At 36.2% G+C, this 517,642-nt stretch overlaps 1 protein-coding gene and 1 pseudogene across 1 annotated transcript; one reads left to right on the plus strand and one right to left on the minus strand.

Annotated features, from left to right (window-relative positions):
* The first annotated feature begins 5,641 nt into the window (after positions 1 to 5,641).
* KCND2 (potassium voltage-gated channel subfamily D member 2) lies at positions 5,642 to 486,459 on the plus strand. Its single transcript, XM_042927626.1, has 6 exons — positions 5,642 to 6,756; positions 470,120 to 470,282; positions 479,936 to 480,031; positions 480,882 to 480,974; positions 484,294 to 484,541; positions 486,282 to 486,459. Exons 1-6 carry the CDS (start codon positions 5,642 to 5,644, stop codon positions 486,457 to 486,459), a joined length of 1,893 nt encoding a protein of 630 aa, XP_042783560.1.
* LOC122213631 lies at positions 223,403 to 300,102 on the minus strand (annotated as a pseudogene).
* Positions 486,460 to 517,642: the final 31,183 nt, after the last annotated feature.

A 517,642-nucleotide genomic window follows, 5' to 3' on the forward strand; every position in this document is an offset into this window, starting at 1 on the left:
ACTTCCTGGTTGTGATATTGTACTGTAATATGAAAAATGTTACGTCTGGGGAAACTAGGTGATTAGTATAAGGGATCTCTTATTTCTCACAATTGCATGTGAATCAATAATTATCTTTTTTTTAATGTTTATTTATTTTTGAGAGAGAGAGAGAGAGAGAGAGGGACAGAGTGTGAGTGGGGGAAGGACAGAGAAAGAGGGAGACACAGAATCTGAAGCAGGGTCCAAGCTGTCAGCACAGAGCCCAACGCAGGGCTCGAACTCACAAACCGTGAGATCATGACCTGAGCCGAAGTCAGATGCTTAACTGGCTGAGCCACCCAGGCGCCCCATGAATCAATAATTATCTTAAAATAGTTTTTAAAAAATCACTGTAAATGGGGTGCCTGGGTAGCTCAGTCTGTTAAGCATCTGACTTCAGCTCAGGTCATGATCTTGCGGTTTGTGAGTTCGAGCTCCACGTCAGGCTGTGTGCTGGCAGCTCAGAGCCTGGAGCCTTCTTTGGATTCTGTGTGTCTCTCTCTCTGTCCCTCCCCGCATTCATATTCTGCCTCTCAAAAATAAATAAAACATAAAAAAATTTAAAAAATCACTGTAGGTGCAGTATAAAGATAGATGGGAAATGAGGGTAGACTATACCAGCTTATTGGATCACTGGATGAGTGTGTGTGTTTTTGGGGGGTAGGGGAAGTAGTGAAGAACAGGACAGGGTCTGTGAATGACCATGAGGTTTCTACCTGAGTAAAGAAGAAAAGAGGTGGTGAATTCAATTTTGATCTTACTGAGTTTGTTTTCCATCAACCAGGCAGAGTATATAAAATGAGAATACAAGAAGGAAGAACAGGAATCCCTGGGTAAGAGAACCTTAGAGTGAGAATGTTCAGCTGGATTTTGTATATTATACTCCTCACATAGTGTTTCAGTACATGAATGAAGACTAAAATATCAGAGTCACCAGTATATCACAACAAGGGAATTTTTGAACTCAGAAGCAAGAGTAAACATAGCAAAACTATCTGTGAGAATATCAGATACAGGAGGGATAAAATAATTTGCATTTCCATTAGACATTAAAGCAAAAAGGAATTGATACTGAGTACCATTTGTGTGTACTAAGTTCTACATTGGTGTTCAGAAGTATTATCCCATGTAATCCTCACAATAGCCCTAAAAAGTTAAATTTTATCTGCAATTTCTAATTCTTCTTAATGTTTATTTGTTTTCGAGAGAGAGAGAGACAGAGAGACAGAGCGTGAGCAGGGGAGGGGTAGAGAGAGACACACACAGTATCCAAAGCAGGCTCCAGGCTCTGAGATGCCAGCACAGAACCTGATGCAGGCCCCAAACCCACGAACCATGAGACATGACCTGAGTCAAAGTCAGATGCTTAATCAACTGAGCCACCCAGGTGCCCCTGTTATCTGCAATTTCTGAACAGAAGTTAAGTAATTTGCGAGATGAAACAGCCTATGAGTAATTTCTTGGGCTACAATTTGATTCTAGATGTGTTTATCTTCTTTTTTCTTAATTTTTTTAATGTTTATTTTTGATTGAGGGAGAGAGAGAGAGAGAGAAACAGAGTGTGAGTGGAGGAGGGGCAGAGAGAGGAGGGGGCACAGAATCTGAAGTTGGCTACAGGCTCTGAGCTGTCAGTGCAAAGCCCCATGTGGGCCCAAACCCACGAACCATGAGACCATGACCTAAGTGGAAGTTGGATGCTTACCCAAATGAGCCACCCAGGCGCCCAAGATGTGTTTATCTTCTTTTTTTTTTTTTTTAATGTTTTTATTTTTGAGAGAGAGAGAGACAGAGCACGAGTGGGGGAGGAGCAGAGAGAGATAGGCAGACACAGAATCCGAAACAGGCTCCAGTCTCTGAGCTGTCAGCACAGAGCCCAACGCGGGGCTCGAACTCACAGACCGCGAGATCGTGACCTGAGCTGAAGCCGGACCGCTCAACCTGACTGAGCCACCCAGGCGCCCCATGTGTTTATCTTCTAAGGCCACATTCTTTCTACTGTATCAAGAAGCTTGTGGAGAGTGGGGGAGAGTAGATCTCAAAGTCTTCTTAAAAATTGTAGATATTAGGGGCACCTGGGTGGCTCAGTTTGTTAAGTTTCTCTTAATCTCTGCTTGGATCTTGGTCTCCAGGTCATGAGCTGAAGCCCTGGCTTTGGCTCCATGCTGGGCATGAAAACTACGTTTAAAAAAAAAAAAAAAAAGTTGCAGGTTTTATATTCTTACTTATTAAGGGCTTTTTGTAAAGTTATACATCTATGTTTATATTTGTAAGTGTTCACTTTCCTGCTGGGAAGTTTTAAAGGCTCTGTTTAGTTCACCTGCCCCATCTCTATGGGAGGTCATGCCAGTTTGGCATCAATTGAATATTCGTGGCTCTTCATTCTCTAGAGACACCTGTCATGCTTGTACCTTATTGTCAGGATTAGAACGGGGTTAATTTTCTTATAGTAATTGTTAAGTAGTGCCCTCCTTTTTATTTTCCAGTTAACATTTTTTTCGGGTATGCAGGCTATACAGATTTGTTAACAAGCATCTTTCACTGCAACTAATACAAACAGATAAACAGCAGGTGTTTTCAGTTCTGTGTTTCCAAACTTTCATGGTGCGTTGGCTCTGATTTCATTAACTACTAATATGGGATTCCCTATACCTCTATACCAGTAAATAAGTAAACAAAAATACCTTTCCATCTCTACAAAAAACAAACAAACAAACAAACAAACAAAAACCCCTGCACATTAGAAGGTTTGTTTTTCTCCTCTGGTAAGTTTCTGTATCCTCTATTTCTTGTTAATATCTTTTCTTTGAGGTATTCCATTTCAGATTTTTAAGGTTAACACATCATCCCTAAGAACTCTAAGTCTTTAAAGTCAATTCAAGACTATACATCACAGTCCTCTTACTTTACAAACTAGGAACAAAGCAAGCCTTGAAAATGTAACTTTTAGGTAAAAATTAGACTTCTCCCCTAATCAGTATAGATAAAACCTCACTATTTCTAAGGGCCTTTAATCACTGTTATTCAGTAATCTAAGTTTAATTTTCAAAGGTATTTCAACAGGGGACTCTCCACATCTTCCCATAGCCATGGAAATGCAGACTCAAACCTCAGTAGTATATCTCATATAAATACTAAAAAAAGGTGGATGGAGAGTGGGGGATTGAGGATGTTTTTGTGATTTGCTCTTCTGCTGGGTCACTTCATTTTGATCCTTCACCTTTACAAAGCATCTGAACCTTAGGTGTAGATTTAACTTCTCTCCATTCTCGCCATCTAGTGGTTTTAAGTGGTATAGGTTTGGTTTTAAGAAATATTCCTAATGACGCGGGGGGGGGGGGGGGGCGGGGTACACGAAAAACAAAACGGTTGGCCGCGACAATTTCCTAGTCTCTCACCCCATCATTTAGCCATCACACGGACACCTTTAACTGCTTTAACCATTTTTGAGATGCGCAGAGATGCGCAGAGAGAAGGAAGGGGACGCACACTCACAGAGCCTCACGCCCCTTGACGCTGACATTTAGAAAAGGATTCTAAATCCTTCCTGTCATTCTCAAAGGACGGGAAAAGGAGTTGTGGCAAGACCTAGAGCGAGGAGACTGTCTGACTTTTCAGCAAGTTGGACAGATGACATATTAGCTCCTGCAACGTTCACATCTGGTTTGAACAAATAAAAAGAGAAAGAAAGAGGGAAAAACACTTAAAAAATTCCGCCGCGGGGCTCTGCAGGTCTTGCTACCCAGTAGCCCCCAGAAGACAACCAATTCCTGCGCGTTCCGCTCCGCTCACCCTCCTTCCCACCTTCTCTCTCTCTCTCTCTCTTTTTTTTTTTCCCTTTTTTTCCCACGCTCGCCGTGAACCGAGTCCCAGGGAGGCAGAAGCAAGGCACCGGTCCCCTTCCTCCTCTCCTCAACCAAACCACCGCAGCCGAGCGCGTGAAGCTTCCCTTTGTTCATCCAGGCTGCTCTCCTCCCCGGCAGATCCACCTGGATGCTCTCCCTCGGTGACATTTTGCGCCGGGGCTGGTGGGTGGCTGGGGTGGAGCGAGAGGAGCCGGAGGGGGCGGGGGCGGAGAAAGGTCAAGCCGAGGGAAAGGCAGGAGACGCCTTTCATAACCTGCGTGGCGGGGCGTGCGCACGGTTATTTATTTATTTTCTCCTTATTTATTGATCGCACGAGCAGAGCGGCGCGGGGAGCCGGGGGAGATGCAGGACCACCCACTGGCGGGGAAGCAGCCAGCCGCCCTCCCGCGCCCCCGCGCTGCCGAGCGCCTCCTGCCTCTGCGCTCCGGCGATTGCCCTCGCCGGCCCCGGCCCCGGCCCCGGCTCCGGCTCCGGCCCCGCTGCGCCGCCGCCGCCGCCGCCGCCCGCCCGGCCGCCCCGCAGCCCCGCAGCCTCGCAGCCCCGCACCGCCCCGCTCGGGCCCCGGCGACCGCGGCGGCGCAGTAAGTTGGCAGGAGCGAGTCCCCTCCGTTCTCGCCTCCCCCGCACCTTTTGAACTTGTTGCTGCTGCTCGGCTCGCCTGCGCCTGGCTTTTGGAAGGTGAAAAGGAGGAGGGAAGCACAGAGGAATGGGGGAAGGGGAAGAAGAGCTCGCTTGAGCTTTATTTATGCCCTCTGGGCGCATCGGATTCGGCTGCTCGGGAGCTGCTTTCTCGGCTTTTCCCTTTCCGGGTGCACGGCGAGGAGAAAGTCTCTATGCAACTCAGCCCCGGCGCGCACTTTGCCAGGTATGTACCGCGAGCGAGGCGCGTTCTGCGCGGAGGCAGGTGCTGCTGCTGCTGCTGCTGCTGCCGCCGCGGCGGCGGCGGCTGCTGCCAGCTCCCGGCTTCTGTGACTGTCACACTGCACCTGGGCTGAACTTGAAAAGAGAGTGAAGGGGCCATTGGGCGAACGCTTTTGGCAGATACAAGGGGTGCTTGCAGACGAGGGGGAGGCGGATCTGTCTTCACGCCCCCCACCGTGCCCACCGCCACAGCACCTCCATCTCTGCAAATACGGCCCGAGGAGTGGAGGCGGCCACCGGACTCCCAAAGAGATATGGGGCAGCGGCTGTGACCGCATCTCGGAAGCTACAACAACAGGTCGCCTTTCTGAGACTCCTTTGGCGGGAAGGGCCACTTGGAAAGGGGAGGTTTGGAAGAGCTGCAAGGGAAGGTGGTAGGGTTCTCGAATTCATCAGAAGAACACCACTGAATGACTGTCCCTCGTTTTCTCTGTCCTACACGACGCGTACTGGCCCTACATTATCCGGACTGTGTCAGGGGAGAAATCAGACACCTGTCTGAAGAAATTGCTGCGCCTAAAGTCACCTGTGTACTTATTCGTGCCAGGAGTGGCCTGGCCCAGCTGCTGGAAGAGATCTGGTGAGGTTCTGCTGGGTGTGATTGTAAGGACGTTGTATATATACACACATTTTTTCTTTTTACAAATCCCTGCGTTGGAGGGAAACTTACCTTTCCGAGAACTGTGACTTCACCAGGAGCCCCGCCTTGGAGTAGGAGTGATACCTCCAGACCGCAGCTCTCAGTATTGGGTTCGACGGCCGGAAGCGGGTGAGTGTGGCGACTGTGACCCGCTGTAGAAGCCTGATCGCCCTTCGTGCCTCCGCTTCGAGGAACCATGGCGGCGGGTGTGGCCGCGTGGCTGCCCTTTGCTAGGGCAGCAGCCATTGGCTGGATGCCCGTGGCCTCGGGGCCCATGCCGGCTCCCCCAAGGCAGGAGAGAAAAAGGACCCAAGATGCCCTGATTGTGCTCAATGTGAGTGGCACTCGTTTCCAGACGTGGCAGGACACCCTGGAACGCTACCCGGACACTCTGCTGGGCAGTTCGGAGAGGGACTTTTTCTACCACCCGGAAACTCAGCAGTACTTTTTTGACCGTGACCCAGACATCTTCCGCCATATCTTGAATTTCTACCGCACCGGGAAGCTGCACTACCCTCGCCACGAGTGCATCTCTGCGTATGATGAGGAACTGGCCTTCTTTGGCCTCATCCCGGAGATTATCGGGGACTGCTGTTACGAGGAGTACAAGGATCGCAGGCGGGAGAACGCGGAGCGTCTGCAGGACGACGCCGATACCGACAACACGGGAGAGAGCGCGCTGCCCACCATGACCGCCCGGCAGAGGGTGTGGCGGGCGTTTGAGAACCCCCACACCAGCACGATGGCCCTGGTGTTCTACTACGTGACAGGCTTCTTCATTGCCGTCTCAGTCATCGCTAACGTGGTAGAGACAGTGCCCTGCGGCTCCAGTCCCGGGCACATTAAAGAACTGCCTTGTGGGGAGCGGTATGCGGTGGCCTTCTTTTGCTTGGATACAGCCTGCGTCATGATCTTCACAGTTGAGTACTTGCTTCGCCTGGCCGCGGCACCCAGTCGTTACCGTTTTGTGCGTAGTGTCATGAGCATCATCGACGTGGTGGCCATCCTGCCTTACTACATTGGGCTGGTGATGACAGACAATGAGGATGTCAGCGGAGCCTTTGTCACGCTCCGGGTCTTCCGGGTCTTCCGGATCTTTAAGTTTTCCCGCCACTCTCAAGGCCTGCGCATCCTGGGGTACACGCTGAAGAGCTGTGCCTCAGAATTGGGCTTCTTGCTCTTCTCGCTCACCATGGCTATCATCATTTTTGCTACAGTCATGTTCTACGCAGAGAAGGGGTCTTCGGCCAGCAAGTTCACCAGCATCCCTGCTGCCTTCTGGTATACCATCGTCACCATGACAACACTAGGGTAGGTGCCGTCAAGGGAAATGGGGTGGAGGTTGGATATCTGTGAGGTGACCGTGGACCCAATAAGGTTCTACAGTTCAGAGGAAATGCTTTTTTCTCTTTTCTAAGTGGGTTTAGGAAAGCATTATCCAAGTGGCTCTGAGTAACTCCTTATCCACGAAATGGGTATGATACAGAGATTGAAGTCATTTAGGGATTTGCTGGCCGGTGTTGAGTATGGATGCCTGAAGGTGACAAACACACAAAGAAATTTTAGAATTCCTGAATATAGGGAAGGATAATATTATATATATATCAATACATAAAGATATGACAGTGAAAAACACAAAATTGGTGCCCAGTAAAGGTATGAATATGCATAATATGTATTGAAGTGCCTAGAGAGAGTTCCAGTGTATTCAAATGAAAAGTTTTCATGTATATTTGAAGTATTATTTTCATATAAATAGATACTTGTGGCATGCATTTTCCTCCTAAGAACCATAATTCTTATTTTACAACATTATAAAACACAGATTGTACGTATCATTACCCAAGGATTTTGTAATATGTATATACATATTCATATACATGCATTTTCATTTTGGATGATAGGTTATGTGGTTTTAGAATATCAGGGCTGAAACTGATCAACCCTACAAAATGAAGTAGAATGATATTTGCAACATATTTTACACTATAAGTTCATAGTTTTAGAAAAAAGTCAGTAACTATCACTCACACAGTTTTTAGAAACTACAGATCCCATCAGGCAATGGGCCTATGACCATTAAATATACTTAGAAGGTAGAACACTATCTGGTGAGATTGATGGTCATCAGGGGCTGATCGTATTATAGAATTTTGTGCATTGTAATTTCCTTCTAGAATTCTTCTGTGTGTTCTTTTATTTGGGGATAATGGTGTTTTGCAACCCAATGGGCATATTCCAAATTAATGTGTTTTTTTTTTTTAAATAAATATGAAGCTAGAATTAAGGTTTCTTTAGATGGTACAAAAAAGGAAAAGTATGAAATGATTAATGTTAATCAAGCTGCAGAAAAGTAGCAGAATTTACATATTATAGGATCTAATAAAATAAAATGGTTAGAGTCTTTTACTTTTATGAGTTCTTAGGTAAGCCAAGTAGTGAGTGATGTTAGTGCCCTTTCTTCAGCTTTTCTTTGCTGCTTTTCTTGCATAGTTAATCAGTTCAATAAGGCTTTGGTAATGGCTGTAGGAAAAAAGTTATTCCCAAGGCTGCTTTTTTAAGTTTTGTGTCTGGGTAATCTAATTGTCTTCTTTAAATGACCATGTGGTTAAAGTCAACTTAATTTTATTAGCCATATTGTGTTCAGCAGAAAGTCTCATGTTGTCATATGGCCAGCTAATGGAATATCGTATATGTGAAGAATTTCTGGTGAAGTTAATTAAGAATTTATACTAAGCTAAAATACCATAGTATGATTTTGATTTTGTCTCACATATTTTTTAAGACCTACTGGTGCACTAGAAAAATGAATCAGTGAAAATCCATATCCTACTGCTTCTATGTGCTTTTTATCGTGTTGGTAGTTTTGTGACAAATTTTGAAGGTGATAACAGAATACCTTAGCAGTGAAGGTGCTTATTTCTTATCAAAGAGAATTATATATATGTGTGTGGTTTGGGGGCTTATTGTCTTTTTATCATTTGAAATCTTTGTTAAGGACAATTGGATAGTGCAAATCACTATCAGGACGTCAAATCAGAAATGTGTATGAATAAAAAGAGAATTCTGTTTTAAGAGGAAATAAAAGAAACATTAAAAGGTTATATATATATATATATATATACACACACACATATATATATATATACACGTATATGCATTTACATATAAAACTTGGTGTCTATGGTAGTGTTTTTCATGAAGAATCAGTGAATCATTTTAATACCATATACTGTCTATATGGTTGAATATCGGTATTATTATAATGAATATTGATGAGATGCTAATTTCATCTGGCTATAAGTTCTAGACATGAGAAGTTACTATTATTTTAAAATTTGTTTCCTGAAATGACTTTTTTTTGAAGTTTATTTTTATTAAATTCAGGGAAAAAAAGAGGAAGTTTTAACCATTAATGACATTTTCTTTATTATATAAACAAAATACTTATAAGCATATTTTTGAAATCATTTAAGAAACTGAATCATAATGCCTGAGTCAAATCTATGACATGGATTTATTAGTTCATATGTTCTGTATGTAAGTAGATTAGAAGAATTAATTATATATACTTTCTCAAAACTTGGAAACAAAATGGAAGTTACTTTTAAGACGTAAGTTTCACTGAAGTTGAAAATTTTAATTTTCAAGAAATTAAGTTAATTAATGATCCTGATGAAATATAGCAGTCATACTTTTAAGATGTAGAAATGTGGATGCAATCAAAATACAATCCATGTATTGAAAAATGTATATGAACATTTAAGAAAGTATATGCTTTATGATATAGAAAGTTTCTTAGATGTCTTCAGTTTCCTCATCAAAACATATTTATAACGTATTTTATTTTCCTGGAGAAATAGATTTTGTTTTAAATCCTGCCTGTTTGGTGTCTTTGGTTGCACTGTGATTTAACAGCTTTATTTAAGAACAGAAAATATTCAGCAAAAGCCATTGTCTGAATTTATTTTTTCACTCTAGTTTTATACTTACAGGCTGAAGTGTTAGGTATAAACTTTCTGGAAAATATGCAATAGTCTGAGTTAAGATCAAGCTGTGTCTGATAGATGACCAAGAATTTCCCCGTACATTTTCTGAACTCTTTTTACTTGGCTGTTATTTTTGATGGAGCTAATATTCATCAATTAATGATAATAGAAGTGAAAACGGAATCCTAAACAGTGGTTATCGAAAACCTAGCTCATATAAACATTATCTACATGAGAAGTAAAGGCAAGACCTTTGTAATTTAGGACTGACAGAATTATCTACTTCTCGGGTCCTTTGAAACAATTTCAGTTCGGTTTTGGGCTGAAGAAATGAGTGGGTCTGTCTTACAACTGTTGTGTGTTCATCGAATCATTCATTCTTATGCTCCCTGAAATCTCAAATATATCACTATACCATAACTTAACCATGCTTTTATATAACCAATTATTTGCTGCTAAAATTAATGCTTTGAAGTGTAATTTTAAGCCTACCCATTTCCTATTAAAGTAAGAAACCTTAAAAGCACAATTTAAAAAAATCAGTGAAAGAAAGAGTATCAGAAAGAATTTTTAGAAAAGTGTTTAGATTGAGTGGTCAAGTGTATCTGTTTTTTCACTTCATCTTTTCCTTCGGAGCATATTCATAGGCCTTCACTGGCCCTCAGTGCCCTTTTACTCCCCCCACCTCCCTCCTTTCCATAACGTAAACTCTAATTGCTGCCTTAAACAGCCTTGGGAGAAAAAGAACCTGGAACTCCTCTTTTGTCCTAATGACCCTTGGCAGATAGCATGCAGTAGTGGTGTTTCTTCCAGGTGGTAGTACTCAAATGGTACCAAGTTTAGGAAATTTTCAAATGTTTATCAGTGATCAAAAAAGATTTTGCAAAAACAATATTTAACAAGGTCCAGCATCAGTTTACCATTTATCGTACCTCAGGTTTGTGACTTGTGAGTTAGAAGTGGTACCAGGTGGCACATTAAATAATCTGAGGAGCTTGTATGGTAGCAACACCTGCATTTTTGGTCACGATCACTAACCACTTAGACCCTTGTTTTTAAACAGATTGTGGGGCACCTGGGTGGCTCAGTCAGTTAAACGTGTGACTTGATTTTAGCTCAGGGTATGATCTCAGCGAGATCCAGCCCCGCGTTGGGGGAGGCTGCTTGGGATTCTCTTTCTCCCTCTCTCCTCCTGCCCTCCCCCTGCGTGTGCACGCGTTCTCTCACTCGCTCTCTCTCAAATAATAAATACATTTAATAAAAAAAAAAAACATTGTATTACTCATGACATAAAAGTTAAGAACTTGAGAAATTTCTTCTTAATTTCTGTGGTCCACCACTTCTTTAATTTTAAAACAAAGTTGCTTTTATCAAAGTTTTCACTTGGGAAAGAAAGCTACTACATGGCATTTCTGTAAAGTTTTTGTTTAACATGCAGCTTTATGATTTTAACTACAGAAATTATATTCTGATTTCTGAACCAATCTAGGAAAACAAGAAGGGTGCTGTCATCAGAGACAAATATGGTAGAATTACATCTGTGCTCCCAGAAAACTTAGTGTAGTTGTCCATTTATAACTCTAAAAAAACTAGCACTATAATATTTCAATTTTAATAGGTTTACTAAATTGCTGTTTTGTGAAACAAAGAAGCAAAATAGTTTTTTTCACTGCAGTTTTCCTAACACTGTGTCAGTATCTGTGTATCCTCTTTTTGGAGTGGCATGATTGGAGAGGGATTATATGTAGAAATATGCCACATATGTTATACTTTATGTGCATACAAATGTGTTATATATGTCAAATACAATATATAAATATATTAAAGTATTACATTTTATATATCATATAATATAGAACATATACCTTACATAACACATATATGTTGTTAAGTATACATGATTAAAAAGAAGGAGCTTTTAAATATTTTCCTGCTAGCCATCACTATCCTGACTACATAGCTTTGGGGAATGTTGGGAGTATATCTTGCAGAATCATTTAAATAAATAGAAACTTTTCATTCACGCAGTTATTACTAAAAATGGGTAGAATTATTTTCCCCTGCACCAGCTTCTGCCCAAAATATTGCTAGCATGTTAATCAAATACATCTTTACAAGGTGGGAAGTACCAAATATTTCTCTTTCAGATGAAAGAGCCATACTATGAGTAACATCCATTTTTATTTTAGCATACCATGATATATATTTTTATTAAATTCTTTATAGAGTGTGTTAATTGTTGGGAGTTGAAAATGAACTTTTAAAGAAATGTAGACATGTAATATGTATTCTTCTTTTAGCATTAAGGTAACCAAACTTTAACTGTCTTTATTTTGTTTTAGTCATCATTTAAATATAGACAGTATTTGACATGACATACAGTTGTATCTTTTAAATGTGTGTATTTACCTAGCATTTTTCCTTTTCTTTTTTACAAGTATTTACTTGGTTGCCAAACAGAGGTATGTCAGGAAGAGATAATATGTGTTCTATCAGCACAGCATAACTAGAGTGGGATTGTGTTCTAATTTTCAGTGGGTCTGTTATGATACGGATACTTTTTATCCTTTCAGGATTTCCCTTTAGACTACAGATTAGCTTGGTCTTATTTTATTTGTAGAGTTACTTCATTTAATTCTGATGTCATGTCCCAATACTCATCTTTGAAAATGAGTTAATGAACTTCAAATGTCTTATTACCTAATTTCTAAACTTCTGGTGGAAAGAAACTTAGCTGTTACTCATTTACAGTCCATCATTTTCTACATGTAAGACTTTTGGGGGCTTACTGATAGTTACACAATTAGCAGCAGCATTTTTGTTATTTCATTTTTCACTCTTTTTTTTTTTTCCTCTCAAGACCATAAAACATTATCTAGGAATATGTAATAATAGCTATCTGGAAATTACTGCTGATACTACAGAGTAAGAAAAGGAATAAACTTTCTCTCTATTTCTCTGCTAGTTCTGCTCTCTGTGACTCACAGTACATTTCTCAGCATCACTGTTAGTCCTGCATTTATTTACATAGTACTGGGTTTTAGCATGATGGTGCCCAGTTGACATAACAAAACCATGTGTTCCTGTTCAGTGAACTCTTAGGCTATTTGCAAGCAAACTATATGGTGGTAAGTATTTTACCTGGCCTAATAAAGAAGAAAATAAATCAATTATTTTGCTTGAATTACCTAAAAAGAGTTGGCCTGCGAGTTGTTAAAACTATACAATTTAACTTCTATTTCATTGAAAGAGCAGGAATGGTAAAAGGAATATTCACTGAGAAGGAAGTATTATTTATCCTTCAGAGCTATAATAATGATTTTACTCCCCCCCCCCCATTCTCCATATGTCTTATACTGTTTTCTGATTACGTGTGTGTGTGTGTGTGTGTGTGTGTGTGTATCACCATTGTTCTACCACTGGCTTCAGCAGCTAGTTTTGGCAATGTGGGATATAGTGTGGTATTGAAAAGAAGCCCAGTACTGCAATAGCATCTCCACATTTCTGTGCACATTGACACTGCTTCTTGCTTCAGTAGATTCCATCGGAATTTTTACCCTTTAGTTTTCTCCTTTGAGAACCAGTCTTTACAGTGATTTTCTCCATGAAGCCTTCTCGACCTCCCATGCCTGTACCATCTATAGTTGGAATTACATTTGACATTAGTAATGTTATTTTATATATGTTACAGTTCTACTTCTTGCCTTCCTAACCAGATTGAAAGGCTTTTAGTATGGGTCCATACCTTTTGGGGACTTATTACCTATTAGTGCAGTGTCTAAATGTAGAAAAATCTACATTAAGGCTTTGCAAAATCATGGTGTGAGGTGATACCTGCACACCATGGAGAGCTCCTTCGTTTTGGAACAGTGCCATCTTGACATCAGCCATCATCTACTAATGTAATCTTTCGCTTTGTTCAATGTTAGGGAAAACTGGAATTTATTATTTGAACATTTTGTCTTTGTACTACAATCTGCCTTTTTTATTTTTCTTTTTGGACTTGGGAGGGCTATGAGACTCTTCCACTCTTTGATCTGTAACTGATTTTCTTCAAAAGTTAGAATTAATGGCTGTCGATGGTTATTTCCTTAATCAGTGTGCTTTCTGGTGAAGGCTGGTAAATTGAAAATCCTCTGGGAAGCATATGGAGATATCTTATAATGCAAATGAATCAGCACAGAAATGTACTTACTGCCTTCTCTTTCAACCTCAGTTCCCCCAGTAAACATGAGCTGGCCCTTTTTTTTCTTTATCTAAGCCCACTCATTAATGCATAAAATGGAAATGTTTAAAAATAGTGAAGTGTTATTTATAAATGACATACACAATACACGATAAATGTAGTCTATCAGAGAGAAGTTCCTATTTGAAGCGGTTAAAAGGCAGGTGTGTAAAATGTACACATATATGTGGATCCACATTCTGCCATGGTGGGCTGCATTTTGCATTGGGAATTTTGACATGTCTGTTATGTAAAGAAGATCTGAATTATAAAAAGTGTGGGGAGAATAGGCAGTGAATTATCAGAAGTCACTGATGAGAAAAAATAACATTGAAAGAGTAGGATGACTGTTGAAATAATGTCAAATAGAATGGGAAGGTTTTGTTCTAAAAAGTGAAAGGTCTTGTCTTTTTGCTCTCATGTGGGCATGATTCTGCCATCTTCCTCATTCCCTTTGCTTTTAAGAATAACAATAATAGTGCTTTTGGAAACCCAAAGTTTTACCAGTAGCATATCTCTCAGGAAATCAAAATATGACTCATAGAGTTGGTTTCAATTTAATAGACTTTTGTTGATCACTTACTACTTGTCACTGGCCACAGCAGTAAACATAACTGCCAATTTCCTAACCTTAAGAATTGTGTTTTCTAGTAACAAAGGCAGAAAGAAAACCACACCAAGTACTGGTGGGTGCTACAAATAAAATAAGCATGGGGTAAGAAATGTATTGTTCTGGATAAGAGACAAAGACCTTTGTAAAGGGAATATTTGAGACACAGACCTTTGTAAAGGGAATGGCTAACTGGAAGGATGGAGTGAGTTCTGTGAATATCTGGATAAAGAGCTTTTGGTGAAGAGAGGCAATAAGTAAAAAGACCTCAAGGAGGGAGGAGACTTGTATTCCACCTAAGGCCACGGTAATTAAAACAAAGGGAAGGAGGGGCTTGGTAGCAAAGGCTGTCTGAAAAGTAGTAGGGACAAGATAGCTCAGGACATTGTAGACCATAGTAAAGACTTCTGGTTTTATTCAAGACATAATGGGGACACATTAGAGAACTATGAGCATGGTAAAGATAGGATATGATTTTTGTATTAAAATGTGCATAAGCTCCGAAACATTTAACATTTTTTTAAGTGGTCATTTTAACATTAATTTCTTCACATGTATAAATCCTCATCCTTAGTTAGACTCATTATACTTACCTTAAGTTAAAATTTATATCCAGTTACTCATGAGATTTTCCAGAAAAAATGCAGTATTTTATAAGAATGCATGATTAAAGTATTCCCAACAGACAAAAATAAAACTAGTTCAAATGAGAAAATGAATTCCACACTTGAGCTGAAAGGACAAAAGTGTTTCTCAATAGATGTGGAGCTATCTAGGAAGTGACTAGGGATTATTATTTATTTTGAATATAGATTTTCCGGCTTACAGTTATCAGTTCTAATGTTAATTTTCAAGAATATCATATCTGCATTGATACTACAAGAATATTTCCATTTCTTTTTTTCTCACTTTGCGGTAGGTACATGTGTCCATGTTCAGGGGTTTTGTTGTGAGTTTGAAAGAAAAAATAGTTTACATGTCTTAAAAATTGCCAGAGGATATGTATTTTTAAGCCCAAATCAAATTGGAACCATGCATGTAGCAGATGTGTATACGTAATGAAACTTAATAGAGTTTCAGTGCTTTGGTAAGAATCACCATGTTGGAGATAAAGCATAATCATGGAGAGAACTTGGGTTTGGAAGAACAAGAGTTGGATTGCCAACATAAAAATTAAAAAAAAAAAAAAAAGTGTGTTTCCTAGACAAGCAACTTATGGAAATAGTACCTGACTCTAAGGGCACTCAACATGCCATCTCACTGTGGCATTCTGCTTCCATTAAAACATCTGTCCTACACATCATTCTGCATCCCGACCAGTACTTCTATCTGGAGACTTGACTTCGGAGGGTTGTAAGCTGGGATTCATGAGGGTCATAACAAAGGAAAAAGTACTGGTATTCCCTGTTCTTTGCACGTGAAGTTGATAATGACAATTACATTGTCAAACTACTAGACTTTTTTTTTTTTTTTTTTTTTTGAATGGGGAGCTAGTTTGTTTTCATCTCATTGTGGAAGTTGGAACTATTATAACCCTACACCATTCTAATACATTTTGGAAAAGGGAAATCCTTATGCATATTGTTTTAGATCACACTGTGGAACTTTTGTTTCCAATTCTTCTCAAATGTGGTGTTTGGGAATGAAAAGCAAACACATGTATTTGTATTCTTCTTAACTTAGATCAACTTAGTAATTCACATTGGACACTACTGGATCAGAAAAGAATGTATCTTATGGATTTCACTAATATTTGATTTTTTGTTTCAGTCTAAAGGTATTAAAATCATGGAATTTTGATTTGCAAGGATCTTTAGAAATCATCTTGTGGAAACTTATCAATTTATGCTTGGAAAATGCTAGGAAACAAAATCACAGAGCTAGTTAGTGGAAAAACAAAGCTTGATTTCTGGGGGATCTTTTGAAGTCTAATGCTCTTTAGAGCACAATTCACTGGAAGTCTTTTTTTCTCCATATTTCTTTCTTTATTGTATAACCTATTTTCATCATTAAACAAAATAAAGTAGTAAAACTAGTGCACATACATGTATATATGACTAGGTCGTAGTCCTCCTTTTATATATATATATATATATATATATATATATATATATATATATACATATATTTATATATATATATTTATATATATATACATATATTTTTATATATATATATTTTTATATATATATTTATATATATATTTATATATATATATTTTTATATATATATATATTTATATATATATATATTTTATATATATATATATCCCCATTAGACAATAAGTTATATAAAGTTATATATATATATATATATATATCCCCATTAGACAGACAATAAATTATATACATAAAACTTATTGTCTAATGGAGACTTTGAGCTAGTAATGCAGATTAATAAATTCATACAATCTTATCCTGTCATTTTTCCCTAGGTCATCTGCTACTTATTAAATCTTGTTCAAACTAAAGAGAATTACTTATTAAATTGAAGTTTCAACTCTGAATTTTATTTTATTATTTATTTATTTAAAATGTTTATTTGTTTGTTTTGAAAGAGAGAGAGGACACACAAGTCAGGGAGGGGCAGAGAGACAAAGCGAAAGAGAATCCCAAGCAGGCTCCGTGCTGTCAGTGCAGGGCTTGATGTGGGGTTCGAACTAAGGAGCCATGAGTTCATGATCCGAACCCAGATCAAGAGTCAGACACAACCAACGGAGCCACCTAGGCACCCCTCAACTCTGAGTTTTAGACAATTATCTAAAGCTATGATTTGTTAATTTTATTATCAGTGGTGTTGAAAGCAGGGTGTGAAATCAGTGTCAAATCATTTGTCTGAAAAGTTGCAATTCAAATTTTGGACTATCGGATGTGTTCCTAATTTGATCCCAAAAGATCATGTTATGTTTTCTTCATTAAATGAAAAGACATGTTAAGGTTCAAATGAAAGAATATCTTAAAATATTTTTCATTTAAACACCATAATAAAGAATATATTTTGAGGAGATTGTCTCAAGCTTGCTTCAATAATACATTTCCAATTTGAAAAACATATAAAATGTCATTTTTATATACATTTATATGTCATTTTTATATCCCTGGAATTACTATAGGGAAAACAATTCCTTCTTTAATTCCTTTGAATTTTTGAACAAGTTAATATTCTGAAAAAATTAGGTAATAAGCAGATACCTCCAGTACTTTAGGAGAAATCTTCAAGATGAAGCCTAATTGATAAATCATAAGAAAATACCTTACATTTCAATAGAGTGTATTTAAAAGAGCTAAGCCTTTGATACTGTGAGCTTAAAGAGGTAAACCAAGTTGCTTTTGTTTAATTCCACATACATAGAATTTAATTAATTATTATCCTTTTTCATAATACACTTCTATCATTGATTCATTCATAGTCCTCTATCATTTTATTTAATACATTTTAGTAATGTAATATGGACAAGTGAACTTATCCCCAAACTAAAGCTATATCATTGGTATTGACTTACAGTGGTTGCTAACCATTAGCACCTCTTTTTCCGTTGTGTCCCGCTGTCTTTCTCTGCTGGAGATAACCATCATCCTGTATCCTATATTTATCATTCTTAAAATGATACTTTTAATTGGGAGATTTGGGGCGCCTGGGTGGCTCAGTCGGTTAAACGTCTGACTTCAGCTCAGGTCACGATCTCGCGGTCTGTGAGTTCGAGCCCCGCGTCGGGCTCTGGGCTGATGGCTCAGAGCCTGGAGCCTGCTTCCGATTCTGTGTCTCCCTCTCTCTCTGCCCCTCCCCCGTTCATGCTCTGTCTCTCTCTGTCTCAAAAATAAATAAAACCTTAAAAAAAATTTAATTGGGAGATTTTGTTAACCTTATGAAAGTATATCATGGTGTACACAGCCTTTTGGGCTCTTTCATGTAATACATCATCAAGGTTTCTATGCATTGTAATTTATTTTTTGGCTGCTACATAATATCTCATTCCATTATGTGATTATCCTACAGTTTATTCAGCCACTCTCTTGATGATGACTTTCAAGTTGGTTCTAGATTTTTTTGAAGAGTGCTTATATGCAAATTGTTGGCATGTGCAAATGTCTCTCTTGCATATATAACCTGGAATGAAATTGGTGGGTCATAGGTGTGAATGTTCCACTTTGGAGATATAGCCAGTTTTCCCAAAGTTGCTTCCATTAGCTGAAAATAAATACAGAGAATTTCAAAAAAGATTTCTATGAGGCAGTGGGATGTAATGGGAAGAGGAAGTGCATATGGTTAGATATAAGTCACTGTGAAGAAATTAAGAATGGTTTTTATATTGGCACTATTTTTACCTTGATCTCTTTGAAATGAGAAGGTAATATAATTGTAGCAATCCTAACTTGTACTGTATTTAACTCCATGGTTTGTACTTGGATTTTTCTTTTTCTTTCAACCCAAAAAGATTTACTTTGGTCAACACTGCATTTATAGTTTCACAAGGTGAAATAATTTGGTTAACTTCAACTTTGTGTTTGAACTCAAGGCCAATATTATGAAAACATCAGACCTGAAAATATCTTGCAAAGCTTGGTTTACTCTTTCATCTGAAATTAAGAATGAGGATTGAAATTGATATTCAGTTGGTTTTCTGACACTTTATAGCATCTTATAAAATGTTACATATAACTTTCTACAAGTGTGTACAATCAAGAAACTATTCACATCTCTCCATTGATATTGTCTAATTTATCACAATATTACTGCAGTTAGAAAAAATTGTGCTAATTTCAAGGCATCTCATAGACATTTAGAAGGAGATACATTACTGTGAAACAGGATGTATGAATAAATGTCAAGAGGAAATTACCTCCATTTCAGGAAATTCTTAATTATGGAAATTAAAGTGAGTATTATTTCCAGTTCTTCATGGATGACCTTGCATTTTTTTGTTTGCGATAGAAGGCAAGTGTTTTGAAAATGCATAGATAACTTACAGTGTATATATGTTGATCCATTTATTTTTAAAAATATAGTATTTGTGCTTTTGGCTTTAAAAATTACATGAAGTTGATATAAAATGTCAGAAGATAATAGTAAATATTCTCATAAAAAAGAAAAGAATGTAATTTACAAAATGGCTATAAACTCTTTTCTATGGAAAAAGACACTTTATTCAGGATTGGCATGGTTTTAGAGCAGTAAAAACTAAAGTGCCTATTGATTTCACAGAGAACTTTATTATTTTCATGTGAAGGGCCCAAATACCTTCATACTCACCTAAATGAAAAGTAAGATTATTTTATTTCAAAATTAAACAGAGTTGGTTTTTAGTCAGGTAGCAAATTTTAGCAATGTGTTCTGAAATATACTAATTGAAGCCAAACATTGAATAAACTAAAAAGTCACTTCACATAAATCACATTATTTTACTTCTGTCTCTTCATTATTTTCCACAATTCGACAGTGTCCAGTTACTGGATCTATATTTGTTATTTTAAATATTACTAAAAAATGTGTTAATGTATAATATATACTCAGATATACTTTTTTTTCAGATATACTTTTTAAAGGCACAAACATACGTGATTACAAAATGTATGAATATGTAAATAAATATTACATACACGTACATAAGTTGATACACACATACTCTTTCCTTTTATTTTTCTGGGAGGACACAAAATGAACTATTGGTGATAATACTTTTATGAAGTGGGGGAACAATTTTATACTTCATTTTGTAACTTTTTGTATTTTTTTTCTTTCCAATAGCCTGCAGAACTTCTGTTGGAAAAAGACTCTCTGGTGACATTTGAGGCCTTTCCCTTCATATATTTTCTATATAAAAATCTTACCAGATGTTACTTAAAATTAGGTCTCTTCTCCTACAATAACCCTTTTGATGATTCACGCAAGAAGGTCTTAAATATAGATGGTAATATATTAGAAATGGCCTGGATTTAAATACAAGCTCCATGATATTGGTTAAATTACTTAAATTCTGTTTACTTGAGATTCCCTATTTTTAAAAATAGACTAGCAATACCTATCTCATAGGACGTCAATGGAAATTAAATGTAAATATGCAAACTTCTTAGAACAGTACCTTCTACATAGGTGCTATATGAAGGATTACTATTACATTGTTATTATTAAATACATGATATTAATAATATTAAATGTAGTACTTTTTTTTTTCTTTTTGCATAAGACAAAGTAGTAAGGGAGTAGGAAGAAACTTTGGGAGGTGATGGATATGTCTGTGGCCTTGATGGTGGTGATAGTTTCATGGGTGTATAATTATCCCCAAACTCCTCAAATTGTAGACATTAGGTATGTACAGCTTGGAAGGAAGGAAGGAAAGAAGGAAGGAAGAGAGGGAGGAAACTAAGAATAGAAGGGAAAAAAGTTCCTAGTGGATCACTCAATGGACAATTAGGCAGGAGAAGATTTTTGAAAATGAAGAGATACTGATTGAACATACACCTTAAGTGAAGAGGTATTTCCTATTTAGAAACTGGAATTCTGAGTCATCCTATAAAACTTTTTGTTGCTGTTGAAAATTCAATAGTTAATGAGTTAGGGTTACCAAATGATAAAAATTTTACATCTCTGGCAAACTTGTTTTAAAATTATATGCTTAATCATTCCTTTATTATTTTTTTATATCTGCCAATTTTCAGAGAGGGTATGCAACAATTTACTGTCAAATGAACCAAAGGATTAAATAAGTGCCAAGTATTAAAGATGAAGCGGAAATGATGGGGAAAAACAATTATGTTAAATAAAGCATTAGTGAGCATAAAATCAGCTCTGAATTTCCTGGCAGCCAAAGAAAAGAGGGAAAGTGTAGCATGTTTCACAGCTCTGTTTATCCAAGAAAAGAAAGTATCTTACTTTCTGATGAGGTTTTTTGTTTTTGTTTTTATTTTTTTAGAAGAGGTAGAGTCTAAGATAATCCAGTCATGTGGATCCTTGTAAGCTGGTTATTTACCAACCTAGTGAACAGTGTCTGCACCAATATTTTCACAAAATATTTAGAACTATTTTTGATTTGGCCTTTTTATGAAAAGTACATAATATTGTAAGGAGATAAAGGCATTTCCATAGGAAATATAAATGACATGATCAAAATGTATATAAATTCCACATAACAAGATTCATATGTAGAGTTCAGCAAATTTTGAGTGATGTTTCTTACTGTGGACCAAAGGCCACCAGAATTAGGATCAACTCAGTCACTTATTAAAAATGCATATTCTTCGCATTCACCTAAAACAAATCATCTCTGGAGATGGGAACCATGACAACTGCATTTTTGCTTCTCACATCAAATTTTAAGAACCACTGATCTGGAAGAATGTATCTTGAGCCTATCTCTACTGTTATCATCCTGGAATATTACTGACGTTGAGTTAGAATTTTCAAATAAGGTAAAAAAAACAAACCATGTAAAATAATGTTCCAGACAAAGTAGCTAAAGTGATGGTTTTCAGTATTACTTAATAGACATATATAGAGAGAAACATAGATAGAAATTCAATAATCTTCAATATAGGTGATAAACTATTTTTTGCAAAAGCCCTGTTCTATTTTGTGCTAAGAAGTAAGGTTTCATGGATAATAACCATTAGTACTAGTATTCTGGAGAACAACTGGAATAAAGAAGACACTGCTTCCTTTGGGGAATTTAAAGTTGTAACCTTTTAAAGTTATTGATTTCTTAACTGGCAGGGATGAGTGGAGGCCCAAGTTAACTGACCAATTGATCATAATGAAAGTAAAGTATGTGGTGTCTTGGATCAGAGACTCAGAAGAAGGGAAGAGCTTATGAGGAACAAAACAACACCATTCATAAAGATAATCTAAATCTCATGAGATGAGAATTTTCTTCAGTTAAGTTCTTTTTTCTCCCTTTTTTTTCTCTTTTGCCTTATATATAACCATGAAGTTGATTTGCAAGGATTTTCTTTCCAAAGAGGATAATTTTTAATCACATGCTAAAAATTTCAACCTGGAGGGTCTAAAGATAGAAAATAGGGGCACCTGAGTGGCTTAGTGGGCTAAGCATCCAGCCCTTGATCATGATCTCAAAGTTGGTGAGTTCAAGCCCTGCTTGGCATTCCCACCCTGCCCCCATCCCCACCTGTGCATATTCTCTCTCTCTTTCTCACAGAATAAATAAATAAACATTTTTTAAAAAGATAGAAATCAAATTACTGGTGGATTCTTAGATCATAATGGAGCATAGAGGGAGGTTTTATGTAAAAACCTACTGAATGGCTGATTTGATGTTGAGCTTTTTAATTGACTCTTCATGATGTTAGCCTGACCAAAACTACTTTCTGTTATTTCCTGATAGATCTAGGAAAGTATGCAATAAGCCTTTTCTCACACAACCTAGGTGCAGAGAGAACTACCTTGTGAAAGGCTGATTGAAGATTAATATGGCCAGGAATTGAAATTCACTTTTTGCCTTGGAGGATGCCATCTGATTAGCTATGGTTACAGGATTTCTGGTCATCATCATTCGTAAAAAGAAGAAAACTAGAGTCAAAAGTTGTAATTCAGTTATAAAGTTCTGATAAATATAATGTCATGCAAATTCAGATGTTGCTTAGTATTAAGGTAAGAAGGTCTGAGATGACATTTTGAAATTTTGGTTTGCAGTGAGATAATTTAGATGATGCATGTTTATCCCAAATCAGATAAATAGGAGGGAAAGTCTTACAATCCTTCTGTAATGCCTCTTCCTGAACAGAATATTCATGGAGACGGAGAGGGAAATGGAGAAAGATGTGTAAGGAGATAATCTGTTACAATGGAGCAAGGAAGGGGGCCCGTACTCTGTGGTAGACACCATATGTTTAGACACAAACAGTATTATTTTTCATACCATGCATCAACTGTCTCCCTTGCTTTACCACATTTTGATTCCTACTGGCAAGAGATAAATGAAAATATGCTAAATAATTACCCAATAAAATGGAAGACATGACACCAAAATTGGACTACTCTAGTAAAAACATGTTTAAGTTCAAACAGCTAGAAGTAACTTTTAAAAATCAGGCAAACCCTTTTAGCTAAAATAAAAAGCTAGAGCCAAACATAATAGAACATGTTCTGAGAAACAAGTGTGAATTTTGATATATGAAGTTCTTCTGGGAGAATATCAGAAAAGATTCAGCAGAAAATTAATGTCCCTGATCAGGTATCCCAGTAAAAGAACTTTATGCTTCTACCAAAGATTTGAGCCTTGAGCCACAAAATAAATAAGTTCTCTTATCTTCCTGCAGAAAAGATCAGTGGATTGGCCGACAGCACTAGCTGTCCCTTCCCTGCACCTCAGGCCAGACTTAAACATCAGCCAAATGCCACACATACCATGCTTGCAAGTTGTGACCTGCTAGTGGAATCTGGAATAATGGAAACAAATGCTTTGTTTTGTTTTCACTTTCAATCCAAGATACATTTTAGTTGGATCTATAATTCCCGTTCATCTGTATTTTAGTTAAGAGGAATTGGTTTTACTGAAGAGCTAGGCATAGCTTGCATCGCATTTCTGTTTATTTATAGTATCTCTAGGAGCCAAATAAGGAAAAAAAGACATCCATGGATCTATAATGCTCTACCTGTAGACTTGTGTTTAAAGTGCCTCAATATGCCTGCTGACAAAAGTTCTCTCTTCGAAGAAGGTCAGACTTGAGCTGAATTCTCCCCCACAGGTTTATAACAATATCTAGAACATTGCTTTGTAGATCACAGATGCTGAATAAAGATTTATTTTATTTTTTTTTCTTTTTACTGTAGAGTTAAAGGTCCAATTCATCTTGGGAACTTACATCATTCATAATACACTTGACCGTTGAAGCCCATGTGGGGTTTAGGGGTGCCGATGCCCCCCTCATGCACAGTTGAATATCTGCATATAACTTTTGACTCCTCTAAAACTTAACTACTACTAATAGCCTACTGTTGACTGAAAGCCTTACCAGTAACTTGAGCAGTCTATGAACACATGGACAGTCCGTGAACACATATTTTGTATGTTGTATGTATTATATACTATATTCTTATAATAAAGTAAGCTAGAGAAAAGAAAATGTTTTTAAGAAAATCATAAGGAAGAAAAAATGCATTTAAGATACTCTACTGTTTTTATCAAAGAAAATCCATGTGTAAGTGGACCTTCAAAGTTCAGAGCCATGTTGTTCAAGAGTCACCTGTACTTTCTAGCTACTTCTCTCTCAATTACACATCCTTGGACACAACAGTATCTGCATACAGAAGTAAAATTTCCACAAGTGCAAAGTCTTCAGCTCAAACATACATTTAAAAAAAATGATATGTGAAATAAACTATTAGAGTTTTGATACTTTTTTATTTTTTATTCATAGACACTTTTCAAAATATGCTAATTGGTTCCTCTATAAAACTGTTTTCCAAATCCTTATTCATTTTCCTTAACCATTAAAAGAAACCCCTAAATTTCTGTGCTGTTTCTTTCACCTCTATGCTGTTGGCTCATAGCTATACATATCTACCCTGGGCCATGCTTCTGAGCTTCAGACAATAATTTCCTGATTTATGCCGTCAGGAAATATTATGCCCTTAGTTTTTATGGACAATCAGCATAAGTAATGGCCATATAGAGAATATTTCTAAATCTAATGCAAAACCATTAGACATAGAGTATTGTCTGGCTGGCACATTACTCACTATCCCATATTATTAAGAACTATGAAAATATAAATATTAGAAGTTTTTCTTATATGCTAACTCTGTTAGAATTTGGATGTTTCCTGTGCGACTGATGAGAAAAATTCTCAGGCATGTCCAGGGTCACCAGTAATGGGTGCCATGACCAATTAGTGATGACAGTCATAGTAGGGGATAGAGGAGAGTTTCCTTACCTGACATAAGCAAAGTCTCAGTGGCAAAAAAAAATTAAGGGCATATTCTGGGCACAGTGTGTAGATTACTTTGGCACTAAAATGTCTGTTGAATGTTGACCGAACAAAAATTGGGGTCACTTGTCACTTTTTAAATCTTAATAAATTCTGCTATGAGTGGATTTGAAAGTAATCATTATAACATAAATAATGATCTCTGCACTTAACAATTATATTAGTACTCGTATTTGTGCTTTCACCTTTCTAATGTGTTTTTACTTTCATAAGTGATCAATAATTATCCATGGAATGCATGAAGTAATAAATTACAAATGTCTTTCTGAGCACATAAAAATTTGATTCATATTTATGAAATGGGAGAAATAATTTTAGCAGGAGGATGGAGAAGAGATTGACTTAGATGACATTTGAATCTTGTTTTATGGTCTTAACACTTGAGACCCCCAAATAATCTGTGACATGACAGATTTACCTACTTTACCTCACTATAATAAGGTTCTCTCTAACTATCTCTCACCGTCACCTTAAGATTGGTATTTAGTAATAATCTATGAAATTGATGTACATTAGGTGTTGCACACAGTCTAACATACCAGAACACTGTTGTTTAACAGAAACAAATGTGATGCCCAGAAACACAGAAAAACAAATGCACAGTCATATACAAACCTAGCAAGTAAACACAGAATCCAGATTTCATTTAACTCAACTTATTGACTGTTCCTATGTGCCAGAAAATATACTTGGCACTATGAAGAAACGATATAAGTATGAGAGAGTATGTTCTGTGCAAAGCTGGGATTTTAAATCCTGGCTCTTCTCACTGGCTGACTCTGCAGAGCCTGGAGGCAGTTTAAAAATATATTTGTGTTTGTATGATATAAAATGTGTGAGGAACTTTTTAATGCTCTGAAATGAGCGATCGTTTGCCTGAGTTGGAAGGAACAAAAGTCAGCCATCAATTCTTGTAGTGAAGTTAGAGTCCATGGAGCATATGAAATTGCCAGGATATTTGAACATGGTTTTTGTCCTTTCAGTACCTCCTTTCCTCCTTTTAGGCCCATCCTAGTAAATAGGAAAATATGGCTAGGATGCATGTAAGCTTTTATTTTATCCTTTAATTATGAATTTTTATTTATTTTGTTTTTAAGTTTTTATTTAAATTCATGCATGTAAGCTAACTTTTGAGCTGATTACTATACCAGTTGTTTTTCTCTTATTTTTTGTTGGTTAAACATAATTGATATTTGCTTTTTTCCAAATAGTTTGAGAGCATCTATATCTACTGTAGTTTTAAATGATGCACAGCAAATGGATAAATGATGCAGTGTTACTATTGAGAATGTTATATTTGCTCTCTAATAGAAATATGTTGTTTCAGAGATAATTACATTGAAACACATGAAACAAGTCTTTATTGTAAATGTTCTAGGTATATTTTGGTTTTTGTTTGTTTTTTTAAGATTGTATTTTTACGGGCTCCTGGGTGGCTCAGTTGGTTAAGCATCCGACTCTTGATTTCGGCTCAGTTCATGGTCTCAAGGTTTGTTGAGATCAAGCCCCATGTGGGACTCTATGCTGACAGTGCCTGGCCTGCTTGGGATTCTTCCTCTCCCTCTCTCTCTGTCCCTCCCCCTCTTGCACATGCACTCTCTCTCTCTCTCTCTCTCAAAATAAACAAATAAACATTAAAAAAAAGATTTTATTTTTAAGTTATCTCTACACCTAATATGGGGCTCAAATTTACAACCCTGAGGTCAAGAGTCACATGCTCCATGGACAGAGCCAGCCAGGCTTCCCTATTCTAGTTGTTTTTTTTAAAGACACATTTCTATGACAAGAAAGAAATTAAATATTATTTCTCAATTTTCTTAGTGCTTTTGCTCCCTGTGTCCCAATTTTCACTCATTTGCAATGGTATCCAAATCCCTTTTGATTTCGTTTTGGTCATTTATGCCATCATAACCATGATACTTAAATAAATTCAGCAGCATGTTCATAGATACAGACATTTAGGTGGGGTTTTTCAAACCGTAGTTCTTTCTATTCTTACAACCATAGAATCCTGAAAGTAACAGTTTTCCCGTAGGTCACCTAGTTCAATCTTCTACCAGTTGAAAGACTCTAGTATATTCTCTATATTTATATGGCCTTCTATGAACTTTTTGAATGTTGTGTAATTGGAAGTTTAAGGCAGTCCATTTCTTTGCAGCAAGAATCAAATTTTTATGAAGTTTTTTAAAGATTGTGCTGACATGTACACCTTCCTCTATCACCCATTTATCCAAATTAGGCTTTAGAGATTGAACACAATATATTTTCTTTTTCACATCCTTTCTAGAACTGTACTTGAAGAGAGCTATCATGTCCCTCCTTAGGCTTTTCTCTTCTGGGGTGAACTTTCCTAAGTCATTTAAACTTTGCCATGTAATGTGTTTTCTGGACCCCCCTCATTGCCTTGATCTCAAATCCTCTGAAGTTGATCCTACTGGAAGAAAGTACATTGAGATCATGACCTGCCATGACACTAACACTATGTATCTCTGAATAGGGCCTAAATGCAATGACTTTTATCGATCTTGTGGTAAAATAACAGGTCTTTTATTTTTACTTGAAATACTATAAAACCTTTTCTTTCTTCTCTTTACTTATACTATTTACTACTTAAGGATAAATTCTGTCAGATTTTTAAAATCTTTGTTAAATTTCATTCTATGAGCTAATAAAAATGCATTGTTTGAGTGTTACCTAGCTACATGGCTCAAACTTCTCTATGAGTCTGTTTAATTGTGTTATAAAAATGAAACAGAACACATAACAGATGATGTTCTTCTGGAAAAGCTATAAAGGAGTCCTTTCATCAATGGAGGTGTTTATCTAGATCATTGTACCTGAGTGCATCTATCTAGACATTTAAAATCCAGTAGGTGAGGGAGAAGAGAAAGAAAGAGCATATTAAAAATCCTAACTGAATTGTTCAGGGACCCATGGGATATTCTGATTCTGTCTGACCAGAGGCTGAGGTTCATTCAGGTTTCTGATGATTTTTCCCTTCAGTCCCTAGGAGGATCATCAATAATGAGCCTATTAAGACAACTGGGATGGATAGAGGAAAAGGGTCAGACACATGCAGCTTTCCTGTTCCCTTTTATTTGATCAAATTCATTCCAAGGGATGAAATGGCAGTCATCATCATCATCATGACAGAAGCTCTCATTTAATGAGTAATTACCCTGGGTCAGGCACTCTGCTCAGCTATGCTTTACATACATTATCTCTTATCACATGTGATTCTACAACATAAGACATTGCTTTTACTTCATAGGTAAGCAAAATGTGACTTAGAATTGGTGTCAATTCTGTCTCTGAAACATGTGCATTGTCCACAGAAACATGTAGGCTCATAAGTTATGTTAAATAAATAGCAGTAGGAATGTAACTGTCCGACTGGAGGTAGAAGTGCTATAGAAAAGGCTTGGTTCAAAGTGTGTCAGGACCAGCAATGACAAAACTAAATTTTCTACTCTCAAAGTATATTTACCAAGACTGTGATAATAGAGTATTCTGGGCATGTGTTGGTTTGTGATTTGTGGGTTTCCTAATTGAGGTCACTCAAGATGAAACCCAGTCCTCAACACAGCCATTCTAAAATAGTTTAGTCAAAAGTAGGTAGGTGGTGGAGCTATCTTGATGCAGGAGGAATAAATTCTCTAACATGTTTTCTATCATCTTCTAACTGAAGTCATCATCCCAGCATATTTGAAATAATACATGACCAGATCAAATATGCATTCATTATAGCAGAGAGGATTGATTAGGTCACAACTTTAGAAATAAGGTTTGTATTGAACACAAGGAGAAGTTAGTTGTGAACCCTTATCTGACTTAAGCCAGGTCAGCAATAATGGGCATATATTAAGTCAGAAAATGATGTCAGCTTGATATACAGACAAGCAATATTTTTAACAATCGTAATTTCATTTTTCTTCCTGGAAGTAATTTTATTTATTTGCATTATCTCTAATTTACAAAAACTTATTATAATTAATGCCCTAGAAAATAAAAAGATGTGATTACAAAATACATACTTCTAAAACATTTTCATCTAACTTAAAATTTAGAGAAGACATATATATAGGATATAATAAGCATCTTAGAATGGTGTCAGAATTTACTTAAAATTAATTAGGACTTGACTAAAAGTCATTCCTATAATGAAATAATGTTTTATTTTAATTTTATTTTTATGAAATAATATTTTAACATTAATGTGGCAAATTGCAAGAAAGATATGCTTCTTAAGTAAACACTCAGGCCTATTGTACATTTAATTATCTAAGTTTCTATTATATACATATCATAGATAGGTTTGTAGATATATATACACACAAATACATACAAAATATATTTGGAAAATATCTATATTTATTCATTTCATACTCTCTTTCTCCTATTATGAATTCTTGGAGGTCAAGACCTGTATCTAACTTAATTTGATCTAATACTCTGGGCATTGAATATATTATTTTGCTGACGGTTATGTTGGTCTTGATAAAAATATGCAGTATTCTATTTATAAAGGGAAATTGGCTTGGAGATAATGATTTTCAATATGTAGCACTAAGAATTCATATTGATGGCAAGGAAGCAAACTCAATAAAACATCAGTTTAGTTCAGCTTTGGCTGCAAGAATATTATAATGTTCTGTTTCAGGAGCTATTAGAAAATATCAAGATTCTTTTCTTTCATTTATTCAGCAAATATTTGAGTACCTTCTCTGGGCATGCTCTTGCTAAGTGTTAAGGATACAAATTAATGAGACATACTTTCTGCCTTGAAGGCAATGGCCATAGTGTAGTCTTACATACACCTATGCACATGTACATACACACTCACACACACTTACACAAACACACAAAATTCTACCTTAAAGTACAAAGAGTATAGTAATAAGGTTATACCAGGGAATTATGGAATCCCTAAAGAGACACACCTAATCTAGCTGGGAATCTCATAGAAGGCTTGCTGAGGGTGAGTCTTGAATGAAATATTTAAGAATGCATATGGGCTATCAAAAAATATTGGGATGGAGATTGGGAAGGTCATTACAGATTGAGGGAATAATAAAAACAAAGGGATAAGTGGGATATTTTAGCAACAATACAAATATTAGGTATTATGTATTTAATATTTACTTTGGACTAGCAAGTGTGATGATGGTTTGACATGGATTCTCTTGTTTTTGCCTTACAACAACTTTGTAGATAAGTGCAACTTTTATCACTGCTTTGCAGATGATGTAATGCAAACTCAGAGTCCAATTGTAGGAAAGCATGGATTCAGATGCAGGCCTCTGACTCCAGAATCCCTGCTATTAAGCTTTCCTATACACTCTTGAATTTGGGGTTGGGATATTCCCAATAATTTAGAGCAGCTATAAACTATTCCCCAAGGAAAGATTCACAACAATTGGATTGGAACCCCACAGCAAGGGTTCATGGAGATTTTTGAGGTAAACACTGAATACTCAAGGAGAACCTTAAGCAATTTTTTTTCTCTAATGTATAGTACTAAAGATTTAATTCTGTTTTCACACATTGAAAAGGTTGGCATATATCTTGCTAGTGATGGAGGATTTATATATAGTCATTCAGTCTCATTTTGGTAGGGTCAGGATTGCATTCATGTACAATATAAAAAGTGTAAGTGTTGCATTTGAGGATGACATTTTTTTCGAGTTCTAGAAAGCTGTGTTTTACACACCAGTTCTTCCAACTGAAGAAGTGTTTGAGGTCATGCTTCTAATTGTGACTGTTGTCCCACAAATTTTCAAAAGGATTCAAAGTGCTGGATCTCATTAAGTTTAATTCCTAGGACCATGGAGAGAGGAAATCTCTATTTCAATTTAATCTCTTAAAGTGAATTTCCTATTTCAAATAATTCTCCTGAGAAAGACTTAGTGCTAATAATTAGCTTCATATTATCCTTCATTTTTACAAAACCAGAACTCAAGATGTGCCTATAGTGTGATCATACGGGAATACTAATTGTTTATTTGAAAAAGCCTCTTTTAGTCCATAGTAAAATAGACTATGAATGAATTCTTTATAGCTATTGTAATTATCTGGGTGGTGCTCATTACATAAATTTGGAAGAATAATTTAAATGCACTGCTGTACTATACATAGTTACTGAGAGAAGCAGTTTTCTAATACTTAGAGAAATGAAGAATCAAACATTTGAAATAGTCTTTGGATTTGTTGGCTAGGGTGAAAGAAACCAGAGCCAGACTTGGAAATGAGACATCAATAAAAGGAGCCAAGAAAGAACAATTAGAATACCCAAACAATAAACCTTTTATCCAGTTTAGCAATTATTTTCTAAGAATTTTTTAAGCTATTGGTTTTTAAGAATTGCAATTTTGATATGATAAGGAGACATGATTCCATTGTCCTTTTTATTAGTTGAAAGCTCTTACTTGGCATTTATATTTCCATGATGCCTCTTTTAAATCAGATTATTTTTAAATAGCTTCTCTGTATCATTGTTATTTTTTAGAAACTCTTTTTTAAACATTTCTACTCTTGGCTGTTTTATGAATAGCTGTCATTTCTCATGGAGTTTCAAGCCTCCTGGCCTCTAACTTAAATCTCTTGGAGACTGTTTTGGTATTTTAGTTTGTTCATTTGAGTAAAAGTCACTGTGAACACATTAACTTTTCAGTTTTAAGTTAATACTCTTTCAAAGTGTGTTGATACATGAAATTCTAGTTCAGCATTATCCCATTGAACATTCTGTGATGATAGAAATGTTCTGTATCTGTTATGTTTAATACAGTGGCCACTGGCTACCTGTGGATGTTGAGCACTTGTAATATGGCCAGGGTGATGAGGAAATTTAATTTCTAATATCATTTAATATTAATTATTTAATATTTATATAGTCACATGCAGCTAGCAGCTACCTTGTTGGATAGAGCAGTGGCAGTTAATGTATTTTAACTGTGTGGCTAGTGAAGTTCTGTATTTCTAAAGATGCATCCTTGGGATAGTAACTTCAACATGTGTGCAATTGTAAGAAAGGTCTCCATATACATACATATTGGAGGCTTCTACGTGGGCTATCCTGTCCCCAGGTAATTTCATTGTAAAATTGGAACAATCACCAAAAAACGGAACTCATTCAACTAGAATACCCCAGCCATGTCATTGTGCTATGGTGCTATTAAAAATTAAAATGTTTAAAAAAAAATTAAAATGTTTTTACATTCAGAACAACCAGAAATATGAAATATACCAGGCCACTGACTAAAATTTTCTGGCCACTTAATACCTCTTCAGTCTGGCTGTTTAGTGATTGATGAGTTCCTGATTAAAATTGAATATTAAGTATGATCTGGACGATGGATGATTGAGAGCACTTCCTATTCAGCCATACATTTCTGGTACTCCTGCTAATAAGCTCTAAAAATAAGTGTTGAGAACTAGTCACAAAAAGGTTTTCTGAGATTAGGATGTTGATGTAAGCCTTGGTTTTAGTTTCTGCTTTAATGAATTCAAAACAATATGTAGGAAGCGAAGTAGGAAATGTACCTCTTAATGCCTAATCTTGGAAAAAAACACACACAGAATTAAGATCCATTTTTATTCTGCTTGTACAAGTTAATAATGATTGAGCACCATTGTTAGAAAGTGTAGCTCTTATGCTATATCTGATATAACCATTGGCTCTTGATGAATTACCCATGCAAGTGAAAGAGTGGAGGACACATTTGCTAGTCAATGCAAGATATATCATTTAGCCTCACTTTATTACTGATGGTTCTGTTTTGTCTTGTTTTCTTAGTGGTATTTTGTACTATAGGTAAAAGAAAAAACCAAATGCCATTAAATACATGAGTCACAAGGATCTTGATAAGGAGGGAACTGGTCATAGCTATCACAGTTCCACATTCTGTGTGTGTGTGGGGGGGGGGGGGAAATGAGCTTTTGCATGTCAAAATCTCCTGGATGTCTGAGTTTTTCACTATCTTACTATTTAACTAATACTCATTTTTAATTATTTTAATTAATTTATTTATTTTGAGAGAGAAAGAGAAAGAGTGAGCAAGGGAGGGGCAGAGAGAGAGGGAGAGAGAGAATCCCAAGTAGGCTCTAATTCCAGTGTGGACTAATTCCACACTGTCAGCACAGAGCCTGATGTGGGGCTTGAGCTCATGAACCATGAGATCATGACCTGAGGTGAAACCAAGCATCAGACACCTAAGCAACTGAGCCACCCAGGCGTCCCAACTAGTACGCATTTTCAAATGCCACATACATGAAGTTTAGACTTAGATTCAGCTATAAATAAGGGAAAACTTGAAATTAAAATGGCTTAAACAAGAGAACAATGTCTTTATTTCTCAAATAAATAACATCAGTATTCCAAAGCTGTTTTCACTAATTCTGCATCAGAGATTCAGACTTCTTCTATCAAGTTCTCCACCAAATTAAACACATAGCTTCTACCTTATGATCAATACAGTTAATTGAGGTTTAGATATCACATCTGCATTCTGGAGAGTGAGAAGAAAAGGAAAGAAAGGGGCAAATCCTTATGCTACATGTCTCTGAAGAGATTTCTGGGTAGTTTCTATGTGAAAATTTTTGTTCATAAGTCTGAATATGGTCATGCCTCCCTGTAAGGTAGCTGATCCAGGGGTTTTTTGATAGAAGAGATGAAATATTTAGGTCCCAGTAATGTTTCCTTTTGGAGAATAATGTTGAACTAGAATGACTTTCCTGGCTTACTGTAGAAATAGACTATTATCTGGCATATATTAGAACTATTTATGATATATACAAAGCTCTGCAAATAAAACTACAGAACTGGCCAAGAATATATGTGCTGGGTTGTAGCAAAGTTAGCATTAAGAAATATCCAGTGTAAAAAGGTTGGTCCCATAGATGGAAACAATGAGGCCAGGCCCTAATCAAAAAATATACCTGATAAAGGACAAACTATTCTTTTATTTTTTTAACTAATTTTTTTTTTAGAAAGAGCATGTGCATGAGCAGCAGAAAGGGGCAGAGGGAGAGAGGGAGAGAGGGAGAGAGAGGGAGAGAGGGAGAGAGAGGGAGAGAATCCCAAGAAGGCTACATGCTGAGCACAGAGTACTACACGGGGCTTGATCCCACAATCCTGGGATCACGGCCTGAGATGAAATTAAGAGTCAGACGCTCAACCAGGTGTCCCAAGGACAAACTCTTCTTACAGAATAATTTGGAAAAGACTCACTTCACTAGATTGACTTAACTAAGAATGTAGTAATTCATGTCCATAGGAAATTTATTTATAATTTTATAAATCCATTGTGTCGTGTCCAGAAAAGAGGCAGGCGATAAAACTAAAAACTCATAGCGAACTCCTTGCAAGAAATAGATGAAAGAACTAAATGGTGTTTCCACAAGAATAAATCATAAATTCATATGATGTCCTTGACTACTGGATTTGCATTCTGATTGCTGACTTGGCAGAAAGACTTAGAGAATCAACTAAGAGCATTTAGATTGCTATTTAAGAATACTGGTATGTGTTGTCTTCATTTCAGAACCATCTGAAGCATATTGTTTATCTTTAAAATATATAATGAACGTGGATACTACTCAGGAAACAACACCGAGTGGTGAATATGTGCGAAAATTGTATTTTCTTTTTTGATGAGGTTATTTGTGGAGTTACTGATGCATTATAAAATATTCTCATAAATTTAACCAAAAAAACATAATTGCAGTTAAGTGAAAGCCTTTATTATCATCTAAAAAATTAACTAACAACTATTTTCCTCCACACACTCTCAAGTTCACTAAGATTCTGATATGTAGGCCAACTTCGTATGAAGCACAGTAGGCACGGTGCCTGTGACCCACATTACTTCTAGGGGACCCATGAAAATGGCTTATTTACTTTTAAAATAAGAAGTAAAAGTAAACTTCATAATTGTGTATGAATATTTATTATTAATATATTTATATTTGCACCAACACAGTTATAAAATGTAATTTAAAATTTGGGGGGGGGGGGGGGAGGAAGAGGCCCACAATGGCAAAAGTCTCTGGAGCCCACAGAATTTGTAGTATACCCCTGAATATCCAAAGAAGAATCTGAACAAATACCTCCATTTGGCATGTTGAATACATGTTATAATCAAACAATATCGTATAGCAAACAGTACCGGAAACTTCTATATTAGTACCTGTGGAGCAAATGCTGTCATTAGTGTTTTGTACAAATTAACTAATTTAATTCTTGCAACAAACTTCAGAGGCGAGTATTATTAGTATTATCATCCTTCCCCTCTTAGGGAGTCTCTTCCATCTTCCACTTCCAGGCCAGATCATGGAAATACCTGCTTCTGAGCAGTAAACATGAAAACGCGGCAGGCGCTAGATCATTATCTCCTCAGCGGAATTAGAATCGGGTGATGTTGAATTTCTGCGGCCACACTTACCAGATATCTTATTTTGGGGGGATTGCCATCCAAAAGCTTTAACAAGCTTTACAGGATTTTTTGTCGCTGATGTTTTTTCTAAGCTTAATGGAATGCAAGAATGATTTCTGCCAATTTATTAAGTTGTGGAATCGCCAACTTTCCTCGTAACGAGTACTATGAAAATTGCCACCACGTTGGGTCCAATCCGATGGCAGCACAGTTCTTCAGAGGAATGAAATATGGCCACCTCTGAAATTTTATTATGCCGATGTTATCTTGGCTGGAAATAGTATGTAAGTTTTTCAATGTAAACATTTTAGAGGTACATGCTTATGGTATGCACTTAGAGTTATGTACGTAAAGGTAGCATTTCTGTAAGTTAAGGTTAAAATAGAGAACATAAATTGAATATATCTTTAATTAATTAACAAAAATAATAAAAAACATGTGCTGCCATCGGATTGCCATGGCTGTAGCTGCATAGCCATAATGCTTACTTGAAGAAGAAAACATAGAGAATTAAAGTAGGTAACGAGATGACATTTTTTTTTTTTTACCAACACCCATTTTGCTAGAATCATAGGTTTGATATCAATATCTCTGCATCATGTGTTTCATGTCTAGATACATAGCTTTCGTTTACTTGTTAGAAATTAGAACACCAAGCCACACATGTTACTATTTTCATATGTTGCCATAAGATTCTGTGTATCTTATGTATTTATATATACAATATGTATGATACAGAGAACAATTTACCTAGCTGATTCATCCGCAATAACCGATATCACTAGTGAAGACTCCCTAAAAATTCAAACCAGTTCTCTAACTGGCTGCATTTTTTACTGTGATCGAATGGGTGAATTATTGTATATACTATGTGCTTTAGGTAATATAAAAAAATTTTTTTAAATTTATTTATTTTTGAGAGACAGACAGAGACAGAGCACAAGTGGGAGAGGGGCAGAGAGAGAGGGAGACACAGAATCTGAAGCAGGCTCCAGGCTCTGAGCTGTCAGCACAGAGCCCCATGTGGGGGCTCATGAGATCATGACCTGAGCCAAAGTCGGACCCTCAACCTACTGAGCAACCTCGGCGCCCCTGTATTTTAAGTAATATTAATCAGTACCCTAAGGTACTATTTAAAAGGAGTCCTAGGGGTACCTGGGTGGCTCAGTCGTTTGAGCATCCGACTTCAGCTCAGGTCATGATCTCACGGTGTGTGAGTTCAAGCCCTGCGTCGGGCTCTGTGCTGACAGCTCAGAGTCTTGGGGCCTGCTTTGAAATCTGTGTCTTCCTCTCTCTCTAACCCTCCCCCACTCGCAGAAAGACCGTCTGTCTTTCTCTCTCTCAAAAATAAATAATAAACATTAAAAAAATTAAAAAATATTTAAAAAATAAAAGGAGTCCTAAAAATGTTTTATGTATGGCTGAATGTTTGAATCTAAAAGAGTAGTATAAAAAGGGCTTATTAATTTCATTTCTATCAGAGAATATAATGTCTTCTTGTTAGAACTCATGGACAAAACTATTTAAAAGCCTATTTCTGAACTAAGAACTTTATTTGTTATCCATAACGTCTTTTAACCTGTAACCATCTCAGGACTACTGTTTATCAGAATAAATTATAAATTTGGAGAGCTTGAGTTGAATTTAAAGTTACCTAGTCTAATGCACTCATTTTATATACGAGAGAAATGAGAGGCATAAAGGTGAAGTGATCTTTACAAGGTCATGCAGCTATATAGAGGCAGAGAGGGAGTAGAAGTAAAAACAAGATATTAGATCCTCAGTCCTCTTTCCCATCCTTTATAATACACGTTGTTACCTGTGCTCCATGTTATACAATTCAAAGTTCTATTGCTAATATGTTTTACTTTGGCAGACACTTGTTATAAAGAAAAGATGGGAGATGGATATTACAAGTCAAAATGACTTGAAAACTGTCAAGTCAATAAAATTGGCAATAAAGTTTTCATAGATTACAGCAGGGAGAGATGAGACAATTACTTTATGAAGAGAGATACTGCAGTTTTCAAGAAAGAGTAGATAATGAGGTTTATTCCTGGAGATCTATGATCAAAGTCACCTATAATTGTGAAAAACACAGCTAGTCTTATGTCTATAGATTATGAAACAACAAAATTGGTGATCTTTTCCCAAAGAAGTAGAGAAGTACATTTGCAAACAGATCTATTATTTCCTTTTTTTGGAATAGGAGGTTTAAGATGTTAACAATAAGATAAATACTTGTCCTTGCAGACTCAGAAAAGACATGATATAGCATATGTGCTTTTTCTTAAATGCATCATCTTAAGTCATTTTTAGCATGCAGAGTAAAGTTTTAAACATGAGTTTCCTTTCTTTTCAGCTCAGTGTTCTGCCAGGGACAAAGTTTTGATTTGGGCCAGATTAGGGGAATCCCTCTTACAACTCTGACATCACTTTAGACATTCCAAGAATGAGAACTATGTTCATGGATATTCATCCAGAGCAGGAGAAAATAAGTTTAGTTCCTGCCCTCCTGAGCATCCTTAGATGGGTGAAATAGAGAACGTACCTTTCTACCCTCATTCTTACTATGTGTACACCTCCATTTTTTTCTGTGTCAGTGTCACTTTTAAAATAATGCCTGCGCTGATGAATAACTAAAATACTGATCTAAGAAAAACGTACTGGGATTCTTTTTTATTTTTCCCCCTTAGGGTTCTTGGGAGGGTTAAATATCAGTCGTTAACACGTGTAAAGCACTAACCAGATGCCTAGCACAGAGTAATGTTCAATTACTGTTGTTATTAATGGTGGTTGCAGTGGTGCCTTTAGCTGTTGAGTTAATAAGGCTTTTTTCACATGGCACCAGAAGATAATCTGAAACAAGTAGGCCAAATTATACTTGCACCAACAGTGAATGAGAACGCCCATTTGATCTCTCACTACCCCATCGGCATAAATGTGTACTGTTACCTTGGGTTTTTTCTCCCATCTCTGATATGTAGTGAAATATAAAATCCATTTAATCATAGCACAAATATAAGAAGTAAAGATTCTATCATATGCCTAGGTAGGAGAAGTTCAGTGTCTTGAAACAAAATAACACAGCTTATACAAATGATAATGACTTTTACAAAGGTGGCAATTGGAACAGGTTTCTTAAATTTTAAGAACTGAACTACACCTGTTTTTTTCTAGGCACGACTCCATATAGATGGAGAGTTATCATAGTATTCCGAAAGTGTGGCTCCCACACCAGCAGCCCCGGCCTCACCTGGGAATTTACAGATGCTAACTCACATCCCACCCCTACTCCCACCCTCCTAGGCTGCATCAAAAGCTCTGGGGTTGGGCCCATTAATCTGGGCCTTCCAACTTATTCTGTTGCCAGTTACAGTTAAGAACCACTAATACAAAACTTGACCTCTCTCGCTCTCTTCTTCCTTCACTGCCTGTCTTTGGGTCTCCCTTCTCTTTTGCACCATCTCTTTTTCTCTCCTTCCTTATCCCTCTTTCTCTCTTCATCCTTCCCTTTCTGTTCCTCCTTACCTCCTGCTAGGAATTGGTGGTTGAAGCTAGTCATTGCATTATTGTTAAACTACAGAAGTTGACTAATTTGACCTAAATACTCACTGACTATTAGATGAGCCTGAACAGGAATGCATGTCTCCTTCGCCTTTAGCCCGGCATTCTTTCTGCTGCACGGCAGTCTGCTAATAGGCTGAAATGCTCTTGAGAAACCTCCTCCTATCGTCAATATTATTGTCCTTGGAGACATTGCCTCTTTGAATATAATAGAATTTCAAAGCTTACTGATTTAATCTTTCATGCTTCAAATCCAGACACTGTGTTATATTCTAGGTGAAAGATTGCTGTTTCTTTATTATTAAAGGAGGAATTGTGTCTTCCTAGCTATAATTAGTTACATCAGCTTTCACATCAAAAGGGTAGTAATTTTCTGAACCACAGCTTTGAAAAGTAGCAAGAAAATAATTTTACAAGTGTCTTTTTCAAGAGCATGAAAATTATGAGGCTGTAGGTTCAAACTATTCAGTTGAACATGTGTCCAAGTTAAGCCAGACATAAATTCACTTTCTTTCTTTCTTTCTCTTTCTTTCTTTCTTTCTTTCTTTCTTTCTTTCTTTCTTTCTTTCTTTCTCTCCTTCCTTCCTTCCTTCCTTCCTTCCTTCCTTCCTTCCTTCTTTTTCCCCCCTGTGGCCCTTACTATGGTGCTATGACATTTTATCTCACCCTGAAGGCTTTATGAGGAGATGACTAGATTTAAGGTAAAGTTAAAAAAGTAGACAACCTGCAATAAAGGAAATTAAGTAGGTGACATACCTTCAATCCAGAGACAGTAAGAGACTTTTTCTTAAATCTTAATAAAGTCACGATAAAGCCTTTCCTGGTTTTCTGCTTCTGTCTTTAGTTAGTTTCCTTTAACCATGAACTCATTTTTCTCAAGACACAGTTCCACTTGCATTTTCCAACTCAAAATCCTCAGTGACTTTGCAGATCTACAGGTTCACCCCTTGAAATATTTCCTCCCTGTATTTCTATCTTTAAACTCCACTACTCCCTAAATGAAGCCAAACTTGTCTGCCCCAAGTCTACCCGGTTTTCTGGGACCCTTCTGTGGAGTTAAAGGAATTATAAGCTCTTAGTAATAGCTCTTAGTATAAGCTCTTTTTTCTACTGCTAATTTAATTTTGACTTCATGAGCAATGTTTTAAGTTCTGAATTTGAAGGTTTTGTTTTGTTTTGTTTTAATGGCCCAACCACTGCAGTTTGTGAGAATCTTCAAATATACCTGGCTTTCACTTTTGGCAAGGTTCTTAACATCTGTAAGGATGCTACTAAACTTAATATGTGGACAAAAATGCCTTTAGGGTAGAGGTTTTGAGGATTTGTTGCAATGGTATACGCAAAGTGGCTAGCAGATAGTGGGCCCAGACTTGTTCCTCCAAGAATTTTATGGCCCTTCCCTTAGCATTGGAAACCTCGTGTTGCTTTATGGTCTGTCTTCAATGTCTCCTCCTCCATAAAACACCACTTAGACATGGTCTCACAAAATTTACAGATCTTTTATGACTTATTGGTAGTCCATTATGTTCTTTTCTTAAATCTATCCATGATTTTATGTTAAAAATTAATATTTTTGAACAGTTGTTTAGTTATTGTTTTTGAGCTCTTTATGATATCCTGTTTATAAAAAATATTCAATAATCTTTGGTGAATTTAGTTTTAAATTTTAAAAATTCAATAAAATTTAAGAGACTGTAAGACAAGTTGAAATACTACAGAAAATTTCTTGTCCCACTGTGCTATAAACAATATTTAACGTACAGTCATTAGTTATGTTTCTTCCTACCATTGTAGAAAACAGATTTTTTTTGCAAAAACTTTCTCTCACTTTATGAGGCCATGTTCTTCATCACCTAATAATTGCCAGTTTCCTTAAAAACGTTCTCTGTAAAACTGCATGTTTATGTGTGTGTTTGTGTGTGGTGGGGGTGGTTTGTGTATGTAGCACATATAGAACTTTTTCAAATATTGACTTCTACACCTTCTGCATATTTCTTCTCTCCTTCAGCCCAAATATGTTTTATTTCCAGTAACTCAGAAGTATGGCAAGCCATGAAAAATCTCCAGGTATAGCTAGAGACAGGGGAAAGAAAAGGAGAGATAAATCTAGGAATGGGATAAAGCAGAGAAATAGAGAATATTTACACCACTCTTTAGATTGATAACTGAATGCTTTGCCTTCCAGGGCATTGTATTATCATAGAGTATTCTACAGATTAATAAAAGTGACTAGAAAGTGAGAATTGCACAGAGACTGATAAAAATATTAAATCACAAGTCATATATGAGTAGCAACTATTAAAATCAGGGATATACATATATGTGTGTGTATCTATGTGTGTGTATTTTTTAAGCAATCATATTTTAGAAACTTAGTCTTTCCTGTCAAATTGATAATAACTCCAGTAAATAGGGAAGACCAAACTCTCACAATGAAAAACACAAATCTTCCTCCCAAATAAGTGCACAGTGGAGAAGTTCCCGGTGATTCTTGGGCATGGAATAGCCTGCAGGTATTTCTATTTCAAACTAAGAACTTATGGCTCTTGTTATTTCTAGCTATCTGAGGTAGTATCTGAAAGAGAAGAGAATTTTGTGAAGGAAGTTTCAAAAATGCTTTTTAAAATGAATTAAGGGAATTTAATCGTGTTTAACTCAATTATTTAAATATAAATTGGGGACTCTCTGAAGAACATAAAATAACATGTTGTAATATATAAGCCATTCTATACGAAATCATTAGGTGTATCAGTAGCTGAATTTCAAAGTAAGTTACGTAAAATGTTACTATTTCTAGGACAGAAACTATACAAAAATATTAATGACCACTCTTAATGAAAGTCTTAGTCAAGGCAATCTTTATGTTAATGGCTATTATCATATATCCACTGATAAGAAATATGTATTTTCACAATTGCTGAAGTGTATGTTTACTGCCATTAAAATAAAGTATGTATTTCTTATATAATTGATGAAAAATTGTTTTAGGGGTTTGGACATTACCTAACTACATATTAATACAATTGAGTATTTGTTTTAAATCCAAGGGAGGGACGCCTAGGTGGCTCAGTAGGTTAAGCATCCGACTTTGGCTCAGGTCATGATCTCGCTGTTCGTGGGTTCGAGCCCTGCATCAGGCTCTGTGTTCGAGGCCTGCGTCAGGCTCTGGAGCCAGCTTCTGGAGCCAGCTTCTGTGTCCCTCTCTCTCTCTCCCTCTACCCCTCCCCCGCTCATGCTCTGTCTCTCTTAACATTAAAAAAAAATTTAAATAAATACATTAAAACATTCAATAAAAATATTAAAATAAAATGCATTAAAACATTAATAACATTAAATAAATACATTAAAACATTAAAAATAAAACATTAAAAAACATTAAAAAATAAAAACATTAAAAAAATTAATTCCAAGGGAATATTATTAGTTCACAAATAATATTCAGTATCAAGATTAGTGACACGTGTTTGTACTGAATGTCTCCAGAGGTTTTCACTGTAGTCTGTCATGCAAATTGTGAAGGTGAGCCACTACTCTACCCCAGCCCTAGCAAAAGATATTTATTCTTAGGCAAAATTAAGCTGTACTTTAAATAGTGAAAAAGAAAGAGTATCAGACCTAAGCAATGTTTGGTCACTCTAAGGTTTTGATTAAAATCAAAGTCTATTTTTCTTAAGTTTGCCTTTAAAATCCATGTTGTGTTTAAGATTAGAAGTTTTCGTGTCTTTTATGTTTCTTTCCTCTAGATTTTTTTTCTTTCCCTAGTCTTTATTTCCTCTTTCATCAAAGGGGATTATCACCACAAGTTGAATGCTTTTAGAAACATATGAGAATTTTTGTTGTTTCGCAAGGTGGTAAAGTTTACAAATAATGGAATAGTGATGTACCTATGTACTCTATGCCTACCTTATAGGCTTCCAGTAACTTGTATTGTCTCTTTAACATAGAGCATTCATAGTGCCATGATACTGGGGTATGAACTACAACAAGCAAGACTTCTGTCTCTTGAAGATCGTTCCAAGAACTGGAAATTCTACATCCACCTTGTTTCTGAAATGAGACAGCCTTCCCAGTAATAGAAAAAGGTTGAACAAGTAGGGAAAAGTATTTAAACATGCTTGTGTGGTCAGATATATGTTGTATCACAGCATGCATTACTCATGTTGCATAATCTACTGAGAAAGCATGCCTCAGCCATCTGAGCGGAACATATCAATGTGTAAAAATTGCAGTTACTCTTTAAAACTGAAGCAAGCTTTAATAGATGCTGCGCAAGCTTCTGAGACTAGACACCGTGAAGATTCTCTGGGCTATTTCATTAACAAATTGTATCTCTGCAGCCTGCATTTCTCTACTTATTTATTGAACAGATAATAGGAAATAACTACTTTCTTTGTAAAGTCGTAAATAATACGGCAGAGGGATATTAAATGCACTGAGATGTGACAGAAGAGCTAAAACTTGTGGGTTTTAGAATTTTATGATGCAAGCCTTTTTTTTTTTCTTTTTCCATGAGCACATGTAAAGTAAACAGATATATTTGAGTTGTTTATGTGAACAGTTACCAGTTTAACATCGCAGCTGCTGAAAAGCAACTACCTTAAACCCAGAACTTCTTCTGGTACTTTTTCCTAGAATATCACTTGCTGAAGGGCTTTACTAAAGAGAGGGGGAAAAAAAGATCCTTTAGCCTTATCCATAGTCCAGCTAAAAATGATGTAAAACCTTTTATGATTATAAAGGTGGTTTTATGTCCATACTTCTCATAATCACTGTGTGGCGCCTGTAAAGGTGATAGGAGGGCACCAGCTTTTCTAGTCCAACATAGCTTTATCCTGTTTACTGAAATAGTTCCAAGCAGTACCACGCCGAGATGATACATTACCATTCTTCCTGCTATCAGCAAGAGAGCTCTTTCTGTTTGTCCTTTCAGGGCTTAGCAAAATTTACAATTATTTTTTTAACACTAAGTGAACAAAAACTCAAGTAAAGGTAAAATAATAGAATTAAGGTTTCAAGGGGCACTGGAGCTGTAGGTTTATCGTCACAATTACCTCAAATTAATATTGGTCGATACGACTTGTTGGTTGAAGTATTGTTTTCAGTTGTTACGGATTACTAAACGTGTCTTGGATATGATAATTTTGGCTTCCTTATCAAGAAATCATATTTGTTTTGTTCTAAGAAATAGGAGGTAGGAGAAAGTTGCCTTGTGTAAATGGTAAGTTATGTGACTGAGAGACTCTGTTTCCTTACCTGAGTAAATCAAACCGGAGTTTCTAGTTTACAAATAAACTTGGATACATTTATCTCTAGTCTTTTCTGAGACCTCATTGAATTGAAAGCAAAAGCTAAGTGATAACAAATGAGTGTTTCTCATAAGTGTTTAAGAGATGGGAAATATGTGGATGGGGTAAATGACTCAATAAATTAAATAGGCTAAGACCTAAGTGTTTTCTACAGGGAACACCAACAGAAAACAAGCCAGTATGTGCAGGAGGAAACCATAAAGGCTCAGGAAGTGGAAGTACTTGGTGCTTTGGAAGATATGGGTGGAGAATGAGCTCAATGTTTTTAATGGAGAATGATTAGAACTCAGTCCCAGTGTTTCACTCTGTATATCCAAAGAACTACTCTCCTGACCCTGGCAAAAAAAAAAAAAAAAAAAAAAAAAAGATATTTATTCTTCATGAAATTCAACCAGAAAGCCTTTGAAGAAAGGGAAGCTTTGTACAACAGAGAATAGAGGTGAGGCATCATATTAAAAATAAGAGTGTTTACAGAAGGTTGACATACTATTTTATATATAACTGGATACATCCCTAGAGGAAGAAGACAGTAATGTCCTTAAGAATGGGAGAATTTCTGGAGTGAATAGTTAGAATGAAATATGAAGTATTTAACTCTTACTAGATCATTGTGTGCGAGGCTCTGTTCCAAGTACTTCACAAATAGTAGCTCATGGACTTCCTGGTAGGGCCATGTGAGGTGGTGTTACTGATTGGTCTCCTACCTTCAGATTCCCCTTGTCCCTTTAGTCCAATCTCTGATCTTCTCACTCTCTAGATTAAAACAGTTCAGTAACAACTCTCTATACACAAAAATTCAAACTTTTCTATTTTGGCATACGAGAATGACTCTTTGTTGCCTGAACACCAGGCATGGGAAATTTTTGCCACCAGCCAAAAATCCCCTCACACGTATTTGCCTTCACACATGTACCCCTTCTGTCTTTCTTTCTTTAAAGTCTTGTGTATTTGAAGACTTTCTACTGTTTCTTCAAATCTTATTTCAATTGTTACTTCTCCTGTGACTCCTTTCCTGACTTTCTTCCCAAGAGGAACCACTGTCTTGGTTTCTCCCCATGTTTGCAGAGCTCATGGAACATTCTTCTATTATAGTATGGGGAGAGGAAAGGGAAAGGAGAAAAAGAGAGTGTTCCATTAATAACACACAATGTTAATTTTAGGATTAAGAAGAGCTTTAAAATGTGTAAATAAAGAATAAATGACTTATCAGAAACTAAGTCACTTGTGTTAAGCTAAAATTTTAAAAATTATATATATTTTGTAATCTCAACAAATAAATTTATGGTACTTGTAATTTTCTTTCAGTTTAGTAGCATGGTACATAGTATTTACAGTTTTTAAGGAACAATGAAGAACAATTTAACTTGATTTATCCTGCATTATGTTTTTCTTTAAAAGAAACGTTTTTCTTATCCATAGATAATTAACACCTGTCAACTATTATTTACAAAGAGCTCACATCAGTTTCTGGCTTAAGATATGCAGAATGACACAGAGGATTGAGTCTGTTTCTGTGCCTTTATTTTCTGCTATAGAATTACTAGTAAATAAAATAGTGTTTAAATAATGTGACTAAAGAAATGCTAATGTATATTATAAGAAGTTAAAATATATATTGTAGTTTATATTTCATTGAGTTGGTGGGTACCTTAGCCTCATTATATTCTTTCACAGCACGTACAAATTTCCCCCCACTTTTTTATTTAGGTTTCTGACAAATAGAGCATAGACATGTGCCACATCCTCTTGTAAGCAAAACTATGCTCTTTGGTAATTTTTGCTGACATACCCATACTTCTTTTTATTTTTTTTTAATCTTTATTTATTTTTGAGAGAGAGAGACAGAGAGTGAGCAGGGGAGGAACAGAGAGGGTGACACAGAATCCGAGGCAGGCTCCAGGCCCTGAGCTGTCAGCACAGAGCCCGACATGGGGCTCGAACTCAGGAACCGTGAGATCATGACCTGAGCCGAAGTCAGACGCTCAACCAACTGAGCCACCCAGGCACCCTTACCCATACTTCTTGATAGAAGTCTCAAGAAGCTGAGTGGTATCTTAATAAGAATGCATATTTTAAAGATTTTTTTGAAGGATTTTGTAGATAATTATTCAAATGCCCTTTGTTATAAGATAAAATCAGAGACTACAATATAAATATTTTAAATATTTGCTAGACTTTTCCATTCCAATGATAGTGAAGACTTTAATTGTATAGGCAATTGGGATAGAATGTGACATTTTAATTTGAGGAAGACTTGGGAATAAAGCCAAAGTTTCTAAACTCCTTTTAGTAATAGCAAGGGCTAATATTTATTGAGCACCTACAGTATTTCAGTAACTGTCCTGAATGGACTATCTCCTCATATTCTTAGAACACTAAGCTACAGATAATGCTTTTATGCACATTTTTTTTTGGGTAAGTAAACTGATGTGAAATTGTGTAAGTACTTACTAAGTTCATGCAGCTAGAAAGTGATTGTGTAGAAGATCCTTGATTCAGTTGTGGGTATTCAAAAACTTGCTTTCATGGCTATGGCAGTAAACACCCACATGTCCAGCCTCAAAAGGACTACTTAAACTCTTAACTAATTTCCCCGGGTGTTGTTCTCTGCCTAACTCATTCAATGATATTTCTAGCGTAGTTTTTAATGGATAAGCATGAGGAAGCATTATGATTATTGGGATTATAGAAAACAAATCCTCAAATAAATAGATATGGTGATAATAGTGACAATTAATAAAAGGATAATAACCACAGAATAAAGTTGAGGAAATGGATGTATGAATGGATAGTTCTCTGCTAATTTTTCAAGAGAATCAGAAAGGAGTTTTGGTTTTGTTTTGTTTTATTTTTTTATTATTATTTTTTTAAGTCTGATTAGATCCTTTCCAACATGTCCACACAAACCTTAGGCTTTCAGCTCTGATAGTACGTCTGGTCTGGAAGCACCTAATATGACACAGGGTGTTAAAGATCTTCTGAAGACTTTTCCATTGCCGAAGTTTGAAAAAGGAAATTTAGTTATGACAGTTTGTTGGTCCATTTAGAACTTTATTAATTATTTCTGCATCCATAGGGCCAGAACTGTCTACTTACTTATATACTTCCACTTTAATTTGTGATCTCATGAAAATTTCATCAGAAATATTCTTTATCTGAGTCAGTAGAAGGTTGAATTGAAGGATACATAGAGATGCTTGTAGAATAGAAATTTAGCTTCTATTACTGCTAACTAGAGAAAATTATCTTAAGCAAATGAATTGAATAAAGACAGTTGTTCATGCTAATATCCTAACAGATACATTATTTCTATTGTACACATATAAATTTATATATGAAAATTAAATAGATAGTGGGCAGCCTGTTTCATTGTTAAGGTGAGGACTTTGAGGGATGGAAAGCATTTGTTAGTAAACGTTTTCTTGTGAAAAGAAATGATATTACTAAAAGTTTAAAAGCACATTGCAATAGTATTAAATAGATAAAGCATAGCTCTAGCTGGACATTTTCTGTCCCTTCTGTTTTTCCTTTCATTAGTAATTACAAGATGTAGATGGCAAAGATAGGAAGACTGCGCGAAGTGGTAAGCAGCTGGGTCTTTGTTGAATGCCCATAGCATGCCCTGCTGGTAGCTTCCAGATTGCTTCTAGGACTCCCCTTGCTGGTGGAGTGCATAAGCTTTGTTGTATTTTAGAAACTCTGCTCAAGAGGTCTACAAAGATTTTTTTTTTTTTTTGTAATTTTAAAGAGAAGTGTCCTTCTTTAGAAACATGCAATATTTCTAGAATCCTATGATATTATACTGTGAGACATAAGCCAACAGTTTACACATCCCTGTCCAGGAAGCTGAATAATAAGTAATCTTGGGAATTTAAATCTCTATTTTAAGCCTCCAGTAGGACACTCTTATTTCTTCTGTATAAATACAAAAAAAAAAAAAAAAAAAAAAACAACAAACCACCAAAACACAGTTTCATCTTCTTCTCACTTCAAAAAGACCCCTATATGAGGATTTAAAAAAGAACAAATGCAGGTGGAAAGAGAACTATTCAGATTGAGTGAACTTAATATTTTTTGAAATTACTTTTGTGAAAGCAGATTATAGGTAATGTGGGACATGTATGTATTTATTTTCCAAATGCATTTCTTGTTTCATTTGATTCTTTAAGGTCAAGCAAGTAAGACAAAGGCCATATGGACTTCTTTTTCTCTAACTCTTGGTTTAAGAGACTAATCGGTAAAATAGATAATTTATAAGCGATATGGAGGAATAACTTGCATAATCAAATTAGTCCTTAGTAATTCTTTGGCATTTCATATATTTTATTCTGACTATCCCTCAGTACCATAAAGAAGAAATTATAAATCCCATTTTATGCATAGTGAAACAGACTTTAGAGGCTTGACTGGTCATTCATTCATCTAATACGTATCAGGACTGGCATAAGCAATGGGTCATAAAGAATACCTGAATAATTACAAATTTGTTGCCTGTATATATTACAATGCAAACCAGTATGTAATTATAACCAATAACCAAGATATATGTTATGTGGCTTGAAATTCATAATAATCTCTACATAGAATACAAACAGGGAAATCTACATTAAATATAAAAAATAATGACATATTATAAAATGTCAGTTGTGTTAAATAGCATATGCCCATTAGCTACATTGGAAGATTAAGTCATAGAGGTTTTTCTTTGCTGAAGAAAGTTATCACCACTGAGACTTTTAATGGAACACACACACACAAATACAAATATACATGTACTGATACACATAATCTGTGAATATGAAAAGTACAATTATTGAAAGATATATTGAAGTAAATTATCAATTTACCAATTGATTAAAGCTTAGTACAGTGTAAATTGCTTTGTGAAGGGAGGGGGAAAAAGCGCCTATTAATATGATTTATTTCGTATCCATGCAACCTTGAAAGAATGAACCTTGCTCAGTATTTCATTAGGGCCTCTGCTGCTTCCCGCCATCCCCACCACCACCACATATATACCCTTGACTCCCACTCACAAAAGCAGAGTTTGAGCAGACCCAGAATTTCCTGTAGAAATTGGTGCATTCACAGGAAACGCAATTGAGTTAACAATTATCCTTTAATCTGAAAAGTCCTGTGGATACATAGTGTAGATGCCTCTCAGGGTCTCTAGGAGTTTCAACCTTGCTAGGTTATTTTAGGGTGACGTGGCAGAACCAGAAACATGGGATGCCTGTGGGACCTGAGTTTTCTGCAGTGAAGTGGAAGACTCAGAAGCAAAATGATACCTGAAATTATCTATTCCTACAATAGGTAGGATGCTGATTCTCAGCATCAATTCCTTTGCTAGACATAGAAAATCACATATTTAATGTCAATGAAATATTTGACAATCTGGCAGCACTCTTATGGAATAGTCCCTGAAGCCTCACAATATAAGAGTTACTCTGGCTTTGATAATGTTCCCTATATCACCATGTTGTAAATTTCATTGTCCTAAACCCATGTTGCAAAAGGTAAGGAAAGTCATGCAGTGCAACATGCAGCTCAAGTCATGCAGTGCCTTGTGGTTTTCCATGAGTGCTGTTTTTTCTTTTTTTTTTTTCTTTCTACTACTTAATAATTTTATGGGTTAATGACTAGCTTCAACTTGAGAGTAAGCAGATAACTGAAATGCAATGATGCTGTATATTTTAGAATGCACAGATCTTTAAATTAAAGGAAAACATATGCAATAAACCATGAGTCTTTGGCATCTCATAGATGTTGAATTTGTGTTGAACCAATGGCTTCTGTTTATGTGTTATGTACTTTTTACACATATCGTATTTAACTCTAGAAGTATTTCTAGTTGTGAAGATCCAATAATATATAATTGTAATATTTTAAATGGCAGTGACTATATTTAATAATTATAATTCCCTTTTACCCTTACATGTTCACAAAAATTACCTTGTTAGGTATATATTATCATATTATATATTAGTTAAAATTTAAAATTATACCTATATTAACCTTAAAAATTAGATAATTATTATCTTATTAAGTATTTTAGGTAAAAAACAAATTTAAAATATTTTGGGTGAATTTCCAAGTTAAAATGATCTCTTCAGGGAATGCTTAAAAATTGTTTCAATAGTCATTAAAAGAATGAATAAAACCTCAACTTTCTTTCAAAATAATAATTCTTAGGTTTTTTTAATCATAAGTAGCGTGTGGACTATGTAACACTCCACAATTTGGAAAGTATAGCAATAAGTTTATAATTTTTATCTGTGTGATATAGTATGCAGCTGGAAAACAAATGGATTTATCAATCAAAACTAGTTTTTTAGTCTCCGGACTCTCTGAGAATTCTTACATCTTCTTAAAGTTTTTCCCTATTACTAAGTGGCATTCATAACCACCAACATAGCCTATTCTAATTTGTAGGTGACTGAGAAACAACAAATTTTGGTGAAGAGCTATAGTTAAAGTAATTTCATTTTATTGGAATTCCTGTGACCAATGAATTTCATGATACTTTCTCCCTAATTAATTGGAAGAAAAAGATTTTCAGAATTCTAACTTAGGTACTGTTGTCTGGGCTTTCATATCTAAGAAAAATGAGTATGTGGATAGATAATATTGATACATATTCTTAGCTATGACTCCTTTCCCTAAAAGTAAAAATCAAACCACTAGGAAAAAGAAGTTATCAGGACAACTACGGTTTTAAAACACAAGATGGGTGCCTAGATGGCTCTGTCGGTTAAGTGTCCACCTCTTAATTTCAGCCCAGGTCATGATCTCACTGTTCATGAGTTCGAGTGCTGCATTGGGCTCGGCTCTGACAGCATGGAGCCTGTGTGGGATTCTCTCTCTGCCTCTAAATAAACAAACAAACTGTAAAAAATAAATAAAAGTAAAACACAAGATAAATTTACTTTCTCTTAATGCTACGTCATTGGACTTTTTACAATGGCAACAATTTTAATCTATTTTTGGCTTTTGATGTTGTAAGAAGTAGTTTAAGATTACAAAAAGTGAGACGGAGCTCAAGACATTGTTACTTTTTATTTGGACAGAACTACCTAGCAATTCATTGCTGAGACGTGACCATAGCAAAGATGGACTTTTGATCACTCATAGTTGGAGAAAATGAACTATGTGAATTAATTTCATGCTTAAAAATTGTATATAGCTCTGGGGTGAGGGGTGTGGGTGTTTCCCTCAGGGGAATTCTGGCGGCAGTGTTTGCTAGACTGTACATATTAATGTAGAGTTCTGGAGGGATGGCAGATTAGCAGATGTTGGGATTTTGCCATATTTAGCATGGATTTTGAGAGTTTTCCTCAACATACTGCAAATTAAGATAGGTTCAACAAGACCTGAAATATTAAGATCTAGGACTGCCAAAGCAAAGGTAATGGGATGAAGAATGCCAACAGATCTCCGCAGCAGTAAGACCTCTTGGCAAAGTATTAGTCAGAAGAGAATGTGTGGTGCTCACTCAGTTCTGAGCAGGTTCATCATAGGAAGTGGGAAGACCAAATACATAGCACAGAATCTGCTAATGTCACCTCCTAGAATGATTTGGGAAAAATAATAACACATTTTTTTCTAGAACTGTCCAGAATTCTGGTCCCCCCTCTAAGACTAGTAGTCATTTATTTCATGCATGATGCATGCATGTTTGATGACATGAGTCCTTTTCTAATCAACTACTCTAAGCAGCTACTCTCTGTTTATTTTTCTTAAGTGCTTTCACCTAGCTCCTATGAGCAATACTTAATGTTTATGTTGGCTTTCCGCATTCAAAGAAACCTAGCAGATGTCACATAGCCTTACTGATATTTTTGTGTCACTTCTTCCATTGCTGTCACAATTATTATAGTTGGTGAACCAGGCTGTCCAATCAATTGTTCAGCATCGCACTAAGAAGAAACTTATCTATTGCTGACCGATGAAAATTGTATATGATTAAATCACTAGATGGCATTGCCAAAGTGGAGTTTTTGTAGGTGCATCCAAATTCCAGCCATCTGAAAGAAGTAGGCACACCTTGAAACATAAGGAAGGAAAAAAAATGCATAAATACATCAACAAAGAGTTTATGTAGTTCCAAGGGGGAAAAGTTGGAAATATTTTTTATTTATTCCCAAAATTTAAATATATCTGTGGTTGTAAAGTCATAATACATTATTAGAGAAAACTAAAAGTATCTCCAGTTTTAGAAATTAAAAAGGTAAAACCATTTTTCATCTGCTTTACCGTGTCTTACAAGAGGTGGAAATCCAGATGCTTCTGGTTTCCATACCACTTTTCTTTGCACCTATTAAAGTTCCAATTTTGCTTTGAGAGAAAGAAAAATGATTCCACTTCTAGGATTATTTAGCTAGCAATGTGAGGCAGAGGCAATTTTCAGATTTGCATTCTTATCACTGCTGCTGTAAGCTCAATTATTTTAACAAGGTCTTTCCAATTTCCCCTAATGTTTTTCATAACTACCTCAAGCTTACATTTAAATCAAAACTCATTTTTGAAATAACTTATTTCTCTTAGACTTTTGAAGCTTTCAACATCACACTTGTGTAGCGTTCCTGTTTCTACGTATTGAAGTTTGGTGCAAAGATTTTCTTTTTATTCCAATGGGTTTATTAAGCTACAGCTAAAGTTATTAATGTAAATTTTAGATTTATATTTAACAGGCTATTTTAAAGCCATGTTGACATATTGGCTACTTATTCTGTTACTGAGCAAACATCAAAACAGCAAAGTTTCACTCATATGAGGTAAGTATTTCCTGGAGATCTGCTTTATAACATGGTGCCTAAAGTTAATAAAATTTTAATGTACACTTAAAAGTTTTGTTAAGATGGTAACTTTCACGTTAAGTGTTGCTAAAACAAAACAAAACAAAACAAAACCAGCCTAAGGCTAACGCTTTTCATTTGACAATGAAATGGTATAGCTTTTTATTGTACTCATTTATTATATTTGATGTTCAGAATTTTTAAAAATCAGAATATGACATTAATTGCAGATCATTTTTTGTAAATCATTTATGTATTCAGTGCTTTATTGAACAGAAATATATTTCAGACTTCTTTAAGAAACTATTAGGAACACTTTGTATACCAATCTGTTATGCTGAATGATAAATGGTCTTAGAAAAAATAAAACCATCAAAACATGGCATCAGATCCTCTAAATGATGCATTAATTTTAAATTAGATAATTTATATAATTCAGATTAGATAATTAGATAAAGTTTATTTATTTATTTTGAGAGAAAGACAAAGGGCGTGAGTGGGGGAGGGGCAGAGAGAAAGGGACAGAGAGAATCCCAAGCAGGCTCTACACTGTCAGTATGAAGACTGATGTGGGGCATGATCCCATGAACCATGAGATCACAACCTGAGCCAAAACCAAGAGTTGGCTCCTTAGCCGACTGAACTATCCAGGCACCCCTAGATAGTTTTTATATTAATATATTTCATTAATTTTTTAAGATATTTCAACCACAATGTACATAGGTCATATGTATCTAACACTTAGTAAGTTTGTGTCCTTTTTTTTAAAATTTCTTTTTAATGTTTTATTTATTTTTGAGACAGAGAGAGACAGAGCAGGAGCAGGGGAGGGGCAGGCAGGGAGAGAGGGAGACACAGAATCCGAAGCAGGCTCCAGGCTCCGAGCTGTCAGCACAGAGCCCGACACGGGGCTTGAACTCACAAACTGTGAGATCATGACCTGAGCCGAAGTTGGTCACCCAGCCAACTGAGCCACCCAGGCACCCCAAGTTTGTGTCCTTTCTATAATTACTTTCTTCTCTCATAAAAGCTATGCTTTCTTAATGCGGCTGTGCATCGTGTGAGTTATGTGTCTTTTCCTGAGAATATCTTACTCTAATTAAAAATACTCATGTTGGTCCTAATATGAGTCACAAGTTACAAGTTACCAAAGATTTAAAGAAAGGTTTAGTGAGACAGATTGTTTTCATTCTTAAACTTCATCCCAGTTTGATTTGTGTGAATCTGTGATTTGGCTGAGATTACAGTACAGGGCTTCAGAAATTAAATTGTCTTTGGAGATTATTGCTACTGTGCATATGTAATTAAGTGTACTCATTATTGTCTATAAAGCTGTAAAAACCTGCAGTTTTATGGGAAGAATATAAACCCAATGATTTCAAATCAATCAGTTGCAGAGGGTTCTGAGATGTTCCAACCATTAGTTTTGTGAAAAACTTTAAGAAACAATATTCCTGCAGTCGGCCTAGATGTATGAAGTAATAAAAGCTATCCCATATTAATTAAACAAGCATTCATTAAGCACCTGCTGTGTATTTGCCACCATGTACTCTAAGGTGTAGGGGAGTTATGGGATGTTAGATTTGGAAAGAACTTTAGAGTAGATCTTGGTCCAATTTTCCTACTTATTGTTGAGACCTAGAAAATACGAATGATTTAAGTTCTCACATCTAAAATTAGCATCAGTACTCGAATTAGAACACACAAGAAAAAACACAATTAAAATGAGTGAACCTAAGAGCTCAGTGTACGTGTTGAGTTTCCTAAAGATAGGAAAGTGTAACCGTACAAATTCACAGTGATGCCATAGGAAGGAAAGTCAAGGAATGATTAAATATAAAATTTGATCTCATTGTTATATCTAGATCATAGTCATCAGCTTTTTCAGAAATAATGTCAATCACTTTTACTGATTCCATATGAAAGATGAATTCTCTGTTGATTAAGGTCATTCATAATGACTGAAAACATGTGCTGAATTAATTAATACTTTTTATAATACTTTACATTTAATCATAACATCAACACAGCTTTTATATGTATATGCAATATATCTGTTTGCTCTAATGGTAATGCTTACTAAGCTCATATGGCCTTGAACAAACCTTGAAATAACTCCTTCGTGATTAAATCCAGAGGTTGGGAACCAAACAAAAGCTGATGAGAAAGTTCTTCCTTCAATGCCACATGTAACATTTTTAGCACTTGAAGACTCTCTTCCAGGCTTCACATCATGAAGAACGAGGAAACACATTTTGTCAATCTAAACAAATAAAATTCACTGATAATGCTAGCATACCAGATTCAAAAGATGGCTTTCAACAAATTTGTATTGCTCTGAGACAATGCCTTAAGCATTTATAAATAAATAAACAAAGGATCATTGATATATCTCATAGGATTCTAGAAACTAAACAAACTAAACCTATGTCAGCATATAACGGACTTCAAATTTTTAAAGATGATTTGCATTTTAGAACAAACCAGGAGACTATAGATGCTGGAGAGGGTGTGGAGAAATGGGAACCCTCTTGCACTGTTGGTGGGAATGCAAATTGGTGCAGCCACTCTGGAAAACAGTGTGGAGTTTCCTCAAAAAATTAAAAATAGGTCTACCCTATGACCCCGCAATAGCACTGCTAGGAATTTACCAAGGGATAAATGGAGTGCTGATGCATAGGGGCACTTGTACCCCAATGTTACAGCAACACTTTCAACAATAGCCAAATTATGGAAAGGGCCTAAATGTCCATTAACTGATGAATGGGTAAAGAAGTTGTGGTTTATGTATACAATGGAATACCACGTGGCAATGAGAAAGAATGAAATATGGCCTTTTGTAGCAACGTGGATGGAACTGGAGAGTGTTATGCTAAGTGAAATAAGTCCTACAGAGAAAGACAGATACCATATGTTTTCACTCTTATGTGGATCCTGAGAAACTTAACAGAAGACCATGGGGGAGGGAGAAGGGGGAAAAAATGTTACAGAGAGGGAAGGAGCCAAACCATAAGAGACTCTTAAAAACTGAGAATAAACTGAGGGTTGATGGGGGCTGGGAGGGAGGGGAAAGTGGGTGATGGGCATTGAGGAGGGCATCTGTTGGGATGAGCACTGGGTGTTGTATGGAAACCAATCTGACAATAAATTTCATATAAAAGAAAGATTATTTGCATTTTAAATTATTCACTTGTAATTTATGACAATTTATGCTATTGTTATCATCAGTGTTCAATAGATGAGCAGTTTCCCTTTCCCCTACTGTTTTCACCCTCTGCTTCCTTATAGCATTACTGCTTGGAAGCATTAGAGCATTTAGTTTTATATTTTCTGAGCCGTGGTTCCCTTCCATTAACCTCGTTATTAGAGATGATTCTAATACCTTTCTTCTGAATGAACCCTAAGTTTGCTATTCATTTTTTTCCCTATTTCTTACGGGGCTCTAAATATAATCTCAGGCATTCCTCCAAAATTGCCATGAAGTAACAGGGGAGTAGCTGTAGAGCTTTTTATTTTTAAAGGAGAAATTGTAGAATAGTAATACACTGTACCAAATTACTCTTTTCTTAAACAAAACTCTAACCCCAAAATAAGACACAGATCTTACATTCACTATTCTATTCCATATACTTCATATATTACAATAGACTTTTTTACTAACATTAGGCATAGGTTCTGGGCATTTAAATTTCCTCATAAGGTAGATAAGCTTATCAACAGAGCTGTGAAATAGAAGGAAAATGGAATATAGAATCAAATTCTTTCTTGCTTCTAAAGGTAGGTCACAATAAATAATGCTATAGTTAATTAGTCTAAAATGTGTCATTTTTTTATGTCTTCTTCATGCATTGAGACATTGAAACAGAAAAATCATGTCCAAATCATTTTGGATTCATTTTAAAAAATATCCTTCAGCAGCGCCTGGATGACCCGGTTGGCGTCTGCCTCTTGACTTTTGGCTCAGGTCATGATCCCAATGTCATGGGATTGAGCCCTGAGTAGGGCTGTGCACTGAGCATGGAGCCTGCTTAAGATTCTCTCTGTCCCTCCCTCTTCCCCTCTTTCCAGCTTTATCTATCTCTTTCTCAAAATAAAAAAAAATAGAAATAAGAAATATCCTTTAGATAATTATGTTGTCAAGTCAATATGTATTTCAAGAACTAGAGATTAGATTTAATATAATTATATCTTGATTATGTGAAGTCTTACTATAGAAACATTTTTGCTCTCCATTTAAGGTAATAGAAACCAGTAGAATCAGTGTTACCCTTCATGTTTCTGCATATACTAATTATATCATACTATGTTGTAAGCCATGAAGTATTTTCTTAGCATGCAGCTATTAGCTGGTTGGCATTTAAAAGGTTGACACCAATGGCAGTATGTGGAGAGGGGGGATTTTGCCACACATACAACAAGAAATGCCTCAGATACCGACGTTTGTCCTACATTTCAACTCACTTTGACACTGTATACAGGTTAAGAGCTTGGTCCTACAAGATTTCTCCTCCACCCCACCTGCCTCTCCCTCGTCACTTTAGATGCCAGTTGCCAGCTTAGGTTGTCACCTGTAATTTTGACTGACTGACTAGAAATCAGAGGTTTCCATGACTCCCTCCTTAGGTTTGATTAAGTTGTTAGAGAGGCTCACAGAACCTAGAGAAACATTTAACTTACTAGATCATAGTTTTATTGTAAAAGTATATAACTCATGAACAGCGAGGTGGAAGAGAGGCACAGGGCAGAGTCTGTGGAAAGGGCACAAAGCATCCATGCCCTCTCCTGGCATGCCTTCTCCCCATATCTGCATGTGTTCACCAACATGGAAGCTCTCTGAGCCCCATCTTTTTTTTTTTTTTTTTTTTTTTTTTTTTATGGTGGCTTCAATATAAAGGAATGGTTGATTAAATCATTGACCCCTGATGATTGAACTCAATCTCCAGCCCCTCCCCTCTCCCTGGAGATCAGGGGCGGGGTCGAACCAAAAGTTCCAATCCTCCAATCACATGGTCAGTTCTCCTGGCACCCAGCCCCAATCCTTGGGTGCTTTCCAAAAGTCACCTCATTAACATAGCAAAAACTAACTTTCTTATTCTTAACACTTAGGAAATTCCTAAGGTTTTGGGAGCAGTGAGTCTGGAAACAAGGACAAAGACCAAATATGTATGAGAAATATATTTTGGTCATCTGAATTATCAAATATATTTTTCTTATATATCACAATATCATAGCATTAAATATTAAAGTACATGTATTAGTTTAGGCTATGCAAATACAAAAGTAAGAAAATCATGTTTTAAATATACTGAAATTAAAAACCCTTGAGTCAGACTGTCTAAGTGATTCTGACCCACCTCGAGCTCCTTCGTCAGTTGGTACCACTTAAATGATAATAAACATTGAGTGTTTTAGAGCTGTGTGTATGTGCCAGGCACTAGAGATACCCACAACTTGAATAGTTGACATCTACCCATAGGAAGTGTAATAATGAATTATATGGTGGCACAGGGGTGTTATAAGGGAAAGAGTGATCATATCTGCAGAGGGGAATTAAAGAAACATTCACAAAAGAAGGGTCCCTGATAGAATGGATATGACACTGCCAGGTGTTCAAGATTGGAAAGTGTCCAGGGACTAACAGATGCAAAACCTGTAAGTGTGAGAATTTGGTATGTCTTTGTGGTTCAGTGTGAATGTGAAGTTTATCATTCAGCCCGCGCATAGCCACATGGGTGGCAAATTAAGGAAATGCCTGTCATTCTACAAAAGGACCTTTACTTTATCCTGTCAAAGACAGGGACAGGCTAAGGAATTTCAAGTCAAGAAGCAACAATGTGGCTGCACTTTGGAAAATTGATTGAAGTGGTTTGAAATTGAAAGTAGAAAAGCCAATTAAGAGTTTATTGTAATGGCTTAAAAGGAAGACAATGCGAATGAAGATGTAGTAAAGGAGAGAGATGCCACCTTTAGAAAGTAGAAGCAAAAGGATGGAGTGACTTATTGAAAATGGGAGTTGGCAGGAGGAAGGTGATTGCTCTCTCTAACCTGGTTGATAGACTCAGGGTAGAACAAGACAGAGAATGCAAGAACAGCAGTTTTGTTAAAGAAAAGGAGTTCCTTTTTGTTTTGTATTAAGGCTAAAGTACCATAATATAGGTGGAGATGTTTGGAACCTACAACAAAATACTTTATGAATGAACGAAGGATTGTTCAGTGTGCCTATGTTGCTATGCTTGGAATCCATGTTCAAAGTACGTTGTTTCAGAGTACTCAATCCATGATACCTTCCTAGCTTTCAGTGCTATCATTTCCATTCATGTATTCGTGCATTCGTTAGTAAATTCATTCGGCAGATGTTTGTAGATTTTGCTAGGTAAGCACAAGGATGCATCATTAAAGACCACAAACCAACATTCCACTATTTTATTTATTTATTTGAGAGAGAGGCAGGAGGAGAGGGATAGAGGGAGAGAGAGAGTCCACACTCAGAGTGGAGCCCAGTGTGGGTCTCCATTCTATGACCCTGGGATAATTTTTTGATTTTGACCTGAGCCAAAATCAAGAGTCAGAGGCTCAGCTGACTGATTCACTGAGCCACCTAGGTGCCCCTCCACTATTTTAACTTAGCAGAGAATACTAACAAGTAAACTACCAATCAGAGTACTGTGTGGTAACTTAGCAGAGAATACTAACTTAGAGAATATTAACTTAGCAGAGAATACTAACAAGTAAACTACCAATCAGAGTACTGTGTGGTAAGTGCAGATTGACTGCATTCAAAACCAGGAGTTTATTGTTTAACTTGCATTTATGTAACTATTAGGACAAACATTTAGATAATTATTACATAGTTGTATTTCTGTCTATGCTTTTCCTGTGTACATCACTGGAATATTTGTTAGAAAACGAATGATTTTAACCACAGTTTGTCTAAGGTGTTTATTTTTGTGATATTAATAATCTTTGCTTATTGAAAATTTTGTCCTTCACATTTTCTATTTAAATGTTATTTGTTGTTTGTAGTCCATTTTGAAAATTTTATTGTCCTTCACATTTTCTATTTAAATGGTATTTGTTGTTTGTAGTCCATTATTAAAACTATAATGTGGTTATACTTTAAATTGAAAAATATCTCAGAAATGGAGATTACATATGTGAAAGTACATCACTTTGTGCCTAGCAGAGAATATGCAATCAACACGTTGTTTTCCATGTTTTTTTACTTTCCTTTCTAGCCCCCTCACATCTGTTGTCTAATGGTCTAGTTATATCCAACACACTCACTGTTCCATACGTCATCATTAAGTCTTTGAGAGAAGGAAACCAAATTTAAGATTTATTTCTGTCCTCATCAATCCCTATCATTATTAATCATTTACACAATAAGCATTTATTGAGTACCCAAAGCTATAATATTCAGGAGATGCTGAGGTACATAAAATATGCCTTAAGTGCATTACAGAAACTCAGAAGAGGTGACATTTATAGTAATGAGAAAATATGAGCATGAAATTGCTCAAAAATGCCCATTAAAGGTGGGTAACAATATTACAAGCAGAGAGAAGAAGTTCAAAGACTCATAGACATAAAGTGGTAAGTATATTGGAGGCAGTAGATGGTTCTGTGTGGCCAGAGAACTGCACACATAGAAGAAAGGTCATGTAGGCTGAGAAAGGTGACCATGTCGCATGGTGAAGGGTTTGTTGTGTCATAGCAAGAAATTTAAGGATTTTGTTTTTGTTTTTGTTTTGTTTATTTGTTAGACATTCAGAGATGCCAATTATTTTAAACAGAATGATACGGGCACAGTTTTAAAAGGTGCCACTTTTTGGGGCACCTGGGAGGTGGTGGCTCAGTTGGGTAAGCCTCCAACTCTTGATTTCTGCTCAGGTCATAATCTCATGGTTTATGAGAAGGTGTCCCCTGTGGGGTGGACAGCACAGAGCCTACTTGGAATTCTCTCTCCCTCCCTCTGCCCTTCCTCCACTTGCACATGCAGAGCATTCTTTCTCTGTTTTTTTTTTTTCTATCTCTCTCTCTCAAAATAAATAAACATTAAAAAAAAAAACTTTTTTTTTTATATATAAAAAAAACTTTTTTTTTTATGTCTTTTCATATAAGACATGATGAACTGAAGAGAAGAGATGATGAACATATTAGCACATATTTTAGTGCTTAATGGAATTATTAACCTCTATTTTATTCATGTGTGGTGTGTGTACACGTGCTTGTGTGTAGTTTCAAAAAAATGCACATTGAATATGTATGTTTTACAGGGAGGCATACAGGGTATTTGATAAGAAGAACTTTTATGGAAAGTATTCTGAATTGGGACGGGTTAGTACTTATCTGTGTTCGTGGAAAATGATTATTGAGTATTGAGACTAGGACATCTGCTAAAGAGGAATGGGGAGATTAATTTATCTCCAGAAGTCAGTAATTCTATTTTAACAACCATGTTTGTTTGTTTGTCTTTCATTGTTATCAGTATTATTGAAAGATAATTACTAGCAGCGTGTTAAATAATGTGGAAGATGAGTTAAAGTAGATGTGGTCACTGAAATGTATGTTTTAAAACTAGAAAACATACTGGGATTAGTAAAGTGCACACTGCCTATAGATATAAGAATTAATGAGTAAAAGTAAAACAAAGCAAAAAACAAATATTCATCAAGCAGCACGAACAATTGTGGAGTTTTATATTTTCATTTGGGGCATGCCAAATATGCTTCTTGTGAGATACATTTTTTTCAGAAATGTAAATGACAAGATGATTTTGAACAAATGAGTATAAGAAACCTTTTAAGAATATCTGTTGAACTGACTAAGCTACAAGTATAGGGTGAGTGATTAAGTAGTGGGAAAAAGGCAATTTGAATAATAAAACAAAACAAAAAAAGAAAACACTGACGGAATGATTTAATCCACACTCTAAAGGTTTTGGAACCCACTCCATTACATGAAGTTTCTATAAGGTCCTAAAGAGAAGCTATCGTGAAACATCCAGTGTATCTGTGAAGTCATAATTTACTTGAAAGGGAATTAGAAGCAGGAGGAGGAGGTTCATGATTAAAGTTGATAGCTCAGATTAATTGTCCCTATATTATTTATTTGGTCATTCTTACATTTTTCAGTGTAGTAATTTGACAAAAAAGCTTTACTTCTCTGAGAACCAACTTCAGGTTTTATTGTAAACAAACCTGCATGAGAAACAGTCTAAAACCTCCATTTTGCCTTTGTTTAACTTTTTTTACTAAGTTAAAAAATGTAATTTCTGGTGAAATAAATTAGTATTTCTGTGAAAAAATTACTTTAAAAAATTGACATACCAGCACCTGGCCGGCTCGGTTGGTGGAGCATGAAACTCATGAATTGGGGTCATGAGTTCAAGACCCATATTGGGGATAGAGTTTACAAACAAACAAACAAAAAATTGCTATCAATTCAGTACATAAAATTGTCTAATTCATAATACATTTTATGTCAATCAGAAGCTATTTTTATTTAATGGACTTATAAGTTTTAGAAATGTAAGGAAATTTAATGCTCAGTTGTTCTAGATTCCTTATTTTGCAGATGAGGAAACTGAGATCCAAGGATATTAAATGCTTCCTATGAGGTAGGGACAAAATCCAACTCCCTGCCCTTGTCCATATTTCTTTCTGTTATGCAGCATTGATATGTATGTCATATGTTAGACTTTAATTTATTTTAGTTAGTTAGTTTTTTTATTTATTTTGAGAGAGAGATAGAGAACAAGCTGGGGAGGGGCAGAGAGAAGGGGACAGAATCCCAGGCAAGCTCCGCACTGTCAGTGCAGAGCCCTACATGGGTCTCGAACTCACAAACAGTGAGATCATGACCTGAGCCAAAGACAAGAGTTGGGCACTTAATTGAGCCACCCCGGTGCCCCAACTTGAAAGGTTTTTAAAGGAAACAGTTCATAAAGCAAACAAAATGATTTTTAATTATTATAACATAACTTGCCTTGAGATTGTTATTCTAGTCTTGCGTAGGTTAAATAAGATATTATGTATATTCAGACAATCTATCCATTTAAGGAAAGAAATACATATTTTAATTTTGCCACTGACATCTAACATTTAGAAAATTTTCATATCCTGTTACCTGGGTATTAGGTCACTGTGAGAGTAAAAGATGGCATCCTCTCTTTGTTAGCTCATTCATTATTAATATTTTCTATGACTAGTAAAAGCGTTATTGGCAAGACACATAATAGCTTTGTCTTTTGGTAACAGATAATTTGTTCCCATAAATGGCTTTTAGGTGTTAGATCAATAAATACATGGCCTTTTTTTCCCTAGGGCCATTAAACTGAAAATTTTAAACTAAACTCTAGATATTACCAAAAGTAATCCTTTACTATAAAGGTAAATTTCTGATATGTAATAAAAAAATAAAACAGTTCTTAAACAAGGTCATGTATCAGTCTCTTGGCTTTCATTAATAGGTTAAAATAATGACCTGGAAGAAAACTTGTTAGTATTTCCAAGTAGAATCAGCCATTGGAAAATAACACTATCGGCTTGCTGTGAGATCATTGGAGGTTAATATTGATGCAGTGGTGCTGACAGGTGCTTCACGTGTGGTCGACCTTTGGTCATAAAGGTTCCCAGTACTCACAGTAGGAAAAGAAAGCTGACATCAAAAAGAAAGCAAGAGAATAATAGTTCAATTACCAGTGAAATTAGGAAGCCTGGTTTTTAAAGTTTTTCTTAATTGTACAAACTGATTTCTTTAAAAACACGAGTTTGATAAATGACATGTGGTTGGGCTCACATGAAAACTTATAAATGAAAGCATCTCTGGGCACATTCTGTTTTCTTAAGTTAATATATTATTAGACTATCATTTGTATATAAATTTCAATATTTATGTTGAGTAAATACATGGCTGTCAATTAATGTATTGAATGTGTAATTCCTTGATTGGGAAAGACTGATACAGAACAGTATACACTGATGTTGCTTACTTTTCTTTGGAGTTGCCTGAGAAGAGCACTCTCATAAATTGAATGTAACCTTCTTAATATAGCTCAATGATAAATGTTTAATTACCCTATGACAGAGTGGAAAAGAAAAATGACATTTGTTTTATACTTTGATCATGGACATCTGGCCAAAAAAAAAAAAAAAAAAGTGGAAATTTCTGACTTACCTCCAAAAGCTTCAAAAGGAAAAGTGATTGCATATAATATTTGCATTAATCTACCTTTTAAATGACTTGTTCAATGACAATAATATGCATAAATGTGCATAAACATCGATGTATATTTATGGATATGGAACTAAAATGAAGAATAAATGGTAGCCTACTATTGTAGCAGAAATTTATTTTGCCTTCAAATTGGAGAATTACAAGAACTCTTCAAGGAAGTCATAGATAATCAAATCCTACCAGAATAGAGATATAAAACAATATATCAAATATTTATTCAATTCGTTCTTTCACATGTTTTGCAAATATGTATAGAGAGCCTATTTGTTAATCTTCTCTCTTACCCACAAGAATATAAACTGCAAGAAAGCTGTGACATGGCCTGCCTTGATTACTGCCTTATACCCTGCACTATGAGCTATGCCTACACAGTTATAGGCATTCAATAAACATTGATGAATGAATGAATGCCAATTACTGAACTGTGTGTTAGATATATGCTGTTGACCAAAATAAGTGTAGCCTGCTATCTTAATGTCTAGCTGAGAGGGTGAGGGTAGGATAAAAAATCAAATACTTACATCAATAAATATTTAATAACAATTGTGCACCATGATAGGTAGGAAAACAATGACATTTTTTTTCAGATGTGAAAATGTTACTCTTGGCTGGTAATCAATCTTCCACATTGCAATAAAATATGCAGTCTATAAAGATCACCAAATGACTTAAGTTTAAGCTCAAAAGGAGGAAGGTAAAGAAAATGTAGCCTACGAATTCCTGGCAGTTTATATTCCAGAATTAAGGGTGTGAACTTGTATATAGTTACTTATGGTGACCTATTAGCGTAAAAGGCCTTTAGAGATTACAGGTAGTATTACGCAGGAGCTCCATTAAACCCTTAAGATGTAGATGTCCCAACATGCGTTGTCAGACACAGCTCTAGGAGGAAACCTTAATGATCACTAACTTCAGAATGTGTTTGTAAATGTTTTCATTTCCACATTTATCTAAAACATTTCTCATATAAACTAGTGAATGTTTAGAATTTTATCTCCCTCTCCTCCTGAATCAAGAGTTACTCTCCTGAAAAGTTAAATAGGAGGATTCACCATCACAAGACTGTAGACAAAATTTTGTTTGCTAGAATCAATCCCAATTTCAGCAACTAAAGAATCTTATAAATTAATAAAATTATAGGAAATAATAAGTTCTAATATAAGACCCATAATATACTGTTTGACACCTTTGTAGTTTTTGTTGTATTTACTCGACCCTGTTTCATCATGAAGGAATGGAAAAAAATGCAAACTCAGATTTTTGAAAGAAGCACAGAGATAATCACTCCCTCTGTAGAAAGTGACTTCCTTTAGACAGTTATAAACATAACCTTTTCAATTTTTTTAAAGTTTTGTTTGCTTATCTTGAGAGTGCATGAGTGGGAGAGGGGCAGAGAGAGGAGGGAGAGAATCCTAAGCAGAATCTGCTCTGTCAGCATAGAGCCCAACACTGGGCTCTAACCCACAAGATGTGAGATGAAGACCCGAACAGACCAAGACTCAGATGCCTAACCGACTGAGCCACCCATGTGCCCCTAAACATAACTTCTTTTAAAAAACAAACTGCCCAAGATCATTTGAAAGTTTTTGGAATTTATTTTTTAATTGAGTTACATAAAAAACTTTGTGAAAATACCTGTTACATAATATGATTAATATCCCACTGAGTGCTTTCTTCTTTGGTTGAGTTTGAAAGTGTGCCACTACAATTGTATCCCTGAGTCTACAGATATGGTGTTGTTCCCGATTTCAGTGAGTCAAATTCATTATTAATTCTTTTTACTCAATATCCGATAATACTTATTGAATGTTTTTTTTTAATGTTTACTCATTTTTGAAAGACAGAGAGAGACAGAGCACAAGCAGGGGTGGGGCAGAGACAGAGGGGGACACAGAATCTGAAGCAGGCTCCAGGCTCTGAGCTGTCAGCACAGAGCCTGAACGTGGGGCTCGAACCCACGAAACCATGAGATCATGACCTGAGCTGAAGTCAGGCGCTTAACCAACTGAGCCACCCAGGTGCCCCCGATAATCCTTATTGAGTATTAACTTCATAGTAGACTCTCTGCCTTACCCCATTTAATTTTTAGAACCACCCTGCTGGGTAGGTAGTATTATTATTCTCACTTTCTAAGTGAAGACCTTGGTGGTTCTAAAGTAATTTGGCAATAGACAATATAGCTGGTAAATAGTAAAGCTTAGAATCTAACCAGGATTATCTGTTTCCAGTGTAAGCATGCTTAAGGTCTGTGCTATGAATAGACAGATATGTGGAATTACAGCCTCAAGAGGAGATATTTTATCTTAATGAATGAATGAATGAATGAGAGGGTGAATTAGTACATAAAATATATCTCAAAAGTAAAGAAAGTCAGGAAAGTAGTATCATGAAATGGGGAATATTTTCTGATCCATAGGTTGCTTACCTTTGATTTTTACATTTTGGTTCTTAGCTTCAAAATAGCAAATATTTTTTTGAGCTTGTGTATGAGAAGCATAGGCGTACTATAGCCTTTATTTTCCCTGAAGTATGAGGAGTCTAATATACATTCAAATTTGTTTCAATGATAGGTTCTTTATCATATAAATTATATTAGTTAGCAGATGATATTTTAATACTTATATATTTAATACTTGTGAAAACTCAGCTTTCAGTACTTTTTAACGTATTATGTTTATATCTCACTAAAGTCATCTGGGAAATGCCATAAAAATATCTAACTATAAATTGTTCAATTGGTTACTTATTTGGCCTGTCTTAATTCAGTTATGGATCCCCTTAACCAAGCTAATGGGCAGCTACTGATATGTACTCTCATGGAAATAAAATATTATCATGTGGTAAGATGACACTACAAGATAATGAAAATATAACTACCTTATTATGGTTTTCTGCCCATGCATAGTTTCTGATTCAGAACCTTAATATGAATTTTCCTTGCCATTTCAAAATTAAGTTACATCTCCCAAGAATTTATTCAGATGCTGTTTTCATGAAAATACAAAATTGAATGAATTTTAAATGAGAGAATTCTTGCTTTTCTGCATTGAAAATGGAGGATTCTTGGCCAATAAAATGAGGACACATACCTTTTTCTGGTCATTTTGTCTTTTCTGAATGCTAGCATGCCTTTCTCAAGTCCTTTTTGACAATGAATGAACTCTATTCTGAGCTCTGGTATTTGCAGTGATTTGATAAAAATCTTCCAAACTGTCCTTAAACTGAGCTTTCTATATGTTAAATAACTGATTCTGTGTAGGCAGTGGAGGAAGTTACTTCTGCTATTATCCACACAATTAAGAGTTTTACAGAGTCCAATGAATTTCTGATTTTATAAAAATGGGAAAAATACTTGCTGATTATGCTGCAGATTTTTCCGGGCCCCACACTGTTTATTCATAATTTTAAAAGTAGCGTATACTATAATTTATTGTATTTCTGTAGAATATCTGTAGATTAATAGAATGCTCCATTAATATTCACCATTTAGGAGTATTTTTCATCTGTATTTTGTTTTGCTCTAAATAAAACAAGATCTATAGAGGGAGCGTATTGATTCTGTCTCTAGAACTATACAGCCTGGGTTAGAACCCAGCTTCACATTCACTAGATATGTAAACCTTGGGCAAGTTTGCTTAAACTTTTTTTTTTTTTTTTTTTTTAGTTTATTTGTTTCTTTTGAGAGAAGGCATGAGTGCAAGTAGGGGAGGGGCAGAGAGGGAGAGTGAGAATCCAAGCAGGCTTTGTGATGATAGTGGAGGGGTGGGGGAGTTTGATTCCATGAACTGTGAGATCATGACCTGAGCCAAAATCAAGAGTCAGATGCTTAACCAGCTGAGCCACCCAGGTGTCCCTACTTAAACTTTTTATGTGTCAGTTTCTTCCTCTGTAAAATTAAGATCATAAAATACTTACTGTAGATGGATGTTTTAAGGACAAAACGAGTCTATTTATTTTAAATACTTAGAAAAGTGCCTGGCACATTAAGAAAAAAAAAAAAAAAGCCAGTAATTCTTTTTATCAAGCTCCAACACAAAAGCTGATGAAATTAGAAAAAGGCACAAGAAGCTGTACTTGTGCACTTATATCAAAGTGATGGATGAGTTCCATTTTAGAATGTGAAAAATGATAGAACAATCGTGCAGGTGCAGAGAAATTAATAAATGTAGATATTTGGGTATTTCATTATTTTTATGCTACTGTTTCTAAATAAAGCATGATGCTTTCAACACCTCAGAAAGGATTTTAAAAATAAAGTATAAAGCATCAATGTAACTATATAAAATCCACATACTAATGTAACCGAAATTGGAATGAGGGAAGAAACAGGTTACAACTGATCTGAAGATAAAATTAAGTTGAAAATAACCTTCTAACAAAAATCACATTGTGACTTTTCTGTTCTTTATCATTTTTTTTAAGATTTCTAAACAGTGTTATTTTCCTGTTTTAGCTTTTTACACTATTAGAATTTAACAGCCATAATAGCATGAAACATTTAAGGAAACTATATTTTTCCAGATTTAAATTTTAATCATATGTCTTATTGAACTTCCTCAGTTTTATTAGTAGAAATAAAGAGTAATATTCAATAAATTAATATATTTAATTATAATTTAATCTTTTAATGATTGTAATTTGTAATGAAAAAGGATCATTTTTTTTATTCTTTAAAAATATTGTGTTTTTAATGGTTATAAACTTTTGGTCGTTTTCAAAATTATTTGTTCCTTGACCTGGGATCCTGGGAGTGATTTTCATAAGACAGAAAGAGGGAAAGAGAGAGACAGAGAGAGAGAGAGAGAGAGAGAGAGAGAGAACACAATGAGGAAAAGGAGAGTGGGAATGAGGAAGGAGAGGAAAAAGAAAGGAAGGAAGGAGATGGGGAAGGAGGAAAAGAAAGGAAGAAAGAAGTTGAGAGAGAGGAAGATGTGTGTAGAAAGGCATTTTACTGGCATTTAACTTATAGAAATAATCAGGTAAGTGTTTTTGCTTTGTTTTAGCTTTCATAATACCACAAGTAACTGAAGAAATTAACAATGAATATGACATAGTAACTATGCTTAAATTTATCTTCTGAAACAACATATAAGTATTTGTCATTAAAAGAAAAATACAGCCATAATAAGTTATCTTGTAGTTCTTCTGAAGTAAGTGAAAGAATCCAAAGGACTCTCAAAAGTCACCCTGATGTTTTGGCTGTGCATTTAAGTACAATATTCTAAGATTCTCTCTCTCTCTCTCTCTCTCTCTCTCTCTCTCTCTCTCTCTCTTTTAAGTAAACTCTACATCCAGTGTGGGGCTTGAACTCACAACCCCAAGATCAAGAGTTGCATGCTCTACTGACTGGTTAGCCAAGGATCTCAGTTCTAAGATTGTAAGATATCCTTTATTTTACCCCATTCTCTCTAGCCAGAGGCCCCCCTCCCACCTTTTCGTGTCTCCTTTTAAAATTTCACTTGTGTCCCATTCTTCTTTGCTTTCAGTTCTTTTATCCCATTAATCATGTCCTCTTTGGAAGCAGGGATATTGTGAAGGCCTTCTGTATGCTCATCTTACCTGATCTTTCTGTTGCTTTTAACATTTTAAATGCCAGCACCTCCTCCACCTGTAGCCCCATTGAATTTAAGTTGGTATGACTGATTATCTCCAACATCCACAGCAGTGATTATTAGTAGAATGTAAAGTAAGCAAGCAAACATCAGAAGCAGATCTTCATCTTCCACCTAATTGAAACAATAATAAAATAGTTACTCCTCAAGACCAGATAGCGACTTGTGGAATCATCTTCAAAATGCTCCTAACTTTGGGGCGCCTGGATGGCTCAGTTAAGCATCTGATTTCGGCTCAGGTCATGATCTCACAGTTCATGCGTTCGAGCCCCACATCAGTCTCTGTGCTGACAGCTCGGCGTCTGGATCCTGCTTTGGATTCTGTGTCTCCCTCTTCTCTGCCCCTCCTCTGCTTGCACTCTGTCTCTCTGTCTTTCAAACATAAATAAACATTAAAAAATAAAAATATATAAATAGTAAAATAAAATGCTCCTAACTTTAAGCCAATTATCAGCTCCGATTGTGGCATATTAAAGCTTATTTTCAACATTGTCAAATATAAGGCATAAAGCAATATGTCACATGTATTTTATCTGTGCTTATAAATCAATGATAACATTATGAAACAGGATTGAGGGTACTAATTGTGTCAAGTAAGAAAAAGTAGGTACATGTGGCTGACATTTCTTGGAAGGTTCTTTATTAAAAATAAGAAAGACGAATGCAGTTAGGTTTTCGTTTAATCAAGTCGTGTTTCCAGTACAAATGAATGGCTATTGAAGTCATTTTATCCCGTACTTTTCTTAAATGCTTCGCTGAATGTTTAATACTCTGGCATCCCAGTTTGGAGCTTCCTTTAAAGGAGTCTTTCATAAAACTTGGGACAGAAACCCGCTGTAGAGGACCACATGGAGAGTTGTACAAAAGAGAAACAAATTATAAAAGCTTACTGTTACTTGGTTGCTTAAAATTTCTCTTTCCCTCTTTCTTTTTTACAAGAAAAAAAATGGGATTAATCACTGACCTACTTTAGGTTATAGAGGCTAAATAGTTGAAAATTTTATGTAAAGGTTCACATAAAATCATTTTATTAAGTAAAAAGAGAAGTACACAGTCTTTTGAAATTAAGCAAACAAAAATTTAGCCAAGATAATAAAGACAGCTTTTTTAACACACTCAAAATTGCTTTACTTCACATACTGTTTTAAATTATGTAAATCAATATACTCATCCACAGTTGCTATGAACAGTCTTTAGTGTTTTCCATATCTTCTGAAATTAATCTCCATGACAAGCATTCCATACAGTATCCTCTGTCCATTGGAGGTGCATGGGGCTAGAAGAATAGAGAACTGGGTCTGATTCTGTTTGAGTCCCTTATGTAAGTTAATTCTGATGTGGTAAGAAAATTGAGGCTGGAGAGGATTCAGTTATCTGGAAAAGAGATTAATAATTTATTCCTTGACTTTTTCATAGGTTTATTGCAAGTAATAAATGAAATATTTTTTGTTTCCAAACAAACAAAAGATTATAACTACAGATTAATTGATGTAATTGTATTCAAATGAGACTTCACTGCTTGGCTGGGTCCCATGAAAGGTTGGTTTCTTTCTACACTTGAAGATGGTTGCTGTTAATCCTGGAAGAAATGGATGATAAAACATAGACAGATTCTTAGAAATTCTACCCCATTTATTGAAAAGCAACCCAAATCTTAAACCAACAGACAGTTTCCAAGAAAGCATTTTAGGACCTTTGCCATATGGCGCAGTTTGAAGGGTAAGAAAAATACAAGAAAAAAATTTGTGGGAGAATCTAAATATTATTTTTTTCCAAAATACAGTCCACTGATTATACAAATTTTTGCTCTCTGAATTTTAGCTGATCATATTATAATTCTTTTATTTAGATCAACACAGATACTCTAGCCATTTCATCCATAATAATACTGGTACTAGATTCAGTAGAATTAGCTATTAGCATTAATAAAAATGAATTACTGTTGCCAAACTACTATTTCATTTCATGCATTTCTAGACAATTTCTGAGGGCCATTTTCCAAAATATATTTTAAGTACTTTTTTAAAAGATTTTTTTTAATGTCTATTTTTGACAGAGAGAGAGAGAGAGAGATTGAGAGAGAGAGAGAGAGAGAGAGAGAGAGATACAGAGCATGAGTGGGAGAGGGGCAGAGAGAGGGAGACAACAGAATCCAAAGCAGGCTCCAGGCTCTGAGCTATCAGCACAGAGCCCAATGGGGGGCTAAAACTCATGGACTGGGAGATCATGACCTGAGCCGAAGTCTGATGCTCAACCGACTGAGCCACCCAGGTGCCCCTACCTTAAGTACTTTTAGAAATTGTTTTTTATTTAATTTGAGAGAGTGGGAGAATGCTCGTGTGTGCACGCGCAAAAGGTGGGGGAGGGGCAGAGAGAGAGGGAGAGGGAATCCCAAACAGGCTCCATACTGTCAGCGCAGAGCCTGATGTGAGGCTCAGACCCACGAACGGTGAGATCATGACCTGAGCCAAAATCAAGAGTTGCACACTTTAATGGATTGAGCCACCCAGGGGCCCCTCCAAAATATTTTCCAAACATCTGTTGACATTTCAGGTCTTAACAACGTGTTAGTATGTTTAAAATTTTTTCATTTTAAAATGTCATGTAAATACAATCATTTTAATTTTATATAAATGAGTTTTAATCAGAATTGTGTCTGCTACAGTATAGTGGTGGGAAGGTTTTGCCTCCTTTGTGGAAGATTAATTGATCATACAATTGTGGTTTTATTTCTGGGCTTTCTATTCTGTTCCGTTGATCTATGTGTCTATGTTTGTGCCAGTTCCAGACTCTTTTGATTACTACAGATTTGTAGTGTGTCTTGAAATTTGGGATTGTGATAACTCCAGCTCAAGATTACTTTCACTTTTGGAGGTCATTTGCATTTGCATACACATTTTAAGATTATTCTGGTTCTGTGAAAAATGCTGTTGGTATTTTGATAGGAATTACATTAAATTTGTAGATTTCTTTGAGTAATGTGGACATTTAAAAAAATTGTTTATTTATTTTTGAGAGAGAAAAAGAGTAAATGTGCAAGCAGGGGAGGGGGAGAGAGAGGGAGAGAGACAGAATCCTAAGCAAGTTCTGTGCTGCCAGCACAGAGGTGAATGCAGGGCTCAAACTCAAGAACTGTGGCATCACGACTTGATCTGAAACCAAGAGTCAGATGTTTAACCAACTGAGCCATCCAGGTGCCCCTGGTATGGACATTTTTAACAATATTGGTTCTTCAAACCCATGAGTTTGACATTTTTTCCCATTTCTTTGTGTCATTCCTAATTTGTGTCACCAATATTTTATAGTTTTCAGACTACAACTCTTTCACCTCCTTCATGGAGTTTTTTCCTAGGTATTTTATTATGTTTGGTGCAATTTTAAATGGAATTGTTTTTTAAATTTCTCTTTCTGTAACTTCATTATTAGTGTACAGACATGCAGCAGATTTCTGTGTATGAATTTTATAACCAGCACTTTGCTAAATTCATTTATCAGTTTTAGTAGTTTTTTGGTGGAATCTTAGTGTTTTCTATATATAGTATTACATCATCTGCAAATAGTGAAAGTTTTACTCCTTCCTTACCAAATTGGATATCTTTTTTCCTTTTTCTTCTTTGATTGCTATGATTATGATGTTAGCTGTGAGTTTTTCATATATGGCCTTTATTATATTGAGGTCTTTTTGAAAGGTTCTATATATTTTCAAAGGGTCATTAAAATTAAAATAAACACTAGTTCAAGAAGTTCTTTTCTCTCCAGTGATGATTTGTTAACATCCCTAAACTCTGTGTTCCCACTTGAAATGAGAAGATTGACTATGCATTGCAACTGTTTAGTAAGCATTTGGTTTGAGCTCCCTTTTTGTCTTGGTGGAACTTATGTATGGACAACAGAAAAATAATACATGTCCATTTACACTTTACACATATTTATATTTATCACACTGCATGATGTGATCCATATCTTTGAAATATTGTTTTTTTAGTTTTGAAACAAGAATAACTATATAATATTCCTTCTCCTGGAAAAACAGCTGCAGTTCTTTCACTTATTTAGCTTTTGCGTACAGGTAACTTAAAACATGAAGGATATTGTGAATGAATTTTCGTCCAGGTAGCAATTTTTGCACTTGAAGTTGATGTCATTTTTAAATCTATTCAAGCAGAGGTTATCAAACTTAATGTGTATATGACATAAAATATCAGAGTCTAGCAAAGACTCTGTAGCAAGACTATCAGCTTAGTGTATACAGTGAAGCAATGTGGAATACTAGAAAGAACACTGCAGTAAGATGAAGCAGACCTGAATTCTGTTGAGAAGTGGTTTTTTAAATATCTTTCATTTTTGTTCCTCCATCAGTAAAATTAGGAGGTTTGAATAGATTTCTGGTAAATTCACTTCCTATTCTTCTTTTTTTTAATGTTTACTTATTTTTGAGAGAGAGAAACAGAGAGACAGAGCGTGAGTGGGGGAGGGGCAGAGAGAGAGGAAGACACAGAATAGGAAGTAGGCCCCAGGCTATGAGCTGTCAACACAGAGCCCTACACAGGGCTTGAACTCAGGAACCATGAGACCATGACCTCATGAGCTGAAGTACGAGGCTTAACTGACTGAGCCACTCATGTACCCCTACCTCCCATTCTTTTTTTTTTTTTTTTTTTAATTTACATACAAGTTAGTTAGCATATAGTACAACAATGATTTCAGGAGTAGATTCTTTAATGCCCCTTACCCATTTAGCCCATCCCCCTGCTCCACAATGCCTCCAGTAACCCTCTGTTTGTTCTCCATATTTAAGAGTCTCTTATGTTTTGTCCCCCTCCCTGTTTTTATATTATTTTTGCTTCCTTTCCCTTATGTTCATTCTTCTGTTTCATATCTTAAAGTCCTCATATGAATGAAGCCATATGATACTTGTCTTTCTCTGACTAATTTTGCTTAGCATAATTCCCTCCAGTTCCATTCACATAGTTGCAAATGGCAAGATTTCATTCTTTTTGATTGCCGAGTAATACTCCATTGTATATATATTCCACATCTTTATCCATTCATCCATTGATGGACATTTGGGCTCTTTCCATACTTTGTCTATTGTTGATAGTACTGCTATAAACATTGGGGCTCATGTGTCCCTTCAAAACAGCATACCTGTATCCCTTGGATAAATACCTAGTAGTGCAATTGCTGGGTCAAAGGTAGTTCTATTTTTTAATTTTTGAGGAACCTCCATGCTGTTTTCCAGAGTGGCAGCACTAGTTTGCATTCCCACCAACAGTGCAAAAGAGATCCTCTTTCTCCACATCCTCGCCAACATCTGTTGTTGCCTGAGTTGTTAATGTTAACCATTCTGACAGGTGTGAGGTGGTATCTCATTGTGGTTTTGATTTGTATATCCCTGATGATGAGTGAAGCTGAGCATTTTTTCATGTGTCAGTTGGCCATCTGGATGTCGTCTTTGGAGAAGTGTCTATTCATGTCTTTTGCCCATTTCTTCACTGGATTATTGTTTTTTTGGGTGTTGAGTTTGATCAGTTCTTTATAGATTTTGGATACTGATATGTCGTTTGCAACTATCTTCTCCCATTCTGTCGGTTGCCTTTTAGTTTTGCTGATCGTTTCCTTCACTGTGCAGAAGCTTTTTATTTTGATGAGGTCCCAGTAGTTCATTTTTGCTTTTGTTTCCCTTGCTTCTGGAGATGTGTTGAGTAAGAAGTTGCTGCAGGCAAGATCAAAGAGGTTTTGGCCTACTTTCTCCTCGAGGATTTTGACGGCTTCCTGTCTTACATTGAGGTCTTTCATCCATTTTGAGTTTATGTTTGTGTATGGTGTAAGAAAATGGTCCAGGTTCATTCTTCTGCATGTCACTGTCCAGTTTTCCCAGCACCACTTGCTGAAGAGACTGTTCTTATTTCATTGGATATTCTTTCCTGCTTTGTCAGAGATTAGTTGGCCATACGTTTGTGGGTTCATTTCTGGGTTCTCTATTCTGTTCCATTGGTCTGAGTGTCTGTTTTTGTGCCAGTACCATACTGTCTTGATGATTAGAGTTTTGTAATATAGCTTGAAGTCTGCCCTCCCTCCCATTCTTAAGTTGTATTTACATAACTTGCGTTTTTCAAGAAGCTAATATGCATGTGTGTATAAAAATACATTCAATCAAACATATGCACGTAAAGTATATATATAATGATAAAACGAGAACGCAAGTTTAGGAAGTCTTTGGAGGAAAAGTACTCATGAGAATCAGTTTACAGAAATTTTAATGAGGTGTATTTGTTGTTTTGAAAACAAAGTTTTTCTATTTTCTGACATGGTGTCAAGAACTTGCTCCTTCTGAGAAATGATTCTAAGACACTTTGTTCTTTTGAAGCTTTAAAAGTTTTTATTGAGCTGCACAGAATAAAGTCTATTTGAACATGATAAGCTGACACGGTGAATCAAAAATGTCAAGCTGTTTTACATTTCAGAGTTTCACAGTAATAAAAATTGTCCTTTAATCCATTAAATATAACATCTTTACACAAGAGAATTCTGGTATGAAGGTCTTTAGAAATTCGAAGAGTTTAATGATATCACTGAGTACTTCAAGTTGTTATTTATTTCTGGGTTGTATTTAGGCATCCTAATTATGAATATTTCATTGTCTCTTATAATTTTATAGTTTCTTTTAAATTTATTTGAATCACAGTGTTCTACACTGAGCAGAAATACAAAACATAATTAAAATGTGAAACATGTTCGTAATTCAGACATGGTGTTTAGCTTTTCTTTCTTCTTAGTACCTCTTTCAACTCCTCTAGTAGTAGAAAGTACGGTGATTTCTCTAAGTGACATAATCAGTCTTTGCCTAAATTATTTGGGGAGGGAAACTTTTCAAAGTCTTTATTTCACCTAAATTATGTCCATTCTTTTATTCTTGTTTTCATCTTTCCAACGTGAGGTGGATTTACTAGAGCATAGCATAATAGTGTTTTGAACTTACCGGTGGAATTCTCTACCTCATATTTTTCATGAATTATCTTTCTTCAGGCATAGCATCTCTTGCTGGTACTATTTTATCAGTATCATTGATTTATCATGACAAAACTTCCAAAATAACTTAAATTTCAAAATGAGTGAATGTTTTTCAAGTTCTTTTGAGGTTTGTCTACATATACAAACTCTTAATAAAGTTTTAAATTTGACTTTAGTTGTATTAATATTTTTAAATCATCAGTGATTAAAATAGTCACTTGGTTTATTCAGCAGACATATTTAAATGCATTAAAGGTTTTGTGTACCCAATAGAATATGGTGACGGGTACTAGTCTAGCAGGCAAAAGAACTGGTTTCTGATTCTAACATTGCTATTTTCTTTAATTGCTGTGTAATCTTGGGCAACATAAATAATCTTGACTTTCCAATTTTCTCACTGCAGACCATGTAAAAGGCCCCCTGTTACTGCAGTATTCAAGAATAGACTAGAAAATTAGTATGGGAAAACATGTAGAAGAAATAAACATTACACACATGACTGAATTATATAACCTTTAAAATTCTTCACAGTTTTGAGAGTCTATTGTTTTATATACAAAATTATTAATTATCCCTTAGATGTGGATCATCATATTTCACTTATCAAGGACAAATTTCCAGTTCTTTTTAGAGCTGTGTGCGTGTGCACGCACACACACACACACACACACACACGTGTGTGTGTGGGTTTGACCAAGATTACACTATATTGTTTTATACATTTATTATTTTATATATTTATTGGGAAAATACCATGTGTCTGGCACTGTTCTAGATACTAGGGTTACATTAGGGGAACATATACACACAAATTATTTAGGCAGCAGAAGGTTATAAGTGCTAATGAAAATGTAGAACAGAGGAAAAGAAAAGGGAATCAGGTTGCATTTTTTACTTAGGCGGTCAATTTGGCTTCATTGAGAACATAGCATCTGGCAAAGACTTGAAATACTTCAAGAGAATAATCATATATCCACAGGACAATATTTAAAGAAGGAGTTATACTTGCACAAGCCTATAAAGCATACATATGCCAACTCTGTTCACTGGATAGTAAAGTCAGGTGGTTGGAGGTGAATGAATGAGTAAATGGTTAGATCTGAAAGGAAGAGGAGCCTGATCTTGAAGTCACTGTAGTGGCTTGTTGTGACTTGAGTTTTACTCTGAAAAGAGGGACTAGTAGACAGTTTGAAGTAGAGAAAAGATTTGATCTGATTTGGATTTTACAAATGTCAGTCTGGCTGTTGTGTTGCAAAAGTTTACACATAGATTGAAGTAAGAACCAGTCAAGAAATAATTATAGTGATCATTGGAGTAGTAACGATGGCTTAGTATCAAGGTAATAGCAATGGAAATTTTGAGGACTGAGTTCTGGCTATATTTTAAGATACTATAACAGGAGTCCCAACAAATTGGACATGAATGTGAGAATAGAAAAATCTGGAATGAAGTCAAGAATTTTGCCTAAGCAACTAAAAGGGAGGAAAGGATAAAGAACTGAGATCTAGGAAACCCCAACGTTAAGAGGTCTGGAAGAGGAAGAGAAACCAACAAAGGAGATTGAGATGGAACAAAAATGTTGTTACAAGAGAAACAACAATGTGGTAATGGAAGCCAAGTAAAGAAAATATATCACAGGCAGTACACTTGCTGTTGATAAGTCAAGTGTGATAACAACTGAAAAGTGACCACTGAATTTAGGAGTTTGGATATAATTGGTGGTCTTGACAGGAACATTTCTGGTGTAATAATCAGGAGAAAATCTAATTGGCAAGGATTAAAGAAGAATAGGAGAAATCGAATTCAGTATTACTGAGTATAGTCAAATATCGTGAGATGTTTTGCTGAAAAAGGGAAAAGATAATCAGTTATAGTTTTTAGGTGAAATGAGGCTTAAATGAGGATTACTTTTAAGATGGAAGAAAAACAACATTTTTTTGCTAGTGGTGTTTATCCCTACTACATAAGAAAACAATAATGCAGATAAAGGGGAATAAATTACATTATGTGGTTCTTGGATAGGTGATAGGGAATTGTATTTAGTGCACAAAGGTAGGTTTTAGAAAGAAGTAAGTATCATTTATTTCCAGAAATTTGAGAGAGAGCATTTGAGATACGGGTTCAGTTGTGGATTTACATATGTGGCATTAATTTCTAGTTGCTTTAATTTTCTCAGTGAAAAACAAAAGCAAAGTCATCAAATTGGAGTATTAGGATGGAGGTGTTAGAAATTCACGAAGAAAGGAGAAGATATGAAATAGTTCTCCAGGATAGTAGAAAGTACATGAACTAGTGAAATATTGTTGATTGTCGGCACCCTTAAGGGTCCTCCAACAGTTTGTCAAGTTGAATTTAAAGTGAGATCTTTCAGAGCTATTTATTTCTGCACGCATATTTAGCTGCACAAGTGCAGGTGTTGAAGAGGCGAAGAGTTAGATTTAAGTAGGATTGTAATTTGGTCTAGAAAAGGTTGTTGAAGGGCACTGAGGTGTTTATTAAGTTTAATTGATGACAGGTCCCAGTGGGATCAAATGATTGTTAGAGTTGAGACACTAGAACAAATGAGCTGAAAATATAGCAGATGATGGTCAGAGAACTGGATGCATGAAACAGAGATTATGAAAGTTTGGGCATTGCTTGTAATGAATAGGTCTAGAAATGACCAGGGCATTGATTGGTTGAAATAACATGGAGGACAAGGTATTTAGGGGAAAAAAGAGCAGCGATCAAAAGGCCAAATTTCAAGGAAGATCATATATTGAATTGTCTATCATTAAATCAAGAGTCATGTTGGAAAGAGAGACAGGAGCTAAAATACTTGAGAAACATGAAGGATCATCCAGTGACTGCAACAATGAAGATAATGAACAATATAATCTGATTCCAGTAGAGTAAAAGCTAGAATTTATAGGGAACAGGGAAGAAAAATAGTATAGAAATAATCATAAGAATGGAAGCAGCCACCTTTTAATGTGACCACTTTGATAAAAGGCAGTCTCTTATGTGGTTTTTAAAAATTTAGTATGGCTAACATAATGTAGAAACTCATGAAATAATAATAGCTAATTGACTTAAGTGTTGATATTTAAAATAGAGAAGCAAAGTGCTTCAAACAAAAGTGTCACAAAAACATATGTAATGAGCAATGCTAGAGAGAGTTGTGTGTTAGAAAGAAAAAAAACATGAAAGAATAAGACAGGTGTTGGGTTCCACTCACTGCTCTGCCATTTATGAGCTGACTTCTTCATTAAGCTGTTTCATCTCTGCAATGGGGAGAAAACAGTACTTCACAGTTGTTGTGAGGACTAAGAACAATGATTTATGTAAAGCACCTGGCATAGAATAAGCATCCAATGAATGTTAGTTCCCTCCCTTAAAAGAGAGATTCAAATATTGAACATCTTTACAGGGTACTGTAACAAAGACTTCTGAGGTAAATAATGTCTATTTCTATCACCAATGATAAATGATTCATGAACTCATTCATACACCAAATGTGTGTTATTTCAGTGACTTGAGAATGTGCTTGTGGACTTTTAGTTTCTTTTTCTCAATTTCTGGCTTTATATTACTTATTATAACACCAGTGGGAACAACAGTCAAAAGAAGAAAATCTGGACATTATCATGTTCTTTTTAGTGAATACTAAGCAAGCATTAATTTTTTTGTTTTACATTTTAAAATTATGCAGATATATAATTAGCATTATCATTGGATAGCATATACATATATTAAATAATGGTTAGAATATTTTATGAGTATTGAAATGCATATAATTGAATGATACTGTGACAAGTTGGAAGACAGTATGTATTTTCTATTAAAAATATACTGATGTTGAATGAGTATTATTAAATAATTGTAGTTGGTTGTATAGAGAATTTTAAAAAGCATGAGATATATTTCTAGTCTTTACGATCAATGAGGGAAGTGAAAAATGACCCAAGAAAAACAAGGGGTGGAGGGTGAAGCTTCATCCATGCAGTCATTGAGGCACCCAGGAGCTCTGCCATTCCCTAGAATCTTGTAGTCCTTGTTGAATCCTCTTCATGTGGCCAGTAGAAGAGTACAAAGAAGGAGAGTGCATGAAGCACTTAAAACATTTTATAGGTCAGCCTCAGGATGGTGAACATTATGTTTGCCTACTTGCCACTGGCCAGAACCAGTCAAATGATACACCCAGATGCAAAGAGCCTGGGAAATGCAGTCTAAATGTGCACCAAGGAGAAGAAGTGCTTATAGATGAACTATTTGGTTTATTCTAGAGCTGATGTACTCCTAGTTGTCAAAGTATGAACTCTGTGGTATTATAAAAATGTAGAAAATGGATGGATCATTTTAAGCTATCTGGGTACTAGATAGGCAGGTGATATTTCACAGGAGGGATAAACTATTGTGGTATGGTATGTCTTGCAAGATGGGAAATTTGGGTGAATATGTTTTTCAGGGAGTGAATAGCAGTGAGGGTAGGAATGAACTTGCAATACATTTCAATGGTGAAATTAGGCTGAGTGGGGAATTGGCATTAATTACTAAGGCATAAGAAACTCTCATATATAGATAAGATAGATAAGTTGGACAATACTGAAGTCTATAGTGGATACCAAGATGGGGACTGTGTGATTATTTAGAAGCTACATTTGCTGCCATGTTATTTTAAACCATAAGAAACAGGATGTTGACAGTGTATTTATGTAAGAGGTTTATAACAAACTCAAGTATAACATTGAGATCTACAATTTGACTTTTTTATTTTATATTAATCTGGAGAAATATTCTTATGTTATATTCAGGGTAGCTTCTTTTTACAGAGAGCAATGTATAAACATATGCATGTGCACAAGCAAAAGAGTATTTATGCTTAGTGCTAGGTAAGGGTTTAGCCCTTCAACTATCATTCTGGACATTATTGATAGACCCATGAGATTTTAGGGTTTGAAAGAACTTTTGAGGTATTCTAATCCTAAGTAGTCAAACGACTTTTCTAAGGAGCCACAGTTACCCTAAGTCTACATCTAGATACAGGTCTAATAAATTTTGTGGTTTAAGATTGCTATGAAGGAAATCATATTTCCTATTTTCTTAATTATAGCAACTAAAGCATGCATTTTTTACATAGAAAGGGTCTTGACTAGATTGTCTTATTACTTTGAAAAGGAGCTTAATTTAGCCATAGTTTAAGGAAAAATAGAATAACTAATATGACACACAAGTGGATATACATTGGAAAACAAATTGTGGAGAACAGACTATACCACCTACTCAGAACTGAACCAGACAACATAAAGTGTATAAGAACAGATATTGCAGTAATGAGAGCACAGCTGTTTAGGATTATACTGAAATGTAGGAAACATTATTCATGGAACAAAGAAAGGAAACTAAAGAGAACAGCTTTAAAACAGCACCTTCATATTTAGCCTCATATTGCATATTTTACATATTTTAATCATATCTCACTTTCTTCCAAAATAGACTTGAGGCAGTTTATAACAAGATAATGTTACGAGAGCATAGACGTAAGGACAAGACAAGACGGGGTAGTGGTGGAATAAAACCAGATTACTCATACTAGATTACTAATGCTAGGGGTAAACTTTAATTTAGGACAAACGTTTGGCATTTAGCTTCCTGGCACCCAAGTCAAAAAAGAAAAACAGAGCTATATTATATTATTTGCTAAAATAATATATTATTTAGTGAAAAAGAGCAGGTGGGCTTTTATTCTCCCATAGTCCTGATCTTTAAGAGGAACTTATTTCACAGTTATTTAATAAGGCAGTTTTTACAAGAGATGGCTTCAGCAGCAACCTATAAATAAATACTGAACTTCTATTTCTTGCTTGGCTCTCTGCTGAGTTCTTGGGACACACAGATGAATATGAAGCATCCTTACCCTTAAGGAGCTCACAGCTAGTATAAATCTAATTGGGCAGTAAATGCAATAAATGAGTCACTTGCAAGACATAATGGTAGCCCAAAGGAAAGAGTGTCAGCACAGTCAAAGAGAGAAGACCTCACAGGGGGAGAAATGTTGAATTGATCTGAAAGTATGAATAGGTCAAGATTAAAAGACAAATGAGCAGAACTTTCTCTTATCTCAAAAAAAAAAAAAAACTGCAATGCATAGTTTTATGCAGATATCTGAGAGAGAATTTCTTTGAAGAACCAAAACAATATAGTTCAGATGCCTAAAATTTAGGAGAACCGTCTGGATGAAAAGTGCTAAAATTTGAGGAATGAGTTGTTGGCTGATTGTTTCAACCCTATTTGAAAATAATTGATCGTATTATTATCAATAATTTTTCACCTGGTGGTATGCTTTTCCACAGCATAACTAGTAGGATGAAGACATCTCATTTTTTTTATAAACCAAAGTCTGGATTGTTTTTAATTGTGGCAAAATACACACAACAAAATTTACTCTCTTAACCATTTTACATATATAGTTCAGTATTGCTAAATATGTTTATATTTTTGTTCAGCCAATCTCCAGACATTTGTCATCTTGCAAAGCTGAAACTTGATACCCATTAAACAAATCCTCATTTCCCCCTCCTTCCATCCCCTGGCAACCACCATTGTATTTTCTGTTTCTATGAATTTAACTACTATAGATCTCTTACATAAGTGCAGTCGTACAGTGATGGTCTTTTTGTGATTGCCTTATTTAACTTAACATAATGTGTTCCTGGTTTATGTATGTTTTAGCATGTGTCAGAATTTCCTTCCTTTTTAAGGCCAAATAATATTCTATTGTATGTATATACCACCTTTTATTTAACTGTTCATCCATTGATGGACATTTCCACCTTTTAATTATTGTGAATAATGTTTCTAGGAACACGAGGATACAAATATCCCTTAGAGACACTGCTCTCAATTCTTTTGCATATATATTCCCAGAAGTGGAATTGCTGGATCATATGGTAATTCTATGTTTAATTTTTTGAGGAATGATTTACTATTTTCTGTAGCAGCTGCATCATCTTATATCTCCATCAATAGTCCGCAAGATTAGTGACCTTGTGAAAAAAGGCCCCAGGGAGCTGGCTCGCTTTTGCTGTACGAGATTACAGCTGGAAGGTGCCGTCTGAGAACCAGAAAGCAGGCCCTCACCAGCCCCTGAATGTGCTATGCCTTGATCTTGGGCTTCCCAGGCTCCAGTACTGTGAGAAATACATTTTGTTATCATCAGCCACCCAATCTATGGTATTTTGTTATAGAAGCCCAAACAGACTAAGACATCTGCCTGAGAAGGTTAATAGAGGCATGGCTTCTGGGGACACTGACTTTCTTTGGTGGCCTTTCTCTGGCAGAACGTTAAGAAGCCATTTCTGATCATGTTATTAAAGCCTCTCATAATTATGTTATTGTTCAAACGATATTTAAAGATTGAAAAGGCAGTTGATTTAGAACCAAACAAAGGTGGCCCATGTGCCAAGATAATATATACCTTGATAAAGCCCAGATCTTATCAAAGCAGGAGTTTAGCACTAACTAATTTTGTACCTGCAAGGTAGCTAAGACGCAGTTCCTCTGATACGAACCGAGATCAGAGGAGCCAGCCTGCTCTATCCTCCATGAGACATACGTACAATCTTACTGTGAATAAGTGCATTTTCTCAGGTGAGGCATTTTCTCTAACAAGTGACATGAGAGACCAAAAAGACAGGTTTTATCCTGCTGCACCTTAGGAAATGCTGCTTTAGCCATTATCAAAGATACGTTTAGGGATTATTCATATCTCTGCTTTTTAGAAATATAAGAAGATTGTGTACTTCTAAATATATATATATATATATATATATATATATATATATATACACAACATACTTGTTTTACTGTTACTACTTAGTTCTTATAGTTTATTATTATAATGTGCTTGGAAGAAGGGTGTCATGCCTTCCTCCTCAGCATATCCCTCAGCAGGATTTGAACATAAATAGCCTGCCTAATACTCAATAAGTATTTGTTGAATATGTGAAGGAACATGTTGGCACATGTATCTGCGCTATAAGTTTTGAAGAATAATTTTAGTTGACCCATACAAGAATGGGTATCATTCCACTTCTTTAATATCTCACTATGTCTCCCATTTTTGTCATAGTCTCTTTCTCAATTGTCCAGAGAAATTTACTCTTGTTCTTCTACATCCAATTAAGGAAGATCTACCGTGCTTTCCTGATGCCTCTCATGGGGCTAATTAGATGGACATCTGAGGTTGTATGAGAAGCATAAGGCCATCACCACGACCATCTCTTCCACGTCTAAGCTACACCCCCAACCCCAAGTGTGCGAGCATGCGCATACACACACACACACAATGTTTTCCCAGGGAATGTGGACATTTTAATACTGTCTTTCTGGAATTAATGCATCTGTCTTTGCTGTTTAACCTAGTGAGATAAGCTTGAGTAAAATGGCCTGATGTACAGCCACAAGTCTCCAATAATATCTGTAGGTGGATCATTGTAGACATATTTGATTGGCTTTTCTTCCCCCCACCCTAACCTCCTGGAGTGTGTAGCTCCTATGCTGGTTCCTCAGGTATGCCATATGCTGCTAAATCTTTTCCAGGGAACCTATCAATTAAAACGGAAGCTTCCAATTTTTATATTATTGAAGATACTATGCAAGATACTATGAAGATACTATACTATACTACGAAGATACTATGAAGATACAATGCAATATACATATTTCATATGTATATACACTCTATGAATTTGTCTACATTAGTGGTTAATTTTGATAATTTTATAAAACATTGCATAAATAAAGTTTTGCGGATTTTGCAGGCATATAAAATAATACCATTTTATGAAGTAACTTTATCAGTGTTTATAAAAAGTAGTAAATTATTAAACTTTTCATCCGTTGCCTTTAAATGCAGGTGCTGTGAGTGTTCCATTCACGAAAACAGACATCATTTTTATTGAGTGAGCATAGTTCATTTTTTCAACCAGTTTATTTTATTAAATCACAGAATCCTATGCTAATACAATGTTAGGATTGCAAATTTTAACCTTCATAACTCAAGAAAGCAAAAAGTTAGAGTTTTCATAACAACATCAATTTCCTTACATTTCTTATGCCTTGTAATAAAGTGTACTTTTAGAACACTAACCAGCAATTCAGGAATTATATATAATCAGTGTTGGACAAGTTAATGTTACTAAGAGGATCTTAACTTTCATATTCTCTGATTTGTTTTTAAATTTACAGCTTTAACAGTGCACTAATGGAAAGATTTTGCATTTAATTTTCTAATTTTTATGAAGCAGACAAGCACAGATAATAAAGGTGGAAAAGTTGATAATGATTATTTCAGTATGATGACTATTTCATTAGTGAATTTAGAGGCAATCCTGTGAATTTTTAATCAGTGTGTTTGATTCAGGATGTTAATACTTATAACATATCCATATTATTTCTACCTAAAAAAATTGAACTTAGGGGCCGATTTCTATTCACATGATTGCCTGTAATTGAACACCTTTTAACATATACTGCAAGTAAAATTAATTACCAAGTTCTAAATTATGGTACCAATCATACTTGTATTTTGATAAATACTGATTTAAGCAATGTACACTCAGGTCCACTTTGTGTATTTAAACAATGAATCACATATAAACTGTAATAACACAAAAATGAGTCCAAAGAAAAATAGACCTTTAGCTGATATATCCCTATTAAATGTTGTTGTAAAGATATTTAAGTATAATAAGAAAAATAATGGACTTTAATTATTGAAAGCATTGTTATGTATTATGCATTATATATCACATATACTTCATATTGTGTATTATAGTTCACATTTTATATTATATATGTTGTTTTATTGTAAGGTATATTCATAGTACCTATTCTATGTTATATATTATGTATCATATATATGTTTTTCAATTTACTTGTTTATATCGGGTCACTTATAAAATCCAAGAGAATATACACAAACAAAAAATCAAGGTTATAATCAGCACAGGGTCTCTCCAAGCCCCCAGCAGTGTTGGCAACAAATACAAAACACACTGTAAAGAAGTGTGCAATAAAACTGGCATGGTGATTTAATGATATTATTTAGTGGCTCTTGTACAGCAGTCAGGTACTTGGGTTCAGGGTTGTGGACTTCCTTTGATTTATTTTCAAAGTTCAAATAAATATAGACCTAGTAGGCAATTGTCTTCACTTTGTGATTTGACATGTTCCAAAATGTTTGCATGCTAAAACATACACATCAGTTTGTCATGGACTCTGCCAACTCCTGGTATTATATTCTCTGCCATCTTCTACAACAACGGTTATTAGCCTTGTCTGGGTCACAGACCTCTTTTGAGAATATGAAGAAAGCAATAGACATTCTTCCCCCCCACCAAATGTATACAGAATATTCATGTATCTTCCAGCCAACCCTTGGACAAGTTGACTTTTGTCCTTCCGAGTCTTTGGAAGACACGTGTTTAAAAATGGCTCAGGACTTTGCCAATCGGGGTAATATGTTGGCAGATTAATCCTAGTATATAATTTAGCTACTGTGTGTGTTTACATATTACAATATATTTTCCTCTAGTAATTAGGTAGAATCTTAAAGAATTGAGACTTAAAAACTTCAAATAGTAATAAACTAAGTCCACATTGTAGATAATTCAGAGAAAACTTAGATTCATTAATTGATATTTAAAAAGTACCAATTATGTTTCAAATGATGTGCCATGCCCTAGGCATAAAGTGAGGAGAAGTTAAGTTTCCAATTTAAAGGAGGACATAGTCCAGGAGCGGGAAAAGCATAATCAGATAATTTTTACAACAAAGTGAGAAGAATTTTAAGGAAAGAACAGACAATAATTGTTAACATTTATCAACAACTTGCAGACATCAGCGTATGTGATAATACTTTCTGTGTATTCACCTAGATAATGCTTTATAGGAATTATTTCTACCTTTGCAACCATATATGATAAATATCTTTACCTTTTTTTTTTTCTTATAAAGGCACGCAGTATAACACACAGAGCCTGAGTAACTGCTAACGTTGCCCAGCTGGGAAGTGAGAGAGTAAGGAATTGAGGCCAGTGCTGTGTGACAAAAGCCTCATCTCTCAATATTGCATCATTTAAATTTGCTTTTTCAAAAGCTAACTTTAGAAATGAGTGAAGTATGAGTAGGAGGAGAAGGAGATTGAGCAAAGAAAACTAAATACAGGACAATTTTTTTGAGGCGCTGAAAGCTTGAACTAACCCAATCGTAATAGTGTTGGACAGAAATGAATATATGTAAGAGATTGAACATAGTGACTAATTGGATGCAAGGGTTTGAGGAGAAAGAAAAATCAAGAGTGACTCCTAGATTTCCAACTTCAATGACTTGTATAAAGATGCTACCTAAGATAGGAAGTGAAAGAAGAACAGCTTGGGGTAAGAGGAATGACAATGATCATATGACCGTTCATAAATTAAGATTCTTGAAATAGCAGTGCCTATAGGACATCTGCTAGACCATTGAACATTTGGGTCTAGACCTCACGACAGAGTTTTCATTACAGAGCTACTCAAATTGTGCTCCACAGACACCTGGGAGTTTTTGAAATGTTTTGGGGGAATTCAGAGAGTCAAACTATTTAAATAATATTCTAGGATATTATTTGCCTTTTTCACTGTATTGATATTTGCACTGATGCTGCCAAAGCAGTGAGTAAAGGTACCTTAGCACAAATGAAGGCAGTGGCACCAGATTGTCATATTCCTCATTGCCACATTTTGGTGTTTAAAATTAAAAACTGTGGGGCGTCTGGGTGGCTCAGTCGGTTAAGCATCTGATTTCGGCTCAGGTCATGATCTCACAGGTAGTGGGTTTGATCCCCGCATCAGGCTCTATGCTGACAACTCAAAATCTGGAGCCTGCTTCAGATTCTGTGTTTCCCTCTCTCTCTTCCCCTCCCCCACTGGTGCGCTCTCTCTCTCTCTCTCTCTCTCTCTCTCTCTCTCTCTAAAAAACAAACATTAAAAAAATTTAAAAAAATAAAATTAAAAATAAGTTTCTCTTAATAATGTGGAAGCAGTGAAAAGCTATTAATTTCATTAGCTCTGAACTTTTGAAATTTTTAATATTTAAATATGTTGTGTGATGAAATGCTAAATATGCATATGCATTTCTTTAAACAAAACACTCTGGCTGTCTCAAGAAGAAACACTTGTACACTTATTCAAGTGGCAAACTAAAGTAGCCACTTTTTTCATACAATACTTTTTTTTTTTTTTTTGAAAGAACAACTGACATGCCAACTGTGGTTATTCAGGTGTTTGGCAGACGTTTTCTCAAAAATTCATTAACTGAGCCTGTCATAACCACTACTATGAGTTTAACAACTTCCCAATACTTGAAGAATTTTCTGATATGATTAGTGGTGGTGTTGAAACATTTTTTATGTATGTGTTATATGTACATATGTTTATATATATAATATGGTACTGCCATGTAGAAATCTATCAACATTTGAAAATTGAATATAACTCAGGTAACTAATATTGTGTAGATGTCCAATGCAGGAGGTTATAAAATTATGCATGGGTAAAAAACCCATTCAACCCAATTAATGTAAGAGAAAGTGAAAAATTCATTGATATGGTTTCAGATTCCACCTTGTAACTAATCTTTTAGAAACTGCCACTTGTCAAGATTTGGTATAGTATCAAAATAGAATATCCACAGTTATCTGAAAATGCTATTAAAATATACCATTCCTTCCCAAATATTTATCTGTGTGAGTCAGGATTGTCTTCATATATTTCAGCCAAAATAGCATATCTCAACAGATGAATACAGTAGCAGATATGAAAATCCCACTCTCTTCTATCAAGCCAATCATTAGAGGGATTTTTTAAAATGCAAAAAAAGCCACTTTTCTAATTTATTTTAGAAAACATAGTTATTTTTCATGATAAAGATGTTATTTATGCGAACAAGTAATGAGTTTAATATTGTTCTTTTTAAAGTAATTAATAAAAAGTTTAAATTAAAAAATTAAACTATATTAGTTGATGTGGAAGTGGCTTCAGCCTCAGTTCTAGGGAAAAGTCTCAGCCATTTGGCATTCATTGAGGTTTATTTTAACTAATCTTGTGGTCTTTGATATGAGACATCCATTGCATAAATGGATACATGCACATAAAGAATCATGTGACTAAGGAGACCCTTACTTGATACAGGCAAAGATGCTTTGAGGGATTATTTATTTTACTTTAGCAAGTTCAGTTAGAAATTCTCTAAAGAAAATTTCACAAACATTTTACATGTGAGATATTCATTATGTAAATTATAATATTCTTCAGTTTTGTTAAGTATCCAAAAAATATGTTCAATTGAATAATATTAAGGCACATGTTTTTGCAAGGAATGAGGTAGTCATCAAGTCAATATCCTGGTAAACATCATTTTTCTTTCTTAAGCTGTTATCAGTCTAAAGAAGCAAGAAGTGACCTTCTCTCCCTTGCTTGCTTTTTTATTGAACCTCACTAGCTAGCGAACATGCTTCTAGTAGAAAATTCATGCAGCAGAAATCACATATTCATCATTTTTTATCATTATTTATCATTTCTGTGGAACTTTTACTTAGTGTTTCTAAATCCTCCATGAAAATTTCTTATAAATCAAAATCTCTCTAATCACTTGAGCAAATCCGCATAATTAACTTCTACCTAGATACACAGAGAACATTGATTGTATTTCTGTTTTTTCTAAATTCTTATAGAAAGGGATATTTAAGGTGTCATAATTTAAAGGTAAGAGCTCCTAGGGTATCAAATAACTCATTTAGATGAGGAAAAGTTATGAGAAAGGACAAACCAGTCTCAATGGGAGTATGAATTCTGTGATTCCTATGTGTTAACCTTGAACCAAGGGAGGGCACCTAATTCTTTATGCCAACCCCATATCAGTGATGCTATAATGGAAAACTACTGGGATGTTATATGCTCCCTGAGAAGACGGAATGCCATCCTTGGTGATTGTATAATTAGAACATTTTTCACAATGTCATGACATAATGTGTGCTTTCCTACATATGCATTTAACATCATATAAACTCTACACTGCTGAGAATATAGCTACTTTAAGGATAAGAGCAATTAGTAGGCTTTGTCTTTATACACATAAAATCTAAAGATATTTTAATGGGAATTTTAAATCGTAAATGAATATTTTGAAGGACCACAGGTCTCACAGTTGTGTATCATGACAATAGGTAAGAAATGAGATGATCATAAAGTCAAAATCCCATTGCTGTGAAAATAATTGATCAGAGTAGAGGACCCTGGTTTGATTCACTGTTTGGGTGTAATCAAGTGTGGAGTTTTGAAAAGCCATAGTGAAGTCAGAAACAACTGAAATGGGAACAGGAAGAGTTACGACTTCCCTATCCATGCTGTCTCTTGCTATGTCCTTCTTGTCTTGCCATATTTCCTTATCCAACATGGACTAAGTATCTAATATTTCATAGGACTCTCATCCTTTCTATACATTCTTTGATTTTGGTCTTATTCTGCAGACTAATCTCAAACTCAGTGTAAGTCCAACCATTCTCTTCTTTTGTTATTTCCAGGCTAGTTAGCATTGCTGGAAAAAAGTGCATGACCCTGTGGATAGATATGTTTAAAAAGTTAGGGTTTTAGACTGCACTGCACTTGGCAGTGCTGTTCTGCCCTCAAGTAAGCTTTTTCTTTTCCTGTTCTCTGTGCTTCACCACCGCCTCTCATGGCTCTTGTAATACATTTACCCCTTTTCCCAGATTTATTCTTTCCCTAATCTATATCCTTTCTAATTGTACTATGTAAAATTGTCAAAACAGCCAACATTTGTTAAGCAAGTGTCAGAAATTAGAGTCCAGGCCTAGCAGTTTCTTCTAATTCTAATAATACTGGAAATTAAGTATTATTATTATCCAATTTGTAAAAAAAAAGTATTATTATTATCCAATTTCAATAAAAACTGAAAACCAGCCTGCACAGTTATTAACTGAGGAGCCAGGATTCAAAGTCAGGGTTTTATGACTCCCAAGTCAAAATCATTTCCATTCCAATGTGCTTTTCCTGTTTTATCCTGGGATTCTTAAGTGTGTTTTCACTTTTCTATCCTTGTAGTATTTTAAATCTTCCTAAAAAGTATTTTCCTCTGTAAGAATCTGAAATTCACTCCTTTATGTATGCAGGTACATAATCTTATAATATTATTGCAACAAATAAGTATATCAAGCATTATGAGAGATTTTTTTTAATTAGATAATTTTATTTCCTGTCCTCCATGTCAGTCAACACAGGGAGATAGGTATTAATTAAATACAGGTGGTATATTAGTTTTTCAGAGCTCCCACAAAAAAATACCACAAACTGGGTGCCTTAAACAACAGAAATTATTCCTCATAGTAATTGAGGCTGAAGTCCAAGATCAGGGTGTGTGCAGGTGGGTTTCTTTTGAGGCTTCTCTCCTTGACTTACAGATAGCTTCCTTCTTGCTGTGTCCTCACATGGGCTTTTCTCTTTGCTTGTACTCCTGGTGTTTCTTTGCCTCAATGTGAGGACACCACTGCTGTGGATTAAGGCCTTACCCTTTTGATCTCATTTAACATCAGTTACCTTTTAAAGATCCTGTTTCTAAATATAGTCACGCAGGGTGGAAGGGCTACAACATGAATTTTGGGAGGACATAGTTCAGTGCATAATAGACAGCAAATATGACAATTATTTCCAGTGAGGTAAAAAAAAAAAAAGTTACTGTAGGTGTTATAAATTTGAGAGTTGAGTATAGTATAGCTGGAAGTGATTCTAACACATATGCTGGAGAAAAAGAGATGTAAACTAGAACTTCATGGATGACTGTAATCTGGAAAAAATTTTGACACAAGAGAAAGAGTATTTCTTATGATGGAAACTAACTCTAAGAGCAAAGGTACTTGTATAGGAATTAGCAAGGTGTGTGTAACTGGTGTATATAACAGGTTGGCAAATTGTATTGCTACAAATGGTGATGCTTTCGAAAATTCTCTCAAAGTTGGTATTAGGATAGTCCTTGAAGTTAGAAATGTTTCCCTCCCTCCTTCTTTATTCACAACAGAATCTAACAGAGACTTAAAGTGTTGTGTTGGCTTGAAAATCAAAGATAAATTTTAATCAGATTGATAAAAACTAAAATGATCTCTTGCTGGTACATGAGGTAAACAGTTGCCATGGTCTGTTGCATTGCGTTCAGACTTTTCATTTTAGTGATTTAATGCCTTCAGTTTGTTATATTTTGCCTATCCAACCTTATCTCATCCTTTCTCCTGGCCTAACCCATTTCTACTAGCTCAATATCAGCAGTATCCCTAATGTAAGACCCTGTATGTAAGTCTACATGTAAAGTCTTATGCATTTGTTCATGGATTTATCTTGTCTGAAGTGCTCTACCCAACTCTTCTTCATTAATTGTTTTGGAAAGTCTACCTTCAAGTTTAGTTTCTATAGGGGTCAGTCTTCCTTGAGGTTTGTTATCTGTAAATTTACTAACCTAAATTATAAACTATACTCTTCAGTAAAGGATTTGATTATATGCTTTCATAGATCTTTGGATATTGTGCAGATAAATTTTGTCTTCATGATTAAAGCTAGGGATTTTATTTGCTACTTCCTACATTGCATTGTGGGATTATGATAGATACATTGTAAACTTTTGTTGACTATAATAACAGGGACGATTCTGCAGCATATAGATCAGATATTTATTTTATTTTATTTTATTTTATTTTATTTTAATCTAATTTTATTTTATTTTATTTTATTTTATTTTATTTTATTTTATTTTATTTTATTTTATTTTATTTTAATGTTTGTTTATTTTTGAGAGAGGGAGACAGAGAGCGAGAGAGCGTGCACACACAAGTAGGGGAGACACAGAGAGAGGGAGACACAGAATCTGAAGCAGGCTCCAGGCTCTGAGCTATCAGTGCAGAGCCTGATGAGGGGCCCAAACCCACCAACCATGAGATCATAACCTGAGCTGAAGTCGGATGCTTAACTGACTGAGCCACCTAGGCACCCCCAGATATTATAAAAGAGAGAAAAAGAAAGACCCTCACAAGCCATAGGAGGCATTCATTGATCCTGAGTGTTTAATCCTTCCTGTTCTTCACGAGGGACTAGTAGTAGTGGTACTTTACAGATTGGAATAAGTCAGGTTATGGTTTTCAGTGCTTCCTTTAATGGCAACAGATTGAGCTCTCTCTGAAGCCTGCTTATAAATGGCAACTTTGGGAAAGAACTTATGTCATGTGCTTAAACATTTTCTTGAATGTTCTGCCAGTGAAGGTATTCCTTCTCTCTATAACAAGACACATTCTGTACATTAAAAATTATTAAGGTAATATGTGGAAGGAAGGGAAACTGTTTTATATTTGCCTTTCTGGTGACCTTTTGAACATACCATGGTTTGTACCAACACTTTTATAGGCCACAGAATGCTAGACCTCTAAGCATTTCAGATACTATGAAACCTCATGATATTTTAAGATCTCAGGTGTCTTCACGATGTTTAGTACACCTACAACTAAAATGAAATAAACAAAAAGTTATGTCTACTTTTTATAAATGATAAGATAAATTCTGTTCCTCCTTGTTCCCTTATCTTTTCCAAAAAGGAATGGTCAATTATAAACAAGGCAGGTGGACTTTAGAAACTTCTCCTTGATAATGAAAATTGCTTTAATGTGGTAACAAGTTTCTGTATCTTCTTAACCAGAAAATTAACAGGTGTGGAAATTATATAAATATGGCCTTTTCCTTTGGGGACAGGATAACTCTTCATGCAGAATTGCAGTTAGGCTACTGAGAATGATGCTGATGATTACTTCAACTCATTTTCACTATAATTCAGTACAACAGATTTTTAGACCTTTATTATGTACCAAGACTGATATATTTTGCAGGGAGAGGGCAAAGAGGTACATGTGTTCATCTCAAGTAGCTGTATAGAGTTATCTTTTGGCCTAGTAACTTTTCTGATCAAAGATTTCCAAAGCCCTCCGTGATTGATAAAGCTTATCAAAACTCTCCCTGCTACCCTTCATCTTATTGCATGTGCAATATGCTTAATACATCATATCACACTCCAGCCCTTGATCTGCAAGCTTTGGAAAACTATCAAGTTTAAAAGCTGCAAAAATTTAACAAAATATATATAAATTCTGTACAAAGATGATGCCTTTGTATCAATATTGTTTGGCTCTATAACATTCACTTTGGAAAGTAGAATGAGTGGACTGAGTGGCTCCAACTAAGTTTTTAATTAAGCATTTGGTTTAGATGGTTGGGGACACAGTGACATTTTATTTTTCCCTGTCACAGACACTTTTTTCTATAGCCTTTCTTTATTAATAGAAATGTGATTTGGTTTTTACCTCTAAATCTTGATCCGTTATCACATACATTTCAATGTAAACAAAAATAAAATTTTAGATACAAGAAAACAGTGGAACCCTTTAAGAAATTCACAAAGCTCAAAAAATGGAAATGGTGTTGGACTCATTTTACTTCATCAAAGACTTAAAATGATGTGATCATTTTTCGTTTTTTCTTTTTCTACTTTGTGTTATTTATGGGCCTATTATCTGTAAGCAACAAGTAGGATTCTTTTAAAACATTGGTGCAGGCACTAACATATATCTTTGTTTAAATCAAATTAAGTTCAGCTCAAACACCCATCCTTTCCCTACAGACACACATATGGCAGGACTTTCAGTATTGGTCATTTGTTGTTGCAAGAGAACCCCTCTCTCTGCCTACACACAAGTTGGATGGTGATTACATAATCTCAGAAGTGGCCCTTCTGTTTTGACTGTCAAAAGCCTCTATTTCTGCAAGCTGCAAGTTACTATGTGACCCAAGTATACAATGACCTAAGCCTTGAAACCAAGGGCTGCTTAATGAATTGCCTTTAGCCCATCCCAGCCTAAAAATTCTCCTTGCTGGTTCTGAAACACACGCAAAAATTCTGTTTCCCACTTCTTGCTCTAAGCAGAGCTCAGTCTTTAGGAATAATTTCTTGTTGTAGTCTTAGAGACACAATTTTCCCTCTTTTTTTTCCTTAATGACTACAACTTTGAAATAAAACAAATTAATTTCTCAGTAGATTATCTGCCTACATTAAATTTTTAATAAATCACTTTCCTGAGCTGAAAAGGATAATTTGTAAAAGTCATTGATTTGAGGATGGAGAATTGTGATTTGAGGTGTTCAGGGCAGGCGAGAAAAATGAGCAACAACACGGCTTGGTGAGTGAGTTGCATGTTGAACATGTTGCATGCAAAGGAGAGAGCCACGACTGAAGATTGAGAAGCAGAAAGGCAAAAGCGGAAGTGCTTAAAAACACAGCTTCAACAATTTCACGTACTGATTTGCTATAATCGCCATTAACCCCTATTTGGCTCATTAATGTAATGAGAGAACCTGGTTGAGAGGAAGTTCCAAAGTAAGTTATAATTCTATTTAAAGATTATTGTGCAGCTGACTAATCACTGTAAAGAAGTCTAGGCTATTTCTATACTGTCAGAGCTAAATAGAAGGATTTGCAGTTCTCGATAAATCTAATGCCTTCTTTGTGAGTCCAATAAACATCATGGCCTTATGAGGATTTCCTGAAGAAGATATAGAAAGTAGAGCTTAAAAATGATAACCAAACCAATAATCTTCCATTTCATGTAACTATAGACGGTTATAATGAAAGCTATTCAGTATTACCTAACTGGGTGGGATTTAATCTATTATTTGTTCTCATTTGACCCCAAACTTTTCAGTCTGAAATTATAACTAGATGTGTAGTAGAAAAAAAAAATGCTGCTGTAAATTCTTTTTCAAAATTGCAATAGTCCGGCACTGTTTCCATAAATGATTTTTCGGAACTATTGTAATGTCATGGTTTTTATATAGCCCAGCTCTACTCATTTAAATGTCTTTAAAAGTTAGAAGTTACATTTTCTCTGGTTTAAATCCCAGACCATCTTATTGGGGCAGATCATTTATCTACTTGACGTTTTACAATCTATACTTCTATTCATCTTGAGGTTAACCAAAGATCTCAAAATGCATTTAGTTAGAAAAGGAAGGAAAAGAAAAAAGTTTGGTTTTCAAGGCCAGGAAAGTGGTAACCTTATGCTAACAGTCTAGTACTTAATTATATTTCCAAATAAAAACATGGAGATAGAATGTGAATATTGTAGCATATGCATAACAGCAAAAGCATATGATCAACTGAGGGGCCATATGCTCAAGTAGATTGCATGATTCCTGGGTTCTACCTCTAGCTCTGTAATAACTATATGAATGATCCTTTCAAAGTCATTTATCCTTGCCAGACTTTAGCTTCGTTCAGTGTAAAAAAAGGAGCTTCCTGTAGATTCCTCCTGAGATTCCTAAAAGCCTATAATTCCATGACATAGACTATATATTATGGCTTACTATCAAAATCAGTTCAACAATGAAATATGTTTTATCTTGGAAATCATACAATATATCCTGCCTTTCTATTGAACATGACTATAGGTTGGACCAAGGATGAACAAAACCAGGAAGCTCCAAGCAGAGTATTTTCTGTAGGAAATTACTAACTTGGACCTAAAGAGGAACAGTAACTGGGAAAAGGAGGACTTAAAGGGGAGAAGAGAGAGATTTGTCTTTTAGGATGACTATGGTCTAAATTCTTGGATGTCTAATAAAGTTTCAAAGTCCATATGCCCAAAATTAAACTTCTTATCTTCCCCACACACTCTCCTCTAGGCTGTCTCAGATATCTTAACTCGCTCAGATGATGAAAAGCACATTCTTCCAGTTTCCAGATGAAACATCTTGGAGTCATCCTTGATTTCAGTCTCTTTCTCCCATACCTGTAATCTATGACTTTATGTTCAAAATGTAGTCAGAGGGCAACCACTTCTCATTGCTGCCACACTGGTCAAAGCCATTGTCATCGCTCACCTGCATCATGGTACCAGCTGCTTAACCAGAATCCCTGCTTGATCCTTGCGCCATTTCAGTGGCCAGAGTTATCCTGCCCAAACCTGAGTTTGGTTGTGTTACTTCTCTGCACAGAGTTGTGCAATAGTTTAGAATTTGAAACAGAATGAAACCCCAAGTTTTATAATAGTCAACATGGCCCTCTATGATTTCCCATCCTGACACTCTTCTCTGACATCTCCTTACCTTTCAGCTCCTCTGATATATCCCCAGCACCATTTGTGTTGCTCATTCCACTCCAGCCCCACCTTCCTTCTTACTGCCTTTTTGTTTTTGTTTTTGTTTTTTTTTTTTTACTTAGAACACTTTTTTTCTAGATATCCAGTTGGCTAACTGCATCACCTTTTCCGGTTTTTGCCTTACCATGTTATTGAATCCTGTACCTTTGTCTGTTTTGTTCACTGATGCATCCCAAGCATCTAGAACAGTGCCTAGCACATACTGAACATCTGTTCAGTAAATATTTGCTGAATGTACAGTTGGCCCTTGAACAATAAGGATTTGAACTGCACAGTTTCACTTATATGCATTGTTTTCAATAAATACAGTACAGCACTGCAAATATATTTTCTCTTCTTTATGATTTTCTTATTAACATTTTTTACTCTAGCTTACTTCTTTATAAGAACATAATATATAGCACATCTAACATACAAAATATGTGGTAATGAACTGTTTATGTTATTGACAAGACTTCCAGTAGGCTACTAGTGTTTTAGGCTAGCTAGGTTTTGGGGAAGTCAAAAATTATATGCAGATTTCAACTGTATGGGAATTGGTGCCCCTAACCCTCATGTTGTTCAAGAGTCAACTGTATTAATCTTAGATGATATATTTCTCCCACTGGGATTTGTCTTGCTTGCTCAGTTGCTAATCGCATTCATAGTGTGCCTAGTTTATAAATTCAGCCCTGACGTCAGCTTTGTATTTCATTTTGCCAAGTACTCTTAGGAGGACCTAACCATTGTTCTATGTGCTATCAACAGCTCTGTACTAAGTGTTCTTCAGAAGAAAGCCTGGTGTAGTAAATGGAGGCATTTTTGATACCCAGGTTTCTTTGGAGAAAAACAGTGAAGTGAGTAGGTCACCTTTCAAAGCAAAACCATCCACAGACTAGGAGACATGCCTTAAGGACAAGATAAACTAAGATGATGACAGGAGGAGAACAAAGACTGTAAGAATCAAAACGAAGAGTTATAAATGGCAAAAATAATATATTGGAATATGAAATTGATATTGTAGAAAAAGGTCTACAAAGAAGCATTTAAAAATATAATAAGATGGTGATGTTATGACATAGTCAAGGTAAAGTTCACAGCTGTTACTTATCTCTTTATATTTTGCTTTGAGATAGGATGGAAAAAAAGGAAACGAAGGGAGGGAGGGAGGGAGGGAAGGAAGGAAGGAAGGAAGGAAGGAAGGAAGGAAGGAAGGAAGGAATGAATTCAGGAGTACTAATTGAAAAAGTCTGCTTTGGAAATGTGTTTTGAGCCAAGCAATCACTCTTAGATATGGGCAGCAAAAGTTCAAGGCTGGGTAGAGGAGACAAGACTGGGCGTTATGTCAGACAGTAGCCATCCAGCAGGTTGCATATGGGGTGACGACCTGCAGGATTAGAGAGACTGAAAGTCCAGGCACAAGTTAGGCAAAAGGTCGGTGTCTCTGTTGGAGCTCCAATTTCCTTTTTCAGTGTTTACTCAAGACAGAGATGTATTTGCCTTTATTGCAGCCGAGATTTAGTCAGTGCCCTAAACAATCCTGCCTTCTCCTGATTAAGGTGAGGGCAGAGGTGCTGGGCCTGTGGGGAATGAACACAGAGATGAGAAAAATACCAGCATGTCAATTGTGCAATTACTTAATACTTTTTGACGCACATGGTTAGGGCTACAGAAAAGGAAGAAATGGAAAATGGACCTGTAAGAAAAGATACACGAGATTTTTCGAACAGGACACACATGTTCTAAATAGAACTGTATTTATAGTATCAATGTAAATAATCAGAAATATGAAAAATGGATATTTAGGTAAAGAATCATATATCATGTTAAAAATAACTTGTAAATATGATTAAAAATATAAGGGGTAGAACTCTGTGCTAATTTAAATAAGAATAAATTAAGAATGTTTAATAGAAGTTTAAAATTATTATCCCCAAATTAATTTAAAATGCTCAGAGAAGGAAGGCTTGTAGGAGGCCAATGGCTGCACCCTTACTTGTAAGCAATTATAGATAATTATGAATACAAGTGGAAATGATTGCAGTTAGCAGAGGGCATCATGGTGAATCAAATAGTCCAGTGGAAAAGTAAGCTTCATCTTGATAGATGAGAAATCTATGAGTTTGATGACCAAACACAGGCAGGGTAATGTGTATGAGGAACATCAGGCCAGGAAGCAAGGAGGTTTTTATTTAGATTGCATTACAACTTTTGAGGGGTGGAAGCAAAGGGATGATGACCTGTTAAATTTATCTCCATCTAACTAGCTTTTATATTCCTTTCTCGTGTAATTTTTCTGCACTGAATCCAGACTTCCAAAACCAAGAGGCCACTTGCTGTCCCAAAGTTAAATTCTATGACTGAGGATTTACAATGTAATGTTTACCTCCAGCTGCAGTATTTTGATGCACCATAGATAACTTTATACCATCAAGATATTATCTTTTAAAATCCTCTTTCAGTGATACAGCAAATTCATCAGTCCGGATTTAGCCTTGGGGCTGGTAAGGCAGGGAGTCCTTATCTCTATGGAATCCGAGGCAGAAAGTATACATGGAACAAATAGTGGGACTAAGGAGAGAAAAAGGATTGGAGAAGGGACTCAGCCCTAGTCAGGGTGTTCAGGAGCTGAAGACAAATGTATAGAAAGTGCTGGATTATCCAGTTGGCCAACTGGGCACCAGTGATTAGAACACCAGGAAAGCAGAGATTATTAAACAATATATATTAAATTAATTTTGCATTTTAAATTTGCAAATGTTAAAAGTGTCAACATGGGGAAAGTTCTAACTGTGTTGGTCTTCTTAGCCTTATTTTATTTTAGGGCTTAGTACTATTTTAGAATATAGAATTACAAAACATAATCATACATGTGGGCTTACTCATATAATTGCTTTTTTGATTTTTCAGGCTGATAATACTACCCCAGATGTGGATATGGAAAGTAGCCAAGGGTCAGGATTTTGGGAGAAGTTCCTGACTATTCTAGAATAGTGTAAATACTTTTTTTCTCCCAAGCTCTGGGGGAAATAGATGCACTGTCTTCTCCTACCAACCTTGCTGTCTGGCTGGAACCCAACATGTGAGGAAACAAAGGGGTATAGTTAGAAGACAACTGTACTAGAAAACAGAACAGTTTGGTTTTAACTTTCTCCTGAAGTTCTCTGAACTTGTATCCATTCATTTGTTAAAAGAATAGGTTGAGCCAAATTATTTCCAGAATCTGAAACATTGTCAGTCCTGTGTGACCTTGGGTACCCTACCAACTTTTCCGTACTGTTTCTTTAAGTGGGATAATAGTTGTTAACCTCACCCATCACTCCTTCCTTCCTTTCTTTCTTTCTTCTAAGAAGTGAATGAGATAACACTTGTGAAAACACTTCAGGAATTCAAAATGTGGCATATAACTGCAAGGTATTATTTCGATTTCCAAGGGAGTATAGGTTAACAGGTATTGAATGCACATTCTGCACCAAGCATGGTGCTGTGTGTTTTTAATATGTCGCCTCACATACACATAGTAAACCGACAAGGTGGTTGTCAGACCTTTGCTACAGATGAGAAACCTGGGATTCATGGAAGTAAAGGGATACGTTAAAGGTCAAAACTTAAATAGCAGAATTTAGGATTCAAACCCAGGCCTGCCTGATGCCATTCTGTCAAGCTTATATCCTGTGGCTTTAAGAGAATCAGATCCATGAGGTGAACCAAAAGGGTAAGGCAGCTGGATTTTCCTGTTCTGTTTTGAGTGAATATAATGGCTACTCTTATGTTCCCTTTGAAGAAAGGGTCTGAATAGCTACTTCTGTGGGGTAGACCTGGGAGATAATTTCGAGAATGGTGTTTCTTTTCCATTGTAATATTTGCATCACTGTAACAGCTCATACTAGGATTCTGAAGTTCTAATAATTGTTAAAAAGTAGGTGTTGAGGAGGAAGCACCTATATGGGGAATTTCAGGATATGCATAATTTTTAAAAGCCCCACAGATTATTTTAAACAGGCTTCCTCCCAGTGAGAACTATTCTGTGATTTAAAGCACTAAAAATGGGGATGGGGGGATAGAGGGATTTCCTTGCAAAATTTTAGAACTGTCATTCTAATTACTACATAGCTATGGGTTTGCTTCTCAAAAGAAAGCCTGGAGACTCAGTCTGTAGTATCAATTAATTTCAGAAAATAGTGCCCAATTCATAATTGTTTCAAAAGGAAAAAGTAGCAATGAGGACACAGCTGTTAATAGCTAATTTTTTCTTTTTCATTGTCCTAGCAAGGTGACTAGGGAAGGGCTGCATCAACCCTGACAAATATCTGCTTTAAAGCTTTAAGTTCCTTTGGGATCTTTGTTGCCAGAGTGTAAAAAGGCCTGGGATAGTTGTTTTATTTGATACTAATTCAGCTGGGCAAGCCATAACCAGGAGTGTCACATCTAAATGTGTGAACGCACTGTTCATCTTCTACTGTGATTGGTCTCAGATTATAGTACTATGTCAAGGTTCATTTGATCCAAAGCATTTCAACTCTAGATTTTACCTCTCACTGGCTCCAATGAACGAAATTTCCTGATGTAAAGCCTGAGAATTCCTTAACCTTTGATAATTCTATCATATTCCTCTTCCGATTCTTCTTGCAGATCCAGAGACATTTTTTCTCATTAATGATGAAACTGCTAATTGCAAGTTGTCAATAGGGTAGAGAGTTTTTATTTTCAGTGTAAGTTTCTTGGGTTTCAGGGTATTTTTTTTTTTTTGGACAGTTTGAGTATTTTTTGTGTGGAAGCCAAACTACTACATTGAAAGAAAACAATTCAGTATCCTTAATATAAATTTTTAAAATTCTATTTGAAGTGTCCCTCAGTAAGCATGGAAAAGACCAGTTATCTTTTTTCTTTTATTCTAACAGTTAATTCTGCCTGCTAGTAGAAATCTGATTATAAGTTTAAGAATATTTGACAGCATTTTAATTTCTAATAAAGCGTACAAATGTAGCTAACCCAAAGTGCATAAGCCCTCTGTACATTCCATTTAACTTTTCAGAAGCATTCATATCTACTAATTCTCTTTTATCGTTTGCAGTTTGATTAATAATATGAAGGTGTTTATAGGAAATTTGACTATAAGCCAAATCTCTTGGAAGTAATTATTGGTTTCCATTAAGAATTCAAAAATTGAAGAGGGAAGAGGGCTATAACGAAGACACAGAAGGCTTTCATGGAAGATGAAGGACAAGCTTAAATTAAAAGGGCACTGAGGAGAAATAGAACCACTGTGTTTCTCCTCAAACAATTTACTGCATCAGATTTCATTTATTCATCGTCCTTAAAAGATTCTACTTTCTGTGGATAGCCTCCAGCTGTTCATTTCCTAAACTAAGCTGGAGCCACTGATTGGACACACATATGAGGATGCTGATGGGCTGTGCAGTAGAAACCGTATTTGGTGCTGGTTTTATTATCCTCGATCCTTCTTCTTTGATAAATGTATATGAGCTAGAGTTTGAGAGTTAACAATGTTCTTGGGGTTGAGGCAAATTGGTTAGAATAGAAAGGAATTTTGAAAAGCATAATAATTTCACATTAATATTTATAAGGATCAACTCAAAGTTTCCAAATGTGCACCAATCCACTTTGTTGTTGTCTCAAAACAAAAATAAAAACAAAAAATCCTGCAAAGCATGTGGCTAATTAGCTATCTTTCATATTTTCCTCCGTTTATTTTCAGCTCTGTGAAGTTAGAAAGATGTCACATCAGTGACTTGTTTTATAAGAAAAAAGGTACTATTTTAATCTTCAAAAAACAACAGCTTGCGGGGGTCAATCTTTTAAAGTATATGCTTCACTGGCTGCAATTATTAATCAGTTTCCTTCAGGAAATATATGAAATTAAATATTAAAGTACAGATCTAAACAGTGCTACAGTCTCAGGGCTTCTGAGCGCATGATTTCCTTATTAGCCTGAAATAACTGACCTTCTTCAATCCAAATGTAGAATTTGCATGAATACAAAATCGCTCATTCTGTCTCTACACCTCATCATTTGGGCTTTATTTACTTGTTAGCACTTTATCTCTTTTAATAGGCATAATTTCTTAGAAGTTAACTTTTTATGATGGCATAGTTAACTGCTAAATAAACATTTTGTTTGCAAAAAGGAAATTTACACATTTGCTCAACTTGTGGGTTCACTCAACTAACAATATTTATTTACCATCTATCATGTGCCAGGCACTACTCTAATTGCTTGAAATCAGTGAATAAAACAAAGGACCTGTTGGAGAGGAAAGATTTTCATTCAGCCTTTAAGATTCTTTTGGCTGGTCTAAGAATTAAATGACATGTGACAGATTAACAGGAGAAAATCGGATTTAATTATGTACATGCAGGTACTCCAGAAGAATAGGAGGCCCACAGGCAGCTGAGGCTTCTATGCTCTCTAGAGCTAGGCAGAAGAGGATGAAGTCAGAGACTTCAAAAAGGGGGAAGGCAATTCATAGGAATATGAAAAGAGCAAATGTTTGGTAAACAAATGTGTGCTGGGCCATAAGGAGACAATGCCACAGAGGGAGGACTTTGCTAGGTTTCTCTCTGTCTACCACAGGTAGTTCCTTTTATACTGTAGTTATCTATGATGATAGCTCCTATCCTGGAACAGATCCTCTGTCTAAATTCTTTTAGGCAGTTAGTGGGGAAGCAAAAGGAAAAACTTCTTGAGTTTTCTGTTTCTTAAAAATAATTGGCCTACAATAATTCACACGCCAAAGAGACCTATTTTGGGGTGGCAAATTTTGCTCCCCTACAGACTCTACCCAATGAAGCTTACATTTTTATAGAAATAAAAGATATTAATTGTAAATGTGTATCATAAGCAAATCACATGGTATGACAGAAGGTGATAAGTGCCTTAGCAAAAATAAAAAGAGAAAATGTAGACAAGATTAAGGGGAGTCACAAGTGTCAAGTGTGTTGGGGCGTGGGGAGGAGAGTTAACAATTTCAAAACGATGATCTGTTTGCCTTCTTAAGAAGGTGACATTTGGACAAAGCTGTGGAGAAGGTGAGGAACTTGGTGGTGCAGATGCTTGGAAGAAGAGCGTTCCAGGCAGAGGAAGGTACTAGAGCAAATACTCAAGAGCAAAAGCATTTCCTGGAGTGTTTAAGGAAGAGGGGAAGGACAGTTGTCTGGAGTAGATTGAGTGAAGAGGTAGCTGCAGGAGATGAGATTAGAGATGGGTCAGAGGCTTTTGGCCTTATGCAAAACTTGGAGGGCATAATTGGCTGTTGTTAGGACTCAGTTTACTCTGGGAATATTGGGAAGCCACTGCAAATTTTGAGTGCAGAAGTGATATCGTTTGGTTTATTTAGACTCTGGATACATTTTGAATGTAGAGTCAACCGGATTTTTTAATGGATTAGAATTGAGTTCAGAAAGATGTAAAATTTAAAACTGCACGTATTACCTATGGAAACCATAAATATCTTGTCAAATAATATTTATGGCAAATAATAGTAATACTCATAGTAGATATTAATAACCAAAGCATTGCCATGTGCCAGATACTTCTCTGTTTTGCCTGTGCTAACTCAGGTAATCCTTACAACATCCTCTCGGTGGTAAACTATTACTTTTTCCATTTTATGGAAGAGGAATATGAGGCACAGAAAATGAAGTTCTTTGCCCAAGATCACACAGCTGTAAGGGACAGAGTGGAATTTAATTTGGGGCATTTCAGAGTATGTGCTCATAACCTGAAAAGTTCATACAGTGAAGCAAAATTATTTATAGGAAAAATCCAAAATAAGAAAGAGTAACTGATACCTCTTATTTTAGAATAAATCTTCTCTTACTTCTTCATAAGGAAAACATAATAAATATGGGAAATGTTGGCAGTGCTGAAGGGGAATGATTATATTACCTCAGATAGTAATATCTTACGTTTATGCTGGGAGAGTGACCACAGTCTGTCGACAAAGGTTCATTTCTCCCTGGTGTCACAAGTCTCTCAAGAGCCAACTGCACGTCACTTCATACTGTCTTCATTCTGGAACTCAGGCCAATGGAGCAACCATTATCTGGGGCATGTCTGTATCATAAATGAGAAAGAGAATATGCCAAGCCATAGGCTGCCTCTTAAATCTTCTATTGAGTAGAGACACACATTGCCTCCGTGTACCTTTAATTGGCCAAAGCAAGTCATGTGACCACTGTTGTTTAACACAGCCATGGTATACACATATAGAGAAGAACATGAAATTGTGAGTAGATTCTAATCCACCACAATGACACTACATTCATGCTTACATACTTTGCAGGTGCTAATCTGTTGGCATTTTCCTGGGTTGGAACCACCTATAGATAAAGCAACACACAGCATAGCTGATTCATTCCTTGAGTTGGGAGATGGCTTACACTATCTCACCCAGTACCAAGACAGAGAACCCTTCAAAATTTTGATTGATAGGTTTTCTGACTGGGGCCCAGTGGGGGGAGATGAAGGGGAGGGGTGTTCCTCTGAATTTTTCTTAGCAAATGCATTCTAACATTCCATGAAACCCATTTCTTCTGAAGGAAAATAAAGTGCCATACTCTATAATATTGGTGGGTAATCTGAACTTCAGCTAGCTGTATGTATCTCATGAAGGGGAGAATTGGTAGGACCTAAGTAAACTATTATTTCACTATTATACCTTTCTGCTTTTATTAGAGGACATATGTAAAGTTGTATCACTTTGTACATTTCTCCCATAGAATTGAAAACAAGGGCTGCGTATTCTAAGCATTTTCTCTTTACTACTCACCATAGTGTTTGGCAAATAGAAAGCAGTCAAGGAGTTCCTAGCTGGCTCAGTCAGCAGAGCATGTCACTCTTGATCTCGGGTTTGTGAGTTCAACCTCATGTTGGATGTAGAGATGACCTAAAAAATAGAATATAAAAGAAAGAAAGAAAGAAAGAAAGAAAGAAAGAAAGAAAGAAAGAAAGAAAGAAAGAAAGAAAGAAAGAAAGAAAAGCAGTCAAAACTCACAGAATGAATAAGTGAGTGAATGAATGAATGAACAGCTACCTCAAAACCAGCTGACTTCATTTAATCAAGGTTGTCCTGAAAGCAAGTGGTATATGTCAGTGACTCTAATACTTTAATTTTGGCTCTTTTTGCTTCACTCTAGAAAATCTTTATAAATGGATAAATTGGATCAATGGAAATGATTTTTTTCCAAGGCCTTCCTAGGAATGGGCTGTTTGGTGGAAAGTGGCAAGTTTTGCATGTCATAAAAGAGACTTTTTTTATATGTCAGAAAATATGTAGTTTTGTTTGTTTGTTTTGTTTAGTTCACTCCTCAAGGAGGCTCTAGTTTTGTTTTAGCTATGAGTTACGAGCTGTATAGTAGAAATTTTCTTGAGATTTAAAATAATTTTATGATACTTTTATGAGAGTAGTTTACCCCATTTATTTCTTGAAGTACTCGCTTTGCTAAAGATTCTCCAGTGTCCAAAGTATTGGATCTAATTTATGTTTAAATTACATGTCCCCCCAATGACTTTCATGTATATCTTAATTTGCTATAAATCATTTGATCTGAAAGGGGAAAAATATGGAATTCTGTCAGGAATAGTTGCTTTCAAAATTTAACATTACTGTTGTTATTCCATTATACCATAAAGGCCAGTTTTTAAAATCTGAATTGATTTTATTTTTGCAAAATAATTTACTTCAATATATATGTGAACTATTTTTTTGGTTTCATTTTGTTTTAAGATGAAAACACGTACTTTTGTATGTCACACACACACACACAAAATCACAAAATTTGAAATGAGTTTCAATTTTTCACAAGGGAAAAACCATCTTATTGAAATGTAGGCTTATTTTATAACAAGTCTCATTTCTTTTCCTTTTTTGAAATTGTAATCCTAGAACTTCCGCCCAAATAGTCAAAACTATGAATAGAAATTTGTCTTTTTATTTTACTAATAAACTTCTTTCCTGATAGGTGTCTTTTTCCATAGGGGAACAAGACTAAGTTTAGCACTGTCAAATACTCCAGGATCAAAGCTCTCTGCTCAGTCTCCAAAATGGAATACCTACCACCAGCCTTTCAACTACAAGTCTTTATGAACCCAGACTTTTTGGACCCAAGTTAGAAGTCTGTCAATTGAATTCCCTTTATAAAGTTTTACTTCAGATAGGTGCCCTTAGCTTCATTTCCCCTCAGGGTTCCTGTAACTTCACTAGAATATTCTCTGGAAAATGATACCTTTCAGTGACTTCTGCCTGAGTCCTATCAGAATTTTTATATTAGTTGCCAATGCTCTAGTACTTTCTTCCTTCCGTATCTAACTAATGATAAAATTCTGGGTGTAATTTATTTAATTTTTGTAGAGATTATTTCTATACTGGCAGGTTTTCATCTTATTTTTGCTTTCCTCTGATCTAGTACTAGAGTTTTAATTATGACATTGACTTACTTCCTTTTTCTCCCATGAAGAAAGTAGAAAAATACAATAACTGGTCTTTTTGGGTTGAGGACCAGAACCTGCACCTAAGCCCCACCTTATCTCTAACCTGTATTAACTGGCACATTTCAATCCAGAATAACTGGTGTCATTTATCATGTCACCTTAGAAAGCAGGAAACTCTTTTATAAGACGTGATTCATATGCAAATCTGAAAAGCTCTTTGCCTCTTCCTTAGAATTGACTCAGATTTGAGTTGCTTTTTCATTTTTGAAAGTAATGATGAACTTGTTCTTCTGGCATATCTGTGCTACTGTAAGGAGGGACTTTCCATAGCTTTAGGAATTTGTAAAAAAACCGTCTCCACACAGGGAAGAAAGTGGTCATGAATGTAAACACTTAACATTTTAACATTTAGATCTATGGATAAATTAGGCAGTAGACAAAATTAAAGTCTATTTGTTATCAAAATTTATTTGGCCAGCTTAACCATCTATTTCCTTCTTTAACTTTTTCTTCTACCCTTCTAGGTTCTTGGCTGAGCCACTCAGGTAATAAAAGACAGGTTAACAGGAGAAAAACAAAAGTTTAGTAGCATGTGTGCCTCCTGTATACCTGAGATATCCAGGAAAAATGAGCAACTCCCTGAAGTGGCTCAAACCATAACCTTAAATACCTTCTCCAGCTAAAGACAATAGATGTGTGAGGGTGGGGCAGTTATGGAAGGTTATCAGGCAAACCAGAGTAAACAAAGGTAAGGTTGTTATGCAGATTTAAGTCTGTGTCCTTTAATTGAAAATACTTTCTAGGGGCGCTTGGGTGGCTCAGTGGGTTAAGCGGCAGACTTCGGCTCAGGTCATGATCTCTTGGTCTGTGAGTTCCAGCCCTGCGTCGGGCTCTGTGCTGACAGCTCAGAGCCTGGAGCCTGTTTCAGATTCTGTGTCTCCCTCTCTCTGACCCTCCCCCATTCATGCTCTGTCTCTCTCTGTCTCAAAAATAAATAGACGTTAAAAAAAAAAAAAAAGAAAATACTTTCTAGGGATCTAGTTTTCTTACTCTTCCTGACAAAGCAGAAAAGACCCTTACAAGTGGAGATTTCTTTTATAAATGTAAATGTGTCTTACAGGAGGGTAACTTCTGCTGGGTTTTCAGAGCTTCTCCTGTATCTGCTTTCTTAAAAATAATCAGTTCACAATAATCCTTCCAAAGAGAAATATTCGGGGTGGAAAATTCTGCTCCCCTTCAATATCATGTTTGAGCTGTGAAAAATACCACAGGAAATTTGCTGACAAGTTTTCCTATCCACTGCTGAAGAACTAAGGCAGTGTCATTTAAATTAAACAACTCTGAAGTTTTTCTATCTCCATTTTGATTTTTTTAAAGTTTATTTATTTTGAAAGAGAGAGAGAGGGAGAGAGAGCTTGCACTCAAGTGGGGGAGAGGCAGAGAGAGAGAGGGAGAGAAAGAATCCTAAGCAGGCTCTGCATGGGACTTGATCTCACCTCCACATGATCACTATCTGAGCGAAATCAAGAGTTGTATGCTTAACCAACTGAACTACCCAGGTGCCCCTCCATACTGATTTTTTCAGTAAGATTTGAAGTCACGTGAAAATTAAATATAGACAGTAATTTCATATTCTATAATTCTATGTTTTCTGGCTAGTTAATAAACCCAGAAATTTAAACAATTGAAATATTTGATCCTACTACTAGTTTATTTCTGTTTGAAAAAGTTGGTTTTATAGTTAGCATAATTTTTTTAAAGTATAAATTGAAAGTACTTAAAAATATTGTGTAAGATTGCCTTTTTCCAATAAGTTTTACCTTATTTCATCTATCCTAAAAAGAAGCTTCTTTATTTTAATCCAGATTTGGATTACTCATATTTTGATTAAATGTGATTTTTAGCATTTAATCCACATGATTATCGTGGAATTGTTTAACCTTTACATATGTTCATCCTTACTACAATGCTGTTAAATTCTTTTTTATTTTTTAATTTTTGAGAGAGAGAGAGAGAGAGAGAGAGCAGGGGAGGGTCATAGCGAGAGGGAGGTACAGAATCCGAAGCAGGCGCCAGGCTATCAGCACAGAGCCCAATGGAGGCTCGAACTCAAGAACTGCGAGATCATGACCTGAGCCAAAGTTGTATGTTTAACTGACTGAGCCACCCAGGCGCCCCACTACAATGCTATTAAAAAACAAAAGTTCAAAGGAGTAAATTTGAAAATCCAGTTGGCTTTAGGAAGGTATTCATGAATCAGGCAGCATCCCATCTAGCAAGTAGAGGGCAGCTCCAAGGTGCTGTAGCAAATGGAAGGTTCTTATAGGAAGGTAACTAGGGCAAGAAGTTATTAGCAAAAGAAAAGAAAGGGTTGTTTCAGGTAGGATCACCTTCCCTTTTAGCGAAGCACAGGGGATCTTACTCAGATTACCTCATTTTTCTTTAGGGAATGGAGAGGGCCCTTGTGACAGATTACTTCATAGATGCTTCTTGGAAAAATTCTGACTGACCAATTAAGACTACATTTCTGGAGTAGGTTGGAACTGTATATCAGTAAGGTATTGGGTACAGTTGGATGAGTTGGCCTGAGGCCGTATTGGACCTGTAGTTTTCTTTTTAACAAGGTTTACCCCTTAGTAGATACGCAAGTAAAAAAATATTTTTAAAAAATTTGAAGGGAACTAAAAGGTATTTATTGGTAATCACTCAAAGATAAGGATTTTAAATGAACATTTTACAATTCTTAATTGGCCTACATCCCTCTATAATCCAGTTTATTACAGGAGGCAAAACAGCAGGTAGGTGTGAGCTAAAGGTTAGCTGAATCAATTATATTTGCTATGCCTGTTTTAAAATAAGTATTAGTTGAATGGCTGTAAATTCCTCCATATAGGTCTCTCTCTGCCTTGTCCTATGTCAATTCCATCTCCCAAACTGCCAACAAGTTAAGCTTCTTAATATATACTTTGATCTTAATTAAGAGACTTTCTTTAAAGATTGCACATTGTTTTCAAGATAAAAATGTAGAAATTTAATGATCAATTCTAGTCCTTTCTTATAGGGCCCCAACTTTTCTTCCATCCTCAAAGCGTGTAGGGCTTGTTGTAAATTACTAAAGTACTTTTCCCAAATACACTTTGCCCTTTGGCATATCCATACCTTTACTTTTGCCTACTAGAGCATCTCACCATCTACCCTCCCTATTATACTAATAGTCCTTTAAGATGTAAATCTGATCATATTTGTTCTGATAAACTTCACCACTGTTCATCTCTTCAAGCCAAAATACTTCTCTTAACAGTGTTTACACATCTCTTGAGCCTTCCTTGAAAAGGAACTCACCGTATCTCTGCCTTGTAATCATCTCTCACATTGGAACCTGAGCTTGCTTAGAAGAGAAGCCTCCTGCCCTACAGTCTGCATCGTGCCGGGAACCTATTAGATACAGAATACGTGGTTTTGTTTTTGTTTCTCTCTCTTTTTTTTTTACTTTGTTGTAGTCGTTTAATGAGTATTCCACAACAGCTGATTTTAAATCGCTGCAATCTCTTAGACTCTGGTGTTTATGATTTGTGTAGATATGTTTTGTTTCCAGAGGAACATACATTTTTAAAAGAATAAGTGAAATACCTACCCTTTTCTTCATGAACCATTATTAAAAATAACAGCTTATTTAAAAAGTTATTAACTGAGAACTTCTGTCCATGTCACTTCTAATCAGAATATACTTGGAAATTTAGATTCCTTTCAGTCTCCTATATGTAAATGCTGCATGGCCTAATGCTTATTATATACCATAAATAGTCTTTTAAATCAAAGAATCATTGTTCAGTTCTATTCCTTGTCAGTTTAAATGTAGCATAACAGTGGAAATATGCCTTTTCAATATGCTACATGAATGTATATCAAGGCTTGATGGCTGAACTGTCAGAAATCCTAAATTCATCAGAGACTACATTTTTTTATGTAGATAAAAAGATGTGGTTCCCCATTATATTACATGAATTGTCATCATAATATTACAGTTAAAGCTAATGAACCATTCTCTGGCATTTGAAAAGCCAGTTAATGTAGTGTTTTCCTGATGAAGCTCAAGTTTATAAATGAATTAAGTCTGTTTGTGTGGGTGTTGTAATGATCATGACATGATTTCTCAACATTTTAAAATAACCCCATTCTGCCCCCATTTAAGGCTAGCACGACCTACAAAAAGACACAGTCATATTCATTTAATCAAAGTAAGATATGTAGGGCTTTAAGGGGAAAAATAATTCTGTAAGGAAAATTATTTATCATAGCAAACATGTCTTATTGGAATCCAAGTTGTATATTTGGCTTAAAATTTTATTTATTTATTTACTTACTTACTTATCTATTTATTTATTTTTTAATTATCCAGTCCCAAGCAAGCACAGACCCTACCACACCCTTAGTATATTTCTACTTTAAGTAGAAGTACATTAATATTTGATACGTCTTCCTTGTTTCTCAAATAACAAACTAAAAAAAAGGGAAATCAAAAACTCCCAGTGACTTTTAATCTGTACTCTAGTCCCTTTCCTAAAATTCTGTTAAATTTTAGATGAATTGCAGTTATCATAAGAAGGGTACTGTTGAGTGAGGGGAGACCACATTTACACTGTGAGCCAATAACCCAGTTACGAATAGATAATCCTTGCAAAAACCTTTAAGCAACTTTCAAAGAACTAATTCCAGATTTTTTTTTTGCCTTATTATAAAGTTATTGAAAGACCTTACATATGTTCACTTAACAGTAATTGATATCCCCCTACTTTTATTTTTAAAGATTTTTTCTTATTTTATATAAAACCATATAAATTTATTTAAATATAAAATGTAAATATAAAATAATTTTTAATATGAATACAAATATAAAATATTATCATGTGTGTATATATATATGTGCATTTTATTAGAATCCCTAGACCTGAACTTACCTCTTTGAAGTATTGAACTGAATGATGATATTGAGTTAGCCATTGCTCATTGACTCCTTGTATTTCAGCGCGTCAGTCAGTTCTACCTTTCAAGAATCATAAAAAAGTTAGGCTCAACTGGATATTAAAATGACAGCATTGGGGCACTTGGGTGGCTCAGTTGGTTAAGGGTCCAACTTTTAATTTTGGTTCAGGTCATGATCTCAGGTTACTGAGATTGAGCCCTGTGTAGGGCTCCAACTTCACATTGTGGGTGTGCTTCAAAATTCTCTCTCTCCCTCTGCTCCTTCCTCTCTGTTTCTCAAAATAAGTAAATAAAACTTAAAATAAAATGACAGCATTAAAATTTTATCCATACAGAGCTTTCTTTTCTTTTTCAAATTTCTACATGTTTATTATCTCTTGTAAGGCATGTATATGACTCACCAATATTTGTTTTTGATCAGCTGTTCTGATATTGTATTGATAGAAACTATGGCTCAGGTTTTTCCTCTCACATAGGAGATAGGCTTTTTGTGTAGGTCTTTTATTCACACAATGTCTCCTAATGTTTTGACTCAAATGAAGATAGGACATTTTCAAATAAGAATTGGATTTTTGGTTTAACATTAGATGTGGTATTGAAGAAAGTGCTGATATGGAAATCTGAAAAATTGGGTTCAAGTTCTGGCTCAGCCATATAACAGCTGCATGATTTTAGACAGGTTACTTAACTCTTATAAAAGTTAACTTTGTCTTCCTACCACTGAAAGTAATACTATTGATTCTTAGGTCCCTCTGATAATTTTTTAGAGGGATCAGAGAACTATAGGATACAGATTTAATTTTAAAAGCAAATTTTGGGGTTGCATCGGTGGCTCAGTCGGTTGAGTGTCAGACTCTTGATTTTGGCTCAGGTCATGATCCTGGGGTTGTGGGATTAAGCCCCGTGTCTGGCTCCATGCTAAGCCTGGAGCTTACTTAAAATTCTCTCTCTCTCTCTCTCTCTCTCTCTCTCTCTCTCTCTCTCTCTCTCTGTCTCTCTCTCTGTCTTTCTCTGTCTCTCTGTCTCTCTCTGTCTCTCTCTGTCTCTCCCCTTTGTCCCCTCTCCCCCCACTTGCATGCACGCTCTTTCTCTCTAAAAATGTTTAAAAGTAAAAATAAAAAATAAAAGCAAATTATAATATATAGGTGAAGCATTTGCCTCAGGATATTAGAGTTTACTTCTTAATTTAAGGCATTTTCATGAAAACTACATGCAGAGAAGGCAAGCAACTAGAAGTGTAGTGGGCTCAAGCCCTCAAATCCAGAAAGAGTTTATGCTAGGGTTATTAAAATTTGATTCTCTCACCCCATTGACTAATTTTCTTAAGCATATTCTATTTTTAAAATCTATGAGTAATGTGGTAGTAGTTTTCCTCAATATGACAGAGTTTTTAAAGATTCCAATTTTGTTTATGTGTCATTCTCTACCCCCTTAACCTAATAAAAAAAAGATATAGTGTCAAGGCAGTCGTTTAAGGGGTTGGACAGACATAAATTTATATTTAGCCTTGTCACTTAGATTCCTAAACCCTGCCTTTTTTGTAAGAGTGGGAGCCAGTATATTTATTTTGTACTGTCCCTTACTATGGCAAATATTCTAGGAACTTAGGTTGTTTTATTATATTTCCATGGCTTTGCACATGCTGTCCTTTGGGCCTGGAATACTCTTATGCAATCTATCCACCTAGAAAACTTCAGTACATCCTTTCAGTTTTATCATGGGATGTAGGGTATCATTAATAATGTCTTCTGTGATACAGTCAACCAGCTTAAGTGTCCCCCTTCATGTGTTTACACTACATCTGTAATGTAACTCCCAATGAAGCAATTAAATTATTTACAGCTTTTTGTTTGCTAATCCTTTCCCAACTAGATGGCATGCTTTTAGAAGAAAGAGAGTGATGCATAGCAAGTACTAGCTTCCTACTTAGTGAATGAATGAATATAGAAAACACCTAAGCCTAACATTTAAGGCAAGCAAAAATGTTCTTTTGTCTTTTCTTTCCCCTTTTGTTAAAAAAAAGAAAAAGCAGGGGCACCTGAGTGGCTCAGACGGTTAGGCCTCAGACTCTCGACTTTGGCTCAGGTCATGATCCCAGTGTCATTGGATGGAGCCCCATCTTGGGCTCCATGCAGAGCTTAGAGCCAGCTTGAGATTCTCTCTGTCTCTCCCTCTACCTCTCCCCTCCTTGTGCACGGACTCTCTCTAAAATAAAAACAAAAAAAATATATTATTAAAAAAAAGGAAAAAACATATACGTGAGCAGTTTATATATATGCTGTGTATCTGTGGTTAAAATTATGTACATATAAAATTGTATATGATATATAAGTATATAATCCTTATTTTAAAATGATTTTTAAGGTATTTGCATATGCAGTATTTAAAAACTTACCATATGATTGCCACATGCCATAATTAACATTTCAAGGGATAAAAAGTTGACTCATTAAAAGTGCAAAAATACATCAAAATCTAAGAATTAAACTATTGCTTTATTTCAATCGGTATAAATCTTGGCAAAGACATTTAGAGTACAGACTTTAGACCAGTAGTCGCAAGGTTTGCAGATCTCTTCTGCAAACTCACCCAAGCAAAGTGGAGGGAAGGTTTTTTCCATGGAATATTTTGTGGGAATTAAGAATAAGCTAAAGAACTCCGTTAGTTTCCATGTATGTTCTCTAGGGACACATAATACCTAGAGTTTTAAGTGCGTATAGTAATTTAGCAGAATATAATATGATACAATATAATAATTATATAAAATATAAGCCCTTTTTTTTTAGCTCTATAAGATCTAGAATAATAGATATTCTTAGGACAAAACTACATGCAAAGCAGGCTCACAAGAATGTGATTTTTTTTTTTTTGTACTGGATTACCTATCCATATAAATCTTTAGGGATAATTTCTGCTTTCAACATAATTTTAAGAGGTCCTTGTTAAGTAATAGCTCAAAACTGCCAACATCTCAAAAATGTATCAAGAAATAGAAAGTTTCCTTGAATAATTTGCTTTTTTGTTTAAGACTCTTACTTTTTAAAAATATGGAACCTCATATATAGAACTATTCTAGGGACTGAGAGGGTGATAAAAATCTTAGTTGTAATATTACTTTTCTCAGTAGCAAATGGCTCGTGTCTTCTACTTTAATCTATGCTGGGAATTTATATGCATGTTTAAGAGGAGAACTCATTTGTAACTGAAAATACAATAAAACTGGAATAAGCGGCCAGAAAATTTTAATAGTTATTTAAAAGCAGACAGATCTTTACCCATGCAAGTTTTTTATATAAAAAATGTTCAGTGTGTTTTTTCTTCAAGGTTAACTCTTTCTTAAGAATGGAATAAAATGATTCTGACGTATAGCATAAGCCAGGAAACTAAGACAGTTTCCATGGTTCTTCTACGAACCATGGAATTTCCAATCTTGGTAATGTAGTTGAGTTTGAAAATACCACTGATAATATTTTGGTTATTGGCATGCAGCCATGGAAGAAGTTCCTCATCCATATGTAATAACATATGTCAGGGAAATAGAAATGATTACTGAATTATTATTACTAAACTTTGGTTGATGGAATGGTGGCACAAAAAAAATTAGATAATGTGTCATGCTTTAAGGTCACAGCTGATTAATTTCATCTTAAATTTCATGACCCTACTTTTCTTGCCTGTTGACTATACTACTTTGAGAAATGATATGTTGAACATTGTTTATTTTAATGAAATATACACAAATGTCTGTGGGTGACTTCCAGGGAAATTTCAAATTTGCCTTTCGTAAAGTCATTCTTAAAATGCCTGCACTGCCTATTTCTGTCTGTGGCCTGGAAATTGTTCTAAAAGAATTTTTTCTAAAACATTAGTAGTCTTTGTTGAGTACACATGAAAGGAGACTTTCCAAATGTCTTGAGTTAATCAGACTACATTATGTTGAAATGTGATTTCAGTATTCAAACGTGATTTGGGGAAGTACGTGTGACATGTGGGCAGAGTCAAGGAGATAACCTTAGTTATTCAGTTTCTCTCTGCCCTGTAGCTGCAAACTGAGATGCATGTCCAGATGATAGAGACACAAATTCATGTTGGCTTGGATCACTGAGGGTATCATATGCACAGTATCTGCCTTGGAGTATTACAGACACTAAAATACTTTATATGTCAATGAAGTTTAAATTCTCATTGATACTAATTCTAATGTTATTATATGATACTGAACTTTGGGGCTTGGCAGCATAACATAACCTATTCTGTCCTGATGTATATCTTTGTTTCTTTTTTCTTTTTTTTCCCTGAAGGACCTATGACTGCATTAAATGTATCTAGTATGCAAAAATATGAATTTATAGAAAATAGAAGTATTGCAAACATCATAGTGCCAGTTCAAATTGTAGAAAACTTTCAGAAGTACCTACTGCACAAAGAAAAGGACATTTGTGGTCATAAGTATTTTTATGGGAATAGTATAAAACCTTTCCAGTATTGTTTTACCAATATCATCATTAATAATCCTAGAAAAAGACCCAATCAGGACTGCATTTATGTGACTGTGTGTTGTAGGATGGCATTGTCTTTGTCCATTCATCTGTGTCTTTCCTCTTCCATTTATAAAGCACTGCATTTGTTGTGAAGTAAGTAGGGTCTAGGTCAGGGAGTGTGTGGATGATGAATTGGAGCTTGACGGCTCAGGACCTACAATGGCTTCTGACGTAGCACAAATTCCTAAGTAGCATGACTTTGGGAAATAACAAAAATAAAAGTTAAGGACAATACATAGAAATTGAAATAGTCAATAGATTTTCAAATCTAAATCATCATTAGATGGATAATCTTTAATAAATTTTACTGTTTTTTGTGGTTTTGTTATGAACAAATTTTAGAGCTACCAACTTACTAATGACACCACATTAAATATTTTTGTAAGGAAACTATCCAGTCATTATGCAAGCATTGACTATTTTAGGGACAAATCATGGGCCACAATATATAGAACACTGATAAAGAAAGATAGATATAAGCCCGTTCCCCAAACCTAAACTGAGACAGAATCCTGCTATATTATCAGTTTTGCAGAATTTAAGTATACATATTTATATGTTCTTAAAAATTATTTTAGATGTATTTATCCCAAGAGCAGTGACAACTTACCAACAACTGTGAGTTAAATAAATTATTTTAAATTCACAAAATGATTTCTTAAGGAGTGTCAAACACATCAAAAATTCCAAGGTGTTATTTACACAAAGCTTACAGGTAGGAAATATTTTTACAGTATATTGTTAAAGAAATCAGATAACAATATATTACACATAATAAAAATCTTATTTTGTAAAAGGTAATTATATATTATAATTGTTTTTTGCTTAAGGGAAGTGATTTCAAGTTTTATTGATAATAATATGATATACAACGAAAATAAAACATGACAGATTTATCTGTTGCTACATTCTGCCAAATTCTTCATTATCTTTTTAATTTCATCTAATGAGAGGGATGAAAGAAAGCCTTTCTAGTGCTACATGGAAAAATAAGTTGTAAATTAATGGGATAGAATAATACATAGAAATGTTGTTAATAATTTCAGGTATAACTGAGGAAGATTCAATTATCCTCAGAGATAGGATCTTCCCAAATATTAGCAAAAAAAAAAAAAAAAAAAAAAAACAAAACGGTAAAAATTATGAAGAAACAAAGTATGCCAAAACTGTGAGTGAAAAGTTTCTGTGATGTATTATTGTAAGGTTTAATTAGATTAAACTTTTATTTCTGGTGAAAAGTATTTTTAGGTATGCAAAAAGAATTTATATTTAAACATGACTATGCCATTTAATTTTTAGAAAGAGAAAGAAGGGAACTGGTAATTTCTCATTAGGTTAAACAGAAAACTGTTTAACCAAACAATGATAAAACTTAAAAGTCAAATGCATTTGACAAATAATTTTGTATTTATAGATTTAAGAGTTAGGATAGTTTGTAGTTTTATGTGATTTATTTACTTGATTTTATAGGTAATTTAGAGTTCAGTCAACCTTGTCATGCAGAACATATTTTTATCTTTCCTTGAGGAGTTCAAAGAATATGTGGCTGATTATGAAGCATATTCCATCCAAGTACTAACCAGGCCTGACCCTGCTTAGCTTCCGAGATCAGACAAGATTGGACGCGTTCAGGGTGGTCTGGCCGTAGACATATTCCAACTAGTAGAAAAAGTATATTGTTTTTTCGTTTCTTTTTTAAGTCAAGAAAGCAGAGAAATGTTCAGAATCTGAAATAGGATTTCTTTTACTCTCCCCACATAATCTTCTCATTGTTTAAAGACTGAATATAAGATGGAAATCCTAATTAGTCAAATATTGATTAGGGCATTTAAAAGCACAAATGAAAAATTTATATAGCATAGATTTCCATGCTGGGAACATGAACATGGTAAATTTTGTTAAGCTACTGGAAGAGTGCAAACAGAAAAGCATTCTATTCAACTTCAAATAATTATGATGCATATGTTTTTGGTCCCAAATGAACTAATAATGTTTACCCTTATTAGAATTCAAATACAAAGGTAATGACTTGGTGATTGTTTTTTAAGTCCCACTGCAACATGTTGCTGAAATTTCACTTTGGAACAGAAACGTGTGTTCATTACTCCTATTAACTTCTTACCTTTTGCTACTCTGAGTCAATGATCAGCATTAACATGCAAAGATTAATTTAAGTGTCTGTCCACGGGTATATTTTTCTCATCTATGAATTCTAACTTTCATGTAACTAAAAAGTAGCTTCAGCTAAGTTATAGTCAAATTGAATTCTATTGCAATATTACGAAGACTTTGGGGCTCCTTCCTGGAAAGAAATCCTAAGGAGAAATGCTAAGGATTACTCTTTAATTATGTTTTAGATCATCTTTCTGTGTTATTAAAGAATATATTTTGGTTTTGATAAGCAGTGCATGTTACCCATGATCTTTCTTCTTTATTCCTGTTCAGAGTTTAAAAATCAATGGTGTCACTCAATAGATGTGTTTGCTGAGCACACCATTCCTATTATCTTACATGACATTGAACCCTTTGAACCCTTAGTCACATCTAAGTTTGCAACTTTGACCTGGGACTCACATGATTCTAAGGCATATATTTGATTTTATTGTTTCTCTTGAAGAAAATGTTTTAAGTGAGTTTAAATGTTTAGATATTACAGAATTGTTCTGAAATTAATTTTGAATGGTATCTAACCACTGTTCTTTCAATAAAGTCACTTTCCCTTGGATTCTCAATGTATTATTTAAGCTACTGCCTCTCTATCTTTTCCTTTCTTCCTTTTCTTTTTACCCTCTAGCCAGATTTCCTTTCTGTCTTGTCTACTTCTGTATCAGCCAACAGAATCCAAGCTACAAAGATTGCTTCTATACTTGCATTAATTCTTTACTGTCTTACTATCGTGGCAGCACATTATGGTCATTAATTTACCTGAATAGTTTACTTAATTAAAGAAAATAAACATTGTGAATAATATTAAAGTTAAGTTTTTCTTCTTTTTGGTTAGCAAATAGTAATTATGTAAACTGTTGGGAGCCTTTAAAAAAGTATGAGAAAATGCATAGTCCACTCATAAAGTTTAGCACTGATATGCTCTAAAATTCAAATATCTATCTATATATCAACTATAATATATACATAAATTCAAATATATGTATCAAACTATAAAAAATACAAACAATATACATCTTATATAACGTCAAGTCCTGTTCATATACAATGGTAAAATAAGTGACAGGACTTGACTTCAGTACATTATTGAATATATAAAAATAGATAAGCAGCATTTGACCCCACATTTGGTGTGTGGTGTATAAAATACATTACTTGTATATATGCGTGTATGTGTACACATGCACCCACACACATTGCTTTATGTGCCATATTACCCCTGTATATCTCAACTCATAAGAAAAACACTGTAATGTAAAACTTCATAAAAAGGACATTTCTGACAGTATTAAATAATATTTAATTATTAAGATGAAGTACACTTCACCCTTCATTTTATAAACTCCTGAATATGGCTGAATAATACATTTTAAAGTTTTTAAATTAATTTTTATGGGACTGTTGTTTTTTAAACTGGGCATGTCTATCAGTTGTCTATTGCTACATAACAAACTGCCCCAAAACTTCATAGCTCAAAACAACAATCACTTCCTTTTGTTCATTGATTTATAGTTCGGGCAGGATTCAGCAGGTGTAGCTGGTCCACTCCATGCTGCACCAGCTGGGGTATCTCCCCTTGGGGGCTGAAGAGGCCACATCCAAGATGGTGCACTCATGTGCTGGTAGACTGGTTCAGGTACGCCGAATACTACGTACCACTGGAACCTACATCCGCTAGATGACTTAATCTAAATCACTTTTACAGAGACACACAAAATCTTTTCTTTTTCTGCCTGAAAGATATTAGAAAGGATATAGGTAACAGGCTCAGTGAATCTTAGCTTGAAAATAACACTCTCGGCCGTTTTGAGAGCAAAATTTAGGACTGGATCACAATCAGGTAGTCAGAATTTAATCACATGGCCAGAGTGGCCATAGCTCGCTGCAGAGATGGTGGGTAATGTACCTTAAGTGTGGGGACTTACGTATAGCCCAAACTCTGATTTTTACGAAAGAAAGAAAGGATATTTAGGAAAAACTAGTCGCCTCTCATACCTTCCCAGACTGTTTACTCTTTTCTTTGTGTAAACAAAGCCATTTGTACACAACTTTACTTAAAGCAGGAATCTTACCATTTTGTTAATAATGAGTTTCTTCAACCTGAGAATCCCCTAATGTGTCTCTGAATATCCCATACTGGGATCAGTGCCTGGCCAAAAAAAAAGTAGGTACTTAGTAAATGTTAATAGGACAGATTTTCCAACTTTTGAAATATCCAAGTCATCACCAATCATATTTACCTCTAGAGCAAGGAGAATTAGCAAATAGATGAATACTGAGAAGGGGCAACTTTAACTTCTTATTTGGCACAGGAAAGATTACTCAGTTCTTCCAAATTCTTAGTCAGTTAAGGAACAGCCACCAAAGCCAATAATTTATGCAGCAAAAAAAATGCATGGTTCCAAAGGATATGATGTTTTCATTTGTAGACTCATTAATGTTCTAGAAATAGCTGAACTGTGAGCTATGCCTAGCCAAAGGCAACATTAAAGATTTTGAGGAAAGAAAAATGTTCTTGATATACACAGTTTTATCAGTCGTATACCAGTGTTTTCATATGTTTCTCCTTTTCTTCACAATTATAGCTCAGTTGGCGTATACACTGGTTTCCAGTCATTCTGCATTGAGCTATTTTCATTCCAGCACATAGTTATTTTCAGTCTCAACTGGAAATGAGTTCAGTGCCCACCTGATGATACTGATTCCATCTAGCCTTCTTTGTATTCTAAGACTGAGCACACATTATTTTTGGTTTGACACTCCTTTGTATTGATCCTAAGAATTCAGTGCAAGCCTCACCTTTTCTGTCTAGCCTCAGGAGTCTGTCAGAATGACACAGCCATTAAAATGTAGGTTTGATGGTTGGACAAAGTCAGAAGCACTTGTACAGGGCTTACCTCAGGAGTCACTCCACTCCGATTTTAGCTTGGAAGAAGACAGAATATTTCAGGGTATGGAAACACTTCTCAAGAATAAAAAGCTTATTTATTTTTATGTTTATTCCATATCCATTTGTGAGACCAGTTTTACCTGATCATGTGTAATTGATGCATCACAAAGTTAACAGTTTCTTTTGCCCACACTTTTCTCCTCTGACTGTTTTCCATCTCCTTACCTCCTCCTCAGTGGCTTTTCAAACACAGGGTTGTGTTGAAAGTCAGTAGGTATTTCAGTGCTGGATGGGAACCACAGGAAGTAGCCCTGAAGTGGTCCATGAGAATGGCCAAAACAAAGTGTTAAATAGAGTTGTTGTTTTTTTTAATGTTTATTTATTTTTGAGAGAGAAAGAAAAAGAGAGAGACAGAGGCTGAATGGGGGAGGGGCAGAGAGAGAGAGAGAGAGAGAGATTGAGAGAGAGAGAGAGAGACAGAATCCGAAGCAAGCTCCAGGTTCTGAACTGTCAGCCCAGAGCCCGCCACGGGGCTTGAACCTAAGTGAGATCATAACCTAAGCCACAGTGGGATGCCTAACTGACTGAGCCATTCGGGCCCCTCAATATTCTTTGGTAATCATTTAGCAATTCTTCAAAAGCCCAAAGAGTCAGAATTGACATCCCTTTCTTCTATATTTAGAAATTCTTCTATACTAGAAATCTTTATGGGATCATGTCATTCTTAGCTTTTTAATGTAAAAACTGAAAACCATTTACATTTATATTGTACCAGCAATTTCTGACAGTTGCACATATTTCACTGTTCCATGAAACATTTGATTGTTCTTCACCCCTCATAAAGAGACCTGTCTTAATATTATCAATGTTGTCTTAACATTCTTTATGTTACAGCTACTCTCCAGAAGTCTTGTTTTGAAGGAAATGGAGGGGAAAATATTGAAGAATTACTTTTTGATACATGATTTTAATAAGCATCTACAATCAAATTATGACAATAATTAAAGGATGTTTCTGTCCTCATCAACTTCATTTCTTTATTCAGTGCTGTGTTTCCACTGAGGCCATTCTAACTAAGTTAACTAAATCACCATGTCCATCATCACTTGCTTTATTTTTCTTCTGGGTATTTTTCACTGTCTAACATACTATGTACTTTTTTTTGTTGTCTCATCTATCATTTGTCTTTCCCCATTCGAATGTAAGCTCCTTGAAGATAGGAACTTTAATCTGTTTTGATGACTACTGAATTCTCAGCAGGTGGTAAAATTATGTCTGCCACATAGCAGACTCTTAATAAATGTGTTCAACAAACAGTTAAATGACATAGTGAATGAATATACATGTGATATTTGTTTAATATGTCATGTTATTAATGAGATTTTCTCAATTATTGTCAAAATATTTTGTTATAAATTGAAGTTTATGTTACTTCATTTTGTCTGTTAAAAGAAGTAAAGATGATGACTTGGAAAAATTGCCCCAAATGGCAAAAGTTATAATTGTTTTTCTATTCTAATAAATGGTTTTATGAAGAGTATTTTTTAAATCATTTTTTGCATTTGAGTGGCTGTATTATTGCCTATATGTCATTCCATAAACCAAATAGAGACTTTTGCAGTGAATTTCTAAGCACATGGTACTCCTTATAGCTATACTCCTGTGTCTTCTCATTATGGAAGCTATTAAGAAAGCAGCATGAAATCCAAATTGTATTTTATTAATTGATTAGGAAAATAATTCTTCAAATGTCTTTTTGTGAATGACAGAGATAGGAAAACCTGGATCATCAGACAGTTGGACTAAATGGATATTCTCTCTTAACTGTTTTTCTTTTACAATTGAGGATTTACTTTTTCAGTAGTAGTGAAACTTCTATTTGTTTTAGTTTTACGGTGCAAAACTAAACATCTTCTGAATTAGTGCTGTACCCCTTCTTAATAAAATGCTGGTGATAAAAGGTTATTATTTTTACATTAATATGAATTTTACAGTGTCTCTTGGTCATCATTACAAATGAATATCAGTCACCAACATATATTCATGGAATTCTGATGTATACGTATTAACTGTTGTCTGTTTTCCACAAAAATAGATTATCATAAATGTGTTTAAATTTTTAAAGTTGTGATATATTTAATTTTTTTAAATTTATTTTTGAGACAGAGAGAGAGCATGAATTTATTTTTGAGACAGAGAGAGAGCATGAGCAGGGGAGGGGCAGAGAGAGAAGGAGACAGAATCCGAAGCAGCCTCCAGCTCTGAGCTGTCAGCACAGATCCTGAGTAGGGGTCAAACTCACGGACTGTGAGATCATGACCTGAGCTGAAGTCGGACGCTCAACTGACTGAGCCACCCAGGCGCCCCTACTTAATATTTTCATTAAGTCGGTTACAGTTTGGGTGTTTACTAATTATTTCTGGGAAAAATGGAAATTTAATGTGTCTGATATCTATTTTAAATTATTGGCGATGTAGAAAATTTTATGGTGATTTAGAAATTAACCTCTTCCCTCAGGGAAGTATTTTTCTATAATTGAATAAAAGCCAACTTTTAAATTCAACTGTGTAGAGTTCTCTGTAATTGGGGAAATATACCTGCTGATGCAAATGAGAGTTTAGTAGGAGACCTTTGGGCCCAGCAGTATCTGCGTAATCCATTGGCCTTCCCCCAGCACCAGCATGTGGTTCTGTACAAAGTAGATTCCCAGTAAGTGTATGCTGAATGAATAACGTGTGCATAAGTCTCTGCTCAGCCAGCCAGAGGCCTGGGTCTCTGACTCACACTGGGATCAAAGAGGGTGTAATGAGGGTGTGGATGATACTGGTTTGTAGTTTTAGGAAGGAGACCAAAGGGAACCAGAGCTAGAGTCCCAAACAAGGAAGTTTGGAAATAAAAGGATAAGTAGAAAGCTTTAAAGCAATGAGAACGAACTGAAAGCAAGACTCCTACCCCAGTGAAGGTTTTTCTATGGAAACCAGTCCAGATGAACTAGAAAAAACCTATAAGTATGGGCTTTCCATGCGTATATTCTCATAGATGTGTATTCACTACAATAATTTTGTTTTGCAATGAGTGATATCTTTGCTGATCATCTGAAATAAGTTAATATAAGCCTCTTTTTTGTGTATGTATATATTCTGCTGCAAGATTTTACTTCTTGCTTTGGAATTTGTATGTATAAACATTTTGGCGCCATGTTGTTGTATTTAATTTTCTAGGGCTACTGAGAAAAGAGAGAAGTACACAATACACAAATAATGCATCTTCGCTAAAGAGATGCCAAATTTCTTTAAGCCACACCATTGAAAGATTTTACGTTGCCCAGTAGGGAGTGTAGTGGGAGAATCATCTTCATTTAGCATATTTGTTAGGATGGGCTTGCTGAATTCCAAAGGTCATCATTTAGCAATTACTCACATTTTAAATTGTTAAAGATTATTTCATTTAGAAATCATTCTTTATATTAATTTAATTTAGAATGTTAAACTGATTTTTATTGGTTTTATAGTTTTGTTGCATTTAAACTGTAGCATTTTAGTTACTTTAGGTTTATCACAATTGTAAGCACGAGGAGTATTTAACATATGTTTATGTTTATGTTTAAATACAGTTATACAATATAGAAATAAGTCAAGCCTGTTCTGGGTTGTTGAAGCCTTTATGTAGAGCTCTTTTCAAACCTTTATTTAGAGCTCTGGGCATTTCTCAAGTTCAAGAAGTGGAATCATGAGAAATTCCCTTGGTCAGCTATTAAGGAAAGAGAGCTAGTTGGGACTTTTTATCTCATTATAAATTCATGTTCATGGTCCTTATTGGATAATTTGTGGAAATTATTATTTTCTATTAGAATCTTTAAGGTTACATTAACTAATGAGGGGGAAATAAGCACATATTTTTAGTAATTTCTTAAACCAAATACTTTCTGAGTTGCTTTTCTTTTACTTGGTTTCCTAAATATAAGATGTTACATTGACTACTAATGGAAATATAAAAATGCATAAGACTCAATTAGTTTAAAAATGACACACTCCCTGATTATGGGGATCAATTTTGGGATGATGATTCTAATCATGATGATAATGATGATTTCTGTCACTTATATAGAACTTGACACATGCCAGTCATATGGCGTGTGGTATGTGGTTGGCACTCACATGTTATCCGACTTGACCCTCACAGTAGCCCTATGAGAGAGGTTTGCTTATTATTCCTGTTTCACAGATAAGTAAACTGAGTATTCAAATAAATGGAGTCTTCTAAGGTCACACAGTTCTTGCACAGTGGAACTGGATGCGGATTCCATTTAATTCCTGTACTGTATTCTTCTCCTCAAAAGTTAGATTAGGGCCTCTGGGTGGCTCAGTCAGTTGAGTGTATGATTCTAAATTTCGGCTGTTTTTGATCCCAGGATTGTGGGATCCCTCCCTGTGTAGATCCCTGATCTATCAGCATGGAGCCTGCCTAAGATTCTCTTTCCCTCTCCCTCTGCCCCAACCCTGCTTGCGCACACACTCTCGCAAATAAAAAAGAGTTCATTGTTTAAAAAATTAGATTAAAGTATATTTATGCTTAAGATATAGTATTAAATAATGTTACCACAAGAGATAATTATGATTTTTAGTTTTCTTCATTTTGTTTATCAATACATAAGTATATCTTTGTTAATTTTTAAAAAGTATTCAACAATAGACAAGCACGATATCTATATATCATTCATCACTCCCTGGATAATCCAAATTCAAAATTTGTGTCGATTAGAAGTGAAAGATGTTGGTTTGTTTTCCTTCCCTTTTCACCAAATGCATCCAAATATGAAATATCCAAAATATCAAATATGAAAACCTTGGTTATGACAAACAATATTTTAAAAGAGGAAATCTCCTCAAAGTCAGACCTATTAATAGTTAGGTTCCAGATTCATTATTTGAATGTTATGAGTAATTTTGTCCTTGTATTTGCTAACTTTTTCTTTGGTTATTTTATGTAAAAAGTTATTTTTCACCAAAGCCCACATTAATAACTTACAAAACTGTTTCTTCACTGAGGTGGTTCTTCCACTATTCCAGAATGGCTCTACCTGAACTATCATAACATCATTTTTGTTCTTGTGGTGTTTGTGTTACAAGCAGTTAATTCATAGGCACAGAGCAGATTGTCTTTATTTAACATAACTGTGGTATTAGGATACTAAAATGATAAGTATCAATATCATAAAATTTAGCAAGACCTTATTAATCCTAAACTATTTGCCGTACAGACTTTCTTGTTCTATATAAAGTCCAGTGGTCAGAATGTATGTTTAAAGCAAACACTTATCATATAAAATTACATATTTATTGCCATACTATATTGCTTTCACTGTTTTTTTTTTCTTCAAATAGTGTAAAGGGGATGTTTGACACTCAATATGAAAAATAAAAGTTGATATAAATTTGATAGCTTCATTTTCTCTTCCTTTGTTTTCTGAACTGCCCAAAATATATAGACCTTTTGAATTAATGAGTTCTTATCCCACCTAATGGCATTTATTAACTATGTGCCCTTGCACCATATTTAATTTCTATAAGCTTTAGTCTACATATATTTAAGAAACCAGGATAATGGCATACAACTATAAAACTTGTTGGGAGAAATAAATCAGAAAAAAAACATGTTATTTATTAAAACTTTTTATTAAACTTTTTATTTTAATTCCAGTATTGTTAACGTGCAGCATTATATTAGTTTCAGGTGTATAATATAGTGAGTCAACAATTCTATATATTACTCAGTGCTCATCAAAAGTGGACTCTTTATCCCCTCACCTATTTCACCCATACCCCCACTTACCTCCCCTCTGGTACCACAAATTTGTTCCTTATAGTTTAAGAGTCTGCTTTTCAGTTTGTGTCTTTTTTTTTTTACTTTGTTCATTTTTGTTTGTTTCTTAGATTCTACATATGAGTGAAATCATATGGTCTCTCTTTGACTGACTTATTTTACTTAGGATTATATTCTCTAGCTCCATCCATGGTGTTGCAAATGGCAAGATTTCATTCTTTTTTTATGGTTGAATAATATTCCATTATGCATATATCTCTTCTTCTTTATCCATTCAGCTATCAGTGGACACTTGGAGTACTTGCATAATCTGGCTATTATAAATAATGCTGCAATAAACATAGGGGTGTATATATCCTTTTGGATTAGTGTTTTCATATTCTTTGGGTAAATACCCAGTGGTGCAATTACTAGATGACAAGGTACTTTTATTTTTAATTTTCTGAGGAGCCTCCATACTGCCTTCCACAGTGGCTGCACCAGTTTGTATTCCCACCAACAGTGCAAAGCTTTCCTTTTTGTCCGTATTCTTGCCAACACTTGGTGTGTTTTGTGTTTTGGATTTTAGCCATTCAGACAGGTATGGGGTGATATCTCATTGTAGTTTTGATTTGCATCTTCCTGATGATGAGTGAAGTTGAACATCTTTTCATGTGTCTCTTGGCCATCTATCTGTGTTCTTTGGAGAAATATCTGTTCATGTCATCTGCCCATTTTTTAACTGGATTATTTGTTTTTGTTTGTGTGTTTTACAAGTTATTCTTATATTTTGGATACCAATCCATTATTGTATATATCATGGGCAGATATCTTCTCCAATTCAGTAGGTTGTCTTTTAGTTTTGTTGATTGGTTCCTTTGTTGTGTAGAAGCTTTTTATTTTCATGTAATCCCAATAGTTTATTTTTGCTTTTATTTCTCTTGCCCAGGAGACATATATAGAAAAATGTTGCTTTAGCCAGTGTCAGGGAAATGACTGTCTATATCTCTCTTTTAGTTTTTTTATGATTTCAGTTCTCACATTTAGGCCCTTAATCTGTTTTGAGTTTCTTTTTGTGTATGACATAAGAAAGTGGTCCAGTTTCCTTCTTTTGCATGGAACCGTTCAATTTTCCCAATACCATTTGTTAAAGAGACTGGTTTTTTTTTCCCATTGCATATTCTTGTCTCTTTTAATTGACCATATAATCTTGAGTTTGTTCCTGAGCTTTCTATACTGTTCTATTGATCAGTGTATCTGTTTTTGAGCCAGTACCATACTGTTTTGATTACTATAGTTTGTAATATAACTTGAAATGTGGAATTGTGATATCTCCAGCTTTGTTTTTCTTTTTCAAGATTGTTTTGGCTCTTCAGGGTCTTTTGTGGTTCCATACAAATTTTAGAATTATTTGTACTAGTTCTGTGAAGAATGCTTTTGGTGTTTTGATAGGGTTTGCATTAAATCTGTAGGTTGTTTTTGGTAGTATGGACATTTTAACAATATTTGTTCTTCCAGTCCATGAGCATGGGATATTTTTCCCTTTGTGTGTGTTGTTTTAAATTTCTTTCATCAGTGTTTTATAGTTTTCAGAGTAGGGGTCTTTCACCTCCTTCGTTAAGTTCATTCCTAGGTACTTTATTATTTTTGACGCAGTTGTAAATGGGATTGCTTTCTTAATTTTTCTTTCTCTTGCTTCATTATTAGTGTATAAGAATGCAGTGGATTTCTGTACATTGACTTTGTATATTGGGACATAACTAAATTTATTTACCAGATACCAATTTATTAATTGCCTAGCATAGTGCCAGGCTCAGAGGAAACACTGTATTAGTTTCTTCTATCTAATTGGCATCAAAAAGTCATTCAAAATTCTTTACCTTCAACTCTTAGTCTTAGATACCTTCAGAAAGAGAATTTCTTAGTATCTTCTAGCAATGCATTGACTTTTCATTCCTTTTTAAGCAGGCAAAATGCACATATGTATTGTTAAAAAGTTTTACATGCTGTCTGCAATGTTTTGTGTACTTTCTTCCCTCTTTATCATGTACCAATGTATTCTTAATAAACTGTAGTTTGTTTAAACATCATACATCCTATGATATTTGATTATGAAAATGTATAAAGTTTTAAGATTTAGAAATTTCAGGCCAATTACTTTGTTTTGGTGCTTAGGTTACTTACAAATTGTTTCATGTGATGATTTTCTCAGCACCTCATTGAAACATCTCCAGATAAAGCCATTAAGCAACCTGGCTGAATTAAGGGCAATTACTTTCTATTTTTACATTTTTTTGAAATTTGTTCTGAGAAATTTCTTGCAATTCTCTTATGTTTAATAACCAAAGATATAAAATTCTCTAATCACTCTACACTTCAAAGTGGTGACATTTTTGGAAGGGAAGCAACTTTTTTTAAACTACTGAAAAAATATGACTTCGTAAGATAGAGTAAGTAATAAGTTAACATAGGTAGATCATCCATTATATTTTTAGAGCATAAATAATTATTCTAAGTTTATGCTATAATGAATTTATATTAGGAAAAATAATCTGAAATGGAAGGAACTTGTGATTATCTGAACTTCCTGCGGTCAAATCACCATTTAAACCACCGAAATCAAATAAATGGTCATATATGTTCAAAGATTAATGTTGCTTTTACCTGCCTTTGGCTGAATGAAAAGAAAAGGAGTTTCTTTTAATTTTGCTGGAAGCAGATAGATCCTTCTTTGGGTATTTGGTTGTCAGAAAGGTGCTATTCTTTGCTATTCAAATTAACGATGCTAAGTGTAGATTCCTTGTTGTTGAAACTCTTTTAGGACAACTCCTCAAATCTTTATATGTTACATATTTGGCTACTGATGAGTTTATTCTTGGAGACGTCTTGTTTCACATATCAATGAGGGAGACATTATCTCTGAAAGAATATAACTCTGTATTCTTTAAAAATCTTTAATGTAGTGTAAAAGATTACCCCATGTTCTTTAGTTACAATTTTACATTGTACATAGTAAATATATTTGAGGCAGTTTTCTGTAACTATTCTAATATTTAATTTCAAACTCAATACAACTCAATGTAAGTAAATGTTAACTAGTAAAATGGTTCCAGTTCTTTGACTCTTTATTTCATTTTCAAGGTAGAAACATTGACATTGACTTGGAGTATTGAATAAGCAATTTTTCCAATGACATAGAAATTGCACTTTTTCCTTCTTCACCACACTCTCTATATAAGTAAATTGCCTTTTACTTTGAGCTACCTTTTATGTTCACTTAGGACTTCCAGCAAAGCAAATCCTACAATTTTATCCATATATTGAGGAAAATGGAAAATAGATATTTTCCTGAAATTTAATTGCTGAACTTCCAAATAAAGTCAGATTAATAGATAGAAGCCCACAGTCTGAGATATCCACATGCTGGCAATTACTTGTTTAATTTGATCCATGTAGATAGCTAAATTGGTCAATGTCAAACCCAGTATTCACTCTTTAACCTAAATGTGCATTCTGTGTTGCTCAAATTAATCATAAGATCAATTGCTTTTTCCTCCTAATTGTTGAGGACATTATGTGAGACTGTGAAGCTTCACAGAATCAACTGGTGTGCCTTAACTAACAGTTTACTGATTTTTATCCTCAGGGTCAAGAAGCATATTTTAGATTTAATGCTCGTGGCACCCTACTAACTTGGCTTGGAACAACTCAAAACGATTTACTCTTTTGGACTGGATGTAATAGTTATATGTAAACATTAATAATAAGACTTTATTCTATGATTTCATTTAAATAGAACATTAGTCAACTGAGTTGAGTTTATATTTTTCACTGCATTTGTGTTTTTAACTAGTTAGGTTGATTATCATTTGTGAGTTCTTGTTAACATCAGGAAACTTGTGACTTACAGCCAACTCAGTTAATACTACTCAGTGTTTAGTAGTTTAAGTTAATGTGTGTGTGTATGCGCACATGTGTGTGTGTGTGTCCCCTGACAGAACTCTTTAAATGATTTCTTTATGTTTAATAAATGTGAGCCATTGGTCATACATAGGGAGGCAGAATGGTAACACAAGAACCCTCTAAGTTCATGTCTGACATACCATAGAATGTCATGATCATATTATACAGCAGATCAGAAATGAGTGGCTATTGTTGCTGTTATTTTTCTGAGTAACTTGTCTTGCTAAATGACTTTACTGTCTTATTTTATCAGAATTTAGCATGTCCCTCCAGGCGCTTGGAAAACCAAGCTATCGACATTTAATTATTTTCAATTTCCTTTAAGTTAATCTTCCTGAGTTGTTCCTGCATTGCTTATCTGATTTTCTTTCTTAGTTTATCTACATGTTCCTAGGAATGAAGGCCTTATATCTACATGTACATTTAATTCTCCATAGAAGAAAAAACAAAGTATCACCTTAACTCTGCACTAGCATGAGAGAGAATACTATTGCCTTAGCCAATATGAGTGCCCATTTAACAGCTAATATTGGCAAAGTCAAGTTGAATTTGTAGTTTTATTATTAAACTTATTCACCAAAGTAGAAAATGTCATTTTAATAAGATGCAAAATAGATCCAAGAATATTATTACTGTCCCTGGTAGATTTGACTACGTGTTTTCAACATACTCTCCATTTACTCGGTCAGTAGTCGGTATTTCTTCCCTGTTCCACTGCTGTATTTAAGGTATTTGGACCATAACTACAAAATACAGAATAAAAATTAGAAATCCCGAAGGATGTGTCTCTTTCTCCTCTATAATGGTCCTGTCCAAATTAAGGACTTTGAAGCTCTCAACTCTAGTATTGCAAGTAGTTTCTATATTTTGCCAAGTTTAACAGCGCTCTTCAGTTTCTTTAAAATGTGCTCATCAACAGCTAAGTCATCACTTCTGTTGATCTATTTACTTGGCATCTACCGCCTCTGCTCTTGCTCCCTATTTTGGGTCCACTTGTTTTCTTCTCCATCAGCTCAGCCTAATTCAAAATTTAAGGTCCAGTTCATTTCAAGTTCTCTAACTCATCCTCCCACCCACATAAGTTTCCTTAATACCTTATAAATATATATGATTATATTTTCTTTGGCACTGCTTACCAGCTACAATTTGGGATCCTTAGGGTAGTGAAAGTATCTTGGCCGCTAGCAAGCTTAGCACATTATTGACACACATTAGGCCCTTATTCACACATTACTGAATGAATAAATGGAAGAATGAATGAATAAAATGGTATTAATGTGTTTTTATTAGTAATTGAAGTTACCTGGGAGCTCTCGTAAAAATCAACATTTATCATACGTTGATAATTATTTTATAGCATGTTAGCATGTGGGGCATGTTTTCATTAAACTTTCACACACAGACACACATTTTATATACTGTGCTTGGGAAAATAATAGCCAATTTTAAATCTCTAACATTAAAAAACATGATTTGCTTTGGAACATATAAAGGAAACTATTTTGGCAAGCATAGGGGCCACCTTTATATCTTTCCAGTACTTACTACACATTTTAATGATTCTTAAATATTTGCAGACAGTCCTTGCATTATAAGCTGTTAGGTATATTTTCACCTTAAAATATGATACATGGGAAGGAATAAAATGATACTTTTACCCTTCATTTTTTAAAATTATTAAATTATTCAGCTGAGATCAGGGAAAACATGAAGCATGACATGATTTCTAAGAGCTTTATATGTAGTGGAAATCTTATATTAGTGTTTACACTTCTGTGTATCCTTAAAATATCTACTTAAAGTGATGTTAAATTGATTTTATTATCAAATATATGAATGATATCTAACACCAGTTTTAATTATGTGATATATTTTAATTTTAAAAGATTTCCTTCATTTTTCTTTTATTTTTCTAATTTTTTCCCCAGTGTTACTTCCTTTTGACTGTCTTCCTAGACTTTACAATGTGTATATTAGTCAAATATCTGTTATTCCTCGTGTCTATATTGTTTTGTAATTCAGTGTTCACTTAACCATGTGTAATTAACATTTCCCCATATGATTAAGTATTCTATATTGTCATGCTGGTTAGAAATTATAGATATCTTAAGTCTTTATCTATTTAAAAATTGCTGTACTAAACAATATTAGAGCTGAATAAATACAATTATTCATGATGGACAAATTTCTAAAAACTGAACTGCTGCTTCCAAGAGGTTGAACAGCTTATACACATATATACATATACATATGTATGTATATATACATATATATGTATATATACATATATATCCACACACTGTGTGTATGTGTGTGTGCGTGTGTATGTGTGTGTGTATTCCTTTAACAATAAAATAATTGCAGTAACATGATGGAAGTGATTATTGAAAGTGAACACTAATAAATTTTTGTAAAAGCAAAGTAGAAAACATATACAGTGAAAACTGTTCTAGAAGTAATATGAAACTTCTATGATCATTCATTCATCAGTCATTCACATTTGTAAAAATTTGTTTACTGAACACACAGTATGTTCTAGACACTGTGTTGGATGACTGGGATACAAGGGCCAGTGAGCCATGGCCTCAGCCTTGCACCTGTGCAGAACATACTTCCATAAAGCAGGTCCATTTCTGTCAAATGTCACTGCCAGAGATGCCTAAACAAAGTGTTATACAAGTTAGTCAGTGGAGAAGTTGGTGGAGCTTCACAGAGAAGATCATACTTGAGCTAGCTCTAGTAGTATGAGCAGGAGTTTATAGAAAAGTGAGGGAAGAAATAAAAATAAACCAATACAAATTTATATAATGAAGACAATGAACAGGTGTTTGCTTATTTGTTTTTTAAGTGAAAGAGAAGTGAGGTTGAGGTCCATCTTATGGAATGTGAAGTGAACCCATACCTTGTTAAGAAGTGCTGGAAATTAGTGTAAAAATCAAACAGATTTTTAATTAAAACATTTTTTTTAATGTTTCTTTATTTTTGAGAGAGAGAAAGAGCATGAGCAGGGAAGGGGCAGAGGGAGAGGGAGACACAGAATCCAAAGCAGGTTCCACAAAGCCCACACGGGGCTCGAGCTCAAGAACCGTGAGATCATGACCTGAGCCAAAGTCAGACGCTCAACCCACTGAGCCACCCAGGCACCCCAGAAGAGGTTTTTAAATAAAGGAGCGGCAAACTGCTTATGTAAGAAAAATACTTTTATGGCAGAGTAGAGTATGGAGCAGAGTGAAAGAGAAACTGGTGGAAAGAAAACAACGAAATATGCCACGTGATAGCAGGCAAGTCTTAGTGGCAGTGGACGTGGAAAGGAGCACAATCATGTCCACTGGATGTGCTGCTTCAAGAGGTAGGAGGAGGGTAAAGGTCTGAGGTTGCAAAGAAACATCACAGAATAACCTCCTTTCCCAATTGATTTTATGTGTCTAGTGTCCTATCCTCTGCTGAGACCCCAATCCTGAGGTAAAAAGATTCCAGAGACCTCAGAGAACCCATGAATGCCCTGATTTGATGGACAACAATTCAGAGATGAGGATCTATAGTTTTCAGCAGATTGCCATCTCAGATTCCTGGATAATTTTTAAAACTATAAGCCGATAATGTTTATAAGCACTTTTCTAGGGAGAAAGACTACATGCTTTCATTAGATCCTTTTAGTAGATTATAACACCAAATATCTGAAAACCATAATCTATCTGAATATGCTTTTTATTTTCACAGATTTGTCTGTACTGAGGTCCAGTCCTTAGGGCAGGGCTGCAGGGCAATATGGCAGAAAATACGTGGCAAATTGGCGAAATTGTTTAAACTTTTTTAACTTCAGTTTCTTCACTTGTAAAACAGGAAGAGTAACATCTAGTTCAAATACGGGGATATTAAATAAGAACTTATCCCAGCGGTTAGTAAAATGGCTGCTTAATAGAAGGCACTCAGTAAGTGATAGCAGTAATGAAGATTGTTGTTATTATGGTTACATTTAATAAATGGCAGTGATAAAGTCATCTCAGTCTCCTCCCCTCCATGATGCCTTCACTTATGACTCTATCCAAAGTGAGTCTTTGGATTGTCTTTGGATTTTGAGCTCTTTGTTTGTACTTCCTTTTGATATCTACCTTACTTTAACCAAAATTATAATGCAAATGCCTTTGTCTCATCCAGCTTCCTCAACATAGGGGTATTCATCTTGTATTCCCTTGAGTGTTGGCTATACTGCATTATATGCAGTAGTATAAGCACAATATTTTAAACTTTTTTAGGTTCATTTGTTTATTTTGAGAGAGAGAGAGAGAGCACATGAGGGAGGGGCAGAGAGAGAGAGAGAGAGAGAGAGCGAGCACATGAGGGAGGGGCAGAGAGAGAGAGAGAGAGAGAGAGATAAAGGGAGAAAAATCCCAAGCAGGCTCTATACAGTTCAGCTCAGAGCCTGACTTGGGGCTCAGACCCACAGAATGTGAGATCATGACCTGAGCCAAAATCAAGATCTGACACTTTGAGCACCCCATGTGCCCCAAGCACAATATTTTAAATATTTATATATCACATGATATTTGATATTTTAATAGTACATTTGGTTCAGTGGTAACTATCAAGCACTTATCACACCATATTGTCTCCCTTATAACACAGTGGATTCAGGGCAGAGTCTATGGTATATTCATAGTGTTTACATTAGGGAAAAATGTATATATTATTTGAATCAATGACTATGGGCTTCTGACGCTTGAAAAAAAACTTGGGTTTTACTTTTACTCTTTAAATATTAGATGTCTTGTCACTTATGTGATATGACATAAAACTTAACTCTTTGTATAATGTTGTATGTATTGTATTAAAATAGTCCATATTTGCTAAAACCTTATGTAACTCAACATCTGGAAAAACTTAGCAACAAACAGTGTATATATAGTTCAAAGATTTGGTTTTTATAATTCCTCTTATTCTTCACATAATAATTTTTGTGTGTATTTTGCCACTAGGGTAATTTATCCCTAGGTAATTACATAAATTAAAAATTTAATAAGGCCATGTTTAAGAAACATTTTATAAAACACAGCAAGCAACTGACACTTCAATAAAGCAAACTTGTGTCATCCAAGCACACAGCTGTCAAACAACAACTTTCCAGATTCACCACAACCAAGTGGGGCAACCCTTCCATGAGTTTAGAGACCCCTGTGTTTATTTATCATAGCACCTATCAGGCTTTATTGCAATCATCTTCTGACTTGTCTGTCTTTCCTATCAGAATGAAATACATTCTTGGGGCACCTGGGTGGCTCAGTCGGTGGAGTGTCCTACTCTTGGTTTCAGGCTCAGGTTGTGATCTCATGGTTCATGGGATTGAGCCCTGCATCCAACTCTGCACTTTGAGTGCAGACCCTGCTTGGAATTCTTTCTCCCTCTCTCTCTGGCTCTGCCTCTCTCCTTCTCCTGTTCTGTCTCTCAAAATAAATAAACATTAAAAAAATAGAATGAGATAATTTTTTTTCAAACTATCTCTATGCTCCCAGAGCCTATTGAGTATCTAGTACATGTAAGGTGATAAACTGTTTATGGAATCAATTAATTAAGTAAATAATTATTTAATTAAATGGCCCCTGTGTTTTTCAATGACTTTCAAACTTGAATGTGCATAATAATTACCTTCCAGAACTTAGTTTTAAAATGCAGATCCCTTACTACTACTACACACATAGATTCTAACTCAATAAGTTATGCAACCTGAGAATGTGCGTCTTAACAAGGACATCAGTGTTTCTGATTCAGGGGCAAAGATAATTCTTTAAAAACATGAATAGAATGTCATCAATGTTATTAAGAATTCTTCTTGATTGATGTAAACTTCAGCAAAATCACTAACCTTTGTTCACTGGTTCTGAATTGACAGAGCCAGAGTGAATGAGGAGGGAGGCTCTGTAAGAGAAAGCTGAGACATACTGGTGAAAGCTTTACTCAAACTTCTTCGGATTCTGTGCCTGTTAGAGTCGTGAGGTCAATATTAATAGAAGGACAAACTTGGCAATGTGGGTAGACTATGGGACAACCTAAGGATACAGATAAAGGATGCAGGGTTCCAGCTGGGCTGCACTAGGTTCACTATCCAAGAGTTCAAACCAAGAAAAAAGCAGGGGGCAAAATCTAGGCCAGTAACGGAATGGCATCTCAACATACAGACCATGCAGGCACACTGACAGCAGAAACAGTCTTGAATGTGACTTCAGATACCTGGACAGACCCTTTGCTTCCTCAATTCCTATTTTAAGGTGACTTTCTCAGGGCGCCTTTGTGCTCAGTTGGTTAAGCATCTGACTCTTGATTTCTGCTCAGGTCATGATCTAGCAGTTCATGAATTTGAGCCCCACATCAGGCTCTGTGCTGAGTGCAGAGCCTGCATGGGATTCTCTCTCTCCCTCTCTCTCTCTCTTATGTGCTCTCTTGCATGCATGTGCACTTTCTCTCTTTCTCTCTCAAAATAAATAAATAAACTTAAAAAAAAAGTTAACTTTCTCAGTGTCAGTGGATGGGAACTAGTAAAGTATGTTCTGTTCCCAGAGTGGATTTGCTTCTTTAGGTACTGGCCATGGTGGAAGTTTAGATCTTCTAAAGCATTTATACTTTCAGATTCAGCACAGAATCTTTGAAAAATATTGTTTAGATTGATTAAAGCCAGATGGAATAAATCAGTATCTGAGGAAGCACACAATGGGAGTTGATTTATGAATGCTCTTTAGGGGATGTAAATGATTGGCCTGGTTATGGGAGCCATGACTTTGAAAAGCCTTCATAGATATTTCATTAATGAAAAGTGTTACTGTATTTATAAGGAGCCATATTCCCCAGTTCCCATCTTTAACCACACGTTTCTGCCTCTTGCACACATCTCTCCTCATCTGTCTCTTAGTAGCCTTCTGTCCAAAATTATTTTGTTACAGACTTGCTGCTTTAGATAGTCTAACTTTCTAACTATAATGATTTCCTTTATTCCCCTTTCTGTCAGTTTTCAGTCTAAAGACTTATTTTTCTCTTCTCTTTTTTCCCCTTTGTACAATTTATACCCTACCACATATTCAAATTGCATGTCATAGTGTCATACACATCCCTCCCACCTTTTTCTCTATACCCACATAGGTTGCACACCAGCAGGCCTAGATTTTTTAAATAATTAGGGTCCTGTGACTCTGTGTCTGAATAAGCAAGCAAGGTCATTATTCATCTAAGGATGTAAGAGAAAAGTTAAAAAAAATTGAGAAAGTTGCCTTAAAAAATGGGCGATGGGTTCAGAATAGAGCAGAACGCCCAAGATGTTTTACATCCTGACTTGTTTTAACAAGATTCTACTGCTTTGTAATTCATTTATAGAATGGTTATAGCCTCCCATTGGCTCAGTGCTCCCATTTATTCAGAGACTGTAAATAATAGCCATCAGCAAACCTTTTGAAATCTTCAGATGAAAGGAACTAAATTAAGGAAGCTTCCCGAGTGCATCCCATCCCCACAAAATGGATGCTGCTAGAACACAGGAAACAAGGAATAGCTAGGACAGCCTGGTGATCTTAGCAACCTAATGCAGTCCAGCTTTCAAGAACCATGAATGTTTATTTTCTATGTACTGAGGGTTCGTTTTATTAATAGTTTCTTTTTGCCTCAATTGTAACAGGGTATGGTGGATTTTATGTTAAGATGTGAGAGATTGGAGAAGGCAATATCAAATCAGCTACATTATGTGAATTAATACTGCAGTAATTTCTTTCTTTGGTTATTGCAAAGCTGGTTGCTATTTTAAAGCTATTAGTCACATGCTACTGTACCTGAGAGTGAAATTGTTCATTTTCAACCAAAGATGATTCATTTTGTTGCTTAAAAGGGAAACTTCGATAAATAAATCTCAGCATTTTTTTTTTAATGCTCCCAGGGACTCAAAATGTACCTGCAGTTTAAAAAATTTTATGTACTTTATCTTTTGTCAAGGAGTTTATTTATATAATGTACATATTTTAAATTATTAGACTAACGAGCTTGCAGTGGATGAGGTTTAATCTCATTGAAGTGCTTTGTAAAATCTTCTTAGGATATAATTGTTGAGTTAGGGAATCAGTGCTCACTCCTCTAGGCCCACAGTGTTTAATTAGATGAATGTGGTAAATAAAGTTGGGAAGCATTACTTGAAATATAGAATATGCCTAACTCAGATAAGAGTGGATTTGTAGTTTAAAAAATTTGTGTTAGAGTTCTTTGTCCTTTCATCACTTTGTTACATCTGATAATGTCAATATTCAGTACTAGGGAATGCAGTAAACAGAAAACCATGTTGCTTACTATAAAGATCAAGTAACTGTTGGGGCATTGTGACGGATGTAAGAAATGTAGATATGCTCTTAGCCTTCCAAAACCTCAAAGTACATTTGGTTAGATCAGGAATACACACACACACACACACACACACACACACACACACACACAGAGGACACCTATATATATATGGATACATAGATAAGATATATTGCATTTATTTTTCAATAATGCACATCTCACATTCCCTATTTTTTAACAATTGAGTTTACAATTATTTATACCATATAATATCACCTGTTCTGTAGCTTTAAATTGTTATTTAAATTCATGAGCTCTTTGTACCTCAGAGAAGATTTGTTCGCTTGTTTTTGTTTGTTTGATATTTGTTCTCTAAAATAACTAGGTACTGTGAATAAAAGAAAATCCTTTTCAGGGATAAAAGATGCATTGTATTCCTAATTATCATTTTGTTATTTTAGGATATAAGCATTTTTATATGCAGTTTATTTCTCTGACTTCTTAAAAGAAATAAATTGAGTGTGTTTTTAATCTATTCAGAGGCATAATTATGTGCATCAGTGTTTGTGATATTCTCAAAATGAAAATGTCAATATAGAATGGATGTGATAGAAATCCCTTGGTTTCCTGGAAAAAATGCATTACTGACCTACTCTTGGGTCATTTTTTATTTTTTCTCCTAAATATGTGTGAAGCAGTTAGGTGCTTTTTTTATGCACTTTCTGCTAAATTACTACTAAATTAATATGTGGGTCAAAGGCGAAGGCATGCTTCTTCCAAGGGGTAACTTCAATTTATAAAATGATCATCTTTATTATTGATATTGATGATCCTGAGTTTGTCCGTATCTTTGAAATGTAATCTCAGAATTCTTCACTGCCAATATGAAGGATCACCTTCAGTATCACAGTATTCACCCTCTCCTTTAGAGCCCTCGCTTTGATTTTGTTCCCAATGTAGGAAGGAGTATTTTTACCTTTTGCAGCTTTTGATAGAGAATTGCATTCTTAAGAGTGGCAAGCTGGAGTGTAGGGAGCATTTTGTGACATACCAAAGATTAATAAAATTAGAAATCCCATACTTAATCTTATGGTAACAATAAAATTAATAGCTATTTGATACTGTAATGTTATCTTGAGATTCCTTCATTTCTAAATTACAATTTCGATTGTTTTGTGAATATTCTAGGAGATAGATTCTATTAATAAATGAATCTTATACAAGATTCATGAAACTCTTCTAAAGCCTCAAGTTTTTGCTTACAATCTTTGTTTAAATGTCTAATGTAATTATTCCCTTTCAAATGCCATATCTCAATTCTGTGACTAATACAGCTTAATAAGCTGTATCTACTTATTTGTAAAATGCTCTTTTAGAGAGTGTAGTGGAAAGAATAATGTTCCCTAAAGGTGTCTATATTCCAATCTCCAAAATCTGTGAGTATGCTCTGTTACATGGAAAAGAGAAGATCTTAAGATAAGGAGATTATATGTATTATCCTGTTGGACCAATGGTCCTTACATGGGAAAGAGGAGGCAGAAGAATCAGAAACAGAGAGATAGCATCCTGAGAAAGATTCACATCATTGTTGGTTTGGGTAATAGAAGAGGGTCATGGATTATGAGAAGCCTCTAGAATCTGGAAAGTGAAAGACAACAGGTTCTCCCTGGAGCCCCAGGAAGGAATGCAGCCCAGTGAGACTCATTTCAGATTTCTGACTCTCAGGAGTATGAGGTGATAAATTGGTGTTTTTTTAAGCTATGTTTTGGTGATTTGCTACAGCAGCAATAGGAAACTGAAACAGTTAATACTAGAGTCAAAGAGAGGCATTCTCACAATGTTTCATAGAAAGTCAGTCAAACAACATTGCTGAATTCCCGTATGTGGGTGAATGTGTGGAAGCGTGCTTCTCTGTAACTTTGCATCATTCATAATTGTTGGGAAGTATAAATAGCTACCCAGTCTGAGGCCTAATGCAGAGATAGGGTAGATAAAATACTTCTATACTGACATAGCAATGTTTTCCTGCATTTCCTTTTAAAAGCGAAATGATATAGATCCATTCGCTTATTTCAGTTTATATTCACTCCTCACATGTTATTAGATAACAAATTAGAAGTCCTACAAGCTTTTGCTTTTACTGCAATATTCTTGTTATAATGTATATATGGTGCTCCTATCTTAGTCCTTCTGCTCTGCCATACAGTTAAACAGATCATGGTGCCTAGCCTGTATTTTGGCTTAGTATGTCATGGTAAAATTGCTTCAAGCCTTCAAGAAGCACAGTCCTGAAAAGCTTCTGAGGCTACTGAAGTACAGTTAGGTTGGATGCCACATATGTAGGCTAGATGCATGCTAAGAATATAGTTTATAAAAATAACTACCGTGAATGAATGTGCCAGTTGGAACGTTGACCTTGACTCAATCAGAGATAAGCTCCTCTTTCCACAACCTGTATTCATTAATCTGAAACTAATTTAATTCCATGGATGAGATCCATGGAGTTTGGAGATTCACTATGGCGTATCTAAAAATTCTTTGAGCGTATTTACTGGTTAAGCAGAGATTCTCAACCTTGGCATTATTGACATTAGGACCAAATTTTTCTTTATCGTAGGGGGCTATCCTGTGAAGTTTGGGATGTTTAGAAGTATCCATGGCCTCTGCCCACTGGATGTCATTAACAAACCCCTACTCCAATTGAAATGTTTTCAGATTCTCCAAAGTTTTCAGATATTGCCAAATGGTTTCCAGATATTGCCAAATGGTTTCCAGTGGGGCAAAGTCACTTCTGATCGGGAACACTGGGTTACGGTACATGAGAACTTAACTTTTTTTTTTTAATTTTTTTTTTAACGTTTTTATTTATTTTTGAGACACAGAGAGACAGAGCATGAACGGGGAGGGGCAGAGAGAGAGGGAGACACAGAATCGGAAGCAGGCTCCAGGCTCTGAGCGGTCAGTACAGAGCCCGACGCGGGGCTCGAACTCACGGACCATGAGATCGTGACCTGAGCTGAAGTCGGACGCTTAACTGACTGAGCCACCCAGGCGCCCCTTAACTTTTTTCTTGAAACTAAGACTCTGTTTTATAACCGACTTTGAGTAGCTTGATTTACTTTGACGGCCCCTATTAGAATACCTGTAATTGTATCCAAAAATTACCTCAGAGAAGCCCCAAATTTAAATACTATATTTTCTCTAGATCTTAATCACCATGGTAGGATCTCTGCTATGATATTGCAGAATATCCTCTCTTCCTCCTCTCTTTTCATGAGCCAGCTGTGTGTAAAACTCCCTGAATAAATATTCTACGTGGCAGGATTTTATCCACTGACATCTGGAGACATCTTCCCTGATAAGCCTAACCTGTTGGATCTGCTAATCTAATCTGCTAATCTGTAGTCTGTCCCATTCTATTGGACCCTCATTTCTGACAGTCAAATTTGTTTAAAAACAACAATAACAACAAAAACTTAATTGGTACTGATTCTTATTTCACATGTAAACACACACCTTACCACCAACAATAACAATTGAGACCTGAATACCCAATAAGACTCTATTTATAAGTAAGAGAAACTAATTCAAGAATGCTGAAGTAGAAAAGCAAGGCAAAGCAAAAAAAAAGGGGGGGGGGTAGTAATTTTGATTAGAAATAAACTGTCTCAGAAAAGCAAGGCATACAGAATGGCATTGTGATTGTTTGCAGGAACTGGGAAGTGGCCAGGACCTCAGAGCTCAGGGAATGGTGTGCACCCTTCTTTCATCTCTGTCTCTTTCACATTTTCCATGTTTCTTTCTATCTACCCATTGGCTTTGTCTAATGTATTGTCCATATGGCAAGATGGCTGGGCCAAACACCCAAGAGTTTACAAGCTTTTCCTTCCAGAGATTAACCCAAACTGAACTATCATATCTGAATCCCAATTTCACATCCCTGCGAGAGAGATTTGTAGCCATGGGTGTGTGGAGGATACTTCTAGCTTCTAGGTAAGTAGATGCCTCAAGAGATTACAGCCACGGATTGGTGCAGAAATTGACCCAAATAATCTAGTCACTAACATGGAATAAATTATTTTTTTAAGTAAGATTTGTGATAGAAAACAATGCCATATGCAGAATTTTAATTTTCTGAAAGCAACATAAAATAATGTCATCTTTTACATATCAACTTATGCTTAATAATTACATGGCAATGCTTACATTGCAGATTTTATTTACCAAAGGGACATTTTAGAATACTTTTGTGCAGATATAAACAATGATTGTTTTCTGTCTAGGAAAATAGAAAATTTAATTTTTCTTCTACAAATAAATAAATGAAAACATCAGTATCTTTTTACAAGAGTCTCTAAGATGTTTTTGCATATCATTGAAACTAAAGTAAAAATATCTATTTCCAAGATAAACAAAAAAGATAATATAACCTTTGTGTGAAGCTACAAAGATGATTTTTTTTCTGTAAAGCTTGCTTGTTCAGACCCTGATTATTACTTATTTCAGCAGAGCATACAGGAAATTTCAGTATATTAAGACAAAAAACTAGAAAGTTGGGACCTTTATGTTTTTCTAATAAGTATGCTCTGCTTTATTTTCTGACAGGTTCACTGACAGGGCTTCAGAGGTAGCATAACAGTATCTGCACTTACCTGTCAGCCAGGAATGAGTCACTCTTGAATTTACTAAAAATGACATGATCAACATGGCATAGTAATGAACCCTGGGGAGGATTTTAAGATACTAGATGGCACCAGAGCCTCTCATTAGTGCCACGGGTCTTATTAGTACATGTCAGTTTTCTAACCTTTACAGCATTGCTGGTAGAATACAGCACACATTGAATATCTCTACATTTGTCTCATCTCTTAATAAAAAAAAATTGTTTATAGCTTGTAAAATTTTCTAAACATGTTTTAAAGATGAGGAAATAGTGTAAAGCAAGGAAAATGAGAAAAATTCATGGACTTCGTAGGGGGAAAAAAAAGAAAGAAAAGTATGCTAATACGTTGAATGGGAAGAAGTACTTGTTCCCTGTCAACCTTATATCCTAGGGAAGCAATATCTGATGAGGAAGGGAAAGAACCTGTGACTCAGGCTGGGGTTCTAGACAGCGCAGCCAATAAGAATTTGTGTTACTCTTAACCTTTCTTAGTTTCATTTTTGACATGTGTGGTATAGGAAAAGAATTCTAGGATTCTTTTTTTATTAGCATTGATTTTCTCAGAACCCTTTTTGAATATTTCCTCTCTTGTATCCCCCTCCTTTCTTTCCCTCTTCCCTCCCTTCCTTCTTACTCAAAAACATTGAATGAGCAAGTAACAAATGCCAAGCATAGTGATAGGAACTGCAGATACAATCAGGAATTTCATTCTCTATGTGTAAAGATGAGATAATATTGTAACTCTATGTAAGTGAACTCACTCACCCCCAATACATATTTGATTGTATAGAAAACCCCCTTGGGAAAGAATTTAACAAAATCTGAATGTTGTTTAGTTTCAGTTAAAAAGATGCACTTAAAAAAGCTTTTGAAGAAGAGCTGCTGGCTTTCGAATTTAAATACCTCTCTAAATTTCATAAATCGTCTTGAGAAAGCAAAGCATCCACATTTTTCAAAAAGACCGGAAATAAAAATACCTAGTAAAGCTTTTGTATTTTAAAGGCCAAAGCAAGTAATAAAATTGTGTAAAAGTGAGTCCAGTATATCATTTGTTATTTTCAATTTTGAAGTTAACATTTCCCATGCGCTACCTCAAGCCAACTTTACAAAGCCTGTCACTCTAGATATCTAGTGTGGTGAATCCCAGGTGAGTCCCTAATGTCTTCTCCTGACATTTCCTCAAGAGTGACTGATCACTGGGCAGGTCCAGATTTACGGAGTGGTGTGGATTGATACAGATATAACTAAGGTTTAGAAATAAGAGAGAGTGATGGAAAATACATCTCACTTAAAGATGGCATCTTATTCTGTTGACTTACCAAAAATACAGCATAATTTTATGTGAGATTAAAGAAATAACACATTTCCATAATATTTACATAAATATTTCAAATAAAAAAATAAGCACCAAAATGCATGCATGCATTTATAAAGTTATATCTGCCAGATTCCTAACATTAAATGTCACCTCAGAATCAAAATTAAGAGAAAAAATTTTTTAAAAAGCCATCTGATTTGTCAGGTAGTTACTGAACTACTTGTCATCATATGACTAATTTGTCTTCCTAAAGGCAGAATTATGACACATATTAAATGTAGAATAGAAGTAGGAATAGTCGATATTTTTCACGGTAGTGGTTTAGACATTCAGAAAGTTCCTGGGAAAATACCATATGCTAGTTGAGACTATCAATTGCATTGAGTGTTTATTGGTTTCTGTCATGGTATGGTAGGTATTGGTCAGTGATAAAAATGAAGGAAAATTTGTTTGTTTGTAGCTTTAATTTTTCAGCTATGTGCTTTCTAGTAGGTACATTTGTCTTGTGGAGGAGGTAGAAAGGAGCTACGTTAGAATTCAGTTCTAATCACAGACAAAATATTGTAATGTAATTTGTTTTCTCTCCAGTGAATCAGAGAGGTTTAAGGTATCTGCTGAATTAACTATTGCATCAATAGTTAATCATAATAGATGAAATTTACTCTTACTTCTTAAATACAGTTCTATTTTCCTGGTAAAGGATAATCATTTCAAATAAAATTCAAAGTGATATCTTTAAGATATACATTATTTCTTCTAGGAATCTCAAAATCAACTTAGTTTGTACAATATAAAATATGTAAACCCCCATCATTTGAGGTTCTCTTTCACTGCATTAATATATGATAAAACATGATTTTAGTCAATCTTTTCTGCTGGTTTGGAAGCAGTAGCAAAAGATCAACCATTTATGATGTGCCTGCTTATATGTACCGCACTGAGTGAATAGGGAGAGAATTCAGGGATGGGTTAGAGTTTATAGATTTTATTTTGAAGCCAAAACATATGCATGCTAAAAATTTAAATAACTTTCTAATCAAAAATAGAAATATGTGACAAAGTAGTGCATGATTAATAGCAAAATTAATGGGTTAGGGAATAATTGCTAAAAGAGTATATAGGAGAAGATTACTTCACTGCAGAGATGAGCTACATATTATCCAAAGATTAGAACTGAGCCAAGTAATGAAGGCTGGAGTTAGGGCCAGAGAGTCATTCTAGGCTCAAGAAATGCCCAAAGCTAAGGTGGAGAGATAAGAAAGTAGAATGATTTCTTAGATAAGAGTGAGTATGGATATATGAAGGGTATATGTAGGGAGTAGATTGACTAGATCAGCTTAGAGTCAGGGTATAATGGCTTTTGAATGTCTGGCTAAGTGATTTTGACTTTATTCTTTAAAAGCAGTATTTCCCAGAACCCAGTCTTCAAAACTCCACAAAAAGTTCCAGCAGATGTGATAGCTATACCTGGGGGTGGGTAAGGATAGGAGTGAAATTTGGAAGTTCAGTATATTTGGTAAATTCTTAATTAAAAAAAGCAAACAAATTTCCTTATACTAGGCCTTCATAGAGCCCTTAATCCATTAATATGCATTGTGAAGTCCCAAGGGGAGGATATAGGCTAGATGAGCCCCCAGGTTCATTTGATTATGAAATACTTGTTCTGTGGAGCATCCTACAGCATAAATGTACATGGAACAAAATTTAGGAAACACCAGTGTTGATTGCTGTTGAATATGAAGGAAACAAATGTTTGATTAACTGTAAGTTTATTCAACTCTACTGTATACCAACACTAGCTTGAAGCATAAGGATGTAGAGATAAAGTACAAATAGACATTGTCTTCACAGAGCTCAGAGTGTATTCATAAACAAATCCAAAAGTTAGTGTAACATCCTTCAGATGAATGCAATAATAGGATTATGCAAAAGTAAGATTGTAGAGTTTATGCACATGGACTTTGGATCTGAATCTTTAGGCTTTGAATTCTGGATTCACTACTAACCAGTTATGTGTCCTTGGATAAAGTACTTGCTCATCCTGTAGCTAAATGTTTTCATCCATAAAATGGAGAAAGTAATAACCCACTTCAGCTAGCTAAGATTAAGATTAAGTGCTAATGTATATAAAGCATTTTGGGAGTACTTGGTACATATTAAGTCCTATGTAAATATTCATAGTTAGCATATAAAGTAAGAGCATTAACAGAGTGGTGATGTCCAAGCTACCTTTGAAAGGAAAGGCAGAAGTTCATGAAGTGAAAGGTAAAGAAAGAAGCATAAGGGCTAAGGCCTTCCGGGAAGGCCTGATAGAGGCACAGGTATATGAAACACCTTCGTGTATTCTAGAAGCTTAAGTAATTTGATGTTATTGAAGGACACTATATGAAGGTGTAAGAGATAAAAGATGAAGCTAGAGAGTCATACTGAAGACTTTTCAGTGTGTGCATATTTTTTATTGTGTAGGTGATGGGAGGCCAAGGAAAGGTTACAGGAATTACAGGAAGAAAGTTGTCATATTCAGATTTATATTTTTGAAAGGTCATCCCAGTGACAATCCAAGAGACTCCTGTAATCTGTCATTTAAGAAATGGGGGCCTGAACCAAGGCAGTGGCAGCAGAAATGGACAAAAAAGGTCTACCTCAAAAATATTTAAGAAATATAATCCTTGGGGTGCCTGGGTGGCTCAGTCGGATAAGCCTCTGACTTCAGCTCAGGTCATGATCTCGTGGTCCGTGGGTTTGAGCCCCAGGTCGGGCTCTGTGCTGACTGCTCAGAGACTAGAGCCTACTTCAGAATCTGTGTCTCCCTCTCTCTCTGCCCCTCCCCTACTTGTGTGCACCCTCCCTCCCTCTCTCTCTCTCTCTCTCTCTCTCTCTCTCTCTCTCTCTCAAAAATAAACAAAAAAAGAAATATAATCCTCAATTCTTGATGATTGAAGTGATAAAAAGGAGTTGAGAAAGGATGTTGAGTATGTAGCTATGGAAACTGAGAGAAAAGCAACATCACTAATCAATTTAGGGAAAAAAAGGAAGGGCAAAACGGGGAAGGGGTAGGAATAGTGCAAGAAGACAAATAGTGAAATCAAACTGTGGTGGTTTGGGGTTTGAGATCCCAAAGGTACATACAGAGTGATATATCTAAAAGACACTTAAACATATATCTGGAACCCAGAAGAGAGATCTGATCTAGAGGTAAAGGTTTGAAACTCACTGCTATGTAACAACATAGCATGCAAAGACATGAGGAATGATGAGAACACTTACACAGACCTTATAGTGATAACAGAGGACCACCAAGGACATAATCTGGGAAAAATAATGAATATACAACAGAAAGATATCAAAATTAGCATTATCCAAATGTGTTATTAGAAATTGTTATACAGGGACACCTGGGTGGCTCAGTTGGTTAAGTGTCCGACTTCGGCTCAGGTCACGATCTCACGGTTAGTGGGTTCAAGCCACGTGTCCGGCTCTGTGCTGACAGCTCAGAGCCTGGAGCCTGCTTTGGATTCTGTGTCTCCCTCTCACTTTGCCCTTCCCTGCTCATGCTCTCTGTCTCTCTTTCAAAAATAAAAACATTAAAAAAAAAGAAAGAAATTGTTGTACATACTCTATCATTGTTCTGCTCAAAATGGGACTTTCTCATTTCTTCACAAGTTAGTTGTGACCATTGCCTCTAGCCTGCACACACATAGGAACTTAGGTGTCCTTGTTCACTGAGAAGCACAATCATGTATAGAGTGCTCTATTTTTCTCTTACTGACATTATTTTATGGGTTTCTTTTCCCAAATAATTCCCTAATACATATTTGAAGATTGCTATCCATAAAACACATTGCCTTTAATGTACACTAAGTGGATTCTTTAAATCACATGAACTGAGCCCAAAAACACAAGAGCAAGAAAGTGTTAGGGGAAGAAAAAAAGATAATGATATGTCAGACCTACCTTATACATGTTTCCTGAGAGGGAAAAGCCTGGAAAACCATGCTAAGAGCAAATACATCTGCTCCTTTTTTTACATATGTCTGAGAATCATTGCTACATATTTTAATCAAGACTGAGGCAATATACATGACTTACTCCAATTTAGAAGACATATTACTGCTGGGAAGTACTGTGACAGAGTGGAATGAAATGTTGGGTTTAGATAGGTCTAAGTTGTATTTATAGTATGGCCTCATTCTTGGGAAGGAACTTGAAACAAGATATTTAACCTCTATGAGTCTCTGTTTTCTCATATGAAATATCTTACAAAATAAAAGCTACCTCATGGGATAATATGGATGATAAAACAGTATAGGTAAAGCACTTAAAAAAACCCATGATGGGGACGCCTGGGTGGCTCAGTTGGTTAAGCATCCTACTTCAGCTCAGGTCATGATCTTGCCATTCCTGAGTTTGAATCCCATGTCAGGCTCTGTGCTGACAGCTCAGAGCCTGGAGCCTGTTTCAGATTCTGTGTCTCCCTCTTTCTCTGTCACTCCCCTACTTGTACTGTCTCTCTCGCTCACTCTCAAAAATAAATAAACATTAAAAAAAGTTAAAAACAAAACCAACTTATGATGACTTATATTAAGTAATTCTTGTCCCAATAGTATGTGGTAGTCATTGGTATAGGTATGCTGAGGTAGGAACTCCCAAGCTTTAGGGCTAATCCATGTGGGGACTAGGCGGTCTATAGTCCACAAACCTGCTACAATTAGTTTTAGTAGTCTTATCCATTTACCCTATTGGAACATAAAATATTATTCCCTATCAGTGCCACAACATAAAAAAGCTAAAATCAAATGAATAATTTTTTTTTAATTTATGGTAACTTAAATAGTTATACACTACCAGTTTTGAGTAGGTGTTCAATAAATGTGATTTCCAATTATGTTTAACTTTGAAATTTTTAGAGCAACTACTAACCTGGAGTTCTTCTGGTGACTAACACTAGAACTTTTTATAATTAGTCCTCCTGCTCTATATCCTGCTATGTAGATTTGAAAGAAATCAACTTTACTGAGGTACAAACAGTAAAATTCATTCATTTTAGGGATAAACTTTGTTGAGATTTGACAAATGTATATAGTCTTTTAACTACTACCACAGTCATGATAGAGAGTATTTGTATAATCTTCCAGAGTTCCTTTGTGTTCCTTCCACCAAACCCACACCCAGGTGACCACTGATTGGCTTTCTATCATTATAGAATTTTCTGGAATTTAATATAAATGGAATCATACAGTATGTAATCATCTGTGTTTGGCTTCTCTAATTTAGAATAATGTTTTTAACACATATTCATGCTGTTGTGTCAATAGTTTGTTCCCATTGAATGGATATGCCACAATTTGTTTATCCATTCACCAGCTGATAGTCATTGGATTGTCAATACTAACGTACTGTACTGCTATGAACATGTGTAAACACATTTTTTGTGAACACATGTTTTCACTTCCATTCAGAAAATATCTAAGTTTAGGATTGTTGGATATGATAAATTTATGTTTAACTGCATAAGAAGCTGTCAAACTGGTTTTCCAATTTTTTTGTCATTTTGCATATTTACCAACAGTGTATTAAGATCCAGTTGTTATAACATAGTTACCCTTAACCAAACTTGGCATTGCCAACCTTTGTGATTTTATTCTTTTTAATGGGTGTGAAGTAGTGTTTCACTGTGGCTTTAATTTTTATCCCTGTAAAGACTCACCATTTTAAGCATCTTATCACAGTTTGTTTGGTTTCTGTTTTTTTGTTAGCTATGTATATTGTATTTTGTTGAAATGACATTCCGATCTTTACCCATTAATTTGACTGGGTCATTTGTCTTCGAGTTATTCAGTTGTAAGAGCTCTTTATACAATCTAGAAACAAGTTTTTTTGTTGTGTTTTGTTTTCTTGTTTTTTCACCATATATATGGTATGCAAATATTTTCTCTCAGTCTGTGCTTGCCTTTTTATCTTCTTAATAATCTTTCTAAGAGCAAAGTTTTAAGATATTGATCAACTACAGTTTTTCATTTACTTCTTTAAAAACTTTTACTTTTGGGGGCACCTGGGTGGCTCAGTCACTTGAGTGTCCAACTTCAGCTCAGGTCGTGATCCCACAGTTCATCAGGCTCTATGCTAACAGCTTGCAGTTTGGAGCCTACTTTGGATTCTGTGTCTCCCTTTTTCTTTCTTCCCCTCTCCAGCTTGTGCTCTCTCCTTCTCTCTCTCTCTCAAAAATAAATAAAAACTTTTTAAAAATTAAAAAAAATTTTAAATAAAAACTTTTGCTTTTGTCCTATTTTAGAAATAGTTGCCTAACATGAAGTCTCATAGATATCATATATTTTTCTAGAAATTTTATGCTTTTGGCTCTTATGTTTAATATCCATTTATAGTTTTCTTTGAAGTTTATTTATTTTGAGAGAGAGAGCATGGGGGGAAAAGGGCTGAGAGAGAGAGTGAGAGGGAACTCCAAGCAAACACTGTGTTGTCAGCACTGAGTCTGACCTGGGGTTCGATCACATGAACCCTGAGATCATGACCTCAGCCTAAATCATGAGTCAGATGCTTAACCAACTGAGCCACCCAGGTGCCCCCATTTTCTAGTTATTTTTATATGGCATGAGGTAAATAGTCAAGGTTTATTTATTTATTTGAATATGGATATCTGGCTGTTATAGTGTTGTTTGTTGGAAATACCACCCTTTCTCATTGAATTATCTTTTTTGCTCTTTGTTGAAAATCATTGGACCAATGTTTATCAGTCCATTTTTAGACTCCCTATTCTGTTCCATTAAGTGTATATGCCTGTATTTATGTCATCATTATGCTGTTTTTCATACTATAGCATTATGTTATATTTTTAAATGAAATAATATAATTCTTTCAAAATGTTCATGAAAACTATTTTGCCTATTATAGGCGTTTTGTATTTCCATGTAAATTTTAGATTAAATTTGTCACTTTTTATGAAAATTTCTTCTGAAGTTTTGATATTGCATTAATTATATAGATCAATTTAGGGAATATTGGCATCTTCACAATACTATGTTTTCCAGTCCATGAACATGGTATACCCCAACACTTATTTATGTCATTTTTACTTTCTCTTGGCAATATTCTATATTTTTCAATGTAAATATCTTGAGCATATTTTGATAAGTTTATTCTTATGCATTTAATGTTTTAGATGCTACCATATATGGCATTTTTTAAATTTTTTTTTTAATTTATATCCAAGTTAGTTAGCATATAGTGCAACAGTGATTTCAGGAGTAGATTCCTTAATGCCCCTTACCGTTTATCCCATCCCCCCCCACAATTCCTACAGTAACCCACTATTTGTCCTCCATATTTGAGTCTCTTATGGGGGCTCCTGGGTGGCTCAGTCAGTTGAGTGTCCGACTTCGGCTCAGGTCATGATCTCGCAGTCTGTGAGTTCGAGCCCCAGGTTGGGCTCTGTGCTGACAGCTCAGGGCCTGGAGCCTGTTTTGGATTCTGTGTCTCCCTCTCTCTTTGACCGTCCCCCATTTATGCTCTGTCTCTTTCTGTCTCAAAAATAAATAAACGTTTAAAAAAATTTTTAAAAAGAGTCTCTTATATTTTGTCCCCCTCCCTGTTTTTATATTATTTTTGCTTCCCTTCCCTTATGTTCATCTCTTTTGTATCTTAAAGTCCTCATATGAGTGAATTCATATATTTGTCTTTCTCTGACTAATCTCACATAGCATAATAACCAATAGTTGCATCCACATAGTTGCAAATGGCAAGATTTCCTTCTTTTTGATTGCCGAGTAATACTCCATTGTATATATGTATACCACATCTGCTTTATCCATTCATCCATCAGTGGACATTTGGGCTCTTTCCATACTTTGGCTATTGTTGATAGTGCTGCTATAAACATGGGGGTGCATGTGTCCCTTCAAAACAGCACACGTGTATCCCTTGGATAAATACCTAGTAGTGCAATTGCTGGGCCATAGGGTAGTTCTATTTTTAATTTTTTGAGGAACCTCCATACGGTTTTCCAGAGTGGCTGCACCAGCTTGCATTGCCACCAACAATGCAAAAGAGGTCCTCTTTCTCCACATCCTCACTGACATCTGTTGTTGCCTGAGCTGTTAATGTTAGCCGTTCTGACAGGTGTAAGGTGGTATTTCATTGTGGTATTGATTTGTATTTCACTGATGATGAGTGATGTTAGCATTTTCTCATGTGTCGGTTGGCCATCTGGATGTCTTCTTTGGAGAAGTGTGTCTATTCATATCTTTTCCCCATTCCTCACTGGATTATTTGTTTTTTGGGTGTTGAGTTTGATAAGTTCTTTATAGATTTTGGATATTAATCCTTTGTCTTCTATATCATTTGGAAATATCTTCTCCCATTCTGTCAGTTGCCTTTTAGTTTTGCTGATTGTTTCCTTCGCTGTGCAGAGCTCCTTATTTTGATGAGGTCCCAGTAGTTCATTTTTGCTTTTGTTTCCCTTGCCTCCAGAGACATGTTGAGTAAGAAGTTGCTTTGGCCAAGATCAAAGAGGTTTTTGCCTGCTTTCTCCTCGAGGATTTTGATGGCTTCCTGTCTTACATTGAGGTCTTTAATGCATTTTGAGTTTATGTTTGTGTATGATGTAAGAAAGTGGTCCAGGTTCATTCTTCTGCATGTCACTGTCCAGATTTCCCAGCACCACTTGCTGAAGAGACTGTCTTTATTCCATTGGATATTCTTTCCTGCTTTGTCAAAGATTAGTTGGCCATAGATTTGTGGGTCTATTTCTGGGTTCTTTATTCTGTCCCATTGATCTGCCTGTTTTTGTGCTATTACCATACTGTCTTGATGATTACAGCTTTGTAGTATAGCTTGAAGTCCGGGATTGTGATGCCTCATGCTTTGGTTTTCTTTTTCAAGATTGCTTTGGCTATTTGGGGTCTTTTCTGGTTCCATACAAATTTTAGGATTATTTGTTCTAGCTCTGTGAAGAATGCTGGTGTTACTTTGATAGGGATTGCATTGAATATGTAGATTGCTTTGGGTAGTATTGACATTTCAACAGTATTTGTTCTTCCTATCCAGGAGCATGGAATCTTTTTCCATTTTTTTGTGTCTTCTTCCATTTCTTTCATAAGCTTTCTATAGTTTCCAGTGTACAGATTTTTCACCTCTTTGGTTAGATTTATTCTTAAGTATTTTATGGGTTTTGGTGCAATTGTAAGTGGGATCAATTCCTTGATTTCTCTTTCTGTTGCTTCATTGTTGGTGAATAGGAATGCAACCAATTGCTGTGCATTGATTTTATATCCTGCAGCTTTGCTGAATTCATGAATCGGTTCTAGCAGTTTTTTGGTGGAACTTTCGGGTTTTCCATATAGAGTATCATGTCATCTGCAAAGAGTGAAAATTTGGCCTCCTCCTGAACAATTTGTTTGCCTTTTATTTCTTTGTGTTGTCTGATTGCAGAGGCTAAAACTTCCAATACTATGTTGAATAACAGTGGCAAGAGTGGTCATCCCTGTCTTGTTCCTGACCTTAGGGGGAAAGCTCTCAGTTTTTTCCCCATTGAGGATGTTATTAACTTTGGGTTGTTCATATATGGCTTTTATGATCTTGAGGTATGATCCTTCTGTCCCTACTTTCTTGAGGGGTTTTTTCAAGAAAGGATGTTGTATTTTGTCAAATGCTTTCTCTGCATCTATTGAGAGGATCATATGGTTCTTGTCCTTTCTTTTATTGATGTGATAATTGTTTTGTGGATATTGAACCAGTCCTGGATCCCACGTATAAATCCGACTTGGTCGTGGTGAATAATTTTTTTAATGTATTGTTGGATCTGGTCGGCTAATATCTTGTTGAGGATATTTGCACCCATGTTCCTCAGGGAAATTGGTCTCTAGTTCTCCTTTTTAGTGGGGTCTCTGTCTGGTTTTGGAATCAAGGTAATGCTGGCCTCATAGAAAGAATTTGAAAGTTTTCCTTCCATATCTATTTTTTCAAACAGCTTTAAGATAATAGGTGTTAACTCTTCCTTAAATGTTTGGTAGAATTTTCCCTGGAAAGCCATATGGCCCTGGACTCTTGTTTTTTGGGAGATTTTTGATTACTATTTTGATTTCTTTACTGGTTATGGGTCTGTTCAAATGTTCTATTTTTTCGTGTTTCAGTTTTGGTAGTGTATATGTTTTTAGGAATTTGTCTGTTTCTTCCAGATTGTCCTTTTTATTGGCATCTAATTGCTCATAATATTCTCTTATTTTTGTTTTTATTTCTGTTGTGTTGGTTGTGATCTCTCCTCTTTCATTCTTGATTTTATTTATTTGGGTCCTTTCCTTTTTTTTTTTTATCAAACTGGCTAGTGGTTTATCAATTTTGTTAATTCTTTCAAAGAACCAACTTCTGGTTTCATTGATCTGTTCTACCATTTTTTTGGTTTTGATAGCATTAATTTCTGCTCTAATCTTTATTATTTCATGTCTTCTGCTGGCTTTGGGTTTTATTTGCTGTTCTTTTTCTAATTCTTTAAGCCATTAGGTTAGATTGTGTATCTGAGATCTTTTTTCCTTCTTTAGGAAGGCCTGGCTGGCTATATACTTTCCTCTTATGACTGCCTTTGCTCTGTCCCAGAGGTTTGGGGTTGTGGTGTTATCATTTTCATTGACTTCCATATACTTTTTAATTTCCTCTTTAACTGCTTGGTTAGCCCATTCATTCTTTAGTAGGATGTTCTTTAGTCTCCAAGTATTTGTTACCTTTCTAAATTTTTTCTTGTGGCTGATTTCAAGTTTCATAGCATTGTCGTCTGAAAATATGCATGATATCATCTTGATCTTTTTGTACTTGCTGAGAGCTGATTTGTGTCCCAGTATGTGGTCTATCTGGAGAATATTCTATGTGCACTGGAGAAGAATGAAGATTCTGCTGCTTTAGGATGAAATGTTCTGAATATATCTGTTGAATCCATCTGGTCCAGTGTGTCATTCAAATCCATTGTTTCCTTGTTGATTTTTTGATGAGATGATCTGTCCATTGCTGTCAGTGGGGTGCTGAAGTCTCCTACTATTATGGTATTAGTATCAATGAATTTCTTTATGTTTGTGATTAATTGATTTATATATTTGGATGCTTTCACATTTGGCACATAAATTTTTACAATTGTTAGGTCTTCCTGGTGGATAGACCCCTTAATTATGATATAATGCCCTTCTTCATCTCTTGATACAGTCTTTATTTTAAAGTCTAGATTGTCTGATATAAGTATGGCTACTCCAGCTTTCTTTTGTTGACCATTAGCATGATAGATGGTTCTCCATCCCCTTACCTTCAATCTGAAGGTGTCTTTAGGTCTAAAGTGGGTCTCTTGTAAACAGCTTATAGATGCATCTTGTTTTCTTATCCATTCTGTTACCCTATGTCTTTTGATTCAAGCATTGAGTCCATTGACGGTTAGAGTAAGTACTGAAAGGTATGAATTTATTGGCATTATGTTTCTTGTAGAGTTGGAATTTCTGGTGGTGTTTTCTGGTCCTTTCTAGTCTTTGTTGCTTTTGTTTGTTTGTTTTTGTTTTTTCTCCCCTCAGAGAGTCCCCCTTAATATTTCTTGCAGGGCTGGTTTGGTGGTCACGAACTCCTTTAATTTTTGTTCTGAGAATCTTTTAATCTCTCCGTCTTTTTGAATGACAGCCTTGCTGGATAAAGAATTGTTGGCTGCATATTTTTCCAATTCAGCACGTTGGATATATCCTGCCACTCCTTTCTGCCTGCCAAGTTTCTGTGGATATGTCTGCTGCAAACCTGATCTGTCTTGTCTTCCCTTGTAGGTTAAGGACTTTTTTTCCCTTGTTGCTTTCATGATTCTCTACTTGCCTAAGCATTATGTGAATTAGACTATGATATGCTTTGTTGATGGCTGTTTTTTATTGAAACTAATGGGAGTCCTCTGTGCTTCCTGGATTTTGATGTCTGTGTCTTTCCCCAGGTTAGGAAAGTTTTCTGCTATGATTTGCTCATATAACCCTTCTACCCCTTTTCTCTCTCTTCATCCTCTGGGACCCCTATGATTTTGATGTTGTTCCTTTTTAATGAGTCACTGATTTCTCTAATTCTTAAATCGTGCTCTTTTGCTTTATTGTCCCTCTTTTCTCTGCTTAATTATTCTCCATACGTTTGTCTTCTGTATTGCTGATTGACTGCTCTACCTCCTCCATCCTTGCTGCTGTGGTCTCCATTTGAGATTGCAGCTTAGTTATAGCATTTTTTATTTCATCCTGACTAGGTTTTACCTCTTTTATATCTGCAGAGAGGGATTCTAATCTATTTTCGGCCCCAGCTAGTATTCTTATTATTGTGATTCTAAATTCTGGTTCAGAAATCTTGCTTGTATCTGTATTGATTAAGTCCCTGGCTTTCATTTCTTCCTGCTTTTTCTTTTGGGGTGAATTCCTTCGTTTTGTCATTTTGAAGGAAGAAAAGGAACTAATAAGGTAAAAAAATTAAAATTAAAGAATTAAATAAACATAAACACAAAAGAATCAAATAAATGTTGCTAGATGCTAGGTGTGTTTTGGTCTGGTTGTTGAAAGGAGCTTGATAGATTAGAGAAAAAAAGGGAAAAAGAAAATGTTTGAAAAGTTGAAAAATGAATACAATGAAATAGAATAAAATGAAATGAAGGAAGTAAAATAGAATTTGACAGATCCACAAAAAAGTAAATAATACAGTATTGAAAAATTAAATATTTTTAATAAAAATTAAAAATAAAAATAACATTTTTCCTCTTTTTGTATTCAAGAAAAAGAGGGGAAAAAAGAATATTGAATAGTTTGACCAGTGAACAGACTGAAATTTGATTGAAATTACATCATTTTCCTCTAAAAGTCAAACTGTGAAGCACTTTATAGTCCATAAACTAAGCAGACGGAGGATTTGTGTTCCTGAAGAGTGAGGTTTGCCCAGCTGGGCAGGGCTTACTATAACGGCTCTATTTGCCGCTCAATGGCGCTGCTTAGCTTACTGGGCTGGATTGACGTGGCGCTTGTAGGTGTGTATGCACATTTGCTGGAGGGGTGAAAACAGTGTCTCCCACCTACCAGTCTCTAGTATTGGGACTCTGTTCTCCCCAATGAGCAATCACGCACCTGTCTTTTGTCTCCAGCTTCTGTCTACTCTCCTCTTTTACACTGTCTGTGACCAAGCCATCAGGTTGCCAGGCGGTACCTTCCTCCTGAGTTTTATCTCCGATGTGGCTGTGTTTCCAGACCCCTCACTTCTGAGAGACTGTGACTTTTTCCTGCTCACATCCTCCTGGAGAAGTCCTCACTGAGTCATGGCCAGGTCCTGGCCGCACCCAGGAATGTTCACAGGACCGTGCTGCTGCTGATGACCAGAGACTGCAGCTGAGTGCCAGCCCAACCCAGAAAAAGTTCATGCGATCATGTAGCAGCAGTGTTTCAGGGATTATGGAAAATCTCAACACACATCTGGTTCCAGGCTTCACCCTTAATTATGTTGTTCCAGCACCAGCGAATATGGTTATTCTCTGGTGTCTGCTGGCACCTTTGCCTGTTGGGGGGCCACAGGGCCGCTACCAAATGTCCTCCCAGCAGGGAACCACCTCTCTCCTGTGGCCCGTGGACCTCCAGACCTCACTTTGCTCCTGGGGATACGCTCTTCCCACCAGAGCACCACCAGGTATCAAGCTGCAGAGTTTCAGACTCTGTGCTCTCCCCGTTTATAGAGTCTTAGTGGAATTTGAACCCATCGTTTTACTTTCTCCCTTTTTCATTCAGTCCCTGCAGCTGTTTCCACTTTTCCACTTTCTTTCCATCTGCTTTTGGTGGCGGGGGGGTGTTTTCCTGAATTCTCCCCCTGTCTCCATCCTCTCTCTCCAAGATAAAGCAGCTGCCCATCCTCTGCAGCTTCTCTCTCCCCCAGTTCACCTCTCCACGCCATGTACCTGCTGAGTTCTGTGGTTTAGGTTGTGCAGATTGTTGTGTCCATCCTCAAATCAGTTTTCTAGGTGTGCAGGATGGTTTAGTGTTGATCTGGCTGCATTTATTTCATGGACACGAAACACACAAAAAAAACTTCCATGGTGTTCCACCATTTTGGCTCCTCTATGTGGCATTTTTAAATTCAGATTTCTAGTTGCCCATTATCCTTGAAGACTGTCAAGACAATATCCATAGGGAAAAGCACATATCTCTTGGTTTTTGTTTTACTTGAAACCTGGGTATTTGTTGACTAGCTTAACCTGTCTTTTTGCCATCACTGTTTTCAAGAACTTTTCCTAACTTTTCCTCAGACACAGATATTGGTGACTTTAACACATGCTTTGTAGTTCAAATTTAACAATACTAAAAGAAGTTAAAAATAAGAAAGCTTTCTGTTATCAGTACAGTTCTCTATCAAGTTTGGAAAATAAATTGGAAAGTAGGCAATGAGAGCCTCATCAGATCCACTTTTGGGTTGTGACTCTGTATATGTGTGAGAAAAAAAAGTTGGGTGAAGTATACAGAAAGAAAAGTCCCTGTAGAAAAATAAAGAAGAGAATCAAGACATCTAGGCAGTATTTGAAAATATACTGGCAAGAAAATTACATTTAATATTTGTTTTTAAATATTTTTGTATTATGTATTGTGCAGGTTATATTAATTATTATTTTAAACATGAAGAAATTGAGGATTAGAAATATAGTATCTCTCCCAATGTTATGGAAATAGTAAGTAGCAAAAGATGTATCATTGCTTGGGCCTTGTGACTCCTATCTCTTTTTCATTTACTGGTTGCCTCCTAAGTTACCTAGATAGGCTTTTTGAAATCATGTAACTAATTGCATCTTTGAACAGATATACATAGACATAATTATCCCTGCCTGAGTACTGTGAAGTAGCCAAACAGTTATTTGGTAAACCTGGATTAATGTGTTTTACTTCTAACAATATTATACTATATTTTATTTTTATTTTGCTCTATGTGGTCCTCAAGGATCTTCGCAGGAATGTTTCAGTAAGATTGCTCAATCATGAGACAAGTGAAAATGTATTGACTTATGAATACTTAATCTCATTATGGCTAAACTTTATTATTGAATCACTAAGAAGTTACACATTTAGCTCAACAAATAAATGATTAAATCCAGAATTCTTGAATTGACAAGAGCTTAGTTTTAAATTTGTTTAATGTTTATTTATTTTTGAGAGGGAGACAGAGAGAGCAAGCATGAGCAGGGGAGGGGCAGAGAGAGAGAGGAAGACACAGAATCTGCAGCAGGCTCCAGGCTTTGAGCTGACAGCACAGAGCCCAATGCAGGGCTCGAATTCATGAACCATGCAATCATGACTTGAGCTGAAGTCGGACACTTAAAGGACTAAGCCACCCAGGCGCCCCAATAAGAGCTTAGTTTTAATACTGGATCTCTTTCTCTTGGAAATAAATAATAGTTGTTTTTTGACTGGGTTATTCCCAGTTCTGCTCTTGCTGTTTTTTTGTTTGTTTGTTTGTTTTTTTGTTTGTTTTTAAAGTCTTAGTGTACCATTTCCTTTTCATATGTGTGGCATAGAGCTTATGAATCCCACTATATAGTTTGCAGTTAATCTGTTACCAAGGCTTTACTTTCTTATTTGGATTCACCTTGGGTCTCTCATCTTTTCTTGCTCCTTTAAAAAAATTTACATATGATATATGCCCTGCACCACCCCTCTTGTCTCTTACATAGTTTCCTTCTCTATAGTTTCTGGTTTTCTCCTTTATGCCTTAAAATAATTATATGGCTCATGTTGCTGTATCCCTGAGCTCTGCACCCTGTCTCCACCTGTGTGTTCACCAAACCTTTTTGTGTTGCTAGTCTTCTCTAAAACAATGCATTCACTGAAGCTGTAGTGTTTGAAATATATTTCATTGTGCTTTCTACACACAATGAGTGTTCTCAGAAAACTCCATCAGTTTAGCTTCCTGGCAGAAAATAATATCGTGGAATGTCAGCCCAACCTCCTAATGCCTCTGTCTTAAGATTCTTTAGGTCACACTAAAACAGCAGCCCTTTGAAATCTACTTCTCCAGAAGATTTGCCAGTATGTCTTTACACCAGATCATGTGTTATGCATTCATATGTTAAACATAAATTCCCTGCTTTTTGTTAGTTCCATGAAATCTCAACCAATGAAAAAGCATGAAAATGCCTGCGGAAGAAATTTGATGTGATACAGGTAGAATAGGAATTGTGATTACTAGCACCAACCTCCCATTACTATAATTATGAAGAATATTTATTTAAAATGTAAGATATTTAATGGAAGATTCAACATTCACAACATTGATGTAGTTGATAGTGGGTAATTAAGAGCAATCTGCTGAACAATCCAATGAAATGGTAAAGTACTATTTGAGCATAATAAAATTTTCAAGAATTACTGAAACGATATATATGGTTAACTCTGGTTAAGCTATCTACAGCATCAAACATTAATATTTTATTTAGATAAATTATTATTATTTTTTAATTTTTTTACGTTTATTTTATTATCAAGAGACACAGTGAGACAGAGCATGAGCATGTGAGGGACAGAGAGAGGAGGAGGCACAGAATCTGAAGCAGGCTTCAGGCTCTGAGCTGTCAGCACAGAGCCCGATGCAGGGCTCAAACCCACCAATTGTGAGATCATGACCTGAGCTGAAGTTGGACGCCCAACCATTTGAGCCACCCAGACACCCCTAAATTATTATTATTTTTTTAATATTTATTGATTTTGAGAGAGAGCGAGCATGAGCATAGGCACAAGCCGGGGAGGTGTATAGAGAGGGAGAGAAAATCCTAAGCAGGTTCTGTGCCATCAGCACAGAGCCTGGTGTAGGGCTCGATCCCACAAATTGTGAGATCATGACCTGAGCTGAAATCAAGAGTCACACCCTTAACCGACTGAGCCACCCTGGTATCCCTAGATAAATTATTTTTTCTATTGGAAAATAGCAAAGAGCAAAAGAGTTACCAGATACTAAATAAACCATCATTTTTTCTGGGTTAATTTGTCTATAAAAATATGTCTACATTTGCATATTTTTAATGTTTGTTTTTTAGAGAGAGAGTGGAGGGGGGGTAAGGCAGAGAGAGAGGGAGAAAGGATCCCAAGCGGGCTCTGCACTGAAAATGGAGAATCTGATTCGGGGCTCGAACTCACAAACCAGGAGATCATGATCTGAGCCGAAGTCAGAAGCTTAACTGACTGAGCCACCCAGGTGCCCTTGCATATTATTTTAGAAAAAAAATGTGTGGGGTGTCTGGATGGCTCTGTTGGTTGAGCGACCAACTCTTGATTTCAGCTCAGGTCTTGATCCCAGGGTCATGGGATGGAGCTTTGCGTGGGGCTCTGTGATAAGCATGGAGCTTGGTTGGAATTTTCTCCCTCTGTCCCTCTGCCCCTCTCCCCAACTCTCTCTCTCTTTCTCTCTCTCTCTCATAGAAGAAAGAAAGAAAAAGAATGTGTGCTTACTTTTTGACATTTCTTTGATATATAATGTCATCACTAATTCAATTTTCCAAAATATGTATATAGCACTAACATACACACACACACACACACACACACACACACACACACATCTAGAGAAAGAATAATTTCAAACTGTCATGTACAACATATCAAAATTATATATTAGTAGCAATTGATCCTGTTTAATGTAAGTTATCCTTGGAATTCTGAAGTAGCATTGTACGATGGTTTATAATAAAATACCAAAAAATTTCTTCAAGTTGATAGGAAAAGAAATTCATGTTACTGTCTGTTAGTTGATATTTCCTATCTGAGTATATTAAATAAATGTTTCATGTTAGGTGATTGACATTGGCTAGCTACTTTTTCTTTTTCTTTTTACTATGGAAGACTTAGACAAATCAATGTTTCTAGGATGTTTTTTTGGCATTACAATATATAGTACTGTTTTATTCCTCAAACTGATTTATTATGTTTCAGATATCTCCTAAAGCAATTTCCTTTTTTTTTTTTTAGAACATGTACAGTAAGTTAATCTATTAGACTGAAGTTCAATTTTTCCCTCTTGTGCTAAATCTGATGATGAGGTTATAATTCTTTTCTGCCAGAGAAGAAATAGACAATACAGAATAAAAGCCTCTATTAGGAAAACTTCTCATCCTCTATCATTACTAGTATGTTTTAAAATTTTATATTGAGAATTGTACTATGCTTTCAAAAATAATAATAACAAAGAATCCCTTTAATAGCTAATTTATATAGAAAATTTGGTTCCAGAGACAGAGAACTAAAGATATTATGTTTTTTAATAGTTTAAACAGATGATTCTGTGTTCACCTAGATGAAAAGCCATTTGGGATTATTCCAGAAAGTCTCCAGTGAATATTAAAAAAATAATTACCAATTTTTCAATTACCCTTACCCTGACTATTTTGCTATCATGGATCATTTAATTAAGATGTGTTGGGGTGCCTGGGTGGCTCAGTCGGTTAAGTGTCTGACTTCAGCTCAGGTCATGATCTTGCGGTCCGTGAGTTCGAGCCCTGCGTCGGGCTCTGTGCTGACAGCTCTGAGCCCAGAGCCTGTTTCAGATTCTGTGTCTTCCTCTCTCTCTGACCCTCCCCTGTTCAAGCACTCTCTCTCTCTCTCTCTCTCTCTCTCTCTCTCAAAAATAAATAAACGTTAAAAAAAATGTTTAAAAAAAATGTGTTGAATGTACTTATTTCAATTTTCATCTGCAATCTCCTTCCTACCATGTTCATTGGCACACGTTCATATGATGACCCTTACAATACTCTAGTTACTAGAGCTTAGTGTTCATTTTGACCTCCTCACGTCCCATAACATTCTTTGCTACACTTTGGGCAACCAGTTGCACAGCCATGCTCTACAGGTATCCCCCCAAAATCTGTCTCCTCCAGAAATCACTAATTAAACATCATACTTTGAAGAGTTTAACTTTTATTGTTGAAGTATTCCCTATATGATTATTTTTCTACTTCATTGTGACCTCCATTTCCTTGATACCTCTATTATTGGCCTCTCTTTATTCATCAGATTGATGTTTGAAGTTTCCCCATAAGATCATTCTGTCATACTCTCATGATATCAGGCAACTTCATATCACTATCATAGGCTTCACCTTATTCATTAGCTGCTCCTGCTCTTTCCTTCTGTTTTTATCTTCTTCTAACCAGCTTAAATTGGATGGATCATTATGTCAATAAGTTTATGTCAATATCCAAAATTCCCTTGCCCCAAAGGCTTTGACTTTTTGATCATGAAAATCATCAACCACTGATGAAGCCAACTATTTGCTTTATCTGGCCTGCACGTGTGCAGCTGGGCTCAGCTAGACACAATAACAATGCACATAAAATTAGTGCCACTGTAATTATTATATATTTATTAACCTCAGCTAGACTATCATTGCCACCACATTTTGTGTCTCCCACCCTCTGAAAAGATTATTTCAAGCCTTCTCTATTCTCTATGAAACCCCAGCTTCCCTCTTCCTCCATTTATTCCCCATACACAACCTAACCTAAGCAAGATAAAACAAAATCCTCTTACGTGTAAAAGTTTTCTATTTGATATGGGATACAGAGAAGTGAACAGGTATAGGGACCTATTCAATAGTGACTTTCTCATCAGCACCATCCACTCTATCCCAGCATGTTATTAAATATAGTTGAAGTTTTTGGGTCTTCTGCTTAGCTGACCACACCTTCCTTCTTGCAGCACTGTAGTGTTCTTTTGCCTATACCATCATAATTTTTTTTATCATTTTCCTCCTATGTCTCTGCACCCACCTTCTCAATTTTCTTTGCTTGCCCATTTTTCTCTTTCTGGTAAGTGTTGGGGTAGTGCAGGCTCAGTGAAAGGCCTCCCCTTTCCTTTCCATCCTATACTTCATCCCAGGCCATTCAGCCCAGTGTATGGCTTCAGCTCAAAACCAGTCATTCATGCCAATGACTCTGATTATATTTCTAGCCCAGTTCTCTACTCATCTCTGGAGAAGTACATCATTTGTCTTCCAGATATTACCACCTGAAGTTCAGAAGCATGTCAATGTCAATATGTACCGAGTTTCACAATATTGCACTCCTGCCTTCCTCTTGTGTTTCATTCCTTAATGAAAAGTACAACCATCCATCTGTTTACAAAGCCAGAAAGAGGAGACATCCTGACCATCTTCTTTCTTTTCACGCTTAATGCAATTCGTTAGCAAGCCTTAGTGATTTTACCTTCGACTATGTTTGAGGCACTGCATTTCTCAACATCACCACCATTATCACACCCAAGTTAAAGCCACCATTTTCTCTTGCCTGGACTGCTTCAGTAGTGTCCTATCTGGCCACATCTTTTCTTAGGGCTCTCTCTTTGTATATATAACGGAGTTGGAAAGGCAAGTATTATTATTAACCTTTTTTTGCTTAAAACCATCCTTCCCTACTTTGTGCTCCAGCAACACTGTCTTTTATCAGTTTCTTTAATGTATCAACCTTCTATTTACGTCAGGACCTTTGCACATACTCTTGCCTCTATTTCATCTGTGCTTCCTCACCTCCAACACACATACATCCCTCTCCACCACTCTTGCTGATCTGTTTTTATGATCTTGGCTCAAATATCACTTCTTCAAAGAAATCTCCCTTGACACTCCAAATAAGATTAGTCTTCTGCAATTGACTTTGGAAGTATACTATAAATTTACAATACCCTATAAATGTTTCCCATAAAAGCTGGTTTAACAATTCTAAGTATATATCAAAATAATGATACAATTTCGTGAGAAATAAGCATTTACTGAGTGCCTACTATAATGCTAGACTCAGTCTATGCTCTTGAAAATCTCACAATCAGGGAAGTCATCCACATTAAAAAAATAAGCGAAATTGTACTTTCAAAGAGTAACGCAGCCCTTATTTCAATTGAGTGAATGTTTTTTCAAGTCCCTACCATATGCCAGGCATAAAGGAAAGACATAAGCCCTGTACTGGAGGGACTCAACTAGCAAGGAAAACTTTTAAAACTTTTAAAAAACTATAACGCAATGAGCTATATATAATGCAGGTGTTTAGAAAGCTTGCAGATGAGGGAAAGGTTGAGTGAGCCTGATAAGTATTTTAAAATAAATAATCCCTAATAGATAGGACATCTACTTGCTAAATCTATAGTATCACATAAAATGATTGTGCCCCTCAGGCAAGAAATAGTCTATGGAAATGAAATTTCAAAGGGACTTATACCAAATCATGCATTTACTTTCTTGGTTGTTTAAATAAATCTGAGCTAATCATGCCCCACCCCCCTCCTCCCTCCAAGCTTTTCATTTTTTCAGATGACTGAAAAGATTTATTGAAACCTTACGGCTGTTCACTCCCTAATAAAGTTCTCCCTCAGTCATCCTGCTAATTTGGTTGACTGGTCTATTTTTAAAAATTAGCAGTTTTCAGAAACAGCCTCCAGTATTGTGGCTGTGAAAAATCTGTTGAGAAGAAATAAAAGGCTAAAACAAAATCTAATACTGTAAGCAAGTATAAATTTTTTGGAATGATATATGATCCTGTGTTGTGCCAGTTTGGTCCCTGAGGCAGGAAAGAAAGCAATCTGGTTTTCTGAAACATTCAAATTTCTCACCTAAGCTCAGCTAAGAATACATCATTATGGGAAGCAGAGTGAAAAGTCACCATTTTATCCTTTAATTTACGGTGTCAGTGGGAATAGCACAACACAGAATCCAAAGTTCAAAGAGAGAAAAAGATCTGGCTTATGGTGGATATAAACTTAATTTCTTTGAACCAGGTATCTAGGTCCTGCTGTGTAGATTTAACACTGGGCATTCTAGACTTCTTTTAATGGCCTTTCACAAATTTCAGAAATATGATAAAATATTCACTTCAAAGAAACCACTAAAAAGCCACTTGGTAAAAACTGATCTAAGAAATTATTTTGGTTGGATTATGAAGTATTTTACTTGTTTTAAGATAGAACAACTTTTTCAGATTGCCCTTCATTTAATACAAAAGGTCAATTCTACTTTCTATCTCAGTTGTGATATTAATCTATTTCTTTCTAAATCCTATTAAGAGAGAGTAGAAGCTTAACTTTATCATCTTAATGCCAAGATCTCAGCAAGCATTTGTCTAGATATAAACAAGGATGCCTTTCAGAAGGTTATATCTTCATTGTGATAATGAAGAAAGGGGCTCATACATTAATTGCCATGATTTCACAAAATGGAGTGTTTGGTAAGATTTATAAGCACGTGTTATTATTTTTGCAACCTGATAAATGAGAAAAGCTAAGGAGAGATTATCTTGTGATTTAGAAAAATGTAGCTTAAGAACAGACAACTTTGAGCAACCAAGGTCCACCTTCACATCCAGCACACCAACAGATCTCAACCCATGCTACTTATTAGCATCACCCTGGACAGAGTGGCTTTTAGAAATACCCATTCATCACCTGCTCCCCACTGAGTTTCTGCTGAAATTGGTCTCAGAATGGGCCCTGACATGGGTATTTTTTATTAGTTCCCCAGTCTATGCTTACATTTAACCAGACTTATATTTAGCCTGGCTAGATGCTTGACCCCACCTCACCACTGTATCAATTAAGTGAGGACGGGCACTCAGGTAAAAGCAGTGGCCTAGAGAATCTGAAACTTAACTGAGAATGCCATCTGGTCTCTCACCCACACCCCCCCACCAGCGATTGTACTCTTTTTTTCACTTAATGGTTCCATTAAACAGATCCCATTGATTTAATATCCTACCCATTGCTAAAATAAGGCATTAATTTATTCCAGCAGGCAGGAAATTCAGTGGGAAAAAAGTCATGAGTTAAATCACTTGCTTGGCTACATTGACACTTGTTCTCTCCTGAATATTCAGTCAGATAGCCCTTCCCCAAATCCTCCGTTGGTGAAATAATTCATCACTGTACCACTGAATCCCTCTGCCTTTTTAAAAATATATAATTGAATATGAGTGAATCCCTGCATTATATTTTCTTCTAAAAAAGTACTGTTCCTGTTGTCAAATTGGAACATATTGTACTTCCTATATATATCACCCACAAGTCATTTTTAAACCTGGATCACTGTCTATCCTGAAATAAAAGGTCTACTACTAGGGAGGGGCAACTTTATCCTCCTGCATCTATTAAAGCTTCTGATTCCCATCTGCTATGCATTGCTGAAGGGGCCTCTGTGAATCTCCCATGGTTTCTGCAATTTTTAGGAAATAAAATGTAAATGGTCAAAGAAAAGAAAACCCTTTATAAATGATTTCTGTGAGATTTAAGTATATTTAGAATATAGACAAATCCCATTTGTCTTGGCAACGTGTTACAGGCATTTGTATGTACAAAGGAATCTCCCTTGAATCCAGCTGACTAGCAGGAGGATCCAATATGAAGCCGCTCTGGAAGCCAATCCACAATGGGTCCATAACTATTGGAGCACCTTAACTGACAATGTGGGGAATGGCTGTAGGGGGAGATTTATGAGTATATATAATACACATACACACACACACACAGGCCTGGAATTCCATGTGTACATTAGTCATCAGGTGGCATTTTAATGATATCTAGGAGTGGGACTTGGAAAACTCCGCAGTGATGAAGATGCTCTCCTATGCCAATTCTGTGTGCTCATGTGCCTGGGAACGCACATACACATATATAGGCATGGAATTATGTGTGTATACCTGTGACTGTATTTCTGTCTATCTAACCCAATAGATCCTCTCCCATTAGGACACAGAAAAAGTTAAAACCAAAAACACCATCAAAAACTGATGTTTGCAACCTATGGTCAGAACCTAAGAATTAATTTCACTAATTATCAGGCTTTTGAAACTGAATTGGGAAAAATAAACTTTGTTGGCTTAAATAAACTTCAGTCCCAGTGCCCCTCACTGCTTGTGGGAAAAAAAATGAAAGCATGCTTTTTAAATTTTATTATTATCATTATCATTATTATTTTTTTTTTTAATTTTATTTTTTGCTTCTCCCTGAGTGCTACTAATTGAACTCTGGGAAGAGCATCAAGAACTGAAGAGCCATCAGTTTTGCATAATAGTTAAAAGTCCAGTTCTCTGAATTTGATTTCTGTTTTTTACTGGGTTCTTACAGTTTGACCTTAAGGAATTAACTAATTTCTCTAAATCTGGTTCTTTTCTAAAAATTATGACAAAAGATATGTATTAGTGTTGTTAGGAGAACTATATATGATCAATTCATGCAAAGCCTTTAGTTAGTACATAGTTTAGAATAATTACTCTGTAATTAGTAATGATTAATACTGCACTGCAAGAAAGATATTTTTATTAGTAGATATTATAGCTATCTTATTTTTATATCTATTCAGAAATTAAAACTTATAGAAAACGGAGAGAAACAAAGAATTCATAAACAAGAACCTACTACCTCCTACAGTTAGTGGGTAAATAGAAGACACTCAATATAACATTGCCTGGTAGGTTGTGGGTGCTCAACAATTATTTGCAGAATTAATGAGAAATTAAAGAGGGGAAAGAGGAAGAGGTGGACAGTGGTGCCTCTTGAAACAGCAGTTTCCAGGATACTTTATGGGTTTGGCTTCAGATAACTAGTTGGGAGACAGTCATACCTCAGAACAACAGGGAGACACTGCATGCTTACAATATGAGCAAAGGAGGTACATATCCACCTGTAATGAAGAGGGAGAGAGGGGTAGTATCTCAGAGGTATCTGATCAACCTTCACAGTAGACAGTGAAGCAAAATCCATAATGTTGTCACCTTGTCTCTTGATGACTAAGGAGACCAGATAAATTTTCATTGCCTGAGTATAGGTAAGAGGGGAAAAATTGAATTCAAATTGAAAAAAAAAAACTACAAAAATCAAAGGAAGAGAAAAACATGTTCCAGCTGATTGCTGCAAATATACACCTCTGAAAACTAAAAACATAGGAATCAAGGATTTACTGTATCATTTGGCATACATAAAATCATGAGCTATGTAAGAGCAGAAACATGAGAACAAATTGGAGTGCTGGATGATATTGCTATAACAATAACAGTGTATTATAATTGTTACAATTACAATTATAATTATGATCACTAATAATGTGACAGGTATTCAAACCTATCAGAAAACTATCAATAACAGTAATGAATATGTCACCGAAATACATTTTAAGTTATGAGATTATACTTGACATTGTTAGATATCCTAATTGTAGCTTATGCAATTCAAGTACCTGCCATTTTCATTAATGTCAGATATGGCTGAGAGGTGATGATCATCCCTCAACAACAACAATAATGTCAATGTCCTTTATATGTGAATTGAGCACTGTTATCACTATTGTCATGGTAATTCTAAATGTAGATAATTACCTCTATCCTAGAGATGATAAAATTGTGGCTCAGAAAGGTTAGACTATTTACCTAGAAATAAAAGTACAGAACAAAGCCCTTGTCTGTGGCTGGGATACATCAGCATTTCCAGTCAAGTGACCTACCTGCACACATGACAACCTCGTCGAAACTCAAGTTTCTGTTTTGAATAATGGAGACCTCAGCATGTTCATCCAGTGCTATTTTGTGAGAAAAACAATGTGCAAGTGTTATAAACCTTTTACTATGTTTTTGGACCAGGTTTCTATGATGGCATTAGGAATGTTTTTTCCAAAGATCCATGGGTGATTGTTAATTTTCAGCCACATTGAAAGCTCATCATTTGGAAACACTATTTGACGTGAATCTGTCCCGAACCAGTCAACCTCCTGTATTCCTATACCTCAGTTCATACAGCATTCCATTTTTAGTGACAGCTGTACAAATAGTAAGTTATCATTTCAGGCTGTGTCCTTTTATCGAGGTATCAAGTTTCAAAATGGTAGGCTATTGTACTTAAAGCTTAGATAGCAAGATAGAACCCTTCTATCCACAATCTTGGTACCAGCTAGACTGACAAAACTGCTCCCCTCAGGAAAAGCAGTGGGAGCTGGTGGACTGGTGGTCACTTTTTCGAAAGTTGTGCATGGTTGGGGGGCCACCATGTCAGAGGCGTGGCTGCTGGGAGATTTACTGTAGAGATCCAGCAGGATGGCAGAATAGCAGAAGGCTGTTTAGTGCATCTTCCTTACAAAATCTTTAGGAAAATTACTAAGTTTATGAAATGCTAAATGTGGAAAAAGAGTGAAGGGGTGGATCCTCTCATCTGGGTCTGACATATGTAGCATGGTTGAAATTTTGCACTCTAATGCAGATAAGCCAAAATCTGTACTCTCTTTATGTTCTATAAGTGATCTAAATATCCTCATGAGCCTTACCATTCTGGCTGGTAGAAAACGAATATAAGGTTTTCAAACTTTTCTTATTTAAAACCTTTGTTACTCTTCTTCAAAACCTGTCAAAACAGTCCCGAGACAATAGGCAATCAATTCAAATCCCAAGTCACCCTCAGAACTATTTTCCCATGTTCTCCCTCCTTCATTTATGCAATTATTCTTTGAGATTGGAGAAGGATCCATTTGGCTTGGGCTATCTCCTAGGTTTATGCTGCCCCACCCTCATGTGGTACAGCGGGTCTCATCTCTTCTGTAGGCATCTGTTGGTAACTGCTAATGCATTTTTGACCCTGCTTTGGTTCTTGAACACTCTGTGTTTGCAGCCCCTAATGCTGAAACTAACCAAGGGGAGAATCATTATGTTCCCATCCTTCCTAGCCAGTTCTCTGTATTTCACCTCTTCTTTTACAGATGAGGCAAAACCTAAGGCCGAGACCCTTCTTCTGTTTGGCCCCTGCTTTGGGCTTTCTAGCTCATAGTCTTGGCTACTTCATTGCTCTGTTTGTTTTGAAGGTAGCTCCAAGGCTGTCCTCTGGCTCTCAACACAGCTTTTCCCCCATACCTATTGGGACTCTGCAAGATTTGGAGGATGTCTTCTATGTCAGGAGTCAAGATAGAATATCAGAGTAAATTCACCTAATTGCTATTTTCCTTCTGCTCAGAATGTTCCATGTTTGCAAAGGAGCACTCTGCAAGGCAGTCTTTGTCCCAGCCTCCATTCTGCATTGATAACTTTCCTCACCCATTTCTAAACTGCTGCCACGTAATGTCAGAGCCCTGCTGAATATGGGACTTCCCTCAGCAACTTGCAGTGATTATGGGTTACACCCAGAGGAGAAGAAAGAAACAAATCCCTTGCAGTGAGACTTTCCCAAACTCATCTGGTCAGTTTTCACCACCTTATTGTTTTGATTCTAAATGGAGACCTTGATGTCTGACTTCTGACTTGCTCTGCCCCCAAGTACTTCCCCTCCACCAGAAGGGTAGTCATTTACTTACCTTCCTGTCTTAGAAAATTCTCCCTATCAGTCTCATTGGCCCCTCCAACTATCCTATGAGTGCTTCTTTCTAATGTGGGGGCATACCATTGGGAGGGTTGCAGGTGAATAGGATTTACTCATTGGCTCAGTACTATCTAAAAGGTTTTCCTTTTAAATTGGATTTCATGCAAGGCTCTGGGGTAGGCAGTTCTTTGGAGATGTCAGATGTAGATTGTCAGACCAAACCTTCAGCTTTACCGCAAAAATAAGAACATACTGCCCTCCTAAAGATCAATCTCATAGATCACAGTGAAATTGATGCCTGGGTTTGTTTGTTTGTATTTCTCCCATAATGCTGCTTGTAGATTTTTCACATGGTCTGAACACAAGAATCACCCTATTTAAGATGGGACACAGTTGAAACTGGGCTAACTTGTCTTCCTTTACCCTCCATGACAGGCAGGGAATATTTCTCTCTCTGGAAGAACCCATTACACTCAGGCAGCATTACTGGCTCTTTTAACAAAATGATACATTTTATTGCCTTGTTTACTAACCCTTCCTGTGCTGGTACATATTGCTGGCATTTTAAAATTTGACTTTCTATCAAAACCAAACTGCTTCTTTTAGTGATTTTACTCTTCATTCCTACCAGAGCATTTTAACCCAACTTGAACAAAATAAGATATAACAATTTTAGATATATAAATTCTCACAACCTTTTAAATCCAGTTTGCCTGCTCGTATTAGGCTTAACTATAAAACATTTCCCCAATTCTTCTCACTTGAAAAAAATACTGAAAAGCTATGTTATGTTATAGACTACTCAGCAAATGGTTAATTACTCTATTTCCTCTAAATTCTGGCTCTAGTTATGATGTGAGAAACTGTGACAGCTTATGCTAATATTGATGACAAGTTGGTATTATTTCAACATACACTTGACTATCTGTAGCTTGGTGGCTAAGAAGAGGAGCTTCAGAAAGATCCTTGGAATTCAAGTCCCAACACTGCCACTGCTGGGATTGTGATCCCATGCATGTCAATAATTTCTCTAAGGTTATCATCCACACATTGCAGATAATATTTACTACTTGGCAAAACTGAATGAAGAATACATGAGATAAAGAATGTAAAGAATCTGGTTCAGCATAAGACCTCTATGGAAAGAATGAATATGTTATCTAATGGTTTGTCAGATACAATTTGCTGCAACTAATTAAGATGGTGTTATCAGCACTGCCATACAGATCAATCACAACAAATTAAAGTGGTGAGGTATTTTGGTCACATTCATTTCCATTAATGGCTATCAGCCAAGTTCTGGAAGCCAAGAAGAGACTCCATAGAAAGAAAGATATATTTAATCTGGAGCTATACAGTTTCCTACAATGTCTCCTGAAATAGATCCCCTTTCTAATAAATAACGTCTTCCTACAGATGGATTTGACCTCATCTTCTCCTTAATGGACACAGTCCACAAATCAGCCCCATGTAAAAAATCTGAACCTAGCTACTTGGGAAAATAAGAAAAGGCATAAAAATAAATGAAGTTACAACTAAATTGCTAACTTACTTGACAATAGATGTGAAATCAAGTTTAATCTACCCCTTAATCTAGAGACAAATTAGTGAAGGACATTTTTTCTCCACAGCTTTGAGACAGAGCAAGCTATATTTGTCCTTTAGTGCAACATGCATTTTGCTAGTTTATTTCCACAGTTAATATCTGCTGCTATCACAGATTTGGCCTGAAAAAAATATTTCAAGGCAGAGTTGACTAAAAAGGGGAACAAATTGATTCCATCTTTATAGTGAAACTTCAGAATCATTTCTCTCTCCCTGTTGTTTTTTAAAGGTTTACATAATTAGTTTTTTTTGTATTGCAAATCTGTATATACCTTTTCCTCTTATTTATGTTCTTCTCTGCTATCTTTATATTTATATAACAGGTGCAAACTGAGCATATAATGGAGTAAAAAATGCAGTAATAAACAGTAATTTCTTAGCTCGCCCCCTCTGTCTAGGTTACTAGAAGTACATCTCGCCCTACTCACTCCCATTATACAGAACATCTTGCCACTTAGCAAAGGGATATTGGAATGAATACACAAGATATAACACACACACACACACACCTTGCCACAGCCACAGATTATGTGATGCTTGGCTGAGACAGTGTTTCTCAACATTATTCAATCAGTAACTATTTTTGAGGAATTAATATGTTAAGGAATGTGACATTCAGTGATGAAGTATTTGAAATAAACACATGAATCCTGCCTTCATGGTGACTCCAGTGCCAACATCACCTATATAATAGGCAGCTACCACTGATGTCCATCCAGCTACCTTCATACTGAGCCAATTTTCCATTCTGATGCTCTGTCATGGGGTTTCCTCTGTAACGCAATTCTATTCAACTTCTCCCATTGTTGTTTAGCATAACAACACTGTGCCAGGAGCGTGCTACAAAATCCCAGAATGGGAATGCTTTCTAGACTATATCCTCACCAAAGTTACATTATTCTTTTCATAGACATACAGGAAGCACATTAATCCTGGCCCTGGTGCCATGCCAGATTATGTTTATACCTGGTTTGTGGGGGAATAGGCAGATTTATCTTCTCAATCAGTTCAACTGATACTTTTCTTTTTTAAAAATTTTAAAAAATTTCCTCTAAATTTCAACAACTTCTACTTTCTTCTCTCTTCTACATTCTCCATTCCTGTCCTCTTAGTGTATTTTAGAACTTGTCAATTTTCTTTTAGAAGTAAGGGAATGTCCTAAAAATAATACTTGTGAACTTCTTTGTTTATATATAACTGTTATATATAAATCAGTATGGCTTCGACTACAAGTTTCTCAAAAATGGGATCCCTTATATGAATGAAGAACAGGAGAAGAACATTAAACACAACATCCTGATTGGGAACTGGAGAGTTTGCAGTTCTCTGGATAAAGACTGGATCAAGGTGGTGATTGATGAGGTGACATGGTGGCTGGACCTGGTGGAGGAGGGCGACTGGATGACTCTCCCCGGTATTGCTGGCTTCCAGGCATTTGAGGTCCAGCTGGTGCTGAGGCAGGCCATCCCTGACATCTGGACAGGACTGAGAAACCCGGGAATAATAGTGGAAAAAGTGAGGAAACCACATCGTGATCAATTCAAGCTGAATATCCACAACCTGTTCTCATCGACATGGACAATGTGACAAAGGATATCTGGAAGGAAGTGAATTTCCCAAGGGTGTCAAATCTTTTATAAGTTTATGAAGTCCTAAACAATGACTTGAATCCTACCAAAAATTTTGGGTCGGTGATTATTCATGCAAGCAAGTGTGAAACTTGTACACTGAGACTGAGTACCCCTGTAAGGCTGTGACTGATAGATTTGTATCAGTTCTTTTGAAAGCGACACACTTGCTCTTATGGAGGGTGCAGGGTGCTCGTGCCATGACTGAGGTCTCCTTTCTGCTGTATCCATGAGCTGGCTCCCTGTGTGAACCAGGTGAATCTTATCCAAGCCCGGGTCCCTAACATTAACTTTTCTGGTCCAGATTACCCCAGGATCCAACCTTTCGTCCTCCTCTTCAGTGTCCGGAGATGGCCTGGGGTCAGCGTGCAGCAAGTGTATCATGAGTTTCGGAAACTCGGCAAGTTTGATGTCCGGCGACTTGCTGGGTCAGTTCCTGCTCTTGACCAGTAAGTTTAAGGATTCCTGGAGCATCCTGGAGGAGGACAGGGACCACCTGACCCTGCAGGTCTCCCTGCATCATATTGGAGGCACTCTTGAACTGCTTGTTACAAGTCTGTGGTTTAGTCACCACCTGGGCCCTCCTCCTACTTCTTTTCAGAAACCATGGCAGCCTGCAGCCTCTGTCCCATCTCTGCACCTCTCTGGGACAGCCAGCTGTGTGTGTTTTTTGTGGGTTTTGTTTGTGTAAATCATATTTTACTTGCAGACCAATCTGTGCAGTTCTTATTAGAACTTTGTTTTGAATGTGATCTTCTGAACTATAAGCAACAATAAATCCTTAGATATGGTGAAAAGAAATTGACCATATTTAAAAAAATGAATAAGAAGATACCTCCTACATCTGAAAGGAGGAGAGCACATATTTAAATTTGTGTGCAATGATAATGCTTCACTAAATAAAAGGAAGAAATAAAAATTAAATTCTGTTGCCTAGACATATCTTTCCTTAAACTTAATGTATTTTTTTAAATTTTAACTCTCAAAAATATAAAATACTGTCCAAATTTAATTTTCATAACATTCTCTTATGTTTAAAAGACAGAGATGTTCATTTCACACAGATCAGATGGAAGAAACAATTTAGGATTTCTCCGTATTTTAAGAGACTTACATAACATTGGAATATGGTTTAAAATTCTGATGGTCAGTTTTGGGTTTGACTCTTAAAAAGTAACAAAGCTAAATTAAAATGCTTTCATCATATTTCCTGCCACTTTAGAATGCATGACTGACTCCCTTTAGAGAATATTGTAAGGGGTGGTGTACTCTTTGTTTGCAAGTCTTCCTTGCATTTTTATTACATATTACTTCTGCCAGTGACAAAATCTTCAAAGGAATTGTCTTCATTGTCAAGTGCACCTAAAGGATACGGAAAAAGCCCAGATTGGTATATTAAGCTCATCATGTTTTTTTCAAGTCTTCAGAGTCTCTCTTTGCTATAGAGAATGGTCTTGGGGCAAATCCCCAAGTGTATTTCTAATAGTTTCTTTCCTGTTTCCTTTTCCTAAGTCAGTGTCATTTTACTGTTTTGGTCATCAACCAGCACCTGTCAATATTTCATACAAATTTAAACCCCATGTGGATCCAGAGTTCCTAACGCATGGGACATGATTCATTTCTCCACCCCTTCTCTCACAGCCCCTGCCATGTTCAGAAATGTCCTTGTGTGAACAGAGCCACGTCAGTCTGCCCCTTGGACCACACTGCACACTCAAGTATAATTCAGCCCACCAGGACCTCTTGATGAAGTTTAGCCTGAGCTTTGGACTAACCACGTTTGGTCTCCACATGAGAAAGCTCTTCAGACCATTAACCATTACAAATGGGAAGGACATAGTAGTAGGACTCACCTACTACTATGGCAATGCCAAAGCTCTGGTATCAAGTGCAGCAAATTGTGACTGGAGTATTGAAAGCTGAAAGCAAATGTATATTTTTATATGAGAAACAAAAATTAAAATCTAAGAATACAAAAAATGTGAGAAATGTTTATCCATATTTATAAGAAAGTTTATATCAAGTAATTGCTTAACTCTAGTAAAAAGATAATATTGATGTATTTTAATTAAAAAATCCACCTGTTGTTTGCTACTAGAGTATTCTTTTACTCCATTGCTGCTTCTACTGTTTTCTCAACAGAGATAACACAGTTATCTAATAATTGAGAAAGATCCCTATATCTAGCTCTCCTTTTACTCCTTGACATGTCTGAAAGTCTTTCAAGACTATACATTTCTGTGGCAATGGTATCCTTTTGTATGATCATAAAATTGTTCCTGTTTCTATTTTGTATAACAATGAGCTACATTATAAGGTAAATCTGACAAGCTCTAGGTATTTTAATTGGTTTATATCTTATTTGAAAGTTTAGGGAATGGAAACAGTGTAATTATAAAACAACTCCTATTAAATTCTCAGAACTATATTTTCAATTTGAATACTATAAACACTTGAACAAAGGGCATTAAAACAAAGCATATTTATCATCCTCAACTTGACATTTTATATTATGTATATCAACTCAGGTTTTACAAATCTATTCTACAATTAAAATTCTATAAAACCACACCAACAGCTAACTGCCTTAGGTGATTGTGTGACAACTTCTAACAGTACTTGTCCTCATATTGCTTAAGATACAACAGAGGCCACATACAATGGAACAGTCACTTCCAATATACTGTAATAAATTCTGTGATAAAAGATGCTATGGGAGCAGAATCAGACAATGATGAAGTGTTACCTATGGTGAGACCATAGCATGAAAAGGGCAGGAGTGGGAAATGAATATCAGGAGAAAAGAATGCTTCACTCAGAGAGGATAACATAAGCATTGACTAGGAGTCTAAAGAGAAAGAATAGCATACTTAAGAAAGTGAATATTTATTTTGCTTTATCGTAAAGTTTGATGTATATGTGAAAATGACAAAGAATGAACAGTTAGGTGGAGTTAAATAAAAATCCTCTGATTTGCCTCTACTGTTGTTACCCTCTGTTTATCCTGATTCCCCATCACAAAACCCAAGAATAGGGAATTGAGACGATGCTAGATTGCAGTCTTAAGTAAATAGGTACGTGGCAGTACCTACCAACAAGGTGAGAATCAGAAAGAGGCTCAGACCTAAGTGGGAAGAAAATTAGCTCAATGTTGGATCTTTTGAATGTGAGATTGCTGTGGAAGAACCAAACTCAAGGTGTGGTCCACAGACCTCTAAGGCTCCCGGAATGTTTCTGAGAATCTACACGATCAACTCTAATTTCATAACGTTACTAAGGTGTTATTTTCTGTTTTCCACTGCATTGGTCTTTTTGCTCACAGTGCACACGCCATGCCAGCGACGACTCTTGGCAGTTTAGCTGTAGTCAGTTGTCATTATATTCTTCACTTGCAAAAAGAAAAACAAAACAAAACAAAACTTTTAAAAGCCAATAAAATACTAGTTTTATCAAATGTCAAATGTCAATCCTTGGGTACTTATCTTTTTAATAATCTTGTGAGCAAATGGGAAGTACACAAAAAGAACTTGCCACACATACAGATTGTATTCAGGAAAAAAGAAAACAAAAATACTTATGTGATTGTCTCAGTTGCAAGCTGAACTAGCCAATTTTTTCAAGGTGCACCATTTTTATCTGAGAGAACAACCACTAGACAAATCATGATTGCTCGTTATCTGGCTGACATGTTGAAATTGAATACAATCAGTCCCTCACTTCAAGGAAAACCACTGACAGCATTTGTGGACAATAATAAAATTCAAGTTTTCAGGTAAATGTAAAAAAGTTGGAAAACTAGCATCTGCCACTGTAAGCTTGATATCCAATAAAGACAGTCTTCATGAGATTATAATGATAATTTAAAAAAATATGACTTTTGATTTAGTATAAAGAATTATGTCAAAATTTGGAAAATCTGTATCTCAGTCAGTATTTTCCAAATGACTTGTGGGTGATTTTTCAAAATTATGCATGGATATATGATCCACTCAAAGAGAAAGATAGAAAGGGTTTTAACATTACAGAGTTCTAAAATTTCATTGATCTATGTATTAGTTTGATAGTGCTGTCAAAGCAAAAATGCCACAGGCTGTATGGCTTAAACAACAGAAACTTATCTTCTCATAGAACCAAAGGCTGGAAGTTTAAGATCAAGGTTCCGGCAGATAGGATTTCTCCTGAGTCGTCTTTCCCTGGCTTACAGTTAGCCACTGTGTCTTCACACAGCCTTTTCTCTGTGTGCATATACAACCCTGGTATCTTTCCTCTTCTTATAAAGACACCAATCATGTTAGATTAGGGCTGCGCCCTTGTGAGTCATTCAATCTTAATTGCCTTTTCAAAGCTCTGTTTCCAAAGGCAGTCCCATTGGGGGTTAGGGTTAGAGCTTCAACATATGAATTTTGGAGGATACAATTCAGTCCATAACAATCTGTTTTCAGATTTCACGTTGAAATCAACTTTTAGTCTTCTACTGCCTGCCAAATTTTAGTGTAATATCAAAGACAAGTATCCATAATTCATACTAAGGTTATTGAAATATTAATCCCTTTCCCATCTATTTCCTTAATATACTTCAACCAAAACAGCATATCATAAGAGGTTGAATGCGGGTATGAGTATCCAACTGTCTTCTATTAAGCCACACATTTACAAATATGTACAACAATGTACAAAAATGTACCACAACCTTACACTATTTTTTTATTTTCTAAGATATTTATCATAAAAACATTTTTAAATAGGCAATTACCAATTACATTTTTTACTATTATTTTTAAGGAATTAAAAAATTTCTAGCTTAATAGCTAATATACTAAGTATTAATAAATACAACACACATAAATAAAAACTCTTTGTTCCTCATTCATTTAAGTGTCCAAAAGGTTATAAAGAGCAAAAAGTTTAACATCTAAAGCTTTAGAATATCAGCTTGGATATTGGATATGTGTTTAGATATGTGGATATATTATTGGATATGTGGATATGTGTTCATCCTGAAGATGATTCATCAAAGTCAAAGAACAAATAAGAAGAAATCACTATCTGATTTAAGAGAAAAAAAAAAAGCAAGCTTTAGGAAAACCTGTATTTATAGGCCAGTTGGGAAGGATGGACTGACAAAGGAGAATGACAAGGAAAGCCTACTTTTTGTTCCATGCTATGCTGAAAGCTAGGTACACAGAAATAAACGAAATAAACGTGACCCATGCCTTCACTGAGCTTAGAGTCCAGTGGAAGAGAGTGGAGAAACAACTTTTTTTGAAAATCCAGGGAAACTAGTTTTTAGAAGGGAGTGGTAAGTGTCAGTGACTGCAGAGGATTCAATTAGGTAAGGACAGAAAGGTACTCCCTTCCATCAAGGAGGTTGCTTATGGTGAACTTGTTGAACGTAGTCAGTGGACTGCAGTGGGCAAGGAATGAGTGCAAGAACAGGAAGCTTTTCTGCCTTTTCAAAATCAGGGAATGGATCATTTTCCAGTCCTTATCTCAGATGAGAAAGAAGAGTCCTCCAGTGACTTTGGGGGAAGGAAACCTTCTGGCTTATTTTGCCTCATCATTATTTTTGTTGCCCGTAACCCTAAGTTTCATATTTACCATAAATAACCAGGACTTGTACTTTGATGTTATCTGGCACTGCATTTGAATTATGTCTGTTGATAGATATCAAAGATAGATTACTTTAACAATCTCTCTCTCTCTCTCTCTCTCACACACACACACACACACACACACACACACAGAGTCTTCTGTTCCCAACTGTTCCTGAGAGCTTAGATATATGCAGTGTTAAGAGGGTTATTACTTCATACAACAGAATAAATCTCTGTTGCTCAGTTCTAATTCCTAAAATACATGGCCTCAGTATGAATCTACATTTAACTGCAATAAACGTATGCTCATTCATCCTATATATCTCTTATGAATCAACCAAACATTAACATTTTCACTCTGACAGACCCTCAAATATTTGAAGATAGTCTATACTTGTTCCTTTAGCATTTTGTCCCCCAGTATAAATACCAGGATTTTTTCCAAGCAGTTCCCAGGTGAGAAGGTATTTTCATACTTCACTCGTCCTGATAGCTCCTCTCTAGATATATCCTGGGATACTAATGACTCTATAAAGACCGCCAAGAATTGCATACTGCATTTTCAGATGTGTTTCAACTATATATGTACATTAGAACTATTGACATAGACACTACATTTTTCTTGATAACCTGAGAAAGCATCCTGTCAGTGTATATATTATATCAGTGGGCTTATTTGGCTAGTATGGCATGGGTAATACTCAGTTTTAGAGAGGCGTGTCATGAAATGGAGTACTATTCATTCCTTTTATATGTGTGTATTGTACACATACATATATGTGTGTTATACTCACAGAACTTGAAGTAAATTGAAAATATATTTTAAGAGAAATGAAAATAGTCATAACTTTTTTCCAAGCAACACCATTCCTGATCATTTTAACAAAGGAAAACACCTCTACGCTTGCCTTAGCTTGAACATCATTGTCTCTCTGTTGGAGAGTTATTTGTCTCATATGCAATCCCTTCCTTGTCAGTCCTCTTCTAAGTACAAATGTAATCATTGCACTGTGCCACTTCAAAACCTTTTATGGTCCCCCATCAATTGCAAGGCCAAACCTCCTAACCTGACTCTCATTGCCCTTCCCAGCCTGGATCCTACCTGTGTTTCCACTTCAGTCTCCTACCACTCCCCATGTTGCTGCTCCGGGCTTCAATCACACTGGATGAGTAGGTCTCCCACCTCTAGCTGTGACTTTTCAGAGATAGTAGAAAGGGGATTTGGGTAGGAAGAGGAGGGGATAGTGATCACTATCATCTAGAGGCTTCTTCAAATTAAAATGTTTTCCTCCCCCTTCCTAGAGATGTTCGCATTTCCTCATTGGGAGTGGGGACCACTTATTGAGTGTGATTACAGGGATGAGTCATTGTTAATGCTGAGAGGATATCATGACCCTAGTTGAAGTAAAATAGACAAAGATGGAGCAGTACTGCCCTCCTTGCCCATGTACTGTATAAATCCAAAGCTTCTTTCAGAATTCTGCCCAAACATTATGTCTTCTCTCAAGCCCTGCCTGTCTCCTATCATCAGGGGCTCCATATACATTATATTGGTTTGAAGTATATCAAATAGGCTATTATTTGGTCTTTTTAGTCCTAAGTAAACTCCTTGTGGTTTACTTGTAGATCTATGAGCACACATCTCACTGTACTTAATCCTTTGTTTATAAGTCTGTCTCGTACTTAGATTATTCCTTAGGAGTAGAAACCACAATGTATCCCTGACAATCAGCACTATTGCCTGACATGTACTAAGTGATCAATAAATGACTATTGAATGAAATGATGAATAATAAAAAACAGTTAACCTACTTCTAAACAATAGAAGAATGATGGCACTTTTACAATCATCAAAAATAAGGTCAGTATTAAGCACATCAGCAAATGTGAAATTATACAGTGTAACAAGTTTAAAATATAAGAGCATAGTTTTTGTAAACAGGTAAAATATGTAAAGAAGCATGAATATAAGACATGTTAGGGTGAGTGATGAGATTGACTATCTAATTTTAAAATTATGTTTTATTAACTTAATATTTTTTAAAGAAATATATTTTTAAGCCTGTGTTAAATGTAGAGTAAGTGTGTGTCCTACTATTTACTCACTGTTGAGGGCATAGAATGTCTTAAATCTTACATTTACAATCTTACATCTTACAATCAATCATCTTACAATCTTGCATCTCCTTACATTTTATACAGTGTATGTGTGCCATAGATGATCAATAACCCATCTATTAAGTGAATGGAAAATTTAAGTGCCTAAATTATAAGTATGGGAAATAATAGTCAGAAAATATTTTGTTAAGGGACCTCAATGAATCAAAGCCTAACTTGCTTCATTGCATTAAGAAGCACTGGTGAAACATGTAAAAATTAGTCCAATACTATTGGATGTCTTAACTCTTTCAGATCCCCCAGCTCTGTTCTAAGGGTAGGTGGTTGTGAGGCCGAGCCTCCAGGGAGAGTCTGACTAAACCACAGAAAGGATCTACCAGAGGAAAGATGATAAGTCCTTGCTAGTCTTTTTTTTTTTTTCCTCCCTTTTGTTCTGTGGGTGAAATTATCAAAGGAATAAAAGCAGGTGTGTCCTCGTCTGGACTTCCCATTGCCTTGAGCATAGTTTCCATAGATGCCTGGGGCAGCCAAAGAATCTAGCTCCTGAGCCCTGGTTGTGAAAACCTTCTCTCCTAAGCAGGGTCTCATGGTCCTTGATTCTGAACAGAGGCTATAGTTGTAGAAATCACTATTGCTTCCTGATTTCTCTTTTCTTTCTCTCATCTTCTTTATTCCTCTATACCTATTCTCTCCCTTGTGAAAAATGCATGAATTCAAATGCAATGAAACACAGTGGCGGCTACACTAAAAGGAGAAATGGTTGAATCAAGAGCTCCTATTCTGGCTGGAATTTATTGCTTATTTGCCTTTGGACAGTTGCCTCTTGTGGGGATACAACAGAGAGAGACCATGAAAGCTCATGGGTCCCAATGTGACGCTTTGACCTAATTAGTTTATTTTCACTGCTGTGTAAAAAGATCTTAGAGAAAAAATAGACCTTTCCAGGTGTGAGCTATTACCCTGAAATAGCATTTCCCACCTGCACTAGTCTGTGATCATTGTCCATTAGTAGATGTCAGAGGACACATTGTCTTCTATTCAAGACTCACAGGACTGACAGACTATTTTTTTTTTAAAGGAATGTGATATATTTGCATGGTAGAAAACTATTCACATCTAATCTGTAGGGGGAAACATGAATAATTTATCTTGCAAATATTAAAATTTATGTGTAGAATAGAAAAAATAAATTTTAGACTAGCTAACCCTCTCATTCCTTCTCGTTTGCATTATGCTTTAGAAAGCCAATGTTTCTTAAAATTTAAAAGTAACTAGATACAAAGTAAGGAAATTATCTCATCATTTTTATAGCAAATAGTATAATGCATAATGTAATGATGGTTATAATAAATGAAGAAACTTACTTAAAAATTAAGTATGCATTCATACAATTTAGGACTAATCAAAACTCAGCTTGAACATTAATAATAATTTATAATGATAATAATTATTATTGTTATATAATTTTAAAATGGATCTAAACCACTAAACTGAACTATAATTTCTTCTGGCATATATAACCATTGTATGTATGAATAGCCAGCCACATTGCAGCCCATCCTCTGCTCTTCCCCTCTTTCCTTTCCACTGCCATATGTTTGTTTGTTTGAGTATTTGGGCAATGGATATGTTTTCTTAGGCCCGCCCCCCTGCCCCCAGCAGAGTTGGCTGCACCATTAAGGTACTCTGCACTATATTAAGGAAAATTAGGGTTCAGAATTTAGAATCTGCAGCCATGTGGTATCTGGTCTAATCAGATAAAAAATGTTAAGAAATAGGTCTAAGAGTGGATTGGGAAGGCTGAAATGTTGATCAGAATCAATTACAATATAACTACAGACTTGAGAATTATAGTGACTAAAACCAAAATAAAGAGACACACGAACAGTAAGAGAAGGGAAGGCCATTAACTGAATATACTTTTGAGATTGATAAACTACTGTTATCATATAGAAAAAGAATACATTATTTCCAGTAAAAATTCGCCATCGTTGTTGACAAGCTTAAGGGGAGGATAAGAAAAAAAAAAAAAAAAAAAAAAAACAGAAAGGAAACACAGGATAGAGTAGACAAATATTCTCATAGTAGATTTTAATATATACCATGATTGTGGAATGAAAGGTAATCTATGAATAAAGTAATTGTGATGTGTAGTTTAGTTAAGAAACAGAGAGTAGTAGGTAAATAAAATAATTAGGTATATTATGTAAATACAGTAGTTAGAACGCAATATTTGATCAATAGGAATTGTCCTATATGTCATTTGTAGATACACAGCAGAGAGAAATCTCAGTGTATAAGCACAGGTATTCAAGTATGCAAGAAACCCAGTTTTCTGCATTTTTCTCTAGCTGAATTTAATTTGTATTTGGAGCCCCAGTTCCATCAAGTGGCAGAAACTCAATCTCAATCAGCCCTAACTGACTCTCCTCCAGGACTATGTCTACAAAATGCCAGGTGGGGGGCCATCTGGCCCTTAGTGTCATCAGCTATCCCTGCCGGTACCCACAGAGACTTCCTTCTTTCTGTCTGGTCTGTGGTCACTGGTCCCTGCAGGTTGTCACTGCAGCCTCCTTGTCCTCATGGCAAGGACGCATTAAGCCTGCAGGCTCTCTGTGAATTTTTCACTGGAGGAATTTTGCTTCCCCTGTACTGCTCTAGGCTAAAGAGAACTCTGTGAGCTGCTCTCAGCCCACATGCCCCGTCAGATCTTGCTTTTAGAGATCCTCAATTCATCTGAAAATTTTGTCGTTCTCTCCCAACAATGGGGCTTGTTCTGTGGGCATCCGTAAAGCAAGCACCCTTTCTCAATGATGTCAAAAACATTTAGATTCATCTTTTTTGTGTCCACTTTTCTTTCTCTTCCTAGCCCTTTGAAATTTTGCCCTGGAGAGGGAGCTGAGATAGGAAGAACAATTTCTTTTACTCATTGTGCAATCTTCCATATCTTTTGGGTTTTGAAACTCAAAATCTAATAGCTAAATCTTATTTCTAATGTCGGTAACTACTTGATACAATGAGTATGGAACATTCTAACCATCTGAGTTAGGGGAAGAGGCATAAGATTAAAAAAAAATACTACTCACAGAATTCACATTGGTAATATAATAATATACTAACCTCCTAGAGATAATTTTCAAGTTATCGAATAAAATTAATTAATCCTATATTACGTATTTATATATATGATAGTAACAATATAGTGATATATTTATTTTACCTATTTCCATATCAGATACTGAGTAATTATAGCAAATACATTTCTAGATTTGAAACTTTTTTTTTTCTTGTAGTAACCATTGGAAACAAACTGAAGCTATCACATTAGAATGCAGCTCTATGTAGTTAAATTCTGAATGGCTAAGCAAATGTGATCCAACTTTATCTGATAATAAATTTTTGAGTGCTTCTGGGACTGTGTGCCTCTTAGATAATGCTCCCTAAAAATCACTTCTCTGACTTGAAGAATTAGAAATTGAAGAGCAGAGATTCTGGATTGTACTACATAATGAAAGTCTAGAAGGTTTGGCCTTCATTTTGCTCATAGAAGATAAGGTACATGCTTTGGAAGCCAGATGAGCAACTGCCATGCTTGGCAAGCATGAAACTGAAACACTTTATAGAGGACTAGTCCACCTCAAAACAAGGGTGTCAGTAGGCAGCCTCATTTCTCCAGAAAACAATTTTGGATGTGCAACAGCATTTGATCAAGTGCTTAATTTGGTATCCAGAATCTCACTTCATAGATAAAGTAGTAATTGAGAAAAATTCAATCCAGATGTTGTCAGGAGTTGGTCACAGTGATAGAATAATTTCCTGCTGCTCTCCTGGAACATCTTATACTCATTGGTAAGATTCTTGGTGTAGCCACTTTATAATATTGTGTTTACTTCATTCAGCCTTAAATGGAATCATTTCATATAGGTCAATTTAATGTATTCCAAACATAACAACAATAATTAGGTAGAGAAAGAGATAGATATATGGATGCATATAGATATTTATGAAGGACATTTATAGGCACTAAAGCTGGTTTGTTTTTATTGTAGTTACTTCATGATAATAAGAGTAATAAAACCATATAGTATGCATAAAGAGAATTCCTATGGTCCAATTAAATCTAAAATGATCTGAAATCCTAAAGTCAAACATTAAAAAACATATAGTGAGAATGGGAAGTGGTCTTCCAGAATATCTCTCTGTCGGCTTTGATTCTTGTAGCCCTAAGTAAATCAGATATTGTGTTCATTCAGCTGGACTCATAGCTTGCTTTTATTCATTTGTAATTCATATATATATTATATATTTTATGTATAGTTATTTAAATTATAAGCCACATTATATTGTTTTAAACAGCTTTTTCCTATACTATTCATGTACTCCTCAATTGACAGTTATATATCAACCTTCTTATTCATGCCAGAACCTTGTTCTAGAAACTGTATTCTTGTTCATTTTGGCTAGGTCTTAGTTAGGGAAGGTTAATAGTGAATATCATGCCTGATGTTCCTTTACTCGATAAATGAAATATCAGACTGGGAGAATCAAGCCTCCACTTTATTAAGAAAGCAGACATTATATTTTTAAATAAATTGAACTTTGAACTGCATTTTAGGGGAAATTAGGGTACACTGTGTTTCAAATATATGTTGCAGGTGCCATGTTTAAGAAAATAATTGAAATGGATTTTTTTCCAGATTCTAGAGCCTACCAATTAGAATAGAGTTTAAATGGGTTTTAGGTCAAAGGATCTTCTCTTAGCACTTTGTTTTGAAATATTTAATCAAAATAGTAGTGTTGGAAGGAATAATTGAGCTCTAAACACAGAGGCATCTTGTCTCTATAAAAAGCATGAATCCAAAACTCTGAGAAGTACTTGGATTCCCATTCTCCAGCATCAGTTAAATCATGTATTCATCACCACTAAATACTAAATATTAACTGAATCCTTATTCTGTGTCATTCAGGGTATTAAGCCTGGGTACAGCAGTAAACTGAAATGACAAGGCCTCTCTTCAGAATTTATAATTTTGGTTTATATATGCGCCTGTGTTTCACACAATCTCTCTCCTGAAATTATACCATAAAAATTTGTCTGAATCATTGGTTCATTAGGCATTTTCTACATTATAGAGTTTTAGAGAAAATACAAAATTGGTTGTAAGATTCGAATGTACCTAGTTCCTAAGTAACCTCTTTCCTGTTCTCTGGTATGGCTGCCTGTATACGTGTCAGATGCTTGTATTTACCTCTTAGAATCTCTGCTAAAACCAGAAGCTAGAAAGTCATAAATAACAGTCACAATTCAAGCTATTTTAAATATAATCCAATGTTTGAAGATTCAGAAGGCACAGAGGATTTTATAGTGATGACTTCATCATTACAAAACATTATTTTTCAATCTCCTGTAGATATAGTGATATTAGATAGTAACTAATTACATTTGATGTATCATCAAATAAGCCCTACTAGATTATAAGTGAAGTCTAGGATTTCTTGAATTGTGTTTACTTTTATTATAGAATTATATTAATCAGGACCCAGTAAAGAAATTCTTAAGCTAGCTCCGTGATCTCAGTTAGCTCTCCTTAAAGAATTGTTGAAAACAAATATTGTATTTTATATTCATGTTCTAGGGAAGGAAAAGTAACAGGAATGAAATATAATTTAATCTTTGACTTTTAGATGAGGTTGTTTACAAAATTAAAGCAGATGGCTAACGTTTTCAGATGAAGGATGATGAACAGTTTTCAAGAATGCAAGAATTTATTTCATTTTATTCATGTAGATATAAAGCAAGATTTTCTTCAGTTATTTTAAGTTTGTGAATTCACTTCACTGTTCAGAAATTGTCTGAGGGAATGAAGTCAGGTAATGAGATACTAACAAATTGTTTTAAAAGAAGAGTAGTTGACCAAAAATGTGTACTTAGAACTTCTGTATCTCATTTATTCCATGCCTTTCCCTCCCAGAGAGGCACTTCCAGAACTTCTGTGCATAAGCAGCTCCCTACCTGAACCAGCCTCTGACACACTGAATTGTACTTATATATGCCTCCTCCTGCAGTGCGCCCATACAGATGCTCTGAATCCCAGGGTTCTGATCTTGGTGAGCTTTTGTGTATTCTTAGGTTTTATCTTTCCAGGATTGCTCATCTCTGAATATATCTTCAATTATTCTATTCTTGCATAAAGAATGTCTTTAATACCAAGGTTGTTTTTCAATAAGCAAGTAACCCAAAATGCTCAAATTTTGAGGGTACCATTTTCTGTGTGTTTAGCAATCCTTCAGTTGAGTGAGAAGCAGTCAGAGCCTTCTTGCTGTTGATTCCATTTCCAGTTACCCACGCTGATGGCATGGGTACATGGAAATAAAATAATACAAGAGCACCTGTCATAACACTACAACCAGCAATTTCATGGAAGACAAAGTAGATCAGACCAGTTGCCTGGCTTTGGAAAGACAAAACTAGTTAATGAGAGAATCCATAATTTATGGATATTTTGAAATTGAACAGTGTTCTGTAGAACCAGAGGGATCTGTGTTTTAGTCTTGAGTCTTTTCTTTGCAGTTTTGTGAAATTGCAGAAGTTATGTAACTTCTCTGTTACCGATTTTGTTCACCTGTATTAAGAAAATATGCCTAAAAGTTGTTAAGAGAATTACTATGCAGTTTATGAGAGATATAGGAGTACCTGGCACATGGTAAGATTTTAATATATATTTTCTTTAGGTGGCGCAGCAGCAAGTGGGCACAATCCTATTCTTATTACTCTTTAGTAAACAGCTCTTTGGTTTTGAGCCTCGTTTATCAAAGTCAGAGATTATTCTTAATACTGGGAATGAGTGGCAGGGTGGGTTTTATTTACTTTTTCTTTATGTAAAGAATGAGTATGCACTTAATAATAGTTTATAAAATAATAAATGACTGGTAAAATAAGTGGGTATCTAACAGGCAACCCAGAGAAAATGGGACATAGAAAATCCTCTTTTATACAACACATAATTAACCTGTAGAAGATTTTCCTACACCAACAACTAATTGCAGAATGAGTTTAACAAATGGCCAGATATGGAACTAAAATTAATTAAGGGAAATATCACTGTGCTTCAGGGAATAAGTTTATCAGAAAATAATGTATGTGCTCAAGATTATGGTTACCATACTCTGCCCATGGCTGTAAATTTCTTTCTAGCACATTGGCTATTGTTGTGGGTTTGTGTAAGCTGCCAGCAAGTTGACAGCCAGCTGATATCCAAGAAGTTTCCCCAGTCTCTATTCCTTACCCTTTCTTTCCCTTTGGTTATCTGACAGACAAGGAAGCCCATTCAGAATCCAGAACAAAGCCCAGTTCTTGGTAAAAAGTACCACGGACACCGGCATATGTTTCCTTCCTATTGAAACAAGAACCATATCACCCCCACAATTTACAAAAGAAGTTTAGAAGTTCCAGCTTCAGGGGACACTATGTATAACCAACAAAGAGAACCCTCCATTGACTGTGCTGTGGAGAGTCTCCCTAAGAGTAACGGACTGAAGGAAGCATTATGGTCTGGGATCTCAAGCTTGCAATCTGTGGGCCCAGTACAGTCAGCACATACGTGGTGTGTGTCCAGAATGGAGACTGTTAAATTGTGAATATTTTTAGTTAGGCATGCTCTGCCTAGTATACTACAGCCTCCTCTGTGACCTGTTATCTTAAGTTTGTCGATTTGAGTCTGCAACTTTTGATGTAGGACAGCCTTTCTTTAATTGAGAAGGAAAATAGTAAGTAGAGACTACAGAATCCTATAAAGGACAAAAGGCCACACAAAAGTAAGTGGGGACCTAAAAGTTAGCAGAGTGAAAAGAGAAAATAGCAAATCCTTTTTGAAACAATGTGTAATTAACCTATTGAACATTGTGATTTACATAGTTGGACAGCAATTAATTGCTGAGTGTGTTTAACATGACACACATCAAGTGATTTTTATAGACACCCATCTGAGAAGTTACACAACAGCATTTTCAAGAACACGAAATGGCTATGTGACTGGTTCTGACAGCATGCTCTCTGCATAGCCATCAGTGTCCTCTATACAGAGCTGGCCAGTGTGGTTGCCCATGTGTGTCCATCATTTCCAGCTCTTGTTTTAAAGCAAGCTCAGGAAAAAAAAAAAACAGTCTTCATCTATTTGGGTTTTTACCTGAAGATAAATAAAAGAAGAAATATAAGATCTATGAATGTTCTCAAGATCATAAATTGGCTACCTCCCTATATTTTGCTCTAGGGGAAAACAGGTGTAACAAGAGTAGGTGTGTGGGTACATGCATGTTTGCATATGTGTGTGTGTTGTGTGTGTGCTTGCCATTCTATCACTTCCTAGTATTTCTGGGCTAGTGGCTCATAATCATGAACTGGATTGTTGTCAGTTTTGACGGTCAACCTCAGGTAGGTAGACCCAGAGAAGCAGTTCAGTGTGCTTGCTTTTTACTGATAATCAGGGTGAGGTGTGCTGCTGAAATTGCATATCTGATGCTTGCTTTCCCACTATCTCCCCCAAGGCAATGTTACTGTGACAGACTGAAGACTGGGGTAGAAGAAATTCTGGCTTTGAAAGATTAGATAGAATTTTCTACTCTTCCCAGGCACTAAACCCTCAGAAAAACTTGAAAGTTTCACTAGCTAATGATTTCCAAGGAAAAGAGAAAACAGTTGTCCTCCAGAAGAAAAGAATATAAATAAAGTATTGGAGTCTCAGCCTCCTTCCATGGAGAAATTGACATTGCCATCATTTCTCTCCTATCCGTTCTGTCTATAAAGTCCTCCTGACTGGTCTCCCTCCCTCCCCATTGCCAGTTTTCCCCCAACTCAATCACCTTGCCAAGGAATACTGAATTTATTTTGTTGAATCATAATACTCATTCTCAACACTGTCAAAGATTGATCATATCATTCTTCAATTCCAAAATTTTCAAAGACTTCCCATTGCCTATTAAGACACATTTATTTGCATGGCATTTGATGTCCAGTGTGATATTGGAGCCCACTTTTCCAACTTCCTTTATCACTGCTTCCTTTTGTAAACTGTATCCTCCAGTTTTTTCTCAACTAGAGTGCTTTTAGCATTTTTGGAGGGGTGACATTTTTCCGTGTGATGACACTGATTATAGAATCCTTGACTTTAGCACAGAAAACTCCAATGGCACCTCTCCATCATTGTGACAACCAAAAATGCCCGTACCCATTTCTAAACCCCCAGTGGTAATACTGTATTCCTGTTCAAGATCTGTTCTTGAACTTTACTTGTTTTCCTGCCTTCATTCCTTATTACTCTGCTTCCTTGACTTGAAATGTCTTTCCCTCATATCTTAATACCCTAACTTATGATGCCTTAATGAAATTACCTCTATCTCTGGTTCAAAGAGATTTCTCCTTCCTCCTAAATTTGCAAGGCAATTCATAATCAAGTGCCTACCACATGCCAGGCAGTCTTGTTACTTGCTTTACGTGTATTTTTTCCAGTTAACGTTGTGCTTCCTTGCTCATAGTGAGTGGTATTGAAACTTACTGAATTTGCAAAGGCCACCTTTATTTACCTTTTCCCTTTTCCTCCCACCAAAGGACAAGTTAGAGGTGAAATCTAAATTCTCTAATCTTATTAGACCTTGAGCATTCACCTATTTCTATCTCAAGTACAAGCCCTTTTATTAATTTTCATGAAGGCAATATATTGACATAGTTATTCCCTAGACTTGCCATACATTTCTTACCTTGTATACTAGACTAGTAACTGCTTAAAGTCAAGGCATCTAATTTATCTTCTTTTTTACTAAGTACCCCAGCAGAGTACACTGGGGTCTCAAATAGGTCTCAAAAAATATTTGCTGTGAAAATTTGTATAGTGAAAATAATGACTAATGTATTCCAATATTTAGTGCTCACTTTAAAACCTAGAGGAGTTCAAAAGAGTCAAGATCTAGAATATCAGAACATTGCTTGGGGGTAGGGGTGGTTAGATGAGAATAGCTTAAAAATTAAAACTAAAGAAACTTAAGAGGTCAACTTCAGTTTTTCAAACAAATATATAATAACAATGTCATACTATAAAACCAACATAAAATGCCAGGAAATTTTTGATATTTTGGGGATGTTAAGGGGTAATGATTCAGAGCACATTAAGAAGGGCAATTGCACAATTCCCATTACCATCAATGAAACTCATATGGTAAAATTCACACACACTTCAGTGGAAGCATGACCTCAACTGTCATTGGACATGTTACTCTTCATGGTGTGTGATTTTCTTCTCTAATTTGAGGCAATTTAATTTTCTGCCCACTTCACAAAGAAATGTCAGGCTGAATGACTAGAGCATTGATGTTGAACATCTTTCTTCACACATTGTATTTACAGTAAAATTGATTCTGTTATCCTTGATATCACCCAATGAAGGCAAAAACTGCAATATACTTTGATATATACTCACTTTGAAAATAAGATTTTGGACACAAGTTATAGACATACTTATAAAACATCTTAAAATGTGAAATTAAAAAAAACAAATTTTAGTTAAACAAATGAAAAAAACATTATTGAAAAACAGTCATGTATTAACTGTGTTCTCTAAAATTTCAGGATGAACTATATATCGGAAAAGATGCAATACTTGGTTTGTGTGTTCATTTTAAATTTATAGATCCGGGACACATGGCTGGCTCAATAGGAGGAGCATGCAACTCTTGATCTCAGGGTCATAGTTCAAGCTTCATGTTCCGTGTAGAGATTACTTAAATAAGTAAATGAACTTGAAAAAATAAATTTTATAGCTCAAAAACAGAGTAGTGGTTAAAAGGACAGTCTCTGGAACCAGACTGTTCACACACTGGTTCTACTGTTTACCAGCTCTGTCACCTTAGGTGAGTTATATAACATTGCCGAACCTCAGTTTCCTTATCGATTAATTAAAAGTACTGGAATTCCTACTCCATAAAATTCTTGCAAAGTTAAAATAATAAGTTTAGATCACTTTTTTGTAAGTTTATTTATTTATTTTGAGAGAGAGAGAGAGAGAGAGAGAACATGTAACACAAGTGGGGAGGGGCAGAGAGAGAGGGAGAAAGAGAATCCCAAGCAGGCTCTGTACATGTGGGGCTCGAACTCATGAACCATGAGGTCATGGCCTGAGCTGAAGTCGGACGCTTAACCCACTGAACCACCCAGGTACCCCTAAATCACTTTTGAGAGTGCTTAGCACATGGTGATGTACAAAAAAATGTTCATTAGCATAATGACATTTATTATTAATATGATAGATATTCTAATGGAAAATAAATATAAACTAAGCCAATTATCACATGGGTTTTATTATGATGCTCTTTCAAAGTATATTTGCTCTGATTAGTCTATTTTACTGTATATTAGGGGAAAGTATATAAATGTAACACATATGTTCTATAACTATTTTAGAGGACTCTTAATTCATAAATATCAATAAATAAGCAATGATAGGACTTACTCACTAATCCCCATGAAATGTTTTTATCTACCTCCTCCCTCCTCCTTTACTCCAACACAGACATTCAGTCTACCTGCTTGAGGATAGGAGGGACCATTTCCAACTGGATCCTTCATCTTTATTACCTAACACTGTCTTGGCACATAGTAGGCACTCAGTAAAAATTAATTCAATCCAGCCTTTCTCAAAATAAACATTCCACTTTATTTCTCCACCTAGCCAATGAACCCAACCATCCTTAACCATGCTCTGGGGCCTTTGATCTTTTCGTCTTTCCCATCTGAGAAAGAGTTGGAGCTCCCTCACCTCCTCCTGTACAGCGCTTCTAGTTCACCCTAATCTCTGCCTCCTCGAACTTCCTGCAACCAGATTCAGCACAATAGAATTTAACACTACATTGATTTAGTTGCATATCAAATTTGAATCTTCAACTAGACCAGGTGCAATTTGGGGGCAGAAGTCAATTTATACTTCTTTGTAACATCTCACAGTTGGTCCTCAACAAATAATTATTATTTGATAACTACCAACACCCACACTAGGATTCTTCCCCTGCCGAATTAATCTCTCTACTTTAATTATTTGCTTTTTGTTCCAGTGTTGGAGTGAAATTATTTCAATGTTAAAGGAAGAAAGATCTGTAATATTGCATGTTGTATGTCACACACACACACACACACACACATCATATGAAGTTGGGAAATTGGGGCAGGATTCTAGCTTCTGACTCAGGGACACTGAATGAATATGTATTTTCTTTGTACTCATAGGCCAAGAGGAGACTAAGTCAGTTGGTCCTATATCCAGATTCTGTTGTTATAAGGGGTGGGGGATGACAGAGCAAATGCCTTGGAGTTTCCTGAGTCTAACACAGCTATTAATCAGTTATGGAGACCATTAAGTACCAACCAATATAATTTCACTTGCTATTTTAATGTATTTTGCATTTCTAAAAAATTAGTGTACTTCGTTTTCTAATTCTCTAAAGAGTCACTTAAAGAGATTCAAAATTTTAGTAGAGTAGATTTTACTACATAAATTATCACCAAATATTTTGTAAGTAATAGTTCACATTAATTGAAAGAGACAATATTTTATCCCCATTTTATATAGGTGAGGAAATTGAAATTCCAGGAAGTTAAATAATTACTCAAGATCACACAGGTTAGAAATGGATGAGCCAGATTCAAACCCAGGAAGTCTGACCAGACTACATTCATAACTACCATAGCTTACCTCTGGTGGACCCCATAGTTTGCATAAACCTGACACCCATTTCCTTTCTGAGAGCCTGTTTGCATAACAGTTGTTTTCCTGGTTTCCTTGAAGGAAAGGATGGAGGACACAGTCTAGATCTGGCCAACAGGAGTAGCAGAAATGCATTCTGGGTCTTTAATTTTGTACCCTGGGGGAAAAATAGAAAGATGCATTAAAAGAGGCCCAGTTCTGTCCCTAATTTTAGATATTGATATGTGAGGATGTGATGCTTGGAGCTTCTGTAGCCGCAACTGAAAAAAGAAAAAAAAGTCAAAAGAATTACAGAAAAAACTATTTAGAGGATGTGTATTTTTAAGCTTCTGGACTGACCCTGTACCTCCTTTTATATGCATTTTTTTTATTCGAGAATAATAATCTTTATTGCTTAAGCTTTTTTGTTGGATATTGTTACCTATAGCTCAAAACCTATATATAAAATATATATATAGGTTTTGATATATAAATTTCTCAGTTTACAAAAATATAAATTATTTTTATATAAAATATAAATTTATATTTATAAATTTCTAAAATTTCTAAAATATAAATTTCTAAAACTTAGTCAACTCTTATATCTTGTCATAAAATATAACCTTTTGCTTCTTCCAATTAGCAAAATTCGTGTTCCCCTTGAATATTTATAAGCATCACTAATTATTAGATTAGATCACCACTTTGATTCATGAATTGTTAGTTGCAGCATATGTTATAAATTGCATTGGCAGATTTGACAAAGAAAACCTTATTTTTAAAAATATAGATCCATTTGAATTATTTGACATTCTTATATAATAATCAGGCAAATGAAAGTACATTTCCATTTTATTCCCTTTTTTGTATTTTTTTTTAAGTTTATTTATTTATTTTGAGGGAGAGAGAGAGAAAGAGAGCACGAGCAGGGCAGGGGCAGAGAGAGAGAGAGAGAGAGAGAGAGAGAGAGAGAGAGAGAGGGTCCCAAGCAGTCTCACACTCTTAGCACAGAGCCTGACATGGAGCTTGAACTCACAAACCATGAGATCACGACCTGAGTGGAAATCAAGAATCAGAGGCCTAAAGGACACTGAGCCACCTAGATGCCCCACCGGTTTTATATTTAAATTAAACTTAAACTTGTGTTAGTATGTCAGTATGTCTGTCATACAGATTTCACCAGCCCCCCTCTCACCTAAACAATCATACATGAGAAAATGTAAATCTTTCCTCCAAATTTAAAAATCTGGTTTTCAAACAGCACCATACTTGCCCACATTGTCCTACTAGCTTTTCCCTCATCAGATTGAAGATAAGAATTAACCACCCTTTAAGGAGATTTTAGATTCTATGTAAGAGAGTATATGTTCCCAGTTTGTTTTATTTTTTTGTTTTGTTTTAATAAAACATTGGTTCATTAGTCACTGAGCATTTTTAATATTGGAAAAATGCTCTTCATTTAAAGCTAAGAGTTTTGGTTTTTATTAAAAGCTGAGTTTTGGGGCGCCTGGGTGGCTTGGTCGGTTAAGCGTCCGACTTCGGCTCAGGTCATGATCTCACAGTCCGTGAGTTCGAGCCCTGTGTGGGCTCTGTGCTGACAGCTCAGAGCCTGGAACCTGTTTCGGATTCTGTGTCTCCCTCTCTCTCTGCCTCTCCCCTGTTCATGCTCTGTCTCTCTCTGTCTCAAAAATAAATAAATGTTTAAAAAAAATTTAAAAAAGCTGAGTTTTAATTTCATTGTGATAAGCTAGGAAATGAAGACGTAGATTTATTTACATTATTAGGAGCAAATAAATAATTTCTGAACCATTAAGATAAGACTATCACTTCCTGGGGAGAAAGCAAAAAAAAAAAAAAAAAAAAAAAAAAAGAAAGTTTTTAGTTAAGCCTGCCATTCACTCTATAATTTACCTGCAGTGCATTGACAACTGTGACGTCAAAGCACATAACACTACAGCTTGCTCAGCCTATTTCAAATGTGAATCTGTAATGACAAAGTGCCAGTTTCAGCCTTCTGTAAATAAAACCATTGAGCAAAACTCAGAGGTTTAGCTATGTCACTACAGTCACCCTCTATAATATAAAATTTTGCGAAAAAACATCCAAATTAGTAAGAATTCCTACAGGGAGACATCCTCTAATGTCCTCTGAAGATCTTATTACATATGTTATTTAAATACACGTGTTTGACTCAAGTAAAGAAAAGTACCCATTCTCCACCCAAGTGTGTAATGGGGAGTGCCATAAAAGTTCGGTGATTTGAATGCTTGAGGAGGGGGTGGTGCATAAGGAGAGGGGATAGAGTAATAAAGGCAAAAACAGCAACAGGAGGACTAGGCTCCCAAAGACAGTGGTGAAAAGCTCTTTGTGGATTTATGGGAAGCGGAGTCAGCAGTGACGCATGAACACAGACTGGAACTCTCGGTCAGCTGCAGTGTGCATTCTGTAGTCTGTGCCATGTGATTTGATTTAGAGGTATTAAGAGAAGACACTAAGGAAATAGGATTTGGCTTAGGGTAAGTATACAGATATCTAAAGTTGTAGGCTGTGGGCTATGTTTGGGATAGAGCACATTTCCTTCATCTCATATTTCCATAAGGGAAGGAGACATTTCATCCACTGTCCAGAAGGGAATGATATTAAGGTGAATGTTACTAATACTTCTACTACTTAGCATTCCCTGAAGGAGAGATAGAGGGATTTACTACTTGTTGGCAATATGGAGGAAGCTGGCAACCACTGGGCTGGGCCCCAAAAATCAGTGGAATTTCCTTTGACTAAAAGTAAAAAAGTGGTCCTCTGTAATTCTCATTCTAATTCCCTCTCTTTTCTCATTCCCTCTTTCCTGCTTTCTCTTGCATCTTCCTCAAAGCATTGCCTCTCCCTTTGCTCCCTGTCTGCCTGTGGCTCAGACAGAACTTTCCCATTGCAGTAGTCCATTTGGGGATGGAGGTAGGAGGCCCAAGTTTTCCATTGTTGCATGTACCAATAAAAAGTCAATACTGTATCTAGATTGTTATGTGGTGCTCTGTGTCTGCTTGCAATTGGTTGGAATCTATAGGAGGAAACTGGTCAACTGCTTGGCTTACTTTAATGTCCCATAAATCACTAGATTCTGGGGAGCATCAGTTCTCACGAAAAAAAATACATTTAGTACTCCTCTGTGGACAGAGTGGGGAATCTGAATGGCAGACACTTTTGTTATATAAGAAGTGTAGAAATAAGAAATCAATAAAAAAGTAAGAAATCAATAAAAAAGTTAGAAATCGATAGTTTTATAGCTTACTTAAATGTTTCTTAAAAAATTAAAATAATGAAAATAATAATAGGTATTCATCGAATATATTATTATAGGTCAGGTACTGTACCATGTGCTATATACACTTATCACACCAATTATTTCAAACACCTTCAAACTACAGATTGACAAGTTCCTATTACCGCATAAGGACTACAGTTTTGCTGTAGATGGGTAAAGCCCAAATGACTGACACAAGGTTTAAACATAATAGTAAACACATGACTCTAGTGATGTCACCTCCCCTTCTGTGCCCATTTTAGACTTTGCTAATCAAGCACAACACAATCACAACCAATCAATCTGCATTGACCCAGAGAAATGAAGTCTATTCACCATTCTGATGCCAGCATAACCCCAGAAGGATCTAAACTCTTGATTTGCTATGCTTCCATGTCACTTAAAATTCTAGAAATCTCAGTAGCTTAGATGAATTTTCTAAATAACCAGTCACAGGCTAAGCCCATGTGTACTGATAAGTCAAGAGAGCCATCTTGAGTAGTTTTTCTGTTTTGTGAACTGTTTGCATAGTATTAATGTCTGTGATTAACCAAACTATAACAGAAGTCAGTAAAAGATGTTTTACTGACAAAAGGCTTTTTAATTCAATCACTTTCTTCTTATCTAAGAGCTCATTTTATAGAAAAGAGGCAAGAAAAATATGAAAATAGAATAGACCACAAGCTTTGTTGTCAAAAATCTCTGGGTTCAAGTTCTGGCTCTGCCATTCTATTTTCTTGTGCAAGTTACTTACAGCTCCACTCCTTGATTTGTCCCTTTGTAAAATAGAGTTAATCAGTAGTACTTTCGGCAGGGGCTCGATGGAAAGATTGAGTGGGAAAAGGTATCTGAAAACACTTAGACCTGAACACATAGAGACTATTTTTTAAATCTATTATTGCAGGGGCACCTGGGTGGCTCAGTTGGTTAAGCACTGACTTCAGCTCAGGTCATGATCTCAAGGTTTGTGACTTCAAGCTCCACGTCAGGTTCTGTGCTGACAGCTCAGAGCCTGGAGCCTACTTTGGATCCTGTATCTTCCTCTCTCTCTGCCCCTCCCCTGCTTGTACTCTGTCCCTCTCAAAAAATAAAATTAAAAAATGTTAAATCTATTATTGCAGATTAATAACAAAAGACTGCTTCAAGCCATGCTCCTCTTAGAGAAGATTGGCATGGGTTTGGCTGAAACATTTCATTTTGAACGAGTAATATGATGCTTTCTGGTTTAAAACAACTGATGTGATGAAAGGATATTCCTCTGTAAGTAATGACTAGGTGGATGACATTGGGCAATCTACCTAAGTTCTCTGAAACCCATTTGTATAAAATAATGACATCAGTTTGGATGATCTTTAATAATCTGTATAATTCTTAAAATCCATTTTTAATTGGTATTAATTATTTGGTCTTACTTTAGCACTTCAAACTTTGTGCTTATCTTTGGGTTTTTACAATATTAATATCTTTGTATCCATATAGTACCCAGAGAAATTCAGCTGTTTCTGTTTTCCTGGCTTACTTTCTCTCTAGGAACATCACAATATGTAAAGGCAATTTCATTATTATGAAACTGATTATTGTATTTGCTACAAATTTGAAATTATAGTCATGTTAATAACATGTGTAAAGTAGCACATTAAGAATAGATTTAGTGTAGTATATCACCTTTTGGAATGTGTTATTGGCAACTATATAAAATTGTATCACAGAGAGAAGATGCCAAAGCATTTGATCTCATTAAAATTTCATGAAAAATGTCTGAGTTTTTGCTTATGTGCAATTTCATATGGAAAGAATCCATACTATTTAGCAGGTTCTCAATTGTCAGTGACCCAAAAATCAGAAACTGTTTCTATTACCTCTCATCTGCTTCCTATCAAATCTCACCTGACCTGTTTTTATTCTTCAGTATATTCCTCCATATTTTGCAAATGACAAACAGGAAGAAAGAAGTAGGGATTGCAGCCCCTTTATTCTGTTCTATCTCAGGGTAAGGTAATGCATTTCTTAAAGTAGATTGTAATATTCATGCTTTCATTAAACGATTATTGAGCATTGCATTGGTGACGGTTCTTTATTCCAAGTAACAAAGCTACGTATGGCTTATTTAGGCAAAAAGGAAGTTCATAAAAGGATATTAGGTAATTCACAGAACAGTTGACAATTTTAGAGAACCAAGCATTGGCCTAGGCAGCCAAAATTACAACTGAAACCATACCTCACCATTAATCTGATAAAGGGCAGCTGAGAGAAGAAAATTCCAACGTTCCCTGCATTTGTGCACTGACTCTCCGGGATATGCTCTTTGTGGATACCTCTGTAAGGAGGACCCCAGAACAAGAGTCTGGGCCCAAGACACAAGGGAGTTTGTGGAAATAAATATTTAACATTTCTACCTTCTGTAAGTCAGACAGTCTCTGACGTCAACCAGGACTCATTAGATGAGAGTGTTCCAACAACCTAAAAATGGATTCAGATGGTGGATGGGCAAAATGAATAAAAGTGTTATTGATTCTATGTCTACCATAACCACACAGTGTGTATCAGGTCCCAAGAAAATGAAAATGAATAATTCACATTCTTTGTTTTCAAGAAGAACAAAGCCTAGTTAGGGTAATGGTTAAATGAAATTTTGAAATTGTGTAATAGGAGGTATGGGAACATAAAATTGAGAGGATGAAATATATACCATGATTATTTGAGAACTGTCTAGTTATTAACTTTAAATGAAGATAATGAATCGAATGTTCTTCCTACATAGAAAATCCTTGGATTTTGTTGACTCTTCTCTTTCTCTCACAACTCTACCTGATCCACCAGCAAATCCTGTTGACTCTTCTTCAGTTTGTATCTAGTAAAGTATCATCATCATCGTCATCATCATTATTACTACTTCCTAATTCCTACTGTCTGCAAAACAAAGCAGCCAATATGAACCAATTAAAATGGAAGTCAGAGCATGTGTCTCAGAACCTTCCAATAGTTCTAAATTACTCACAGAAACAAAACAAAACAAAATAACAACAAAAAAGCCCAACTACTTAGAGTGACCTAAAAGCCCAACAAGTCCTGGCCTTCTGCCTCCATCACTACTGCTCTGGCCACTTCCTTCTTCATTGACTGCTCTGACCACAGCTTCCCTCTTGTCTGTTCTTCCAGCATAGGAGATGTGTTTCTGTCTACAGTACTTGATCTTAATTTGTTGTCTGTTCCCCCTGCCTAGAAAGTTCACCCATAAATGATCTGCATAGCATGTTCCTTCACCTCCTTTAGTCTTTACTCAACCATACCTTATTGGTGAACCCTTCTCTGATCATTCTATTAAAAATTTCAATGATTGCTCCCACCCCCAGCATGGCATTCCCCATCCCTTCCTTGCTTTACATTTTTTTCAGAGCGGTTATCACTATCTGATATTTTATATCATTTGTTTATTTATTTTATTCATTGTTTGTATCTCTCTTCCCTGAGGATGTAAGCTCCATCTGAGCAAGAATTTTTGTCTCTCTGGTTAGTGCTGTATCCACAGTGCCTAAAACAGCAGTTCCTGGCATATAGTAAACACTCAATAAATTTTTGTAAAATAAATGTTTGAATAAAAACCCCAGCTGAAGGATAGAAACACATAGAGATTTCTTTTTCTTTCTTACTTTTTCGCCTTGTGCCTCAGAATTTATTTTCCTAGTAATTTAATTTTAGAATCTATTATTTCAGCATCCTATTTTCATCATCACTCTTGTGAATACAGTCCAGGAATCCTCCTTCTCCCCCAAATAAATGCCAGCATAAAGACGTTTTTCTTGTCCTCTAAAAAGAACAAGGAAAGAGCATCTTAATAACTTGAACTGCATCTTCTACGTGTTTCTTTCTCAATGCTTTCTTCCTTTTGCTTCTTTCTGCTAATGAGTCTCATCTTAGAATTTAATCTAGGCAGAAACATAAATGCTCCCAATTAGGAGGGAATTTTTCCCTTTTCAAACTTGGGAAGAAGAAAATTCTTTTCTTAACTGTGTCCTAGGTCACCAACTTCCTCCATAACTAAGCATAACATTATTATCTCTTTTGTAGAGTAAGTGGAGATCCCTTTAGAGAATTTTATCAAATAAGTACGGTAGTCCAGACACTCTTTAGGAGCTTGCAAAGCTGTAGTGTAATTTTATTCAAAAAACAATATTAGAGATCTAAATTATTAACCCCACATTACAGTTTGGAAAATGGAAGCTGGACAAAAATAGGCAATGTGCCCAAACTCAGCTGTCTAGGGGAGGAACTTCTATCCAAACTCACACTGGCCTGACTCTGAAAATGGTTCTCCTTCCACTTCCTTACATCCTGATTGCAAATACCTCTTCATGCATCCTGTCTCCTCTTTCATCATTGCAGTTTTGTTCTCAGCCGCCTAAGGCTCCTTAAGTTGCTAAAAAACTTGAGAGAATGTGTCATCACCAAGACCCCTCCCCCTTTTTTTAACATTTGAAATTTGAATCTAGAATATAAACCATAGAAATATTATCTACTCTGAACACATATAAGGAGGTAAGTTACAAAACAATCTAAAAAGTCTGTGGGAGTATCAGGGACATCTACATGCTGATGCTGATTATATTTTACAGGCTAAAGAGAAACTAGGGGCAGGCTGAACCCTCAAATTAGGGTGATTGCCTCTTTCAAAGAAAGACCACTTTCTTTCAATCTAAACAAAATGAAGCACATAGAAGACAAAAGAAATTTAAGAGGCTTGACACTCTTCTTTACAAATTCAACCAAGATAAGTAATTCTTTGTATAGACTATTAGAAAAAATGAATACCTTCCAGATAGTTAAGAAAGCCTTTTTTTTCCTGCTTCTTTGATATATGACTTGCACAAAAGGGAAAATGTGTCCCTTGTTTCTACTTCATGCTTTATTGTTAAACCTACTGTGTAATTTTTATTCTGCTGTCACCCAGCACCTTCCTTGTTCCTGGATGCCAAAATTCTCATGAGACCATGTGCTGTTTGAAGGCCTCCTTGGATGTGGTTATGGTGTCATTAGCACCTTCTGCCCCAGGCACCCTGGCTGAAGGAACTTTCTATTGTAGCCCCCAGCTCCTGCTATGATTTGTACCTATTGACAGGATAGCAGCTAATTAGCCTTGGTGACTTGTCAGGGCTGCCACTGAGGTCACTCTGCTTCTGTCCTCTTCATAGAAAATATTCACAAAAGCAGGCACGTTTTCACTAGGGTTCCTAGAGCAAATTATAATTACTTTTTTTTTCTTCCCCATATCAACAAAACATTTCTTCCATCACTACTGTGTCTTCAAGCAGGTGGATACAACTGCTATTTCACATATTTTGCCCCCCTCTCCAATTTTATTTGAAGACCCACAGATTCTTACATCACTGCCCTGTTCAAACCTACATGGCTCTGTTTTCTAGTTTCCTTTTCATTCATGTTATTCTTTTCACCATGCATATGGCTTTAGGTTGCAAAATATTTGAGCTGCTATTTGAAATTACATAATTGACAGTCTTCTGCTGTCAGAGTTTTCTAAGAGGTGTGTGCAGCATGCTTTTTCAAAGAAGACTATAAATATGTATGTAGATTAATGGAAATTGTGTTATTTTTGCAATATATAATGCTATTTTTGCTTTAAAAAAAAACAGATTTCTGCCCTCATTTAATTCTGCTTTTGTCACCTTTCTAAAATCATAATCTGCCCACTCCTGTACTTGTAGCTTTCCATTGCAGATCTAACAAATCAGTGGGTACGCTTAGTAAATTCAAGGAATTTTAAAATATACTCGAGAAAGTTGAATCCTTAACATGTGTCGTCTTTAAAAATAACCAAAAAGACAATCATTTTCATCGATCTGAATGGGAATTAAGTCACTTAGATATAAGATATGTCAGAAAGAATGATCAGGTTAAATTATTTTCACAATACCATAGGATGTATAAGATTTTTAGTATTGATTGCTCTCTATGTAAGTAATTTTATTGTTGTTTCCTTAGCGGACTTCAAAATGTATTGTCCAAAGCAGCCCAAGGAAAAAAAATGGATTTTTGTTGGTGGTGGTGGTGGTATGCCTTCTAAAGAGTCTAAAGAGTTAGGGCCTTCCACAGATACTTACAACTCGATATATGAAATAGCATCCAATAAACAAGGTTATTAAACTTGAGAAAACTAATACAAATAGAGTATCAACCTTTTAAAAGAAGATTTAAAAGAAGGTTTATTTGCCACTCTCTTGTTTAAATTCTAGATTCTGAGATTCATTTAGCTTTGCCTTGTTGAGATTCAATTTGCAGGTAAGTGAGTATTTTAAAGAGTGAAGACCAAATGGTAATGGGTCTCTGGCCAGGAAGAAATATTACTATTTCAAATAATGTTCTTTTAATAGAATAATACTTACAAGTATATAAACCCTTAAAATGGTTTTGAAGATATGCCTTTAAAGAAAATGTACACACTCTGCCCTGAGCCAAAATAATCATCTACTTTGTTACTTTGTCATTTGTTAAGTATTTCATCAGAAGAGGTACATCCCCTTTCTACGTAAAGAAATAAAACAAGAATATAGCTACTAGAAAGGCACCAGAGATGAAGAAATGAACTTTTCAAATAAGAACCAGGAGACAAAACCATAGCACTGCCATTGATTTTCATATTTTCAATGGAGTACACAAATACCAAATACAAAAAACAAGAGCAATAGTGAGAGCACTAGTTTGTTGTTCTGCTTTCATCTTTTTCATTTACTTGTTTACTCATGATTACTTTCTCAACCATCTTTAGATCAAGCATGCTGCTACAAGTAACAAATCACCAAATCTCAAAGCTTAGCACAACATAAGCTTATTTATGCTCTTGTGAAATCCTGTGGAGATTGGTAAAGGAAGCATATAACTTCCTGGTTTGTTATGATATCTACTTTTTTTTTTAACGTAATCTTCCTCTTACATAGGCTAAGATAATTAAATCATGAGTTAACTTTAAACTTTGGCACATATATCGTACCCTTCAAGACAGAGGAATTATGCCTTCCTCTTTCAACTTTACTCATATAATTTGGAAGAATATAATAATTAGATCTCTCAAAGTAAGTGCAATCAATGCTATTCTTAAAGTGCTTTCCTTTAAAGTTATTTTAACAAGTTTGGTTTTTCACATTTGTAAGCTATAGAGTCAGACACATAGGTGTGTAACTGAACATTAAGCTTTTATTTTTATTTTGCAAATCACGTTGTATTATAAAGAATTGCAAGTAATACACTGTGTCCAGCAGAATTCTTCTATACACTTGGGTCACTCCATCTGGTTCTTTCACATTTTGCTATGACCTACTGTAGAATGAGAGATTCTTTAATGTGCTGAATCTGTGTAGTTAAAACAAAATCATTCAGCTGTTAGTCTTTTGTTTTCACTATTGAGTTGTAAATTACAGGTTGAATTGACTAGTAGCCAGAGTATTTGATACGCAGAAAGAAATAAAGGAGGCATCTTTGATTCCTACATCTTTTACAATTTATATCCTGGGGTATCAAAACTGAAGGGGACACTGCAAATTATATTACTCTTAGAAGTGGACTGCTGATCATGGATTGGGCTCTTTACCACACAAGCAAAATCTTCGCATATAGAAAACAATACAGTCCATTCTTGAAGGATAAGAATTCTGGTACATATATTGCAGTAGAATGTCCTGACTGAATGCTTTAGATAAGGCAAACATTTCTCATCTTTCTCTTGTAGTTGAGATTTTTTTCTTTCAAGAAGAGCATGTACCCCATGGCATATTATAGAACTGCCTGGTTTTCCCCTAGCTGCCAATTAGACTATACTGCTATATCAAAGTAGGTTGTCAGGGGTCCTGCCTCTGGCTGAGTCCATTCTTGCAGGCTAGTTGGATAGTTTGATTTGACTGCTAAAGGTTATAAAACATTTATATCCAGAGAGCCAAACCAAAGTATGACTAATTATTTGTCACATGAATTCTTTTAATCTCATTTGTTTACTTATTCCTTAGATGTTAGGTAAATAATACACACTGCCTACCTTTAGGGGACTTAAAAGCTAGAGGTTAAAGAAGTCTGTGTCAAAATCCTAATAGCTATTTGAACGACAGTATAGAAAAAGAACTGATTCGTTTGCTGAGGAGGAGGGAGACGGGCCTTCCTTGTTTTTTTTTTTTTTTAGTGCTCCCTATCAAATTACCACAAAATTAGCAATTTACAGCAACAACCATTTATTATCTCACAGTTCTCTAGATCAGAAGTCTGAATTTGACTGGGTCACTCAAGGCTGAAATCAAGATGTCAGCAAAGTTCAGGTCTTGTCTAGAGGCTCTGGGGAAGAATCTTTCACACTCATCCATGTCCTTCGCAGAATCCAGTTCTTTGTGGCCATAGGTCTGAGGTCCCAGTTTCCTTGGGGGCTGGGGGCCGCTGTCTTCTCTTAGAGGACACCTGCCTTCTTTCTCTTGGTCCCTCCTCACTCCTTCATCAATGGCACTTGAAGCCCTCATGCTTCGTCTCTGACATCTCCTTCTGCTATCAGCCAGAGAAAACTTGGCACTTTTTAAGAGCTCACATGATTAGATTAAGTCTACTTAGGTAATCTTTTTATTTTAAAATTAACTAATTAGTAATCTTAACTGCAACTGCAAAATCCCTTATGCTAAGTAAGGTAACATAATCACAGGAGTAACACCAGGGAGCAAAGGTCATAGGGGTCTCTTTGGAATTTTACACAGTACACTTAAGGAGGTTTTTTGTTTTGTTTTGTTTTGTTTTGTTTTTCGTTTTATGTTTTTAACAGAGCTAAGGTTGAACCTCAGTATTTTGGAGATAAAGTTACAGAGACAGTGAGGCATTAAAGTTTAGGTCACATTGTGAAGGAAGTTGGGGAAGTCCCACATGGTTGTATCAAAACAAGCAAGAGATATCCAATTTGGGTTCTTATGGGGAAATATTATGCAATTTCATAGACTTTTTATTTCTGTGTGGCTAATTGCTAATACCATATGGCAAATTGTGTAGATGATGTATCACAGGAGGATGCTACAAGACCATAAAGAAGGAGCAGAGGAAGAGATATCTGATTCAGCTCTTAGTAATTGGAGAGGTCAGGAGGGGTTTACACAAAGAAACTTGAACAGAATTTTAAAGAATAAGCATATTTGGCAAGTGACTGAATGGGGCAATGAGTGGAGCACAAAAAGAAAAACACTATCAAATTTAGAGGGGAAGAAAGTGGCAAATGCAGGAGGAAGAAAAAGTTTCAGTGATAACTGATGAGATCAGTTTGTATACGTTCATCAGGGTGTTTGAAACAAAGAAGTAGGGGTGCCTAGCAGTCAGACAGACCCATTTGTCTAAGGTTTGGAGGTTACACTGGAACAAATAAGAAGATGTGAGCATAATTTGCATATTGGCAATATATTTTAAACTCATGAGCTTGAAAAAGTCATCCCAAATGAGAGCATAAGGATATAGCAGTTGAAATCAGTGTGGTATAGTAAAGGGACAATAGGAAGTAAGGAGAGCAGACAGTATGGGTGGAGTCTACCCTTTCCAGAAGCTTGACTTAAAGGAAAATCCATGCTATAGCATAAAGAATAGTGTACTGTCTAAAACAGGGTTTTGCAACAGCCAACCGTGGCATGATTAGCATTCGGGCCTGGATAATTCTTTGCTTGGAGGACTGTTCTGTGCATTATAAGATATTTAGCAGCCATCCCTGAGTCCTACCCACTGGATGCCAGCAGCACACCTCCTTTCCACCCCCCACCCCCCCACTCCCCCCCCACCCCCTGCAAGCTGTGACAACCAGAATGTCTCCAAGCATTGCCCAATGCCTTTTGCAGAGCAGAATTGTCCCCAGTGGAGAACCACTGCTGTAGAAGGTGTTCATTTTAATTAAGCAATCAACAAAGGTAACTGCAATTAGAAGAGGGTAAGACTGAGTATTGAGACATCTAATGAGGAAGGAGAAGCAGTCTGTTGATGGGATCATTGGGAATAGGAAACATTCAAAGATGGAGGAAAATGAACCTAGGAAAAAGATGGAGAGTAGTACCATTCTCAGGGCTTGGAAGAAAACTAAGAGAGCTGTCAGCCAATGATATCACAGTCTATGATATTCTTATCATTAGAGATAAAAAAAAATGAAGCCAACTGTCTCTGTTCCTAGCTGAATACAGTCCTCCCACTTGTGTCCTGGCTTCCAGCCGTTCTTACTTTCCCAAGATTATTATTCTGGCAATGTTCCCTTTACTCTCCCTCAGTAACAAATTGTCCCTCTCTAGAGAGTATTCCTATAGTAAAATGATTCAATAATTCTGTGAAAACAGTGCTCAAGCCCACAGACTCTAAGGTTATGTGCCTTACTTTCCTGTTGCCGTTGTGACAAATTACCCCAAACTTTGGGCTTAAAATAACACAAACTTACTGCCTCACAGTTCTAGAGGCCAGAAGTCCCAAATGATTCTTAAGTATCTGGAATCAAGCTGCCTGCAGTACTGTTTTCCTTCTGAGGCTCCGGGAGAGAATCCATCCCCTTGTCATTTCCAACTTCTTGAGTCTGCCCACACCCCTTGGCTCGTGGTCCCTTGTCCATCTTTAAAGCACACAGCTCCAACTTCAGCTTCCATCATCCTGTTTCCTTTTCATGACTTTGACTTTTTTGTCTTCATCTTAGAATGACCATTGTGATTACTCTATCACATCTCCAAATTCCTGTTTGCCATATAACGTAACAAATGAAGAGGTACCAAGGAGGGGCACCTAAGTGACTCAGTCAGTTAAGTGTCTGACACTTGATTTTGGCTCAGGTCATGATCTCACTCTCACAGTTTGTGGCGTGGAGCCCTGTGTCCAGCTTTATGCTGACAGTATAGAGCCTGCTTGGGATTCTCTCTCTCTCTCTCTCTCTCTCTCTCTCTCTCTCTCTCTCTGCCCCTCCCCCACTAGCACACACACGCTCTCCCTCTCTCTCTCAAAATAAGTAAATAAACATAAAAAAGAGTTTCCAAGGAATGCAATGTGGACATCTCTTGGGGGAGGGGGGTTGGTGGCTACCACAGTATTGTAAAAGGCAGACTATGACAATATGATGAGAATTATGGAAGTTAGATCCATTGGACCGGGGGGAAAAATTACATCTAATAGACATTTTGACTAAAAATAAGTCAAACTTTAGTCATGATACGTGGAATAAGAGAGCTAGGCCTACCCATCAGTTCCTTAATTCTCGAGACTGAACTAGAATAGGGTCAGTGTTCCTAAGAAAAGGGTAATGCACTGTGGTAGTTCCTGTTCACTCCATTTTATTCTCGTTTTTATCAATCTACTAGAAAATCTAGCAGTTTAATTTCTGGTACATTTGGAGGCCATCAGGTGTTCTTTAAATGCAGCCTCTCAAGAAAATAAAGTTTCACCAGAACCATCTGGCAAGCCTACATTCACAAGGGAACAGAGTGGCAGACCCAACCTGCTTAGGATACACATTTCATGCAAATATGTGAGGCACAAATGCTACTGATCTCAAGTCTGGAAATGGTCAATGGAGGTCGCTTTATTGCTGTGCATTCTATTATTAGCAATATGAAATTTCCAGTCTGTTTACTTCTTTTTGTCACCTGAGATCAGTGCATAATAAGCTATACACAATACATTCTACTAAGCTCTGATTCAAGAAAGAAAACAATTGTAACCAGAAGTGGGTGTTGATGCCTAATACATGTAAATGTAGCAAGAAACTATTAGACAATGAAAGTTAGCTCCCAGATGGTACTACCATCTGGAACATAAATCCATAAAGGTACTTTGGTAGTATTTTTGCAATGAAAAATCAGGCCTTACTGAGAATTTTTAATGGCCACTTACGAAGTTCACTGTTAACATTAGTGTTGATAAATGACAATTATGCATATATATACAAACTTGCATTCATCAAGGTAGGCTCTAGAAGCTTCAGGCCTCTGTTAAAGAAAAAGCATACCCTAAAGTAATCCGTATCTGGGAGAATGCATGCAGCTGGTTTAGTAAATGGGATGTGAAAATTTTTAATTCCACATTTTTAAGTATTTTAAGTGCAGAAAACAGCATTCATATATTAGGACTTTTCTCTTTGTTTTCCATTTAAATCCCTCGTAAATATTAACTAAGTACTTTACTTAACTCTCTCTTGCATTCTCGTTTCACAGACATATGAATAAGAGATAGAGCATTAGTATTTATTTGCAGCTTTAAAGTAAATAACAATTGGAGTCCCTTTGCTGTAATATGATTTTCTCTAAAGCAGATAGGGAAATGAGGATGGCTTTGTCTGAACACTGTCGTAAGGAGTGTCCTTAATGTCATTATGTTATCCACAGTACAGATCTGTGGCATCCTTCAGACAGTACTGCAGTAATGGTTCTTTCTGCTGATAATTTGCACAAAACCTGCCAAATTTATACTTGTAACATTCTTTTTTGGAGAAAAATAAAGTGACTTCTAGTTAGGAACTTAATTTTCTATAACATATTTTTAGAAAATTGAATTCTTCTATGGATATTTTAGAATCCATAGCAACAACAAGCCTATCTATATGCTACAGTTTTATTTACATATTTATGTATTTTTTTAACAGGGAATTGGTTCCAGTGTTGCTGTTTTCTATGGAATGAGGGTTGAAGAACTTTAGGGCTGAATTTCAATGTGATCTATCTGAGAAATGTGCAATAAACAGCAGACAGATTGATTTCCTAGAAACATGTCATAATGAGATTGCCCAGGATATAGGCCCAGCTTCAGGCTTATTCTTCATTGATCCCTGACTGAAAACAGGGATGCTTCTGACCGTGAAATCCCACTTGTTTCCATGTTAGAACTTACTAAGGGAGCATGGTCCTGGATAATAATAGCAGATTCTAGAAAGATCTTTATGGATATAATACACACACACACACACACACACACACACACACACACACACACACAGAATGCCTCTCATCCTCAAAGTGCCACTCCCCACTTTAAAACCCCTGTATTTAAAAATTAAATTGAAAACTTACTAACTTTTGATCCATTATGCATTTTATTGGTATAAATTCCTCAAATGTCAAGCATGAGTAATTCACAAAACATAGATGAATTGGATCCTCTCATTTGTGAAGCCCAGCACTTCATCTTTTTCATACCTCTGTAATGGAAGAGGTTTAGTTATTAGCCGAATGTAATTTTATAAAGATGTGTATTTGAAAGTAAAATGGAATTCATGATTTTGTCCATGAGTGGCATATTTAAATTCTGTTTCACAGTGAAGTGCAACATATAATTCCAATTTGGAATTTTAAATATCTTTAGTGGATGCATAGCTTTTTAGCATTAAATGTGTCCTGTGTGTTCATTCTTAGCTCCCTGGTGCCAGAAAACTTCAACAAAAGGATGCAGGAGAGTCTAACAACACTAATATTGTTAGAAAGTCATTATCAGCCAATGCTCTGTTTCAGTAGTGGAGAACTGGGAGTTCAAGTCCTAGTTTCGTCCCTGTCTGTTTTTATCTGCCAGATGCATAGGATATTCCCTCAGAAAGGTTCAAGTGGAATATGACAGAGTGAAAAGCCAAATTAGCAGCCCTGGACTGTGGCCATGGACAGGGGTGAAATACAGATCAGCACAAATTTCCCCCATCTTTTCTGTTACACCAATTGTGAGTGTTTTTCTGATTGAAATAATTATAAATCTGATATGAGTCTGCTCAGTTGAAAACTACCCAACTAATTACGTGATACTAGCATTGGTGTTACTCAAATTAGGGACTCAAAATCTATCTTTTGGTTCATAAGGAAAAAAAATAAGAAGGCTGAATTTTAAAGTCCTATTAGTAGCATAAAATGTCACACTTGGTTTATTGGCTCCTTACACAAATTAAGAATATTGTTTGAGTTATATTTTGATATTTGAGATTATGGCTAGTAATTTACCTTTGATAGTAGGGGTATATAGTAGAATTTCATTTCGTATTCTTAATATTAAGCATAGAATTCTAGAGTGGCATAAGATCTAAAATTGTTTTCCTTTTAATAATAACAATATTAACATTTCTTCCAAATTTGTGTATGAAAATCAGTACACAGAGTACCTCTCTTCCTAAGAAACACTGATGATATAACAAATTAAGAAAGTTCAAGTTTTACAGAACACCAGGCACCACTACTAAAGCCATGAGCTGTATCTGTTCAGAAGAAAGGGATGAAACGTACTCACTTTGTTAAATGAATTGTGCACTGTTATTTTCCAACTAGTAATGTCCATAAGTCTGGGACATGTATTTCTGCAGACTCCTACTTCATCTTCCACTCTACCATCAAGCACTTTAACATAAGTGATTATATGTGCCCTGCCTATTTATCTCTTCTCTAGGTCAGCTAATGTCAACCTCTTTTTTTTTATGCAGATCAGATGCTTTATGTCCCAGATCACAAACCTTAATAACATTTTTCAAAGGTAACCATGCAAAGACTATTGTTCCCTTCATAGACTCCCCCTCCCCCAATTCCTCATCCAATTTCCATAAACTTTTAGCTAGAGGATATGCTTTTGTTGCTGTTGTTATTTGGTTGGTTTTGTTTTCAGGAAAAAAAATGATAAATTTAAATGAGAAGGAACTAGGTGACCTTTAACTTCCCTTTCAAAGCTTAAAGAGTTTATAATTCTGTAAGAATTAAAACCAGTCTAGAAAGGCGTAGAATGGACACTATCATAGTAGACAAAGGGGAATAGAGAGGACTAGATAAATACCCCCTGTAATTCAATACATTTGTCATAATATTATACATGCATTATTATTTGACATTATATATGTAATATATAATATCGGCAAATGCATCCAATATCCATTTATTGAATGATGTTCTTGGTAGGGCTCCACAGTTAAGCCAGTGTGTGAATTGGTCATAGAGCTTAATAATTCCCCATATACATCCCATTAACTTAAATAAGAAAAAAGAAAAAAATGTGTTTGTATGTGTGTAATATTAAAACCACTAGAAATTATAAGTGAACCATTAATAGACATGGAAGATACTGGAGTTAACGTGTTGATTGAGATTCCATGTAATCAGCCATCACACCAAATTATATGCAAACCATACCTAACCATTATATAAAATGTTAATAAGGATGTTTTTGAGTCAGCTACTGTGCTTTAATATGACAGAATAGATTACATTTCTTCTTTATTAGTATTACTTCTTGAGAATCAAATGTAAAGTCACTATCTTTATTGCCTATGTGTCCTCAAATTAAAGATGTCATTAATGGTTTCATATTATAAATCCTTAAACAAAGATAATTAATTGTGACAGATGTATAAATAGTAGCAATTTATGGTTATTTTGACTAGAATTATACATTCCTCCAAATGTGTAATTGAAGAAAAGATTATTTTACAAATATCTCCAAATTATCTCTAAATAGAAAATACATGATGAAATGTTGACACCATGGATCTGGAATCACTCACATTTGATACTGCAAAGTATATCTTTATTGACTTGAGTAGCATTCCCATAATGGGTGTCCAGAAACTTGACCCCTTTACTGTCACTATCTATCTGCTTCACTCATAGTCAAGCTATTTAATCTAACACTTTAATTTGCTATCACCTCACAATCACCACCATCAGGATATATGTTATGAGGAGACTGATGATGACAAGACAACATTATTCCTTTGAAAATTAACCCTGTTGGACAGGACACTCAATTCTACCCTCAGTTACAAAATATCAGAGTGAACATCCACTGTTCTTTGCAGTACTTATTGAGTAACGTAAAGTGTTGGAGTGAACTGTAATAATAAGGTAACATTCAATAAAGCAAATAGGGAAAGGAATCACATACCTTTAGAGATGTAGGGGCATCATGGATGGTAAAATCTTCAAAGAACATGTGCCCAATGATAAAACAACAACTAGACTATAAAAGTAAACATTGTTAATGTGCCTAGTATTACCTCACTATAACTATTGCTGTTATTATCTCCATATTAGATATAAGGTAAACAAAATTCAAGAAAATGATGCAATTTATCTGAGGTTATATTGCTACCAAGTGATGAGGGCATGGGGGGGCTTACTACAAGGAATATGCCAAGATAGTGTAAACTCTGGAATGAGTGAACAGCAAACTAAGAAAATGCTGGAAGAGTAGCTCGAGTAGAAACCTTTATTGTACCACAGTGGAAAGCGCATGGGCTTTAGAATAACATTGTGTTAGTGCCAAATCCTTGTCATCAGCTCATGATTATGGCAATTTACCTACCCTCAAGTTCATGTAAAATAGTGATGCAATATTGTTTTCCTAAGATTGTTGTGAGGCTCAAATTACAAACACACACACACACACACACACACACACACACACACACACACACACAATTTGTTTGGGGTTATTTTAGTTGGTAGATTGGTTGATTGGTTAGTTAGTTGTTTTTTTAACTTTATAGAGGGAACCTGCAGTCTTGTGAAAAGTTCAAGCTTTGGAGTGGCCATAATTAGACTTACTGAACTAGACTCTTAAAACAGAAATTACTCAGATACAGAATGCTGTGAACAATGGGGAAAAACTGACAATAATGGTAGATTTGTAAGGACAAGTGGTGACACTTGGGAAGATATTTAGGAACAGCTGTAGCCATGGACCTGGGAATCCGCACAAAGCTGAAAACCACAAAAAGGTTGGTAAGAGATGACAAAGAGTTGTGAATAGTTAATAAATCAGGATTCAGAAACAAAACCAACATGAAATCCAGCTGTGATGGACAATGATGGTTAGGAGTGTACTAATAGCCAGGATGGCTGCAGACTAATCCCAGAATATGGAGTCTTCTGGTCATGACCAGCCCTGGGAGCCTGCACAGGGCCAGCACACAGCCACAGCGTTAGGTGTGGAGGAAATGCTGAGGATCAGCTGCAGTACCCAGAGATGGAAGTGTCCCTGGTTCTGAGGTCCATGTGAGAGAGCTGGGTATGGAGCTTGTGGTCACACTGGTGGTTGATGGAATGTGATCCAGGGCAACCATGGGTTATACTTAATTTAAAGGACTTAACTTCAATGCACATGGCCACTCTAAAGTGTCTGGTGACAGCAACAGAAAGCATCATTATGGGAAGGCATCCAGGTCAGGTTTCATCACTCAGGGGCTCTGCACATTTTCCAACTGAAAGACTTTCCACTGTGATCATTTGGCTGAATCTTTCTAATTGTTGAGAATGCCGCTCAAGTACCATGTCTTCAAAAAGGCCTCCTCCCATCACCCATCCAGTACTTCTACTTTCTTCTGCCCTGTTATGTTTGTATCAGGACAGCACATGTCAGTCAAACACCAACTCATGCTTGGAGGTAAAATAACTTCTTTATTATGTCTATAATTAGCCCAGCCTCCTTCGTGTACACTCTGTACACTGGTTAACAAGAAAAAATGAAAACTTTTAATCCAATCAAAAGTGTTTTTTTTTTTAATTTAATAATTTTAACAGTGTGGAGGAATATTTAGCTTCCATGGATGAAATGTGTACTCTCTCAGCTATTTTCCTCTCATCTTCTTTCCCTCCCTACGTTAGTCACCTAGTATATTGGGGAAGGGAAGAGGCTGTGCAACCTTTTGCTGAGAAGGGAGATTCAGGATCCCTGGGAAGTGTCCTCTGCCCCCTTGGGAGTATAGGGTAGTACTGTTTATCCAACCAGTTGCTACTTGTCCCATTGTTCTTCTTGACTGAAATCTGAAGTCATATAACTTGTGATGTGGCCTTAATCCTGTGTCACTCCATGATTGCCACATTTTCTTGTCAGCTTGAGCAATGCACAATCCTTTTTACAAAGCCACCTACCCCAACTCTTTTCTGTAGTGACCACCTCTCAGAAATTCCCTAGCCACAGCTTCTAGATGGTGGCCATGGACTCCATCCACATGGGAACTCAAGTTCCCCAGTGCCTGGCCATTCTGCTCTGCCAAGTTCATGGGAAGACATCAGAGGTGCACGTGGGATCATGAATGGTGACTTCTTTTCAGAATCCTTGATGAGGAATAGAAACAGGAGCGTTCTCTGTCCTTGCTGCTTTCCTCAGCTTTCCTACCGCCCTGACCACGATCTCCCCACCTCAACACCCATGATCTTCATCTAGTTTCTCCAGGAAAGGAGGGTAGAGGATGTTGAGCGCATGTGTTTCTCACCATATTCTCATTCTAGTCTTTGAGAAGCAGGACCTCAATCATCTATCTGTTCTCCTCAAGACTTGTTTTTGACCATTGAGGACCTAGATTTAGATATCAAAACTGAGTATTGTGCGTTGCACTTCAGGGGAACTGTTGCTATAATAAATGCCAATCCCTTTTAGACATTTTTATTCAGGAAACTCTTACATTCAGAAAGGCAAAGGAGAAAAAGGGGATTTAATATTTTTAAACATTATACCCTCAAGAAGCTGGAGGTAATTCAGTTTTTCTCCTTTAATTTAGCTCTTAAAGTTGGGATAGATAAATATATAGGAATATGTTCCAGTTTATATCAAGGGAAAAGATAAAGTCAACTAACAGTTGTGGAGTGACTGCTATGTGCAAAGTACTTCTCTTTATCATTTTATTTCCTCCTCCCTTAAATAAGGATCTTCGTAATGATCTTGCATAATGCTTGCTATGCAGAAGGCTAAATGCTGTATCCTTTTCCTTCATATTATTTGCAACTTAAAATTTGCATAATTTTTCAAAATTACAAAGCCTTTTTATTTACATTTTCTATATCAGATCATCATACCAGCCCTGTTGTTGTGGAGGAAGGTCATTAGTAACTATTTTAGAGGTGGAAACTGAAGTTCCCAGAGCTCAAATGACTGGCTACAGGGTCAAATAAAAAAGCATGGTGAAGGGACAAATAACATGCATGGAGGAAATGTCACTATGCTCTACTCTTCCGGGTTTCCTCATGTTAACAATGATCATATGGCCACATAGCATTACAGTAAATTGTGTAAGCTGTGACAATGCTGAATGCTGTGTTAACAGAAATCTGGCTGATTCGGTTAAATTTGGTTGAAATTAAGGACAAAGAGGCAAAATATGATAAAGTTCCCGCTAAATCAAACCGCGGTGCCTCAAATCATATACTGAAAATTGCCAGAAAATGGTAATGGGAAGATGGAAAGTGCACCAGGTTTCAAAGGTGAATGCTCATCATTGTAAACAATCCTAAGAAATGCTTCTTCATTCCATTAGAGAAGAATGTATTCATTTTGAGGAAACAGTTGCTTTATTAATGGTAACCTTTTAAAGCTTCCATGAGGCCTTGGTTATGACTGCACAGACCCTGGGGAGATAGTAACCCAGTTCAAATCCCAGTACCATTTCCCACTTGCATGACCACAGGCAAGCCACTTAACCTTCAGTACCTCAGTTTTCTCACTGTGTAAATCGTTCCTATCTGATGGGGTTGTTGTGAGGCTTAAAACACATAAGCCAACTTACCCAGTGTCTGGTACGGAGCAAGAAATTTCCAAGCATTTCTAGAGTGTAAGCTCCTGAAACAAGAGATTCTTGTCTGTTTTCTTCACTATTATAATTCCAGAGTCTATATCATCCCTTGACCTAGAAAGCTACTTTCAAATACATGTCAACTAATTGAATACTTACTATTTAACCAAATAAGCAAACTAGACAACATGAAGCCAACCAGCCCACCTCACTCTATTCATCTAATAAGCCCTCTAACTCAATTAATACTTTAGGCTTGAGCTGTCCTTATTCATATTAAATTGTGTTTTTCTGCTATGTGGTGTGTTTGCATGTGTGTCTGTGTGGGAAGAAAGAGAGGGGGTAGGTAGGAAATAGTGCTTTTGTACATGACCTCACTAATTTTATATTTACGCCTTTCAAAAAATCCATTATACCCTCTCTCTTTTCGAAAGAGGTATGTGCTGACTTGTTAGAGGACAATACAACCTAATAAAATAGAAATAGAAAGTTACAACCAATAAAAGGAAAAGAAAGCAATATCTAAACCATAAGAGTAATTGCTGGGTTTGAGCATCACAAGGGGCTCTACATTTTTGCACAGCCCTTAACCTTTCCGAATGCCAACCAGCAGGGCTGGCCTCATCTCATGACTGAAGTGTTAAATTAGGTAGCTATCACCACAGGACATTTTTGAGAAGTAGTTAGATTGTTCCATGACCCTAGCATATTTCTCCCTCTGGCTTAGCATCAAGTATCTGAAGTTAAGATACAGATGTAACAGCAGCAACAGAATAGCTTAAATATGTTTAGAAGAGCTCTTATTATATATAGCCGCTTTACTGTAAGCTACCTAGCTTAGTATATGCTGACAATCTTACTATGTACTAAGAATCTGAGATGGGCATTTTGAACAGTGAAGCACTGAAATATATAATTTTAAGAGGAAGCATAGAATTGCACATAACTGTCTACTAAGGCAGGTGGTCTGAGTAAGGCATTGTAGTCAAGCATGCTAGACAAATTGGGGGTTTATATGGAGTTGAGTAAATTAGAGTCATATAGGGCCAACGGAATAATTCAGCAACAGTTGGTGGATGTTTGGATTCCATATTTTAAGATCAGCATGAACACCTATAATTATTACAAGACACACAAATTGGAGCTAAAACTAATGAGTTGCTTTCTTTTTCAAAATATAGGTCACAAAGCTCTCAATTTTATCTCACATCACCAGCTTTTCCTTTCAAGTACTCAGAGTAGACTCTCTTTTATATGCTAACAATATAATAATAATAATAATAATAATAATAATAATAATAATAATAATCTTTTAATCACTCATTCATCATGCATCACATTAATTTGTCAACAATTTGTAGCAAAAATTAATAAGAAACTGACCTTATAAAGTCAATTACATTATAATCTTTATGCTAACTCTTAGGATCACCCTTAAATGTAGCCCAAATGGAAAATATGTCCTAAAGCACTTGTACTACTTAAAGGATGCTACAGGGGTGCCTGGCTGTTTTAGTAAGTAGCCCATGTGATTCTTGACCCCTGGATGGTGAGTTTGAGGACCATGTTGGGTGTAGAGATTACTTTAAAAAATGTTCTAAGAATATAAAAATTTTAAAATTAAAAAAAGCATGCTACAAACATAAAAGATACAGTCCTATTATATATAGCTTTTTTTTTTTTTTTTTGGTCTTCCTATCTTTTATTTATGATATAATAATTGCTTCTGTCAAGTAATCATAGCAGGGCTTTCTACTTGTAATCTTCCCCAAAATAGAATTAGGTGAAAGTAAATATTTGTGCACTTTGTGGACTACCACACTTGAGACTTCGTTATTGATTTCAGTCTGGAGGCCATGCACACAATTCAACATACACACCAACTGGGTTAAGGTGATAAAAGTGGGCTGAAAGAAAGGACGGGATTTGGAACAAGTAAATTGTATTTTGCTTGCATTAGAGCCGCAACGTGACCAACAAAAGCTGCTTGTCTCAGAGTTCTTTTATTGTAGTGTGAGGAGCTTCTAAATAAACATCTATGGTGATTGGATGGCGAGTGAGCAAACAGTGATACGGCCTACTGGACGCTTGGCAGAGGCTTCATGTCTTCTTCCCTACTTCTTTCTTGGGTTCTTGTTTCAGTTTGTAATCAGCCAGGGCGGCCTTGATTGCATCTTCAGTCAGCATGGAGCAGTGCAGTTTCACGGGGGTGGAGGAGGCAAATTTCCTTGGCGTTATGTGTGTTCTTGATGGTCAGGGTTTCCTCCATGGTTGTCCCAGTGGCTAACAAGCTAGAGGCACTTGCAGAACCACAGCCAAATGTTTTAGGGGCACCTGGGTGGCTCAGTCGGTTAAGCATCCGACTTCAGCTCAGGTCACGATCTCTCGGTCCGTGAGTTCGAGCCCCGCGTCGGGCTCTGGGCTGATGGCTCAGAGCCTGGAGCCTGCTTCCGATTCTGTGTCTCCCTCTCTCTCTGCCCCTCCCCCGTTCATGCTCTGTCTCTCTCTGTCTCAAAAATAAATAAACTTAAAAAAAAAAAAAAAGCCCATATGACTTTGGGCAAATCATAAAAAAAAAAAAAAAAAAAAATGTTTTAAACCTGGCAACCACAGTCTTCTCCTTTCCATCCACTTGAACCCGGCATTTCATTACGTCACCCCAAGCTGGAGCCCCCACCAATCCAGTGCCAACATTTTTTATGTCTTGTCAAGAGTCCCCACATTTCTAGGATTTTCATAATGATTAACAGTCTTCCTGTGGTAGAGGCAGAGCGGGGTGGCGGGGAAGTCAAGAGCTTCTGGGTCAGCAGGTGCGGGCCCTGAGCAGCAAGGCGGAAGCTGCCCTCCATCTTGGGGCTTGCCCATATGGCACTTCTTAACTGTGCTCTTGTCACTCATGGATTTTCACTCTGTTACACATTTAAATGATCTTACATCACTCATAAATTCTCACTGGGACACACTAGCAAGCCCCCATTGATATCAATAAGTTCTGATGATTTTTCAGGGGGAAAAAAAACTTACCAATAAGTGAAGTAACATTTTCACTTTACAATAAGGTTGTCACTAGAACGAAGTTCTGCTACTGTCTTCATTTTTTCTTTATGCCAGAGGCCCATGGAAAGAGTGGAAATTAATTTATCCTCAACTTAGATAATGAATCATGAAAAAAATATACTTTCCTGATGTAATATGAAAAATAAAGAACTGCTAAAAAAAATTTAACTCTCTAATGATCTCGGTGAAGATTGGTTTAAATGTTTTTGAATAGTATAATTATAGCTGTAAGAAAATAACTGAATTAAAAAAGCTTTACTAACAATTCATATTTCTGACTCAATAACAATTTCTTGTACTGGCCTCTGGCTATCATGTTTTCTATCAGACTCGAGAGACAGAATCTTTTATCTCTTTCTCAGACGAGCGGGGAAAATAACCATACTGGAGATTTTATAATTATATCCAAGTAAAATAGAAGGAAACTTGATCCTCTCTAATTTAATAATGTATTAAACCATTAATATTTTTCTTTCTCATTATGCATTTTTTTGTAAGAAGGATAGTACCTTAGAGTCTTCTCCATGGTTCAAATGATAAAATTCATTTGAATTTGATACTAACCAGGGAAATAAGTATTTTCTGCATCTTAGCTGTAGGGAACAATTGAAACAAATGTATTGAAATTCATGACTCACACTTGACTACAGGCAATATCAACTTAAAATTCAAGGTTGTAGTGTTGCAGATGTGTCATGAGGTTTCTTGCATACAATTTCATCAAGGAGAAACAAAAGAAAAGCAAGACCTCATAACTTTTTTTCTAAGAAGCTTAAGCTACATCCAATGTGAAGCTATATTGGTGTTTGTTTATGAGAAAGATATGTATGACAGATCCCTGTTTGCTTTCATTTCAAACACAGAACATACTCATGTGAAATAAAGTAATACTTCAATTTTAAATACAGATTTAGTCGATCTACTCAAATTTTACCAACATATGTATTTGAATAGAATATTTTGATCATAATCATCTGTATAACAATAAGGGTAAGGCAAAAATTATACTGGGTATTCATAAAATATCAGCTCTCTTGTATAATAAGACTAACCTAATATTTTTAAAAGAGGTATGTTATCAGACATCCAAATCTCTGTTTTATCAACTAATGAAAAAACTATGTTTTAAAGCTTGACTTTGAAATACTTTTTACTTTTACTAACTTGTGAACTGAAAAGACAAGAAAGGAGTGTAAGCATTTGGAGTTACAAAAGGACTAGAAGAAGTGTTTATAACCACATTGTACTCCTTAAAATGAACCTGTAATGAACTTCAAAATATATATCATTATTTTCAACAGTAGTTTCTTTTTATGGGAGAAGAATTTCAAGAAATATTTAAAAAATACATTCTGGTGTTTTTCCAGAGATTTCTAAAATGTTTATTCTGGTAATTCACAGCATGTATTTTCTGTCTGATATGTTTAAATACTTCTCTAAAGGGAGAAAGAATCAGAATACTCAAATATAGAAGGGATGTATCCCACTATTACATGGTAGTGACAGAATGGTGATGAAGGCTGATACCTGCTCAAAGCATAAACTTCTGGGGTGCCTGGGTGGCTCAGTTGGTTAAGCGTCCGACTTCAGCTCAGGTCATGATCTCCCAGTTCGTGGGTTTGAGCGCCAGGTTGGGCTGTGTGCTGACAGCTCAGAGCCTGGAGCCTGCTTTGGATTCTGTGCCCACTCCCTCTCTACCCCTCCCCTGCTCATGCTGTCTCTCTCTCTTTCTCTCAAAAAGAAATAAACATTGAAAAAAAACTTTTTAAAAACATTAACTTCTGTGTTCAGTGATCAAGAGTTTTATTCATAAAAAAGACTTTAAGGTTTAAAATGATACAATTAGCCATCTTCTGTTAGACTCTTCTTTGACCATATAGATCAGCTTTCATATGGCAATTAGAATAAGTTGAATATTGACTGTAACTGCGTCTGTGCATATGCTAAATTCTCTTCTTCCACTGTCCAGAAGGAATAGTATTTTAACACCATGCTCTGTGGATAACTGCAATACAGGAAAAGCTACATAATAGAGATTACAAAGCATTTGTAAATGCAAAATGTTCTACCTTTCTGATAAAGGCATCATTTGAGAACTTTGGACATAAGTTGCCAAACTTCGAAGAGTCATAGGGTAGAAACACATTGTTTGTCAATGAATGATTGAATAATGATTGAATAGCTCTTTTAAAAGATAGCTTTTGGTAAAATGACATGATCTAGGAATTTGTTTTAAAATACTTCAGGGGCGCCTGGGTGGCTCAATTGGTCCAGCTCAGGTCATGATCTCATAGTTCAGCTCCTCAGTTTGAGCCCCGCATCACATCCTGCTGTCTGCTGTCTGTTGTCTGTGGGAGCCAGCTTTGGAGTCTTGGTCTCCATCTCTCTGGGCCCCTCCCCAACTTGCACGCATGCGTGAATGTGCACTCTTTCACTCCCTCTCTCAAAAATAAATAATCATTATAGAAAAAAAAATCTAAGTGGTTACTATAAAATACTTAAGAAAAATTGGGAGAGAGTGGTTAAAGCAAATGGGGCAAAATCATAAAAACTGTTGAATTTGATGATTTTAAGAGGGTTTGGTTTATTTTTCTCTCTCCATTTCTATGTTTAGTTTTTTTTCATAATAAAGTTTTTTGAGAAGATATATTTTAAGTTGCCATTAAAATTCATAAATTGATAACATACAAGCATTTGTCATATTTTACATCAGATTTAATTCTCTTATCTCTGTGCTATTTCTAATATTACTAGCTCCAGAATTATATGAGGAAAATATGTCTTGAGTTCTTTCTGGTCATTAAAATAAACTTTTTGTGACATTTTTTAGATGCCTGAAAAATTGTCTTGAAAGCTCTTAGAAATCTATAAGGTGAAAATCTTTTCTTCTTACTTTTAAAGGCCAAATTGATGTTTTTTTTTCACATTCACATACATTTCCCATTCCTCACAGCATCTAAACTTGCAGTCCATACTCTACTCAAATTAGTTCAAATGTGAGTCTAGGGAGCCTTGAAATCAGACTCTCATCATATTTTTCGTGTTTATCTAAAAACTTACCTGTAACTGCTCTTCTCCCAGAAGTAATCACTGGATAAATTAATTGCATTAATTATGCTATACAGCTAGTATAATTAAGTCTAATCAGTTAATCTTGCTAAACTTGAAACTACCATAGTCCTTGGGGCAATCAAGCTTAGTTGCCTACTTGAAAATCCATTCTTTCTCCTTACCTTATTCACAATGGCCTTATACCCAAGTAAAGAATACCTTTCACAGACTCCCTTGCAGCTGTGTTTTGAGAAACAAAAGTTAGGCAACATCCAGGAAGTATTTTTAAAGAGAGAGAGGGTGCTCTTCTCTTTATTCTTTTCCTGCTGCTTAGAAGATAGACCAGATGCTTCCAGCTCCAACTGCCATCAAGGATCATATACTATACTATAAGAATTATACTTTATTTATAATAATAATATTTGTTGGCATTTATTGAATATTTGTTATCTTCATTTAATAGGTGAAAAACAACAAAACAACAAGGGTTGGTAAGGTTAAGTGGCTTGAGAAAGTTCACGTAGACCTGAGATGCAAGCCTAGGATTGCCTAATATGAAAGCTTAGATTCTTAACCACTGGGCTGTAAGGCCGTATACCTTAAGGATTGATTAAAAAAATACTTAATTAGCCTTTTTTACCGACATTATCAGAGAGTTTAAGAAGAATGTAGTGTTAGTACCATGTCTTAAAAGGTGTGTGGTTTTCAACAAAGGGAGTGTTGAGGAGAGAAACACAAGAAAAGCAAATATGATGATTTAGAATTTGCACTATTGTGTTTGAGAGGCCAGTATGATAACCAGGAGGACATACTCAACAGACAACTGGAACACAGGTCTGGATCCTTCAGCTTTTTAAAAAGGCAGAACTAGACACAGAGATTTGCAAGTTATTTGCATGGAAGTGATAGGTAAAACAGAAATAGGTGATATTATCTGAAAAGAGAAATGGGAAGCTAAAAAATAAGACCAGTGAAGGATTCTTGAAAATATCTGCATTTAGTGAGAGGGGGAAATAAAGAATGTAGCAGTGGTAATTGAGAAGATTCATCCCAGTGAGAGAGGAAAACCAGGAGCCTGCAGTGTTAAGGCAAGCAACGGTTAGAAACGGAAGAAAGAAGCAGTAGTAGAAAAATGTTACAGATATATTTGATAGGGCAAGGATCCAGAAATTGAAAATTAGAAAGGGATGCTAACCCTGAAGAAAGCAATTTCAGACAACTAACATAATGAAAGACTGGCTGTGTTAGATTTATAAGTAAATATGAGATGAAGAATTAGACACACCGAGTATAAAATATTGTTTCTAGAAGTTTGACAGGGGAGGGGAGAATGGGTATGTGCAGGTACCTGAGTGGGAAGAATCAGAGAAGATTCTTTTGTTGTTGTTTTGCTTCGCTTCATAAAATTTAACGTGGCAAAACTTGAGTATGTGATAGCAGAAGAGAAATAAAACTAGGCAAAAAAAAAAAAAAAAAAAGGAATGTGAAGATAAAGACAAATAAGAGATTCATGAGAATAAGATCCTAGGAGAGAGACATAGGAAAAGAAAACCTTTTAGTAAACATTAGGAGAGATGAGTTTTAGAAATGGGAAGGAAATACTGCCTTGGAGACAGGAAATGAAGCAGGGTAAGTAAGTGTGAAGGACACATTGATGTGACCCTAACAAATCTATTTCCTATTGAGTAGCTATTGTTACTGTCACCTAATCCTTCATTTCTTCTTCCCGGTTTAGAAAGGGCTTCAGAAATAGCTAACGCAAGATTTCAGGGTGGTGGACAGGTGTCTTGTCTTCTTGATTCTTGATGTCTCCCATTTTGGAGTTATTTTCTGTAATTATATAAAGGCATTACATCTACTTTCTGTTATGCAGCTATGGAATTTATTTCATTACACAGATAAGAGGAGGAATATCCATTTCCAAAAAGCAACAAATTTCTCATGTGGAATGTATTTCAACAAACACTGAAATACATTTTAACAAATACACTTTTTTCCTAAGATTAAAAGGGTTGTTTTCGACATTCCCACTTAAACTTGCTTATTATACCTTTTAATACTGTTTCTATTCTGAGTATTTTTATTTTTGTTAACTGCTATTTATGTAACCTATCAAATATATAATACAAAGTTCTTGCAGAACCTCCAATTAAGAGATGGAATCTACCATTTATGAAACCCTTCATTTTATTTTAAAAATTTATCAAGTTTTTAGTGTTCAACAAAAAAAATCTGCCAAGATGAGGGCTTTATAACTTTGTTTTTTTTTCTTTGTAATAAAATAAATTATACACACACATATACATACCCTATTTCTAAGATCTAGACTTATATGCATTATATACACACACACATATGTTTATACAATATATCATACACATTTTTATATATGCAAAAAATTAAAATAAGTTTTACTAACATTTTTTTTAAAATTTAAATCCAAGTTAGTTAACATATAGTGTAACAATAATTTCAGGAATAGAATTTAGTGATTCATCACTTACATATAACACCAAGTGTTCATCCCAACAAGTGCACTCCTTAATGCCCATCACCCAATTAGCCCATCCCCAGACTCAACACCCCACCAGAAACACAGGGCCCGTTTTCTGTATTTAAGAGGGTCTTATGGCTTGTCTCCCTCTCTGTTTTTATCTTATTTTTGCTTACCTTCCCCTATGTTCATCTGTTTTGTTTCTGAAATTCCACATATGAGTGAAATCATATGATATTTGTCTTTCTCCGACTGACTTACTTGCCTAGCATAATACACTCTAGTTCCATCCATATTGTTACAAATGGCAAGATTTCATTCTTTTTGATCTCTGAGTAGTATTCCATTGAGTGTGTGTGTGTGTGTGTGTGTGTGTGTGTGTGTGTGTGTATACACACATACATACCACATCTTCTTTATCCATTCATCAGTCGATGGACATTTGGGCTCTTTCCATACTTTGGCTATTGTTGATAGTGCTGCTATAAACATATGCCCCTTCAAATCAGCATTTTTGTATCCTTTGGATAAATACCTAGTACTGCAATTGCTGGGTTACAGAGAAGTTCTATTTTTAACTTTTTGAGGAACCTCTATACCTTATTCGAGAATGGCTGAACCAGTTTGCATTCCCACCAGCAGTGCAAAAGCAGTACTCTTTCTCCACATCCTTGCCAACATTTGTTGTTGCCTGAGTTGTTAATTTTAGCCATTCTGAGGTATGAGGTGGTATCTCATTGTGGTTTTGATCTGTATTTCCCTGATGATGAGTGATATTGAGGATCTTTTCATAAGTTTTACTAGCATTTTAATCAATATTGTGAAAACTTCTAATTTGTCAATGTTCTTATTTTTAACTTAGGTTGAACTAGAATGTAATCTTTTATTTAATGTAATACAACCATTAACATTAACTGGTATGTTGGTATTATATTAATGATGAAATTACCGAGGTTGTATTTTAGACATTATTTCTTCAGCTTATAAAGCTCTCATCTAAATATCAAATCTTAAAATGCCAATAGTTTATTATCCAAGGGTAAGAAAATCTCTATTGTCCCCTCAAATAATGGCAAGAAGGACTTGACTCCATGGCAACATGAAATATCAAAGTGTGGGAATGGAAATACAGTGCCTGCCCAAGAAAAAGGACAAAGATATGACGATAGCTTTTTGAAAAACACAAAAGAGGATAACAGAAGTCCTCGATTTGCTCAAAAAAAGATTGACCTTGAGATGTTTCACAGAAGTCCTACATCCACTGGATTCTCTATGGATAAAACCATGTACTATATATGTGAAAGACACTAGAGAATTTTTTTGTATGAAACAGGAAATATAAAAGAAAATTCAGAACAATTGCTACCTCCTCCAAGAGGCTGCCCTGACCATTCTTTCTAAAAGAGTAATTTGCAGGGGTGCCTAGGTGTTTAAGTTGGTTAAACGTTTGACTTGATTTTGGTTCAGGTCATGATCTCACAGTTTGTGAGTTTGAGCCCTGTGTTGGGCTCTGCACTGGCAGCACGGAGCCTGCTTGGGATTCTCTCTCCCCTGTTCTCTCTGCCCACTTCTCAATAATATTTATTTATTTATTTATTTATTTATTTATTTACTTATTTATTTAGAGCTCAAGCAGGGAATGGGCAGAGAGAGAGGGAGAGAGAGAATCCCAAGCAGGGACTCACTGTCAGTGCAGGGCCCAATGTGGGGCTCGATGTGGGGCTTGACCCCATGAACCGTGAGATCATGACCTAAGCTGAAACCAAGAGTTGGATGCTTAACTGACTGAGCCACCCAGGGGCCCCTAAAATTTTTTTTAAAAAAGAATAACTTGCAGACCCTTTACAATGTTTTATTATTTTTCCTAGCATTTGTTAACACCACACGTACTTTTTTTGTTTTTGTATTTTCTATCTCCCTTTTCTAGAAAGTAAGCTATGTGAGAAAAAGGAGCTTGTTGGTGTTCCTGTATGTATGATGAGCACCTAATGTGTATATGTGTCCAATATATAATTTTTAATGCATAAATTAATTAATGAACAGAACTGAGCTATTAGAACTCATTCACTCAAGAATTAATGTATTTTTAAAAATTGGAGTATAGTTGACATACAATGTTATGTTAGTTTCATGTGTACAACATAGTGATTCAACAATTCTATACATTACTTAATGTTCACTGTATGACATTATTGCAATATTGATTATATTCCTTATGCTGTACTTTCCATCTCTGTGGATTTTATTTTATAACTGGAAATTTGTACCTCTTAATCCCCTTCACCTATATTTTGTCAATTTCCCACCCCCTTCCCTGTGGCAACCACCAGTTCTTAGTATTTATGAGTCTGTTTCTGTTTTTTTGTTTGCTTGCTCATTTTTTTTCCACATAAATGTGAAAACACACAATATTTGTCTTTCTCTATCTGACTTATTTCATTTAGCATAATATCCTCTTGACTCTATCCATGTTGTTGTAAACGGAAAGATCTCATTCTTTTTTATGGCTGAGTAATATTCCATTTTATAGATGTGCTACACATCTTTATCTGTTCATCTATTATTGATGGACACTTAGGTTGATTCCATATCTGGCTTATTATAAATAATTCTGCAATAAATATAAAAGCACCTATATCCTTTCAAATTAGTTTTAGTGATAGGAAAAATGCTGATTGAGGAATATCATAGAAATTTTGGAAACCAAGAACAAATGGAGGAGTGGTAATTGACTTAGCAGACCAGAAAAGAATGGAACTTGAGCCTGTAAGGTATAGAAGCCAAGAGGATGTATGGTAATTAATGCTGCAGAACTCTAGAAACACTTAGGAATTGCAGGGACGAAATTTTTCTGAAGGTGAAGGGGGAAGGTAAGGGAGATTGATAGCAGGTTAAGATAGGGAGTGGTTAGCCAGCCAACCAAGGTATGAAGAAAGGGCCAGAGGTTTGCTTTCTACAAAAGTAGAATAAGAAAAGCAGTATGGAGGGACACCTGGCTGCCTCAGTTGGTAGAGAATGTGATTCTTGATCTCAAGATCGTGAGTCCAAGCCCTACATTGGGTATGGAGCCTACTTAAAACAAAATAAAACAAAAACAAAAAACCAGAAAACTCATATGTGGATTCATGGATTCTGGATGCAGGTAGTGCATCAAAATTCAAACAAAAAGAATGAGTGAAAATTTCCATGCTGAATGGTAAGAAAGTCCGGGATTCTTCCTGTGTCTGGCTCATTTATTTTTTGTCCTTATCCTGGTTTGTGTAGCTCACCAATTATCTGAGTCAGTTATAGTAATTGAGACAATGCAAAGGGAATTTGTAAAGTACTACTACCTACAACTGCTGTCCTTTTAAGCATATATTTAATAAGCCCGAAATATATGGGACAAGAACTTGAGGAATGCTAGACATTAAAAAAGAAAATCAATGTTAACTTTCAATCCCAATTTAAATGAATTGAACTATTAAAAAATCAGAGCTACAAAGGAAACATGCTGCCACGGAACAATTTCAGTGTTCTTGACTGACATAAGCAAATTGGAACTATGAGAAGGATCAAGACTGCAAATGGCTTTGAAAGCCATAAATTGTAAAATCAATATGCTAAGCTACTGGAAGCCAATGTGAGAAGCACAGCACAGGAGCACTCCAGTGATCCAGTCTGGCTCCCACCAACGCCTGGCATCACAATTCTATAAATTAAATTTCAACAGGTTTGGCTTTCTCGCCAAATAGGCTTACAGCTTTTACTAGAAATAAGGCATGTTCTTTAAGTAAAGGGGGAGAAAAAAAAGATGCCCTTAATACTAGAGCAAGCAATTTAGCTCTCAGTATCAGAAACAGCTAAGACACTCTTCTAGGTACAATTACACACCGAAGTCCAAGGTAGAGGAAATTGAACACTACTTAAAATATGGAATATTGGGGAAAATGAAGGAAGTGGAAACAATGAGGCAGAATACAGAAAAGAGAGAGGAAAAAAAAAAGAATGTCATCAACTATCCCCAAAGTCAGTGAATTACAAAGAACTTACACAAGAGGCCCAATTGCAGCGCTCTGTGTGGTCTCTCCAAACTCTCCCCTTCCTTGGGGTTGTGTAGAAAGACTTCATGTTTGGACAGCATCACTATCACTTCTTGGAAGGGCATAACAATGAAATATTGGAACCACACCTCACCTCAAATGCCTACACTTCACCTTATGTAAGACCTTATTTCAAATAATATAGAAAGAATCTCAAGATTTTACACAAGATGTAAAAAACAGGTTGGAAATTATTGATTTTGGGAACCCCATGCAAATGATATGCAATTGAAAAAGGAGGGGGAGTCAGAAAAGTAATATACCAGTGGCTTTATTTTCTGAGAAGTTTTAAGAGTATATTTTATCATTTACTTATATTATTTAAAAATTAAAATAACATTTGTTAATGTAAAATAAATTTTTTTACTTGGAAAAAATGTTACTCTCATTGTTTTTATTTAATTTATTTGATGTTCATTCATGAATTTTGTATCACCTTTTATGAATTGTCATCTTGGTCCATTTATCTGTACTTGCAAACAAATTTTTAAAAACCTTATTATTATTCTTTAAATAGAAGTAATATATATATAGGAAAACCAACATAATGAATTGTGATTTATTTTGAGTATCTAGCATGCTAATTAAATGCAAGTATATTTTCCAGACTTAAAAAAATAAGCACATATTCAATAAGCTCCTCTAAATAATCTGTCCAATTTTCCTCTACCATTTGAAAGTATAGAATGTTAGATCAGTCAGATAAATTGACAATTATAGCTAAATGTTAACAAGTATCCTGATTAAAATTACCACCCTGCTAGAAATAAATTCAATCTTTATACGTATATATTCACATTCTGTATATTAAACATAAGCCAAAATAATCCTATATTTCCATCTAGAATAGTTTATATTTGTGTAACTAATACATCATATCTAAAACATTTAGCATAAGTAGTAATTAATTCATATATAAATGACCTATGTATCTATAGATCATTCTGTTATTATGATAACTCTGTGCAAGTTAGTTCTATTCAACTGTATGTGAATGAGTCAGGTACAGATATAAATGTACATATTTTACATATATAGTATAGAAATTAAATATAAGTAACTTTAATAGAAAATTAGTTCTATTATTTGATTAGCGAATTTCTCTTTTTTCCTGGTGAAAGATAAACATCCATTCAATTGACGCAGTTATGCAACTTAAGCTACAAACCTCCAACTGAAAGAAAAGTCATCATAATACTCTCTAAATAAATAATTTTCACAAGAATTACACATCCATTACAAAGTTCCTCTCCCTCTCTCCCTGATGGATCATTCAACATGCTGACGGAAGCATATTCTACAGTTATTTTTCCATGTTACATTCACAGTGATTCCAACAGAGATGAAAATGCTTTCATTTCAATTGCTACTATTCACTCAGTCACAGCCTTATCAGAAGCAGTGTTAATCTTGCAGTGGCATTTTATGTACTTAAAGAAAGCACTAGGCTTCATGTCCCATCCCAAAGGGACATAGAAGGACCATCTGAGATCTGAAGTAGTAAATACTGTGGATCCTGTAAATTTAAGAAATTAGTAAAGATTACCTACATATCTATTATGAGTGCTCTATGATAATTTTGGCAGAAATACAGAGGCTATCTGAAAACACTTCAGATGGTAACTCAGTCCATAACCCACCCCCACAGGTGGGTCAGCCAGATGAACAAAGAGAAAAGGGAGAACCAGGAGAGTCATGTCACTCTAAACAAAGAAGCACTTAAGTTAAACTAGGTGTAAAATGTAGGCTTTCCCAGGGTGACTTGGAAGACTAAAAATCCTGGGGGTGAATACCAAGGGGAATGACTGTTTCCTCAGCTCACTTGGACAGAGGGCAATCTGACTGGCCTGAAGCATATTACTCACAAGAATCCGAGATTTCAATAATATCTAGTGTCTGTGAACTTGGGAGGAAACAAAATTGCAACCTAATTTTCCCCCAAATCTCACTGGTATTTATTTAGCTTTTCTCTTAGTGATGAATATAAGAAATAGACCCAGTAAGTAATATCACTATCCTGTCGTGGTATCTTATTGTGTTATAGTAGTTGCTCTCATATACATTTCAACTCATCATAGCTTTGTGATCTAAGTAGTTATTAGACTCAATCCTAGCTATTATTTTATATGATTTCTTGATAAAAAAGATATCATCATTTGGGTTTTTAATAAATTTCTAACTGAACTTTAGTGTTAATGGTTTTTATTTTAATACATTTCATTTCATGCATTTTAGAAATCTATTCAGAAAAGGAATCCATATATTTCACCAAAATGCCAAAGGAGCTCACGACGCATAAATCGCTAAGAATGATCAGGATGCAGAGTACAGGTTAAGCAGTGGCATCATACTACAAGTCTAAGGTGTAGAGTGATCTTTATGCCATGCCTGCGTGGCTCTCGTCTATATTCAAGCACTCCCTGGGACATTGCAAAAGTGCTAAATAGTCACAAAGGGATTTGGAGTGAGTGAACAAAAGAATTCTTTACCAAAAAAATATGGATAGCTCGGAAAATAATATTTTTCTCCATATTCAGCATTAGTCATCACCATCTGGTATAAAATTTCTGCTCAAGCAAGTAAATCTGTCATCTCATTGCTGAAATGATACTGAAATTCAGAGGATGGTTGGATAAAGTACCTGCCCCACAGGCCACACTTACAAACAAGCCAAGAGGAGGGACTTAGTGAATGCTTAATGGATGCTAGAGACCAAATGACTAAGCAACCTGTCCTGGGCTTTCACGTTGATAAGACGTAGGAAAGAAGACTACCATTTGCACTTCTAATACAGGAGTGATGCAGTACCTCCCAACACTCAAAAATAAGCAGATAATTTTTATGATACAGCTTTATCACAATCAGATTCTAAATCGCATTTAAGAAACATGAACATGTACATTGTGTTGAGTTCGCTGGGTTGAAGATACCACAGAGGAGAAAGAAAATTTTTTATTGGGTAAGACTATGTTCCCTGAAATATACGTATATCAGTTAATAATGAGACAAGTCATTACCGGGTGCCCACTATGGATGAGGTGCTGTGTCATTCCTACAGCAACAGAACAGATGTATGATTATTCTGGAATCACGAGGAAGGGTTTTCTAATAGTATAAAGAGGCTTTCCTTCCTACTGAAGGCTTCCTATAGGAAGGCTTTCCTTCCTAACGTATTTGGTAGCATATCACTCATAATTAAAGGTAACTATTTTTCAAGTTTCTTGGAACTATGGTAAAAAGTCTGACCCAAGACAGGTGGGAATAGGAGTCTAGATTCCTAGTATATAGCAGAGCAAGTTCTGTGCAGAGATCCCTAGGAAATAGGCATGTCTTTCAGGGTTAATGACGTAGGAATAATAGCGATCTTAGCAAAATATGTGTGGATTTGTTTTAAGTACTGAAAACACATCAACTTACTTTTTAAAAAAATAAATTCTCAGAATTCTTCTATCTCTTCATTTTCATTTTAGCTTTAAATCTCATTTCATGCATTTGAAATTTTAGAAGCAATTAGGGGCTGCTTGAAAGTGCTACTACTACCCATTTGTGTGATTAGTGCAATTATGTAATTAATGTAAATAATTGCAACCTAGCAATTATGATTTGTTATCTTTTAATAAAATATCTATAACGTTGAAAGATTTCATGTAACAGTAGAAATTTTAATTTAAATCTTTGGCCATTTAAATCATGTCTAATCACACTTTTTATTAATAATACTGTGCAAAATAGCAGTTACAATTTCATGTTTTCAAGTGAAAAAATGTCTTCTTTATGCCTTCATAAATTTATTCCAGACATTAGAATTTTCCTGACCACACTATTTCATAGCTATCAATCAAATAAGAAGTAATTTATTTTCCTAGATCTTGGAAGACTTCAATTCCCATCTCTAGTCATTCTTGTGGAATGAGAATCTAGTAAAAAGTAAAAGATGCACACACACAAAAAAATCTGTAACCTAAAACTGTAACAAAATGTGTGATATATAAAGAAAGTCTTAAGGTAGGTGGATTTCTTGAAGTCACTTTGTAGACAAGCTTTTTTATTACACCAACATTTGATGCTATCGTTCCACTGAATCATTTTGTGTGTGTGTGTGTGTGTGTGTGTGTGTGTGTGTGTATGAAACTTGTGTTTCCTTCCTACAACTCTGTCCTATTCTATCATCTCAGAAGTATCTTATAGACCAATGATTAATACTTTCCTTCTTTTCTTAATGATTTAAGAAGAACTTTTTAGCAAAAGTACCATGTTACTATCTGCAAAAGACCAAACTACCTAATTGAATCACAATGCTGATCCCTGGAGAGATAAGAATAAAGAAGGTGCAGTCCTTCCCCTCCAGGATTTTAAGTTTAATCGATGGACACACACATCTGAAGAAACAATGTATGGTTTCATAAAGAATTCTTGCAAATACAAAAGAAAAAAGCAAATGGCCAAATAGAAAATTGATAAAGGATATAAACAGGCATTTCCTTTTCAGAGCAAAGCAAACACAAAAACACCAGAAATAATAAAAATATTCTCAATATTATAAGTAATAAGAATACAAATTAAAACTGTAACAGGATAACATTTCACACCCACTATATTTGCAAAAATTAAGAATTTTAACAAGTCCAAGTGTTGGTGAAGATGTGAAACAATGCAAATTCATATATTCCTCATGGGAGTAGATATTGATACGAGCACTTTTAAAATTCTTGCATGTTTGTATCATGAGAAATGATTCAGAGTGTTCACAGGAGCACAACCCAGAATAGTGTTAAACTGGAAATATCTCAAATATCCAATTGGTAAATAAATCATGATGTGTTAATACATTGGAATATTAAGTAAGCAGTAAAAATTACTGACCCACAAGTAATTACATTCAAAATGAATGAATCATAAAATAGTAAAAATGTAAATAAGCAAAAAATGTCATTTGACTCTATATAGAACAATATCATTTTTAGAAAATTTTAAAATCGCCAAACTGAAAAATATACTATTAGGAAAACATGTATGTGGGGTACAAACTATATTTTAAAGAAATAAAATCATAAGGAAAAGCTTAGCACGTTTCTTTTGGGAGTGGAGTAACATGGAAGATGGCATCCAGGGGCACCTGGGTGGTTCAGTCGGTTGAGTGTCTGACTTCAGCTCAGGTCATGATCTTGCAGTTCTTGAGTTCAAACCCCATGTTGGGCTTTGAGCTGACAGCCCAGAGCCTGGAGCCTGCTTTGGATTCTGTGTCTCCCTCTCTCTCTGCCCCTTCCCAACTCATGCTCTGCCTCTCTCTTTCTCAGAAATAAATAAACATTTAAAAAATAATAATAAAGTTGGAATCCAGAAGGAGCAATCAGATAGTTTCAATAGCAGTAATATCTAGATAAGAAGTTAATTAATGGGTTTTACTTTGTACCTTTCATCATTTTCCTTATAGTTTTCTATGCGTAAAATTCTGTATGCATTACATACAAATGTACATATGTAAAACAGTATTTTTTTCTATATATTATGGCATTGTATGTAAAAGGAAATAAGCAAGATATCTGTGGTACATTAAAACGTGTTTCTAAAAGAGCACTATTAAGGGGCGCCTGGATGGCTCAGTCAGTTGTGTATCCGGCTCTTGATTTGGGCTCAGGTCATGATCTCACAGTTCCTGGGTTCGAGTCCCGCATCGGGGTTTTCGCTGACAGCACGGAACCTCCTTGTGAATTCTCTCTCCCCGTCTCTCTGCCCCTTCCCTGCTTGCACGTGCACTCTCTCTTTCTCTTAAAATAAATAAACAGGCATTTAGAAAAATAAATAAAAATAAAAAAGCAATATTTAGAAAGCATTGCAGAGAAGTTGCATTTGTAATGGAGGAAAAAATCACTTTGAAGAGCTATGTTTACATCAGACTAATGTAAAAGATAATAAAAATTAGGTAAGTCATGTGTCTTCATAAGAAGACATCTCCTGTCTTTTGGACAGTTTTTGTTTACCTTAGAAATACATTTGTGCTCTAAGAAAAAGCCCATTTAAACAATTCTAAGAATATCCGAATCCCCTACTAAATAGGCCTACTGTGGAATCCAAATGATATTTTAATCTTCTAAACTATGGTTGGGGATGTATTCTAATACAATTTAAGTTCTACAGAAATTTGTGTGCATGGCATGCTATTTTATTTTCCAGGGCTCTAGACGAATGCATCCTTATAGGAAATGATTATATCACTGCATGTTAAAGTGGATAACATGTCTGAAAATTGTCAAAATATATGTAAATCCGTATTTCAAGTAGGACCTAATGGAACCATTTAAACAGGCTTGTTGAAGTTTGACCCATAATTGTGATTGTAACAGTGTGTTGTCAATTTTATTTCCCACTGCTAGTTGATCACCAGAGGACATAAATAGCCATGGAGTGTATAATTGGTGCTGTGTTGCCACAAGTAGTTATTTAAATTCAGCTTCTTTCTACTCCCCTGAAATCATGTGCATTAGTAATAATAAAGCTGCTGAAATAAATAGGTGCTTTGGAAATATAATCAAATCTTTGAAACATGTTAGTTTTTTTTTATTTATTTTTTCTCACTAGCATACTAACCTGGAAACCCTTCATGTTTATGCTTTATAAAAGCTAACATTCAAACCTATTCTACAAGCAGTAGATAATGTGGGTTGTTTTTAAGCACAGTGTTAGTGTTGTTTTGAAGATTAATGAGATCAAACATTTCATTAAAAAGAACCAAAGATATCAGCAGCCCACTCTTTGATATTTTAAAGCAGGAGAGAATGACAACTTTTTTTTTTTTTTTGAACCCAGTTCAATTGATTCAGCTCTTCAATGAGACCTACTTTATCATTGTGTGATAAGAAACAAGCCTGTCAAACCAACTTGCCCAGGTCACTGTGTCCCTTTCAATCAGGATAGTTGGAGCTGTAGTGTTATTGACCCAGAACTATGCAGATTGTGTATTAGCATAATGGCCAATCAACTTAATGCATTTTAATGCCATTAACTTTTCCCCATACCCAGAAAACAAAGAAAATGTAGACCTTCAGTTGAGATTCTTTTTTCCTAAATTTCATACGCTAAAAGTCATTTATAGAGAAACTACATTCACTTATTCTGGTGGAGGTCAAGACTGAAAAGTGGATTACTAGAAAGAAAAGTGAAGACAACAATTAAAGTATTCTACCTATGCTCTATTCTGCACACCTTAGGGCTAATCTCTGAGTTTAGGCAAATGCAATGTGTTAAAATGGTAACTCTGCCTTTTTTTTTTAAGTTTATTTATTTATTTTGAGAGAGGAAGAGAGAGAGAGAGAGAGTGAGCACGAGTGGGGGAGGAGCAGAGAGAGAGGGAGAGAGAGAATCCAAGCAGGCTCCACGCTGTCAGCACAGAGGCTGATGTGGCACTAGATCCCAGGAACCATGAGATCATGACCTGAGCCAAAATGAAAAGTTGGACACTTAAATGAGCAACCCACGTGCTCCAACAATAATTGTGTCTTTAAAGCAAAAAGAAGGATAAATATTTCTTAGGCTCTGGAAAAGTAAAATATTCATTTACCATATTGGTAACAGGAAGCATATCAGTGGCAGGCAGCAGGCATGTGACATAGCCAAGAAATGCTAGAAGGAGGTTGAATTAATACAAGAAACAGGCAAAATCAAATAAAAAACAGGTTGATGTAGACGGGTAGCTTCAAAATTAATGATTAAAAGTTATGGAAATCAAAGGGACAAGACCAGTGGCTGTTTGAAGAAAAAGTTTAAGAACAGGAAAAGGGATCTGCTCTAGCTCTGAAATCTCCTTGGGCAAAAGCTGTCCCATGAACCTATATCAGTCCACCTGAGGAAGTTGCCTTGATAGACTCTGAGGTTGGAGAACTTAGATCTCCAGGCCTCAGACTGACTTGGTGGATTCTAACCTCTTTCTGTAGCCCTTTTGTGTCACTGTTGGTTTTGGTTGAGGCCACAGTTAATGTCAGATGAGAAGGCCATGTATTTTATTGTAAATGGACATGCAGCTGGTTGCACAATGTGTTACTGCCACCTGCTTCTTGATGCTTTTCCTAATCCCTGTTCTTTCGCTGTGACCTTTCTCTTTTACAGATCTCTGTTGTAATTTACAGCAGGTATCATGCTGTACTTCGTGTAATAATTATTTTTGTCTTACTTTTCCTATAAGAGACTAACCTCCCTAAGAGTTGGATTTATGGGTAATTTGTATACAAACCATGTACTCCCTAGTACAATCACTTGTTGAGCTGAACAAATTTTATTACCCAACCCCATGAAAAGATATTAATCTGGCTTAATGATGATGATGATGGCGGCATTTGAATTTGTCTAGGTTCTTTTTAAGATAAAGATAATTTACAAGAACTGTCATATATCTGAGACTATAATAATATCCTTTCTCTACTAAGTGTTATGTGTAGCATGTAAAAATACTGATTAATCATTCTCTTTGTTAACTAGACTGAAAAATAAAGGATGCTGCTAACATTTAGAGATAAAAATAACAAGCATGTAACAGCATCCAATGCTACCAAGAGCTCTTTAATTGTATTATTATCAGTTGCCAGAAAGATCCCAGATCCCCTTCATGTGACATATATTTTAAGAGCTCATCTTGCCCTTACAGATCCTTTGGAGAATCAGTATAGCCACATGGAAAGTGAAATATTCATAAGGGCATGTATGTGAATTTCCTTAATCTTGGAAAACCCTTTGAAGGAAGTGAGTTCTCAGAATGCTTAAAAAGATAAGAGAGAGTGGTAATTTATAAGATTAGGTTTACATGTTATTTAAATTAGGATTATGTTAATAGTTTTTTTTTTTTTAAAAGATAGATTTATATTTCCTTCATGTCATAAGTAAGTGTGGCTCTGCTTCACAAGTCCTCAGAGACCCAGGTACCTTCCAACCATCCAAGGATGTAGCCATTGGTCTCATGATCCAAGATGGCAAATGGAGCTATTACATTCAAGATCCACGATGATGGAAAAAATGGCAAAGGTTAGAGCACTAGTGTGTTTTAAGAAGTGTTCCAGAAGCCCAGAGGCATAGGACATTTCGAGTTGGATTTTATTGACCTAAATTACTCACATAGTCTTAAAAGAGCCTGGGAGAGTAGTTTTACTTCAGATGAGTATATGTACTCGGGTAAAACTCAGATGTTTTTCTATGGTAGATAAAGAGGATTATGGGTACTAGAAAACACCTATGAGCCTCTGCTACAAAACAATACAGATCACCATGGAGGTATTTAGAGAAATAAATTAATGAAACAAGAGTAGAGGAAGAAACAAGGTCTTAATAATTTTTCCAATTTGCCATAGTGGTCCTTATTTAATCTCTCTTCAAACAGATCCCCATTTACCAACAATTTTTAAGTATCAGATGTCACTTTCATCGAGATAGGCACATCATAAGGCACAGTAGCTCACAAGGGCTGTTAGAACAGCATTTGATAAACCAAGTGAGAACAAGATATTAAAAAGCACCATAGAAACCTGAGCATATTAGCTCTACCCATGGGAAATAAATGTTGTCCATGAGGCTTAGCCTGAGGCTTAGTGTACATTTTTTATCTTTTTTTTTATTTCTTTTAAAGAAGCCAAATGAATTGCACTAGATACTGTTCCAGCATAGTCACTTAAGATATAAGTAAAACTATTAATATATTATACAATTCAGTTCATAGGAAAATTTTTCTTTGAGACTAACATAAGAAATCTGTGATTTGCCTTGCATTCAAAATTATAGGCAGGAAACAGTTCATCCGCATGAGCCTTATATCATAAATTATATTCTAATTGCCTAACCTGTCAAGTTTCTATACTGCTAAATATTCAGCTGAAGCAAAGGGAAGAAAACCTCATTATATACTGCGCTGTATTTAAATGGATTCTCTGATAAGGGAAATTTTACAAAGCCAGCTTCTACAGGCTTATGGAAATTAATGAGTGTTCAAAATATGTTTGTATATTTTATTGTAAATAAGTTATAACAACTAAAAAAACAAATACAAAATAATCTTTATCAGCCCATTTATTTTATATTTAAATTTCCAAAATAAAGGAAAAACTACACATATTTCCTTATTTTCACCATTGGTAGCAAAAAGACATTTTGTTTCTGATTTTTGTAGGCTGTATTTGGAATCTATACAAAGCACATTAAAAGAGGTACAGCCTTACTTTCCAGGAACTTAAAACCATTAAACAAAATAATTTTCATCACAGAAAATCTTATAAATGGTGTGGTGCTTTTAATTGTATTGTTCTTTTTATCTAGAAGGTTCATCAACTTGCTCCACTCCCCTCTGCCCATGTATCCTCCCCATCACATATGCTTCTTTTAGAGCAAATTTTACTTAACTTTCAAGACCCAGCTTACACGTGGTCACGGAAATGTTTGGTGCTGTCCCCATCTGGAAGCCAAGGCTTCCTCTTTTCCGTTACACATGTAGTTATCTGATACCATACAGCTCATACTGTTTTGTCACAGTACTTTGCCTTCATCTTATTTCCAGCACTAGATGACTTACTTGTTGAGCACAAACCCCCATCTGATTAATTTTCGTACCACCACGGCCCCCATGTAGCACAGGGTACCCAATACATAGTGAACCTTCAAAAAATGCAAAAGTGATGGATACAAAAGAGAGCAACATTTAAAGACATCCTAGATTATGTTGGCATATTCATAACATTATGTTTTGTAAGTGGTCTTTCTTAGTTCCAAAGAGCCGATTTGCACTATGTTCACTTATAATCATTTTACTAAATTAGAAACTGCTCTCAGAGATCGGAAAAGGTCTGTAACTTGAATTTTTGGCAGCTTCTGGTGTGAGTCAAGAAGATGTTATTTGGACCAACGGCACAATCCGGAGATGAGAAGTGACTGATAATTCTATGGTTTACTAAACCCCCACACAGAAGGGCCCAGATAGGTGCGGTCCCCATCGTCTTCACCAGTCATCTTAAACATAAGTGAATGCTTCTTGTCCCCTAAGCACTTTGGATTTCCATAACTATTTTAATAGTGCTTATTACTTTCTCTCCTATCTGATAATAAAGTGCATCGTGTATCCTGAGGCCATCTAACTTGAGCCCTCACTATTGAAGCGTTCTTACAAAATTTGTGAGGGTCTTCACAATCTCCATGTTACAGAGTCCCAGGTACTTATACATTTTTGAAATTCTTCCAAATAAACACTTTCAGGACAAGGTGTTTAAAACTGCAATATCTGGGGGGTAATTCAACCCCAAAATAAATAAATACCACCAACAAAACCATCCAATCCAACAAACAATAACAACAGCAAAATAACCTGAAACTATTTATGTTATGCAACTTTCCAAAGGGAAGCAAAATTTCATCCAGTTACATAACTTGATATTTCCCTTGTTTCAAGGATAAACTTTTCTTTCTTTCTTTTTATAAATTTATTTTAGAGAGGGAGAGTGTGTGAGAAGGGGGAGGGAGCAAAGGGAGAGAGATGGGGGAAAAACTTTGGCAGGCTCCACACTCAGGGCAGAGCCTAATACAGGCTCGATCCCACAACCCTAGGATCATAACCTGAGCCAAAATTAGGTGAGATGACTGGACCACCCAAGCACCCTAAACGTTGCTTTTCTAAAACACATATACCTCCACAGTTATGATTGATATGGGTTTAGGTATCATTATTGATAATTTTTCTACCTATAATGCCAAATGCCAAAGCCTGAGAATAAATAATATGACTTTTGATTCACTTTCCATTCTGTTGTACCACAAATGATGGTTAAATCTTGTATTTGACTTCTGGCTAGAGTTTGTTCTTTTTGTGTGAGCTGTGCAATGCTAAATTCACTAGGTTTTATAAGAACTCATTGAGTGTTAGCTTAAACCCTAAAGCCATGTTTTGAGTTTTTTTGGTTTTTGTTTTTGTTTTGTTTTTGTTTTTTTTTTGTAAGTAGATTACTGATTCTAGAATCTGTTAATTCATACTCTTTGTTTCTTAGTTGCACCATTGTATATACTTTGACATATGTCATATTGGGGAACAGACCCACAGCACAGTAATGACCTTGCCAAGGACCAAGAGGTGTGTCTTAAAGAATTATAATCTCTTATAACTCGATTTATGTGATTACTGTGTAAAACAGAACTTGTTCAGCAATGATGGATGACAATGCTGCAGGTATTGACTGATCTTTAGAAATATTTATATGACAGGTCCCTTAAGGTTTTGTACATTGTAGGAGAGAATAACTGCCTACAGAAAAGAAACGAGTTGTGATTCAGGTTCTTGAGCAATGAACTTAATTATCATATTTCTTTCATGCCCAGGCTAAAACCTGCGCATTTGCCCATGCAATAGAAACAAATGCCACTGAAGGAAATATCCTCTGCTTTTTCAGAGGATTACCTTTGCAAATAAATACATACATACATACATACATACATACATACGTATATAGATAGATATACATATTTATATATATGTAAAAATACATATACATATATATATGATTTTGAAGGAAAGTAATTATTGAAAAGGTGAAGAATATATTTAAATAAAGATCTACTTGAATTATTGAGATTCTAAACTGAACACATTCTCTGATATATTTCCAGTCTGGGAATTGCAGACCTATGTAGACACACAAACATAAGAAATTCAGCCTATACTAACAATTCTGCTTTAGAGAATCCCAACTGTTGGTTCATGAGACCATATATTTCCTTCCATGACTTTCTGTATTTCCTGAGGTGTTTCAGATTTTTAAAAAAAAATCACTTTTAAGATTTAATTTGCCATTAAACATTTGCTTTTGGGTGGCTAGAAGTAGAATGTCTTGACACAGTTAAAGTTTTTCAGGAACATATACTTTAAAAATGTTTTTATCAAGGAAATTAAGGAAAGCATATTCACAGAAAACAATCTGTAAAACTATAAAGTGTAAGCCGTACTCCAAATAAGCTGGACAAATGTGATGTAATCCAAAAACATTTTTATTTTTGTCCCTACAACCCGTTTAAAATTTCCTCATGGGGGGTGGTAGTTCTCTAGCCAAGGGTTAAAAATGTAGGAAGACCATAGCCGCTACCTTGTTTAGTAGCAAACAGTCCCATGTAACATTCCGTTCCATATAACAATCAAAACTCTGATTTAAGGGTCAATTTTTTCACCTTCAAAGCTTCCAAAGCTTCCAGAGCTGGGGCTTGCAAAAGGCTGGCTACTAACTCAGATAATTTAGGTATTGCCTTTCCTATCTCTTTACCCTGTCCCAAGCTTTTACCCCCTCTTCCATCATCATGTGAACTAAGATTTCCGACCCCAAATACTTGCAGAAAGATGGAGAGAGGCACACGGAGAAAACAGTAAGGAGCGCCAACTGCTAGGATGGCTTTGCCTTCCCTGAGCCTAGCAGATAGTTAAGCTCTCTCATGGGCCACTTAATGAGGGTCTGTCACCTAAAATTCCCTCAGTCTGGATGAAAGTTTCTTTACCCTAGCTGGCTGCTAACTGCTTCAGCAGAACTAGAAATTCACCAGTCCCCTTCCAGTTTTGGTCTGCTGAGTGTCCATTGCCCCCTCAGGTGGCCTTATCAATCAGGACTCTGTTCTTTTTCTTGAATGCAAGCTAATCCCAACAGAGCAGCCACTCTCCTTCAGTTCAGCACCAAAACAGCAAGCTTCTTTCCTGTTAGGTTTCCTGAGTAGAAGTTGGACTCTGGTTCTCTGGGTCTCCCAAAGCAGGGAAATGTATAAAGGTTTTCCAAGTGGTCCCATTAAATGTTGTCTCCCAACATGCAGTACAGTAGAAACACAATCCCTTCCCTCTAGGTGGAAACGGGAAGGCTCCCAGCAGAGCTGTCTCCAAGAAATCTGCTCTGCTGGGGTGCCTGGGTGGCTCAGTCAGTTGAGTATCTGACTCTTGATTTAGGCTTAGGTCATGATCTCCCAGCTCTTGGGATCAAGGCCTGTGCTGGGCTTTGTACTGACAGCTCAGAGCCTGTTGGGATTCTTTCTCTCCCTTTCTCTGCCCCTCCTCCACTTGCACGCGCATGCTCTCTCTCTCTCTCATAAGTAAATAAATTAAAAAAAAAATAAAAGGAAATCTACTGTGCAAATCTCACATTTCCTATCTACTTTCCCAACCAAATTGCAGGCTCGAAGTAGGCAAGGCAAAGCTGGTTTTTCAGGTTCTGCTGATTTTTTTGAAATTCTTACAGGGTATATACCCCCTTACTTATCTGCTACCTATTGCTTTAGGGTCTAGGCTGAACTCTATTTTAACATCTTGTTAAAGTTCATCTAATCTACTTCTTTTCAGTCACTTAGTTTTCTTGCAAGCATCCTCAAATGGATGAAATTTAAAGAGAAAAAGAAGGAGGAGGAAGATGAGGGTCAGATGTTGACTGCATAATGTGTGATTTCTCATCAATTCATATTTTATTTATGAAATAAAATCAAATGGCATATCCAGGATAAAAGTAACAATAACCCATGTAAAAATAGTACAAAGGTTATGATTTAAAGCTGGAGATTACAAATTCATGTCTTAAGTGAGAGAGCTGGAAGCTGTGGACAAGAACTACGTGTGAGACTGGGGACTCTTAGTCCCTAAGACTCACATATGTGTGTCAGATTTTCTGCTCTTTCTGCAGAAAATCCTCTCTCTTACTCTTTCCTTTCCTCCACCATTCCTTCCATTTCCTTCAACTTCCTGCATTCTTTCCTTTGTTCCTCTTCTTTATTTTTTCTGACAACAATGAAAACCTGCCGACAATTCTCCTAATTCTTCAGTATTTTCTGTATTTAGTCCCTTCTCAATCCTGAGGTCCCCAATGATTCAAGACTGCAAAAGACCTTCAGATGTTCATGCATACATGCTGGTGGGTCCACTTGGTATGAAGCCTGCAGCCTTATACAACTTGAAGAGTGTGGTGCAGGGGAGGAAGACATGTTAAGCAATAGAAATAGAATACGAATTAATGAATATAAAATTAAGTTCAAGACCTTGGAAGGGACCCTTGCAAGACAGGGGCACTGAAGCTTCATGAGCTCCCCAGCAAATCCGCCTCTGCATCCACATATAAAAAGCTTTGAAAAATGTTTTACTCCTCTCTTCTATCTTTCTAAAACAGTCATAATTAGAGAGCTGCTTCTCTATGTCTTTCCCCTAGGTTATATAAGAATAAATAATGAAAGAAGCTTGTTAGTTCAGATCTTCAAGATCTGATTCTTAAGTGGGTGTTAAATATAAAAGCTACATCACAGTAATTAAGTAACTCTTTTTGGTATGCACAGATATATTATAGTGTACAAAAACAGAATTTTGGCTCATTCACCATCCTCGCACTTATATAACTAATAATGATGCCAAAGTAATATTACTATGTCTCTTAAAATAATGCTTTAGTTCAAAACATGCAATAAATAGAATAATTTTTGAGTTCTTAGACAGTTCCTTATTATGCTAACAAAATTACTTCAACACAATGAAATGTGGAACGCTAGCTTTCTATTGTTTCATTATTATTTTATATAAACCTTAAAATTGTAACTTCAAGAATATGGATCTACTTTTATCATTCATTGAAAGGCTTTATGTTTGTTCTTATTGTAAATAACTAAATTTATAATGCTTGTCCCTCATGTTATCTTTGATGACAGTTAATTGTTAGTTGGTTTTCATTATACATCATAGTCTTTGTTCTGGAGACAATCCAAAGAGTAGATCATCTTGGTGTGTAATTTACTGAAACAGTTTCTAGGCAGCCTGCCATACTGAAAGACCATGTGGTACAATTGTCATTAAAATTAGAAAAATATTGGTATACACGTTTGAATTAAGGATGGGTGGTAGTTGTATAAATTATGGAAGGCTCTGCAAAGTATTACTAAAGTTTGAGTTCAGCCAAAGGCCTAATTTCTAAATATCATTACAATACACAGGTATACTTTGTGTACCTGTGGTAGGACTTTGATGAATCCTTCTTCTGCTGGTAGAATTCTAGATCACTCATTAATATTGATATACTCTTTATTAGCAGATGAGTTGGTGGGTAAATATTGTTAGCATCTGGATATTGGATGAGACGTTAAGAAATATTGTCCTATTACACAATATAAAGCACTTTAGCTTTTAAAATAAAGGGCCCAAATTCTGGTTAATATTTTCTTCACTTAAAGATAACATTTTACCCAATTTAAAAAATAATAAAAAATGCTTGGGCAGTATTTAGAGTCATAAATTCATTCTTACAGAATATAAAACAACTGCTCTGCTAGCTACCATTGAGTAACATCATTAAGCATTATCTTATTTTTATTCTTTTATTTTTGAAATTCAGTAAAAATATGTCAAGCAAAGACGAGCGTGAACTGGCAAAAGAGAAAACAAAAACAAAAACAAAAAAAACTATGCACCCTTTTGAAATAAAAGACCTGTCTTCTCTCTCCTTCTTCCCTTTGACGTCTATCTTAGGAATCTTCAAAAACGAATCTCAGGGCAGAGAGCAAAAGAAACAAACCAAGACAAAAATGGAACTTTGTATCTGCTAAAGTAAAGCTTTCAGCTGCAAATACAACTCTAAAAAACAAAATCAATTGTTTTTATTTTAGTGTTATGGCAAAGCAATATTCTTTTTTCTTAATGTTTATTTATTTTTGAGAGAGAGAGAGAGAGAGAGAGATTGAGCCTGGGGGAGGGTTAGAGAGACAGAGGGGGAGACACAGAATCTGAAGCAGGCTCCAGGCTCTGAGCTGTCAGCACAGAGCCTGATGTGGGGCTCGAACTCACGGACTGGGAGATCATGACCTGAGCCAAAGTCAGAGGCTTAAGTGAGTGAGCTACTCAGGCACCCCCAGACCAATATTCTTATAGTGTAAAAATTAGGAAAATACAGAGAAGCTACATGTTTATAATAAAATAACCAAATAAAACAATATTTTTTTTCTAAAATCAAATTTTATCAAGTCAATGAAAAATCTCACTTTCAGTGAAGTCTCTTGCCCCTGGACCGATGTCAGCTTACACACTTTCTAGCTTTGGCGGCTCTCCCTGGGCTTACCTAAACCCAGAAAGATATTAGAATGATGTACAAATAGCTAGTGCAGTGGGAAAAATTCTCCACTCAGAGTCCATACAAAAGATAAAGGAGACAAAAGAACTGATAAAGAACAGTAGGGTCACAAGGACCAGACCTACTTACTCCCATCTGATTTTACCCACCGTTCAGTATTTAGGTGCTACTTGCCCATACCTCTAACTCCTTGTTTGACCTTGTAATGAAAAAAAGCACATCTGACATTTGAATTTATCTTCCTATCAAGGAAAGCAAATAAAATATTTTTGATATTTTCATTCTTTGATATTAATAAGAGAATTTTAAAAGTCATTTCTACATTATATTTGCATTCAGTAATGTGAGCTAATTGTTGATTTGATGCCCTCACAAGGAAAAATGGCAATCTTGCCTTCTCTTTCTGTTTTTTAATTTCCTCCCCCCTAAAATTTGGAAATAAGAAGAAATACGTGAAAACAGCAGACAGTTTTTAAAGTGGATAGTATGGCATTACAGTTTTATTTAATAAATACTGAGTTTCACTTCTTGTGCCAAGAGATGTGCTAGATGCTGGGTACACAAAAATAATATGATTCATACCCTTGAGCTGCATATAGACAAGGGCAGTGCCTGGTTAATTGGATTAGAGCAGCATACTAAATGATGCCAAGATCATAGATTCCACTTATGGACCAATTAGTTCGTCTTTGTTCTATAGCCATAGATTGCATACAGATTAGATACTTCATGGGTTTGTGCGTTTGTACTCTATCTCTTGCCAAAAGGAATTTGAACGAGCATACAGCAAAGATCTATAGAGTACAAAAACTCAGTGGAAGATAATGGAAAAGGTTTTTTGAGACTGTATGTCATAAGACCATTCAAACATTCAAAAAGTTTATTTGTATTAAGCCTATGAAACTCATTGAAAACAAAATTGCTGATTAATTCAGTAATGTGGAAAATATTTAAAACTGTAAAATGATTTTAATAGAGTAAGGAAATTTAATAAAGTCCCTAATGCATTTATTAGAAATCATGCTCTAAATATAGAATTTAGATTTAGAATAAAAGACACAAATATACAAAGATAATAATTTGTGCAGTAGAGAGATTCCTTGGTGGCAGCTGAACTATCTGTAGACAAAATTTCCCACCGTAAAATTATCAGTTAAGTCCTCTTTAAGTTTCTTATTTAATTACTATCTATGTTATTTGCATAAGCCTTTAATTGGTGTCAGATTCATAATCATCATTTTATTTATTCATTTTCTGGGGAAATAAACAATAAGAAACTAAGGATCGCATTTCCGACTAAATATCGTAAGCTGTGTTTATGTATTTATATCTATAATATATATGGCACATGCATTGTTTTATAATGATAAATTAACCAGTTGATTTAATTGGTTCAGTTAAACAAACCGGTTACTTAAAAAAAATTTTTAATGTTTATTTATTTTTGAGAGAGACAGAGACAGAATACAGGTGGGTTAGGGGCAGAGAGAAAGGGAGACACAGAATCCGAAGCAGGCTCCAGGCTCTGAGCTGTCAGCACAGAGCCTGACGCAGGGCTCGAACTCAGAACCTTTGCGATCATGACCTGAGCCGAAGTTGGACGCTCAACTGACTGAGCCAGCCAGGCGCCCCCAAACTAGTTATTTTACATTATTTAGTAAGCACGTATGTGATCATAGACCATTGCCTTCATCTTTTAATCAATTATATTAAACATTTTAGAAAAATAGTTTTTCTTGGTTTTGTTCTTCAAGAACAGGGACTTGAAAAGGATAGCAGCATGGAGATGTTGTATCTATAACAGATCTTTTATGAACAGGATTTATGGTCACTTATCAAATTTGTTGAGAATGGGGGTATTTGTTGATCTCTCTGTACTAACAGATGTAGCAGAGATTTCTAGTTATCCTCAGGATATCTGTCCTTTCCTTCTTCATTACTGCTATCGCCCTAATTTTTTGCTGGGTATATGATCACATACGATAAAGACTATGTCTTTCAACCTTTCTCGCAGTTAAGTGTGACCAAAAGATGAAGTCTGGCCAATGAGATGTAAGAATGCTTGAGTGTGCATTTTATATGAAATTTCCCTTATAGGAGAGGGCATGTTCATTCTCTTTCCTCTTCCCTGTAGGTTGGAATGCATACCTGATGACTAACACTTCATGAGTTGTCTTGAAATATGAAGTGACCTTGAGAAGGGGAGCCTAGGTGTTATGGAATATCAGGATAGAATGTGTCTGGGTCCCTTAGATCCTGGGACTCCTATCAGCCCTACACTACTTAATTGTGGACTTTCTGATAAAAAAGAAATGTGCTTTTATCTTACATAAGTCACTGTTTTTTTTTTAAGATTCTTTTAATGTTCATTCCAAATTATACTTAAGCAACATATAAAAAAGCACATTTGATATGACATGGTAGTAGGATTATATATCTGTAAATTGATTTTCATGGTAACATTTCATAAAAATAAGCCCACTGGTGGTAAATGTGAAATATTTGAAAGTTTATTTTGAAACTATATTGTCCTTAGTTTAATGATAAGCTTGTTCTCTTTAGAGTTGTTAAGAGGTATCAGGAGTCTATATTGCCACTTTGATCGTTTGAACGAAATTTGGAGTTTTGTTCATTATTAGCCACCATTTCAAACTAAGGCACATTTACAAAATTTTAATTGATCTTTTATTAAAAAACAAAAATTATCTGGGGCACTTGGGTGGCTCAGTTGGTTGAGTGTCTGACTTCAGCCCAGGTTGTGATCCCGTGCTTCATGGGTTCGAGCCCTGTGTCCGGCTCTGTGCTGACAGGTTGGAGCCTGGAGCCTGCTTCGGATTCTGTCTCCAAAAAATAAATAAACATTAAAAAATATATAAACAGGAAGAATTGGTTGGGTTTTTTTTTTCCTTTGTTTAAAATTGATTTTTTAATATTTTTAGAACAAATCAAAAATTGTTATTTATAATCTAAAAATCACTTTCTCTGTTATGACTATCATGTCCTCTGCTGATATCCAGTTTTACACAGAAAGCTGGACTGTTAAAAAAAATTAGTATATTTCTGTTATCTGGGGGTCTGAGAATTTCAGTCAGAAAAGAGTATTTAAACATTATTTGAAACTCTAAACAAGAACTCTATTATTGTTTATAACGTCTAAAATGAACTGAGAGATTTTGAAGATTCCATGCTCAAAGGAAGTGGTTAGGAAAATGGTTTCAAGGAAGGTAGCTGTGAATATGATTCATCCACTCATTCTACCCTCTGGCTACAATACACTACTTATTCACAGCAAGGTGTAAAGAAAGCAAGTGCTATTTTAAAAATTAAATTATGTCTTCCAAAATGATTGCTCTAGTAATCCTTTTCTAATGGTCTTTCACTAACGGTCTAAAAGGAAGCCAAAGTCAAATCAATGTGAAAAAAACACAAATGCAAGTTTCAAAAATGCATATTTTCGCTGTTCCCTAGATTCTATTAATCACCTTAAAAATTGGCCCCAACAGTACATACCATTGTTCTGAATGATAGAAATCCTATTCTGTCAGAGGAATTATGTATCTTTTCTGCCGACCTTATGGCATCCACTTATGTTATCTATCACCGAAGCAAAATAGGTGAATCTACTTTTACCCTCCTCCAAGTACACACTCTCAGTTTAGAAATTGCCTTTTATGGTTTATTTTTTCCTTCAGTAGTTCCCCTGGCTTTGCCCCCAGCCCCACTGTTTCCAGAGACTGGCACAGATTAAATCGTAAATGAAATACGGGATACTGATGAAATACAACCCACTGATAAAATATTAGAAACAAAACACATTTGTGAATATGCATGTGACATAAACTGGCAAACAGGGAAGCGATATTTCTGCCAAGAAGTTTTCAAATCAGCATACGGAATGTATCAATTAAGATTTTTATTTTACTGGTAATTATATTTTAATGTAAAAATATTATGGTAACTGTCACAGCCAAGAAGAGTCTAAGAAAAAATGACTACCAAATATAATGTGGTATCCTAAATGGGATCCTGGAACAGAAAAAGGACATTAAATAAAAACTACGGAAATCTGAATAAATGATGGACTTTAGTTAATAATGTATCAATATTGCTTCATTAATTATAACAAATGTGCCACACTAATGTAAGATATTAATAACAGGGGAAATTGAGCATGGGGTATTTGGGAATTCTATGGTCTCTAAAGTTTTTCTGGAGATTTAAAACAGTTCCACAATGAAAAGTACATTTAAAAAAATACGTTAACATTTGTTACCCAGAGTTAAATATTCATAAATAATCTCTTATCCAGGGTTGGAATGGTCACTTCAGTTCACAAGCTTCACAAAGATCAAGCTTTCTACCTCGTTTGGCAACGTGCTAGAAGAACCGGGTAGCTTGTTAACAGTCAAACGGCATCTTGATGTTTTCATGTTCTATCTGTTCATGGAATGGAGAGTGCACCCTAACGTACTGACAGGTCGCTACAATGGCAATAATTTTATTGTTTATTTCAATGCGACATAAGACAATCTAGTTGCAAAAATATTTGCCAACTTACGGTCATATACTTGGAATGGATTTTACCTCTAATTAAGAAAATAAGTCCCACAATTCCATCAGTAAGATATAAAATACTTAGGACTCAATGTTTTGATTTGATGTAGGGTAAGTTTTGCTTCTTCTTTCTAGCCAAACACTTGCCAAATAACAGGAGCTTTATGGTAACTGGTGCAGTGAAAATACTCTCTCCTGTGTTGAACCATTGAATCATTAAATCCTATGGGAAATCAGTCCCTTTCACCCTATGAGTTTTGAGCTTTAGTATTCAAAGTAATGTTTATGCTTTTCCTACGTGACACAAATTTCCTACTGCATGCATCGCCAGCACTAATGTTCAGGCTAACCTCAAAGACCGCTTGTCACTGAAACAGGTTGATGGCAGCATATGAAATGCAGCATGTTCTAGTTGTCAGAAGCATCCAGCTAAGGTTATAAGTACTTTACAAGTATTAAAGTTCATGTTTAACAAACCCTCTGAGGCTAGCATCATTATTAACTTGATTGTAAAGAAGAGGAAACTGAGGCCAGAATTTTAATTCACTTGTCCAAGATAACCGACTAAGTGTTGGGGCCAGGTTTTGAATCCAGGTAGTGTGGATCCAAATTCTCATCATACATTGCCTCCCAGAAGCTTGTCCATGTGTGAACATATCAAGGAAAGCGTTGCTTGGGGAACTTGAAGACTTAAGTTCCAGCCCACCTTTAGCCAGAAGTCCTCACGGCACTGCGTCTCAAGTTATTCATTAATAAAAGTGTACAATTTTTCTAGATTCCAGTTTCCTGAAGATTGTCAAGGGGGTGGGAATTATTTGACATGTGTCTTTTAACAGTCCTCCATAGGTTTTGAAAATACCTAATGAGCACTGAATTCTTTTCTAACTACTGACTCCCTTGTACACTCGTTCCCACCTACTGTAGTCTCCTTACTGTTCCATGAACATGTCAAGAACACTCCAACTCAGAGCATTACAGTTAGTCTCTCTGGAGCATGCTTTCACCTAGAGCGCTCCAATGGTTCATTCTCACTTTTTCCACACCTCTTCTGAAAAAAATCACCTAATCAAGGATACCTCCACTGATCTTCCTTGACCCTATAAACACAAACCCTTGTTACCATGCTTTGTTTCCCCCCAAAAAACGTATCACCATTTGAAATTATTATGCTCTTAGTACTTTAATTTTTCTTTGTCCTGTTCCCCAAGTATGTGATCTTCTTGAGGGCAGAGACTAGTTTTGTTTAATGCGTATTTCTAGCACTTGGTTCAGTACAGGCATTCAATAGGTATTTGTTGAATGAATAAGTGAATCTAAAAAGTGTTGTATAACTTATGAAGTGTGTAGTGGGATGCAGTGTGTACTGGGATACATTTATCAATAATATTTCCTTTCTTCCTTGGTAATTTATTCATCCCAAGAAAGATTTCTACATTGTTTGAATGCAGTAAATTGTTACTATCTCATTTTGTGCACTGCAGAAGCAGTTGGCTTTAAATTCTGATAGTGTCATTTTTTTTTATCTGTGGGACTATGTGTGAGGGTTTTGTTGTGTTTTTTTTTCTTTACCTTTTGAGATTGTGTTCTCAACTGTAACGTGGGGATGATAACACATATCTTGCAGATTTCGGTGAAGAGCAATACCTTGAAGATATTAAATTAAAGTTATAGGAAATGTCAGGCTAATATACAACTTTCATCACTGAGAGCATGCATGCCCCTGACAGAATAGGATCCCAGACCAGCCCATTTGTATTATATGATAACAACCCCCCCTGTCTACCACTTCCCAAACCTGGCACAAATGGAGTTTCTCCAGTTACGCTTCTGTTTCATTCAGATGATTCGAGCAACCTGAGATAAATTGCCTTTGCCTGAGTCCAGATTTTGTGAATTACCAACCTGTATTATTTATTCATACCAATGCTTCCCTTCATTGACATTGAATAATTGAGAGTTGATTGTGTTTAGGAAGATCAACAATCCGTGGTTCAATTCACTTTTCAAAGCACAGAATTTGCCAACCTTCAAAAGAATAAAGAAGAATTAATCCATTTCAAAAAATACAATGCGAGTACAAAAATACATCTACATTGAAAATTGTTAATGATATTGATGAAAAATATATATTAAAAAGAAATAACTGATACAATAGTAAGAAATATTTTGAATATATACTTTATTTTTAATAAATACTAGATATTGAACATTATTAATTAATATTAATTCAATATAAATATTAAAGTTCTTATTATATTGGGGTTAGTTTTTCAAATCATTTTTTGAGTTTGCTGATAAAAAATTTCGTTGAATCTATTGGGCTATATTATTAGCATCACATTAATTTCTTCTAACCTTCAGAAATTAAGAAAAGGTAGCAATTATACTCTTAACAATTCGCTAATTGTTTAGAGTGTCAACTAATTTTAGATATATTTTTAGAATCAACTAATTAATCATTCATTGCCCATGACACTAATAAGTCATTAGTCTTGTGGGGTCTCATTATAAGGAGCAATATGTAGACAGGTTCATTTAGATAGTCCTTTCTGAATGTTGATGAGGTTATTTGTATATAATACATGCATGTTAGGATCAATTATAACAAATTAGAGGGGTTTTTTTTTGTCCTTTTTTATAAAGGGAGGAAAGATAGAGACTTTCTAAAACAACTAAGAATTGCAATTTTGAGATGTGCTTGAAGTTTCTTCAAAATGGATAAATAGAGCAATTTTCTAATGAAACCCAATGGAGATATCTTAATCTATTAACCTGAGCAACTCACAAATTTCTAATGACTATGCACACACATTCTGAAGCATGTTTTGAGAAATGTACATTTGTAAGGTTTAACCTCTTAAGACTTTGAGGCCAACCAGTATAGGCAATCAATAGTCACGTTACATCACTATTTTTCTTTTCTTTTCACAAAAAAATTGTTTTTTATTATCTATTCATTTAGCTTTTAAATTCTCTTTGCTACTTATGATACAGATTTAGGTTGTATCTGTGTGAGGTTAACATTTTCATTGACTAAGGTACTCCATTTTTAAAAACAAATTATTGGACTGATATTTTTCACTGAAGTGATCTTCTCATTATATTAAATTAATGGAATTAACCAGTTGCTTTGGTTTAGATAGATACATGTAAATAGATGCGGATAAAGATACAGAAAAACCTTGTTCTATTTTAAATTTTTTTTTTAACGTTTATTTTTGAGACAGAGAGAGAGCATGAACAGGGGAGGGTCAGAGAGAGGGGGAGACACAGAATCCGAAACAGGCTCCAGGCTCCGAGCTGTCAGCACAGAGCCCGACGCGGGGCTCAAACTCACGGAGTGCGAGATTGTTACCTGAGCCGAAGTCGGCCGCTCAACTGACTGAGCCACCCAGGCGCCCCGAACCTTGTTCTATTTTAAATAGTTGTAACACTTGGTGTTATTTTTGTTTCCTAATTGCCAATCATTTGTTTATCTGTTTGCATATGTAAGTGTAGCAAAATATATCATTACGATAAAGATCACATTTAATGTGAAAAGATTTATTTTAAGAAACTAATAATGTGATTTAAAATATCCAACCAAAGTTCTTAAAATTACTGTATACTTGAATAATTGTTTTGAAGACAGTGTGATTTAAACCATGTTTAACAAAACACACAGACTAACATTCAATGTGTTATTAATAAGAATTTAAACGTACTAATGAGCATTTAAATGTGAATTTGTTAACAGTAATGGCCCAAATTCTGGCCTTGGATGTGTACATGTTGCTTCCATTTAGGTCAATGAAACATACACTGGAAGGACTAGGCAATTGACATAATGATTTATTTTTTAATCTACAGTGTACTCATACCTACAGTTTCCTGGAAAAGATGTTGCAAATATAAATGATATAAGTCAAATCTGATTCTCACATTAAAAAACTGGTATGATTGAAGGTTTAGCTCACGACCAATGACCTGCTCATATTCTTACCTGTCCACACCAAAAACCCAGAAGGCAAAGAATGCTTTGTAACTGTCAAAAATATGAAAAAACTGTCAAAAGAACATGAAATCAGTTGTGAAGCAGAAGTCATGGTTCAGTTTTTTCAAAGACAGTATATAAATTGCAAACGCCCATGTTATAAGCACCCTACAAATATATGTCACACTATGCCCAGAGGATTCATATCTAGTTCTTATGGATTAAATCAAACATCACATTTATTCAATTACAATGTATATCCTTATCTAATATAAATGCTTATAAAGTATATTTAAACAGGACATTCCAGTATGCAATCACGTAAAATTGTGGGTTTTTTTCTTTTTTGCTTTCTTTTTTTTGTTTTGTTTTGTTCTTGTTTATACAGTGGTTTGTGTTTGTTTTTTTTTATTGCAACAAATTAGATAGGGAATGTGTACTTCCGAATGAATTTGGAAATCAGGAAGTTCACTCCTACTTAAATTCCTTTTTTATTTTATTCCATTTTCAAACCTATTCGTATTATTTTATAAGATGAAAAGGTCTCCAACCTGTACTTTGTGTTATTTGCACACCAAAAACCATAAGTAGTTCTGAATTGTTCTTACTCTTCCTGTTCATGTACCCTCCCCGCAGCCCGGTTGACCTGCTGATCATCCCTCTGTGCACTCCTGCTTTCCTGCCTCTGCCATCTCCTCTTCTATTTTCCTGACCTTCAATCTCACTGCAAACATCAGTTATCTGTCACAGCCCAGTGGAAATGCAGATATTTTGTAAAGCCTTTCCTGATCGCTGCATCCCGAAGTGTGCATTCCTTTCTGTTTTTTTTTTTTTAACAAATTTCTGTTGTTTAATGTTTATTTATTTTTGAGACAGAGAGAGACACAGAGCATGAACGGGGGAGGGGCAGAGAGAGAGGGAGACACAGAATCCGAAACAAGGCTCTAGGCTCTGAGCTGTCAGCACAGAGCCCGACGCGGGGCTTGAACTCACAGACCGCGAGATCATGACCTGAGCCGAAGTCGGCCGCTCAACCAACTGAGCCACCCAGGCGCCCCTCCTTTCTGAGTTTTTATGGCCGTGTCACTCCGGATCCAGGCAGAATAACAACGCATGCCACTTGCTTAACGGAGAGAATTTAATTAAGAATTAAACAGGTATATTAGGGCAAAAGGAGAGGGGAACCTTGAGGTTATAAGAAGACAATAATCACATGGAAGGAGATATTATCTCTAGGGCTGGGAGAACAGCCAGGAAAGAGGTTGGGATTATAAGAACCTAGAAGCTTGGAGGAAGGTCCCTGTGGGGCTGGGATTTCCACGTCTAGAAAGGAACATGTCCCATCCCTGTGCTGCTGCTGCAGGAACCCAGAGGAGGTCCCCCCACAGAATGGGGACTTGGAATTCTGAGAATGAGGCATCCCGGCTCTCTGGGGCTATTATCTGCTTCAGGGACCGCGAGGGAAATAGCAGATGGAACTAACTGATGACGTGAAGGTGAAGAGTCCATTGCTGGGGTGACATTGATAGGAGCAAGAAGCAGAACGGTAGAGGGGCACATGCCTTCTCTCCCCTTCAACCGCCTACTCTTTTGGTGGGCAAAAACTAAGAGGGAGCCAGATGGCGGAAGAGAAGCCAACTCCAGCATCGCAAAACACCATAGAAGGGTGCGTGCGACGCTGAGAGATGATAACTTAATAACCAGCACCTTAGCATTTTAATTAAGCCTTTTTCAGGTACTTAGCATTTTCTTCCTTCTAATGTAGTGTTCTGTATTATCTTATCTTCTATCAGTCTCTACGATCCTTGAGAATAATCTCTGGATATGATTCATGTGATCCAAATTTCAATTAATATTGTTGAATAAATGAATATATAAGTTCCCCCAAATCAAAGCCCTTTCCTTTTCAATTATAAGGACTGAATATTTTATTATCAAAGAAGATCATTAGAAAATTAGTTTCTCTTTTACTTGACACTTCAAATAATTTTTCTGGGATTTTATTGAGTATGCTTATGATAACACATGTATCCAAACAAATACACACAGAAGAGTGTTCTTAAAATTAATCTTTTAGTAGTCTATATAATTATGCAAATTTTGCTTCAATTTTTTGAAGATTTATTATTTCTTAGCCAGGTTTACCCTTTTCTTCACTAAGGGGAAGTGAGAACAGAATCCCAGAAAAGAGCCCCTGATGGTATTCCAAAGCTGAGCCCCCTGAAGGAAGCAGTTGTGTAGGCCAGTGCAAGCAAAAGCTGGGGAAGAAACTGAGGTTCAGGATGAAGATCTTTATGCTGCTCACATCCAGAAGTGATTTACTGGCACAAGCCAGTGTATGTACTGCCTGACTCTCCAAGTGCTGTAAGTTGAGCTCATGAGGGTGAATCAGCTGAACTTCATTAATATAAATAGCCTGTGTTTAGCTTGACAGAAGATGGGACCCACAAATACATAGCCATACATACAGAATACACATGTATAGATTCAAACAGGGAGGGCCTTTTTTGCTACATTTCAGAGCTATAGGAAGACTTTTTAATGGATGGAAAGGTTTCACAGTGTGGTCTTTCTCCAACAACTAATTTGGATAGGCCCTAAACAGTGTTGCCTAGAATTCTAAATAAAACTCTAGAGATTTTTCTGAAAAGTATGAAATCAGCATTATAACTTGTTGTCAAAATTTCATTTGCTCCAAAGGAAATCATTTGTTCCAGTGAAATAATTTTATGTATAGCATGTCAGGTTCTAATCAATGAAACAGAGGTAAACTAGGAATTGATTATTCATTTTACAAGTTATTGACAACACGATTGCTTTTATTAAAGTAACCCCACTGCATATTTAAAAAGCAATTCCACTTATCACAATTGGATTTGCACACAATTTTACAAGTAATGATTTTTGGTGTGTGAATTGATCTGTATTGCATGAGGCACAATCATAGTTAAAACTGATGAGAGTTAGACTTTGTTAATGATGTATTCAATATCCTTTTTGAAGAAAGTAGGGAGAATGTTATTCTCAGTATAGTTGTTGAGTCAGAATCGCATCTTCTGTAACTATTTTTGTAACTGTTGCTTATTAATACTATCCGTAGCTGAAGTTCAAGTTATAATTAATATCAGTAAGCTGTGAAGTGTCACCACAGTCATTATTTAGTGTCTGATTTCTAAAAGAAGCAGTGTAGCCTAACAGTAAAAAAGCACAGGATTTGGGTTAAAGATTACAGTCTCCTTAACATACTAGCTATGTAACCTTAGACAAATTATTTAACTTATCCAAACCTGTCAATATACAAAATTAGGAGACTAATATCCACCTCTTAAATTTGTTATGTCTATTAAAAAACTAAGAGGTCAAATGCTTAGCACATACCTTCAGTGAAGGGTAGTTATTATGAATACACTATGCCTGTCAAGTTTAATCATTTCTATCTGTCTTCGATATATATGTAATGTGAATAACTTATAAGTATGTTCATTTCAGGAGTCATTTAAATAGAAATCCTCTTGCATATCATAACCAGTTTTCAATCTCATACTACTCTTAATCTAAAACCTCTTGTGCTAGTTAAATAGCACAGATTTAAATTTTTTACACTACTGTTGCCACAGGCCTTCTTAAAAGACGCAAGAAACCATTTTGTCCCCTGCATCTCCTATACAGTTCTTCTCTGGGGTATACTAATTTCAGCCATGTATTAGCAGCATATTGTATAGCTTCTTCATGGCTAGAGACTATACAGTCATCTGTGCCTGAAGAAAGATGTGTTAAATAGGGATCTGTGGTTTTGTTTCTATAAAAAAGAAGCATCAGGTCTGGAAATTTTAAAAAAATGGATGGGAAATTGCACCTGTGTAACATACTTGACCCTTTATGTGTGACCTCATAGTCAGAAAGATTCTGCTGTAACATTTTTCTAAGGCAAATCTATCCTTATTCTGTCTATCTAAGGAGTCTTTCCTAGCAAAAGAAATTTGAGTATATAGTGTCGACTCTCAATGGTTTTCATTATAAAAACATTTTTTAAAAAATTCAGTTGAGACGTTGAGACAAATGTTCACTACTTTAAAATAACCTAAAGAACTGGGGCGCCTGGGTGGCTCAGTCAATTAAGCGTTCGATTTCAGCTCAGGTCATAATCACGTGGCTCATGAGTTCAAGCCCCCCATCTGGCTCCACACTGACAGTGCAGAGCCTGGTTGGGATTCTCTCTCTCTGCCCCTCCCCTACTTGTGCACGCTCTCTCTATCTCTCTCTCAAAATGAATATATAAACATAAAAAAATAAACTAAGGAACAAAATGAAGCAAATATCTTAGGTATCAGACAAAGGATAATATGTTAAATCAACAAGTAACTTCTTATGATTTTTCCCTTTGAGTCATCTGGAAAATTATCACAATTCTTCTCAAATTTTCTTAATGTTTACTTATTTTTGAGAGAGAGAAAGACAGAGTGCAAGAGGGAAAGGGGCAGAGAGAGGGAGGGAGACACAGAATTTGAAGCAGAACCTGAGCTGTTAGCACAGAGGCCGACACAGAGCTCGAATTCACAGACTGCAAGATAATGACCCGAGCCAAAGTCAGACGCTTAACCGACTAAGCCACCCAGGCACCCCATCACAATTCTTAACTTCACTGGAATCCAATTTTATCCCTAAAACTCATCAATACACTAAACCATCTGCTAGAATAAAGTTTAAAAATGAAGACATATACACAGATTATATTAATTCATTCTATAAACATGTAGATATGATGTAGAAAATATTTTTGGAATGAATCTAAATTTCATTATATTTGTTATATAGGTAAGAAATATGGAATCTGAGCTAAATTAGTAAATAGATGAGAACTGAAGCACTGAAACAACAATTTGTTTCAATATGATAGCGTTTTGCCATAGAACGGGTAATGGTTCCCAAAGTTGTCAGCGCCCTAATCCCTGGAACTTGTAAATACATTTCTTAACCTGGCAAAAGGGATTTTGCAGATGTCATTAAGAGTAGGAGTATTAAATATCATGGATTTTCCATGTAGTTCCAGTTTAATCACATGACCTTTTTAAAGCAAAGAACGTTCTCTGACTGGAAGAAGAAATGCCACAGAAGAGAGTGTCTTAGAAATTTGAAGCCTGACCAGGGCTGGACATGCTAGTTTGAAAACAGAGATAAGGTGACAAACAGTGTTTGTTTCAGTAGCACGTATACTCAAAAAAAAGGTGACAAGGAATACAGGTGGCCTTAAGGAACTGAGTGTGGCTCTTGGCCGACAGCCAGCAAGGAAGGAGGGACCTCAGCCCTGCAACCAGGAATTAAATTGAGCCAATTACCTGGATAAGCTTGGAAATGGTTTCTTCTCGAGAATTTTACTTCATGATCCCACATAAGAACCTCCACCAACTGACACTCTGATTTCAATTTTGTGAGACCAGGAGCAGAGAAACCAGCAACTTCTACGGGGACTTCTGAGCTAGAATACTGAAATAATACATTTATGCTATTTTAAGCCACTTAATTGGTGCTAATTTACAATGGAATCAATAGAAAACGAGTATGTATCTTTCCTCAGTTCTCTTTCATATGAAAGTGTTACTTCATTAACAAAATCATCAGGCAAAATAAAACTTAAAAAAAAAATCTACTCTTGCATAGTTAGGGTTTTTACACTCAAGCCTGACTCGTTACCTTCATACTTATTTAAAATAGTTTCTAAAATTCTTATGTGATTGAAGTTAATGTAATATTTATGCAATCAAAGTTAATGTTAAGACATATAATGATTTTATCAGGTAAGCCATGAATATAAATTACAAATTATCATAATTATTTAAGATCACAATATTTGCATGGTGAAACTATTTTTTCAAAACTAATGGTTGTTCTCATTAATTTAGTGAGCACACTTCCACAATGAATATATTAATAATAGTTCTTTCTAATGAATAAATAATAATTACCATATAAGAATAAAAATAATTAAAATATGGGTGGAAAATGTCCTGTTTTAAATAGTTTTGTCTGTTATTTATGCATAATATGAATTAGCAGAGGATGTGGTACGTAATGAACATTGTTATTTCAATAATCCTAATTCTGAGAACCTACTTGAATGAAACACTTCTGAATATGAAGAACTTATGCATAAGGATATTCATTGCAGTGTCATTTATGGTAACAAAAATACTGAAATAAACTAGACAATAGGGAAATGCTTACCCAAGTCCTGGGATACAGACTCAAGAAAATATAATGCACCTACATAAAAGATTGTTGGGAGTATATAGCAACTCATAAGATTATGATCTTAGTGAAAATATATAAAAATACAGTTTATTAAGGTTATAATTATTTTAAATATTTAAGATTTGAAAAGGAAGAGAATATATACACATATTAATAGTTCTTTTGAATATTGGAATTATGGTGATTGCTCTTCTGTTTGTGTCTTCAAATAATTTGTAGTTATATAATTTGTATGATTTTATTTGAGAGGCAATAAAAATAAATATCTCATCATCATGACTATTTCTTAAACCCTTTAAGTCTGATTGCCATCTTTTGGGGTGCCTGGGTGGCTCAGTCAGTTAAGTGTCTGACTTTGGCTCAGGTCATGATCTCACGGTTCTTGAGTTCAAGCCTCGAGTCGGGCACTGTGCTGACAGCCCAGAGCCTGGAGCCTGCTTCGGATTCTGTACCTCCCTCTCTCTCTGCCCCTCCCCTGCTTGCTCTCTGTTTCTCTCTCTCTCTCTCTCTCTCTCTCTCTCTCTCTCTCTCTCTCAAAAATAATAAACATTTGAAAAAATTTTTTTATTATAGTCTTTCAACTCACGTAATTCGGTAACTTGATGGAGTCTAAGCTTGGACAGGAATAGGTGTTGCATTATGCTCACAGTAAAATATAAAAAACAAACAAACAAAAAAAACCTTGAAAGTGAGGAAGAAAGCACTCGCCTTTGAGATTGTGCTCATAGAAATCACTAAGAGATCCATTCTCTGCAGTTCATTTTACCAGCGCTCATCCAAGCTGCTTCAGTTCTTTTCTGCATGACAGCAACAGTCACCCCCTTTCCCTCCAGTCCATTCCTCACATCCCACTGTGGTCAGAATGACGGATTTCAGTAGGAGATCTGCCCACATTGCCTTGCTTAAACCTTCTAATAGCTCTATTTAGCTCTGAGGTTAGAGGATAAAATTCTTAACTTGGCTAACAAGGTTGGGCATGACCTACATACCCCACCAGACTTTCCAGCTGCTTTTCAGGGCTCTCACATTCTCACTCTCTTTTCTTCAGCTTCATCGTCCTTCGATCAGTGTCTTGAACATGGCATGCTGTTGCTCTCGCTGTTCTCTCTGCACCACTGCTGCATCTGTCACGTTAGGACCCAGTTATCCTTCAGATGGCAGCTTGACACCTTTGTTATAGTTCAGGATCTACTGTGTTGGATGTTCACTCACATAATGCTCATTCCTTAGGGGCACTTATTTAAATCAGTCTGTAATTATACTTTCATGTTTGTGATTATTTGATTAACATGATAATTAATGTATTGCAAACCTTGGGAAGACAGCTCTGTCTTTGTTACCTGTGTTAGGAATTTAATAAGTATTAAATTCCTAACACAGGTGATTTAATAGGAATTTAATAAATATTTTTGGATAAATATTAAATTTATTTATATATTTATTTATATATTTATATAAATTATTTATTTATTTATTTATATAATATATATTATATATATAATATAAATTATTTATATAAATTTGTTTATTTATAAATTTATTTATATATATTATTATATATATTTATTTATATTTTTGGATAAATATTAAACAGGTAATTTAATAGGAATTTAATAAATATTTTTGGATGAATGAATGAATGAGTGGATAAGGGAAGGAAAGTTATACTATAAATTAACTCACACATAAAAACAAAAGCTCCTTTATATAAAAATCAAATTCCTAGTACAATATGGCAAATGAGGTACTAATGGACTTCACTGGTAGGGTTAGCATTGTTGCATAATTGGGTTCATCAGGTTACCTTAGTCTAATCCATTAAATATTTGAATTAACAAGTTGTTGTTACTTTTCATGTTCTTTCAATAAACCTTTTGATTCCAAGTTAACTTTTGAAGTGACTAGGTTTATAGGAAGAAAATGTAATGGCTATAAAAATATGAATATGCTGGCTCTCAACTGTTAGTTTGGCAGTTCATCATGTAAGCTACTGTTAGTACTCTGATTGTATATATACATATATATGTATAATATATGTTAGTTACTGTGAATATAACCTTAAGAGGTGTGGCCCTTTCAAAATTGTGACAAAATTAAGTTTTGGGGTTTTCTGAATTTACCTATGTAAATTGGTGAAAAATTTACTGAACAAAGGTAACTTACACCACCTTCTTATTGAGGATGGTCAACCGGTCATTTCCAAACAATGGATAGTCACTTATGTTTTTTTAAGGTTTATTTATTTATTTTGAGAGAGAGAGAGAGCACAGGGCAAGGGCAGAGAGAGAGAGAGAGAGAGAGAGAATCCAAAGCAGTTCTGTACCACCAGCACAGAGCCCACTGCAGGGCTCAATCTCATGAACTGTGAGATCATGACCTGAGCCAAAATCAAGAGTCAGACACTTAAACTGACTGAGCCACCCAGGTGCCCCTCAAATGTTTCTTTTAATTTTGACTTGGAACTCTAAATTACAAATCAAGGGAGTCATTTCTAAATCAATAGAGCAAGCATCTTTTACCGTATCAGATTTATTTTATAAGCATAATCAGATCATCTTAAATATGTAGAATATTTTTATCATCTCTGGACTTTCAAAAACATCAATGCATTGGTTTTGATTAAACATTGACAATATTTAAATCTGGATACTGGGTAACATTTAGCAAAGGAATAGATAAAATTGAATTTTTAAGTATATTCAGTTAACACTTGGGGGGAATTTATTCTCCAACTTCTAAACTGAGCATAATAATAATATACACCTTACTTATCTCATAGGGTTTTTGTTGCAAGATTCAAATGAAGGGAAAGATATGCGAGTTGTTAGGACATTAAAAATACTTCAGGGACACCTGGCAGGCTGAGTCAGTAGAGCATGTGACTCTTGATCTCAGGGTCATGAGTTCGAACCCCACCCTGGGCAGAGGATTTACTTAGAAAATGCTTTGTAAATACAATATCTATCTGTCATCCATCTGTGTTGGTGTGTGTGTGTGTGTGTGTGTGCATGTGTGTGTGTGTGTGGAGTTTGTATACATACACAAACACACCACAGGCATACCAAAAGTACCTATAATGAAAACTAGCAGAAGAATCTATTAGGTAAATTGGAAGAAAGGCCTTTTTTTTCTGAGTCTTGACATCCCTGTGTTCTGTATCATCAGCTGTGTAGTTGCCTAAAGGCAAGTATTGCACCCGGTGATCTCTCAGGGTGCCATCAACCTCTATTATTTGGTGTAAAAGTACAATCAAAATGATAGGGAATTGCATTTCACACACAACGCTGCAACTCACCCTTTCTAGTCTCAGCTTCTATTTCTTCAGCCTTGGTTCTGCACCTCCGTTTATGTTCCCTGCATCTCTTCCTAATCATTCTCTTGTATACCTACATTTGCCTTTCTTGTCCTCAGCCTTTTGTTGAGAAGTGAAATTATTTTTTTTGCTGTGGTTCTCCATATTAGCTTTCATTTGGGCTTTCTAGAATAGGCCTTGTGTAAGCACTATTCAAAAATCTAAGTTAATCTACCCAGTTGGACACAGAGTACAGCATTAAAACGGGATACACAAAGACTGACTTCTCAACCAAGGACTTATGGCGTGACCCTGAGTGAAGCGCTTAATCTCATCAGGCTTTAGCTAAGGGAATTACATTAGTTACTCACTCCAAGATGGAGATATTGAAAGATCAATGGGATAATATATGCAAAGTGGTCTTTGGAAGGAAGCAGAAGGGTAAACAAGACTTCTTCACATTCTCTCCTTGCTTTTAGAAATGAGCCATTCTAATATGCTTTGTTATGATCACCAGGTGAGTTGTTCACTTTCAAATACTGCTACAAATCCTGGAAAAAGGATCCTTCAGCATGTTATAACAACAATACTAAGAATCATCCCAGATGGACCAGAAAGGGTAAATAAAAGTCGTGAATATTTAGATTCTTTATGTTTTAAATACTCAATTTGATAGAGTTTTTTAATAATGTTAGGAAAATCACAATGTGACAGGTCTCAGGGTCTGTGTCTCCAAAAGCTGATAAATTTAGTGCTGGTTTCATGAATAATAAAGCAAATCTCTGTAAAGTGCTCATTTTATGGAAATACTAAATAACATAGGGAATCCTTGTATTCTGCCAATTTCCATAATGCTTCCTCCCTTTTTACTTAGACATACCTGTCTTTTTTACTCTTATTTTGAATTCATAGACTTTTTTTTCCACTGGATTCTTCCTAAATTGTAGCACCAGAGATAGCAAACCCAGAGCCTGAGTATATGAATGAAACAGAGGAAGAGGTAACAGTGTCTTCAATCCATCAGATTCTGTAGTATGAGGAAATGCTTTCTAAATGCAGGCTGTGTGCATAAATGAATTTAAAACATAAAGCCACATGCAAAGCTGAGGGAAGCCAAATTGTCCCTACCGTGATCTGGCAAGCCTTAGAGTCATGGTGCTACAAACCATCAGCTAAACCTGGAACATTTTCACATACAATATCAGACTGGACTATGAAAACATAATTTATTGGCAGGGACAGTACAAAGGGTGGAGAACAACCCCTCATTACCTTAGGGATGTCAAGAACACTTGTAAATCTTGCAACAGATACACAGTTCAGAAGGTTTGCTACTATCTGTTTCTCCCCTCTTCATCAGCTAGGTTGGGGGGGATCATAAACCTAATCATTTATGCTAATTTACTTCCCCTGCCTACACAGCTGCACTTTTCTAAGTCTTGACACTGAAAGTGATTTGGGTATGTGTGGATTTCACAGATCTGACTGTCTAATCAAGGATACTATGGTTAAAGTACAGCTTTAAAGTCTTCTTTATTTTCAGCTCTTAAATCTTTCAGGATACTAATTCACTCTATGCCTTCTAGTTTTATACTGATATTTAAACATTTATAATAAGTAACCAAGAGGATTAGTAAGTTAGCCCTATATGTAAATTTGACCTGGCTGCACCCCTGGGTACAAAGAGACTGTAGGTCTAACCCCCTAGCTCTCATTGAAGATCACCTCAAATGCCAGATCTCGAATAAAGATGTCCCTGATTCATCCAGGGGAAGAAATGGCTTGCTTAGAACTGCTATAATTCTCCTATGAAACAACCGACTTCCCATTTCCTGTTACAGTTATTGTGTATGTATCTAATCTTCCACTGGTGTACAAGGTTCTAAAAGTTCAGTGTTATGATTTATTCATCTCTGACTCAGAAACCAGAATTTTGCTTCCTACTCTAGATAGGATAACAACCAAGTCTACAGCTACTAAGTAGAGAGGACAGAGTAATTATCTTACCCTTTAGAGTAAAGTAAGGCACTGTTGCTAATTACTTTTGTGACAATAGGCATAGACAGCTATTGTCCTAGGCAAACTGGAATGTATAGTTTTTACACTTACACAGACTTGTCATGATTTGACCATTGCCTCAGTTCCCAGCCTCACTTTCCATCAGGCCCTCCTTCCCACACTGAGCTAAATTAGCCAGGCTAAATTATTTGAAGTACCCACAAGTGTGACAATTTCCTTCATGTCTAAAACTCTGCCCAAATCTCAGCCGAAAGAGCAGTTCTCCATAATCCTTTCTTCAACATTCAGAGAAAGAAAACCTCAGCCCTGCAGGATTATGTGCAGGTTCTGATCATTTTTTTTTTCTCAAAAAAGTATTTGGTTTATTGTAAGTATATAACTAATTAAGGTGTTCAGTGAAAGAATTATTTTGGAAGAGTAACTAATCCAAACTGAGCCCAAACATTACATTCTGGTCTGAACACAGAACCAGAACATAAAATTATATGGCATCAAATCTGGCTTCAAATTTTCTGTTTTCAAAGTGACCAAAAAACAAAACAAAACAAAACAAAATACAAACAAAACCAAAAGCAACAAAAATTAAAAAAAAGTGACCAATGCATGACTTTTATATCTTGACTCACCAATAATGTTTAATAATTAAAAGACAAGCAATGTGGGGCACCTGCCTGGCTCAGTTGGTAAAGCATGTGGTAGAGCACCTTCACATTTCAGGTGTGGTAAACAGTATTGTGATTGTGTTGTTTCTACTATCCCCATTTAGGTTCTACCTTCGATTACTGGAAGCTATATGTTCTTTAACATGACCACTCTATTCTAACTGTGCTTCCTGGCATGAAAAGGTGTTGTATAAAAATCCATGGAGACAAAAATCTATGTGTACCCTGAATAATGAAGCAAACTTCCAGACATTGCAGAACAAGTTAGTTTTATCATTTTGTTTTATTTTATTTTATTTTATTTTTTAATATGAAATTTATTGTCAAATTGGTTTCCATACAACACCCAGGTGCCCATCCCAACAGGTGCCCTCCTCAATACCCATCATCCACCCACCCCTCCCTCCCACCCCCATCAACCCTCAGTTCTCAGTTTTTAGTTTTGTCATTTTATAAAGTAAATGAATATTTACACTGCTTACGATTTTATTTATGTGTAGCAGTCTGTGTATGTTTATATGTCTTTACATGGACAAGCAACTTAGGGTTTACATGGATTTCTTTTTAACGCTGACGTGATACGGGGTGCCTGGGTGGCTCAGTCGGTTAAGCATCTGACTGAGGCTCAGGTCGTGATCTCATGGTTCTTGAGTTCCAGCCCCTCTGACAACTCAGAGCCTGGAGCCTGCTTCAGATTCTGTGTCTCCCTCTCTGTCTGCCCCTTTCACCCACACACACTCTGTCTCTCTCAAAAGTAAATAAACATTAAAACAAATTTTTTTTGGTTGACATGATTTGTACACAAAAGTAATCATAAGCCAGAATGTACCAATTCAGCATTTTGTAATATCTCAATGAGAAGTAGAAATATTGCAATTCTTGGCAAGCCAAACAAACAAACAAAACAAAACAAAACAAAACAAAACAAAAACTGCTGAATCAAGAGAAGTGAAATATCAGAAGTATAGACATTTCATGAGAGAATTTCTGACAATCAATACTTCTTGAATTACAAACCTGAGAGTCAGCTAATGTCCTAAAAAGGCCAGAGTCAGAAAGAACTAATGACTTGTATTAAGAATAAGAAGGGAATAGGGGCTGAGAAATAGGAATAGAGCCTGAGAGTAAAATAAAATGTGCAACTATTACATTGCTTTTTAAAGTTTTTGCTTTAATTTCATGCTAGCTTTTAAAATATAACCTAAAATGCTTTTCCTTTGGCACTTAGTCTTCAGGCAGTACTAAATATGAACATAACCTTCATTTGTTTAGAAATGTAATTTCATTTTCCATAATTACCATCCTAACTGCTATTACGGTAGGGCTTTGTTAATTCACGCTAATGACAGGGAGACAATTGCTGAATTTTGCAAATTACTAAGTATGTGAACAAATACAATAAAAGTCACGGATATTTTATCTCAGGATGTACTTTATTCATTTATTTTGACAATTTTAGTTTAGCTCTTAATTATTCTGATAATGCTGGGACTAGTCAATATCCTAATGCATATTCTGTGAAACTTAAAATACTCACGAGAGATGCTTTTTTGCCAACAAATTGCTTGGGTTAGCTAGTTTAGAATACCAAATTATCCTAAGGGATAATTAATAAGGTTTACTTTCTTGGGAGTGTATTCAACATTAGGATAGCAAAGCTGTTGTGCGCTCTACCTGTACAGTGTGACTTGAACGTTGTATTCCTTTTTAAATACTTAACAATCTTCATTTATTCCTGATTCCTTTCTTTAGTCATTCCAAGTTAATGAAGTATTATAATTGATCTTGAACTATGCTTTAGGCTAAACGGCTTCTATCTTATATTAGTTACTGTTATTATTACTGTTAGTTTCAGGATAGATTCCCAGAGTCTGTGGTGTCCACTCATTCTTTCCCCAAATGTTGCTTTTCTATTCTGTACAAATTCAAGGTGTCAACCACTTGGAAAAAAATTTTTTTTACTTATATCTACAAACGATGATTTGAGGAAGAAGTTTTAAAATTTAGAGCTCCAGAATGAAGACTGAGATTTTTAGATTCTGAACCTGAGTCATAAAATGTACTGAGGCATGAAATGTACCCCCTCTGAGTCTCTGGAATTTTAGTTTCTGAATACTTACATTACTGCTTTCTGGGAATGTTTTTATTTTATTTTGGGGCACTAACTTATATTCAGAATGCTATGACTGTATAGTCTTAAATCAGCATAATAGAAGCGGGTGTAAGTGAAATAAATTCAGACTTCCTGCTTACTATTCTGAGGGCACAATTAAAGTATCTAGCAGGAAATCCCAGTCTTTCCCCAGGTGGCTACATACTTGGTGAATTCATGCCTTTACAAGAATGGAAAGGACTCACAAATCTTTCTACACCCTTCATATAAATTTCCAAAATTTAACATTATACAGTCTTTTACTCAGCAATGCAAGGGAATACCATATGCCTCTGTAATGCTATTTATTCATTCAGTAATCATTTGCAAAATAATGAGTAAAAAAAGAAAACCTATCATAAATGCCCAGTTGACTCACACTACCTCAGCAAGGCCGAACTGGGACTTCTTGTATTTGTTACTATGCACACAGTCCTGTCTGAATTCTCCTTTAGAAATATATTCAATTTCCCCATAGTAATAACCACATTGTAGCCTAAATGTTTAATGTGTATCTCTAATGCTCACAGCCTGGCCAAGCATGTTTCTCTTTTCCTTTAACAAATGATAATTTCCCTCCATAATCATGGGATTTCCCTCCTTCTCTAAAATCTTCTCTACAGGAGGATGGAAGTCACTGCCTTTTACTTTGATGCAAAGCATTCTTGCCAATCACATTCTTTTACCATGCTGACATAGGAGAGTGTTCTGCACATTCTCTTTTATGAATTTTTATGTACAATTCATCAGACATTACTTTTTGATCCTGACTCAATTCAGAATTTAACTAATCGATATCAGTTGAACATTTTGGAAAGATGGTAGAGTGTAGAAGAAGGAGAAATGGATCTTAAATCAAACGGTTTGGGATGAAACCCAAGTATGAAAATTTATGTGGCCTTAGGGGGAAATAATTCCATTAAACTTTCCTGAGGTTGTCTCCTCATATTGAGAAGTAAGATTATACTTGAAGGTAAAAATGTAAGGATGTAAGTGCTACTTACAATACATGTCTTAAGGAAGTTTATTACCTTTTTTTGTTCCAGTTGTACCTAGCCAAAACTTCAAAGATAGTACTCAGTAACCCATGTACCCCCAAAGAAAACAGACTGCATCCGTTGGAGCCTGATATTTTGTTGATTTGTTCGTTTTTGACACATATCAAGTGTCTAATAATCCAACAAAATAACTGATAAATGAAACTTATGGGGAGAAATTAATTTAATCCTTAAATGTCAAGTTTTGGTAATTACCCATTATATAAAACATTGATCTAAAATTTGTAATTGTTCGAATACTTATTTTTTAAATGTCAGGATATTCATACTGGATATACCTGTTTTCAATATAGAGAATTCTGATGTTTTTCAATCTTGCAATTTCTATTGATATTTTATTCATTATCGGAAGGACCATAAGCTGAACCCCCAAATAAGCACCCAGGATCAATTTTGAGAAGAGGATAATATGTCTTTCCTATACCTGAGAGCACATGAAATATTTGACTTGAATTCAATAATAACAACAATGGATCATTTTAACTTTTGCAACCAATAGAGCTCATGATAATATAATGAAGTACATCAGATTCACGGAGTAATTATGGTGGCACTTTATCAGATCGGTACAATGTGCTGGCTGTGGAGTCACATCGATATATTTACCCTAATGTATACTGTTGAACAGTATATAATAAATTCTCTATTTTATGGTCTTCTGGGAACTGAGGGAAATGATTCAATTAGCAAGAACACGTGAACTGAGGGAAATTAAATCAACTTTAATAAAAACATCTATAAAACATGTTGCAAGCGAAGTATAGTGGTGATTAGGGACCTCATTCCTGGAAATCAATAAAACATTTGAAGGGTCATATTTTTTATAACTTCTTGCATGTTAGTTGGACTCGGCTCAAGGGCATCCCTAAAACTGCCAAACACCTGAAGACTCCTGACTTCAGGGACATCACGTTTCTAATGAGGTTGCTCCGTATGCATTAGCCCTATATATTAACTTGGTCCTGAGAAAGCTTTACAGCCAGTGATGTGAATTTAACATATCATTGGTAGGAAATGCATGCGGAGTGGTCAAACTCCGGAAACCTTTTGTGTTCCCTAAATAATAAACATTTACGTATTTTATCAACTTCTAAAACAACTGTATGTTTCTAATTGCCATTACAAAATAAATTCATGCACATTTTAAGCAAAGCAAAAACTCAAATATAATGTCTTCACTGCTCCCACGCTCCCCCAACCTCCTTTTTCAACTCTACCCTCTCAGGTAATTACTGTTTACAGTTTATTATGTGTTCTTCTAGAAATATGTCTGTTGACTTATGTAGAGAGAGAATGTATACATATTCTATGCCACCACATATGTATTCACCATTTTCTGGGATTCTATTATACTTATTATTCTGATGGGTCTTTTTTAATTTAATGATATATAGACCACATTCTTATGAAAGTTCCATTTTGTGGCCTAGAATGAATACACTAGTGTATTTAACCACTGTTTTTGGTGAATGGTTTCATTATTTTTTTAAATCCCAAGATGGTACATAATTTATCTATAATTCCCTAGTATAGATTATCCTAAGTTTACATTTTTTAACAGACATTTTTCATGTATGCAATGAGGTTGTCTTGGCATTAGCCTACTTCAGTATTTTAACACATTTAAAAAGCCCATAGTCCATTCACTTTCTTTTTCTGTCAACGGCGCCCAACCCCCTCCTCCAGGCAATGAACTTCAGTTTCTTCAAGGGAACTCAAAATGTTGAGAGTCTTGATTTTCCTCTGTATGGAGCTGCAGGTTTCTTAACTCTGATGAACTTAGTAGTCCATTTCTTCCCACCGGTATGGTGTCTTCCAGAAATCCCTCACAGACTCCCTTGTTGAAAGCACATCTTCCCCATCCTAACAGAAATTAAGAAAAAATTAGCCAACATAACAAAGATAAACCATAACAGTTCTTCTATGGACTTACTTTTATATTTCTTCTGCCGCTTCAGAGATTTTGAAAGGAAAGATGTTCAATCAGCCATCTTGAACCGGTAGCTTGTATTACCTTTATAATCAATATAAGCTATAAAAATTTAAAGGATTCTATGCATCCTTTAAGACCCAGTTTAGGAAGCCAGTCACCTGCCGCTAAGGTACTTTTTAATATTCCTCCAGGTCATATTTACTTTTTCCTTTGTGTTCCCATAGTTCTTTGCTTAAACTTCTACACAGCATTTATTGTAGCCTGCATTGTTTATAATGTGTCTTTTCCCCACACTGAACCCTTGTTTAATTAAAGATCAGGACAATGACTAATCCATCTTTATATGGAAATATATGCACACAGGAAGTATAAGGAAATATGTATTAAGTGAATTAATGGATGAATGTATACATAAGGAGCAGACAGGTTGTAGAGTAGGGATACTTATCCATCTGTTTTGATCACAAAGAGTTTCTGTGACCTAATTGTGGAAAGTGATAAATGCATTTTTTAAATGTAGCTGTGATTTTTGTTATTGTGCTACACAATAATGTATTACAACAATTCTGATATACTAACTTTTTCCCTGTGATTTTATTACTTTTCTGCTACTAAGACAAACATTGTTCTGATACTCTCAGACCCTCAGGGAAAGAAGAATGATTTTCACAGTAGTTTATACAAACACTGCTTTTTAAATTGGATCAAGAAAGCTTCTTTAAAAATGACAGCAGTCATAGAATTTAGACTCTCAATTGCAATATAAAATTAAATTTTCAGTTTTTCCTAGCTGTGGGGAATGATTTAGAGGTTAGATTGCAAAGGAGAAGTTGTTACATGTGTAGAAGAGGTTTTGAAAGTGATTCATTATTAAAAAAAAAAACTAAATTGATGACATTTTAGAAGGTCACTTTGCAATGAGCTATTCTAGTTTGAGGTTCTTGAATCAATCTAATTAAATATACAATTTAGACAAAATGTTAATTCATGGTCATGTAAGGTATTATATATCATTTAAAGTAAACTAAATGAAGACAGCAGTAAAATATTTTCCATAGTTTTGGACTCTCTCCATCTTAATATACATGGACTGGCCAGCACCTTCCAGATCATGGGACAGAAACTGACTAACTTACAGAAATAACCCACAATAAGTAAATGAAACACAAAGGTGAGACAAACTTCACTGCAACGATCACACTCTTTATAACCATGGTTATAGTATCACAATATTTTCTCAACTCCAGGGGTACCTGGGTGGCTCAGTTGGTTAAGCGTCCGACTCTTGGTTTCAGCTCAGTTCACGATATCACAGTACTGAGTTTGATCCCCGCGTCAGGTTCCACACTCTTAGTGTAATTCTCTCTCTCCCTCTCTATCTGCTCCTCCCCCACTTGCTGTCTCTATCAAAATAAATACATAAATTTTTAGAAATTAAAAAAATAATTTTCAACTCCATCCTGAAGTTAACTCTTTCCTAGTCATACCACCAGTCAATTTGACCACTGTTCTCAGCTTCACTGTCTCTTAACTCCAATGCATTGACCTATGGGGCACTAAAGCCGTGGCATTTGGGGAACTTCCAAATTAACAAAACTGTTTATAAACCTCTATAACTAATTACTTCCTATAATTTTTTTCTACTAGCAACTAATACAGGATTCAATATAGGAAAGGTAGATATTATGAGTTGATGTCTCCTAAAAACAACATTTGGAAAACTTTTCTGCTTTATATTTTTCCTCTGTGGTTGTTGGTATCTTTCACTACTAAGGAACTCTAGTGAAGGTAGCATACAGCAAATGTGTGTGGTGAATGTTTATCTGGGAGAACTGGACCCATTTTGAAACCAAGGTCCTGTTTCCTTTCTTCCCTGTCCCTCTTAGTTTCCCATAATGCCAGTTGTATTAAGGTTTGACATTATGCAAGTGTCTAAGTTTAAATGAGAAAGATACTCTCCTAGTGGCTTTTTCAGCGATGAAACTAAGTATCTGAATTATTAGAATGTAAAAGATGCCAGGATTTCAGATATAACTTGGGCCATTTCACCTTCACCCTCTTCTATTCTAGAAAGCTTTTCATGGCAGCCCTCCAGCTGCTTTTCTTCCAGTTGAATTTGAAATGCTCTATTACCTTGGCTAAATTTCAACTATGTCAGTAAAATCCCAAAGAGCAAATCAAGCTAGTAGCAAAAGTGCCTTTCCTAAATAAATAAACTGCTCACCCCCAATATGAGAAGAGACACCCTACCACCAGGATTATTTCATAGTCAGTTTTAATGAATACAGTCATTTTCTTGTGCATAGGCGTTCAGTGTTTAATTCAAATTGAAACTCAGTTTAAATGACCCGCCTGTCTCCTTGGACCGGGCACAGTTCACAGCAGCCGTTAAGGAGCAGATTCCTTCTGCTTCCAGTATGACCAACACTACTGTATTCAGCATTATGAACTGCTGGAGACTAGCCTCAAAAAGGAGACTATTCCTAACAAGTGATCAGGACTAAATCTACCATGTCATACATCCTTGATTACTTCGGCTTCACTCAGAGATGCATGCCTTTCTCTTCTGAAGCAGATTATTCCAAGCATGTGGTGGCTGATGACTACACCCCCCACCCTGGTGTGTGGTAGCTAGGTGACATAGTTTCCACCTACAAAGGCAGCTCTTTGAAAAGCTAATAGCTGCTCTACTTTTTCATCACGCTTGGTGAGTCCATGAAGGTCTTCCATCTAATGCTTAGAAACTAAGTCATCTCTTGTAACTAACTTGTCTTCCATCCCACATTCTACACCCATTCCCAGGGTCTCCCCAGACCTGGTCAATACCTGTCATCAGAGCCAACATCTCTAAGATCTCAGTTTCAAATATTCCATTGTCTGATCACCACCTATTTACCCCACCACCTCACTTCCACTAGCCCAATTTCAAATATTATTTGATTCCACAGGTCCTGCAATTCATGGATGCTACCATTTTTTTTACTACCCCTCACCCCATTTCACCTCAGTCACTGCCCTTTTACATAACTTGGATTACATGATTCATCATTATAATTATCACTCCTTTGCGTACTTCTTCATGTTCTTTGCCTGTTTTTCCCTTATCAAACTCACTTGTCAGACCCCAGCTTTGATTACAAATCGAGCTCTCCTCCTACTACCAGCCTACATCTAACCCTGACCAAGTTGGAGGAAACTAACGGTCATACTGACTGATGTTACATTTATGGCCACAGATTTTTGACTCCGCATTGCCCAGAAATCCTACTGGAATTCTGTGGTCAACTCATGCTCTCATACTCAAATAACTATTTGATACCTTCTCTTATGTCCTCAAACTTGAAGTGTTTCCTCCCCCATCCTGACTCTCTCAGCTGATTACCTTGATTTTTAAAAAAATCAGATGATAACTTTCTAATTCTTTCACCACCAAATCTACCAACCCACTTTACCTTTACCCGTATACTTCTTTTTACTCCTGTTTCAATGGATGAGCTGTCTTGATTTAATTGTCACTTAAATGGCATCCCACCCTTTCTCATGCACTCAGCCCTTGCTCTTGTAATTAATTTTATCTTTCTTCTGTGCTGATTGATCATTCCCATCAGCATATACACTTTCTGTAATATCCCCACCTTAGAAAAAAAAAACCTCTTTTTTCTATATTCCTCTCCAGCCGTCACCCTTTATGGAAAAAAACTTGTCAAAAGAGTTGTTTCTGTCACGTTCTTTCTTGACAGTTTTTTACAATCAGGCTTTCAAGCCCACTATCCTCTTGAAAGGTCTCTTCTCTGGGTCACCAGTGACATCAAGGCCAAATCTCAGGCTCCATTTTACTTGATGGCTCCTTTTGACACAGTTAATTACCACCTTCTTTACAGAAGACTTTTTATACATGGCTTCCATGCCACAACACCTTTCCGGTTTTCATTCTATTTGAATAGCTTCTCTTTTAATCTTGTTTCTTGGTTCTTTTTTTTCCTATTTCCAAGAAATGTTGGAGTTCTGCAGCTGTATGACCTTGGTCCTCATCTCTCTTTAATCTACACTTACTCTGTAGGTGATCTTATCCAGTCTTATGGCTTTAAATATTGCATAAATGTTCAGGCCTCCAGCTTCAAATTCTCCTCTGACTTCTGCTCTGCTGTCCAGTAGGCATATCAAACAGAGCTCTTGATGTATGTATGATGTGTGGGGATTAAGTCATAATTTTAAATTTGATTTTTAAAAACCAAATCAAAGAAAAAGTTGACTCTTGTTAAATGTATGCAGTGATTATACCATATCGATTATATGCTGAAATTTTCCCTGTGATTTGAATCCATCATCATTATTTCTTTTAAGTTAAAAATTAAATCTATGCCAATATTCTTTAAAAATATCAAGTATCAATACCTGTGAACATGTGACAAGGCTACAGAGAAGTAAATCAATAAATAAGTTCACAGCTAAACGAGTTTTAAAGTATAGGCAGTAAACCTCAAAATTACTTAGACCTAAGGTAAATAGTTGTTTTTAATATTCTAATAAAATAAATGATATAGTATTAAAATTGTTATATCCTGATTCTAAAATCCTGTATTTTAGTTTAAAAGATATTCACAAAGTTAATTGTGACATACACGATTTGAGAAAATCAGGATTAAGTCCTAACTACAGAAAATGAAAGTATCCCCAGCCTGAAATAAAAAAAAAAAAAATCATATGTTCCTCTTAATACACTGCAAAACAAAAGGTAAGTAAAAGTACTAAAGCTTAATGGAGGAATGATACAGAGATGCAGTAGGATAGGAAAAAACAAGACGACAAAGTAAAATGGACTATATCAGCTATGAAATAAACAAATAGAATAAAATGCCCAACTGAAAATATATACCTTTTACACAAGTCTTATTTAAGACAAAATAACTTTAATTATAAGGAGTCATGACAGAGGAAAATGCTCACAGGGCAATATAAAACGAAGACATAGGATAAAGTACTATATAGTCACATTACAATGTGTTACGAATATATGCATATGTAAACACACACAGCATACACACACACTCCCCTGGGAAGATATAAGGTAAATGTTTTCAGTAGTTCTGTGATGGAAAGTTGACAAGTGATTTTACTCTCTTCTCCATGCTTCTCCATCTTTTATATTTTTTTCAGTCAGTATTCTTGATTTTAATATCAGCAAAAGTTAATGTCAATATATTATTTAAATAAATCACCAGTTATCTTTACAACCTTTAGTCTCAACCCTTTTACAATTTATTTCACCTTGAATTTAAAAACTTCTGAAGTCTATTCCACTTACCAACTTTTCAATCATTTTTCTGCCCTCTCTGTTTTCTTAAAACTATTCCAACCAAAGAGGTCTACCTTCTGATATTTAGGCACTGTGCACATTCTTACCTTTAGCCAAAGCCTTCAGGGTCCTGCTCACATCTTATTTCCTCCAGGAGGTCTTTGAAATCAGCCTACCTTTTGGAGATTTCTCTTTCCATAGATTCTCATCGCACTTTCTGTATCGGTCATCTCACACTTTGACAAAGTATTTCTGGCCTAGTTTTTAATTTCAGTAATTTTTTTTCCTAAGTATAAGAGCTATGGTTTTAAAAATGGAAAATACCTGCATCTAACTCAGAGCTCTACCTACAAAGGTCCTTAACAAATTTTGGTATTGCTCTTAGTAATGATGGCATATATATGAACTAATATAAATCCATTACTAATATTTGAAAATAATTTATGTTCAACTAAGTCATGTATATGTTTAATCTCAGATTAATGAGAAATATGTTGGTTAGTGGGAAAATTAGCATAGCTCATATGAATTGGATAACTGGATCTACAATATCCCACTCCTACTTCATCTTGCCAAGATCTGTCCATGGTTCCCTCCATCTTGACATATAAATGTTTTCACAGACCTCTCTTTGTGCTCTTTTAGCCACAGTAAGTAAAGGGAGTTAATACCTTGAATATCAATTACATAATATGACTCTGGATGAATAATAATTGGTACAGAATAAGCAATGAAAGTGACCAGTTTAAAGAATTGACAGTTCCCCAGTAATAAAAGTGGAATGATAAGACCAAGAAAAATTCTCCAACTCCCTGATTCACTATGTTAACCATAGCTCAAGGATTTTGAAAATAAATATTTGTTTTGTTGTATAGCATTTCATGGTAGTCTGGAAAATGGATATTATAAATGTCTATTGTGTGAATCTCCTGTACAGAAGATGACCAAATAATTTATGTAGACACTCTCTACACAAAAAGTGAAATATAACTCCCACTCCTTGAGTGTAGCTGTGTTTGATGAGCTATTATCTGGCCTAGACTGTGGAAGGAGCAGAAGAAGCAGGGAATAACTACATTCGGAGAAACCTGAAAAACACTGCTTCGGCTATGTGATCAAGGTTAACATCATCAATATAGGTCCTACCGATAGCCTGTGCCATTTTATGATGAGATAAGGATGGCATTTTACCTCAGTGGTCTTATTCCCAAAAACCCTAACTTCAGTCTAACCACAAGAAAAACAACAGACAAACCCAAATTGAGGGGCACTCTACTAAATACTCAGTTAATATTCCTCAAAACTGTCAAGGTCATCCAAACAAGGAAAATCTGAGCACGTGCTCCTGCCTGGAGGAGCCTAAGGATACATGATGACTACGTGTGAGGTGGTATATTCTGGACCATAAAACAGACATTAGGGAAAATTGATTATATCTGAACAAGGTGTGGATTTTAGTTACTAGCGATGCACGAAGGTTGGTTTCTTAATTGTGACAACGTACTATAGTAATGTAGGGTGTTAACAACAGTAGACACTCGGTAAGGGGTAGATAGGAACTCTGTGCTATCATTGCAACTTTCTATAAATCTAAATCTATTTTAAATCAAAATCTAAGAGTTATTTAAATTTAAAAGGTCTCTTATACTGTCCAGTATAAAATAATATTTTAACATTTATAAAAAATACTCCACATACCACATCAAATAGAGTGGCAAAAGAAATAATTTTTGATCTTTGATATGTAATATTCTTTAAATGAACAGTGTGCTGGTTAAAGAAGAATGTATTCTAGAAAGTCATTCTATCATTCCAGCAAGATTGTGTTTTATGTATAGTCTTTGGTTTTAAAGAGCTGTAACTGCTACAAATACAGTTGAAATACATGTCTCAATAAATAAGAGGGAAAGTGGATGAATCTCAGTAAAACCTTACTATTATAGTAATCTTCTGGAGAATTATGGGCTATTCTATATCCTTTGGATGTCTTCATTCTGCTGTAGCTAAAGTATGACTTACTTCTGTTATTATTCTCTTTCACAAATAACAATATATACACATTCTGTGGGCTTTTCTCATTTGATGTACACAGATCAACAATGCAAGTTTGCTTCTGTTGATTTGTACACTTTTAGTCATCAACTGTTTAATATTATCTTCCTCTCTACTGTTACATTACAGTTTCTGATTTCTTTTTGAAAAAAAAAACTATTGTAGACTATCATACAGACTTTTATTTAATGAGTGTTTTGTGCAACAACTAGATGAGGACATTTTCTTTATTACTAGTGAAGTTTATTTTGGAGCTGGAAGGTAATGTAGACTTCACTTGCTACAAAATCTTCATTCTTCAAAGGAAGAAACTGAGGCAGAAAGAGTTAAATCATTTACATAAGAGCACACATTAATTGCAAAGCAGGTCCTGGGCACCTGACTCTGACTAATCTAACACACTTCTCACAAAGTAGTGTTTACAAGAATTATTTTCCCAATGTTTTGGATTTCAGAAAAATTATATGGATTTCTAACTCTCATAATTTCCAACAGAATATTTGGTGTTAATGTTTTGACAAATGGAGCAACCATCTTAAAATTATACTGTATCATTTGTGGATGATAGTAAGAAGGAAATTAATGTACTATCTGTAGCAGGATAAAGGGATCCAACTGGAGGATAGTCCATGATCCCCACAAGGCCCTTCAGCATGGTCTGTAGTGCTGAATTACTTATGTGTGGGTGAATGCGTGTGTGTGTGGGGGGGGGGGGGGGGGCACAGCTGAAAGATAATCGAAAAGAAAATATAGTCTATGAATTCTTGTCTTTTATTCATTTTTGTGCTAGAAACCTCCAGGTAATGTGGTCACTAGTTAAGTAGTCATCCATTTAAATTATTTTTTAACAGAAAATAATTATATATATTAATTATGCATTGTATATTAATATATTAATATAATATATATTAGTTATATATTATAGGTAGATAAGTCAATACATAATATATCTTACAGGCAAGAACAAAAGGGGAGATTATTACCAAAAAGTAAAATAAACAGATTATCAATTGATATATATTACAGATGCATATACATATACTTTTATCTTTAGTCTTCCTCAGAAGCAATTAAATCCTAGCATCACTGTCTGTTTCAGTTAATTTGCATATTTGCCTTAGGAGTTCAGGGACATTTATGACAACTCTCTGGATTTGGTTGCCAAAAGCTTTCAAAGTCATGGAACCGAAGTCACTGAAGAGAAAGCTCTGAAGAAAGCTTTGGGACTTATGATCAGTTTGCTGATTCCTCACAAGGGTATCAATGTCTGCAGTGCATTTGATAAAAAAAGCAGGGTGCTCACTCTGAGTTTGCTAAGGAACAGTGAGCACAAGGCAGCAGAACCATGGAAGGAAGATTGGAAAAAGAGGCTCTTAGAGACACTAAGCGGTATCCCCCATGTATTTCCTGAGGATATGACTGAAGCATCACCCAAAATGGAGCCCACTGATGGAGACATAGAAACCAGCTTTGGGTGTTACGTCTTAACCTGAGATAATATCTAAAGCAGCTAGACATCCCTTTAACTCTGAAGTCTTAGTATCACAACTGCAATGATATGTAGCACTACAGAGATGAAAATAAGAAAAGGTTGCTTCTTTCTTGAAGAAAATTTTCTTCTACAAGAAGGGCAAGCCTTCACCATGGTGAACCCGATAGTATGAGAATTAGAAAATGAAACAGCTAAGACATCAAATAAAATAAGATGTGCTTTTAAAATGTTTTAGCAGTAGGTAGTAGATGTTCTGTAACAAGTAAAATGCTATTTAACCTTACCTTGTGATACAAAATCGTCAGTCTCTTTAAGGCTTTCGGTATAAATTTTTATCAAAATTTTAATATGAGTTTACAGACCTTGATAGATCTACAAATTTATGATGTATTTTTCATATAGGCTTAGTATCATGTCCTAATATAGTTACTTAAATATTCTCTATCTGGTTTGAAAAGAGCCATATATAGAAACTTTTTGTCATACCTTGTTGATAACACTAGTTCTGTGTTTTAAAACATGTCAAAATTTAAGAGCGACATTACAATTTTTATTTTTTAAATTTTTTAACATGTTTATTTACTTAAGAGAGAGAGAGAGAAAGAGAGAATGAGTGTGGGAGGCGCAGAGAGCGAGAGGGAGACACAGAATCTGAAGCGGGATCTAAGTTCTGAGCTGTCAGTACAGAGCCCAATGTGGGGCTGGAACCCACAAGCTCTGAGATCATGACCTGAGCCAAAGTCGGACACTTAACTGACTGAGCCAGCCAGGAGCCCCACAATTTTTCTTAATTAGAGTCTCAGACATTTGAATGATGCCAAAGACTTAGGTAAATACTCATATACAGAGTAATGCTCAAATTTCACGCACTTCTTAAGTAGGACAACTACAGAAGAAGTTATACCCAGTAAAGCTGCCTTCTAGGAGGATGACTTATCTACACAAGTGGTTCTCAACTACTGTAGTACATAAGTCAGTCAAAATAATGATCAAAGTCATCAAAAGAATATGTTGAGTTTCTTGAATGATTTCCCTCAATGGGATTGGTTCTGCTTCACCAGAAAAGAAACATTAACAGCTTTCACTGATGAATGGCTGAATGGGTTAGTCTCTGTCCACATAGCTCAAAAATATTCTGTAGGAGAAAAATGGTTAATTTACTAACTTGATAGTTTCAAATTGGTCTGACTATTCCTTTGTAACATGTCCAATTTATTGAAAATTATTTTTTATTAAAATAATTTGGGATGACAGAACTTACAACAATATTGTTCATTTAACTTCCCTCTACCCTGGCGTATGCTCTATTTCAGTATTTTCCCCCAATACGTTTTTAAACGTAGTGAAAAAATTACTAGAAAAATAAACAAAGACATCTAGAATGCTACCAATTATTAGATTCAATAATCATAAAAGCATTCATCAAAGTGCTATTAAATGTTTAAACCTGTATCTCCATTTCTATCCTTTTCTCAACTTAAATGGAAGAGAAGGGGAGAACCCTAGCTCCTTTGAGTACCACTGATAGAGAGTAGATTCATTGTTCTCAAATCTGGCCGAACAGCAGAATCACCACTGGGAAGCTTTCTAAGAAAGAGATATTCTGACTGAGAAAATTTATTCAGAAGGTAGAAGAGATTGGAATAATTTCCCTTATAGACTAGGGTGGGGAATGCATCTACCCACACCAAAAGTAGATGCAATTAATACCTCTTGAAGTATAGGAAGAGCACAGAGCTCAAAAGTCCAAATTCCAGAATCCTCAGTCTGGAAGAGTTTTTTCTGCACTCATGAATGAGACTTGCATCATCTAAGCATATAAATCCTTTCATTTGGCGGTCACCAAGACAGGTCGTTGTCCGCTTACTTTCCAGCTGTCTTTGGCCACAAGCCTGGAAGAACGAGATGATATGAGAGCAGGAGGAGGATCTTGGCCTTAGTGGGCTGCATAAACATTTTGTAATAATTCTTCTGGCCAGGAAGAAAGAGAAATGAACCATATTATATCATTAATCATGAAAATTTTATGTACATGTGTATAATTGAAAATAAATCCACATGCATCCAGAGAAATTCTTTAGAAAATATTTATTTATTTTTATTTTAATTTTTTTTAACGTTTATTTATTTTTGAGACAGAGAGAGACAGAGCATGAACGGGGGAGGGTCAGAGAGAGGGAGACACAGAATCCGAAACAGGCTCCAGGCTCCAAGCTGTCAGCACAGAGCCCGACACGGGGCTCGAACTCACGGACCGCGAGATCATGACCTGAGCCGGAGTCGGCCGCTTAACCGACTGAGCCACCCAGGCGCCCCAGAAAATATTTAATAATCAATGTCACATTAGGTCTTTTTTTTAGCATCTTTCTTTATGATGAAGAAATAGATCATTATAAAGTTGTCCTTAAACACATATACCATTTTACAATCATTTATTTGTTCAATGTAATGTTTCCATGACCTATTTATTAAATACTTTTTTAATGCTTTAGTATCAGGAACGTGTGTAATTATTTGCTTAATACAACTTGGTGAATTAATGGAGCTAGAAATAGATCCCAAAATTTCAAATCCTCAAGACTCCGCTCTCCAGTTTGAAAGGTAATAAATAAATCAAAAACTGTGTCAGTCTCAGCCATCAAACAACAATAGCAATATATTGGATTAGACTCAAATTCATTACAGTAAGCACTTACCATACACTGGGTAATTTTATTTCATTTTCAAAGGTCAACACCTTTTAAGTGTTTTAAAATCAGTTTTATAACTGGCTTTGGGAGAAACAGTCACAGCACTTGACACTGTTCACTTGGCTAATGATCATGTTGTGTTATTAGGATAACACGGTTTTAAAAGAAATTTACTCATTTTATTTCTTCCCAAATAACACAGGATTTCTAATGTACTGCTTCTGCATAGTATGAGGAAAATAATAAAATTACCCTGATAAGAGTCCCAACTTCCAGCACAGCAACAGCATTTAGTGAATCAGACCTAATGCTAACATCGTTCTAGTTGAAATGCCCTAACCATTTCCTCCATGTTCTATTCTTTTCACTTCAGCATCTTTCCTTTTTTGTTGTTGTTGTTTAATGAAATACATCCTGTAAGTGTCTGACCCCTCCAAAACCCAGTGGAATGTATTCCTAAGTAAGAGGAGTGACGTCTTGACCTTTCTGATAATCTATTGATAGCATCCTATACAATTTGGAAGCCTGAGCACATGGCTTGGGAAGCATGACTAATATTGAAATGATGTCTGTTGTAACAACTCTTTGCATTAGGTTGCAGTAAATAGCTACTATTTATTGCTCACTTGCAATGTGTCAGGCAATGTAATAAATAATTCTAGTTGTTATAACAGTCCTGCAAGGGAAGGGTTATCCCTGTTAACTGACCGTTTGATCCTACTTGCACTTCACAAAGTCAACTTTGACAATTTTGCATCTGATGAAAGATAATATACCCACACTTCCGCGCGCACGCGCACACACACACACACACACACATGCACGCCACTCATCCTGGTCTCTAAAAGTTTTGAAAAATAGTGTAGATGTTTATTATAGTTTTTGTGCAGATTATAGATATTTCCAATGCACTGTGTCACAAAAATTCTTCTAAAAAAATCTAACCAATTTTATCTCCAAAACTTCCAGGCTCTTTCTTTATTTTTCCAGCATCAGTCCCTCTGGCTTTGCTCTGTTCTGTCCACTACCCTCTCTGGCTGCTTCCACCGTCTCCTCCTCAGTCCACTTTCATACCCTCCAGGATTTCCTCAGTTTTCCCGAGGAGAGCAAGCCTTTCCTATCCCTTTCCAATTCAACAAAGGACTGGCAACTTTCTGCTTCAAAGATAGGAGAAGAAGGAGAGGATGCAAACTCTTCTCTTCTAAAATTCTTTGTCACATTGCCATATCACAGATAAGAAAAATGAAGTTAAAAATGAGGTTCTGATAGGTGAGGTAGCTTGTTCAGGTGCTTACGTAGTTAAAATACTACTAAGTATGTGTTAAAATACTACTAACCATTTTAGTAGTATTAGTGGGTATTTTAATAAGCATTTGAATAAAGTGGTTAATTTTTTTTAATTATGTGTTTTTTCCCCCTATGTAACATCATCTTATTGTGGTAGAAATTACATCTAAATCAGTGAAATTTAAGAGTCAAAGATAGTTGTCTCACATACAGGATGTGTCTTTTTATTTGAAACTCCTATTGATTCTCAAAAATCTATCTATCCCTTGTATTTTATCTTTCTTTTTAAGCAAATGTTGCATTGCCCATCTGAACATCTAATTTGCAAAGAAGCTTGGAATTTTTTTTCTCAGCCAATCTGCCCTCTGAATGATAGATAATATTGAATGCAGCCAACTCTTATCCATTTCTGATGGACGCCTGCATTTTAGGCAACTATAATCTCCTTAAAAAAGTGTCACTTTATAGGAGCTTCCTGGTTATAACGTGTAGTTGGAATAGACCACCACACTTACCAGTCATTCAGAGAAACTGACAAAGTATAAACAAGGAAGCGATGATCACATGACTCCCAAGAAAGCATGCTTCTATCCATGACAAATTTGAATTATGGGTTTGACAATTACAAAAGATTAGAATTCATATGGAAATGTTTATTCCTCCCTGAACTGGCTACTCCCAAAAAAGGTAGGTTTTAACTGAGGCAAGAGTATATTGTGGAAAATCAATTTCATGAAAGGAATAATGTTCTATGTTAAGGCAAATTATAATAGGTTATGAGCAGTAGGAAACAAAGCAGGATACAGCTGGGAGGATTAGCAGGAATTCTAAGAAACGGTTCATGCTTGGATTCTGTTGTATAATATAGGCACAAACCTTATCTCATGCACAATTGAGAGCAATGATGTAATTTAATTTACATGTATGCTTTAATATTTTTCTTAATGATAGAATTATAAAAAGTAGGATCATCATTAAAATATCTTATTTGTTTTATCCCGAAGTGAAATTTATCTAAGGAAACATTTTAAAATTTGTTACCATTCACAAGATTCTGGAAACAATGTCATGAAAGATTATAATCAACCTAAAGTTAGCAGTGGTATCTTGACTTTAGCTTTGCCATTGGTTGATCCTTACAAAAAAAAAAAAAAAATCTAGGAATCATGGCTGCACCTGCAAACATCAATTCAACAATAGCAGGATCAGATCCTCAGGAGAGATTTTTGTTCTTCTGCATTTCTGTCCTTAATAAGAATTATACCTGTACCCACAAAAAAGTCATTTTTAATGACCTTCGCTTAATTCCTCAACGACTGCTAAAGCTAATTCATTAAGCAAAGTAGGAGTTCAAAATCATCTAGTTATCTTGGGAAGTCAGGTGATAAGAGATAAGAGCAACTGGGTCTAAGTTTGCTGAGAATTCCATAAGTTACCTTGAAAATAAGAACAAGCCTGAATGTAAGAAAATCTAGATAACTCCTACTTAAGAGAAAGCCTCCTAAAATAGTCAATACTAGTAGTCCTTTCATGGCTTTGCAACCTATTTTAGAGATCTTTTCATATTTCTATAAACGTATTCCCTCCTTCCCTCCCATGTATATCAAACCAAACATTGCCATAGGTGTAAACTAAATATTTAGATTCTAGTCCTAGACACATCTTTGAAAGGAAAAATGTCTTGCAAGTGTAACTTGATTCATGTTGTCATTATATGTGGAAATTACTTCTACTTCCCACCCATACGTCTCTGCATTTCTACCACTGCAGTAGTTAGGCACTGAGAATGAGTACAATCAAATAACAAGGCAGATGTCCATTTTCCTAATCTACCTTCACTGAAGATAAACCAGGTCTCATAGAAAAAAGTGGATTAATATAAGATTATTTGCACATTTAGTACTAAATTATGTCTTACAGGTGTTACATAAATAAGAAAATGGGGAGTAAATACCTGCAGAAAGACTTTAATTATGTAAATTACATGAGCAAAACATCCTTTCCTGATTCCATAAAGCTTTACTCTACTATTTACCAAGTCATCTTTGAAAGTTATTAAAGGAAAGAATCAGAACAATTTCTATGATAAATTAACCTTTTAGGCAGAAATTTGTTTTTCTGTTTTTAATTTTTCTCGTTGATCTAATTTAAACTTCAGGTATAAGCTGTGTAGAGTCTCTTTGTACCTGCAGTTTGCAAATAATAGATCAACAGCCAATATAGGACTGATACACTATGAAATGAAATGTAGGGTTTAGCAAGCATGACTTTGAAAACAAGATAGAAATAATTGTTGTCAAAGCAGTTTTAAAAAAATACTCAGAGTTACAGAAAAATATCATCCTGAAAATAAATGATGAACACGTTCTAACCTCTCATTCAGGAACTCTTTTTATCAAAAAAACAAAAAATAAGTAAAAGTCAAATTTGAAATAAACCTTTCTTAGCAAGCTGTTAGAGCTCAAAGATCATGGAATTCAAATCCAGGGTTAGCTTCTTGACTTCGAGTTGACCATATACTAAGAAATATACTAAAACAAAGGGGGAAGATCATAGTCTACAAGGAGAGATTGCTTAAGAAATTTAAAGGAAAACATGCAAAGCTAAAAATATATAATAGCTTATGCACAATAAATGTAAATGTTTGATTTTCCTCCCAATATTTTGGCGAGATAAACATCAAATGGTGATCATCTGACCTCTGTCTCTGGCCCAATGGGGCCCAATAACTCAGGAAAGTAATTATCTTCTCTATTTTGAAAATCAAATTTATTGGTGGGTCTCAATACTTGTTTATTGAATACAGTTCTAGCCCTTTCAATGCAACAGTGTGTGTGGGTTGAAAAGGAGAAGATACGTAGAATAAGGACATCAACAATAACATTCATCTTTCTTTCAATTTCAGAGAAGGGATCTACATAGCCATTTGAGAGAAATCATGTTACATGCAATTTTCAAAGTGGTTTATATCCTATTATTTTACATAGTCCTCCTAATGACCCTGTGAGTTAAGAGAAAGAAGATCTATCTATTACTGTTTTTAAAATTATAATTCCAAAACTCACAACGTTCGAATGATTTTCTCCAAATCATATGACTATTAAGTCGGAGAAGCAAAGCTAGAATCCACCAGAACTTCTGACTGTAAGTTGATGGCCTTTTGTTTTAAATTATTCTGCTTCCTAGAAAACATCTTCCACAAATGAATCCAAATTATGAGTGGGAGAGTTGGGTTGATAACTCTTGAACGATAAATAATTCGTTGAATGCTCAAAAAGTAATTGTCTATGTGGCTAGGAATGCAATACAGATTTTAAGCTATATTTACCACTTAAGAGAAATTATCCCTTCTGTACATTAGAATCTCGTATAATATGTATTTCATGCAATCTATGATGTACTCTTAAGTGTAAATATCATGCTTTAATTGTTCACACCTTCATGTTATGGATTCTCAGTCAAAATAAAATAATATTTATATTTTTCCATCTGTATCCTCTAACTCATTCTTCTCATGAAATCTAGATTTTGTGATCAAAATCGGAAATGTTAACAACCATCTTAGAATCACTGTCCTTTACCAACTATAAACTATAAGCACTGGCACTATTATCAAAACAATTAATTGAAAATAAAGTACATAGTATACACAGAGTTACAAGAAATTCACTTGAGTCCCCACTAGTTACTTATATTCGAGTCTTCATTCTGTTCAATTAAAATGACTATTAGAATGTCCAAGACAGGCAAATTGTGAATGACTCAAGTCTGGCCAGCCTTGGAATTACTTGGCCCAAATCCCTTGGGCTTGCATCATGACCTTCAATAAGAGCCCAGTGACTGAAATCATTCTCCATTTCTCATGGTAACTGAAGAAGTTCTGCCTCCAATTTCCCTTTCTAGGGAAGTGGATTTTTGTGGGTCATGTTGTCCCTGAGCCTCCATTTTCTTTTCATTTCTTACTGCAAAAGAATTTTTTCTTCCCCTATTGCTCTGGCAAAATGACAAGCAGAGACTCAAGGGTATGTTTGTTGCAGTTCTGTAGAAGCTATTAGAACTCACAGTTACCTCTGCTCTCTCTGTTGTTACTATTAAAGGGTCCAGTACATCTAGGGGTGATATGGATTTCACAGTCAGCCTGAGGATGTGAATAAATTATTCACTCATCTTAAAAAAGTACTTTACTTAAAATAACTCTAGGCAACTAAGAATTATGCTGTTCTTCTATGTTTAATTTTAAGTGCAAAGAGGACTAACAGGTGCTTCCTGAATGCTGTTTGCATTGTCAGTGGTGTAGAGTATCATCACATGATTGATGCTACATTAATACTGACTTCGGACTTGAGTAATATACTGAGAATGTGAGGCAGTCAGCTTTGTTCACCTTTATGTGCCCTAGAGATTTTTAGATTCAGCCTTATCCAGGATGAAGGGAAGCAATAGTATTTCAGACAGAGCTTTGGCCTCAGACTCTGTCACAAATAAGTTAGGTGACAGCAACTAAGAGATCTAAACTCTTGGGGACTCAGTTTCCACATTTGTATATTGAAACAGTTTTTCCTACTATATGACCTTAAAGCATTTTGTAGTTCCCTCAGTGCTATAAAGAAAAAAAAAGTGTTTCCCTAGCTAGGAACTGGGTGCTCCAGAGAATTGTCTGAAAGAAGTAGCTGGTAGGTTTTCCAACAGAGTACGCATTTACCTGGGTAATCAAGACCCACTTCAGGAACCATAGGAGGAGTCTGGAGACTCATTCAGAACAGCCAAGCTCTCACTTTTGTTGAAGTCTGCCTCCTTTGTAAAGTCTTCATAGTCTGCCTTATATTGTGTCAGAATGAAACCAGCCCAAATCAGTGTTAGGTGGAGAAGAAGGAATGGAGGGAGGAGGTAATTTTATCTATAACTAAATGAACTAATTAAAAGTACTGCTGAACCCTGCTTCCTTTATTTTACTAGGACAGTAAACAGGATTTTTCCTTAGTTTAAAATGGTGTCTTCAGTGTCTGTGCGGGTTGAACTAGGAGAATGTGAAAGCCCTATTTCCTCTAAAATTGCTTCCCTTCCAGATTCTTTCTCCTCTTGGCAAGCCCATATCCCTCCAAGAGACTCATTTTTTTTTTTTTCTCAATCAAACAAGGGAGGTCTTGCCTCCATAAAGCTCTTAGTGTGTAAGGAAGGTTCCACAACAGTACCTTAGCAGTGCATGCTCATTAAATATGTGTTGAGTGAATGAATTAAAAAGAAAGAATGGGGCTCTTGTAGCTTTCCCTCAGGAAGGAAGCAGAGCCTGATGGAGGTGCTCTGGTACAGAGGTTATGGTGCAGTGAGTTGGGGAAGAAGCAGGGGATTATATCAGTACCAGTTCCATGGCTACATGTTGCTGATGAAGACTGTAAAAAGGGGGAACCAGAAAAGCTGGCAAGGGAAGTGTTGAGCACAGGACAGGAGGGTAAGTGAGGGATCCACCGCAGAGCTCTGCCCCAAAAGGGCTTTGAGTTCATGGACCCTAGGGCAACATTTTGTTTCAGTGACCATTTTTGTTCGGTTGGGGCATTCTTATGTGATCTTTTCACTAGATTTTAGACTCAAAAGACGTACTTCAATTGCAGGCATTGAACTTTAACAAGGTTAGTATCTCAGGAAAAACTGATCTGACATCCATTAAGAGGTCAAAAAAGCCAGAGAGCAAAGGGTGGTCCTTTTGAAGCGGAATCAGAAGCAGCACATCAACTTTAGACATGGAGATCCAGAAGGGAGGGCATCTTCATACTACACCGTAATTGGGAAAGGGTGGAAATCAGAAGGCATGCCATTTTAAAGGGAACCTCTATCCTGCTAGGTCATTGAATAAAACATGCCTGTCTCTTCTACAGATCAGTCACGATTTGCAGAAATTAGCCGTCTTCTATTGAGGACACAGCGAGATGTGGAGAAAAGTTAAATGGGGAGAGGGCGTAAGAGAAAGCAAAGAGATGGAGAATAGAGTCGTTTTCTCTCAGGAATGGTGTGCCCCTGCCGCGGCGTCAGCCTTGGCACATTTGGTGTTTGCGTGTTGATTAACAGCGTTATAGTGTATCTGTTATTACTTAACTGACGTGTTGCTGCAAATTATAGCTGGAGCGCTGTTGTGGGTTACAGATACAAATAACATTTAAAATAATTTCTTTCCTGGATACCTAGAGGAATTGTGAACTCAACAGCAGGTTTTCCCTTTACTCTAAAAGCATCCATCCTGCTAACTGAGTAAAATAGCTGTTTTTCGGTTCATGCTGAGTTTTAAATGTAATGTGTTATAAGGTGTTTATTCTCTCACCGATTAGCTCCCATTATCATTAATGGGAGTTGCCTGAACAAGTACTCCATGAAGTAGTGCGAATATCATCTTCTCGGGCTGCTTTTGGGGGAAATATTTTCTTTCAGAGAGAATTCTTTTCTTGACCTCAGCTATTCTAAGTGTCACATCATTTGTCGTACTGTCAGGTTTGGGGTTTTTTTCCATATCGTATTGGCAAAACAAAATGAAGCTAGCCATATCCAAAGCGATTATAATAAAGGGCATAAAGACAATAAAGGATAGTTGGGAGGAACAGATCAAAGCATGGATAATTTAGCAATCTCCCCTGAGTGAGAGCCAATCTCACACATAGCTGGAGTCAGAAGATGCCTCTGCGCAGGGAAGTGAGGTCTGCTCGGCGCCCCCCAGACACAGCGCTCACAGCTTCTGCTTGCTCTATTGCCTTTGGGTGGGGATGTATTAAAATTGGAGTTAATTTTTTCTCTTCTTTAAAATTTAAATACCTCTAAAAAGTAAAGTGTGTTATCAAGATGATTTAGTGAAGACATACAACTAATAGGATTATTATTCCCGTTTTACAAATGGAAAAAAAAATGAGGTAACACAAGATTCAATGACACGTTGACCAGAGATTGTTATGTCATAGCCCAGTGATCAGAATGAAACGGTTAGAATTGCCCCATCAGTCTATTTCATATTCTACTTAAAACTGGGAGACCCGCAAGATGTGGCCAAACTAAAGACACAGAGTAAATAATATTCAGTTGACCAAATCTCACTGTGGGCTGATGTATCTGCAGAATTTCCAAATGGTACTTGACTGTACTTGATTCCATTTTATGTTAAGAAACAGGAAATGGTTTCGCCACCAAGCACTTTGTAGTCAACCACAGGAAGCTCGTGCTGTTTGTATTCACACATGCTCTTCAAGGTCTCCAGGGAGCCCTTTGAGGATAAAACATGCCTTAACTCCCTGCCTCTAGAGTAAGAACGATTTACCTTGATGTTTGTGGAATCTTCCTATCAGTTTGAGAGAGAACAAATTTTGAGGAAAGAGGCAAAGTAATAAGTCATCTTCTTATGGACTTTCCCGGTCAAATAAACATATGAATGGAGGTGGAGGAGCAAACTTTACATTGCAGTTCTCAAATGGAAATACCTCATTTAAAAAGATTAAATTGGGGCATTATGATCAGCATGGGGTTGGCCAGCCCCAGAAGAGGATTGTGTTATGTTGGAAACCCACAAGGAAAGAGGAGCAAAGAATAAAGAGACTTTGCAATTCTTTATTGTAGAGAACCGAAAATTGAAAAATGTCAATCAACATTTAAGTACAATGAAAGCTCCTAAGTGTCTCTTATATTCATTCAGAATTTTTAATAAACTTTTAGGACTCTAATAGAGTTCTTCTTCATACTATTTTTAAAAGATGGACTCTAGGAAAGAAAGGGAACAGATTGTTACTTGGAAATATTGGAACAATTTAAGAAAAAAAATTATTCCCACTGTCTGTAAGCATATAAAAAATCCACTAAAATAAATTACGACATAATTATAAATCATTCTTATCTATTAAAGGCAGATCCCCGAGAGCCCCTAGTAGTAAAAATATTCAACACATGGGCACATACCTCCTGAGTTTCCTTTATTTGTTCATATATATTTACTCATTCATCAATAGTTATTATGTACCTTCCTGTGCCAGGCACAGTACTCGGTGTTGGAGATAGAAAGTGGAATGATGCAAGGTGAAATTGCATTTCTATCTGGTGATAACATTGTACCTGTGAGTCAGGTTTTTCACTGGAGAGAGCTCATCACATCTTCTCAGTGCACAGAAGGACATGCCATCACATTTGTTTTATTGAAAGTTAGCTTGCTTTCACACTTAAAAAAATTTGCTGCAGAATATTCTTGTAAAAGCCACATGATTCCTCATTAGCTAAACTGTAAGAAATCCAGATTTTTAAAGGCATTCTTACTTTTCCTCCTATCACACTGTGTCTACTCTAAAAAAGATAGCACTGTATGATAGCCATTGTGCATAATCTGTGGATCCATTCATTCATCTAATATTCATGGATTACTATGAGCCAGACACTCACTGTGTTCTCAGGTACTGAAAAAATGAAGGTGAATGAGACAAAAGCCTTGTGCTCAAGTAGCCTCTCGAGTTATAGCACTTCCTGGAAGATAATGGATAGCCAGAGACAGAATGCTAGTACTGGTTATAATGCATTGCCATCTACCTTCTTCAGGGATTGAGACACAGGATACCAGAAACCAAATGGCATATAGACTCTAAGACTATAGATTGCGGTAACTGTCCCCTCGCAAGAGAAATTAAAGTTTCCTATAAGGATATGCAAATCCTAGAATGGAATGTTTTCTTATAATAGCATGTATGTAAATTACAATGAGATCCGAGTGTATTAAAATTCCAATTATACTGGACAAAAGAATTCACAGAAGTTACTTTCTATTGGATTAAGAGAATGGGCAGTTTGTTTATGTATTGGCTGTGAAGGAGTAACTCATGGTGGGAGAAAATTGTTAAAATCCACACTTTTTACAAGTTCATGCCACCTATTCCTGCCATTTACCATTCCTTTGAACACATTACACTGCTGTCTGTAAATTTTTTTAAGTGCTGCTTTGCTTTTACAACTCCGTAGTAGGTCCCTAAATTTTTTGGCTCCTGCACTCATACAAAATATTCCGCATACTGGGTATTCAGTATGCCATTCCTGCTTCTACAGCTGCTAATGATAAGGTTGATAAATTATCATCTTGATCCATCTCTAAATAGAGAAACGGTCTGCATCTGTTCGGGATGATTTTAGGCCAACCTGCAAGCACAGAGATTAGATCACTGGGCATATTGGCCAGAGTGAGATTTTAAAGAGATGGGCTGGAATTAAGTACAGGAGAAAACAAGAGTCTGGCAGCTTTTTGGACTTGCGTCACGTGGTTCAGAACAGGTGTGAACCATCCTGGGCTTGCTATCCTTGAGGCTCCCATCCTGGGCATTGCTAATTTTTCTGCTCTTCCCTCAAGAAAAAAAAAATTATTAAGCAGACTGCTTAGGCAAAAGCTGGAGGTCTTCTGGGACCATCTCATTCTGTGACTTACTGACCTTGGTAAGCAGCTCACATCCCCATAGGCCTTTACATTTAATGTGCTTCATGTGGGAATGACTAGTATTTTGATACTACTCCCAACAGGGTTAGCCGACTTTCCAGCTGAACTGGAAATAATTCATATATCCATCTTGGCCACAAGTACATATCAAATAGTAAAGAGTCACTTAGGACCCAAGAAGCAGTCACTCACATAGTAGTTAAAAGAATCAACTCAATTAGATCTTTTAAAGTAAATACAATATGTCCTTCCTGCTACTCCTGGCCAGTTTCATATCATCTCAACTTATAAATTTGAGTCGTGGTTCTCGAACATTAACTGGCAACAGAATCACTTGGAGGTCTCATTCATCACAGATTGCCAGTATTTAGTCCCCCAGTCTCTGGCTTAGTACTTTTGGGGTGATGCCAAGAATTTACATTTCTTACCTATCCAGGAGATACTGATGCTTCAGGTCCTGGTACCACACATTGAGATCCTCTGGATTACAAAAGAAGATCCCATAGATCTTTGGAGTTAGGCGCAGAATGAAACGTAGCTAGCTGTGCTTCCAATATAGCAGGTTCCACCTTTCTTTTTTTGCAGTTGCCTGGTTTTCTTGATTTCTTCTAATCTTCTTCCTCCATTTATTCATTTACATAATCAAAGGCAGTGAATCTAAGGATGGAACATTGAGAATCTATAAAGTTCTGATAGATCCCACATTAAGATGTGTGGTACCTTTCTTTCATTATATCTATCTGAATTAAAATTGAAGTGTGTGCCAGGGAAGGACATGGCCGTACCCCCACCGAGAAATCTGTAGGTCCTTTATCTTCTGATTCCCTCACAGTGACAATGATGCCACACATTCCTGGTGTCTGCTGACCCCTAGTGGCTCGAGATGCCATCCCCTACTCCTATGTCGATTTTTATAAACTGTAAACTAAGGGAGGATTTAGGGTTGGAGAGATGGTAATAATGAATAATTCATGATACTGACCATCATTTTCAAATTGGGGGGCAAACATAGACATACAATTTTTTTTCCTCTTTTGTACTTTCTTGGAAAAAAGTAAAATGATTGGCAAAGTCTTCTCCATGAAAATCAGATCTATCAGGCCAACTTCTTACAAATTTAAGACAGAGAGCTCCCTACCAAATCCAGCTGTTTGCCCAGGATTTAGTGTCATATAACTGTAGAGATTAAAATCTGGGTGTAAAGGAGGCTGTCTGTGGTTCCAAAGAATTGTAATTTAAAGATATATTTAAACAGGTATACAGTGTAAATCAAATGCGAAGGTAATGACAGTTATTTCAGGGAACATTTAAGTCAGATTAAGTTTCCAATTGAGTTGCTCAACGTCCCTGAATATGAGCAGATCCACCAGAAAACTTTCTGGCTTTAGTACAGTATGTAGTTGCTAAATCAGTATATCCATAAACAAAATTCAGAGATGCTTTTCCTTACGGACCAAAATGATTCAAAGAAAATAGATTAAAATACATTAAATATACTATATTGTTTGTATTAAAGGATTATAGTTCTTGATGTTTAAACAAGGGGGAGTTTAAAACTGAGAACAGTATTAGAAATTACTGGCTCTTCAGCAATTTGTGAATTAAAGGCAAACTTGAATTAGCATGCATGAGATACAGTAGAGTATTGATTACTTATACAAACTCTTTTACACCATCATCTTGAAGCTGCCTCCAAAGAGATTGATAGGGGCACCTGGGTGACTCAGTCGTTTAAGTGTCCGAATTCGGCTCAGCTCATGATCTCGCAGTTCATGCGTATGAGCCCCATGTCGGGCTCTGTGCTGACAGCTCAGAGCCTGGAGCCTGCTTCAGAATTCTGTGTCTCCTTCTCTCTCTGTCCCTCCCCAGCTCGTTTTCTCTCTCTCTCTCTCTGTCTCTCTGTCTCTCTCAAATAAACATTTAAAACATTAAAAGAAAAAAAAAAGATTGATATTAAGTGAAAAACAATGACAAAAAAATCCCAAAAACCTCCAACACTGTTGTCTTTCTATCCCTCAATGCTTCAAAAGTGAAGGATATAAAGAACACTAAAATGGATAAATTCTTCTGGTGAGCCATTGAGAAGGAATCTTCTTCACAGTGAATAATCTTTAAATCAACTGCAAGCCTAACTGCCCAGAGTGCATATACAGAAAGCCTCTGATTTCAACCAGATTAAGGTGACCCAGCTATTCTGTATGTATTACTAGAAAGAAGAAGACAATAGAATGAGGATACTCTCTTCAAGAAGCACAGAAGTCTGCTCAAGGAGAGCACAAGGTCCCACTGTGTGGACACTGTTTCCACATTGAAGCCTCTCCCCTTAGAACAGACAGATCGCTAGCTAGGAATTTGCTTTTTTTTTTTTTTATCACTATTTCAAAGTCTTTTTCTGGCAGGTTCTTTTAGGATCTCATCAGAAATGTAGCTATAGTACTTTATTCACTATGACATTTCATTTTATTGGGATGCAGAATGAGGACTTGCTACTAAAGCCCAGATTTGGAAGAGAGAAGATTTATTGCACACATGCACAGAGAAACAGTATTACCTGAAAAAAAATATGTGCTGGCAAACGACCTAGACTTACAATATTAATAAAACAGATTTACCTGTATAATAGACATGTAATATAAATCACTCTAAGGAATTTGTGACATATTAACATTGCATAGCGCAGAGTTATCATGGGTAGGGAATCTCTCTATTACCTTCATCCTAGGTGGACATTTTGCACTAACATTTTACAGGTGTTACCATGCACGTTGTTAAAACAAGTGTGTTAATCTGTAAGGGGTCCCACCTCTTGAGGTTTGTAATCCAGACTTTCATTTCTGAATCTTGACATCTAGCTGCTGGCGTTTCCTTTTGCCTATGTGAGATAACATAGCACTTGCTCCTACCAATGAGAAATACTTTCCAGAATATTTTGTGTCACCTTAAAAAGATTGTATACACATATCTTGAAAACATAATAAATGATGGTGGAAAACAATTTGTATAAGTAATATCTCAGATTCTCTTCCATGACTTTAATCATGCTGTTGGGCCCACCTGAAATACCCCTTTATTTCCCTCTTCCAGTACAAAGCCCACCTTTTCCAAGTAGTGCTTCCTAACTCCTCAACACCTACATTTTTTCTATAATTTTTCTACATTTTTATGACTAATAACCCACTTAGTATACTAATAACATACTTCCAGGTTTCCTACTAAAACATATCCATATTTTAGTTGGTTTGCATAGAAGTTCAGGATTTTGTTTTCTATTGTTCCTGAATTTCACTTAATGAATATTAATACACTTAATAAGTGCTCAGTAAAAATCGTTTGTATTAAATTTCATATCAATGCCCAGCTTAATCCTAGTTTTGTGGCAGTTGTAGAGACACCTAAGAAATAATGAGCAATTAAAAAAGAATCATTCTTGTATTGTGGTTTTCAAGTACCAAACTACTGAAGAAATAGAAGATTTGAATATTCACAATTGCCTTAATTGGCTAACTTCCTGTGAACTGGCTGAGAAAATTAACAATATAGGCCTCTTAAAATTTTACTAATGTTTCCCCCTGATGCCTTTATTATTAATTTTCTTTTCGTAACTCTACAAAATATCCAGAGGCCTTTAGAAAATTATCACATAGATTTTCAAAGCATATTTAATTATGTTTCCATATAGTTTAGAACTCAACAAAAGGGTACACCTCTAAAAAATTATGATCTGATTCTCATAAGGGAAGATTTTATTCCAGACTTAAATAATAAAAGTAGCTAGAAAACTGTACAAGGGAGAGAATATAAATGGCCCTGATGAATCACAAAAGGAGGGGCATTGCAATCAGAGGTATTGGGATAAGACAGTCAGAGAAGGACAACCATCACACCCTTAAATTATAGCTTACTTGGTGACATTAACAGCTCTGGAAACCTATTCCTCCCCCACACAGACACACCCTCCCCCTAACTGCTCACCCTCAGAGATAGAGGGGGGACATTAACACCTTCTTTTCAGCTCAGAATTAAATTAATTTTATCTGTGCATAGCTTGGGATTCTGGGAAGAACTAAATGGGATCTGTAGGATATATGTGAACAACTAATTAGCCACCCTGTTTCTTATAATATCTTCACTTGAATGATTCTTTCATTGAAAATAATGGTCTGTGTCCTATGGTGAAACAGATTGAGTCAGCTGTTCCCTGTGCTTTTCAAGTGATGAGCGGATGAATTTATCCTTTATTTGCAGGATAATTTGGATCTTAAATTCCTATTTTTTTTATAATTGTCTGTTCCCTCGAAATATCTATTCCTTTTGTCTATGTAGACTCAGCCTAGTCTGGCAAGAAACAAATGCAAATATCTAGAAAATCATTATATCCAACAGGGCACAATAGGACAGAAGGAGGTAGGTAGTCCAAAACATCATGCCAAGACCCTTTGGTTTATAAATTCTCTGAGTAGATGAATGATTGATAAGTGAGATAGCCAGAGTTCACAGAGTAAACACATTTTTTTTGCATTACTGACATGTAGACATAAATATTGGTTTAAAACTGTAAATGTTAATATATTCCTCAGAAATCGAGTCACCTTTTATGAGAACATCATTAACCTTAATTGCATAACTTTAGTCCTTGATTAAATGATAGCCATAGTGCTACCATTAACAAAATTACATATTTTCTGATATTTTTAAATTCAATTTCATGATAATAACCATAGTAGTACTACTACTAATGATATTAACTAGAATTATCTGCCTGCTTTTTACTTGCCAGGCATCCTGCACATACCTTCTCACATTTGATCTGACAAACAATCCCAAATGGTAAGCAGTAATGAAGAGTAATCAAGTTCTCCCATTTTACAGTGAGGGCACAAAGGCTTAGGCAGACAACAGAATCTTCTCAAGATCATCAAAGTAGAAAGGGGAAGACCAGGGACACAAGGCTAAATATTAGCCACCACCCTTAAAGATTTACTCTAGAGGTTACCATTTCATTATTATCTATCTAGTTATGGCAACATTTTCTAAATGAAAACATTTAGGCAAACAGTCTGATAGGAACAAAAAAGTATATTCAGGAGAAAGCAGGGCAGTATGTTTGAACTTGAGCCTCTGTTGGAAAGTTATCGCTGTGATATAGCTTGTGTTTTAGAGTATGCCATTCAGTCTGGTCCATGATGCAGCTGAGCTGCCCTACATCAGCATCGGGCTCTAGTTAAGTGTGCTTATGAAACTCGATATGTTCATCTTTCACATCAAAATATGAGTTCACGAATTAATTTCCTAATGATAGCCATCAGATGATTAATCAAGGCCTTAATAAATAGTAACGCTGATCTCCTCAGGATGCATTGTGAAATATCCACAGTCCTTTGGAGCAGAACGTTGTCAGATGAAGGACAACACTCACGTAAAATTAATGATTTAATGGTGCATTCAAAACAACTTTCTATGGACCATGATAGAATTGGAATGACTTTCTTATTTCTCTACTGAAATCATAACGTGACTGCCTTTCATAAAATAACAATTTTAAGCAAACAGTGCATGTGGGCCAAAATTGTTGGGTTGTTCTCAGTTAAAATTTAGCATTAATATGACTGACTCATAAATAATTCAACATTGATATAAACACTGCTGGTTCCCTAGGAAAATCTTTTTCCCAGGTCCCAGAAACCATTTTTGCAGTCCATTTTTCCTACACAGAAAGCTTCCCATACATTAATCAGCAGAAGAAATTTTAGGTATTCGGTAGTTTTTAAAGACTACATTTAAGACTTGCTCCTTGAAGTGGAATGATGAATCAAATTTGATTTAAAATATTTTGTCTTTTGAAAAACCTCCAATCAAATAATCGAGGAGAAAAGTGACAATAAAATATTGGAACTAGTCATTTTTAAGAGCCAATATAATCTTAAATGATAGGGATTCAGTTTCTATAGAGCCCTTTCTGGACTCAAGGTCAAAACTTTAATGTGGTAACCAGCTTAAGCTAAAATCTTTTGCAGTTTTTGGAGAGAAGGGTTTGGTGTTTGAAAGAGATGTAAATGAATGCTAAGACAGGGGAGATCTTGCAGAATTAAATTTAAAAACTGTCTTTTAGAAAATCCTGTCTACCAGCCTGTCTCATTGAACTGAGCAACAGGCTGAGAAATCAAGGTCATTAGTTTAATATCCCCCTGCCTGAAATGTTCTACATGATGTGTTTTTCTCAGTGTCTTATATTTCAAATGTTGAATAATTGCTCAAATCCACTGAAATCATAAATGTTAAAGGATCATGAAGATAATTCTAGTCCAACTACTAATTTTAGAGGAAAAGAAAATGGAACTCAAGAGAAGCTGTATGTGATTTGCCCAATGCCACAGAAATAGGGAGCAAAATGTTCAGTTGCTACCCTAAATGTTGATTAGCCGGTGAACTGGCCATTAGTACTGTGACATCGTAGCAGTTTTATAAATGGCAGGACTATTAACAAATACGCCAATGTGCTTATGTCCAAATGATCAATCTTTCTAAGCAATTACTTTAAGAGGATCTACCAACAGTCCAGTGATTGACAAAAAGAGTTTTGGGGCCCCTGGTTCAGAGTCAGATTTTGCAACGTAGATGCATTGACTTAGTTATTACTTAATAGTGACTGAGAGCCTACTATGGGTAGGGCACTGCAAGGAAAGAAGTAAAAGCCACTATGTCCTTGTTCTCAGGGATAGCAGTAGACACGAAGATGGACAAAAGGAAGGGTGAATAGGAAACACAATTAATAAAATTGCAAGATTGGATTTAAGGCACACAAGAGAAGGTGGAGAGGGTGAAGATGAATAATCACTGATATATACCATGTCAGGCACTGTTCTAAGCATTTATAAAAATTTACCCTCAAACCAACACTATAAAGTAGAACTAGTCCCATCTTTATTTAACAGATGAGGAAACAGACCCAGAAAGGGTGAGCTACTTTCCCAAAATGAAATTGTTTTTGAAAAGACGACTTTGCCATCATTTGAGACATAAAAAAATGTGCTGCAAACTAAGATAATTGCATAAAATAAAACTCAGATGTATTATAGTAAATGTACTTAATACCATGAACTACACTTCACTCTAAACACCAGTAATGAGCAAATATGTACATCAGTAATGAGCAAATATGTATAGTAATGAAAGATACTATATGCCATTAATAAATTCTATGAGATAAAGTAGATCTGTGTAGAGTTATTTGAAAGCTATGATAATGTTCAGGAAAAACCTTCAACTGTCTGTGATACAAACAAATTTGAATTTCAAATGTCAAACAATATGAAATTTTTATATCCTTGGTTTATCTTAGATCCCGATCAAACCATTTATTGTTTACCATAATTAGAGGTTGTAATTAGTGTTTCTTCTAAAATAGAATCCTGGCGTATCTATTAGAAGGCTCAATATAACTATTTTCCCTAGTAACCAAAGGATGTTACACCACTCTCCTTTGTAAGAAAATGCAATCTCTTAAAAGTTGAACATTATTCTTTAAGGATATATGTGTTGTGATAAAGAAATAAAAGGAGTGCTTGTCTGGTTCGATGCGTTCAATCAAGAGCTGGCTGAAGAATGCTATAACATGTTACAGTCAGATCACCCTTAGAAATGGAATTAAACTTTCCACCTTTTCCACTGTTAGGAAGAATATGCACATACAAAGTTCAAGAATAATTTAGAAGAAAAATATTGAAGTAGTGAAGGACTTTATTCTTACCATGAAAGCCTTGCCTCTTGTATTTCCTATCTCAGATTGCAAAACTGTTCATTTAATCACCCAGCATATGAGATACCTTTCTGTACTCTTTATTTCCCTGTCAGCCACATCTATCACTAAGCCCTTTCAATTCTACTCCCTTTCTATATGTTAAACCTATTTGTCACCTGTTGCCCCACTGTCCTTACCTAGATTTGAGTTATTTTTTAAGCCCTCAAACTGGTCACATTGCTTTCAATTCTGCTCCTTCCCAGTCCCTTTTCCACATTTCACAGGGATCATTCCAAAATGTAAATCTAATATCTTCAATGTCTTGTGCTCACCAGCAGATTGAAGTCCAAATATCTCAACCTGATGTGCATGATCCTTAATGATCTGACTCATGGTTTTCTCCACCACTACGTCCAGGCTGTAGTGAACATACAGTGTTCCCTCCACCTGGAATACCCTAACTTTGTTTTTCCCACTTTTTTACCGGGTTGTTACTCTTTAATTTGTCTACATAGGTATCTTCTCCTTCAGGCCTCCCCCTGCAGTGCCCCGAAGATGAGTTAGGTATCTATCATATGCACACATTACAGCCTATACTTACCACATCTGAACATTTATAAGACTACACTGACATTGCCTCTATGTTCCTATTTGAAGCTGCTTAAGGATCAAGAGTGTGTCTTTCCTTACGTTAGTTGTGTTACCTAGCAGGAAAAAAAAATAAATGAATAAACGAATGGGGGAAAACCTTACCTTTGTGTATAATACACAAAACATTTGGATAAACAACTTTCTGTGATACTCTATTTTTGTCATGCATAAAAGCAGAGGATTACTGAAAAGATCAAAAGGGATAAGCAAGCTAGAACCTATTAATAATGATGCAAATATATAATATATGTTATATTGTTGTAGTTTTTGTTCTTGTTCATGATTCCTTGTGAAATGGTGCCATAGATACAGCCGCTTTTCAAGCAGCCTGATCCGGCTCTATTCTTCTTGTGCAGAACTCCATACTGCAGATCTGGGCTCTCCCATCCACATTTTGGCAGTCTATCAGTCAAAGGATTCCCTGGAGAAAACCACAATAGTAGCCCACGAATTAATGACTGGTTACTAAGCATTTGCTTCAATAAATTACAGCTGTTTGGTTAATAAAGACATTACTCAACAAGGATATAAATGCATATACTTCTGCAATACAGTTCTTAAAAGAGTGTAATAAAATCAGACTTAACCTCAAAACCATGAGAATTAATTAACTCTTTGGGGTTTTCTCCATAGAATTACAGTGGGTTAGAAGTTTTAACTTGGAAGGTTTTACATACACTCGAGAAAAATATATGAAAATCAAGGGAACAAATTTGTTTTCTGTGAAGCATGAGAAATGTCAAGAATTGTCTCTAATAATCCTTATGTAGTCATACAAGCCTTAAACATCTGATTCGCAATTTTTCTGAGCCTAATTCTCACCTAAGACTGATAATAAAATATATAATTAATGTTCCCACTGCCGGAAATTCTGATTCAGTACTCTAGTTCAGGGCTGAGGAATTTGCATTTTAATGAGAACCTCAAATGATTCTGATACAGGTTTTAATCAGTTCACTCTTTAGAATCCTCTCTACGAAATGTGCCTGTCTTCGTTCTTATTTTCTTACAAAAGATACTGTATTTTTAAATCATATTTAATAGATTACTGAACATGTCTGTTCACGTGAAGTAACATTTGTAGACGTTTGTAATGGGGGTGAGTCTCGTTTTCAAATCTTGTATTCACTCATACTCAAGTACAATAATATGAATAATATATTTCTCTTACGTTCTAAATAGGACTCTATATATTATGAATAGGTACCCACATAATAGACAAAGATAATATTGTTTCTGTGTGGCTATTTTTTATTACTGGCATTATATTGGAAAATGGAGAGCAGAGATCTGCAGTGGACTTGAGGAGATCTGTCCTGCCACTTCTGTGACCTCAGACAGGATATCTAATGGTTGTAGACATCGAGGTCCATATTGGGGCAAGGAGCCTGTACTAAATACTGCTCCAAATGCTTTCCAGATGGAAGGCTATGACATTCTCTTGCATATTAAATCATTTTAATTTACAGAAGCAAATTTTTTACATCTGAGAGTGGTTGCTAATTGGAATTTCAGGAGGAAATATAGCATATTTTCAAAAGTACCGCTGCATTACACATCCAGTAAGTCCTAACACCGTTGGTTTAGGGAATTATGTTTGTAAAAATTTTTCTGCACAGGTGTGATGTGACAGAGGGTTCTCTGGATAAGAATGAGGGTTCCTAAGATTCCATGATTTTTAAAATGAAGTATAGGTCTGTTATGTCAGGAAAAAGAGGTTTGGGATTCTCTTCCTACGGTGTTTCTTCTTTGAGAGATAAAATTATAGCTGTCTATCCTTGTAGAATACCTGAGAGGAAATTTGCAAGACTCTGCATCTGTCCTAGTTAGGAAATCAAAGTCTGCATTGTTGACAAATATTTTAACTTTCAGAAGTTCCGTCAAAGTGAGAATGATTAGTCTATTTCCCAGTGATCTAACACAAAGATTACACAATTATTCTCTAATTCCTGAGTGTACACGTCATCCTATTCATCAAAGCAAACTTAAGGGACCTAATATTGAGGGCGCACAGACCATAACAGCTATCCACAGGGGATGACAGATGGTTGTCGTGGATAGGAAGAGACCCTGAGAATTTCTGGTCCTATTAAAAGTTGCTCTTGCTCAGGAACTTACCATGTTTTTTCTTACTGACATGCATGTTGAAAGAGCCACTTTCGCATTTGTATTTTTCCATGCTGAAAGAGCAGAGCAATGCATAGATTAGGGTAAAGGAGAAAAACTAGGGGAAACTTGAGGTAAAATAGTCTAGATATTAATATATCTTTAAACTATTTGTTACCTCCTTAGCAAGAATTTCCATTTACTATTTTATCAGACATAATGAGGCTCATAGAAGTCCAAAAAATCAGCATAACAGCAGAATATGTATATATATACATATATATACGTATATATATGTATATATATACGTATATATATGTATATATATATATATTTATATACATATATTAAGACAGTGCCTATTCTTAATGTTTATATCTTTCTTCATACATGATTTTCATAGAGAACCTTATAGAAATAAATTTATTTAATATTTATTTAAAAATTTTTTTAATTTAATTTAATTTAATTTTGTCTTGAGAGAGAGAGCACGAGAGCAGGAGCATGGGAGGGGCAGAGAGAGAAGTACAGAGCCCAAGCAGGCTCTGTACTGTCCGTGCAGAACCTGACACCAGGCTCAAACTCATGAACTGCAAGATCATGACAGCCAAAACCAAGGGTGGAATGCCCAACTCAGCCACCCAGGCACCCCAAATAAATTTAAATATATTTACATTCATACCTAAATCTTAAGCAATAAGCTAAGTTGCTGGCTCACTTACAAAGTTTATGATTATGCTTACTAAAGAGAGCATTGAAGAATACCATTTTGTTCGTATATAAACCTGCTTTGCATTTTAGAAATAAGAAATTATCTTTCATCAGAACACCCATTTCAGACTTATTTCTATGGGGAAAATATCCTACAAAAGAATCCCCATGTTCTTGCTCCGGTTGTACTGAACTAGGTTCAAAAACCTAGGAATCAACCCTTTTATTATCTCTTCAGTAACTGCAATGATTGCCACATTTTGCATACAATATGAATGTTCTCCTTTTGAAAAATTCTATAATAAATATAACTGTGCTCTGCTCTAGCTACTCAATTCATGAACAGCCATATATAATTGTGTATACTTAATATAATTTCCTGGTAATCCAAAATTGCAATACAAATGTTATTCAGTTTATATTTGTTATATTATTGCCTCCACTTGGTACACATCACTGCCTCAGGTATATTCATTGTTTTGAAATCCATGTATCTGTCATCTGAAAATAGCCCAGGATCTGAGAAGAAAATACATCTGCCATGCTTTAGAACTCAGAAGCTAATTCTCACTTGGGTATACCTAGGAATCTTGAGCTCCAATTCTCTATTTCAGAGAGCAATATGGTGGAGAACTTGCAGAATTTCAGCTCCCAAGGTGAGAACATCTCATAAACTTCTGCAATCACTTTTTTTTTATATGCATACAGTTTCAGAGAAACACAAATATCCTACATGAATAAATGCCTTTCTCTTCCCAATATAAAGCCTGGCTTATAATTGCTTCCCAACATGATATTTATGCAGTATAACATTTTCATTAAGATTTATATTTCTGCCTGCAGAAAATCCGCAGATTTTAAAACTTGCACCCCAACATCATGCATGCCATTGTGCTAGTAAAGAAAACCAAGGTTTAGGGAATAAAAGTAAATATTTGTAGATAAGATCACAATCTGTAGCACTAAACTAGGTAAGCGCTTTTTTTTTTTTTTGTACCTTTGTAGTTATGTGTATGTTGCATCAATGATGCGTGGAGTACTTTTGAATTTAGCCAATATATGCATAAAGGATTAATTTAGCACTTTCTTATGTATGTTTTTGGTAATAGACCTACAAGAAAAATGGTTGACACAAATCAGTTTTCAATTTAAAGCATTGCAAAAATATCCAGAAGCATTTACATAAGTCTTTTTCTCAACATAAGTGGAGGAACTAAGTTTAATGACTTTGAGGCAGGCAGCAAATAAACCCTTTTCTAACCCTGAAGATTAATGTAGAAAATTCAGTGGGGTTGCATAAGACTGCTATATATTAAACTAAAAATCTCAGGTCTAAATCTCTGTAAATATTTTGTGATGAATTAAAAATCATTTGACTCTAGAGCTAGTGAGTTTCTAACAAGATTTCTAACAAGTTTCTAACAGATTCCTATTTATTGTTACCAAAATGTACATTCCCAGGATTGGGATAAAATACTAATCAAAGAAAAAGGCTTACTGAACTTCAAATAACTCAAATGACTGTAAATGAATGAAAAATTAAGGGATTACACTTCTTTTCAAAACACATTTCTGCCTTACTCTAGGGCAAAGATTTTATTAAAATGAAACCCCAGGACTTTCAAAAGAGTTCCTTAAGATTATGTGGCAAATGTTCCAATCATTGAAATATGATTTTGAAGTACAATTAACCATCAGGATTAGAACAATCAGGATTACACTTGGTATTGAGAGAGAAATTAGCGCATGGATTCTGGGCCAGACTGCTTGGTCTCTAACATTTCTTTGTTACCTTCAGCACTGTTACTAAACCTCTCTGTATCGTCAGCTCTCTAATCAGGAAAATGAAGATAGTAAGAGGATCCACTTCTTAGGGTTTTTATGAGGACCAAATGAGTTAATTTAGTACAGGCTGTGAAAGTGTTGGCTATGATAAAGATGATAAGGATCACTATGAATTATTTGGTATTTTGGAATTGAGCATTCATCTATCCGTGGGTGGGACCTATCTGATTTTTAAAATTGTTTTCCCTCACACTTTCTAGATCAATGCTTAATAGCTTTGGCTGAGTAAGTAGAAGATCCTTTCACTTGCAGTCACCCTATTTCTCACTAGCACCACCAGCAGATGGAAAGGGAGAGCACATAGGAGTAGTATAACAAATAAAATGTTAACTTTGGGCGTAGTTCTGATTTCAAGTTGAACCAGAAGGAAGATTGCATTAATACGTACATTTATTTTTCAATTTACTGATGCTGTGCTCATCCCATCCACATAAAGATATTTCTGAGGTGACCATACTGTATGTATGTCCTAGGTAGTATCTTTTTAACCACAGCATTACAAAAGAATCTTTACCAATAAGTGAATGCTCTAAGTCCAGACTTAATTCCTTGATTAATCTCATTCCTCAATTAATGATAAGAGAATCAAAATACTCTCCAAGTGCTATATCCCTAACAGCACAATTTTCAACTGTTAATTGTTAACTCTGAGAATTATTTACCTAATTATTTCCTGATTGCAACCCCTTATTTATAAATAAAACTTAATATCCCAAATTATTTATTTAACTTTGGGGCATATTATTATTAGTACAAATTACAAAAACAGACACATAGATTAATGGAACAGTGAGCCCAGAAATAAACTCACAGTTCATATGGTCAATTAATCTACAGCAAAGGACACAAGAATATACAATGGGGGGAAGACAGTATCTTCAATAAATGGTTGTTAGAAAAATTGGAAAAACATGTAGAAAGACTGAAACTGGACTACTTTTTTTTTTATTTGCCATCAGCTAAGGAAACCATCAACAAAGTCAAAAGTCAGCTTACTGAATGGGAGAAGATACTTGCAAATGATAAATCTAATAAGGGGTTAATATCCAAAATTTATAAAAAACTCTTAAGACTCAACAACAACAACAACAACAACAACAACAACTTGATTTAAAAATGGGCAAAGAACCCAAATAGACATTTTTCCAAAGAAAACATACAGAGGGCCACAGACACATGAAAAGATGCTTAACACTAATCATCAGAAAAATACAAATCAAAACTGCCATGAGATATTATCTTACACTTGTCAGATGGCTAGTGTGAAAAAGACAAGAAATAACTAGTGTTAACAAGGATGTGACAGAAAGAGAATCATCATGCACGGTTGATGGGTGCAACCACTGTGGAAAACAGTATGGAGATTCCTCAAAAAATTAAAAATTAAAATACCATACTACCCAGTAATTCCACTTCTGGATATTTGCCTGAAGAAAATAAGAACACTAACTTGAAAAGATATCTGCACCTTATGATGTTCACTGCAGTGTTATTTACAATGGCCAAGATATGGAAGCAACCTAAATGTCCATCAATAGATAAAAATATGATATATATATATATATATGCATATATATATACAATAGAATATATATGCATTCTATGTATATATATGTATGTATGTATGTACATATATATACAATAGAATATTAACCAGCTATTGAAAATGAATGAGATCTTCCTATTTGTGACAATATGGATGGCCCCAGAGGGTATTATGCTAAATGAAATAAGTCAGAAAGAAAAAGACAAATACCCTTTGATTTCACTTATGTGTGGAATCTAAGAAACAAAACAAATGAACAGACAAAATAAAAGGGAGGTTCATGAATACAAAAACAGGTGGTTGCCAGAGGGGGCTGGGGGCTGGGCAAAATAGGTGAAAGGAATTAAAATGTGCAAATTTCCAATTGTAAAATAAGTCATAGGGATGTAAAATACAGCACTAGAGAATGTAGTCAATAATATTGGAATAACTTTGTATGGTGACAGGTGATAACAAGACTTATTGTGAATATTTCATTATTTATATAAATGCTGACTCACTATATTGTATGCCTGAAGTTAATATATTATTGTATGTCAACTATACTTCAATAAGAACAAAATTAAGAACTCAGACTGGAGTAAAAAAGCTTTTGGTCTTCTGCTTATTGTATTACAAGCCAGTCTGCCACCTTCCTGCTCACCCCCACACATAATGCTCTTGCATCACCAAAAAGAAATCCAATCAATATTCTAAAAAAACAAAACTGACTTTGCATCAATAAATATAAAACATTGTCATAAGGGAAAGTTTCCCTATGTTTGCCAACTATATACTTAGCAGGTGTTGCTTAAAGAAAATCTAGTTTGGAAAATAGAAAAATAATTTTTAGCTTAAATTATTTTTTCTGTAAAACATAGTATAATATCTCTGTAAGATGATTCTGTGAAGCCTTGTTTATAAATTGAGATTCTAAGATAGAGGACAGTTGAGGTTGATTTGTTATTGGAGAGCAGCCTTCACAGGGCCACAAGAGTGACAGGTTGATTGAGCTGTAATAGTGACAGGGGACCTTTCAGATGGGGATTGATTTTTATTTGACAAATGCTAATGATGGTTGAAAAAAGATACCTGAAATGGTCTGAGCCTTGTCCCTGTTAGGTAATGCATTAAGGGTATTTACAGAAGTGTCAATCTGTTTGTGTAAATACTACTTGTTTTAAATGATGTTCCTCTTACCTCTTAACGTTTTGTAAATAATTTGTGTTTGTTAGAACATTATTTCAGAATATCTGCATACTATAAGGAAATTAGATTCTTGGAAATTAACAACTGAATTCTAGTGATATTTGAGATTCCCCTTTTTTTAAATTTTTCTATTTCAGATAATCTTTGTGTAAACCTTGCATTTTTCTCTTTCGTTCTCTCAAAAACAGTTAATTTTTACTAACTCTCTGGCTATTCTCTGCTATATCCATGTATAAATACTACCTTTCTCACTAACGATGCTTATCATGAAGGATTTGACCATTCTTTTATTTTAGTTTTATTTCTATTACAGTTTTCTTCCAGTGTTACCTTCATCTTCACATTTCTTAAAATTCCAATCACAAAGCAGTATTTCTTTCACAAATATAAAAACACCAGTCTTGTTCTTAAAACTAAGTGTGGTTTTTCCTTTCCCGGCTAATATCTGAAGTGGTATAAACAGTTGTTATTTCTTACATATGTCCTAAATTGGTCATGTTAAGAAGGTCTGAAAAATAAAAAGTGTCACCAGGATACAAATACCACTGCAATTTTGTCAATTCACAGGACTTTGGCCATACTCTTCATATCTTTACCTCTTTTCTTTTCCTGTGTTTATAACCACTGCCTGCACCCCACCATTCACCAAAACAGAGCTTCTGAGTTCTTCTCCGAGGCTACCCACATTCAGGTATTTATGACATAGTTGATATATGGACTATGTGTCCCCAACCATCTTTTTCCTAGCTCAGCATTTACTATATTTAGCCTTTATTTGTGATTAATATATGTAGCTAGCTTTATAGCTTTGAATTAAAGAGAGAAGCTGAAATATGAATAAAAGAGGAAAAAGGATAGGGGCACTAGGGTGCCTCAGTGGGTTAAGCGTCTATCTTGATCTCAGCTCAGGTCCTGATCTCAGGGTCGTGAGTTCAAGCCTCCACAATGAAATATGCACTTGGCATGAAGCCTACTTAAAAAAGAGAGAGAGAAAAGGATTTATAAGGAAAACCTTATTAGGTTTAATAAATGAATTAAAACTTAAATCAGAAAAAGTAATATGCCAAGAATCTTGGCCTAACTTGGGCACAGTCTTTAAGCTCTAAGTATTGCACAAAAGTTATTCTATATAGTGGGTTTGTGGAAGGGAAGGAGGGAAGGAGAGAAAGAAAACAGTGAAAAGTAAGACAGCCTGGCTATTCTTGGAATCGGTTCCTGGACTGAGGATAGACTAGATATTCATGCCTCTCTCACTATGTCCTTAAAAAATGTGCAGGGAACAATTTAGGTTTGCTAAAACATCATGGCAAGAAATTACTCCTGAGGGTCCCTTCACATGTTCAACATCTGTCTTCCCTTTAAAAACTATGTAAGTCTTTCTCAATGAACCACCTTGTACAATATACATCACTAAACATCTGGCTAAATGAAACCCATTATACTATTAAAAACTAAACCAGGATTTGCCAATAATATGGTTCACCTGCCTGGTCTTCCTCAAAGTTAGATACATGTACTCCGAATATAATTTTCTATATATATAATATTATAATATATATAATTTTCCATAATTTGTCTACATATATAATTTCTATATGGTTTATTCCTTACTCAAATGCTTTATATATATATCAGGTAATACATTGCGTCAATCAGTATGACATTTTGAGATGGTTTATTACAGTTTGGCAGTTTAGGAAAATGTGAACATAATCTATGCAACCAGTCTAATAAAATAGTCTCAAATGAGAACTAAGGAGACATAGATTAACAATTATATAACATATACACATTCACATACACACACACATAAACACAAACACCAAACACACGAGGTCTTTTGTTTTTTAAAATACTATTATCCTTTTGATTTATAAAACATTTATATGTTTAACATGAAATACTTCCAGGTTTTGATGCGAAACGATTTATTAGACTGTAAGAATTCTTTTCAGATTATGCATCCCTCAAAATATTCTATCTGAAATATTATGGTATTTTCTTCTCAGTTATAGTTCTTTAAATTTTATCTTTTACCTTTAAAAACTCTACTAGAGAGGCACCTGGGTGGCTCAGTTGGTTAAGCATCTGACTTCAGCTCAGGTCATGATATCATGGCTCATGGGTTCAAGCCCCGAGTCGGGCTCTGTGCTGACAAATCAGATCCTGGAGCCGGCTTGGGATTCTGTGTCTCCCTCTCTCTCTGCCCCTCCCCCACTCATTCTCTCTCTTTCTCTCTCTCTCTCTCTCTCTCTCTCTCTCTCTCTCTCTCTCTCAAAAATAAATAAACATTAAAAAAAATTAAGGGGCTTCTGGGTGGCTCAGTTGGTTAAGTGTCCGACCAGCTCAGGTCATGATCTCACAGTGAGTTTGAGCCCCTCGTCGGGCTCTGTGCTGACAGTTCAGAGCCTGGAGCCTGCTTCAAATTCTGTGTCTCCCTCTCTTTTCTCTATATCCCTCCCCCACTCATGCTCTGTCTCTCAAAAATGAATAAACGCTAAAAAAAAATTTTAAGTTAAAAAAAATTTCTACTAGAGCAGCAAAACTGGAGTGCTTTAATCTCTCACAACACTTACATTGCATATATGAGAAAAATAACTGTAACACATGTTGTAATGCTTCGCTTTTTTCCTTTTTTTTTTTTTTTGTTCTCCGTTACACATTATCAGTCAGACTTCAGATGCAATTGTACAGAGCACACTGGAAGCTATCAGCAATTATTGCCCTCAAGGTTTGACTAAAATGTTGAACATCTCTACCAGAAATGCGGAAACACAGTTCCAAATTTAGCCCATCTGAAGTTACCACAGCACTACAAACTGAAACGAGGTTTTTCCTGGAACAATTGTTCTGCAACTTGCTTTTCTCCCCCTTCAGCTTATTTCACAATTATTGTCTTCTCCTCACCATGTGTGGACTGCTTCTCCTACTACTCCAAGGCACCTAACGACATTTTTCCTAAGAAATAAAGGGAATGGAAAATGCATCATCAGTTGGCATTTAGAATCCTGTAGCAATTCCTGTCTATCTCCACTGTTCTGTAAACCGTTCTCATCTTCAAAGAACTTAAATTTGGGCATTACAAATATATGTATGTTGTTTAACACTTAAAAATCTCTGCACTTTTATTCTTGTGCTAGTATTAGTTAATTGAAGAGAGGTTAAGTTAAAGATCTTTATAGAATGAAGAAATAATAGAATGAACTTAAGTGAATCCTAGGAAACATTAAGGTGTAAGATCTCTGTTTTTGCCCTTTCACACACACACAAAAAAAGAAGATAGTATTTGTTTTTTCCATCACAGAGTTTAATCCGGAATGTGAATAGAAATGACACTGCTGACAGTTAGTTATAATAATGTGGTTAAATGTACTCAGTTTGAAAAGCTGAAGGACATCCTTTTAATTGCCTCCAAAAGGCGTTGATTTTAGGTATAAATTGACCGGGGTAGCTTGAACTCAGTCACTGCCGAGAGTCTTGTGACCATGCATACGAACAGAAATTCTTGCCACTAGTCAAGTTCCACATGTCATATGTGAAAATAAAAATAAAAAGTGATTAAAAACAGCAATGACAATACTTGAGGAGAAAGAAATGAAAGTAAAAATAGTAGTAAATGTGCCCTTGGTTACACTATCTGACAAAGGACCCAAACGTTTAAAAGAGAGAACCTGGGTGTTTAGTGAGAGGCTATTGCTGCAAAAGACAAAGTATCAAAGAATTGAAAGACATTGTCAGAAGCTACTAGACTGGTGGTTCTCAAACTTGGCTGAAATTTAAAATCACCTGGGGAGCATTAAAAAAATAACAAATACCAGTGCCTGAGTTCTACTCTCAGAGATTGTTCTTATTGGACTGTTCTATTGCGACTTCAACAAAACAAAGAGCAGTAGTTTGGCCTTTGGGGGAACTATATGATGGTTTTCTGTAGCTGTTTCCTCTGAAGTGTCCAGAATTTCCTTACCCATAAATAAAGCCGACCCATACTATGAACTTGAATTCCACTCTCCGCTCTTTACAAAGAGATATATTAAACAAAGGAGGGACGCCTGGGTGGCTCAGTCGCTTAAGCATCTGACTTTGGCTCAGGTCATGATCTCACGGTTTGTGAATTTGAGCCCCGCGTCGGGCTCTGTGCTGACAGCCCGGAGCCTGGATCCTGCTTGGGGTTCTGTGTCTCCCTCTGTCTCTGCCACTCTCCCACTCACACTCCTGTCTCTCTCTCTCAAAAAATAAAAATAATAAACATAAAAAACAAATGAATAAACAACTACTCATATAATAGTTTCCTTACAAAACGGTTCTGGCTACCTCGAGTCTGTACACCTGGCTCTGGTGCTGAGAGTTTTGGAGGCTTACAAACCAGGAGAAGCTGCTTTTATTCAGCCCTGATTCTCAAGCTGTGTTTGGTGGGACCAGAAGCAAGCTGGTGACCCTGGCATCACTAAATGGGCAAGTGCATTTCTAATTCACATGCCCTTGGAAGAATGTTTTCTTCTCTTACTTCAGGTTTCTCATCTCTAAAATAAATGAGCTTTGACAAAGTCAGAATTAATGTTTTTAACAATGCTCAGATTGTCCATTCCATTTTCTTTTCACATCTTTGGCTGATGGTGAACACATCATTCTCATTGTGGAGAATAGAAAAAGTTATTGAAAAAGTCAACGATGTCTTTTGTTTCACCACCAACATTTTAGCATACTCTTTTCCAATCATTTTTCTTTTTTTTATTATATGAAATTTGTTGTCAAATTAGTTTCCATACAACACCCAGTGCTCATCCCAAAAGATGCCCTCTTCAATGCCCATCACCTACTCTCCCCTCCCTCCCACCCCCCCATCAATCCTCAGTTTGTTCTCAGTTTTTAAGAGTCTCTTATGCTTTGGCTCTCTCCCACTCTAACCTCTTTTTTTTTTTTTTTTTTCCTTCCCCTCCTCCATGGGTTTCTGTTAAGTTTCTCAGGATCCACATAAGAGTGAACACATATGGTATCTGTCTTTCTCTGTATGGCTTATTTCACTTAGCATCACACTGTCCAGTTCCACCCACGTTGCTACAAAGGGCCATATTTCATTCTTTCTCATTGCCACGTAGTACTCCATTGTGTATATAAACCACAATTTCTTTATCCATTCATCAGTGGATGGACATTTAGGCTCTTTCCATGATTTGGCTATTGTTGAGAGTGCTGCTATAAACATTGGGGTACAAGTGCCCCTATGCTTCAGTACTCCTGTATCCCTTGGGGAAATTCCTAGCAGTGCTATTGCTGGGTCATAGGATAGATCTATTTTTAATTTTTTGAGGAACCTCCACACTGTTTTCCAGAGCGGCTGCACCAGTTTGCATTCCTACCAACAGTGCAAGAGGGTTCCCGTTTCTCCACATCCTCTCCAGCATCTATAGTCTCCTGATTTGTTCATTTTGGCCACTCTGACTGGCGTGAGGTGATATCTGAGTGTGGTTTTAATTTGTATTTCCCTGATGAGGAGCGTCCAATCATTTCTCAAAGAATTATCTAGATTGTGTGTGTATATAGTTGTAGGTACAAAAATTAATATTCATAATATAAGGTTGCATTAAAAAATTGACTGAAATTGATAAATCAAAAATAATCTTACCACTAACAATCAAATATTTTGAGGACTTCTTTCTTCTTTAATAGTTATAACAAAAATATTTTCCAGTACCCTGCAATTTTACAATACTATATTTTAACAAATGCAAAATGTTCCATCTTATAAATTTACTTAGTTCTTACCCTACTTTTAAACATTTCAGGTGCTTTCAATGCTTTTGTAGCCATAAATAATGTTATAAGAAACAACTGTGTGCCTTTAATTACTTCTAACTATTTCCTTGGGCTAGAGTTTTGGGTTTGTAAGTTCAAAGAGTATGAATATTTTGGAGTTCTTTGTTCATATTGCCAAACTAGTTTTCAGGTTGTGGGTTTTTTTTTTTAATATATTTAAACTTCCTCTAACAGCACGTGAAAGAGCCTTAGGTGCCACACTCTCACTAAAATGGTATCACTTTTTTGTTCAATTGTATACATGAATGAAAGATTTACTTCTAAACCTGTTTTCTTCATTCTCCCAAGAAATAGTCTCCTCCAGTCAGGCCAGCAGTAGAAGCTGTGAAGAAACCACAGATGTTTACAGCCAAATAAAGATGTGCTTATGGCATAATGTCTTACTATTTCTTAAAGGGCTTTGGTCCCAATATACTTATGAAGAATAAACAAAACAATGTTTTTTTTTTTTATTTTAACATTTGGAGATCTTAAATGATCAATTTCGCAGTTTAAGAAAAACCGGATGATAAACCTGAGAAGGTAAAAAAGAGCAGAAATAGTAAAGCTGGAAGGTCATCAGATTTTTCCCTCTTGATTTATACAAGTTTTTTGTTCATAAGTTATTATGAAAGTGCCAATTGTGAAATATGTCTTCCCTGGAACATACATCATTTCTACAATTCCGTTAAGTGACTTTCTCATGGCTGCAGAAATAAGAATGGAGACCCACTTGCCCGCCATTACAGCCTGTGTTAAGCAACACTAAGTTAACTATGCCTTCCTGGACTTAAAAAAAAATTGGTATTTTTAAGAAAAAAACAATCCAGTTAAAATTTTATTCATTCAAAAAATATCCTCTTGCAAAGCAACGAAGCACCAACTTAAAATTCAACACGTTTTATATTGCCATAAAAAATGATAATCTAACACATTAAATCTTATCACTTATGGTAGCCCCACAGGCCTACTGTTAGCCAATAATTGCTTCATAATTATTTTCTATCCTGAACAAGGTGAGCAATAAGATATACCACTCAAGAAATAAAGTTTATAAAGTCTACATTTATTCTTCTTATAAAATGAAAACTACCCCTAGAGATCCACTCCTAAATGAGCACTTTAATAAAGATGTTTTTCCAAAGATGTACAGTGTTCATATATTTCTAATTTTACTTCAAGTTAAATAAAAAGCATTTGTTTTAACCATTATATACCAAAAATAAACTATAGAAAGAGTATAGTGTAAAACTGGGCAAGTTTGCCTGTGGCTAAGTACGCTAAAGCTGAAGACAAGTTAATCACTGAGAGAATGGAGGAGAGGACCTACATATGCGCTATGCCAGCAAGGTGACCGAAGGCTGGACACCCTGGCTCCATCTTGGATACTGAGAAGTATGTGGTTTAGGACTGAGTCTTAGATATGCCAGTGTTCCCTTGATTATAGTCATGCCCATGGATAACATTTCACATGAAAATCCCACTTCTCACAGATACTAGGCAGTCCTACTATCTCCATCAGGGTTTGCGTTTCAATAGAGCTTAACCCTTCTCAGTAGGGCAAGGCAAACCTAAAGAGAAGAGGAAGAGAGGGTGAGATGATACAGAAGACAGATGAACTGTCCCTTCTCATCGTCACCCTTTTTACCCCTTCCCCTCCCCCTGCCCTCCTTCTGATCCCCATGTAGTCAGCAAAGCAGACCCAAAATTGGGACCTAGCAGAACCCACTAATCAGAATTAGGACACTGAATCCCCAAAATGATAGTTATGCAGACCGTCCTGTGTTGTTGATGAACACCTACCCCTGTTTCAAATGTCTAATGGTTTCTTTTGATTCTTGAACGCATTTACAAAATTCACCTTTTCTTACAACTTGTGTTCTACTAATGAGAAAGACATGGTCAACTAATAGGAAGCCATTTTTTTATGTCTGACAAAGTACTTTAATATCTTATACTCTCTGCTTTGTAATATGCAGCCCAAAATAACTTGTATCACTCTAGTATGTGGGCTTGTTTTTATTCTGACACAATGATCAACCTGAAAAGGTAGTGAGCTCCCCATCTCTAAACGCACACACACACATAAAAGGCGAATTGACCTTCATGTGAGGATGGTTGAGCATGGATTCCTAAATTCAGTAGAAGACTGGATGAAATAATGTCTACATTGCATTTCAACTCTAAGAATTCATATATGACAACTATTTCCCAAATTATTGAGATGACATAAATAAAATATATAAGTCTGCTGAACTGGAATTTGAAACTGAAACTTCTGGGAACTCAAGATTAAATGATTCCTAATGTAATGCTTAATTAGAAAATGAAATAGTAAGGAATACTCACTTATCCATTCTGTTCTGACCAGATTTCTAAGTTAGTGGCAGTGTCAGCAGATTGTAGTTTTTAGAGCCAGTATAATGTTCCTTTTTCTAAAAGCAAGTTTATAGTTTGTTTCTCACTTGCCTATAGAAGCCCCATAGAAAATACTTAATTTCTGGCTCTTGTAAAGTTCTATCATAGTCAGCCCTTAACACAGACAGTGCCTTGCACCCAGTAGGTACTACACAGAAGGGTATGGATTGAATTGAAGAGCTTAAGACAGAAAGTCCTTATCCAATCCTACCTTAAAATGTCTTATTTTGTGCTGAGGAGTAAAAAATGTATCCTGATGGAGATCTAATTAGACCGTAAAAGACGAATAAAATACAATAAGGACCAGAAATAGTAGCAATTCAGTTCCTTTCTGTGTGGAGAGAAGCAATCCTCCACCTACATTTTTTCCTCACAGAAGAAAAATGTGGCCTGTAACTTTAGTATTCTGCTGAAACAGAGAATGGGTAAGATGGAGAAGCAGCAAACTATTGGCCTGGAATCCAAAATTGGTAGATCTTTACAACTTACCAAAATGTAACAGAAAAAGAAAAGAAGCCCTTGACCCTCTTAATATTTAAGGATAATATACATCACTCTTCATCTGGAAAATGCAGTGTCATTGCTCCTGACCTTTTCTCATTGGATTTTTCGAAACCTTTGTCCATGACCTCTTCTAGCCCCGGTACTGCAACTGTGTTCATCACTTCCTCCTGGCTACCCCCTCAGAGATCCAAACACCTCTCCATCGTGATAAAAAAAATCATGTGACCCTTCTCCTAATAGCTCCTCTTCCATTTTTTAATTCTAGCAGACCTAAACTTTTGTTTTTTTACTATCACATTGACCCCCACATTCTAATATTCTGCAGTTATGTTTCTGTCCTCATCCTGTATTAATATTGTTTTAAAGTCACAAATGATCACCTGCTCTTAAAGTGATCACCTGCTCCTTAAAGTAGTCTGTGGTTTCCTTCACTTTTGACGCATTTTCTATTCTTAGCCACTCCTGGCTTCTCCCATGCCTTAGATTCTGTCACATCCAAGGTCTTTTTTTTCCTTAATGTTTATGGTTTGTTTGTTTGTTTTTTGAGAGAGAGAGAGATGGGCGAGGGGAGGAGAGAGGATCTAAAGTGGGCTCTGCACTGACAACAAGAGCCTGATACAGGGATTGAACTCACAAACCGATAAGGGGCTCAAACTCATGAACAGATATGGGGCTTGAACTCATATACTGTGAGTTCACAACTTCAACCAAAGTCAGATGCTCAATTGACTGAGCCACCCAGGCTCCGCTGTCACATCCAAGGTCTTGATTCTCTTCTAGGCTTTCAGACTGCTTCTCCTCTGTGTCTTTCATGAGTATTTCTCTACCTACCCATTCATAAAGTGTGCTTTTCCCTAAAGACCTTTACTTTTGTCCTCATTTTTTCCCTTTCACCTTCATCCTCAGAGATCCTATCCACTTCCAGACTCCCAAGGATTAAATTGATGGGCCGGCAAATCTTTAAAGAATAATAAAAATATATGTAAGTAAATAATTTTTCCCTGAAAACGTCTCTTCATCTTTTGGCCAACTTTTGTCTTATCTTTGGCCTCAGTGCTGGCCTGGCAGGTGTTTTGTTCTCTATAGTGTTCATTTTCTTTCCTTCCTTTCCAAGTTCGCTTTCAGCCAGTATATAACCCAGGGAACTTTCAAATGGCTTCCTATAGTTTTCTTAGCTTTTAACTCTAATCTCTCTTACCTGGTTTCCATCGCTGGAGCTCTCTCTGTATCTGTGTGCATGTGTAACATGTGCATATCTTCTTCCTAGCTTCACTGTATACTGCTGCAAGGCAGAAAACATATAACATATTTGCAGTACAACCTATAGACCCAGAAGAGTGACTTACCCATAGTCACTGTTGAATAGATACTAGTAATCATGATGGTAATTGATAAGAACTCAATCCATGTTAGGAGCATGGATAAAGGAATATAGTGTACATTTTCCTGCCTTATTTCAGACCCTACTCTGACCAATATGCTCCACAATGCAGAATCCTTTCCATGTTCACCAACATTTTCTCTTCTTCTTGATTATTTTCACAAATTTCCCACAGATGTAATAAAAATATTTTTCCTTCTGAGTTTTATAGTATGTAATAATGTTATTTAATTTTTGAAACTGAACTACAGATCTTTGATTTGGAGCAAACCCACACACAGTTACATGTGTGTGTTATATATTGTATAATTTTGCTAGTTGTACCATAACAAAGTACTAGAGACTGAATGGCTTGAACACCAGAAATTTATTTTCTCACAATTCTGGAGGTTAGAAGTCCAAGGTCAAGGTGTTGGCAGTGTTAATTTTTTCTGACGTCTCTGTCCTTGGCTTGTAGGTAACTGTCTTCTTCCTATGTTTTCAAATGGTCTTCCTTCTATACCTCACTGTGTCCAGATTTCTTCTTATAAGGACAACAGTCATATTGGATTAGGGCCCACCATAACTGCTTCATTTTAAATGAATTACTTTTTTATAGACCCTGTCTCCGAATGGTCACATTCTGAAATACTGAGAATAGAGTTCAGTCCATAATCACCGTGTGTGTGTGTGTGTGTGTGTGTGTGTGTGTGTGTGGTGAAAGAAAATCAAGTAAAAAAAATACCTTAACATTTTTTTTAATGTTTATTCATTTTTGAGAGACAGAGAGACACAGACCATGAATGGGGGAGGGGCAGAGAGAGAGAGGGAGACACAGAATCCGAAGCAGGCTCCATCCAGGCTCTGAGCTGTCAGCACAGCAACCGACGCGGGGCTCAAACCCATGAACTGGGAGATCATTACCTGGGAGCCAAAGACAGACACTTAAACAACTGAGCCACCCAGGCGCCCCCCCCCCCCATGAAAAAATACCTTCTTAAAGACAAGAAACTATAGGAATACATTAAGCTTTGCAGAAGAAAAAGAACCATGCAAAAATTTAGTTAACCATTCAGGCTAATGTCTGAAGAATTCAACTGGGAAGAAACCACAGGACATCAGGGAGGTCGTTGGATCCAACACTGTCTTGGGAAGGAAAAGGAAGCAGCTAATATACCCAGTAGAATTTCAGAAGGTGTTAATCATATCAATTTTTATTCCCTTGAGAAATTCTTGTGAAACTGAGGTAAATATCTGGAATGCACAATCGACAGAGACATATGGAGTGCATGCTTTAATAATATAAATAAGCTTTCTATCCTCTTCGGGAGCATAAGTTATGTTTTGAATTACCTCATAGCACATATGCTGCCCTTGTGTATCACTAGTTTAGCATTCCATGCAGATCCATTTCCCAAAACTGTCCCTGGACCTGGGTCATTTATTGATTGTGTTCGGTCATGGCTTTTACTGATCATTTTTAGTCTCACATTTTGGTGGCTCTTTCAGCACATTTTAAAGTTTCCTTGCTGGTATCCCTGCTGTTATTTCTTAGATGACTCATGTTGTAATTTTCCAAACCGACTCTCTTAACAGTAAGAAGAAAAGCATTCACTCCACTAAGATGGATTTTATGTTCGGTGCCATTCTAAACTATCAGTGAAAAAAACTGAACATGTTAGTATTTGAAACAAGTATATTGGGAGCAATATAAAGGGACCCATTTAGACATTAGCTGCCTGCAAAACATCCTTGTGTTGGAAAGACACTCCCCCAGTTTTCCCCAAATCACAGAAACACAATATGACTCTCAGCAATTCTAACCCTTACTGGGAATCCTAAGTACATGGACTCACTTTTTTGCACATCTCCGTGTTTAACATGCACATGCACATGCACACTTTGGGTAAAAGATGAAATATTAGCTACAAGAGATGAACAAACAAAAAGCTGAAAATGTGCATTTGTATTGGGCTTGTTAAAAACACTTATTGTAATGCTCATCACTGAAATGAAAAAAATTCAATGGTAGAAAGAGAAGGAAATTATACGGAGACAGGATTTTTTTTTTTGTATATTTGTATGAATGAGAGCAATGACTTTTTTCACCTAGGTGAGCATACCCTCTTTCGGATGACAGCAAGTGAGAAAATTTGTGTTAGACAGGGCTTTGTCAAACTATAAATTTACTTCTGAGTTCCTGATACCTACATGGTGTAGGTATCTACACCTACATGGTGTAGGCCTCTCCTTCTTGGGAATGGTCAAGTATAATAGTGACATTACTAATGCTTGCTTTTTGTGTACGTGAAGTGTGGGGACATAAAAAAGAAAACATGCTGGGAAATAGTATGGTAGTATAAAATTCACCTATCTGTCCCTTGGATTCACAGGGAAACACTGATGGAAGAGCACAGGCAGAGAAGGGGGGACAACAGGTGAAAGGTAAAGAAAGGCATCATAGTTAACACGGGGGTTAATGTGGTCCAATTTGAATTTATTTTGAGAGAGAGAGGGAGCAACAGGGAGAGGGGGGCCAGAGTGGAAGGGGGGAGAGAAAGAATGTTAAGCAGGTTCTATGCCCAGTGTGGAGCCTGCCTCAGGGCTCGATCTCATGACCATGAGATCAGGACCTGATCCAAAACCAAGAGTTGGATGCTTAACCATCTGAGTCACCCAGGCACCCCTGAAACTCTTAAAACATGTGAAAGTGGAAGTTTGTGAGTTTGTTCACTTGGCAGGCACGCCTTGGGCAGACAGAATAAATAGAGGAAAGAATGCAGAGAAATATACCATGTCAGGACTTTGTAGAGGAAGCCAAGGCCTGAAATTCAGGTAGACTGGAGGAGGATTTGTTTGCACCATATATTAAGGAGAGAAGAAATCACACACTAGGGACTAAGAGGAGAGTGGAAGGTAGGAAACAAATAGAGGGCAGGTGCCATCCTTACAAGTAGATAAAGAATGAATTACCGGAAGTAAGGCAGGGAATGAAGAAGCTGGATCAGGGGACTATAGACAAAACATAGTCAGTGATACATGAAGCTATATTTGGACCCATGTACCAAAAGTGATGTTTGAAAGCAATAGGAATGTGTCTTAATCTCTTGTAAATTCATCTCTGGTAAAATAGATCATCTTTCCTGTTGTCTATGAGCCATCACTGTCTATTCATTTCTTCCACATTAATGAGAAAATTACTCAGGTTTCACTGGGTTGAATTGGTAGTGTTTTAAGATTGATCTTTTAATAGTCATATGGCTCAGTCCAGCTGAGTCTATAAATTCTGAACTCACTCTTATAATCCTTTCTTAAGAAAAATGCCAGGACTATTCTTTTTGATGTCTATATGAATTTATTTTTCCATTGTAAGTATTATACTATCAGAATCCTAAATATTTTATATATCATACAATACAAAACCTACACTGCCTATAAACAAGTACATACAAACATGTATGTGCACGTGCATAAAATCCAGGTAATTACAAAATAAAGACATTGTACTCATTTCCTATGAAAATCACACATATGTAGATAACTACACTTGTAAGCATAGCTTAATGTATCAAGATGTTGAATCACTATGCTGTATACCTGAAACGAATATAATATCTCTGTGTCAGCCATACTCACGTAAAATTTTTTTTAAAAGAAAAATATTCTGAAGTTAAACTAGTGATACAGACCCTCATTATTTTTTACTGAAGGCTTTTCAATTCTCATTTTTTTCTATTTAAATCCTGAAATTCTCACCATTATTTTTTTTTTGGCCTTTGTTTTTGTCAAAGGAAAAAAGAGATTTTTAGTTACACTTGACATTCACCAAAATCCTTATCCACAATTGAACTTGTAAGATATAGTGTTATTATCAAAATTACTATAAACTGAACCAATATCAGAAATTTTAAGGCATAAAATTACTCTGTTACTTTTAATAATTCTCTCTTTTCTACTCTGTAAAAGTCTACAAAATTGTGCATTTTGCAGACCAACTGTCAAACAGCTAAAGATAAATTATTAGTGATTTGCAGTATTTTATTGTTAAGATTTTCAGTGCTTTCTCAATGGTTTCCTGACTTTCAGAGGATTTTTTTTTCTTCTTTTTCTTCTCATTTCCTACCAGGGTAGCATTTTAAGTAGATGTTATAAATCTCTGCCAAAGGCACATTCATAGCCCTGCTTGAATGGTTTCATTTAGACTAGGCCTACCCTTACTTTTCAAGTTTCTTCAAGATCTTTATCATGGTGAAATAACACTCTGTTTTCATTAAAGAAGCAGGCACAACTTCCTAAGCAGGCCCCCAAAGTAACTAAATATAGATGATTTCTTTGTTTTTGGAATAGATCCAATATTATACCACATTATTAAATTAACTTTACATTTCTACTTGAAATACAAACATGGATTATTAATAGTTTTTTTCAGGAGATAAGGGGATATTATCTGCATACATATATATAATATATCCACTATTTTAGTTCTATAAATTAAGCATGTTTGATGCCTGACTGCTGTAAACATTTTCTACAAGGGCAAACAGGAAGCCTGCATCTATTTTTGCAATTTTAGTCAAACATCTTTTAAAAGACTAGTGATGAGTATGGTATTTTTCTTAAAGTTTCCAAGACCTCTAATTCAGGCCACAGATATTTCTTTAAAATGCACCAAATCTAGCTGGGAAATATATTGAGTCAGAGATTCAGAAAGGGAAAACCGGAAATAGAAATCTTTCCCAGATTCCATTTCTAACCTAGCCAAGTAGACACCAAGAATACTAATTTTTTTCAAAGGTGTCATAATTTTTCAAAATTTTAGCCTGAAGGCAGCTATATACTATTCTTCTTGATCTGTTTCACGATCAGTAACAATGGTTTATTCATGTGGTTATAAGTGACAAGGAAATGCATATTCTAATGACTTACAGGATTTTTTTCCAGGTGAACAGATTTCTTAACAGACATACCTGTCTTTTGGATGAAAGAAAGAAAAAGAAAGGAAAGGAAAGGAAAGGAAAGGAAAGGAAAGGAAAGGAAAGGAAAGGAATCGAAAGGAAAGGAAAGGAATGGAAAGGAAGGAAGGAAGGAAGGAAGGAAGGAAGGAAGGAAGGAAGGAAGGAAGGAAAGAAGAAAAGGAAATAAAGAAAGAGAAAGAAAGAAAGAGAGAAAGGAAGAAAATTAAGTGAATCAGAGATGAGATAACCTTTCTCTTTCAACATTTCTTTTTGTAACATCAGTCACTCTGTGCTTGCTATGTAATGATGAAAAACAACCACTTTCAGTTTTATAAAGCTTCTATCTTCACAAAGCCCCCTTTTCATGAAGCATAACCCTGCCTTTATAATTATGCGTGTGGTCCAAACTACAGGTCCCATTTATTCTTGTCACTTTAATTTTTTAGTGTTTCAAATAATAGGAAAAATAATTTAGTAAGATTCACAAACGCTAATCTATAGATACCTCCTATAGATTTTGTGATAGATCCTGAAGGCCAAGACCTGTGTTTAGAAGCTAAGGGTATGTGGCATATACTTTTACAATGTATGTTTGTACTTCTGTTCATTTATGAGTACAAAAATGTCAGTCAGAGAAAGGACAACCTCTCCACCTCTTCGCCCAGTAAATAGCAGAACTATCTATTTTTATTTATCAACGCTCCCCTCTCCTCAGCTGAATGTTTATACAGTTATGATTTACATGATCCTATGCTCTTTATGTAATAAAAATTCACATTAAAATTAGACTTTTACCCAAGTAAAGTGAGAAATTAGTGGCATTTCTGACTTTAAGTGATGTTACTATTATTTCATTATATTCTAACAGGTGTATGAAAGGTAATTTAAAAGTCCCTGTCTCATTATAACTCACATTTTGTAATCCTAAATACCAGAATTAAAATGTTATGAATGAATTGCATCCCTTTGAAGGACATATACAGTGATAGTTTATTTTTATTGCATCTAGGAATAAAAATAAAGGGAAATAACTATGCAAGTGTGTGTGTGTGTGTGTGTTATATTTTTCTTCTTTTTGATTTCCTTATTTATTTATCTAATACCACCTTTTGTACAGAAGGCTCAGAGTGGCCAAAACTACAAAGACATTGAAATTGGGATTGAAAGATGGAAAAAGGCAAATGTTGGGAGATGTTCTACCAGTGGGCCAGGCAGGTGACAACATAAGGGTGTGGAGCAGGTGGACCAGGAGAGTCCAGGCCTCTCCAAGGGACAGCCTCCCCACCTTTAGCGGCTGCTGCCTCCAGAGAACACACACCCAGTGTTCAGAGTTGCCCTAGTTGATTCTCAAAAGATGGCAGAAATGCAGATTTCTTGATGTATGTGTTTCAAAAACTTTTTTTTAACTTCAGGTTTGAATGTTTGAGATTAGGAATCAGGCAGTGATTTTCCTTGGATGGATGGAGACGACCAGGAGGGGACACAGCAGGGTTGTTGGGAATGGCGCCCTCTGATTCCTGATCTGTCAGTATGTTAAAAACAAAGTGGTCCATTCTGTGTCTCTCTCCGCCCCATTCCCGCTCATGCTGTGGCTTCGTCTCTCAAAAAAATAAATTTAAAAAAATTAAGAAAAATAAAAATGAAAAAAACCTAAAGTGGTCCAGATGAAGCCTGTATGGCAAGGGACTGGATTCTACATCTAGAGGCGAAGGTCCTCAGGGGCTAGTTTAGTTCTTGGATGCCCCAGGATTTATACCCAGGGCCCTTGTGGCAACAATGATGAGTGTCTTTCTCCTCAGCGTGTCTCTCAGACTAGAATCCAGGATCGAAACTTGGTTTGGGCCCATTATCTTAAAACTGAATCTAAAAGGAAGCTGCTTATAGAAAGCAGAGCACTGTTCACCCCACTATTTATCGGGGAAGATGGGACTTGATTCTGTTTCACAGCTGCATCTGCTCCCACCTCCTCCTGACAACATGGGCCACAGGAACGCAAGCTTGTGAAGAAAACTGCACTCACTCCCCAATTACAATGAAAACTTTATAAGGGGGTGGAAGAAGGAGTGACAAAAGAGACAGGAACAGGAAGAGGGCTGAATTAATTTTATACCGTTGCCTAATGTATATTTTAACATTTTCCTTATTTAATTTCTTTGGGTTTGGGACATAATTATCCACCTGCCTGTCTGGCAGTATTTTACTCAATAATGCTTCACATAGCAATGCCTCGGGTTTCAGAGCATTATCTCTTGTGCTAAGTTTGAAAAACCAAAATTGAAATGTGTGCTATCTTAAAGAAAAACAAAATGTGTGCTATCATAAAGCAAGGCAATAAAACATTCATCAAAAGACACCTTCTCATAAGCCAGCCCGGAAGCATTCTTCTGAGGACACAGGCCCAAACTGACACATAGTATTGAACCCTAAAATTAGGAGCTAGCACAGGTGTGCAGGCAATGCTTATTTGAACAAAGCTGAACTCAGTCACACAATAGTTAGAGAATCTTCTTTCTGAGATTAGAATTTAATTATTTAACATAAATAATGAATAATAGAATCATAAGTACATACTGGAATAAATACTCACTAGGATATGATAAATTCATGGCACAAAATAAGTATCTGACATGAATGATGAATATGCATAGCACATGAATAAATAGAAACTTAGACTTTAAATTTTAATTACCACTGTCACCAAAATGTACATATAATATACAATATACATAAATATATTGAAGAACTTGGTAGACTGTTTTGTGAGATAAGGCTATAGATTTTTTAAAACCATGGGACCAAGAACGTTTGACAACCATTTACTCTAAGTCAAAGCATTTGCAAGGGGACAGAGTCACTATTGAAGTGCTTTCCAGCTCACTGAGCCTAAAAATCCTTGAGTAGTAGGACAAGGCAGCAGGCAGTAAAATAAATTTTATGATTGTTACTTTTTTATTTTGACATCCATTTTAATACAAAAGTTTGTCTTTTATGAGTTCAATCTGTTTTAAAACAATTTATTCTCTAGGGAGAATAAATGCCACATTTTGTTAAATGTAGATCTGAAATCTTTCAAAATGAATTGTGTTAATTCAGGTATCATATCTGGAGTCAGACCTTGGGCGAGTTACTTGCCCTCACTGTTCTCCAGTTTATTTCTATGTAGAATGAATATGTTAGTAGCTAATAATTAATGTTATGAAGTTGAATGGAAACCTGAGTTGGGAGCATCTTAAGTGTTCAATAATGGTATTATTGTTCTTCTTATTACTGCCATTTCATACACTTGTAGTCTGAGAGAGGCCCAAAGTTCATGTGTTGGTTGTGCTCCTTAATTTTCATAAAGGCTCTTAACTTCGTCCCCTTCACAGTGGATTCTATCTTCCTTTGATCAGTCACCAAAAAAATACAGAGTTTTGTCAGATTTCAGCCTTCAAATCCTTATTAATTCTTACCAAAAGTCTGCTTGTGGCAAATATTAATGGGACATTAAACTCTCCATTTATTTATTGGAGGGATGTGAGGAATGGGTTTCTGGGAATAAAGAATGCCACTAAGTGTTTAGTTCTACATGTAATTTTTTTTCATTAAATATATTGCAGCTGTAATTTTGTGTCTGTTTTAGGAGAGAGAACTTCCAATCATAGCTGTCATCTGATTCTCAAAAGTATAGGTGGCCCCACAGACACATTTGTGGTGCGATTTTCTGAGTCTTCTAATATTCAGATCAATTCAGGCCTTCGTAAAATTGTATATGGGAACCGTAGCGGTGTTCCTTGTGGTAGAATTTTTTACTGAATGAAGTTTTGGCACCATTTCATTGCCATCTGGTTTCTTTCGTAGGTCATTGTCTAGCACTACCTTTACAATACACTTACAATAGTCTTGTTGTGAGGACTTGACAAAATAAATTTTACTTATACCTTAGTGTCATGAAAAGTTCTGAAGGGTTGTGTTTACCTTATAGACAGGTAAACGTTTTTTCTTTGGACTGCTAGAATATCTATACTGCAATTCATATACAATTCATATACGTAGAAAATTTTACTATGGATTGAGTGTTTTGCTATGATGGTTTTGCTTTATCTGGGTTTCTCACATATTTTATTTGAAACAGTAAAAACAGAACATACTTTTCCCAGTGTATACCACCACTCATGTTCAGTGTCTTTCAGTAAAGTTACATCTCAAACGCCCGGGCGACTCAGTTGGTTAAGCGTGCAACTCTTGATTTCAGCTCATGACATGATCTCGAGGGTTCCCCCCACCACCACTCCACCCATCCACATGTCAGTCCTGCTTGGGATTCCTTCTCTCTCCCCCCTCCCTAAAAATAAAGAAATAAACATTAAAAAATAATTTTAAAAGGTTACATCTCAAATGTCCACCCATTTGGTTATGATTACAAATAAGACATTTCTTTACAAATTTAGTGAACGCTTATGAGATATTTGGAAATTTGGGGTTAACATGTAGCGGTATTAAAATGTACTCTTGGTAGCTTGCTTTTTTCTGAATTATTGCCCACTGAATATCATAGTTAGCAAAAGACTGGATTGGCCTACAGAGGGAGACAATATGATTCAATAGAAAGTGCCCCTCCCCTCCCCAACTCATGGAGTTAGAAGATTGATTCTAGTCCACACTCAGCAGCTTCAGGCAGAAGTCCTTTCCATAAGTAGGAGACAATACTACTATACCTATATACCTCATAATATTGGGGTGCTAGGGTAAATAGTACAGTGGAAAATGGTATAGAAATACAAAGTATTGACAAAACCCACACTTTGAAAAAGTTGACTTAGATAAGAGGAGTTAAGATGGCAGAAGAGTAGGGGAACCATAGGCTTGCCTCATCCCTCGAACACAGCTAGATAAATGTCAAATCACTCTGAACACCCAAGAAATCGAATTGAGGACTGAGAGAACAAACTGCACATGTAGAGATAAAAAAATGGTCATACGATGGAAGGTAGGAGTTGCAGGAGTTGATTTGGGGAAGAAAAGAGCTGGAAGGTAGGAAATGCAGAGAGACGATTTGGGGGAGAAAAGAGCTGCAGGTGCTGCTGATGGGGAGGGAGCCCTGATCACAGAGAGAGAAGTGAGAGTGAAAGAGAAAGAGAACGAAAAAGTCGATTTCCCCAACTACCCTGCTTAATAGAGTCGGAGCCATGCTCAACCTTGTACTTTGAACCTGTGGCTATAAAGTTTTCAAGTCATAAATTTATTTAGTCTATTATTTAGTCTGCCTTCACCACCTATTCGTTGCATGATCTTGGGCAAGTTTTGGGGTGTGCTTGTCCCTCAGGCTTCTCGCAGGTTGTCAAAAGGAATAAATGAGATAATACCAGTAAAACCCTTTAGTTCAGTATTTGCCTCTATATGTGAAATTCAATAGACATTAGCCCTTGTTATTAACATGTAATTCCTTTGCTTTGTCCTTAGTTAGTAGGCATTACAAAATGAAATTTCAAGCCGTTTTATTAAGCTAAGATATATATGTGTAAATTGTTCCCTATTACAGCAATTGGTGACTGAGGAGATTTTATAAACAATAATTAATGAGATTTTAGGCACTAAAATGTAATGGAAAAAGTTTTAATTTAACAATTGCTGTTCAGAGTATCCCAGTCACCCAATTTTAGTTTAATGGCAATGGGTACAGTGGAGGGACTTTAATGAAGCAGCTGCTAACATGATTGTGCCGTCAGGTGTGTTCAGTCCCCAAGCACGTAGTCCAGCTGTATACAACTCTGACAAAACACAGCCCTGCAGAAACAGAGCCAGAGTCCCCTCCTTACCTACAGAAGCAAACGGAACAGAATGCTGTGTTACAGTTTTAGTTGCATACACAATTTCAGAGAGTGACCAAATTTCCTTGGAAAATCACAAGGACATGTTGGTAACATCCGATTCAGTAGGCGCGCCACAGCCTTTGCCCACAATCCCTTTATTATACATTAAATCTAATTGGAAACAATTATACAAATTGCAATGACTAGAAAATATTAGTGAGTCTAATAAAAATAAGTTCAATCTGATCTGAAGAAAATTAAGATGCAAAATCATTAGACTCCTTGAAGGGCTACTCAAAATTTATTCACTAGAGTCCATGTCCTATCAATGTACGCTGTATATTTATGCATTTTAAAAGGAGAAGGAAATGTCTGCTTGGATTACAACGTGATCCTGATAAACGCTCTTGATGCTCATATTCTCTGGGAGAGTGAAGTTATTTGTTGCCAGTATGCACCGAGAAATATCAAACATTACAAGCAAACAGTTTTTGTTCAAATGTTCACAGAAAATTCACCATCGCAAATACCAGCAAAAACAGTTTGACAGTGTAAGAACAAACATAACATTGTTTCAAAAAATCCTGTGAAAACCTTGTTTAGTTTAGTACTAAGATGAAATGAAAGAAGAACTCAAACTTCTCAAATATTCCTTCCCAGAGCACGCACTGGAACCCACATAAGATGTAATACCTGACAGCTGATCCACTCACATACTAATTTATCTCTTCGTTGTTCCTAAGGAATACTTGATTTGGGATAGAACAACCTTCTGATTGATTCTCCAAACAGAATTAACTTAAAATGCACAAGGAAGGAGCTAAGTAAATTTCTCTGCCAAATGAGGTCCATAGGCACTGTCCTTTTATATACTGAGCAGAATGTCACAGAATCTTTTCAAATATAAACTCCCTGTCACTTCCCACTGTTATCACAACCAGACCAAGCAGTTGATTGTGATAGGAAAGCCACTTCCTAGTCACAAATATCCTCACCAACAACCAGGTAGGAAAAATTCATCCAAACAATTTTGGGAGCAAAAGATCTTTCTCTTATGGGCCATGTTAATGGTATTCTGTAGCAATAGAGTTATAGTAATAGAAAAGTAATAGAAAAGAATGCTGAAATATATACAAATGACCAGATATAAGTTAGCAAAGGTGTAACCAGACCATTAGCCACACCCAAAGGAAAAATGTGACACCAACAGAAACCAAATGTTGGTTCTCTGATCCCTTGCCTAGTTCATTGGAAGGAAATGAAACCCTGCCTGTAGTCTTGCCTCTCAAACCAAATATTCCTCAAGGAGAGAGAAGGGAACACTTTCTCACATATCATTAGAGCAGTGCAGCCCCCTTACTTGAATGTTCCATTGGGCACCATTGCCTGCTGCCTCTGAACCGGCTGCCCACACCGGGCAGCTCTGGTCCATAAAGTTATGTGGAACCCACAAACCCTCTCAGGGAGTCCCAAACCTCATGGAACATCAGAATTATCTGGTAAACCCTACCTGGAGGTATCATCTCTGACCAACCTAATGTGAAGTTCTAGGAGTAGATCTCATGAAATCTGTACTTTCAAGAAGTTCCCCACAATAAAAGCATATAGTAAAGGTGCAAAAAATAGTTATTGAATTACTTCCTAGGCAGATATAGAACCCTAATACACAGATTAGCATTTAGAAATCAGAGTTTACACCACAGTCCTTCTCTTCCTGTGGTAGAACACCTACTTCATTGCTTCGAACATAGAGAGACAGTTAAAGAGGTCCTTTAACATTCAGTAACAGACAGGAGGTCATATGTCAGAAGTATACAGTGTCCCTCTTCAGAGAGATGTTGCCTGAGTCTCCTGTATTCCAACTGTAACAGTCCCTCTTCAATCCCCACTAAAACCCATAATAGAAATCAGTGCTTAAAAGAATCCCTCTTAAAGAAATTGTCCTGTCATTGCCAATATCTCAAAGAATACATTTGATCTTAGAAATAGCTAAGTAAAAGCAGTATTAATGATACTTCTTTATCCCACTTTTGAGAGGCCACAGTGTAAAAAGAACTGAATTTTAAAATGATCAAATGCAGGGGCATCAGACTGACTCAGCCAGTAGAGTATGCAACTCTTGATCTTGGAGTCTTAAGTTGGAACCAATGTTGGGTGTAGAGGTTACTTAAAATGATCAAGTAAGTTTCCCTTAAAACTACAGTCTGAGTTCCTTAAAAGGTAAAGCTTTGTATTTATAGCATTTTTAACACATAAAAGGCACTCAAATCATGTAATCTGGAAGGAAGGAAAGAAAGGAGGCAGGGAGTTGGAGGGACTGAGGGACAGAGGGAATAAGTTAAGTCAGTGTATAAATGAATGAATGAATGAATGAATGAATGATGAAATGAGAAGGTAAAATATTTTACCCTCTTCATTATTACGATGTTCAGTGAATTTTTCCAGATAGTCTCTTTTTTCATAGGTATAACAATGTCTCTATTTTATTTACTTGGATTTGCTATATTTCTCAAGAATGCAAGGCAAGATGTATCCATCCACCTTTCCCTGGAGAACTCTTTTATAATTATGTTAATTTTTGGACTTTTTAATGAATTAAGCATTTAGCCAAACTATTGCCAGATTGCTGTTCATGTATGGAAATGATGATACCAACCAATATATGCTTAGAGAGTAATAAAGCAGAAATGCATTGGTTCCTAAAATATTAGGGATTTATATGCATATTTGTAGTAGGGATTTATATATTAAGAGAGAAAATAACATTTTATGTTAGTAAAAATGACAAAAAGCTATGTTGCAGAGAATGTCATGCCATTTTTTTTTTCTCGTAAAGAAGGAGGCACAGAAAGGTCCTGAATCTTCAAGAAGTCTCTGTATGTTGTCAGATTTTGAACTCAGTGTGTTTGACATCAAAGCTTACATTCTTTTCAGGTAAATATTATTATAATCTGGATCAGGATTTTCATATGCCTGATAAATAAAATCCATCCTACTATGTTTACTGTGTGTTAGCTCACATGCAATTGTTGCTTAATCAAAACCCAGTAGGATCTGACATCCACCCTAAAGAAGTTCATGGCCTCCACGGAAGGGTAAAACAGTGCACAAGCGATCATACTGTTTTGTGTTAAGACCTGAAAAGGAGGTAAATAATCATAGTTAACCTGTGTCTAGCAACTGCACCAATTATATGTCAGCCTCACAGGAAACCCTAAAAGTGGAAGCTTAGAGACACAAAGTAACTTATCCAGGAATGAAGTTCAAATCAGGCAGTCTATTTCTGGCACTCTTACATTTAATTACTATTCTATATTTTTCTCAGGTTAGAAAGTGAAGGAGAGACTGGAATAAGAGAGATCAGTTAGGTCACTGCAGTAATCCACATGAAAGATGTTAAGGACCTGAACTAGCATGGCAGCAGGGGAATTGGGAAGGAAGTACACAGGAGATACTTGATAGAGAGAAATGAGGGCACTTGATGCCTGATCAGAGGTAGAGGAGGCAGGAGGAGTGTTGATAAGATACAAGGAGGGGTCAAAGATCAAGGGCTCTGGCCCAGATGAAGAGAAGAATGATATATATCTTTAACAAAAGTAGAAAATATAGAATCGAGAGAGATTTGTGAGGAGGAGAAATGGGTTTAAGTTTTGACATGTTGAGTTTAAGGAAGAGATTTCATAGGTGTAATAAGGTTTCTAATCAGTTAAGACTTAGGAATAAAAATGACTCAAAAAACATTCATGGCGGAAAGTCAGCTGATAAAAATGCTATTTATCATGTATGAAAAGACTCACGTGTTGTTTAGTGTCCCTTAATTAAACCACATCTCACAGTCAAGTCCATTCCTTACTGGGGTCTTACACTCTTGGGGGTGCAGCACATTCTCGACCTTAAAGAGCTTTGCAGTTTTCATTACACCCTGACTGACAAAGACCTGGGAACCGTCTTCTGGGAAAGTGAGACAACATAAACAATTTCTGTCCTAAAGATCCTGGGAGAGTATCCCCAAAGCTAAACATTCTATTTCTTTTACATTTACATGCTGAAGAAGGCTATTTGGGAAATGTAAATACTTTTAAATTTCATGAGAGTCAGTGCCTAGTCATTCTTGTTTCATGAGTTGCCTTTTTGTCTTAGAAGACAGTCTGTGCTAAATTGCCATAAACTGTGATTTAAGTAAGAAAGTATCAGCCTCTGTCTCTAGAGGACTCTTCTTTTAGTCCAGAGGACCATCTGCACTTGGTGTGGGAGATTTGTTTACAGATGCTAAAAACTGCCTCCACAAAAATATTTAGCCCCACCCTGCCCCATCCAGAACAACAAGCTAATTTTCCTCCAGAAAGAATGCATCAACCCCAGGCCATTGGCACTTCTACTGAGTTCTTCTGTGGACAGAGTGGTAGCTACTTAATAATGCCAACATTTGCAAGTGGAGCTCAAAGTTCATCAGCTTTTAATTTCATATAATCCACTAAGTGTTCATTCAAAAGAAAACCAACAGACTATGAAAGTAAATTGTAAACTAATTTTTCAAAATAGAAGGGACTAACAATAATAATATGTCTAATAACCAGATGAGTGCCATTGCTTATATTAAGACATTATTTTCCATTATTTATTAGACATTTGGGAAAATTGATTCTAAATTCTCTTTATTCCTAATTCTAAAAAACTTACTATGTGATTTTCAAAATTCTCTTTATTCCTAATTCTAAAAAACTTACTATGTGATTTTCAAATTCAATATAATATGCAGAAATGGGAAAATATCTTAATGCGGTTTGTGTATTATCTCAATGAAAGTTAACTGAACAACTGAATGAATCAATGGATCAATGAGTCATGTATTATTTTTCACTAAAAATTTAAATAGTCTGTCATGTATAATTCCCTAATTTTGGTCCAATTTTATTTAAGTTTTTGTATTTGTACATTTTTATTAAGATTCACCTTTTATCTGATAAAATATATGTTTTTGGTACTATAAATTCAGTCAATAAGCAGTTTAAACATTTTTTTTTCCTGTGCAAATCCTTGTGTGAGGTGCTGAGATTGCAAACATCAATGAAACACAATGTCTACCTTCTCCAGTTTATATGCTTTTCTACTGGGTGAATCAGATGCATAGCTAGTATGCAAATCTTATGAATCCCAGAGTAGGAATACATTGTATTTACTCATATTTGTGGCCATTGTGTTAAAACAATGTTTGCCACATAAGATGCATTTACATGCCTGATACTGCAGTAGTAGAACTCTAAAAAAAATGTGGAAGGGGCACAGAGGATCCACTGACCAGTTCTTCCTAGAGCAGTCTGTTTAAGGAGATGACATTTGAACTGAATCACATAGAAAGAAAGAGGAAGGAAGGAAGGAAGGAAGGAAGGAAGGAAGGAAGGAAGGAAGGAAGGAAGGAATAGAGGGAAGGAGGATGGAACGGAGGGAAGGAGGGAGGGAGGAAGGGAGAGGGGGAGGGGAAGAGGAAGGGACAGAGAAAGAGAGTTCAAAGCGGAACAGCATAAGCAAAGGTGCCCTGGTGCTAGATAAAGTGGTTTCCAAGAGACAGATGACTCTACCATGTAGTACAATGGTTGCAGAAACTGGCTCTTGTTAATAAGAGGTAATCTAAGGACAGGGAACAGAGATTTAGCTGTCTTGCTTAGGATCCATTTCTCTGTAGGAAATACACGTGACAGCTAAAGAAATCTAACTCTGCATTATGTTGTATAGCATGCAACATGTTAAGCTAGTAACGTGCAGTTCAAGAGTTGTAGAACAGTCCTTTGTGCTGCAAAACCACCCTGTTCAGTCCTTTTACCTTTCTTCACAAACAGTCCCTGTAAGAGTCCACGACTAAAAGCGTTAAAGCTTCTCACCAGCAGTGAGCTATAGTATCCCTTGGAATACATAACCCCTTCTCACTTAGCTAATTTATAGGTCTGCCTAGTCATGTGAGAGGCCAACATAGAATTCCATTCAGTGATTTTTGCAATTTGATCAGCTCGAGAGGGGGATAAGGGAAATCTTCAAATATAAAACTGTCCAGTGAAGATAAGAGCATATAATTTAGGACATGCAGCAGTAGACAGCATTAGTTATTGCTCTTCCCTATACGCTGAACAAAAGCTGAGAGTTCCATACCTACTGACAGAATTATGACCTCCACTTCAAGCCTTTTGTGGTACAGATGTAAATAATAAAGTCATGTAAACAGCAATAAGTGAAATTTCAAATCCTCTACATTTATCGGATTTCCTCATTTTAGAGAATTCATTGGGTGTTAAATGTGTTTTTAAAGGAAAATGTTGGGTCTCAAGGATTTGTAAGTGTGGCAAAATTCCCAGTATCAAGATTAATCTGTCTGTTTCTTCTTTTCCTCTACAAGTACACCACTGAGCTCTAGTGCACATTTTTCTTGTTTGTTTTCTTCTTTGTCATCCAGCTCAGCCGCATAGGCTTCCCGCAGTCATCTGTCCAATAGGCCTGGGCAGAGCTACGTGCTTTGCAGTGCTCCATGACCCAACCCTAAGGTTGTTAGGAAGGGTCGTTAGGGAGTTGTGGAGATGCTAAGCAGAGAGTCATTAATGCAGGTAACATGGGTGAGGTCACCTCCTTCAGCTACCCTAATAAAACTTGAATGTTTCTCAACTTTTAGAATACTTCATTAAAATGATAGAGTATGAGTCTATAACCTAAAGTGTTCAGGAGACATGTGAAGAGAATCCCCTTTAGAAATGTATTTTGTGTCAAAAAAACCCACCTCAACTCTCTTGAGGAATGAATGTCCAAATTCAGAAAGACATCCACTGAGAATGTTATATAGCTCATCATTTTCTTCTCCAGGTGTTTCTATGGAAACATTTTAAAGGAATTCTCGAAATAGAGTAGAGCAGACAGAAATAAAGACTCCAATTCAGAAGCAGTTTGTGAGAGTAAATATTGCTTTTAGAAATCTATTGAAATGTTCCTTTCTACTCCTAAGAGAAAGACAAGAAGGAACTCAACACAAATTGTGTGAAGGATGCACATATTATTAGCCTAGACTGGTATACTTTATTCGAGCAAAACATGTTCTAGGAAAAAATTATGAGGACTACATAAGGAGCCTGGTGTAATAAAAAGAACACTACCTATGGAATGAAAAGATGCATGTTTCCCCATTCATTGACATGTGACCTACTAGAAGTCACTTAAATTCTCTGACTCTCCATCCCTTCATATATAAAATAAAACCATAATAGACTCTTGATTACTGTTTAATGGGTTGGTGTAAAGCTCAAATATAATAATAAATATAGACACACCGTGTATAGCTCCTCCACCTAGAAGGAATCTATGATTCCTCCTTCCAAAGAGTAACTTCTCAAGTGTCCCAAGTGGGCTGCACGTGTATCAGGGCCCCAGACCAGATCATTTCCTGGAGCGAGGCTTTCAGCTTTTCTGAGCAGTGGGTAAATGCGGTGCTGAGTTCTCTGCCTGTACTCTGTGTGCACAGTTGGGGTCTGGGGCTGGTGCCGAGCCCTGTGTTTGATGTGTATTATCTGCTTTGCGGGATTATGGGAAGCAGCATGGTGCTAGAGAAAGAGCACAAGGTCAGTAGTGAGAAAGACCTAGGTTTCAATCTCGGCCCCACACTTATTAAGCATCTCTGGCTTTGACTTCCTGCTCTGACTCTTTGAATTAAGCCAGCTATCATATCCTGAGCTTCTCTGGGCCCACCACAATTCCTGTGTTGAAATTGTCTTTGGTCCTTGTTTCATGAAAATATATTTGCAAGATACTTACCATAGTGATTTTTATCTCTACTGGCAAAGGTAGCATGAAAATTCAGCTCTACGTAATAAGAATGCAATATAAGTTATATACTTTTTCCTATACTAATGATTCTCCTTCTCCTTCTCCTTCTCCTTCTCCTTCTCCTCCTCCTTCTCCTCCTTCTCCTCCCCCTCCTCCCCCTCCTCCCCCTCCTCCTCCTCCTCCTCCTCCTCCTCCTCCTCCTCCTCCTCCTCCTCCTCCTCCTGCTGCTTCTTCTGCTTCTTCTTTTCTTCTTCTTCTTCTTCTTCTTCTTCTTCTTCTTCTTCTTCTTCTTCTTCTTCTTCTTCTTCTTCTTCTTCTTCTTCTTCTTCTTCTTCTTCTTCTTCTTCTTCTTCTTCTTCTTCTTATTCCAGTATAGTCTACAGTGTTATATTAGTTTCAGGTGTACAATATAGTGATTCAAGGGGTGCCTGGGTGGCTCGGTTGGTTAAACAATATAGTGATTCAACAATTCTATAATTACTCAGTGCTCATCATGATAAGTGTACTGTCAATCCCCTTCAATAATTCTTCATAAGATTTAAGAACATCTTTTTAAAAAAATAATGGGAGGTTGGTATAATATAGGGGCTTTGAAATTCAAGACCCAGTCTCGCCACTTGTTGCCTGTGTGTCCTGAATCTTATAAACCTCAGTGTCCTTAGCTATAAAATGGGAATGATCCCTTGAGCCATACTTAATAGGATCATGAAATTAAATGTAATTTAATATAAGCAGTACATGATCAAAGCCCTCCAATGAATTCTAAAATGTAGATGATTACTATTATTCTGCACTATTCAGTGTTAGTGATTCCTATATTCTCTATTATTATTCTTATTAGGTCAACTTTGATAAAGAAGCTCTGGGTTTTCTCTCTTTTTGCCTTAGTATTTTTAAACTAAGGTGATGTCTCTTCTTTTAGAGAAGCCAATTTAGAGTCAATGTTCTCTCTGGCAATTAAAGTTGAAAACAGGTGCTCCTTGCATTCTCTTGTCTCAAATATGCAAATGCCTGATTTATTTTTCTTTATATAATTATACTTTAATCATTGTGGAAAACAGACTGAATATTTTGCAAAACTGTGTTAAGTACAGAATGTAACAAGAAAAAATATTTTTTATGATGCAATCATCTTTCATCTGACAATTATAAAAAGAAAAATACTCATACATGTGACATCTTAATCATTATGGCATACCTTTGATGTGGTCAGAATATTAATACCTATTATATATATAAGAAAATTATTTTTCACATTACCCCTATCCTATCCAGTTGAAATTTGCTTCTTTCCTGAAGTGCGATCTAACTTTGAAATGAACATTAATACAGTCTTTTGTTGTTTTACATTTGTTATTATTATAATTATCTAATAACACAACTCTGACATCTTTCCACATCAATATGTATAGGTCTGTTCAGTGGTTCTCAGTAGGGCAAATTTGACCCACACGCTATATTTGGCAGTGTCTGGAACAGTTACACAACCGTGACACTATCTGGTTCCAGAACGTCTTCATCACCCCAAAAAGAAACCCCATATGCATTAGCAGTCACTCCTTACTCTTCCCTTCCCCAAGTTCCTGGCAACTAATCTTCTACTTTCTGTCTCTGTGAATTTTCCTATCCTGGACATTTCATGTTAATGGAGTCATACCATATGTGGCCTTTTGTATCCAGCATCTTTCAACCAGCATAATGTTTTCAAGGTTTATCCATATTTTAGCATATATTAATGTATCAGTCAGCTTTGTGGCTGAATAATATTCTATTATGTGGATATACTGCATTCTGTTTATCCATTCATCAGTTGATAGACATTTGGCTTGTTTCCACATTTTGGCTTTTATGATTAATTCTGCTACTAACTAATATTCACATATAAGGTTTTGTGTGAACATATCTTTTCAGTTCTCTTGGGTATTTAACTAGGAGTAGAATTGATGTGTCATATGGTAACTTAATGTTAAGCTTTTTGAGGGACTGCCAAATTATTTTTCAAACTGGCTGCAATATTTTACATTTTTACTAGCAATGTGTAAGAGTTCCAAATCCACAAAACCTCTCTAACACTTATTTATCTTTTTTATTATACCCATCCTAGTAGATGTGAAGTAGTGTTGTGGTTTTGATTTTCATTTTCCTATGGTTAATGATGTTGAGCATCTTTTTTACATACTTACTGGCCATTTGTGTGTCTTTCTTAAAGAAATGTCTATACACATCCTTTGTGTATTGTCAATTGAGTTATTTGTCTTATATTGGATTGTAAGAGTTCTTCATATATTCTAGACGCACGTTCCTGTTCAGATATATGACTTGTAATTTTTTTCTCCCATTACATAGCTATATTTTCACTTTCTTGACAGTGAAGCACAAAAATTTTAACTTTGATGAAATCTAATTTATCTATTGTTGTTATTGCCTGTGCTTTTGGTGTTGTATCTAGAAAAATCTTTTACTTAATCTAAGATCATGAAGATCTACACTTATATCTTTTTTCTGTGAATTTTGTACTTCTAACTCTTACATTTAGATATTATGCATATTGAGTTAAGTTTTGTATGTAATGTGCACAGGGTCCACCTTTGCATAGGATACATAGCTGTCCTATTACTACTACTTGAAAAGTAGTACTATTCATTGAAAAACACTATTGTTTTTCAGTTAAATTGCCATGTGGTGTTCTTATAGAAAATCAATTGACTGTAAATGTGAGGGTTTATTTCTGAACTCTTAATTCTATTCCATTGATCTACGTATATTTATCTTTATGCCAGCATCAAACTGTCTTGATTAGTGTAGATTTGTAGTAAGCTTTGAAATCAGAAAGTGTGAGTCCTACTACTTTGTTTTTCATTTTCAAGACTCTTTTGGCTATTCCAGGTCTCTTGAATTTCCAAATGAAATTTAGGGTATCTTGTCAGTTTCTGCAAAGAAGACAGTGGGGATTTTGAGAGAGAGTTTTTTGAATCTATAGATTTGGGGAGTATGGCCATAGCTATTCAAACACAGGAGGTTTTTCCATTCACATAGGTATTTAATTTCTTTCTATGATGTTTTGTAGTTTTCAGTATACAAGGCTTGCACTTCTTTTGTTAAATTTATTCCTAAGCATTTTATTCTTTTTGAAGCTATTGTAAATGAGATTGCTTTCTTAATTTTGGTTTTGGATTGTTTACTGTTATTATATAGGAATATAATTGATTTTTGTCTATTGATTTTGTTTTTTGTGATCATACTGAGCTTTTTATTGGCTTTAATTGTGTGTGTGTGTGTGTGTGTGTGTGTGTGTGTGTGTGTGTATTACTTAGGGTTTTCCATATGTAGAATTATGTCATCTGCACATAGAGATAGCTTTGCTTCTTCCTTTCCAACCTTGGATGTCTTTTATTTCTTTTTCCTATCTAATTGCCCTGGCTAGAAACTCCAGTAAAATGTCTTCTTCCTGACCTTAGGAGGAAGCTTTCAATATTCCACTGTTAAGGATGATGTGAGCTGTGGGTTTTTCATAAGTTCCCTTTATTAAGCTGAGCAAATTCCCTTCTATTATTCCTGGTTTGGTGAGTGTTTTTACCATGAAATAGTGTCGGATTTTGTCAGAAGTTTTTCTGCGTATATTGAGATGATTGTGTGTTTTTATCCCTTATTTATTAATATTGTGTTATAGTGATTGGTTTTCAGATATTAAACTGACCCTGTATTCCTGTCAGGCTGTTAGCTTTCATTGTGGTTATAGAGCTAATGGTTTTAAAGAGTCCTATGGAGCCAGGAAGAAGGAAATGAGAATAGGGCTGGTTAAAATATGACAAAGCTCACTTTTCTTATGGAGATTCAGTCATATTTTTGTAATAAATGCTTCCTAGGTTGTTGCAAGCCTTTGCTTAATTTCCAGACTTTTGAAAAATGTATTTTGACAGTTTGTATCAGTGTAATTGTTGCTTTTAAGGAGATAAGGTTTCAGAGGTCCTACTTTGCCATTCCACTGACGTCAGTCCATTAAAGCGGTCTTACGGATGACGCTGAATGCTCCTGAATATTCAGTTTAACACATTTGTAAGGAAAGGAACCTACACGCTCTCAATTTTATTTTCTGGTGCTATCTATTCTCATATTACTATTTGCCTCTGTTTATCCCTTTATCCCAGCCAAATAGTCATTCATTATATTCACTGCTTCAAATATTTATGCAGTGCCTTCTAAGCTTAAGGCACAGTGATAAACTTTTCAGTGGATACAAAATTAACAAATACAAATTATTCCCAAGGGGATAAAGTAAGACATGTGTGTAACTAAAATACATGTTAAACATGATATATACAAAAAAAGAGACAGATAATGAATTTTCAAAAAAAAGAATAAAGGAATATTGCTCTATTTTTAGAGAATAATCGCTCTCCTTAAGTGTGAGAGGCTACACAGAGTCTGGGCCCATTTGTTTTGGAAAAAGCATGAGTAGGATTGGGAATATGCAAAACGGAGGAAGAGAGCTTCAGGCAGAGGAAACAGTAGAAACAATGGCATGGATATGAAGAAAACTCTAGTTCTAACAAGGAAGGGGGAAGTAAGTCTGTTCTGCTGTAACTGTCTTGAAAGAGTAGTGACAAATAATGGTTACATAAAGATTAAGCCTAGACTGAAGAGTACATTTAATGCCAGTCTAATGAGTGTGGGTATGTTTTTTTTTTTTTTTTTTTTCTGCAGGAGGCATAGAATTGTTGAAGATCCCATGATTAGACCTATACTCCAGAAAAATTAATTTTCATATAAATATTTGAGAAATGTAGTTGAAGGATATACTGTGATCAATGCAATCCAGCATCAGGGTAAAAGATAGCAGTATAAAAAAGATGGAGAATTATACATTGAAATCCAAAATAGCAATAGCATGGAATGCAGGATGAAGAAGGGATGGAGGCATGAGCCTTCTGATTATTTTATGACTTTTTTTGTTTTAGATTTATTTGCTTTTCAGAGGTTCTTAGCACCAGTAATCATATATTGCATGTGCGAGCACAAGTGAAAGTCCCAGGCAATAGGATACCATGGCAGACATAAAAGTATCCATCCAGCTATGTCTTCCATTTGCAAGTATATAAAAGGGTTATTAATGGTGTTACCATGTTATTTATTCACAGAGTCCTTGGTTATGGTGCCTTCTGGTTTTAAAGCCTAACTTCTAATACCTCTAATCCCAGCACAGTGGACTAATTTGCCTCTCCTTGTTCTGTTTCCAGAAGTTCAAAGTTGAGCTCCACTGTAGTCTTCAAAGTCCTTTTTCTTTCTTTTCCTCTGTCGTCTCACTTCACCTGTTTGAGCTTCCCACAGTCATCTATTCTTTACTCTCAGGTCTCCAGAATTACATGATTTCCAGTACCTTATTCACTCTACCACAGCATCGGGAGGACTAGTAATCTTTAACAGTTAAAGTTAAATATGGCCACCAATTCCTCAAAACACCTGAAGTTGAGAAAATCCTTCCCAGTTTGAACTAGTGGCTGATACAGCACAGTCAATCTGCCAGACTTCCAAAGGCCCGGTTGGCTTTCTTGATTAAATTGCCTCCTTTCAAAAAGGAAAAAAAAAAAAAAGTAACTGACCATTTAGATGTGGTGCCTTCTAAGGAGTCACACTTACACGGCTCAGTTGCCTGTTACACAAAGAACATCTGGGTCTTTGTGGGATTTGTTTCCTACTTAGGCTGGGATATGACCTTGGTTTTCAGTAGGTGAATCATCTTTCACAGCACTGGTAGTGTCAGGCCGTTCATAATATTCTGGACTTTTTTCTTGCACAGTTAAGAATGCAATACTGCAGCAGCTACTAAATCACTGTCTTGAGAACTTTGATAATGTCCATAGCCTATTAAGTTGAGGGAGACTAAGATCGTGTAATTAAAAAAGCTTCCATTTCCCCTGTGATATCTTAGAACATAGATTGGCTGAAATTGCTAACCAACATTTTTCACTTCGTTGATGAGAGGGAGAGGGTGGCATAGCACTCTGTCAACTCTGACATAACTGTTCACACTAGTTTGAAGCAGTCCTGGGCACTGACTAAATATTTCTTAGCAATAAGAGTTACTGAGACTTGGCCAGAAACTGACCCATTGCTGTGTATGCATCAATATATGGTGAATTAGAGACGCGTGCATATACAGCTGACCCTTGAACAATGTGGAGGTGAGGGTCACCAACCCACCACGCAGTGAAAAACCCACAGATAACTTTTGAATCCCCCAAAACTTAACTACCAATAGCCTACTGTTAACTAGAAGCCTTACCAACAACATAAAAACAACCAATTAACACATATCCTGCACATTATATGTATTGCATACTATCTTCTTATAAATAAGTCAGAGAAAAGAAAATCGTAAGAGAAAATACATTACAGTACTGTATTTATTGAACAAATCTGCATCTATGTGGATCCACACAGTTTAAATCCATATTGTTCAAGGTCAGCAGTAGTATGGATATTTTGACCTTACCCACTATTTGCCTACAATTGTCATGGAAAGCAAAAAACATTTTGTGTTTGAGTTTTGTGAACTTTTGAAACTTAAAGGTGATGCTGATTTTGTAGGACAAAAACCATTTTTGAAGAATGCTCCCATCTAAAGTGTTTGCAGCGAGAGAATTTAAGGACAGAATATGTGGTTTGAATTTTAGAAGCTGGCTCTGCTTACCACTAGCTCTCTTCCACACAAGTCTAGCTGCATAGTTTTCAAAATGAAAATGCAGTTCCCATTTTACAAAAATTATTTGAAAATTTCAAGGTCGCCACAGTTGAGTCTTAATTTTTTTTAATGTTTGTTTATTTTAAAGAGAAAGAGAGAGAGAGAGAGAGAGAGAGGAGAGTGGGGGAGGGGCAGAGAGAGAGGCAGATATGGAGTCCAAAGTAGGCTCCAGGCTCTGAGCTGGCAGCACAGAGCCCTACGCGGGGCTTGAACTCACGAGCCGTGAGATCATGACCTGAGCCAAAGTCAGACACTCAACCGACTAAGCCACCCAGGCACCCCTACAGTTGAGCTTTAAACCAACTGTGGGGCTTTTCTTTTTCTTTTGTTTAGTACGAAATTTATTGTCAAATTGGTTTCCATACAACACCCAGTGGTCATCCCAACAGGTACCCTCCTCAATGCCCATCACCCACTTTCCCCTCTCCCCCACCCTCCATCAATCCTCCGTTTATTCTCAGTATTTAAGAGTCTCTTATGGTTTGGCTCCTTCCCTCTCTGTAACATTTTTCCCCTTCCCCTCCCCCATAGTCTTCTGTTAAGTTTCTCAGGATCCACATAAGAGTGAAAACATATGGCATCTGTCTTTCTCTGTATGACTTATTTCACTTAGCATAACACTCTCCAGTTCCATCCACGTTGCTACAAAAGGCCATATTTCATTCTTTCTCATTGCCACGTAGTATTCCATTGTATATATAAACCACAACTTCTTTATCCATTCATCAGTTGATGGACATGTAGGCTCTTTCCATAACTTGGCTATTGTTGAAAGTGTTGCTATAAACATTGGGGTACAAGTGCCCCTATGCATCAGCACTCCTGTTTCCCTTGGGTAAGTTCCTAGCAGTGCTATTGCTGGGTCATAGGATAGATCTATTTTTAATTTTTTGAGGAACTTCCACACTGTTTTCCAGAGCAGCTGCACCAGTTTGCATTCCCACCAATAGTGCAAGAGGGTTCCCATTTCTCCACATCCTCTCCAGCATCTATAGTTTCCTGATTTGTTCATTTTAGTCACTCTGACTGGTGTGAGGTGATATCTCAGTGTGGTTTTGATTTGTATTTCCCTGATGAGGAGTGATGTTGAGCATCTTTTCATGTGCCTGTTGGCCATCTGGATGTCTTCTTTAGAGAAGTGTCTATTCAAGACAGCATGGTATTGGCACAAAAACAGACACATAGACCAATGGAATAGAACAGAGACTCCAGAATTGGACCCACAAAAGTATGGCCAACTCATCTTTGACAAAGCAGGAAAGAATATCCAATGGAAAAAAGACAGTCTCTTTAACAAATGGTGCTGGGAAAACTGGACAGTAACATACAGAAGAATGAAACTAGACCACTTTCTTACACCATTCACAAAAATAAACTCAAAATGGATAAAGGACCTGAATGTGAGACAGGAAACCATCAAAACCCTAGAGGAGAAAGCAGGAAAAAACCTCTCTGACCTCAGCTGCAGCAATTTCTTACTTGACACATCTCCAAAGGCAAAGGAAGTAAAAGCAAAAATGAACTATTGGGACCTCATGAAGATAAAAAGCTTCTGCACTGCAAAGGAAACAATCAACAAAACTAAAAGATAACCGACGGAATGGGAAAAGATATTTGCAAATGACATATCTGACAAAGGGCTAGTATCCAAAATCTATAAAGATCCCACCAAACTTCACACCTGAAAAACAAATAATGCAGTGAAGAAATGGGCAGAAGACATGTGGGGCTTTTCTAAGCACAGGGCCCTGCACAGGTGCACAGGTCCCACCTCCAGAGAGCCGCTCTTCTTTCAATAACTATAAATGAAGAACAGTATGAACGTCATCCTTCTTGGACTTAATGAAGTTCACATCCTGCTCATATAAGCAGAAACACTGAGTATTTAAGTATGCAATTCTATTTGGCAGTAATTTGGAAAGAATACAGTATTATCCCACAAATAACACATATCTATTGCAGTGCCTACTAGGTGCTGAGTGCTTTCAGATATGTTATCGTATTTACTCCTTATAAAACCCCCAAATACTCAATGGCATGTGTGATTAAACTACAGAGGTCTAACTGTAATGCCTTTAACTTGAAGGTACAGAAATATTGAAAGTAAGTGAGGCAGGCTTCAGTAGCCACCTCTTAGGTGAACCAGCTGCACTTCTTGGGCTCCCTGAGGATTACAGAACCATCTTTGAAACATTTTAAAAGCAAGAAGCCAGATCCCTCCACAATAACTGAAAAGCTCACAGTCTTGGAGCCAAGTGTTTTATGCAGGGCAGCTGGGTTTAACCACCTCCATCCCCAAGTGAAGGAGAAGTAAAGAATCTCCTGAATGAGTGTTTGTCCTACTCTAACATGCACATGAATCACTGAGGAGCTCAATAAAATGCAGAATCTGATTCCACTGTGTGTTAAGACCAGAGATTCTGAATTTCCAAACAAGGTTTCAAGAGGCGCCTGTACTGAGGGTCTGCAGACCATGCTTGAGAGGCAAGGCTCTAGAGGAAACATTCAATCACCTGCCTGAAATAAACACAGCATAGATACACTATGTAATCACTATTCATGAGGAAACTAATTACTTTCAGAGCTTTGTATAGTCATTCCACGGTTATATCATCTTTAAAGAAGGTGCATTCTCTCTTCTTAAAAAAATGTGTACCTTCATACTGAAGAGGAACATTAACAGCGTGCTGCTCATCTGCTGACCTTGTTTTATCACTCGGTTATGTGGGCAAATGTGTATTTTCAGGATTACGAACTACTCTGCCCTTTTAGTCTCTTCACCCACTCAGCTGTTGTTCTTAGAACAACTCCACCCTCGCATCTATCAAAAGTCATCCCTCACATCAGTTCTGAAAACGCCCATCTTGCTACCCCAAAGAAGTCACAAATGATCTAAGTCTTTCTTCCATCATTAAGGGAGGATAATTGCTTACTAAATACAATGTCCTACAGCCTACAGCAGCCCTCTACAAGTACTGAACCAGGCCATTAAATAAAAGTTAGTAATAGACGAGACCGCCCTGATGACTAATGCCTGGTTCCTCTCTGCTGTTATTTAGCAAACTCTGGACAGTTTGCAGATAGTGCTTAATTATTATATACGTCGTTTGTCATCATATCTTGTGCTTTCCTAAAATGTGAAGCTGAAAGCAGTTATGTTATAAATGCAAAAGTTTGTATTAAGAAATAGAATCCTAAAGAAAGCTACAATAATTGGACATGACCTCTCACTGGTAACTCGCAGCAGGCTGTAGACTTCCTCTGGCCCAGCCATAGAAGATTTGTGATTTGGTGCCCCCTGTTTTCTGGGGGTGTAGGTTAGCACAGAAATGAACTTTTGATGAAAGGAGCTGAGTGGGTTTTGTGATATTAATTTGATTAGAGTTGGGGTAAAGGATGTTAAAGGGGCAGTGGGAGAGAATTGTTCTTACGGCTCTACTCTGTCCAGAAAACCCTAACTGAGCTGGTGCGGTTAGAAAGAAACAGATGAGTAAGGAGGTGGAGACTAAAACCTGAGAGATACCAATCTAAAAAGATTTCGTTTCCTGTTCTCCACAACAAAAAGCAAAACAGACTCTGTTCCAAGGCAAGTCTCCTGATCAAATGACCTTTCTGGACATCCTTGTAATCATATTAAAATTTCATCAAAGGTCACAAAACCCTGGGATCATCACAGGACTGCTGCCTGTGCTTCCTTGGGAAAGACCATTAAAAGAGATTAGAAGAGAAAAAGGATGTTTTATAGGAAGAAGTCTTTGGCCCATGGTTGTAGACTCCATAGGTAGAGCTGTGCAGTAATAGCTCTGTGCAATTTTCTTTTACCAGCAAAAGTATGTTTATGCACAACCAATGCGGGTTCTCTAAACTCTTAAATGTGCCTTATTCACAGCGAATGCAGAAACTTGGTTCTTATGGCTTTCCCCATCCACTCGACAGCACATTTAGCCAACAGCTCTCTCTACCCGAGATGTGTCTTTCGTGAATTGTTTACTACTAATGAGCAGATAGAGAGCTGTTGCACAGTTGCTAATTTGTCCCTGAATTTGTATATAAAGCATTGATAAACATCTCAGGCTGAATTTGAACAAGCAACTGTATCTGAAAAAAAAAATGTAACTCGTCTTTCAAATCCCCTCTGCCCAAACACTTAAACTTCTAGTTCACGAAATAAAGTGCTAATGTTGCACTTTGGTTCCATAGCCACGTCCCCTCACAACACTTATTTTGTGTAAAGTAGTGTTTCCCATTAAATAAAGTGATTAAGAATTATTCAGCAGTGGAGGTAATAACACATAAGGTGTGCTGCTAAGGTACTAAATAAATTATGGTGGAATATGTTGGAAAGTAATACAGCCACGTCTGTTTTGCTGCATTTCATAGGAGACATGCATATTTCTTTTACATTCTTTCACATTATTTTTCAAATAACTAAGTTTGGCCCTTTTTATAGTGTGGCTCTGAATACTCAGAATATTTACTGTATGGACTCACCAACATTCCAGTCATCCGTAGTTCATGGGTGATCTATAAACCTAAAGAACATGCATTTTGATCCTATAGGTTAATTTTGAAAAGAATGAGGCTCTTCTTCTTGTATCCTTAATTATTCTAGTAACTAGCCCTTATCCTTTCTTATATATAACAAGTTTGATAAACTCATGAGTATTACCATTACATGGGTGTCATTCAGTTACTCTTTTAAGCATTTGAAGAAAGATATTAAAATAACTGAATTCCAATTGATTTATTGAAAAGGATGGCATGTTGTTCTCAGACCTTGTATCATAAATCATTTTATAAATTCAAATTATAAAGTAAAAACTTTTTCAAATAAACTTTATTATAGAATAGTATGCATATGAATTTAGGAAAGGTGCAAAGATAGCCACAAAAGTAGAGAGAGGTATTCAGCACTCTGTACAGTAGAAAACTGGATGTTCCTTTTTTTTCTGGAATTGGCTGGGCTTGGGGGACATCTACCAGCTATTATACAGTGATTCAGAAAAACAGCATACTACAGACACTCAAAAGGTCAATTGGTCTAACTCTGTGCCTGCAGACAGCTGGACCACTAAAAACCTCAAGAAAAAAGATGGCAACCATTTACATAATTAAAGACAGTTATGATTCAGCATTTGTTTCTTTTTCTCCTCCACAATGAACAAATTCCTGTTCCTTGAATTGTTCCTTGAATTATACCATGGTGTAATTTATCCCTGATGTGGAAGGGAAATTCTGGCTGAGGAAGGAGGTCCTTCATTTTCCTTATGAGGTCCTTTGTCATTTTCAGGGCTAGAATTACAGCCCTCACTATATTTTCTTGATGGTTAAAATTCCTAAAAGTCACCTCCTACATCCCTATCAAGAAACTAACCAAAATTGAATTCCACATTTCACATCCTAGTACATTTAAACTATAAGAGGTATGCTACTTTTTTTGTTGTTGTTGGAGTCTAAATATCATTTGTATATAAAATGCCCTTTAGACAAATCTCTAATAAAGCATTTTAACCTTTGTTGGAATCATTTGAAAAGATTACACGCAGAGCTCAGTGCTGAAAACAGTCAGCACAAAGTGCTCCAATAGGGAATCATTTTGATGTTTGCTTGATTTGAACCTCAGGGCCCCTTCATGTGTAATAAAGTCTATAGATCTAAAAATTTACCTCTTCCAGTTTTATCTGCATTTGTAGAAGTACACTGCTTCATTCAATTCCTTTGCCAAAAATCTGGATTTCACCTCCCAACACTCTCTCCCCATACACACATCTTCCTTTCCCACTTATATTTATATGTTCCCCAGCTAAACTCAATTAAAATGTGATGAACATTGGATTGAAACTTCATTTGCTCACCTGATGTGTGCCAAGGGGATAGTCAATGTCACAAGACAGGCAGGCATGGTGCAAATGTTTTTGTCCTGATGTTTTCCTACTTATATTTATTACTTTGTATTAAAATGAACAAGGATAAGGTAGGAGTAGAATACAATGTTGCATAACTTTTAGGATGAAACAAGGGACTTCAAAGAAATTTTCAGAGGGAGATATTTACCATTCTTTGTCTAGGAGAAAACAGAGTAGAAACCTTTAATAAGTGTTAGGTTCATCATGCTATACCTTGACTTTTTCTTTTCAAACGGCACACACTAAAAATTTAGATGCTTGACCATAGACTCATAGAATTCAGAACAAGAAAGAACGTGTGTGATATGTAAATAAGACTTCATGTGCACATGAAGAATTGGAGGCCCTAAAAACTTGGACATGTTCATTGTTCTTTGATTCTGCTTCAGAAATCTATAAACAGAAGGAGGACTTACCAGAATCAACAATATTGATAGAAAGTGGCATTGCCATTGATAATCATCGCCTGGAGCCTGGCTCCAAGATTATTTACGAACAAAATTTGAGTTGGCAGAAAGGTTACAAACCCCACTGAGAGGGGCTCAGTTTCTGAAGGCCAAATGGTCTCATTATAAGATGTTCTTATGCGGAGAGAATTGGCTAGCCTATCCTGGGAAGGTAATATTAGTGTAGAGGTCCAATGTGTTACTCTTTTAAAGGACAAATAAATAACGAGACATGCTCCCTTCCAAGGTAATGTGCCCATTGTCTTCCTGGAGGCTGACAGTTGTTGTAGCTTTCCTGGGTGCATTCTTATTTGACAAGGGGCAACCCTGTCTCAGAGTGACAAGATGTTAAAGTGCTGCTGTTTCTTCCCCATAGTCAAGATCTCTTCCATGTTGTTTATTGCTGTTTCCTTCAGCATTTCTCCTGTAAATCCTGCCTGTGGTTACCAGAATTTAGTTCTATATAAATCACTGTTTTAACTGCCTGCTATTTGTACTAGAAAATAGGAGAGTAAAATGTAACAAATAATTGCTTCTCCAGGGCTTGGGTTTCCTCATATTATAGTTTCAACACATGATCTGGAACTGCATCAAACTGTATGGGCTCCTTTTCTGAAGGAACATCTCCCGCTTTCAAGACTGAATGCTTTGCCTTGGAGCTACTTGATGTTCGGTGATGACATATTAGAATGACTGGCATCACACTGACTTGAAAAATTCAGGGAGTTCTTATTTCACAGAATTTGGTTCTACGTCAATCAGGTAGGTTGTATTTTCCACTGAGTTGAAATAAACACACATTCAGGGTTACTGGTGAGAAATATCTGGGACATTATTATTATACTGGATAACAAGTGAGTTAGGTAGGTCAGTAGGGCTGGAACACAAGATGCATGATTGTTGAGGAGATACAATATAATGGAGACAGTCCCAGGGAATTTTGGAGAATCTTGAATGTCACTCTCATCTAAGTACCTCTGATTTTATTCTATAAGTTAGGAGAACCATAAATATTTTGGAGAAAACAAAGTTGTAATACTCTCTAGTCGGCTTCATGAAGATGAGCCTGGTGACAGGAAAAGGGTGGAGGGGTTGCAGTAGCACAGAAGAGGGGGACATTTAGCCACTACAATAATATCACCAAGAAACAATGATATTCATTGTTGGATATGAATTATCCAACATATCCAAATTGGATATTTGGATATCCAAATATCCAATTTTCATATCCAACTGGTATCCAATCTGATATCATGTCAGATTCTGTGTTTGGGTTATAGCATGATAAAATAGACTCGTATGGTGCTTGTCCTAATGAAGTTTACTTTCTGCTCCTGAAGAATATATAACAAAGAAAATCTAATAAATGCTGGAAAGAAAATAAACAAACAGGATACAGGGTAACCTAGGAGAATATACCTTCAATAGGTTGGTAAAGAATGGGCTTTCTAAGAAGTTGGTATTTCAGCTAATGTGAAGAGTGGGAATCTCAACACAACCAATGAAAAGAGCACATTCAAAGGATCAAGAAGCATTGCTTGTTCAAAGAACTCGGAGAAGACCAGTGCAGTTGGGACTCAAATGATGTGGAGAGAAAAACAAGAATGGGATGAGAGGGTTGGAGAGAATCATTCACAGCTATATAAGGCATGACAAAGACCAGAGTTTGTTCTGAGTGAAATAAACTTCAGCAGAAAGAGAACCCCATGCTTAGATTTGTCTGTTAAGAGGATCTTTTTGCTGTGTAAAGAATGGTTTGTGGAAAGGAGAGGGAAAAGGAGAAATGGCTAGGAGGTAACTGATGTATGATCTGATGTAGGCTGCTAAAAATAGACATGGAAAGAAATTGCTGGATTTAAGATTATATTTTATAGAGAAATTTCTGACAATTCAGAGTTCTATGGTTAGAAAAAGGGAGTAATCTCAGATTTCTGGCTTCAGCAACTGGGTATACTTACTGAAAAGAAAAAGAATGGGAAAGATAAGTTTAAGATTATGCTTTGCCCATATCAAATTTGAGGTGTCTGAAGATACCCATAGTATGAGAAGCATCATCACTCATGTGATGACCAAGGGGCTAAGAGATCCCATCCCAATCTCAGAGTTGGTAGACAGTCATCCAAACCTTCACCCAAACAATTCTCTCTGTTCCTCTGTTCGGTGTGACAGAAGTGTTCACACCTGGGGGCCCACTGGACGTTTAGATACTATTTTAAATGTCATATCAACTCTGCGAAAATGAACAGTACAGAAGCATTAGGAATATATCCCAAGGGGTATGAAGGTTTCTTTCTTTCCTTTAAGTTACTGTTACTGTTAAGTGTTTTTACACTGTAATGTTTTCATAGCAGAAATTTTATCAACATTATCAGAACTTACATGTCCAAACAAGTGCTTTTTCCATTCAAAACAATCCCCTTAGGAGACTGCATATTTTCTCCAGAAATGCTAGCTTTATTGACAGTGCTTTTGGAAACTTCTCTTGGAATTACCTTCCAGAGTTTATAGGATATTTTTAAATGATGAAAAGTTTTCTTCCCTGAAGATTAATTATTTTTCATAACTAACCAAATTTTCAGTAAGCAAACTATAGTGATTTTATTGAGGATCAAAATTAGACAAAGGTTACAGAGGGACTATAAACCAAGTAGATGTATTTTCCCATATGACTCATCACTGGCTAAAAAAATAATCCTTAAAGAATAATTACAGAATGATTGAAACTAGTTGTAGCTTCCCAAATTGACTCTTGATTTCTACATTGGACATTTTTCACATTGGACATTTTCTTACCATCTTAAAACTTTAAAATCACACCAAATGTTCAACAGATAACACCAATTTGAATCAATTACTGTGAGATTCTTTACCTACATTCCATGTGTTCCTAACAGTTACCACCAGTGTTAACCACCGTCTACTGCAAAAATGTTTCCATTTAAATTTATGGGAAATGGATAATGGAAGATAAGTCTTTAGCTAATAGGTTGAGTTTTCTTGTCCATTGTAATAAGCAATTTAACCTTGAATGACTCTGTGTAGAGTTCTGTTTTTCCATAATTATGAAACTATATTAAACATATTGTCAGAGAAGTCAGCAGGCACATTATGAATTTCACAAGCTACATTCAGACCTGGAGAACTTGACCTTTGTTAGAACTAGTTCCATCGTAAAGAATTGCAGCAGTTCACCACCTGAGCCCTTTCCCCACAACTAAGATAACTACCAGTGACTGTTCGTTCAGTTTTCAGCATGGGTTGCAACGACTGCAAACAGTAACTCTAGAATGAACATGTGAATGCTCAAGGAATGAACCTTAGTCCCAACCAAGGACAGTCCAGAGTGACCCAGTATGCCATGTACAGCCTAATACCAAAAATTTTGAGATAAGAAAAATGTGGCAGGTTCATAGATTGCATATTTTGAAACTGACAAATCTAGCCTTATTTCCTACTCTATCATGAAGTTTACAAAAAACTTCTTGTCTAAAGAAAAAATTGCTTTCATCTCATGGTCAACCTGTGTCTATTTCTGCTTTTCTGTCTCTTACTGTAGGTGTAAAATGTCCCTCAGACTTGACTTCTGTTTATCTTTCACTTGACTATAAGGGGTATCAAGGAAGTCAACTACTTATATGTTCTCGGTGTATGGTACAGAGCAAGTCATAAATAAATCTTTTTGTTGGAAGGAAGGAAGGAAGGAAGGAAGGAAGGAAGGAAGGAAGAGGAGGGGAGGGGAGAGGAGAGGAGAGGAGAGGAGAGGAGAGGAGAGGAGAGGAGAGAAAGAAGAGAAGAGGAGAGGAGAGGAGAGGAGAAGAGAAGAGAAGAGAAGAGAAGAGAAGAGAAGAGAAGAGAAGAGAAGAGGGGAGGGAGGGAGGAGGGAAAGAAGGGTAGGAGGAAGGAAGGAAAATTTACTGGATTTCACAGGCTTAAAAATACGATCTGGAGTCAAATTGATGGTAATGGTATTAAAGTCCTCTTTGACATTTACTAATAATGTAAGGAAAATTATTTTCTCCCATTAAGCATTAATTTCCTCAACTAGAAAATCTGGATACAAATTTGTACCAATATAAAAAGGCTGTTTTTGGGGTGCCTGGGTGGCTCAGTTGGTTAAGCATCTGGCTCTTGATTTCGGCTCAGGTCAGGATCCTATGGTCATGGGATGGAGCCCCACATTGGGCTCCACACTGAGTGTGGAGCCTGCCTAAGATTCTCTCTCTCCCTCTCTCTCTGCCTCTCCCATGCCCATGCTCTCTCTCTCTCTCTCTCTCTCTCTCAAAAAAAAAAAAAAAATAAAAACAAAAACAAAAACAAAAACAAAATACAGAACAAAACAAAAATGTTTAAAAGGCTGTTTGTAAGGACCAAATAACACATACAAAGGTGTTAGTATAATATTTGTGAATTATGTACTATTTGAACTATAAATAGCTCTATATATTTTAGCTTTTATTTATTATCTTGTGAGGATATCATGAATCCATTTGAGAATTTGATGGAAATGGACTCTCGCCTCAAATAATTTTATGTCTTTAATAAGTAAGCTCTTGAAACCTATCCATGTACAGCATATTAAGAACCATTCACTAAAATTAGTCACTTTTCCCTCCAGCTACACATCACAACTCATTATTAGTGAAGTGAAATCTACTTAGTTTTGTAGGGACTGGTAATATTTTTTAATGAAAAAGAATAGAACAAAATAGAAAATTGAATACACCTTGCATCTCATTTAATTAGGGTTATTAAAGGTAGAAGTTTTGTGAAACTTTATTTCATGCATACATGTGTGTTAGGTTATACTGTAACTTACCTTTCTCAAGATGGGTCACACTTGAGCATCCTTCAGAACCTATTGCCTCGTTGTCTCCTTAGCCCTTCCCGTTTTTAGTTCTACCCAGTGTCTTTGATTCTCAGCCCTTTCTGGTTTTAATTCTACCTTGTCTGCTTGGTTTCCCAAACATTTGGGCACAACAGCAATGTTTGCACATGCAACAGACCACAGGGTTAATCATTAAAAAAATGAACTAAGTAACTCTGATGATCACATTAATCATTGCATATTAACCCCACCAGCAACATAAATGTCACGTTCAGAAGACAAGATGTATGCATCTGAATTCCAGATGTGCCATGTGGATGACTTATATTCCAGAGTTTCGTTGTCATACTGCCCTTTGGCTATGACCTGGAGCATGTTATACATGAAACAGGTAGAGCCAAGTGCTTCTAGTAATTACATTCTTCTGGAAAATATCCAAAGTACCAATTCCATGCCAGACTTTGTGCTATCACATGATGTCTTATACTGAAATTATAATAAATGTGTGTTCCAGATTTCCATAATGAAACTGCTTTAAGCCAACGTATCCATTTTCTTACCTTAAAACCAGAATCAGAATATAGGTCCTGCATGAGTCAAGTGACTCTTGTATAAAAGATAATTTCATCCTGCCTTTAAAACATTTTCTATTTGAATTTTAAAAACCAAAGATTATATTCACATAAGCCTCAAAATCTGTAGATGATGTAGACAGTTATCAAAATTCTCTGCTCAATGATATTTGATCTAATTGTCTTCTTCCTCAAATAGTGTCTCTTTAAAATGGAGAATTTCTAAGTGAGTCTCTAAACTGAATTACAATTGCATTAACTTTATGGTCTCTAATTATAAATGTCTTATTTATTATAGAAGTTTATCAATAATTAATATAGTTAGACATATGGACATATGGCTAGACATATCAGTTAAAAAAAACACATAAACAAAGTATGTCTTTATGATGTCCTCTGTTCTCACATTAGAGACTTTAGGAAGATTTGCCAAGCGAATTGCAGAAGTTGAAAGTCATTATTTACTTTCTCTTATCTTAAATATTTGTTGAATTACTGAGGAATGAAATAATTATCATATTACGAAACAAAAACATAAGTTGGCTTTTTACTCTAATTTACCTGGCCTATTGACTAGATATATATGGATCTTTCATGAAGGTAAACATCTTTAACAAGCTTCAAAATATAAATGTTTAAGATGCATAACTTCATATATATAATGTGAATAGTTGAGATGAAACAGCTAGCAGTTTATGCATGAATTTAAGAAACCAGAAAAACAACCACTGGTGTAATAAATAGTATTTTATGCATGCAAACTTAGAAAATATAATTTACAATCATGAAATAGAATTTGTAACAATGGCAACTGAAAGTAAACAATCAGAAGATAGTCTTATGATATGGTTCCTTGAAAAGCATTAGCCCACCAGTCAGGAAGCCTTAATTTTATTTTTCTTATTGTCATGACTATTCTTGACCTATTATTGATCTTTTGAAAACTGAACATCAAGTTATGAATTTGTGAAACAGAAGGACAAAGGCAGGATTTATATCTGCCCTATTCAAGATAGTATGTGGTAAAGAGGAAGCTGAAAAGGATTTGTTTTGTGAATAAATTTAATCAAGTGGGAGCTTGATTCATATAGGTAATATTCAGGCAATATGAGTATCCTTCTAATGTCTCAGAAATGAACATTTTCTATCTTATTACATGAAAAATTACTTATGAAAAACTATTTACATTGACTCAAATGATGAGGTTCTTAAGAATGATTTCATAAATACAGAATAGGTTTGTTAATTATAAAATATAAATAATCTCAATTAAGCAGTACTTAAAAATTAATATCATGAGATTTTCATTTAAATGCTGTCATTCACTCTCTCATATGAAAACTGACAGAATTCTAACTGCAGAAAAACTCTCTTACTCTTAAGGGGCCCTCCGTCATTTATTCATTTACATCCATAACGTGTGGTCCATGAAAGAGTAGACTTTGGAGTCAGAGTAAATGTGGAGGGCAGGGAACATGTTAATCTTATTCACTGTTGTATCTGTAGCACAATACCTAGTGATAGGACTGGTAGGGGGAGTGGAGTTAATATGTTTTGTTCCTATATTTTGAATAAATGAAGGAACAAAACTAAATTCAGGAAAACTAAACATGATAAAGTCATTTGTCTTTTTAATGCATGGGAACAGTTCTACCAGGCATTTTTTTTTTCCTGTAATGTCCTAATACAAAGGACTTTGGATTTCTTGGGGAAACTAAGTGAATTTTTATCAACTTATTGTTCAGGAGTTTGTAAAAACTCATAATTTTAAGAATTAATCTACTTCTTCCTGCTGATAGGAAGACCAAGAATTGATCTGCTAAGTTGTAAGGTCTTGATCCAAATAAGTTAGATGATACTGGGCAAGTAAAAACCATAATGTGTAAAGGTCTGGATCCTGGGAAAACCCAGACTCATCCTGGGTAAAATTTTTTGAAAAATGATTTTTAACATACCTTGAAGGTATCTTGTCACCTTGGGCCTTTCTCCCGTTCTTCCAAGTTATCCCTTAACCTTTCATTTGTGTTTCTGTTAAACACATTGTAGGATGAGGTGCTGATTTTTGCAGTGACTCTGGGGACAATGCACCTGCCTGTATCATTTAACTCAGAGACTCCCAAATACAGGTCAATATATTCTGAAGTCTATGGTAACTGCTTTAATTATCACAGGGACAAAATTAAACGATACAGACGGTGAAGTGAGCTTTTCATTAAAATGTTTTTTTTTTAATTTTAAGATCTCCTTATTACAAAATGTTATCTCTTTTATAAAATATTGGTGATATTAAATGTGAGGCTGTTTTTCCTAATAAAAAAATGAAGTTGCTAAACTTTGCTGCCACCAAGTACGAATAATTCAAAACAGGTAGACAGTTGGTAATAGAAAAACACATTCTGTGACTGAACGAAAAGAAGAAAATGGAAAACACTGCATGGCCTAATGCAAGAAGAAAACAAGATTAAAAGAGTAGATTTCAGTATCTTTATTTTCAACCACTATTGACTGATGAAGGCACAAAGTCTAGGAGTGGTATGAATAGGGTTTTTTCCTCTTTTGTGCATCATTTCTGAAAGAGTCCAGCTACTCTTGATACTTCTGTGAAGAATGGCATTCAAATATATTAAAAATGAAGGGATATCTTTTTTGGGGTGTGGAATGAAACAATGAATCTTTTCTCCAAGGTTCTTTTTTTTTCATTAACTTATTACGACTTAACCAATGAAATGATCGCTAAAAGTCTTACAATACACTATGTATGTTGTACTGGATTATAAGCAAAAGAAAAATGTCACTCACTCAAAAATAAATAATCCTCCAGTTACACAAATGGCTTATTGTCATGTTATATTGGATTTTAAATAACCTAGAACTGATGTGTCTGAGTTTGTTTTAAGAAAGCTCAACATATGTTAAGCTTTCTTAGAAGAATGGTTTAATTATTAAGACATCAACGTCAAAGTTTAGAGATGCATGAAGACCAATATATTTGTGTTTATAGGATTCTTTTTTAAGAAAGCGAGCCTGATGCTACTTCAAAATAGGTATGTCAGGTTCTCTATGAGTCGGGGAAGGGGAGCTTTTACCCAAAGATTATTTACCAAGGTTGTTAGGTAACTTAAAAAATTAATTAATAATAAAATAATCCACACAAAATTATTACATATACAGTCTTATCATTGCTTACTTAAGTAAGTAAGCAATGATACTTACTTAAGTAAGTAAGCAATGATACTTACTTAAGTAAGTAAATATATTACTTACTTAAGTAAGTAAATATATTAACTTACTTAAGTAAGTAAATATATAAAACATATCCTAAATTCCCACCATATTCTGGGATTTACAGAATGTTGGGACACTCACACAACTGCCATTTTATTCCCTCAGGCTTTAAAATAACTCGTCCTTTTCCTAACACACACACACACACACACACACACACACACACACACTGTAGACCTCCTTCCTTTACATCTAGACACGTTTGGGCAAACCATTCCAGTATATACCCTATATTACCAAAACTGAAAAACATTTTCCTTACGAGAATTATTTTCAGATATCAATGAAATATTTATTCAGTACCTTTAATCACTATATAGAAGCAAAGAAGCATAAGGAAGACTCAAGGGTGTCAGGGTGTCTCAGTCATTTAAGTGTCCACTTTGGCTCAGGTCATGATCTCACAGTTCATGAATTCGATCCCCTCATTGGGCTCTCTGCTGTCAGCATGGAGCTGGCTTCAGATCCTCTGTCCCTCTCTCTCTGGACCTCACCTGCTTGTGCTCTCTCTCAAAATAAATAAATAAACAAAGACTTAAAAGTCTTTGCAATCAATTCTGTGGGAAATAACACATATTCAGTTGAAAGGCAAAATATGTGTAATGATATAAATAAGTGTAAGCAGGGAAATGTCAAAAAAAAACACCCAAAAGAATGGAGAAAATAGAGGTGGATCGGAATCCTGACCAAGACGGTAGTTGGCTAGCATAACACCTCTTGAACCCTTTGTTTAGATGTGAAATGAGAACATCTGTAACATCATCACTATGATGAGAAGCAGAGGATGTTAAAAGCCTAGCATTGGACCCTAGAGTCAGCAAATAAGTATTAATTATTATTAATAGTACTTCATGGCATTAATAGTTATAATTGTATTTGGTTGTGATCTTTTCTCCCTACAGTATTGCCCTGCTCTGGAAACCTTGTTTATGCTTCTCCCCTGACCCTTACTTTCACTCTGCCCTGATTATTTAATGCTGTGCTATTAGTAAACTGTACGAGGGCAAGTATTATGATTTGCTCCTGTGTGTATCCTCCCCAGCAGTGCTTTTCCACCTTTAATTGCCTGGAGATCTCGTTACATAGTGTTTCAGTCCTGCCTTAGAAGGTCTAGGCAGGGTTCTCAGATTCTGCATTTTCTTTTTTTTTTTTTTTTTTTTTTAATTTTTTTAATGTTTATTTATTTTTGAGACAGAGAGACACAGAGCATGAACGGGGGAGGGGCAGAGAGGGAGGGAGACACAGAATCTGAAACGGGCTCCAGGCTCTGAGCTGTCAGCACAGAGCCCGACGCGGGGCTCGAACTCGCGGACCGTGAGATCATGACCTGAGCCGAAGTCGGCCGCTTAACCGACCGAGCCACCCAGGCGCCCCAGATTCTGCATTTTCAACAACGCTTTTGGTTCCTCTGATCAAGGCCCTACAGCATTTATACATTCAATAATATCTTTTGAGCTTAAAAGGTAACATGAAACACATAGAGTGTCAAATTAAATACAAAAGCAAACATTTTTTAAGGCGTTCAGAGGAAGGAATTACAGAAAACTTTAGGGAACAAGTGAGAATTTACTCAGGTCCTGAAGAATTACAAAGATGTGAATGGTCAGAGTGGATGACAAACAATTCTAGACTTGTAGAAGAACATGAGGCAAATTGTGGAAAGAGCAAAACATAAGGAATATTCAGGGATTAGTACAACTGGTGTGTCCAAAGCATAAGACTTAAGTAAGTTAGAAAATGTTGGTTGATGCATATGTGTGTCTAACAAGCAATGAACAAACATAGAATTTCTGAGCAATCTGCAAAGTGATCACTCTGGTTTTAGGAAAGTTATCCTGGGTGGTGGCGTGTAAAGTGGTTGATGGTGAAGAGAAGGTGGGAGGCGCAATAAGCTCTTAACTTTAGCTTCTGGCCGTGTATTCAGATAAGCTTCCAAGATTTTAATTTGACATCAAATATAAAACAAACATACATATTATTCCTGTGGCTATGTCAAATCATATTCTAACTAAGCCTGAAAGCAGTTAGACAGGAGTATATTTTGGTCTCAAGATAAATTTGCTTCGTGGATTCTTCTACCAATACAACACATTAATTATGGTGCAGCTTTCCTGAATTTGAGCATCTCCAGACTTTTGAGATCTCTAGCAACTTTACCACCAGAAAGAAAAAAACCACAAAAATAACTTATTGCATTCTATTGGGAGACTCGCATTTAGTGTGTATTGTCATTATTTCCCCATATTTAGTAATATTGCTATTAAACAGTTAATGCATGAAATTATTAATAACCCATGAGGGAAGAAGTAGGCCAATCATTTATCCTTCCTAAAAATTAAAATACAAAAATAGAATATGCAATTATCTAATAATACATTTAATGATTGAAGGAGCCAACAGTCATGTTTTTGGAAAGCAATTTTGATTATATTGTAAAAGAATCAACACAAGTTTTGATCAAATCTCTGAAGTTCACAGCTGAGAAAATCACTCACTAATGTATATCTGAAAGCATCTAATTGTAATTTTGCCTATTATGTGATTCATTTCCGGGGGGTGGGAGGGGTGGGGAATAGAATGAGACTTGGCCCATCTTGGATGGTATTAACATCTAACTATAGTATACGGCTGCCATAAAATTAACCGAGGAGTGGCCCTCATAAGTGATGTCTAAGATCAAGTGATTTAGTGTGTTGTATCACTTAGAACCAATGAAGCAGAGTAAGTAATTGGCAGGAAAAAAGAAAAACCATAGTGAAATAGCAAAGCAAGGCAACTGCCATTAAGAGAAAAATGTAATGATCTCATTAAAGACATTGCGTGCAGTCTCCATTTCAGTTTTCACATCTCTGAATTTTTCTCTTGGCTTTGCAAAAATATTATCTACTATCACATAATTGTAACTGTAATTCAAATGTAAAATAGAAATATGTTTTAGAACTTTATTATAGGTTTCATACTTAGGTTGTCTTATCCATGTCCAATATCAGTATTTTGATTGATTTCTTGTTTCCCCTCTCTCTTCTAAACTGAGGTAAAGTAATTTATTTAATTCAGAAAGAAAAGTCCTCAGGTAAGGGTCCATTAATTCATACTGTATATAAGGTAGAAGAACCTATTTTACTTGTGGGAGACTCAATAGGAATCATGAAGAACTCCAAAGATTATTGTAATAAAGCATATTCAGAAGCATACGTCAGTTTTTCAAATTGTGAAATCTGAATGAGAAATTCACGAGAATAACTTTCTTATGGAAAAGTTGAGGGAATTATGGTCTCAGACAAAACTTTTTGGATTCATTAGTGATTCCAGTTTTACAGTTTACTATCACTGATTATGATAAAATCATCAATATTTTGTCCTAACTTTGCAAGTTGAAAAAGAGAAGTTTTAAATTGCCTGTATAATATAGCTCTGGGAGAATATAATTCTTCATATATAGATAAGGTGCTCTAAAATTTGTGACATCTTACAATCCAAAACGAGAACCTATTTTCAGTTGTTCTAACACTGTTTATACTCCTTATAGTTTTTATTTTAAATTTAATATCAGTACTAAGAATGTGTCGTCTGCATTAATATTTAATCACTTACTTTTCTTGCATTTTCTGTTTTATTGCTCCATAAATAAATAGTTTATAAATTTGCCTGATTCATTTTTGTTTCTACATAGAAAACTGGACTCTAAGAAGAGTAAGTTAATGTTCTAGGCATGTAATAAAAATTTATTGAAAACACATTTTGCTATTAAGCATTATAGTGGAGGATATGTAAAGGAAAGGGCATGGCCTCTTTTTTCAAGTATCATATAATCAATTTGAGATATAGCAAGGATTTATAAAAGTAGATGCCAATTATCATTGTGTAAATTAGTGTATATATTTCTAATGAAATGTGAGTTAAAAGAGTAATCATTGGTGGTGCTGACCAAGGTGATTCCTGAGGTTAATGTTTTGCATAGAATACATGATGGGTGGTTGTAGTTTAAGTCCATCATCGATCAATGCTATTTGATTCCACCAGTAGTAACAAAAAATATATATAGCACATGCTTAAGTCAGTCCATAATTAATGGTACCAATCTTATCTGGAATACTGGAACTTATCTGAAAATAAATGTTACAGTAGCCTGCACTATACATTAAGACGCAATTGTATTCAAGATTTGAAAGCTGATTCAGGTGGGCAAATCACCGCCTTTCTGTTTGCAAGATTTTCTTCCTATTTTCTAAAAAGGAGATTTTGGTTCTGCCCAGTGCAACTCATAATGTTATTTGGAAGTTCAAATAAAGCTCACAGAAAATATGCTCTGAAAAGCATAGTACACTAAAGAAATATTGCTACAAAGAAACTCCTGAAGAAAATCATGCTTGTTTTTTCATGATCCCCATGTTCCCTTCCAGCGCTGTGACACGCACCAAAGTCTCAGTCTCGTTGAGTTTGTGTAATATTTTATCTAGAGTTGGTCAACATTGACTCCCATTTGTGCACGGTACGATTTTCATCACACACGACAAGGCCATTATATTCCAATATAACTTCAAGTATCCAGTACAGCAGCAACCTAGATGGAACTGGAAATGAATTTACTTTTCCACAAACCCTTATTAAGCATCTTCAATGTGTCCAGCATAGTGCTCATCACTGGAACAGAGAGAAGACAGTTCCTAACCTTCCAGGGAGTTTCATCTAGTTGAAGAGAAAGACAAATGAACATATAATAGCCATCCTACTTTCAATATGATTGTTTAAAAATGGATAACTGAGACATTTTTATTTACTTTAGGAATGAGGTTATTTGACTTAAGAAGTTACAATACAATTCATAGTGTTGATTTATGTCAATTTTTCAAATAAATACCTATTTTGAAAAGTAAAGTTCATCCTAAATGTTACCCACTATAGTTTGTTTTAGTTCTAAAGGGATTGTTCTATAATTTGACTTTCTTGTCAATGTCCTACTAGTAGTGAAATTTATAATATTCTTGGTGAGCTAACCCCTTCTATTGAATTTAAGTGATGTTTTGGACTATTTCACCATTTAAAGTGGGAAGATTACAGCCTTGCTGATATAGTTTAATCAAAGATTTTCATGCTTATAGAATTTTACATAGTCGCTGTGCAGATACATTTATAATAGATTACATATGATATTAAAAACTATATATTAATTTATTATAAACAGGTAGGGCAAGCATCTAATTATTTGCAGACACATAATAAATGCTGTTTTTATTGCCTCTGCTAGGGAGTCCTTAAAGAATCCAAAGTTAAGATTTCAATTAATCTGTAATAATTAGTAATTTAAGAAATTAAAAAAGTAAGCTAGCACAGGAAGTTTGACATAAAAAATGCACAAGGTGGTTCCAGGAATCTTTGGCACTGAGGAAATACGGGAGCATATTTTTTTTTAATCTAAGAAGAACTGAAGGCAGCAAATGCACCAAGATAATTGGAAGGAGAAAAGCCAGATTATAAGGTATTGATTCATTATAAAGAAATAAATAAAGACCCCAAATAATTAAGATGACTGGATTGTTTCCTTTCATAAGGAACCATGATAAACGATGATGAAAAAAAACTAAAGGTGTCAAACCAAACAAATCTGCCAATCAAAATCTACGCTATTTTCTCAGCAATAAGGTCACCTGAGAGGTGGAGCCCAGGTACTCTTAGAGTTACCGCATCAAGCACAGAGTGAGCAAAGCAGTGTAAATTTTCCACAGTCCGAATATCAAAGGAATGTGTACATTACCAGACACTAAGGCAATGCTAACTATGATGCTGCCAATGACTGTGACTGTCCCACAGGAAATCTCCTCTGAGGAGATTTTAATGATAGTTTCTTCAGGTGAATAAGTCAAATTTGGAGACAAAGTACACCTGCAGGTCTGTAAACTGAATGGGCTAAGAATGCCATTTCCCTTGGCAGAGATCTGTCATGAATAAAAATACATTAATGAAACAGCACTAACCGTGCCTCTAGGGGGAAAACATTTTTTTCCCTTATGTGCCTAGGAATTCTAAAGGCTATAGAAAGAGTATATCCTTTAAGCCCAAGTGCCCAGTTCCAACCACTACATAAATGGATAGCACTCCAGGAAACTTCTATAATTAAATCCATATTTACCACATTCTTCTCAGCATCACTTCATGCAGCTTTTCTGAATTAATTCAATAAATTTTTATTGCATTCCTACTTTGTGCTTTGTGCCGTTATTATGTGCTGATGAAACCACTATGAAAACAGAAAGATCCAGAACTCAGGGGCTTATATTCTAATCAAAGGATGAAGACAACAAGTATGTGATGAATAATTTGATGAAGCTATTAAGAAAAATGGGCAGGGTAAGGAAGTGAGTTATACAGGAGCTTATGGAAGAGTTGCCTGATAAGGTGTCATTTCAGAAATAGTTTAAATAAACTAAAGAAAGAACCATGTGCATATCTGTGAAAAGAATTGTCAAGGCAGAAAAATAAGTTTAAGGATCTCTGAGGCAAGAAGTATCAGAAAGAAGTTTCAGGTGGTTGGTGGAGGGAAAGCAAGGAAAACAGGATGAATTGAGTTAAAGGAGAAGACATGAAGCAAATGAGGTCAAAGTTTGAGATGCCAGTGGAGTATCTAAATGGAAATATTAAGTAGGCAGATATATATACAAGACTGGAGTTTAGGGGAGAAGTTGAGGCCGGCATTATAAATTTGGGAGTCATTAGTATAGATATCATAATTAAAGACCTAAGAGTGAATATGCCAAAGGAAAGCAGTCCCAGCACTGACATTTAAGGAAAATAAAGAAGATGAGCAGACAGTCTTGGCATTTCTCTCATTAGGGGGAAGAACTCAAGAGACAGTAAACTAGTTTTCTTGCAGCGCTCAGCATTGAACCATTCATAGATAGGCAATTAGCAAGTCGCTTTCATTAGGATGTGGCAGACCCATGCATTATTGACCTCAATACACTGAGACAGTTACTCTCTGACCAATACAAATTCATTAACATTTTGGAAATGATCAAGGCACTCTGATATCTTAAAAAAAAAGACATGTGAGACAAAATGTTAGTGCACAGACAGTGATCCAAATTGTCAGAGTTGCCATTGCATTTCTGTAATGTGCAGAAAGGTTTTTTTTCCAAACTACCCAAAATTTTAGGTGTCAATTTCCATTATTCTACTTATAGAAATATCTAGCCATGATCTCATCAAGTCCATTCTTTCAGACATGAATGGTAGGAACTGTTATAACAAAAGCTCAGATCTTTTTAGTTCATAGCAACTTATAAATATTTTTATAAATGAACTGTTAGGAAAACATGGCAAATAAAAATACTCATCCAATACTAACAAAATCTCTTTTTATTGTTTATGTCATTTAGGGAATTCCCGAGCTACTAGAAGAATAACTGTGGCATCTCACTTAAAGGCTATTAAGTCATATGTACTTTTCACAGTATGGTTTTCTAGGATAAATCACTTCAGTTTTAAAACATCCTAGTTAAAGTTTTGCATTTTCATTTGTTGTTGTGCTAATATGAAAATTATTTTTGCCAGAAGCAGACTACAACAATATTTTAAGGAAGAAATTGAAATTAGGTATATATGCCTGCTAATGTTATGAGAATAGTGCTAACTACATCTGCTAAGTAAATCTGTAAATTAGAAAATCATTGGTTTAGTGATCACATCAGCCTTAAGGAAGTGCAGTTTAAGAGCTTAGATGTATTTCTAACAACTGCTTCCAAAGCTGTTGATAGAAAAGGAAATGAATGCCTATTATCTTGAGAAATGTCTGAAAATTTTATCAAGGTAATATTTTGATCCTTTTTTAATTCATATGGCATTAAATGAAACATAGGGTTTCATGAAATACAGGTTTTGCAAGTGTAAATGATATTCTTACAGTCTTTACCTATTAAGGCATTACCTATACAACTCTTTTTTTCTGAGATGCTTCTGTATTTGTCTAGAAATTAAAAAAAAAGTGAATATGCCATATGAAGCATCCCAGTATTCAGATAGTAACAGCGTTTCTGTTTGAGACTCAGTGATTTTTAAAATCAAAACATGTCCAAAGTTATTAAAAGTTACTACTTTGCTTAAAATAAAGACTTAAAATAATGTAAAAGACAACATTAAATAATGTAAAAGACAACATTAAAAATCAAGCTTTATATGGGTATTTTTTACTCTTTAGGAGGATAAACAGAAATCAGCGTTAGAGTTTTCCTCTGATAGGAAATAAAATTGCATAGTTTACTTGATGCAATGCTTTCTAAAACAGCATATTTAACTAGTTTATGGAGTTAGAATGTTGTACAATATAGGAAAGGAATGAGTATTGTTTGGGCCACATATTACATTGCATAGATTGGATTTTATTTCTATAAATAGAAAATATGGGAAAGTAATTTTATGTATGCATAATTTATTTTATCAGCCCATAAGAGCATCAAGTACTTCATTATTCTCAATTTAGCCTAGAAATGGGGATTATAAGCTCTTCATTGTACAAATGCACAAACTCTAGTTGGAGAAATTCTTACTAAGGAACAACAGACAAAGATTAAAATGATCGATATCCTATGTAGCAAGAATTGTCCTTATTTTATTTATGTATTCAGTATGTTGTAGCTTCACAGAATAAAATCATTAGGACACTGTCTCAATTCATGATGTCAGGGCTCCCAACTCGATTTCAGGTTCTTGTCATTACTCTAACTAAGACCCCAATTTCTTGGAGGATAAATGGATATCTGTATATTTTTATAACCTCTCTGGGACATAACATGGTTTCTATATGATTAGAGAAGAGCAATTCCAGTAAATTGTATTCATAATACAGCATCTGCTATTAAAGTCTCTCAATTTTCTATTTCTAAAAAAAAGATGGTACAGAATATCTCATAATTCTGCAATTTGCTATCATTAGGATGTAATTTCAGCAGTATATATGCACGCATGCTGAACAGTGGAAAACAAGGGCATGCTTCCAAAAAATAAGTAATTCTGTCTTACATTTGTATACACCTTACATCTAAGAAATTGGAAGTAGTTAAAAGAAAAGAATTTTTAAAGCCAGAGACTACAACCTGTAAATGACAGTTTACTTTCTTTGGAGAAGAGTAGTACACAGCATACAGAAAAAGAGAAGGGCTCTCTCTGGAATTATTTGACTTGTGAGAAGAGCATTCGGAATATATCTTTTGCTACTGATATATGGAGGTCTTTCCTTTTCATTACAAAATGAGAAAAAACATACTTGACCACAATTTCTCATACTATATTTGTTTTATTTTATTCATGTGATTTTACTAAATAATAATAACCATGAGTTTTACTAAATGCTGTACACACTACATAGATTATTAACCCAACATCCTTAAAACATCACGAGGTGTTCTTTACCATTTCACAGGTGAGAAAATGGGCCTGGAGAGGTGAAGCAGCCTGCCCCCAGAGTGAAGAGCGAAGAGCTGGGGTTAATACCCTGCTCTGCTACCATTAGAGATAGCCTTTGAACTTAGGACTCACTGTTATCTAGGCCAACATCTACCTGACTGTCTATAGCCTATTTGCAAAGAGACAGCAAGAACCTAGATTAGGGTGGAATCTCCAATCTTAGCATAAGTAGAGACTTTAAACCCTGCAACAATTCTCACACTGGTAGTCAAACTAAAATAATTCCATTGGTAACAGCGCAGTTCTAGGTTTTATTAACCATTGTAAAACACACAAATAGAACCTTGAGAGAAAGGTCTCTTTTCCTTCTCAGAGGAAAGAGGAATTGAGAGGAGGTAGGGTTAACAATGTCTGCCTTTCATTTTAAATTAATTGTCTATTTGTTCAATGTTGCTTTTACAACTGGTTACGTTTCACTAGAACTGTTTAAAGAAGAACAGTGCTACTGGTTATAAAGTTTCCATTAGGGCAAGCTTAGCAGGTGAGTCCAAAGAGATTAGTCCATTTGGGGTAGCTATTTATCTATACAGAGAAAATCACTTTTCAAATGTGGATCACAATATTGAGGCATGAACTGAATCTACAATAGAATTGCAGAGAGAGAAATCAAGCCTAATGCTGGAATTTGATGGATGGTTAAGAAAGAACAATACATTTGGAAGAAAGAGAACATTTCCTATGGCAATGCTGACCCGTCCCGATTGTAATGAGAGCCAAACTTAAGTAAACACATGTTTATCAAGATTATTTCATTTAATTCTCCTTAAAAAAAAAAGGCTCATGAGTGTTCTTATTTCCCATATTACAGATGAGAAAGCTAGAGTTAAGAAAGTTTAGGAGCTTTATCAAAATTATTTGCAAACTGTGGACCAAACATGAGAACTCAGAGAATTCATTTTCATAGCCATGTTCTCAACTATTTTGCCACTCTGAATTCATCACGTGGTATAAAATGAGAAAGATTAGTAGTTTCTTATCACAAAATGGCAACCTTTGCATTATACTTAACTAAATACATAAGCCTGACCTTATGTCATTTAGCGAATACATCAGGTTTTAAATTCAATAAAATAGCAAGGATTTCAAATATGAACATCTTGGAGGTATTTTGAAGCTATTTGAGTTCAAGAAAACAAATTGTGTTAAATGTATGAAAACTATGGTTATAAAAGTCAAGTCAGCTGAGTACTATCTAATATCACCCTGATCCTTGCATTTGTAAAATCTTTTCATTTTAGACAGTGTAATATTGATCTAATAGTCTATAAAATTTGAAGCTACAAAGTCTAAGCTTGTATCCCAAACTTGGCCAAGAAATACTTTGCAATTCTCTGAGCTTCAATCGCTTTATTCATAAAACGGGGATATTCAACAGGCAACAAATATTAATTTAATAATGATAATTAATATAATACCTTCTGACATCAACATTTGGTTTATAGTTTTAAGTGAGAAAACGTGCTGTGAGCACATTAAAATTCTATCCAAGGATCGGATAGTATCATTTGACAACTCCAGATCCTGCTCCCTGTGGTCTCCATGCATATGTCTCATATTTAATAAGACCAATGCTAGGTCCATTCACCGTGTTGCCTAGCAAAAGAATTGGTGCTACTATGCACTCAATATTCAATCCAGAATCCTGGGTGTTAGACTTGTGACCTCCCTCAACTCACCTGCCATATCCTGGCCATCACCAGGTCTGTTAATTATACCCCAGTTAGCTCTCAAAGCCACCCATTTCTTGCCATGACTACTGCCACTGTCATCTCTCACCTGGCACTTGCAGTAACTTCTGAAGGACCCATCCCATTTTCTCTTGCCCACCACTTCTTTATTCTCCACTCTGGGGCCAAAGTTGTAGAATTATAGACGTGACTGTGTTACCTCCCTACCCAAGATCCCGTAATTTCTTCTCATTAGCCTTAAGGTAATGCCCAAGTGCTGCGTGACTCTGCCTCCCTCTACTCCATCCTCGTCTCAGGCTACTCTCCTATCTCCTACTTTACAGGACTAGACATCAGCAATTTTGAAATTGCTGAGGAACTATCTCACACCATCTCTTCTTCATATCACAATCACATGCTGCTCCCTTTTTTCTGAAGTATTTTTAGCCCTTCTTCCCTTGGGTGATTCCTGTTGATCCTCAAAATCTACTTGTCGACACCACTTCCTTAAAAAGGTCTTTCCCAGTTCTTCTCACCAAGTTCCATCAGCCTGTTGCTGAGAATCTAATGCCTTTCACTTTCCTTCTGAAAACAGTCATGACACTTAAGTTTCTTATATTAGAAGTTTGTCTGTCCTTTTCACAGCTGTAGTCCTAGAATCTATAACAGGTCATCATACATATATGGATGTTCAAAAATTGTCTGATGTGACTGGTGAGTGAATGAATAAAATAACAGTACTGACCATTCAGTTGACTAGGATAGGAATCTATTTCATCTTGAGACCTCTTGGTAGAACTAAGCATTGGCTGTGGTTGCTACTGTAACTTGTCAAATATTTTAGTGTTTCATATAAAGTTTGAGAGCAGGGACAATACCTTACTACCTTTTTTCCGCCTGGAGACCTAGTAAAAATGATGAAAGCATGGTAAGAACTACACAAATGTTAGTAGTTATAAGGGAAGGACTGAAATTTGTTTACTAAAATGTAGAAGATTGAAAATACAACAGAGGTCATCAGATGAATGTTTGTTACTTCCTTCAGAACAGACTCCTTGCAGCACATATATTTATTCTGGGGGTGCTCTGTGCTTTATGATATGTGATAATCCTTTCCTAAAAATTATATTCAGGGTCATAAAACTTATTTGGAATGCCTTCACCAATTGCAAATGTTTGACTTGCAAGTGTACCTTTGAATTTTGAATTCTTAAGCCATCCAAATTTAAAAGCTACATATGGTAAGGATCATTTCAGGGAAAAAATATTGTTGTAGAGTTTGAGGGGAGAAAGTAGAAAAATAATGAAACCAAATTTCTTGGGTGAGTTTTAAGCTCTCTAGGAAAAAATTCTTAAAGAATTTCCAAAACATTTACATTTTTGTTAACTTTTTTTATTTATTATTGAGAGACAGAGAGAGACAGAACATGAACATGGGAGGGGCAGAGAAAGGGGGAGACACAGAATCCGAAGCAGGCTCCAGGCTCTGAGCTGTCAGCACAGAGCCCGACATGGGGCTCAAACTCACAAACCACGAAATCATGACCTGAGCTGAAGTCAGACACTCAACTGACTGAGCCACCCAGAAGCCCCAGAATTTCCAAAACATTTAAAGCAATGGATTAGGGAGATCTCAAATGACAACATTAATTAGCTTTTTTTTTTTTTTTTAAACAATCCCTAGACCAAGAACACTATTGCTAAACTCTAAAACACAGCTGAGGCCTTCCTACTCTAGAAACTACTACCTTGTGTCTGAGTTAAGTGCTTCCTGGGCTTCAGCTCTAATTCCACAGCTAATTCTCTTGATTGATTGGTTTATTTGTTCGCTGACTGATGCACTTGTGTATTCATTTATTCTTTTATTTAACAAATACACAGTGATCAGAAATTATGTGTTAGAGAAGGAATATTTAACAGTGTCAAAAAAAATTTTACCTTGTGAGGTTGGAGTCAAAGCAAGATCCAAAATTATAACCACAAACAGCAGAAGTCATAATGCATAAGAGTATTTCAGGTTTACTGAAAGGAAGAACTCAAATTAGCTTCAAATTTCCTATTACTGTTATATAAGCACTCTTCCTTATTATAAAATATTTATGTTTGCACTAAAGAGTCTAGAGCATGTTTCTTTGTATTTTAATAATGCTTCATGGACTATATTTGCTGTGGATGTTATTATTTTTTGCATAATTAAGTAATGAAGCAATTAGCACAGCAGGCACATGTCAACTAGATAGTGGTTAAAATTTGTGATTAACTAGGATTTTTTCTGTGTTTGCCAATATTCTCCTTACTAAATGAAGTTGCATTCTTTTCACCATGAAGAAATGGAGCTCCCTTCATATCTGAAGTTTCGTGCATATAATAATATAATGAGATGAGTCTTAACAAAATGTCTTGGTGACATGAAAGCACGTGCTGAGGAGCTGGCTATGAAGACTTGTGAAGTAAACTATTAAGACTGCCGTTTAGGTTTAAAAACACACGTAGAAGAATAAGCATTTTGCAGGATCCCTAAATTGGCAACTTCTTTTTCCACCACCCACCAAATCTATCGTAGCTCAGTCCTTCTACCCTATGCCTATCTCCCCTCTGACAAATCGACAAGCAAATACTCTACAGTTAGGGACTTGCAGAACTCTAAGCAGGAAAACTGGCACTTACAAAGTCCATCTTTGTGGCTCCATCATGGAAACCAACCCGAGAGAGAAGGCAGTTCATCCGAACACAAGGTCCACTGTGTAATTTCATTCAATAGCCATTCATTGTGTATCATTCTGTGCCAGCACTTTACTCTCTGAGCCAAAGACGAGTAAGAAGTGGTGTCTGCCCTTGAGGAACATACAGTCTAGACTAAGTGAGTAACTAATTTTGAGTCATAGTTACATCACATTTCAAAATACGTAATAAATGCCAATAAATGTTTGCCAAATTTTGAGTCTCAGGAGTTCTCTAATCGGATCTCTAGAACTTGGAATCTAGCTTTTTTTCATAGACTTCTAAAGAAAAGTAGTATTAAATAAATTGATGAACATAAGAAAAAGAATCCCAGCATTAAGTCTGAAGACCACGTTTATCCTCTGCTTCTTACTTGCCGGATAAATCCAAAACTTTGAGTTCCGATTACGTGGATTATAATAATACCTGTCCTGCCAAGGCAAAAGGTTGTGCTTAGACTCAAAATAGGTAATGGCTTGAGAAAGTACTATTCTTTCTTAATTTTTTCTTCAAAAGTTTTGCATCTCTCGTGTATTCAGGGTAATTGTCCACTTAAGGAATAAGAAACAACAGTAGTGTAATACTTTAATTGAGCATCAACAATAGTCTATAAGCACAGAGAAGATCCGATTTCTCTCCGTTTCTGATATAAGCATTAACCTAAGGCCACAATTTCTCTCACCATTCCAGTGCTTATTTTGTATGTGGATAAGGAGCTTAACTTGATTTAATCACTGTTTAGGTGCAAAAGAAATCTATCTATGGTGAATTTTTATGAAGTCAGAGTTGGGAAATATATTCTCCAAATTTCTTAAGATGATTGCAGTGCTTGAAGTGTTTTATCCCTATCAATAGTCTGAAGAGTCCGATAGCTATCACAGAGTTCTCGGACCCAGTTCGAAGAGATTAGCTCCTGGGTAGCTTTTGCTGAGAGTTTGAAAATGAAGACCCAGCGGAATGTCTGCTTCAGAGCTAAAATAAAGTATAAAAAGCAGACACTGGAAGATAATCATTCTTCAAAGACACAAACACAACTGATATGGGAAACATTAAAGATAAACCAAAGAAATGCATTAAAATTGAGATGGTAGATTGTGTTGGCTCACACAGCAGAAGAGAAAGAAAGTGGCTGCAGTCAATTCAAGGTCAGAGCAAAAAGTTTAGCAGGTAAATTTGGATTAGGGTCTTCCCTCAGAATTTCTTAGCTGTGTGCTGCTAAAGAAGCTATTTCCTTCATGCTCATGAGCTGTTTTTATCTTTCCCAGTGTCAAGCCCAATACAAAGTAATGGAGAGTTGTAAAACATCTTCGGTGTGGGCTTTCCATGACTAGCACTCTTCAAGAGATTTGGCATCTGTAAGACACATTGAACCACAATCTGACTGAAGGACAGACATATTCAGTATCATAAATTTAAGAGAACCCCTAAGGGCACCTCTAGGGATGTAGCCAGTACCATAATAGATGTCATAGAAAACTAAGTTGCAAAAGAGATGATTTTGGGGAGGGATTTAGATACCCTACCTAATTAATAACTAGATATTTACCAACTCTTAAATTTATTTTCTTGAGTATTAAATTTCATCCTAAAAGAGTCCTCTGAATAGAATATGATATTACCCTGTAGGAGAGGAGTAGAAATGATATATGTATGGTTCTCAGTTTGATGACAAATAATTTCCTTTTTAAGATTTTGAGAATAAAAAGTCCTATTTGTAAATAGTGCTGTCATACTGAGAAAGCTTACATACCTCCCTCTACTTCAAAATGGAAAGTTCTCTCTGGAAATCACAAGTGTGTTTGTACCCAGCAGGTGCTTCATACATGCTTTGGGCTTGTATAGACATGAAAGAGACCATTAAAAGTGTTGAAGATGCATAAATTATTTAAAATCATACTATCATTGAGAGAGAGGGAGTGTGTGTGTGTGTGCGTGTGTGTGTGTGTGTCTGTACGTGCACGGGTGCGTGTGGAGGGGGAGAGGCTTATAAAAGTGAAAAACAAAAATTTGTAGGTTGTCCCTTTGCCAGGTTCCTCTTGAGTGACTTTTGGGATGGTCTTCCTTTGGTGCTTCACATATGCCCGAGAGAGCTTCAGATGCTAGCAGGCACACACACTTTGGTGTTACTGACTAAAGCCTGGAGAAGGACATACCACAACGGCTTTGATAGTATTGGAGAGATCATGGGGAAGAGATCTTCTTGGCATTAGAAGAGGGAAAATCTTATCAACTTTTGAGACTTTATTCACAGAGCAAATACAAGTGAAAAAGAATAACTCCAGAAGAGAACAGAAATCAGGTCTTCTTTGCTGTGGGATTTTAGGGAATTTCTCCTTTCAATATGATAGATTTGTAAGCACCAGAGAATAAAGCCTAGGAAACAGTAAAGCTGGTCTTTTTATAGTGAGTAAAATGATTCCTTCCAAAGGATACGAGGGGCACACCCACGGGCCTCTTCTTCACTTTAAAATATGATACTCCCAGTTCCAGCAGGGAACAGTGTAACTCCACCCCTGGGGAGAAAAGCTGTATTTCTCCCATTCTTCCCATTGCTGTTGGTCACTTACCGCAGCATGGGCATAGTGGATTTTTATGGATTCCTGTCAGTACTTGCCTATCATACTGGGATATTAGCCACAAGGTCAGTGCAAATTTAGGATACAGAAAACGTAGGCAGCACATATAAGTAATGAATGTATCTGATCCAACTCATCCGTTCTTAAAAGTGAGAAGTTTGTCGGCCTTGTTTTGTTACGCGTTTGGGTCATGTGGGGAATCGTTCTGTGCCAGCTAGGAAGCGCAGGTGGTGCTGGAAACTGACAAACACTTCACACAAAGAGATTTCTTCTACCCCCCAAGGGTGGGGTTTGTGTCAAAGCCTTAGCATCACCAATATCCCATTTATTAAAAAAAAATATTTTCGTTTACCCAATAATCTTAATACTGAAAAATAGAAAGGAAGGTAGGTGCTCCCTACAACCCTCACATCCACACACATGCATCACACTACTTCCGACACATCCATTTTTTAGACTTATGGATAGTTTAAATGTAGCTTTTTTAATAACATTGAATGCTTTCAAAGATTGATTATTCAGCAGTATTTCTTCTTTCCCTCTGTGGTTTTAGCCTACCCTGTGGCGTGTGTTGATGAAAAGTCTTGTAATATATTGAGCCTTCACTGAAATTTATTGTCCTTTTTAGATGACACATATAAATATCCTAAATGAAATGTTGGCACCACCATCAAAGTGCTAAAATATGTCATCATTCCTCTCCAGCAATTTCATATTTTACGTGTGTTTGATGTTAATGTGAATGTTATATTCAGGCTTAATAAATATATGGTAAGAAGAAAAGTAAATGTCAATAGGCTTTTTGAACCCTTCCATTAAATTGTTGTGTTGCATAAAAATACATCCTAAACATAAGAGGCATTGTAAATCTCGTTTATCAGCATTATGTAGTTCCATATATTTAAATGATCTATATTTGTATAAATGTATATTTCCATTGAGAACAGCCTAATATCATAATGCAAATTCTTCAAAAATGTCTTATAAGAGGAAAATTTTTATGTTAGTTGTTCTGTGAATTTGGTTATTACCAATAGCTCGTGGTGTAAATCCTTCATTTGGTTTTTTGCTCCAAAAGTTATTGTTCAACTGTTGGAGAAATCTAGCTGAGGACCAAGTTGGTGATACGATTTGCATTTTTTGCTACATGAGATACATTTCTCATAGGAGGATTACCGAAGGAAGACAAGGGAAAGAGAGATAGCTGAGGAATGCTATTTCCAAAACCAGTGTGGGCTGTCTAATTATCCAGAGAATTAAAATGGAATCTGATTGAAGTCCTCGGGGCTTCATCTAGGCTAGCTACTTAGTTAACCCAGCAGTTCCAATTACCTAGACTCCGTGTAGATGGGGCATCAGCTCATTCAGGGGCTGTCATTTGGGCAGCCCCCAGCTAATCCTGTAATGTTGAACCTAAGAAGAACACGTGGGGAAAATGAAACGAGATAGTCTTTCTGGAATGGCTACTCAAAAATACCCTGTGCCCTCCAGATTCCCTGGAGACAGGCAGGCAAGAAGATTTCCAGCCAAGCTTTCCCCCCACTGGCATGCTTTTAGAGACCAAAATAATCCATGACCTTGTGTAAATCACACTGATAATGGACATTTTCTCCAAGTGCCTGCCTCTCTTTTCCTCTGGGTACCTGACTCCCACTGGCTTTAATTGGACTTCTACGTGGGCACCCCAGGAGAAATGCCCCCCAGATGCAATGGGCTGATGGATAAAACTTCAAAGTGTCTCTGCTTAATATCCATGCAATGACATGAAATGAAATAAGACATTATTAATGTCATTATTACATCACTCAATTGGATATTCCTTTTTAAAGTGAGAATCTTATTAAAACTTTTCTGAGCAGTTTCCTTTTTTTCATATTTGATACTTAAAAATCCAATCATAAAAAGTTCCTGGGAATAGTAACCAGTATTCTGTGTTATGGAGCATAAAGATAAAAGATAATGAAAAAGAAAGAAAAGCACAGCACTCTCATACCCACCTACTAACACGTAGCCTGAAAAACCAGCCATTGTCATTTCCTGATGAGATAAGCACCTTTGACCTCACGGTTGCTGGGATTTTGATACCTAGTTTAAGTTTAGACAATAAAAATATTATTGAATCAGAATATAATTAAAATATTTCTGGATGTTTGCTATTGAGATTCTCTTTGTAAGGTGCTTCATTTTCTCTATGTCCTTATGAGAGCTATCGCCACATTTTTTTTTTATCTTTTCCCTATTTATATCACAAATACATCGCAGGATCAAAGATATTGACCTTGGCCTCAAAGAGAAATCCATATCCAGATCTGCCTTTTTATATAATAAAAAATATAATGTTACACAAATTTTTACTATCTACTCGATATATAAAGTGTCTTTTATATACATTTCTTATTATATAAAATATACCTCATAGCTATAATGAAATACTTTAAAGAAAAATAAGGATGCTTAGTGTAGTTTAACAGACTTTTTTTCTCTTTCGGTAGAAAGTCCACTTCTTTATGGCAAGAACTATGTTTTATCATATTAATGAACATTTATAAACTACATCAGAATTTACAAAACATTTTCACATACTTTGTCTATTTAAATCTAACATTGTCTCTGAACTAGTCATTGTAGATTTAAAAAGTAGTACTTCACGCTATTTGCTAAGATTACATGTCTAGAAAACAAAATAACTAGGATTTTAATCATGTTGTCATACCAAAGTCACATGCTTTTTTCTACAGTATGGATCAGAATTTCTCTAAAAAAAGTTTCAACTCTGCAATAATAATACTTTCCATTACATGGCACTCTCCAACTTCCAAAGCATGTTATTCTATAAAATCGATCACAAAAATTCTTCCAGATGCAACTACACCTAGCTTTGCACATAGTACACATGAAAAAGTGTTCACTAATTAAATGAATGACAAATTCAGAGCAGCATATAATGAAATCTCTGATGGAGTAAGGTTCTATCTTCTAAAGCCATTCTTTATTCCACATATAAATATTTTTTTTGGCTTAAGTCAAGAAATAAGAGTATTAGCCGAGGGAAATGCAGTTTTAATCTTTTGAGTCACATTAACATAATAAGAATAAAATGTAAAAGCAGACTTCCTGTGATAGGCTGCAGTTGTTGAGGGTCAACATAGAATAAGAAATACTCTAATTTGTGAAGTTAACTTAATCACTCACTATTGAAACTTCCATATATTTCTCAAAACCATTCACTTGGAAATATATAATACTCAATTGTAAAAGCATATTCTGTGCCCCAAGTGCATATGATTTGATCACAATTATAGATATTTATATCTCAAACTATATAGTGTTTCATTTTTAATTTTCATGGGGGGTTCTAGGAAAATAAATGACTCAACGCTATTTCAGACTTTGGGGAAATCATTTCAATACTTTGGAAGCCAGTGTCCTTTTAAAGACCAATTTTGCTTGGAGACTGGCAAATAAGGATCATAATAATCTTTTTTAAAAAATTTATTTTGATATTTATAATAAAATAATTGTATGGTTTTTAATATAATGTTTTTAGCTTTATATGTTATTTCATTATTAGCTATTTTAAGGCAGATCATCCAAAAACTACAAGTAATCTAGACTTATTTCCTCATGCTATCTCACTAAAAAACCTTCTCAAAATGAACTTTGGTGAAAGTATATATGTTTTTAAAGTGAAATATGTTTAAAGGTTAACATCCTAGTTCTTAAGAAACTGAATGAAATCTCTATTGGGATGCAACCTCCCACAGTTGAGAATTTAGGGTAATATTTAAAGACTAGGACAGGAATTTCAGAATATTCCATAAAGAGAAAGAAAATAGAAGAGTGTCAAATAATAATCATTATATTTGGGAGAGCCATCCATTTCAGGGACATTCCTATTTTCAAGTCTACTGGAAAATATATTAGCCACATACTTGAACCTAGTTCCATTTCTGAGGCCTAGAGATTCCAGCCAGACAATATTACCAAATAAAATCTGATGATTCTAGAGAGGTAAACACTATAAATGATAGACCTGTTAACTCCACCAAGGAAACTGCTAGGATAAATGATTTAAAAATCAATTTCCAAACCTCTAGAAAAGAATGAGTACCAGGAAATGGCCATATTTAATTTCTATAATACTAAATAATGTTAGCATAAAATATATCAAAGCAAAGAAATCATTAGCAAAGATTTTATTTCTGGTCAAGATGACAGCATCCAGTTTCATCTCAACTAGATTAAATGTTCCTCGTGGGTAGAAAATGTCTGTCTTTTCCACAAAGATAAGGAAGTGCACATCACAAAAATTCACTTAATAATTTCATGATAACTTTAAGTTCTGTTTATTGGTGAATGCTCAACACTATCAGAAGCCGGGTCCTCTCTTTGGAAGTTAATTAAGAACACTTTTACTTAAGAGCAAGGCCTTCTACAGAAATTATGTATGTGTATAATATTTATCCCTTCTCCTAATATCTTCTGAACTCAAAATAATCTTTCTTAGTAATTCTTCTAAACTCTCATAGTTGTGTTTTCTGGTTGGGATTTGATCCTGTCTAAGTGTATAGGCTAGAATCAGACTGTATTTTGGCCATGTTTTACTGATGGTTGCTAACAGTATCTGAACTGTAATAGACAATGAATAAATATTCTATTTTTAATGTGTTGCTGGGGTTTTTTCCTGTGAAGTTCTGCCTTTCTGCAAACTTTGTATGTGTCCTTTTATCTGCCTTTAATCTTTCTTTGTGCCTACTGCAATGATCCCCATTCAGTAGGGCATTTGTTATACGTTGTTAAATGACTCAGGAAATTGGTTTAGTAAAACAGATACAAGTTTAGAAATAGTTCTAGTCCTCACAACTAAATGAAGAGATTGTACAGAACTGTAGCCTTGGGCTCCATTGCTATAAAAGTCTGCCTATCAGCTGGCCATGAGATAAATGGCACGTTACAGAGGGTTACCTTTCCAGTGGATGGCCACGTGATAAATGGCATGCTAATCTAGGATTATGTGTCCAATGGCCAGACATCTTAAGATTCATTTGTATAAAGCCACGAAGTTCCATTTTCCCTCTCTTTTAGGGAGAATTGGAAGCCTTCACATTTAGTGAGGTGAGAAAATAGATACCATCGTGTAAGCATCCACCACCAGGATGTAGCTCTGTTATGTTTTGTGCAGATCTGGACCATGAGATCACTTAAGAAGGATGACAATGTGACACTAGGAAATTAAAAACTGAGATCTGCTGGAATTATTTTGCAATTCAGACATTTCCCTCTGATGATCTGACCCAAGGTTTTCTTCCTCCAACCATATGTGATGCATTTAACACAGGCCAGGAAGTGGCTCACTCCTTCTGAATGAGCAATGAGAAAAAACTTGAAAAGCATTCCCAAAAGCCATGCTACAGCCTTGGCATTCTTGATCTCCCCTGGGCCTGTTTCCTGTCTATTCCTCTCCTTCCAGTGACGATGGCTCCCTCTATTCCCTTTCCCACAGCTTGGACTTGTTCTACTCTTAGATATAATCATGCCCAAAGACATTGAAAAACAGAAATTCTGTTAGTGATTTTGTTGATAGTTATTTATCTAAAATTAGATATCTGTCTTGCAGTCTTGTTATTTGTGATTTGTTTTCTGTCTCAACTCTCATCTTTACCTTTGTTTTGTAGGTAGTCAGATGTCTCAGATGCCTTCTTTCTGATTTCTGCCCAAACCAACATGCAGTGAAAGACCTTTCCCGTTCCGAGATTATATAAAGAGCCACAGAGCTTTCATTTTATGGGAGGTGGGAGGGCAAAAAGGGAAAAAAACCCTAGAGCTCAGTTTCTAAACAAAGAAGCTATTTTAAGCAAAATGCAGGGGAATTTACAGATATCTTACCAGTGGGAAAAGAATTAAGTAATTTTGTTTTCATCTTAGCAAAGAGATTCAATACTGAATTAGGGCTACTCACATTCCTTTAAAAAGGCAGCGATAAGAAATATACACTTTCTGTTAACCAAAATACAAGCCTCACTTTGGGTTTTGAACATTTCCTTGTGATTGCATTTACTCGTGTGTTTGATCTTACGGAAAAACGACTCAAAAGGCCATATTTTTCTTAAAGTTTCAGTTCCTTTTCTCAGATACACGAAGTTTTAAGAGACAGCCTAAATGATAAAGTGTTCACTGAAAAAGATGTTAGGTTGAGAGTATTTATTTCATCTGAAACATTATGAAGTAATAGTCTCTATACTACTGCAACTTGAACTTGGCTTCCAGTGTGATTTAAGTTTCTTCTGTTTTCAGCTCTACCCTTGTGTACAGTGAGTCTCCCCAGTGATCAAATATTTCCAGAATCAAAGACTTGTGATCATCATTTGCCTTACATTAAACATCATATCAACCTTCAGAGCATAGACTTTACTTTCACTGGATCAGCCCCAGGCTGCCTGACTGCCCTTAAACACAGCTGTCTGTGGCTGGTGAGGTAAGGGGATAGTACCTTCAAAGAGTTAAGTCACAGCTGCCATGGCTTTTAGCAGAGGTAGAGGATGCATCACCATGGACATCCCCTGTCTATGCTACTATTCTACAGCAACTCAGTGACCACATGCCATTATTTTTATTTCATGGCTGATAAAACCGTTTGTCTTCTGTGTATCCTACACTCTGAGATTCTTCTCATCTTCCTCTCTTCCTGTATAAACACATTAATTGTTTTAAGAAAGTAATTATTTTATTGCCACTTTGAAAATATACTTTTTTTGTTTCTAGTCAAGTTAAGAAGGCAAGAACTGTTGACAGATTTGGGTATGGGAAAAAAGATAATCATTTTATTTCTTTTTAATTTTTTTAATGTTTATTTTTGAGAGAGAGACAGACATAACATGAGAAGGAGATGGGCAGAGAAAGCTGGAGACACAGAATCCAAAGTAGGTTCCAGGCTCTGAACTGGCAGCACAGAACCCAATGCAGGCTCCAACTCATGAACCGTGAGATCATGACATAAGCCAGAGTCGGCTGCTTAACCGACTGAGCCACTCAGGCGCCCCAGAAAGATAACCATTTCGTTTACGTGAATAGCTTACCATTTACGTCTAATTGTTGTTTAGTATAATACATTAATGTACTTCATTAAATATCTGTCAGATTAACTTTGTTGTAAGTTTTCATTAGTTTTGACATTCATGTTTGTTTATTTGTGTATGTGTATGCATGTACACTATATGGTATTCATAGTTTTATGCTCACTTAATGTGGAAATATACTCACAACTTTTAATAAATTTAGTGATAACATTGATCAGAAAATATAGATTTTATTGTTGCATATATGGCATATTTATAGACTTAGCTATGCACATAGATATGGATATGGTTCTTTTGTGTGTGTTTATATATAGGTGCTTACAAAAGTATTGCCTTGCTTATGAAGTCACATCCACGCTTGTTTGAATATTCAGCTTTAATATTAGCAATGGAAATTGCTTTTTATTTTTTACTGAATGAGTTAGTGGATGAATGGTTTCATACTTATAACAAAGGATATGATTTTTTTAATCTCTTTTTTTTCCTCACAAATACTTGTCTTATTCTCTAATATTTAGTCCTATGGAGAGAGACATAAAAGCCTAACGGCACATAGCAGAGACCCAGTAAGTATTTGATTAAAAGAATGAGTAAGTAGGGGTGCCTGGGTAGCATCTCGGTGGTGCCTCAGTTAAGTGTCCGACTCTTGGTTTCCGCTCAGGTCATGATCTCAGTCATGAGATGAAGCTCTGCACTGGGCTCCACAGTGTGGAGCCTGCTTGAGACTCTTTCTCTGCTCTTGCTCTCTCTGTCTCACAAAATTAAAAAAAAAATTAAAATTAAAAAAAATTTTGTAAACGAATGAATAAGTAAAGGTAATGATAATCACAGATTGGGATGAATGAGTTTTATATAGTGCAAATTAAAAAAAAGTAGAAGACAGAAGAAGAATTAAAAAAAAAGATAGTAATAGGGGGCGCCTGGGTGGCTCAGTTGGTTAAGCGTCTGACTTCAGCTCAGGTCATGATCTCACAGTTTGTGGGTTCGAGCCCCATGTCGGACTCTGTGCTGACAGCTCAGGGCATGGAGCCTGCTTCAGATTCTGTGTCTCTCTCCCCTCAGCTCTTCCCCTGCTCACACTCTGTCTCTCTCTCAAAATAAATAAATCTTAAAAAAAATTTTTTTTTAAAAAGGTAGTAATAGGAAAATAGGGGCCCAACTCTGGGGTGTCATAGAAATGGAAGTGAAAAGTAAATGCAGAGTAAGCAAATGGAAAAAAAAGAGAATAAAATGAAGGAATATATGTTAATATAAAGACATCAAACTAGAGAAGAACAGTATGAGAAGATAGACAAGGAGGTAAAAAGGAAGAACACAGTTGTAGCGAGATGTAAGAGAAAGAAGAGGGATCCTGAAAAGAGCAGGTAAGGCCCAGCAGCACAGGTTAGCAGACATAGGCAGGGAGGGATCTGAACAGTGGGAAAATGGAAGGAACATCTCAATGCAAGAGGAGGTGAGCTGGACCACTGTATTAGCTCTGTGCCTCCATATGCATTAATGAATTTTGGTTGATTTTGAATTTCAAATTTAAATTTTCCTTAAGCTTTTTAAAATAATAATCCATGTAGATTAGAAGACTTGATAACCCTGGGGCTCCTGGATGGCTCAGTCACTTGAGTGTCCGATTCTTGATTTCTGCTCAGGTTGTGATCTCACTGGCGTGGAATTGAGCCCTGAATCAGGCTCAGTGCTGAGTGTGGAGCCTGAAGATTCTCTCTCTCCCTCTCCTTCTGCCTCTCCTCCACTAGCGCTCCCCACCCCCCCCCTCTCAAAAACAAACAAACAAACAAAACAAGACACTTGAAAACCCTGAAGAATTAGACTTCCATGCAGACTGTATATACAGTCTACTATGGAACCCCCAAAACATAACTCACTCCGTGTATTCCAAATGTAATAGCATTTCTTATAAATGGTTACTGTGGTTCTTATAACTTATAACTCTTAGTAATACTACAAAGTCACTGCAAATTATATTCTGATTTCTCAGAAGTCAATTTTTATTATATGACATTAATGTAATTAAAAACTCATAAGCCATCTAATCACATTAATGAAGGTTTTACTTAGCAAATTGAAATGCACCTATTATAAAAACAAGTCATTTCATAGACTGGTTGACACTGGAAGTAAAGATCTTAAAGATAGACTAATCCTAACCTCTCATCTAAATGTTGAGGAATGTGAGCCTACAATTGTTAAGGGACTCTCCCAAGGACATATAAGTAATTAGTGGCAGAATTATGGACAAGAATTCAAAATAACAGTTCTTTTCCCAGTTATAATCCAGATCTGTAGTCTTGTGGGTTTTTTTTTTTCATGTAGGTCTATATTATTATCTAAGAAATGCATCATTACTTGCACATTAGCACTGATAGAATTTTTTTAATCCTACGGCCTATTTTTATGATATGGAGATAGTGAAAAATTGAAATTCATTACAGAGAAGAAAAAAGAATCGTCTAAGATAAGTAAAACAATAATGTTCCATGGATGAAAACTAGCATATTTAAAGAATGTCTGCTTTAAGTAAATAGTTAGAAAGAAGTGGCAGGAGGAGAGAGACAGAGACAATGAGACAGGGAGAGAAAGAGAGAGAGAGACCTAATAAACTATCTTTTCTCCACAGGGCAAGAATATTTTATTGAGAAATAAAGGAAATTAATTAACACTGGACTTAGATTGAATTAAGTCTCATGTTTATGAGTTCGTAAAAATCAAATAGAAATAGATCACCAGAACTACACCTAAGGTTTCATACATTGAGTATGAATTTTACAAAGAGTGATGAAAACCACCATTTCATAGTGGATCTGGCTTCTTGATTATTTTGATGGTCACTCAACTAGACATTTTGATCAAAATGGATTACCAATGTGGGTAAGAATTCCAAATCAGTAGTTGATTCAAATATCTCATAGTGCTGTGATGTACAGGCCTATAATGAATAATACAAAATAAGTATCATTCAGTTACTTTGGTATAGCTTGATAGGCTTTATATGGTGCTTTCACATTCACTATCTATTTTTATACAATAATGTGTGAGACAAGTAGAATAAATCTCAGGTTTTAAAATTAGGTTAGACATAGGTGAAGTGATTTGCTTAAATTCATATAGTGAGTCTGTCTTGAAGTTATGATTAGAATCCAGTTAACCTAATTCCTAGCTTAGATCTTCTTTCATCCTCAAGAAAATATATCCCAAGATGACAGGAATTTTTGTCTGATTTGATTACTTCTATATCTCCACCAAACTGCTGGGCACATTGTAGGTATTTAAAAAGTTCTTGTTGAATTAATGAGTGATAAATTTACATCATTCTTCTTCTCATTGTTATCCCATTTCCTTTTTCTAAATTTTAAATTTGAGTTCATAAATCATTTTAAGATAATTATTCAAAGCACATTATCCTCCACCTTAAAATAAACAAGCATATCTTTGTTTGTCTTCCCAAAAGGAAAGTATTTAGTCCCCCACGAACACCTTACACATTTCTGACTTTATCAATATACTAACAATTCTACCTATTTTTGGTGAATAATATGTTTCAATCCAGCTTATCAAAGCTAATGGAAATCTGTTCATTTTAGTGTAAGGAGAATCGCCTGGCTGCACCCAAATTATCCAAAAGCCCTCTATCGCAGATAGTACAATAAATGTAATGGGACATGGGTCAGAGTAGAAAAAAGAAGAACTAAAAGAGTAGAAAGACAATGTGGGGCACCTGGGTGTTTCAGTCAGTTAAGCATCCGACTTCAGTTCAGGTCATGATCTCACTACTGTGGGTTCGAGCCCCACATCTAGCTCTGTGCTGACAGCTCAGAGCCTGGAGCCTGCTTCAGTCTGTGTCTCCATCTCACTCTGCCCCTCCCCCACTCGCACCCTCTTTCTCTCTCTCAAAAACAAATAAACATTTTAAAAAATATGAAAAAAGAAAGAATGTGATTCTGCTTTAGATGCCTTCATGCTTCTTGACTTCAGCTCTCTGTATGTTTCAGTGATTAAAAAAAATAAAAACTAAAAAATAATGGAGGGACCCATAATTAACTTTAACGCAGAGACTGTGAGAGTGGACATAACTGATCAGAAGCTCAGGTTTCCTTGTGTAGTCTGGGAGTATGGCCCTTGAAAACTATGAAGACTTCTGAAAATGATCTTAAATGGATTACGGTGGCAGTAAATGGAGATGAACTTTCTCTCTGTTGTTCCATGAGCTACCTCTTAAGTTGATGCTTGGAAGGCTCACCTCTTTAAAACCTTTGTCCATCATAGCTCTAACTTTGGTTCTTTCTGTTGGAGAGAGGAAATCTGCCATGGGTTGAGTTTGGAGAAAAAAAGAACCTGAGATATCTAGATACCATAAAAGAAAAGTAACTTTTAAGGTTTTCAGATCTTTCATAATTTCTTCATTTTGTTATTATGTTGTTTACCCCATCTTTTATCTCTTGGTGATAAGCAGGAAAACTTTTAGTATATAGAGGATATATTTTTGATGATAGCAAGAACAGAGATGGCTGGAGAAACTCACTTTCTCTACAATCCTCCTTCATAGAAAAGAACCCCCAGGGACAGTGGAATAGCCAAAGCTCATTAGAGGAAAGATTTGAGACCAAATCTCAGTGACTTTGTAAAACCTAAATAACAGTCCACTTAGTGATCTAAATTTGGCCCAAGAGATGCCTTCATTAATTCATTTGTTCCCAAGCAGGCTGTATCTCACCTTTCATCCAAAGTCTGAATTTAGTATCGGAAAGTCTTAAGACATGGGTTCTGCCTTTGCAACTACCTAATATGTAACATAGAACAAGCTATTCTTTATAGATGTCAATTAGCTCGTCTAAAACAAGAATATTATTTATATCATAGATTTATTGTGAGAATAAAAAGAGATGTTGCTCAATGCCTATGTAGTCATAAAACAAACCATAGTTAGAGGCCTGCTATGTACCAACTGTTACACAAAATATTGAGGATACACAAAAACTCACATTCCTGACCTCAATGTATCAGAGTCCAGAAAGGGTGCTGAGAAGTCAATGGACAAATACAATCAATACACAGTGAGAAGAGGAGCCATATAAATACAACACAATCAGAATATAGATGAAGAAGCCATTAACTTTGCTTGAGGCAAGTTAACAAGCAATAGACTTTAAATTTTTTTTTTAACGTTTTTATTTATTTTTGAAACAGAGAGAGACAGAGCATGAACGGGAGAGAGGCAGAGAAAGAGGGAGACACAGAATTGGAAGCAGGCTCCAGGCTCCGAGCCATCAGCCCAGAGCCCAACGCTGGGCTCGAATTCACGGACCGTGAGATCGTGACCTGAGCTGAAGTCAGACACTTAACCGACTGAGCCACCCAGGCGCCCCAGCAATAGACTTTAAAAAGACATGTTTTTGTAGGGGGTAAAAAAAAAAAAAGAGAGAGGAGAACCAAGAAACAGACTCTTAGCTATAGAGAACAAATTGATGGTTCCCAGAGGGGAGGTGGGTAGGACATGGGGGAAATAGATGAGGAAGATTAAGGGGAGCACTTGTTGTGATGAGCACCGAGTATCACATGTAAGTGTTCAAAAACTAAATTCTACACCTGAAACTAATCTTACACTGCATGTTAACTAACTGGAATTTACATAAAAGCTTGAAGCAAGCAAACAAACAAAAGACGTGTTTTTGTATACATTCTCTCTACCATCTTTAAATTGTGGCTTAAGTGTATGCAGATCATGTCCAAGTCTGGGTTCTGTTTACAGTACTTCTTGTATGGTTAGTGCTCAACAGATGTTTATTATTAAAAATTATTTTAATTTCCTTTTCCATTACATTGAATTATATTGTTGTATTACAGAGAAGGCAGGGGTGGTTGAAATCTGTCACATGACTCTTTAGTTGGGTTCAATAGTAAGTTGTGCTTGATTGTTTCTTCCATATCCTAGGATCACCCCAAGAATTCAAGATATTTGATATTTTTAATAAGAAAGAAGTTTTTTTACAGAATGCAAAACATCATATTCATGTCGAATTAAGAAGGTATTTGTTGTACTTCCAGCATAAAACACTCTGTTAGTGAATGTGAGGAGTATTAGACACTCCTATTCTTTGCTGGTTGGTATGTTAAATGGTACAATTAATATGGAGAGTGATTTAAAAATAGCAATCATGGTTTATATTTCAACAACACTAATTCTAGGAATGTTTTCTGCAGACATATTGACCATTTATGAAGTGACATATGTAAAGGGATATTTACTGTAGTGGCTATAATAGCAAAAGATCAGAAACCACATAAATGTTCAACAAAGTAGGGACTGGGTTAATGAATTATTAGATAATTTCAGGTATTGTATGTAATATATATTCAAACAGTTTTATACAATGGAATACTATGCAATGGTTAAAAAGAAAGAGACAGCACAATATATACTAATATAATAAGCAAAACTGCCACGTTCCCTATTGCAAGTGTAGTATAAAGTCATTAGTGCAAAAAGAGGTAGGCTTATGGTTGTAAATATAAATGTAGCTTCGGATGTGGATACGGATACACACACATACATTTATATAATCTTGTGTATGAATATCCCTAAAAGGATATACAAGAAATAGTCACAATGGTTACAGGGGAAAGAGGTGAAATAGAAATATCCACTTATTATTACATATACCTTTGTCCTTTTTGAACATGATATTATGTGGGATTCCTATTAAAAATATACTAAACAAGCCAAAGACACATGAAAAGATGCTCAACATCACTAACCATCAGGGAAAAGTAGATCAAAACCCCAATGAGATATCACCTTACACTTGTCATAATGGCTAGTATCAAAAAGGCAAGAAACAACAAGTATTGGTGAGGATGTAGAGAAAAGCGAACCCTCATGCACTGTTGGTGAGAACGTAGATTGGTGCAACCACTGTGGAAAACAGTATGGAGTTTCCTCAAAACATTAAAAATATAAGTACCATACAACCCAATAATTCCATTTTTTAGTATTTACTCAAAGAAAATAAAAACTCTAATTTGGAAAGATACATGCAACCCTATGTTATTGCAGCATTATTTACAATATCTAAGATATGGAAGCAACCGAAGTACCCAACAGTATTATGCTAAGTAAAACAAGTTAGAGAAAGACAAATATCCTTTGATTTCACTTATATGTGAAATCTAAAAAATAAAACAAGCCAATGAACAAACGAACAGAAACATTCATAAATACAGAAAATAAACCGGTTCTTGCTAGAGGGGAGGGGGTTGCAGGGCTGGGCAAAATAAGTGAAGGGGATTAAGAAGTACAAACTTCCATTTGTAAAATAAATAGATCGCAGGGATGAGAAGTACAACATAGGGAACATAGTTAATTGTATTGTGATGATGTTATGTGGTGACAGATGGTAGCTACACTTAATTGTGGTGAGCATAGTGTAGTGTATAGAATTGTTGAATCACTATGTTGTACACCTGAAAATTAAGAGAACATTGTACATCAGCTGTCCCTCAATTTTTAAAAATGCATTAAATGAGTTAACAAAAATGCCTAAAACACAGAAGGTCTTCAAACCATGTTTGTAATAACTGTCATGTTGGAAATTTTTTCTGTAAATTCACAAGAGTTATACTTGTTAATCCACCTTTATATTTATGTAGAGGAAAGTTTGAATTTTTTCTGGAGGGAGAATATTTTTTTAAATCTTTAAATTACTTTCCCCCCCCCAGGAAGTCAATAAACTTCAATTACTTTACTCCAAAACAAGCAGCGTCAGCTATAAAAAAAGGGATGAATCCTATATTTAATAGCATAAATGAGGCATAATAATCAAAGAAAAAACTTCTGAAAAGAAGAATGTGTGAGCTACTGTATCCTTGGGACACCAGCAGTAATTTACACACCATTACTTATTCAGGGTTGCATTCCTAATTACTGCTTGGAAAAAAAAAAGATAATTATTATACAATAGTGATTACTCCTTTCATCATACAAGAGAAACAATGCTGATATAGGCACATCTTAAAGAAATATAACTTTAGTCTGTTGAAAAATTTATTTATATACAATATTTTAAGGGGAATATATTAATAGCCAAACACATCTCTTAAAGGAGCGTTCAGATCTCCAGTAAACTTGTCCTCAAGTATTTCTAGAAAAATGTGGATAAATAAAGTCAATTTAATAATAAATTCTAGGTTGTTAATGACCTATCAGCTTTCTTACAAACATTCCTTACAAACTGGTGGAGAAGACACTACTGAACTATACACTTAAAAATGATTAAGATAGTAAATTTTGTGTTAGTTTTTTAACCACAATATTAAAAAAATAACTAGTGGAGGGTTAGGAGAAAGAAAAAGGCAAGGAAAAATCTGCCTCTTTAATGTGAATAATTATCTACATTCTACTTACAAAAAGTTGAAAACATAAGCATTATTATTTGCCTACAATTACAATTGGGGTTATCTATAAAGGTATGTCAATCTAATCTAATCAATATAATTATACAAAACAATATTAATGAAGCAAGGCTATGTCTTGATTGCATATACTTAAAATCTGAAACTTTCCTCGTTGCCTGGTGACTCCTTCGGTTACGTGTTGGACTTCAGCTCAGGTCATGATCTTACAGGTCCTTGGGATCAAACCCCGAGTCAGGCTCTGTGCTGAAGCTCAGAGGCTGGAGCCTGCTTCAGATTCTGTGTCTCTGTCTCTCTCTGCCCTTCCCCCCCTCATGTTCACTCTCCCCCCGCCAAAAAATAAATAAGAACATTAAAAAACTTTTAAAAACCAGAAACTTTCTTGGTTTTCTGTTTAAAATTATATTTAGTTCATGCTTTTGCTAATAAAGAAAGAGAATTTTTAATATTCTTATGGATTATCTGTATCATGTATTTAATACTAAATGGCATTCCATACTCACCTGTATCTCTTTTCATGGTCTGGCTTTCCTGGTCATCAGTTGAGGTACATTTATAAATACAGATTTTAGTAATATCCTAAGCCAAACAAAATTCAGAAGGTGAACATGCAGAAAGTACTTAAGGGTATATTCTAGAGGCAAATGTGTGTTCGTGCTTTTTAGATTATGCACATCACTGCCTCTTTACATTACTGTGGACTAGACTTGACTCATAGGTATTTAACCAAATGAACCATACAAAACTATTTCCTTTCATAATTTGTCACTGTAAAGCGAATGTCTAAATCTGAAATGGTAGAAATGGATCGTTTATTATATTTTTAAATACACAGAGCATACTGAGATTAAGTATTTAGAATTCATATCCAAGTGTATCTATAATGTGTTTTAATAAGGTCATGAATAATGAAGTAATTTTACACAATGTGGAAAAGCTGTGAAGTGTAACATTCAAGTGATATTTATCTATGAGGTGTATCCATTTAATAGTTCTCTTTTCATAAATTTCATTTCCACTTGTAGAGTTGTGTCCTATGCAGACTAATTAATATGACTTATCCTGTGGCTAAGCAGGAATGTTTTTCACTTTTCCTTTATCCTTTCACCTTGTGCAAAATTATTATTCCCCTCAACACCTCATTTATCTCTCCCATCCACCCTAGGGAGTCTCTCGTGCAGAACAACTAGGAGGTGTATACAGAGGAACAACAATCTGGCAGCCTCATCATAAAATGTGATATGTTAGCTATTTCCCTTTCCAAGGGACCTATCCAGCTGAGACTGTATGGGACCTCTGGGCCACACATGCAAATGCAGCAAACTCACATCCCGAGAAAACTTTCTGCCAAAAAGGCAGAGGGAAATAGCTCTTTAACAGAGCTTGCACAGAGGGAAATAACATTGTGTTTTCCGGGAGTTTGTCATGTCAGAGAAATAAGCAGCTATAGCCATGTGACAAGAGAGTTATTTTTTCTGGACCAAATATGCTTAGGGATGGAGTTCAATTCCATGTATTCTTAGTGCTAATTCTGGGAAGATTGTCCAATTCTGATATACAAAGGCCATTGAAAAAATTGAGTAAGCTGCCATCAAAAAGAGTAAATAATTTGAGCTTATGTTATTAGATTGTTTCTACCCATAACAGATACCAAACAGGTGTTGATAAACACATATATCAAATTTTCTCTGCTATTATGATAGTGTCCCTCATTTGAGTCTATAGCTGACTTGGTAGGTAGGAAGATTTTATTCTTAATTTATGTTCTTCAGGCATGTGTTTGCCTTGTGGCTGATTTTCAGTAGTGGACAGATTTATGTAGGCTTATGTTACTTGGGTTTACTCCTAAGCAGTAAAACACATTCTGAAGGATTTTACTAATATTCATGCTTAAGCTTGTTATAGAACTAAGAAAGATAACTGGCCTGGACACTGGTTAACCTCATACCTAATCCATATTTCCATCAGAATGGGATCAATCTCCCTAATCAACCTCAAAGAAATTGCACATGTGTTCTTGATATTTTAGACAGGGACAAATTTTTTTCAAGAGGAAGAGTTATCAGTAGTGATATGTGTAAGCTCCAAACAGGCCAGAAATTGAGTCTGTTCTGTTCCTGCTATATTCCCAACATCTAGAATATTTCCTGTATTTGTACTCTTTCATGGTTTAGATGCAACCACTATGCAGAATGGTCCCCAAAACATGAAGCCATATGAGTGACTTCATTATTTTGTGCGTTTGTTTGTTTGTTTGTTTGTTTGTTTCAAATTATTATTTAGATTCTAGTTAGTTAACATGTAGTATAATAGTAGTTTCAGGAGTAGAATTTAATGATTCATCACTTACATATAACACCCAGTGCTCATCGTAAAAGTGATGTTATTATTTTATTCAAACAAATTTAATCTGTCCAATACTTACCATATGCATAATGTCTGCAGGCTGATAGGCATAAGTAATAAACAGTTCATCACATATGTGATTGAAATTAGCATTATTTTCAACAAGCATCTCAGGTTTTTTTTCTTGGTGTTATTCTTCCCCTCATTTTGACCTGTTTTGGGGAGGTTTTCAACTTTGGCTTTATTTCCTAATATGGTATAAAAAAGATGCCCTTATCCATATCAGTAGCACCATCATGCATCCCAATATTCAAATTTTAAAAGAAAAAGTCCTGATTTCTTACCTCCAAACAGAGAGTGGTTACTTGACAGGGTCCTAGCCCCAGGGGCTTTGCTCTGGTATTCACTCTTTTTCATCATTATTATAATCTTTTTACTGCTTCACATTAAAATCCTGTCCAACTACTCACTAAAATGCTTTAACTTAAGGTATGCTTCTTATACACATTCCTTCCACAGTCGTAGAGCACTTGATAGGCATTGTGGGATGGGTCTATAAGACCCAGCAAGAATGTGTCGAGTATTAGAAAAATACAAAGATGAATACAACTGAACCCTTCCTTCAAACTAAATACCAGTAAGAGAGTTAAAATATATGCATGGATTGAAACCTTCCTGACTTTGTATGAAAACATCCTACATGCGTGACTAACAGAATGAGTAGTGTCTTAGTCCATTTAGGCTGCTATAATAAAAATACAGTAAATTGGATGGCTTCTAAACAATAGAAATTTATTTCTTGCAGTTCTGGAGGCTGAGAAGTCCAAGATCAAGGCACCAGCAGATTTGGTGTCTGCTGAGAGCTCCTTCCTCTTTCATAGATGGCCATCTTTTCCTGTTGCCATATATGGCAGAAGAGACTGGGGAGCTCTCTGGGGTGTCTTCTGTCATAACACTAATCCCATTCATGAGGATTTTACCCTTATAACCTAATCACCCCATCCAGGCCCCACTTCCAAATACCATCCATCACATGGGGTATTAGGTTTCCACATATGAATTTTGGGCGGACATAAACATTCATTCTCTTGCAATAGTTCTTACCAGGATTGGATTTTTATAAAACAGGAAAACCCTAGGAAGACCTAAAATTCAGAGATGGTGAATTTAGATTGTGGAAAGGGAGAAAAAAATATGCCACCTGGAGGAAAGGGGAGCAAAGAAAAATGATCATTCAAATTTTAGAGATTTCACAGTTTCACTCTGAATTTGTCATGTCTTCATCTGTGCAAAGGTATGTAGACGGTATATCTTTGGACTATAGCTCTAGCATGAGTGGATCTGAACTACCATATATCCTACACTAGAGCTGATACGAGCCAACTCCCTCTTAAAAACTCTATACTACCTTGAATCTGAGTCACAACTACTGATATAGATGACATAACCACGTGGTTTCCTTGATCAGAGACCTTAGTCCAACGCACATGGCAATAATATCAAAGACACCACCTGCAAAGAAGTATTTGTGTGCGGGATTATGTGACATATTCAAATTCTATATATACAATGGTGGAAAATGACTGGCAAATGCATGGTTGCCTCATATATTTAAATTGCAATTGTGAAACTTTTCTTTGATTAAGATGTTGTAGTTTTGATTGCATACCATGAGGAGAAAATAGTAAGTAAATTTGCAACTGTCCTTACACGTCAATCCAATGAGTCATTTATATTTAAACAGAAAACTAATTTCCACAAGGCAAATATAGCAAGAAAGATTACTTTGAGATTTTCTAGTTCCTTCAGAGATCACAAGGAAAAATTACCACCCTTCAGAATTCTGTAGGTTTACATGTGAGTGAGATATTATGGGTGGTCATTCTTGGTCTGTTATAAGGAATATAACCTGTTGTTATAGATACTTACCCCTACTGCAACATATGAGTATGTCATAACTTTACTTATATTATTCAGATTCAATTAACTTTTTAAAAACTTGGTAACTGGTATGCAAGAGGAAAGCAAGTTTTGATATCAGTTCCGAAGTCTTTCTTCCAATTAAAAGCACTGACCATTGTACATTCAGTCTTCTGAGTAAAATGTATACATCCTTTCTTTTTTTAATTTTCAAAGGGGAAACAATCACTGGTCATGTGAAGAAAGCTCCTAATCAAGAAAAATGTCTTTTCCTGAAATAAAACAAAAGTAAATGTAAAAAGGAATCTTCAATTAAGAACGGATCATTTATTTTCCCTATACATCATGACCTCCTATTTCTTTCCAGTTGGTTGGATTTCAATGGAAATAACTGTTATGTTAAGTTTGTTTAACCTTAATTTGCTATGAAAACACAAACTGTGCCATTATTATTGATTAGAATAAGACTGCCAGCATGGCCTTGGAAAACCATTATATGCAAATGTGCAAACACAGATCGTTATAATATGAACTAAGGCTTGCTTGCATACCAAAGTGTCAATGGTATTAGTATAGTCATTAAAGATTTTTAGGAAGAGTATGTTGTAACAGGCTTGTAGTTCCAATGAAGAACTTAGAGTGCTCTTGAGTTTGATTTAATGATGTATTTATAAAAAAAAATGTATTCATATCATATAGCTTTTTTCCACCCAGCATTTAAAAAGGAACCATCCCACAAGCCTTTTTCCTAGAAACTGAGAGGGTTGAGTATCATTTTCTGTAAATCCTATTTTATATGGAAACTTTCTCAAATGATATTTAGATAAGGCTTTTTAACCTTAATATAGTTTATAAACGCAAGTGGGCTCAAAATACCTGAACCTGAATGGTAAGACTGGGGAGGGACTGACTCTCCTAAACCCCAAAATGAGTCATCTGTGCTGCTTCTAGAAGCCGAGGCATAAACCTCTCTTGTGTCTAAACATTTGCTGTCAAGAAGCAGTTTGTTATTCTTTTAAACACACAATATTCTAAGGTGCCATTAGTAGTGATACTCATGGGCACAGGGGGCTGAGGCTTGGAGTGAAGAACACAAAGCAGTAAAAGTAAAAGAAAAGAGGGAAGCAGGGTCTATGGATCTACACAAGCTGTTGGTGGATGGTGCTTCCAATTATTATAATGAATGATACCTGAGAAAGTAAAATAATGTGATGAAAGGCTTCTTAATGCCAACCTATCCCATAACTGGGCTTTAAGCTTTTGCCTGTTGTTTGGACACTTTCTATAGAGTGTTCGTTCTGTGTTACTACAGTGTTTGCTCTAGACAGAATTGGTGGGTACTTCATACATTGTTTTCATTAAATTTAATCGAATAAGCATTATAATCTTCTAAATATCTTTAAGCATTTTAAAGAGTGTTGCTTTTAGTCATGTAAAAGTCTTGTTATAACAATTATTATTTGGGGTATCAGAAAATTCTGTATAACTAAGCTATATCTATATGCCAGCATACCTCCCAAAGAATGATTCAGTGACCTGATTATATTGCTTTCCTTACAATACAATTTGTAATGGCTTTCTCTCTCTCTCTCTCTCTCTCTCTCTCTCTCTCTCTCTCTCTCACTGTTGTTGGCTTTTTCTATTGCTTTACAAAAAAAGGATGCTATTTATAACATGTCAGTGGAGGCAAACTGAGCTGACATGTAAAATAGAAATATTTGTTCTTTTGTTCTCTTTTTTAAAAAATGTTTATTTCTTATTTTGAGAAATTTGAGGTAGAGAGACAAAGAGAGAGAGAGAGAGAGCACAAGCAGGGAAAGGGCAGAGAGAGAGCTCTAGGAAAATCTAAAATTCAGAGATGGTGTTAGCACAGAGCTCTATCTTATGAACCGTGAGATCATGACCTGAGCTGAAATGAAGAGTTGGACGCTTAACCAACTGAGCCACCCAGACACCCTGTGTTCTTTTATTTTGTTCTTAAATGAAGACGAAATTATCCTTCAAATTCTCTTAACCTTCCTGCTCCAAATAACTCAACCATCTAAATAAAATGCACCTATGCACCAGATGATCCACTAAAACAAAAGACCCACAAGAAAAGATATGAGACCAGAAGATAAGGGTACAATAAAGATCTGAACCTGATCCTGATTTCTGACACCTATTCATTTTCATCAATGGATTCCAAGGACTTTTAGCTTGCAGTGACTGCCAACACCTTGACTGATTTATCCGAATGCTTTTAGGCTAGGAAGAACTTTTAACATGTGGCCCAGCTTTGTTTGTTTATAAGGATGACTACCCAGGTATATAACTAGAACTATTTTAGTGTATCAGAAATCCTTTGGAGTGCTCCAATCTGGGCCGAACCTCAGTTTGTGAAAGAGCAGGTTCCTCTAGAGGATACCTAATATGTAAAATGACTGGGGAAGATAAATTTGTACATATGATGGTACACGGTATGTTGAAAGTAATTTAATTTCCTCTTCTAATTTCTTAGAGAACTTTCTAACTACTTGTCTTAGGGAAATAATAACATCACTTTTCTTAATATTGGAATCCACTTTCAGTCCACATTGACCATTTTAACAAAAAGGAGAGGATACAAACGAGGTCAGTTTTTTGATCAGATTTCATCAATCAGCAATAAGAAATGCAAAATAAAAATGTGATTTTTGATTAAGTGACTTTATGCCTTCCCTACATGCTTGATATTTAAATGTTTTTATTTTATGAAATAATGGGACAGTTTAAAAGATGACAACTCCATGATAGTCTTCCAATTTCATAATGATTTTGCTAATTTATGATGAATGAAACTTTAAGAATGACTGCAAATTTTTATAAACTTTTACTTTCTTATTCAGTTTTTTTATTCTAAGAGCAAAACAGCTAGCTATAACAATAAAATTACAATAAAGAATAAAGAAAACAGTGTAATCATTTACCCCTAACATTCTCCAATTTCATTTCCCTGATGTAACTGATACTAATCTATGTATTATTTATATTTCCTCACTTTTTTCTATGCTCACAAAAATATGTTTACATATTAGGGGAGAAAAAAAGTTTTCTCTACCTTTTTAGGTTCTTTTGGCTAGTCTATTAATTAAACTGACATAGGACGGATTAACCAAAGAAAAGCAAATTTGAGTCAGGCAATTGAAGTGTGTTTGCCATCTTGAGCTAAGAAGAAGGTAGGAATCTGGGACATCAAAAGGAAGGAGGATAAATCACAGGAAGATGGGAAGACCAAATGTTTGGTAAGCAAATGTTTGGCATGCCATGCAGAGACAACTGGACACAGAGAGGAATTTGAATAAATAGGTTGAACTCCCCCAGCTTACCACACCTAGCCCCTACTGTTTGTAGCTGTCTCTGGTGATAGCTCTCTTCCAAGATCAGGCCCTTTACCTAAATTCTTTTAGGCACTTAAAGGGGAGCTGAAAAGCTCTTCCTGGGTCTTTCTGGCCTTGATTATCTTCAGCTCAAAATAATCCACATGCCAAAGTGTCAGGCAATGGGGCAGCCTGCTCTGAACCCCATCAGTTCCCTTCTTTGAAACTTCCCTGGAAGTTTCATATAGTAAAACCTGAGCTGGTAGATTGCTCCATTATTTCACTGATTAGTCTGCTAGTCTTGAAAATAGGTCAGTTCAGTTAAGAGTTGTGTCTTATTTTAGGAGGTGGTGATGAACCTGGCCTTTCAAGTTAGGCTTCTATTGTACAAGAAGTCAAGTATTTAATAAAGCATTTCTACAAAAACAGAAGGAAAGGATGGTTAATTATTGGAACAAATCATAAATTAGTTTTTGAGCCCAGGGAGCAGCCAGTGAAGATTTCTATATATCAGGGTTGAAGCATCTTTTGTGGTTTGAATGTCTCTGATAATATCATCAAGATTCAGGCAAATTCTCTGAGTAGCCCACATAGCAACAGGCATGAAGATTGTCTAAACATGAGTTATTGTGGCAATTTCTCTGATGTTTATATCAAGTCATTCACAGTAAGTTTGCAGGACTTCGGGAAAAGGACAATTTTTTTTCTTAGTTATTCCGAGTCAAAAGTCATAAAAAATTGGAAGTTTGGAGAGTTGTACCCAAGGAAACTAGAATTCAGAATCAAGTTGATTTACACATAGAAAACAAAACCTCAAAGATAAGTAGCAACACTAGAATCTGATATCCATAAAGGGTATTTGGAAATAGGTAAACTCTGCCATAACTTTCAAACCAAATAGTATCAGAATATTTACCAAATTTTCGTCTTACAGTCCCAGGCCTCATACCCAGAAAAATAAAAGGGTATCTGTCTACAGAGAAACTGAATATACTATTTCATGTAATTTGTTCTGGATTATTACTTTTTATTTTACAAGATCCATGAAGCCATGTTTGTTTTAATTATCCATATTTTAAAACCCAGGGACTCAAATACTGATAATATTTCCAGAAAAGTTGAGTTTTGTGTGGATGGCAGTGGCACTCCAGTTTATAAACTTAATTACTTATTGCCACTTGGTTATAATGCAAACAAGTAGATATGTAAGGGGATGATAGGTGGAGGGAAATAATCTTTGTGTAACATCATTATAAAACAAACTATTGAGAAATTGCTGAAATAATCTGATTTTATGAGTTAGTTGGTTGACGAGTTGATAATCATTCATGTCTTTTTGTAGCTCTACATTTAAAAACCACACCGGATATTTAAGTTGAATAAGACACATCTACTTCTCTCTTAGGCAATCCCAAGCTCAATGTGTTTTACATGCACACCTTTCCTTGATAGATCAGTGCACTTTTCATTATCTTAAATTGAGTTAATTCCTCATTAGCTAGTTTTATTTTACTGAGTCGCATGCCTGTATAGCACCAAAAGAGATTCAAGTTCTCTGTTTTCTTCCAAATATTGTCAACAGCTTTAATTCCTTCAGGGTATGGAGGAGAGGTGTTGTGTATGCCTGTGAACTAGCTAGCAATAAAGCCAACATAAAATTAGTTAAGGAGGAAGACGGGGAATTGGGAGGCTTTCTGTACTGCTTTTACTAATCTAAAAGAAATCGCTGGAGTCATTTACTTTCCATTCTCTTTACGATAATTGACTCACACAACCCATCTCTTTTTCTTCAAATAGTTTTGCAATGATCAAACTAGATTGGATCTTTCTGTGGTTGTATCTTTTCTTTTACAAGTACAGTTATTCAGATAACAAATGGGAAAGTTATCCATAAGCATGCACACCCAATCAAGGATAAATCTACAATTGCTCCATTAGTAATTACAGGTAGTATTTCAATTATGGTCCATATTTTTGTGAATACCTGAACATACTAAATGTTAAGCTCTTGATTGGACAGAATTTCAAATCAATCAGAAGATAATATCGGAGGGGAGAACAGAATTATTAAGAAAACTATGATTGAGTACAAGTCTTCCAGAAATTTGAAAGGATTTTATTTTAAAAATTCAAGCAGGTTTGGGGCGCCTGGGTGGCTCAGTCAGTTAAGCATCCAACTTCACCTTAAGTCATGATCTCAGTTTATGAGTTGGAGCCCCATGTAGGGGCTCTGTGCTGACAGTTCAGAGCCTGGAGCCTGCTTCAGATTCCGTGTCTCCCTCTCTCTCTGCCCCTCCCCTATTCGTTCTCTCTCTCTCTCTCTCTCTCTCTCTCTCTCTCTCAAAGATAAACATTAAAAAAATAAAAATAAAAACTCAAGCAGGTTTGATAAGTGTTCACACGTGAGTTCATCATGCCATCCCACATTATATTGTAAAATATTTCTAATTGGAACAATCTGATAAATTGTCAGCCATTGTTCTAAGTATAACAGTTTTGGGGAAAGGGGAGGGACAAATGAGATTTAAAGAACGTTGTGATTCATGACCTTGAAAATCAGGAATGAACAGAAAAACCATAATCAGCAAGGAGAAAAAGTGAATTCCTACCACATAGGATTAAGAAATGTAGGGGCACCTGGGTGGCTCAGTCCGTTGGGTGACCGACTTCGGCTTGGGTCATGATCTCATGGCTTGTGGATTCAAGCCCCGCATCGGGCTCTGTGCTGACAGCTCAGAGCCTGGAGCCTGCTTCCGATTCTGTCTCCCTCTCTCTGCACCTCCCCTGCTTGTGCTCTGTCTCTCTCTGATTCTCAAAAAAATAAATAAATGTTAATAAAAAAATAAAAACAATAAAGAAAGTAGTCAGGTTTTAATACCTAATATGTGCCAGGTATGCAAATAGTTTCTTTTTGTTTTTTTCTTTTTTTAAGTTTATTTATTTATTTTTGAGAAAGAGAGAGATAGAGAGAGAGGGAACACATGCATGCAAGAGGGGGAGGGGCAGAGAGAAAAGAAGAAAGAGAATCCCAAGCAGGCTCTGCACTGTCAGTGCAGAACCCAATGTGGGGCTCGAAGTCATGAACTGGGAGATCAGCGGGGTTCAAACTCAGGAACCACGAGATCATGACCTGAGCACAAATCAGGAGTTGGATGCTTAAAAAACTGAGCCACCCAGGTGCCCACGCCAACTAGTTTCTAAAAATACTACTGTAAAAGATGAAGTTATTTGACTTAAAGAATGTACAATCTAGTACACACTAGAATAGTGCAATTCTGATAAAACCAGGCCATGAAATGTACGTGTTATCGTAGGTTACTCTTAGGAAATTCAGATTGGAGTTTTGCATCCGTATTTATTCAAGGATAAATTAACATATGTGCAAGTGAGAATGTCCCCATTTTCTTGTTTTTTGTCCAATTGTGAGATATGTGTAAGTTCTTGTAGAAGCATCTCCAATGCATACCATCTGGACCCACCCCAGAGTTTGCTAAGCTAAGTCACCACAGATAGCCTAGCCTTAACCACTAGGTTCCTCCACTACACCCAAAACCAAACTGCAGCAAAGGATAATGCTTCAACCTGTCCCTTTTTACCTACCACTGACAGGTAGTTCTCTAGGCAATTCAAGGGGGTGAGGGGAATCCCTCAACACTTAAGACATTAGCAGTAAAGAAATTTTAGGGCCACATTTTTACACACTAGGTCTCAGTTCTCTAATTTGTCCTTTTCTGCTACACAGAAGAAGAGACAAAGGACAAGTGAGGGAAGAGTGGGAGGAGAGGGAGGAAAAAACAGAAAGAAATAGAGAAAAAGAGAGAAGACTATGTAAGTCCTACAAAAGACTGTATAAAAGAAAATATATCGCAAACTGGACATCAATCTACAATCTATGGTTTAGGCAGAAAGCAGCAGACTATAAACTTAGACTCTTTTCTCCCTAGTAGAGCAAGACTTACTATAGCAAAGAGAATAGGCTATGATTTCTCATTTTAAATTTGATAAGGGAAACCTGGCATGGCTTTTAGTTAGAGCAGTGTGATCCATTTACAAAGATTCTTAATTTGGGGAGACATTTAAAATTCTAGTAAAGGCTCTGTACCTCCCCCCAGAAAAGTGTGGATGTGCATGCATACAAAATCGTTTGCATACAACTTCGAGGTGGTCCCAGAATCCATGCAGCCATCCATAAATCCAAGTTTGGGTTAACACATTGTCTTAGTTGCATTGCTAGTTAATTATAGTAATGACGAAGAAAAATATGAACTTTATGCTGTATGTAGATCAAAAACTAAGAAGCAACATATTCTGGGCCAGAGTAACTCATGTATGTAATAAGAATGGAAGAAACTACACAATGGATGAGATTAATGGGACTGCAGCCCCAAATTCAGTTTCTGAGTGGTCTTAAGAAAAACTGGAGAGCATGAGAAATACCTCATGATTCTCATTTTATCTAAAAATATTAGAGTTCTTCAACTAAATATATCTAACCTCCTCTTAGTAATCCAATTTCTGTCTCCACTCAGCAGACGTGAATATACCCAAACTTGTCTCTTTCTTGAACTTCAGAAAAAGGAGAAAGAAAGAAAAAGTGAAGAAAGAGACAACTGGGCCAGACACATCCCTCCACTTGACCTCAGCTTCTTTCCCTCACAAGTAACACAAATCCTCTTCCCAAGAGTAAGAAGGTAAAGACGACATGTAAGACCAGAGTAAACTGATTGCACACTGACTGCCCCAAATAGAAGCACAAGGCACCTTTAAATACTTCGGCAACTAAAAAGTTTATTACCATTTCTGAGAGACCGAAAAAATATACATATTAAAATATGAGTGTCTCATATCCTCCAAATGAAATCAAAATTCACTGAAGCACTCTCAAACAATGGCTTACTAGAGAAAAAAAAAGTGTTAAGAATAAATTTTTCATGGGAGAAAGTTGTGCATTTAACCAGTGTGCCTGTTATCCAAATGAATGGATTTTCTTCCTTGAAAAATTTCACACATCAATGGTAACATAAAGTTCAGTAATTATCTTCTATCTTCTATATTTCTAACATTGTGTGATGCAGTGATTCTTCTATGTCAAGATATAAAGCAGGGGATTGAACAAAATTAACACATACATTTCACTTTGGTCATGATCTGAGAATATCTTTTTTGCCCAAGTGAAAGCCCTGGGGGCGGTGGAGGAAGAGAAGAGGGCTTTCCTGAGAAAGGAAAGGTGTCATAATAGGCCTTTAAAATAATTATCCCTGCACTAAAAATGCCAAAAAGTAAAATTATAATAAATTTGAATAGTCCTTTTAAAAAGTGTTTCTGATTTTTAAAATGTTTCTTACATAAAATAATCAAGATGGCTGGATGAATAGTAAAATTACATTGTATCAGTTTCAGGGTATTAGTTCAAGTCTAATAAAATGTTAATAGAAATGTGTTTGATGGCTTTAACTTACTGCTGAATGAATAGTATTCTGCAAGATTTGATAGTATATGACTCAAGAAAAGATTATTAAGAAGACATATAATGCACTTTTATAAAAGATATTTGCAGGAAACCATTAGATGATACAGAAAATCAATAATGCCCTAGTGCCAATTTCAGCAACATAAAATTACAGTGCTCATTGATATTTATGATGATAGAGGTACCAAATCATTTCATTTTTATCTTTCACTACATTGACGTTTTTCTTTGTTATCCAGGGCCGGTTGCAAATTTGATTGGTTTCTTCTAAAAGTATTTTATGATGATCTTGTTTCTAAACAGCTGTTCTCAGGGAACTTTAACAGTCCATTCTTCCTAATTCAGTGCATAAATGGATTGGTAAATCTCTTTCCTTTTAGGGAAGCCATAATAATTGTAAAATATTAAGACGTTGAAAATGGATCTTAGCAGAACCAAGTGAACAGGATTTAATAAACAGAGTTTTATTTCCATGAGGAAAAAAATAATGATGGTCTAGCCTCATTATCTCCCATGTGTAAAACTGAGGTCCAAATAGCAACAAATTATCCAAGAGTAGTATTCTATATAGGGTACAAACAAATCTCTTGAGTTTCAACCATGTCCTTTTCCAAGGTCACCCAAAGTATCATACAAACAGGAGTATAGAACTTACATTTATTTGGCTTCTGAAGTAACTCTGTGATTTTTTTCCTAACCTCCTAGAATGTCATTGCCAATGGACTTTAGATAAATTCAGAGAACTAGAAGAGAAAATAATGGATATGATGAAACACTGTTTCTACAGTTTGCTAACTTAGAACTCCTGCTAAAGGAAAACAAGCAATTTGACCCCATCTTGGTTACTAGGCTTCTGCATAGGTAAAGAGATACCATGAGACACCCCACTGGAACGCTGTCTAGGACTGCTGTCTCCAACTTGAAAAGGACAAAAAAAATTCCACGATTTCCCAAACCCTGAGCCTCTCTTAACTAGAATATAGAAATGGCAACTGCCAGAAGCAAAGTCTTTTCACCAGTGGCTTGCATGAGTTAAGAAGTCTACAGCACTGATAAGAAGCTAAGAGAAACCTTTCAGATCTTATCCCATACTTATCCCATACTAAGTCTCCTTTTAATCATCTGTTTTTCCATAGTAACCAGTCTCATATACACTAACACATGTAATAACAGCAACGATAATGAAATATGAAGGAAAAAGTTCACATACACTCTCAATGAAATTTGTTTCAAAAGATGACTCTACTGTCTATAAAAATGAAGATAGGTTAATAGTATATAAGGATTTCTGTAGAGCCATAGGCCTCTGGAGCTTTGAAAGTCATAGATAAAATTGCATTTTGACGTAAAAATTTCCAATTTGCTCTTCCATCCAGACTATTGTATCATTTTTCATGATCTATATATAGAGTTCCCTGGACTTCATCTTCCAGGTCAATCCTGAGAGCCAAATATAATTTTTACATTCTCCCTGGGTGATCCATCTATTGTTATGGTTCTTAAATTAGCAGCAATTGTCAGTGAGTCTCAAATCTATCTGTAGATCAGATCTGTTATGGGCTGAATTGGCCTCAGAAGAAACCAAATCTGTCAACCCCTTGATCTTGGACTTCTAGCCTCCAGAACTACGAGAAACAAATTTGTGTTCTTTAAATTATCCACTCTGTGGCATTTTGTTATGGTAACCCTAGCAAACTAGTACAAGATTCTTCTCTTCAGCTCCAGATCCATAAATATAACAGCATTCTAGTTATCTCAAACTGTATGCTTCATAACTTCCCCAAACCTAACATGTTTAAAATTAAATTCACTTTATCTCTCTCAAAATCTGCTTCTCTTCTTTTAGTCCCACACTGATGGTAGGCATCTACATCTAACCAGTTGCTGAACCAGAAATCTGGGAGTCTTCTTTGGTACATTCAGTTTCTTCACCACCATTCCTATTCAGTTACCAGATCATGTTAATCCTACAGATGTCAAGCCCATCCTCCTTATCCATGCCGTTACTTTTCACTTAAATGCTTCAGCAGACTCTTAACTGGTCTCCTGTCTGGTCTTGCCCTGCTCTAATCAATCCTTTGCACTGCAGCCAGAATGAGCTTACCAATATGCAAATCTTATTACGTCGTGACCTTGCTATAAATCTTCTGATGCTTCCTCATAGCCTACAAAATAAAATCCAAGTTCTCATTATGGCGTAAAATGCCCTCCATGACCTAGGGACACATCAGTGTCACTGGCCTCCCTAGTCTGCACTCCAGACTTCCTAAACAACATGGAGTGTTTGCATGTTAACTGCTCCTCCTTCCATGCCTTTGTCCCTTCTTCACCTACCTAACTCTATTTTTTTTTCAAAAGTCAACACAGATGACCCTTGTAAAAAGCCTTACTTAAATGGCCTACTGCAGGCCAGCCTAATCTACGTGCACCTCTAATGAGTCCCAACAGCATTTTATATACATTAGTCCAATAATAGATGCTTTACCTATGGATCTAAGGCACTAGATTTAACGTCTTTGAAAAGCCTTGTCTTTGCATCCTAAGGGTCTCATATGAGTTCAATAAATGTAAATTGATGGAAGAATAAATTGAGGAATGAGTGTAGGTTTAGACATGTTAAATTGTATCTAGAATTTCCTGAGGGAAAGCCATTAGTAGACCCGGTTATATTCTATGTGTCTGAGAATTTTTGTAGATAAATATTTTCAGATAAATACCCTAATCCTTCCAGTTATTAAATTTTCCCTTCTCCAATTAAAAAATTAGAGCCACATTCTAAAAGTAATTTATTGGTATGTCTTCCCAGTTCTACAGTTTCCTAAACCTTCTGGCTTCATGGTCAACCACATATGCCCATAAGGCCCAAGGCCCTCAAATTAATATTGCTGCATTCTACTTGTATTTCACCCAGAGTATATGTGTTGGGGGAGTGTTCTTTTCTCAAAAAAAGTTAAATAGTAAAGTATGCCTTTAAAACAAAACTGATTTCAAAATAAATATACCTTCAGTGTACATTGCTTTATAAAGTAATTCCTTGATTTTTACAGAATTTTTATGATGACCGTTTACTAAAACTTCATCTTATCCCAGCCTTGATTAAAAGTTAAAAAAAACAGGGTGCCTGGGTGGCTCAGTCGGTTAAGCATCTGACTTTGGCTCAGGTCACGATCTCACTATTTGTGGATTCAAGCCCCATGTTGGGTTCTGTGCTGACAGCTCAGAGCCTGGAGCCTGCTTCAGATTCTGTGTCTCCCTCTCTCTCTGCCTCTCCCCTGCTCGCACTCTGTGTCTCTCTCAAAAATAAATAAATATTTTAAAAATACTTAAAAAAATAAAATTTGTTTTAAAAAAAGTTAAAAAAAACAACAAAACAAACTTTTCTTATCTGAAGCTTTTTTTTCGGAAATATGGCTTTATTTACCTGTTCTTCCTATAAGCCTTTCATCAAATGACAACTTATTCATCTATCTAGTTATTTAGAATCAATACAAATTGTTGAACTCTGTTCACACTACTGAAGTTTAGTAACTCTGTGGGTTTTTAACTTTATGATTCTTTATTGAGTTTCCCCTGTTTTTATATGGTGAATGCATGCTTATGTGCAGCATATGTCTGAGTTTCTGGAATATGTATAAGAATGAATCGTAGAGAGACTACCCATCTGCCACATACCTATTTCCATCTCAGGCCTATATGCATTCAGCTAGAACGTGGATGTCAGGAATGAGAATGACCCCAAATGTTATTATGCTCTCATGACACTTTGCTTATTCCTCAATGATCTCACTTATCATAGTATAATAATGAGCTATATGGCTGTGGACCCCTTGGCTACTTTGTATCCACTGACTCATTTTTTTTTATTCCCAGCACCAAAGCACTAGCTCTTAGAGATGCTCAATAAATGGTTGTTGTATTGAATTGTTTTGGCTAGATAGATTTCAATTGCCAATGTTGAAAGGATTTTCTACGATTGTGTGTGTGTGGTCTTTTTAAAAATGCTTCCCTTTCTTTTTTGCAGTTAAAGAGAATTTTATCATTAACTGAAAATGCATTTTTAATGAATTTCACTCTGTTGAATTGCAGTTTAGGCATCATGTAGTCCTACTATGATCAGCTCTGCATCATTGAATTTAACTGCACTAATTTTAGTTTCTGGATGACTTTAAATTGTATGGGTTGTAGCATTACCTGGAATATTTTCCATCTCTGGTTTACCACTACATTCATGCATTTTAGAATACAGGAATTCTATATTGGTCACAAACTCATATTTCTTTAATAATGCATTGAATACTATAATCTGATTCATTTGAAGATAGATATACTTCAAGATAACAAAGATGAGTTAAGAAGTGAGCAAAAATCCTGATCAATGATTTACATCTCTCTTGAGAAATACTGTACATATATTTACCATGGTACCAGACTTATTTTCCAGTTTTCTTACAATATTTCTTCCCCTGTGTCTCTGGCTGTTTCAAAATTCAGTGACTAAAATGCGTACAAATCCAATTGTTTGATGATTCAGGATAGAAAGGAGAAAAGAAATCTGGGTGACTACAGTCTACATAAGAACTAAGAATAGTATCTTTTTAAAAAGACTTACGTGAAGCAATCAAATTTGCTCTGTTGTTGAAAGACAGAAACCTGAGATCATAATATCATAAATAGTGCAGTTCGGTCCTGATTAAATAAGCATTCTGTTGATTCAGTGGCCAATCACTATGGAAAAATCAAACAAGTGCATGATCACAGTAAGGTGAAAACTGTTATTCATATCTTGGAGACCCTGGCAACCATCAGACTGTCAGGATCAGAGGATGACTATAACAAAGCCCTTGAAACTGACTAAAGGCAGAAATTATAGGTAATGGGCCTATTCCTTTTTAAAGAATTGATGGCAATAGAGACAGAGCTACCATAAAGATACTATGAGTAAATGGGAATATACAACATTTACATGAGTGACATCAGAGTGCCTGTGGGTAGTCAGTCACCTTGGAATGAATTAGTTCCAGGGAAGAGTAAGCCAATAAGCCAAGAAACTCATAAGATCTAGGAAAGACTGATGAAAATAAGATGAGAGAGACCATTTGCCAGTCCCCCCAAACTCCCTATTCAGCTAATTTTTGTGAAATAGTTAAGGACAGAGGTGGGTCTGCTATTGAGTTGAACTTCCATGACCATCTATAATTGGTGGTGAGAACACCAAGTATACATAAAAGATCCAATGCTGATCTAAATGTAACAAAAATTTTAATATCTAGAAGATAGGATGTTGGAACACTTACTTTCAGAGACATTAAGAGCATAAATTAGATGAGGTTCTTTAGTCCTTGGAACATCATCTCCGATTGTTAGATGTGATGTTAGTACTTTCATTTTTGCTTTCTAAATGCTAAGATACTCCAAAGACTAGTTTCAGTAGAAAAAGATTGCAATATGAATGAGTTCTTTAATTTCTAAGTTGACTAAGTTTGGCTTATGTTTTAAAAGGAGATTAAAGCTTATTTTCTGGGTCAGTAAGAATATGTATAGCAAGTGTTATTTTAGGGTTCATGAAACTAATCAGTAGTCCATATAGCTTAATCTGTGTTCCATCTATATATTTTATTGGAAATATAATCATTAATTTATGAGCCATTTTTGTTGAATTGTCAGTGCAATAGAGGGCTTTAATGAATTGAGACTGAGGCTGATCCTTTATGCCATTTATTGAAAATAAGCCTTATCTGAACAGAACACATGCACTGTGTTAGCATGGGTTACATTTAACTTCATTATGATTTCTGAATATTAACTGTAAGACAGTTAGGGGAATCTAACCTTAGCAAGAACATCACCTACATTTATACCAGAAGCTAAATAAGAATTGTGAATTTCTGATTCTGTATTGTATTCAATTGCATAGGACTTAGTACCACAAAAAAAAAACAAAAAAAAAAAAACGTGTATATATGTGTGTGTATATATATATATGTGTGTGTGTGTATATATATATATGTGTGTGTATATATATATGTGTGTGTATATATATGTGTGTGTATATATATGTGTGTGTATATATATATGTGTGTGTATATATATGTGTGTACATATATATATATTATTTCCTAGAACTCTTAAGACACACATACATATGTGTATGTGTTTGTATAATACATATATTTCATTTTCTCATACTTATTTTATATATTTTATATATATTTATATTTTCTCTCAACAAGGACATACTCTGAAACAAAAGTCCAGCTTTTGGTATGTGTGTAAGTTTTAGTTCACAACATAGAAACTTGACCCAATTGTACTTGACTTTTGAGTTACACTTCTAAGGTAACAGTTCTTTCTAAAATATGTATATTGTTGTTAAACAGTAGCCCTTTAAAAGCACTAAATGTACTAGGGAATATAGACAGAAAACATGCTTAAGCAGTTACATAGCTTACATAAGCAGTGAAGTTTCCAGATTTGTATACATTTCCCTCCTGTCTATATTATTCCATCTGGTAGCCTACCCTGAGGCTTCATTTTATCACCCTACTTGTCCTGTAAAGTTTCTTGAGATTTTTATTGAAAGAAACAATGAAAATGCAAATTAGTTATATTTTTCATCATAATCTTTTTTTATACTGAAGGATCCCTCTCCCTTTCCTGTTCCTGCCTTTGTACTCTACTTCCAATGAGTTTCATTGCCCCAAAGCTATCATTTTTAGGCTTCTAATATTGTTTTCTGTTCACAGGGCTTAATAACTACTTTTTAATGGATTCTGTTTACCTCAGAGGCAGGCATTTTGGAGAATTCAGCTTATATTAGGGCAGGATTAAAAACTTCTATGTGGCTTTGGGGGCTTCTTCCCTCAGAAAATTAAAACGGTTTAATTTTTTGACTGAAAAAGGAACTAAAATGATTCTTCTTAAAATGAGACACTTGGGATTCGAAAGAGATCACAAAAGAGACAGTCCTGCTGTCTTTAAATGCACAGGCAACATATTTTATGCATATACTTACTTATGTTCTTTTAATTATTATTATGATTACCTGCTTAAAAAATGGTGACCTAATCAAATACTAGAAGCGGATGTCTATTGCTCCAATAAAAATAACCATGGAGTCCAAGTTGTGTATCGCCTTTAAGAGCTTCTTTTTAGACTTAAAATTTTCTCCATTTCTCTGTTCCCTTCAGTCATAAAAAGTCCATTTTATAAGTTATTTGAATAATGCCGAACTCAATTCCCAAAAAGAAGTCCTTTCATTTATTCACTTATACATGTGTTGCGCATGTGCCCCTAATACCTGCGTAGATTGACAGGACACAGAGAAGTCTCTTCACACTGCACCTACTGATAGGTTAAGACAGAGGAAGAAGTCAGGAGATGGTTTAAATTTGAGTAGACTCAGATAAGAGAGTTAAAAGAAAAAGCTGCCTTTCGTTTTAGACATGATTCATTTACATGTGAATACTTGCCTCCTATAGGACAATTTAAATGAGAGCAGCCACTAAAACAATACTCATCATCTACAACAAACTTCTATAGTCCAAACAAAGCACAAACGGGGAAGGTACTGTGCTAGGAAGGTGAAGTAAAAAGAAGAAAAATGTATCATGCCCACCTCCTTAATATGTGTTTGGGAAGACAAGATTAATACAAATAAGCTCTCTCTCCATTTTCTTTCCATCTTCTGAACCCCCTGGCACTTTACCAATATTTATCTCCTTCGTTTACCATTATCTTCCCTGTTTTAGCTATTCCTGTGTACACATGTGATATCTCTGATTCTAGAGTATGATCCCTGTGAGTTCAACAACCTGTGACTGTTTCATCCAGTGTAATACCAGGCAGCTTGCCTCACAACAAAAAGGTACCTAATAATGAAGGGATAAAACAAATTACAAGGCAAAACAACACATGCCAAGTGCCACATACATAGGATCTTCAATTAACTGTCATACTAGAGAGGCCTTCTCTGGCCACCCAGTGCATATTTTTCCCTAGCCCACCACCTGTCTGACCACTCACACTTCTTCATGGGCAAAGTTTTTATTGCTACCTTTTATTATATTAAATATTGATTTATTTTTAGTCTAATCCAATATTAGGTAAGCTCCCTAGAAGAAGGAAAAGGGAATTTGTTTATTTTATTCAGTGCTGTGAAAATCCTTCATTTTAGAGCACTACCTAACACAAAGAAGTACTCAATAAATACTTGTTGAATAAAGAAATGAAGAAACACAGTTGTAGGAAATGGTAACGACTTTAATTTTAGATAAAAAGGATTTAGGCACTGACAAGTCATCCAGGTAGAGTTAATAAACACCCAACACCAGATCAAAAGGGGCAAGTCTCCTATGGTCCTGAGGGCCCTGACTGACAGGCTAATGTGGTCATACATGTTGGTGTAGCTATTGGACTATCAGTAATACCATGCTAATTAGTGTTTTCAGGTGATATCCCATAGTTCATATCCAAGCACTGAGTTGTTTTGAACAACTTACTCATACTTATGCGTCTCAAGCTGTATAAACAAGCAATTATCCAAAGGAGACATTTCACACTGGCATTTGGATGGGATACGTGGCCCCTAAGGAGTTGAGACTGCCCAAGAATATTTATTTCAGAGAACTGGACTGAAATTAGGAGTTCAGGACCTCTGCTGCTACCAAATAATTTAGGAGCCTTGGATTTATGTGTCTCAGTTTCTTCCTCCCTGGATAGAGGTATGGGGGGTATAGAGGTGGTGTACATGGATTATAAAATCCCTTCCAGCTGTAATGCTTCCAGATTCTATGATCGTCAGTGAGGAAGGTTTTGGTAGTGAGAGGAATGGGGAAGATGAAGGAAAAAATAAGACGAACATGTTCTAACTAAACACATTCATTCTGCAAGCATCATTCTTCACCTGCGCTGACATCTGGTGACATTTCTGTTAGAAATATTTAAAGTGCATCAGTAACAAATAATTTCTATATCCATCTCTATAAAATGAAGGAGTAAGCATTATGATTTTGGTAGAAAGCTACAAACCTTCTTTCCATTTACTTGCATTCAAACTAGAGTGCCTACGTAAATGAGTTTTGGGCTTCATAATTTCCCTCTATCTTTTGGTCATAATTATTCATATTTTCATTGTTGAATATCAAGAAGCCTACTTGTCAGCAATATTTCTAAGAAAAAACAGAGTATGTGAATGCTGGTTTCATATCAAAGATTGAGAGTTATTTTTAATAGCATACATAGAAATATCCTATGCTGAATGTCCATATACAAGCATTTTATTTATCACATAATAACATAATTAGAATAACTAAGCAGCTAATACTGACTTAGAGATAATTAAATGAAACTCCCAAAAAGGCACAGTTAAACTTTAAGTAGATAATAGTGCAATAGAAAAGACTCTGCTTAAAAGCAAATGATAAAATCCAACATAATGTAATGAATATAAATTAACTTTAATTGTAGTTTATCGTCTCATTTTCAAAAACACAACCTCAAACTCTGCTAGAACATAAGTTATCATAACTTCAAGCAATTCATTTCATCAATGCAATAGTAACCTTTCCTGGTTTTCCTTTTTCCAAATTAAGGACATAAACACAATTTCACAAAATTTCTGTATGTTTTCTCTAAGTGAAGGTTGTTTTCATTATATCAGTTATTTCCCTCAGAGATATGTGGAAGAATAAAAGATAATATTAACAAATATTAGAGCAATAATACATCTGTTGATGCACACAATAAATTATATTATTGGAATATTTAAAAATTAAAATCAACAATCTTTTCAATACATTTTCAGTAATGGTCACTTTCCTAATTGATAGAATACAGAGTAAATTAAAGTCTAGGACTGTGAATTAAAATAGAATGTAAAATGAGTTAAGATTCATATGGTGCGCTATTCTTTCCATAAGACACCAATATATCCAAAAAGCACAAAGACTCCATGGAACCGGCCAAAAATTACCCCAGGGCTTCACTAATAGTATTAAAAACCCATCCTACTGATCAGCCATTCTAATTATTGTTGAAAGACAGCACTCTCTCTATTATAACAGCATTACACAGCTAAAGCTGAGGGAAGGCTTCAGAAAGGAAGCAATGACTCGGGATTATTTGAATGCTAAACATGGTGGTAACATATATCAGTTAAGATTCTTTAGCTGTATATAACACAATGCTCAGCTAAAAGTACTTTAAGAAATAGTCATTTATTATCTCTCTTAACAAGAAATCTGGAGTTAGGCAGTTTCATGGTTGATTCAGTAGCTTAATAATGTTTGTCCCATTTTTTCTGCTCTGTCTTCATTTGGTGTGTTGGTAGTATCCCCACTTTGGGCTTTAGGATGACTACGGCAGCTGTATCATATCTTCACAGAACGACTTCCAAATGAATAAAGGAGTGTCAGCTTTCCCTTGTGTCAGGGACTTCCTGCAGACTACTCAACTGGCCTGTTGGCAAAAACTGCTTCATTATGTCCAGTCGTTGTCAAACCAACCCTTGGCAAAGACAAATGGGATTGCCATGATGGACTTGGACAACATATGGTTTATCTCACAAAACACTGGGTGGATCTTATTTTTTTCAGAGGAAAACACTAGCCCACACCTGAGCAAAATTGGACTTCTTTTAGGAAAGAAGAAAGGAGTATGACTGTGGGAAAAGAAAACACCAATAACTACACCCAAAATTTAATAGGAGTGCAATTTTTCACCAAAACAATCTGGGGGTTAAATCCTGACTTTTTACCAATCCTGATAGTAGAGAAGCCATCCAGAGTTAATTATTTCTTCCTCCTAGCCATCGGAGCCAACCTCTATGCCAAGCACCAAGCATGGTGCCTGTCATTCAGTGCATGTTTGATGAATAAATGAAGAAGTCCTACAATTATTGATTTGCTTTCTCTGATGGTGACACTGTGAGGAGAGATGGAGGAGGAACTTTAGTCCACAGTGACGTACTGGTTGACATTTCTTAAACAAGTCAGAAAGAGGACACACTAATAATGAGTTTCCTGGAGACTCTGTAGGGTACAGTGTTGGAAGTTGTCAGTGAAACTCAGAAATGCTTTATCCTCTGTGAAAAAGGATAACATCAAAAGAACTAATTGGAAAGATATTGGTCACATCTTTATAGTCAGTGCAAGAAGCAAACACCCAAAACAAATGTGAAAGTTCTATTCTCTAAGATATTTAGCAAAAGGAATAATTATTAAAATAATATTACACTAGCATTTAATATATGTGCAACTTGAATATTGTAACACAATTAGGACATTTCATGCTCAGGAAAAAAAGAAAATCAGGGAGAATGAAAACAGCACTAGAATCAATGACCAGATCAGATTGGCATAGTTATGACAAAAGCAAGTTCTAGCTCAGAAACTTAAGTAAAATAGAGGAAGAGAATTCTAAATAATCAAAAAGTTAAATCCCTTTCATGTTTCCTTAAGAAGAAAAATAAATCAGAAGTGGAAATAGTGCTTCAGAGACTCAGAAGACTTGAGGTCTGAGAGCTTAAATACGGATAGAGTAATGGTAGGTATGGTGGAGTAAACACAGATGATTCCACTGAAGCTTGTATAAAATCATCTTGTTCTCTCTCGCTCTCTCTCGCTCGCTCTCTCTCTTTTTAATGTTTTTCTGGCTTCCTACATGAGCCATTGGGATAATAGGGGCCATCTCCAAATAGAGCCTTTATGTAGTAAAATAGTTGTAATAAGAAAATGGAGTACTTCATCATCACCTAAAAGCAAAAGGGATGCTGCTCATCAACTAGAAAGCCTCTCCCAAGACAAGGCCTAATTTTGTACAAAGGATTGAACTCTGTGTGCATGCTAGCGTGGAGTAGCCTTACACCTGGGGCCTTCAAAAATAGCAAGTTCATCTTTGCTAAAATACATTTCATGAAGTTCAAGTTAGCACAGTGCATTTCAATGCCTCAGGCCTCATGGCTTAAGCAACTCCATGTAAGTAGAAGTTATTTTCAAGGAGGCAAGATTAATAATAAAAAAAATTACAAGAAGCACTCCTGGAATATGATAATAGGGTATGTGAATTTCTTCTTAGATAATAAGGACTATGGCAGATTGGTTAATATTGTTCATCTTATTCTCCCCAGCTTGTATTTTAAGTCAGTCTGCACTCCAAGACTATTTTTTCAGATACAAAGGAAGTTACACACCCTGGTTAGACCAAGTGCCCCAGGGCAATTACCCTGGGTAGACTCCTATAGACAACATGGAAGACCTTCAGAATCAGAAGAAGTTTACAGCAAGGCCCAGAGGTGGCGACGTCGATGAGTGCATAAAGGTAGTGTCTCCGTGTATGTCTCCACCAAGACTAGGAGAAAGAGGATTCCCCCTACAGACTTGGTAGTTATCTAAGCACCCAGGTCATATAAACTCCAAGGATTCTACAGAGTTGTTAGACCTGTCGTGGCCCAGGAATCCGCCCAGGTTCTCACAAATACTTCTTTCCCATCAGAATACCTGTATAGGGACAACCATCTGACAATGTGTGAGGAACACGGTGCTACTAGCAAGTTGATAGGATGATATCAGATGCCACGGTGTCGGTTGGCAGAATTTGGAATTCTGAGATAAATGCAGGATCACACAGCTGAAGACAGAAATACCCGAATTCAAGCATAGCCAACACCTGTTCTATGAGCCGTTTGTCATTGCAGAATCTAGTTTCCATTCAGCATTTCAGTGTCAACTCCATATCTGCTGTCACAAAAGCAGTTAAATTTCTACGCTACAGCTTTATTTGAATCCTGATAAAGTAGGTTTTGTTCTGCATAAGAGAGAAAGCTCTTTGAAAAAGCAGTTTCGAAGGAACATTCTGGTCAAGGCAGTTTTTAAAGAAGTCTCTCTCACTAAGAAAAAGTAGAAACTGATAGCATTCCGATGAGATGAAAACCTCGTGCTTCCCCCCACTCCCCTGGTGATCAGGAGTTGTTTTACTAGAATCTGTTTCTGCTTCTCCACTGAATCTTTTATAGGGAAAAGAAGCAAGAATTCCTAGGTCTCAGGGAGCATATTCAAGAGACTGAAAAGATTAATCATTCCCCTTCTCTCCACATGCTCTTCTGTACATTAAGCAGAAAGCAATTAGAAAACTCTAGAAGATGTCAGGACATTGGTCCCTGAGGGATATATGGAGGATCTTTACATCAAACTTGCTTGCATTTCTGGAGCCCCACTTAGGAATATCTTGATTCTAAATTAAGATTAAATAGTGAATCACAATTAGCCATATTCTAATCAAGGTTTCCTATGAGATTAAGGGTGCATAAATACATAATCCTTACAGTTAGTGAAATAGGGATTGAAATTTGCCTTTTAAAACATTCTACCTTTTAAAAAGCTCATTTCTTTCAAAAGTATCTCTTTTGTTATTGAGGTTCAGCTATTTCATTGTACTTTTAATAGGAAGACAAGGGTAGACAAGGCAATATTGCAAGTATGGAACACATTCGGCATCTAGTCTGGACTATGCGTCTGAAGCCCTACTGTAATCTGGAGAACACGTTCCTGGATCTCAGATTCAATCAAGTATGTGGATGAATGTGGCTTTCTTAACAGGACTGCAAAAACTAAAGCTATATACTATGTAACAGATATATTTATCCCTGACTTTATATCTAATGTAAAAAATTGCAAATGATCTACATGTCAGTTTAGGGAAGAGTTGTATAACTTGTACCAGAAGTCCACAAGCCTTTTTCTGTAAAGCACCAGAGGGTAAATATTTCCAGCTTTGCAGTCCACGGGCTGTCTGTCTATTCAGCTCTGCTGTTGTAATGTGAAAGCAATCACAGAAAATATACAAACAAACGAACATGTGTGAGTTCCAATAAAACTTTCTTTATAGGTACTGAAATTTGAATTTCATACCATTTTTATGTGTCATAAAATATCCTTTTGATTTTTTCAGCCATTTAAAATTTTAAGAGTTATTCTTAGCTTCCAAGCTAGGCAAGAACATGAGGCAGACCAAATTTGCCCATGGGCTGCAATTTGCCCAACCTTGCTGTATAGATGGAGGTCTTCCTAGATCCTGAAGATGCTACACACAGCAATGAATAATTCATTGTCCTCATCTTTGAGCTTCTGAAAACCATGTTTTTCTTCCTCATTCTTTGTTTTAAGACTCCATCTTGATTCTGGAACATAATCCTTGAAGAAAAAAAAATTGAAGACTAAGACTCAGGCCTGTTATGGTTTTAAAAATAAAGCTACCTGCACTGCTCTGAAAATACTTTTGTCCCTATTTCCCAGTGTTACTGCTCTCAAAAAAGATCTTTTATATATGACTGAACACAAGGAAGGGAAGTCTTGCCTCCTGTATGCCAATAGCTAGCTTCTGAATATGAAGGGGAAAAGAAGGTTTTTTTTTTTTTTTTTTTTTTTTTGCAGATGGGATAACTCAGTAATGTATCCAAAAGCAGACTCCACGTAATCAATCCTCTCTTCCAACTGGTGCCCCCCTCTGTTTCACCATCCCTCGAGATGTTTTAGAGAACCTTAACATACTTACAATACATACATAGTGTCACTATGTTGCAGTTTTATGAAAAATAATACCATGGGTTGAAAAATGCACAGTAGTGGGCCTAACTCATGGCCTAACTTGCAATATCACACTGAATTTTCACTTTCTGGGAGAGAAAAATGCAACACAGGACACAAAAGTAAAATACTGAACAAGCACCATTCAGAATACCAGGAAACATTGGCATTCTTTGCTTTTTTCTTGTCACCAATTTTGAGTCACAGTGAATAATACTGCAAATAATTTTTTAAATGTTTATGCTTCAGATACATACATTGAAATAGGGGTTTAATTTTTTCTTTGAACTGAAATGTTTCCAGCTCAGTAATCCAATTTCGTAGTTTGCTAGATTTTTGTTTATAAAGAGTAAGTTTAAAAAAAAAAGTGAGTTAAAGTCACCATCTGTATCATTTGGACCTAATATTTACTTGAAATATATATAATAAATCCAAAATCATAAAATTTATGATGCACATTGTCCCTCATTTTATTTTTGGATCAATATTCTGTTTTAGTAATTATGATTTATATAAAAACTTGGTCATAAATCATCCCTAGGCTTCTTTCAAAAACTACTTGCATAATACACTTGAAAATTGCAATAATGTGCTTCTTTGTAGCATGGAGTTTGTGTAGGTCGACTTCATTTTGCAATTCTATTTTTTTCTCCTCAGAGACAAATAAATAAAATGAGGGTAGGAGACTAAAAAACTTTGTGTCTTGGGAATATTCTCCATTACATAACACCCCAGAGCATCCTCTGGTTACCAGCAGGGTTATTGGGCCTCTGCAGCAGTGGAGGAAAGTGGGAGAGCTGAGAGGGTATTTATGAGTACTCATCTCTTAAACCCTTTTAACCATCTGCCATGGGGTGTGTAGTTCTAATCAAACCAACAATACTGCTCGATACTTCCTCATCTTCTCTTTGGCACCTTATAAATTATACCACAAATCTTTCTATGTGATTCTGGCATTAGAAAAGGTTTCTTTTTCCAATGATAATTTTTCAGTAAAAAATGGAAATATGATGTCAGTGATAGATATTCAATAAACAAATATGTGCCTTGGAACTTGCCCATGAAGAGCTAATGTATTATGCAGGTATAAGGCATGGACCTTCTTTAAAATGACTTTGAAAGATTTTTTATTCTTTTTTAAATAAAATGACTTTGAAAGATGATTTATTCTTTTTTAAAAAGAATAAATTTGGGGCGCCTGGGTGGCTCAGTCGGTTGAGCGTCCGACTTCGGCTCAGGTCACGATCTCGCGGTTCGTGAGTTCCAGCCCCGCGTCGGGCTCTGGGCTGATGGCTCAGAGCCTGGAGCCTGCTTCCGATTCTGTGTCTCCCTCTCTCTCTGCCCCTCCCCCGTTCATGCTCTGTCTCTCTCTGTCCCAAAAATAAATAAACGTTAAAAAAAATTGTTAAAAAGAATAAATTCCTTTTATTCTTTTTTTATTCAGTTAAGCATCTGACTTCAATTCCGGTTATGATCTCATGGTTCGTGGGTTTAGTCCCACATCGGGCTCTGTGCTGAAAGCTCAGAGCCTGGAGACTGCTTTGGATTCTGTGTCTCCCTCTCTCTCTGCCCCTCCTCCACTAGCACTCTATCTCTCTCTCTCTCTTTCAAAAAATGAATAATACTTAAAAAGTAAAAATAAATCATGTATACTCACAAAGATAGTTCTATTACCTTTGCATGTAGTACTTATTGTAATGGAAAAAAATCCACAAATAACTTTGAGAGATCTTGACACTCAGCATTTATTTATTTGTTTGTTTCTATTTGAGTATAGTTGACACACAATGTCACATTAGTTTCAGGTGTACAGCTTAGTGATTTGACAAGTTTATACACTATGTTATGTTCACCACAATACAGCTACCATCTATCCCATTACATCACTATTAAGGTATCATTGACTGTATTCCTTATGCTGTGCCTTTTACTGCCCTAATTTATTCACTCCATAACTAAAAGTCTGTATCTCTCTCTCCCCTTCAGCTATTTTTCCCTTCTCCTCAACCCCCTCCCCTCTGGCAACCAGGAATTTGTTCTCTGCCTGTATAGGTCTGATTCTGCTTTTTGTTTGTTTATTCATGTTCTTTTTTTTAGCTCCACATATAAGTGAAATCAGATGGTATTTGTGTTTCTCAATCTGACTTATTTCACTTAGCATAATACCTTCTAGGTCCATCCATGTTGTCTCAAACGACATGATCTCATCTTTTTAATGCTGTATAATATTCTAGTGTGTGTGTGTGTGTGTGTGTGTGTGTGTGTGTGTGTGTGTGTTTGTGTGTGTGTGTCTCACACTTTCCTTATCATTCATCTATTGATGGACACAGATTGCTTTCATATCTTGGCTGTTGTAAATAATGATCCAATAATCTAAGGATGTGTGTATCTTTTCGAATTTGTGACACATAACATTTATTGTTTCCAGGTATCATTGAAAGGTGGCCTCAGGGTAGTAGAGAGAGATCCATGTGCTTGCACAGACATGCAGAGACACCAGATCTACTACCCCATACAGTGACATAATCCTGTTTGCATCATTCACACCATCACTTTTGACTACCCATCTAGCCAGTGAGGGTGCGGTCATTGAAACAGTACATGAGAAGTAGATAAGAATAGGAAAGTGCAAACACATTAAACAGGGTAATGATGAATGCTAGAGTCATAAATAATAAATCCTATTTCTGACAATCACATTTGTCCAATTAAGAAATATTTGTTGACTACTTGTATTGGTCAAGCACTGTTATGAGCAATGAGAATACAGCAGTGAATAAAAGAAACAAAATCCTTTGCCTTCATGGAACTTACATTTTAGTAGGAGGAGGGGGTGGTGAAGGCAGATCTAGGCAAAATAAATAAGGAAAATATGAGGCATGTTAAAGGATGATGCAGGCTATAGAGAAAAAGAAAACGAATGAATATGAAGAGTGTTGGAAAGAAGTGTGGATGTTGAAATGTTAAGTAGTGGCATCAGGAAATTCCACACTGAGAAGATGACATTTAAATGAAGACCTACAGGTCTTGGGAAATTTCTTGGGAAAGAGAACTCCAGGCAAGTACAAAAGCACAGAGGCAGGAGCATGTCTGGGGTCTGTGAGGGGTACCAAGGAGGCCTGTGATTGGTGCTAGTATGGAATGAGGTGAGGGAGTTAGCTGGGTATCAGATAGTGCATGGCCTTGTGGACCACTTCAGTGACTATGGTTTTATCCACAGTCATATTAGAAGCCAACACAGGATATTAAGCAAAGAAGTAACAACTATACCACATTTCTAATGTCTGCTTTATTAGGATCTCTTACTAGACTAAATGGGTCTGTGAGGGACAAAGACAAGCAGGGAGATGAATCAGAAAGCCATTACAGTAATCCAGGAGGAGAAGATTGTGGCTGGACCCATGGTGTTGGCAGAGGAAATGTAGACAAGAGATTGGACAGACAGTATATCTCAGATGTTGAGCTGACACAGTTTTCTGACAGATTGGGCAGAGAATGTAAGAGAAAGAAGTCTACGATGGCTCAGAGGTTTTTGGCCTGAACAACTTGAGGAATGATGAACCCTTAAATAAACTGCAGGGAGGTAGGGGGCAACAGAGCTGGAGGGGAGGATTAGGAGTGGAGTTTGGGTGATGTTAATGCTGAGATGCTTACTAGACATTGAATGGACATGACCCATGGGAAGTTGGATATGTGAATTTGAAATCCAAGGCAAAGATCTAGCCTGGAGCGACACATCTGGGTGTGACCTGAGTAGAAATGTTAGAAAGCCAGTCACTGAATATGATCACCAAGGGAGTGAGAACTGGGTGGCTCCAGTGCAAAGGGGATGATGTAGCCTGGAGAGTAAGAAGCAGAGGCCAATTAGGTAGGAGGAACACCAAGGAAGGCAGGATCCTAAAGCCAAGTGAAGAAAATGTGTAAAAGAGGAGCTTGTTGTCGGGTATGTCAAATGGGCCAAGTAACATAAACACCGTGAATTGACCTTCAGATATAGCAATTTAGAGGCCCTTCAAAGGAGCAGTTTTGGTGAAGTTTCCAATTGGAACATGATAGAGACACAATGAAAGGTGATCAAGATGGCAATTCTTTTGAGGAATGTTGCTGTGAAGAGGAAAGAAATGAGGAGGTAGCTGGAGAAGGAAGTGGAATCAAAAGTTTTTATTTATTTGGTGATGCGTAGTGGGAGGAGAAATAACAAGTGTGTGTGTGTGTGTGTGTGTGTGTGTGTGTGCACGTGCATGCGCGTGCAGGTGGTGTAGTACATTACATGAAGGCCATCTCCAAGTGCAACAATCACCATCGCTGATTGGCACTTCTGAAATGACAGTCCTTGACTATGGTACTTCATGGATCATTTAACTCCAAATTCTCTATTACAGACTGTTGGTAACTATCTTCTATTTTTCTCTTCTAGTTTTGTCCATAAAATAGTCACTTACTATAATGACAGGAAATGTTACACTAGATTATATTTATATGACATAAACACACTGACAGGGCCCAAATCCTGCCGCCTTGGCAGGCAGGACAAGAGAAGAAAGGAGATTTCCCAGGCAAAGTCCTTTAATAAAAAGTTAATTTTATCCCAGACTCCAAGGCCCCCTGCAAAGAACCCATCCCTTCTAGGATTAACAAGAAAAAGAATTATTATCCAATAAGAGAGTATCTTGCTGTTTGTGACTGCTGACTTTTGTCTCTTCATGGCAAGAGTTCTTACGTAGATGGGGACTTTGAGTTCTCTATTCTGTCCAAGCCACAGGGCTTGGGAGAGGCTTTAGCCCTACAGGGCATTCCATACTGTGAAGCTGTCTCAGCTCTATTCATTATGATCAAACTCCTATGAGGAAAGAAGCTTTTTTTTCTATTGAGTGGTTGTAATGTGATTGAACATAGAGTTTTGGAGAAACCCACTGTTTTGAATTCCAAAGTTCATTTTTCTCCCTAAGAACAAAGGAATTCCTACTCATTTAATCAAAGGAAGAATAAACCTATGGAAGTTCACTAAAACAACTACTCATCCAAAAATAAAAAGAACAAAAGAAGCATAAGATGCAAACATGAAATAGAAATATTTTAGGTTGTGCTCTCTCTTATTTACCTTCCTTATTCCAGAATATCAAAATACAGAAGTACCAACAGTCATACATTTTCAAGATCAATCCATCAACATCTAGACGTTTATATTAGCTATTCATTTTCTGTGTTCCAATCTCCCCTAGTAGAGGGGGAAAAGGAAAAGATATTAACATTACAATTATTCACTCTCATAGCGCCATATACTTCTGTTTTATACAGTTATATTTTTTTATATTCACTATGTCCTACTTTGATTAATGTTTGTCTCTCTTATTAGATTGTAAGCTGATGAGAACAGGGATTGTTTTCCAACTTATCCTCAGTGTCATACACAATATTTAGCAAATGGAAAGTGGTTAAAATATTTTCAATAAATATTCACTAAAGAATGAGAGGAAGGAGGCAAAAAAGGAGGGATGGGGAGAAGGAGAGAAAATGGAAGAGGGAATGAAGGAGAGAAGTAGGGAACTAAAATAACTTCCAGTATGTGATTATGTCCTGTCTATCTTTGTGTTAGCTATTTCATATTTGCTGTTTCAATTAATCCTCACCAAAAAACTAAGTATTATCATTCCTATTTTACAGAAGAAACAAATGACACTCAGAGAGGTTAAGGTCATACAACTGGCAAGTTGCAGCTAGAACATCATCCCGTCTGAATATCCAGTGTATCTGTACCTTTCCCTCCTACTATGCTGGGACAATAGGAGTAGCAATTATGGTGGAGAAAGGCCTGAAAGAAGATGAAAAATATAAACATTTTAAAATAGAAGAAAAATATTTTTCTTTCTAGGATGTAGACTCAGAACCAACTCTTGCCACCCATGTTGACGCTTCCTTTCCCAAGCCCATTTGTGCTAGTGCCTCCAGCTTGATGCAGTTATTGTCTACATTTCTTTAAAAACGTTGTCTCCATTTCCCATCTCTACACATTTGTGGGGCAGGCCCATCCCAGCTTGTTATTTTCGGGAACAGCCCTTCACGTTGGACATCTATTACTCACAAGTGACCTTTACAAAGCATTGTCATGTTCACATGGGCTACACAGTCTGGTGTTTGTGGTTAGTTAAGTCAGGCACAATCTAGAAGTAACTAAGTATGACTTTGAAATCCTTTCTTCTACTGGAAATGGCCAGATACATACTTAAGTTGGAGGACAACTATCTCAAGGACAACTATCTCAAGAATGATAAATTCTTTCAAACAATGACAAGTTCAAATTCAGCTGCCCTCTGCTCCCATGGAACTATGGGTAATTTTTCCTTAACTATGTTGTGCAGCCTCCAATTATAAAAAGTATTAAATCTAAACTGAGTTAAATGTGCCACTGCAATTCTATTTCATGTTGGTATTACTATCCACTGTGATGGCTACAATGCTCTGAGATGTTTGCCCTTGCCCTGTGCTGGTTAATTGATGACATATAGTTAATCCTCAGTATTGGGCATGCTCTGAAGTCACATAACTTACTGTTCCAAGTAAGAAAGTCTCTACAAAATACAGCTTTAATATATGACCTAGATTACCAATGCTCCGAAACCACCTGTTTCTGCAATTATACCAACTGGCCTGTGTTCCACTGTGTTTCTCTACCTTTGTTCAAGATTTTCCTCCAGGATAGAATACCATTTAGGATCTCTGTCATCATTCTCAAACCCTACTTAACCTTCAAGGCCTACTCTAAATCTGATTTCTTTCCACTAATTTTCTATAGCACTTTTGGTCTCCCCAACACATCTTAGCATTTATTGTAAACTGGGTTGATGACCAGATTCTTGCTTCTCAACAGTGTTTACAAATTCCTCAGGGATTTAGTCCTAACCTATTATTGAGTGCCATGATGCTGAACACATGATAAAGCATAATTTTGTTTTATAGCAATAAAAACAGGGGAAAAAAAGATCAGTTCAAACCATACATATCCTAGAAGTTTTCTGCCTTATTGGTTTACTTTGATTTCAAGAAACAGCAAGCATATGCAGAAAAAGTATGTTCCACTCTAATTATAAAGACAAGAACATTTGACAATAGAAAACATGCTAAATTTAATGTTTTTTTTTTTATTTTCTTTGTTGATGAGACAATGAGATTTCCCACTTTATGTCACATCTTTTATGAGAGAGTGACAGTGTCGTCTACCACACTATCTGCTACTTCTTAACTAGGAGAGAAATCAGGCTAGATTTAAATTAGCACATTCTTTTCCGGTGAAGATTGTTTAATTAAAATATGTTGCCTAGAAATCCAAATCTCTCAAAGTTGGTGATATCAGAGTGATAAAAAGTGGTGAAGATAGTACATATTCATTTATAGGTAGAAATAACTGGGAAGGGGTAAAATACAATACTCTTGAATACTTACATTTAAAGTTATTTGTAATAAAAAGAACAATTCTTTTTCTAGAGTTCTTGATGTATAATTGACATATGACCTTGTGTACATTTAAGGTGTACAATATAATGATTTGATAATAGGTATATATTGTGAAATGATTACCACGATGTTTAGTTAACATCCATCATCTCACATAGTTACCAAAAGTTTCCCTTGTGATAAGAGCTTTTAAGATCTACTCTTAGTAACTTTCAAAGATATAATACAGTATTGTTAACTATAATCATCATGCAGTACAATATATCCCTGAAATTATCTTATAACTGGAACCAGATCCCCAACCCACATACCCTGATTCTTGCAACCACCAATATGATCTCTGCTTCTAAGAGTTTTGGGTTTTTTTAGATTCTACATGTAATGAGATCATACAATATTTGTCTTTCTCTGACTTGTTTAATTTTGCATAATTCCCTCACGTTTCATCCATGTTGTCACAAATGGCAGGATTTCCTTCTTTATTATGGCTGAACAGTACTCAACTATAGATATGAGTAACATTGTATATTATAATATTATATAAAATAAATATAATATTTGTTATATATATGTGTATATGTGTGTGTGTGTATATATATATATGTGTATGTATATATATATATATATATATATATATATATATATATATATATAACATTTTCTTTATCCATTTATCCATAAATGGACACTTAAGTTATTTCCATACCCTGGCTATTGTAAATAATGCTATAGTGAACATGAGGGTGCAGATATCTCTTGGACATAGTGAGTTCACTTTTCTTTGGCTATACACTCGGAAGTGGAATTGATGGATCATATGATAGTTCTATTTTGAGTTCTTTGAGGAACGTCTATACCATTTTCCATCATGGCTGTACCAATCTACCTTCTAACCAACACAGCACAGGAGTTTCCTCTTCTCCATCTTCACCAACACTTGTTATCTTGTCTTTTTGATGATAACCATTCTAACAGTTATGAAGTGATAGCTTGTGGCTTTGATTTATATGTCCTTAGTGATTAGTGATGTTGAGCATCTTTTCATATACCTGGTAGCCATTTGACTGTCATTTTTGGAAAAAAATGTCTATTCGGGTCCTTTGCCCATTTTTAATTGCATTATTTGTTTTTGAGCTATTGAGTTGTAAGAGTTCCTTATATATTCTGGATATTAATCCCTTATCAGATGTGTAGTTTGCAAATATTTTCTCTCATTCCATAGGTTGCCTCTTTATTTTGCCCATTATTTATTTTTCTGTGCAGAAGCTTTCAATGTTATGTACTCCCACTTGTTTTGGTTTCTTTTTTTTTTTAATTTTGTGACTTACGCTTTAGGTGTCGTATCCAAAAAGATCACTGCCAAGATGCTTGTTAAGGTTTTTTTCTACATTTGAGTTAAATTTTACATTTGAGTTAATTTTTGTTGAGTGGTAAAAGATAGAGGTCTTGTTTCATTCTTCTGCATGTGAATATCCAATTTTCCCAGTGCCATTTATTGATGACACTCTCTAAATTAACATGTTTTAATAATTCTCAAATGTGTATGCCTTCAAGTGAAACTATAATGAAGAAAAAACAGAAAATGACAAGTGCATGTGTGAACTTAATAAATATATTTATTGATGATGATGATGATGATGATGATGATGACAACAGTAGAAATGGAAATTTCATTTTCCTCTGCTTACCCACACAGCCCTCCACTTTTTCCCCTCTGCATTTAGAACCCTTGATTCATTTATTTTTAGTAAAGTTTGAGATGATATAAGACTAATCAGAATACATATAAAGTATCTCAAAGTAGAAGTACACTGAGTAGTTTGCAGATGGAAGTTGATTGATTGGCCACACTGCCATGAGTTGATTTCAAAAAGAGGTGTAAAATGAAATGCCAGAATAAATCAAAGAGTCAACTAATCCTCATACAAGGGGCACCACTGACTGGAGTTCCATATCACATCAATCCTTTTATTTAATAGTCTCAATGGAAACCACTTCTGGGAGCATCACACAAGGCAACCAGCCAGAAATGTCATTATCCCAAGCAACATTTCTGTTGCGTAAAGCTACCTAACTCCAATTGTAATTTACTTTGAGAAAAATCTGGTTTTATTTTCCTGGACAATCCAATATGAAGTTATTTTACATATAGGTTACAGATATTCTTTGTTGGTACTGAATGGGTAAAAGGAAATCATTTCACTATATATATTTTTTTCTTAACTGAGAAACATTTTTGCTGAACTGAAGGCCACGTTGGCATTTTGTAAGAATGCCAGAGCCAAGTTTAATTTAGCCATTCCCATCACTAATTAGGAGTGGCCTGCTAGGACCCCACCCAAAATGTACTACTTCGATGGAAGTATATTGTGACCTCTTGGGTCATCTTTCCGTATTTAAGTGGTCATATTACAACACTGTGTGAATTGAACCTAAACCCTAAATTACCTTGTTTGACCAAATAAGTAAAATCCTTACAGATTATCAAGCAAATGTAATTACTTAAATGTTTGAAAAACTAAGAGTTACATACATTTGAAAATAATGACATTATCCTTTTTAAAATCTTGAATACATTCTATTTTATACAGCTTTGAACTGCTAAGTCAGTGAAAGTGTTACCATTTTCACCTAAGAAGAGAGTGTATTGTGGGGATCAGTCTTCCCTAAACACTGATAAATGAGTGAGTTAGCATTCTAATTACAGATATGGTTTATGTGTTTTCTCCTTTCAAATGAGATTAGTAAGAGGTAAAGTAATCAGTGGATAACTTTTTATACTGCAGCTGATAATTTTCGCATTACTTAACCAAGCATCTTTCTAGTGTTGATTTTTAGAATGCCAACCCCTAAAAAGTTAATATTTTTTCTGCTTAGATGGGTAAAATAATTCCCTTTTAGATTTATCTGGGTGTGAGAGGAATTTTTTATTATAATTATTTGTTTTTGAAGCTAAAGAAGAGCTTGAGGATATTTAAAAAGAACACCAAGATACCTCATAATAAAGAGTCCCCAGTCTGATATGCTAAACAGGTTTTAAGAGCTTTTGCAGAGTATAAATTTTTCTGTATATTCTAATATGTAAGTCATGCATGCAGGGATATACAGATTATCCTTCAGAGAGGTTTCATAAAAACGTGAGAGCATGTAAAATTCAAAAGAGTGAGGAAGCAGTAGATTTACCCCAGTGGACCAACTGTAAGAGAGTGAAAACTAGAAGCTGAGAGGCTAATGACAGGATAATGGCAAGAACAACAATCAACAAAGCTGTGAAATACAGTTAAAGTGAAAGTAGCCTGCCACTAAACAATGAAATACACTCAGCAGGGCCTCAGATGGAAGAAATATTTTTAACATCCTACATCAGCTGCTCTCAAATAAAATTACTGGACATTTTAGAAAATAATAAGGAGCCTTTATTTATTGTTCACCCAATTGTGGTTGTGGATTTTTAAATATCGTTATATTTATACCCTGAAAAAATGTCAAGGAATAATTATGCAGATTACCCATAATCCTCATATTTTAGGGAAGCATATCTGGCTATATAAATTTACTTTAAATATATATTTGGAGCCCCTTTGTCTATTGCAGAACAGCTATTACAGAATACTTAAGAGCATGCAAGCTGGAACCAACCACACTGCTGGGCTTAGTTTCAATTCCACCATTTGTTATTGGTAATATTCTAAACAATTTACTAAACCTTTCTGTAGCTCACTCTCCCAATTTATTAAAGGATAAAATAATAATAAATCTATCTAATAAGGCAGTTATGAGGATTAAATGAGATAGTACATTAAAAAAAAACGTAAGAAAGAGTGCCTGGCACATATTGTGTTCTCAGTAAACGTCAAATTTTCGTGATCAACATGAGGTATGAGCCCATGTGCATATCATATCTCAACTTGAAAAGTGGATAAAGTTATTTGTGCATAAAATCATTCAACAAATATTAGTGAGTACCAAGCTATAGATTGACAAGAGTTTAGAGTAAATCCCAATGTCAGACCCCACCAGTAGGCCAGGTTTCTAATCACAATTATTACCCTGTAGAAGGAATTTGGGATTGGAATCTGACATGTATTTCTCCCTTACGACCAAGAAAATGGCCGTGTTCTCTGGGTTCAAAAGATGAGGAAGCAAAAAAAAAAAAAACAACTACCATCCTTTTGCAGTTCTTTCCTACACACGTAGGTATTTTTTTTTTATGTAAAAATGTCTGTAAATTAATAGGACTTAATTTATAAAAAATAAAAAGAAGACTAGTTGGGATGAGAGATGGTTAAAGTCTCACAAATGAAAAATGGGATGAAATCAGTGAATAATGGATCCAAATTATGGCTCTACTTGCAAAGGTTGAGGAAACATTCATTTATTTATTTAAAAGGATTTTTTGAGCTCGTTTATGAATCACTATAGTAGATCCTAAAGACACAGAGATAAACAACTCAAAGCTCAGCTCAAAAGGAACTAACAGTGAAGTGAGGTTGATTTATAAGTAATTTAAAAATGACAACTCAGGGGCACCTGGGTGGCTCAGTCGGTTCAGCATCCGACTTTGCTCACATTATGATCTCATGGCTCATGAGTTCAAGTTCCACATCGGTCTCTGTGTGGACAGCCAGAGCCTGGAGCCTGCTTTGGATGCTGTGTCTTCTTCTCTCTCTGCCCCTCCCCTGCTCACGCTCTGTCTCTCTCTCAAAAATAAATAAACATTAAATTATTTTTTAAAAAAATGACAACTCAGGGTGAAAATATTAAACAGAAGCAAGACCTTGGTGTTACAGGGACAAAGAGCAGGAGCACAAAAGAGGAAAAACTCTCATTAAGGTCGGGGACATTTCCAAGCAGAGATGAGACTTGAAATTAATCTTAAAAGATGAATGAGCTTTCCAAGGCAAAGAGAGATAGACAAGGAAAACGATGATGCCATCACCCAAAAGAAAATACTGTTGGATGAGAAGGTGGAGGCAACAGCTTGACATTTAAGGTGGGTGAATTCAGTCTTGGATTTGTGGATTTCTTTTTAACGATTACAGAAATACAACTCTAAATTTCAGGAAATAAAACGTACACTCATGAGTCATCAGAAAATAGGTGGTATTTGAAGTGAGAAAGAAAGAAACTCAAGATAGAATCCTAAAAAAAACAGAAAACAAAAAACCAATATTTTAGGCATCGTGGAAGAAAAGACACAAGTGAATGAGAATGAGGGGTGGCTACTAAACTGGGAGATCCAGGACAAGAAATCCCATGGAAGCTGAGAATCAAGACAGTTTCAGTGATGATGTGTGAAACAATAGCAAATGCCAGAGGTTGGTCAAGAAAAAACAGATCAGAAAAGCTTCATGAAAGTGAGAATATAGAGTGAGTTTAGACTAATCTTTGCTGAAGTTTATCTCTAAAGAAAAGGAGATAAATAGGACAGTAAAATAGATAGATATTGACTAATAATAAGAGGGTCATTTTTTAATGAAAATAATTTAATCATGTATATTTCCTGCAGATAATGAGCCAGTAGATAGGGAGAAACTTTGGGGCACCCGGATAGAAGCATCCGACTCTTGATTTCAGCTCAGGTCATGATCTTGTGGTTGGTGAGTTTGAGCGCGACATTTGGGCTCTGCAATGACAGTGCAGAGATTCCCTCTCTCTCCCCTCTCTTTTCCTCTCCCACACTCACATTTCCTCTCTCTTTTAAAATAAATAAGTACACTTCTTTTTTAATTTTTTAATGTTATTTATTCTTGAAAGAGAGAGACAGAGAGACACGGCGGGGGAGGAGGAGGTGCAGAGAGAGAGGGAGACTCAGAATCCCAATCAGGCTCCAGGCTCTGAGCTGTCCGGACAGCACTGACGCAGGGCTCAAACCCACCAACCCCACCAACCGTGAGGTCATGACCTGAGCCAAAGTTGGACGCTTAACCGATTGAGCCACCCATGTGGCCCTAAGTAAGTAAATTTAAAAAAATAAAAGAAATGGCTAATTCATATAAGGCAAATAAATTATACTTTAGAAAAGAACACCTGCAATGTTACCTGTATCCATATTAAGTTTCCACCTAGTATCACTGTGCCTTACTGAAGCTATATGAGACGTTATCTCAAAATGAGTGATAGCCTATTCAATTTACAAAGCCACATTTTTATTTGTGGCCATCAGATGAAACTATGACATGATAAATAAGCTGTTTCTTGTTTTTTTTCTTCACATCAAGTCACTATTCCATTTAGATGTGATCTTACTACCATGATATAAATCATAATTAACACATTATGATCCCTGTCAACATGCAAACTTTTGAGCACTTAAAATAGAAAAATTTTTGTTTTAAAAGTTAAGACAACAGGGGTTCCTGGGTGGTTTAGTCAGTTGAGTGTCCAACTCTTGATTTCAGATCAGGTTATGATCCCAGAGTCATGGGATCCAGCCCTGCGTCAGGCTCTGCACTGAACGTGGACCTTGCTTAAGATTCTGTCTCTCTCTCCCTCTGCCCTTCTCCCCTGCTCGTGCTCTCTCTCTAAAATATGAACATTTCACAAAGTGTTGAGGGACCTAGACTCCTTCCAGATCATTGCTCTCCTATCCTTAGAATGTGGCCCTTCTCCTCATGACAAAGAAGGCTGACAGAGTTCCTCCCACCTACTACATTTATGTTCCAGGCAATGGATGGTAGAAAGGGGGGAAATAAAGATGTTACCTTTCCTTTTTAAGGAAAGTTCCCAAAGTTCTTTCCAACATTTCTGTGTATATTTCACTGGCCAGATCTTAGTCACATGGTAATACCTAGCTGAATTAATACCTAGATGGATGACTGCAATGTTTAGCTAAAAATTAGGGTTCTAGTTCTAGCCTAAGGAAAACATATATTCGCTATATCAAGTATATAGCAATTTATGAGATATGGTAGCAATTTCCGCCACAGGGTTCCATTCACCATGAAGATTTAAAGTTTCCCAAGCTCCCTTTCTGCCTGGTAGGGAATGGAAAAAGAAGTGAAATAAGTTCTAGATGAATTTAGGATGGAAACTAGGATGACTTATTGGTCATGTCCTAAGGGACTGAAAGGACTGTTCATCTTCCTAAATCAGCTGCCTAGGAAGTTGCATTAGTTCACTTCGTGATTGTTCAATGTCTTCGCTCCATTTATACAATTCCAATATGTCCATGAAAAGAGTAGAAAACTTAGCCTCAAATGTGGAATATATAATCTAGATGTCCTAATCTGTCTAGTGATATGGGGGGCTAAATTGGCATTATTGAGGAACACTTAAATGGCTGCTGTCAAAAGACAGAAGGTATCCGAACATGAGTCAAATTTTCACTCATGCCAATTTTCACTGGCATGTTAACTGGATCCAACTACAACTGGATACGTCGCTGCAACTAACTGCCTATTAAATTAACAACAAAATCACAGCTTCCCCTACCCTTCATTAGCAACTTCCTTCAGGAATTATCCAAGGTCAGTGCTCATCCATTCTTACTTCTCATGACAGGAGTCAGCATTTAGCCATCACCCTCCAGATGGTGATATTCAAGACCTTTGGCAAACTGCTTGTCAAAGGTTGTGAATCCTAGTAGTGAATAATTACCTGGATGTTGAACTGATTTTTTCACCCTTCACAGTTAAAGCAGTTGAGAGCAATTGTGAGCTATGTTGACAGAGTGTATTTGGCTGCCAGTTTCTCCTTTGATATAACTACATGTGGAAAATGACATGAGCCTGCTCATCTGCTGTAACATTCAGAACAGTTGTCATGTTAGAACCGAAATGGGGGCCCTCAGTTCAAGAAGAGGCAGATTGGAATTTTTGGGAAATATATCCAATTGGGAAATTGGATATTTATTAAAGGTCTGTGGCACTTTCTGGAGGAAAATTGCTGATACATTGCAGGTGGCACTGGCCGCACTGTGGTATCAGCAATGTCACATCAGCAGGTCAGGTCAAACTTCCACAGTAATCAACAAGGGCTCTGACGTGGCTGGCACAAAGCCAGGTACAAACCAAATCCCATCTTGTAGCTACATAAAGCCCTTTATTTCACCACTAGCCTAGCACACTCAGATGTCTCATGAAACATTTGACAAAATGCTATGTTCGTTTTAGGAAGTCATCCACATCTCTGATGGTTTCCCTGGCATCTTTCTATAGCCAATAATAAAAATAGCAATAGCTAGCACTTATTGAGCTTTTACTGTATGCCAGGCACTATGCTAAATTTATTTTCATTTCATCTCACATTATAATGGCTATTGGCCGAATACTATCCAGTTCTATCTCCTTTCCTTCTAATAGAATCCTGAGTGAAAATGTCTACATAAGGAATATTACCTTTCATAACCTCTATCTGTTTATTCAAGAAAAACAAAAATCAATATCAGTGTAATCACCCATAACATACCCAAGAAGCAAATTTTAGAAGAGGCATTTCTAAAATATCAGAATTTCATAATAAATTCTGATTTATTTTGGGAGGCTGCATTATGCAGGACAGTAGAATTCCCAACACATTTTTTTCAAGGGGCTTAAGTAAATCTTCTAAATCCTTGAACTTCAGTTTAAAATATAGAAATGATTCTTAAATCTTAAAACCCTGGTCAGGTGAGTTATTTTTCTTATAAAGTATCTTTTTTTGCAAAGGCTATTCCTGCTCAATGAGAAAATTCACAGCCCTGAATATTTATGCACCAAGGTTTCTGTGGTAGGAATATTTAAAAGCCATTGACCAGATCGTTGATTTCAATGCCAAGCCATAATCATTTCACAGATAGTAAGAAAAGAAACACAAAATAATAAGGGCATACTATAAGCCATGTCCAAATGCCCATATTTTTAATTTTATATATGTTAAACTTTAACAAATCGGTAAAATATTTGTTATTTGTAGTCAACTAAGACCTGGGTTAAATCCTCTTTTGCCTCTTACCATTTGGGTGGCCCTGTATTAGTTAATTTATCTAAGTTTATTACAATACTACACTATGAGGTATTGATACAGCAGGTGCTATAGATAGCAAATATTATTGCCATTGTTCTAGTTTTTAAATAAACTAGATGACATATAGAGTAAAGCCTTCAATATGAATAAACATGTGGAATAAAACTTAAACCCTTTTTAAAGGAATTAGTATTTCAGTTCCTTTAATATTGCCTATTAGGGTTCTTTTTTGAAATAAAAAAATGTAAATTATTAGGTGTGAATCTACCAAAGGCAAATAGTTTTATTCAAGCAGAAATAGTATTAGACTATTCTCATTCATTTTTGGAATAGGTCAATTTTAATGGAAGGAATCCACAAGATTCCTGTTCTTGGTTCAGCTTGGACACTTAACTCTGGAACCTTGAGCGACATCGCATATAAAACCTTAGTGACCTTAAGGCAAAACTGAGGGATTAGATTAGATTATCCATACGGCTTCTAACATCCAACAACCATGTGTTCAAAATCATGTATAAAGTTCCATCAGCAGAAATTAATTCCTTTGGTTTTTAATAGAAACAATGCACATTTTGGAATCAGACAAAACTGAATTCCAATCCAGGTTGGTTTTCCAGTTACATGACCTTTAGTAAGCCACTCACCTTCACTGAGGCTGTCTTCTCACTTACAAAATGTTGATGTTAGCTACCTGCTGGCAATGTTGTAAAGGTTAGAGATGGTGTAGCTATTCGGGTAATTTGGCCAGCATTCAATTAATCATAGCTATTTTCCAGAATCCTCCAGTAAAATGCAACATCATTGGGAACGTTGACTTTTCAGGACATTTTTGATTGCCATGAATAGAGAGTCACTAAAATCCCAATAAATGGAAGATGTAAATCATGGGGTTACAAGGTTATAGATCGTTCCATAGATCTCAAGACAGAAGGTGTGGAAGTGGGAATCAAACAGAAATAAAGTTCCCTCTGCTCATGTGATGTATATTCTTCTGGGAGATCATTTTTCTCTTCCCAGCTTTAATGCTCACAGCTGCCTGGAACTTCCCCCTCCATCTCTCTCATCCCCACACGGGGTCCCTGATTTACTAACTTCTACTTCGCTTTCAGCTCTGGGAGAGGTGCTACAACCAGAGGGTGGAGACATGTAGTCCCCTGTCCACTTCACAGAGTTAGGTTGTAGGAAGACCCTTTGGAATGGGTACATAGCAGAGGCTAGTACCCCAACGTAGCACTAGCACAAAGGACAACATAAATGCTTATTGCCACCCTAACATTTGTTTTCTGCTGATAAGATGTACGGAGCTAGAGCTGGGGATGGGTATAGCTTTTATGGATCCTGAAGCCAATATCATTATGAGGCCTGTCTTTAAGACAAAAAAGCAAAGCTATGAATGCAAAATTGTACCGAAAAGTAATTTTTTTAGAATTAGAAAAGAAAGTACAACAAATTATACACTTTAAGGAAGTTGAACAGTAACAAAGATGTCACAAAGTTCAGAAGATATTTCTATGAATTCATTGCTTATCACACATATCTAGTACTTTTTCCCTACATATTTAGGTTGCATACTTACTTATATCACTTCTTTGTGTAATAACATTTGGAACATTTCTTCAGAGACAATGTAAACAGTTTTCCTATTGCAAGGTTGACCGAAATTTGGTTTTATCTCATTGATAGTTGAGATGCATATAACAGACATACTTATTTTTTTGTTGTGCAATTACAGGTTTGTTTCCTAAAAGACAAAGTATTCTGTCTTTCTAGAATGTATTTAAGTTTAATTCTACTTTAAATTTTCTATTAAAAGTGAATGATGCAGTGAACCCTGAATTATCAATTCTATCCCTGACAGGAGAGAATTTGTCTTTTGACCTGGCATTAATTAGAACTGAAGTTTTTTGCTTACTAGTTTACACAGATAAGGATTGCAAGAATTTTCCTCAGACGAGCTTCTGACTAGTCTGGGAGAAACCTACCTACCTCCAGTGCCAGGTGATTTCCAACACATTTATATATCGATACAGATTCTAACCTTGTGCCTTTGTGTCAGGTACAGGGAGACAGGCACAGAGGGTGATAGGTGTATTCTTGGAAATAGTCCCTACACCAGGAAAGCTATAACAATAATAATTATTTACAAGAAACAACAAGTGTTGGCAAGGATGTGGAGAAAAAGGAACCCTCTTGCACTGTTGGTGGGAATGCAAACTTGTGCAGCCACTGTGAAAAACAGTATGGCGGTTCCTCAAAAAGTTAAAAATAGGGGCGCCTGGGGGGCTCAGTCAGTTAAGCATCTGACTTCAGCTCAAGTCATGATCTCACAGCTCGTGGGTTCGAGCCCCATGTGAGGCTCTGTGCTGACAGCTCAGAGCCTGGAGCCTGTTTTGGCTTCTGTCTCCCTATCACTCTGCCCCTCCCTCACTTGTGCTCTCTCTCTCTCTCTCTCTCTATCTCTCTGTCTCAAAAATAAATAAACATTAAAAAATTTTTTAAGTTAAAAATAGAACTAAATCCAGAATACCCTATGATCCAGTAATCACACTACTGGGTATTTACTCAAAAATACAAAAACACTAATTCAAAAAGATACATGCACCCTGATGTTTATAGCAGCAATATTTACAATAGCCAAGATAAAGAAGCAGCACAAGTGTCCACTGATGAATGGAATTGTGTGTGTGTGTGTGTGTGTGTGTGTGTGTATGAAAGAGAGAAAGTTGAAATGGAAAGAGACAGCAGCATTAATCTGGACTGGTTACAATACCTTACTTTGGAGAATTAAACATATATATGCATGACTCTGTGAACACATTAGCAGACATCCTCTCAGCGCCTGAAGTTGATGCTTTGTTAGGATAAACAAGGGATTATCAAGCATTTGGATGCTACTGGGAGAAAACAAGCCAGGCTGATGTAGAAGGACACTATTCTACAGTCACCTTAAGGGGTCTGGGTGTTCAAGGAAAGAAGGCTGTAAGAAAGCTCGTGACAAGGTAGATGAAGTTACAGCAAAGACCAACTTCACTGATTACAGTATTTTCCCCAGGGGTCGATTTACATTTGCTAGCATCTCCCACATGCCTCTGCTCTAGCAAGAAACTAGTTAACTTGACCTCAGGCCTGGGATTCCATCAGTTAAGATGACAAAAGAGGCTGTTTTCAGAGAAAAGAGGCCTATGGGAGACACCAATTCCATGACTGGCAGAAAGGGAGAGACGAAAGTGACAACTCATAGAGAAGAAAGACATTTTTTTTTCATTTTCATAACAGTTGTTAAAAATCAATGACAAGTAAGAAAAAACTAAAGATGAGAAGCAAAGACCTTCATTAGCTTTTTTAAGTGAAATGCTATTATGCCCAAGGAAGGGGAAGTGTGCGATCACAATACACTGAAATAAGACTGAGTCTGACAACATATACATTCACACCATGAACTACAGGCTTCCTAGGTAAATTTATTAGAAACTGATGTATGTGTCCACGAAGGACCTCTTCCAAGGAAAGAGAACTAACAGAATGCAATTGTATTAGGTACTTAAAGGTCAGCTAAATATCATTAAATGAGTGATTTTGTTGCTAATACCATTAAATGAGTGATTATGTTGCTAATGAACCTTCTAGAAAAATATTTACACTCACATTGCCTAATATGAAACAATGGTGAGGATAAGGCTAAAATTCACTTTACGACTGACTAATATCAGCCTTCTAGTAATGACAAAAGCTGCTCACGCATTCATTATTAGCCAGGACTGTGCTGTTTTCCATATGGATCACGTAGGCTTCACAGACTTCTTGTGAGGTAGGTATTTTCACTTCTTCCCGTTCCCGATTCTCTTCCCAGTTATCTCCTACTCATCTTCTGTGTCTCAACTTAAATATTTCACCACCCAAAATACATTGTCTCAACACCCTCCCCGACTTTTTTTTCCCCAAATATCCTGGACTTTCTTCACAGCACTTATCATAATGTGGAATCATGCAATTATTTTTTGTTTATTGGTTTACTTTCCATCTTCCACTTTACCATGTAAGGTCCATGATGGTGCAGAGAGTCTGTTGTGTTCCTCAGAGTATACCCAGTGGGCTCAGTGAATGTAAGTTGACTACATAACCAAATGATAAGAAAAGTGGAGCCATGGCTAAGAAGCAGAATATGATTCCAATCAAGCTCTCAGGACCTTCAAAGCCTTCGGAATGAACCAATGCGTTACCCTATCCAGCCAGCCAGGCTGCATTATTTTCAGGGCTCAATGCAAAATTAAAATGCAAGCCCTGGGACACCTAGGTGTAGGTGGCTCAGTCAGTTAAGCGTCCAACTCTTGATTTCGGCTCAGGTACTGATCTCAACATAGTGAGATCAAGCCCCACATGGGGCTCTGTGCTGAGCTGGGAGCCTGCTTGAGATCCTCCCTCTCCCTCTACCCCTCTCACTCGGTCTCTCTCTCTTTCTCAAACAATTTTTTTAATGCAATCCCTTATTAAAAAAGCAGTAGGGAAGTGTCATTAATGGTATTAAACTGTAAAGCTTTAGCCTTTCTTCCACAGCTCCCTTTCACTTGACATAATTTTTATTTGCTACCGAATGTGATTCTAAGTAAAGAAAACTTGAAACTTTAAATTATTACCATGAATTTTACTGTTATCTTTATATGGTGTAGTAACAGCCTTATATTCAAATATGAACATTCACCTTGTATACAGAATTCTCGCGTATGGAGAAGCCCCCAGAATTCTGTGTGCGGATGACATGTGGAGCGCCATATGCAAATGCAGCAGCAAGGAACAGCTGACCCAAATGTTGTGTGCGTCTCCTCCGCTCACACACGTGCACCATTGTCCCACAGGATTCCACTTGCAAAACAAAAATCGAAGACAGAATTATTAAGAACTTAAGTAGCAGAGCATTAAAACAGGCAAGGGGCCCCAGTGAGCACTTGGCCTTGTGCTGCTGCACAGGTCACACTCCGATGAGGCCGCCCTGTATACTGTCTTAATGTACTGTGTGTCACCGCTCTGTACCTGATGGTGCCATGTACAAACTCCAAATTCACAGCAATGAAACATATAATAATAAGGTAAAGATACCTGATTTCAGTACACTGTGAGGACAACGAAGAATGACAAATAGCTCCCAAGTCTTTTTTCAGACTTCTTTTGTAACTAGTAAAGGAGGCAGATACATATGCTTGCACACCAGGAATAAGGAATTATTTTTATTTGCAGACATTTATAATTGCTTTGCCATTGACTGAGCTATTAAATATTCAAATCTGAGCAGGGAGCAGGTAATTTAGTGCAGCAATATTTTCTCCTCTGCTTCATTATTAAAATTGAATAAAAGTTAAATTATACAATAATGCAATTGCAAGTATTTGAGCCAGGAGGACATGGTACTCTTCAGCACTTGTTGAAGAGAGAGCCAATTACAGACAAGGTCAACCATCCTCACAGTTCTTTGGGTCTGGGCTGATTTTGCATTTTTCCCCAGTTTTCCCTGCCATGAACCCTAGCTCTGAGCCCATGTGCTCTAGCAACCCTACCAAAGACAGTTTTTCATATTTGCCATCATGACTTGAGACTGCCCTGGATTAAGGAGCCATTACTCAGACCGTATCAAGAAAATTAAACTGAGGTTATCTGATCTGTTCAGCAGATGAGAAAATGTAGTCTCAGAAAAGTCGAGTAATTGACACAGCTAGTAAATGGCAGCATTAGAATCTGTACCCAGGGCTAGCAGAGCATGCGTTCTTAGCCCATTCATTCTCAGAAAGCTCACTAAAATCAGAGATACCGGGATGATAATACCTGTGTGCTTCTCCTGAGCTAGAGCTATTGTATCCTTTTCCCCCACTCTGTCTGACTGTTTACATTTACATTCATCACTTAGCTTTGTTACGTTCTTATGCCCTGAGGTACACATTTTTTGTCTGTCTACACTGTTTCTCGCACATTTTTTAAACATTTCTGCCACTATTTATCTGAAGATATAAATACACAGTATATCTCCTTAAACCTCACTACAATTCGAAAATTTTGTACTAAACTTTTTCCTTAGTCATTCATATATGTGATACAAAAATATATTAAAATGTAGAATATATATCACATTTTATATGCATTAATATATATTACATATGATTTACAAATGATTCAATGTAAATGACAAAGTAGAGTCCTTAATTGTGTGAGAGATATCATACCCTCTCACCGAAAATACTGATTTTAGGGACTTCTGGGTGGCTCAGTCTTATAACATCTGACTCTTGATTTCAGCTCAGGTCATGATCTCAAGGGTCTGTGAGATCGAGCCCCACGTCAGGCTGCATGCTAACAGTGCCCACCCTGCTTGGGATTTTCTCCTTCTCTCTCTGCCCCTCCCCTGCTAGCTCATGCGTGTTGTCTCTCTCTCTCAAAATAAATAAACTTTTTTTAAAAAAACAAAAAAAAGAAAAGAAAATACTGATTTTGGCATTTGATTAAAGACTCAAAGACAATGATCTCATCATTATATTGCCAAAGGTACATTTAGATCTCTAAGTTTATGTTCCACATTCTGTATAACATTTACTACTTACTCGATATAATCAAAGGTTAGTATACGCAAAACAGTGAATTCAACATTGTATTTGAAGGACTTGCATTCGCTTTACTGGGATGCGTAAAACAGTTCAATGTCTGATGGTTATGAAGATGTTCTTTGTCAAACATAACTTGAAAGGCATCAAACACCTGCACTGAAGGAAATCATGTTCTCTTATGAAAACAACCAGAGCCAGATAGGCTGTGGAGAGAGGGTCATGCCGTGAAAAGGAGCCCAGTAGGGTTCCCTAAGTTAGACCACATTAAGGAAATAGCCATTCTTTTTTTTTTTAAGTTTATTTATTTATTTTGAAAGAGAAAGGGGAGGCCAGAGAGAGGGGGACAGAGGATCCAAAATGAAGTGAGCTCTGTGCTGACAGCAGAGTCCAATATGGGGCTCAAACTCATGACCTGTGAAATCATAACCTGAGCCAAAGTCAGACACTTAACTGACCGAGCCACCCAGGTGCCCCAAGGAAATAGCCATTCTTGTCACTGAGGATTTGACATGAATTCTTTGTATTTCTGGAATAAGTAAAAGATTTCAAACGGTGTTTATGTTTTGTACAAATTCTGTTCAAAGTTAGCGCAGAGAATATGCTAGTTTTATTCCTTGAGGCTTTGGTTTCTCAGCAAAAGCAGCTTGGTACAGATTTGTAGGAGTGAGATTATTTTTTATTTGGGTTCATGTTAATATGAGGGTACATCAAAGTCTGTATTTATGGTTAGGATCATAATTCTCTTTAAGTTCCAGGTTATAATGAGGCAACTCAATAAATGAACAAATCAAAATACACAAGTGGACAGTAAAAGACCTTATTGTGTAACAGAGACTCTAAATAATGTTAAGGAAAATTAAGAAGACTGAGTATCTATGCTCTGAGTGATAGTTGATGTCTCAGATACTTCCAATTTAAAAGATTAAAAGTTGATGTGAACAGGCTCAGCTGATGCTTCTTGGCTCTCCTCCTTGTCAACATGGACCTTAAAACAAATGAGATAAGAAAACTGTATCTTTTTGGTCTGGTAGTGCTAATTTGTACTTGTATCCATGAAGCCTTTTTATTTTTTTTTAACGCTTCAGTTTTGTGGTTTCCTTTTGAATTTTTGATTTCTGAATTTTTTAACTTAGCTTTATAGTCTAAGAAGAATATAAATGAATAAAAGAAGTATTAGGTAAGGATAGCTAACAGAAGTCCATAATGAAAAGAGGAAAGCATTTCCATCTAAGAAAATAAATTTAATTTGATTTTAAAACAGAAGGAAACTAAAAGAAATAGTCATCTTAAATTGGAAGTTCAAAAACCAGCTACAGGTCCCTGAAGTGAGGGCTGAACCTAAATTTCCTGAAAAGATTGAGGATTGATCCCTGTTTGTTCTTTGGAAGACTTGTATTTCATCTGCAAGGCTCTGAATGCCTGGGCTCAGATTTTGGCTCTGACGTTAATCATGCACAGCATCTGTCTGTACAGTATCATTTATAAATCTTTTGACTACGTGTGAACCCTTTGAAGAATGTGAGGTTCGGCCCACCTAGCCCTTCTTGCCTCTCCTGTGATTGTCCTTCCAGGCACTTAGTCCCATGAAGACTCCTTTCTCCTATTTGTAAAATAGATGGGGTCACGGTATCTACCTCATTGTGGGGTTATGAGCTCACTATAAGTGTGTTTTTCCATATGAGTTTCTTACAATAGTGTCTAGTAAATGAATTTACTATTTTAGCCAAGGTAGACTAGAAATGACCAGGCTCATGGACACTCAGACCCTTGTAAGGGAAGTTCCTTGGGAGTCTATGGGGACTCCAGGCACCAACTCATCTCAACAGCAAGGAGTCCACCTGAATAAGACAATTAGGAGTAAAAACCTCCCTGGTAAACTGGGAAGTAGAAAGAATGGCTATGCTCATCCCATATTTGATACATAAGCAAACAGTCTCAGGTTAGATTCTTTACTCAACATCACAAGGCTGGTAGGACATAGAGCTGAACTTGATGGCAGGTGTTCTGACTTCATGTCTTGCCAAGATTAAAATGAAATAACTCACAATCATGTTGATGCAGATATTATGCCATCAACCAGCAAACAGTAACAAGGGGTATAATACATTAGCATTTGACAATCACTAACAGTAGCCTTTTTTTATTTAAGCAGGTCACAAATCTGGGCAAATGTGCCATCAAAGATGGACGTGAGTCGTGACAAGTGCCTCCACATAAAGCCCTCATTCAAATGATCCTGTCATCTCTTGCTAATCGAAAATTTAGTTGCATCAATTTTTTTTTCTGAAACCCACTAATGTGCCACGGGGATTTGCAAACCTCATTGTCATTGGGAGGTTTTGCTGTCATGCTATTAATTATCTGAACTGCACAGTTTTAAATGTGAGGATAAGGACTTCGGAAGGTCTGGATTGTGTTACATACTATTCTTGTTTGGGTTTGGTTTAGTGTTTTGGGAAAATCAGAAGCAAATTCTGACATAGCAGTAATAATAGTGGCTCGATGGCAAGCATTTCTGTCTGTGCAGTAGCTTATTCCGGGAAAGCTATAGAATAAAAAGAGGTTTTTGCTCATATTTGGCGGGGTGTTACATCTGTTCTCTTGAGCACATCAATTATTATTTAATCTCTAATGGTAATAGATATGTAATTAACACAAGAAAATGAAACATTTAATATGTAATTCTGAGCCCTATGGTCCTTCAGTTTCCCTAAACAAGCTCACTTGTTCTCATCCTTAAAAAAAGTCATTTCCTCCCATACATGCTCCCATTGAGAATGGTACTAACATGTTCAATCATTGAGAATTTTAATTTACCATTTAAGTTGATAAGATAAAGCTTTCTTTAGGTGATAAGGAAGTTCTGACAAAGAAAATAAATTACTGTTTTTATCTGATTATGTAAGTAAAAACATGTTGGTTATAGAACGCAGTGTAATTAACATATAAAAAGTGTTCGCTTAGAATTCATAGATTTGTTTGTACTACAACACAGGATGAGCCAACATTGTGCTTGCAAATAACTATCCGTAGATACAACTGATCACGTGGGTGTCGTTTACCAGTTGTTATTTCTGATCTTTGAACTCTTGTTCCCAGAATTGTATATTAATCTGGTATCATAAGAATTTAGCAATGTTCAGATACATTTTGTCTATTCTTTCTGTATCATCCTGTTTCCTCACATTTAATATTTATGACATTTACCTTCCCATGGGGGGCAATACGGCATAATGAAATAGAGCATAAGAATGGAAAATCTCATTACAGTAGCCATCCCTAGCTTTTGGGAATTGAGACGTCCTTCTCTTCATGTTTTGATTTTATAACATGCACACATTTTTAATTAGAGAGGAGAATTCCATATATATATATATATATATATATATATATATATACACACACACACACACACACACACACACACACACACATACTTTTCAAGTGAATTAAATATAAATTAGATCATGAAAAAGCTTTTTGGAAATAGTAAATAGCCCTTAAGATAATCAGAGACTTATTGAGATACTAGCAATTGATCATTGTGAACCAAGAGTTTAGAGCCTGAAGATAGTGCAGACCAAATATACCCAATATACCTCCATACATTTCCCTGCCTTTCCTTGGCATTCATCCTCTGAGGCATTGGAGATAGGACACTATCATTGGTGATCAAACTTGACTTATTAAAAAGGATCTTTGTTGGTAGAGGGGTTGCTGTGGGTGACACACATCTCTTGGCTTGCACATGGCAGGGATTTGGCAGGGTGCCTAAAATAAGATCATCTCTGATGTCCCCAAGGTTTGTTTGGTTTTATTCTGTTTTAGAGATGTTAAGATTAGTTTTGAAAAAAAAAAAGAAAGAAAACTGATAATTGTATAACGGGCAAACTTGTTGAAGAGTGATTTTGCTTCTTTAAAACTACTCAGACTTTACATACCTAAGTTATGAAAGCATAGAAAATATTTCTATACTTCTGTCTTTGCTTCCAGTTAATAACCTTAACTGCTGGCTGCATTTCTTATCTGAATCCCTTACTCTGTGAGAGTGAGATGTTCCTGCTATCAGTAGAAGACATTGCCAGGTGAAGGATGGATGTTCTATATACAAAGGTGCAAAACAGCGAAAACAAACTTTCTTAAATTATCCTCAAAGTCACTTACTTACAATGTTAGTACCCTAGATTTATAATTACAGTGCAAGATTACTTTTGCTTTTGAGAAGGAAAACAAATTAAAACAGCACAGCACACATCATGATAATTATCATAGGACTTTTTTTTTTAATTTTTTAGCGTTTATTTATTTCTGAGACAGAGAGAGAGACAGAGCATGAGCAGGGGAGGGGCAGAGAGAGAGGGAGACACAGAATCTGAAACAAGCTCCAGGCTCTGAGCTGTCTGCACAGAGCCCGACGCGGGGCTCAAACTCACGGACCGCAAGATCATGACCTGAGCCGAAGTCAACGCTTAACCAACTGAGCCACCCAGGTGCCCTGATGATAGGACTTAAAATCCTCTTTCATTAATGGCACCATATTTCAGTAGGTGTAGAGTGACAGTGCTTCATAGCAACCAAAATATTCTGACTTTATATTAAATTCAACATGTAACTTTCTTTTTTTAATGTTTATTTATTTTTGAGAGAGAGAGTGCAAGTGGGGGAGGGGTAGAGAGAGAGGGAGACACAGAATCCGAAGCAGGCTCCAGGCTCTGAGCGGTCAGCACAGAACCCCACGCAAGGCTCGAACTCAGGAACCGTGGATCATGACCTGAGCTGAAGTCAGACGCTTAACCAACTGAGCCACCCAGGCACCCTCAACATGTAACTTTCTATCTATGTTCTCTACTTGCTATCTTTCCTAAAAACCACTTGTAGATTCATTTGACTTTTGTCATTAATTAATAATTAGGGAGCTAAACTTGTATTCATACCTAATCAGTTCAGTCTAGTTTTAAAAAAAAAAAAAGCTCTACTTTTTTTTAAATGTGAAATTTGTTTGTGTTCATTCAGAAAAATAATTAGCTAAGAGAAATTTCTTACTTTCTCACTTTAGTAAGACTAAGCAAATTTCCACTCAAAATTAACATGTTTCTAGGATAGAGAGAGCTCACATTTGAAATGATTCACTCATTTCAAATCTAGAATCTTTTGAGTTGTTTCAACAAGAAAGTTCACGCAGGCAAAAAAAAAGTGTTTTTTTTTACATTTTATTCTTTCTAAAATATAAAATAATTAGCAACATACTATGCATACACAGTAAATAAAAACATGAATAAAGTTAGAAAGTTGTATAAAAACTTGTTTTTCTTCTGACTTCATTTAATAGAGTTTAATGTAAGAAAAACAAAACCTGTTGGTCACATTCCCCTTTTGACTTCCCTACATTAATTTGCTTATTAGATTCTGTGCTCCCTTCTCCACACAGAGGAAGGTTTCATAAATGCGCATTGACATGCCCACTGTAGGCTTATGTGGAAAAGAGAATTAATCCTCCATGGTGTAGCAGTCAAGTCCTATTTAGTGGCTTGTCTGTGAAGATCAATACAGGGTCTCTAAGGCATAATGGCTGGCTCCATTCACTCTTGCTAGACAAACAAATGCCCTTTTAAAAGTCAGTTCACGAGGAAAGCTTTTTCTAGGCACAACCTAGCCCTGAGTAAAACTTTTAAACGGTCCAAGTTTGCATTTCAGTGCTGCAGGCTTCATTTCTGGGCCCTCTTCCCTGCTTTGAATGTGACTTTGCCAACCTCTCCCCATTAAAACCTGCCTTCAAGAAAATAATTTGATGTATAAATTCAATCCCAAAGAGATACTCATGAGTTCAAAGGCTTAATGTGTTATCACTCTCAAGAATAGTTGTATTTTAGCAAAGACAAGAATTCTTAGGCGGAATTAGCCTCTAATTGTGGGATTTAAGTCATTCAAAGAGCATGAGAGACATTTATCAGAATGTTATTCCAATATCATCATAGACAGGGACTTGGCCCCACCTACTCGTAAGAACACTCCTGTGCTGGGAGTTGCCTGAAAGCTTCCTCACAACACATTCTTTCTCTTTATTGTTTGGCGAACTCCTTTTTAATCTCCTAGATTCAGTTCAAATCTTGCCTCCTTTTGGAACTATTTCTCAAGTACACTCAACTCTCGAGGAATCCCACAATCGTATCTATCATGGTAGTTATAACACTTCATTGTTATGTCCTGTGTTTTCTCTCTCCCTCCTAGAAGTCACTAAGAGCAAGGACCGCTGCCTTTAATCTCTGCCTTCCCACATTTAGCACAGTGTTTGGCATGTTATACATCCTTCCCCCACCCCCTGTTCCAAAATTATGTAAATAGTAGACAATAACCAGGGCAATCAGCTCACTCCCCCTTCCATCTATTAGATGCCCACTGACACCAGGCAACTGGTAATGGTGGAGAGGACAGTAGTGAAATAGAGGTAGATGAGCTGGGATACAGAGGTTCCCCTCTTCTCTTTTTCCCAGGATGTACATTTCCCACAGTCAAGAAGTACAAAATGTGTGATGAAATATGTTTAACGGTATTGAGGTAATGTTTTGTTTTTAAAGTGTTGGTAATGGCTTCAAACTCTTCCACAGGGAAACAATGGTTAACACTGTGAGTTGATTACACAAAGAATGGTCCCTCTGAATGGTCTCTGGCAAACTATTACCCACAGGTCAAATACAGCATCTCCTGTTTGTATATTTTTTGAGATCTTAAAAGAATATTTACATGTTCAAATGGTTAGGAAAAAAAAATAAGAATGTTTCTCAACAAATAACATTCTATGAAATTCAAATTTCAGTGTCCATAAATAATTTTTATTTATTTATGAACACTGAATTTTTGTGGGATTATAGTCATTTTATTCATTTTGGATTATCTAGGGCTGTTTTTTTCACTACAACAACGAAGTCGAGTGGTTGTACCAGAAGCCATATGTCCTGCAAAGCCTAAAATATTACCATCTTGCCTTTTATAAAAAGAATGCTCTAGGGGCGCCTGGGTGGCTCACTCAGTTAATCATCCAACTTCTGATTTCAGCTCAGGTCATGATCTCACATTTCCTGGGATTGAGCCCTGCATCCAGCTCTGTGCTGTCAGTGCCTGGGATTCTCTCTCTCCCTCTCTCCCTGCCCCACCCTTGCTCATGTTCTCTCTCTCTCAAAATAAATAAATGTTAAAAAGGGGGGGGCATCTGGGTGGCTCAGTTGGTTAAGCATCCGACTTGGGCTTGAGTCATGATCTCGAGGTTTTTGAGTTGGAGCCTTGTGTAGGTGCTCTGTGCTGACAGCTCAGAGCCTGTAGTCTGCTTTGGATTCTGACTCCCTCTCTCTCTGCCTCCTCCCTGTCCATGCTCGGTCTCTCTCAGTCTCTCAAAAATAAATAAAGATTTAAAAATTTAAAAAAAAGAGTGCTCTGAGCATTTTAGGAACAAAGTAACCCAATGACATTGTTTATATCTCCTTAAAAAAATAGTTCAGAGGGGCGTGTGGGTGGCTCAGACGGTTGAGCATTAGATTCTTGGTTTCATCTCAGGCCGTGATCTCTCAGTTCATGGGTTTAGGTCTTGCTTCTGCCTCCATGCTGACAATACAAACCCTGCTTGGGATTCTCTCTCTCCCTCTCTCTGCCCCTTTCCCTGCTTGCTCTCTGTCACGCACACACTCTCTCTTTCTCTCTCAAAAGTATATAAATTTAAAATAATTTAGGACATAGTTCAGAAAGAATTAAGCCTGAGGAAAGGAGATTCACTTATGGTTGAAGAGAGTAAGCCATTGGTGTGTTCCTCCTTAGTGTGAATAGCACAGGTGTGACCAAGAGAATTAACACTTATTTATACTAGCAGTTAGATCAGATAAAGCACAATACAAGCGATAACCTTAGGCATCTTGAAAATAGGGGGAAAAATACATAAATATATAGAAACCTGAGATCCTGAGAGTTCAGTTATTTCTTTATTACTCTAACTTCCTTCCTTAACTGTGAGATCTTTTTGGAGGAAAAAAGAACCAAGTATTAAATCTATTCCCAGTGTGAAACCACCTCACTCAATAGAAGAACTAGATAAAATTTTGAGGAAAGAAAGAAGGAATGGAGACGAGAAGAAAGGAAAATATATTTAAGACTAATTTTTGCTTTCAGCTTTTGTCATTGACTTTACCTTTATTCCTGCAGACAATTTTATTTGTATTTATGAAACCAGCAAATGTTTTGAGGGCTATTTCAAGGAATGTTTCTTCAGCTCTTTCACGTCTAAGCCTTGTTTCTCATAATGAAAACCAACCCCCATTGATCCCATACTGACTGCTCTCAGAGGGTAAGACACTGTGTTGTGAAGGCTTTACCCTACAACTGTAAATACACCATTATCATAAGCTCTCATTAGTGCTAGGGACATCAAGTTGACAAACAAATTTTAAAAGAGTAGTCTAACTATCCATGTTAATGACATCCATAATGGTACGACTATGTTCTTTCTTGTGTTTAATTCAAAGCACACATTGTATATTTTCATTTTATTGCCAAATCCTCATCTGCCATCTTATATTCCCCTTTAAACATAAGAATTTTTTTCTCTATTTAAATTTATAACTAGCAGCCAGGCTCCGACATGTTTAGCTATAGACTTTCATTACTGTAATAAAAAAACAAAGAACAAAACAACAACAAAAAACAGAAACAAAGAAAAACTCCTGCAACTAGAGGGTCATGAGCAACTGCACTAATTGTGGAGCCATGTTCATTTTTAAAGGCAACTTGGTTTTACATATACTCACCTGCCCTTAAAATATGCTTTAATTTATTACTAATGGTATTCTCAATGATCTGTTGAAGGATACAACTCTGAAATGATTTATTCTAATTAAGAGCCTCTCGCTAGCACTTAGTTACCACGAGGATTAGAAGCCCCAGGGACCAGCTTTTATTACACTCTGTGCCCATTTCATACAAGTGGAACATTTTACAATCATCGAATCTAATTGGACATCTTTATAATGTAGCTTCATATTTAGCATTTTTCCCTCACTCTGACAAAACCGATATTTTAGTTCTTTAACTTATTTTCAATGAACAATGGATTGAAATGCACAGAAACTGAAAAGCCTTGAGCCTGCCCTAGAAGAAGATCCAACTTTCCTTCCATCCTTAAGGTAGGAAGGTTGATATGCTTGTGATGTTTCAAAATACAGGGTGACGTGACACACGGTGCAACCACCCAGAGAGGACCCATCAGTCTCACTACTGGGATTCTAATTCTGATCAAATGTAATTTTCTGCTTTTAGGGGGAGGACTGGAGTCAGTCAACAAAATAACAGCTCTGAATCTAGGTCATAACATCTTAGGCCAGAACGTATCTTAGCAATGAACTACAGTGAGGTAGTTAGAGCCCAGCTTTGGGGGGAAATCCCTGGGTCCCAGTTTGGTTATGGGCTGCGTTTCCCAGGCTGGCCTGTCATCTGATTTTCTGCCAGTTTGGACAATGGAATCATTGGCAGGAAATTGGAGGATAGGGGTGGGAAGGAGTAGCCAGGGTATTTGTCCTTCTTTGCATCTTCTAAGGCAGCAGCTGACCCTCTTCGATGGCTCTAGTTCCTTCCCTAAAGATCTGGTAAAGATCCAGATTCTACCTGGAACTCTGCCTTGGGCTCAGAAAGCTGTCTCCTCCTTTGCCTCTCCAGCCCCACAGTGGTTGTGGGGGCTACTGTCTCCTGCTTCATCTCTAGCCTTGTGATGGTTTCTCAGCAACTCCATTACCACACCAAGCCCCCTTCATTCCTTTCATTAAATTCATGCTGCTGTAAATAATTGGGGTGCTTTCTGTTTTCCTGCTTAGACCCTGAATTCAGACAATACTATTTTAAAAGTGAGGTATTGTTTCTATAATCTAATCTCACTTCCAGAAAAATTACAGGTAGATAGGAACATAGAGAGAGAGGTAAGAAATTATGTATTTTATGTGCTTGGAGTGTGGGATATATTCTGCAATTTTCTAAATTTAATTTCTAATTTTCAACTTGTTTTCAAGTACTATGTTTCCTCTTTTTCCTTAAAATGATACATCAGGAAAATAATGTTTTTTAAAAAATTTAATTTTTAAATAATCTCTACACTCAACGTGAGGCTCAAACTTACAACCTGGAGATCGAGAATCATATGGTCTACTGGCTGAGCCAGCCAGACACCCCCAAAATAATTTTTTATAGCAGGTTCTTTTTAATTCATTTATGTTTATTTTTTTTAATGTTTAGTTATATTTGAGAGAGAGAGACACAGCACAAACTGGAGATGGGCAGAGAGAGAGGCGACAGAATCTGAAGCAGGCCCCAGGCTCTGAGCTGTTAGCACAGAGCCTAATGCAGGGCTCGAACTCACGAACCATGAGATCGTGACCTGCGCCAAAGTTGGACGCTTAACTGACTGAGTCACCCAGGTGCCCCAGTTCATTTATGTTTAACCAGGTGGACTTTTTTATTTCATTTAATTTTTTTTATTTTATTATTACTATATTTTAATTAGATACAATCAGAATGCAACCACAGGAGCATTTTCATATAGAAATCTGGCCAGTTAGAGCTATAGAGGTAGAGATATGAATTCATTTAAGACCCTCTTCATTTATGCTTATTTGGGATATACCCTAATTTACATAGTTCATAGAAAGAATGACCATTCAATCAATGTTTTAATTGCCTAAGAAAAGGCAAAAGAATCTAAATATAAAATGCATATAATACCTTCATTTAATTTTAGGAAATAACTTTGTCTCACATTGAACAAAATAGAATTGTTCTCCAAAAGCATCTCTACTGTAAATACAGTCCCTTGAATTCTCATCAAAAACAAAGTTTGTTTAAGGATATAGAAACTTCCTAGGTTAAATTGAAGACTTGAATTTTAGTAGAAATACCTGGCTGTCTTTGGGAAGTTAAATCACAGCTTCTCTGCTCTCCCTTCCTTTTGTATTTAAACAGCTGTGATTCTTTACATGAAGATAATCATATTAAATTATTTATGCCTAAAGAATTTTGGAACTTTCAGCAGGAAAGAAGTCCCTAGTCAGTGACTGGGCAGAACCATGCATAGATGAGGAAGGAACAAGGTAGGTCTACCACCTGGCTGTATGACTTGTGAGAAACTGCCCTTGATGATGAGTTACAGACCAGATCCTCACCTCCACCACAAGACAGGAAAAGTCCAGGTTCTGCCCAGGGTGGTCAGTTGAGTGAAGGGTGTTAGGACATTCATGGGACATTCATGCCATTAGATCATGCTACAGACTGAATGTTTGTATCTCCCCTAAATTCTTACGTTAAATCCTAACACTCAATGTGATCATATTTGGAAATGGGGCCTTTGGGGGAGATCAGGTCATGAGGTGGAGGCCTCATGAGTGGGATTAATGTCTGGAGAGCTTCCTCCCCTTGCCACCATGTGCGAATGCAGTGAAAAGACAACCCTGTATGAACTAGGAAGTAACTTCTCATCAGACACTAACTCTATCAATGCCTTAACCTTGGACTTCCCAATCTCCAGATCTGCAGGAGGGACACAACCTGCTTTTGAGTCTCAGTCAGACACTGCCGCTATCAAAACAGAGCCATATTCCCTGCCCTAATAGAGAGTCAAGTGTTAACCTCCAGTACAGTTAGAATTTTGTGCATTCTTTTCAGTAAAGCTCAAGTAGACAAGAGGTGGCAAAATTATCAGGCCTTCCTGAGCAGAATTAGAAACAAGAGATATCTTAGGTCATTACTAGATAATCTATAAGTAATTTTAAAAGTGCAGTCCAAAATAAAATAGGTAAATACTTAAAGACATCTTAAGGGTGTCATGAGGCCTATAATAGCTAATAGGTTTGAGACTGTGTAAACTCAGGTGGAAAGAAATGAAAACTTTCATGATAAACATCTCCACTTCATGCTTGTCGGCTGCAAGCTGAATTCTCCCATAAGACTGGCCCTGCAAGCGTAACCCTTGGGACCAGCTCCCCCTTCTTCCCAAGGCAAAGGCACTTAAGAGTCTTTGAATGGGTCGTAGGCAATGAATAATTTTGGTGGTATCAGCAAGTGAGCTGGGTGGCTGGTTATAAAAAAACAAACTTATAAACAGAACTGTCTAAATGGCACTGGGATTTGGCTCCTTGTGTGACCGCCTGTAGTGCAGAAGCAGTGACCCGGACTCACACACGGTGGGGAGCTTCCTCCAACAGTTACTTTTCAAAGGACAGGAAGAGAGGAAGCAACAGCAGCAGCTAACTAAAGAAAGCCCCCGGTGTGAGAGCAGCTCTGATAGTGATGAAGAGGAAACCCCTGGGATGTGAAACCAAGATAGGCATCCTCTGGAAGCTGGTGCAATCAGCCCAAAGCCAACATGGCCAGACATTTGCTGGGACCTTGATATGCTTGATGAATTAACTTTCATTTGAGGGAAGACAAGCATACCTCCTCCAATAAACTCCCAAGGCATAACCAGAAAGGATCTTGTTAAGAAAATGGATACCAAACAATGGAATTTTCAGAGAATTGCTAGTGTTCACTATCTAAGATTAGCATCATCTTCGAGCAGATTAGAGAGAAATGGGAAGACCCAGCCATTTCCCAGAATGATATGTGAGATTCAGAGAACCACAAGTCCTGTTCCTTCAAGTTGCTGGGCATCTGAGGATTGCAAAATCTGTCAAATTTGGGAGAATTTGTAGTTTGAAATTCTAGCAGGGTACGTGTTGGCTAAGCATGTGACAATGAAAAACAAGTAGGCATTGGAAAACTGTCAGTTCTCTCGGCTTTTCTGTTCATTTAAAATCATGTAGGTTAAAAATGATTTCTCTGGGTATAAAAAGTGAGATTAATTGACAGTGTAGAACTAGGTTATTCTGGGCATATCATCTAAGTATCCAAAGAGGAATTTAGACATATTGAGGAAATGAGATGGTGCCAGGCTTGGAGAAAGAAAGGAACTCTGGTTAAAAGAAAAAGAGCAGTGGATGTGTATTCCCCTTCACTCCTTCCCATATTTATTGTTTACCATCAGACCTCTCCCTGGAGGATTTATTTAAGCAATAAACATTTATTGGGCTTCAACTGTTTGCTCAGCTCTGGACAAGGTCTGTGCTAGACTTGGGTTTATAATGATGACATGATCCTTGACCTCCTGGACCTCCTAGTTTAGCAGGAGCAAACAGACTTGTACGAAACTAATTGTACTCCATTAGTTGCAGGCAGCATTGGAGGCACTGGAGAGGGAAAACATTACTCTGGTTGGACAGAGGTAACGTAGTCAAGAAGTTCTCCAAATAAGAACTGATCCTTGAGTTTTATCACTGTAAGTTAGGAGTTTACCCAAAGGATTTATGAGAGGGGGGAATATTCTAGAAAGAACAACATATACAAAGACACAGGAATGGAAAGTCATGCCAGAATTGGAAGTGATTTGTTCCAACTGGAACATAGGGTGTGTGTGGGTGAGCAGTGGAGGATGGGATGAGCAAGTCATGAGGAGCTGTGTGTGTCATGCTAAAAAGCTGGAGCTTTTTCCTGCAGGTGATAGAGCAACAATGAAGGCTTTCATGAGAGAGAATGACAGGATCAGACTCTGAGCTCTGTGAGGGTGACAGGATAGCTCCAGGCAACAAAGACTCAAAACCCAAAGCGGGAGAATACATTTCCGGTGGTCCTACAGCTGGGGAAGCCAACCCCCAGTGTTTCTATAATGTGTGCCTCACAGTAATCAGTCGTACATGCATTTTTATAGCTTTGTTAAAAATGAAGAATAAAGTAAATGTTACAAATCTAGGCTCTGATTAGCATGCTTTGAAAATAAGAAAACACTCTTTAAAGGAGGCTATAAAGACTTTTACTGATGATAATTCATTTGGTAAAAAGCACTTTATTAGGATATTCGGTCATAATCATATGTTTCATTTATAACCTTTAAAGCTTCATGTGATCATATAATAGGCTAAAAGCAAAGACAAAAATCAGGAGTCAGAAAAGAATTTGCTTTAGAAAAAGGCACAAGCCAGAGGCACACAGTTAGCAAGCCCGACTGAAATCTAACGTTGAGAGAGCTCAGAGTATAAATGTGCATAGATGTGCTAAAAGCATTTTGGCCCTTTCCTCAATTTTCCCCTTTTCTACATGCAAACTCAATCCTTTAATTTACCCTAATTTTCACACTGAGGGTCTTGGTTAAAGGGCTCCGTGTTTAAAATTACGCTTTAGTGATATCTCACATTACAGAAATGTCCCTGTCTCTCTGAAAGAAGTAGAAAAAGCTGTCAGAATTATTTTGCATCTTTTTGGAAACACCATGAAAATAGATAATCTATGAAATTGGTGAGGTTTTGTCCTGTTAAACTATTTCCAGAGGTATAAGATGCCCAAAATATATCCTAAATATTGGATGTGTGTAGGCAAAGATAAGGAATTGGTACAGGCAATTTACTGGAAATACTTTTCTCTCAGCTTAGGAAAACCAAAAAAGATCCTGGTTGGCTTCCCAACTTTCATTTAGGTTTTTATGCCCTCTAGTGGGTATTTGGGATTTATGCAGTTGTAAAATAATATTTTTACAGCATTTCCTTTGTGCCATATGTGTTCAAACATTTATCTCAACAATATAGGACATTGACTGATAAGCCCTTAAATAGTCAAACCAAAGTGTTTAACATTATTTGAGCCATAAACTTTTGATAATTTAATAAAAGCTCTGAAAACTTTTAGGAAAATGCCTATGAAGACACACTGTCATGGAGTTCTCTAACCACTTGAATTTTATCCATGAATTCCTTAAGAGTCCATTGATTCCTGGTTAAGAACCTCTAATGAAGCTGAGGTGTCCTCTAGCTGCCCCCTTTTTTTAGTAGATGCTAAAATTGTTAACGTTTTGAACAACAGGAAAAGGAAACATACATTTTTAAAAGAACAGTAGCTAAAAATTTGGCTTAGACTTAAAGAAATAGGAGAGAACACAGAGTATCTTAAATAACTAGATACCTGAGATAATCCAAAAGCTTCTCAAGTTTTCAACGCAGCTAGGATAGTGTAGGATTAATCCTACAGGCAAGGGAGGTGGAAACAAAATCAAAGCAGCTTTTTAGGCAAATATTGATTTTTAAAATGTCAAAGAGAAATCTGTCTATTGTTAAAGTAATATGAGGGCCTCTCTGGCAAACAGTTTGCATACCACAAGCAGGTGTTATACAGCAACACTTAAAGAAAAGTCATTTGCTATTTGCAAACATTGCAGCTACTATAAAAAAATTAGCCATCAAACTATGATCCTTCTAGGATGCCAAACTGATATCAGAAAATCCATAAATAACTAGCCACTAAGACCCTAAAGGATAGAATGATTAGTTGAGAAGTGATCCAGATTTCAGGTCAGAAGAAAAGAGTTCACAGACTTCTCTGACCAGTGGTCATGTCTAGGAGAAAATTCAAACACAAAATCAGTAGGTAAAATACACACACACACACACACACACTCACACACATGCACACACACACACACACACGGACAGTTCATAGCTTTTACCAGGTTATTATTATACATATCACTTTCATCTAATTTCTTAAGGATACTGTCTTAGTCCATTCAGGCTGCTGTAACAAAATACCACAGACTTGGTACTTTATAAAGAGCAGACATGTATTTCTCACAGCTCTGGAGGCTGAGAAGTTCAAGATTATGTCACCAACAGATTCAGTGTGGTGGTGAGGTGTTGTTTCCTGGTTCATAGACTGCCCTTCTTGCTGTGAGCTCACAGTAAAAGGGGCTAGATAGCTCTGTAGGGCCTCTTTTTATAAGAATGCCATTTGTTTGGGCTCTGCTTTCATGATCTAATCACCTCCCCAAACCCCCACCTCCTAATACCATCATATTAAGCATTAGGATGTCAAGGTATGAATCTGGGGGAGACACATTCAGACATATAATAGCAGATACCTATTTTTCGAATACTTACATTTCCAAATACAGATTCATGTCCCCTATGAAGCTGTGGGATTTTTTTCCCCCTAATGTAGTAGTTGAAGCACAGCTTTATTGAACCAGCACCTGCCCTACACAATGTACAGGGTGCTCCCAGAGTTCTGTGCAGCTGCATAGGATCCATTCACTCGAGTCCTTATACCTAGCAATTTAAGACCTTTTCATTGTGAAAAAGAAAGAGGGAGAGTGAGAGATTGAGTTACAGTAAGCATTGAGGTTTATATTTAAATAAGTATTTCCTTCCTGTTATTTGAAGATCTTTCCTACCTTCATGAGTGTTTATAAAACACACAGCTTTTGTTTTCTTTCTTAGTATCCATGGGAAATAGCTTAACAGATGAAAAGTCATTCCTTAGCTGGGGAGGTTTGCTTATATAACATTTCTCTTTTATAAAATGAGCCTACATTTATACTCTTCAAATAAAAAGAGAAGAAAAAATAGAAACTATATGAATAGGACTAGGAAGCTAACAGTATTGTGTTTGAACACTGCATAAGAAAATTCCAGGAACTATTTCTCCATTTGAGATCTAAAGACAAGCATACTTTAGTCATAGGATTTCTGGACAAATGCCAAAAAGGGAAAAATTGTGTGGAAATTAATAAAATTTGCTTTGCAATATATTATGTTTAAATATACATAGATGGATGGATGGGTGGATGGATGGATGGATGGATGGAAGATATATGCATTCTACCTGTTTGTCTGAATTAACCTAATTTAGCCCCTTCTCTATCATTGAGTGCATGGCACAATTTAAGTACTTTGCAGAAACTTTTCAATGATATTTAAGAGTAAAATGTTCAAGAACCAATAACTGAATCTTTTCTGGGGAATTGGTCTTCCATTCAATATAGTCTTTAACACATGACAAATGATATAATTTTAAACAAGTATTTGGGGCAGTATGTGAAAATTTAGAATTAATATTTTTACGTGAATAACAATTCCATGTTGTACCTTTTTAACTGATATGAGGAGGGAAAGGAGCAGTAAATATCAGGTTTGGCAGATGTCCAGGGTAAAAAAAAAAAAAGCAGAATGAAACAGGACTGGCTCTACATGGTAAATGTAGGAAAAAGTGGAAGGAAGTGAGAAATGGAAGAAAGTAGAAAGATGGGGAAAGCTTCCTTTCAATGAACAGAGGTCAAGTCTACTTATTTTTATTATGCAAAACTTTTGGAGAGTGATTCCTTTTATATCATGCTATCTTCTCCCGTTTTCTTCTATCTTTTAGGAATTCAATATTTATCTTAGCAGACCTTAGAAGCCCCTTGTAATCTTTTAATAAATTTTATTTAAATATAGGAAAAAATGTCTCTATGAAAACAAAACCACATCTACATAAAGTTTTAGTGTAAATCTTCTTGGGAAATGGATTTTTGAAGACTTGAGAAATAATATTAAATTCTGAAGAAAAACAGAAAGACTAGAATATATAATATTGCTGGGCTTAGCATAAATTTAAGAGTAGGGAGTCAGGAAAAATGAGGCGTGCTTTTATATGGAACAAAAAGAATAAAATACCAACCAGTAAACAACTTGCCTTGGATAGAAATAATCATTAAAAGATGGCAGTATTGTAGGCAATACTTAAACTACATGATCAGTTAGCTAGAGTGTCACCTCTCATTATGAAGCTTTCTATTCTAAGCCTTTCCTCCACCGAGTTTGAGGTATGATTCCTGAGGTGTATAATGCTATTTTGCTTCTTACTACAAGTATGAATACTAGTGAAAAGATCTTTTGTTAAACAAAGGAAAGCAGATGGTTTTGCCAGAGAGCTATTTCCTATCCCCAGTAGATTCTGTGCCCAATTATAAGTTTGCAGATAAAACTTCCATTCTCAAGGTTATCCTAAGTGAGAAGAGAGACACAACGGACAATGTAAGAATAGGTACAAATCACACTGTGTATTTGTGGTGATTCTCCAGCATATTCAAACAAGTGAAATATGCTTAAAATATTGCAAATATCAACAGCAGTCCAATCTTGAAAAGAAGTGGGGAACAGGAAGAAGAGCAGTAAGGGCAATCGATACAGTTCCAAGGGGATTGTGGAAGGAGATGGCAGGTGCTTCTTGGCAAATCAGCCTGAGGGTGTCCTAGCAAGCAATCAGGGGCAGCCCGCACCTCCCCCCGGCCCCAACGGCAGCACCCTGCCCTCTCTGCTCCCTGTGCCCTCCTCCCATCTCCCTCTACCCTAGTTTCACAACAGCGGAGACTTGGGGCCATCCTCATTTTCTGTATCTTGAGAAAGATCTGTCCTTTGACTCAAGAGTAAAAGATGGAGAAGATGCCCCCTCCAACGAGCACTTTGTTGTCCCTTCTGCTTCCCGTCGTGATCACTGCAGTCCTGGCCAGTCACCTCAAGGGTCACCTTTGCTTTTGATTGAGAAGAAAATTTGGATTGTAAAAAAAATACGGTGGAGGTAAATAATAAATGTAATTGCATTTGATGCAGATTAGCACAGTTTCATGACATTAAAGTACCCCTATTCTATCTGTTATCTCTTTTTTCTTATGGATCCTTCTAGACTATGAATTTTCTGCCTTTCAGCAAGCTGGCTCATATCTTTACTTTCTACCCTTTTGTTACAAACTGTACAAGAAATTTCACTTTGCCCATTTTTTCCCCTCTGAGTACCAAGTTCACTTTCTGCTTTATGTATTTATTTATATTATAATCTCTGTTTATATTCAAAAAGGATTTGCAGTGATTATTTCTCTAGTTGAATCCTGGGCACTTTGTCAAAAATCGCTTTCCCAGGAAAACGTGCTTTATCAATTGGCTCAGAATTCCTTTGACTGAGTCCCTCAGAGTCTATTTTCTCTCCTCTTCTCTGAGGTAAGGTCTTTCCGAACATATGATTAGCCTCCATCCCTACCACCACCACAGCCTGCTACTTGAACTTACAAACCTTCTGTCTTCTTAAAGTCTTACTGAGCTTTGGGTCCATACCACACAGTTTAGCCCTTAAGTTCCTCTAATAATTACAAGAGTGCTAGCCTTGCCTACTCTATTATATAGTGAGCCTAGGATACAAAAATAGCTGATAAATACTAATTTTTAAAAATCTCTTAGAGAAAGACAGGAAAAACTTTATTTTGTGTTCATTTAGCTATTTTATTTATTTTATTTTATGTATTTATATCTTACAAGGTTTATTTTATTTGCATGGACTCAATGCTTATCTATTCTGGCCACAACAAACATAGTTGAGCTTTATTTATTTTCCCCTTTTAGAAAATCTTTCTAGATCCTGATTGATAGACATTAAAATCAACCCCTCACCGTTTTTTTTTTTTTTTTTTTGAAAAGCTGCTTGTGTGTTTCAGACTTATCCAGGACCTACTGTACAATCAGTGCAAAGAGAAAAAAGATGTCTTTAAAATATGGCTGGGCACTCAATGTAAACTGTGGCAAACATAGAAATCGGCTCATGTGTACACAGCATTGTATAAAACATTGATCTTCCAATTGCACTGACAGATCTCTATAGGACAAAAGTCCTCAAGACTTGATCGTTCACCTTATAAATTCTTCTATGTGTGACTGTTTCCTTACTAACATAAACTTCAGATTATAACTTAACTTCCCTGATGGACTACAGAAAAATACCCTGTTTCATATGGACACAGCATTCCAGTTCCTGGATTTATTCTATTCTTTTGTCTGTCTGTTTGTCTCACTATTAATTAATACCGCCATTCTGATGCCAAAACCTGTGGGAATTTTAGTTACAGTGAATTAGCTCAACAGCTGATCACCCACAAACACTGACAAGAATGAGTAACTGGGACCAGAGCCTGGAATGGGTTATCGAATAGGCTGTCACCACCAGCCTTTCCTGGGCCAATTACCCTGCAACTTCCCTCTCCCACATTGACACACAAATGTTTTCCCACAAAACAAAATCAGAGTGATCGTTTCCTGGGCCACCCTTCAAGATGTAATGCATCCCCATGTCCTCCTAAACCTCCTTGAGTCTGGATTCCAAAACCTGAGCTCCTCTCAGAGTGCTGAGCACCCCAGACCCCTCAAGTGAACATGGAGAGGTTGGGGCTCTACAGGCACAGCCGGGCAGCCTCTGCAGTAATACGATCAAAAGACATCCTTCTTGCCCCCTCTCCAGAAATGAATTCTTAGAATAAGGTAGAGAAAATGGATTCTTTGACTAATATTTATTGAGGCAGCTTTGTGCTAGTCGGACTAAATAGAGCAGATCTTGCTTTGTCAAGGTTATATTCTAATGTCAGCAGGGCAGGTGGGTGGTCAAAAAATAAATATGTTAATAAGTTATAAAATATCATGTGTTAATAGTACTGTGAAGGTCATTAAATGGGAAAATGTTAAAGAGAATGACTAGGGGAGAGAATAAGACCACTATGGATAAGATGGCCAGAAAATAACTTCTGGAATGGAGACATTTAAGTCTCAACCTGAATAATGATGATCTGGGGGCTGCACATTGTGGACAAAAAGCCAGATGGCCAGCATAGCTGGAAGACAGTGGACTTGGTGCAAGGTGGTATGAGATACAGGTGGTAATTAAATGATATAGGCCCTTGGAGATAAAACTGAAGAGTTTGGATCTATTTTAGTTCCAAGTCTATTAGAAGGTTTAAGCGAAGTGGCACCAGTGCACTCTCCATTCTAAAACCATAACTCCAACTGCTATGTTGGCATGAATTGTAAAGTGGTAAATATGGAGGAGAGAGTTAGGGTAAGAAGCTATATCTATCCATCACTCTGGCAAGAAATGATGATTGCTTGGGTTGTTGTGACAAAATGGAGGTTGAGAAAAGAGACCATAATAGGACATAATTCAGTTTGGTCAGAGATAACAAGACTAGCTCAAAAATGAGATGCGTGACTGAGAATTGAGGTAACTCTTTCAATTTTGATGCGAGCAATTGAGTGGTTTGCAGTTCCATGGAACTGGAGGTGATAGACTGGGAGGAACAGATTTGAGGGTGGCAGAGGAAGCTAGGGAAATAAAAGTTCCTTATTGCCTAATTTGTTTTAATTGGCTCTTAATTGGTTCTTAAAAATCCAGGGGTAGGAAAAATCAGACGAGACCACTGAAGACATGAGTCTGATTTTCTAGGTAGACATCAGGGTTGTCAACATAAATTAGGGTATCAGCAACAACTGCAAGCTATGAGATTGGATGATATCACATAGGAAAGGGTTTATATGGAGACAGTAAGAGTCTGAGAGCTAAATTACTCCAAGATTTAAAAATCAGATAAGGGGCAGCGGGGAGCCAGAAAAGAAGATAGAGGAACAGCCATTGAGTTAGGAGGACCGCGAAGGGAATTTTCTAATACTGAATCCAATGGAAAGTGTTCCAAGAAGAGAGAAAACTAATCAAGTACAAATGAGAGATTGAATAAGATGACCATGAAGAAATAACCATTGTATTTAACAAGTGGAAGTTAGTGAGACCTTGGAAAGCTTTTTTTAAGTGATTATATCTGATAAAAAGAATGTGATATAACACTTTTTCTACTTAAATTTCATAACCAATCTAATGCTGAAAAAATTAAGTGGAAAGAGATGTTATCTAGACTATGAAATTCAGCATGGAAATACTAACTATAAATAAATGTAAAGAGGGGCGCCTGGGTGACTCAGTCCGTTAAGCGTCTGACTTTGGTTCAGTTCATGATCTCATGGTCCCTGAGTTCGAGCCCCACTTTGGGCTCTGTGCTGACAGCTCAGAGCCTGGAGCCTGCTTTGGATTCTGTGTCTACCTCTCTCTCTCTCTCTGACCCTCCCACATTCATGCTCTGTCTCTCTCTGTTTCAAAAATAAATAAATGTTAAAAAAAATTTTTTTTAAATAAATGTGAAGAATTTTGCCATATTATATAAAGGACAAACTGAAGAGCTATCATTACATCATCTGGCTTAGAACATTTTCCAATCAAAGAGATATCTAAATATTGGAATCAATTCCTGCAATATTGAAAGATAATTTTTTCATATTCAGATATTCATAATTTCTGGTTTATTAAGGTCTTAACCCATGTGTATGGTAGTCATGAAGTAGAGATAGATTGGTCTAAAAAATCATTTGACTTTGGGTAAAAAGCTATTTGTAGCAGGTGAAAATAAATTTCTGTGACTTAAAACCATGTTTTTTTCTCTAACCCAGGTATGGTGACATGGTACCAAAAACCATAGCAGGGAAGATATTTGGTTCCATCTGTTCACTGAGTGGGGTCTTGGTCATTGCTCTACCTGTTCCAGTGATCGTATCTAACTTCAGTCGGATCTACCACCAAAATCAACGAGCAGACAAACGGAGAGCACAGAAGGTGTGTATTCAGCTCTGTGCAATCATGATTTAACATCTCCCCCTTTTTATGGTGAGCTTTAAAAATCCCTTACTGGCTATTCAGTGTTCCAGTTTTGGTCAATAGTTGCATAAGTCAGCACAGGCTAGGTTATACTACAGTAAAAAAGGAACCTTAATATCTCAGTGGCTTAAAACAACAAGGAATATTTCTCAGTCATGCTGCGGGTCCATTACTGGTCCAGTGATAGAAACTCCATCTTGACAAGGTATTCTGCAATCATTCAAGCCGGGGTAACAGGACATGATGAATCACACTGACTCCTAAAACCTCCTCCTGGAAGTGGGCCAGGTCACTTCCATTTCTATTGCACTAGCCAAAGTAAGTCACATAGCCGTGTGTAACTTCAAAGTGGGCAGGGGAATATAATCCTACTGTGCAATCAGAGGCAGAGAGAAAGAATTATCTAGTAAACAGCACTAATGATAGTAGTAAAATCAAAGATAGATTCTTGGCAAATTTTATCAGAATCAGATTTCTAGATCTAATTCATTTCGTCTTTGCCCATCAGGGATCAAGCTGGTTCCAGTAAGCAAGGACTATTAAAAGGAACTAAGATATGTCTCAGATATTTTAAATAGTTGACCCAGGAAGTAGGAGAAATCTGATCATTAATAGCTGAGTTTTATTCCTGGCCCAGTTTACTGTTTCTCTGAACTTCGTGCCAGTTATTAATCCCTCTAAGAGTAAGGGTGTATACACAACTGTAAGATGGGGAAAATGTACCTACCTCAAAAATTTATATAAATCTATATGAGTATATCATAATAGTAACAATATTTAACATTTATTTCTGGCTTTACTATGTGCCGGGTACTGGTTTGGTGTTTTTTTTAAATAATTCATATTGTTTTCATGAGTCTCGGAGTGAGTCAACATTATTATTCCTATTTTTTAGATAAGGATCCTAAAGTACGCAGAAATTGAGAAATTCAATCTAAGCCAACCTGACACCCAGGTTCATACACATAAACATTATGGTAGACTGCCTCTCAGAAAACCCGACTAAATGTTAACACACTTCCCTTCTCCAATTTTTGTCAAAATAGTCACCTTTAGAGTCAGGGCCCTTGCTGCTTAGAAACAATTTTGGAGGGGCGCCTGGGTGGCTCAGTCAGTTGAGCGTCCGACTTCAGCTCAGGTCATGATCTCACAGTCCATGGGTTCGAGCCCCACGTCGGGCTCTGTGCTGACAGCTCAGAGCCTGGAGCCTGCTTCAGATTCTGTGTCACCCTCTCTCTCTGGCCCCTCCCCTGCTCATGCTCTGTCTCTCTCTGTCTCAAAAATAAATAAAAACATTAAAAAAAAAAAAAAGAAAGAATTTTGGAAATCTCTTGTGTAGTTTCTTTAAGACCATGGCACTAGATTTCCAGTATTCCTCATGGATACTCCATCGTTGTCCTTTATGGATAGATAGTTTTTAATATCCACAACCATGACTAAAATGGATCCACAATGCCGGTAAGGTAGTATAACTCTAAACTATCATGAGACATTTGGGTGCAGTTCAAAGCTACTGGCTTTGTAGCTAATTCCAGAACAGGATTTTAAGTATGCTTTTGAACAATGTTGGTCTTTTAGTCGAGTATAAAATCTCAAAAAGTAACTCTCGGGAAAGTTCAGGGTAATCAGTGTGGTCACAGAGCATACTGTCCAAAGAACATGTTCAAGTCTAACATCACAGATCCTCTACCTTTTGCAAAGAGTCACTTTTTCAGCCTTGTCCTTTCTTGCTTTATAGACTCCCCCAAGTTTGGACAGGTACCTAGCCTTTAATTATTGTAAAGAATAGAGTAGTCCAATTAATATGAACTTTGGAACTGATAATTCAATAAACAGAGGCTAGCAAAAGGCACCTTCTGAGCAGTTTTGTAGTCTCACGTAAGGTATATCTTTGGAGATGGAGAAATTGTGACCACCGTTGGCCCCTCCCCCAGGACTTTCATGCTCACAACTGTGGCTCTGCCCACACGTTACAATCCTTCTAACTGGGCACACATGTACATTGTTTAAAAGGACAAAAATCCTACAAAAATCTTAGATGCCCAGGACCCATCCATCTTCATTCTAGAAATCCCTTCCTTGATATAAGAGCATAAGAGCTACCTATAATTCATTTTCCCAGTGGAGGAGGTTGGGGGGGGGGGGGGGGACTACCTATATGGAAAACGTAGGAAGTACAAATCTGATTTTCAGATAAATTGAACACCAAAATATCTGTATTTTCTTCAAACTTTGTCATCTGCAACAATCAGATCAGTAAAGAAAGTCTTAGAATAATTTAGAAGCCTTTTTGCATAAATAAATATAGAATTTATTCCTTAGTTAAAGAAAGTTTAGGTTTATCTGGAATGAGGTGATTTGACAAGTATCGAAGTTATGAAAAATTAGCCACTAATTCAGTCAAGCAAACAGTCCATTTAGTAAAAACATCAGTCAAGCTGAATAATAAGGAATATTACAAAACACTTTTTTAGTCCCTGTTTTTCGGCGTTTGGTCCTTTTTTCAACTCTAAGCTCAAGCAAAAGTGTGAAATATATCCAATATGCATCTGAGGGGTGCCTGGGTGGCTCCATCAGTTAAGCATCCGACTTCAGCTCAGGTCATGATCTCACAATTCATGAGTTCAGGCCCCACATCAGGTTCTGTGCTGAGAACTCAGATCTTGGAGCCTGCTTCAGATTCTCTGTCTCCTTCTCTCTCCGCCCCTCCTTGCTCACACTGTCTCTCTCTCTCTCTTAGAAATAAATAAACATTAAAAAAATTTTAAATATACATTTAAGAACACTCTCCTTGGCACATAAGGATACTTTCCTTCTTCTAGGCTCTTCCCCCCAGCAAGTACTCTTCCTGCTTTCACTACCTATCTCCACTCTTAAAAGAAATGCACATTTCTAGCCACCCTTGATCATTTTTTTAAGTTTATTTATTTTGAGAGAGAGAGAGTACGGACGAGGGGTAAAGAGAGAGGGGGAGAGAAGAATCCCAAGCAGGCTCTGTACTGTCAGCGAGGAGCCCAACTCAGGGCTTGAACTCATGAACAATGAGATCATGACCTAAGCCAAAATGAAAAGTTGGTCACTTAACCGACTGAGCCACCCAGGCACTCCATCCTTGATCATTTCTTAACTAAACACCGACCTGTGGGTCAATATAGACTTAAACTGGAGCATGTCTCCTTTCACCCCCACCACTAGTAATTGTATTTTAATAGATGTATTTATTCAATAGTATTTCAGTTATCCAGTGGTATTTATTGATTAGAAAATATTTGCCAGGGCATCTGGGTGGCTCAGTCGGTTAGCATCAGTCTCTTGATTGCCGCTCAGGTCATGATCTCATGGTTCGTGAGGTTACTGAGTTTGAGCCCTCTGTTGGGCTCTGCACTGACAACATGGAGCCTGCTTGAGATTCTCTCTCTCTCCCTCTCTGTCTGCCCCTCCCCTGTTCTCCTGCATGAGCTCTTTCTCTCTCTCTCTCCCCCTCAAAATAAATAAATACACATAAAAATTGTTTAAAAAGAAAGTAGTTGCCAAAATAAAGCTAAATTGATACAATGACAGATGGTAGGGTTGGTATTTTGAAGTAGGGAGCCTACCTTGCTTTAAGATACAAATCACACCAGTCAATCAAGGTGTGATTACAAGGCTAATTGTAAGTAATTTTCATGTATAATAGTAATCATAATTATAATTATAATTTAATAGTACTAATAGCAAAAACAACAACCCTCTCCAGAGTTTCTAGTATATCCCAGGTTCTTTATAACTGTTATTTTTATTTTCACAATCAACTCACACAGAAGTGTTATTATTTCCATTTTACAGATGACTGTCTTATGCATGCACACCTACTGATTAAAGTCTAAGACAAAGAAATTCTGGCATCATTAGAGTTATGTATTTTAGGGATTTTCCTATAGATAATTCTAAATACAATGAGAAGTTTTGAATCAATGAGCCCATGTACAGCCAATGGACAATGTAAGTACAATTTTTTACTTGTCACATAAAAATGTTGGCACTGATACAGAAAGAAGTTACCAATACTCAGTCTTTTATCATACTTTACTCTGGTGGTTGCCAAACTTTAGATTCATTGGAATCATCTGAAATAGAATATAAAATATAGATTGTTAGACCCACCCCTGTAGCATTTGATTCAATAGTGTGGGATTACAGTCTGAAAATTTCCTAAGTGATGGCGATACTGTTGGTCTGGAAACCATACTTTGAGAACGATTGTCTAGTACATTAATTAATGTCCAAATCAAATAATTTTTATACAATTCTAGAATAAATACAATAAATAACAATAAATACAGCCTGAGTATGATCTCTCTTAGATTATCCAATATTAAAAAGTATCACTCAGGCCCTACCCCACATCTCTGTGGATAACTAGATGTTTATCTATAGTTTAAGAACCCCCATTATCAACACATGTAAGAGTCTGGAGGTTATATACTTCTTGATATCCACTCTATGTTTCAGTCTTATTGAATTACTGAGTTCTGCTCTTAAGTCTCCATTCCATCTTCATACCACCTGGCAAACCCCTACTCAGGGTGCAATACTCAGCTCAAATATTACCCATTTTATGAAGATTTCTCTAAATGATGTGGACACCATTAATTGCTCCACCTTCCCTTCTACAACATTACGCGGACTCTACTATCATGTATTATACATATTCTCCCTCTCCTCCATTTGTCTGAGTGTGGTGCCCAGCGTAAAATAGGCACTTAACAATTAGTGAAATGAGTGAAAGAATGAACAGTGAACTCTTGTTCACCTTGACAGTGTCCTCCATTCCTAAGGTTGGGTGGACAGTCCTAGGACCAGTTGAAAACAATATTGGGAAGCATGAGTTTTGTCTTTGGTACCCTCCCACATCTTCTTTCAGTTCTTACCTCTTCCCACCTAGAGAACTCTCGTGGCCCTCTCTTTCACTGACCCTTTCTTTCAGGGTCCCTTCCACTGACCCAATTGCCGGCATTGTTTCTGCCCAGCCCTGCAATTACCAGGATTAACCAAGCTCTAGAGCTGACAGTTTTGCACTATCTTCAACTGATTTCTTCTCTCTCTATTTTTATTAGTATTTGGCACTAACTTGTCTCATTTCTAGGGGAGCTATTTACCTTAACAAATGGAAAGGTTCCAATAAATCCTTAAATCTGTAAAAGGTGTTAACGCTTACTCTGCTACCTCCACATGAGGCATTTTACTAAATCTTAAATGAAAGAAACAAGTCTAAGTAAAATTTCCAGAATAAAAGGTACATGCAGCATGCGGGCTGGTATTTGAAGAGTAAGGAATTGCCTCACATTACAAAGGAGAAAGGTCTTCTCTACCTGACTTGTAAAGCTACCTAGGATACCTTTATTTTTCAAAGGTATTGAAAACATTTTGTGATTTGACAACAACATGGTCCAATAACTCCTCACAATCTACCTCCCACTTCATTTAGAAGATAGATCACATATAAGAAAATTGCTATCTCAGTGGTTTTTGGCTTATACCATCTCTGATTGGGTCCCCTGCTGTTTCAGGGAATACATTGTAAAGTTTATATAATGTCATTTGGTACAATTAAAAAACAATCCACTGGCTAAAAACCACTGCATTCTAGCCTCTGAAAACTCTACAATAAAAGGGTTCCATGTCAAATTAGTTTGAGAAAAATTATATACCATATCCCCCTTTTGACTTCACAGTGAACATCCACAATATGTTGTAAGGAATCCAACAGCAAAGAAACCTATTTGACTTCTGGGCATTTCCAAACTTCTCTTGACCACAGAACCTGTTGTTTGTTCATTTGGTTGGTTTGGATTTTACCCATAACACTTACTAGTTCCTTGGACCCCAACTTTGAGAAATCCTACTGAATTTAGAGAATTTAGATGAAAACTGAATTTATGAAGAATTGAGATGCTTGGGGGGAAATGTGTTTATGAGACAATTTATTTTTACCAACACCATCGGTGTTTCTCAAGAATTTGAAAATAACTTCAAAGCTATGTTTGTTTGTTTTTACATAGACAATATAAGCTTTTTGTTTAATTAAAAATCTGAAAGCCTCCTCCTATTTTCCAAATAGGCTACAGTATTTAGTGAGACTTTACTTTCACGCCATAGTATTTGCTGGTACTTGACTGTGCCAAGAAGTTGTATTTCCTACAAAATAGGGGTGGGGGCTGCAAGAAATACATTTCCTCTTACTAGCCGGTGATTTTCTTTTAACCTCTCATCTACAAAGCCACAGTTGCCAAGATCGTCATACTGAGTGGGTCAGAAGTAAAGTGATTTTCTAAAATATCTTCATAAAAGAAATTTCCTCAATTACCTACTGAAAGCAAAGATGTAATCACAGATCATAAAAGCTGGCATTATTCAACAGGCATTTGGTGTGGTGCTCCACAAGACCGATTAAACCAATTAACTCATATACTATTGTTGTAAAATGAAAGACAAGTCGTGATTGAAATTTGAGACGGGAGGCTTTTTCTAACATAGTACGCGGCCTAGCAAAATGGCCATTCTGTCCCTGCAACAACTGCTTCTTTTCCCCTAAGCTTAGAACTACTTCTGTAGTAGTGGATGCCACCGTATGTAGGCTTTCCCAATGTGGAAAATATGTGTCATTTTCCTTTGCTGGACAGTATTTTTGGCTAATGTAAATAAATGTCTCATTTGTGAAAAAAAAATGTTTTCTAATACTGCTGCTGAATGCTTGGAGAATAACATATGTGAGACTAGGAACTAAGATACAGGCAATGTAATTGCATGCATTAATTGCAGAAGGAAGGAGGGAAGGAAGGAGAGGTGTAAGAAAGAAGGGAGGGGGGAAGGAGGAGGGAGGGAAGGAGGAGGGAGAGAGAAAAGGTGGGGGGAGAGGGAGACCCCCCCCAAAAAAAAGGCATTGACTGTTTCAGGAGACCAAGAAGACTTTAGGACTTAAATTTCCACAATAATCCCTTTCTGGAAACCAAATGTATATTTAAATTAGTTATTTCTGAATTATTACATCTATTCAAAGTCATTTCCAAATATGCTTGTCATTTCCCATTGTTTTATCAACTCTGGCCTGAAATCCTGTCTGGGCAGCACAGCTTTTGAAGTTAAAAATTTCCTACCTTCCCACTTCATTCTCTAGTGCTTTGAGTGATCTAAACAGTATGCTGCCAACAAAGAGTGAAATGTGTCTATTTTTCCCATCATTTATAAATATGATCTTTGTACAAAGTATTATTTTAAGTTGGAATCAACAAACAGGAAGAATAAATTCAGAGAGGAAGAGAGAAGGGGTAGAGTTGAAGCCAGATGATATCTTAATGCTATTTTGAGAGCTTCAGATGTCTCAGTGCTACTCTTAAATGCTGTGAGTGAAAGGGCATCTTGGTACAACTTTGGAGGGAAGTTTGGTAAAACACACACACACACAGACACCCTTTGATCTAGGAATACTTCTGCTTCTAGAAACTGTCTTGCCGAAAAGCACATCATGATGTTCAAGGCAGGACCCATTGCTTGTAGTAGCAAAAGATGCTTTAAAAAATTAATAGTAGTTGGCTGGTTAAATAAATGGTGCTTTATTCATTGGTATATTATATATTTATAATGAATGAGGTGGATCTATATATGTAGATATGGAAGGAGTTCCAGTATGTAATAAATGGAAACAGCTGAGTGCAAAAGAGTGTGAGGCGTATTGTCCCAAATGAGTAAAAATATGTGTGTATAAATGTATGAATACACACACACACACACACACATACACGCTTTTATCTCCCTAGAAAATTTCTGGCAAGACTCACTAGAAATATTGCCAGTGGTTGCCTCTGAAGCATAGCAGTAGGGTAGCTCCAGGGTCCAGAGAGACTTAACTTGTTTTTGATGTACTTTTGTATTAATAAAATCTTTGTCATATGTATGTATTCATTTTTCATTTTTTTTTAAATTTTTTTTAACATTTATTTATTTTTGAGACAGAGAGAGACAGAGCATGAGCAGGGGAGGGTCAGAGAGAGAGGGAGACACAGAATCTGAAACGGGCTCCAGGCTCTGAGCTGTCAGCACAGAGCCCGACGCGGGGCTCAAACTCACGGACCGTGAGATCATGACCTGAGCCGAAGTCGGCCGCTTAACCGACTGAGCCACCCAGGCGCCCCATCATTTTTCATTTTTAAAAAGCTAGATAATTTTTAAATTTTTATTTTAAAAAAATCTCAGGGTTCAAGACTACAGATAGTATTCATCTGGGTTGTTTAGAAAGGGAAAAGAAGGGGGCGCCTGGGTGGCGCAGTTGGTTAAGCGTCCGACTTCAGCCAGGTCACGATCTCGCGGTCCGTGAGTTCGAGCCCCGCGTCAGGCTCTGGGCTGATGGCTCGGAGCCTGGAGCCTGTTTCCGATTCTGTGTCTCCCTCTCTCTCTGCCCCAACCCCGTTCATGCTCTGTCTCTCTCTGTCCCAAAAATAAATAAAAAATGTTGAAAAAAAATTTAAAAAAAAAAAAAAAAAAAGAAAGGGAAAAGAAGGAGTCTTTATGGGGTAATTTTATAAGAACTTGAGGAAGCCATCCCAGTTGCTTTCTTATATACACTTGCTAGATACACATCTTACAAACAGAATGTTCATCAAAAAGTGCCCTCCAGGAAGTGAAAACCAGACTCATTCCATGACTCATTCCATACACAAGCATCAGTTCTAAAGTAGAATGGAATACCAGATATCCGGCTAAATAGTTAGTTTGCTTAGTAATATACTTTGGTGATCTCACTGTAACTGTGAACAATTGAAGTAACCACCCTCAGTCTCTAAACTGGAGAACATTCTCTACACATAAATGTTTTAAAATTAAAAAATAATTTTATAAAGCTCCTTGGAGGGACTCATTATGTTCTCATCTCAACAAATTCCAGAGAGAAATAGAAATCAGATAAGCATGCTGCAGTAGGGGCCAGTGTCAATAGAAAAAGTGGATGAATTAGGGATTTTTTTTGAGACTACATGTTATTCGGCATGGGGTCTACATTGCCCAATTAACAAAATAATTCCAAAAAATGCTTTTTGATATTTGAGAATGCAGATACACTGCATTATTATTTACCCTCCATTGTTTAATTCAAAGCATAAATGTATTTTTAAAATACATTTTTATAAAAACCTTTAAAAAAAACTTTAAAAAGTAAGGAAGGAAAGAAGGAGAGAAGGAGAAAAAACAAAGGAAGAGAGGCAAGCAGGCAATTGATTCCTGGAATATATTTACTAATATTTATAAAGACATTAGTTTAAATGAAAATGACTTGGAAGGTCGTATGTTAAGTCTTGATTTCATTAAGTTAGATTGAGATCAGTGAAAATATAAATAAAGGAATACTGTCATTTTTCTCTTAACACAGTTGACAGAAACAACAATGAAATAACTTGATCTTACTAAAACGACTTAATTACAAATCTTAAATGCACCGACTCCAAAGTAGTTAATTGATCTTACTGGAACAGTTCACGAAAAAAATATATATGCTGACATTAGCATTACACCAGAGTGCCTTCGCTGTTTTAAGAAAACAACTCATGAGTATTAACATTTATTTCTCTTCTGGCTTATAGAAAGCCAGACTCGCCAGGATCCGGGCAGCCAAAAGCGGAAGTGCCAATGCTTACATGCAGAGCAAACGGAACGGCTTACTCAGTAATCAACTACAGGTACAGTCAAGCATTTCACTTTTTTTAATGTTCGATTTATTAGTGTAATATTGATTTAGTTCTATTTAACCATATAATTTTATTGTGGGCAATTATGAAAATGGCTACTGAAACAACAAAAGTGTCATTTTTAAATAACCTTGCCCTGGACAGTCTCATTGGCTGTATGTAGCAGATTAGAACCTGGGCTATGAAATATTGCCAGTGAATCATGACTCCCATTCACGATTGGGCAATATTTCTTCACTGCCTTATTGAAACATGGGAAAGGTACCTCAAGTACCTATTTTTATTTCAAAATTATTTATGTTCCTTAAAATTCATTTGTGTGGGGTTATGATGTCTTGTTTTACTTCTTAATGGAGGGGAACACCATTCAGTGTTCTAAAGCTCACTAGTAGCAAATACAAGAGAAACTTCACTTTTACCTCAAAACTTTCCTTTAATATTTAGGATTCCAATCATCTTGCAATCAAAATAGCTTTTATGTAGGTGAGCACGATCATGATTTCAGGATTATCTAAGTACTAGATTAAAATTTATTATCCAAAAAGAATAGCTCCCAGGCTTTCAAAGGTAGCTGGTAGTTGAATGAGTAAAACCGATTTAAATTTTCAATTCAGGGAGGCAAGTCTAAAAGCTCAGACCGCTAATTTGACAGAAATATAAATGCTGATTACCAAAATTAAAAGCAACTGCACATTTGTCCCTTTTTGGTTAAAAGAAAATTAAAATGCTGCCATTTAATCTCGGGAAATAGGCTAGCTCTCTCTCTGGAAATGTGTAGCTGAGGTTCTCAAATTGTTTGCAAATGAAATAGAAAGTACTTCTGTCTTCTGTGTGTTAACAGTCCTCAGAGGATGAGCAGACCTTCATGAGCAAATCCGGCTCCAGCTTTGAAACCCAGCACCACCACCTGCTTCACTGTCTGGAAAAAACCACGGTAAGGAAAAGGCATGACTGTCCGCCCCTGTACGGAGACAGTAATACCATTTGCTTTTGTGGATACTGAGCGTTTCCAAGTATGATTTCACTGTCTACATTGCTGGAAAATATACTAAAAATGAAAAAAGAAGAAAGAAACCCACAATATTTGAAATTGCTTTGAAAGACTCTAGTGACATTTCAACTTGAAAAGTATTTTAGAGAATTATTTAAAATGTTTTTATCTTCAGGGATTATCTTAACTCTAGTCTAAAATATCAGTTTAATGCCAATGGAAAGTCATTTCCCAACAGCTGACTGCAGGTCCTGTAAAATATTATTTTTCCTCGGATCATTAAAATGTTAATTAAACAAAAAACAATGTAGTTCATGTATTACTGACATCTAGGTAAAGGGAAAAACAATAGCAATAACAACAACAAAAAAAGAGAGTAACTGAATATAAGCATCTTTCCATAAACAAGTTGTAATAAACAAGATGGGTAATAAAAACTATGTGTTCCCATAAGAAAAATGACACATTTAATCGCTGAAGCCCGTTGGAACTGACGATTGAGCCAGCACTTCTTCGCTTAGAAGCTTTCATTCGGATCTCCACTTTAGCAAATGTACCCTTTCCCTAGCTGGCTTGTCAAAAGGGGTCACAGTCTTTGACCACAAGGCAAAACAAAACTTTCACCATATTTGAATCAAGTCTACTCCCTCACTCCCCAGAGGTACATACTTGTATTCTCATTTCCAACATATTCCCCATGCATTTATTCACTTCCTTATGCAGTCATTCAACAAATTTGTATTACTTGGCTATCATGTGGCAGACAGTGAGCCAGACCCTGGATACACCATGAAGTCAGGTGTGGCTTCTGCCTCCATCAAGCTTCCACATATGGGATAAAACACAGATGTTACCGGAAGAAGGGTCATGAGTTGCAGAGGAAAAACGAGGCCACAGTGCAGTGCCACAGAGGGAGGAGTCACTAGGGGCTTTCCTGGAAGAACTTGCATTGAGACCCACAGGATGCCTAGGAGCTAGTTAGGCAAAGAAATGAAGGAGCTAAGGGGTGATGTGAGCACCCGGGGGCAGGGTGGGGGGTGGCGGCTGGAAGTTGGCCTAAGAGGAACTGAAAGAACTTGAGGGTGATCAGAAGATAGAGCATACAGAGACTCAAGCAGAGACAGAGAAAGTCTAGATAATGGAGGCTTTGGAGGCATGTGAGTAATTTTGATCTTTATCTCATAATAAATGAAAAATTACTTGAGGACTTTAAACAGGGTAGTTACATGATTATATTTGCATATATATATGCAAGAGAGTAAGCGAGAGGGGAAGGGACAGAGACAGAGGAAGATAGAGAATCCAAAGAAGCATGAAATCATGACCTGAGCTGAAGTCAGCCGCTCAACCTACTGAGCCACCTAGGCACCCCTATATTTGCGTTTTTAACTGAAGATCCATAACTTACAGGATAAGGTCTATAACTGTTAGGATACTCTTTCAAAGGTAAATGGTAACATTAATAATCAAATCTATTTATCCCCATGCTCTTCTCTTTTATTTTCATTTTTTACTATCTTACCTTTTATTTTTACTATTTTACCTTTCAAATAAAAATTGTCTAGCGCCAATTAACATAGTTTAAATCGAGCTACCTACAAAAATAACCAACAACAGAATGACTTCTTCACTTCCAATCACTGATGTGAAAAATTAGAATCTCATGCATTATATACTTGTATTTTGTGTGAGAATTGTGCATGGTAAAAGAAAAAAACAGATTGTGAATCCTTTGTGAGCTATATTTTTTCTATAAAATTTGACATCAAAATTCACTTCTTAATGAAATTCCATCTTATCTGGTCATATTATTCTCTGGACTTTAAACAGTAGATTCTTAAATTTCAGTTACCTCAAAATGCTTGTCTCAGCAAAGAAATAACAAAATGAGTAACTAAAACAATCTATTTGCTATTGGCCAGTGAATTGCTTCAATCGTTTCACTAATATTTTAGGATGAGAGATGGTTATGTGGAACTTGGCATGTGCAAAGCCTTCCATTATAAGATTATTCCCACCTACGCAATGAAAAAAAATAGTAATTGAAGTCATTCTCCAGCAGTTCGGACCAAAATTTTTTCTCTTACATTTATGAGGTAAAATCTTACATAAGCATTTTAGGAAGCGATTCTTTATTAAATACTATAAACACAAAATTTGCACTGTGTTTTGTCTAAAATGCGGCATACAAAATGATGCCCATCACTGTTTGCCTCTTGGCCAGAAGAACCATGAATACAAGCAGAGCTAAGAGGAGTACAGCCAGTGATGTATCACAAAAGTAAGAAAGGAGACCTCAGAGTTCAGTGCTAACCTCTTCTGAATCAAACATAAAGTGGCACATTTTGCAGTATTTTATTTATTTAACTAATGGGTCATTTTCTATACTTGGAAATTTTAGAGGAACATCTGAAGAAATAGAAAGTATAGAGGCACCTGGGTGGCTCAGTTGGTTAAGAGTCTAACTCTTGATTTTGGTTCAGACCATGATCTCAGGGTCATGAGGTGAAGCCCCAAGTTGAGCGCCACATCAGGCTCTGCACTGAATGTGGAGCCTGTTTAAGATTCTCTGCCTCCCTCTCCCTCTGCCCCTCTCCTCTGCTGGCACTCTCGAAAGAAAGAAAGAAAGAAAGAAAGAAAGAAAGAAAGAAAGAGAAAGAAGGAAAGAAAGAAAGAAAAAGAAAAAGAAAAAAGAAAGAAAGGAAAAGAAAAGAAAAGAGAAAAAAGAAATAGAAAATGTTTTAAGTATCTCATTTTCTAATTAAAAAATGTTTTCAATCTCATGTGAAAATATTTGCTAATGGAAAACAGACAATATAATTTGGGATATTCTATTAAAATAGCCTCTTAATAGCCTCTTAATTCCAAACTGTTTAAAAAGTAAAAGTCAATGTGAATTTACACATTCACTGTGGGTACTATTTTACATGCATTTTCAACCATTTTTTTCTTTGCCTCTGAACTTCCAGAAATGATGCTTAAATTAATAAATGATATTTCAGGATAAGGTTAGTCCATAAAGAGACACTAAATCAGCCTGCAGTTGTCCATCTCAAAGTCTAACAGGGAGATTTTATTTTCACACAAATGCCAGCGTGAGTTGGCTTTGATATTCCAGTATTTATGAAAGCGGCTAGTTGCCCATTGGATAGTCTAAGTGTATGGGCCTATTTGGGTTTTAAAAATAAAGCCATTCATTTCCTTTCTTAAAATCACAATGTGTTTGTTGCCTTTTTCGCATGTTCTCACGACTACGGAACAGAATCACGAGTTTGTGGATGAGCAAGTCTTTGAAGAAAGCTGCATGGAAGTTGCGACTGGAAACCGTCCTTCAAGTCACAGCCCTTCTCTCTCGTCACAACAAGGAGTCACCAGCACTTGCTGTTCACGACGACACAAAAAAACCTTCCGCATCCCTAATGCCAATGTATCAGGAAGCCACCGAGGCAGTGTGCAGGAACTCAGTACGATCCAGATCAGATGTGTGGAGAGAACCCCGCTGTCTAACAGGTACCCGAGGTTAATCTGTGTGGGTGCACACACCTGTGCCTGTTCCCAGAGCGTATCTCCACCTGCAGGCATGTCGCTATCTTGGTGTATTTGGCATTTTTTGGTATTGGGGCGGGCGCGGTGGGGGAGCAAATAATTTTTATTTACTTATTTTTAATAAATACACCTCAGAAGTCCTGTGGCATCTAAATCCTAGTTCCTAGGGTTTAGTATGAGACAAGCTAATGCCGTAATAAGTATGCTGTAATATTCATTTGAGTCAAAAGTAGCAGTTGTACAGTGTGAAAACTAGAAAGAAGACAAGATGGTCAGGCACAAACAAGTGTACTTCTCCCTCCTTACCTCCACAACTTTTTCTTTATACTCCTTTATACTCAGGAGCCCCTTATGTAAATGCAAATAGCCTTAAATGATAGATGTTCAACACTTACTAAAGGAGACCAATTAGATTGACACTTGGTATCATTGGAAAGTACTCAGCAGCACCTAAAATAAATCAACACCTTCAACGTTAACAGTGAAAAATAAAACTATGCCTATACAAGTCTCTTGAACCAATATATAATTTTGATCATAAAGATATTTTGAGTTGCCAGAAGCACAAAAATCAATCCAACACACAAAAAAAGATAAGTGATATGCTACAATTGTTCACCTGTGGTTAGTTTATGGACAACTTCAGTGAAATTTTTCTGATGGTATTTTCCTTTGCTTGTCTTTATTTGCTTTCTGTTTTTCCCACAAACATGTAAGTGCAACACAAAGTAATCCATTTAAACTCTACAACTCATTAAAATGATCAATTCCTGCCAAAATAATTTTGCTTTGTTCTTCAGATTAAATAGCTATGTTTTTATATTAACAATCCATTAATTCAGCACTGCTTCTTTGTTCTCATTCAACAATCTTTGTGAAAAACCTGGATGAGATTCTGAATTCAGGCTGTGTTGATTTACATAAATCAGATGTCTCTGGGACCAGAATATTAAATTTTAGAACAATGAAAGATTTCTGTCTCTAAATGTTCCACCTCTGCGTTGCAAAATTAAGTAGCAAGCAGAGAAGTACTTAGAAAGAAAATTTTAGGACATAAACATTTTAAGTAAGATTTCCATGAAAATAATTAGATTTAAGTATATCATGTATACCCTTCTTGTTCCTTTCTCCTTTTCCCTCTATCCACGTAGAGTATAAAAGTCATGCAAGAATACTACTTAGGAAAATCTTGAATTATTGGTAATGGCTAACATTTTAGGGTTCTTAACATTGGCTGTCAGTAACTTGAGAGCTTAAAGGGCATCATCTTTCCCAAAGAGACAAGATAGTAAAATGATTCTGTGGTCAAAAGAACTGAGACACATTCACAGGTAATTGAGGTACATCCCTTTCATTGGAGCATCTCAAAGCTCTCAGAGGTCCTGTCTTAAAGAAAACAATTTTACTTTGCCTGACCCTGGCTTTCCAAAACTGGCCTGAGTCTCTTTCTTGCATTTTCGTAGGAAACACTTTGATAAACACTGCCTGAGCCAAATTGAGCTGGCTGTTAGACACTCATTTAATATTAATGACCTGACCGATGTTCATTTCAACATATATTAAGGTTTAGGGCTTCATGTTTTAAAAATCATGGTGACTGTAATTAGATATTTGAAATGTTACTGACAAAATACATTCCTCAGTTGCAGGGAAATTTTTTTAAGTAAACAACTTACTTTTTTAAATCTATTTTCTCCTCATCAGCCGATCCAGTTTAAATGCCAAAATGGAAGAGTGTGTTAAACTAAACTGTGAACAACCTTATGTGACTACAGCAATAATAAGCATCCCAACACCTCCAGTAACCACCCCCGAAGGAGATGACAGGCCAGAATCTCCTGAGTACTCAGGAGGAAATATTGTCAGAGTATCTGCTTTGTAAGACAATTGGAACCAGGTCTAAGAGAATTTGAGCTCTGGCTGTGGAAAGAATTCCAATGTGGAAGAAAGAAGAAACAATAAACCTTTTGCAGATGAAAACAGCAAGGCAAGAAGGTTGGCAGTGAAATAAAAACAAAGCTTCCAAACTTGAGGATGGAAATAAAACCACCAAATGGCATTTCTAGACAGAGTCTGACCTGTTCTACAGAGAAGTAGTCTGTGACCCTTTGACTTTGTGATTGAGCACAATGAAATGCCGCCTAGCGATGCTTCTTATGATCTGAACTCTTTTTTAATAAAATAAATAAAATAAATCTTTGAACATAATGTTCCAGTTGAATGCAAAACAAAAAAATATGGAAAACATTTTGATAAAAATTTTTCCTGTTAAAACCATGAACATTGGCTATGATGAAGATTATTACATATTAAAAAAAAACTCATACAACACATTTGTATTGACTGAAGGAAACCATCATAATGCATGCTAGAATTCTTTGGAGCAGTGATCTCAGTGTCCTTATGTTGTCTTCAGAATAGGCATGATAAATTATAATTGTAGAAAGGGGGACTTTCTGTGCACTTACAACAAGCTGATTGCTCATGTTCCATGGTGGGCTGTGCAAATTAACTCCTTTCAGAGCTGCGGTATTTCTCATGGGGATGCTCATTAGTAAATCTAAAGCGTTCGGATAGTTCAGTATTAATTATCATTTTACCTTGCACCTAGATACTGTTACAACTGCAATAATTCATTGTACACCTGTTGTATCAGGAATCAGGATTTTTGTTGTTGTTGTACTTTCCAGATCCTCATAGATACAGTAAGAGCCACATACATAGAGAAACTTCTGGTGTGGCCAGATTTTAGATAACTTTTTAATCCAAAACTATTGTGCCATAAATGTTTTTCAGTAATATTCTTTGGTCCTCTGTATTCGTGTGACAGTGCATTATCTGTTCTTGTATTTCTATAGCACCTTTTCGTGGGTTTATCGTCATCAACTGGACTAACGTTTTGTAGCTCAAATGACTTTCCTACTTTTGTATTCCCCCACATATTAGCTTGTAAGTAGATTACCATCATCAATCCCCTTGTCAAAAATTAGGAAAAAGGAGTTGACATCTACGAATGATCTCTAACTTCTTTGCTGTTAGGGAAAAGCCCAGACACTGGATATATCGTTCTGTGTTTCAGGCAAAGAGTAGGCTGGGATGAATATCACAAAATCGGTGATCCCAGAGTCTCACTTGATGTATTATTTATTTTACTTTAGATCTCGAATACATTTTGAGAATAACTAATGTGAATTGAAATGCAGAGATAAACTAGAGTGCTTTATGTAGCAATATTTGTTGAAAGCACGCTCTTTATGCCGTTGGAGAAGGCAGCACAAATTTATCTGAGAAAGGCTCCTGTAGACTGCAAGGAGCAATTTTCTCCACTAAATCAGGAGGATAGGAGTTTGACGATGCAAAGTTGATCTCTATGTACATTGAAGTGAAAAGTCTTTATACCTTTTCACCTTTAAACTATATCAGCAGACATGTCTGCACGTGACAGTGTAAAAAAGTTGTATGTCAAATGAAAAGTTTCGTTCATTCCAAACCACCACTGTAAGAAATAAAGTTTAGCTTCTGTACATGGAAAGAATTAATAATTATCCCTCTACTATAGAGATTTTAAAATGCTTATCATAATTTATCATAAAAAAGACTTAATCCAACCATTTTCGAGTAAAGCCAGAAATTCTTGCTTCCCATTTCTAGAATAGCTTCTAGAACAGTGCTGTGCACACAGTAGATATTAATAAACATTTGCTTCATAAAAGTAAGGCAAACTCTACTATCTCTCGGGAAGAACTGGCTTTATACCTAGTATGTCTTTTAAAAAGTTACTAATCTTCCTGGAGCGTGAATATTAACAATTATATTAACACCTGCCTCATGTCACTTTATGCTTCTAGAGAAAATATATAGTGAAACTTCTTTGATGGCAGTGGTTGAAAAACTTCCTAAAAAGTAGACTAAGGAAACCACAATCAGGAATACTTAGGTCTTTTGATTCCCAATGAAAAGTTCTATTTTCATGTTCTTAATACTACATTTAAAAAAAACGAAGTTAGATGATTTCAGTTGACAATTCTGCCTCCTTTTCAACTTATCGTTTATCCCAAACTATTAATTTCTTTAGATTTTTGGAAAAGAAAAAAAAAATTTTGGTGTTTTAGGTGATTTAAAAATCTACTGTGTTGGTGGTGAATGACTATTGATGACTGTGTTAAGTGCATCTGTATCGTAAGTGAAATGTAATTATTTCTGTGTACCATATGGAGTAACCAAGGTCATTGTTTTTGGCAATTTTGTTTGAAATTCATATATCTTATTTCAAAGGATAGCATAATACCTGCATTATGCTGGAAAAAAATAGACCTTTGGAGAATACTTAAATAAAACATGTGCATGCTTGAACAGGACAACATGGTTGACTGTTGCTCTTTTTTCTTACACTCCCTCCCTTTCCAAAATCTAGGCTACATCATACTCATATTTGGGGGAACCTTGTAACATGTACAAACTCAAAGAACCCGTCAATTGTGAGTAACACTTAAATCTGAACAGTGGAGATAGTAGATTTCTGCCAACAATGGGAATTGAGGAAGAGACTTTAAGAAACAAAAAAGTTAATATCACCTAAAGAGTGTCACTGCTTTAGATGATAGTTTTTGGAAATATGTTGGCAAGTACAACTCCATAGCTACTAATTTAAGTATATTACAAGGTTTTGTTGGTCATTACCAAAAAAGGGTAGTATGTTTAAAATCAGTTGTTTTTGTATATGTGATATTTTTAGAATGCTTTCTGCAATGTATGACCCAGTTTATTAGCCAGTACCCTACATCCCACATGCCTCTTGGACAGCGTGGTCCACAGAGAAGTAAGGCTGGTGCCTGAACCTTACATACTTCTTGACTACCACTACTTAAACAAAGTGAAGCTCTGAGTTGATGACATTGGTGAGAACTCAATCAGATTCCCAGCCAAAGACTCTTTTCAATTTAGGAAACAAAGTGTTATATTTGTCTAGCTATATGTGTGTGTATATGTATATTTATATGTATTTATTCATATACCTACACATAGATTTTTATTCCTTTTTTTTTTAATGCACATCTGACGGTTTCTCTTCAGGAGGAAACAAAAAACAAGGACATTTTAAGAGATTATCAGAAGAGGGGAAAATTCAGAGTAAATCACAGACAGTGATTCTGAATAGTGATAACTAGTGATGCTCTTGGTGGATAGTCTCTTTTTGTTCCTGTTAATTCTTTTCTTTTATAGTCTTTGATTTATTGAGATCCCAATCCTGCGTTAAAAAGGTTTAACACACCTCCCTATTCCTTCAACTGAGTTACAGTGTTGGCTTGGAAATAGCCTCCAGGGAGTTATATCAGTGGCTGCCGGCACCATTACTCAAAAGAATAAAAAGGGTTCTTCATATCAAATACATGACTCCTCAGAGTTTCATAAGAAAGGCATCTCCTCTTCCCTGGAGTGTTATTAGGTGTTTGTTTTATTAACTCACAGGTACAAAAATGATTGCTCTGCACTGTGTAAATTTCATCAGAATTTTCAGCACAATTGCATAGGCACACTGTACTTTAAAAAAAAATAAGAGCTTAAGTTAGATATACATCAGCTGGTTGCGTTTAGGGTAGCAAAACATTCTCAAAAGAGTAAGATATTTTACATGTGAGGAATTATTACTTTTGAACAACAGCGTATTTGCTTAAGAGAATTATAAAATGTATTTATTGCAAAAGTTTTCAGTGGAAATAATATTACATCACTATCTTCTAATTCTTTGTTCTTTACTGTCCACTTTACCTTTTCCCTCCTTTCTCTTCAAGCCATTCTTTTACTAGATTATTCTCTCCCTTCCCCTAATCATTTTCCCCTGCTTTTTTTCTATGGAAATCCACTAGGTAACTACTGCCCATTCTATATATAATTCAAATTCTTGAGTGCATCACATGGGTCAGACATTGTGATAGGTGTTGGGGAAATAGAGATTAAAAATCCAAACCAAATCCTCTCCTCAAGGAGTTATATACTGGAAAACAGCTTAACATGCTCTCTGCTTTACGCTGCTAGGCATAGTCTTATACTGCAAGTATTTTTCTTTCTGCCATAATAATTTTTTCTGCTTCAATCTGCTGAAAACATGTCTTCGAAGGAGGCTACATTGAGATAATGTTCTTCAAAGTACTTTCTAAAACCCTCCCATCATATGATTAAAATCTTTGTGTGGGCCATGGTCCTCTTTCTATGGGGATGCAGGAAAGGGCACATGAATCCCCACCTGCCTGCTTGGAGAGAGATTAGAAAACAAGGCAAGGCAAAACAAAACAAGAAAAGAGGCCGAACTTCACATTTATGATGTGAGCATGGTAAAAAACTAGACTTCCCCAAGTTTGCACTCTGCCCTTCCTACCAGCGCCCCAGATTATAAAGAAAACTATTGAAATAGCTTTGCAGGAAGAGTCTCACATAACACTGCTGTGAATCCTACTGCCCCTCCCCAAATTCATTCATCTGCTTAATCCCCTTGAAATATCTGAGAGACACTCTGACAATAAGAGCAGCAGGTCTAGAAAGGAAGGTGAGTTTGTAATTAGCAGCACTCACCAAAAAGGTGGGCCCAGGTGGTCTGTGTCAGTTCCAAGGAATGAGCCGGGCTGAAGAAGGGTATTGAAGGAAGAGTATCAAAGATGTGGAAAGAGATTTAGAGGAACCCTAGAACAAAGATGTGGGTGTTGACACGGGCTACAAGGTGGTAGAGAGGCATCTTTGGGCTTTGATTCTAAATTCAAAGCCTTTTTGACTTTAATCAAGTTAGAGCTTTGTTAGAGCTACAAATCGTAACACCAAAAGGTATTATCTTAATCTATTATCAGTTTTTACTATTCAGGCATAGACAAATTGCTCAGAGATCTCCTGGTCTCCCTGTACAACAGAGAACAAAACCCTAAAAGAGCAGAATATAGAACTGGTACTGAGAAATGGGAAAGAGATTTGAAAGAGCCAAAGCATGAACCTTGACCTTGGCAAGATGAATCTGTTAAATTTCCGAATCAGAGGCACTGGATATAAAATTTTAAAAAGTAAAAATGTCATGCTCATCACATGTTTCCATACGACTTATCTGGACTTCATGAGCATTATTTTTATCCCCAGCCACCTGGTAAGGAACCAATGGACAAGCCACAGAAGTTAAACCTGAAGCTGCCCTTTCTAATACACAGTTTCTTTCTTCTGTAAGTTCACAGTGAACAGTAAACAATTATGATTATAGCCACCATGAAAAGATAACAACAGTAATAATGACTGCGAACTTCTACTGTGTTCTAAATATATACCAGGCACTATGCTCATGACTTTATATGTATCAGTCCATTAAGTAATTATATTATCCGAATTTCTGTTGAGAAAACTTTAACACTGAAAAATGATGGCTCTGAAAATTCCTATTCAGATAATATAAATTTTTGAATTAAATGATGTATTTCTGGATAAAGTTCCCTTTTGTAGAAATATAGATGACATTTGTTTTTCTAGTGTAAAATAGAACTTAAAGAAAATGGGGGCAGGAAGAAGCCTGGTTATAACCATGCTGTGTTGGTTGCAATGTCATTATCAAAGACAATCACTGTTTCTTCCCATTTTCATTGTTCTAAATTTCTCTTATCTTGAAAAGCATGCTACTAATAGCTATTCCTGATTGACTATTGGTGAATTAAAATAAAAATGAAACCTAGCTGGGAAATATACCAGTGTCCTAGTTGACAAAGATTTTTCCAACAACCCCATAGCGTGGCATACACACTGAGATAATTTTCCAGTAACAAAAATAATGATGTGTTAGGACATCCATTATCTCTCACTTGCTTCCCTTTTTGAACAAGGCCTGCCAAAATGTTCAAGGTTGTTGATCAGGGCTGTGGTGATGACTGTGGCGATGACTGTGGCATCTCATTGGCTCATAACTCATCTCCTGGAGGCATATAATAATGGAACAGAAATGTTTTGGAATTCAGGTCAATAACCACAGTTCCCATCTTTCATTATCTTTTATATTTTCCTCAGATTCTTGTAGGCAAAAATCCCAGAGGATGGCTATGAAGTGCCCATTGGCATGTGAAATAAGGTGCAGAGAGATTTGGATTGGCAACATAACTGTATAATTCAGTATCCCAAATTAAGATGATATAACTTAAAATATCCTTGGAGTTTCACATCTTCACAAAGAATTCCAAAATTTTTCTGCAGGTCGTTGATAGTTTTTATTTGCTCCTAATAAAATACAGAGCTTCAATAAAGGTGTAAACACAGACATTTGATTTATATAGAACTGTAGAAAATTTAATGTACCTTTTAAAATGGTACTTGGGATATAACTACTTGTCATAAAACTTCTTCTTTGGGCTTCATCGTTTGCTTGTTTTATGTTCCAAAATAACATTGGGCTATTAATAATATCTCTTTACCGTCCATCTCACTCTTTCCTTTCCTACTTCTCCATAGGTAAATGTGTTAGTCATCATAAGTATTAACATTGTGCCCATTCTTTTCCATGAAAACTTAGGTCAAAATTAAGATTAAAAAGAAATGTAATGAAAATTTAATATTACATATGGTTAATCATGGTCAAATCCTACTGAAGATGATAATGAAGGGTAAAAATTCGCATGTCTGTTTTTTTTCCAAAGTAGGAATATACATCAGGTAAACCCTAATATAAAAAAAAAAAAAAATCACAGTATATTTTGAAAAAGAGACATATATATAATATCAGATGGCTCAACTAGTGTCCAAAACAAAATATTTTATTCATCCAAGGATATATGGGCCCATTAATGAGAGACTAAAAGAAATGGATCCATTTGTGACCAGAGAAACCTGATACAGAGTTTGGAAGATACAGAGTTTGAAAAACCAAATTTAACAGCATCTCTGTTTCTCTGGCTATCATACGTACTGTTCGGTTCCCTGGCAAAGATCCTGAGAATTTAGTTCGATTACACCGCAGTTATTTACTGTCTAATAAGACATAGATTATGAATTTTCTAGGATTATCTGAAATTAATTCAAGTCATTTCCCCCATCACTTAGAGCCTCCAATTATAAGTATCTCAACATACGTTTAGACTGAATGCTAAAATGATTATAATAAACTCAATTTAGGAGAATAAGGTTAAGGCCATCAGTCAAAAAGTGAGGGTATAAAATGCCTCAGTTTATGTGTCCGAGTATCTCTGATTCTAATTAAATATATTTCTATAACAATTCCTTACTCTAGTCAAAATTTAAATACAGATGATCTTTAAAAGTACTATTGTTTGTTTTTAAATAGTTGCATTTCCCTTCCTATAGCAGAAAAAAATACTTGATATCCAAAATGTGTTATAGCATAGCCTCAACAAATGGCTTTTACAATATCAGAGAGAGTCAAACAATGGGCTCCTGGGTGACTCAGTCAGTTGCCCGTTGAGCATCAAACTCTTGACTTGGGCTCAAGTCATGACCCCAGGGGCATGGGCGAGCCTGTTTTGGCTCTGTGCCAAATGTGGAGCCTGCTTAAGGTTCTCTCCCTCTCCCACCCTCTACTCTCCTCCCCTATTCATGCTGTCTCTCTCTTTCTCTGTCTCTCTAAAAAATAAAAATAAATACATTTAAAAGAGAGAGAGAAAGCCAAAGAAATAAGTGAATGTAAGCGTCCAATGCATTCTTCATAATAGAAACATGTAAGTAATATAAAATGTTACTATAAAATAGAAATATTTCTTAAAAATGTCTTGTATGTACATTTCTGTGTTTAATCATAGATTACTCTATAATTTATGTAATGGTTCTATTATGAAATGTCTTTCATGTCTCAGATAAAACTCAGAAGAAAAATGTTGGAGGGTGGGGTACACACCCAGGGAAACAGGCGGAATGTGGAGTCCCATTTATGTCACTACCTAATGAAACAGAGGAACTTCTTAAAGGACACTTCTTGCCAGTAACATTGTATCTTCTGGGGCCTGTTTTTCTTCCTCTGTAGAAAATTATAATGTAGCCATCTAGTTTTTTAAATAAATTTTTCTGAAAAGATGGATCAAAAATAGCATTTTTAGGGGGTGTCCAGGTGGCTCAGTTGGTTAAGCCTCCAACTCTTGATTTGGCTCAGGACGTGATCTCACAATTTGTTTGCTTGGGGCCCTCATCAGGCTCTGCACCGGGCACAAAGTCAGCTTGAGATTCTCTCTCTCTCTCTCTCTCTCTCTGCCCCTTCCTCACATGTGCTCACACATTCTCTGTCTCTCAACGTCAATAAATAAGCTTTAAAAAAAAAAAAAAACAAACCAGCATTCTTAGGATTACCAAACAGCATTACCTATGTTTAAAGTTTAATGTGATTGCCTGACCTGCGTTAGTTAGCACAGGGAAGAAATAAGTTAGGGGTGAGCTGGAGAGCACACGTGAAATTTGCAAATGTATGGAGGAAGGATCTGTGCCTTTTAGGTGACTTTTAAGTAAACAATACACAGGTTTCCTTAAAATTTAACCCATTTCTTGGCTAAAGTTGTTTTAAATTTGAAGGTCATTATATCCAATAGTGGAATTATGGAAAACTACCATATTTTATTGCCATGACATTAGAAAGGACACCAAGAGTTTGAAATTCTTGCTTTCAAGATGTATCTGTGAACTTCTACCCTGTCTCCTCCTACATTTTAAGCGGCTAAACCACTTTCTCTGGATTCCGTAAATTGTAAGGATCACAGAGTATACATATGCCTATGTTCTCTGGGTCACGTTAATCATTGTATGTGACGCTCTGTGGAGAACTGGGGACACCAAGAGGAAGGAAGCAAGTTCTCTCATTCAAGGGGGATGTTAATGCATCCTGAATATTAAACAGTGTGTTGCAATTCCAGAAAGTTGTTTGAAGCTCCCTTAATGGACTGTATAATAATGTCCACAGTTTGTTAGGTTTTGATGTTTATATATTTTTGAGAGAGAGACAGAACACAAGCAGGAGAGGGGCAGAGAGAGAGGGAGACACAGAATCCAAAGCAGGCTCCAGGCTCTGAGCTGTCAGCACAGAGCCCGACGTGGGGCTTGAACTCACAATCTGCAAGATCATGACCTGAGCCAAAGTCGGACGCTCAACCGACTGAGCCACCCAGGCAACCTGCCCAGAGTTTAAGATTACACAAATTTCAAAAAAGCTTCTAATAAGAGACATTTTTAAGGAATGATTTTGCATTATACCTCGCCTATGATGAAAACAGGACTGCAAAGGGGCATAATGAAACTCGGGCTGTGGAGATGGCCGTTCTTCTCATTCATTTTCTTTGTGAGTACATTATATGCTCTAGGCATATAATGCTGGGTGCTGGGGACAAACTGAAAACAAAATCCTGCCCTTGGTGGTCCTGTAAGGGAGGAAAGAAACATTTTCTATTCTTCTGAGTTCTTGTCTGAGACCCCCTGTAACAAAAACAGATTACGAAGAGAAAAGCAAACATGTTCGTTCACATGTATACCTCAAATATACGCGAGAGATACCAGGGAAAGTTAATAACCATCCGAGGTGGCCTAGAATTCAGGACTAAACAACCACCTTATAGGAAAAAAGAAAGGTGATATAGGTCTCTTAGCAGACAGTAAATGATATTGAGGAAAGAAGAATAGATAGAAAGTATGATCATTTGTGACAAAGTTTGCCTGGATGTTCTAGGCACATAAGGGGAAATCAGAGGAAGGCTCTCTGCATTTGCTATTGTTCACATACCTACAGCTCAAAGTAATCAAAATACCAAAGTGGCATATTTGGGGGGTCCTGAACTCCTACCGCTGTATTTTGGGGAGATGGGCTCTGCTACCCTTCAGTGTTCATAGTCTACTTGTTGACTTGGACTCCAAAACAGGTAGAAATATAATTAAGCATATGAAGTTCATAGTGACATGTATTCTAGGAAAAAATATACAGGGTTCAGATCAGCAAAGACACGGTGATGATAGAGGAGGTGAGCAGGGGAAATGCTCAATATGATGGTAAAGGAAGAGTCTGTAGGAAAAGACATGTGTGACCCTGTAGAAGGAAGAGTAATTTGAAGAGCATTCCAGGCTGGGAAGCACATGTACATTTGCCCTGGGAATGTAAAGAGCCAATCAGTTGGATTTCAGAAAACTTCATGGGTTTTAATTTTTCCCTTCTAGTGTCTGTTATCTCAGGTCTCTATATGATTTGGGGCCACATTTTTCTGGATATTTTAAAGAAATTAACAGTTTATCACTATTAATTCCTATTCCTTTCCCTTTCATAACTGAGTGCCAGAATAAACATCTTGTTGTGAAAATGACCGCTAACGTTTACTCATTAAGCAATCAACACAAGCTGAGCCATTCACTTCCTTTCAATTTCTCTGTAACAACTTTAGAGTTGTTAAGATAACCACTTTCCAAGTGAGGAAACGTAGGTCAAGGGAAGTTAAGCAACTTGCCCAAGGCCACAGGACTGGTAAACGATTAAGATGGAATTCAGACCCGTTTGACTGCAAAGCCTGGGCATTTAGCCCAACAGAATCTCCCATTTGTTAACAATAATATTGAATAGTACTAAATCTGAGCATAGCATGCAACTCTGGATTTCGAGGTAAGAAGTTTAAGAACATCTTGTGACTTGCTTACATTTGTGTTATTGTGTTTTCATCACTGAGATGACAAATAATGATCCCTGTCATTACAGTGTTTGCATCTAGTTGATAAGACTACCATTAAGCAAATAAACACACAGATAAGGTATCATTGAAATTAGTGCCGTAACGGGAAATAATGGGGCACTAAAAACGGGCTAACAGAGAGGTCCTCAGTCAAGATTCAAAATTCAGCAAAGTTCTCTTTGAGGAAGTGACATTTATGGGGGCCCAACAGAGAAGTGGGAATTATCTACAAAGGGGAGAAAAACATTCCTAGAAGCAAAATTGCATCCCACAATATAAAACAGCTCTTGCAGCTTTTGGAAACCTGTGAGGCCTGAGTGGTTGAGCCCTGGTGAGTGAGTGGTGGGGTGACTGCAGAGGGAAGATGGATGTGGCAGATATGGATGAATTCAGAGACCCTTCTACTTAAGGGCTTTGGATTTTGTCCTCAGTATGAGAAACCATGAGGAATTTTGAGCAGAGGAGTGACATGATCAAATTTACAAGTTTTTAAAAAAATTTTTTTTAACATTTTATTTTTAAGACAGGGAGAGACAGAGCATGAACAGGGGAGGGTCAGAGAGAGGGAGACACAGAATCTGAAACAGGCTCCAGGTTCTGAGCTGTCAGCACAGAGCCTGACGCAGGGCTCAAACTCACAGACCGTGAGATCATGACCTGAGCCGAAGTCGGCCGCCCAACCGAGCCACCCAGGTGCCCTGAAATTTACACTTTTTAAAGATCACCCTACTTGGGGCGCCTATGTGGCTAAGTCGGTTAAGCGTCCGACTTTGGCTCAGGTCATGATCTCTCAGTTTGTGGGTTTGAGCCCTGCCTCGGGCTCTGTGCTGACAGCTCAGAGCCTGGAGCCTGCTTCAGATTCTGTGTCTCCCTCTCTCTCTGCCCCTCCCCTGCTCACAGTCTGTCTCTCTCTGTCTCTCAATAATAAATAAACATTAAAATTTTTTTTAAAGATCACCCTACTTAAGGGACGCCTGTGTGGCTCAGTCAGTTAAGCACCTGACTCCTGAGTTCAGCTCAGGTCATGATCTCACAATTTGTGATTGAGCTCCGTGTCGGGCTGTGCGTGGAAAGCACAGAGCCTGCTTGGGATTCTCTCTCTCTCTCTCTCTCTCTCTCTCTCTCAAAATAAGTAAATAAATTTTTAAAAAAATCACTCTAGTTGCTTTAGGCTGAAGAATGAGTTGGAAAAAAAGCACAAAAGGAAGCTGGGAGAACAAGCAAGGAACCTTTTCAGTAACTCAAGTGAGCAACAAGGTATGGCTGAGTGAGAGAGGCACCTGAAAGGACTGGATGACCTAAAGAACATAGAGTTAAAGTCTAGGAGACTCGATAATGATTGATAGCAGCATGAGAAAATTCTAGGAAAGCTGTCAATTTCTGATACAAGGTGAGTGGAGGAAAGTGTCATTTGCCAAGGAGATCAGATGTTCTGCTTGAACATGTCCATGAATCATCCCAGAGGAGAGGGAAAATAACAATATGAAGAATTAGCAAATATTGATTAAATGCCGACTATATGCCAGACATAGCTTTTAAGTGCTTTAAATGTATTACTTCATTTATCATCAGGAAAACCCTATAAAATATATACTCAGCTTCTCCAGTTTATAAATAAGCAGAGGCACAGAAATGTTACATAACGTACATAGGGTCACTCAACAAATAAGTTGCAAAATTGGGATTGATCTCCAGGTATTGACTCCAAAGCCTGATACCTCAACATCCAGGGACCTCTCACGTTGGTCTTTAAGCATACAGTTAGATACGGCTGTACACAACTCTGTGTACACAGCAAAGTGCCCCCTGGGTTTCCTTTTTGGAGCCCCTTGCACTCCTTCCTACCTCTGATTATTGTCAGTCTATGCTAGGAGGAACACAGTCTAATTGCAATAACTTGTAGGAAGATACAGATGACAGATGCAACTCCCAGGATATTTGCAATTGCAAAGAGCTCACTTCAACTTAATGAATCTCTGGAGAAACATCCATATTGAGAGAGACAATATCTGTGGCCCCTGAGTATTCTCAAAAACGCTCTTTTACCCAATCTACCTATCAATCAGGGTGTCCCTGCTTACACAGAGACATACCAAGATACACATACAAGCCTGCACACACAGACACACATGAGCATATAGTCAAATACAGTAACACATTGAGACACATGTACATTATACACACCCACACAGCATGCACATACACACACACGTTCAAAATGTATCTACACATGTGCATACAATGTGTGTTAATATACCTAAGTACTGTGTATTTTTAACATGGAATATACCTTTATTAATAACCCTTATATTACCATCTTGATCAGCTTATCGTTCACTGAATTAGAGCTTCCTACTGGTATGCCCAGCTTACTGATCCCAATCTTCCTCCTCATGGTTTTTTTCTTGGGGAGGGGAGGGTTCTTTTGTTTTTGTTTGGTTTTGGGTTTTTTGATATAACATGCACAAATAGAAAATCTCTTTCACTTTTATAGTGATACTCCTGACTTTGGGTTATTTCGTTCAATTCTTTCCCATAATTACTACTCAAACCATGTGTTATTTTTAGTTACAATTGAAATAAGGTAGAATTTCCAGTTACATGCTTTTTTAACCAAATCATATATTACATGTGAGTGAGTGTGTTTGAGTGTATGTGTGTGTGTGTGAGTGTGTGTGAGTGTGTGTGTGTAATCAGTGTGCCTGGCTAGTGGGCAGGGGCAGAAATCTGTAAAAAATTATAAGAGCAAAGAGTTTGGGTTTATTATTCTAAATGAAATAGAAAGCCACAGTGAGTTTTAAACAGAGGAGTGACAGGAACTGATTTCATTTTCACAGTGCCACCATATATTCTCTATACTGCAGAGAATACTCTCAAGGGCAGAGAAAAGGTAAGAAAACCCATTAATAGCTATTGGAGCAGTCCAGATGGGAAGACACGTAGCCTGACCTAGATGGTTAACCAAGGGGATGAAGAAAATTTCGTAGGTGCAGGAAAGATCATGAAGAAAGTGCAACAGGACCTGCTGGTGGACTAGACATAAGACAAGGAAGAGCTGGGACAACTGGGTGGACTTACTAAGAAAGAGAAGCCCAGGAGTAAAGCAGGGAATCAAAATTCTCTTAGCCACGGTATATTGAATGCCTGTGAGCCATGTGGAGATGTCGAGGAGCATCCCTGGAATTGCAGAGAGAGGTCAAGGCTGCAGACAAATGTGCTTCATACACCATGGTACTTAGCAGGTAAGCACATACATGAAGAAGACGTGAACAGCTGGGACTCGCCAACATTTTCAGGCAGAGGATGAGGGGCAGCAAAGAAAAGAGACTATCATTGAAGGGTCAGAAATAGCAAGAGAGTTTTATATCAGTTTTACCAGCATGTGAACCAGCTGAAAAAAATAAATCTATTTTATGTGCTTTCTTCTGCAAAGCTAAGAATTAGAGTGAGGCATTGCAGTGGTGTTTGAAGATGTGTCCATGAGTTCTTTGATACTTCTCTCTAAAAAGTGGGGCTGACTTTCCCTCCCCTTGTGTGTGGGCTGCATTTAATGACTCACTTCTAATTAATTGAATTCGTGATGGTGATGGGCTATCACTTCAAGATGAGATTATAAAAAGATTGCAGCTTTAATCTTGGGTGCTCTCTCTTGCTTTTTCTCACTTTCTCTTGGATCACCGGCTGCTGAGGCAAGCTGGCTACCACATTGCGAAGTGGCCCAGAGAAGAACTGAGACTCCAGTCAAAAGCTAGTATCAACTTGCCAGGCACGTGAGAGAACCAACTGGGAAGCAGATCCTGTGTTGCCAGTCACACCTCCACATCTGGATGTAGCCTCCACATCTGAGGCTTCAGATGACCGAAGCCTCATCTCATGCCTTCACGAGAGACCCTGAGCCAGAACCACCCGGAAGAGCAGCTCTCGAAAACTATGAGATAATAATTGTCTGTTGTTTTCAACCACCAAGTTTTGGGGTAAAATGTTAAGAAGCAATAGATAATTAATTCATCAGCATAATGGAGACAACAAATGCTATATAGCTATGAATAATAAGCTTCCCCTACAATAGTTTTGTTACTTTACTCCTAAGGGGGAAAAAAAAGAAATCAAACATGTTACATGTGTTTGGAGAGACCAGAGTCGATATCATCTTTTCTCCACAAAGAAGTGAGAACATGTGGCATGGACTCCCATCTGGTTAACATCTTCCATATTCATCTATTTGGGTCAAAGAATTGTCTACCTCCAATAGTATTCCTGGTAATGAAACACAATCTCTAGAGGTTGGTGTCAACATGCTATGGGTTTTGTAAAGTATTCCCAACAGGAATTACTTTAAACCCTCCCCAATCACCCTGAAATTGAAAGGTCAAGACCACATACAGAGAGTAAGGAGAATGAAGAGTCAGTGAGATCTAAAGGAAAGAACAGAAGGCCAGGCTCTCCCCACACCTGGCTGTGGGCTTTGGAAATGTATCCAGCCTTTTGAGCCTCATGTCTGCATCTCTGAAACGAAGTTCTGCCCACTTCACAGACGGATGAAGAGTTAAATAAAATAATATGTGTGAAAAGACTTTTTAAATGACAAGGTTTTAGGTTGATCACACAGGCCATCCCTGTCTACTCCCTCTGCTATTGGTATGTGGATAGGAATAGCTGGATAGAGGACAATGGTTTGTTTGAGGATAGAATACATTCAGGTGACCCTGAATGTTCCTCTCAAATTGTTCATATGTTGTATGAGCTCAGCACATTTTACTCCAAAGCACACAATTCTACCTGAGTATCCCTAGATAGCCCTATACACTCTATTCAGCTATTCTCCTGTTTTACCGCTGTAAGTGATCATTAGGAGCTTATTCCTTCTCCTTTTTGATTATTCTTTACGAGCTATTTTATCTAGATTAAAGACAGAAAATCTCAGGGAATAGCTGTGGATTAGCTGGCGTTTTTAGCATCAATTTTCTACACTTATTTCTCTGAGTTGAAATCATTAAAGAGAATCACACTAATCATGGCAGTTGAATGTAAGCAGATAATCATATTAAAGTTCATTTATAAATAAAACCTACACTCTGAAAAATCATCACAGATGAAATGTGTATAAACAAAATATATGTGCTCCTAGTTGGTTCTTCAGGGAACTGTGGCATCAGACTTACTGTTATTACTATTATTTTAGCTTTAGCCTTTCCTAGCCTTTAATATAAAGGAGAAGGCATTCCTAGGGAAAACTTCTGGTCTCTAGGAGTGAATGAAGAAAACCATCCTAATGACAAGTTTGATCTACCTAACCAGTCAAAGAAACATGCAGAATTAGCATCTCTTCATAAAAAAATTTCAAATTAGAACGTAAATTTCATCTATTTTTGTCTTTGTCTTCTTAGAAGTTAATTTTTTTGTGATCAATTCTTTTTAAGGGCCTTTATTTTAAGAATCACTTTTCTGAACTTTAGCAAATGTTTTGCAATGCAATCTATACTACAACATGTTTGCTTGCCACTTTTGGCTTCATCTCAAGTGTTTCAGATGTTAAAATATTTTTAATATGAAATATTTTGAAAATACTGAAAAGTAGGAAAAATAAACAAACACTACATTCTCACCACTAAGATCCAACAAATGTTCATATTTTGACTTGTTTGTTTCAGATATTTCTACTATTTTTGAAAATGAAGAATTAAAATAACAGGTAAAACTTTCCAGATTCCAATTCCACCCTTGCTTTTCCATACACAAACCTTACCCTGAGATTTATTTAAACCTTACAGTGTTCATTTGTGTTTTAATCATCGTTCTATATATGTGAGTATGCAGATTAAGTCAATAAAGTTCAGATACCAGAATGTCTTTGGTTTATTATAGATGAATGGATTCAAAGGCTGGGAGACAGGAATTTGGAATGGTTTTATCATGTGTGAACCACTCACCCACCCACAAACTCTGTCTTAAGGAATTACCCAGAATACACTACCTTCACTTTTACATTGAAAAATACACTGGTAAAGAATGGACCTACATTTAGGGCCTACGTCCTAAAAAGCTCAAGGTACTTCAAGCCCGTAATGATGTTGAGAGATGCTCCCTCTGAAATGAGCTCCCTGATGCTGGGGTCCTTTGGCACAGCTGGAGGTGATTGTCAACATGGACGGCAGGATTAGAGCTGTAATCAAGAGTTTAAACTAAGGAGATCTTCGGTAGTAGCTAATTGATTATGGTACTCCTCAAAGAAATATATTTGCACGGGCTACACTCTAAGGAAAACACATTAATCTTTAATTCTTATGAACAGTCTTGACTTTAATTAACTCAATGGAGCCACAATGTGTCACATAACCCCCATTCTTGAGCCAGTTTGTAAACACGAGCTCCTTAAATGAAAGGACCAGATTCCTTCCAGTTTAGCTAGCATGTTTCTGCCACAGTACCATTAGAGGTTGTGTAAATCTTCTTGAGTTGCCCAAAGGCACCAGCAATCATTTACTAGTGTGGCTGTGTAGTGGAGAAAGTGAAATATTTAGACTTTTCAGAGACTATTGGACTGACTAGGAGCTAACACAAATTCAGGGAAATTCTCTAAGTCAGTGGCCCGGTAGTCAGAATAAGGACACAAGAAGTCAGTGACCTACATTAAATGGAGTTGAGAAGCCAGAAATTCTTTCTTACAATGCAGAGGAAGGAATGAAAATCAGAGTCCATCTCACAGTGGACTGAGTGGGTCTATCAACTCACTTGTGCTTAACACATAGTTTCTGAATACAAATCATACATCAACAACAGGAAGTTTACCTACTTCGACTCTTTTATCTATGTAGTAAAGACAATAAGGCAGGAAGGATCAAATGAAAATGGCTGGAATACTCCCTCCCTTCAAAAATCGAAAATCACCAATAACACTTCAGAAATGTGTGCCGCTATCAAATTTCAAAGATGGGGGGGTGGGTGTTTCTGTCACCTCTCCCAATTAATTCACCTATGTAGTCCATGCCAAGGACAGATGGGTTTGTAGATTTATGTGGATTATCATAAATGTAATCAGGTAGCATTGCCACTTGCATGGTTGTTCAAGCTGTGGTTAATAGTATGCCATCATTAAATCTGGCAAAACTTTCTCCTCTAGACCAACTAGCAAACAATTTACTTTTCTGTTGCAGGGGCAGTACTATAGATGCCCTGTATTAACCCTGTGCTTTGAAGACTCTGGCTCTTGTGGTAACCAAGTTCTAGGGATCTTCATCATCTTACCAACCCGCCAAACATCACGCTGGCCCACTATTTTGGTAGCACAGTTCCAGCTGACCCTGGAATGAAATGTGTGGGAATACTATTACACTGAAGCTGAATTTCTGCATGTCACCCCTCACCGTGACAAACGTTACACCTTTTTCTCTTTGTGCAATCTCACTGTCTTTGTTTTGCCCCTTTACCTGATAAAAAAAATCATGTCTCAATTTTCCCTTATGTAGCCTCTCTTACAAGGTGTGCTCATTTTTTTTCTTAGTTTTCTGACCATTCCTTCTCTGTGTCTTTCACTGACTCTATTTCTTCAACACACACACCAATAAGTCTCAGTCAAGTCATTGCCCATAATCTCTGTACCCAGAATACGCTTTTGTGTTATGATTCATGAGGAAAGAGGTCTCCAGTGTAGAAATTTTGAAATATAGGTAATTACAAGCATACACATCCTTAGAGCTGGAAGAATCAGAAGGAAGTCTGGGAGATGGCCAGAAATCTACAAGTGATTTCTCCCAGTCGTGAGGCCACCAATGAGAAGCCAGATGACAGCTGCTATAGGAAGAAGTGAGGACTGAGCCTTCTGAACATATGAAAGTGGCTCTCAATGGAATGATCTACCCTGAAACCATGTAAGAAGGAAATTCTGAGGACTCTTTTCCTAAGTAACATAGGACAGTGAGGATACAAAATACTGCTGAGTTGACTGAAAACAATCCAACTGTTTTCAAACAACTGTCTTGAACCTGAGCTTTTCCTTTAAAAACTTATAGCATCCTGAATTTGCCATGATAATGTCAAACTTGAATCCAAAACAAAATCTTCTTTACAACAGTTCTCCTTTCTAGTTTTCTCTTCTGTCTCTGGCACTGTATTCTTAATGGTCTTTCTGACTTAGAAATCAGGGAGTCAGATTTTATTTCCTCTTTGTAATCTGTGAACCTCATTGTTTTTTTTTTACCTTCCATGCTTGGTTTCTTTCTTCCCAACAATGCTGCAAGCATAGTACCTCAAGTTGTCGTGATCCAGTTCTTCATATTGCTATGTTCAGTTCTGTCTTCAAGTATTTTCATTGTTCAGTCTCTTCTCCATGCTATGCAAATGTAGACTTCAGAAATAGGCCCTGCTGATAAAAACCCACGTGGGGCTCTCCATAGCCTCAGAATAAAGTCCAAAATTCATAGAAAGCCCTCCTCTATCTGACCCTGTCCTACCTTCTCCAACCAATACGGGCTCCTTCCTGCTGTGAACACACACCCGGCTAACGCCTGTCTCTTTGGCTTATTTATAATGACCCTAACCTGAAATATGCTTCTCATTTTTTTCTCATTAAAATCTGCCCCACCACAAGTATAATTTTCCCATGATGTGCCAAAACTCCAGCCCGCTTTGATGTCTTGCTTTCTCTGAAATCCATATCTGTACCACATACTTTTGCATTCAGCCTTGTACAAATTTTCAGTATTGTTGATTCAATTCACACATTAATGAGTACTTTCAGTTGCCAGAAACTGTACCAGGCACTGGTTAACTGTTCCATGTCCACTTGCCTGATCTCTCCAATTACACTATGAGTTTCTTGAGGCCGGGATTATAGTTTAGTTTATTTACTTATTTATTTATTTGCTGCTCTTCACAGTGTCCAGCCCAACCTATTCTACATAGCAGATGTTCAATGAATCTTACTAAGTTGAATTGAATTGGTCTCAAACTTGGCAAGAGAAAATAAGATGAATTCCAAGGAAAACTAAGAGAGAATAGAAGGGAATTAGGAGCCATCATTAGAAATCCGATTGTCAGATTGGTTCATATTGAACCATAAGCAGAATCATATAGCACATTATACCTTCGTCACAGCAATTTTCTTCTCCAATTTTGCCAGAGCACAGCTTTCCAGAGGGGAATAGATTTTTAAGTTTTGCATGTGTGAAGAACTTAACAACACAAGGGCAGTTAAATTCTCACACACTTTCTCCATAAGAGGTAATAGTCTGAGGTGTGGTTTTTAATTCTGGAAAATGCAACTTTTTTCCCTGTTTAACTGTTCTAGCTTCAGGAACCTGCCCTTTGACAAGCATTTGAACTACAAATTATAAAACAAAGGGAAGTCTCTCCTGCCTCAGTTACAGATGCCTTCCATCTTTGTTGCTAGATCAATCAAAGGTCATTATTTATAGGCCTATTTTGTTAAAACTTCTTTTAAGAATAGGAAAAAAATATGTCCTGGAAGCAGAGTAGCGATACCCTGCGTTGGAGTAGAATGAAGTCCCTGAGAAATGGAAGAGATGCTGTATCTGACTGCCTATCTTGCTGAATCGTTACAAGGCTCTAAAGGATCATTTTTAAGAGCAGGCTCAATACTCAATGTGTTCATCTCTGTCTGGGTGAAATTTTCTTACACTAAACAGGAGAAATTTAGCCACATCCTCATAAAGTATCAGCTACTAAACACTAAATTTATAAATTGCCCAAATGGTTAGTGAAGAATGGATATCAGCAAAGCTCAGGCCAGGCCTGAGAACTCCAGTTCAAGCAAGAGAAAGGTCAGAGGTGACGAAAGCCCCAATAGGCAAGTAGGGACCTGACCAATCCTCTACATGCTCAGAGGTTGGGACACATCTTCAATTACTTATCATCTCCATGACTATTTTAATTTTTTCTCCCTCCCTTTCTTTCTTGAGGCAACCACCGATCTTTCGTCATTGTCAATTAATTTGAATTTTCTAGAGTTTTATATAAATGGAATCATGTAATATGCATTATTTATTGTTTGGCTTCTCTCACTCAGCACATTTCTTTTGATTTTTACCCATGTTGTTGTATATATCAATAGGTCATTCCTTTTTTTTTTTTTTTTTTTTTTTTTTGCTAAGCTCCCTTCTCTAAGCATAATTACTTTGTGATTTACCTATGTTGTTGCAGGTATCAATAGACCATTCTTTTTATATTATTATTGAGTGATATTCCATTATATGGGTTTAATGCAATTTGTCCATTCACCTGCTCATGGACATTCAGCTTGTTTCCAGTTTGGGGCTATTGCTGATAAAGCTGCCATAAACATTCATGTGTGAGTCTTTGTATAGAAATATGCTTTGTTCTCTCTTCAATAAATAAGTACCTAGGAGAGGAACAGCTAAGTCATATACTAAGTGTATGTTTAGCAATTTAAGAAACTGTCAAACTGTTTACTAATGTGTGTTTTTTTGTTTTTGTTTTTGTTTTTGTTTTTTAAGAGAGAGACAGAGAGAGCAAGCAAACAGGGGAGAGAGGCAGAGGGAAAGAGAAAGAATATTAAGTAGGCTCCATGCTCAACGCAGAGTCCAACAGGAGTCTTGATTCCATGACCCTGGAATCATGACCTGAGTCAAAAGCAAGAGTCAGGAGCTCAACTGACTGAGCCACTCAGGTGCCCCATGTCAAACTGTTTTCTATTGTGATTCTGCCATTTTACATTTGTACCTTCAATGTATGAGAGATCTAGTTCCTCCACAACTTCAACAACACTTAGTATTGTCAAACTTTTCATTTTAGCCTTTCTCGCAAGTGATACATTGTGGTTTTAACTAACAGTTTCCTAATGAATAATGTGATTTAGTATTTTTTTCATATGCTTATTCTCCATCTGCAAATGTTCTTTGTGAAGTTAATGTTCGAATATTTTACCCATTTTAAATGGAGTTTGTTTTCATATTACTAAGTTTTCAGAGTTTTTATATATTCAGGATACAAAATCTTTATCATATATATGTTTTGTAAATATTTTCTCCCAGTCAGTTCTTTGTCTTTTTATTCTGCTAATGGTGTCTTTCAATGAGCTGTGTTTTTAATTTTGACCATTCCAATTTATTAATTTATTATTTTGAAGATTATGTTTTGCTATCATATCTAAGAAATCTTTGTTTAATCTGAGGTCGTAAAGATTTTCTGGGGTTTTTTTTTTCACCGTTTATTTATTTTTGAGAGACAGAGAGAGACAGAGCACGAGCAGGGGAGGGACATAGAGTGAGGAAGACACAGAATCCGAAGCAGGTTTCAGGCTCTGAGCTGTCAGCACAGAGCCCTACACGAGGCTCAAACTCACCAACCATGAGATCATGACCTGAGCTGAAGTCAGATGCTTAACCAACTGAGCCACCCAGGCAACCCAAGATTTTCTTTTTTTTTTTTTTCTAGAAGTTTATTTTAGTTCCACCTTTAGGCCTGTGATTCACTTTGGATTACACCATTTTATCTTCATGTAATTGTCTTGTACCATTTATTTAATGGTGCAAAATATAAAACAAGTTTTGGGGTTTTATTTTGTTTTGTTTTTTTGGTTTTGCATATAGATATCTTATTGTTCCAGTACTATTTGATGAAAAGACTATCCTTTTACCACTGCATTGTCTTTGCATCTTTGTCAGAAATCAGTTGTCCATATATGTTGGTTTATTTCTGGACTCTCTATTCTATTGAATCAGTACCACACGGTCTTAAAACCCAGTAGTATTGTTAGCCCTCTGACTTTGTTCTTATTTTTCAGCTTTTTAAAACTACCAGAGGTTTTTTGCATTTTCATATGAATTTTAGAATTAGCTTGCCAATTTCAACAAAAACTTCTGCTGGGATTTTGATTGGAATTTGAACCCAAAAGTCAGTTTGGGGTGAATTATCATCTTAACAATATTAAGCATTCTGATCCATGAACATGCTGTAAGTCTTCATTTACTTATGTATTCTTTAATCTCTCTCAGCCATATTTTATAATTTTCAATATATAGGTCTTGCACATCTTTTTTCCCCTTGGATACATCCTTCAGTATTTAGTATTTTTAATGTAATTGTAAATGGTGCTGTGTAATTTCAATTTCTGATTGTTCTTTGCTAGAAAACAATTTGTTTTTTCATACTGACTTTGTATTTTTCATTTTTACTAAAATCACTTACTAGTTCTAGTAGTACTTTTGTAAATTCTACTGGACTTTCTGCAAAAAAGACAGGCAGACAGACTGGATGCCTTTTATTTCTTTTCCCTGCCTTATATGATGAGGGGGAAAAAAAGCCTTATATATTTAACCACATAGCAGACCCTCCATTTTCCTTTAACATTTCCTGTAGTGTAGTCTGCTGGCAGGGAGTGCTTTTCAGCTTTTGTATGTTTGAAAAGTCTTCATGTTACCTTCATTGAAAAGATATTTTCACTGGGTAGAAAATCCTAATTTGACAATTTTTTTCTTTCAGTTCAAGATATTATCCCACTGTCATCTTGCATGCATTACTTTTTCCAGTAACCATTTCCAGTGGTTATCTTGATGCTTGTTTGTCTGTATAACATGACTTTCCCCCCTACCCCCCTCTGGCTGCTTTAAAGATTTCCTATATATTGCTGGTTTTAACTAAAGTGATTATACTGTGACTTGGTGTCATTTTCTTCAAGTTTTTTGTGGTTGGGGTCCTTTTATATTCCTGGACGTTTGAAAATCAAGCTTGGAAAATTTTCTAGCATTACTTATTCAAATCTTTCTTTTGCTGCTCTTGCTTGAGGACTCTAATTACATGTGTATTAGACCACTTGACATTGTCACAGTTCAGTGATGTATTTTTCACTGGTTCTAATTTATTTTTCTGTTTCAGGTTTCTTTTGTATAATTGATATTGCTATGTCTTGAAACTTGTTAATCTTTTCTTCCACAATGGCTTACTTGCTGTTAGTTATAAGCAGCATATTTTTCATGTCAAGCTTTGAAGTTTTTATCTCTCAAATTTCAATTTGATTGTTTTCAAAATTTCTTCCCTATCTCCATTTAATTTTTCTAACACATGAATACCAAGGTAATTGCTCTTTTAATTCTTTGCCTGCTAATGTATCTGTGCCAGTTCTGGATCTATTTCAACTGATGTTTTCCTCGTTATGGGTCATGTTTTCTTGCTTTTTAGCATAACTGGTAATCTTTGATTGGTTGTCAAACATTGTAAATTTTCCCTTGTTGAGGGTTGGTTATTTCTTTATATCATTAAATATTCTTCAGTTTTGTACTGGATTCAGTTATATTACATGGAAGAAGTATAATAATCTATGGTCTTGCTTTTATGATTTGTTTGGTGCCAGTAGAGCCCTATTTATTCAAAGATTAATTATTTCTCACTACTGAGGTGGGACTTTCTGTACTCCACTCACCGCCCTATGAATTATGGGTTTTCTGGTCTGGCTGGAGAGAATAGCACTATTGCCAGCCCTCTAGGGACACTAGGTACCATTTTCTCTAGTCCTTTTGAATGTGCTGATCGATACTCTTCTGAATACCCATTCTACGTATCTGCTGAGCTCTTGATCCATGCATTTCTTTTCTCCATCACTCTCAAACTCAACTGCCTTGGTCTCCCTGTATTCTGAGCTTAATCTCCTCTAAATATGAAATCCAGGCTCTACTTAGATTCTCCCTCCTTCACCACATACTGGAAGCTCTCTTAAGGAAGTTGGAGAAACCACTGGACTCACCTCATTTGTTACCAGCCTCTTACACATCATGGTCTTTAATGCCTAATATCCAGTATCTTAAACAAAAATCATTGTTTCAAACATTTTTTTCTTATTGTTATATTTCAGGCATAAAGATACATTTGATCCCCATTATTCCATCTTGGCTGGAAGTGGAAGTCTCATTTTGCATTCTTAATGTTGATAATAGATATATTAAACAAAATTTTATCTCACAAATTAAATACAGTATTTATACCTTCCAAATTCTTAGACTAAAATGAAATTTAAAATAAATACATTTATAAGGCTCTAGCTTGTCCTTGATATAATATCTATCAAAGATAAATGAGTTAACAACAAAATAAATGAATATAACTTGTGAATATATAAAAAAATTCCTAAAGAAACATTAATTAGCAAAATTCAGCAATATATTAAAATAATATGTCATGACCAAGAAATTAAGAATAATCTAGGAAATCTGTTAATATACTAGCTCTCTTGTAAAGTAGTTAAGAGCAAAGACTTTGAATTTAGACAAACCTGGTTAAAATCACACTTACTGTGTAATTTGGGGTATGTTCCTTAAGATCTCTGGTCCATAGGTACCTTTTTCTTTATTATAAAACCTACATCATTGGTATTATGAGAAGAGTAAATAGAAAACTGTATTTGAGGCACTCAGCACAGAACTTTTGGATGCCATGTATTATTTAAATGTTTGTTTATTTACTTTGAGAGAGAGGTAGAGAGGGTGCACTCATGCACAAGCAAGGGAGGGGCAGAGAGAGAGAGAGAGAAAAAGAGAAAGAGAAAGAAAAAGAGAAAGATAGAATCTCAAGCAGGCACTGTTAGTGTAGAGCCCGACTCTGGGCTCAATCTTAGGAACTGTGAGATCATGATCTGAGCCAAAATCAAGAGTCAGACGCTTAACCAATTGAGCTGCCCAGATGCCCCCACCACACATTTTTTTTAAGTTGCTTTCTAGAATTGCATGAAAATTGCAAAATTAGTGGTGATCTACTATAATCATTAATTCTCCAGAGATTTTTCTCAGTGCTGTATGTGAACTCAGATTTTACTGTGTACACTTCTAGTTTAACAAGTGTAGATTCAAAAGTTAAAGGGTTTGCGGGTAGGCATAAAAGCATTTTATAAATGTGAGACTCTATTATTGTATTAGACCACAAATACAACTTGATAGTTCACTCAGACATTCATAAGACTTTGACTGAGCTCTAACCGCATTCTACAGATCTAATCTACATCCACTTACAGCTAAATGAGTACTTAGCCCATGAGAACCCAGTGTAAACCCCAGTCAAGAACAGATGGCCTCCTTTAGAGTACTTTCTCCTTATTGAAATCATTTTGGATAATAGCTTTTGATTCATTAAACTAACTCATAATTCATGAATGTATTAATTCATACACATAGTGAAGAGATATGCACTGATACCTAAGAAACACTACCCAGTCCTAGGCAGTGTTGAGTGGGATAGAAAAGAGCATATTTGTTCTCAAGAGACACCAGACATACAAAGAGAAAATAATAATATAAATGAAAAATAGTGTTGGGGAGCCTGGGTGGCTCAGTTGGTTAAGCGTCCGACTTTGGCTCAGGTCATGATCTCATGGTCCGTGGGTTCGAGCCCTGCGTCGGGCTGTGTGCTGACAGCTCAGAGCCTGGAGCCTGTTTCAGATTCTGTGTCTCATTCTCTCTCTGACCCTCCCCCGTTCATGCTCTGTCTCTCTCTGTCTCAAAAATAAAAATAAACGTTAAAAAAATTAAAAAAAAAAAAAAAAGAAAAATAGTGTTATAAAACAGAAAACACAAGGATCAAACTAGATATCATGGCAACAAATGCTGAGCTCACAGAGGGAAGCTTTTCTGTGGGCTGGAGTTGTCAGAGGAAGCTGCACATAGGAAGTAGCTGCTGAGCTGGGACCTAAAGGCTGAGTGCAGGGTGAGCTGGTGGACATGAAGGCATGTTAGAGGAACACCCTGATGTGAGCAAAATCAAGGAGGCCTCAGATATATCCCACAATGTTAGCGGCAACTAGTAGACCCTGGTTGGCCTGTGTGGCTCGTGTGTATTGACCTGTGGGAAAGTGCAAGGGGACGGGTTTGGAAAAATAAATTCATGCGGAAGATCTTAGTCTGCAAGTACTGAGGAATGTGGCAGAGATTGCTAAGTGACGCCTATACCAGTTTCCCCTCTTTCTATGGTCATAGAACTTCCTGGTTCAACTGGATACATGGGTGCCTGGAATAAAGACAGTTCCCCCAGCCTCCTTATAGTTGTGAGACGTGAATGGAAGCTATGTGTGTTTCTGGGTACGCCCTGAAAGGGAAGAAGCACGTCTCCTCCCATCCACTTTCCACTTTCTCCCTCCTGCTGCCATATATGTGAGAGTAGAGTGTGCCATTTGGGGCCATGTGAGCGTGGGAAATGCCTTAACGCAGCAGAGCGGCAGGAGAAAAGGGCTTGAGTCCCTGACTCCTTCAGGCAACTGTACCTTGGGCTACTCACACAGGTACATTTTATGAAATATAAAATCACTTCCATTTTGTTTAAAGCACTGGACTGCAGCCAGACCTACGTGCTGAGCTATCACTTTCCTGCAGCCCTCACTTATTAGGGCAAACCTAGGATGGCCAGTCCCCTCTGGCTTCATTTATCCCAACGCGCCACATAATTGCCATATACACAGATGAGCTGGACACCTCTGTCTTTTTTTAATTTTTTTTTTTTAACGTTTATTTATTTTTGAGACAGAGACAGAGCATGAACGGGGGAGGGTCAGAGAGAGGGAGACACAGAATCTGAAGCAGGCTCCAGGCTCTGAGCTGTCAGCACAGAGCCTGACGCGGGGCTCGAACTCACGGACCGCGAGATCATGACCTGAGCCGAAGTCAGACGCTTAACCCACTGAGCCACCCAGGTGCCCCCACCTCTGTCTTAATCAAAGCCAAGAACTCCTGGGAGGGTTTGAACGAAGAAATGACATGACAAGAATTGTGTTTTATAAAAATTGAGTGACGTAAACAGTGTCACCTGGGGCTAGGAGTGGGGATTGTAAGGGATTTACACCAAAGGCATGTAGTGGAACTTTTTGAGATGATGAAACGTTCCGTATCTTGATTGTGGTTGTAGTTACACGAGTCTATAGATTTGTCAAAACTAATACAAATATATATAGTTTACCACCTCAATAAAGTTGATTAAAGAAATTAATTTGGCTGTGTATATGTGCAAGATAGATCAGTGGAAGGAGACCAGAGATGGGAGAAGAGAGAAGAGAGAAATGTAGCACTTCAATCGAAGTTTTAGATAATTTGAACTTGTTCTGGGAAATTGTAGGACGAATGAAATCAGAAAAGAGGCTCATTTTGAAGGAAGAAGTAACAGAATTTGGAGGCAAATTGGGCCTAGAGATACTGATGGCCATGGAGGAGGACTTGACTTTTCTGTGTAAGGCAACAGCTGCACTTCACCACAGGCTGATGAAGACACCGTGTCACAAAGTGGTGAGGCAGGGAGGGTAGAGCACTGCCACTTTACCTAGTTAGATGTATTTCTTCAATATCTCCGGGTCTCTCTCCTTCATTTGTATCACAGGGATCATGATGCCTATGGATTGCAAAACGGTTGTAGAAAGCAGAGAAAATATGTGTAATATACCTCGCACCCTGTGGCCTGGCACCTCATGGGCACCCACGAATGCACGAGATGAGTGATTGCAGTAACATTCTAAGAGAAAATAAATGACTATCAAATGGCACGAGAGACTCTCCCCAACATGTTTCTAGGAGGTGCGTGGAGGCGAGGAAATAATTCGGTTAATAGGAAAGAGGAATCTGCTTGTAAATCACAGGATGATAACAGGAAGTGGGGTTGGATGAGCAACATAGCTCTTGGCAGTGTTGTTTTAAAAGGGGTGGCTCCTCTTGCCACAGAAGATTCAGTGGTTTATTCGTTTCTCCTTTCTTTACCTCACTTGACTCATCCACAGGAGTGGGAGTTCAGACAAAAGGAAGCTCTTGTAGCATCCTACTTAAGATTCTCCTCATATTAGATTTGGTTCTCAGCCCATTTTCTGTCAGGCCTCCTGAGATGGGAAAGCAATGCATAAAAATTCTCAGGCTCCCAGTGAACTCTCTGAGCTCCAGACTGGAGTTTACAGCTGCCTGTAGACATCTCCGTCTGCACGTCCTTCAGGCCTGGCCCACTTGGTATGTCCCAAACCAAATTGATTACCCTCCCACACACCGGCTCCCCCTCCAGTCTTTATCTAGGCTAATGCCATTGCCAATTTACTAGCTACAAACTCTAGACATTTCAGGTCTTTTGCTTCTCAACCCACACTCAATTTGCTGCCCATTTTTGTGGATTCACCCTGTTGTAATCTGTTTTATGCTTTCCTTATTTGTTATTATTATTATTTACTTCCATTGCCCTAGTGAGGCTCCTTCCCTCTCCAGGACCACAGCAACCGCAATCTACCCAGCCCCCCTCCAGAGTCAGAGTCTCCGGTGTTCTAGAACTCTGGACACCTGGTAGCTACACGAGGTAAAGAATGGCCGCCCCACAGGGATGTGTAGTAACTATACCTGTCTCACTGCTCACTGGCTAATCCAGTTAAGTTTCTGAGAGGCAAATCCTTTCTGAGAGTACTTCAATGACTTCCCATTTAGCTTACAAAATGAATTTCAAAACCTAAATTTCACTCATTTCCTTTCTCATGGTATCTCTTCAAGCATCCTGTGCTCTAGCCACATCAAAGGACATGCTCTGCCCCCAAAATAATACATACTTATTAACTTCAGAGTCATGGAATGTTCTCCATGAGTTAGCTGAACTCTACTTTCCTTCCTGACTCAGCTTGAAGGCCTTTTTTTTTGGCGTAGCTGCCTCAATTCCACTCTCCTTAGTCTCTCATTCCTCGGCATGAACCCACTCACTGCATGTTCTCCTAAGAGTTTTATCTGTGGCTAGCATAAGGGTCTCTCCACCACATTTTACAGTGCTTGAGGACAGACTCTATCTCCTACTGTCATTTCTGAATCTCCAGGGCACTTTGAATGGACTATTAACTAGGCTGAAAATAATCTTAAATTTTCACCAAAAGTGGCGATTTTTTTTATAAAAGAAAACCTTTTAAAAACTTCCAAAGAAATAGCAATTTTTTTTTTTTTTTTTTTTTTTTTTTTTTTGCAGTACACCCAAACAGTGAACTCCCTCAGCTCTACCATAAGTACACTTTTTAAAGTCTCTTGCAGTTTATTTTTCCAGGTGCACTGCCACCGTAAGAGGCCCGTGTAGGCCACGGCTATAAATGTCATTTGTTCCCATTAAGCAAGTGTAGTATATATAAGATGTCTGTCTAAATTTATGTTGAGTCTTCTGGAGTACTAAGTCAGGTAATATATCAAAAAATCTAAAGTCTAAAAATGTGGAAATTGGCTTTTATTTAAAATTTGCAGATTTTCAACTGAGGTCAACACAATATGTACTTGTTCTTCCTGTGACTGAGACACATCAACCAAAAAGCAGCCATTTAGATAATTTGACCATTATCCAAATAATTCAAATAATAGTCATAGCTGTCTCAATTCCATGGGCATTTTAGGTGAAGTTATGGGGAGCTGGATGTTGAGGAAATTATAAAAAAGGACACTTTTGGTTCTGACTGAGCAAGGAATTTACTCAGTTTTTATTTGGATCTATGGGAGAGATAAAATCTGGCAGTTAATTTCAAATGTTGGATTTCTTAGACTCATTTGCTTCTAAAAGTTACTTGAAGAAACTGGGATGTGAAAACATTGAGAAGATGAATCAGCGTGAATGTGCATATTTTTAGGTTCTAGCAAACAACTACATTATTTATCATTTAGCTCAAAAACGAACCTGAAAAGTAAGTGGGCCTCTTTTTGTCTTTTCTCACTGAGGATACATCCTCTTATAGATTAGTTCCAGAGTTTGGCAATCATTATTGTTACTTTACTGAATCATTTCTTCTTATATTTCTCTCCCCTTGCCAATCATCGTGAGAGGTAAAAGTGTTCATCGTGTATAAAAATTAGACACAGACAAATTATTACTCTCTAGAAAATATTTATTGACACATTTTAATTTTCTTTTCATTTTCTGAGAAATAAACATTATACACAAAATACAGTAAAATGCACTCTCCCCATTTCAAATAAATATATTTTACTCTTGTAAAAAATTTAATAATCTGTGTAATTCACCACAGTATCTTAATCAGTGAAACAAAGCGAAGAAAATCTCTAAATTGTCACTTATTTTAACGATTCTCTTGGCATTTTGCTGGAGAGAAGGAACAGTATTCTCTGTGGAGCTGTATTCAAACTTGTGGACTATTGCCTGTTGGGAGAAGACAAAGGCTTTAAAAAGTGTTGAGTGTCAAAAAGAGCCTTAGTTTGGGAGAAAGGCAGCATCCAAGATTTTGCTAAATGAACTACCGTTATGTGCAAACTTCCTTGGAATATTTCCTAGAGACCAGACGACATTCTGACTTAAAATGATTCCTATGCATCACACTGGCAATCTTTCAAAATTAGTGGTTAAGTATTTAAATTAACAGTTACGTACGTAATATAAGCCCAAGACGGATTTTTAAAGCTCTATTACAGAAAAGGTTAACAATAATGGTGCTATACAGGACAAATTTATCCTTTCCAC

The sequence above is a fragment of the Panthera leo genome, chromosome A2 (genome assembly GCF_018350215.1).
Source record: "Panthera leo isolate Ple1 chromosome A2, P.leo_Ple1_pat1.1, whole genome shotgun sequence".
NCBI lineage: Eukaryota > Metazoa > Chordata > Mammalia > Carnivora > Felidae > Panthera > Panthera leo.

What these genes read in the sequence shown, in the direction of transcription:
- KCND2 (XM_042927626.1), top strand. Translation starts at nt 5,642, where the DNA reads ATGGCGGCGGGTGTGGCCGCGTGGCTGCCCTTTGCTAGGGCAGCAGCC. An exon ending in GTCACCATGACAACACTAGG is followed by an intron (nt 6,757 to 470,119) that starts GTAGGTGCCGTC and finishes TCTCTAACCCAG; the next exon opens with GTATGGTGACATGGTACCAA. An exon ending in ACTGTCTGGAAAAAACCACG is followed by an intron (nt 480,975 to 484,293) that starts GTAAGGAAAAGG and finishes ACTACGGAACAG; the next exon opens with AATCACGAGTTTGTGGATGA.